At 45.9% G+C, this 484,346-nt stretch overlaps 8 protein-coding genes and 1 long non-coding RNA gene across 19 annotated transcripts; 3 read left to right on the top strand and 6 right to left on the bottom strand.

Moving 5' to 3' along the window:
• The first annotated feature begins 2,206 nt into the window (after positions 1-2,206).
• Positions 2,207-21,175, top strand: SKIL (SKI like proto-oncogene). Its single transcript, XM_074834282.1, has 7 exons — positions 2,207-2,336; positions 3,093-5,010; positions 9,580-9,677; positions 11,078-11,316; positions 11,527-11,768; positions 12,838-13,062; positions 16,046-21,175. The coding sequence occupies exons 2-7, from the start codon at positions 3,904-3,906 to the stop codon at positions 16,205-16,207; spliced, it is 2,073 nt and encodes a 690-aa protein (XP_074690383.1). The 5' UTR covers positions 2,207-2,336; positions 3,093-3,903; the 3' UTR covers positions 16,208-21,175.
• Positions 21,176-25,008: 3,833 nt separating this feature from the next.
• On the top strand, positions 25,009-35,733 carry CLDN11 (claudin 11). The gene is made up of 3 exons (XM_074834600.1): positions 25,009-25,461; positions 28,263-28,427; positions 34,544-35,733. The coding sequence occupies exons 1-3, from the start codon at positions 25,236-25,238 to the stop codon at positions 34,774-34,776; spliced, it is 624 nt and encodes a 207-aa protein (XP_074690701.1). The 5' UTR covers positions 25,009-25,235; the 3' UTR covers positions 34,777-35,733.
• Positions 35,734-38,532: 2,799 nt separating this feature from the next.
• On the bottom strand, positions 38,533-71,625 carry SLC7A14 (solute carrier family 7 member 14). The gene is made up of 8 exons (XM_074834281.1): positions 71,523-71,625; positions 57,295-57,695; positions 50,759-50,991; positions 49,835-50,056; positions 47,761-47,907; positions 46,512-46,720; positions 45,079-45,956; positions 38,533-42,629 (listed from the first exon to the last, which is right to left on the bottom strand). Exons 2-8 carry the CDS (start codon positions 57,596-57,598, stop codon positions 42,307-42,309), a joined length of 2,316 nt encoding a protein of 771 aa, XP_074690382.1. The 5' UTR covers positions 57,599-57,695; positions 71,523-71,625; the 3' UTR covers positions 38,533-42,306.
• Positions 71,626-124,866: 53,241 nt separating this feature from the next.
• RPL22L1 (ribosomal protein L22 like 1) lies at positions 124,867-126,514 on the bottom strand. The gene is made up of 4 exons (XM_074834280.1): positions 126,483-126,514; positions 126,105-126,197; positions 125,594-125,715; positions 124,867-125,119 (listed from the first exon to the last, which is right to left on the bottom strand). The coding sequence occupies exons 1-4, from the start codon at positions 126,489-126,491 to the stop codon at positions 124,975-124,977; spliced, it is 369 nt and encodes a 122-aa protein (XP_074690381.1). The 5' UTR covers positions 126,492-126,514; the 3' UTR covers positions 124,867-124,974.
• A 157-nt stretch (positions 126,515-126,671) lies between these two features.
• On the bottom strand, positions 126,672-135,319 carry EIF5A2 (eukaryotic translation initiation factor 5A2). Of its 2 annotated transcripts, XM_074834278.1 has the most exons (5): positions 134,893-135,319; positions 133,300-133,404; positions 131,576-131,707; positions 130,809-130,899; positions 126,672-127,213 (listed from the first exon to the last, which is right to left on the bottom strand). In XM_074834278.1, exons 1-4 carry the CDS (start codon positions 135,055-135,057, stop codon positions 130,840-130,842), a joined length of 462 nt encoding a protein of 153 aa, XP_074690379.1. In that variant the 5' UTR covers positions 135,058-135,319; the 3' UTR covers positions 126,672-127,213; positions 130,809-130,839. The 2 variants fall into 2 exon arrangements, with proteins under 2 accessions (XP_074690379.1, XP_074690378.1); XM_074834277.1 differs by having other exon boundaries at positions 126,672-130,899; positions 134,893-135,305.
• Positions 135,320-141,132: 5,813 nt separating this feature from the next.
• Positions 141,133-153,825, bottom strand: SLC2A2 (solute carrier family 2 member 2). 2 transcript variants are annotated; one of them, XM_074834274.1, is made up of 11 exons: positions 153,298-153,816; positions 152,566-152,661; positions 151,760-152,034; positions 151,120-151,244; positions 150,225-150,340; positions 148,866-149,028; positions 147,882-148,069; positions 146,676-146,780; positions 144,697-144,798; positions 143,626-143,829; positions 141,133-143,418 (listed from the first exon to the last, which is right to left on the bottom strand). In XM_074834274.1, exons 1-11 carry the CDS (start codon positions 153,328-153,330, stop codon positions 143,227-143,229), a joined length of 1,599 nt encoding a protein of 532 aa, XP_074690375.1. In that variant the 5' UTR covers positions 153,331-153,816; the 3' UTR covers positions 141,133-143,226. The 2 variants fall into 2 exon arrangements, 1 of the variants encoding a protein (XP_074690375.1); XR_012624330.1 differs by having other exon boundaries at positions 143,280-143,418; positions 143,626-143,762; positions 153,298-153,825.
• LOC141927225 (uncharacterized) lies at positions 151,710-154,586 on the top strand. Its single transcript, XR_012624331.1, has 2 exons — positions 151,710-151,849; positions 154,471-154,586. It is a non-coding gene; the product is annotated as an uncharacterized LOC141927225 (long non-coding RNA).
• Positions 154,587-159,551: 4,965 nt separating this feature from the next.
• On the bottom strand, positions 159,552-323,416 carry TNIK (TRAF2 and NCK interacting kinase). 6 transcript variants are annotated; one of them, XM_074834267.1, is made up of 33 exons: positions 323,106-323,416; positions 295,180-295,245; positions 236,447-236,503; positions 232,660-232,785; positions 224,289-224,399; positions 221,805-221,895; positions 220,328-220,458; positions 215,847-215,901; positions 215,002-215,080; positions 210,669-210,844; positions 208,952-209,018; positions 207,929-208,133; positions 199,117-199,227; positions 198,544-198,630; positions 197,249-197,443; positions 192,305-192,469; positions 190,226-190,465; positions 187,779-187,885; positions 184,922-185,085; positions 183,651-183,748; positions 182,908-182,931; positions 179,219-179,403; positions 175,899-176,025; positions 173,457-173,621; positions 169,918-170,032; positions 169,182-169,352; positions 168,907-169,050; positions 167,195-167,329; positions 166,834-166,934; positions 165,172-165,321; positions 163,759-163,918; positions 163,002-163,141; positions 159,552-161,114 (listed from the first exon to the last, which is right to left on the bottom strand). In XM_074834267.1, exons 1-33 carry the CDS (start codon positions 323,160-323,162, stop codon positions 161,031-161,033), a joined length of 4,089 nt encoding a protein of 1,362 aa, XP_074690368.1. In that variant the 5' UTR covers positions 323,163-323,416; the 3' UTR covers positions 159,552-161,030. The 6 variants fall into 6 exon arrangements, with proteins under 6 accessions (XP_074690368.1, XP_074690373.1, XP_074690369.1 ...); XM_074834272.1 differs by lacking the exon at positions 173,457-173,621; XM_074834268.1 differs by lacking the exon at positions 182,908-182,931.
• Positions 323,417-338,908: 15,492 nt separating this feature from the next.
• On the bottom strand, positions 338,909-407,470 carry PLD1 (phospholipase D1). 4 transcript variants are annotated; one of them, XM_074834265.1, is made up of 28 exons: positions 407,297-407,470; positions 389,520-389,705; positions 389,042-389,169; positions 388,603-388,748; positions 387,664-387,772; positions 386,031-386,096; positions 379,951-380,009; positions 379,340-379,432; positions 376,541-376,693; positions 375,649-375,798; positions 374,278-374,361; positions 372,443-372,524; positions 369,219-369,329; positions 367,682-367,882; positions 366,787-367,003; positions 365,733-365,846; positions 363,456-363,584; positions 362,991-363,109; positions 362,723-362,836; positions 355,065-355,175; positions 354,251-354,339; positions 351,078-351,191; positions 349,629-349,678; positions 348,479-348,613; positions 345,890-346,043; positions 345,128-345,242; positions 344,533-344,559; positions 338,909-339,014 (listed from the first exon to the last, which is right to left on the bottom strand). In XM_074834265.1, the coding sequence occupies exons 2-28, from the start codon at positions 389,671-389,673 to the stop codon at positions 338,919-338,921; spliced, it is 3,120 nt and encodes a 1,039-aa protein (XP_074690366.1). In that variant the 5' UTR covers positions 389,674-389,705; positions 407,297-407,470; the 3' UTR covers positions 338,909-338,918. The 4 variants fall into 4 exon arrangements, with proteins under 4 accessions (XP_074690366.1, XP_074690364.1, XP_074690365.1 ...); XM_074834263.1 differs by lacking the exon at positions 338,909-339,014 and having other exon boundaries at positions 339,507-344,559; positions 407,297-407,468; XM_074834264.1 differs by lacking the exons at positions 338,909-339,014; positions 407,297-407,470 and adding an exon at positions 405,410-405,505 and having other exon boundaries at positions 339,507-344,559.
• Positions 407,471-484,346: the final 76,876 nt, after the last annotated feature.

Below are 484,346 nucleotides of genomic sequence, written 5' to 3'. Positions count from 1 at the left end.
CCTACATGGAATGGAAGGAATTTATGCCTTCCTTCTGTTTTCTCTAGCCTGTGAAAAGTTAGGTTTTTCTATAGGCATTCTATGAAATGTCTTTTTCAAGCAGCCGCAAAAAAGAGCAAACTTGATTTCAAGTAATTTGGAGGTTTACATCCCTCGATAAAATTAAGGCTTCTTTTGATACCCCTTCATTTGTAGGAAAGCCTTCTGCTTGAGTGCTGCAATATGGCAACAGTAAAACAATGATCCTTGTTACGACACCTTCTGCTGAATATAAAAATTGAGGTCATGCTCTACTTCAGTTTTATGATTCCTTCATCTATACCTAAATTCTTTAATAATAGAAAGGTCAAGTGGTTTTCTTTAGGTTTTAAAAAATAAATATAACCATTATTGTCTGTGTCATCAGAGTTACCATTAAAAGCCCAGGCACTGCTATTTATATGGTTATTCTAAACCCTGTTCTACTACTTAAACTGTCAGCAAGTTATTATTTTTGCAATATAAAGCACCACAGGTCCCAGAGTTTGTACTAGCTGCTGTGCAAACACAGAGTAGGATGGCTCCTACCTACAGCTGTGACCATCTAAGGTTAGCAACAAGGGCAAAACCTGTGTACAGGGTAACATCAGCAATCCCAGATCACTCCTTGCGCAGCCATTGTCAGAAGGAAATGTTGTAGATATTGTTGTAGGTACTGCAACTGATGTGGTGTTTTTAAAACAAGTTAAGAGGTGACTCACAGAGCAGCTTCGCAGTGATTCTCAAGGGCTCCTCCATCAGTGAGCGCTGTCACCCCGAGGAAATCTGAGCGTATCAGAGGTGTGAAGTCAAGGATTAAAGTGTAGCAAACCCCTCTGTTGATCAGCAACGAGGCAGGTTTTGTTTGCCCTGTACTAATCCTTCTGGTGTGGTAGGAAGTGACACGGGCCGCTCGCTGTGGGCAGTGCTGGATGATGTTAAGCAGTGCCTGGTGCTTGTACAACTGCCCCGTTTTCATGTGCTATGCTTTTATACTCACGTTGCATCAAAATAGGTAACTGTACAGGATGAAAAGCAACAGCAAATTGGATTGTGCCTTAATCTCAGCTGAAGTGCCGTCTTTACAAAGAAGATGTAAACCAAAAAGCTTTAGGCTTCTGGCAGACAGAGGAAACTTGTAATACATAAACTACTTGTACAAAGACTAAGTCGCCCCTGAAGAGCATCTTCCCCTTCCAGCGACAAGCCTGAAGCAGGAGCAGCCCCTCGCATAAATGTGTCTCCACAGAGATGATCATACCACTTCCCAGCCGGGCACAGTGACCATCTTTGGTACCTTTTGTGCTTCAGCATCTCCTCGCTCCCGGTGCCCCACAATGAACCTGCGCCTGGAAGGAGAGGTCTGTGAAACCGCTTTGGGGACAACCACTGTCCCACTCACCTTCCCCACGTCTCCCTGTCCCCCAGTAGTGGGGTGTCAGAGCAGAGCCCACCTTGTGTGGAGACCCCTGCTGAGGGACAGTTACTGAGGGACAGTCATGGAGGGACAATTGCTGAGGGACAGTGGCTGAGGGACTCTTGCTCAGGGACCCTCCCTGAGGGACAATCGCTGAGGGGCCCTTCCTGAGGGACAGTTGTGGAGGGACCCTCCCTGAGGCCCAGTCGCCGAGGGACAGTCGCAGAGGGGCCCTCGCTGAGGGACGCTGGCTGCTGCCCCTCAGGGGAGCCGTACGCCTGACAGCTCCCTCTCAGAGTCGGGGCCCGCTCCCTTCTCTCCCGCCGCGGCTGCTGCCTGCGCTCCCGCTTGGCTCCTTTCTGCCATGGCTGCTCTCACCCGCCCCAGCTCCCGCTCCGGGCCCCCCCTTCAGCTCCTCGCCGACCCCAGCAGCGGCGCCGCCTGGGCGCTCCCCGCCGCTGCGGGCCGCCTCTCCCGGCCCCTCGGGCTCTAACGGCGGCGGGTCTGACCCGTGTGGGCTGAGGAGAGGCGGCGAGAGGACGACCAGAAATAACACTTTTTTTTTTTTTTTTTTTCCCCCCCCCCTGTGGGTTTCTGTCTCCCCCCCCGCTCCCTTTTCCGGGGGGGCTGGGGGAGGGTTTCCCGGCGCTGAGGCGGCGGGGGAGGGGCGGCCGCTCCCGCCGCTGCCCCAGACAGTGGGCGGGGCTGCGGCGGCGGCAGCGGCGGCGGGAGGGGGCGGGGGCGGCGCGCGCCGCCGGCGGGTTCGTGCCCGCGCGCCGCCGCCGCCGTCTCCGTGGCTGCCTCCGCCGCCGCCGCCGTCTCCGCAGTGAGGTCACGGGTGGGCGGTGCGTGCGCGGAGCCTGTTCCGCTCCCCAGGCTGCCGGAGCCCCCGCGGCGCCGGGTGAGGAGCCGGGGTACCGGGGTACCGGGGGGCGGGGGGGGGGGTTACCGGGAGGGAGCCTGTGGGGGAGGGGACGCGGCCGTCCCCACGGCGGGGGAGGGGCGGGAGCGCCTGAGGGGGGGATGGGGCTGAGGCGGGGGAGGGGCGCGCCGTCCCCGGGGGCAGGGAGCGGCGGCGGGGCTGGGAGAATGGGGGTGCGGGCTGGCGGAGCGCGGAGGCGGCGGTGGGGGGGCGGCGGGGTGCGGCCCCGGGCAGCCGGGCAGGGCGGAGGGGCGAGCCAGGCGGCGAGGGGGGGAGGGGAGGGGGCGAGCCCTGCCCGGAGCGGTGCCGGCGGGGTGAGGTGAGTCACGGGCGCGGGAGGGAGGGTGCGAGCGGCGGGTTGCGGCGTCCCGGGCCCTTCCGGGAAGAGGCTGCGGGGCGAGGGGCCGGTTCCCGGGCGGAGGGGCTGGGCAGCGGCCCTCGTCTCTCTCTTCCCGGAGAGCCCGTCCTTGCCGGGTGCGCACGCCGCGGGAGAGCCGCTCCGGTGCCGCCCCCCGCCCGCCCGCGGCTCGCCGGGCGGTGGATGCGGCGCTTCGGGAGTTGCCCGCTGCTGCCAGCTTCACCCATCTGCCAGGGCTTGTCGTGGGGCTTACGGTTCTAAAGGAGAGCGCCCTGCGCGCTGCTGTTTCGTAATTAATGGGGAAACGCATCCCTCCTTCGGCACAGCAAACTCACGTTTCGGCATTGCATAGGACTGACCTCTTTCTCTTCTCGCAGGTTATCTGGAAAGACTCTGTGTTAGCACAAGACATGAATTTAGCCGGTGGCCTGGATCTTACCTCTATTACTAATAACTCGGGGTGGGAAAATTCTGACACACACCAGTGACATCTGTGCGAAAGGTGACTCTCTAGGGACGTTCTAGGGTGATCTGGATCAGCCTTTAATTTGGGGATTTATTTGTGAACTGCCATAGTAACTCTCACGGTGGTGGTGAAATCATAAAGTTGGCAGCGCAGTAAAGCAAGCCCTTAAGATTGTGTTTGATCTCCAAGAACTGAAAGTGCTGAATAAAATTTTCATACGACTTAAAGCTGCGTTTTGGATCAGTTGCATTAAGATCCGTGTTCTTCAAACTGAGGCCATTTTTCTATTTTAATATTTAAATAGAGACTTATTTGAAAAGACAATCTATTTTTTAAAGGAAAAAAAATGGTCAAGGAATGGACGCTCTTGCATCAATGCATTGTTTTTTACTAAATGGCTGTACAAGACTACTGTATAAAATAGTGGGTAGGGTATGAAGAAGAGCCTTTTGTATACGTATTGCAGTGGGTTTTTTATATTGGAAAACTGAAAAAACTATAAAACAAAAATTTGTGGGACCTCTGTTATTAATTTTATGGTATTACATGCAAAATGGGTTACAGTTTTTACTGTTGGAGGCTGAAGAAGTAACATTTTACTGAAAGGAGCGCAAAGCTTGGTGTAGCCAAGGTAGTCAAGATCACTCAGAATTGTTTTTTATATGAACAAGCAGGAGAATGCACATTCAAGACTTAGTTAATTAAAGTTCTGGTGTTTAGCAATGGAAAGCCCACAAATAAACTTCCCTCTAGGTCTAGTTTCAGACCAAAAAAGGAGTGGGATCCAAGAGGATGGGAGTCCTCCGTTAAAAAAAGCAATGACAGAAATGCATGTAAATAGCAAAGTACGAGTTGTAATAAATAAATTGCCAACAATAAAGAAGGAAAACTTGGACGAATATGACGAAACTCCTGCGGAGGCTGACGGGGAAACTGCCAAGCCAAACAGTACTTCCCTATCTGAGCCTTTGAATTTAAATCCAGGTTTGAAGCACACGTTGGCACAGTTCCACCTAAGCAGCCAGAGTTCACTGGGTGGACCGGCAGCTTTTTCAGCTCGTTATTCCCAGGAAAGTATGTCACCCTCTGTCTTCTTGCCTCTTCCATCACCACAAATACTTTCTGGTCCGCTGCTCATTCCTCCGGACAGCTCTACAGAACTCACCCAGACTATGCTGGAGGGGGAATCTATCTCCTGTTTCAAAGTTGGAGGAGAAAAGAGACTCTGCCTGCCTCAAGTGTTGAATTCAGTGCTTCGAGACTTTTCACTGCAACAGATCAATACGGTGTGTGACGAACTGTATATATACTGCTCGAGGTGCACTTCCGACCAGCTTCACATTCTGAAGGTTTTGGGAATTCTTCCATTTAACGCTCCGTCCTGTGGGCTAATTACACTGACCGATGCTCAGAGACTATGCAATGCTTTACTACGTCCTCGCACTTTTCCACAAAACAGCAGTTTTCTCCCTGGTAAGAACACCTTGGCCCAGTTGAAAGAGACTGGCAGTGCCTTTGAAGTAGAGCATGAGTGCCTGGGCAAGTGCCAGGGGTTGTTTGCGCCTCAGTTCTACCTTGCGCCGGATGACCCGTGTATCCAGTGTTTGGAGTGCTACGGGATGTTCTCGCCCCAGACGTTTGTGATGCATTCGCACAGATCCCCGGACAAGAGGACCTGCCACTGGGGATTTGAATCGGCCAAGTGGCACTGCTACCTGCATATTAACCAAAAATACTTAGGGACGTCGGAGGAGCGGGAGCTGAAGCATCTCTTGGAGGAAATGAAGGAGAAATTTAGCGAGAAAAATCAGAAAAGAACTCGGTCCAAAGTAAGTTCACCTACTCTTGTAAAACTCCCAAATCTCTTTCTGCTCACACGCAGATACTTGTTTTGGAAGTGCATTGCTTGCCTTTTGTAAGTGAGAATGCTTGTCAAATCAAGCCTGAGTTAAATTTGTGAGAGAGCTTCACCATGGAAATACTTTTCTCATCAAAAGGTGCAGTAATTTCTTTCCTCTTTGGGCTGCAAGTAACTTCATTCGAGCTGGTTTGGCTTTGTTGGTTCTTGTTCAGTTCTAAAGTATGCAGTCTCTGGAAAATTCAGAGCTATTGTGGAAATTTTCATTCTCCCATTTGACCTCTGAGTATGTTTTATGCGGCGTGTGTTGCAGCAGCTGAGCAAAGCAGAAAGGAGCTTGAAAATCAAGTATTGCAAATTAATTCTTCATTTGTTGTTTTTACTCCCGCACACACACGTGCGGTATGTGGCAACCTGGCTTGCTAACCACCCAGCTCATGACTTTGCATGTAGGATAATGGTGCATTGATAAGTTGCTGTTTAGAAGCCCAAAGTCTGCTTGTTCAGCAATAGCTCTCTGTTTAAACCAGTTGTATAAATATGCCAAAAAGGGGGTTTTAAGCAGCCCAAGTAATGAGCTGTAGGCCGGTATCTTGACAATGGTTAATAATAGATGTTGTATTTTTTCCTAAAATACTGCTGCAAGTCTGCGCTGTGGTTCAAAAATACAGAGCTTATTTTTCCCTTAGAGGGCTGCTTCTTTAAATAATAAGACAAGCATCAGATAAATACTGAACATCATAGAAGTTTCCATTCATAGAAGGTACAATTTTTTGGATATAATTTAAACTTAAACAGTTTTTAAATGGTTCCTACCCCACCATTATGTTTCTTTTCAGTGTATTTGGCATTTACATGTCTGTTTGGCTACTGGTTTGATTATATATCCATTTTGCTTGTTGGATGTTCTGTGGTGGATTTCAAAATAGCAGCAAGAGCAGGCCAGATGGTTGAGCCCAAAAAGGTATATGCTGCAAGTTGACACCTTTCAGCATAAACTTCTGAAAAGTTCGTATTGCAGAAAGGCTTACTGTAGTAACAGGTATTTTTACAGTTATGAGAGCCTACAGTGAGGGATTTTAGCAGAAAATTTCCGTGAAAGTCTACAATATGGCGTGCTTCCATGTGCTGAGTTAGTTGAAGATGCAGGTGAGTTCATAGCACGGACACTTTGCTTTTCATCTGATAAAGGCAGTCTTCATTACCTACACTGGCATTGCAAGGATAAACTATAGTATGGTGGATGCATCAGTGGAAATAGTCTTCCATATTCATACCTATCATACTGCTTCCCTTTTCACAGTAGCAGCTTTCAGACCATGAGATCTTTCAGTTTCATGTGTACAGCTGAAAAAAACAGCTGAAAATAGCAGTAACAGTAATTTGGACTGGACTGGTGCCAATGAAATACAAAAACTTTCTGGAGTCTTCCGTTGCAGACCTGTATAGTTCTTTCTTACAGAGCAGCATATGAAATGAGAACGAGAGAGAAACTGTGAAAACTTGAACAAAGATAAAATGGTGGGGGAGGGTGCTTTTTTTGTTGTTGTTGTCTCATGGATATTCATCTGGGAAGTACAAAAGAGTATAAGAGTTTAGTAATAGGGGATTGTTGGAGCACGGCCTCTGTTTCCTTGTCCTGGGGAAGCTTGGGCTGCTTCTGTCATCTTTTTGCCCTCATTTCTGTGGTGTGAGAGAGGTGTTAGGTGCAACGTGTAGACATTACCTTTTGTTATGCTCCTAGGGAAATTTATTTGCAGGATTTTCCATTTGTTTCTTACCGCCTTTGCTGAGTCAGTCCTCGGAAGTGCTGGCGCATCTTTGAGGTTATCTTGGATGGCCCACAAAGAACAGTTGCCCTTGGCTAGGTGTTAGTCCATCCAGTAATAATAAATGATGAATTAAATCCCATAGTCTTTAGAGCATCCTAGATCCTGTGCCTTGCCTTTCTCCTTAGTGTTTCACTCTGAGTTTATTCACCTCACAGTGCAAATACTTTTGCTTTCAGTATTTTAAGAGCAGACAGTGTACTCCCAAGGTTAATTCTTTTCTGTTCTTTCTGCTAGTAAGAAAGCTGTAAGCTGTATATTTGATTGTCACCGAGTTTTTCATTTTCTGTTGAGTTCTAGACTGCAGTGTAACATCCACCTGCTCCTCATGGAACAGCTGTCGCTAAGTCTGTGCTGATCTCTGCGCCGTCGAATCCTCATTCCCTTTGACTTTGTGACGGTTTCTGATAATCGCTCTGCGCTAAAACTTTGCCTTGTTTCTCAGACTAATTCCTTGAGTTGGTCACGGTGTGTGGGGAAAAGCTCGCAATGTGGAGTGTTAACATTTCGTAAATCCCATCTATGCTAAAACTACTGGCTTAATGATTAGGCTGAAACCACTACTTATCTATATTTTTTTTTTCCTTAAAGAACAGCTTTGTACAACTAGCTTAGAAGAAAAATAAGACATTTTTCATGTAGCCCTTTCAAACAGTTTAGGTGAAAGTCATTCAATTCAACTTGGATATATTGTGTTTACAGAATTACTTATGAGAATCTAAACTAAACAGATTGTTAGGTAATGAAATGTACAGATATATATTGAAGTAGATTCTTTATCTCTATTTTATTAACCTGGATGATGAGGGAAGAATCACGTTAGAAAAAGAATTCATGTTTATTTATGGCTACTGTTCATTTTCTTTCCTAAGTAAAAATTTGATTGCATGTTATGAAATTCATTTGCAAAATGCACACTAATGGATAGACAGTAAAGTCAGTTTCCATTTGAAATAGGTGGGAATGTAAAAATCTGACCTAATAACTTGAAAATAGAGATTACCTGATAGATAATTTCATATGTAAATTTAAAATGTGAGTTCTAAAACATGGACAAGATGTGATTCAGAAGTTAAAATGGGATTACTGTATACTAGCTGCAGTATAAGTAGAAGAATATATGTACATTATTTAAATTACTAGAATGATCTGAGTAAGTAGAAGAAATTTGACAAGTGTAAGGATGAGGCAATTTTTCTAGGGATTATTCGCTGTATTTCAAATCTTTATTATTTAAAGGCTTGGTTATGAATTCACTGTTCTGGAGTTTAGCTTACTTGCGCCCTCCCTCCTTTCTATCTGCGTTGGAACTGATCTGAGGAACTGCAGGGGTGGAGTTAAATTTCAGTTTCATTTCTAGAGCTGAATTTAGGGAGCTGGAAGTTTTGACCAGAATATTGTAGGTGGGATTTGGTCTTTCTCATGGCCAAGTGGCATTTGATTCTGCAGACCTTGGTACAAGCCACATGTGTGTAACTGGGTACTCTCTTAACTGCCAGAGATGAAGTTCTGTGACGTTTATTTTAGGGTGTGTAAATATAAACTTTTCTGATACTATATCTTGTACACAAAGAATTGTGAAGATGTTAGAATGAAATGAAGCTGTCGGTACAGTAGGGTGTATGCTCAGCAATAAAAAATTAAAATAGAAGGAGAAGGAAGGGGGTTTGGGCATCCAAGGTGGGTGTTGTTTGGAGACTGACTGGGCATCAGTGTGCCTGTGGGAGGTGGTGAGCAACATCCTTTGCTTCACTTGGGGGTTTTTTTGTGTTCTTTCACCTATTAAACTGTCTTTCTTTTGACCCAAAAGTTTTCTTGCTTTGTCCCCATCCCCCTGGGGGTGGTGGTGAGGGAGCGGCTGCGTAGGTGCTTGGCTGCTGGCTGGGGTCAACCAACCACACCTTACCCAAAAACCCACTTCCCAAGGCTATTTTAATACAATGAAATTAAGAACCAATTTCTTAGCCATGAGTCTTGTTTAAATGCATGACAAGACACCTTTCACTTGAAATTAATAGTAACTTTGCAGTGGCGCATGAAGTATCACCAGTAACTTTGACTAAAGAGTAATTCCAAAAATATTACTTGAGACAACAAACAGAACAAGAATTGCTATCCAAATACAGAATAACAGAAGTTTTTTAAGATTATATATTCTGATGCACTTGAATTAGTTTTGTTTGTTACTGCAAAGGGAATGGAGTTGTCATGTTACTGCAGCAGCTTTGCACACTCCTGTAATAAAACTTCGTGACAACTGAAGAAAGTTCTGTGTCTGGCACACCAGTAATTGTTCCAATTTATTCAGTTTTTGTTTTGTAATAAAGTACCTGGTAGGTGCTGTGGATACTTTATTGCAAGAGGCTCCTACAACCTTTTGAGAATCCTAGTTTCTGCTTTCTGTGTCTCCCATTTCTAGTATGCCTCTGGCAGAGTTCTGGAAACTCAGCAGAGCTTTTATATAGGTTTGTAAAGAGATTTTCTTTTCATTTCATTGCTACTTTGCCCGTAATGGGAAATTGGAGACCGAAGAAACTTCTGTGGCTTGCATCACCCTGCATCTCTGCTAAAGAGACCCTATTTTTCGCTACCCCACTTTCTCTGGTGTGTATGTATTAACAGTGTAAATGCAGTTCCACAGGGGAGCTTTTATGAAAATGTAAATAGCTTTTATCCATCTTCCAATTAGCAATTTACTTTTTTTCCTTTAGGCAGATTCACAGCAGAGCCTGGACTTATCGCAGTGGTATCCAGTTATAAAGCAAGAAGCAGAAACTGATCCTCAACCACCCTCCTTTTTCCATCCCAGGTAACTGAATTTCCTGTGTAGATCTCTAAGCACTGTATGTACAGGTATTTATATACTTCTGGATATTTAAAAATAATTCAAACTGAAAAAAATATACTTGCAACATGAACTGTTAGGAGAACTCTCAGGGATAGCAGAGCAATAATTGAACCCTAACTTTTTATGCATTTTTTCGTGTAAATATTAATGAACTGCTTGTGAGTGGTTTTTGGTACAGGACTCAAGCTGTGATCTATGAGTGTTCTTCAGTAGGCAATACAATTGAAATGTAATTACAGTTTCCCTTTTCAGAGTAGAAATGACAGAAGATAATTTTTAATCTGTCATATTATAATACAATGCGTGCATGTGGAAAGCTGCATAGGGCCTATTTACCATGAGTGCAACTTAATTTCCTTTCAAAAAAGACTTTTAAAAGGTGTTTGAAGGCTTTCTTCCACACCGGAGTAATGGCTACAGACGAATTGTCTGTTGATTAGTTTCCTGGGTTTAGAAACCAAGTGCGTTTCCTCAACACAGTACAGAGTTTGTCATCTGCATCAACAAGGGAAACAATTTTTCTTGACGTACCTCTTACCCTCATCCCCGAGTGGTTCTGCATTTACTGTAGATGGGTGAGATCAGACTCAAAGCAACGCACACACATCAAACTAGTTCCCACACAAACACGTGAATGGTGGAACTTCTGTGATGGGCCCTCAGTTTGCTGTTTCTGTTGGTGCCTTCCTTCAGAACTGTGAGAAGGGAAAGTATTGAAGACAGCAATGTTAACTCTGGCATTGCGACACTGATTCTCTTGGCACTGACCTTAACACATTTGGCAGTCTTTTCCCTCTGTACTAGACAAAAGCTGAGTGGCTAGGTTAGGGCGGTACAGAAGGATGCTCCCAGGAGTCCAGGAGCTCTGAAAATCCAGAGGGATCTCTCAGTATATGTGGGAAAGAAGGTCCATCACTGGTGTCAGACATGCCCCAGCGCTGTCAGTGCACAGCTTTGCTTTTTAAAGAGTGATAGGCTCATTCCCACTACACTGATCGCTTCCCCCATCCTCCACTGCTAATATAAGGATTATGGAAATGCTAGAGAGTCTGGATTCAGGAGCATTCTAATTTCACTCTTTGCATTTAAATGAAGATTTCATATGATTTTCTATATGATTTTTTTAATCAGCCATGTTTGGAAAGTCCTCTTGTTAGCCTCAAAACCTTATCTAGATACATCTACTCAGTAAAGATTATTAAGTGGATCGTTAGGATTTCTTTTGCATAGGAAAAATATAAAAAGGGCATGCTTATTTTTCATTGAAGCTTTTATAGTTTGAAATCACATTAAATTAAACTGCTCTCTACCAGTCATCATTTATTATGCCTTACCTTTCATTCTTAATTTTACTGTTTCAGTTACTACCTTTATATGTGTGATAAAGTGGTGGCCCCAAATGTATCTCTTGCATCACAATATAAGGATGTTGCAAAAACAACAGTCAAAGCTTCAGAAGTAATTAAATCCTCACCTGGACAGTCAGAGAAGAAGCTCAGTAGTGGAAAGCACAAAAAAGCTGCTTCCTATCCAGAGCTTTCTCTCGAAGAACAGGAAAAAATTGACTTGAAAACTGGCGTGGAGCAGCATAAACGTTTAGGTGAGTAGTGAAAATGACGTTGAAGTCTTTTCATTTTTTATACCATATCATTTTGGAAAGCTCAACACCAAGCTAGTATTTTGTGATGTCACTTCAGTTTTCCAAAAATTCTTTGGATCTTTTTCTAATCTTCAGTTTTCTTTGCATTTTTTTCACTCTGGAAGTTTAATTTTCTGTGATTATTATGCTGTGTTCTTTTTTTCTCTATAGATCCACCTGTGTCAACTCGTTCTTCAAGAGGTGGAAAATCTGAACGTGTTTCTTCCAAAATCCCTAGAGACTCTAGCCGTGTTGAAGTAGGTAGTGATGTGCGAACCTTGTCCCCCACTCTCATGAAGGACATCAGTTGTGAAGATGACAAGGGAAGGATCATGGAAGAAGTAATGAAAACCTACATCAAACAGCAAGAAAAACTAAATATTATTTTGCGGAGGAAACAGCAGCTTCAAATGGTACAGTGCCAATCTGAGTGCATTTCAATTTTGACATCAGTTAGCGTGCTGGTTCTAGAATCAGTATCACAGATTACATTCATTTAGAAACACCAAAACACACTTGTCCCCCTAGCTTGAATCCAGCACCAACTCTTTAATATCCCTTATGCTCATTAGGTTCAAGTCCACTAATAATTGGTGAATTTTCAGTTTGCAACTACTGTGTTCAAGCAGCTGCTTCTTTTCTTTTATCCAAATTAAAACGACTTATTTCAGTTCAAAGTGTTTTCCAAAAATTTAAGTATTTTGGCAAATATAGTTTAAGTCCTCCAAAATTTCGCAGTTTTCAGGCTTTTAGAGATGCAGACATCAATATGCTAGGAGTGGTCTTATCACTGCCCTGTATAAAAGAAGAATACCACCTTCCTATTTCTGTTTGATAAGCTCTTGTTTTTAGGGGGATTTTATTAGTCTTTTAGTAATGGATGACATTAAAAGCTGGTGTTCACTTACACTCATTTCTGTTTTCTTAATTAAGGTAAATACTGGTTTTGCTTCTTACATTCATAGACCAGATATTTTATTGTAGTTTATTTAATGTTAAGCTCAGAATCTATGAGCTCAGATAGGGCCTTAGAGCTGCTACTTTTAAGTTATTCTCCTGTTGGAGGTAAAGCTTGTAAATAAGTTAAAAAAATTTAAGACTTTAAAAAATGCCAAAATGCTAGTGGAAAAAGAAATCAAACACATTTATTTTGTTTTCTGATGATACACTTCTTGCATCTTCAAAGTATATTTTAGTAAATCAGTGCTGCTGCTTTCTGAGGTTCAGTGCTGGAAGTTGTGAATCTGTTTCTGGAAGCTCCATGTACTTGCAAGTATAAACAATTTCTTAAAAATTAAAATGCTTGCTGCAGAATTTCAGGCTGTCATTGATAAGTAGATAAATACCATTATCAGGCTGTTGTTATCAGTAGATAAATGTGCTCTTTTTCACCTCACTGTTTCTAGATACACATTTAAATTCAGTTTTTTACTTTTCTGGTCTTAGAACTAAGGTGTATGTGATCCTGATTTTTCTTGACAGGAAGTGGAAATGTTAAGCAACTCTAAAGCTATGAAGGAGCTAACTGAAGAGCAGCAGAATTTACAAAAAGAACTTGAATGTTTGCAAACAGAGCATGCTCAAAGGATGGAAGAATTTTATTTTGAGCAGAGAGACTTGGAGAAGAAACTGGACCAAGTGATGAAGCAAAAGTGTAGCTGTGACTCCAATTTAGAAAAAGACAAAGAAGCTGAATATGCAGCCCAGGTGAGAAGGGAAAGTTCATTTCAAACCAAACCATATTTGGTGTATCAGGAAATTGTGAAGCTATTGCTCAGCCACCTTAAAGTTTCATCTTCTCCGTCTGTTCTGATACCATAGACAAATATAAAAACAGGTCACAGTGACAGCGATATTTATTTCCCTGTTCCTTGATTGAGACTGAGGTAGAATGCAACTTACAGGAACAAATGATATTATTTATGAAATACTAATCTTGAACATAAGGTCTGTTACATCCCCATTTAAAACAAATTGTGTTTTTAATGTGTATAAGCTTGCCCATGTTACAGAATTAAACATTCTCATTTTAGTTACAGAAATAAGCTATTCCTCTTTCTTCCTTTTATGTTAAAAAAAAAAATCTGAACCTCTCAACCCTCTATTTGTCAGATTAGTAGCATACCTTGCTTCTCTGTTTCTTGGTGTAGAATCCTCTGTGCTATCTGATTGAGACCCCTTCTGTGCTCTATCAAAACAGTTGATCAAGAGTTCTCTTGGAAATGAAAATCATATTTTTGTCTCATTCCTGCCTCTTGGGTTCATATGTCAAAACCTGTGGAGATTTTTTCTTTCACTTTCCTTTTAACTTTGACTATTGCTTCTTTATGTTGGAGGTTATTCGTGCATTCCAGTGGGAAAAATATAGTTAAGGCCAAAGGGAGCCTTGGAATGTCCCTTTACAAAGTCAGTTGCAGTTATGATTAAATGTATAGTTGATGTCTTTTGTACTGTGTCACAGAAAACTAGTCTTCACAGGTTTTTTTAAAGTAAACAAAATCTAAAACTTAAGCTGGGTAAAGCTTTGTGGTCATTTGATCATAGCTGTGTATATTTCCTGTTCTCACTGTCTCAAACTAAGAAACAGGCAGTACTTGAGAGACAGGTTTTGGTATTTTTGGGGAGTAGGGCAGAGACTAGTATCATAAATCCTTCTCATGAATTTAATTTCATGACATCCCACTCCACAGATTCCTAGACTTTGCTGCCAGAAATAATCCTCTCTGACTAAGGCCTGATTTACTAAACATCTGGTACAAGCCCTATTACTGCAAGTAACAACATGTTCTAATTTATGAAGATAATCATGTATAACATGTTTTATATGGCTTGTGTGGTTTACTTTCTTTAGAGGGTAAAAACCATAGATTGTTCCCCAAGCAAACTGCTTGATACTTTTGAAGTTAGACTTTGAAAACTAAATATGTCCCTTGCATGAAAATTTACTCTGTTATTACCTGTGTGGTGGAGCTATTCGCAACACATAATTTGAACCTTTTTCTCTATTTATCACATCTTAGAATAGATTTTGGACCCTAGGTTCCAAGCAGTTGTCAGAAGTACCCGAGTTAAACAGAGGTCCTGGCAACAGGTAACTTCCCCAAGCTGTGTATACAGCATTTAAAAAAAGCTTTAATGCGATGTCTTCTTGAAGCAGTTGCCCAGGCTGCCCTTTCTGTCTGAGAACTGTGGACAGGGAGGAACCCTCTTTGTACATTAAACAAAATTAATAATTTGGGATTTGCAACTTGCTTAAATGTCTGTTCTTCTTTCTAGGCCTGTCTGAAGATGCACTAAGTATCTCCCTCTTTTTGACTTCTTTATTGAATTGTGTAGTTTAATTGTTGCTTTACCCCGTCAATCCCAATAGGGCAGTATAACCAGTACTGGAATCTTTCCTTAGAGCTGGAAATCAAAACTCAGCCAGGGATGTGCTTATGTAGTACGTGCTGCAACATGCAGGCAGTGAGCGTTATCGTACTGCAACAGTTCACTTAAAGTAGTGGAGTCAGAAGACTTTCATTAATAGCCTCGTGCTGTCTAAGAACTGCTGAAATATTTCTGATTATAAAAAGAACTGTTTAAATATTTCTGATTATGCAAGTGGAGATGAAGGTCCAGTGAACGTGATGTTTCTGTAAAACCAGCACAGCAGTTCCTTTGCCCTTTATAGCAATTGACCAATGCTTGCGATCCTCTATGCTCCTGCTTCTTTCATTCTCATGTCTTCCTCATTTTCAGTGAGATGTATGCTCAGTGATGATTTAGATCAGATAGATACCTATCATTATAAAGGCAGATGAATTTTTTAGATTCAGTAAGGTCTTTTTGTAAGAAATAACTCCTTAAATCAATGGTAGAGAAGATAACTGGTTTCTAGTCTCCTCCCTGATTTAACTGCTGGTAGTATATCTATAAGCAATTTGACAGTAACTTTTCCACACTTGAAAAATTCATCAGAAGTTTCCAGATTTCACTGTAAATAAGTTTTGATGACGCTCTAGCAAGTCTGGGTTTTACTGCACTTCAAAGATGAAAAGATATTTAATTTTTGTGTTTAAACACAAAATACTTCACAAAAACATTTGGGACTTATGTTTGTATTTGAACACACCCATAAATGAACAGGTGGTTATGTTCAAGATTTTCTGAATGTCATTTCTGGTAATTCTGTTTCATTTTTACTAAAGGGTATCAGAAAACAGTGTTGATGGTTTTGTTTGTTCTAGAAATGCATTCAAGCTTTGAAATAAGTAATATTTTGTCAGGTAAGAGAAATAAACCCGGGAAATAAAAAAGTGCTATTTATTCTGGGCTTTGTGAAACGTCTGATGCAGACACGATTACAATCTTCCTGACGGATTTATGGATTATTGACATGGTCTTGTGCGGCAGTTCATATAACTGCAATTTACATGTATTTAGAAATAAGCATTTCCCTTTTTTTTTTTAATTACAGTGTGATGTTTATGCAACTTTGCATATTGATGTCGTTTACTAATGGTGTAGTAGGTAACTGCATAATTCTTGATAACTGTAGATGATGAGCTGATAAATACTGATGAACTGGAACACTTCTATCTGATGCATAGGGCAGTCATCAGTGGTATCTTGAAGTGAATAGTTGACATTTACAAGTAAGTTTGCTAAAATTTGCTCTGCCTCTATGTCTTCCCTCTCTGTTTTACAGCTAGCAGAATTGCGACTGAGATTGGATCACGCAGAGGCAGATAGACAAGAGCTTCAAGACGAACTGAGACAAGAACGAGAGGCAAGGGAAAAGTTAGAGATGATGATAAAGGAATTGAAGCTACAGATCTTGAAATCTTCAAAAAATGGGAAGGGAAAATAGAAATTGGAAGAGGAAGCATGACTGCGTCCTTCAAACAGGGTGTTTTGGTTTTTAATGAATTGTGAGCAGTTTCTGTGCGATAAGAAAAAGTATTCTCTACAGATTTCTATTTCCCAGACAAGTCCAGATGAAGATATACATATATATAAATAAATAGAGATAGGTATGCATTTTTAGATTTTCCTAACCAATGAAAATCTGCATTTCTTTGTATTGGTGTTTTTCTCAAACAATGAAAAATACGAAACTCTTGATTTAGAGTGACCAGTTTGTCTATTTCTAATGCAGTCTTGAGGACTCTACCTTTTAACATTGTCTGTTAAAATATATGTGGTGACCTTTATTTTGCTATCAATTGCACAGCCAGTTGTAAAAGTACATGAAAACCATTCTGAATTCTTCAAGGTCAAAAATAGGTTGGGTTTCAGTGAGAATTATGTGTTCTCGAACTGGGGAAAGTAAAGGCAGCTTTTCATCTGTAAGGTAATACTCAAAATTGCCACAATGATAGATGATTGATCATCAAAAGTGATTTACCAGCGTGAGTTTTTCCCATAATTTCATTGTGTGAAGTCAAGCTGATCTTTTCATTATTTTCTATTTAACAACTCATTATCAATCTAAAGAGTTTTAGAGCCAGCATTTGCTTGCCGTGCTGGAAGAAGAAAACATTAGGGGTTTCTTGTAAATTAAAAAATTTACAATTACAGTGGAATCTTTGGAAATGAAAAATTCACATATTTTCGTTTGTTCTATATAGTAGATATGAAAGAAACATCAAGAAAAGGCTTAAAGGTGGGGCTTTTCCTTCTAGAAACCGAGAAAGCTTGGCTTAACTGGCTTTCAGATACTAATGCTTTCAAGAAGCATTTATTAAAAAATGTGTAGTCATTTCTTTAGTACCCTAAGCCTCCACACTTTGAGCCTCTTGCCAACTTGTGGATTTTTCTTTCATTTACATATAACAAGCCTTAACTGACATTGTGGTAATAGCTTAAAAAATAAAATTCTGAGATACGGCACTTTGAAAATCATTTTGATAGTCTCTGTATTTGAATGGCATGGTAATGTTACCATGGATTAAGAAATACAGCATGTTTGTTAAGCTATAACATTTGAAAATGTGTAATTGTACAGAATTACTGTTTTATGTATATATAATGTTTGAGTACTTCAGAAGTCTGGTTCCTAGTGGATTAAGCGCATGACTACAAAGTTGGATGAAGAAATAATTTTTTGCACTTCTCTCCAAAAAGTTTGATACAGCTGACAGATGTTAGCTGATTATGTCAGTGACTAGGAATATTTTAGTAGTTCTAGTATTTCACTACATAATTTTAACCTGGGCTTTAGCTTCTGGTTTTGAGGTACTTAGGTTTATTATTTTCTTAATAATTCAGTTAATTTTGGATGAAACCACTAGTAAAAGCCTACAATGATTTTTTTTTTTTCCTGAAGTAGTAGAACTGAAACTTTTGAGGGTTTTTTTGTTTCTCTTTTAGTGGTATAACAGGACTGAGTATCACAGAGAAAGATAAAATTGCACATATCTTTGAATGAGGAATGAGGTGGTAAATGTCATGGAGTCACAGGATGATTCTTTTATAGCTGTGTACAATTTTGTTTATGAACTCTGTGTCGTATTTACACTGACGATTAAAGCAAGTTAAATGAAAAAATGCCAAACAATTTTCTTTGTCAGTGTTGATCAGAAAAGAAGACCCAGATTACATTTTTCCCTTCTTCAACTCCATCTGCAAATTTTTGCTTTAAAAACAATGAAAAGGAAAAAACCTCTCTTTGCAGCGTGGTTTGGAAGGAAAGGTGCTGACTGTAAATGGTTCTGGTTGTATATGCAGCACTTGCTTTAAAAACAGAATGAATGTTTTATTGTAACCACCACCAAATACATGGCTGTAGGGAGAGTAGGCAAGAATGTTGATAGAAGTGTGATTATTAGGGAATGGAGCTTGAAGTAGTCCGGCTTGATTGACAGAACCTGCATTGGGTTAGCTAGATGAGCAAATAAGAAAACACCGTCCTGGGAAACTGAGAAGTTTCATCCGGGTATTGTTAAAGGATCAAAAGATATCGTTTCTAGTTGCTTTTCAGTATCAGTGTTTTGAACCAGACTTGTTCGATTGCCAGTGTAGATAAGGCCATACAGACTTGTTTAATACAGCTGCAGTAACTAATTTACCACAGTATTTATAGCTTAGCTGTTGAATGTATGGAATCCTCATGGGATTATTATATTAGAATACTGTATATTCCGTTTCCATTTGGGTCTTGTCTATGTTACGTGACTTCTGCTCAAATTTCCCCTCGTGCCACCGGTTGATTTTCAGCAGTGGCAATTGCAGCGGAGTACTAGTATAGCCCGGGTTCCTGTGCCTCAACCAGCTCTCAACCAGCTGTTAACTGGCCTATGCTGTAGACTATTCAAATGCTGGCGGCCATAGTTTGTACTGATATTTTCACTGTTGCAAGAACTCAAGCAGCTATATGAAGTTTTAGCGATTCCAGCTGCAGATAAGGCCTTCTAATCGTTTTAAAACATCTGGCTGAAAAAGCTGATGGAACATTTATTAAAATGACTTTAAAAGTAGCTTTGTAAATATTCCATTTAGTTAATCTGAAGTTAGAATGCATTTTAAATTATTGTAATCCTCTTAAAATTCTTAAATATTACTTTCAGGCTCTTTACATAACAAATAATTTTCATATGTGTAGACTTAATTTTATACTGATTTTAAGTAATAATGTATACATAAATGTGCCATAGATTTTGTGTGTTCACAGTCTTTGAAAGATAGTTTTTTAGTAAATTGTAAATAATACCGTATCAGTTCTAGAACAAATATATGTTGACCTTTTTTCACTACCTTATGCTAGTTATATTGAATGGTTTATTTTACAGCCTAATATAGGAACTTGGAATGCACACTTAAGGGCCCTCACTTCAGTGCACACTTAATGGTAGAAACTAATTCTGTCATTAGGTCCTCGCTTTTAGCCATAGCATGCTTGTTTTGTTTATTATTATTTGTTTTGCCTTCAGTTATTGCTTGCTGATCTTTCAGGCAGGAAGTCATTTTCCCAGATAGTTGTGACACAAAGCCTGTAGGAAAAAATCCTAAAATTGTCCATAATTTTGAAAGTTGCATTATTAAATACCTAGACCAAGATCGGAGTTGCCTAGTGCACCTTTTGGAACAAAGTCAGTAGGATTCAAGGTGAATATCTAGTTTGCTCCTATACTTTTTTAAAAGAGAACTTTCACATGCTTTGTGTACTTCAGTCAACAAGAAAAAAATCGCTTAGAGAGTAAAACTCTTGTAATTATGGCAGTCTGAAAGCACCCTTGTTCGCGGTGTAGCCATGCATCCCTAGACGAAAGAGATTTTTACCTAAATCTCCAAACTTAACTAAGTCTGTGTTTTAGTTTTTGTAAAGCGTATCGTTTAGTTTGAGTATTTAGATAAATGTAGTTACGTTTCACATTCTTAAACTAATTTTATTCTATATTTAATATATTGATAGCTTAGGTGTAAAATCATTTGTATATAGTAAAGGCATAATGCAATTAGTGAAGTAGGAAAGGTTGAGTGGGAGCATAAAGCTACTGGTGGCCTGAAAAAATAAGTCTTGGCCCATATTTTAGAAGTCACAATGTTTTATTCATACATTCTTGTTTTATATTGGGGGAGGGGATAGCTAGAATGTGTTATGAAATTTTTGGAAAACTTACCTAGCATTAGTCATGAAGTTGGCCTTGAAATGTTGTCATGGTCAGCTTCCTAGGATTCACTTGTTTGTAGAGTATATATTTTGATTGTCAGTAAAGATAACAAGTTTGTATTTTTTCTGCACTTAATTCGTGTAATTAATCCACACAACAGAGTTTTCTATAACCTGGCGAAGTCGACAAAAGACGTAATTACACCTACCTGTTAATCTGTGCTTGCAATACTTTAGTAATTTTATTTAAGCTGTCAGTAGTAAGCAGCAGAAAGCTGCAAATTTCAGTTTTCATTTTGCTTATTACATTTGTAGTGAGTATTCATCAGTTTTCATTACAAAAAGCTTGTAGAATTTTGTTTGTTGCATATTTCTATTTCAAAAAGACATCAATTTTTTAGCTTTTGTGAAAGCTTTTATTGCTTACAAAATGCATGAGAATTTTGGGGTGTGTCTCCATTACTTAGAAAATTGTTTTTTTCAGGGTTAGTGATTCAGTTGGAAAACGCTTGAAAAATTAGTTTTAAGCACTTCATCAAGCACAGCAAACAAATGGTATAAAATTTTGCTATTTGAAAAATGGTTAAATGTAACAAGATCAATTGATTTTTTTTTTCCTTCGAATATAGATACCTCACTTAAAGGAAAGCACAGCTGTACTGTATTTAATTCTAGGAAATAATAAAAGACTGGTCTAAAATATTTTGTTGCCATTATGTTGCTTTCTGTGATTGACAAAATCTGTTCTTGTGTTTTCATACTCTCTCTCGAAAGTATTGATGTTGACATGCCAGTATAATTATCTCAAATTACAGAAAGTAGCTGCAAAACCAGAGTCTGTGTTAGCTCAAGGCAACAGGTTGAATGACTATTCTGAAACCATTGTAAAAGCCTGTGAAAAACGATCAGTGCATTCAACAATTTTTAATACTTTGCCAATGATGTACAGTCTTATTGTTAGAGTTGCTGTGGTTGCATTACATGACACACAAAACTGTCCTCTACCTCACGTGAGATTTAACAGATATTTTATATGGTTTTAGTAAACAAGATGCATCTATCTGGTCACTTAGTTTACAAATTTTGAATTATATTTATTGAAACATGACATACTGTGCTCTTAGCTTATACCTCAATTGTATTTTGTGCTGTTATCCATTTTCATGCCTTGTAAATACTTGTATAGATTGTGGATTCAAAAACAAATAAAGAACTGTAATGGCATAACACTCGTCTTTGTAATATTTTTGAACACCGACTTCTAAACTTGACTTTTTGGAAGATGATTAGCAACAGTGCTTTTCTAAGGAGGCCTGATCTACTTTGATTACAAAAAATTAAAACCTGATCATGCTGAAACTTGTTAGCACAACTCCTTAGGAGGTCCCCAGTTTTCTAAAGGGCATTTTTAGCAAAATCTACAAGATCAAGAGCCCTCCCTCACCATGAGCCCATTTCCTAAAGCTCTGTGAAGATACTGACACTAAGATTTCTGTGTATCTTGATATAAACTTGGTATTTGTATGTGTTATTACAACCACTTGTGTATTTGGCATGCTCTCTGGTGCACAGCTTTTGTTGCTACTTGACCACTCGAGCAACGTTTGAGTTGTTCACATCTCTCCTTAGTAGCTTAGTAATGAACAAGATGAAAGTCACATATCACCATATAAAATGCTGAGATTTATAAAAAAGTCAGAAATGAGAATTGCACTTTGTTTGCTGATGGAAAATATGCCCTCCAGTGATGCTCAGGGGTTCTTAGTTTTTTATAAATCACATGGTCATGTTGTGTAACTTTTTTGTCTACCATCAGGGAACTTAAACAGGAGAAAATTCAGAATGGAATAAAGAGGCAGGAGGCAAGGAGAAAAGAGGGAGCTGTTCCTGTAAGCCACGTGTGAATGGGTCTTCCATTTAGGTTGAGCTTCCCCCACTTATAACAGTAGACTATGTTAGGTGAGTCACTTAAAAAAATCTAGATTGTAGTAAAAAAATATAACTTGTACTACAAATAATATTTTGGAGATTTTCTAGGTGATTTTATTGATACTAAGGATTTGAGGTTTTTTTGACAGGTAAGCAAGTGCAGTCACATGCATGTACTTGGATTCCTTCCCCTCAAATCAGAGCAAAATGCTTTGTCCTTGTTTGAAGGTACTGGTATTCCATATAGAAAATCCTGATTATATTTCAGATTATTGCAAACCTTAATGCTACCATGTACTTGCCTGTATTTTACAGTTGAAGAGAGAAATGATCAGGATTAACCAGGATGAAATTGAAACTGGTAATGTTTTGATGAGCTCAGCCTTTAGTATGGAAGAAAATTAACAACTAGCTGTACCACTTAAAGAGTTAACCCTGTCTATTTCTGGATCCCATGTTATATTTTTATACTGCTGTATTTCCAAGTGAGGGAGAAGCTATCGGACTGAAAACCTGCAAAGAAAAAGTTCAAGGTGAGTCATTTGTATGAGAAAAAGTCATAGGGTGTTAGCTTGTGTAAGTATGACTAATGGCAACGCATGTCATTTGTCAGAAAAAACAATGCTGATCAAGGAAAAACTGCTTGGGTGACAGGCTAAAAAGACTGATTTTTAAGGTGTTCACACCTGCTGAAATAAATGCATGTGTAGCACTTGCTTTAAAAATGGCAAATTTTAAGAATATTGCCTTAAGTGTATCAGTTTAGTATATAGCTGGGAAGTCGTTCTTTGTTTCTTATTTTATTGTACTTGTGAATCATTGTTCACTTGTAGCATACTACCTTATATTCACTTAACTATTGGTGGTATTTGTAACACTGACCAAATAGTAAATGTTTCCTGTCTCTATTGACATGAATGAAATAATTCAAATGGTGCCCCATGGGCACCAGATCGAGTACTGCTGAGTAGTACTAGTTACTGAAGTGTAAAATCTACTTCTTGCCTGTTGAGTTGCTGCACACTCTTTGACAAGTTTGTGAAGGAAGATGTGGCAGTGTAAGGAGCTTTTGTGGTTAAGGAAACTGTAACTTTAGGAGACTGAGCTACAGGAGGATGTGTCCACAGCCTGAGAATTCATATCCTAAAAGTTGGGGTTTGTGCATTAGGACGTGCCTGCGCTGTCACCATGTAAAATGCTTCTAATCTCAGCCTTGGGATGAAATGGGATATCAACATATTGCAAAATCTTCTGGTATTTTGAAGAAAAATGAAATACTTTGAAGTACATTAAGTATTAGCGTGATTTAGAGAATATGCATGGTTTTAAAACTCCAAAGGACTGTGGTGACAGTATCATTAGATGATACAGGGTGGGATCAGTCATCCCAAAGCTGTTAAGTAGCCTTATGTCTGGTATTGATCAAAAAGCAGTATTAAGCTATATGCATTTGTACTTGATGCAAACAGATCCGCTATTTAATTTGCAGGAATGCTATAAACGGAGGAAATGCTAGACTGAAAAACTGCAAACTGCGCCAGCAAAGGGGAGAGGCAGGAATGTGTTCATTTGTCAGCTTGTCTCCCAAATTCAGGAGCTGGCGTGTGATCTGTCCAAGGCAATTGTGTGGTCCAAGAAGTGGAACAACATTAGTTACACTTGAGAGGTGACAAGTTTATCTCCTGAAAAATAAACAAGCAGAAATATTTTGGGGGGAAAGATTAAACCCATCTAGAATCGAACCCTAGACAACATGAAAATGGTGGTTGGATATAAGTAACAGCTTGCTCCACCTGAAGTGGGTGCAGTAGAAGAATAAGCTATGTAGAAAGGTGGAATCACATCAGGAAAGTCAATGACATCATGGCTTCACAAAAATCCTGTAAACCGGGTATAGAAAAAAACCCCAAGGAGTAACCAACAATATAAACCAAATGTGAAAACAACTATTAAATTTCCATTTATTATAAAAACTCCTCTTCAAAGATAATTTTCAACTATTTATGTAGTAACTCCAGTGTTCAGATGAAGCTTTGACAAAGCAGAACTGTGGCCTCGTGCCCTTGAATTTTGAATCTAAGGAATATGTGACAAATGAAACTTAGGATGGTCTTGTTCATGTTTTTCACTTCATTTCCTACAGAATGAGAAAAAATACCGCTGGATGAAGAGCAGGATATATTTCATTCCTGGCACCTTAATCCTGGAGTGTAGTTTCCGGTATTTCTTTCTCACTAACAGCTCCAGGAATGAATCAAACTCATTGTTGTGTCATGTTCTTGCCCGTTTTTCCTCCCCCCATGCAATGTGGACGGCTCCCCACTAGTGGTCTCTCCAGGCATGTTTTATCTGCATAGATCCAAACTCTCCCTTTGCAAAATCAGAAGCACTGGAGGACGCACAACGCTGAAATTTCACCAGGGATGTGTTGGCACCTGCTAACATATATACGTGTTTGTGAAAATACAAAGTAAAGTTAGGAAAATATCCTGCCTGCCTATTTCTCCTGATGCAGAACGGGCGGTGAAGTTTCCCTTCTCTTGACATTTTGCAGTGGGCTGTTCCTTGCTCTATCAAGTAGACTAAAACTTACACCCATAATGAATCTGAGTAAAAGCTGCTCATTCTAATGTTAGTATTCAAAAGTAGAAATAAGGTGCTGTCAAACACATATTTAAGACTCTGTGAGTGTTAGTTAATACTTCTGAAAAGCCAGGCACAGAGACTGCAGTGGTGAGCCTCTCATGTTTTTGCAGTTACTGAAAACATCAGGAAAGACCCAAGACTGATTTTGTCTTTTTACTGCAGCTGTGCTGATAGCTTTGATGATATGATTGATTCCACCTCTTCAGTAACTCTGTCCACCACGTTTCTTGCCCTGTCTTTTCATGAAGAGGTACCAGTGTGGTCATTGTTTTCAGTGTGAAAACACTGCCTCAATTTTCCTCCCTTGATGCTAAATTTTGAATAGTCAGGCTGTTTGCATTTGAATAAAGCAGTCTGGTTTGTTTTTCGAGCACGGGTGGGTGTAATTCTGCATCTCCTCCTCTCCACACCCTCCTTCCCCTCCGACTCTCTTGATGAACTGGCAGAAGTTGGGGCTCCCCGCTTGCTCCTCCCATGCGTTATAGGGCTGGAGGCAGCTCTAACCCCTCCCTGGGAGGGAGTTGGGCAGAGGCAGCAGAGTGCCTGCAGCAGTGCCTGAGCAGGGACCTGGTCCTACCAAACCCCCATCCCTCCTGCTCGCAGCTCGCAGAAGGTCCCAGCAGCCGGGATCTGCAGCAGGGAGCTCACTGGCTGGCTCTGCTGAACCCCTGCGGGCGCTCTCCTGTCCAGCTTGTCCCACCAAGGGAGCGACATGGTGGCCACCTGCCTGCACCTGGCCGGATTTGTCTGCAGTTTTATCGGGTGGATCGGGGTGGTCGTGGCAACGGCCACCAATGACTGGGTGGTGACTTGCGGCTACACCATTACCACCTGCAGGAAAATGGATGAGCTGGGATCCAAGGGGCTGTGGGCAGACTGTGTCATGGCGACAGGTCTCTATCACTGCAAGCCCCTCGTGGACATCCTCATTCTGCCAGGTACGTGCGCCCCGTCCTCCCCCTTCCCACCCATAGGTGAGGAGTGAAGCCTTGCTCTGAGTGGGGCAGGTCCTGCCCAGGATGAATCGATGGCAAAGCTCCTTCAACTTCATCAGTGCAGGAGATGGTCCATTAAATATGCTAAAGAATGTGAATGATAGCTCTTAACGTGATTCTAATTGAATTATACCTGGTTTTAATCGTACCCAGGTATTGTGATATCTGTGTCTACTGAAGTCCAGTTAATGTTTAATCACCGCTCTTAGTAAACGCTCGCTGTTCCTTTCATATCTTGTACCTCGATTGCATTGCAAAACATATATAGTGTATTGAGGTAAATTAGAGTACTTTGAGCTATAATAGAGTATTTCAAGTTTTACTTTGAGATGATGATGAACTATTACAAATGTTAAGGTTCTACTCGTTAAAATGATTTTGAGTATAATGAATCTTTCAGCATCTATTATTAATGCTGTTATGGCTTTTAATCTTTTGGAAGATCATGATTAGTCTTGATGGTCTTGAGCTTCCCGCATGTTCTAAGGCAAGACAGAACTTTTACACAGCAAAGAGATGTAACTATATTTAGCTTGTCTTCATATTTTCTAATTATATAGTAATTTTCATCTAGTTTACTGCAAAGCAAAAATTAAGCAAGATGTTTCATCAGTATTAATACATCTTTTGAGCTAATTAAACCTGCCCAAGTCTTGTGTGGTCTTGTCCCTGTAAGTTTAATGATCTTACCTGTTTCAATCACTGTTAACTCTGTAGTGCTTCTTTGTTCTGCTGTGTTTTAGATTACACCTTCTCTAGCATGTCAGAGATGCCTCTTCCAAAGCTGGCAGGGTAGAAATTACCATCCCTTGTAGTTTTCTTTCATGTTTCCTTATTTATTTGTTTAAACTATTGTGAAAGGAATTTCACAGGAGGTTAGAAATATTATTCCCAAGTTTCTCTCTGTTACAGAGCCTAGTCTGTATCACATAGTACTTAACAATGTTGAATTTCTCAGACTAGCTCCTATTCTCCCTTTCTCTGTGTGTATATACTTTTATTTCAGTTGATTTACCTTCCTTATTGCTACTATTGTTCAATATGATCCAGCACAGAAGAGAGAGAAAAAGATTGCCCTGAAGAAACATTATTGAATAAAATGTAATAAATAGGTAAATAGGTCTTTCAGCAGCAGAAAGCAGTGCTTCTCTCCAGCAGAAACAAATCACAAAACAAGATGCTTCTGCTTGTAACCTATTTGACACCCACAGCTTTCCATGAGAGGGAAGTTCACCCTGGTGTGTCCGATAGCTGAAATGTATTTAGAGTCTTTTGTTGTCTGCAACAAGTCTTTAAAATGAATGTATTCTCATTTAATTGGGATTGATTGCACAGAAACTACACTGGGCACTGCCATCTCCTTTGTTTAGGGTCTCATTTTTTGCCCCGAACTCCTCAGGTAACTTTTTTTTAAGTTCCCTCTTGAAAAAATCAAGCAAATATTCAATATACACGGAGTCTGCATTTCCAGGAAAAGTAAAATCCTCGTTTCTGGTGACTTACCTGTATGTCAGTGGGACCTGCTTGAGGGAAGACCCTGTTCACTGATACTGTTTGAGGCATCACAAAACTCCATGACTGCACGTGGCAGCTTCATTGTGTTAGTAAGAGGGGAAAGAGAGCCAGCATACTTGCTGTGTTGTGACTGTCCTGAGAGCTGGTGGGGAGACTCACCAGGCTCTGGAGCAAATCTGACACTTGTTCTTTTTCTTTTGCATGCAAGTAATGACCTGGTTTTATTTATTTATATATAAATTTTATATAGTATATAAAAATTTTATATAGTATATGTGAATTTTACATATGAAAATATATTAAAATGAATTATATATATATAAAATATATATGAATATAAAAATTTGATACATTATTATACAGAGACTCCCACAGAGTGGTAGAAATGTCACAGCCCTGCCCAGCACACCCACAGTCCCTGGCCCCTGTTCTTCCTCGCTGCCTTGTGTTAGGCTGCTGCTGCACAGGGGCAGGCAGGAGAGGGGTGGGAACCTGTAAAATGCCAGGGAATCCCATGGTGTCCGTAGGGACCCAGAGGAATAACGTGGTTACGGCAACTCAAGCTGCTTTGCAAAGTGCAGTTATTTCTTCTCCCTGAGGAAGAGCCATGCCAGTGGTCAGCTCGAGCCTCAGGTCTCCTCTGAAACCCCGTTACCCGCTGGGCTCCTGAGGTGCAGCATCGGGCCGTGGCTGTGGGTGGTGTGTGTCCCTCATCCTCCCAGGTCAACAGTTCTCAGCTCCTCAGGGCAGCGGGTGGTGGTATCTCATGGACCTGCATGTTTCAGTAATGGGCCTTCAACTATTCAGCCCTCCTCTGGGTGTCTGTGGACCTCCTCTGCTCACAGCAAGCTGCTCTTTAAGGCTTTAAATTCTTGTTATTTAATCAAGACTCTTTGTGAAGATATAGTGAAACACATTCCTAGCTGTTTCTCTGATTTTCCCTTCCCATATTTCTCAGCTCTGTGATTCCTCAGTGTCTTGCTGGGAAGAGCTCGTGTTTTCCAGGCAGTTCTGCTTGTTCATTGGAAAATTTTGAGCTTGCACATCCCGTGTTCATGCACTAACCACCGTACTGTAGTCTCACTGCCTTAATTGTTTACACAAAGGATTGAACCTGTCTCCCATACTCCATGCGAGCGTTGGGAGCTAATCAAACAGGAGCCTTTGTCCAAAGGTCTCCTTCTCTTGTGCCAAATAATTAAAATCCTCTTTCCTTGCCTTGCCAACAGGGTACGTCCAAGCATGTCGAGCACTGATGATCGCCGCCTCTGTTCTGGGACTTCCTGCTATCTTCTTGCTGATAACGGTCTTGCCCTGCATCCGGATGGGCCACGAGCCTGGAGCTGCCAAGTACCGGCGGTCCCAGCTGGGAGGGATCCTCATCATCCTCCTGGGTAAGGCCCCCGCTGCGTGTGGAGAGCTGGAGGTCTTCCTCTGCTCCAGGACGACACGGTGCAAGCTGGTTGAGCACGTTCAACTGAAAGGATGGTTGTCTGGGCTAGGCCGACTCTGAAGCTCTCCAGCACTGCTGCAGTCTGTGGGGTGAACAAAAGGCATGAACAGGAGTGGGAGGACAAGGACAGAAAGCCAGGAGCGAAGCAGGGTGAAGAGGGGAGGGCTGCAAACCCTGCTGTGCATTGTCTTGTGGAGTCCTCAGGCGTGACCACTGCCTGTGTCTGTGGAAGGGTGATAGTGGTCACACACAGGCAGCTGGTTTTGCTGGTTTGCTGTGGAAGCAATCCTATTTTTGGAAAAGGGTCTAAACCTCCAAGCTGCAGATGCAGCCAGGTCAAAGTAAGCTGAGGCATTTGGGAAGGCAAGCCCGTGGCTGAGGGGATGCTGGTCCTGTGGGGACAGCAGGGGAGGGAGCAAGGAGGTGACATGGACCTGGGAAGAGGGCTGGCATGTCCCCTGTGCCTCCCAACCCCCTCTGCCCAGCCTTGCCCTTGGCCTCCAAGTTTCCCTGGGAATTTCTTCCTCTCCTCAGTGCATGCGGAGGAGATTGTTTTGAGCAGCGCAGACTGTGGAGCTCATTGTCCTCAATGCAACACCTGCATGTTCTTGAATCCTCGTCATCTCAGCAACAGGCTGCAGTGCCTTGTTTTTACCCGTCTGTGTGGCAGAGGAGGAGGGGTGAGGGAAAGTGGCCTCTTTGTATGGCTCTGCTCGTCGCTGGCGGCCAGCGCTGACATCATGCCCGTCTTCTTTCTTCTTCTCCTTATTTTTTTTCAAGTAGGCACTGGATATAGCTGCATGCTCAGAGGGGTTGTCCTCTAGATGCTCCTTCCCTGCAAACAATCCCTCCTCTGGTACCTTGGTGAGAAGCAGTTAGTAGGAGTCAGTATATCTGAAATCTAAGGGACTGAGATCAAGGGGCCCTTTCAATGCCTGTGGGGTTTAAGGGCACATTGCCACAGCTGGAAATCCTAAAATCAGCTTTATAGGGTCTGTTTAGGACATCCCAATCATGAACAGTCACATTAGAAAGCTGTTGGAATGTGACCTTCATCCCTGTCCCAAAACCTGAGTCATGTATTTGGGCTTGGCAAAGTGAAAGAAAAAGTGGGTTTTTCTGCCCGTGAATGAAATTTTAGTGTCGGAGGAGTCTGCTCTGCCGGATTTCCCCTGCCCAGGATGGGGGAGGCCGGGCAGAGCTGCACTCTTTGGCAAACACACACGAGTTTTTGGTTCCAGTCAAGAAGAACTGTGCTGTAGATCAGGCCCGTTTGTGTGGCTGCAGACGTGGAGGTGAGAGAATTGCCCTTAAATCTGCTTTGCCGAAGGGCAGCAGCATTACAGGACCAGCACACATGGCAAACAAATTGCAGTGGCAGTATTGGGTAACACTGCATTAGGACAAGTGAAATCCCATATCTTGCAGCGTTGCACCAGGGTTTGGGATCTCGTGTGCCACTCTCAGATCCTGGTCTTGCTGCGGTGTAACTCCAGGGAGGAGAATAGATGTAGGAGGATGGAGGAGAGGAGTTGCAGCGCTCCATAAGCCAGGCTCCTCTCAGCCTCAGAACATGGTTTTCCCACTAAGTAGATCCTGTGAGGGAGGGAGATGTGTATTTACAGAGACATTGGCAGGTGTCTCTTTGGGTCAGATTTGGACTTCTTACTGATTTTTACCCCTGTGAGTTCTGAAGTATCTGCAAGTGAAGTGGTTTGCTCATGTCGGTGATATCCTGAATGATCTGGGCTGGGAACAGCAGCTTGGTCACAATGTTTTAGTCACAACTACAATAATGCTCTTTTTGTCAGATCACAAATGAAGAATAAATAAGCTCCTTTTTTTAAAAAAAGACAAACCAACCCACATTTATTTTTACAAAACCCAAATTTCTCCAGGCTGATGAGCAAGACAGTCCCTTTGGAAGGAGAATAATGTACAGAGCTTGAGACTTTGACATTATTTAAGCTTATTAATGAGGTGTTATTTGCAAAATAATGTGTTACCATTCCAGAGCATTTAATAAGCATGAATCGCACACTGAAAGACATAATACTGACTTAAAATTCATTATATTCTAGAAGTAATATGTGCTGGACTGTTCTTATTTACTCTCTGGCCACTGAACTCTCATTTGTGGTTTTCATCAACCGCACGGGCTCCAGCCTTTTCCTCTAAGTGGAGACCAACTCCCAGAGCTCTGGTTAAAAGAAAACAAACCCCAAAACATTCGCTAACAGAGCAGAAATAGAGAGTGGAGATATGATCAGGGGAGCTGGCCCCATGGCAAACTTCACTTGTTGCTTGGGGAAGGGATGACAGTTTGTCATTGTAATTTATTAAAAAGGAAAACAGGGGTTGAAACACAGCGTGGAGCCAAAAGAAAAAAAAAGAAAAAGTTGAAAACTTGCCAGGAAAACAATGGGCTCAGATATTCCATTGATTTTTCTGTCCACTGGTAATAGCAGGCTGCAGAGTGCAACCTGTGTGCACACCCTCTTATCCTGCCTGCTGATGTATTTATGTCTTTGCTTGATCCTATCTGTCCGAGAGAACTGATTTATTGCTGAAAACAACCATCAGCAGAGGTTTGCTCTGAGCCAGTAGGAAAACATTTCATACGCTCGTGTTGATGGAAAAACCCTGGCCCATCCTGTGTTGTTGATACTAATTTGGGGGACCCCGTGCTGGTAACGAAACAGGCATTTTCCTAATGGAGGTGAGGGACTCGAGACACTGGAAAACACAGATGAAAAATATGTTAGTTATTGGGAATTACTACTGCAAAATGACCATATTAGCTATTGTATACTAAATAAAGGACATTAATAAGTTTTTCTGGACACTGCATGAGATTTACTTGTAAAACCATAGATATCAAGATAAAAAGATTGCCTTGAACATAGAAAAAAAATCATGGATATCTACTATTTCAATCAAATGCTTTGAAAGATAAATCTGTGTGACTTTGAGTCAGCAACTCAGAATAATTAAATTTAGCTGTGAAAGAAAAGTATTCTTTCCTCTGCAGAAAGCTTTTAACTTACTGTTAAGGAATTTGGCAGGGACTCACTGTCCCTTGAGTTAGAGCAATTCTGCTCCATCTTCCCCACCTCCCCAAGCACCTTCCGTGCTTCTTGTCTATGTGTAGTTCCATCTGATTAAATTACGCCTGTAATGTAGAATATGTAGAATAATGCAGAATTAAATTATGCCTGTAATGAGTTTCGGCTCAAAGGATTGAGCTACTGCAAGTCCCTGGTCCAAAAGGACTTAGAAATGCTGGGAGCCTGGGATGTGTCCCTGTGGATTTACAGTGATACGTACTGAGTATTACTGAGACAACTTTTGCAGGACTGCCTACATTAGCTGCAAAAAGCAGGCAAGCTTTCCAGCACGTGTGTGCCCTAAAACATGCCTGTTTTTCCAGCTAACATTGTTGGTTTAATAGAAAATATTCCTTCTGTTTGCAGACTTTCTTTTACTTTTCTGCTAGACCATATTGACTACAGCAACTCTACTATCTAAAGACATTCATATTTAGGGAGAGGCAAAGAGTCTCTTGGCATCAGCACAAAAGAGAAGGGGTAATAATTTCTATTCAAAGAGTTTTTCTTTGTAGGCAGCTATTTTAGTGCTTGAAACTTGCCCTAAAATGCTTTCTCCAATCCCTTTGGGTTTCTTGGCAAATCAACTTTTTTCCAGCTTTCCTCTGTGACACAGCTAAACCAAAATTTGAGTTCACCAAGAAATATTGCAGTCGCAGACCGTCCTTTTCAAATCATCTCAGACGATTTACAATCCAATCTAATCTATGCACAACAATGAAATCCAGTCCTGTCTCGGGGCATTCCTCTTGCTGAGCAGCGGGGTCACTGGTGACTGACGGCAGCTGGTAGCCTCCGAAGACAGAGAGGTCAAACTAACCCGTGCAAAGTCCTTGGCTTGTGCTTCACAGCTTTCTAGTATTGTCAGCATTAAAATAAGGTGGTTTTACATGTAGTTGAGCCACATGCACAAGAGATGCCGTTGTGTTAATGTCCCTGAGAGCTCTTCTCACCCCAGTGCAAGTGTTTTCTTTGGTCCTGTGTTGTGGGGGAGGGTCTGGATAGATAAGGGTCTTATAGTCTATGGACATAAATATATATATATATATTTACTGCTAACAGAAAAAGAAAAGATGATTGTGTCTTTTCGGACAACAAAGAAGCTTTTTATCCAGAGCCCATTAGAATGCTTTGTGGATTCCCAACTGATACATTTTTGTTTCAAAGCATTAGAGGCTCATGAGCTGTTTGCAGGACTGCTCCACACGCAGGAGAAATGCTGTTCTCCCCTCCCTGCCTTCTTCAAAAATTCCTTTCAAAGCCGCAGGGCCCTTGCTTTGAGGAGACCCAAAATTATTACTGGCTTTATTAGCATCCTTCAAATGTTCTTCTCTTTTCCATAAGAAAATATTTTCTCTCACAATAACTGCAGCTATTGGGGATGGGTTTTCTGCTATACTGGCCAGGAGCTATGGTTTGTTCTTCACTTTAACTAAACAATCTTATTTTTAATCTCACCCCTTTTTTTTTCCCTCTTGCAACCTTAACTTCTTGACACTGCCTCCAGATACCTTTTAACACGGTCGGTGGAAATCTGTAATGCTGCCACGGTCCTGTTATTGTTTTGCTCTGATTCTCTGATAGCCACAAGGATGGAGTCCTGCACAGCTTGTCCTAGAGGCAAGTAAATATTGACAGATTAATTCTTCTCAGATGTACAGGCCGTAAAGGAGTATTGTTTTAGGACCTGCTCCTGTGAGGTGATTAACACCACCAACTCCTGTTGCCCTTGGTGCATGTGAGGACTTTGGGGGACGGAGGTAGGACCCTTAGTGAGGGTAGCGAGTGTGACCTTGTGTAGCACAAGGAGAGTGCAGGGCACGTGTTTTCTCCCTGCTTGGAGTAAACCGTGCGTGTGTGCTTGGAGCAAACCATGCGTGTGTGCTGCACGCTGAAAGCACTGTGGTCCCTAGCCTGGCTGCCTGCAAAGTGCTGAATTTGAACCCGCTTTACTGTCCTGAGGGTATCTACTTCACATGTCAACTGCCTAGCAGTCCTCACAGCACCACTGTGGCAGCCTTCCTGCTTTTCATGGAGAGAAACTATGGAATTTCAAGCAAAATTTTAAGCCCTCAGTCATATTTTGACCCACTGCAGACTCTAGGTAAAATACTGTTTTCCCTTCAGATAAGGTCCCCTTTCTATTCCATTCAATAGGTTTCTGGAGAGCCTTGCTGAGTTTGTCCACATCAACTGACACAGAGAAATTTTCCGTAGGGAAGTGGAATCTGCTTTCCAGAGTTGTGAGACATTTCCTTCTCCATAAAAAAACCCCAACAATGACGTAGTACTGCTTATTGTGTTCTTGCCCGTTTTCTGCTTCTCTTTTATGAACCCTACTCTGTCTTGCTAAGTGCTGGGATATTCTGTTAATGTTTATGTAACCATTCAGTAGAGCAACTGCAGTGATGCTGATTGATGTGGGCTGAGGACGTAGCATGAGAGTTCATGCAGAAATTGTGATTTAAAGCAGTTGACTCTGGGCCACCAATTTTACTGTCTCACCGATGGATATGGCTTTCATGCTCTTGCTTCATATCTAATCTATTCCTAATTCTGTAGCTCTCCAGAGCATCAACTTCAGGGATGATTTTCATTCTTCCCCCTTAAAGATATTTCTAGGGAACAAATTTGTTTTCCTTGTAATAAATATATCAGATTGTGTCAAGCAGTACTTGTTTTTTCTTCTTGTTTGTTGGTGCCTGCGAGAGATGGCTGTTCTCTCTTGATCTCTCCCCCCATGAGGCTCCCACACTGCCTCCTGCTCAGAGATCTCTTGGACCAAGCCCTGATGCTGATGCTCCTGGGTCCCACCATGGGACTGCAAGAGAGGAGGAATGGGTTTCCTCTCTGTTCCCCGTCCTGCAGAGCCTTCTCTCCGTTGGCATGCTTTGTGTCCCCGCAGTGGGGCTGCATGCTGGACTTACCTTTCCTTTCCATCTCTCCCCAGCCATGTGCGGCGTTGTTGCAACCATCTGGTTTCCCGTGTGTGCCCACCGCGAGACCACCATTATGAGCTTCGGCTACTCCCTGTACACAGGCTGGATCGGCTCTGCCCTCTGCCTCTTCGGTGGCTGCGTCATCGTCTGCTGCTCAGGAGATGCCCAGACGTTTGGTGAAAACCGTTTCTACTATGCCTCGGGATCCAGCTCCCCTACCCACGCGAAGAGCGCTCACGTGTAAGGTCCTGGGGATGTCCCACGGCTGCTGTCGGATGCTTTGGCTGGTGGGTTTGTGTGCCCTGGGTTTGCTTCTACTGACACACACTGCTGTCAGGCTCCCAGGGGAAGATTTAGAAAAGCAGCACAACTGTCTGGTAGTTTGAAGCATTATTTTCCCCATCTGTTCCCCTCTTCTCTAGAAACGAAAGCTCCAGCCAGCCCTACCTCTTGCTCCTTCCTATTTTGTCCTGTCCACCTGCCCCATCTTCTTGCAGCCAGGATGACTCAGATGGATTGGGGCTGTCATGTGGGTTTTAGGGTTTTTATTTTATTTTCCAGCTCCCCTGATTATAGGAGAGTTTAAAGCAATAAAACAGAAATGAGAGAGACACTTTCCCGTTGTTAGAAGGACTCTGACAGCTTCTCCCACCATGTCACTGTTTGCTTTCCCCTGTTCAAGGTCACCGCTTTGGCATGGTTTGGGCAAGAGGGTAGGGAGGAAGGCTGTACTCTCCAACCAGGCAAATGTTTCTCTTTTGGAACAAGAGTAGGGGAATTTTTTTCTGCCTTTCCCTGTAAATACTTTTGTATGAGTTTGATCATTTTAGTAACAGTATTTCCCCCACCCCGCCCCAGTCATCAGTATGAAGGAAACAGAACCAAAAGGTCCTAATTACATGGTAGATAACAGTGCCTTTTTATATATTTTTAAATGACTTTGGGGGCTCTAATCCCCGCACTCTCTTTTGTTTTATTTTGTTTTGTTTTCCTTTGTACAGATGAGTTACTAAAAATGTATTTTTACATTTTTTTAAAATCCTTGCTTTCTTCCTCTAAATTTGTGTTCTGTCTTGCATCATTAAAGTAGCACATTTTAACACGCAGTATAACATACCTGTTACAATACAATTCTGGTGAATACTGATGATGCCTTTGTACTTTCAGTGAAATACTGTACAATAAATAACAGTACCTGCAACCGTTGGCTTCTTTTTTTCCTTCCTTCCTGTGTGTTTCCATAGCTAGCTTTTCCATGACAGAGGTTTCCCAGTGATTTTGAAGATATTATTTTTTATAGCAGTTCAGGATGAGAGACTCTGCTCTGCTGTAGAATTAAGTGGGCCTTTTGTGGTTTTTTGAGAATATTTAAAATATGAGTAATCTTCCTGCATGGTACTGACTGCTGTCTTATCCATTTGTTCTTTCAATGTTGCTGATAGCAGCTTGCACCAGTGGTACTGACTCACGGTACTCTGCACATCGGGGAGGCTTAGGAACGCACTGAGGCTGTGGAGACATACCCCCAGCACTGCCTGGGCGTGCTGAAGTTGAGAAGTCATGTTGCTGGAAGTGCTCTCTACTAAAATATGAGTCTGATCCGGGGTCATCGCTCTGATTAAAACCGTATAAGATCAAGATCTAACTCTGTCCTTACCAGAGGCTGTAGCAATTTAATTATGTTGATACAAAATCCCATCTGTTCCTGGAGATGTTAGCTCAGTTCAAGTAATTTGTGTAAGCCAGGCTTCAAGAACAGGGAAAGAGGAATAGCCGCTCTTCAGGCATGGATGAGGGGAAGAGCCCAGGTGTTTGTGTAGGAGGAGAGGGGATTGAGCAAGCAGAGAAGAGAACCAACCAAATTGTTTGGGATGATGGAGAAGAATTTGAAAACAAGGCTGCTAGTCAAGCCTCAGTGGATTAGGGACTGTCCTTACATCTTGGTCTACTTCAGCTGGAGAATCCAAACTGGGCGACACAGCCATGGGCAAGGATGCTGCAGCTCACACCCCTCGCCTCCTCCTTGCGGGAAGCTGAGGCCAGAGCATTTAAAAGGAGTCAAAAGGAGGACGGCTGTACTCTGCAATGACCCTTTACATGGACAAGAGATGGGAGCAGCCCTAGCATCTGCCTTTAATACCGTGCGATCTCTGTTGTGTGAACTTTGCATCGCTGTCGTCCTATACAATGTACCCGAGGCAGGCAACAGCGCGGGGCTGGCGGCAGGACACTTGTGCCCATTACATCACAGGCAGGGCACAGGCAGTTGTTGTACGCGCTGGAGAGACGCTATAAGTGCTGCCATTGATGTGCGGGTGCCACGGGCGAAGGGGTGGCGCACAGACGTGCCAGCTTGTGCAGGCTGCCTGGGGATTGTGGATTGTGCTGCCCATGGCTTTAGCCGAGCAGCAGTTCTGCTGGTTAACCCCGGGACCGACGGCGGCGTGGGAGACCTCAGAGCAGAAAGCTGCTGGAACACTGCCCTGCAAATGGCCCTGAAGCAAGTTGGGAGGGAAAAGCACAGGAAAAGCTGTTCGAGATGCCTGAGGGGGTTTTTTGGCAAGGTGTTGGTGCTGCTGGGGAGCCCCCGGGCAGCAGTGCGTGACCCAATGGAGAATGAGCCCTGCCAGGCAGCACTTACGGGTTTTTTTGCTGCCCACACTCTTGACCTGCACCTTGGCACCTTCAGGCATGTGGGGCTGGGGACCTTTGGCAGGGGCTGGGGCTGGGGTTCTGCTTGCTCTGCCCGCTCTGCCCGTGGTCACAGGTTACCAGCAGCCAATCCCAAATCCAACCCTTAAAAGGCCCTGGACAAGCTACTCAGAGGAAGGAAGAAGCTTTATTTCAGGGAAGAGAAGAAAAAAACAAACAAAGCAAAACAACCCCAGAGCAGCCACGGCAAAAACAGACATCTGCAACTGTGGAGTGAAAGGAGATGGGGCCAAGAATGGGACAGGATATTAGTGCTGGCACCGCGGAGGGGAAGCGTTTGGAGGAAGCACAAAGGACATTAAACTTATCTAATTTTTAAAGGATCAAAGCTGAAATACCAGCTTTGTGCCCTCCCAAAACACTCTACTCCCCCCACTCCCCTGTGGGGTTCTCCTGGGCTGGGTTGGTTGTGGTGCTGTTGGCTCTTGAAGGCTTCTGGTGCTCGTTTGCTGTCCCAAAGCCTCAAAATAGAGTCAAATATAGTTCTTCTGAATGGAAAAACTGCTCCAGGCCGTGCCTAATAGCAGCTGTGGAGTGGTGGGTGTGAGCTCTGGTGGTCACCCTGGCGTGGAGGTGGTAGTCTCCGATGGCCCAGCAGAGCCCTCCCCAGCTCCACCAGCTCCAGGACCAGCTACAGTTCCCTGTCACAGGGAATGTGCCTGGAAGCCTCCCAGTTTCTCAAATAACAGGAGGGACCCCATGGGTGGACACTGGTGGCCCTGAGCACCCCGAAGGGGAGAGGCAGCGGTGGCCCTGAGAGCAATACTTGCCTCCCTGTGGCCCCAGTGCCTGTGCGAGGGGGGTTGATGGTGCCATGACACCCATTACCCAGGGGAAAGTTGGGTGCCAGCAGCACCGTGAGCAGATGGGAGGATGTTGGTGCTCCCTGGGGCTTCGCACTGCAATAGTCAACCTGTGGTCATTGGCTTTAGGTTTTTTCTTTTTTTTTTTTATTGTGTAAACTGATAACCATTTTTTTTCACAACAGTGCAAGTAAATACCAAAGTCAGCCCATTGAAATGTATCTTCCACAAAGGAAATTTTGAAGCACTTAAGGCAAGATTTGTTCATCTCTAGCTTCAATTTAGCATTGAAAAAGTATCAGACCTTCAGGTACTGATTGGCTTAACAAAATTTATATGGGGTTTCTTTTTTTTATTTTTTCAGTTTAGTCTTTTATTTAAAAGATTTACATTACTATGGAAACTGATACTAAGACACATTTGTCTCTGACTTTCTTTAAAAATCCCTTAGTTCCTGTTTGATTTTTAAATGTAAAGGCACACAATAAAGCTTTATGCATTTATTAAAATATACAGATTTTGGTAAATTTAGATTTTTTTCTTAGTATCTTGATTATATATATATATTATATATATAGTTGTCAACAACACAATCATTTGAAAATAAAAATCACCCCATAACACATCTGCATATTTTTTTTCTTTCTTATTACACGCTACAAGATCCCATTGTACAATGCACCAATGGGCTTTTGGAAACCACAAAAAAAAATCAATAGAACAAACTTTTTTTAACAAATACATCAATTTCATACCAGAACTGCAGAGAATTGTTACACCAGAAAGTACCATCTGCCAAAAAAGCAAGATATACATCAGAAAGACCGAACAAAACGAAGTGAAGATCATTTACAAGCTGGATTTACAACATCCCATGTCTTTTGGGGCATGATTTCTCTGCCGTGTGGAGGATGCCGGCGTGCTGGGCCTCATAACTGAGTGGTCACAACCATGCAGAGTGGATTTGTGGAGTGACTGAGATCCTATAGAGTTGGTCTGGAAGATTTGAGGTATTTATGCTCCATCCATATCATGCGTTGGGCCCCCCCGGGGTGCGTGCCGCGTGGAGGGCGGTGGTGGGAGCAGGGTGGTACTGCTCTGCCTGTGTCCTCCTGATGGGTCAGGGGTGTGAGAACCTCCCTGAGGGCACCCAGGGGGAAAGGCTGGATTTTGGGGTTTCAGGAAAACAAGCACTTGCACCTCCTCCCAGCATCTGGAACTGCTCCCGGGGCCAGCGATGCCCAGAGGTGATGGACGCACCTGAACATTTGGGCCTTTGCAGCTTTTGCTTGTGCCCACTGAAGACCCCAATGCCTGCTACAAGGGAAAGCACGTGAGCTCCCAAATGGAGGCAGGACCCGTGTGTCCCCCAGGCACTGCCTCCCAGAGCAGGGTGGGGGGACCCTGCTGCAAACCGGCCTGCCTGGGCACCATCTGCTTGGCTACTGGCAAACCCAGGTAAGACCCAACCTGTTGCTTGGCCGCCTTCTCTTTACAACCCTCCGTTAGGTGGGATGTGGTGGGCTAGGGAGGAGGGTACAGCTCCTACCCCCAACACGGCGAGGGCTGACAGCAGCCCATCCACATTAGATGGTGCTGTGGCATCAAATGCCATTTCCTGGCAGTCCTGTGACTATCCTGCCCCAGCGCTTCCCTGGGAATGGGAAGGAGGATGAGTGAACACGAACAAGAGCAGCTGAAGGGCTTCACTCAATGCATGGATCCAATGGAGAGGTTCCTAAAGACACCAAAGAGCAAGGGATCAAGCCCTCATCAAATTATACAGCATAACTAGAGCGGACATGACAACAGACACTGGTACTGGTAACTGCTCTGTAGCAAGAGATTAAGGCTGCAAAAGGAATAACAGGCTTTGATTCAACAGGGTACTTGGGCATGAGTTTGCGATTCAGCAGATGCCTAAATACCGTGCGGAAGCAGGACGAAGACGACTACCTTGGATATGGTACAGTACAAGAGCTGGTAGGAAAATAGCATCAATCTTTCTCCCTGAAAATGTAAAGCCAGACCTGCGAGGTGCCATCTCTCCTGGGTACTTCTAAGGCATCGAGGACGAGAGCAGCCAAGCTTGAGTGAGAGGTGACCTTTGTGAGAGGCGCTCGGCACTGCTGGAAAGGTTTCCCGAGCTGGCCTGTGAACGGTGTGCACATTGCAAACAGCTTTTCCTTGGGACACACTTGGGTTTTTTGTTTGTAGAAGCATGGTAGGGGCAGGCAGCGTGAAGAGATGCCAGAGCAAAGTTTACGGGTCCTTTTGCCAAATCCTCGCTCCCATCCTGAAGCCCTTGCAGAGGCCAAACTTCCCTTGGCTTGCCTGGGGCACTCTGGGTTCAGATATGCAGAATTGGATGCTCTTCCCCACTGAGAAAAGGACTGTAGTTTGTGACCGTTTGGGACAGGAGCTGCAGGGAAATTTTTGCAGCCATGGGCAGAGCGTCTCATCGAGCCCGTGAGCCCCAGGAGCAATGGGGAAGGGTGCAGGTCCAGGCACCCTCTACACCCAGCAGCCCTCTTGCCCACAGAGGATGCCAGGCAGGCTCTGCACTGCGTTTCAGGGCGCTGAGCCTCATCCAGTGAACTAAAGTGTTAATGGTTCTCAGCATCATATGTTGGAAATCCTGCCTCACGCTCCTGTCAATGTTAAATTATACCCTGGGATGCCAGCAGCAGCCCCTGGTACTGGGGGTTGGTCTGGGCAGCTCCAGGGGAGCCCTGGGGATGGATCCAGCTGCAGCCTTCGGTAGCCGGGAGGAGGATGAGTGTCACTGATGGGGTGCTTCCTTAGCTATAATTTTTTCAAAGATGTTCCTCCGTTGCAGTGTTTTAAACTAGGAACTTGGTGACGGGCTCCAGAACTGGACCTGGTGCTAATCACTGACTCAGCAGTGCAGCTGCTGTCTGTGCTGGGGGAGACGGTGGCTGTGACCAAACCCCGTCACCGCTGATGCTGGCGGCAGGGAACCTGATGGCACTGCTGGGGGTCATGGCCATGCTGGCCAGGGCTGTACTGGAGGATTTAACTGTGAGAAACATCCACCTGCTGACCACCTCTGCCATGCGAGCCACCAGCTCTGTTTGGTTTCAAATTGAAATATGTTCACCTACAAAACGAGCCGCTTTTCAGTGTTTTTTCATACAGCATCACCAAGCCAGGGTCAGAAACAGAGGAAATGGTACAAGGTGGAGATGGCAGCAGGGATATTTCAGCAGCTCAGTCCTCTCCGCTTGCCATGCGTGGCCCAGCCCTGCCAAGATGTGGCTGACCCACAGACATTGCTATTTTGCTGGGGCACAGATGTGTTCCTGAAGCACTGAGGCCAGAGTGAGCACTGAAATGTGCCCACCACAGTGAGGAATTATGGCGCAGTCGTTTTTGTAAGAGACACAATATGGTGGAAAGAACTCCCAGCCTCTGACCAGTGATGCTCAGAGAAATGGTGTGTGGACCTTGCTGACCATTCATACAAGGTGGGTTGAGCCAAGAGCGGGTCACAGCCCTCACTGTGACCAGTGCAGATTTAGAATGTTTGGCCATGCTGGGACTTCAAGGTTTGATTGAGACACGGACTAATTTTGAATCACAGTATTTGGGATGCTTGGATTTGGGGTGTGGGCATGGACACAGGGGTAGTACAGCTATGTGCGCCGGGTGCCTTTATGCCAGAAAGGGCCAGGGAAACTCTGTGTGATGGGGCCAACGTCCCTGGATCCACCTCTGAGCTAATCCCTTGAAAGGAGTTTGTCCATCTCCATTTCATACCTACCCACCCGCCTGTCCCTCTGGCTCAGCAATTACTTCTAGGTGGTTCAAATTAAAAAACACACGTACTAAGAAAGTGCCAAAAATGTAAGAGTGGCATCCCACTGCTGCGGCTGTCAGGTGGATGTTCCCCAGGGACAACTGGCCTTGTCCCCTCATGTGGCTCCTTCCACCTCTCAACGCCCTCCCAGTTTGGCACATCTCCCGCTCCACCGCCTCCACCAGTGCAGCTGGTGCCAGGAGATCAACCGGTTCTGGGGGATCAGCCAGCATTCACCACAGCGAGACCCGACCAGTGGAGCTGGGACGGGCCACGAGTGCATTTGGTTCAGGGTCAACGGCAATCGCAGAGCGTGTCCCGAGGACCGGAGAGGTGAGCGGAGTGGTGGTGGAGGACCCAGGGAGGATGGGACAGGATGGGGGAGCCACGGGGACCCTTCTCATCGGCTGGTCAGCGTGGCGCCCCGCTGTCCACCCTGCTACTCGGGTGAGTAGTCCAACTCGTCGTTGGCGATGAGAGCCTCCGACGGCGGTTTGTGCCTGCCTTTGCTTTTCGACCTGCTACTCGTCCGATGGCTTTCCTTTGCTTCTGCCATTTGCTGGTACGAGAAGCCCTTGTCCTCGGAGGGACCCCAGCCCGGGTAGCTCTCGCCCTCAGTGGCATAGGAGAAGCTGTCGTCCACGGAGAAGGGGTCAACGTCCACATCGTAGCGCTGGTAGGTGCTCTGGTGGAGGGCCTCCTCCCGGGCACTGATCTCCAGCGTGCTGTTCCACATACCATAGCCAAAGTAGATGAGCAGACCTGCGGCGGGCGAAAGGGAGAGGGTTGGACCCCAGCCACCTGCACTGGCCCTGTGCCCCAGGTTAAAACATCCAAAATGGCACCTGTCCCCCAAAGCCCACATTGGGGTGGGTCAGGGATCCAGCCCGGCTCACCGCCAGCCTCCTCTCACCCAGTGCTGGGCTGGCTCCAGCTGATAAGGGTTAAGCATAAGTAAATATGCCTATATTTTTTAAGCTAGTGTATGTTGTAGTCAATGTCTGCTCTTTGAAGCTGTTGAGTTTGTCGGGCTGCCAGATGTGACCCGAGGGCTGTATGTTTTAAACATCAGCTGGGATGGCTGCTGGCCACGTGACTGTGCCATCTGCAGCTTTGGTGGGACAGCAGTTCCCAGCAGACGTGTGGAGGCTCCCAAGTGCCAACAATTCTCATCTCCACCCTGTTACCCTCCTGGCTACTCTCTTCTCTCTGGAGTTTTCTCATGCTCTCAGTGTCTCTCCTGCTGGTGCTCACAGCCATGTATGCCCTAGAGTTGACAGGATGAGTGTATTTGGTATTAAAACAGCTGTGAAATCCTGTCATCCTCCCCTCAGGAGTTTCACTTCATCTTCTCCCCTAGCCCTACCTGATCTCACCTTCCTGCACCAATGTTTTCCCCAGAAGCAAATGTATCTGGAGATCTAATTTCCAGGGGATCCTGGGATTAACCTACCCCAGATGTGTGTGTAGAGAAACCCAGACTTCTCCATATGCTGGGGACTGGTCACAGGGGACTGCTTGCGAGGTTAAATCCAGAGTCTGTATGGCAGGCTCGCACATCTCTGCCAGCAAAACAAATCGGATGTGCCTCCCACAACAGGCAAGCAGCCATGGATGGGGCTGGTGGAGTCCATCACACCTTAATGGAGTGGCTTAATTGACTTGTTGCCATTGCTGACAGCTGAAGAGGTATTAGAGGTACCCACAGGGGAAAGTATTTAATCACAGCAGATTAAATTGATGCTTTGGAGTCATCTTTGCTTCCAGGTAGAAGGGTTTGCCCTGGATTTACAGATTCACCTATTGCCTTTGAGGGCCAAAAGAGCACTGAGCATGTCTTCTCCAGCCCAAAGAGTGCATGTGGCAGCTACTGCCCAACAGCTGGGCTCGGAGTTAGGGGACTCTCAGAGATGGAGCTTTGCTGTGGCACCTCAGTCGTGCAGGACTGACTCAGGATAACTGCAGTCCTCCCCCCGAAGCAAAAGAGGGGATGGCAAAATGGACCAAAAACGTGGTAGCAGCCTCTCCCCAAAGGGTTCAAACCATGAGACTACTCTAAACTTTAACACCTGAGGGAGATCCAAGGTCTGTTTGTGTCATCTCCTGGCTCTGCCAACTGAGCTCATACATCTACAAATGTCAGGAGGCATTTGAGAAAAGGACAAAGGCTGGTGAGCCCAGTGTGGTGGCCTGTGCCTGTCGCCCTACCACTCCAGGGGTGATTCCTGCCTTTACAGGAGGTGGCAGCTGATTATAACCTTTGCATCAATCCTCATTCTCTTTCCTCACCACTTTCTCCCTCTCAGTCATGGACCCTGAACCCTGCTCCCAAAGGGGAGGGCTGCTGGTGGAATACTTGACCAGGGATGATCTTTTTGGGTGCTGGCACCAAGCTCAGAGTCTGTTGTCTGGGGCTCCTGTGGGCTGCTGCAAGATGTATGTTTACCCATAGGGTTATTATTCCTCTGTAGAGTATCCTTGGCTTTGATGTTGTCTTGCTGTTTCAGTTTTCTATAGTCCAGACTTGGGAGCCTTTAGGAGGAGCTATGAGAGCAACTCTTTTTCTCTTGGGTTTGTGGAGTAAGTGGGTTTCAAAGTAAAGCAAGGGAAACTATGGAGATGCCAGGGTCCTGGCTATGTGCCAGGGAGCCTAAATTTGGTAAAAAATGGTCTGCAATGGAGCCTGTGAGTCTCAAGATCCCCGTGCCACGAAGTTAAGGACTTAGACCAAGAAAAGGAGATACAGTCCACAGGTCCCTTGACTGTCTCTCCCAGGGCTTTTGGGGTTGGGCAGCTCTGGGCTTTGGAAATGAAGTGCTGAAATTTTGGTGTGGGCTGCTGAAGAGCTCAAGTGGGTGAAATAGCAAGAAAGCAGGCAGATTTCTGTAGGAAACCTGCCTGCGAGGCAATTTCCAGAACCCACCTACTTTGCATGAAAGGACTCATCAAAACAGTCACCTTTGCATGGAGCAGTTTACTTCCATCAAACTGACATTTTCTGGAGGTGTAATTTTCCATTTAGCTGTGGTTCAGGGGCTTGATTAACCGAGGTTTCTAAGAACTTCAGGTTGACAAGGGGCAAATGTAAAGGACTGGGTATGTCCCAGCTGAAGAAGCATCAGCCTAAGCACTCTAATTAGGGAAGTTATTATTAACATCTTTTCAAAAGAGTGTCAATTAAAAAATTAAAATAAATGAATCTGGGACTCACCCACAAAACACCAGACGGCAAATCGGATCCATGTGACTGTGGAGAGCTTCAGCATGAGATAGATATTCACCAGCATAGCAAAGGCAGGGACAAAGGGGAGACAAGGTGCCATGTAGGGCAGCTTCTTGGGGTTTTCTGGCTGCTGCAAGATCACAAACACCAGCACGACGATGAGCAGGATCATCAGCACAACGAGGAGGACAGCCCACCAGCTCTGCTCATAGATGTAGTCTGACCCAAAAATGATGAAGGAGCAGAAGATGAACATCAGGACAAAGAGGAGAAGCACGCAGGTGGTGACTGTGTGGCCAGTGGCTACCGTGGGGCGGTCCATTTTCCCTGGCAGTCCAAGGTGGATCCTCATTGTGTAGTAGCGAGGGCCAATCAACTTCTTCAGTTTAATGAGGTAAATGTTCTCTGACTCATCTGCCTCTATCCCTGAGGTCATGTCGACCGTGCCATAATTGGGGTGATTCACATTGTAGGTGGATTTATCAGATTTCCCAATTAGCATCTCGTTATCCCCCAGCGATGGCAGATTTTTTGCCCCGCATGTGTTGGTTGGTGGGCCAGTGAACTCTTCTCCCTCACTCCCTGGGGAGCAAGCTTCCTTCTCACAGTCAGCCAGGATGCCTTCCTTCTTCTTGGTGTGCTCTTCGGAGAGGAATTTGACAAAGCCATCGATGTCACTCTCAGGCTGGTATCGGAGGAGCAGGACACAGACAGACACCAGCGTGTAGGCGAGCAGCGTGCCGATGGACATCATTTCTATCAGGTCCCGCAGGCTGACCAGCAAGGAGAGCAGCGCTGCGAGGAATCCGGAGACAATACAAGCCACTACGGGAGTTTCCGTGTAAGAACTGACGTGGGACAAAAATCTAGAGTGCGAAACAGTTGCAGAAGGTTAAAATTGCAGATGACAGGAGTTCCCTGTTGCAATAACTTACTTGGCTGGAGAGGCCAGGGTCAGAGATGTTATCCCTTCAGCTCTTGTAGTTTTTTGATGCTTAGACTCCAGACACCTGGGGACTGGAAATACTGCTGAGACTGGATCTGGAGTTAGATCTAGGTCTAACCAGCTCTGAAATGGGCACTTGGACAGGTGCAAACAAATGCCAAGATTTTATGCATATAAACTGCTCTCCTTTGCAAGTTACTCTTGAATTAAATGCTCATCCTCCCATAAGCTGAATCTCTAGGTACCAGCATCAAATGAGAAACTTTTGTGTAGATTTCTCCTGATTTCTTTTCCCTAGGATTTTGCTTTGGTGTGTGCCCCATTCTGCAAACACGGAGTCTGTGCATGCCTGTTGGGCCCTGCAGTGATGGCACCAGGCTCTCAGGGTGCAGGACAGTCCCCATCCCTCCCAGCACACTTCCCCTCCGGGTCCCAAGGGAGAAAAAAAACCAGTGTCAGCACAGGCATGACTGACCTGAAGAGCAGCCCGTCACCAGCCATGGCATAAATGACTCTTGGCATTGGGAAGAGGGAGCCCAGCAAGCTGACGGTCAAGCCAGCTACAGACCCGATGGCAACGATGAACTTGGCTGCATAGAAGCCATGGACCACAAACATTTCCATCAGTGGGGACTCGGTGTCGATGGCATCGTAGGGCACCATCAGTGTGAGGATGATGCTCACCTGGGGAAGGCAAGAGGAACAGGACATGGTTGTCAGCTGGGAACTCACAGGGTGTGGTAGCTGCTTCTCAAGGGTGGAAAGCCAAAAAATTTCAAGTCTGATTGGGATTATATCCCTATGTCCCCTGTGGAGGGGATGTAAAATGCTAGAGGTAAGGCCTCCGAAGGCAAGAAGGTGACACCTTGAACCTTGCTGCAGTGGTGGTGCAGGAGGCTGGTGGGACTCGGTGGGGTTAATAACACACTGGGTAGTTCCTGTGTGGGGACAGCACTGCCTGAGTCATGCACTCCCCACAGGACAGACCCAAAACCCAAGATGGCATTGCCTGGGGCAACACTCTGATCCTATTTGAGCCAAAGAGAAAATGGTTGCGAGGAAGCTCACCACGCTGCAGGAGAGGCAGTGGGTGAGTCTCTTTGAAACAATCAGAACGATATTTTTTCTCCTTCGTGATTCAGTTTTGTCCTTTTACAGGGAAAATCTCTGAGTACAGATATGAATTTACTGGGGTGCAGAGCAGCTGGATACCTCTCACATAGCCATCCCTACCCATCCTCACCCTCACTTGGAATTCCCTCCCATATCTCCAGCAGAGTCAGTGCTGCTTTTCCCGAAAACATGTAGAAAGGTTGCTGCAATGCTGTTGCTCCTTCCACTTCGCTGCACTTCTGGTTGCAAAAATAGCTGTGGATAGGGATGAGGCGTGAGGAAAAAAACAGCTGCCACCATCTCCCTGCAGCTGGCAGAGGGATCTCGGCAGGGTGACAGGAGCCTGGGGACAAACCAGGCTGGGGCCGCGGGGAGTCTCGGCAGGACACTACAGTCACACAGAAACACAGCTGATGTCTCAGTCCCCGCCAAAGAAAGGGCCCTTGTCCGAGGGTCAGACTGACACCCCGGCTCACAGGGAGGGGAGCCGTGCAGATGTCCAGAAGGGACATGCTATATATATATATATACACTTTTTTTTAATATATATATGTCTATATGTGCATACATATATATTTATGTACTTTTACGTATGTATAGCCAGTACTTACAGACACATATGCTGTCAAGCACGTGACGAGCGAGGCTGTGATGGCGTAGGGGATGGAGGTGTTGGGACTCTTTGCTTCTTCTCCTGTAGTAGCAATGATGTCGAAGCCAATGAAGGCATAGAAACACGTCGCAGCCCCTTTGAGAACCTGCAAGGAGGATCGAGTACCTGAGTGCCAGGAGGGAGGCTGGCACCCAACCAGGGAGAGGGAACTGAACAAAAATGAAGGAGCCCAGTTCTGCCTTGTCTGAGCTAAAGAGTGAGTGGGGGCAGGTCAGGTGTGCACACATAGAGCTGAGCATTCCCATCTGGGGACTGACCCTGGGAGCACCCATAACCCAGTGATCTGGTCTAGGGAAAAGATTTCAACGTGCTGCTCGAGTCACTGGAGGCATCCGCATCTCACTCGTGGTGCACCACAAACCTGTGCCTGCACAGTGCCCGAATCTGCTGGGAGATCCTGGCAGTGACAGAGGACACAATTAACCAAATTCAGGTTTGCTTTCACAATCCTCCAGCCCAAATCCATTTATATTAGTAGGGACCTGGAGCATGTTTACACGTTCCATCTTAGCAAGATGTCTCATGTGGCAGCAAGATCCGCTAGCAGAGGAAGCAGAAGAGAGCAGCAACAGTCAGATGTGCGCCGCTTTCCAAACAACCTCTGTTTTGCTTGGAAGCTGCAGACAGTTTAGGAGCACACGTTGGAGCACTTGGATGAGGAATTATTTGTACTGTTTAGCTATTTTTTTAATGCGATTTTTTAAAATATACAATATTAACAAGGACATTTATAGGAAAGAAACGCTGAAGCAGGCTAAAGACTGTGTGACTGTGAGTGAGCTAATTTGCAGTTGTGAAGCTCTCGCATACATCTAGCTAGATAGATGGGTATCATGTCCATCACATCTCTGTCATCTCAGCTGAGCACACAGTGAAACTCACCTCTTTAAGGGGACTACCTGCAATTACCTTTTTTAAGTATCCACTATACTCCTGGGGATCTCATGCTTGCACTGTGCTGGATTTACTTTTACAAGTAATTTGGGAGACAACCAACCAGCTGAAAACGACGGGAAGACCCTATCGGTTTTGGGGTGTTTTGGATATGTATCTTTTAAAACTATGGAGTTTTGCCAGGAGATATTTGGTGAGTTGAATTGGAGCAAAACAGCTATTTTCTATTTTCTCTTTTTAATTCCTATTGTATGGCACAAAAAGCCAAGCACAATCCAAAGGTAAATATGACCTCTCCTCTCAAACGGGCCTCAGTGCTCTTCTCACTGTTGTTCTCTGACAGAGAGGTATTGATTTACTGAAGGGAGGTGCAGGGACTGTATGGCAGCTTGGGACCCTTTCAATAATCAAGATTCTTGGTTTACTTTACTTTCTTGCTTATTTTTCTGCACAAAACCCCGATGGAGTCGAGCAGTGTAAATCTGAGAAATTATCTTGGGTTTAGGCCAGCTGAGATATTTTCAGTCTCTGTTCATCCTTGGATAAAAACCAGTGCAAGCAAGCTAAAAAAGCCAAATATGTCCAAATTCTCAGTAAGCTTTGAGGGAACATCCATAAAATAAGTACTGGCAGGTGGCATTATGAAGTGCTCAAAACAAATGCTTGAGAACATTGTTGTTGAAAACCAGCCAACACAAGTACTTCCCCCTCTGCAGAGGCTGAGCCAGCTCCTCCTGAGCGCCCTGTCTCGGACAGCCACTGCAATTTTCTCCATTGCCTGGCAATTAGTGGCATTTCCTGGTGTATATTTTCACGTGGAGTTTGGCTCTCCAGGAGGACATTTTGGAAAAGTTGTAGGTTTATTCTGAGAGGTGGCAGGAGATATGGGCAAAGCATTGCCCACACCCTTTGGGTTTGGTGGAGCAAGGAGGTCTGGATCCAAGCTGGAAGTGGTGGAAGTTGGAGGTCCCTGGCCAAAGTGCAGGTGGGTTTGGCAGGGTTGAGATTTGGAGAGTGCAGTGGAAATAGGGTACGTATACCACGAGCAAAGCTGAGCGCGTGGCAGGTGGATGTCACCACTTAGGTGCTGCGTGTCTCTTCATGCACCCAGGACTTACCCCTGGCCATCCAAATGGCAGGAATTGCCCTTCAGACCAGTTGTCACCTTTGACATAGAAGAGACCAGCAATCATGATGAAGATCCAGACTGCCAGGTTAATGACGTTGAGCACGTTGTTCAGCCCCACTGAGTTCTTCACCCCCATGGCCACGATGATGGTGACAATGACAGCAATGACCAGAGCAAGAAGGTCAGGGTATGACTCCTCTCCTTTCCCTAGGTAAGAGAAAAGAGGTAACTCTCCATCCACAGCTGTGGAAAGCATCTCCAGAAACTCTGTGGGGGCTTTTTAAAACACTTTTCAGACCCTGAAGCTTTGCAGAACTCCTTGGTGTCATTGCAAAGGTGGTCTCCAGATGCCCCTGCCTCCACTGGCAAAAATGGTTTTATTAGGATAATAAATCTTAATGCCTCAAGACACTGTTAGGAGTTTGGGGAGGACAGCAAACAAATGATCAGGTCCCAGTTTGCATAACAGGTATCTACCAAGTATCAATTAAAAATCAATCAAACATTAAGTTTTTATGACACAAGTACAGGACAGTTAGCTGTTTTACTTACTGGTAGGACCCATGGACTGTTGCGGGAACTGCTGGTCATACAGGACCATCACAGCCCTGGATTTCTACACGGCAGCACTGCAGACAGCAGCTTGTACTCTTTAACAAGCCTCTGCGTGTGCCTTAACAGGATTGTACTTATTCTGTAAAATGCCAGCTCATCCCAAAGGGACTCAAAGTACTGTGTATCCTATCCCCCTGAATCCTGTCTGTGAACCAGACTGCAAAGGCAAAGTACCAGAAGCAGACGGATGGTAAATAATGAATGAAGCCTAATATCCATGTCTGACTTTTGACGAGCTTCCAGTTACTTTTCAGGCCCTGATTAATGCAGGTAGCTATGCACGGCATGACACACCTAGTCCGTTCAACGTCCCGATGCTGTTGATCATCCAGCGGCTGATGGTGTGGTTGGCCAGCGAGTCGAACATGCTGCTGAGGGCGCTGGCGCCCGCGGCCGTGCCGATCAGGTACTCCAGGATGAGGTTCCAGCCGATGAAGAACGCAACAAACTCCCCCACTGTCACGTAGCTGTAGGTGTAGGCAGAGCCCGTGGTCTTGGGGACCCGCACACCAAACTCAGCGTAGCAAACGCCTGTTTAGAAAAATACGAAGCAACATAAGGAAAATGTGCTTGGAAAAGGAAAAAAGTAAAACTGCCTTTGTCCCACCTGTTTGGAGGTGCCAGGAGGTGCTTGGGGCTGTAGTTAGCATCAGGAACCCAGAGACATCACAGGGGGCCGTGGTGACCCTCCCTCCCCAATCGCTTGGCAGCCCATTAAAACCAAGCTATGGTGGATTTTTTTTTTTTTTTTAAGACACACAGTTCGAACAAGCCAAACCTTTACAGCCCATTGTAGAAGAGCCTTCTCTCATGTGGGACCCTCTGGCATGGCCAACTGCAGCCCCCACAGACACAAAACCAAATCTGGGGTGGGAATTAATGCATGAGGAGCAGAACTGGGCAGCACTGGTGGTGCAGTCCTTGGAGCCTTGTTTCCCTGCAGTAGCTTTGATGGTGATAGATATCTTTTCTTTCCCATCCAACAGTAACACCATAATATGATTTTTGCCATTTTTCCTGGGATTTTATCAAATGTTTTATTTGTGGTATCAATATTCTGACAAGCTCCCAGAGCTTTTGGCTGCAGAAACCCAGTGAGACCTGCCAGAAGACAGTGTTTGGGTTTCTCCAAAGCACTGTGGGGCACAAGGAGGTCAAGGATGGTTATAGCTGTTGCACGGCATCCTGGACCAGCGTTGCTCAGCCTCAACCTAGAGCAAGATGCCACAGGAGGGCTCACAGAATGTTACACCTCTCCCTGCCCCAACTGTGCAATCTCCAAGCGCCTATCTTGGATTATTGCTACGCAGATCCAGCCACGAGCACTGTCACGACCATCCCTACTCTCATTCATACCCATGCTAGAGGAGTTTGAAGCCATCTTACATAGAGAACATAAGTTATTTTAACACTTAAAATTGTTACATGTCTTATTCCGAAGAACAGTTGCAAATCTGACTTTGAAGAATAAAAGAAAAGCAAAAAGAAATATTTAACTGGAACCGTTTGGGAGATTTCAGTGGACTTCAATACTTTCCAAACTCCCCGTGTACTTACTATGTCAGGATACTTTTCAATAAAAACCTGACCCTGACACATTTCTGTCTTAAAACAACCATTAGCTTTTATTTAAAAGGAATGGATGGACTTAGTCATAAATTCCCCAAATATTAGTCAGAACAAGTGCTGGAAGGGTGCACTGCCTCCTGCGTGTTGAACACTGATTAAGTCCCTGCTCCAAAGACCCCAGTTCAGCTTGTATGGGTTAATGGGTTAGGGTCATTATTATCGTTGTGCAACACGTAGTAATTATTGAGTTCTTTAACAACAACTATTCTCTATTTAGAAGATAATAATTGCTTCAAATTTGCAATCTGTTCAGTATAGAGAGAGAGGAATGAATAATTTATAAAAATGTTATTAGGTCTCCGCTCTTACTGTAATTGCAGTTTTTACACAGTACAGACACAGAATTAAATCTCTAAGCTGAATTTGGTGGTGCTTCCTTTCTTGGTAGTGGTGGATTTTTACATTCCATTAACTGTTTAACTTGCACGCACGATGCTGGCAGTGCTTTGCAATGGGACTCTTCAAAACTTGATTTCTGTAAAGCAGGCCCAACTGCAGGAGCAGCAAGACATCCCCATCATCCAGTCCTACAGACAGTCATTATTCAAAGCTGATGAAAAATACATGAGCTCGGCAAAGGTAAGACAGTCACAGATAACTACAGGCCTGAATGATTTATGAAACAGGTGCTCTGATGGGGACAAGTATCTAGTTTCTCTCTTTGATGGCCTTAAAAATCATATAATTTTTCTTGGAGGCAGCTCTACTTTTAGCCAATGACAAGATAAGGATTAAAGAGGATTGTTATTGATACAGAATGATAATGGCAAAGCAAAGACATTAATATGTATAAAATATTTGAGTTTTCAATTACACTACTAGGATCCCAAAATAGAAGAGTAACCTTTCACTGTGCATTGAGTACAGCAACACGTTGTGGATATCTCCATTAGATATCAGCATATATTAAGAAAATAAACTACTTTTTTATCATAGCACGCAGTATCCAGTCCAGGGGACACACAATGCAAGATCTGCTCTCCATTCTTGACTGCCAGTGGCTGTATCAGGTGGCATTAATAATCATATCACTTTGCTTTGTGGTGCTGCAGGTCCTCCATCAGAAACAGGGTTCACAGCACTTTCCTCTCTACTTAAAAAGGAAGATAATATCATAATTTATTAGGGTGCAGATTTTATCTGGGTGCAGATAATATCATATTTTATTAGGTGCAGATTTTATCTCACTAATCTCTGCTGCATCAGTAGTGTATTACTATTATTATTATTATTATTGTAATACAACTGCATAACGAAACCGTGTTACTCAGTCACTCCTTGGCAGACCCAGCTATTCATCACCTCATCCCCCAGCACCTGGAGAGATGCAGCTCTCCTGGTGCCCCTGTGCAGCCAGCCCTGCCCCAGGGCTGTAGGGGGAGGCTGGGCGCATCCTCCCCGCCACAACTCTTTGAATTTGGAGACAGATTTCTCCCCCCCACCTAATCAAGAATGTTTGCAAGTTTCTTCAGAAAACAAACCAGCACAGTGGCTGTTTGGAAGAGCAGTCTTTTTACAGAAGACCATTTCTTTTACTTGAATATCAGCTACACCGTGTAATTGGTGTGACAGTCATTACGCTGGTGTAATTATACAGTTATTGACATTATTCAGAAGGACACAAACACAGCTGAGTGGTTTGGTCCATGACATTGTCCCTTCCAAGATCCCATCTACAACCCTCCATTTTTCAGATTTAATTGACCTCTCCATTCTCTGGTTTATCTTGTTTGAGGGCGGGAGGTGAGGCAGCCAGCAGCTTTGCATACAGAAGTACATAGGTTAGGTGCTTCTGGGTTAGTGCTGTTTTGGTCTCACAGTGGGCATCCTGACCTGCCTGGTGAGGACTTTTGTGGTGAGCGGTACCTCAGTGGGGCAGGAGAGGGATCACGAAGTCCCCACTGGCTTCAAATCCCAGTGCTGCAACTGCCACTGGGCAGCACAACCAGTGGCACAAGGAACTGGTGCAAGCACCTCAGCTCTGTGCACCTTCTTGGCGGCTGCCCTGCTTCTGGTGTGCCAGGGCTGTGGTGGCTGTGGTCGTGGTGTGGCTGCTGACCCTCTCATTGCCATGAGGCCACACAGGGACCATGAGACATCCCACAGGGCACTGGCATGATGGGAGTGATGTTTCAGGTGAAACAAGACTTCAAGAAGGGGCCTTTCAGCAGCGCTGGAGTTAACACCTATTAGTTCATGCACACAAGAAATCCAGAGGGACCATCCTTCGTTAACCCAGAGCACCCAATTTATCGAGGCAGAGATATAGCAAAATCCTATTTTCAGCAACCCACTGAGCCTGTCCATTGTGTTTCATGATTGCTGTGAGCAGATACATAAAAGGGAGCTCCATAAAGAAAGCTTCCTTAGAAAAAGGACTTCCATCTCTCCAGCACCACCCAAGCAGCTCATGATCAGCTGCAGCTGGAGTCCCTCATCCCAGCCCTTGTCCTGCAGCCAGGCAGCACCTGAGGCACATGCTCATCTCTCCCCTGCTCTGTTGTGCACCCTGGATGTTGCTGAGACTGCTCCCATGTGGGTACCAGGTAAGAGCATGGCAATGTGTTCCAGAACTGCATGGCTTGGTGCTTGAAATCCCCATCAAGGGTTGCTGGGGTTGCAGAGCAGTTCCTGTAGGACAGAGAGTCTCTTCTTTCCTTGCAGAGCCTGATACCAAAGCCTGTGGGGTTGTGTGGCAGAGAAAATTATCCCATGCTGGTAACCATCATGGGGGAGGACTTGACCCTGGCCTGAGCTCACGGTAAGGGGTTTGCACAATGTGATCAATAAGGTTGTATTGCTTTAGGAAAGGAGATCACCACAGGGACAAGCAATGGATGGTGGAAAAGGCTGTGGAGAGGGCAGTGGGGTTGGGCAAGAGTCAAACTGCTGACTGTTGCCAAGAAGAGGTTTTAGTTAGACACAGGGGTGAGAGTAGGGGAATCGCAGTGGCTGCAGCTGGTGGAGGGAGCCTGCGGTGTCCCCTGCACTGGAGGCTTTGTGGTGGGAAGTTGGGCAAATGCTTCTGTTTGAGAGTTGAATAAAAGTCCTCCCAGTGAGAGAATGAAAGAGATTGATTTAATTTAATTTATCAGGTTAATCGATTATGCTATGTCTGTAAGTACCCTGATGGGGCACATGTTGCTTAAACCTAGGAGAAGGCATAACTGGAATTTGTCGGATAGATGAAATTAGAAAAAATCCCTAACTGAAACCACACTAAACAGTGTGGAGGGGTTTCCCACCAGTGGGACCTGCCCAGATGGGCCTCCCTGTGGCTGCCTCCCAGGGGAGCTGAATGGCTTTCTGGAAGGGGCTTTTTTAGCCCAAAACCTCTTGGGTTCACTGTGCAGGCAGTGGGATCTGACTCTGTGATCTTCAATACATCACAGGAAAGTAAGTGATCTAGTGGTCCCATCTGGCCTTAAAACTGTGAGAAACTCCTTCAAATCTGTCTGTGCATGTTTACCTGAGCTCACTGCCCAGTTCACAGGGAGTGACCGTGATATGAGAGCTGAAATCATGTCCCTGACGAGCCCGATAGCCCGTCTGGCTCCCAAACCCTTGCTCGGTTTTACTTGCCAAAAACGTGTTGCTGTTACAAACAACAGCAGTGTCAACCACAAAGTGAGGAAGCAGCCAAGGAGACTATCAAAACACTGCATCCTTCACAAAACACTTTCCCAGGGCTACAAAAGCAAGGGGAGATGAAAGCTAAGTGGGAAGTGGCGCGGGCTCCCGTGGGCAAAGGCAGGAGGAGCTCCCTGCTGCGGGGCAGGGCTTGTGTCTGGGGTGAAAAAGCCCCTTTTGGAGGACAGTGTGTTTTTGTTAAATGAGACCCACCCAGGCTCTGTTTGCTCTTGGATTGCATCATGGCCAGAAAAACCCTTGTAGAGGAGAGCAAGCAGGCAGTGGGAAAGGATAAAGACACTGATGCTATCTACTACCTCAGTTAAAAAATGGGCAGTTTGGTTCATTTGTTGTGTTGGGATCTCAAATGAGCATCAGATCTCATTGCATTCTCTCAGCTCTTGTTCTTGTTGAACCAGTGGTAAATGTGTCCAGGCTGGCTTGTTAGCGGGCTCTGACTGGGGAGGAGGGAGGCAGGACTGCCAGTGTGGTGGTCCCCAGCCAGCTTTGCTGGGATCTTTCCTTGGCATGGCTTTGGGGAGAGCGTGACACTTGTTCCTGTGCTGTGCCAGGGTTGTCCCTCTGGGCTGCAGGGGATTCAGACTCACATGGACTTTGGTGGGATCTCCATGGAGCAGCACTGCAACCTTCAGGGAAAGAGCAAGATGTACTTTCACCTCCCCCTACAAAAATCCAGAGACTTGAAAAGCTGAGCCAGGTCATTTTGCTGTGTTTGCTGTTCCTGTCTTCTATCAAAGCCCTTTGCCATTTACTCAAGTTTCCTTATCCAACCCGTGGATAAAAGCTGGATACCAGACTGACACAGCATGCAAAGTCCTCTGAGCAGGAACATCACATCATCGTGTTAGCACTGATCTGGAAAGGACAAATGCCAGCAGTACTGGCTTTATGTGGAAACCACAGCTCGAGCCATATGCTCAGCTGGGTTCCTACAGAGGAGACGGAATTCACCAGCTTTTCACTAAAATACATAATTCCTCTCTCTCGGCACATTTGTTTGTTGTGTTTTTTGTTTGGAAATTCAGAGAATGATCCTGCACAAATAGGAGCCAATAAAACCAACTCTAAAACTAATTGAGGAATTTTTTAACTGTTAGCAATGTCCACTACAAAAGAAGCTGGCCCTGATGCTACCCAAGCCACTGACACCCTTCCTGTTGAAAAAGGATTTCCCATAAGCCATGTTGTGCTCTTGCTCCAATGCTGTGGCTTGGCCGTGCTCTCTGCCTGGGACACACACTGCAAAACTCTCCGGTGTTTCAAAATATATTGACCACAGGCTCCATTCTTGGGGAAGTCATCAGCAGCTCATTGGGGTAATTATGCTTGGGCTGCTGGTTCCCAGTACAAGGTTTGGTTTGATATTTGGACAGTGAGAGACACCCCATGAGCTGGGTAAGCTCAGTGTGAAAGGCTTTTTTAGTCTACGGGGAAGTCGCTACCTCCTCGTAGCTTGTGTTGCTGAGTGAGGGTCCTGCCAGGCATCCACCCATGGATGGAGCCAGAGGATGCACGAGATGACGTGTTACTCAAAAACGCACCCACACGACTCACCTGACAAGATGGAGGCGACGGCAGCGATGATGAAGGAAACGATGACCCCGGGTCCTGCCATCTCCTTGGCTACCAAGCCGGACACGACGTACATGCCAGTGCCCACACAGCTCCCGACGCCGAGGGAGATGAGGTCGAGGGTGGTGAGGACCTTGGCCAGCCTGGCACCCTGGGCGGCAGCGGTCCCCGTGCCCTCCAGCATTGACTCCACGGGTTTGGTGCGCAGGACGCGGGTGCGCAGGGCATGGCCCGCCACCCCCCATGGCACCCGCCGTGGGTCCAAGCGTGAGAAGAAGCCGCTCATGGCTGGTGTTGGGCTTGGCGGAGGTGGATCACGGATGGTTTTGGTAGCACCCGCTCAGGGCTGTGGCTGCATCTCCCTCCTTGTGCTGGTGGCCCAGCTGCAAAGAGAGGAATGTAGTTTTTAACTGGAATAGCAAAGAAAGAGGGATGTGCTCCACATGGAGAAACCAAAAGGGGCCCTCAAGCTGGTTTCAGTGCTGGGAGAGCCCTGGGGACTGAGGGGACCTTTGCTATTGCCAATGCTGCTGCTCTGGAGAAATCTCCTTTCTCCATCCCAGTTGTTTTGTACAGCAGAGATGCTCTGCCCCCCTTTATGTATGTCTGCACAGTTTTAGCCCCAGTTTATTAATACAGCCCTGTAAGCAGCAGAAACCTGATGCCCTCCAAATGCCCATTAATTGCTTAATTGCTACCAGAAGTGATGATGGCTCTGTATAACCACAAGGTGCTGGTGGCCACCGTGTCAAGTGGGGTCCTGGCAGGGACCAATCCCAACTCCAAGCCTGCAGCACTGCAGCATGTTCCGGCAGCAGGGATGCTCCTGGGATGCTGGCACCATGTGTCAGCCCACCATCACCATGCCAGGCCACATGGGGACCTTCTGTGGGACATCACTATGCTCCACCTACTCTGCAAAAAAAGAGAATCTGGGACAGTAGCTTTGCTGCTATATCCAGCCTGTTGAGACAGCTGGCTATGGGGCTTGATCACCATGAATTGGCCCTTACAGGGAAGTTGACTCTTACAGCTGTCTGGCTGTACTGGTTGTTTTTTCTTTTTGTGTGCTACCATCATCTTGGTGAATCCTAAAGGGGAAAGTTTTAAAGGGTGCTGCTTGTTCAGGTGCCAATGAATCATGTGGTTAAAAAAAGTCCTTAGTGTGGTTTCTTCGCTCAAATCATCACTTCATCGTTTAGTTATTTAAATACTCTTTTAGAAATACATTTTAAATTAAGAGATGTTGTTTTTCTGGAGTAACTGCAACAAGCTTTGGGGTCCAGCTTCTGCATAGTTAAGGCAAGCTGAGAGAAGAGCTCAGCAGAAGCTTTAAGACTGCCTTAAAATTGTCTTATGATTCCAAATCTTGAAATTGTCTTAAAAAGCATTAAATTATCTTGTCCTGCTCTTTCTCTGTGCTTTTTCTTCTTAGGTCATATTTTCAAGAACTATTCCGCAACCGCCATTTCCCCCCTCCCTTTCTGCTTGTTTTTTAGCAAACTGTAGTTCTCAGGCAAGCTCCTAATACCAGCAGCAATGACTTCCTAGTGACACACGGTGACTTATTGACTTTGTCAGTTCTCGTTATTTTGCTCAATCTCTGCATGCTAATATAAGGGAACAGGAAAAATAGTTTATTAAATATGAACTTTAGCCTGGCAGCTTCTTTCCTGTTAATACAGAAATAGTTTGGTTTTTTTTAATTTCCTTGAAGACAAAACAATTATTTTTCCATCTTTACATCCAAAACAAATTACATTGTATCTACCAGGCAGCTTTGTATTGCTGGAGTTTATGAAATAAAACACAGCATTCATTTCATGTTTTGGTTGATCACAGTTCAAATTGTGCTGATTTTTTACCTCGAGCAACCACAAGCTGAAAGGCTGGATGTTCTAGCTAAGAATAATAGTACGAAAAAACTGTTACTGCTCTTGAGCAAATGTGCATCTTTGGGTTGAGAATAAAAACTGAGTGCTCAAGGAGTCAGCTGTTTTGCAGCATGGGCTGGATCTCATCTTAGGTTTTACTTTCTGGTTTAAATGAAGGTTTGTGTTGGAAGCGGGCAGCTGAGCCAGAGCTCAGTGGGTCTGCGCCAGCTGGGATGAAGCAGAGCAGTCCTCAGGGCAGCATGCCCATGTGCTGGCATCTCCAGGGTGGCTCGGCTTTGCCAGGGCTGTGTTTCAGCCACAGGGTAAATAACTCCTGTAGGCAAAGTGATCACCACTCAAAATGCATCCTCCTTTTATCCAAAGCACAGTATCTCTGAAGCACGGGCTGGCAAAAAGAGGCCTTGCTGTACTTTACCCAACCACTTCCCATCCTTTATTTAATTATTTTCCTTGGACTTTATGGATGCTCCTATTTGAGTTTGAAAGACGTAGGTTGCTGTGCTTGGGTTTGTGCCAAATTGACTTAAACTAGCCAAGAAGCCGGGCAGAATTATCTGTCTGGTTTTTGAACTGTTACAACTTTAAACATTCTTATATCTGTGCAATTTTCTCACGTATTTTGTACTGTACAAAAATATTTTTCCCAAGTGAATCTGTCCTTGGTTTACTCATGCCAAAAACTCACCACAAGGTGAAAATAATAGATACTGAAGGGTCAGCTCTGCACTCTTATAAAGAAAAGCATACTGAGAATCAATGGCTGGAAGCTGAGGCTGGACAAAAAAAAGTTGGGTGATTAACTATGGGAAGAGATGACCACTGGGAAAAATTGATTTGTGGCTCTTGATGTCTTTATACCATTTCTGGATGCTTTTGTGAAGGCTGTGCTTCTCGCAGAGGAGCCACTGGGCCACCAGAAGAGGCAGGATGGTGTGGCATGGAGGTGCTTTGGCATGGGAAAACCTGCCTTGTGTTTTAAGGGGGTTGCGACTGATGTGGTTTGAGATCACCAATTTTTCATCATCTTGTCTGAGGTGTCTGTGAGTGGCTGATGAAGGGTTTTGGAAGTGTGGCATATGCTCAGGTCTTGCTGGAGGGATCCGCATCCACCCTGGAAAAATTAGTGTGTCCCCCAAACTGAAGAGAGTTGAGCATGAGTGATTCAGACAGCCCAGTTCACTCTCAAGGCACATCAGGGTACAGAAATTACTTTCTCACCAGCACTGCAAAAAACCTCAAGGGAAGACATGGCAGCCTTGTCCAGGAATAATTTAAAACTGCTAAAATAATAAAAAAACTTAAATATTTTAAACGGTTTAAATTTAAAGCAGGAACTGACTGGTGGATCTGTGATGTACCCAGATTTAGGCTGCTGAGCTGTTGCAGCTGCCCAGGGCTGGGCTGGGATTGGATCCTTCTGCATAGCCGCCCAACATAGCCCTGCAATTTGTATGGCCCCTCCTAAGTCATCAAGGGGGGGGGGGTGGGGGGGTGGAAATCCTCCAAAACATCTGATATGAAATAACTCTATAATTGCTACTGTATTCAATTAAAGCGATCATTTGAAACGATTCCAGATGTTTAAGTGAGATCAGCATATTGCTGCTCTGTAGCTTGGAAAACGTTTCACTCCATTTGAAACCATAAAAAAGAAAAAAATCTTATGAATGGCAACCATTTATATGGGGCAGAGACAGCTCGCTTCTGCTCTGCTCCACTAACCCTGGCTAGCTAGAAGCACACAGTGAGAAGGAGATTTTTTTACTTGTGGGTTTTTTATCTTCTCTCCTCATTATAAACCCAGGCAGATGAGGGGACAAGCCTGACTCAGGATGCTGCAGCCGGGTTTCAGAGTTGCACAGCTCTCCATCATCAGGCAGTCTGCATCAGTTTTTCCCGGCTGCCGCCTCGCCGGCTGGCGCTTGCTGCTGCCACCACGCGCTTGTTAGCAACCGCTGTTTGTACCGAAACACTCTTCTTCATTAGGGTAAATTAACTAAAACAGTAATCAAGTCAGGAGAGCCCTAGGTATTTACAGGCATGGATCTTCCTTAGTGTCTGGATTGGTGCTGAGTTATTCCTGATGTAAAGTGGTGGGATGCAGCATGGTGACCCCCAGCATCACCCATCCTCATCACTCCCCACAGCTCGAGCTTCCCCAGACCTCATCTGTGCTTTGGAATGGCTTATTTGATTTTTCTGTTAATGACTCCCCTCTGTCCAGGAGTCCACAGAGGTCTTAAGCAAAGACCTCTCTTAAATGCTGGGAACACAACAAGAAACAGAACATTGATGGTGATAAATGAAAAAAGAGAACTCCTGTTGGTGTATTGATGGAAAGCCAGGCAGGGGCACTCATTAAGAGGAAAAGGTTGGATTTCCTCTGGTTTGCATGGCTCACAGGAGTAATTATTACAGAGAAAAACTTTCTGATACCCCAGGAGCAGCTGGGTTGGCGTGGTCCTGGCCCAGGATGTGGGACAGCAGCACCCAGTTTGCTGCAGGGGTTTTATGGCGAAAGCCCCTTTCTCCTTGCTCGGGGGAGATGTGCCCCAGAAATGTGGGATCGAAGCAGGTTCCATTCAAACACTGAGGCAGTGCCTGCTGTGGACCTCAAATACGGTAACACGGATGTTCATGGTGCAGGAGAAACAGCCCTGAGACCTGCTCCCCGCTCTGCATAGGGGCTGAGTGATGAGCCGGGCTGCAGCATCACCCCTGGGAAAAGGGAGCCCCAAAGGCTCAAGGGGCTGCAAGAGGTGGCTCAAGATGATGCAAAAAGCAGCTCCTGGCAGCAAACCCGCTGCATCCCAGATGAAGGACAAAAGAAAGAGGAAGAAACATGCTAGTCTGACTTCCCTGCTTCCTTCCCCTTTTTCTTTTAATTACTAGCTCAGTAACGGTGAGGCGGGCTCGTATGAAGAGACACAAGATACTGAATTTCATTACAGCTCCTACAGCAAGGAGAGAAATGACGTCAGCGGCGCGATGCGGCGGGAGTCAGGCAGCGGCTCCGGCGGCTGCCGACCGGAGAGATGCCTTCTGCCGAGGATGCTCGTCACGTTAATGTTTTCATTGCAAATGTGATTTGATTTGGAGTTTTATGTGCTTGTTTTTACAGTGTTGATCTCCAGCTGGGCTGCCACTGTAAAATCTGGCTCTGTCTCCATCACAGCCCTCCTTAAAGGGATTTAAAAGCCAGGCACAGAGCCGAGAGCGAGGGCTGGTCCTTGCTAGTCCCGGCGCTGCTCACGTGGGTCCAGCTTCAGCAATCTGGCCCTGTGCCTTTGCTGTTAATTTTAGGCTCTTTTTATTTTTAATCTTTCCATTTTTACCTCTGCTTGAGTAATTCAAGCGGAGCTGTGGTTAATTTAAACTAAAATTCTCACTAAGTTAAGCTAGAGATATATTTCATGTTTAAGACCAACTTTTTATGTTGCATCAACTAAAAAAATGGGTTCAAGGAATTTTTTTGTGTGTGTCTTCATAGAAAAATGGAAGTGGAGGGGTTGAACATCACTTTTCTGTTACTTCCATCTGTAAGTAACAACACTAAGTGGTTTACCAATGTTAACACTGCTGTAAGATGGCTAAACATCATTGTCTTCTTTTGACAAATAAGCAAAATAAAAGAGGAAATATTTAGTTTGACCAAAGACATAAGGATGCCACACATCCAGAGCCAGCCCCCAGGAGTCTTTAAACTTTGTATTCTCGTCTCTAGTGTAAGAGTTAAAGGAGCATAGGCATGTAATGCAGCAAAATAATTAACATGTACATCGAGATTACCCCTTTTGCCCCTCTCCAGCCTTCAGAGGGGTGATACAGTGTGCTGGTTTAACTGCTGTCATCTCTGGGGAGAGGCTGGACTGCCTGAATAATCAGGGAAAAGGTAGAAGGAAGGATGTGAGAGATGTCAAAGCTCCTTTATGATTGGCAGCTGGTGGGTCCCAATTCCTAAACTAAATAGCTAAGTTGGTATTTGAGCACCGATCTTGGGGCAGCATGTCCATGAAGGCGAGCAACGAAGAGGTTGAGGTGGCTGAGTGCTCATCTTCCTGCCTAGGTGAGGAATAGGTGGGAGCTGAAGTAACACATTCAGAGGTGAAATTGAAGCTGGTCATGGTGAAGGCCAGCAGATCCCTTGATATTGGATTGTTCTAAACTTTGCCAGGGTTAATTACATGCCAACCTCACGGTTGGTCCAGGCTGTCAGGGCCCCTTGGGATCTTCTGGAGCATCAGGCTAGTGAGAAACAGCTCTGGGGCTGGAGGGATCAGTGTTTTCCTCCTTCCTAGAGGCTGGGTGCATTTGGAGGTAGCACCTATATCTCCTACAGCCTGCAAGGGATGGAAACCCAAATGCACTGTTCACCTTTTCCAAAATGTCCATGGGCATCCCTGCAGGCACATCCCCTCCCCACAGACAGTAAATCTACCTCTCCAAGACACCAGGTTTTCTGCTGTCCTTCTTTCTTGTGTCTATAGAAAGAAGTCCTATGGCTGGCATTTTGGTTTTCCACTTGTTTTCTGCCCTTTTTGTCCAGGTACCAATGATTTCTCATGGTGCAGAGTGGTGTAGGACTGAGTGCAAGGTATTAATGACAAATACAACAGTCAGAGTGGCGAGATGTAAGTAATGCAATATGCATGAAGTGCTCCATTTCTGTTTGCAAAAAAGCTATTTAATCACCAAAAGAAAAAAAACAAGAGAATTATGGAGAAAGAGGTATAATCAATTTGCACATTTTCAAAAAGGTTAGCTTGTCATTGTCTTGAGACAGCAAAGTAAAAGCCTTAAAAAATGTAATGATACTGCTAAAGCAGGGAAATGACAAATCGATAGCTGGGTGAGCTGAGCAGGAGATGAGGAACAAGGAACTTCTTGGAACTGCTCTGACAGGTGGCCTCTATGAGAGTGATGAAACCACATGAAATTAGTAAATTTGCTTCTCCATCAGTAAAATGGGAGAAAGTAGCTACCTTACAGAAGTGCATGAATGGTTAATCCAGTTGGGTTTTCTAAGGAAGCAGAAGAGAAACCAGGCTAAAAACTATTAAGGCTTCTCTAGCCATACCTTGTTGAAAAGAATATGGCTTTTGTACCTGCTCATGGTCATCTGCAGAAGGACCCTTGCGGCTCTGTGTACCTGCAAATGCTCATTTGTGGCAGTTGACTGATTTTTGCATTTGAAGCACAGCTATTGATACCAATGCTACGGCCTCCCCTATCCTTTTGCAGTCAAGCCACGGCATGGTCGAACACATGAAACTCCTAAAGGAAGTTTGTGCTCACAGGTCTGGCTGCTCAGACTGTTTCAAGGACTAGTGTCCCCACCTCTGAAATTCAGGCATTTAAAACACTGCAAGCCACGTGCTCAGGAACCGAGATTCATCTCATGTGCTGGCACATAATTCTGCAACCTTCCCTCTGGTTTTGATAGTAGCAGCTCCAGACCCTGAGCTGTCACAAGAGGAAAAAGCATCTTCCTGATAGTATGGTATCTTCTCTGGGTCGTAGCGAGTTGCCTGTTTGCAGCGTTAGGTAGATATTGTTCTAGCAGTATGATTGCCGCTGGCAGCAGCAGGGTGGTTGCTGCCTTGTGTTTGCAGCTCTGGGCTTTTTCCTATTTGGGGGTAATGGGTTATACTTTTAGTAATTACTCCTTTGAGATACACATTTTCTGTAACAAATGTCACTGTCAGAGTGGACCAGGGCTTCCTTTGTATCACTGAAATGTTTAGACCTGGGTTACCAGACAGTCTCTTCTAGAATTATACTTATTTAAAAACTGTCTTTGCTTTAACAACATACAGGAGGAAATCTCTGTAATTACTGGGTTGTGCTTTCTTCTTCTTCCTTCTGTGGATCCATACTTTTACACCGCAGAATGAAAGTCATTATGGTTTGCTCCAGGCCAGCCGTGAGAGCTTTTTACATTTGACATAATTCACAGAATGGGTTATTTATTAATGTGTGAGGCGCTCTAAACAAAATGGATTTTTACTGTTGGGAGAGTCTGGCTGATGCATCATTATGACAACTTATTTCATTTCTGGGTAGCATTTTGAATTTCAGTGGCAAAAACACAAATTAAATCTTTCAGTAAAGCACCGATTTAAGAGTTTGGCTATGTCATCCAAACCAGAACAAAAAATTACCTGTGTATCAAATATAGGATCTGAAAACTCACTCTTTTTAAGCCTCTACTTTTATTTTGAAGATTGCTGTTTTTAAGGAGATTCCTTTATTCCCCACTAAGAAACTGTTGTTTTTTCCTCTCAGCCCTTACTCTCACTTACCAGCAGTCTTTCTGGCTTTCTGTAATAATTTAGTAGGAGTCTGAACTGGTCTTTTACACTGTAAACACATCAGGATTACAAACATGGTTCAGCTCTTGCTGGTTTTCAGATGCATTTCTCTTTTGTATATGCACATGGTCTCATTAATTAGTTATCATGTTCCATCAGCGGTTATACAAGTGTAATTGATTATGCCTCGCTGCCCTGTTTCCATCATTTTGGCTATCAGCTCATTAATGCAGGAAAGGTTCTAAAAGAAATACTTCCCTCAGAACAAGCTGGAAAGACACAATCTTCAATCCTGAGCCTACAAAAGGCTCCAGAAGAAGCAGTAGTAGTATATGCAAATCAGTGGGGTTTTTTGCATATGAAAAAGGAAGCCTCGAGCTGTGGGGTAATTTGGCTGGTTGTAGCCTGTGCCACTAGATTCCTCAACAGAAGTGTGAGGTAGATGCAACGCACTTCCAAGGAAGTGAATAGCGGCTCCTGCTGCTTTTATTACATGTTTGGCTGCTTATATTTATTATTCGCTAGGACAAAAAATCCTTGCCTTACATGAGTAATCCTCCTGCATTTCAACACAACCGATTATATGAGTAATGTGAGCACAAGTTGATCAAATAAGATGATTTAGAATAGTTTCTGTGTTTAGTCATTTATCACCATCAGTCAGGCAAAAACACCTAAGCGGTGTGTAGTGTGAGTAATACCTGGTGTTGTAGCATGAGGGGTTTTTGACATTTCCCACTGAGTGAGTTACGAATGCACATCTAAGACTAAATCACCATCTGAGATGGTACTAGTGAAGCAGAATTAAATGAAGAATTATATGTTCTTAAAAATGCTAATAGCATAAAAATTAGGGTATTATAGTATTCCTGAGTGATGCACACACACACTGCCCGGAGATGTCCTTGTGCAGCAAGGGACTCAGCACAAGCCAACATGATTACCTTTAGCCTAAAATTTGCTTTCCATTGAAGCCCTGGTAGCTAATTGCATACTCACTGTTAGCATCCCTTACTGGTGAGACCCCAAAACCCAACCTCTTTCACTGAGGCAACACTTTTTGTCTCCCAGCTACAGTAAGTGGATTCTCCCCATGGTGTGCTGCCCTGCCTGGCAAGCATAACTCAACTGATGTGCCCGCACGCAATTAAGAGCAGAAAGGAGAGTCGCTGAAATATTGTTGCTGTAGTTCTTGTTTGTGCCGGAGCTCTCAGCCAAAGGAACTCAACATATTCCTCCTTTCTGTCTTAATTTACTTTGAGCAGAGCTGATGCCCCTAGTTATTAATTGCACATCTCCTGGTCCCTGATGCTTCCACTGCCGGTTAATAAGTGGAACACACCTGCTGTTGCCCAGGTGCCTTAGATGAGGCACTGCCGTACCCAGATGCTTCCCGAGCACCTCACTGCAGGGTTGGAGAGACATGAGACCTGTCATCAATGCTTTCTGCCCGTTCCCAGCCGAGGATGAAGGACAGGCAGGAGAAACATACATTTCCTTCACTACCAGACCAGGGTGTCCAAATCCCACCTGGAGGCCACCCTGGCATTGCTGAGCACCACGGAGCAGTTGGTCATCTGGTACAACTCAACAGGTCCATCATTGAGACCTGCTTCAATAATGCTCAAGCACACGTTTAAGTTTTAATTGTGCTTCTGTGGGTGGAATGTGCTCAGATGTGCAAGTGGTGTCTCAGCACAAGGGGGTGTCTCCATCCTCAGTTTTAAAAAACTTTGTTGAGTAGGACCCAGCCCGCACTCGGGGATCTGAGGACCTACAGGAGGAGTAGACCAAATCACCAAGTTAGGTCATGGTCACCAACAAGCGAGAGTCAGAGGCTGCTGAGAGGGGCTGCCCTCAAACCCACACATTTGGTTTTACAGATGTTTACCTAAAGTTTCGACCCAGATACCCCCACAAACACTTGTTGCATGGCAGCAGTAACCCATTTCCCTATAGGCAGCAAACCGCTTGATCCTGCAGCTCTGTCCTCTCGGAATTAGGATGTGGCGCTTGAAAAACCTGCACCACAAAAGCTCGTCTTCTGTTCACCTGCCAGGTAGATTTAATTTATGGTATCATGTATTTCAGTAAATTATTGATACAGTTGCTGTGCAGAGGAACAGAAACAATAGAGTCACGTGCTGCATGGCTCCACCTCACTGGTTTTGTTTCATAAGTGCCTAGGCTTCGCTCTGACAGTTTTATTGCAGGGAAAAAATAGTTTTCTCCTAGGGATGATCCAGCCTGGTGACAGAAAGGGATGGGCTGTGGTGGCAGCACCAATGCTAGCTGGAGCACCCAGCCCCGTGCCGATGCCAGCATAGCCTAGAGGCAGGGCTGCTGTTCAATAAGCCAAGGAAACATATACAAGAAGAAAATTGCTCAATACTAGAATGCAGTTTCCAGTTGACAACCACAGTTTAGCTACATCTCACCACTTGTAAATGAAAAATGTTTTAGGAATCTCTGTGGCTCATGGATCTAAGTTAGAATCTGCTCCCACTTACACCATGGGTGGCTTAATGAGTTCAGCAGACTCACCTTGGACTGAGGTGAGACTCTGACCAGGTTTTCATATCCATAGGAAGTAGCTCTAAAATGCCTACTATATTTCTTGACTCTGGATCCTTTTGCATCCCTAGATCCACTGTCTCTCACAAGAATGACAAGTCCAGGACCAACCATGGTTTTACATTTTATAGAGAGTGCCAATCTGGGAGTAATGATTTTCTAAAAAATTTTTTTAATCAATGTGAAAGACACAAATACTAACCACCTGCTAATGTTTTTTTGTGTGACATAGGGATCTTACTACCACACACAGATGAAGTATTTGATTCTTTGTTACATTCTTACATTCTTATTTTATAAATGTCTTAATAATCCAAACAACATGTTGCTTAAACATATACATTGTAATGATCTCAATAGCTCAGGTGCTCTGAAAGCAAAGTTTTGATTATTTGGGGGCTAAAACAGCCGAGGGACTAAGTATTCTGTTACAGACTATTCTGTTATCCTCTTTATTTTTTTTTTCCATGAAGAGCCTAGGATTGTTTTTATGTTTGTGTAAGTTCTTGCCATCCTATTGTTTGAATGCTGCAGGGCTTCACAGGAAAACCATTAATTTAGCCATTGAGAGGTTATCCTGTTCTCACTGAATTTTCTAGAAAAACTCCTGTTGCCTTCAAGGGAAGATGGATGAAATCTTATTATATGTGTGTGATTTCAGAACTGAAAAAACAGACTGTCTGGTGCTCAAGAAGGAAGTAGTGTCAACTCAGCCTATAAATATATCCTTTAAAATATTTTGGGCTGGAATCCTTTCTGATACGATCCCATCTGAGACTCTGAAATTCCACAAAGAATAAATTTTCATCATTTTCATACGATTCTAAAAAATAGAAAAGGGTAAGATATGTCTTGAGTTAGGAGTCATGACTGACTCCCTAAGGAGAATGATTTATGTTTTAAATTGCTTCGCGTCACTGCAATATGCACAAAGAAAGAGATTCTTTTTAGGGAGAGTTAATAAATGAAACAAGTTAGAAAATTGGAGGATTCAAAATATAAGGTGGTGAATCATTTGTTCTGCTTTTGGTATGTGGTCAAAAATCTCACCTGCTGGGAATGTTGTACTTGTCTGGAGGGGAGGCTGGGGTACCTGGGAGCAAAGTTGTACATCTCTGTGCCTAACTCAGGGAATTAAGGATCAAAGGTACCATTAAGTCCACCGAGTTCATTTTGTCTGAATTGCAGGCCATTAGCTTTCAGGCAATTACTCCTGCAGGGAGCCCAATGACTTGCTTTGGCTAAGTTGCATCTTTTGGGAGGACATCAAGTCTTGACATAAACAGACGGAGAATCCAGCAGGTTTTCTGATAGCTCCTTCATCAGGTCATCAGCCCTCCACTGTTCAAAAATGTGATCCCTCACTTAAATCAGAATGTTTTGGCTTTAGCATCTCAGCACTAGTTCATTTTGTGCCTTTCTTTGGCAGACGGAGGAATAACTCAGTGCCTAGTAATTTCTTTCTGTAGAGGCTTTTAGATTCAAGAATCAAGTCACCTCCCATCCTTCTTTTTAATGGAGTTGCTCAAGTGCTGTAATTCCTCAACTGTAAGGGCCTTTCTCTGGTCCTTGACAGTCTTTGGTTTTTCTTTCTTTCTTTCTTTTTTTTTTTTTTTTTTGCTTCCAATTTTATAGTCATTTTTGTTGATGTCTACTGTATTCTAGCAGTCTCAGCTTTCAACAGCTGAGGTAAAATTTCCTTCCTACACCTCCTCTTACTGAGCGGCAATTGAACGAGGCTTTTTTTTCATTGAACTTGTTCAGCAGCTTGTCCTATTGCAGATATTGCCCCCATCCTGTCTTTTCAGATATGTACTGTACATTTGACTTTGAGAGGACCCAAGATTCTTTGTTGGCATCATTTACTACTCATCAGCCTCTGTTTTGCTGGCAAAGTTCAGCACCTTTGACAGATGAAAATGGGAAATATCACTTGGGCCTTGGATCTCTGCAAGAACCTCTTACTTCTCTGTTCTCATGCAACAAGGATTCCCCATGGAGTGGTACGTTTTAAGAACGGGTAATTAGTCAGTTTAATCTAGGTAAGTTTTCACTCTATTATTGTTTTTGGCTTGTTTCAGGTTTTTTGTTTGTTTACAATATGTTGTTCACCTACGGTAAGTCATATGCCTTAGCAATGTGTACCAATAAAATGAACACATGCAAATATCTTTAGCAATCAGACTTTCAGTCTATGACAGTTTTTGGGCAATTAAACAAATGCCTTGGCATGCTAAAATGTACTTGCCTACTACTTAGGGACACTGGGAGGATTAATTAATTAATATGCTAGATTAAATCAGACATGGCTCTTTTGAGCCAAAAGTCTTCTCTGGGGTCAACTGGAGTCATACTGCTTCCTACTCCTCGCCGGAGTCTGTGTTGATTTAGGAAGCCCTGTATCAGAGCGCTCTCGGTGTGGCCAGTGACAGGAAGGTACTAAGTCGATCTGTATAAACTAACATTTAATAGGCCACAAAACCTGAGCTGGCAAGCAATTCTGAGAAAAGAGATCAGGATTTTCGATAGAGCGATGCTGAAGCACAGCTCCCCGGGGCTGAGGCGGGCAGACGGTCGGTCTTAGGCTGTTCGAAAATACCCGTGTGGAATCAATAAACAGCGCCGAGTCGCGGGTGACGTAAAAAGGAAGCTAACTCCATTACCAGGAGCTAAGTCAGAGGGAGTTTTGCAGGCGCCGGCGGGAGGGACGGAGCCGTAAACCGGGTCCGTGAGCGTGGGCCAGCCGCGGTCGTGGGGGGAGGCCTCGGCGGGGGCCGCCTGCGCCCGGGGCCGCCCCGTCGGGGCTTCAGCACCGCGGACAGCGCCCGCGCGGCCCCACGCGTGATCCGCCACCAGCACCCCCCCACCCCCGGGGGCTCTCCCCTGCCCTCGCGTCCTTGCCTGCCTCCCTCGCCCTTTCCCTTCTGATCGTGTTTTTTTGCTGCCCCCCCCGATCTTCCACTCGCGCGTGTCGGGCCATAACCTGTAGCCAGAGCTGTGGCTCCGGTCAGGCCACCCGGCATTTCTCCTCTCACTCTGCTTTCCCCTGTTTCCTATCAATCCCGTGCCGTGGCTCTGACGTGTCCCCCCCCCCCGCCTCCATCAGTGCCCCGACACTTGGTAAACCCGGGGCCGCAGCCTGGCCGGGGCGACGGGGTGCCCGAGCGGGCTGGGGTCCCCCGCGGCCGGTGCCCCGTGGCCACACCGTCCCCGTGTGCGTTGGGGGGAGGGGGGGGGCCGCGGTTGCCTTCCCCCTCTCCCGGGCTCGCAGCCGGGCCCCCCGCACCCCAAGAGGCTCCGAGCCGCCCCCCCACCCCGGGCGGGAGTGTGGCAGCGCGGGGAAGCGCCTTTCCCCCCGCTCTTTCCGCCCCCCCCCCCCCCCCCCGTCCCTCCATCCCCTTTCCCCTCCCCGGTGGTGCGGGGCACTCACCGCCGGGCGCGGAGGGCAGCGGGCGGGCGATGCTGCGGAGCCGCCGCGGGCGCGTAACCCCGGTGGGGGCGGCTGCGCTGCTGCAGCCGGCGGTGGAGTTGGGGGGGGGGGGGCGGGCGGAGAGGGGGCTGCGCTGGGCACCGCCGGCCCCGGCTCCCGGCCGCGCACGCAGGGCGGAGGGAGGAGGGATGGAGGAGGGAGGGAGGAGGGCGCTGCAGCTCCTCAATTATTCAGCGCTTCCCCCTCTCTGCGCCCTCCCCGCCTGCCGCATGTGACCGCCCGGCAGTACCCACGGGTCGAGCCGAGCCGTGCCGGTCCCGGGAGACCTCCCTCCAGCGGGCTGCCACCCCCACGGCCACGTCCCCACCCCTGGGAGTCCTCTCTGCCTGCCCAAGTGTCCTGAGGGCTGCGGGCCGCCTCCCCCACATTGCCTGAAAATGAACTCTCCTGGCTGCCTCCCCCAGAGCAGGGCTTTCCTCACCTCAGGGACAGAGGGTGGGGAACCCCCACTTTGTTTTGTCCTTGAGTCGCACTGTGACATTTGGGTGCTAATACTGTAATCCCAGAACAGGCAGAATTAAGGCTAAAATAATGCCTCATGTGTTGCAGCATGCCGTGTTGTCCAGCCTGGCTGGGAGGAGTTAGGTATCAGGTGCAATATATATTTCATATTTTACACCCATAGGTGCTTTTGGGGATAGCTGGGATTTATATTCAAGATTTTTCCATTGCATTTTTCTTTCTTAATTCTTACTACTTGGTTCCCGCTAGAAGCATTTTCTCTCTGTATCTGATTTCTTACCGTTTTGACATCAAACCCAAAATGGTTTCATCTCCAGTGATGTCTGGTGAGGATCAGATTTCAGTCTCCGTTACAGCTTCATGCTCTAACATCTAACAGGACCCGTTCCCGGATGCAGGGCATGCTTTGCGTGGAGAGAAACTGTTCATTCTCTAAACACTGAAATAAATGTCTGCTGGTAAAAACAAAAGGTGTGATCCTTCAGCTTCCGTTCAGTTTGTGAAGCCAACCTGAGTGACCCCGACAGGAATTGCATCAGTGGCAGTGACCTTCTGGGGACACACAGACAGCAACACTGCACAGATAAACCTAGCCAGGATGTCCATGATCCTGTCTTTGGGCAGGATAGTGGACCACATGTCATCTCTGATTTCCTTCCCAGCCTTGATTTCTGTGGTATTTTTTGTGGCTTTCCAGAGGAGTGCCGTAATTTTCCCAGTTTCTTACTAGACTCCTTCCTCTCTCCAGCTTAGCTTTGGTTCCCTCTCTTCTCTGCCTCACAGCAGTCTCTTTACAGCCCCTCTCTTCCCAAACAAGAATAGACACGACCTCTCCCAGGTTACTGCTGGTCAGCAGAAGGTACCATCACAGGGTGACACGATGCTCCATTCCCTTCCTGCCACCTGGGCCAGCACACATCCCACCACACAGCACACAGCAGAAAAAGCCTCACCAGAGCCAAAGTGCAGCCAGCTGATTACCCTCCTCACAACCAGCAGTTTTGAAACCTCTGTTTCTATTCTTTCCTTTATCCTTTGATTTGCCTGAAAGCAACACTCAGAGCTGCAGCTGCTCTCCTGTGCCTGTCTGTAGTCCCCATGCTTCCCATTTGGTTGTTGTTTCTCTTCTCAGTCACTGGCTTCCCCCAGCTGCTTTTGCTCAGTTTGTGGACACGAGACGCAGCTGTGGATGGCTGATCTCGGGAGCTTCCCTTTGACTAAATCTGAGCAAAACAGAAAAGCTTCCCCGTTTGCTATTGCATCTTGTTTCGCAGCACTTTTAAGACTGTGGTGGACTCTAGCTGGCAGCTCCCAGCCTTTTGTGCTCACATCTGACCCCTTTGTGGTTGTAGAGTGTGAGTAAAGGACATGGGGGGGGTGTGCTTCTGAAACGATTGTCAGTGTGGCCAAGTTTTAATGGGACTTATCTGCATGTGTGGGTGCAGAGTCATTTAAGTCATATTTACTCCTTGGGGCTGGCATACCGCAGCGTGGGACTGCACGTCCCCAGGGCTGACCCACAGGCTGGTGCTATTGGCACATCTGGCCCACTGCAGTTTGATTGGTATCAGCAGAGAGGGGCTTTTGCGTCCTTTTAGCAAATACTTGTAGCACCCAGGTTTGTACAAACCATTGTGCGGTATCATGATACCACCCCTGCCTTCCACCTTCCCTCTACTGCTCAGACCTCTTGCTGTGGCAAACTTTGCTGTATAATAGTTTAGTATAATAGTCCGACCTTGATCTACTTTTTATCTGTTTGCCTCTGTTCTATGGAGCGGTACCTACCATTAGCTAGCTGAAACCACCTGCCACCACCTTGAGTAATAAAAGTTGCAAATGTTTTGTCAGAGGCTCACTTAAGCTCTTTCTCACTAATCCTTACCCTGTTCTCATGAGTTTTGTAACTTCCAATCTTGCAGGAAGATTAATTTCTACAGCTGCCCCTCTAAAGGTACTCTTCAAGTTGATTAAATGAGAATCTGTCATCTAGATGAAGAACTAGATGAGGCCAAGTTATCCTCTAGGCAAGGCCCATCAGAGAGATCACCCTCAGATTAGGGTGAAACTTCTCATAACAGCAAAGCACATGATGATACTTTCGGGGCATAATTTCCTCTGTCCCGTTCTGATCTAGTTTCTAGATCAAAACAATTTCTGCCCATTTTTCTGTAACAGCAAGTGGCCATCTGACTAGTCATTTAAATACTTAATCCTATTTTGAATTTGACCAAGGCTTTGGCCTCAATAACACCTTAGAGCAGGGATCTCCACCAGCTGCTATCTCATTATCTCAGCTATTCTGCTTACCAGCCTTTCCAATTTCATGGGACATAAGTTTCTTTTTTGTGACTCTGAATATGCATGGGCAGAAGCCGCCTGATTGATTTCCTTTCTTCCTTTTATTAAAATGTTTGTTTACTTCTCTCATAATCCCCTCATACTTCTCTCATCCGTGTCTAATTGTGCTGTTTAAATACCATGGTTCCTGAAGTTTTTTGGGCTATTTTTTTGTCTACAGAGCTTTTTATTAGGACAGTCAACATACCCTTGGCCTGCTGGCCTCCCAGTCCTTCTAGGCTTCTAGCACCCTCACCTCATGGACCCTCTTTCCCTTCATGAAATCTCCTCAGAAAGTAAAGGCTCATCTCCAATTTCTTTATTTTGATGAGTTTTCTTAGAATGTTTTGACATCATCAAAATTGACAAATGGGCTGTTCAAGAAAAATAGCTTATGTTCCCCTTGGATTTACACTGGGCTCCCAACATGTGTGCTTGGTCACCCCATCACGTTTTTGTTGGTTTTGCAAAGGAGCACTGATTTGGGTTACGTTTCTGAAGAAAAAGCTATCTGAGACAAATGAAATTGTAGAAGAAAAACTATTTTGGAAGAAAATCAAATTCCAGTCAGAAATTGCATTTGAAATTGGTATGAGAATTGAAAATTATTATGTATTTTCAAAGGTTTGCTCCCAAACTCCACTGAGCACTAACAGGGAGAAGCTGCAGCATCTTACCATCACCATTTCCATGTCGGTGTGTGCTGCCTGCAGTCCCTCCAGCAGCTCCTGATAGATGAACGGAGCTGAAGGCACAGTCTCCATCATGCACTTATCATTTAGTGAAGGTGGTTGGAGAGCGTCAGCTGGCTCTTAGGAAAGATTGATATTTCATAGAAAAGCCCTACTTTTGTCTGCAAGCACCAGGCTGCGCAGGGACATTGTATTAAGCAGCCACTGGGATGTAGTGATGGGGGCTGGTTAGACCTCCACCTGCTCACTCTGCATGTCTGATAACTCATGTCCATGGCTTTGGCAAGTGTTCTTGCTCCAGTTTGGTCTGGGGCATCACAAGATAACTCGCTGAGCAGCGGTAGCTCCCAGACATCCAGTTCACTTGACGGTGTCCATCTGAGCAGAGACCAGATGGACCCCTGCAGAAGTGCCGGTATTTTTAGAAATGTGGCCAGAATGCTTGGCCACTCTTTTTCTTTTGCATCAGTTGGAACCTCAGTGAGTACCCTATAGGAGTCCAAGTGATGGAGGCCTTAATGTAGGAGGATAAGAAAAGGGATTAATCTTGCTGTCTCATCTCCTGTTGATGACTAATGCTACGATGAACACCAGCGTGAGGAGGGATAGTCCTGCAATTAAAGCCCTGACTTGAGACTTAGAAAACCTCACTCAAGTTACTGGCTCTGTGATGGGTTTTCTGGGCGAGCTTTGTTGTTCTTTGTTAGTCCCAATGCTGTGAAATGATAACAAAAGTATTGCCCAGTCTCAGCGGGTGTGTTGGCTGCCTAGACTGTAATTTCTTTGGGTGAGGGACTGTCTCTACGTGCTTTATGGGATCCTGACCTCACTGGGGCAATTCAGCTGGACAGATGCAATTAGCTGGGCAGATGAAAGAAAGTGCCTGGAGTGGCGAGCTGTACCTCCCTCCTCCCTGACCCCATGAGGTCTTACCCTGATGCACAGGGACTGCAGTCCTGACACAGCGGGGCAGGGAACGAGCCCAGCACTCACAGGGCACCCTCTTCATTATTTAAGTTACTTGTCCGTAGTGGAGCTGGCCATGGGCCTAATTTCTGCTTAAGGCAATGGAAAGGGTTATTCTGCCCTGCTAAGCGGCTTCTTGGACAGGTTAAAAAAAAAAGAGCTGTGTGGATATTTCTCATAAACCCATATCAGGGTGCTTCCCCCTGAACCTCAGTGGTGTGTGGGTGTAAACAGATATTGGGGTAAAATCCCAGCACAGTGAAGCCTGGGGATGCTTTGACATTTGATTTCATCCAGCTAAGATTTCTTCCAGCCTCTTTCTTTCTTGCTCCATACCCTCTGTGCCAGGTTGAGTGGAGAAGATGGGTAATGCATTCATCAGACATGTTTCTTGTTCGGATAGCGATGGGGTGACAGAGCATTAAAAGAAGTCCCTTTCAAAGCCATATGTGAATGTACAGCCCCAGTCTAGCTCCAGCATGAGCTGTGGCCTCTCCCCTGGCCGGAGGCTGTTGCTGGTGACTGAAAAAGAAGTGATGTCCTTTGGTTGTGCTGTCACTGTCCCCAATGGGGAGCTCCCACTGGCACCAGAACAGCTGCATCAACCTCGGCCATGGGAAGATAAAGACCTGTGTGATGGGGCTGGGGGTTGCATGGTGTGGGGATGCATGTGGGGACACCCCAACTTGGGGGCTGGGGAGCTGCAGTCCCCGGTGGGGCTTCCCTTCCCGTACCTGGACAGGGGCTGCATTGGGGCTGCAGACGTGCCTTTGGGGGAGGCTGGGATAAAGCAGCCACCAGCGAGAGGGGATTAAATGATTCAGTGTTTGGAGGCTGCTGCATTATTTAAAGGACCACACGCTATTTTTTTCTTATCCAGAGAAGACTGTTTTTAACAACAAAACCAGGCAGAAGCATGTTTGTTGCCTTCTCATTTTCTTCATCCCATGGTTTAAAATCAATATTCTGGGCCACTGTGTAGCCAATAAGTATGACCTGTCCATCCAGGTCACACCACGTATGCCGTGATGATTATGTCTTAATCAAGTGAAACTCGATACATTGCTGAGTATCAGTTCCCGCTGCTCTGCAGTGGGTTTAGCTCTTCTGGATTTCAGTTAAAGTAACAGGGGTGCAGCTGGTGGCAGGATTTGGTCTTAGTTATCTGTTCTGAGAGAAACAAGTAAAGTACCATAGCACAAAAATGATACCAGCGCAGGATGTTTGATGGATTTGTTGGCAGATTGCATGCAGGACGTGACTCTGGATGTAGTCTCCACGGGGTAACATCTCTGACTGCGTTAGCCATGAGTTTGAGTCCCTTCAGGTGCTCTCCAGAAAAGCAACAGCTACCTGGTGTCTTTAAGCTCTCCAAAAGCTGCCAGCCACCTTGGGTTTGATGTGAGGTACAATGTGTAGTATCTGTCTGTCGGCACTGCCCCGGGCTGGTGGTTCAGTGCTTAGTCCAGAGTGGTGGGTCATGGTGTTTGCCACCCTTCCCATGCCCTGTAAAGAGATGCCTCTGAAGCTAAAGAAGATTGCTTGGCTTAGCCGTCTACTCATCTCAGTAAAGCTCCTCTATCAGGAGCCATGCTGGGCTAGTTTTAGGCAGAAACTCCCTCTATCAGTAAAGAGGTCAGAAAGAATATTTTTTCTTTGCTGTAGGAGCAGGTGCTATAAATGGTTTTGTTAAAAGTGTGGTAACGCTTTGAGGGCAAGGCTTTGGCAAGAGGACACGTAGCCTGGTTCACCTGTAATGAGCAGGGGGCAGGAAAGATGTGTTGCCACACGGCTTCTTGTTCTGGGAGGCTACTGGGGGGCTGACTTGCTCTGCTGTGATGTTGCACACACCAGGCTGTGTTCGATCTCCATTGCTTTCCCCTGTTGCCTCTCATGGTCCCTATCTTGGACTTCTTTCAGCTCCCCATCACCTGCATCTTGTGGTACATGGTTGGCAGAGCTGGGCTCAGGGTGGGCAGTGGTACCCCCCGTGCTGCACACAGGACTAGGGAGCATCCACGAGCCATTTGTCCCCACTGTGATCCACTATGGTGACAGGTCCAGCTTACTCTCTGCTGGGCTGCCCACGCACAGGCGAAGCTGTTTCTGTTGTCCTCAGTAAAAGCAGTGTTAGGCCACAGTATTTGTTTAGGTTTTGTGCACAAATAGCTTGCTCACCACTGCTGAGAGGGCCAGGTTAAAATTAGTGGTCTTCAGAGTATTTTAGCATTTATTTGCCAAATTTTGCCCAGAGACCGAACTATTTCTGCTTCAATAAAAAAACCCAAACAAACATTTTTTGCTAGTGGGAAAAAAAAGAAAAAGATATGAATGCTTCCCAGACATTTTAACTAGCTGCTTGATTTATCCACCTTGCTTCTAATAATGGACAGGGCTTTGCCCATCCTGGGGTTTGAAGAGAGGCTGCTGTTTGCGTGAGTGCATTTGCTTTGCATGCAAATAAGAGGGTTTATTGTCTGTTTGTTTGTCATAAAAGTGTAGCTTTTTGCGTGTCTAGAATAAGCACTGTTGTCCCAGGAGCAGGCCTTGCAGGAAAGGAATGGTTTGTGAACATCCCATGAACTGAAACTAAGTAGCATCAGCTATTCAGCAGGAGAGCACTGCACATCTGCTCTGAAACAGGCGGCACTGCAGAAAAAAAGAGGACTATATTGATCTGATAGTTTGTTGTCATTGACGTTTCTATTGATCTACTATTCCCCGATGATTTCTTACTGCTAAAGCCAAAGGGCAGTTTTGGGAAGGGTCAGCACTGAAGGTGAAAACGTTATCCAGATGAAACCATAGTGCACTTCTCCTTGGACTAAACAATTTCTCAGTTGAAACTCAGCCAAGATATTTCAGCTAGGTCATTCCAGGTCTGTTCAACATGATTTTGTATCCCAGCTGAAGGACGATGAGCCAAAGCCTACACCTCTGAAGTCACCGTGGATTCAATATCGTAATGCAGCCTTGGCCGAGTGCTGCTTGAAAGAGCAGAGTGGCACGGATTGAATTACCGGCAGCATATTAGTTGAAATCTCCTATTCAGGAACCACAGGGCCTGATGCAGCTCAGCTTTCAGGGCAGGTTGATAAGATCGTAGCCTGTGGTAACATAGTTTTAGGTTTTAATTTGGTATTCATTATATTATTATCAGCGATCAGGGTCCTGGCTCACTTACGAGCTGCTAATGGGATCTCGAGCGGCGTGGCTGCTGGCTCTGCTGGCTTTGGTGCAATGACTTGCTGCGTGTTGGGTCTCTGGCGTAGGTACCCATGGCATGGGGCAATCATCCTTTAATGACCCTCCTTTGATACATGGGGGTGTGCTGTCCATAAGAGTACCCCCAAAGATGCTTTAATGCAAAAGAAGGAACATGAACCAGATGGCTTCTCTAGAAAATGAAGATTGGATTTTCGGTTAGTTTGTGTATCTTCTGGTAACTTAAAATAGCCTCCTTTCTGTTTGTTGAGGCAAATAAGACAAGACATTAATATGCGCATCCTAGCAGTAAATAGGTTTCAAACAAGTTTCTGCAGTGCTGGAGGAGGATATTAAGACAGCGTGTTTTTCATCATTGATGTGCCAGCTAGTATGCAAAAAGGTTCTGCTCTTACAACACAGGGAAAGGATTGGAAAATTGAGGAAAAAATAAGTTTTTCTGCTAGTATGTAGACAGAAAAAAAGGTTGATCCAGAATGCAAGACAAGTAATAGTATTGCTTCTAACTCAGTTAGATCTAATGCTAAAAAATACACATTTTGAGGAATGGGTATTTGAGAAGCGGGCCAGGTATAGACATGATGTAGCTCTTGAATCTGAATTCAAGAGCATTGTACGTAAATGAAATTCTGTTTAAATTGACCCATTCTGCTTGTTGTTTTTTTTTTTTTTTTTTTTTTTTTTTAAATGTACTGTTATTTTCCTGGCCCTTAACTTTGCACATTTATAAAGACAAGCTTTTAGATATTGCATCTCAAGGAAAAATCCACTGGGCTTTTCCACAGAGGAGTTAATGGCTTTTATGAAAAGGTTTACCTAATCTGAGGTGATGTTTTCAGTCTCATGAAACCAGCACTGAAAGGAGCTGGAAATGACTGCTGAAGAAGGAGCTGGTGCCGTTGCTGTGCAGAGCACATGGGAAAATGAAGAGTTTTGCTTTGTTTCCTGCTTTTGGGTACAGTAAAGTAGATTTCAATTAAAAACCAGGAGGAGTGAATGAGTAATTTCTTAATGTATCCAGTCAGCAAAAGAGAAACGAACACATCAATTAGACAAACCAGATTAGTGCTAGGGGTGTGTCCTCACTGTCCACATAAAGCATTGACAGCCTGGCTTCTGCTCAAATACACCCTGATAAACCCAGGCAATAATTGATCTATATTTACCTTCTTGATTTATGAGAACAGAGATTAGCTAGGACTCTGAAGCATATGATTCAATCATGTTTCTCATAGCTTATACAACTGCTGGTTATAAAATTATCTCTGTAAGCAGGGGAAAGCCCCCCCTTCCACCCCCTTGAGGGAGGTGTAAGTTTTCAGTGATCCTCACCACCCAGCGCTGGAGATAACATTTATGTCCTGGATCCACCGAGTGTGGTCGCCCTCATCCACAGTCTTCTTGATCGGGTACTGTGTTTGACTTGGCCTGCAGAAAATACAATATTTGAACGAGCCAGGGCTGCGGGCTCGCTGCCTTGCTGCAGGGAAAGGAGATGTGCTGCAGATCAATGGCCTCTCTTGGGGACAACAGGGACCCCGGGTGCCCCGGCCAGGCTCAGGAGACATGGCATGTGGTGGGGGCTTGGCAGGGTGGGCAAAGCTAATTGCAGGTAGTTTTTAACCATACAGGAGTACGAGAAAGCAAGCAAACAAACCTAAGCAGCAGGGGAATCATGTAGCACTTCAAAAGGAAGGAGGAAAAGCGCTCTGCTTAGCGTTCATCATCATCTCTTGCATACACAGTATCACAAGCAATTAAAAAACGCTAATGCTTCAGTGTTTTCCCACCGGCCTAATAAAAATGGTTTTAATCCTCAGTTTCTTATTGCCATTCCCTTTGCCCTGGTCGACAGCTAGGTGCTGAGCCGATGGGTGCAGCGCTGGTTTTTCTGCAGCCTGGACAACTGGGGCTGGTCACCCAGCCCTTCCCTCTGGGAAACATCGAAGCTGAGGGACGGGGGGGTGAAAGCTGCTCTGTGCTTCAGGGCAATGGCAACCCGTTGCTGCTGACCCAGAAGCTGCTCCTGTGCAGTGGCACCGGTCACCCAGGGGACAGTGGGGACCTGCCTGGCTTTCACTGCTACCTACTGCCAGCACAGATGCAGCCCCACAGCGGGTCTGAGCTCAGCCAGGAGGAACCGCAGTACCAAAGACAGCAGAAGGAATTGAAACCAATATGCTTTTCATAGCAGATCTATGCTTTAAGGAGAAATTAAAATTAGTCTTCTATTAACAACTTCACTGTGCTGATACAGGATTATTTCTAGTTCAAGATCTGAATGGAGATTTGGCTGCTAATTTTAACATTATGGAATTTCCTGGGGTGTTTTTATTACACAGATAGGAGTAAGGAGAGTTATGCATAATGAAATTTTGCTGTAGGATAGCACATATCATAGTGTGTAACAGTTATTTAACCCCTCTCCCACCCTGCTGACTAACGTATGTATAAACAGGCTTTACCTAGCTTGAATTCCTGCTTTCCTTTCCCATTCACCGGGAGCAGGAGCTGCCTGATGCTCAGCACATGGGGCACTGGGTGCCTGACAACACCAGTTCCTTAAATACATTACAGATGTGCATGCCTGCAGGCAACTTTGATCCTCTTGTGCCCACACCAAATCACAAAGCCAATTTATCCTGGGGTTTCTGTGAAGTTTCTGGTGTTGAAGCATAGAGGAGGGGATGCAGGAAGATGCAATTTGCTGGGTGTTTCACTCTTTCCACTGTCCACTCTGGAAATATCTGTTTAGCAGAGTAATTTCCCTTTTCCTGCTGAACACTAGCCTTGAGGTGGGCTATGCTTCAACACAGTTGCTGTGGAGCATCACTGGCCACAGCTGGGTGACTTGTCCCAGGTCATTCTCCACCAGCTGGTCTTTGGAGAGAGGGACTGTGGACAAGAAACATTAGTCTGACAAGATGTGTGTTTTCCTTTTTTTTTTTTAAGCAAGAAACCCCAGTGTTTTGTTGACACAGAGCGAGTAACAGTTCATTTGCAACTCCCCAAATGAAGCTAAATTACTCTGAATAAATTGAACGATAAAGCAACATCTGAGCAAACCCAATCTCCTGATGGATGGTTTAGTCCTACTTGGAAATGCAGACATTCAGCCTAATGGGTTCCTCAAACATAACCAGTGACAGCCCCTACCCACCCTCTCAATTCCCTATTCATAGTGCTTATTCAAGTCTATTTTCCATTTTTTCTGGGTTTTATGTGACTTATAAGATACTCTTTCCCACTGGCAGTGGATTGTCAGAGTATTTCCAAGTCTGAGCATTTTCACAAGTGGAATACTACCAGTCAGTCTCATCGCACAGCAGTGTGGCAGCTCGGCTTTGGATTGATGAAAACAAATGAGCGTTTAAATTGAAGAGTCATTTGACATTGTGCAGTTAAAGGAGATGTTCTTCCTTATGATAATTAATGATTTTGAAGGCAGGCAGCAGGGAAGGGGCAGCCCAGGTTACTGTCGGCCAGGGAAAGCAGGAGGGCAGTGATGGCCCTGGTGGGCTGTGCCCATTCAGGGAACCCATTGCTGGCTCTTCTCCATGGGAAAAGCATCAGCTATCAGTGGGGAGAGAAAAAATGCATACCCAACATAGAAGCAGAAATCTAGAGCCAGAGCCATGCCATCTCTAAGGAGATTTGTGATTTTGCCTCTAGTAGGAAGGACTGCTGGGTGGTATACAGCTGTCAGTGGGTACCAAGTGGCTAAATCCATCAGCAGAGCCCTATCTGTGCTTAAATCAGAACTGAATTTGCCCTTTATTGGTGCCCTTTTCTGACATTTCCCCTTGTTGAGGTTGTAATTTTCTGTCAAAATGTAACTGCAGAGCTATGCATTTTAATCCTGTGCAATTACAGTCCTCAGGAACTCGGTCATCCCCTGCATGACACATCCACAGTCCCCCCTTGCCCCTGCAGAAGCAGACTGAAGTTACAGGAGGTGGCTGAAAAGGGGGGTCTTGTTCTCAGAGGCCTTTCTTCCTCCCACTATTATTTTTAGAGCTCCAACTTGAAGTTCACTGCTGCAGAGACAACCTACACCCCAGCACTCCCTCCCAGGGAGTGGGTGACACAAAAGTCACCCAGCTCCCACCTTCAAAGCAGATGTGACTCAGCCTGCAGTTTGGGGGCTCTTTGTCTAATTCAGAGGAGGATGAGTCACAGGAGGCGAAGGCAGAGGCTCAGCTGGCAGGAATCAGCCGACGGCCTTGCAAGTTGGCTCAGCTGAGCTGATTCACGCTGGTGGAGGGTCCACTGCTTCCTACAGCAATCCCACCCACCCACGGCTTGTGCTGGGTAAACACCATCAGTATGGGACAGCTGATCTGAGAGGTACAAATTATCATCAAGTCGATTGTGAGGGAGAGAAATTTTTAAAAATCTTCCTGCTCAGTTTAAAAAAAAACTGGGTAAAATAGTTCTCTCTTAACAAAACCCTCGTTAGCTGTCTGCAGCGAGGGCATGGGGGTATTTCCAGGCAGAATCAGGGAAAAGCAAACACACTGCATGCAAGCACACAGCCTGCAGCCGAACAGCTCTGACCTGCAATTTTTCAAATCAAGCCAGTGAAACAGGATTTGGCCCAATCAGTGATTAGATAGGAGACACACATGAAAGCAATGGCCTGATTACCCTTTGTAGCTGGTTGCCTCGGTGTTAGCTGGGGTTGCACTTTACCCCATCAGGAGGTGATGCTTCACCCAGCTGTAGGTACCACCTCAAGAGAGGTGTGTAGGGGACAAGTAAGTCCTGGGGAAGCAACAGAAGAAACCTGACTGTGTACAGCTGCAGGCTGGTGCTATCCCAGCAGGATGTGGAGAATCCTCCTTGTCCAGCAGCATGGTAAGTGTGGGCCTGTGAGGGCTTGTAACAACTCTCTTCTGTTTTGCTATTCTAAATGTCTCATTTTAGAGGAAAAAAATGCTGTCTATAAAGCTTATTTTCTTTATAAGCATTAAAGATGAAGAATGGCTGTCAGAAATGTGGGGAAATCCAAGTTAGAAACAAAGATTCCTGCAGTTGTTTTATTGAGAGCATAAGGAGGATTTCTATTTTCATTGTTTTTTGTCCCTGGTGTCGCTCTTGGTTTCCAGTTCATTCAATGTATTTAGTCATCTCACACCTTAATTTTCCTTGCTCTTTCAGCTGGGTGCTGTATTCTCCTTCACATCCTCTAAATCATATCAGATTGCTGCATCCCACGAATGATGCAACTTGGAGTCAATAGTCTTCTGGAGAAATTGCTTCTGACAGGTTAGAGACCCTACCAAACAAATGGCACCTAAGGAGGGGTGTGCTTTCATTTGGGCTGGCCTCACAGCACCTTCCTGTATGCGAGATGGGATGTGATTCAGAAGGCAACTCCTGGATGACTTGTCCAAAAACTATCACCAATGCAAGACTATTTTTATGTACTAATATAGAAGCAGAATTGCCACCAGCTTTGTATCAGGTTGGTTGTCAAATGGGCTGTTTGGCTGCTGATGGGAAACAGTCTCAGTCCTGTTCCCATCCTGAACTGAAAACTGAGAGACTCTTACATGGAGGGTGTGCAAAGACAGAGTAGAACCATTGAATGATAGTAGTAAACATACAACAGGTTAAGCAACATCATTGCTTAACATGGTATACAAAATAGCTTCATATATACCTGCCACTAATGGTAACTACTCTTGTCAACCATCTGCATATAGGTCCTTAATTAAAAACTGTTATTTATAGAACAGATTGTAAAAGGACACCTCATAAACCCAGAATAAGTCAGTTTGACATCTTGGGCTGTGTAGACAGTAAATGTGCAGCAAAACCAACCTTTTTCATAATGACAATACTGAAAAATAAGTGCCTGCATGGAAGCAATGTTGGCTTGAAGCATGCAAAATGGCCCTGTTCTTGCTCTTTCATCTTGACCTACCTTAACAAAACTATAATGGGAAATGGATTTGTGCTCTTGTCCAAAAGTCCTGGGGGTAAGTAGAGTGAGGAAGCCCAGGTTGTGTGGATGGGTGCAGAGGAGCCCATTGGCTTTTGACAGAGCAGGATCAGGATAAGACCCTCTTGCTCTGAGCCAGGATGGGTTTTGGCTTGGAGGAGCCAGATGAGCATTTCCATTAACTCTACCAAGCTTCAGGTCAGGATCCTTCTTGGTATGTCTTTGCTTTTGTGGCTCACAGGTGACTGACTCCTACTTGCATCATCTTAATTTCCTGCAGCTTTTTGAGCAGAAAGGCTGTTGTGCTTGTAGACGTCTTCATAACATCTTTATTCCTGTGGAAAATAATGTTTTGGAAAAAAACTAATTTTAGCCATTACTCGGGTTTTGACTGAAGACTTTGTAGCAGTGAAGACCTCACAAAGAATGCTGCAAGCATAATTGTTGGCTTTTTGAGCAAAGATAAAAGTTTAAAATACATGGCACAGAGTGAATAAAAACAAACCAAGAGCAGTCCTGCTGTCAAGTGTCCAGTGTATGCAGGAGAGAGACAAAAGCCCACAGCAAATGCAGCAGATTGCTGGCAGGCTTCTGTTGTTGGGTCTGTAAATTCTTGTCCAAAGCCCAGAAAAATCAAGGGGCTCCTATTGAGTTCCTAGATCTTGGGATTAGGCAGGATGTAAAATAGGAGGACATGGATAGTGATAAGATGTTTTGAAAAAGTTATGCAAATGATGTTAAAATACACGATTTAAAATATTAGCTCTGGCAGGGAAAAGCTGCTGAAGTTTCAGTCAAGGGGAACAAATATTCAATAAATTAAAAAGTCGGGATTTGGCTTTAAAACAATTGCTTTGTAAGCAAATGTTTCTTGTGATCGGCATGAAAAGTGCTAAGGGAAGGGATACAGCTCGGCTGCTTTCTTTCAGTTGCCATCGCCTGAAGAAATGGCTCAAGTTTACACTTTTGTTGGCACTCTGGAGCCTGACAGAAGTTCAGCAACTCTTCTTATCCTACTTTTTTTTTTTTTTTTTTTTTTTTTGTGCAGAGGGGATCTTCCCAGAAGGGAGCTGTGGTCCATTTGTAACTGTAGGAGAAAAACTACATCATTATGGCCAGGTCAGGGCCCCCTCAGTGCCAGCCCAGCACCATCATGAACAAGGGTTGATTCACATTTTTAAAAAGCTGTATCTAGTTCAACATGTAAATTTTTTTTTTAAGCTCACTTTTTTTTAATGCTGTAAATATTCATGTCTTTGATGCTGTCAAGGCGAAGTCTAGAGTGTGTAACACTATTTTCTGTGATGACTTCAATTACCTGGTAAATCTGCAGTGCTTTTATCCACCACGGCTTTGTTTCCCTGGGAAGAAGGAGGTCACAGATTACAAGGAAGAGCTGGCAAAGAAAGGTCAGTTTTAGGCAAGGCAAGTAACACTTAATGGCAAGGAGAAATTCATAAAACTAAAAAAATAAAACATGGCTAGTCAGTGGTAAACTGCTTCTGGGCAGGAAAACAGCGTTGGTTTTTCTTCCCCTCCGACCTTCAGCATGTCCAGAATATAGCAGTTTCTTTGATTTTCTTAATGTTTAATGAATGCTATTCCTGAACTCCCACCTGAACACCCAATGGATGAACTAAGGGGAGGGTAGGTCTGAACGGTGCATGTGAGATATACCCTAAAAATGTATGAAATCTCCCAAAGCTTTTGGGTATGCAAAATCTTGACTAAGATCTGGATGCATGTTTTCCAGTGCCTCACTTATCCCTGGGAGGCTGATCCATGAGAGGCATGTAGTCCTGATAGAGTGAACTTCAGCCAAACAGTGGGCAGAAATGAAGGAAAAAGAAGCAATAAGTACAGATTGGAAATAATAAATAAATAAACCCAAACCCAGATTTTTATTTTTAGTTATCACATTGCTTAGTGAATTTTATTAAGTGGCATTTTAAAATCCCTCTTGCTTTTCCCTAAGTTGAACATATCTGCTCCCTGCCTGCAGTCTGCGGCTGGCAGGGGGTACCACACTTTCCCCAGCAGCGAGAGCAACCAGCACTTTCATTGCATCAATATCTGCAAGGAACAGATGAACAGTCAGCACTTTGCTCTGGGGATGCACAACACCTCTGAGGTCCAGACCACATCTCACCCTGACCCGGACCTTTGTGTCTGTTCCACCATTTCTATAATTACCCACCTTCGTGACTAACCTTTTACTCCATTACTTCCAAGAGGCTTTTGGAGGTGAACTCAGTAACACTTGTGGAGTGATACGGATGTGCTGAGACCCTCTGGTCTTCAAAACATTTACAAGAAAAGAAAAATACATGTTAAAGGTTTCACTTTTGTTTTCAAATTATTAAAATGACATTGGAGTGGGAGACATTAGCCTTATATTGCTGAAGAACACTGAATTTGATTAGTCACCGCTCTGCATTTCTTTTGGCTGAAAAAAGAACCAAAACTATTTCTCTTGCAGAAACAATTTATTTGCACTGTGTAATAACAGAGCACTGGGACATGCTTTGTTCCATTTTCAGGTTTTGTGCTACAGAGCAACAGCTTCATGTTGTTTTTTCTTGCCTGGATCTTTAAGGTTGACCTTCCTCTGTGATTTTTGCCAGCTGTGTTTTTCAACTGAAAATTTCTGTATTAGAGAGTCACTGTCTCATGCGCAAGGCTCTGACTGACCCTGGAGCCTGATGCTGGTGGGACTCCACCCTGCTCACAGAGGTACAGACAGTGACTTCAGGTGATCATGCAGTGATGACCATTCCCTTGGGTTGTGCTGACCTGGCCATGGCATGTTTGGGGAGAGACAGGCAGCTCTGAGTCTGAGTGCACAGCCTGCTGTGAAACCTCAGGGGCGTTTACCCTGTTTCTTCCCAAAAGGTCAAGGCGAATGAGGAACAAGCCAGATCCAGGTCTGTCAGAGTCTGCTCTGTTTAACAGTGGGAAGACGTGAACAATGAGCTCGTCCATCACTGCTCTTGAGAGCAAAAGAAAATGATACAGAATTTCTTCCGGAGATATTGCTAAGCTGATAACCCATCGCTCATCCGCAGTGTCTCCTTGCAGTTACTGTTTTTGTTTTGTGGTGGTTTTTTTTTTTGAGTGCACTAAAAAGTAAGAAAAATTTCTGTCTGTCTTGTCTAATGTAATTGCTTTACTTCCCATCCCTGTTCAGTTCTGTGCTTGATGAATCCCCCAGCCTGCCAGGGCTGTGCTGAGAGTCACTTCATGCAGGTAAAGGGGCCTTGCTGGGTAGCACTGGAGCTGAAGTTTCGTATGTAACCACAGGTTTGGGATGGGAGGGCTGACTAGCATTTTTCAAGGATGACTTTGGGTGAAAAGACTATATGCCTGTCACCTGGTGGGTGACTCCTAAAGCTTTCCTGCAAGCGGGTACCAGTGACTGTCAGCGCTCCAGAAGAACAAAACCCCTGACAAATAAAGCACTGCAATTCCTGCTGATGGTATTTGTCAGATATTTGTTGAGGGTTTATCTGATGCATCTCTTGGCCAATTGCTGTGACTGTCCTGCTGGCTTTGGCAAAGGCTATGCTGGGCAGACTGTGGCATTGGGCTATGGGGACAACAAATATAAAGTGATCAGAAGAGAGCAACACAGTGGTTTTGTTGTCCTGAGGTTATTTAGGTGATGGTTTGGAGGTGGCTAGGGAGTGCTGATGCTACTTTATGGCTTGGTAATCTGTTGGACATAATTGCACATACCTGAATCAGGAGGAGTAACTATAAATGCAGAAGGACTGTAGGACAATAGAAACCAAGAAATGTTTGTGTGGTGGTTGGAGGCAAGGTAGCGTGCTTGCAGATGGAGAAGTATTAGTGATATCTAAGTGCTGGAAAGCTATGCAGGACTGGCAGATGGTAGAGGGCATTTTCCAAAACAATTTGCTGCCCAAATTGCTCCCTTTGCAGTCCATTGGACTCCTGTCAGAGATGCTTTTCGGGCATGGAGTTAACATCCTGAAATAATAATATGAATTTCAACATAATAATAGTTTTGTTCTCAAAAATAGTCAATACTTTCATTTTAAGCTGTTAGGATGGAATATTTCACTGCCTCACTCTTTTCCCCTGAAGTTACACTAGATGTGTTTTTGCTTCCATCCTGTTTTTCCCGACTCCTAGTGCAATTATTTCTTTTCTTTATTTTTATTTTTCAACTTTACATTGTATAAGACCTGGCTGATATCAGTGCAGAATGCCTCAGGCCTATCAAACAAGGCCACCCCTGGCCAAAGCTCTGCTAACGTCTGGGAGGACCAGCCTCCACCAGCCTCTTGTCTGCTCTATACACACACAGAACTGTTGCACAGTGCTTATAACACCATGCTGTGCTGTGAGAAGACTGTTTTGGAGGTTGCTAATATAACTCTGAGTTTCTGTGAGAGGTAAGAAGAACCCTAAAAGAACTTAAAATAGGTAAAGGAGGAGAGAACAAACCATTTTCTCATAACTGACAACATCAGCATGGGGTCAGAAATTATTACTCATGGCTTGCCCAGCCTGCTGCTTCATAATGTCTGTCTTTTTTTTTTTTTAAGTCTGAAAAGAGCTGGGTGTAGATTAGTTTCTCATTTTAGTGCCGAAGTTGCACTAAAATGGTGGTGTCTGGGGGTGAGGGATTGAACCACTGTTCTTTGTGCCCCAGCCACGGAGCAGCCTTTGCTTGCAGAGCTGAGTGCTGGAGAATGGGGAAAAAACTGCACATCAGCTTTGGTAAATTGGGATATTGGGACCCTTGTTATCACAAGTGTACCATGACCTTTTCCCTGCCTCCATTTTCTGTACTCTGGCCAAATGGAGCAGTGATGTTGTCCTGCAGGAAGCTTGTGCCAGCGGACACCTCTGCCTGGTGAAGGGGTGTGTGTTCCCTGTATTTTCCCTTTTTGCTTGTGCTGCAGATCAGAATGTACGAGAAATACAGCAAACATGGGAAAATTAATCTCTGTCCAAAAAAGATCTGCGCAGTTGGCCTTCCCAGTCCCTGTGGGATGTGCAGGGCTGTGCCAGGCACGGGGCACGTGCCCATGGGCTGCATGGGAGGGCAGCAAATGTACATGAAGCCTTGGCTGAACATTTAATGCACCAGCACATAACTTCCAGCTCCTCTGTTAAGGCTGCTGCAATGCTGCTTGCAGGTTAAATGTCTTCAGGAACTTGGAAACAGCTCAGCACCCAAGAAAAACCCTGTTGGCTGTACAATAGCCTGGAAATTTTTCTTTGAACAAGTGGTTTCACTTTCACATCATCCTAAATTCTGTAGAAATACAAACTGTGGGTTACAGGATCTTTTTTTCTATTGCTCTATTTAATTTGATAACATTTCCTCATGTATGAAAGTGCTGCCTGCCTCTCTTTCCCTGAATGTGAAATGCAGATGATACAATACTGCCTGTATCACATGGACAATAGAAGTGATTTAATGTTGTTTGAAGTACTTCAAGCCATAGAGAAGAAATGCCATCTTCAGAGGTTTTGAGATATCCTTTAACATATTGCCTGGTCTGGAGAAGTGAAAGGCTAGACAAGTAAGATGAGCACCAGAGGAAAGTGCTAAATAGAGGTTATGGTGCAAAGTGCAGCTTGGGTCCATGTTTAACACTCCCCTTGGCTTTGTTGTGAGATCTCTGGAGGGAGCAGACACTGCAGCAAGCAGCGAATGCTTTGAAATAATTGATTTAAATTAAATGTGCTCTCTTGATCAGGACTGTGGTGCCCTTCAGGGAGGGTGACTTCTGAGCCACCAGCAAGAAGCTGATGGCGAGCCTGAGAACCCCTCTGGCTTTGGCTGTCCTTCTCATCTCTTCAGTACAGGTTCTCCCTGTTCAGACTCAAATATAAATCTCCATTGCAGTGTAAAGAATGCAAAGGCATATTAAGGAAATTGAATATGGCATTAGTCATTCCTTAGGCAAGAGCTGTGCTGGAGGAGGAGGAGGCAAGCAGAGCAAGGCATCATGCCATGGTTTCTGTGTGTCACCAAGGCAGCCAAAGCCCAGCTCTCCCTCACTGCTGCTCAGGGGCAGCAATATGTTCAATACTGAACATACTGAATCAGCTGGGTTATTTCACAACATTGTTTTGTCAATAGTCAGTATCAATTTATCCTACTCTTAATGCTTCCTCTCACTCTTATCCATGAGGGATTAAGGAAAGAAATACAGTAACATGGTGGATTGTATAAGAATTAATCAGGTTTTCCCCTACACTGCATCAAGAAGGTATTATAAATGGAAAACTTCACAAGCTGAAACTTCCAAGATTAACCCAAAGAGTGTAATATTTTGCTAAACTCGGAAGCCTTGGATTGCATTTTACATTTGGATTCAGTAGTAGTTTCCCTGATACAGGACCATGCAAATTTAGCAACAACTGTTTACCCAGGTTGGACTTTGAGGCTACATTTATGCTGCTATTCAAAGAGTTTGGGGTCATGTTCCCTAGTGCAGGAGGTCAGCCCTTGATACCATTCAGCAGCTAGAGCCATCCATGGCACGTTTCTGGCCCATGTCAGGCAGCACTCCCTGGGTGTGGTGCAGAAGTCAATATGGGTCAACCCTTCCCATAGGCCATTTGAACACAACCTTTTTGTTTTGCATGTTGAGTTAAGCATTATGGACATGAGTCATCCTGTGTCAGCTGGCCAATATCCAAAATATATTTATTAGCAGACAGGTAGCCTGATTGAATTGATGGTTTGTTTTCTGGAGCCTGAGGATTCTTTTAATATTTGGTCATTTGGAGGCAATGAATCTTTGCCTCAATAAAGACTTCAGGATTTGACCCAAAGTAAATTAGTTCAGATGAATCGAGAAACCAAGAAAAAAAGGCTCAGAGGGCCTGATACAAACCATAAGTTATGTATGAAGGATTATGAAAGCAGCCTCTTTATTGTCTTCTTTCTTTCGGTGTTTCAGGGAATACACTGGGCAAATACCATGGGAGTAAAGGACAATTTTGTCAACAGAAAATCCGCAGATAGTCTCAAAAGGGCAACCCTGCTAACAAATTTGTTGATGGTATGTTCTGCCTTGGGCAGAAACTGCTGAGTATTATGTACAGTGCTTAAACTTGATTACTTCATGTTGTGTCACTCTAATCACTTCTAAGTGTTAATGTATGTGAATTAGGAACAGGATTAAAATTATTCTTGGGAGTGAAAAGTGTTCTTTCTGATGAAGCATAAAATAAAGCGTCTGTCAGCAAAAACCCAGTTGAATTGTTGTTCATGCAAGCTTCTTTCAGAATTGGGGCATCAATGGTTTGAGTCCAGATTTAATAATATAAAAAGAAAATATTTGTAGTATGTTCAGGACCACTGTGTGATGTTTTGCTTGCTAACAGAGATGTTGCTTACTGCAAGATAGCACCAAGTTATCCTGGAGTTTCCTCTCCACTGTTGCTTAACTTATAATGGACATCTTTTTTCCAGGTAGGGAACAGTCTCCCTTGTTAGGGAAGGTGAGAAACTGTATGATTTGAAAATGGATTTCAGCGAGGCAGTTGTTGTGCAGGCAGTCAAGAGGAGAGCATGAAGTGCACGTGAACTGTGGGCATAGAACAGGAGAACAGGAATAAAGTGGCCATGACTAAGCTCAAGGGAAATGCTAAGGCAGGGTAAGAAACCACTCTGTTTTAACCCCCCACCTCTGAATGTCATGTTTGTATGGATAAATGAGTCAGGCTTTGTTTCAAAGATACCGTAGGTTGTCACTGCATTTTCCAAAATGAGAAAATCTATCGGGAAGCATCAAAGCTAGTAACCATCCTTAGAAAGATGCCTGTTCCATTTCATTCAAAATGTCCTTCACCTAAACTTTTACCAGACAGATTATGACCAGTATAATCAATTAAGAGCTGAGTCACTAGAGACTTATGTTTAGGTACCTGAATCACTCCATGAGTCATGTCTAATCCAAGATACTTCTCGTGGGAATCCCTGGAGTTCATGCCAGTGTAGGACAGATGTCTGGGGCAGGTGAGATGCATTATCCTCAGGAAGTGCTACCATCCCTCATTGTCTGCGGAGAACCTGGATAAGGTCTTAGACTAGACAGAAACCTTTCAGGCAGCCACGTCTCACTGTGTTATGACATGAAGCCACCCTGAAGTTGATGGACTTGGCAGTGTTATGTTTGTGGTTGGAATCAGTGATCTTAAAGGTTCAGCCTAAATGATTCTGTGATTTTACATCTGCTCTCTGCCCAAGCAGAGATGAAGTCATGACAGGGCTGGGAGCAATGCTTGGGGCAAAATGTACTGAAGTCCAAAGACCACCTAGGCAGTGGTAATATGCTGCTGGAGGACCATCAGAATACAGGCACCTCCTCTTCCAAATGCTCTGACAATGGTACATTTTATGGCTGCTGTTCTCAGTAAGTTCCCAGCTGAACATACTTATGATCTACAACAGCTCTGTTAATTCCTGCTTTTGTCACCTCACAGCTTAGCGTTCAATGATTAGGTGTAGCCTGGCAGGAACCTGTGCCAGAGGCATTAGTGCACACTGTTTGGCTATTGTAGGGAATGGGTAGTTTTCGCAATGGAGTTTGCAATTTTATACTAAAATTTAATGTTTAGAAAATAAGTGGTTTGCAGTTTTAATCCAACTATCTCCAAGCAGGTAAGCTTTGCATTGTAAAGACTGGTAAGGTTGAGTTCTTAGGTAGATTAATGCTTTAGGAACAACTAGAAGAGATTTGGAGCTCAGAGACTGGTCGGTGTGCCCTGGTGGGGTTACTGCCTCCATGGCCAGGTCACCGCTGCTGCATGGGCACACGTGGTTTCTTCTGCACAAAGCCAGCTGGTTAATTTACCATCCAGAAAAGAGAGCAAGCACTTCGTGTGAGTCTGAGTGGGTCTGTGAGCATACTGTGCTCAAAGCCTGTAGGAAGGTGTTGTCGTATTTTTGTGATAACTACAGGTTGGAGCTACTGGGCAATAGGCTTGTATAACGCTGCTGTAAGAGAGTGAAAAGTCATCAGAACCCACTCAGAGGATTTACTGATGAGCCAAAGGTCTTAGGGCAGTGAGGAACTGAACATGCAGTTCCTGGCATCCTCATTGTCCTCCAGACGCAGAGTATCATATTCCCTTCTGTTCATTTAGAAATGTTTTATGAGTTCAAAACCATATTCAGGTGGTCATCTGAGTCTGTAGGCTGTCGTCTTTTCGTGTGAGTCATTTACTTTGGAGTTAGATTTAGCCTGCAGCTCAGGCTGCAGTCAGGAAAAGGTAAATTCACCACGAAGAGATCACCAGTCAGTGCAAATCCAAGGCCCTTGCAAGCAGCTGCTGAGTAGCCCACTGGGCTAGTCTGCCATGTCAGCATCATTAAAGCTCCATGGTAGCATCTAAATCTGCTCCAAATAACCCCAAATCAGCATTTTTCCCAGATGAATGAAGGGTGTTGGATGAGGTTATAGCTTTGTTTTATGAATGCTGTCCTGTCTTCCAGTTCTTTGTGGGTTTTTTTAATCAAGAGATAACCGGCTTATTCAAAGAGTGGAGGAGACTTGCCAGACATAATAGTGTTGGTTTAATTTCCTTCTGTGTAATCACTTCTGTACTCATTTTTCATGAAAAGTTATTTCCATTTCATCTTCCTGAAAACAAATGTATCTTTTTGAAGGTATGCCAGGACAATAAAAAGAACATTGCAAGGCCACAGCAATGTCACATATGGACTTGATGGGCCATTTAAAATAGAAATATCTGAGACAGCATGAAATTAGCCTTCCAGGGGCTAAACTGGACTTCCAGGGGCTGGTGTACTTTCAGCTGCATGTCACTCTCTCCTGTCTGGCACCAGAGCAGTCAGGTTTTAATTGTAATTCCATGTCATGAAAAGTTGGACAGGGTATTTACTACCAAGTAATAGAAGTCGGCTTAGAAAAAAGTTTCTGTCAAAGAAGCTATAATGTCTGTCAAAGCAGCCTGAAAAATGATTCTGTGTGGGTCTTCATGGATCGTGGGAACCTCGAATCTCATTTCTGAGAGGGTGAGCTGCTCTGTTCACCTCCATGAGAAACTGTTATGAAGCTCAGAGAAAAGGACGAGGACATCTGTATCTGCATTTAAATGTCTTTTTGCTTTCATCTACCACTGGTCTGTGCAGTGATAGATGCTGGGAGGAGTCGAGGCTTGCCAAGGGTTAGACAGAACCTCTGCTGAAACACTGTATCTCAAAGCAGGAATGAACAGGACTGGAAGCTCAAACTGTCTCTGCTGTTAGTTGTCTCCTATACAGTGTGACTTAAGTCCTCACTACTCCACTCTCTAGGTCTGGAGTAAATAAGTGGTGTAGTTAAGCACATAGTTCAGAACAACATTGGATTTAATACTCCCAGTACTTCCAAACAAGAAAATTTTCCACAGCAGCCACTCAAATTGAACGTTAATTAAAAACAGAGATCTTAAATCTGTCCTCGGTGTATTTTACTTCAAGAAGGGCTTTCTGCACTTCAGTTTACTGAAAGCTGTACAAAATTGCTGTGGCATTGAATCTAGCTTTAGACTGAAGCAGCTTGAAATCCAGCTTTCTGAATGACCCCATCTTTGCTGTTACTGCCATGGAGGGAACAAGCAGCTTAATTCAGCCCTCTGACCGAAATCCTTTTACTGGCTGGATTCTCTGTTCATTCAGGACAAGGACAAACACTTGCTTCCAGTCTCCCAGCTCTCACGTGACAGCCACATCAACCAGCAGAAGGAAACCCACTCTCTGTGCAAAATGCCCTTCAGTGCCCAGAGGAAGGCTGTTTTCAGGATCCTGCTTTCCCTGCTAAGTATGTCTTTTTTGCTCTGACTCCAGCAGTAGCACTCCCAGAGCTGCTCTGATCCCTCTCACCTTACAGGAGAGATTGAATCCTGCATTTGCCTCCACCTGCGCAGGCTGGGGCAGCCATGAGCATTGCAAGGGTAAAGCTGGGAGTGAGCCCTGCACCCTCCCTCTGGAAGTGCCAAGGGGGAAAAGCAAAACCCACAATGCAAACCCTTTGGACAAAGATTGAAAGTACTAGTTGCACTGGTTTGGATCTTTGAGCTCTTCTAATGGGAACTCCAACTTTTACAATTTCAGGACGAGTGAGTTCTGCACAGCCTCTAGTAAACTGTATGTTTGATGCCTTGCAAGGCAGAGGTGGCAAATACTGTGTCCAGCTGAAATCACCTGGGAAACACCAAATCCACCCCCCTCCATCATTCAGGCCAGGACACCAGGGTTAAAGCTCTTACACATCCAACGCATTATGTCTTCTCTTGAAAACTGCTGCTCTAGAAAATAAACCAGGCCATTCATCCCAACCTTCTGGCACCAGCTCTGAATGAAAATACCAGGTTGCACAGCCGGCCCTTCTCCACATCGCATGCTCCAAACTGGGAGGCTTTTTGTGTGCAATGCCTCCTGCAGCTGGCAAGTCCCCATTTTGTACTAGACAAACACTGACAGCTTTATTTCTTGTTTGTTCGGTCGCAAAGATCCTCAGCATCCTGGTTTGAATTGAGTATTGTGGTTCCTAACTAACAGAAATGTAAATAACAAAGAAATTTCATGTATTTTAATTACCTGAAGGCGTCTGTTTTAATCTGGTGAATCCTCTTATGTGATAAAAGTAACGTTGCTATGGGAACTCTATCTAACAGGAAATGTAGCACTAGTATGCATGTAAACAATTAGGAAATTGGTGCAGTGAAGAGATTTTTCAGTCACTTGGCACAGAACTGACTTTGCAGTGAAAGTTTAGACTGGTGTTATGTTTTCACATGTGTGTGTATGACTGAAAGAAGCACAGATTTAACTGGGAGGATCTCCTTCAGGCATCTTGGAAGAGCACGTAAATATTTCTTTCTTTTATTCACCAAAATACAGCCCACTGCCACCAGCAGTGCATTTATATACTGTGACCCTCTCATCAGTATTTATTAAGTGCTTTATCTCAGTAACGTGTAAAGTCTACTCAGGAGTGAGACACTCACTGAATCAAGCCCTTAAAGGCAAAGCCTACCCAGTAACACACTTGTGCATCTCTGCTGCAGCCAAGGAGCCACACTGGTGCCCCGAGAGCAGAGCTGGCAGGGCCGGTCCCCTCTTGGTCACCCCCACCAGTGGTTGGTGTGACACCAGATCCTGCCATGGTTTTGGCTGGAATGGGCAGGTCAAGTGTTTAGTAGTTGGATGTGGTCCTGTTTGTTCTTAAATCACCAAATCTCTCTGCTTTGTGTAAACCCTGCAAGGACAGCAGTGCTGCCCAGATGGACTCGTGCCTGCTGGTGGGCAGGACGGGCATCCTCTACCTTGCCTGGAGCTCTGTTCAATCATCCCATCCTGTGGTTAGTGTTTGTGCCAGAGATGCATCTTGAAAGGGTTTATTCATTTACCAAGTGGATGTGCTGATAAGAGCCCTGCGATAACTGGCAATAAAGCAATAATGACAATATGTTTCAATATATTAGCAAACCTCCCATGCTATGAAATCTTTTTCCCTTTTCTTAGATTAAAAGGAAGTGACTATAAGGATATTTCTCAATTTGGTTTACATAAGTACATAATATTCAGTATACGTCTTTACATTTTAGGATGGACTTGGTTTATGATGAACTTGCTTTCCTTCAAGGCAATCCTTGTGCTTTGTGTGCTGGTCCAGACCACCATTAAGAAGCTCCCATTATAAATTTAGAAGAGATACTGAGTCACTTTAAAGTCTGGGATGCAAAGGAAGGGAGAAAGATTAAATCTACTATTCATTAAATACTTTTAAATTTATTAAATTCATTACACACTGAAGAGAACTCATTGTTTGCCATGTAGCTGTATAGTGATCATCGAAAAACAAATAGACACTATTTCATAAACTGAAAAACTATACATCAATCTGTTCTATGTACTGCTCATCCACAGGTTATTATGCAGTGATGGGTAACACATTTCTGTCTCATCGCATATCAGTAGTATGGTTTCCATGGACAACGTTTCCATGAGGAATTGTAAATTTCTGTCAACCAAATATTTTGTCTGCAAAGAAAACCCTTGTAAAGGCAACCATAAGATATATATATATATATATGCTGCATAGATATACTGGTTTTACAAATCATTATTACAGTCAACGCTGTCAATGTGCTGACATAATTTCAATGTAATTATTTCCTTTAATACAGGGCAAGGTTTGGTACAGCTGAATAGATATGCTTGAACTTTTCCTACAGGCTTGACTGCCAGAAAAAGGACATTCAGGAGGAAACTCCAACATCTGAAGTAACATCAGGGATTTTTTTCAGAGACTGCTCCAGGTAGGAGCATCATGTGGACCAGTCTCAGTATCAGGTTTCAGTGATCTTACGGATTTTATCCAGCGTCACCAATTAGAAGATCATATTGTAATAAATGGAGTCTCAAAAATCATAATCAGGTTCATGAAAAATAATCCCAGTAGCCCAACTTGCATCACTGCAAACAACATTAAGGACAATTAGCTGCTGTTCACGTTGTGCAGATAATCTCCAAGTGCTCTTGTCCGAGATGGTGATTTGGGGACCAGGGGCAAGGAGCAGGGAGGCAGCGCACTGAGAGTATCTGATTCCTGGGCATTAAAAACGGCATGTTTTGGTACTGGAGTATTAGGTTAAATTAAAGTCATGTTCCTGACATAGCTCCTGCCCAGCTAGATATGAATCATTAGTACAAAAACAATTTCCTAATTATCCTTCCATTGCAGGGTAATGCAATGAATTTTGTAAAGCTGTAATTTTATCCTAGTTTATTTCCATGTCCTCTATTTTCTCTAGAGACATGCTCGGTTCTCCTCTGAGGTTATTTCTGACGTGATCTTTGGCAGCAGGAAAGGTGGTGGTGTGCGGATGAATTCATTGTCAGCTGCTTTCCCAAATTCCTGAGGAAGTCTTGCTGGGAATATAAACTTGTACAGGTGTTGGATGGTCTCTAGCAAAGCGAATAGTCTGCCTTAATGGTTGAATTGATCTTCATGACAGATAATAGGAATACTTTTGTAGCTGACCTGCCATATCATGCTGTAGGTATTTTTAGGTGGTTTATATAAAACAGATTTAAAAAACACAACAGAGGACCAAGTCCTCTGTGTTAATAGACATTTCTTTCAGTACCTGTTGATATTGGAAAGATTAATTAATGGAATTTGTGAAAAAAGCTGAGGCAGGAAAGTGTTAAAGCAGGAACCTCTGGCAGTCCTCACCCTCCAGAAGCGTGGACATTCCTGTGCTCACTTGCACAGGGCTACGTTGGTTGGGTTCAAGAACACATCCTCTCGATAGAAAAAGGGGAAAGGCCTCAAACTTATGTGATGGAAAGCAAGCTATGTACCATTGCCCTTGCCCACCCGTGGGCGAGCTGTGGGCCAGCGTGGGTCTGTGTGAGCTGCAGCAGATGACCCTGCCACTTCATCCGGGGAGGAAAAGAAATGTGTTGGCACCATCCCGGGAGGGGAGGCATGGGAGAGTCCCCAGCTCCACTTAGTGGGCAAAGCATAAACAACATGTAACAGCTCAGTAACTACTGAAGCCAACTGAACAGTGTCTTTAAAACCTTCTGTGTGTAGGAAAAGGCTTTCTTTGACCTTGAAAGACCATCCTGAAGCCCTGGGTCCCCAGAGGAGAACGCATAGGAAGTGTCACCACACGGACTCATCTGCAACATCTGGGTTTCGTTTGGAGTTATGGAGGGATGCGGTGGAGCACTCATGTTTCTGCTCAGGCAAATATTATTTTATAACCATGGTCAGATTTTCTAATGTTTTTTCTTCGAAGCTCCTGTGAAATGTACCCACAAGGAGCATCGGGAAACATATCTCCCAAAGGGAGCCAGGCTCAGCCTGCCCAGCAGTGGGGCACTCTCCAAGGAGCAAGAAGGAGCTTTGTCGATAGCCCTGGTCCTCAGGCTGCAGGGGAGGCTGCACAGGGATTTCCAGGAGGTCATCAGAGCCAGGAGAAAAGAAAAGCCAGAATTTTTGTGCAATCATTTTTTCTGTTTGCAGATATCTCAGTAGCTGTGTTGATGAGTTAAAGGCAGTTTGTTAAGTAATTTCCATTGGTTAGACAGTGCACATCTCATCTGAAATGCTTGCTTTGTTCCAACTTTTGGCATTTCATCAAGAAGAGCCTTTTAAAGATATGGCTTAATTAAAAGCATCCCCCAGCTTGGCTGCAGCTCTCCCCAAAATGCTCCTCAAGTGACAACACTTCATGTCCTATTAACTACCCGCTGACCCCTCTCCTCTCCTGGTGACCAGGCCCAGTTAAGAGGATAAAACAGAAAATTAACACAAATCATGCAAATGTGGCACATTTTGAGGGGATGGTTGCCATTGCACATTTTCCTGTACTCCGCAGGGATTTGGTGTGTGTTTCCTATATTCCCACAGGCATCTTGTTACTGAACAGTCCCTTACATCAGAATTAAAGAATCCTCGTCCCAGGGTTTCAGGATTACTTGCACAGATAGGGTGGCTCTCACGGCATATAAACTTTCATGTACACAAGTGTTCCCCTCTTTTGCCGTGTCAGGGCCTGCTGGTACATTGGAGAGGAGAGGGAACTAAAAGTGCTTTTAGCAAAGAGGGAGAGCATCTGATATTGCTTTTTCTTTATTCATTTTTAAGAAAGAGAGTTGCAGGGGAATCAAACAAAAATAGAAGTGCGTGTAATGAATTTAATGAGTTTAAGTGTTTAATGAATAGTAGATTTCATGTTTTCTGCTTCCTTTGCATCCCCCTGCATTTGGAGAGCATGAAAAGAGAGGGTAATACTTCGTGGGTTTAGGTTGCATGCTACTTTGGATATCCAACTTTTTTATATATGTATATATACTTGTCTTTTAGATTTATTCCTTCCTGTGAAATCTGGGTTAGAGACACTCCCAAGCCACTTCTGTTTCCAAAAGTTGCTGTTCTTATTCCCCCATCCTCTCTGTCTCTCTGCTGCTGCTCCACCCATACTGCAATCACCCTGGGAAGCTGATGAGCACTGAGGTAGCTGCACAGCAGATACTGGATCCTTGGCATAATTTTCGGCAGTTAATTAGCAGCTCTGCTACTCGCATCAGATAAAATGGAAAGCTTTAATTAGTCTCACAAAGGGACTCTGAAAAGCTAGCCGGCAAGTAGCCCCTCTGTGCTTGGGTAGGTAAGAGACTGACACTGAAACGTGGCTGAGCTCTGCAGCTCTCAGAGAAAACAATTTTATTAGAGAAAAAGGAGAAAATGGAATGAAAGAGTTTCCTGTTTACAGTCAGAAGTGTGTTTTCTCTACTCAGTGCCCTACACTGGCTCCAAATGTAATTTTACATGTCATTATTCTGTACCCACTGTCAGGGAGCATCTGCTGCTGCTCCTGCTCTTGTTTATTTTTTTTGCATGGGATGTAACTCTTCATTCTCTCTGGTGATCTTTGCTTATTCCAGTGTCTCTTGAAATATTGGCAGCTTTCAGATTTCCCTTTCAATTGCATACCTGAACAGTGCGTGAGTGCTTTGAAGATCAGAAGTGAAACACACCAGTCTTGTGGGTGATGGGCCACAATTAAAATGCAAAAGCTGGATAGTGTTTGGCAGGGGGGGAATATGGGAGGCTCTTAACAGCAGTTTGAATAGGCTTAAGTTCTGTGCTGATGCCAATATCTACTGTAGAAAGGTTTTGGTTTGAGACTTGAAAAGATGTATTGACTTGGGAATCCAGGCACTGCCTTACAGCTTACATTTAAAATATGTTATTCCTCTATTGTATGGTTTAATTAGCTAATGAATTTAACATTTTTGGATAATGCTGTTACTAATATTTTCAGAGTCTCTCTAAGATACTCTTTGCTTGCCTTAAAGCCTTTAGCAATCCTCTGGCCTTAAATGGGATGAGCCATTTCAGGCTTGAGGCAACGAGAAGGGTTAAACACAGATCCAGGTCTTGCACAGCCTGGTTCAAAGGGCAGCAGGGGTGCTGCCTTTGGGCTCTGCACAGGTAGGAAATGCTGTGATACTGAAATACCCTGTGGGCTCAGGGTTTGTTTCATGCTCTTTGTTCAGCTGGAGTTTACTCAATCTGCAGAAATTTAAAATAAATTCATGGGTGCAAAGCAGTTCCTTTCTATTTTGTCTGCCATCAAGCAGATGAGCCCTGGCTGAACACGGCGGGCAGCTCCTGGCTTGCTGTGCTGCAGGGGGGCAGGGGACCTGAGGGTGCAGGATTGGGGGAGCAGGGATCACCGATGCTCCCCATGCACCTCCAGCCTCCCAGGCTGGGCTCTGCTGGCTTCCCTCCCAGTCCCGGCTGGAGGAAACTTTGCTTTTTCCTTTTGCTGTTTGGGTGGCTGGTTCAGCCCACAAAATCCATTTAGCTGCTGTGCATCTGCCAGTGTTCTGCTCAAGAGAGACGTTATTACATTAAGCTGCAGATCGGAGAGATTGCAGTAATATTTTTACTCTAAAAGATGTGTTGTCCCAAGATGCCCCTGATGGCTGGGGACTGACGGCCACCGTGCATATTTATCTCTTGCCCTAATTACCTTCGAGCTGAGCATTTGCAGCCATGCATTGCAAGCAAAGCTTGTTATTTTGGAAAGCAGAGCAAAGCTGTGGGGCAGGGAATGACCCCAGAAGCAGGATGAATGTTTTTCATCTCTCTCCAAAATTGTAACCTATTTTTGGACCTGTCATTGAGAGGATTACAATTTTATTACCTGAAATAACCACAAACTGCAGCTACTCACCAAATGGCTGCAGCTTTCTACCCGTTTTGGCCTCCTTCTCTAGGGGCTGGTGTTTGTAACCTGGAACAGGCTGTGACCTGTTGCTTGCTGCCAGCTGGGACAACGTGGTCACTGGTGCAAAGGTACATGCACACAGTTAGGTGAGCACATACAGGGGTTTAATGTCATGCTGCTCCCCATTTTCTTTAGATTCCACATGCAAAAAAAAGATAGAAAAAAAGACAAGAATGACATTTAAAGGACAAAGAGATAATGGCTTTATTTCAGTTATTTTCCTCTGTTCTGCTGTCTCCAGATGCCAGCTACACTTGAGTGTCAGTGGCAGGTGGGTACCAAACTCCTTATATTCCCTGAGAGTCATTTCTCTAACCTTCATCTTCAAAACAGCTCTGTGATATAGACAAGAAGCTGGTGTTACAGGCTGACGGGAACAAGAAAACCAAGTAATCTGCCCCAAATTTTACAAATAGTGCACAGCAGATCCTGCCTAGGAATCACTCCCCACTAAATGATGGTGCAGGTCAAGGCTGGGCAGGGAAGCACAAGCCGTTGCTGGTGTTTGAGTGTGACCGTGCTGCTGAGTCCCCCCACCTGCCCTTTCATGTTATATGCTGATTTTAATGCCACAGTGGAGCCAGATCACGTACAGGAAGGAAATCTCTAGCTTTAGTCACTCAAGTCATGCGATGCTGGGCTGTGTGGAAGCTCCCAGTGTTATTTTATCAGCTGTGTGCCACTAGTTTTGCATTAAACAAGCAATTATTGTGTAGCTCAGCACAGGCTCCCGTGTGATGCTGAGGCTGCCCAGCCTGGAGCAGGGTCACGCAACCTGGATGGGACGATGGTGCTGGGGCAGCCCTTGCTTGCTTGATGCCACAACATTCCTGCCCAGGAAAATCAGGCTTCATCTACCGCATCCCTGTGGGTTTCAGGTAGGGTCATTCAAAAATAAGTAGGCTTTGTTTGCTTTTATCTGTTTGTTCTAGTAAAATAAAATTTTAGCAATAGTTTTTTGTGCAAACTCTGAGCCTCAGAGAAGTTGAGTTTCAGGATGGAGATGATCTGTTTCAGGGTGTCTTCATATTTCAGAGGACCCTAGATCCACCCTGAAATTCACAATGTGGCCTGTCTGGAGCCACAGCTGTGTCCTCCACACATGTTCACCTGGAGGCCACCTAAATAAGACATATATTGCTATATGGGCTCCTTAACTCAGTAGCTGAGGGAACAGCACTCGTGATCTGCCTTTGCCCATGCAGATACCACACTTTTGACCAGCAGCACACAGATAAATTCACCTGTAGCTTGCAGACTGCAGGGCTAAGCAGACATCTCCTGATGTTTATGCTGTTTATGGGGCCACAGTTCTGTCCTCAGGTTGGGACAAAAGATTTTGTAAAACTGTACAGCAGCTTGGGAAGTGTGGGGAGGCTTTGACTGCTCTGCAGCCTGCACTATTCTACAGTGACTCAGAAAGGGAAATTTTCTGCCTGAGGAATCTGGCAAGATGCTACAAGCCATGAAAAGGGACTTGTCATTGTGGTGGTAACAAAGAAGGTGAAAGAGAGATTGATGTAGGAGCTGAAATATTCTTCTGGCATGAGAAGGCATCAGACGTTTAAAGCTCTGAATATTAGATTGCAGTCTGAGTGGCTCTTTGCAGTTAATGATCTGACCAGAAGCGTGCTTTGACGGAATAAATGCATGTAATTAGAGACATCTACTTTTCCTTCTGTTTTGGATGACAGTCTCCTCTCACACAATTCTCCAGCATAATTTGCATGTGCACGTTAATTAATGCCTGCTGTAGCATGGAAGAATGTAAGAGCCCATGTGGTGGTCCATACTTGCAGACCTTCCTTGGAGGTGAAAGACCCGCTGCCTGAACTGCAGGGCTGCTCTCCCCACGCCTAGGGCTGGGTGGGGACATCAGAGAGAGCCATCTCATTTTGCAACCCAGGATTCCACCAGTAAGGGAGCGAGGCATTTTGGCATTTAGTGCTCAAAAAATTTTTAAAAATTAGGTCACGATGGAGTGATGCAGAGGAAGAACCTTAGAGGAGTGTGGAGCCCTTTGTGTGCTTTGGGCCAGGGGAGCTGTGCTGGCTGCCCAGGAGCATCCTGCAGGTCCACACTCATCCCAGTGAGAGCAGGGAACGGGCTGACCTGCAGAGACCATGGTCTCTGCACAGAGCTTTCAAATTACTGCCACTTGCAGTTCCTCACTAGAAGAAGCAGCATGGGAAGAGCTGGAAAAAGAAAAAAAAAAAAAAAAAAGCCCAGCATGGTCATTAGGATGAACTGCTTGGAGTTATTGATAACCAGAAATGAGTTGCTAAGCAATGCTCGGGTAAAATGATTTGGAAAGTCACGGTGTGCGATAACTAAGGAGGAAGGGAGTGCGTGTGTTAGCAGAAAGTGTGTTCAGGTACCGTAGCACGGCAAGCTGGGCTCTGGGGCCGTTTCAGAGAGGAAATGCAGGGTTTTGCTCTATGGATTATTACTTTTATTATTTACTCCTTTATTGCTCATTACTTGATGGGTTCTGGAACTTTCAGATTTTGAGTTTGCAGAAAGCTTATCTTGAAGATGCAGCCTCACTCTTCTGTCCTTAGATCTACACAAACATATTTACTCCTTAGTTAAACAAATTTCCATTTTCTTGAAAAACCTGTCAAAACCATTTAGCTATGAAAAATCACTAACCAGTTCAGATATCTTCAGAAGGAGGATGTATTTATGGCACTAATTAGCTCCTGTCAACATGTAATGTATGCCTTTACCTACTCCAGCGTGTATGTTTCTAACTGTTCAAGCCCAACCCTGAGATGCTGGCCAGCATCAGGGCACTATGGACTTGGAGGGGGATGACGTCTCTGCTGTGCACTTTATAGGTCCCTGACTGCCCACGCTTGAAGCGGAAACAATTTAAGAATTTTTGTATCCAGATCTAGCCCTCGGTACAGATCTAACTGCAAAGGAGTTAATCAGCAATAGCCTTGTCAGTAAAATTGAAACTCTTTTTCTCCTGGCATTTATCCATGGCATCTATTTGCAACCCCTTGTCTCTTTAGCCTGAGCAAGATATGAGTCGTAGCTTATGACTCAGGGAGCATTTTACGATATCATTGTGCTTGGCTTTTCTCCTCCTGCCATCCGCTGTGTGTCTGCGGCTTGTCCTTGGTGCTTTTTCATTAGATAAACTCTGTGTGGAGTGATACAAAACACTGACTCCCTACAGCCTCGCTTGTCCTGTGCACTGGGAAAGCAAGCCTGGCCCACACCACCTTGTATCAAACAATCAGCAACATCGGTTTGAATGGCTGCACACAGCAGCTCCCCCATGTGAGACCCTCTCTCCCATCAGTAGATTTCCCAGGGAACAGAGGCAGCTGTGTCCATGTTATCTCCATGCTGGAATTGCCTCTCCTGGACACATCGCCTGGCTTGCAGAAAAATGTTTCTGCTTTAGGCAAGAGGAACAAAAAGCACTGTGAGGAGTGTCCTTGTTGATAAGGGGTATGTTGAGCTAAGTAAGCCTGGCATTTCTATGGGCCAGGTCCTCCACAGAGGTGGAGGAAAACGACTCTGCCAAGCTCATGCTTAGCTAGCACCTGCTGACCCCAGGCAGGGCTGATTTGTAGCAGCTCATTAAGGGATGATCCAGGTGTGTGAGGAGGGATTTATCATCAGTGAAAGTTCCACAGTCAAACATCAGTGCTTTATCTGGCGAGTGACATGTGGAAGTCAAAACATGCCCTGAAGCCCTTACCCATCTGGGTTTGGGGTGGCTAAAGGAGAAAAGATTTGGGATGGCTGTAGAGAAATATGGTCATGCCATGTTTTCTGTGTGGAGAAGCTGGTGGGCTTATCTGGGGGGATCTGTTTTAGAGGGGAGTTCATGGTGGTGGTAAGGAGGGGAGTGTATGCCCAGGGGGACCCTCAGGTCCTTAGGGACACCTGAAGGGTCACTGTTACTCTTTAGGGCCAAACCAGGAGCTGGTTGTTAGGACTTGTTAGGACCAAACCACCTCAGAAAGAGGCACAGGGAGCTCCAAACCTTTCCAGCTGGGTTTTTCCATCCTATATTGCACCTTTGCCTTTTGCAATGACCTACTGTGAAGAAGGGTGATGGGTGGGAGAGATGCTGGGTACCTGTGAGCCAGCCTGGTGCTCAGCACTTTGTCAGAGCACAGACTTCCAGGCCTAGCCTGGTGTGATTTTGCATTTTTTTACTATAAAATGGCAACACAGCTGAGCTGGGGCAGGGCAGGGCTCTTTCTGCCAAGCTGTGAGATACCCTGTGCTAATCAGTTAATCTCTGCCTGCTTCACTTTCTCTGGGTGTAACAGCCTTATGAGGTCTTTGTGAGAATTAAGGTCTAAAAACTGCTTTGATGAGTGCTACAATTAAAGACGCTTTGCAAATTCAAGGAATTACAATCAACCAGTTTGGGAATATATTGCAGGTTGCTGATGGTTGTCTCTCAGATGCTGTATTTTCTGAAGAGCAAAGGGAGATGTATCTGTTAATGCCTCTGGTAGGATCCAGACCCCCTGGAGCGAGGGGGCTGCCTTCAAGCCTGCTGCCACTGGGAGGGGGCAACGTTGCGCCCACAGCATGATAGCAGAAGGGACATTGCTCAAAACCATCCACCACCTGCCAATTATGTTTATTTTTTGCTTTATAGAAATCTTTTCTGGTCAGAAGATCACAGGTCACCAGTATCACCTGCTTTCAAGACAGCATGAGCAAGATAATATTAATGAACCCTTCATTCCCCAAGCACTTTCTTCCATTTTTGGCATTTAAATTAGAATTAGACTGCAGTTAGCCACCCCAGTCTTTCCTGTGCCCTGACCCTGGTTTTAGATGAGGGCCACAGAGCTGTCTGATTAAAGTTTCAGAGACATTTCTTTTCATAAGGAAGTTTAAGAAAATAATAATTTATTTAACAAACCTATTTTACTCTGAGTATCCTGTAATTTGCACTCAGACCATCCTACAAAATGCCTGAGGGTGCTTAATGGCAGTGATAAAGAAATCATAAATTAAGAGGAGCTGGGGATGGCCATTTCTTCCCCAAGATCATTGGTTAGTCCATAGCCATGAGTATTTGGGTGTTGGGCCATGCTTGTGTACTTGCTGCCATGTGTAAACAAGCTTTTACCCTGCTGCTGCCATTCACTGCCAGACGATGCTGGGGTCTGATCCTGCCTGGGGCATTCCATGCTGTGCTGGGGGTCTGGGCACCCATGAAGCTCGAAGAGGGTGTCTGGGGGCTTGGACATGTTAGTAATTTGGCTCTTGGTGGACTGAGCCGTCATCAAAATAGGGACGTGCTCAAGACACATCAGAGGCGTCCAAGTCTCCTTTGTGCTGGGTGACAGCTTGTTTCACCTTAAATAACTACATTACTGCATTGAGGAGCTTTGTTTGCCAGAACAGAGAATAAGTTACAGAAAAGACTGAGCCAAAAGTTCAGACTCTGGTTCACATAGAATAGGTAGAGGTACAACCTCATTTCCACTGCCAGTCTGGTCCCTTGATGGTAAAATGTAATGTCAACTCGAGGGACAATAAAATTGGGACTGAAAAAGGAAATAAAAGAAGTGCCAGCACATATGTTGTGAAACACATATAAATATTTCCCAGCTCCTGTTTATTGGCAAACAGACTTCAGTTGTTTAACCTAGAGAAAGCAATGCAGGTGTGTGCGTTTCGGTGTCTTTGAAAGCTTTTAGAATGAAATTTCAGCAAGTTTTCAGTCTCCAGCTGGCACCTGCCCCGACAGGGCTGCCCCCTCCCAGGGAGGGTCCTCAGCATTGCATCCAGCCTTTGCTAACGCAGACGAGGCTGAGATGGGACCAGGGTGTCTCCAGGGTATGTCCTCCTCCTGTGGTCAGCAGCTTGGGAGGAGGCATTCAGGTCATAGCTCGTAAGTATAACCACCCCCTCATGATATTTCTGACTAATTGGAGGCAAGGATTGATGATTTTATGGAGATTTCCTTTAATGGTGAGAAACTTCTTCTCATTTCCATCCTGAATAATTTATGGTCAGCTCATTCCCACTAGTTCTTGGGTTGTTATCTTAATTATTATCTTTTCCTGCTGTTATTTCTTATATACTTATAAACAGCAGTTATATTCTCTCTCAACCTGCCATTTTTTGAGCTAAATAAGCCAAACTTCTCTAGAGTCCTCAAAAAGTTGTACTCTCTTATTTCAGGCAATAAAATGATTAAATCCATAAATGAAGATCTGATCAGGATCCTGATCACCCATCCGAGGTTATTTCTTCTCCACGTGGAGCTGCTTCACTGATTTTTAACTTGACCATGATTTGCCCTGCCATATGTAAGCACTTGTAAAGTCAAAGAGAGAAATGTAAATAAATAAACTGCTTGCTAAATGTGGGGTTATGTATGTGTGGCCACAGAAAGAAGGTTGACCCATCTGATTATCTGTGGAGCAGTTGCAGAGAAGAGCCATCTTCATTGCTGATGTCCAAGTCTGACATTCAAAGGTTAGAGGTCTTTCAGGTTGCATTTCAGCTTAGTTGTCACCCATGAAACTAATTTGCACTAAATTCTATGAAACTGGAGTGATTTTTGTGAGAGCTAGTTCTACAGTACCTTTCACAGAAGGCATTTTCATCTGAAAAGGTAAGATTTTTCCTTAGCTCCTTCATCAAAGCCCTTTACCAAACCTTAGCCATGTCATGAGGTCTGCGTGTTGCAAAATTTAGCATTTTCACACATTTTCCTGAGACTTAGAGCAGAGTGGTTTAGTTTGTTGGCATCAGGAGCATGGCTGTGCACAGGAACCATGTCGTGACACTTCATCCGTTGCTGAATTCTCCTGTTCTCTTTCCTGGATTTATCCATATTTCATATTTGGAGCTATAAATGAATAATTTCAAAAAGTAAATGCAGCTAAAACTCAGGGACAGCACGTATTTGGCATCCATCTCAGACATGTTAGGTCTGTGTAAAATCTGCTGCTCTCTTTTGAGACACCAAGACAACGTCCCCATTTTCTCTAGCAGCCAGCAGCACCCACTGAGCACTTCAGAAATTTGATCTATTTTCTTCTGAAAATCTGATGGAGTGTTTGAAATACATGACTGGGAGTGATTTTGAAAAATTGTGCTAGGCAGTCTTATTTGCTTTCTGAAATAATTTGAAAACACCAGTTTTAGGAAACTAGCCGCAGCCCTAGCAGAAGGATTAATTCATCTATTTTCTTAAGGAAAAATAATTACTATGGATCTTTCAAAGCTCACAAGGAGTCAGCAGTAAAACCTTCCCCAGAGCTGTCATCTGTAACTGCAGATTTGGCTGTGATACTGTAAAATCAATCATTCCTCTTCGTCGGAGCCATCAAGGGGGAGGAGGCACCTCTGCGTTGGCATCTGGAGAGTCAAAACTGCTGCTGAGACTTTCCCTTCTCTGAATATGTTGAGAGATGCAGCATCTGCCATGGTTGGTGGCTATGAATATATATGAGGGAGATGGTTTTCATTTAAAATATGCCAGTTCCTCATTACTGGAGATGCATGATACCTGGAGGGAGGGTGCCCAAAGGGGAAGTGAAGCTCGGCACTGGTTCTGGTGGTCCCTGATGCCTGGCAGTGGGTGCGTGGGTGCACAGGCAGGGTGGGAAATTAAGCATTTTGCATCTGAGTGAAACCACTGGGAAAATTGAATCACACAGTGATTCAAAGGGTGGTGGGGAAACAACCTGGAGAAAAACCTTGCAGGAAAGCTGGGTGCAGAGCAGGGTGTTACTGCTGGGGCTTCAGAGAGCTCAGAGACACCCCTGGAGCCCTGCAGAGTGAGCGAGGATGGTCCTGATGGAGACATGATGGATGCTGGCAGGGAAGAGCCTGATGGGACTTTAATAGCATGCTGGTATAAAATGTAAGTCCTCCTGGGAGGTGAGCCCCAGGCAAATACAAATAAGAAGAAGAAAAGGAAGAAAAAGCCTCTCTGGAGGTAAGGGAGGGGGAGGCAGCAGAGCTGGGCTGGGTGGCTGAGCATCATGGTGCTCAGCTCACCTCCGCCTGCTGCAAAGCCTGTGGCCCTGCTCCGGGGTGGGTGGGACAGCTTCTTGGCAGGGACTGAATTTCTTGAGTTGCTTTCCCACTGAAACAGACATTTTTTTCACTTCACATTTTCACAGGAAAATGTCAGTTCCAAAAAAAAAAAAAAAAAAGTTGTTTTTATTGTTATGTGCTGTCAGTTTTCCTTTAGACTCTCCCTTTCCTCACTGTAACCTCTACAGGTGGGGATTTATTCATCGTTTTCAAAAGACTGACATGAAGGTACTATGCCAGCAGAAATAAATACCCATAATAATATGAGTTGCCATCTTATTTTGGTATTTTCCTTTTGGAATGAGCTGAAAAAAATGAACAACCAAAATTCAAATAGCTTTTGAATTAATTTGAAACTTATTTTTAATTGGTTGGTTTCAAACTTTTTTGGGGGGAAGCATATTGTTTCTACCAAAAACCTTTAAGCAAGGATTTTTCATCAGGCATGTCTTGCCATGTGAATTTTATCAACTCTCCAGACAGCAAAGTTTTGCCAAACAAAAAGGTCAGGTAAGTGACAGTGGAGGTGGGAGTAACTCTTTTGCTCAAGGAGATCTCATCTTTACAGCTTTGAAGATATTTCTGGCTTTGAAGAAGACCTCAGATGTTTCTTCTTTCTAATTCTCAGCCTGCGGCTTCTTGCTTGTCAAGAGGTGTTGGACATTTGGAGCTGTTTGGCCTCTAAACCTTAAGGAAAATCAATTCACCTCCAGCCGGGAGAAAAGGACATTACAGCTCCTCTTTTAGGTACTTCCGAAATCACCATGTTACTCCTCTGAGTTTTTGTTCAAAGGCCTTGAAAATAAATTGTTCCGTGAGCAGCTGAGCTGACAGATTATGACAGCCTGGTCCCCTGGGTCCCCTGTCCTGCCCTGCCACTTCCCCCTCCTCAGGTCCCCGTGGATCTCCATGAGTCTCCATGGGTCCCTGGTGCTCCTGCCATGTCCCCTGGTGCCATTGGGCCAGCCTGGGCAGGAGATGCTCTCACCTCTCCCCATTTTCCTCCCTGGTTTAATCACTACTTTCTCAAAATCTGAGCAAATGCAAGTCTCTGGGAGCACTACTGCCAGGCCAAATTTGGAACAACGCTGGCAAATAGGTTCAAAACCTGTTAGGAGAAGTGTGGTGGGAGGTGGACAGGCCAGGGCAGGGGAGTATCCTGCCCTGCTTGGCACACACTGGAGGACAGATTGTCTGTCTGGACAATCACTGTGTCCCCTTCATTTGTAGAACACAGCACAGCCATTCCCAAGCACGGTCCTCCCACCTCCAGGACCCTGTGTGCCCCAGCGTGTCCCCATCCCAGCTCTGCACAAGAGCTTGGGGTCACCTTTGTAGTGGTTTTGTTCAATGATTAGCAGAGAAGCGTGAGAGATAGTCTGTTTGTGCTGGCATCTGCTGTTTTGTGGAAAAAAAAAAAAAAAAAAAGGCTTAATTGTGTGGGTGGTGGATGGAGGTGATAAGTGCTGACTTCAAAGACTGCTCTGGCTCTGGTGGTGTTGTGTTACTCCTGCATGGTCCACTTCATCGTACAGCTGTTTAATTACAACTGTATGATGATGTTGGAAGCACGCCCATCGGGTCTGCTGGGCTCTCTGGATAACAACCCCGGCAGCTCTTTAACACGGTGACTGCGAGGAGCCTGAGTCAAATCCATGGACCTGGTTCTCCTGGGAGTTTTGGATTGTTTAGAACCAAAACATAGCTGGGGCCTTACCATGGAGCAAGACTGTGCCCCAGCTTTGGGCAGAGCATATAGATGTATAGCCACCTAAAATTAGTGGCTTACACCAGTCTCTGAGTAGACCTTGGAGTAGCAGGACTGTTCATCATTTGCTTGAAAAGCAGACTTAAGCATGATGAGTGATTTCTTGGCAGGAATATCAGGTACTGCCAAGGCCATAGAGACCAAACTCTTCTACTAGCAAGACTTTAAAGTCCCAAATCCTCTTCAACAATCCCACCCAAACTGCCTGTGCCTATCGTTGGTGGATCTTGGTGGTCCCTGTACCTTCAAAGCCTTGCTCAGATGTTGATGGAGCACAGGCCACCTGGGGGCACACACACCTCCCCACCTGGGGCAGTGGCCCCCCATCTCTGATAATGTCCGGGCTGCATGTCTTGGGTCTTACTGGCCCTTGAGCGGATCTGCAGGAACCTGTGTAGGTCTTAAGGACTGATGCTGCTTATTGCAGCTAAGACTGCTGCGCATCCTGCAGGAGGGTGGTGGGATGCTGCTAAACCACAGCCACAGCTTGCTTTCCCCAATGCTCTTCCTTCTGCCTTCCCATTCCTGCCTCTGTGAGCAGCAGAGCGTGCAGCACCCTCTCCTTCATGATTCAATGCCGCTGCAGATTCGTTCTCCACATCTAAGCTTAGAGTCTGCAAATGGAAATTAAAAAGCCTCTGAAAGAAACTGTAAGTAATTTCTAACGATCCTTTCCAGGACATTTTTAAAAATGAAAATCCCCTCTGCTCTGTCTCTTGTTAACCAAGGTCCTTTGGAGCCAGGAGAGTACTGAATATTTTAAGAGCGATGTTATTTTACAGCAGCTCATAGCTAATGAATTCCCAATTCATATTTCACAGTAGGTGAAGAAGAAAAGAAAAATCCATTTTCATCACAGCTGTAATGTATTTTCCAGTCGCTTGTGGAACAGATTGTGCTCGACCTGCAGCTTTAACCACTGACACAGCTGAGATGGGGATGGTGGTGGTGGAAGCTGTGCGATAGATACTCTCCTTCCGGTGTGGTGTGTCCAGATTATGGCAAGTTTTGTCTGTCTTGTAGGTTTTTATAGCTCATTTCACTCTAAAGCACTTGAGTGCTCACTTCATTTCAGGTGCTCCACCATAGGTCTTGGGTGGTGGTTGATGTGCTGGAGGTGTCTCTGGTGGGTTCCTGGCTTGCAGTCAGTGAAGGAGGATGCTCCTGCCCTGGGACCCTTCCTTCCCTGGGGATATAATGGTGCAAAACTGCCCTCACTGGTGGTGCACGTGACTGTTTTCATCTGGGCTGGCTGAGCCCTGGGCACAAGGCACAAAGAGATGAGCTGCAGCTGGAAGTCGGGCACGGTGGGTCAGCTCCTGGCTGAACAGCCTGCCCGAGAGCCATCTGTCTAAATAGATCCCACACAGAGTAACCTATTTTGGAACAAGCCATTTTTTGAGAAAGGGTTTTGATCAGAATGGCTGTTAAGGAATAATTCCACCTGTAGGCAAGACTTCATGTCCAGGTGGGCGTGTTTTCCTGAATTCAATGGGCTCAGATGCGTGTGCCTGAGCCAGGCATCGAGAGCCTGCTGGCTCCAGACCAACCTGAGCATTGCCAGCACTGGGGCTGGTGATGGAGAGTGACATGTTCCCCTGGGGATGCACAGTACCGGGGCCCAGCTGCACGCAGGGCACCACGGGAGAGCTCTCTTATGGCACTGGGCACCGTTTGCTGGTGACTGCTGACAATCAGGATATTCATCTCTGCCTCATGATTTTTCATTGTGCTGCTTGGCTGGAAGAAGTACACACCAGTACTTCTTTCACAGTGTAAAAGAACCACAATTGGAGTTTGGCTACTTCAGGTTCAGGGTCCATCATCCACTCCATGCTCTAATTGGATTAAAAGTGTGCATCTCAGAGGCTGCCAGAGGCCCCATTTTCGTATTACTTTGCTGGGCGCTCTCCCCATTTCTTCCTATTCTGCTTTGCTAAGTGCCTGCAAAACAAATTACAGCAAATATTCCCTCATCAGGGCAACGCTTCTTAATTCATGGTGCATTTTTGTTTGTACATGTTAATGCATCCACTTAAAATTGTGCTGGCGGAGACCTTGAAGGGAGTCACAGAGGTACAACGGTCATTAGGAAATTTCATCTGCTGGGTGATCAACCATCTTCCATTCATCCTGGTCCCTTGGATTCAGGATCAAAGGAGAGTGGCATAATCATCTCCTTCAGTGGTGAGCACATAGGTTAGAGAAACAGATTTAATGTAGTCTGGCTCCAGAAATGAAACTGTGTGTGATTGTGCATGGGGTGCATGGGTGTCACATAGACTTCCCCATGCCACACTTTACCTTCCTGTGACTGGGCCCAAGCAAACTTGGGAAGTTCATGAGTTAACCAACTTAAATTCATTATGATATTTTAAATATCCCTACTGTAAGCAAAAGCTGATGTTTAAATATTTCCCAGCACAAAGTTGAAGTGGTTTCTCGGTGCATCTTCCATGACTCCAGGTACTTGGAAGCTCCAGGCATGGAGCTGGACGTGATGGTGTTTGCTGGATGTGGCTCCTCCCGCGTGACTGTGGGGCTGTACGAGAAGTTGGAACACAGTGGCACCCAGGCGAGGGGTCTCTGCTGGCGAGGTGGCAAACAGAGCTGCTGTGACCTGATAGTGGCTGCATGGCTTTTTCAAGGTATTTAATTAGTCTGCCAAACATGAAAACAAAACTCCTGTGCACTATTCTGGCTGGGTATTTGAGACTAGTGGACTGCCGGGATGCAGCTGGACTTGGACCAGCCTCTCCGGGTCACAGTTCTTCCCTTGCCTCCTCTTCGTACCCAGGAGCTGCCTTCGGAAGACTTTTGTGTCCACTGGGTGCATAAAAATTTAGGAAAAATATTAATTTCCAATCAGCGAGATAAACTGACCAGGGAAATAGATATGGGAGGAAACCTGCCCATCTTACATAAATATTTCACCAAAATTGAGGTGTTCCCAAGGAATGTTTTGATTTTGGTTAATCAACCAAGAAATAGTCTGTCAACAACCCCCCCAGCTCTTTATCCTGGAGATCCATCATTTTCTTCTGGGCTGTGTTAATGAGCTTTCTCATAAATGCAATACTTTTGGGTAGCTACTTCAGCAAGTGAGTTGGAGCATCCCATCAACTTATTCTCAGTAAGCATTTTGCTCGGATCTAGACTACCAGTTTCCAACCTCACTTGGGATCTAGCTTTACCATATCTCATCTCTTCGATGTGATTCTGGTTTTTAAAGGCTTGGCATAAAGTAGTTGTGTTTCTGCCTGTGTCAGTCTGGGCTGTCAGAGTTAATAGACCAAAATCCCGTGATGTGGATATTAACTCGCATCCTAATTCTGCTTCTCACTTGCCTGTTGTTTTCATTCAGTCATTATTTTTGCATCTACAATGAATCAAAGTGTGATCTCATTAATAGCAGGATCTTGAAGCATTTTAGCTTCAATATTTGGGCTTCAAGGTATTGTAAATAATACCTAGATGGTGAAATCAATGCGCTTCCTTAGAAATAGAAGGAAAAAAAGAATCTGAAAGTACAAGTGGAAGTGCATGCACATACCAACAGTTACTTGGGGCAAAATGTGATCTTTCTCCTTGATCTTCGCCCTGTGCATCTGAGACAGAATTTGCTGCAGTGTTCTACATTTTGGAAGCAAACTCTCCCCTTATCAGGCCCTGACGTGAGCAATGGATCGGATACATTGTCGCACCCCAGGGAAGTTTTATGAAAAATGAGTGCAGCATTGCTTAACCCCTACTTCCAAGTTCAGATAAACACTTGTGCAGTGAATTTCAAATTAAAAGATAAACCACAGAGCTGTTCCAAATATCGGGGTAAATAATGAATTAACAGTCCTTGTCGCCTTGTATGGATTACCCATTGCAACTCTCCAAGTGCATTGCTTTGATATTATTCACTCGAGCATTTCAGCAACTAACTCTTGCTCCATGGGTTGTTTGTGACCAGTTCACCATCAGCTTGCTTGGTTTGCAGCCCTGACCGGGGTTAGGCTGCTCAGTGTGGGCAGCCAGCCCTGCCACCCCTGCCCCTGGCTTGCAACAAGGCATTCTCCTGCAAACCAGCACATCTTCAAACACTGTGTTTTAAACCTTGGCAGCTTGGGAGCTATCTGGTAAGGAGGGGAAAAATGAGCAAACTGGGGACCTTAACTGCATCCCATGTTCAGTCATCCCCCCATCAGTCCGATCCTAGTCTAGGGTCAGCTTTTATGCTGCAAATACTGCTCTTATCTTCCTTCTTTCCCCAGGGCAGAGTAACAGCGCTGGCTGTACCTGCCCCGGAGGACTCAGTATTTGAGTTCATATCTGTAAGGTCTATTTGCAAAACTGTCTTGGGGGATTGGGTTGGCACAGGAATGCCATTTGTTTTAAAGGGAATTAGGCGTCTCAGCTGCTCCTGAGGCTTAGGATAGGACATATTCTTATAATCACAATGCTTTTTATTTTGCTGTGTACAACACAGGAGACTGAAAGGAATGAGGAAAGAGAGAGCAGTAACTTCTCAACTAGCAAGATCGCTCACGAGGTTTTGTGTACAGCAGCAAAATGCCATTTTTGCACTGGATCCCAGCAATCCCACCCTGGCAAAGAGCGTCCAAGCTGCAGGCAGGGAGGCAGCCCGTGCTGCGCACCCCTCCCAGGGCACCCTGCTAACACCATCACTTTGTAATGAGCTTCAGACAAGACCCACAAAATATACTGGAACAAAATCTGGGGGTTTTTGCCCGGTTTCTGATTTCATGGGCTTTATTGGTTTTTTGATCACTGGGCTGATGTGGGAAACAGGCTCCCTGCTAAAGGTGAGCAGAAAAGTTGCAGCTTTATGTCACAAGCTCTGCAGTTTGCTCTCCCAACAGATAACTCTGCACCTGCAAAAACATTGATCTCTTTGTGCCTCTTTATTGGGTTTGGCAGGGAGAGGAAAAGAGCCCTCCTGAGCTTTCCAGGGTGCGTTTGAAGGTCAGAAGTCACAGAGAAAAAGCAGACTTCCTCTCCCCTCTAACCTCCAAGCGCTGTACAGCTCGTCCCAGACCCAAGGTGTGGTGCTCATGATTGCTACCAAATACACAGTTACACTTCTACAGCTGCAGCGTGTAATTATGGAGATAGCTGACAGTGTTTGGAGCTGTGCAGTGGCTCAGCTCTCATTGCAAGCTTGGATGCGGTGCAGCACTGTCTGCACCCTGCTGCTGTCACCCCTGTCCTCTGAGAGGCACTTTCCCTGGGGATTAGACATATAACATAGACCCATATCTATAGATTTCATTTATAGATTATGTATATTTTATATCTTATATATAGTTTATTATTTTGTATATTAACTATACTACATAATAATTATATAAAATATAATTCTGGTTTTTATATTGCTGTGACATGGTCATGTTCATGCCCTGTGCCCAGCCCTCAGCTCTGCTCATGTACTTGAGCTTAGATTGACCCTGTGCAAAAATTAATTAATTCTTGGCTTTTTCCTCCAAAGGGCCGAGTGGGCTGCAGCGGCTGGGAAGCCAACTCATTTTGTGCCTGAAATGGGGCATGCATTTTAATTGCCCTTTAATGAATGGATGTGCTTTTGCCCATGGAGGAGGAGAGGAACACAGTGGGAGCCAGCAATGCTCAGGCAGATAATCCTCCTCCCTGGTTATCCCTCCTTCCCCAAGCTCAGCGCTCAGCTCCTCTTCAGAACATACCTGCTTTATTTGGCTCCATCTTCTGCTGGGTCTGCAGATGTACTCCTGCTGTTGTATAACTGCAAGCTTGGCAATAACTAGTGTTCGGAGAAATAATTGAACAAATTTATCGTAGGAAAGGAATCTAGTGAGGGTTATTGAACACACAGATACCAGCTCTGGCTTGGAAAGTCCCTAACGATGAGCTGCTGCAATCTGGTGGGTATGGCTGATTCTGCCTCCTATTTCTGACCCCCACTGAAGGGAGGGTACTGGGGTCCTTCAGTTGAATCCACTACAGCTTTTTCCACATATTTAGCTTCAAACTTCAGCCCTTGGCATCGCACAATTTCCTGAAACTTTCATTTAAAAAGCAAATTAATTTCTAACTCTCCTGCCAAGAAGAGTTGGGAAATAAAACTCCTTTAACTGCAGAAGAGTAAAAAATAATTCAGTATTCAACCTCATGATTTTTATGTTTCTCGACCACTTTGCCACCACAGTGCTGCTAGAGAAGACCTCTTGGCATAAAGTTGTAACCTGTCAGCCAGGTCAGCATGGTCTGGCAATCTAACTTTAATATCAAAACCAGTGTAATGAGAGGGCTCTCATGTTTGCTTTTCATTAGTATTTTTCAGCTCCAATACAGTTTCTCAAGGAAACACCCATATATCACAGCAGTGTGGAAGCCGTGGCAGTACACCCGTCACCTCCAGAGGGCTAACGCTGCCTGTGATGCTCTACAGCAGTGTCCCCAGTCCTGCGTTCCTAATGCTATCCAGAGGAAAAAAGACTTGATCCCCACTGCCAACCATATACCCATCTGCCCCAAAACCTGGATGTGGCGGAAAACATGGGTCTCTGGAGAGTGTGGTGGGTGGCGCGCTGTCGGGAGCAATGTCAGGACCCTCCTGCCTTGGGCTTCAGACGAATCACCCCAGCTCAGCTGCCCCTTGCTGACCACCCACAAGCTCTGCTAGTTATTTTTGCCAGCCCCAGGCTGTGCCCCATTGCAGCCAGGTGCCATGGGGAGGGTCTTTACCCCTCCATGGGGGTCTCAGCATCCCAGGCTGGGGCAGGAGGAAGAGCCCTGGGACAGCTGCTGGGAGGAAGCATGGAAGCGTTGCAGCTCCCAGCCCACTGTGTCAGCAGAACTACCCTTATCTTCCAGGAGTGTAAATATTTTCTAAACGAGCTGGAAGGAGGAGGACTGACAAATGCAGTTTTGCTGGAAAATGTTACCGAATTGGGAACAGGGGTGACTGAACACCCCCTTATCTGTGCTGGCCAAGAAGCGGGGGTCAACTAGGGGCTCCCCCACTGGAGCCGGTGACAGCGCTGCACCCAGGAGCATCTTGCCGTTCTGCAACGAACTGAAGCGTTTTAGTTATTTGCTTTCAATTCTGCTGTTTGTGCACCTTGCTGTATTTATTATTCAGTGCTGTCTTTCTTCTCCCTGGCCCATGTGCCAGCGATTAAGAAGATGCTGATGCTGTTGTTGGCTTTGGCACCCAGAGGTTGGGCTCAGAGCATCCCATCAGTGCATGGGGAACATCAGTGCGGTGAGCGAGTCACTGTGTGGGCAATGGGCCACTGAAAAAAATGCCCATTGTCCCACATTCCAATTTAAAATCCCTGCAAAAACCCTAACCTGATGGCAAGAACATTATAACAAAACTGAGACTTAAATCGTGCTTAATATTTGCTGTTGTGGGGATGGGGTGTTTGAACTGTCTTGCCAAGTTAAACTACTCAATAAAAAAGATTTGTTAATAGAATATTAAAGCATTTCTCTCTTAACTTTTTGTTTAAATCCAGGATGGATCAACAGCAGTGGAAAACCCTTCCCAGCTGGTGTCTCTTTGGTACTTTGTGAGTATATTACTCCCCAGAGCAAAGGGCATCAGGTGCAAAAAAGCTGATAAGGGCAGTTTCTAGGTTGGACAGGTTATGGAAAACCCCCCCTTGGAAACAATCCCCCCCACCCCTCAACCCCCTCTGCGAGGGCTTTATAGGATCCTGCTTGAAGGGTGTTTGGTGCATGTTTTAGACACTTGGCTTGGTAATCCCCAGGCCACTCCTCCCACCTACGGTTTGTGCTCTGCAACAGCATTTCTCTCAAGCAGCAGCTTTAGCATGAATTAGGGCTCAAATCAGTCGCAACGCCAAGGCAAACCTAAAAGTGATTCCATGCCAGCACCCTGCCAAAAACGCACACGCCACAGGAATTTAGATATTCCTGTGGCCACGGGACAGCTGGGCAGTGATCCAGAGGTAGCAGCAAGACATGCCTGGTGGATTCGGAAAGAGGTTGGTGCTTACAGGGATCCCTGCCGAGCCCCGCAGCCCTGTGCTGCCCTGGAGCTGGTGCCCACACTGTGCCCTTCTGGGTGACCCTGCCAGGACGCCTGGGGCAGCCCCAGAGCCCTCCATGGAGGACCTGCCAGTGCAGGTGGTAACACGCTGCTGGCTGAAATGTTTCCCAGCCAGCCCTGCCTGGCGGATGCACATGTTGTCTGACAGCTCCTTCTTCCACCTCTTCAACCTTGGGGTCATTCTACAGCATGTCCTGGGGAGCTCCCTTGGTGCCTGTGATGTACGTCCTGTTTCTCCTTCTTCTGCCTTTGGCAAAGCTTATTGAGTTACAGCTTCTGTGCCTATGAAACCCTTTATTGCTCAGAGAGTCGTCCTTGCAGCAGGCATCAGTAGGATTAAAGTCTTAACCTGGGGAATCACAGCCCCTTGCTCATGGAATTGTGATCATGCCAGGGCACTTCACCTGACATAGCTATTAAAGTTCATGGGACAAAGATGCTACTTTTAATATCAAACATATCTGTATAAAATAAACCATATTATGGTTTAGAAGCATGGGCTGTATTAATAACAACAGTGGGAAGGTGGAAAAGGTCTCCAAAGGCAAGGGCTGCCCACCTCACTGCCTGCCTTCCTGCAGCCACGGGGTGCAGAGCACCAATGGCCAGGCATTGGCAGGAAAACGACTCGCTTCCGTGAGGTCCCAGCACTTTTCAGACTGGTGTTGGTGTGCTGGGAGGGCTGGTGGGCAGGGTGCTGGGGCCGGTCAGGGAACTGGGGCACTGGGACGGGGCAAGGTGGAAACCTGATGGAGCATCACGACATGAGCAGGGTGAGGAGGCTTTCAATCCCTCTGCTCTGTGCAATAAGAAGTCTTTGTTTTGTGTTTGTCTTTAAAAAGAAACAATTGTTTCTTATTTTTGTCTATATTTGGTGTAATCAGATTGCTCCCACCACCAAAGCTCATTTCCAGCTGTTGGGTACATTGAAGCTATTATTGAGAGTTTATTTTTCCATGGGCCTCTCTGTTAATTACTTTGTGCTGATGTTATGTGACTATGTTGAGTCTGTGCTGCCTTTAACACCTGCCACATGCTGGGTCTATTGCATGCATTTAGCACCCTGACACATTTTTCAGATATTTCCTGCTATTATTTACTCTTTATTTCTACTCTTACAAGTTTTGGGTATATGATAAAGCTGTTTTCTGTGGGGCTATAGGCCAGAAGGACACATGGATAGACAGCATACGGGTGCACAAGGACATTTAGAAGTAACTTTTACTAGTGGTGGTTATGATTGGTGAAATCCTGTGGGCTTTGTTGTTCCTGTTCTTTACTGGAAGTCAGTGAGAGTTTTGCTGCAGTAAAGGCAGTAGAGACTGATGGTGCAGCAAAATAATATCTCTATGCTCACACATAAATAGCCTATGTGGTGCTGCTACTGCTGCTCTGGCAACTGCCATGTAGCTCTTGCAGTTAGGAATCTCTGGGGGTTTTTTTATTTGCCAGATATTGAAATTTTCCATGTGTGGGAGGTCTCTCATAAACTGATTTTATTTGGAAGAGAGGAGCAAAAATAGTTTTTGAGAAATGAAGGGGAGAAACATTGGAAAATGAAAGAGGGAAGAATATATATATATATATAAAAAAATAATTTTGGCGATATTAAATCCTCGTAAGAGTTACGGTGCCATTGCCCTCCTGAGCCCTGAGCTTGCAGGTGCTGGCCCTGGCCCATCTGCTGTGCTACTAATGCAACTGATGCTTTGCAGAGATTATTCTTCTTTCCAAATTAAACTTCTGGCTTGATGAGCCAGGGGTCTCAACTAGCAGCACTCGCAAAGCATTCACCCCTGCTGGATTTTGTGCTTATCCCTTCTGGAAGCCCTAAAGCACCCTGAGCACCATCTGAGACCTGAGCACATTACTGAGGAGCCACAGGGACTGAACTCAGCAGCAGCCCTGGTCACCCACAAAGTTTTCATGCTGTGGGTGCATGATTTTTCCCAGCAGCTTCATTGCCTGGCTGACACAGGAGAGTCTCTGCAGCTCCGAGGAGAGCCTGGCCCCACCTCAAGCAGGGCTCTTCTGAGCTCTTGTCCAGCACTAAATATGGAAAATTCCAACAGTCAATCTGGTCCATTTTCAAGCTGTTCGGGATCTTTTAACTTTCAAAACAACAATGAACAAAACTGGTTATTTTACAGCAGATTTTCATTGGAAAAAAACAACTGGCATGCCAGGTCCCCTAGTGAAAGAGCCTGACAGCTCCTGGTACAGCAGAACTGCCATCTCAATGAGTTACACCCACCAAAGATCAGAGAAATGCTGACCTCTGGCTTTTAAAAAAAGCTCACTTCAATTCTGATCAATAATCTGTATTAATTACCTTATGTGAATGATAACAGGCTCTGTTTCCTGCCTGCCACCTGCATTACACCTGGCCTCTCCAGGTCTGAAATACATTAAATTAGGAAAGAATCACCATTTTTCTGAAGCTTTGTTGAGGCCACCTGCTCATCAGCTGGTTTTCTCCATGAAACTTTAACAATCAACAATCATAAACACGCCATTTAAATTTACACCCACCCCCCCCCACCCCCCTTTGTGGTTTCTATGTATCTGCACTGTGACTGACCCGCTTTGACCTGATAAAGCTCCTGACTGCACGAGAGCTGAAACAGCCTACACACTCCGAAGAGCAAAGCTGGGCAGGAGGCTCTGGGTACAGCCAGCTGAGCTTGGGCAGCAACATAGGGATAAACCAGGAATGTCTGGCTGATAAATTTACGAAGTACTCTAGATTCACACTTATTATTCAGAAACTCAGAATTTTGGTTTTTCAAAGTTCACGTTTTCAGGCACTGGGGAAAGCAGTTCCTAGACTCCACCCTCTGCAGTGAAGCTGAGTGACACAATCACACGAGCACTTAGGCCGTTTTCCTCCAAACCCAGCCATGTAATAAGTTGCTTTGCTTGAAATCCCAGGCCTTGTTTTCATGTCTTTTGACTAATGACAATCTGTGTCTGCTGCTATTACAGCCACATGCAGAGCTGCCAGCCTGCTTTAAAAGGAAGGGTGACAAGGCAGCACCCTCCTGTGAGCTCTGATGGGGTTTGTGCTTGTGCCATCTCATCAGACCAGTTTTGTTGTGCCGGTCTAGTGTACAGGATGCATTGTCACCTAAAAGCACAACTCTGAAAACACAGGTGCAGATGGATTTTGAAATACAACCCATTAGTCATGCCCATCGCTTAACTTGTGCAGCAAAGGAAACAGTCTGGAAGTTTTCAAGTATTTGCAGCTTTACTGTGAAAAACAATGTTGCTTTTTCACCACAGTATTAACTACGGATACTAACTGCTTTCAGAACTGCCTGACTTTTCTCAAATAGGAGATACCAAGGCAGCACTCTGGCAGTGTCCAGTGTCCTGGGTCAGAGGGCAGGACTTCAGGGGTTTGAAGTTATTTCCACTGAAGCATATAAAGCTCAACATGCACGAGCTAGGAAATAAAATTTAGGTAGCACAAATAGGTGTCGTGCAACTGTTAATGCACTGCTTTGTGCTTTGGCAACGCTCTAATAGCCTGTCTCAGAGGTTTGCCAGTGAAACCAACACTGAAATAATAAAGGAAAATCATCAGGAAATTAAACAATTTAGTAGGCACGCTTCAGTCTATACTAGCAGATTTGCTCAAGCACAAAGTTCAATATCAGAGCCCACAAATACCACATTTTCGTACTGAAAACTCCTCAAATTTCTCTTGATATTACATGAACAAAAGAACGGGTTTATTGGATCTGGAGTGATTCGTGTTGCAGTGAAGAATCTACCACTTGTACTAAAGAAATACTCAAAAAAATAATCCCAGCGATCAGATCCAAGAACCATAATACACCGTCATAGAAATAGAAACAAATGTATTGATTTAATGGGAAGGAAAACTGCAAATCAAATGATTCCCCGTGCTGGTTTTTAATTAGAATCGAAGAAAAAAAGCTAGAAAACTAACCATGCTCTGTCAAACAGGGTACAAAATCTTTATTCACCAATAAGTTAAGTGTTCTTATAAATAGATGTTCTGGTCTTTTGTACACCGCACTGAGTATGAAGCGGAGCTTCAGTTATTCCTCAGACTCTGACCCTTCCTCATCCTGACTGATTTGGAAGTAGCGTAGCTCGTACGTCTCCTTGTCAGACGCAACGACACGAAGCCAGTCACGCAGGTTGTTCTTCTTGAGGTACTTCTTTGTGAGGTATTTCAGGTACCTTAAAAGCAGTAATTAGAGATCAGAACTTTCTCATTAAACAACCCTTACTGCTGCCTGCACTCCACCCAAGACATGGCTCTAGCAGAGCAACACCACACTTGTTATATCCAGAAATAAACAATTATCATATATAACAGATAATAAAAGCGTATTTTCATTCCAGATACATGAATTCAGTATGATTTTTAAAAGCCCATCTTTCCTTGATACGCTTCTACCAACGTACACAAAGCATCTCTGTATTACTATGCTTATATTAAAGGGAGCATTAATTTACAATCAAGCCTTGAGTTTTAAAAAGCAGTTTTTAAAATATCTATTATAAATCTGTTTGAATTAGGTCTTTCACTAACAAGTGCTACCAAGGTTAGAGCTAACACCAACTCTGTACATATCAGAAGTATGTCATGTTCAACATACCACTGTTCAAAATCCACTATCACAAATACAACAAAAGGAAACCTATGCCAACCTTTTAGAAAACTGCTTCTCGGATGTTACTGTGATCTTGTTCTTCAGACGTTCAATGTGAACGGTGTTGCCCAAGTTTCCAGTTTTTCCATTGACCTTAACCTTCTCCTTTAGGAACTGTTCCTGTTTCAACATTAAAGAAATAGAACACTAGGGAATGGCACCCTAGGTATGAACTAGGGAAGGGACCCTAGCCATATAGCGGTATTAAAAATCACCATTTATTTATGTCCCAATAACAACTATTTACAATGCAGTAAGATTTTGCAGTGTGTAATTAAAAAAAAAATCACCCCCGCACTAAAACAGAATTCTACTGATGGAGAGGTATGAACCACCTTAACTATAAAAGGCATCTAAATCCAAGAAACTTTCAAAAAGTGCCGATAATTTAAAAACCAGCTGTTTTTACTGATTTAGAATGTAACTTTTCAGCTGTAATTCAGTTACCGTACTGTACTAAAGCTTCTATTATACCACGCACCAGAAGTATGACCAAAACCACGACTTACAAAATTCCCAGAATCAAAGATTCCATCTTCCACAGGATGGGTCAAGTCAAGGCAAAACTTCCAGGTTGACTTTTTCGATTTTCTGTCCTTTTGCTAAAACACCGGAAAAAAAAAAATCCCCGACATTAACAACAACAATCCACACCCGACAAGCTTTAGTCAGAGCGAAGCGGGGGACACGGCTGAGGGTGCCCCCACGGCGGCCTGTGGCGGGCCCGGCCCAGGCCGCCACCGCCTGGAGAGCGGGGCTTACCGCAGCCAGCGCGGCCCGGCCGCCACCCACTCGAGTCCCTCTCCGGGAGAAGCCCGCTTGCCGCCGGCGGCGGGAAGGCCGCCAGCCCCCCGTCCCTGCGGAGGGGCCCGCGGCCCAGCACTCACCGGCGCCATGCTGCCTCCACGCCGCTCTCGCAGAAAGGGCGGTGCGCGGCGCATGCCACGCTTTTATAGCCCGGCCGGTGACGCCATCACGCAAGCGCGCGGGGGGGTGCAGCGCGTGCGTGGCCCGGGGCCCGCTGGGAGTGGGGGCGCGTGTTCGCCGCGGCACAAAGAGGCAGTAGACGGCTGGAGCACTGACGAGTCACTTTTTTTATTTCGTTTTTATTTTGTTTTTTATTCCTGTTGGAAAGGACCGCAAGCGTTTCTCTTGCCCTCGCGCAAGCCGCGCCCCTGTAGCGGTGAGGCGTTTCTCCTGTGGGCGGCTGAGGGCGCTACGGCGGGGCCGGGAGCAGGGCCCGGCTGCCCCCCCTCACCTCCAGAGCCATCCCACCACTTCCCCGCAGCGTTAAAGGCTCTCCCACCGCCCTGTAATCGTAACCAGCACCCAGCTCCCCACAGCACTGACGTCTTTATTATTTCTGGAGCAAAAAACCCCACACATCTACATCTTTCCCCCCCATCCATCGTTTGTGGGGTGGTGAGAACAATACAGCTCCCGAAACAGCCGAACCACGAGGACTGCCGCTCCCGCTTCACGCCATTCACAGGGTCTGGGTTTTGCCATCAGCAGTAAAACGAGTCATCGCCATCCCTCCTCTTCCCCCCATGTTTTGAAAGCCACACCAAACAACAGTTTACGCTTACAACATACAGCACAGGACAAGAGGGGTTTTCTGCGATACAGCAATACACAGCAAACATTTTGCTTTGGTCACAAACCAAGTCACTCTCAGATGCCAAATACTGCAGGGCCAGACCGCAGATGCTGGAGGGACTTCTGATGCCCTCGGCCTGCCATGCCGAGCTGCCCAACACTCCACCACATGCCCACCGCAGCACCTCCAGGATCTACGCCTTCGTTAACATTCTCAGTGTATAAGCGAGATACTCGAAATATCCTTAACAAGGTCTTTTTTTTTTTTTCCTGAAGTTTAGATCTACTGTAACAAACTACATTCTAAATTACTCAACCAAAAAAAGTGGGATTTATTGAATTTTGATTTCTGTGAGACTGACCTGCAGTAATCATAAGAGTTTGAACTGTTAACAATTTTGACTTCTTTACAGATTATGTAAAATTACCTGTATTGTGAAACTACAGACTGTGCCCCATTTCTGGGTATACTGTGGATTAGAAAAACCTGCAAGAGGCTTGAAAGCAGTTACGTTAAAACAATGAAATTCAGCAAACTTCTTAAAAAAAACAGCCCTGAGAACGTGGCTCAACTAGCAAGAGCCTAGTTGAAGAACCACCATCATAAGCAAAAATTAGAAGGATCTGTTGAAATCTTAAAGTATTATTTGCCAACATTTGAGGCAGGAAACACTGCAGTCTTTCCAATGCTGTAAAGTAGTAAGAGAAACTCAATGAATTGGAGCCATAAAAAAATGCATTATTTGGAGTGGAAATACTTTTCTTCACCTCCTAGTTTTCACAGCCTTTACTCTAAGCAATTGCATCAGCTATTAGAAGTTTATAGTTTTCCGTTTTGACACAAGTGTTAAGACAGTACTACAGAACAAGTACATCGGTAAGATTTGTTTTAAAGTTATGAAAGGAGAATTTCCCTAAGCATTTGGTTAGGGATCTTACAAATACGTATCTATATGGACTACTGATCACAAAGTTTGTTGCAAACTATTCTGACAGTAAACTGAAACATCTTACTTTGGAAAAAATGCCTCAAATACATGTTCTAATTTAGAAGCAACTTTTAACCTTACTGAAACTTGGAGATTATGCTTAAGACTCATGCTTATGTATTACCTATGGGAAACTTCATGCATGACGAGCCAATGCTCTGCACTTCCATAGTGTTCGAAGTGCTTCACAAAAGACAACTAAGTATATAAGAACAAACCTATAATGAAGTACTTAATCATTTAAATCTTGCAGAACTGAAGGTTGCAATAGAAGGACACCCATATGTCCCAAGGAGGGCTCTTCCAGCAAGCTGGAGGTCGTAAAACCTCTACCTTTAGATTGCTGTAGTACCTGAAAACTCCAGTCAGACCAGGACCCCACTTGCAGGAACAGGACAAAAACCAGCCCCCATCCCAGAGACCTTACAGTCTTAAGTAAATACTTAAATTGTGGGCCAGCGGCACCAAATACCTGTGGTCCAACAAGGTTTTATAGGACAGACAGGCACCTGAAAGTAGACTAAAGCTCTAGCAGAACAAGAGCAAGTCCAAGTCTTGTCGTTTTCAAGCACATTAGAAGTATTTGTAATGCAGTGATGGCATCAGAACTTGCATTAGTTTGACATAGCAACCTATGACTTCCCATTTGACATCACACACTGCAGCTTGCTGTCAAGACCATCATCAATGGTTTCACAGTCACCTCCAAAACCAACAAAGCCTGTCTTTCAGGTACCAGTTCGATGGAGAGGCAGGAAGGAACACGGTGCAGGCTAGCTTGAACTATTAAGCGTGCACTTCAAAACTAATCTGAATGTATTTCAATCTCTTGCATCTATAGCTTTTTTTTTAAAAGCGGTTTTGCCATTTCAGTTAAGGTGCTATTTAGAGTTCACTTGCAACACATATTGTGCAAGGCAAGAGCGTGCGGCAGTATCCTACTTCTGCCAGGTGTCCCAGGTAACTGTGCTTTATTACCAGAGTATATTTATTGCTGTCTTTACCTTCACTGGTACTGCTCTCCCTGTCATGAGAAGTCTGTGGAAAAAGCATGGTTTTGCCATCTACATTAGACCTCCAAGATTTACTAAACCCTGACACAGTATGTACAAGGGCAGTTCAGGACAGTTGCCATGAGCCCTTGGGGGATTAGAGTACATACTACCAAGCTGCAAACATCTTAAGCAGTTAACAGCAGCGCAAAGTCTGACTTTCACTGCCAATAGCGTGAACTGCGCGTGCTGTCCAGGGCAGCATGCCACATGTTTACAAGTTGTCCTCCATTAGCCAATAGCCACTGAAGCTTAAGGCAAGTTCATGAAACAATTTATGAACTGTGAAGAGAGGTCTGGGCCACGGACTGAGGAAGCTTCCCACTCATGAAGAGTCACCAAGTCTTAAAATTCAAGTTGAACACCTTAAACGGGAGCAGGCTAGTTATCCTTCCAGAACTATTGCTGTGAAGCCTTGTGTTTGCCTGTTAAGCTACTAAATAGTTAAGAGGCATGCATGCGTGTTTCAGTGACTCAGAACTCCCTTGGATGGGAGCTAGCTTTCATAACTATGTAGCAATTTATTTACTTTTATAGTTTAGCCATGGTTGTTCAGTATTGTCTGTCAAGTCTCTATTTTGAAAATACAATAGTTTTATTTTTTTTTAAAAAGAATCACATGCATTTAGTATAGGCTCAATGCTACAGTTTGTCCCACTTTTTGAAAAACATGTGGTCCCTGTGCTACAAAAATATGGTCTGAACCTGAAGATTAAAACCTAAAGCTGGAAGCACTGCAACAGATTCCCATGGAGTTTGTCACCCTTCTATAGTTTAAGATAAATACAATAAAGGAAAGCAATTGAACTGCATTTTTCTATTTTATTTTTCAAGTCTGACAAAGGCCTCGAGTGAAAGTCTATAGCTTTACCATCCATTCTCACCTTTGTGTCCCCTCGACCTATCTATGTCTTATCTACCCAATATTCCAACTGCCTGCCTAAACCACAGGTAGGCTTTGACTCCATTTTATCATTACAATAAGCCAACAAGTTGGCAAAGAAGAATACAGAGGTAATACAGTTAAGTTGCACATGGCCACTGGGGCTTGGTCAAGCCAGCTGGCATTTTTGATCACTTGAGTTTCTTGGTCTAAAAGTTGCGATTGGCACCTACAGTTCTGCAAGAGTCCCAATCCACAAAATATTTAAGCTTTTAAAAAAAAAAAAAAAAAGAGCTACTTGTATTGTCAGTTCTACCTAAACATGTCAAGAAAAATACTATTTGTGCTCTAGGTCACTTTATAATCCTAGATACCTACCAGCTTATCTAAAAGCCCCTGAATACTGTATTTTGTCTGTTCATACAGACAAACACTGTTTTGCTCAAGCAAATAAAAATATATCCACTAGTAACACCTGATTGGTTTCTTAGATCCATAGCTGAAACCCACAGGAATGTTAAAATAGAATTAAAATCTCAGTGATTTTGAAAACTGCCAGTTAGCCTGCAACACTAATCCAGAATCCAGCACTGCATTTTAACAATTCAAAAAAGAAATGAGGTTGCTTGTGAAGGCCAGAGCTTTGGTGACAATAAGAACCGAATTTATAGATCTGTGGTTTGTCCAGACCTGAGCAGTTGCCCGAGCCTGGTGATCCTCTTTATTTGCAAGGCTTTATGGCTACAGCACATTCTTCATTCATTGCACTTATGACGGATATCTGGAAGAAAAGACAGATAGATGAGCTCCAAACCATGTCAGAGGAAGCACTCCTAGAAGTTACCAACTCTCACATTTTAATGTCTATCCCATCTCTCCTGAGAAGAAAAAAGGAAGTTGAAGCTGGTAAAATTCAGTCATTAGAAGAATTTCCCCAATATCTGCCCTTCCCACCAATTTGCTCTTCTGCTGCCTTCTCTTTGCCATTATTGCCTTGGCTGGCAGCTTGAGGTTCGTACAACACAGGAAGACGAAGAAGCTCCTGCAATAGAGCCAAACTAGCAACTGGTGTGGCCCAGTTTAGACTAGTATGGAGAGCTGCCCGGCAGACAGGTTTGCTAACACAGCAAACTAGACTACTTCACAAAACTCTACACTTGGTCCTGATTAAGAAAGCCTGGAGGCTCCAATCCATGCTATACAGACAGCACTGTGAGGATTTATCTAGACATTTGAGACAATTGAGACGTATTACCTCACCGTCAACTGAGCCAGGCTTCAGTGCTATAGTGTGCTCCAGGACAAAAGTCCTTCTGCATCTCAAAGGACCAATTCCTGTGCTTCTAACCCACTCTTCATGAAGAGATACAAATGGTCAATATCAGAGTTAAGACTTCTTCATTGTTTAATTAAATGGAATTAACCGTAACTCTTCTTGCCTGCCCTCTATAAGTTACCTGCACATCTTCATTGGCATTGAATTTTCCTTCTATTTCTTTGCCAAGATCCCCTTCTGGCAACTTTAGATCCTCACGAACTTCACCACTTTCTGTCAGCAGGGAGAGATACCCATCCTGAATACCTATCAGCTGTGAAGAGAAGTTCACTTTTAGGAAGTTTAACATCAGTAGTAGGCAGTAGCTGAAGATAAGCAGAAGGCAGTGAACTCTACCTGTTACATTAATTCTTTAGTACTGTGCTTGTACAGTGAAGAACCTAATTTAAGTCAATTTTTAACAACAGTTTAGAGGACCAAGAGTTAGGGCAACTGTGGCAAAAGCCAGTCTGCTATCAAGAACCACCAGAAGCCTGCAGGTTACTTCTTAAGAGGTGGGGCACTGCAAAACCCATCCTTGTGATCTAGAAAATGTACTGCTTCCAGGTCACTGGTTCAGATTTTTACATCTGTGAATTAGAAACAGTAACTGGAATGGTGTTCATTGAACAGCATTGCTTTTATAAAGTGTACAAAGTATACAGCAGTTGAACTGCACACTTCTATACCTTCATTTGTACAATGAGATACCATCATTTATGCTGAAGGCTAACGAATACATTTGGGAACGTGCACCGAGCTCCAGAGCACTTTTAAAATGCTGTTTTCAGCCTAACTGACAGCCTGAGCTAAGGGGAACAGCTATTTTGACAGAGCAGGTTAAGGAACCTGAAACACGTAACAGTAAACCCAAAAGGCAGCCCTAACATGAAGTCTGATAACCAGCAAGAATTTCAGTAGCAATAAGGAACCAAGAACACGAGAGAAAGATCACCAAGATAAAATTAAGCATCTCTGGGAAGGTCTGAGCCCTAAGACAGGCTACTCACACTTTATTCAAACATCATCAGCTATCCTGAAGAGTTGCTAACACTCTGAATTTTGTCTTTGTCAAGCAATTGCAGCTTTCCAACTAATGTGGGTGTATCGGTTCCTGACCAAAACTGCCCCCAAGACAATGGGAAGATAGCCGACACGTTACAGCTCGGAACCTGGATTGTGCTGCTTTTAAGAGCTCACTATCCATATCACAGAAGGCATTCCAGAAGTTACAGAAGCCTGCCAAGTTCCCTCCATGCATATATTTCAGAGCAGAGCTCAGAAGCACCGAAATTACTTGAGATCAACTAAAGCCAGCTTCCACGCATGGAGCAGAAAGCACGGTAGCAAGTTAGAATTGGCATCAGATGCAGTTTAAGACTGTCTTGTTGATTCATCTACCCTATGTAAGGGTGAAATTATAAATTACAATATATGCTTTGATTCAAATTTACTTGAAGTGAGATCTTGATTATCCTTTAACTAATAACAACTTGCAGCAGGGATCACCTCTCCAGATTCTAAAGGCTGCCAGTATCACAAAGAATAAAGAAGCGACCTTACAACATGAGCTAGAAAAAATTTGGTTCTGAATTATGTCTATTACCTATAATTTCTGAAGAGTGTTACTATAATATGCGGTCCTTAGTACAGTAAAGAGCTCTCCAGCAGTGAGCTCTGACAGTTTTAACAATTCAGTAAATGCTACAAGTTCAGCAATGTCATGTCTAGACAGGCAAGTTCCGTTAATTCTGACAATAGTACTTTATTAATCGAGAGGCAAGTTTTGGGATGAAGAGTTTGCATGTGGTATTAGGAGTATAAAGCCTCTTAATGTGTGAGAGGACACGGTGACTGTTAACTCACCTGGTAATCATTCCTCTTGATATTTGGAACATCCATGTTATGAGTGGATGGGCAAATATCTTCATATTTTTTACCAGTGAAAATATCAATACCAACCAAGTGAACCTGTTAGGGAAGAAAAGTAACATCAGTTACTATTGGTCCTAGAGAAGCAAGATGCCACTGTCATCAGCATTGCTGGTTCCAGTTTTCTAAGAGATCACGTGTAATACCAGATTCTGCCTAGACCCTTTGCTTGCAGTATGAAAGCAGCCCAAGCATCGAGAGGCCTCTCACGCCCTTTCACAGCACGCTATAGAAACACTACATGAGAACCAAGATCAGCCACTGTTATCTTCCACAGCCACAGCCTTCTGGAGTTTTACAGCAACAAGCTAGAGCTCAGAGTATGCGGCAGTTAAGAAAACATTTACTTCAAGTTCTAGCTGTTCTGAGAAACACAACAGTGTTGGTGACAACACGAAGGTTAAGGGGAAAAGAAGAGGCAGTCATGCACAGGGATTAAAGCAGCTCCCACCTCCCTTTATGCCAGCAGCAACTGTCCGCTGCAGCTAGCTTAGATTACCAGTTCATAGCCTGCTCTTCTCAGGTCCTTCCACTCTCACAACTGTTTCAGTATTTAAGAAAACTGGATCTGTCTAATAAAACAAGCCATAAAAAAAGCAAGGGGAGGGAGAAAGAAAAAAGACTGGCAAGGGCTTGGTACACTCTAGCTTTGTCAAATCCTAAATACTTTACCCACCTACACGTATCCTACAAGGTTGTGGAAACTTTCAAATCTAATTAGTCTGTGCTTGGAATAGATCTGTCTCCAAACTCTAATATATCCACCATAAAGCGTTGCTGAATTAACGAAGGGGGAGTCTAGCCTTGGTCCAAGCTCTGGACAGCTGCAGAAGCCAACTGCTTAGGCAGCAGGACTGCAGCCTCAGACAGCAGGACTGCAGCCTAAGAATGTCCCTGCTGGGACGCAGGAGGGGGAAGGTACTCCAGTACTGAAAAAAAGGAAAGAAGAAGCAAGGCAAGCTAGCAAAACAGGGCCAGAGCAGGCCCACAGAGGTAACGATTGTCCGCCGAGCTCTGCTGGATTATGTAACAGAGCACGGGCACTTCTAGTAAGCACTTAAATCGAGCCCTGCGATAGTGAAAGTCTGCTAGCACGGGAAGACACGAGAGTGCTTTGGTGGGTAGACAGCACAATCCAACCACGCCCTAGTGATTTCATCAGCCCCCCCCTTCCAGAACTTACTCTATCCCCACTGCAGAAAAACGTTTTATCACTACCAGCGTTAAAGCTTTTTTAACAAGTTGGGAGAAAAAAACCCAACCCAACCCCCTGTCCTCAACCCTTCCTGCCTGACATTACTGGAAACCCTCGAGCCAGCTTTAAGAGCGAAGAGACACGCGAGACACTGCTGCGAGAAAAGCAAAGGCAGGATACAGAACCCTCTGCCAAATGAAACGCTACACCCTTCCCCCTTGGCCAGCCGCGCAGCTACCGGCGATGCCGCTTGGAGGGCCGGGAGCCGCAGGAGCACACACTGCGGGCTGCGCAACAGACCGGGGCTCGCCGAGCCCGCCCGGGCCGCTCACCTTGGCGTGGCCGTGCTTGCCCGTCTTGGAGGTGGACATCTCCACGATCTTGCAGGGGCGCCCCTTGAGCACCACGAAGCCGTTTTTCCGCAGCGCCGAGCACTGCATGGGGTAGGTGAAGGAGGCGCCGGCATCGCCCGTGGTGAAGTCCAGCTCGTCGGCCATGGCGGTGGGGTGGGGGGGGGGGGGTGGGGGGGCTGCACGCAAGCGAGAGCGTCGGGCTCAGAGCCCCGGCGGTGGGAAGGGCCGGGCCGGGGAACCCCAACCCAGCCACCCCCCCCCGCGGCGAGGGCAGCGCGATGGCGGCGCCCCGGGGCGGCGGCGGCGGGGGTGGGGCGGGCCCGCCTCGCTCCGCCACACGTGCCCGGCGGGCAGGGAGCCGCCGCGCTCCCCGCCACGTGCCGAGGCCCACAGGCTCTCCGCACCGCCCCCCCCCTTCTCCGGTGGCGGCGGCGGCAGCGCCCGCGCCTCGCCTCACCCTCACTTCCCCGTCCCCTCAGCGCCGCGGCCCAGCGGCGCGCAGCCCCGGGCGCCGTGCCCAAGCGGCGCCACCGGCGCCTCTTACCTTACAAGGACGGCCGGGGAGGCCGGGGCAGGGCGGGGGCACGGCGGGGCACGGCGCCGCGCACACGCGCCCGACCACTGCGGCGGCCGGCGGGAAGGGGCGGCGGGCGGCGGGGAGCGCGCGCACCGCGCACCGCTCAGCCCCGCCCTCCCGCTTCCGCCGGCCGCCGCGCCCATTGGCCCGGGCCCCCCGCCGCGCGCCGAGGGGGTGGGGCTAACCCCCTCGCACCCCCCCTCCCCACCGCCCACCGGCTGACCACGTGCTGGGGGCGCTTCCCGCTTTCACCCCCCCCAACCCGCGCGCTCGCTCCGCCCCTCGCCGGCGCCTACGGAGAGCGGTTGGGCTCAAGGCGCCCTCGCGCCGGTCGCGCGGCGCCGCCGCCATTGCTACCGCGGCAACCCCTTCGCCCTCGCGCGCGCTCTGCCGCCAGGCGGCGCCACGCGCCTCCTCCCCAACGCCTTGCCCACCCCACCGCCATCTTGTCGCCGGGGCGGCCCTGGAGGCCTCTGCCCCTGAAGGGCGGGCGGTCAAGTGGCTTCCCGGCGACACAAGTAGGTTTTAAACGAATTGGGTGTTTGTAAAGCCTGGTGGAATAACGCTTCTTCGTGAGATGTGCTTAACTGTCGACACAAAGTTCATTTGTGCGCTTAATGTTCCCCCTTTCAGAATAATCAGAAACGAGAGCACCAATGAGTCAAAAGGGCCTGAAACTTCCAAGAAGCCGTGGTGAAAGCCTGTTCTCGTTAATGGAGATGAGACTCAGATGGCTCCATACCCTACCCCTCACCAGCCTCTGGCATCCACCCCCTGCACTGTATGAGGAGAGGGGTGTGGTGATGAACGCAGCCACAAAGCCAGACAGGTGGATCCCAAACAAAACGAGGCCAAATGCTTATTTTTGTTAAAACTTTTCAAGTCAGATGCCAAAATACTTTTAGCTGTTTGGCTGACGTCACCTGAAGACTCTTCTGTGGAGCTGCTGGTGGATGGGGCCCAGCCCTGTAGTATGCAATGCAGATCACCTATGAACAGCAGACAAACAGAAAAACACAGAAATTCAGTGGCGTGTGTGACAGCATTATCAGAGCTGGCCTCTGCCATCGGCACCACAGGCTGCAATGTGCTGTCCTGTGTTTTCTGCCGGAGATCCTGAGCTTGCTGTCTGTGTTCTAATCAGGTTGCTACACGAGTCACGTTTAACATCACATTTTTAAATGGTTTGTCAGGGGATCTTTAATTTGTGTTAATCTGTGTAATTGGTTTGCCTGTGGTCCTGCCCTTGGTTATATAGATCCCACTCCAAATGGTACAGCGTGTACCCAAGGAGATAGGTTTGGCCCTTTATAATGCTCCAGCAGGTCAAGATGGTGGCTCTCTTCTGTTACCAGGGCGTTCAGCGGGTGCTGCCTCACCCAGCCTGCTCTAAAGATGATACAGTTTACCCTGGGGAACTGCCCATTTTTCTTCTGTGTCAGTTGATAAGCAGAGTCTGAGGCATTCTGTTAAGTGTTTTTACATGTGCAGTGTGTGTTTATTTACCTGCAAGTATATGACTAGTTGCATGTGCTCTAGGGCTTTTTTTTCTCTTCCAATAAAATACTTTGTGAGAGAAATACCAACTGTTCTGAACCCTAATTGGAGCAGGCTGGGGCTAAGCACTATGGATAATTTTTTTCCCTCAAGTATCAGATTATAAATTTGGTTGATTTTCCACAATGAACAGTTTCATTTTGGATGACTTGAGAGATCTTCTGGACTAAATCAAGTCTTTCACTGAAGTGCAGCTGGGGATAATACTTATTTCTGAGACACAAAACAAATATTCCAAGGCAGCCTTTATTCCAGATTCAATTAAAAAATTGGAAATCAGCTCCATCAGTCATTGCTTGCAGGCATCATTCCTTTGTCTGGATCAACATTTGTTTTCTAAAGTGTTTCTTGATAGTACTAATGTGATTATCCCACTTTTCTATACAACAAAAGCAATTTGGTTTCAAAGCATTTTTGTAAATATCATGGCCTTTTACATTTAAATGTAGTTCTTTTACAGTGTTGCACAGTTGGATCACACATACACGTTTTCTTTTGAGTAGACTCAATATGTTATCAAGCTTTGGTTCTCCTGTCTTAAGTCTTTATATGAATTGCATTGCAGAAGTGATCAGGGATTAGAAAACTTTTAGAGTTTAGAGTGAGTGAGTTGTATCTGTTCTCAGTTATGTTCTGGAGAACTGTCCGACACCCTAAAGCACCTCATTAAAGCCAAGCCTCAACAGTATGCATTTCAGTCAGTGCTGGGGCAAACATCCCACCTTGTTTCCAGCAAACCCACTGGAACTCAGGAGCTGGTGCTTACACCACACGAGCCCTGCAGGAGGGCCCTGCAGGCTGGCTGAGAGAGAGCCAGTTGCAGAGCGGTGATGAGCAGTTCATCCAGGCTTGTTCCCCTCAGTGCTGGGTGAGCACCATGGGAAAGCAGAGGGAGGCTCATTCAGCAAGACTCGGTTCAGGTCAGGAGATAAGAAATGACGGGTCATGAGCAAAGCAGCGTAAACAACCCTATTCCAACTTGAGCAAGCGTCTCTGTTTCACCTGTTGAGCTGTCTTACCTGGGATCCCACCAACGTGTCCTGACTGCTGGGAGTCGGGGTTCACACTGGCTTCTGGCGCAGCCTCGAGCAGGAGGACACGTGAGGGGCTGGGGACCAATGATCTCCACCTCCAAAGGACAGTGCAGCGCTCAGCAGACCCTCTGAGCTCCTACCTACACTCTCTCTGTGTAGCATGAGCCAGATTAAAGAGCCTCTGCAGTGACCTTGCCATAGGCACCCCGCTATGCTCCAGGCACTGCTTTAATCCTGCCATTCACCTTCTGCTTCCTAGGAGGAACGAATGCTGTGCCAGTGACTCACTCTGCATTTACATCGGCCTTGAGAAAGGGATTCTGAGATGCTGGATGGTTCCTACAATTATTAGGGGCAGCATGCCCTGGGATGCTTAAAAACTACTGCAGGATTGCTGCTGCATGGTCACACTTCCCGCTCTGCGGCCCGCAGAACCACCAAACATGGTCGGATGAGGTGTGCGCACCCGGCCGGCTGTCTGAAACACCCAGGGCATTACCTTGGGCACGCACTGGAGATCAGAGGCAAGCGGTGACAGTGCAGGGGCATTTTGCTATCGGGAACCATCTGAAACTCCCACTAGGAAGAGGGAAAACACATAGTAACTCCGGCTGTTCCCTCCTCCTGGAGCTGCAACGGTGCTAGTACAGGGATATCCCACCCACGACCTGGGGAGCCCTGATGTTTTTCATAGTCACCAGAGCCGCTCTCTGTCCTGAACAGAATACAGGGAGGCAAAACCACAAGGCATTACCCAAGCCTCGTGTCTGCAGTTATATCTACAGCCTGTAAAATTTAAGGACCGCTGATCTACAGCCAGGATTTATCACCACCCTGCTGGGGAGGAGACTCCTTCCCTTTGAGCACGGGTATTCAGGCGGTGCCTCTGGGTAAAGCTTGCCAGTGTTGCTTCCCGATTTAAAGAAGCACCTGAGCATAGGCTCAGTTACCTTAACCTAAATCTCATGCTTACACATGCTGCTGGATCCAGATCTGATGTTCTGCTTTGTAATTCCTCAGCTCCCATAGATTTCAGTGAAAGATGAGGACATTGAGCACCTCAGAAAACACATCATCCCTCAAAGACTTGGTCCCTGCCTATGTAGGACGTGGTTCAGCTTCATCCTCATCACCTGTTTGACTCAGGAGATGGAGGATAGTGCTTCTCAGTGATGAAAAACAAGTTGAAGTGAGGCAGAAAAATCTGTGATAAATTAGTGTGGAAAGTGTTAATGGGGCCAAATGTCCCGAGTTTATTGGATTAGGGAAGTCAAACTAATTTTAAAATTAAGCCTAGAGAGTGGGAAACTAGGTATCGTTAGCCATTTATCTGACACAACAGAAAAGTCTTAATGGCTGTCATCTCAGCACATTAGGAAAACACTGTCAAACCTCTTGCTGACAAGATGCTTTCTCAGGGATTATTAATTATATTGCGCTATTAGCCAACCACAGTATAAGAACACATTTCGCATGTTAACTAAAGTGCAACGACCATTTAGCTAATAAGTATGACTCGGTCTTTTAAATTTTCTTAATGATTAGCAACTTAGTAAAACTGTTACACTGAGAGATAAAAATAATGATTCAACAAGCTGTGCCTCAAGAACAAGTTTTAACTGGAACTTGCACGTAGCAAGGACAGATAAAGTGTACAATCCTAATTACCAGCCTGATGTGACAAGACAAAAGTAAACATTTCTGCAGATTTAACCAACTCGTATGACCCTTTCCTGCATCGTCATACATGGTAAAAGTGCACTTGTGATAGTTCAGCCCAGCGTATCAGCTTACTCCTTCCACCACAGCCCTGGTGAGGATGGGGGTTGCTGCAGCCTTCAGCAGCACCGAGCTCTGCACATCCTGTCCCCGGCTGCAGCCCGCTCCACTGCAACCATTAACAGAATTGATTTGAAACATGCCGGGGATGAGCAAAGCACCATCTCCAGGGGAATATACACATAAATTAAATGATAATAGTCAAATGCATGAAGGCATGTTGTCCAGTTGTGGCCCTAGAAGGTCAGAGAGGGTCCCTGGTGGGAGGTTCCAACCTGGAAGGAGAAGACTCGAGTCCCTTCCACGCAGCAGCTGCTGCAAGGAAGCACAGCCTGAAACTTGGCACTGACTGATTCTACTTAAGTGCCTCTGAACCCCCAGGCAGATCCTCTGCGAAGTTCAGGGATATAGGTATGGGTAATGGTAATGTTGTGGGCTTTGTTAAACTAATGTCTTGTGCTGCACTACAGTAATCAGATCAGGCTTTCTATTATCATTCACCTCATAACACACAGGAAAACAAGGACTGGCTGCTTAGAATATTGCTAAATAAATGACCCCTCACTGCTGAGTTACTGACAGGGTCATTGACTGAGGCCCCTCAGGCATTATGAGGACAAAGCTCAGCAGAAGTTTAGTGAAGCAGTTTTGGACAGCCTTTCTCATGTTAAACCACCTGTATGATGGTTGTGTGGCTCGAGCAGTTCTGTATGTACGGACTGGCCAGCTCACAGGGACCGAGCGGGGACATCTGGGACCCCAGTGCCAGCACCCTCCCTTCCACCCTGCCTCTGCTCTTCCATCCTCCCATTCCAGGAGGGAACCCAGCCCGGCTCTGCCCTCCAAGCAGGGGCAAATCTGCTTTGAACTCCATCTCTCCCCAAATGCTCCTCCTGCCTGTTGTGCCTAGAGAGGCCCCAGCACCACGTTTCAAGCTGCACCAGCATCCATGCAAGTAGAGGTGTGCTTCACAGTGGGTGTTTACAGGTGGGAACTGGGGACAGCTGGGGTTAGACGCTGGCACACCTCCAGTGAGGGTTCATCCCCACGCAGAGCCAGCTCCCACCAGCTGCAGGGCTGCCTCCCAACCCTGCAGTCTCACCTCTGGACCAGCCATTTCAAAGGGATTTAGCTGAGGGCTTGCACAGCAATTGCCACCCATGGAGCAAACATGCCCTGCCAGGAAAATATCTCCCATCTGGAGTTGGACATATGTCTGAGATGTACAGAGGGAAAAAAACCCCAACAGCGCAAGCCAACACATGCCGTGGATGTTGTTCATTGTCACTTTTATGTAACAGACATAGATAACATTGCTGAAAGCAAGAACCCATCTCTTTTTTTTTTTTTTCTTTTTTTTTTTACATTCAGACGATCCATTATAACATTTAACTAACTGCAGTAGACACCACGGAGAACTTCTGAGCCTGCCACCTCAGCTGGTCTCACCTGGGGAGACCTGTTTGCAGCACACAGGCTGACAGGTCTGCCCGGAGCCCGTGCCCCAGCTCTGCTGCTCTCTCCTGTGCACTGCAGCCTGAGCTCTGGTTCCCACACACCCTGCATGCCCTGTGTCAGTCCCAGGTCTCCCATCGCCGTAACACATGACAGCACTGACCCAGTTCTCCTCTCGCTAAATCCCAGCAGTCACTCCAGGAAAGCCTTTGGTGCAACCTTATTGCTTCAGCGCACGTGCTGGGGCCAGGCGCTTGTCCCAGAGGACCTCGTGGCTACACTTCCAGTCACTTGGAAGCGACCAGAATTTGCTTTAGGGTCTTAATACCAAGAAAGTAAAGTCTACGAAGGAAAGAAGTTCAGGCACGTGGAAAGGAGCATGAACCTTCCCTAAAATCAAACCCATAGCAGCAGCCTGTGATCCTCCTCGGCCCAGCTATTCTCATGCTCTTCATTATGCTTGATCTTCTGTTACATTACAGTCACTGCTTCACTGGCAGTTGCGATGAGCTCGCAGTGACCGAGCAATGCTGGTGTTTCATCTCTAAATAAATAACGGGTTTCTATCCCGAGGAAGTTGCTAGAAAGTAGCCTGATATCACAAAAAGGAACATACAAATCTTAAAAGTCACGCAAACAGAGAGCAGGCTTTTGCAATGATTCCAACATATCCCCCCAAAGGGAAGAAAAATCCTTGCAGTTTGATTTTGTCACATGAAAGTATCTTATAAAGAAGCAAAACAAGCACAAATAAGGCTATAGAAACAACACAACCTCCTGCTTGCACACTATCTGGGCTGAAGCACATCCAGCAAAGCCCTAAGTGGTACAAAGTGGGGGTCGGATCGGGGGGCACCTTCCAGTTAATGCTGCAATACCCATTTCCCCTTTGGGTTATCATTGATTGTTATGGTACGGGCAGCCCAAGGCCTCGGCTGAAGCTGCAGGCTGTGGCTCTAAGCATTGTACAAAAAGAAGGGAAGGCGGGTGCAGAGGGTGGGGAAGGAGGCACAGCGAGGGGAGGTGACCTGGCAGTGGTCACAGCATGGGAGGGATGGCAGCAGGACTTGTGTCTCCTGATCCAGGGGCCGGGAGTGCCCAGGCCCGTTGTGTGGTCAATGACATGCCGTGTCTTGTGCTGCAGCAGGGATAAGGGAGGGAGGAGAGGCTTTCTAGGAGGAAAGAGGTGGTAAATAGTCTGGCTGAAACAAAAGAAAACAAATGCACGTCAGCTCAGCCAGAGTTTCTGAGCTTCTAAGAAATGTTGTGACTTGAGAAATCTGTATGCAATTGAACAGCACTTCCATAATGCACGGATAGCAAAGCAAGCGAGGTGCATCCCAACCATTTCAGGTGGGATCCACCTTCTTCCTTTGCACAGGCAAGAATAAGGGGGAGTCTGCTCAGTCCGTTTTCCTTAGCACCTTGGGCGATCAGTGCTGTGTGCTGGTGACACAACTGCACTAGCAGTTGGTTTCTCAAGGCATCAGATCACTCAGCAGAAGGAAGCAGCAAGCATGGGACAAAAAGATGAAAACATGAAGCTACAGCACCAGCCGACCCCTCTTTCCTTCATTCCAGTTGAGTGATGACCCTGCTCAATGTAATGCTTTGCCAACTAGTAAGATCATTGTTCCACCAGGCTCTTCCAGTGGGGCATGGAGACACACATGTAATGTATTCCTCCTGTCCTTTCCCTGGCTCTTCCTGCAGCCCAGCTGTACCGAGTATTTCAGAGTAAAATGCCAGGTTAGCATCTGTGGCTTGGAGGAGTGAGCCACAGCAGCCAGAAGGCATCCAATGGGTTTGGCTACAAGGTTTTTGTGAAATGAGACTTTTGCCCAACGTTCTTCCAGAGGTGCCTGAAGGAGGTCTGTGGTCAGTCCCTCCTTTCTGGGTGCGTGGCGATGTCTATGCCTCCTCACTGCCTCGCAGGTCTTCCAGCTCAGTCATGGTTTTGACCGGGAGCTTCTTGCGGCGGAATACAGCTGCGATCTCCTCAAAGGACTTTCCTTTTGTCTCTGGTACTTTGAAGTATGCAAACAGAAAGAAGACCAGAAGCAGAGCCGCAAAGATCACGAACACGTATGGGCCACACAGATCCTGCAGTGGGGGAAGTGAGAACAGGAGACACCACTATCAGCACTGCAGGGATGGCTTCCCCTTCCTACCCTGGGTGGCTAAGGTGCCCAGTGGGCCTTGGGGATGGAGATCTGGAGGCATGTCCACGTCCCACTGGTGCTGCTTCGGGAGCCCAGCAGCAGGGTCATGCCACTTATTTAATCATACAGTTTTAGAGAGATTTCTTACCGCTATGTACTGGAAACACATTCCCACAATGAAGTTGCAGGCCCAGTTGCAGAAGCCGGCGATGGCGATGGCGGCGGGGCGCGGGCCTTGGCTGAACAGTTCAGCTACGATAAACCAGGGGATGGGCCCGGGCCCGACTTCAAAGAAGATGACAAAGAGGAAGATCGCGACCATGCTGACATAGCTCATCCAGGCAAACTGGCTCTGCAAGAGGGTGTGCTCGGTGTTACAGTCCCAACATGACTCTCATTAATGATCACTAATTACTTTAATTAGGCTTCTTTTAAAGACATTTCTTTCTATTCAGACAGGTGGGGACTAGGCATGAATAATTAAAGCTCTAAACTCTTGTGCCGGGTGCTGGCTGGGTGTGTGGTGCCAGAGGGATGTTGGAGCTCACAGCTATCAGCTCAGCTGTACCTTCAAGCCCTCTCCGTGCCTGCAGTATGGCCAGGAAGAGGAAAAATGGTGTTGTCTTTAATAACCAGGGTGTTCAGTAAAGGAGCCCACCCTTTATTTGGTTTTACATCTTGACAGGGGCTTGCAACAGTGGTTTGAACTGACTTTGGTGGGGGCTGGTTCCATCCTCTGCCTGTTCTGCCCCATGTCTCACAGTCTGACTCCTCTCCTGGGTGTCAGAAGGAATAATTTATCTCTTTTTTTAATGACAAAATGCTACACCAAGCCATGGAGATGCAGGTTGAGGGTTTAGGGCACACACTGCACGTCGAGGTATGCACTGGGATTTCTTAGCAGGCATGGAATTATGCTGTGGGAATAGCTCAGTCACTGTGTAAGGAGCTGAGGTTGGCAGTGGGCTCAGGGAGGGAATGGGACACACACACATCCTTTCTAGCAGCATTGGGGTTTCTCAGGGGTCGAAGAGCGCAACAACCTCAGGCACTGCTGTAACCAGAGATGGCTCCAGCTGTGGCCACTTTGAACTGTGCCTTCTAAGGACAAATGTTTTCTGAACTTCTTTGAGATGAAAATGCAAAACATTCATTTTAAAGGGTGATTTGATTTCTCTGGTTTGCAAACCATGGAATAAAAACAGAGAGAAATCCTTACCAGGAGCACAAGTCCAACTGTCATGGCCACGGCACTTATTAACATGCCCATCAAACCAGCCAGGAACAGGGACCGCCTGCCCGCCTTCTCCACCAGAAAGACCTGTAGAAACATGTGCAGCAGCTCAGTCTCCAGCACTCTCAGGAGGTTTGATCAGGTTGATCAACCACTATCACTACCACACCACACTCCTGCTCTTTTAGCCCTCATGGTAGAGATCTATATGCTGGTTTCCAAGTGTCAGACTGAGCCACCACCCTGCCAAGGGCAAAGCAAAACCACATATATTCACAGCTCATGCATTTCCAAGCTCTCAGGACTTCCCACCACTCCTACATGTGTATTACTGACTATGGACTTTTTTCCTCTCTTTTATTTTATTTTTTTTTTTTTCAGGAAGAATAAACTTACTGGGTCTGCATTAGTTTGGAAGCAGCCTTCAAAATGTAGCATGATTCATGTCACATCATGGGTCATTGCACCTTGCCTGTCCTAGGATAGGGATAGTTGTGTAGCAACTGGCATCAGGATTTTTCCTCCAATTGCTCCCCAACTCCTTTTGCTTCCCTGGCAGCCACAAGGCTTAGTTTGCTCCTTCTCAACTCGTCTTGGTGAACTCCAGTCGTCTAACCCAACTTTTGACATCTAAGTCTGTACCAGTCACTTCACCCAATGGGGAGATGTAGGTAACTCCAGAGCACAGTGCATCTGGCCTGCCCTAAGATACTGTGGATGAGCCTCTGAGGCTGCCTGCTCCTTTCCCTCTGCTGGAAAGGACACCTTTGGCCATCAGCTCAGCCCTTCCTGCCATTACAGTGATTTATGCTTCCAAGAGACCATCTCTTTTGCTGGAGGCAGTTCATCCTGCTAACTTGTGAAGTTACAGAAGGCGAGCCTCTGCAATCCCTTCTCCCCTTGCCAAGGTCCACCCGGCTGTCAGTGCTTCTGCCTTTTGATCAGGGTCTGTCATTTATTGACAAATGCAGGTAATTTTTAAGTGCTCATGGCCAAAAGAAGCAAAAAGCAAATGCCCCAGGCTGCAAGTACAACAGCCCTGGCATGGAGATCGAACTGTAGAAGACCCTCCAAGCTGGGGAAAGACCTCTTCCAGCCGCACGCCTCCATGCCTCATTTCACAATAAACATCATGTTTTTGCCTCTGTACAGGACCTGTGATGGATCTCCTCTAAAGCAGGTTCACCCCACGACCTCCGATCTATCTCATTCTCGCTGGACTAAGATCTCTTAAGGCTGTGTATTTCTACCTTGCAGCTAGTCCTGCTTTGTGGTGGGTAAAAGTCCTTTGCTCCCTAAGTCTCTCTAGAGATGTGAGGGAAATGGGCTTGGCATTTCCTGATTTTATATTAATGGCCACATTAAAAAAAATAATTGCCTGCTGATAGGAATTGTGTTAATACTCTCAGGAGAGAGACAAATGAAGGGAAAGGCTGTGAAAATGGAACTATCCTTTTATTGCTGCAGAGCCCTGCATAGATAGGATGAGGATAGGTGCTAGATTACTTTTATTACTGTGGAATAGCCTCGGGATATCACTTGTGCAGGTGCTATGTACATACAGAAACCAATTTGAAAGATAACAGGTAAGAGGGAGATTGGGAGCTGCTGGCTTCCCCATCGCAACCCCAATCCCCTGCCTGCTGCTGAGGGGAATAGGATCTGCAGAATTTCAGTCTCAAAGGCAACTGTTATTTTTGGGGCTACCAGAGCTTCCCTGAACACGGTGACACAGTTTTTACTCATGAAGCATTTAGCAGTGCTGTTTGATAGCAACGGACCATATTTCAAGGCTTGATTTTTCAAACAAGACTTGCCAAGGGAACAATTTTTCCTCTGAGGGGTGTAGGGTCAGCCCTGCAAAACTGCAAATCCCAGCCCCAGCTCCAGGATAAAATCATGTTTCAAAACCACACTGTAGCTTACATGTTTTTTTAGTCTGGGGGGCAGAAATATTTACTTACTGAGATAACAGTGAAGACTGTGTTCACCACTCCAACGCCAATGGTTGCGTAAACTGGTTGGTCAACTCCAGCTCTCTCGAAAATGTTTGTAGAGTAGTAAAAGATCTATCAAAATACATTAGGATGAAGGATTAAGCAACAGGGCTGGTGGAACTTTTTGTTCTCTTGAGGGAAGAGTTGCACTTGCTTGGCTGAGATGTGAAGTAATTTAATTATAATTAGTTTTTCAACTTTTAATGGCTTGTTATAATAATTAAAGCTGAAACTTTCAAAGGAGCCTGAGTGAGTTAAAAATCCCATTGAAATTTCCCTCCTGAGCTACTGCATTTGCACATTTAAAACTGATTTCTTCCATGTAGTCCCATGTTTAATCTTGAAAGCCAGATGTCCAGCACTGAGCACTGGAGCCAAATGCCTTAATATGACCGACTTTTACATGAATTTTAAAATATTCTCGCTACATTGGAATGACTCAAATTTCTCCATTCTGTCCAAGAATAAGGCAATTCCTATCAGGTGTAAGTTAAGGGCTGGAGGTAAATGGGTGGCTGACCCTGTGGCTGGTGGATGGGGCTGGGCATGGCCTTGAGCCGGGGCAGCTGGGCTCCGTGGGGTGTTCATCCCCGACTCAGCCCCACAAGGCTGGGCATCCCTGCGTGCTGCTTTGCCTTCTGATGCGGAAATGTTCACAGAGTTTTGAAAGTCGGTGGGACAGAGGCCTCAACTTTTGTAAAGTTACCACCAGATTTTAAAAAATTTGAGTCTTAGCTAGTTTTGAGAAGTAAGCTTCACGCTCCTGGGTGTAAAATGGTGATTTCTGGTATCCCAGGAGGTGTTGCAAAAACTGTTTAGCTAAAAATAGCTAGAAGACAGTGATTCTGTGGTTCCTGGGATGAGCAGGTAGTCATTAAAGAGAGCAAACTGCTGACAAACTCAGGTATAAGGAGGGCCACAGGAGAGCTCAGCATGGATCTGCTGTGCCAGCTGGTTTTGTGCTGAACTCCCTTGCACCCTTCTCCCCTCCTGCCCTCCCGCAGCCCGGCTCGGTGGTGAGGTCTGCCTTTGGCGCTGATGGCAGTGGCCAAGGAGCCTACCGCAGCCATGGGAAAGCCGTGTCTTCATGGCTTCAAACCCTACATGGCTTGGGCAGAGCCAGCATTGCCTTTTCGTGCTCAGTGTGGGTTTCTTTAAAGGTGGGAGACTCACCGCATTGATTCCTGAGAACTGCTGAGATATCTGCACCATCAGCGCCACGATGACAGCCTGCCTGTACTTCGATGAGGTGAAAAGCTGCCTTATGGAGACTTTCTTTTCACTAGCAGCTTCTTGCTTTTCCTTTTCCATCTCAGCTATCTCTTTCATCGGGTCACAGTTTCCTCTGAGCCTTTTCAAACCTTAAGGAAAAAAAAGATTGCCATTTTATTTTCAGTGGTAGATAAGGGGTAGAGTAAGGACAAAAATCTCTCTAGCCAAAACTCAGGGTAAGCCAAGCACATGGACAGTGGTGTCCTCTTGCTCTGAGGACTCCTGTGGCACATCAAGCCCCAAAAGTGTGTCTGCTTGGCAAGGAGGAGCAGCACATCAGTTCTGTGAACGCTGAGACACCACACTCAAGCCCCATCCCTCAACAGTGCTTACTAGTCCCATGCAAACATATCTCAGTAGTTTCTGGTCCAGAGATAATTCATACTTCAGCAGCTCAGAGCTTCTTATCTCAATTTTAGCTGTGTCCTACTACTGATTGCTTTTACTCCTTGAATACAGCTGGAACCAGCTTAGGAGGGCCACGCTGGAAGGTGTATAAGTGGTTGCAGTAACCGCTGTGGATTTGCTGTGTAGTTTCAAATAGCAGTGAGGACAGAGAGATGAGCTGTTCCCCAGAAGATACCATTTTTACACCTGGTTGTAAACTCTTCCAACTGAATGAGGGTTTTGGGGGTGGCATCTGCTAGATGCGAGCTCTCTGATGGAAAGGAGTAACACACTGAGGCTCACACCACCCACAGCGACATAGAACCAAGCACATCTTAGACAGTGTCCAAAATCCCACCTGCAAATGTGCTGTGTGGGATGGAGCAACTACACCCAGTTACACGTGTGAGCCCTCAGCTGGGCTTTCCCTTCTGTGTTTAATACTATGTATAGTGCAAAAACAACTCCAGACAAACCCAGAATGTGTGTCTTTCTTACTTTTTTTAGCTTCCTCTACCTTCCCCAGTTTGATGTAAAGGTATCGGGGGCTCTCAGGGCACAGTAAGAGCAGGAAGAACTGCAGGAGAGCAGCCACACCAGACAGACCGAGGAGCAGGGGCCACATCTCATCGTTGCCCAGGAGAAAGTCTAGTCCAAGGACCTGGAATAATTAGAGCACGTGTGAATGGCTTATTTTGCACCCTAGAAAAAGAAAGCAATTGACCACTATGGCATTTCGAAGTGACCACCTGGAAGAAAAATAGGAGTAAATACCAATTTTCAGTTCTAACAATCTGATTTCTTTAGTTATGATGCACGTTTACAAGGAGGGAATGAACAGATGGTGTAAAACATCATGAGTGACACTTTGGCTTACGGGTGCTGTGGGACAAACCTCTGCAAGCCTGTTCCCCACCCTGGGGTGACTTGGTCCTCCTTGGGATGTGCCACCAGCAGGAGACCTGTGTCTGGCCAGAACCACTGCATAAACAGCTCAGCAAATCCAGGCATGCTGATGAAATGTTTTCTCCAGACCTTCTTCTGGGTTTTTAGGGTATGGGCTTCTATGGGAACTTGTGTCCTAAACAACCCCACAAAGAGGCAGAGTGTGGATGGAGGTTCACATGGCGCGAGATGCCCCGGCTGCCCAGCCCCTAACCACCACAGTCTGAGCACTGGGGCCGCAGCGCTGCGTGAGGCTCAGAAACTAAGTTAACTAGAGCTTTGCTTCAGTGTGTGATTATGGCCTTGAAAAAGGTGCTGCAGAGGTGTTGTGAGTACTTGAAACCTTTTTCCTTCCATAAATTGCAAAGCATTTTTTGTATTCACACAGCCAGTAAAGCCAGCAGGATCTACCTTGTGAGCTTTTTCCCCCCATGGTCTATCCATAGGCTTCAGCTAAATCAGATTAGATGAACTTTGTGGTTACATTAAGTTTTTCTGGATGTGTTGGTTCTTGGTACATTTATGTGCCCATCTGTCACATAGCTGGGACTCCTGCCACAGTGGGCAATGCTGACGGGGACATTGGGTTCCCTACTTCTCTGATGAAGCCATTTTTGGGTACCTGAATATCAGGGATCTCATGTTCAGGATCCAGCCTGACTCTGATGAGATGCTTACAAAAACTTCCTAGGGGAGGGGAGAAATTGTTTGCAGAAGTACTTCTTATTTCGTGAGAAGTCATCTTTGTTAAGACACCTCTGACTCAAGGTAGGAGTTTAACCCCATTAGAGCAGATTGCTTTGCACTCTCCTTCAGTTTTGGGGTGGAATGGTGAGTGACACCCCAACATATCACTGGGCTATCCCTAATCTCTGAAATACCCTCTCTGGACTTATGTGCTTTCCTTCTTACCTGGCTGATGAGGATACCCGTGACGATAGCAAGTTGATGCAACGTCCCCAGTGCTCCTCGAAGGGCCGTGGGCGACACCTCACTGACGTACATGGGCACGAGTCCGGAGGAGAGCCCTACACCGAGCACATGCAGGCGTCACCTCTTCTAGACCACAGCTCAGCAACCAGCAGAAACCGCTTCCCAAATGGGAAAGGAGGATGGGGAACCTGTGTGCTGCATCCCACCAAGTCCCTCATGCCTGCCTCGGAACCACCTGCACTCTGCAAAGGTGCTCGGATATCCCTGGATTCAGAGCCCCAGGCTGGAAAGCCTTTACACTTGAACACACATATACAAGCATGGAGCAGAGATCATCTACTGGGAAAAGTTATCACAGAGCAAAGAGCTTTCTTAAAACTTGCCTTGAACCTTCAGAGCGGCGTATTGTATTTACAAACCAGTAACAGTGATAATGAGCTGTTTTTTCTAAGCTAATTCTAATGTAATTCCATATTATTTGCTTACTATCTTATCGTCACTACGTACAGTGCTCCTGTGCTATCTGTTAGATATTACTGTTGTCTAGGGAACCTCTTAAACAGCATGGCTAATAACGTACTGTTACAACAGCCACCACCAAGATCGAGCCTTGAGATATAGAGGAGGAACTCATTCCTTTCTGGGATATGTAAAATAAACTGCTTTCATGATAGAGCCAACCCAAACACTTCTAGAAAAGATCCTGGATCAAGAAAGACAGACATAAGTAGAAGAGGGAAACTCCCACCTGTGAAACCCTTTCTGAACTAAAAAAAAATATTAAAAAATATAGGAAACTCTTAACTGCAGCCCTGGAGCACCCAGCACCCCTCCAGGGGGCCGGTTTGCAATGCTTGACCCTGCCTGGACTTACCACAGTACAGCCCCGTGACGGCTCTCCCGGCGATGATGAGCATGTGAGATGGCCCAAATTTCGCCAGCCCCATGAGGAGGTTCCCAGCAATGGAGAGGACGTTCACCACCAGCATGGCTTTCACCCTGCAAGGCAGCAGCAGCACAGCTGCTTCTGGTACCTCTCTCAGCCAAAGCAGCCATCGCGACATACGATCAGAGCTATTAAGTGACTTAATCAGCACTACAGGGAAAAAATAATGATCATAGGCACTGAAAAATATCGGGCAGGAGTGCAATCAGAGTAGCTAGAAGTAGATTATACATCCTGTGCAAATGCCTCTCAGATGCCCTCCTCTCCCTTTTGTCATGGGGAGAAAAGGGGGAATCTGGAAGTTAATCAAGGCTGCTCATCAGCTGCTTGTCTGAAGTGCTGAAAGTTACAATAAAATATCTGATTTATAATTGAGGATTTTAATAAGCCAGACCTCTGTGACGGTTGGAACAGTATTTTGGAGGTTTGAGTTGGGGGTTTTTTTCATTAAATTAAAGAAAATGACACAAATTGTATTTCTACAGGGAGAAAACAATTCTAGGGGAAAAATCAAACGAAAAGGCTCAGGCTGTGGCACGCAAGTCACAAGCACATAAGGTCCTCTCACCTCCCCAGCTGGTCGCCGATCCACCCTACGGTGAAGGAGGAGACCATGCCACCAACGGCGAACACGGAGACGGAGAGGGACCAGTACATGGTGAGGATGTGTGGGGAGGTGGCGGGGTCCTCGCCGCTGTCGGCTGGGGGTGCAAGCGTGCCCTCGGTGCCACCCCAGGGCTCTGTGCCAGGGACAGGGACGGTGCCATCCTCCCCGGAGGCGTTGGTGGCATGTCTGTCTAGTGGGGCGATGCCCAGCACGCGCCCGTAGTGGGCTTCTATCACCTGTGGCGGGCAAAGAGGAAAAACGCCATCAGATCAGATCTATAACCACCCCCAACCCCTGTTCTGGGTTTTTTTCTGCTCCAGGAAAAGCTTTTCATCACAGGCTTTGCAGGGGTGAAATCTTGGGGTCCCCAACACCCAGACCCCCAGTGGGGAGGGTGAGGGCAGTTGCGGAGCATCCCCCCACCATCCAATGCCACCTCCTGAGGATGGGGTGAGTGTGGTGTCTGGATTTGGCACCCATGGAGAGGAGCCACCCCTTGGTCTGGGCACGGACCACATTGCAGTGGGGACGGCACACGGACGTGCAGAGCCCCGCTCCTTTCCCTGAGGGGTGGCAGCGGGGGGGGGGGGGGGGTCCTCACCATTTTCTCACCCCGCTGCCTTATCATGGGGGCTTTGTACTGCAGGAGATACCACCTGGGGAAGGGACAGAGCTCTCCTGAGGGCTTCTGAGAGGGACAAACCAGCCCTGGCTGCCCTGAAGCCCTTGTCCCTTGGCCGTGCACAGCTGGGGGGGGCTTGACTTACCTTCTGGGGGGCGTTAATGACACCCAGGCTGTAGCCGTACTGGAAAAAGCCCAGCACCGCGGTGAAGACGGAGAGGACCAGTGTTCCCGTGAGGTGCTGGGGGAGGAAGAAGAGAACAGCCTCACCCCACTGTCCTAGCCCTGCCCAAAGCTGGGGGGCTGCACCCCAGCCCAGCGGCACCCAGGGATGCTTCTGCAGCAGCACAGGTGCTTTGGCTGGCTCCAAAGAAGAAGGGAAAGCCCCTGAGGATGGGCAGGATCAGGCCTCCAGGGCAGAGCGGCGTTGCCTCGCAAAGAACAATCTGTGCTGGTGTTCTCCCTTCTGCGCTGCCCGCCCTCGCCCCGGTGCGAGCGGGAGCTCTGCCCGGTACGGCAGTGCAGGCAGCAGCAGCAACGTGCCCTGCCCCATCCTCAGCGAACGGGCAGCACCGCTGCTGAAGCAGAACAGCGAGGAAAAAATGACCAAAATGGTGTTTTTCAGCAGTGCTGTTTCAAGTATTCTTCCCTTCCATCATGGTTAAAATTATCCGATGAGCTGACGGAGCTCTTAAAAATAAAAGATAATCCCTTTTCCCCTTTTCCCCTGCGCTCAGTATGCAGACATCAAAGAGCAATTAATTAGGGGAGGGGATTTTTTTGGTTGGTTTTGGTCTGGGCAAGCAATAAATGCCATTGCTCAGTGCTGGGCTCCTGCAGAAATTCTAGTGCAAAAATACCACCAAGCCATGGTTACCTTCTCTGCTTGCATTTTGCTTTTCTTGTCCATCCCACAGCTCCTCCGCTGTCCTCCTGGGAGCGGTCACTGTCCTGGGCTGTGGAGTGAGGTGGGAGCTTGGGGAGGAAGGAGGGAGAGCAGGGCTGGGATGGAGGCAGCAAAACTGGCTGGTGCTCCAAGAGATGGGACTATATCAACTCCGGAGTTAATGAGAAACCCAAGCCTCCCGTGTGCTATGTGGCCACCGCTCAGCACAGAGCAGCCACTACCAATCCCCCTATTTAGGCTGTCAAACAAAACAATGGGAGACCCGCAAAGACATGGAGTGGACCTGGGAAATTCAAATGATCCAGTTGAAAGGCTGGTCTGGGGCTGTCCCTCAGTTGAGCAGTCTGTGATGTGACACGCCAGGGGCTTGGGAACATGCTACAGCCTATTTTGAGATGTTCAACACCTTTCTTGGCTTCTGTGCTGGGTTTATGTGCTACATTACAAACCTCTTGCTGAATTATCAGGAAGAAACCTTTCCACCATATGTAGCAAAGAAGCTAGAAAATGACTAAGAGTGTTTTATTTAAATAGTGCTTGGCACCTGCTTTAAAATATATTTATGTGTGTATATAACATACACAGCCAAACATATATAAATACAAATGTATACAGGTCTCTCTCTATATATATATACATATATACATACCTGCATGCACACAGCCCCCTCAACATGTAGCTGTAATGCTAGTACACGCCTGTACGTATGCAGCCTGAGCATTCAGAGGAGACAGCTGTATGTGTATGTGGAGATATAGCAGAATTACCCAGAATATTATAATAACGTATGTTTTCGTTTAAAAGCCCACAACGGCGTGAACGCTGAGCCTTTCAGCACCACGAGCTGATTGCTGCGCTGTCAAGTATTGCTGATGCTAGCAAATATTGCCAATGCTATCAAACACTACTGATGCTGCCAAATATCGCAGCCCTCTGGCTTGGCTCACTCTGTACTCATGAACTTTGCACATCTGCAAAAGCTGGTCTGAGCTGGTCTCGCTCGGGCTCGGGCTTTGCTGTCCTTGATGTCGTCAACGAGAGGAGCTGCGGGGCCGGGGCGGATGGTGGCATCGGTAGCAGACATGCCAAAGTCTGAATCAGCCGACAGGGTGATTAATGCTGATTAATGCCATTACCTTCCAGATAAACCCCTGATGGGTCCAGCAGCCAAGTTGGATGATGCTTTCAGTCAGCCGGGCTTCACATGGGCACAAAGTGTACTTTCTACAGAGGAAGAGAAAAAAATAAAAGATGAGCTTAAGACCACTAATCTTTGCACTGGTTTCCTCCAGTAAAGTAAAACTTTAACTGGAGGAGAAAAGTCCATTGCATTAATGCAGGCGTTGATTCCACCCACAGCACCTGCATTCCACTCTCGGGCTGGCGTAGCTGCAAGGGGGAGGACCCTGAGGCTGAGCTTTTTGAAGTTTTCCCCAATATTTGTCCTTCTTTGCTCGTCACATTTGTTTGCTCGCTGTGTGTGGATACCCAGGCATTTACAAGCACCGTTTCTTTGCATTGTGGTTAAATGCCTCCATGCAGGAGGCTGGCAGGATTAGACAATTAACAGGCTGCTCAAGTTTGAATCAGAAAACAAATGAGAGCCCTGACCCAAAATCCCAAACTGAAATCCTCAGGCACTTGAAACTCCTGGCCAGGACTGAGGTCCTCCTCCAGGATCCCCATCCCGTCGTGGGTGCCTGGCTGAGGGAGGATGATGCTTTTCCCTCCTACTCTTCCCAGCCCATGGAGGCAGTCTGAGGGGACGAAGGCCATCCACATACCCAAAGGAGAGAGTAGAGTGGCCTTTCTGTGGCTTGTAGCCTGTCACGTCCTCCCCGCTGCTGCTTACAGAGCAGAGCCCTCCCTTAATCCAGCTTCCTGGGGAGGGGGTGTGGAGCGATGGGGCAGCATGGATGAGCTTCAATTACCTCCCCAGGAGTGGCTCAGTGACTTCCATGGAAACCTTGGATGCCAAAGGCTGGAAGCCCCATGGCCACCAGCCTCCCTCAGCTGGATCTGATGGCAAAAGGCACGAAGTTGTCCCAGGGCTCTCCCGTCCCTTCCTGGCCCCTCTTACCTTCCCTGCCCGGCTGGATGCCATGAGCTGGTGCCTGGGGCTTCCTCACCTTTGTGTACAGCCCCCAGCTCCTCCAGAGCCTTGCCCCGGGCACTTTAAGCACATATTTATCTCTCAGTGACACTAACAGATTCAAGCCCCCGTGTTTTTCTGAGCAGGGGTCTGGATGCGGCTGTGCTGATTAGCTTGAAGCTGGTCCTGAGGCTCACAGATGGGAAAGGTCACTGTGTAAATCTGCCTCCCACTGCAGTCACTTCCCAAAGGGGCCATCGGGAGCATCACACCCTGACTGTTAGCTTGGAAAACTGAAGCACAACATTCCTACATGCTAGAGCACTGGGCCCGACTCCACCAGGATGAATAATTTGAGAAAAAAAAAAAGGATGTGTGAAGGTGATGAGAGCATTCGGTCAGCTCAGACGCTGCCTTGCGCAGACTGTCCCCTTGCACACACGGGGCTTCCCTTGCCAGGGCAAACAGAGCAGCTCAGCCAGACAAATTCATCCCAGAGTTATTCAGGGAATGTGGTGTGATGCAAAGGTAAAACATGCAGATAACAAACGTGGGTCGCCACACATGTGGCTGAGCACTGCTGTGGGTCCAGGTGACCCCAGACTGAGGGCATCCCAGGTAAAGTGCTGTAGAAATGCTAATTTCACTATTTTCAGGTCAGCAGCACACACCGCACCCCCAGTTAGCGCTTTGGCCGGTGCCATAGGGTTTTGTGGCTTTTCTCCAGTACTCTGAGCAAGAAGCTGCTCCAAACTGCTCTTGTATCTTCTCATCGCCCAAGTGTGCAAAACAGGTAAATGCCAGGAATCCCAAAGAGCACCCAGCCCCTTACCCTGGGTGACGGCACCTTGTAGCATGAATCTTAATGTTTCTCGACAGACATCATTTACCACAAAGATGCTCAGGGGGCTGGAGCACCTCCCCTGTGAGGACAGGCTGAGAGAGTTGGGGGTGTTCAGCCTGGAGAAGAGAAGGCGCTGGGGAGACCTTAGAGTGGCCTCCCAGGACTGAAAGGGGCTACAGGAAAGGGGGGAGGGACTCTTGATCAGGGGGGTAGGGATAGGATGAGGGGTAATGGCTTTAAACTGACAGAGGGTGGATTTAAACTAGATAAAAGGAAGAAATTCTTCCCTGTGAGGGTGGTGAGGCCCTGGCACAGGTTGCCCAGAGAAGCTGTGGCTGCCCCCTCCCTGGAAGGGTTCAAGGCCAGGTTGGATGGGGCTTTGGGCAACCTGGGCTAGTGGAAGGTGTCCCTGCCCAGGGCAGGGGGGTGGAACTGGATGTTCTTTAAGGTCCCTTCCAACTCAAACCATTCTATTAAAAAAAAAAAAAAAAAAAAGTAAACCAACATGTACTAAGTAAAAAAAAGTTTCCATTCCACTATTATTTGCAAACTGTAGTGCTTGCATTATTGCTAATGCTTTATTTTAGTAATGAAGTGTAAGAGCTATGTGTAATGTTACCATGATGCAGAATTGCCATGCTTATTGTCTACTATATGTTGTATAATTGATGGTGTTGCTAAATCTAGTAGTAGGTGATAAAAGCAATGGGTTAAAATGGGCTTTGCTTTTGAACGATTAACCATGTTGTCACATCAGTGAAAGGAATTTAAAGATTCCATAAGGACAGCTGGTTGTCTCTGCAGCTGGGGTAATTTGCACACCCATTTTACTGTATTTGGGTCATTCAGAGGCAGCTTTGGTGGTAAAAAAAAAAACAACAAAAGAAAACAAAAGAAAACAAACTGAAACAAAAAGGAAAAAATAGGAAGATCCGGACCATAGGGCTGTGGCTCTCCAAGTAAGAGCAGGCTGATGAGGGGCACATCACAAGCTGGCACAAAAAGAACACAATGTATGTTCATTTTTTCTCTATATATGCACAGCAGCATGGGCAGGCAGCAGTACTAGGGCCGCCCACAGGATAGGGGCTTCAGCCTGACATCTGAGAGAAGAATTTGGTGCATTTACAGCAGTTGTAAAGATACCACTGTGCTGGCCTTGTACCCTTCCAGCAAAAACTAGTGGCATTAAATCAGGGGAGTTTAATGGGGCCCTTCCCACCTCCCCAGCTCTGGGTGGTGCAGCATCTCCCAGACAAGAAAAATTGGGAAGTAAACCCTGCAAACCTTTTCTACAGTAGGTCATGATGGTGAAGTCGGGAAGCGGTGGCTCTGCAGCACTACGCAGGGCACTGAACCGCTGCTGCAGGGATGCGGCGGTTGCGACAGGCATCCTACACCTTGAGCCGCATCCTTACTGCTGAGAACATCCCCACTGGATCTCCTCAGAGGAGCTGTGCCCCCAGGCAACTGGCTTATCACCCTGGGCACAGGCACAGCATGGCAGGGAGGTCTGCCCCACACCTTTGGGAACAGGCAGATCCAGTCCCTGCTGCTGCTTGCTGCCGGCCTATGCGATGCTCATGTTGGCCCCAATTACGTAGAGTCAAGGTGCAAATTGTTGCATGAGCAGCAACGGACCTGCATGGGCTCAGGCTGAGACAAGGAATTGCAGCACAACTTCAACCATTTTCAGCAACCAGCTCAGCTCGAGAGCTGGGGTCAAAGTCACCTTGAACATCCCCTTTCTGTCCCAAAATAGGTAATATGATCAACCCCAAAACCATCCCGCAACAAGAAAAATGTCATTGGACAATCATTCTGAAACAGCTTTGAAACATTTAATTCTCACAAGTAGCTGCTACAGCCTTACCTCTGAGCATCCTTTGCCTTGGGAATGGTACCCAGCATCTCCCCAGCGTCTGCAGCGTGCTGGGGGTAACCACCAGCCGAGCACGGCCTCGCACCAGCTCCCAGGGCTTTTCTTTCATTTACTGTGGAGGGTGCGACTCTCCCTGCAGTTCATGCAATATTTCACAGCAACTCTGTAAATAATTGAATCTGCAACAGGCTCAAGTGACTCCTGCATGCACAGATATTATTTCTCCTTTTCCCCCTGCAGCACTGCTCAGCTGAACAATTAAGTTTCCTTTCCTGGGTAAAAACTCCCAGAAACAGAGTTTTAAAAGGAGCCCCAGGTTTTATTTCTTCAAGCAGTAAAATTAAGTAGTTTCCGATAACATTGATCAACCACAAGTGTATTTCACTTACAACAGAAAACAAACAAATCAAAGCTAGGAATATTTGGAGGGAAAAGCATGTCTTTATAATAATCACAGGTTGATTTTGTAGAACAGTGGAAGTTTTCAGGTGGTGATGGTCCGTTGAGACATCCCTCAGCTGCTGCTCACTGCTGGGCAGCATCGCAGGGGACACACCCTGTCTCCCCCCCACCTCATCCTGCCCAGAACCGCTGCTTTCCTGAGACCCTCCAGGCAAAGAGCATCATGACTCGGAGCCCTGAAAAGCCCCTTTACCTCCATGATCTGCTAATGGTTAACACCCCAGGTTTTATTTACCAAAACATAAAAGGCATGGCTTAATGTTGAAGTCTTGTGTTTTATTGTGGTTGGCACCAGAAATGCATTTGCTCTATGGTATGTCCATATACACACTCTGTAGACAAAACTGCATTAATACTGGTTTCTCATGATTTTTGTTTCAAATGACTCTAAGATTTTAAAAAATACATTCACAAACTACCTGATGTTTAAACACAACGATTCCCTTCTATTTCGTCACTGTACCCGAAAACCCACGATAAAAATAATCATCCAAAGCTGTGTATTCGTCACTGCAAGGGGGACAAAAACTGCCCCAAACCAGTTATCAGTCTGCAACATAATCAAAACCTCTGGGCTTTGTTTTATTTATAATTTAACCACAGTGAAAATATAAAGAACTGGTGGCAATCAGTGTCCGTGATGGGACTTGTGTGGGGTTTTAATTCCAGTATTGTGGTCTTACGGTCATCCTGACACTTTGCAGGGTGCTTTGCCAGGCGCTGGGCAGGGGGCACTGGCACCCAGTGGGTGAGGAAGGCACCCACGCAAAGCACCCCTGGACACCACGTCCCAGCGGGAGTCCCACCACGGGCAATCCCTGCCGGTACCGAACCACGACGCCCTGCCCGTGTGGGTACCGCTGCCACGCAGCCCTACCGCCCCGTCCCCGCCGCCCCGCAACACCTCTTGCCCTCCATAAAGATTCAAGTTTGACCAAGTCCTGTTGATTTAATCATTTTTTAATAAAGCCATCGTTACTGAGTACACCAAGATTGCCAGTTAAGCTCTCTATATGTCGCTGGAGGTAACAGCGCTGTGATCAACAGCGGAACGGAAAAAAAAAAAAAAACCAAACCAAAACAAACCAAAAAAACAAACCCCAAACGAAACGAGGTAGGTTAAAACCAGCAACACAGACCTTGTTATGCGACACCCCAACACCACAGGCGGCCATGCTTGCAGCTACTGAGAAAGAAAACCCCAGATACGCACTGAAAACGGAAATCAACTGAGCAGAGTTTATAAGGACACGATTCAACCTGAACTAAACACACACACACGGTTCGGCACAGATGTTCTCTTTCACTGTATGTTGGGTAATTCCTAGGGAGCGGAGGGGGCGGAAAACGAGAGAGATTCAGACCCTTGGCCGAAGAAACCACACACATATATATTTTTTTAAGCTCTTTACAAGCCCAATTCAGCAACGCAGGGGACAGGCAGCTCGTTTCGTGGTCCCCGTCCCCGCGCCGGCTGCCTCCGCACGCCAGCGCCCGGCTCCAGGCTCGGGGTGGGGGGGACAAGCACCCACAGCTCGCGCCGGCTTTGGCATTGGGGTCCGCATTGGGGTCCGGCGCCCGCGGCATCCCGGGAGCCATCTGCGGCCGCAATCCCGCCTCGGGGGCGAGCGCGGGGCTCCTCCGACCGCTCCACCGTCCTCTCCTCCACCGATCCCCCCATCTCGGCGCCCGCGGCCAAGCCCTGGGGCAGGCGGGCACCTCCGGAGCAACAACAAATGGCACCTCTGTCCCTATCAAGACACACCATTATGTGAAGATCCATATAGAAATATGGATTGACAGACTTGACAAAAATGGTAGCTGATTTTTATTAGTCTAAGGCTAGTAGTTTAGCCACTTAAAATCCATTTCCCAAAAGAGGGGAAAAAAACCTATTATTTTTTCTCTTCTTTAAAAATCCGTTAAGCCGTTGCTGCTAAAAGCAACATGTAAATGTTGGTGAAGGCAAAAGATTTCTCAGATTACCCAGCTATATGGTTATGGCCTTCATCACAAAGATAAAAGGTACATTTATTGTGCTGTCTCTCACCAGATTTAATTGGTAACTTTACAACATACTATATATTTGATGCTAGCAGGCAGACAGAATTAAAAACAGACTTTTTGACACTGTTTCTTTCCCCGTTCTTACAAAGTAGGGGACAAAGAAAAAGTAAAATTAAAAAAAATAAAATAAAATAAAATAAAGGAAAACTCATAACCCACTATAACACAGCGTAATCAGGAGACCTCGGGGGGTCCAAGCGCGAAAGTCCATCCCTGCCCGCAGCCCCCGCCCCGGGAGCGTGGGGAGCGGTGTTCTTCGGGGCCCTCCGCATCTGCCTCTACAGTGTTAGTCCACGTGTTTAATGTCCTTTAAATTAGAAATAATGCCATGGCGGTGAGTGCCAAGTGCTCCTCTGTTACCAGTTCATCATGGAGTTTCTGTTGAGGGTCATGAAAAACACTTGGCTGCTTCCTCCGGATCTCACCGATGCAAAAAATACCTGTTTGGAAGCAAGAAAAACCTTATTAATAATTTTTATTATTATAAAAAAAGGGCTGTTAATTGTCTCGGTGAGCGAGGAAAGCAGGAGCTGCCCCACACCCTGTGGTTTCCTCTGCCTAAACCTCCCTCTCCCTGCTCCTTTTCTGCAGCTGACAGCAGAAATTTTACACGGACCCACTGTCTGGTTTTTAGTTTTCCATGGAGCTCAGAGGCCAGAGCTAACCCACGCCAGACTCAGATCAAATCTAACCACTTATTAGTAAACACAGTAATAAAATCTCCCTCGCTATCACTACCAAAGAGAGCAAGGTTTGGAACGCTTTAAAAATACCAAGTTTATCACATTTTACTGCCAGGGCACCATTTATTATGCAATATTAATAAGACTGCTGTCAGTGGTTTGGATCTTGATAAACATTAACCATTTGGGTCAACATCTGCCTCAGTTTGAAATGGTTTCCTTCGGAAAACTTAGTCCTAGTATTTCAGCCGTACCTGAAGGTAAAGCTCAGGAAAACTACCTTCCTTCAGTATGCTCAAAGCACGGGAACGTCTCAGGACTCTGGATGAAGAACACGATTTTTGGTGCTTCTGTCAGGACCTACCAGCATTTGACCCCAATGGAAGTCTTAAAAAATAAGTTACAATTTGCAAATATTGAAAGGGACAATCTGAAGCCTCTGTCCGTTTCAAAACCAAAAATTGTTCAATCTTCACATGACTTTCATTGTTAACCATTTCTCCAGAAAGAGAAACATCTGGTTTTAGTATTTCAAACCGACCAGTGATCAGTTGGTTCCAGTATTTTAAAAAGATTGAGGTGGGTTTTTTTCCAGTTTTCTTAGAGAAGGTTAAAAAAAAAAATAGGAGCAAACCAGAAAAAAAACTCTTTAAAAAAAACCAGTATAAAACCTGCAGAGTCAAATACTCAAAAATTAGGAAAAAAGAAAAGTAGGGGTGTTTGGGCAACGTAAATTCAGCTTCTTGGGAAGTTTCCCATGATACACTCAACTGCAAGGTTAGGATACATTTTTCCAGCGGAGCTCCAGCCTAACTCCACACAACAGGCAGGGCAATGGTCGACTAATGAGCAGCTGTTCAATAAACTGATCGTGGCCTCAAACCTTATTTATTGGATGTTATTAAACCCTGCTCTGGGGACAGAGAAATCAGTTTCTTCATGTGTTTCGTGGTCGTGCTTGTTACAAAAGAACTCCCTGCTGCATGGTCCTGATTTGGCTTGGTGAAACTTTGTGAGATGAGGCAATACCAACAGCAGAAACAGATCTCAGCATTCAACCATCTCTTCCATATAAATATTCCTTTTCCTCCAGCAACTCCCTCATTCCCTGCATCCCTCGCCCACCAGAAACACCCATGGCAGGAGTCATCTACACAACAGCTGCGCTTGCCATCAACTCTGGTGACCCTCCAGAGCAGTACTTATCAGTGCTGTCCACAGAAAAACATGGGGCTCCATGGAGAAAATCGCTTAAGATGCATCAAAACGCATCTAAAAACGCATCAAAATGTTTCTGCACCAGAGCTCAAATCAGGGTCACTTACATACCCTTACTGCTACCATTTCTCAACTTCTGCAGTTTACTTGGCAGCCTCAATAGCTAATGGTTGGATGCAAAGCCTGGGAGAAAGTCAAGCCAAGTCAACACACATCGCAGCTAGAGGTGGATGAGATCTTGCAGATTCCTCCCACCCCAGGCTGAGGTTTGCATCCACTGAAGAGAATTAATTGGGAGTGGGTTTATGGGCACTACTTATTAAACAGGACCTTCAGATTAATTATTAACCTCCAAATAAACCAGACTTAAAGTCTAAAAGTAGCTTGTAGCTTAAAGCACAGATACAAGCTTTGAAGTGGACTTACCTTATCATTTCTTTCACATAGAAACTTTAACCTTTGAGCTCGCTTGTGCATAAATACTCCATCCAAATGTCCTGTCTCCACTGACCGGATTTCAATAGCTTTCTCTCCCCAGCCCATTATTTGATTGGAATGAATGTAGGCTGTCAAAAGGAAGCGTTTGGTAGGTGTTACAATGTGTGTGGAGCTAAATATTAAGCAACGGGCAGAAAAGCTCTCATCAGCTGTTATTCAAAGCCTACATAGATCAATGGCAGAGCTCTGACTGCCAGAGGCACAGGTGGCCAGGCATGTGCCCACAGGGATAGTAGCCTTTACAGAGCACTTTTCATCCAGAAATTGCTGAGTAATTTAAACAGTAGTAGTATCACTTCTTCCGATTTCTGCGGGTGAGGAGCTGGGCAGTGGCTTGCCTCCATGGGTTGTGGAGCTGAACAACAGCAGAGCCAGAAGAGCAACCCAAGTGCTCCCAGCTCCGCACCCAGCCCCTCTTCCACTCAACACAGTATCCCAGCAGTGCAACAGCTTGCATTACCTTATACTTATACTTAAGATAAACCAGAGCTCAAATCTTCAAGAAGTCACTTGCTTTTATTATGGAGGACCAAACTGCAGAAATTTAGCAATTGCATCTTTCATCTGGTTGAGAGAAAACTCCTTTGATAAACGAAAGCCCAAATGACTCCATCTCAGCATTCTCGACTCCTCATCTTACTTGTCACTTGTATTTTAAGCAGGTGAAGAGGAAGGGTTGACCTACCCACGGAAGTAGGCATTTCTCCCCACTGGAGCACCACATCTTTAGTTATCCGTCCATAGGTGTTCACGTATACGCCTTCATCCTCATAGCACACAAGCATCTCCATCCCGTCTGTTTTAGGCAGGATGACAATGGCGTGAGGAGTAATATTGCCCTGAATCTGCAGTTAAAATAAACCCTAAAAGTCAGAATTATATTGAATGGAGGAAGGGGGAGGGGGAGGGGAGCAGAGCCTTAGAAAAACAAAACCCCAAACCAACCCGAGAACAAAACCCTCCCTTCATTCACCAAACATGCATTGGCTTTCAGAGACAAGCTTGAAGGGGAATAAACTGTCATGTTTACCCTACCATCAAAACTGTCTGATATGTCAAGGATAAACAGGTTCAGCAATTATAGAGAGCTCACAACATATACGCCCCCAAGACTGACAGCTGACACTTGGCTGTAACACAAATAAGCGACTGCTGACTTGATGAATCCAGTTCCTATTCACATTAAGGCAAATAAACCCAGAATTTTACCTGTAGCCCTAGGGAGGAAATATTCCCATTTTTAGCAGTCTCTAGCTGCAAGGGCAGCTACAGTGACCTTCCACCCATGTCTGCCCTTCCATAGCTAAGACAACACAAAGCCATCCCAAACTGCCCCAGTATTTCTCCCTACGCTTCTTGCCAGCTCTCGCAGAGGAGGCTCTGCTGCTCAGATCAGATTCAGCGGTTCCTGGATTTGATTAGTGACACAGTTTCTCCTAGACCAGCTTCTCATGCTGCTTAGGCCAACAGCATGGACGGAGCTTAAATAAGCCAACAAGAAAATTTATGGTATTTTTTGCAGCACTGGTTCTCCCTTGAAATAACTGATGGGCCTGAGAGAGGTGCTGTGGTGAGTCCCTGATGTCAGGTGGTTTGGGAGTTTTGGGCAGGAGGTTTACTGAGATTTGGGCTACTCTAATCCTGCAACCTTCACCTGGGCAAACTGCGCTGCCTCAGCAGGAACAAGTGTTGGTGAGCACATCTGGGACACCACGCAAGGGGACAGTGCGCTCGGCATCCAGCTCTTGGTGGGCCTACATTCCCCAGCAACCTGGTTTCATGGTACCTTGCCCTACAGAGAGCTCCGTTACTGCTCCATGCAGTGTACAGACAGATTCTCCTTTCTGTGGGACATGGCAAACTTAAACCTGACTGCTCGGGCATGAGGACAGAAATAGCCTGTGCAAATAATGAACATGAAGTACGTGATACCTCTGAGCTCTCTTTAAGCAAGTATCAGTGAGGATGGCAGCGGAGAAAGTCATACCCATGGCAAGATGCCACCTGACTGGTCACCATTTCTGAGCCACTGAGAGCCTGACCAAACCTTGCTGGTGACCTGTGTTAGTCATGCAGCAGCACTGCCCCGTGTACTCACGTGAGATGGTATATAGATATCATAGGAGTTCCCAGAATCTACATCAATCACATGGAAACCAGTGTGTGATCCAAAGATAACCTTGAGTCTCTGACCCTCTTCTACAGTGAGATCCACGAGCAACGGCTTGTGCTGGAGATCTGCAAAAGACTTTTATAATCCCTTCAGTGAGTATCACAGAAAACCAACAAATCCCCATACTAGCAGCCTGATACGGTTTTGAAATCAGATTTGTTTGACTGTGTTTCCTACTAAATATGTGGTTATTTATATTCCTGTCTCTCTGTTCCTGTGTCAGATGCCTCAGAGGGTATTACCCGCTCGCTCCAGCCATCCCAGCTGATAAGCACTCACCCTTGCCAAGCACAGCTCTCTTCCCCCAGGAGCCCGAGGCCAGCCTGAGGATTTGGTCTCTCAAAGAAGGTGACAGCTCAATTTTACATAAGCGTGTGTACAGTGAGCACATGGGGACCCCCGAGTGGTAACAAGAGCAAAGTCTGCAGAGAGCTGTGACCACCCACCTCCCCTCTCGGCAGGGATCACCACTCCAGTTTGGGCAGCTGAAATGAGTCAGTTTAGCAAAGACCTACTTTTCTTTGTTCAATCTAACCTGCTGCATGCAGGCTGGGACCAGCTCCCTGGCAGGGGCTGATCTAGGACAGAGTATCCCTCCGTGCTTTAGGTCCTCAACAGGAGGGTAAAACACCCCCAGGGAGAGAAAAGGGCTCCTGGCTCTCTGTGCAAGGACCACTCTGACTCCTGACAGGGAAAATCAGTGGGTGGTATTTCCCACTCTCCCAACAGATCCCTGCCTACAAGGCAAGGAAAGGATGCTCAGCCCTCCCAGACTGAAGAAGCAACACCAGGAGCGTGAGCGAGCATCCTTAGCAGAGCCCAGAGGCTGAATCCCAGGCCATTTTATTGCTGCTGAGCTCTCCATGTCACTGAGCCCATTTATTCTGGCTTTTGTTCAGGAAAAGCAAATGTGATCTAATACTGAATAAGCCCATTTGTGCTGGAAGGATGCAAAATGAGATTACTCAGCATGAACATCTCCAGAAGGCATTGCCCCTTGTGACTTGTCTCTGCCCAGAGCTCGGGATGAAAAGTGCTTTAAAGGACTAAGCACAAAATACCCGTTGGCAGGTTACAGAGGAGAAAGGTCTCACTGAAGGAAACTGAGGTAGATGAAAAGGGAGAGAAAAAGAGAAAGAGTGGATCATTCTCCTGGACTTTCTGTCCTGAAACAGAATCCACATTGCAGAAGGGGAGAGGACCTTGCAAAATAAAAATGGAAAATAATACCAACCTGTTTTCATACTGTATGTGAAAAATTAGTCAGAGGTTAAAAAAAAAAGACCACCATCACAAAAACCCACCAAAAATGTCAACTCAATTTTACTCATGGGCATTTGGTCAGCTTTCTGCAAACTTCCCAAGTCAAGCCTGCCAGCATAAGCTAATTTTAATGCTTAATTGTTAGCCATAAGCAGAATGCGTCCCATCTCTTCAGCCAGAATGTATCCCATCTCCCATGCCTGTCGGGCATCCCAAGGAGCTCAGCTACGTAAACAAGACACTTTTCTGCTCTTTTCTTTCTTAGTACAGAAATCCTGTGTATTTACAATTACAGAGTCTATTTTGGTTAAAAGGTAAACATACCTTAAATGCCATAAACTTGTGATATGGTTTCGGAGCCCAAGCGTAGATCTCTACAGCATTCTTTAAGGCAATCACCAAGAACTTGATTCTTTCATATTTCACTAAAATGAAAATAAAACCAATTTAAAAAATATTCACTTTCTTTCCAACAAGACTGAATAACTCATCTCCAGGAACAGCTTCTCAGGCTGTCTGTTGGTTCTCATTTGGCAAAGTGTCCACCTAATACATATAGATGGATTCCAAATTTATTTGTGACTATGGTCTGCCCATACTTCTAAGAGAAGTGTCAGGTCAGATTGAAGACTAGAGAACAAAAATGCATCTCTTCAGACATTTTTTTTCTGGAGAGGCCACTCACCAACTTTGTAGTGGATGCATCCCTCCAGGTCCCCGACTGTGATCCAGCCCTGCTTCTTCTCCACTTCAGGGTCGTTGTGTAAAATCCTGTTTCTCAGCCAGGAGAGATAGTACACACGCAGCTTGTTCTTCTTTCCTGTTGGCAAAGGAAACTTCCCTGTCAGAGCAGAGCATGCGTGCATGGGAAATCTTGAGATTTCACTGCTTATTTTCACTCACGAGGTGATAAAAGTTTGTTTCATGATGAAGTTGCAAATAGTAATTTAGTTGTGTTGTTTTATTTTCTTGGGAAAAAATATATGGAAAGCAGAGCTCAGACCTCTGTCTCCCAGACTGCGGGTGGATACTGCAAGAGCTGGGCTCTTGCTTCCCGCAGGCTGGAAATGTTCTTTTCCTATAAACTGGTGTTCACAGAGAAGGTCAGGCACAGTGAGGTCACAACCCCAGCTCTCTTACAACTCAGGGCTTACCCAACCACTCAATTACCTGGTTTCTTTCCTCTCTTCTCCTTCATACAACATCAATTCCACCCTGGAGCCCAGACACAAGCTCCTCGCTCTGTGACAAGCACTGCTGTTCGCCGACCAGCCCGGTGCTGGGCTCTGCAATGCTGGGGGGCTGCCGGATTTCTGCTTGCCTGCTCTTGGACAGCTGCGATCTGGCTACAAACCTCCCTGCTGCTGCAAAGCCCCCGCCACGGGGACAGGACACAGCTCAAACCCAGTCTGGTGGGAGAGGACTCAAACCATAAACCTGGGGCTCCATCTGCTCACGGGTTTCCCCAAGTCCCCGGGGCTTGTTCTCAGCATCGTCTTGGGAGCACTACTCCCCCCTTCATCTTCCACCTGTACTAAACCCCTATTCCTACAGCTGTATCCCCAAAACCACAGGGGAGCCACAGACCAAGGTAAACAATGAAGCAGCAGTTTTGAAGGGCTCTATCTGAATGGAGGGAGCAGGAATTTGCAGGTGAATGCAGAGTGAGCCAGGGAGGGTGTTGAACAATGTGAAAGTAAAAAAAGGATGGTATCAAGCAATTTTCCTAACGAGCATTTCTCTTGCTGTCCTCTGTGAGCTTTGTGGGGCAGGTATCAGCAGGAAAAGGCTCTTCCCTGGCTCTGCCACCTGTGTGCTTCACGGGGCTGCTCTGCAGGAGGATGTTGGGTGCTCTCCTGGGAGACTGGACTACAGAGTTTTTGCTTTTTTGCCAGAAATCACCCCACAAGCCTGATTTGAGAGCTCCGGAGCTCCCAGATGAATGCAGGGACAGTGCTAAGCCCATGGTCCTCATGATGCTTGGGACACTCCGAGCACAGACATGGTCTGAGCTGGAGCCCTGAAGCCATGGTTCATGGCTCCCTTGGCTAGAACCAGACCCAAAAGCAGAGCTTGTTGCCCCCTCAAGCTCGCTGCCTCCTCAAGCCATGACTCCCTGCCTTGCTGGGGTATCTGCCTGTATCCTGCCTGTATCCTGCACCCTCCCTTCCCGGCTAAAGGAGGATGGAGCGTTGCAGATGAAGGGGAGCCAGCAGGTGATGGCAGCAAACTGCTCTTGGAGGCATTCTTGCAGATCTAACACCTTTAATTGTGAAATAAACCACCTCCCCTGGGAGCTTCCCTCTGACACCTGTGGGAAGGTTTTGTCTGAGATGGAACTGCTCGGGGCGTATGGCAGAGAAGGTGAATGATGGGGTGAGAGCACGAGAGGCGTACCTGATATTGTCACGAGGACATTAAGGCCCTCGAGTACGTCCATCTGTTGAAATCGCCGTCTGTTGATGAGGTTGTAGACCTTCCCTTGCCCACTCCGATCCAGCAGCATCAGGCCATTTTCTGTGCCCACCAGCAGATTCACACCTGAAGAGGAGAGGGCAATGGGCACCAGGAGCTACAGCTTCTCCCCAGGATGACATCCCGAGCTCATCTCTGCTACCGCCAGGAGTGCAGAGATGAGCTCGTGGGAACAGCACGATATGCTCAGGGCTTACCCCATAAAGCAGCACAGAGTATCTCCGAGTTGAAGCGCTTCTTGTATTTCCGGATCTCCGGGGTGTCACTGTGGGGACGGATGTTGGTGGGGTTGACGTTCACCACTGAGATCTTCCGAGCTTCGTTCAGCTTGGCCTGCTCCTGTCTGAGCAGCTCGCTGGTGAACAGGGCTTGGAAGGAAACACAAGATAGGAAGGTGTGATGGATTAACCCTTCTGCCACCTCTTTTTCGGGATAGGAAGACAATACCTGGTTTATTTCTGATGGGGGAGTCATCACTATGTCACAAGCTACTAGTTTGAAGAGGGATCATTAGGGTTTACCTGTAGGTTGGAACCAGCCAACACCAAACCCATCAGCAGGTGATATCCCCAGACCTCCAGCCCTGCCTATCGAGCTGGCCAGTACTATTTGCTGCCTGCCTGCCCGCATCCAGCCATTGTCAATGATTTCAGAGCAACTGCCAGTTTTTTGGAGAGATTACCACCTCCTGGTTCTGCCAGGAACGTTTCTCCTGGCTGCTGCTCCCTGTTTTGCTCTCAGACCTTTCTGGTGGCATTTCAGTGGCAGGGGAGAAGAAGTTGGATGGAAACTGGAGAGCACAAGGATGCATACACGAGCAATGTTTGGACGAGAGTAAGTGAAATGTGAAAGAGGTTCAGTGGGGTTATTCAGGCCCCACGACCTGGCTTCCACGAGATCCTCCCCTCTCAAGCTGGCCACATTGCCTCCTACCAGTAGCAGATGACTCTTCGTCCTCATCTTCATCTTCATCAGTAGGCGAGGTCTGATATACTCTAGTGTCCACAAAGGGGGTGAAAGAGGCTTTGGTGCTACTTCCCATACCATACTGGAAAATAAACAGCAGAGAGAGAGCTCAGAGCACAGAAATAACACTAATTTTGTGTATGTGTGTATATTTAAGGCTTGCTAATTAGCAGACACAGTGCCTGCCCTTGTGGTGCCCTTTTTGAGCCTTATATGAACATCTGATCCTCCTCCCCCATAACTAATCAGGAAAAACATTAAATTAGGTTTGTGCGTGTCCATGAGCAACAGAAGACGAAGAGGAGCAGGGCCTGGCTCTGCTCTCTTCTCGCAGGCAGAAGCACAGCACAGCCATGAGACCTGTTAGCGGAGAAGCCGCAGGGCCAGAGGCAAAAGTCAGCGCGGGTGAAAACCAACTTGTCTGCATGTAACACTCCTGCTTAAAAAGCCCGCCCCAGGATGTCAGGCAGGTGAGGGTTTGCTTTTCCCACTCTCCCAGTGTGCAAGCCAAGGTTGGCAGGATGGCGCTGGGAGCCCTGGAAAGCCCTGGCATGGGGCAGCTGACATGGACCCAGAGATCACCAGAGTAATTCAGAGAGCTGGAAAAGGCGGGACTGTGGCTTTCCTTGTGCCAAAGCCAAACTCTAAGTAGCACAGTCTGAGCAAAGATTTTCTTTCAACAGGTCGTGGAAATCTATTTTAGGACCTGTAAAGCTTAGGCAGAGGAGCTCATACAGCCGTAACACCGCTCTGCTTTTACTGCCTGTTATCTAGGGATTTGCTGGACTAAGCCCAAAACATTGATGCCCCTGGGAAAGCAGGAAAAGTCAGCTCTCTAGCAAAACACCTATTTTTCCTTCTGCTGGTATTGCTGGTCCTCACACCTACCGCTGAGGCAGAACCCAGCAACGCCCCTCAGTACGCCTGGCCGCTCTGGTTTTGGGAGGACCTGAGGTGCTGGAGGTGGGGAAGGCTTGGGGTGAATTGTGTGGTGCTTTAGGGAAAGATTTTGAACAGGGGGTGTTTGAAAATGCCTCAGATACTCAGGCTCATCAGAAGATGGCATCCCTGACATTGCTCCATCCCCACCGAAGTCTGGTCTTCAGCACACTTTGGGGATGACACGTATGGGTCACTTGCAATTTCAATGAAATGTTTTAAATTGTCCAGAAAGGGCCATTTCTAAGGTAAGAGAACTTAACCTGAAGGTCTCGCAGGGAATGTCAGAGCCAATACTTTGCCAAGGCAATGCGGGTAGGAACAAACCGTAACATCACGTTGCTTTCTTTTTAAAGCCATTGCTTTGTTAAGACAGAAAATGAGGCTAAGACCTTCTCCCAAGCAAAAGGAAATCCTTGCCTTGGGAGTCAAAGTGACATGATTTTCCCCTCCTCGTTGAGCAGCTTATTTTTCCTACCCCAGTATTTACCCAGGAGACGCTTTATGCACGAGCTCCGTTAAGAGCCGTAACAGCAGCAAAAACCAACTCGCACTGCAGCAGCACTACCACTCATTTTTCTTCCTCGGGACATTTTCCTTCCCTGAAATAAATCTTCCTCAGCTTTCACGTCACTGAGTCACCAGAGCCCAGGCTGCTCCCCGTGCTCCACACCACCGTCGCAGCCCCTGTGCCAACAACTGCCACGGGGACAAGGTGTGCCATGGGGAACACCACCACCCCGGCACATCCGTACCAAAACTGGGCTGGGCTCGTACCTGTCCTCCCGTGGGCCACCGAAAGATTTAGGGGCAAAAAAACATCGAGCGCGTGAGCTCCCTCATGGCTCAGGACTTTCCAAGCATTTTGGGGCTGGCATCCATGGGTGAGCCGGCATCCATGCCCTATGCCTGCCAAAACCACGCTGCGCATCCCGCTTCCCTCCCGTCTCTCTTCCCCTGACAGTCTGCCTGTTTCCATAGAAACGGGATGTATTTCCAAAAAGTATGTGGTAACTGAGACCCACGGAAGGAGTTAAACAGCCTGCGGCAGGGAAGGCTGCAGGAACAGATACTGCATTTACATACACAGTGCAGCCATATCTGTGTGTGCATATAAGATATATGCTTCTTTCATATCCAAGAAATACACAAATTTTTCTCTGTGTTTCCATAAAACACGAACAGTTCAAGGAGGAGAAAAATGCAGTATTTACAGGGATGCTTTCCAGCTGAGAGTCAGTGCTTTCTGACAACTGAAGTATGAAGACGACCCTCATCTCAATGCACCGAGCATTTATTTTCTTTGCTCAGATTCAGCTGTTCTCCTAAGAAGCTGGCATTTTAATAACTACCAAGTCTGTTATTTAAATATTGAGACCTCATCTTCCTCCAGGTCCTGTTCAATTGCCTACAAACCTCCATGGTGGCTTACAGATACAGCATCAAGCTGCAGGGTGAGGCTGTGCTTGCTCCCTTCTTTTTGCTTGCAGCACCATGAGTCACCTGGAAGCCTGTGAACTAAATCCCCAAGTTTCCACTTACACCCACTCCCAGCTCAGTCAGCCCTAAAAATGCGTTTTTAGAAATGGAAAAGATCTTCTTGGTTGGTATTCTATAAATGAATATATTTAAATCCAATCCTTGCCCGTGTTTAAGCAGTCCCAGGATGACCGTGGAAGGTGTTACTTTCAGCATCAACTCTCTCATCACTGCTTTCAAAGGCAACGAGGAAACGGATAAAATCTTGAGGTCAAGTCACGCACCATCTGTTCTTACGTTTTATCAATGCCCAATTCCAAGCAATTTTTTTTATACTGCTAGTAAAAGTACACCATAAAATGAGTAAATCATTTCTATGAAAGAGAATACGATGACAGAACTTTTGATGTATAACCAACAAAATGAAAAGAAAAAAATTAAATAAAATAGCTTATTTAGCACCAAATGAGTTGATTTCTCATGGGAAAACAGAGAACTGTGCCTGGTTCCCACAGCTAGCGATGGTAAGCAGGACACATCAATTCCCTTGTCTTATGTGTCACATCTTGCACTTTCTAGGACTTTTTACACCTTATACAATGTTAATGTTCAATCGTGTCCCTGTAAAACAGTCTGAAGAACTATGCAGAATTTTGTTGGCTCTGGAGTTTTTGCTAACCTTTTGAGTCACATTAAGTATCAGAGATTGTACAGGTAGAAGCTGGGCCCAGTTGAAGTTAATAGCATCACTGGCTCTCATAATTCTCTTCTATTTCCAAGTGTCAAAAAAAAATAAATGGGGCTTTCAAATCAGCTGGCAGCATTCACACCATCACCACCAAAACTCCAGCTGGTGGGACTGAGAGAACACCTAATATACATTTCTACCATCAGCCATAGACCCATATAGCAATAACCTATCAGATTCCCTTGTAGTTCCACTACACTCACCCACATGAATCAGAAACAGAGAGAGAGAAGAGCCAAGAAAGCCAGGGAGGAAAGCAGGAAAGTCCTTTTATGGGGCAGAGATGTTAATACTTGTTTAAAGCGATGCAAAGGAGAAAGAGGAGCCCCCCACCACCTACTTCAGGCACCGAGTCCATGTCCTGCGCATGCGTGGAGACTCGCCCCAGGGCCTCGGTCGGTGTGCCCGCAGGCGAGTGGCTTTGCTGCACCAGGTCAGGGAGATTGATGTGACCTGCAAAGCCATTGCTGGCTGTGTGGCCAGAACGCTTTTTTTCACCAGAGGTCTGCAGAGACACAAGGCATGAGGAAGAAAGAGAAAGGGGGGGAAGGGGGGGGGAGGGGGGGGGGAAGAGAAAAAGAAGAGGAAAAAAACCAAACAAAACCAAGTTGTTGGCAGTCCCCCAGTTCCCAGAGCAAGCACAGGAGAAGGACCCTCTCTCTTTCCAACCCCATGCAATCTTGCAAGCAGCAAACCAACCCCCCATCCCAGGAGAAATAAAGACAGGATTAATCACAAAGTCAATACAGAGTAATTAGCCATGTTAGAGCGAGAGAAGCCTGATCACTGTCATTTTGAGACAAGGAACATAGGGCAGATTCTGCTCTTGCCACCATGGGTGCAAGCCCCATGGCCAGCTCTCCTCCCAGACGGCCACCGGCCAACAGTGACAGCAGAATCTGACCCCTCGATCAGTGTTAGCCTTAACGGCTTTGCACAGCTACAGCAGTGAGTAGCCTGACTGCAAATGCCAACACAGCCCCCGTCGCATGTTTCTGTAACCCAAACCAGCAGTGAACAGCGGCAGCGTCGGCAGAACGACTGGCATCTCGCTCTGTGCACAAGGTTCCCGGGGTTTCTCCGGGGGTCCCCTTCCTCTCCATCCCCACCTCGTGCACGGCAGGTGTTGGGAAGTTTCTCCCTTCCCTGCTTATCATTTTGAGATATTTGCCATTTTGATGAATCCCACCTACCTGGAGCACATCAATGAGATCATGACTGAGACTTGTCCATTTACTGGGATTAGTGGAAAACTCCCTCTGAACAGGCTCAGCGAGTTTCTGACCAGTCCTGACAACATTTATCTTTTGATCACTCATTACTATCACCTTCAACCACCTTGCCATCCCACCAAAGAGCGAAAAGCCCTTTGCCCAAAGCCCACTGACCTCAGCGAGTCTGTCCTCTAATGGCTACGGCAGTGGTGGGGAGCAAACAGTAAGCACCCAGCACGAGGCTGCAGTTTGGGTTTCTTGTCATGCTCCCTCCTCCCAAAGCGGTTTCCCAGCTGCTTGACTTGCCTGTGGCTTTTAAACCCTTCTGCATCACTGGTTTTCTCACACGGCCTTGCTAGCATGGCACGTGTTTTACAGTTGTGATGCTGAACACCAAGCTCATTTCAGAAATGGCTGCCTGTTATAGCAGTGACGTGTTCTCCCGCTCAACTGCATCACCCTCCCTGCTACAAGGATGTGCAGAGGGCTGCCTGGGCCGCAGGGATCCCTGCTCCCAGCAGCTCCATGCCAGGGAGGGATGGGGTGGGCTGAGCATTGCTGTCCACCTCCAAAACTCATGGAGAAAGGCAGCAAACATGCTGTGACTTATTTTGCTAACTCCTTCTTCTCTTTCAAAGTTGGATTTTTTTTTCTTCATATGTGAGTATTTTATATAAATGGAATTATGAATTAAAATGCTGCTCAAATCTAGTTTTTGATCTAAATATTCCTCCTTTACGATTGTTGACTGCAAACTCGCCTCCCTCCTTCTCCTCTACCATTCACCTCCTTTACAAGCCAGCAGGAGAGTGACTTCCCCATTTTACTAACTGCCAGAGCCTCCTGCCCCCTCACCAGGAGACCTGCTGCCTTGTCTGCGTTTCCAGCAGCATCACCAGCATGTTCCAGCAACCGGGAAACTCAGAAACACTGGGGGAGATCTCCCACAGCCAACCAAACGTGCCTCCTCTGCCTCACTCCTGCAGTACCATCCACCAGGATTGCTTCCACCGCAGCCCTACCTCTGCAACACAGGAGCTGGGGGCTTGCAACCGCGTGGGATGACCAGTGACCCCCGCAGCTGGGCTGGCTGGTGGGGAACGGGGTTTGGCCCTTCCTGAGCAGGACCAGTCCCTGGTAAAAGCGTCCAAATACTCTACAAACACTGTGTGCCTCTGACGGTTACACGGTGGCAAAGGGAAGAAAAGGGGAAACTTTGGGCCCGGTTCCAAGTGTATTAACTAAATGCTGTACATTAGGTAACTTCTCTTATCTTCTAAAAAGATACCTTCTGTTGCCTGGAGCTATTGTTGGATTACAGCAGAGTCATTTGCATGAGCATCCTCCCCTCCGTGCCCTGGCATTACTATTCACTGCTGTTTGTAGTTCTGAGAAACATTTGCACTTGTCACATTTGCTCCGAGTGTAAATTGTATTAACGAGAGCGCTAACGAGCACAATTTACTCAGTCATTTTGTGTTCCGGACACACAGCACTGTTAGTTTTTGTGCTTACATGGGCAAAACCTCCTGAAGATGCTCCATGGAAATATTTGTTTTACAACTTACCTCCCTCACCATTAAAGTCCCTTCCCTTGAAATATTGCTAAACGTATCTGCATGGGAAGTCTCTAGCCCGTGGGTTGTCACCATTCCCAGGTTGTACGGCTCATTGCTTCCAGGAATTCCTGTTGGTCTGAGGACAGAATGGAAAAGCATTAATGATGAATATTTCTTTTTCTAAACTAGATCAAAAATCTTCTAATACGATATTATTTTAATCAGGGTAAGGCTTTGTATCTATCTCACAGGAAGAAAAATTGGAAAATATATCCACCTAAGTGTGGAAATATATCCACGATTGGATAAAACTGGAAAATATATCCACTTAAGTGACCCAGGGCCAAGTCGATACACTACATGGAGACCCAAGAGAAAGGCCTTTCTTGTCCCAAGGTACCCTGAGAGGAGCACTGATGAACAGGTAATGAGGAGTTGCAGTCCCACTCTACCTTACAACATTTTTTTCCACTTAAGAAAGTTTAAAAAAAAATAATTCGTTCCCTTTATTCACCATCTCAACCCCTGAAAAAGGTACAGTACATCAGAGTGTCTGATGACAAAAGACAAGGGATGGGATGGGGTTTGGAGGAGGTGTGGGCAGGAGTACAAGTTGTGTCCTGTAGCTTTCTGCTCGTTTCCAGGTGAAAATTTAGCCCTAATCCATGATTTTGCCTTGAGTTTATCTCTGCGCTCCTATCTCAAGAGAGAGGCTGGAATTTATTCTCACACACATTAAATTTTACGACTGCCTGAGAGTGGATGTTGCAGGTGGTGAGCAGCCACCGTTACTCTATTATTACATTCTTAGCAGACCAGCTGCTTAAATATAATTCAAACAAAACCAAAAGCAAATGACAAAGTGCCTCTGGATTACCCAGCCCTGCCTGTGTGCTGGAAAATGCCGACGGTGGTTATGAAGATGTTGCTGAAGAGACCTGTTACTTCGCATTTAAAAGCCATACAGATTGAGTGCTTTCCATCAGGATGAAGTAATTCACTCTTTAATGTGGCATCCCCGTGCACACCTACTTGTCAATGCCCAGAGGCTCATGAAGGAGTGTGAAAAGCCAAAGCAAGCCTGCATTAGTCACAGGGGTCACCAGTCCAATGTGAGCCCCAGGGACCCCAAGGTGGGACTGGCTCCATGATGGATCCTTGCCTGCATTGTACCAAACATGTGACTGGACAGGCATCACCAAAGCACTCCTGACAGCAGCGTGCCATAGTTCCACGGCATCTTTCACATGAGGAGCTCAGAGCTTCCTACCATTAGCTTTTCAACACCACCAAAGTATAAGAAAACAACACAATTATTCCAGTTTTAGAAATAAGAAAGCAGAGAGAAAAGAGGGTATGCCAATTTTGAGATCGTACAGTAAGTGAATGAATGGCTGTGGTAGCCCTGAGATCCTAAATTTCATCAGCGCGCAGTTTCCATGTCACCCTGCAAGAAATCCCTGAACATGGGCAAGAGCTGGCTTGCACAGCTCAGAAGAGAGGGAGCTGAAGGAAGACATCAGAGTCTTCAGATGGAGAAGAGGTATCTGCAGAAGTGGAAGGAGTAAACAGTCCCTCCTATCCTCTGGGACACAAAGTGATGGATCGGCTTATACTGCAGCAGGAGAGACCTGGACAGAGCTGGAATGAAGAGCAGCCCAGTGCTCAGGGAGGATGCCCAGGGAAGTTTAGAAATGGGTTATACAAAGATCACTCAGAAGATGCAGGAGAAGATGATCTCTCTCACCCCAGTTTTTAATGAAGAACACTGGACACAGGAAACACAAAGCTTTGACAGAAAAATGCCCAACTACATCTAGTCTGAACTTGAACTAAGGTTCCTTTTGCGAAATAAGGGTGTAAAGCCAAGCATTTGCTTTCTTTTTGCCCAGAGACACAGCAGTGCAGCCATACCCACAGATACCCACGAAGGCTTAGTTACGGACAGAGCTCCTGTCACCTCGCTGTGACACCAAGGGTTTGCATCTCCATGTTCAGTCTCTGGGGCACGTTCATTGACAGGATGTTACGGGACCCGAGGCGTTTGGCTGGCAGCAGGTCAGGGGCATCCATCTCACTGCCACGCCTGTCATCTGACACGTAAGGCTGCAAAGCCTTACGTGAGATATTTTACCCACTGAAAGGTGCTACGTCAAACCCAAGGTGTTTGGTGGAAGGATGTCAGTACAGATTAACCACTCCTGATTAAACTCTGCTTCTGCGAGCAAGTGTGACTGCCCATCTGACTGCTGCGTATTCAGAGCCATCCCTCTGTCTCCTGACTTTCTCAAACAAATTCCAAGAGCTCTGATTTTTCTTCTTCTGCTGGAAGGAAGCTCCAAGGAGTTTGGCACTCTGCATAACGTGGACCCCCAAGGTCTCCTTGCCACCCAGAGTGCTTCCCTGTTGCTCCACGGCCCACCACTATGAAGCCATGTACACCTATATCGACTAAGAATTCATTTAGGAGCAAGAATGGAAATGAGCTGATTAAAATGCAAGTAATCCCCTAAACCCTTCCCACAACTCCTCTGCAAATTCAAAGGGGCAGGAATCAGACCCCACTGCTAAGCAGAGAACCCCCAAACACGCCCCTGCAGTGCTAGTGCTGCAAAGCACTGGGCAGGGAGCCTGGGTAGGGATGCTCTACGAGCTTGCTCTGCACAGTGACAGCTGTTGGGTGTGCATTGAAGCTGCGCTGCCCTCCTCCCTCCTCTAGAGATATTGAAAAGCACAAGTGTCCCATGACCTATAACGGGGACACAATAGTATAGTCCGCTGACTTTTTTGTTTCAGTGTTTTAGCCTGCCACGTTTTGCTGCCTGCACAGTGACTGAGCCAAGGACAAAAATCAAAAACAAAGATTCAGGATTATTATTATCCTGGCTCTACCAGTTGGCACTGGGCAGGCCACCAAGTACTGCACTTCAGCATGGCTTGATTTGGGGCAAGACTAGGCTCAAGAGCAGGCAGAGCTTTAATATGCCAACCCCGTGGGCAGGACCCAAGGTGTGGATGAGCTCAGGTGTGTCCACTCTGGCCAAAAATCCACCTTGCTCATCAGCAGGAACAGGCCCATCAGCTTGGAGTCCAAGTTCACTGAATGTGCAGTGGAAATAATTCATTTTTTCCCATTAAGTATCTCTAGTTTGGACCAGGAAAAAGACTCATCGGAGGAAACTTTCCCTTGCAACTGTGACACCGTTCCCAGTGCCAGCCACCAAACACCGACATGCTTTGGACACGTCCCATATCACAGCTACTGCTTCTCCAGACCAAGACACACTGCGGTTACATGGTTTGCCCCCCAAAAAGAAAACATTTCTTACATAAGCCGTGGAATGTCACTGACGGGCACGGTCCCATCATGCGTCTCGTTTTCCCCATCCTCCTCCTCCTCCTCACTGCTTTCTGACTCCTCGCTAGAGGAGGAGTAGTCTGTCACCTTCTTCAGGGGGCGATTGGTTTCTTCGATGCGCAGCTCCCTCAACTCTTTGGCTAGGGCCGTCAGATCCTAAAGGGGATGGGGGCAAGAAAACAAGAAAGCAGTGGCTATTATATTTAAAGCGAGGAGAATGTCACATACATCTCTTCAAAAGCCAATGCTAACAGCACGAGCAACAAGAAATAGCTTTACAGAGTCGTTACAAACATGAGACGAACGTAAGACAATGTTTGTAGCATGTAGCATTTATTAAACAAAACAAAACTGATTTACGCTCACTGAAAAATCAATAGCCAACCTCTTCTTTTTCTGTTTGGAACGTGTATGTGCATATATATACACACACTTATATGTATATACACGACAAAATTGTATTTGTTGGAAAAGGTGAAGTTCAGTCACCATCATAGTAAACTGGAAAACAATGTCATCTCAAAGATTGGCTCAGAGAATTTCTCCTGCAGGGTTTTCTTTTCTTTCAAACTTCTCAAAGAGACCCCGTAATTGTATTTATTCTGTAATAAATGCATTTGGGAAGGAAGCAATGACAGCATCTCCCACGGAGTGGTGCAAAATCCCCACATCAAGAGCTGCTTCCGTGGCGAGTCTCCGCTGTCGGGCAGCTGCCGAGAGGCGGTGAGGAGCACGAGGAGAAGCGCCCAGCTCAGCCAGACTTTGGAGTCACAGCTCTGAGTCAGCCACATGATAAAAAAAAAAAAAAAAAAAAAAAAAAAATCCCTCAGCAGAACCCATTAAGCACTTTATATGAAATGTGGCAGCCTACAAGCTAAGGGGGGGGGAAAAAAAAGCCTTGAAACAAGAAAAAAAGATAGGAGCAGTCCCAAAGCCTAGTAATAATTTTTCAGTTTACCATGACTTTGATGAGGTCTCAGACCCGACAGTCATAAAATAGACACTGCTATTTCAAAACAAGGAACATGGCAGGCACCGTGTAGAAAAGAGACTTTTTGTTATCTTACATGCTTTTATAGCAATGCAGGGGGAAGCAGTAGGGCAGAAAAGCATGAGAGCTCGAATTAGAATGGGTTAGAGAACTCTGTTGCACAAGACATGCACATGACGAACAAAGCATCGCAATTGTCAGTCTTACCATTTCTCCCTATATTAGTGACCGAGGTAGGCATCAGTGCATTCGGTCAGAGATAAAGGATTAGGGAGAAAGAAACTCATTGAAAAAGACTAAATTCCACAATTGTCTTACGGCCATACTCTCATTTACTGCATTTCCAGTTTACCGTTCCAGCAGGGCAACTACAGCAATATTAATTACGGTTGCAAAGAGAGCTCTTAAAATCTATCCCGTCGACATGTGAAGAAAATGATGGAAAACCTCTATGGCTGAGATGCACACCCAGTTTATTTTTTAATTGTGAAGCAGGAATATTTCGCAAGACGTTTGTACTTTGGTTATCGATGACCCACACCTCCCGGTGGGCTCCCACCGGTGGGCAGCCACACATTCTGCTCCCAGGTCTGCCCTGCCTGGCCTCTGACATAGAACAGAGACTCCCAGGGACGGCAGAGAGCTTTGCATCACACCCCTAAATATCAGTATACCAAAAAAAGACAGTTTTGTTTTTTTAAAAACCACAAGACTCAATCCCTGCTTCACAGCAGCTACCTGTGATGGGTGTTATATACCCCTCTCCAAATGTTCTCCATACCTCTAAAGAAAGGCTTTTTATCATGATTAAAGAGAGAATGTGGTATTTCAAGACTTTACTTCCGATGTCAACATGTTTGGGATTGAAAGACAGTCAAAGCTGCAGTCATGGCAACTAATTATTTTAATTAGCGCTGTAGCAGCTTTTATGATATGATTGTTTCTTTTCCTAAATAAGAATCAATGACAGTTTCAACAGCTTAACAATGCTTTCCATTTAGTGTATAAAATACACTCTTTATTGAGCACTTGCCTTTGAGTTGGATTAGAGCCTTCTCAACTTTAAAAAGGACTTTAGGACTGCCTAAGAGCCTGTTAAAATTGCAGCTGGACTTCCTGCAGTGCAGGACTAGGACTGAACCCTTCCCTATCACAGCCATGGACCATGAAAATTACTTCTGTTTTGCAGCTTCCATTTCCAACGTGCTGCAAGGCACCCTATCAGACTTCTTTGGTCATCACTAGAAGATAGTCAAGTATTTTAAAAATCAGCTTAATTAGTTTTTAATAACTAATTTGGAAGTTATAACAGCAATAATACTCCCAGACAATATCATCAGATAACTCATATTTCCTAGTTAAAGCTTTGCCTCGGGATGGTTAATTCTTTGATGCTATCATTTTCTCTAAGTAATGAGCACTTTGTAGGATTAAACGGCTTCACTGAGTTGCTCTTGGACCAAAAACAATCTGACAACCAGAAAGAAAGTGCTCTGTAGTTCCACGTGTGTATGAAATGTTATTACTGAGGGTGACATAATATATAAGTTAGCAGTATCGGTGCTCTTTAATTACTTTTAATTACAAAGACTTCTTTGGATTTAATATTTGCTGGAATCAAGTCAGATTGGTTTCCAAAATCCCATAGCTCATTGAACTTGAATTTAGCACACACGCTGCCTCTAAATAGACACTGATTTATGTGCTTTTTCCTTAACAAAGCACCTCATTAAACAAAACGCATTGCTCATGTTTTATCCAAAAGAACAAGTTAACTAACTAGCACATCTTCCTTATCTTCTATTTTTAGAGGAAAGAGGCTGCAGGAGAGGCTGCTGATACCAGTACTTTCCATTACAGCCCCGCAGTTCCCAGTATCAGCAGTGCGTGCACAGCGATGCAAGCGTGCGGCAAGTTAAATGCCAAATCAGGAATGTTTGGTCTTGTCCCACGAACATTTAAACATTCACCATCGCCAGATGCACACACATTTAAAATATTATCATATGGTGAAAAAGGTGGAATTCAGGACTCTTTATTTTTTTAAGAGGATGGATGAAGACTAGCATTGCCCATCAACATCCAAGACAGCTCTGCTGACTTTGGCTTTACAGCTGATGGTCTGGTCTATGAGAATAGATTAGGCACTATATTCCACCGCTCTGTTTTCCATCATTTGCCAAGCGCCTTCATTCGAATTAGGCTTAAAATGCATTTCAAATAGTGCTCGATGGCCCCACTGAAATCAGTGGGTGGCCGGGGGCTGTAGCTGAGAGCAGAATGTGGTGAGGGGTGCAGGCTGCCCAGACTACCTCCACTGGCACGAGAAACCTTCGCTCTCGCTCTTTCTCTTTCAACTACGCCAAACAACGGCAGCGCCGTTTGTTCCGCGCGTGAACGCTGGGGTGCTTCTGGCCACGGCCTCCATGCAAGTGGTCTGGCCAGCGGATTTCAGGCAGCCCACGGCCGAGCAGAACACACTGGCAGTGCCGCTCCCCTCCCCGTGGGCAGGCTCCCTACGCCGAAACACGGCCGTTTGGTCTCCCGTCTGACCCAGGATTGCATCGCCACCTCTTTCAGTGTCAGCACCAAAAAAACCCGGTTCGATATTAAGCGCTATCTACTCAACCTTGCATAGGCATGACCCACTGAGAAAAGATATCACTAACCTCATCTATAGCTTTCTTATAGCTCTGTGGGTAAAGGAAGAATAATCAGCATCAGAGGAAACAGATCGGGACAGGAAAAAGCCAGAGGAAGGGCAAGCAGGTTAGAAATAAAATTAGAATTGTTAGCTCAACGCTGTGGAGTGTAGAGAAAAAAAACAACATCAACAAAACATTAATACACATTAAAAAAGAGAAGCAGTGGAAATTCATTTCATTATTAGGCCGACTCTGCAGTTTTAAAATACAAATGTCAACAGCATTAAACCAGGAGGAAACACTTCGGATGAGATTTTGCTCAGAATAATAAAATGGGAGTGTACAGAGACCACTACCAGGTTTGGTTCTAAGCTGTGAAAGCTGTCGGGGGCTGGTGGCCCAGCCTTCCCGAGCAGAGCATCCCTCCGCCGGGCCGCCGCGGGGGGACATGCAGCACGGAACACAACAATGTGCCATTGGCAACCACCACGCCCAAGCTAGCAAAGCCCTTAAGCATCTGCTTCACGTGAAAACACAGGCTTAAGTGCTTTTCCCTAGACTTGGGCTCCTGATAAAAACCCATGCACTCTCTTAAGCATTCAAATCTCCCACGGGCTCTTGCCGTACCATCGCTTTCCAGTCTCTCCACTGGAGAAGCAATAGTACTAGCCTCTTTTTTGGGGTCCCTGCAGTTGTGCTACCGCATCAAAGGGAAACATGGCCAAGCCAGCTGGAAACATTCCCACAGAAAATAATTTAAGACTCACAGCGGGTCGGCTCGGTCGCGTCACGTCCCTGTTGTCTTCCTGCTTTACCTTGGCGGGCTCATGGGAGAGCACAGGGGACCCTTCGGGCTTGGCGTTCCCTGGGAAAAAGACAAGCGGAGAGAGTGGGAATTAAAATGCTGCTGAAAGCCGTTGCGGCATCCTGTGTCCTGGGACACGTGGGTGCAGGGGTTTCATCATCATTTTGCTTCTGTTGCCTCGAAAAACCCTCCTGCTCCTCTCTGCTTGACTGTCACTGCAACAAGTCTCCATCAATACAGCAACAGAAGCCATAATCCAACCCAGCCTCCACTGACAGCCCTCTTGCAGCGTTACCACCCTTTTTTCTACTAAAGAAACAAACTCACTTTGCAGAAGAGAAGGGCATGTGATAAATTAAAAGCTTTGCAGCATCTGACATTGCTAGGACATTATTTGTCACAGGATTCCTCATTAGTAACAACAAAACCAAACCAAAAAGGACAATTTGTGATAAACTCCTTTTATTGACTACCTCGAGGAGTGATGATTTCAATGACAGACACCTCATCTTATGGCCAAGTCATAAAAAATTCAAAGCATGGAGACGGCATTTGTTTTAATGCACTACAGCCCTGGGGATTTATACTGAGGGGCCGTGCCAGAAATGCAGATGTATGGGTTGTATGTGCTTTAGCAACTCTTACGGCGATTAAACAGGGGAATGGAAGATCTTTAAGAGTGGCTCTAAGATGAGAGGAAACAATTCAGCTAGGAACGTAAAGCCAGTGTCAGCACGGCTGCCTGGTGAAAGCATTTTAGAGAAAGCTTCTTACGGGCGAATTCACTCCTCTGCTCCCATCTCAGGCTTTGCACAAAGATGAAGCTCCAAAAAAATATTATACACCCACCAGAAGTGAAACACACTCCCAAAGAAACCGTAACAGAAGTGAGCTTGGGTCAGTGAAGACAGGAAACATGCTAGTATTTTTTTTTTGTTTACCCTAAAGCATAACCCCCATCTCCTTTTTACGAGCTACCTGGCACTGCGATGCCCAGTGCAGGAGCTGCACATGCTGCTGGGGGCATCCTACATCAGCATCCAGGTGAAAGGGAGTGTCAGCACCTCTGCAAAGAGCCCAGCTGGTCACAGAGTACATCAGAAATGATGAACCATTTGATTTTTTTATTTTTTAAAAAACAAACATGACCTTACAGAGCTCTTGCCCTTCCTGCTTATCAAACAAGCCTCAGAAAGTGTGCTCAGAGCTAAGGGATGTTTTCAAGAACCTCACCTCTGACTCGGTTGCGCTCACTGGAGCCAGCCTGGGAGCCAGGCTGGGACCCGCCCTGGGAGCTGGGCTGGGAGCTGGGAGTGCTGGAGCTGGAGGAGCTGCCACTGCTGGTCCTCTGCAGCGGGCTCTCCACGATGGGCTCCGTCCTCCTCAGGTCCGGATTGCTGCAGGAGCACAAAACAGAGGGGCACCGTCAGCTGGTGTCACACGTGCCTCCGGGGCTTCAGTCTCCTCAGCTGGAGAAGGCAGGGCTGAGGTCTTCTCCTCTGAAGCTATTGAGCCTGCAAGTCCCACTTAGGGACGATGTAGAATTAGGCACTGACCATCTTCATGAAGGTGCACCACAACCACAACAGAAAATCAGCTAGAGAAGCTTTCTACTCCTATTTTGCCAAATTTGTCAAAAATTAAAAGATTCTTTGCTCAGAACTCCCTTTCAGCCTGTAGATATGCAATGCTGCAGTCATCTAATTAACCACCAATATTCATCATAAAAGCAGGAATTTGCAAATCGCTGTTAGACAGAGAAAGAAATATTTCAATGAAGAAAGGATCTTGTTTGCAACAAGGCTTCAGATCGCTTTTACCACTTACACTTCCCAATTTTCATGGCTTCACTTCAAACTTGCATCAGCTATCCACTTTTCTTCCTTATTTCTCTCACCCTTGTGAACATACATAAATCTAGAATAAAACGCGTCCTTGATACACAAAGAATGACTAACATCTCTCTGAGTATCAAATGCCTTTAGGAAATTAATTCTTATTTGGCACTGAAATGACATCAGAAGACATGTTCACACAGAGTTAGGCAATTTTGTTTTATACAATATTTCCATTAAGTGATCTTATTATTCAAAGCCCTGTTAAAAATGTAGAGAAAGCTTTCTCCATCAAGTCCAATTAGGGCTTTGTGTACATAAAAATGATGCCACACGACATAACGTAATTGCAATGGGAGGCTGTGCATGTGAAGTGCAAGGTCTGTGGGGTGTGCACGGCGCGTCCCTCGGAGAACAACCACGATGGTGCAAATGATGCAAAGGCCCGTTGCCATAACGGGGTTGTTGGTAGAATCTTTTGGACGCTGCCTAATGTAGATATTATATAAAATCTCTGCTTAGCATTATCTTGCATTGACACTGGTGGGTATTCAAATGACGAGAGCAAGACAGTAACTTTCTGTGTGCAAGGAAATATCCCCTCATTTGTTACAATAGGGTGACAAATAAAAGAAAGCACATTTTAATAATATTTACGTTTATGCATGGGAAGAATCAAGAACCAATAGGAGAGGTGGTTAAAAAGGAAAATGGGAGAAATTTTACATTACTATGACAGAAATGAAATACGAAATAATTTCACTGAATACTTAAGTTCAACAGACATGGAAGCACCCTAATCATTTCCAGTTTTCATCAAACTGAGGGCCTCCAGCTAATGTTGTATGGCTGATGTGTCCTTAGCTAAATTAAATCATGAAATGTATTTGAAAACTTTGGCAACTAATGTATTTACCTGTACCTACCAGGACTGGGACTGGGAGGCTGCATGAAACACTGGGCAACCTTCAACTTGAATCCCAGACTCCCATTACGCTTTTTATTTTCAGTACCATCACTTACTGGGACTACCCAGTCCAATATCCCTCTGCATTTTAAATTGTCCTTCAAGCAACAGCTAATTAAAAGAAAAACATTTTCATGAGTTCAAAATACCTCAGCCTTGAGCAATAAAGAAGAACAAACCATGATGTGAATGCTTTTTTCTCTAATTAAAAAAAGAAAAAGAACAACAGCAAATGTTCTCTCCCCTTCTGTTACCCCTGCCAGCTACTCCAAGTGCTGCCCGCTGTACATGAGTTTGCTGATCCATGGCTGGGCCACTGAGCTGGAAAGAAAGGCGTATGCTGAAACAGGTGACAGCACACAGCTATAAACATCCCAGTGTTCACTTTTTGACCTCACCCCGAAAGGACAAGGCAGGAAGAAGAAACCAAGGAGCTCTCCATCACGCAAGGCTACGTGGAACACGTATTTACCCTGAAAATGCCTGTCTGCGGTCTAGATGTGCCCACGATGCTCTGCAAACCAGAGACAAGCTCTTGCACGAATAAGCCGTGTTTTTTCCACCCATCTCTGAGCAAAGCCTGTCATCTTCCCTGCTCGTTTTAAACATGCCCAGGGACAGCTCTGACATGGCAGAGATCAGGCCGCTGCTGTGGTGCAGCATCCTTCCTCGGGGTGCTACGAGCGTGCCCTGCACACTGTCATGCTGGAGAGCTGGATCTGGCTAAGCTAAAGGCCCTAGTCCTAGGAAGCCGAAAGGAATTTAATCCTTGATCTACATCTAAGGAAGATCTCATCGAGCTGTATCAGTGCCTGTCCCCCAGCACATACCTCTGTCGTTATCTGTGAAAAGCTGCTCTGATGCATAGGAAATGTATGGTATGCATCACTGAGATCTCCCCACTGGCTTATATGGACCCTCTTACATGCAAAAGGTGACTGGGAGAACCAGAACCTAATTCCACTAAAGGGAGTTCCCAAAGTCCCGTTTGACCCCACAGCAGCAGACGCAGCATCCACCTCCAAACCCTGCAATGCCCAGGAACGTGGGAGCAAAGCCTCTGGGGATCCAAGTGCTCACAGCCTTCAGTGTTGGTATGAAACACTAACAAATGCAAAAGTTCATCCCGGCAACAAGAGGAGCACTGCAGATCTCGTGCTGTTACCAGCCAGCAAAAGCAGGGCTAAACCCCAGCCTGTGTTCAGGCTCCCCAGCCGGGTGATACCAGGAGCAGCACCGGCAGCAGCACGGCGGGATGGCTCCTGCCCGTCCCCCTTGGTGTCCGTACCTTGCCCGAATGGGCTGGGAGCCCAGCCGGGGCCCCAGGGCGCTGCCATTGCCCGGGGAGTTCTTCCTCGCCAGAGCAGGGGATATGGAAGTGGTTCGTTGAGGCACCTGGAAAAGAACGGAGACATTTGCTGTCACCCGGTCTGCCCCCTCACGCCAGGCAGCCATTTGCACGTCTGAGAGATCACCCTTCAGCACTGCCTTAAGACTCGACTTACAATTGATTTCCCACTGAGAGATAGGCAATATTTACAGCAATTATAAAACACAAAGCTCTCGGCTTTTAAAAGGAATTGCCTGAGCGTGAGACTGAAATGAGCTCCGAAGGTGCGGCCAGGGATGCTCCCGGCAGAGGAGCCCCGAGCAGCACACAGAGCAGCCTGGCTACCATCAAACAGGGCATTTATTTTCTAAAAAATGAATATATGCACACACATATACATATATAATATAATTTAAATAAAACCCAGAAAAGTTATTTTTAAGGTAAAATTCAGACTGAAGTGCATTTCAGCAACCACAGTGGAGTTTTTATAGCATCTCTAGCTCAGATATAACACACGCCAGCAGAGAGAAGGTGTTGACAGTGGAGAAACAAGAGGGTTGATAGTGGAAAGATCCAGACTGATCCACCTAACACTTGCATTAAACACTACGACCTGCGTTGAGCTTCGGATGCTGCTGCCAAGCCCCGCTGCTGGCAGGACGACTCACTGCCAACGCTGCCAGCAGAAACCCAAAGCCTACAGACACTACGGCGGGTAACCCTGGAGCCCTGCCTCGTCCCGGGGGAGCACCGGCACTGCTGCGGGGCCGCAGGCGTGGTGGTCTCAGCCCTGGGTAGCACAGGCTGACGTGGAGAGGCACGACGATACTCACCATGCAATACCTTGCATCAGATAACAGAGAGGCCAAGGGCTTGGCAGGATTAGCAAAAAAAGGATTAGACTTTTTTTTTTTTTTGGTGAGAATAACATGCAGTTATGTTAGGCAAGATAAAAAGATTGATAGAATGAGAGAGCTTTATGTTCTGCGGCATCGCTAGCTACAGCTTGTCTCATTAAAAAGCAGTGTCCCTTTTGGGTAGGGTACTCTGCAGTTGGGACTTGGGGAGTTTTTTACCTTCCTCTGAAGCATCCAGCCATAAGCACTGGCAGAAACAAGACTTGGACCACAGGGACAGCTGGCCCTGCCTCACGGGGCAGTCCTTTCCTTCCCGCTTACAAACACATCAAATCCACTTTGGGCAGTAAAACGTGAAGTCAGACTCCTCATGGGTATTACTGCCAACACTACGGCCTTAAATGTGATCTGGTGGGGATTCCTTCCAGAGCTCATGTTCCCTCAGCCAAGGGGGAAAATACTCCATAGTTCTGGAAAAAACGCTTTTTTCCAAGGAGCAGGTGCTGTGGTCTCACTGCGTAGTGCAACCCTGCAGTTAAGAGAAGCCCTTCTCGAAGGACCCAAGGCAAAAGCCAACATTAAACTACAAAGGGGTTTTCAAAATTAGGTTAAAACCAGGCAGCCACCCACCTGCACTACTGAGGAGCAAAGCACATGACAGCTCCAGGAGCTGTTGGCTTGTTTTTCCTCTTAGGTGAGCACTGATGTCTCCTCTCGCTTGGTGGTAGCAGAAATGGGAACATTATTAATGCCTGTGACAGACCACCATAGATCCCTTGCACAGGGAGGTTTACCTGGTAGTTGGTATTTTGCTCTTAAAAAGGCAAGTCACTTACTTCGTTAATACATAGAAAAACTGCCTCTCAATCAGGGGCAAATACTGCCTCACTGTCACTAATCAATTTGTAATCATTTTTTCTCTGTAAAAACCTCCCAGGCTGAGCGCTGATTCACTGCAAGGGGAACTTTAATGGCCACGTTTATAATACTTCCAAAATGAAGGTGTATAAACAATGCGATTGAAATACTGGTCCAGAGGAGTCTTAATTAAAAGCGGTACTGCCAGACGCTGCCAAATGTCAATGAATGTATAAAAGCTGCTGGAGCCCTTACAAGTCTTCCATCAAGTATTGATTGCAACTGGAGGCACGGTACTGGACTAAAAAGGACCCGTCTTATTGAGTATGACAAATTTTATGTTCCTATAATTCTATTTAAACAGAAGGTTGTTTTTTATCCTAGGGAAAGGAGATATTAATTTATTTTGGCCTCTGTGCAGGCTCGAGAATTTTCTTTGCTGGAGGGCAACACTATTTTGCAGCGTTGTGTGTGCACCCGAGAGCAGCTCCCGGCACCTTGTGCAAAACCTGCCTTGGGAAATGCAGCCCCTGGGCAGGTCGGTCCCCGCCATGGAGCCGTGGGGATAGATCGATCAGCCCTGCCCACTCTGCTTTGCCGGAGGTGCTGAACGCAGCACCGTCCCATGGGGACTTAGCTCTGGGATTGCCTCTTTGACGTGCTGAAAGTGAGGAGCGATAGTGTTACCTTTGGTGGAATGTCTTCCTCCTGCCGTAACCAAGAACTTCGGTCAAACTTTTCAATGCGAGGGGGCAGAGGAGGGTTTTCTGAGGTGGGGTCCGAGTTCTGCCTTGGCATCTCAGTGCGGTGAGAGGTCACCGTCAGAGCCTCCTGAAACCCAGCCAGTCCCTTTGCAGGCTGTTCATGCAGTGACTGAGACCCAGACAAGGAGCTTCCTTGGGATTTCACAGTGACCAGATGTGGAATCTAAGCACCAAGTCAAAACAGAACTATCAGTACAAAATTGAAAAAAATAAAAAGGAATCAAAAAAATATTTAAAAATTTGATTAAAAAAAAAATTTGATTAGCACTTTGGATGCACTAAAAAGCCCCCTCTGTTTGAGATCAGCACTGCCTTGGTTTCAGGAACTTCTGACTTACATCACTTCAACGCAAGATCTATTAAAAACTACGCTTGCACAGCTCAGTCTTTTAAAATCAGGCAATGTCATGCTTCAGTCCCGGCTGCTCCTGTGTGCGCACGGTGACACGGCTTGTACCGAGAGCCCCGTGCCGATCTGTGGGTACCACCCAGGAGCAGGGGCAGGCTGCTCCCTCCTGCCAGCTCCCACACAAACTTGCCCGCCCCGGGCTCTGCCTGCCGCTGGCCGAATTTCCAGCTCCTATGCCTGGACCTCTAAAGTTGTGATAATGAGGTTTGGCATGGATTTTCCCTGTTAAAAATAAAATAAAAAAAAAAAAAACAAAAGGAGGAAACTATAATAAATAATAATTAATAAAAAAAATCGCCAGGAATTCTGAGGCATAGATGGCTTAAAAAAAAATAATCTTGAGGCATGAGTTTCTATAGGTCCAGATAGTCCCTATCCCATGGATCAGCTCCATAGATCTAAAGGTTATGAGTGAAAGGAATACTAACATCTGTTTTGGGAAATCTGAGAAATTCACAAAATTAGAGTTTGTGAAATCAAAGCTTCTTCCTAGGGCCCTGTGAAGCTGCACTTCTTTGCTACAGCAGGGTTATAACTTTTATTTGACATTTCTACCCACATGTCTATGTACACATGCATATATTTATATGGGTCTCTGGGTTTCAAGCAACTTTTTCATTAGTGTTTTACTATAGTAAAATAGTCTTTGTAGCTGTTGACGATACAGGTTGCCAAAGAGGTCACTGAAAAATATTTGGTCATTCAGAGAGATTACAGTGAAGTGGGGTTTTTAACCCGCTCCCCAGTGCATATAGACCATGTACACTGGGCAAATAAGAGCTGCATGTTTAAGAGCCTTCCCGCATGTATTTTGTTTAAAGCTGGCATCGTACTGCTGTCCTACAGGTGCGCATACCACATGTGGATGGCACTTAGTTGGCACATTTTCCCACGGAAAGCCCAGCTGGACTTGGGGCAAAGGCTTTGTACTTCCCTTGGAAATCCCTGCTGGTGTCTGCGGATCCACAGGAGCAATTCCAGGGGCTGGACCAGAGGCAGCACTGACACTCCTACAGCTTTCGGTGGCAGAGTACTTACAGGCCCCGTGGCTGGGAGGAACTTTTAAAATAATGATGCCCCTCCTCTGTGACGGTATGGTGATCTATGCCCTCTCCAGATGTGTTTGTGAGTGATGTCAACTCAATGGAAAACCAAAACAAAACCTTGAATTAAAGCGCCAAAGAAAGAAAAACCTCTTTCTGATGATCCTCAGCATCAAAGCGTCCCGGGTCTTTTGTACCAGGCGCTGTGGTTTTAGTCCTTTACATAAACCAGATCCAAAGAGGAACAGAGCAACTGCTGCACTGGACCAGACCAGCGGTTCCTCTCGGTCCTCCAGCTTGTTTCTGGCAGTAACCAGTATGTGATGCTTCAAAGGAAGGTATAAACCAGCGTGATGTTTCTAACACATGGAGGTGACAAGAGAAATCCACTCATGAATGTAGATGCTGCTCTTACGAATATGTTTAAGGCTGAGAAACCAGGGAGCAAGACACTATTTCCCTTTACTCCACTCTTTTTCTTGTTACCTCTTTACCAGCACTCCCAGCATCCCGGCTCCGGTAGGAGAGCCTGCCAGGGAGGCACCATTACCTGCGGGTCCACGGGCCGGAGCAGGGGTGGGGTCCGGGCTGGCTGAACACCGCTAATGCTGAAAGACTCCGACCGAGGAGGCAGGTTGGGGTCTGAAATCCTGTTGGCCACTTTATGGGGCATGGCTGGCGAGCTCTGGCGATTGAGCCGGGAGCGCTCCTCCACCTGCGGCGAGATGGGGACAGTGGGTGAACGCCCCATAAAAAGCCATTTCCAACTGAAAACCAAGGTTATGCATAGATATAGAGAGGAAGCTCTTTTCTCTTGAGGTGTATCATATATACTGTACGATCATGGAATCCAAGTTACCCAGCAGATTGTGCAATAAATGCATTTTAAAGACACCGGAAGGACTATTTGTATTTATGTGCATAATTCGTTTCTGAATATGAAACGGAGAAATAAAGAAAAGGCAACATGCCTCAGAGAGGGGTTTCTAGAATATGACTCCTGAGAAGCTCTTGCTTCTTCTCAAATGTATCTTTAAGCAAGGGGACCCTTTTCCTTCACTACTATAAACACCACGAGGAGTGCTTTTGTTTGATCTGAATGAAAGAATAAACATGGCAGCCAGAAAATGGCTGGCTTTGATCTAGATTTAGTGGGTCTGGCACCATGTCATGTATGGAAGGGGAAAAACCTCTATTACTGATAGAGAAATAAACCCAAAGCCCACTGCTTTCAGTCACCCTTGACTGAAATACAGTGGTTTCAGCTAACCCAGACATACGTGCAATCTGGGTGCTCCTGCAGTTAGACTGTATGCATTGATATTCATGCAGCATATGCTATGCAGAATTCTTCATACCTCAAGATCTGACGTGTATTTTCATTTACATATCATTAACGTGGTAAATACCCTCAGCATGTCTTGATTCCACCATGTAAAAGGCAATCTTTAAAACAGGTTTGCTTGTAAAGAACCACAGTTCTTCTTTAAGTAAATAAATACTCATAAAACAAAAGAGCCATTCCATCAATAAAAATGAATCTTTTCCTCTTTTAGATACTGAGCAGGAGTCACAGTAAAATTTAGGTGAGAGATCTGTGTTATGGACTCTTTCCCTTCTAGTTCATGAAGGACCACCTGGGCCACTGCTGTGTCCTAACAGGTCGTCACAACTTCCCCAGGTGCTGCCCACTGGCTAGCAGAGACCATACAGAGCTCAGTTCAGCGATGCTCATGGGAGTGGATGCAAGAATGGGAAGGGGAGCAGGGCAGGAAGGAGAACTCCCTCTGAACAAGGGAGCGGGAGCACAAGCGCTGGGTCGCAGGCCTGGTCCAGTACATCTCCTTACGAGCCAAGCCTTGGCACGAATGACAGCAGGCAGAGACGGTGCCGCCGCCGAGTCCTCCGGCTGTTTGCAGGCGCTCTCCGGCACGCTGCCAAGCCGTAATGTGCAGCTAATTATGGAGGACTTCAAAGCCTGCATGGAGGAGAAGGCAGGAGAGTGATGAAATGGGGATGTCTGTGTACTGGGAAGGAGAAAGACACTTGGTTTCCCACTACCAGCATCTCCTTGCTAGCACTTTGCTGCACTAGCACAGCAGAGGATGCTCTTGGGACTCTCCAGCCGTACTCTGTGAAGCCTTACTGACTCCACCATTAGGCTGAGAGGGGGGGAAAAAACAGCAAAATCCTGCAGGAATTCATCATTGCTCTGGTTCAAGCCATCTCTAATTGAACTCAAGATTCCCCTCAAACAAGAAGCATCCCTAGCAGCTTCTGTGCAGGTCCCAGAGGAAAGCTGCTGATGTTTTAATACATTACTTCAAAGTGAGAGAAGGGTAAAAGCCATGGGGACTGAAGGAGGAGCTGACGTGCATGTTGGCTGCTGCAGAGAACAGCACGGTTCGTGACACACAGCCAAGCCCTGAACCCCTGGGAAGCTCTGAGCTGCGGGAAAGCACCACAGGGCCTGGCCACCATGTGGAAAATGTCCAATTAAACCTGTCCCCTCCTTTATGAATGGTCATATAGGGCATGTATCTGTCCAAACCCTTCCTTCAGCTGACCAGGTTTCATTGTCACTGAGAAGTCAGACCTGGCTATCTGCATCACTTTGTTTAGCAAATACTAGTCCATAACAGAAGAGTCAGTAATGGAGAGAGCTGCTAATTACAGTACTACCACTTAAAAGCACGAATGCCACGTCCCTGGCTGGATCATCAGAGGGTCCTGACATGATGTCTGAAAAGGCCCAGCTAGTCCCTGACTGTAAGAAGAGATGTGCTTGGGTAAACAGGGTAGGTCTGGGACAGAACCCAAGCTCTATCCCAAGTTAACTTCCAGTGTATAACCCTTCGCTCCCGAGAAGATGAGTAGAAGGGACAGCAGATGGGGATGTGCAACCATGTCTGTGGGTAGCACTGTTTGGATCAGTCTGTTTTGTTTAGCATTTCAAAAAGAGAAATCCATGACTGTGCTCTGGGGAAGCTATGGAAGATGCAGTACAGCCTGGTTCCTAACCCACAGCTTTGTTTTCACCAACAGGCCAGTCCCTTAACAAGGGGATGGAGGGACACAACTGCAACGTGAGCAGCCACAGCCTCACCTTTATGCTTTACCCTACGTCTGCAGGGACTTGGGAGTCACCACGTGGAGACAAGTGACGTGGGAAAATAAGTGCATAAAGGAGTGGTGTGAAAAGCAGAAAGGGGCATGACATGAGGAGAACTCAGCTGTGTCGATCAAGCTCCTCAGATGGAAGACTTGAGACCAAAGAGCATAAAAACAAGGACAATATAGGATATCATGCAAAATCATCAGGAAATATCCCAATAAGTTCTGCAGAGCCTCCAGAAATTGTAGGCTGAGCGCCAGACTTACCTTTTCCTTGTTCCCAAAGGAAAACAAAGTCTCAATATTTCTGTTAAATTAGCATGCATGGGTTGGTATGGAAATTGCTAAACTACAGCAAGAACCATGGTAGGCTGATTAAGTATCAGCACAAGTCTATCTGTATAGCCAGCAAGGATGGTACTTCAATGTATTTCATAGAATAGAAATATTGAAGTACCATCCTTGCTTCAATGTATGCAGCAAAGTAGCCGAATTGTGCTAAAAGTGGGACTATGCAGTAGATAAAACAGGGGATGGAGGCAAGAGGAGTAGTTTTGGGAAGTTCCCAAGGGTGTTGTGTCAAGGCAGTACATCAAACTACTGCTCCCAAGAGCAGAAAGATGCCAGAGTCGCTGCTTTGAGCATTTCATTAGAAACCAGACAGAATGACACAGGTAAAGAATAAATGGTCTGGAGAGCTAATTGGTGGAAGATGGAAATGTTCACCAACAACAGGAAACCTCATCTTCCCTATGAATTCAGCAAAGGGTATGAGGCCACATTCTTTTGCTCTTATTCACATTGTACAGTTCCCAACGGCCTGCTTCCAATGATGGCATCAAAAAAAGACACCTCCCCTATGGAATAGAAGAAATGGGCCTTTGTGTTTGAAATGGAAAGCTAAATCCAGCACTTTTCTCCTTCACCCTAGATAAAGATTCCTTTTTATATATCTTTGTTATAGTTTTGAAGACAGTGCCAGACATACTAATGTTCTAGAAGATTTATTTAAAACCAGGCAATGAAAGACAGAGTTTACTCTCTTTTTCCTGCCTGCTACCTACTCTCAGCAATTCTGCAGATGGACAAGAGACCCAGCTCCGCACAAAGCCCCAGAGGCACCACCCAGGTGGAAGCCTCTCCTGTCAGAGGTGGCTCAGCACATCTGGAACATCTCATCTGCAGACTCACTTACCAAACCACTTCTCCCACTGGAAAAGATGGAGAATGATGCTACAACTCCATGAAAATGCATCGTCTGGCACATCACCACCAAAAGACTCTGAAGACTAAATCGGAAGGGAATGAAGGAGAAACCCAAGGGAGTATAAAGAGGTGAAAAGAGTTTTTGACACCCACATTTATCTCTGTGATGTTTCAGAAAGGCTAAGAACTGTTCGTATTATTGGCCTTTGCTTAGCAATGGACAGCTGATTGAATTTCTTGAGCATTTGACGCTTGCAGGTATTGTGGGTGCAGCTGAGGGCTGTCAAGAGGAAAGACCAGGAGACAGCTACATGTTGGATGCACATCATATCTCTGCCAGCACTAAAGGTGCTAGACATTTGGCAGCAGAGCAGTGATCCTGCTTAGTAGGAAGAACAGGCGAGTTATTAAAAGATCCTTCTGCCCAGGAGTAGGGTTACAAAATTAAACCAAGTAAACACAAGGAACTTAATAGCAAGAGTGGACACCAGTGCTACTAGAGCCACCACAAAGAGATTAAGGAGAAAGAGTTTGCACATGATTCTGAAACCGCACTGCAGACAATGCATGTTTTCATCTTTTCAAGACTATTCAGCCAGGCAATAATTAATATTCAAGATCTCACAACTGGTACAACAATTCCCTCTTTTTACTGGAGAGAAAAAGAAAATCAGCAGTGTGGCTTGCCTTCCTGAAAATCATAAAAGAAAAGCAGCCCCAAGACATACAGCCTTGAGCACAGGAGGAAGAGCTGTCTGATCCCTGTTTGACTATGGGGAACTGAATTAGTGATCAGCAAGGAAACCCCGCTACAGCCACCCTCTGCATTCACCCCTGACCCTCAGCAGACTTGTGGACATGCCAGGAAGGAGCATCAGGAGCCCCTGGCATGTCCACAAGTCCCCAGCTACGGCTGAATCCCTCCAGGAGGGATCCATCCTCCTCCTTGCATGCCCTCATGGATAAACCTCCTTCCTCCACTCTCTTTGCCTGCACAAACGTACACACAGATGCTCACACACTGCACTGAACTGGAAGCGTTCCAGCACGGCTAATGGCATCTGCTGGAGGCCAACCCAGCAGAGTGCAATCTGCCGTACGTATTTCGGACCAAACCTTGAGCCCAGCCCTGTGGATGCAGACAAGGATCGCCACGCTCCTCGCTCTCGCCTACCTCCTTGGCCCACGCTGGTTTCTCGCTGGCATTTATCCCTTCTTTGTAATGGTAGAGGGGTTTCTTCTCTGCCGGCCTCTGGTCCTGCCGCTGCTGCTGCTGCTGCAGTGAGACCAGGTAGTCCCGCTCCTGCTGGAGCTGCCTCTGCAGCCTCTCCGCTTGCCGCTGCTCCTCCAGCTGCTTGCGCTTATACTCCTACCCAGAAGAAGAGACAGTGACACGGGTGCCCGGCCAGCCTGTAAATGCAGGGCTGCAAACTGCAGAGTTATCTGTTTGGGTGGAAAATGGGGTCTGAGTATCTGAAAGCCTATGTTCTGGCAAAGCCCATTGATTTGAAAGATTTTGGGGACTGAGCTGAAAGCTCCCTCCTCAGCTGGGAGGACAGAGCCAACAAATTCGGAGTTGTGACGCTGGTGTTGGCACTTTGCAGCCAGCAAACTGCCCTGTCTGTTGGGAATGGGGGGTGCGGGCGCTGCCTCGCCAGGGAAACCCTGCGAGACCCTCCAAGGGCTGATGTCCACTTAGGAGTTACCACTGACTTTGCCCAGATTTTTCTGGATGGAAAGAGTGAAGGATCAAACTGACGAGGTGCCAAAACCCAACTGAATCCAACTCCTCTGTAGGACTTATTCATTGTTCGTGGGAAGGGCTGCACAGAAGAGCCAACTGTATGATCTTTCTGGATCCCTACTGCTCTATGAGGTTTAATGAATAAGTCATTCTGAAAGGGCTTTTTTAAAAGGCAAGGGCTTGTGTGAGGGTTTTTCTTCCCCTAAATAAAATTAATAGCAAGAGCAAAAAAGAATAATCCCTGTGGATTAAAAGAAAATGCAGTGAGAGTTAAAGCGTAACTCAAAAACAAATTAAATAAAAAAGAGGGTGTCTAGAACGCAAACAGCACAAGGGTATACACTGGTCCTGCGAGAAAATGAAAACAAAAGCCTTCACTCAGAATATGAAAACCCACCCATGGCAGGGTAGGTTTGCTGAGTGCAGGCACACGACAGCTCAACCACACTCCAACATGCTGCAAACAGCCTTCAAAATGACGCGGCAACAACGAGGGCTGCTCCTCTCCCGAAGGCACGAGCATGCCGGTGTGGAAGGGATGCAACGAGAGCGCCGTGCACCACGAGGGGACCCAGCCCGAAGCGGCGGCGGGGGAACTGAGGCATGCTCGCGGCCACGGTGTCCCCCACGCCTCGGCATGGCAGGAGGCACTCGGGGGACGCGGGTGCACATGCGGATGCGACACAGGCAGAAAGCGTCAAGCGTGGCCGGGGCCTCCTATTTACCAGAAGTAGTGCTTGCTCCTGCAACAACTGCTGCTGCAGGATCTCTAACTGTCTCTGCTCCTCCTCTAACTGTCGCCTGATGTACTCCTGGAGGCATGGGCAGCAAGGATCAAAGGAAAAAAGAGAGAGAAGGTGAAAGAGCCAGTATTTCCCAAGAGGAAGGAGAATGAGGTGGGCACCCACATCCACCCTGCCCGAGAACCATCGCCAATCGGCCCGGGCACCCTCTGTCCCTGCCCAAAGAGCCCAGGGTGTCCACCACTCTACAAGGGGCCTCTGAGGGTAAAGAGTGAAAACCACTGGGAAATGGCAAACATTAACTGGGAACACCACAAAACCCCACCCCAGGAACAAGCAGGTGGAAAAAACCTGCATCAAGTGTTTCCACACCTGCGGGCCAGCAAGTGGATCCACACAGAAATAAATGATGGCAGTGGAAAGCGACACACGCGGCGTTAACAATTAAGCAATTTGCTCTCAAGTAGCAAAAAATATAAGTGTTTATGAGAAAAGCTCTGATTAGAGGAAGAGGCATCTGTGACAAAGGCAATCACCCCACTCCCGCCAGGTTACCTGCTCGTGCTCTGCGCGCCGCCGCTCCTCCTCCCGCCGCATCTGCTCCTCGTAGTGCCGCCGCTGCTCCCGCTCCTGCTGCTTCCGCAGCTCCTTCTCCCGCCTCTGCTGCTGTGGGGGCAGAAGGCACAGGTCAGCACCCCCGCTCCTCTTCCTGGGACCTCAAAGTCCTTTTTCCTCATGATTTTCGGGAAGCCACCTTGCCCAGCAACCCACAACGCTCCCGCCTATCCAAGGAGATGCTTTGCCAGCACGTTTGGCTGGTAGAGGGGCTTCTCAATCCCACCCCATCCTCATGCACTCACACAGAACCCATAGCATCCTCCCGGCCAGCACTGGACCGTGCACCCAACTCCATTTCTTCTCCCACTTGCAGATGAAGCCACGTGGACAGCACGTGATCCCCACTTACCAGCGTGCCTGACCAGTGGGTTAATCAGGCCTCAGACACCCGGGAAGTGTGGGAGGTGTGCACGAGCCCAGCACTTGTGGGGAGCTTGTGTCTCAGCCCCAAACCCACCCGTGAGGATGAGGGAGGGTGCTGGGGAAGCTACTGCCTGCTGAGAGGGGAACACATCCCTCTCAATGTTTGTAGAGACCAGAAACTAACACAGACAACCCCAAATCCAAGGGTTTTTCCTTTTTGAAACACAAAACGAGCTTCCCTTGCCGTCCTCAGGCCACCGCAGCCCTCTCCCTCCTGGGCTGTCACATCCCTACTTGCTCAGCTCTGTAGCATCTCTGCCAAGAGAAATCAGGGGCATTTTGGGGTGATGGTGACCTACAGCCTGCTGTGAGCCATCCAGGGTGCCCCAGGCACCCAGGTGACACCCGCAGCTGCCACACCCCCTGCTTTTAACCCGGTGTAACTCCTCCAGCTACCCGAACCACCCTGCTCTCATTGTGGGGGGAGCAGGGGCTCGTAGCAAAATGCTGCAACGCTCTGCCTGGGAAGCAGAGGGTCCGCAGACTGCTCCGCACCGCAGCCCACAGCTGGCACATCAGCAGAGGGCACTCAAATGCCAATATTGGCTACTGGGGCTCTGCAGCCTGCCAGAACTCCATCATGTGCTGGGTGCAGCAACATGCACGCAGTGCTAACAAGGAGGCAACGCGTTGAAGCATAAACCTGGTCCTTTATTCTCCCTTTTTCCTTTTTTTTTTTGTTCCCCGTTGCCGACACACAGCAGCTGAGCAGACTGCAGTGGCGAGGCAGGCACTGGAGGGGTTGGCTACGCCACACATTCGCTAAATCACGTGGAGGGCTGGGGCCGGCAGCTGACTACACGGCTCTGCCCAAGGAGCTGGCTGAGCTATCTGGAGACAAAGATGCATCCACTTTAAACTGCTGCTGCTCTGCAGTAAAGCTGCACTGTATATACAGATGGATTTGAAATCTATATCTATATAGATATCTATATATATATCTTCTATGTATCTATAAAGATATCTTCTACATAGATATCTATCCCTATTATAGATATCTATCGATACAGATATTAGATATTATATAGATCTATCTCTAGAATACGTATCTAATACAACATATCCATCTCTAATAGATGTATTTATAATAGATATCGAATAGATCTACTCTGTTCGATATCTATTATAGATATTATAATTCTATTCTATATCTATTCCATATTCTACTCTACTTTCTATTATATATCTCTACCTCTCTCTCAATAGATATCTATAGATATCTTTATAGATAGACAGCTATAAAGATAGATATATCTATAAATAAGATGCATAGATATTTTAACAAACATTTAAAGACACCCCCACATTTCAATACAGGGAGGAGCCACTGCCTGTCTTGTTGCTACCTCCTCATCCCCAGGTAACATCCACAGCCGCCCTGCGCAGGGACTCTGATGATCTCTAGCTGAACGTTCGAGCTGCAGCAGCACAGCTTTAGTGCCACCTATAGCCATATTTATCAGTGCTGTTCCACTCGCCTCCGGGAAGGAAAATTGCATTCAACCTGAAATAACCTGCCAGCTCCAGACTGCGGCGTGTCCCACGCCAGGCGCAGTCACTCGCACTGCCCACGTACGCCGGGGATGCATGTGTTACTCTGCGCGTACGCCCGTCCTCGCCGCGCGCAATGCGAACGTAGGGCTGTTTGTAGTTTTTTGAACTCTATACTAGAAACTGCAGAGGATATGCCACCAGGACATGGCAACTCTGCAGCAGTAACGGTAATACACGGGATCGCTTGGCTTTGCCAGCACTCCCTGACCTCCGCAGAGGGGGCTGTTGGTGATGGTCACTGTTCCCATGCACTCAGGAGCACGGATCTTTTGACTAACAGGTTGAAAAACATTACTCTGAGCTTCCAATCACAGAGTATATCACACTGGTTCTGGGGTGGATTTTAATGGGGTTTTTTTTAGTTAAAATGGCATGCTGCTGAATAAAGCACATAATGCTTGTGTAGGCTGGGCTTGGCTGGCAGGAGGCAAGGCCCTGAATGCCACAGTTATTTCTTAAGTAAAAATCACCCGATCGGTCTTTATTTCCAATCCGGCTGGCAAACAAAGCCAAAACCCTCCAAGAAAGGAGACAAAAGCATTTTTCCCAGGGAGGAAACATCGTACCACCATCTTTCCAGGGTACCATATGCCCAGCAGCCCTAGCAAGCTTGCCCCACTTCTGGCCTTGCTCCTGAAATGCAGCATCTAACCACCAGCCTCCTGCACACCTAAAAGCCTATTTAACCCCAGGAGCTGGGAATTGAGCCCCCCAGACAGAGTTTTCTTTCAAAGCCAGGCCTAATGCTCTTCTGGATATTTAAAGGACCTCTGCACCCTGCTGCAGACAGCCTCTCTGCGCTGAGGCTGTGAGCAGGATGCAATACATACATTTACTGAGGCCAGGAGCATAGTGCTTCCCTCCAGCTCAACAGTGGTTTTGCCAGGTCACATTATAAGCAAGTCATTTGTCACGGTTGCATTATGAGCACCTTCAGCTAAACACTTCACCGCCGTTTCAGCAGAGTGGGGTTGACTCGGCAGCAGCACAGTCGCTCAGCTGCCTTCCCCGTACAGTCCCACTTTGGCAGCTGGTGAACATCTGGAGAGGACCTGGCTCTGCAGTGGGCAAAGCCTCCAGCAATGCCCCCATCTCCTCTCCACTCTGCTCATGCCAGTGCCAAGCAGCACCAGGATGATGGGGACCCTGTTTGAAGCAGGGATTGAGCCCAGTGAGATGCAGCTGAAAACTGCATGTGGAAAGGAAAAAAAAAAAGGAAAGATTCAAAGATCTCCTTTTATTTGCCTCCTTTCCTCCCTGTTTTCTGTCCTCCCTCTCCCACTGCAACTGCACACTTCCCACATTTCTCCAAGCTTGAAACTACTGTGTGTATTTACACTATCCAGATCTATTATTCATGCAAGGCAAGAGCGCCAATTAATTAGGCCTGCATTTATATAACTCTGCAGGTAAAGCTATATGTAGCTGCTTGTAAGCCAGAGTGGGATCTTATTTGCGCTGCACTAGAAATGACAGGTTTTAAATATTGATGAGGGAAGACACACAAAGGCAAAACCTCTGGTGGAAAAGCCCTTGGAGGCCTGGCATGAAACAAGGACTTCAAAGGAGCAAGCTCACTTTGCTAGATCAGACGCATTCAGGACTACGAGCGATCGGAGAGCTGCAGCCACCCCACAAACCTGGTGAGCTCGGAGAGGCTTGCAAGAAGAGGCTCCTGGAAACCTTGGCTGCTGCTCCCAAACACGAGCGTGAGCCAGCAAAGAAGTGGAAGGGGAATTCCAAGTGACAAATGAAAACAAATATTCTAGGTGGTTGCGTTGTTGTGACAGGCTCATTTATCTGTGCCACCAGGGAAAGAGTGACTATGGCTGGAACATCATCTTTCCTGACACACCAAGCACTGGAGCACGGAGAGGCGTTTCCCACTGGTAGAGAAACTGGGTCAGAACTTCCCACCATGGCAAATGGGAATCTGATACACTCTGAACCATTGCAGGAGTTTTTAGTCAGGTTCATCATGAAGGGATGCTCCATGCAGGAAAAGGCTTATGCTTCAGAAACTGTGAGTTCTACACGCTTTCTAACTAAAGAAAAACTGGAGAGACATAAGGCTTAGCACATATCTGTACTACAGGAGCTGCTGTAATGCAGGTCTCCTTGGAAATGGGTACAGGACTGCTGCCAGGACCACTGCAGTGCCCCCATGTACCCATAGTGCTGTGAGGAGGTTGTCATCTTAATGAAAATGTTCCTACAAGCTATATGACAGCTGCATATGCAGAAGAAAATAACAATTACCATTTTAGCTAACCTAAGTTTATCTATAATTAATTACTGGAATTTTTTTGCCTTGCTTTGTAAGAGCTTTCAGTAGACGGTCTTCTGCTGGTTAACATACAAAGGAGCTGAAGCAATTTTTTACCCCCTAAACATCCATCTCTATAACTGCACTGAATGAAACCTCACATGCTTAGATTTGCCTTGTACGTTCCCTGTAAAGATCTGACCTTCATTTTATACCTAGAAAAAAATCCACAACATGGCAGAAAAATGAGGTTACGTAAAGCTCTCCCTGACTACATCTGCCCACTGCTGCCAAGGGGTCTGCACAGAGATTTGTCTCGCAGGATCCCTAATGCTCCTGACCAAAAGACGTGTTATTCCTACAGCTCAGCTGGAGTTTTGGTGGTTAAACTGGTGCAGCAGGGCTCATCCTGTGCCAGCAACAAATGGAGGGCTTATTAGGGAACTATATATATCCAATATATGTATACACAGGGAAAAATTAAAATATATTCAAGCCTATTCACCCTTCTGCATTACACAAATATTTTCCTTAGTGCTATTTGATCTATTGATATTTAATTCTCTAATTTGGGTTTTTTTTGCGGTTAGTTCTGGTGCACATTTTGAATTCATGAGACCAACTTTCTGCACGAGGGAAAACAAAGCTGCAACTCTACTCCCATGCAGGTCCCAGTTTCAAAGCTAGCTTAGGGATTTTTACTTCCACCGCAATTAAAGACAGCTGCAAATCTAAATCTCTTTGGCTGCCTGGAATAAGATTCAGCCTTAAAGAAGGAAATCGGTCAGCTGTTGAAAAAGGAGACCCAACCCAAGCATCCAACAGATGCAAGGAGGCACGCTAAGGATGGCAGCAGGTCTCAGGGGCAGCACAAAGTGCATCAACAGACCACCAGAAGATTTCCTCTCTTGACTTTTTTATATATGCATTTGATGTTATTGACGGAGCAACATTACAAGATGGTGGATTTCCCCAAAAGGGCCCTAAAATGAGAGGTACTTTGTGAGAGGTTCAGAATCCCTGATTAGGAAGATCAAGACGACAGAAAAAAACCAGGATTCCTTCATTTTGAGCTCTACTGGGTGAGGAAACAGAAATGGTAGGAGCGCTATCCCTGGCAGTATTTAAAGACAAGATTGGAAAACTACAAAAAAAACCCTACTGAAGGTCTGCGCTGACAGAAGAATGGACTGGTTATCCCACTAACAGGCCTTTCTCCAGCTCTTTTTTTGTGCATCTCCAGTACAAATGAACTCCAGGCATTTTTTGAGCTTGGCACCATTCTGAGTCAATCCTCCTGGTGCTGCACTTGGGCCCAGCTGATGCACTCGCTCACCCTGGCCACCTTCATAGCATCTTATGATGAGTTTGGGCTCTTTCTATAAACACAGTAATATGCCTGGCAGTATTAAACAGGCTGACTTAAGAAGCCCCAAAAGCCACCAGCCCTAAGTGTTTATTTGTACTGGATGCTCTATTGGATTTTAAAGGTCAACTTTATTTTGAAAATACAGCAATCTGAGTCTTTCACTGGTGTCTCCTCCCAGAGATCTGCTGGTACAGTGCTGCCTACTGCAGACACACCCCATCTTAGTCAGACCATAAAGTAGCATGGAAGAAATCCTGTTCCCATTAACCAAAATAAATCCAGAGCCAAGAGTCAACAACTGAAGTTAGTGCAAAGATAGCGTAAGAAAAAGGCCAAAAGGCAACAGCCTGGCTGCTATTGAAGCCTCTGGGTGCTGTTGTGATGGGTGTGAGAACTGGAGCAAAACTGCAGTGACATAGATGGAGGGTGCTGGGTGCCTCCGGGTGGGGGTATCAAACTCTGCACAGCTGTGACAGCTGCTGTTTGGTACCTCTGTCTGGCCATCAGATGCTTCCTGCCCCAAAATATACGGGAAGAACAAACACCAAACTATATCCAGCACTGGCTGGCTGTGCTAGAAGTTGTGGGACAGCCTGGGGGTACAAACCCTCCCGTGTCCGTGTCTGTGGGCTGAGGCAGCATCCCTCCCCAGGGCAGACGCTGGACTCCTCCACGAGCAGGAAGCTCAAGGGAAGGATGCTCAAAGCTGCTTGTGTGTCTCCTCTACCCCACTCCCTGCAGGAGCAACAAAACTTTCTCTTTGATAATCTCTGCCTCTACTATTTCTCTAGTTTTCCTACAGCAGCCCACGGCAGATACACGACACCTTGCAGCTGGCAAAGCCACAGACGGCTGCGCTGGGGACTGTCCCTCCTAACCGCTGCCACAACCCACCGCGTTTGCCACAGAGGGTTTGTACCTCTTCAAGGACTCCTGCTTTAATCCTCACCATAGCAACTTGGCTATGTTTCTTGCTGGCCATGCAAATTGTGTCTAATAGAGAGAAGAGATCATTTTACTCCATGGCTGGAGGTGAGGCTAAACCTGGCTAGACAGACCTGAGAAGGTGCTGGGGCCAGTGCGCAGCTGCCTGCCCTGCCCTCATCCTGGCTGAGCCCACGGGGCTGATCATGCCGGTGGCCCCACGCCAGGACAGGCAGAGGATGCCCCTCTGTTACAGTCCCACTGTCTTTCCCCACTTCTCCGACATGGCAGAAGCATGAAAATGCCTCTTCACCAGTTTGCTCCAGCAGATAGATATCTCCCTTTCAATTTAGGTCCAAAACTTGCAAGGCGGCTGAGAAGAAGGCAATGGGTGAAGAGCCCAAGGGGGCTGTTAGAGCCACCAGAAACAGAGGCATTGATTTTAAATCCCGGCTATGGTGGCATTACCTTTTAATGTCATGGGGGAAAGAACGGGGGGAACCAGCAGAGCCCAGGGGGGCTGCACACAGCCTGGCCCCACAAGACAACACCATTGTCGCTCAGGGCAGAGCTTGCCAGCTTAGCAAGGGGATTAGTCCTCCATTCAAAACCTTCATAGGAAGCAGCGAAGAGAGAGAACAATTTTCTTCTATGTGAAGAGAACATATTAATACAGCAGCAAGCATTGTATTCATTACAGGATTGCAGCTAATCTGGTGTCTGCTTTTATTCTGCTGTTGTTCTGCTCCTGTACCACTTGCAGCAAGCAGACTGGGACAAAGGCAGAGCCAGGCTTCCTTATGACAGTCCTCAGATAAACATCCATTGGGGCAGGGGATTTCGGGGTGCGTTTATGTGCAAACCTTGTCCTCTCTCCAAGCAGCTCACCAGCTCTGGGAAGGGTGCAGGACGCAAGGAAAGCCTGACCTACAACGTATTGAACACACGGTGCTCTGTGCCCTGACAACATGACAGACCTACATATTTACCAGACTGAAAAAATGCTTTGCCTGCAATTTGCCCGTGTTGGTTTTCACCCCAGAGGGGCTCAAGAGGACCACCTCGAAGAGGAGCCATACCATCACCATCATCACCACCATCAGCTGCCTGAAATTCCTTTCTGTCTGTGCCCCTGGCCTGGGGGCATTACCCAGTGCAGGGAGAGTTGGGTTAAACATAACAGACACTCTGGCTCATGCAAATTAAGGGGGTGGCTGCTCTAATAGTCCATTTACTGCAAGTCCTTTTTTCAGACATATCGGTGACCTCTTTGGAAAGCTAATTCAATTACCCTTAAAGTATGAACCCTTTAATCAGACACTTGGGATGAGTTCAGTGTGAGGCAATGGGTGTCTGTGCAAAACCCAACCAAAAACCCAAGATCAGGGGAAAAGCTCCCTTATTTTTTGGTAGACTTCTGCAATCCAAGAACGAGGAGTTAAACTAAAAGCAAGCGCTTCCTACAGAGTATGCAGCCAGGCTGAGAAGCTCAGGGACACCCAAAGTCACCCGGTCAAATCCTGCAGCTGGATTTTAAATGGGGTGGATAATTTTATGACCGATCGCATTTGTAGCTGGTATGTTAAGACAAGGGTAATGAAATCTTATGCTTCGGGGCACATATGGATCATTGCACAAGTCAGGCAGGCATCTGCCCCTCCCCTGCAAGAGAAATTGTAATTGGCAGGGACTGGAAGGACTGAAGTTGAAATTAGGGATTAAAGGGGACACAAGTGGCATATGGATCTGGGGAAAGGGCAAATGGAGCTTTTCAGCTTCTTCTCAACTGTAACAGTCCACAGCAGCAAACAACGATAATGATCTTGACGGATGCCTGGACCAGTAAGAGTTTTGCCCACCTCGACTGAATACAGCTATCACCTCAATAATGGTCTAAGCCTGCTCAGTAGTTTCAGGGATCCCTTTAAGTTTGTATTTCAAGGGTTTATTTATAGTAAACCAGCTCTATTACTTTCAGGAGATGGCAACACTTACTGTGGTGAAGAGAGTGGCTGGAGGCAGGTATGCAAAAACGATGAGCAGGGGAGTTTGACCAGTGTTAACAAAACATTTGGGGTTACCGACTAGAGAGGTTAGGACATGATCTTCTTACATCAGGCTGAGAATAGTCACTTGGGACCTGCTACTAGAGATCCTGCTCTTTCACCCAACACCAGCCTCCGCCAGCCCATTGCTCGGCTCTGGCCAGTTACCTCCTCCAGCCTTCGCCGCTGCTCCTTCTGCTCCTCGATCCGCTTCTGCCGCTCGGCCAGCAACTGCCGCTTGTGCTCCTCGTTCTCCCGCTGCTGCTGCTCCAGCTGCTGCCGGCGCAGCGCTTCCGACCGCTCCTTGTTTGCCAGCTGCAGCCTCAAGAAATCTCGTCTCAGCGTCGACTCCCCGGGCAGGTTTAGGATGGAGCTGCGTAGGAAAGAAGCATCAGAGAACATCCCCTCCCCGCATCCTTAAACCTCTTGCCAGGGGGAGTTCTGCGTGATTTTCTCCCTTTCATCCCGACAGCATCCGAATACCCAACAGAGGTTGGGCAGCAGCAGATGGAGGGATGGGGGTACCACAGGGCAGCAGACACAGCACTCTGTTCACGGCTCACCAGTAATTTATTTGCTAAAGGCTTCCTTTGCATGAAGTTTCTAACCAAAGCCTCTTGTGCTGCAGTGGCACACACTATATTTAAGTGTTCACAAAGCACATTTAGCATGAATCATTGCCAGCTATTAAAATACTACATTATCTCAGTGAAATAATGGAATAACCTGATATTAATTACAACGGCTCTGAAAAATGGCACCAAAGAAAGTTCCAGCCCTGCCGAGCTTGTAGCAGCACTGGGGCAGTTTCATGGTGAAAAGTAACATGGAAAGAGGAAGTTACACTTGGATGTAAGGAATCACATTTTAAAGAGTCTTCATTAATTTCACCTCACATTTTTTCCACATCTATGTACCCACACTCCCACGACAGCACCACACACACTGCAGATTCCACAGGTGATGGGGTACCCGGGTCTTCTTCCCCAGCTTTTGGCTAAGGTCATCTATAGCACCAGTTTATACCCACGTACCATCTAGCAGAGGGAATGTATCCTGTTCTGTCAGGGAACAGGACTCAGCGCTCAAACTGTCCTTTTTCCACTTTTAGTTCATATGAGCCTGTAATCCAAGCTGATTTTATACAGAGTTATAGAGACGTAAGGGCAGAAATGAAATGGTGATTCTTACCTGGGCTCTCCAGAGTCATTTTCCTCCTCCTCCTCCTCACTTCCACTGTACTCATACTCTGTCTCATCTAGGAACAGAATTGCTCATCAGTGCCCTTTGCTGGACTCATTTGTTTTTCCAGCAGTTGAAAACCCCAGAGCTCTGAAGGCAGAACAGACAACTCTCTTTTTCTTGCATGGCAAAGAATAAACAGCATTATTTCTCTGCATTTTCTGTTTTTACGAGGTGCTGGAAGGCCAGGGAAGCACAGGTGGTCTCCCTGGGTGCTGGCACTTCACATGCCTGTGCTGGCTGGGAAGGGGGATGCAGTCCTGGCCAGAGCACTGCGGGAAGCACCAGCACAGGGGGCAACAGCCCCAACAACCACAGACACTCAACAGGAAGATTGCAGGGTGTCCATAAAATAAGAATTTATCCCCATATGACAGTGAGTGACTCCCTTCTTCAGGGGGGTTCTTCAAAGTGAGGTGCACCACAGATATTCAAGTCACAGGCACTGGAAGGTGGGATTTAAGTATGGCTCTGGAGGCACCAACTCCTCTCTCCCTAAACATATGCTCTTCCTGTGCAAATCCATGTATTTTCCAAGCAATGAAGACATCTACATAAAAGCACAACTGCAATGTTGTGCTACATACTGTGATTTCTATTGGGATATCATCTTTATCAGATGAAGGGAATGATACTAAAAGAAAGGCTTGCATTTATCCAATTACTCTCCATCTCTAGGGTCCAACCTTCATTTGCCAGACTAAACACATTTAATACTTCACTGGGATCCCGTTTTATTGTTTTGATTGTAGTGAAATCTATTACAAGGGGCTGGAAGGTACACATGAAAAATTAATACCACTACCAATAAGAAGAGAAATAGCAACATATTAATTTGCTGGATTCTACAAATGAACTTTCGAATTAAAATTCAGTTCACAAGCAGCCGAATACTTTAACAAGTTTCTTCGGCTATCTGATCTTCCTTTCAGAGGACTTTGATAGGGCCCGGAGAGTTCACTGAAAACATTCAGTTTAATAGGTTATGCGTAGTCAACGGAATTGCTCTGGGGCAAGGGTCTTATCTAGATGTTCATTTGCACAACTCTGCTCATCACTGGTGTAGCATGAATGTCACATAGATCAACAGACTTGGCATGAAATACGTGAGCTGGGAAAAAAATCAGTTTAGCAGCTTCTCCCTCCTACACGCCACTGCATATATACGCAGACGTAAATTTTATACACATTTTAATGAATCAAAGCTTAAATGTTCCATGTGGAAATTACCACCTGGGCAAAATAAGACATCATTTTTCATCAGGAAAAAAAGGATTTAAAACCACTGATTAGCTCTAATGACAGTCATCTGTAGGCTTTGTATGAACACCAATTGTTTTGTTATGGATACTTATTTTCATTTCAGTGACTGAGAGGAATCAAATCAAACAAAATAATCTGACCCCAAAACCTTAAGAAGCATGGTCACACAGAAGGACCACAACTATTTAACTCAACCAGTTTGCGAACAAACTTAGCCATCTGAATAAGGGAAACTGGTACTGAGACTGTGAGAAACCCAGACTTCTTTGCCTTCCTTCTACCCACATCTTTCGCCCGCATAGATGCACCTTGGTCTACACTAGGGATCTCCAAGCACATGGCAGAGGTCAAGGATTGCCCAGAGTGCTGCTTCTCCACTAACCCTTCTCTCTTCTCCACTAACCTTTCTCGCCTCGCTTCTTTTTAGTCCTGTCGATGTGGTCCTTGAGCTGGATGCGGACCTGCCTTTCGTTGGGCTGGTCTCGGATGAAGGGGTGCTTCATCAGCTGCTCCGTGGTTGGTCTCTGGCTGTGGTTCTTCACTAGGCAGCTCTCAATGAAGGACTGAAACTTTTTAGACCTGGCCAAGGACAGAAAGAAAGGTACAGAAAAAACAGGTAAAAATATTGATTCTCATATTAGAAAGTGAGAAACCTGTGGGTATTTGAGAAGACCGTTTAGCTGCTACACAGTTCTTGCTCAGATGCAGCCTTCCAAGAGGACTCCCATGACCTCTCTGTTGATGCTTAACACTGTCTCAAAGCTGCACCATCACATGTGCCCTCTAGCACTTCATCCTCTCGTACTCTTTCCCATGCATGCTCCTAGCTATGCATTCCTGGTGCCACTAGGAGAAACCACCATTCTGCTGAGACTGAAGAAATTTGGGAACCATCAGTATGACCAGGGAATCACCAAAGCCAGATGTCATCAGTGGCAACCAAGAAAATGCAAGAGAGGAGTGTTCTTCCCTTCCCTCTGACCTGTGAAACTGCAGGTAGAAATGAGACAACACATACAGATATAAATGCAATTCCTTAATAGATTGTTTCTCATACTTTATGGCCCTGGGCAGTGTTTCAAGAGATGTACCTTTCTAAAGATGAGTGGGACAAGCTAGCTTGATGGGGTTTTTTTAGATTTAACCACCCAGCATTACATGGCTTGTTAAAGCTCAGACAACGTCTGGGCGATGCTCGTTGCCTGCAGCCTTTCCCTGCTCTCTCAGGGAGACCCAGCAGCATTACTAACCCACCAGATCCTGGGGACCACCATGTCCTGGTCTCCCTGATCACGGATCCAGGCAAATGGGACATGCTCTTCAGGCAGCATGGATTGGGCAGAGGTGGGAACACGGCTGAGGGTGGCAGAGCCCAGCCCCTCCTCACAGCCTGCTTTTCCACAAACAGCTAAATTCAGTCTCAGCTAAAACAATTTCAGCCAAATCTTTAATAAACCAATTTCTCTTGTCTCAAGCGTGGCATATCGAAAGTTTTCCTGGAACTAATTTCACCATATTATAAACCCAAGAGAACAGGGATTTACAAGAAAGAAAGATGTTGACAGGCCACTATACTCTATGTTGCTTTAGCAAATAGGAAAATGAGTGTAAATTAATGTCAGAAGCCAACAGATACTACAGAATTGCATTAAAAGTAAAACAATAAGCTTTCAGGGATTTTACTTTTAAGCTGTCAGACTAAAAGTGATTTATCTTTTAAGTGCTAATCCATACAAATTGAGATGCAAAAATAAAATACACTACTGGATCCAATTAAATCCTCCCTCCAGCTTTATTAACAAGCAAATCTTCCTTCCCCACCTTGCCTCATGAAACCCAGTGTCTCAATGTATCCAGAAGGGACAATCCATGCAATGCTCAAAAAAAATCCGCTTCTAAAATATGATTCTCCCCTGTTGGTGTGAAGCTGGAGAGACTCCAGTTTGGGATGCGTGGTCTGGAGCATCTGCAAATACGGTCGAGGTGAAGTAGCTAAAAAGTTTTCCTCCAGTAAGGTATGGGTTTGCCTGTCTCTTGGGGATGGGGGTCCCAGGGCTCTGCAATGCCCCAAGACACTTTTGCATCCTTGAGCTGGCTGAGCAGCTATGGACAGGGGCCAACTCAGGCCTCTGGTTTTCCTGAAATCTTCCTCTCCAAAAAAGCAAGTCTGTCTGGTGGCACAGTTCAGCCCTCACTGGAGCTGGAGCAGAAGACAAGGGCTTTCTCCCTGGCTCTCATTCAGGAGGACACCGTGACACATCTCATCCCCTCCCCGGGTGCAGGTCAGCCTGCCTTCACGAAACACACGCTCCTCCAGCTCCCGGGGTTTATAAAGCTTAAATCAATGTTTGCAAAGTCTTTGCAGCTGCTTGGACGAAATGTGGTATCACAGTACAAATATCACCTCATTAACAAAGAGGTTTTGCCATGTCTTATAAGGCAGGGCTAGGGAGTGTTTATGGGAACAGCATCACTAAAGTTCATGTTCATTTTACCTGCGAAATGTGGGAAGAAGAAAATAAAGCTTTGTTGCTGGCTGGCTTTAATTGGGAAATAAAATTATACCAAAGACTCTAATTTCATATTTCATCACTATTTTAAAAGTGAGTTCAAGGATTTGGTAAGCAACAAAAGTATTTTCCTCTCTGGGATTTTCCATTTGGGGCAGCTCCCATGCCTGCTTTCCCTCTCAGCTTTCCCTGACTTACTCTCAAAGGTGCTAGAATCACTTTGCTATTTCTTTCACATAAGGGAAAAGATGGTCTGCCTGCCTGGTGTACTTTTATGTCTTGCCGCACACAAAAGAAAGGATAAACTCAAAGTTCAAGTTGAACCTTTCTTCATTTTGATTTTCTCTTGAGATCTGAGCTTGTGAAAACCAGCCAGAAAGCCACTGTGAGAGCCCGGTCTAACATCTCCAGTCTTCTTGGGTTGGGCTTGCAGAACTCCAGGACCCATACTGGCCAGGCCCAAAAGCTCCAGCTGAGAACAGCAAGTTTGCCCAGCATCCTACTGAAAAGGCTGAAAAAAATTGCTCTTAAGGTATTGTTGGAGTCTGTGGAGCTTTGTCTGGATCCTTTAGAGCTTCCCATTGCGTTGAAAGCTTGCAAGATAGGTTTGAGCTGCCTGGGGTACACGTGTCCCAGCTCTGCTGGAGATCAGGGATCCCTCCTTGCTCATGGAGGCGTAGCAGAGGCCAGGTGAGGGGTTGAAGCTGGAGTTTCATTACACTACAACTTCCCAGGTGATCCTTCTCTCAAAGCACCTGGGATGCCATCCACGGGCAGACACCACCATGAGACGTGCAAAGCTGAGACAGCCACCAGACACTCAAGGGGAAGGTGGTGCTGAGAAACACCCTGGCTTGCACAAAGCACATCCTGGTATCTCAGAGCAGGGACTGAAATACAACTTCCACCCCAGCTCTGTTTTTACCTTAAGGGGATGGGGAAATGTTCTGCTCAAAAGCTGCTTTCATCAGCTCCCCTCTGCCTGGAGGCTGAGGAAGCCTTTGCTGAATAAACAGCACTTCTGCACAAAAAATAAACTCTGAAGTCTTGCAATCCATTTTGTGCTGTAGCAGTGAGGATAATGAAGTAGGAGACTGGTGATCTGGCAGAAAACAAGTGTATAAACTATTTTCTCGGCTGACTAATGGTATCCTCAAAAGGCTGTGCAAGGACAGTGAGCATCTTTGACATCCTCTGCAAAGCCAGCAGGGAAAGGTTCCCCTCCTCCTGGTTTGGTACTGGAGCAGCTGATGATCAGGCTGACAAAATTAAGATGGCTCCTGCCAAAGCCTGGGTGAGTTTTTAGGGGCTGACCCTAAAACCCCCACAACATGCATCTGATGCAGAGGACTCCAAGCTCCTCTTGCTCCTCTCCCAACAACGAAATACCTGCTGTTGTGGCATGAAGTGTTTTCAATGCCTACCAATTGCTCTTCTCTTTTTTGTGTGTGTGTGTCTTCAATAAGATAATAAGCATAAATTCAAGGAATAAGGCAAAACTTCCCTCCATGAACTAGTCTATCTGGGAGCGAGGGGCAGTGCTATCTCTCTAACATCTGGTAGATCTTTCCTGACCAAACCACCGCTGAATCTGGGGCAGGCAAACAGCACAAACCAAAGATAAGTGTTTTTAAGGACTCCAGCTCCATCAGTACAGAACATACAGTAACAAAACAACATCTGCTGGGCTTCAGGAATATTTTCCCTACAGGTTTTTATTGGCATGCCCTGCTTTTTTTTTTCAAAACAGTGATGTATTTTTTCCTGCAAAATTTTAAAATACAGCCCAAACGAAGTACAAATCTCCGCATTCCTGGGTCTTCAAGATAAACTATCCTTTTTTTGGCCTGGATACATGTTTCCACTTGAAAACGGAACCTGACTGGAAAGAAACAGGAGCCAAGAGAAGTGTCATCTGGCTTCAGGCTGCACGAACCGCCTTGGAAAAGCCAACCCCACGCTGCGAAATAGCAGTGTTAGAGAGCATTCCCCTCTCTGCCTACCTAGGAAGTCCTCCATCCCATGGTGAGTGACTCCTTCAGACCAAATTGCCTCTCTGTAGGAGACCAAGACCCAAACCTGCGCTCACCGGAGTGATGCTGGAGACAGTCACCAACCCCTGAAGCTATATAAACATAAACACCAAGTCCCCAGCGTGCCTGGGCTGCAGAAACAAGTTGCTCCAAAAACGTTTTTACAGTCATTGAAGATGAGAAAGAGACTCACCACTTCTTTGATTTCAACCTCGGGGCCGGGTTGCGGGGGATGAGGAAGAGGGCTCTCATGGGATGCATGTCACAAAGAGCTGCAATTTGCAAGAAGAGGCATTAAATGTGGCACAGCATCTCGCAGACCCACCCCGAGCTGTCTAAAGAGAGGCTACACACCCAGATGGGGAGACCCAAGTTTCCTCTGAAGCTGAAAGACCTGCAAGGCAGGAGGATTTACAGTGACAACCCCCTACAGAAAATCCCTGGCCCGGCAGCAACCTGGACCTCAGGTGAGAGCTGATGTCCCCAGCCAAGTGATGTGCGTGTCCCCCCCACGGACTGTGCTCCTGCAGCTGCGTGTCCTCAGCATCTGGCCCAGTGCTGGGAGCAATGGGCCCAGAGTACCACATGCCACTGTGCCCTGTTTTATTTACTTGCATTTACCAGCACACAAGGACAGTCCCAGGATAACCCTGAAAAACCATGGCAGTGTGACTTGTGCAGATGCATCAACTGAACTCAGCATGCCACTACCTGTGTCACCACCTGCTTCCAGTCCTCCACCCCTTCTTCATCTGTATTTTACTGGAGGAAATGGAGTCCCAGAGTGCTCAAGTGACTTATCTGGAGTCATACAGGGTTGTGCATCTTTGCTCACTGCCCATCCTGTCCTCTGGGCCATGCTGCCCTGGCAGTTTTGTCCCCATGGACCCTGTGAGCTCCATCTCAGTGAGCACAGGTTGCTTGGCAAAACCTTTGCATGGTGCTTCTTGCACAGAACTGACCGCTGGCTGGTGCTTAGCAAGGCCCAGCACATTACAACCCAAGGTTAACTTAAAGCAGAGCAATGCATCTACTTACGGGGAGCGCCTTCCGCCATCTCAATGGCTGTTATCCCCAAAGACCACAAGTCACTCTGTAAAAGAAAGCAGAGGGACATACATGATGCAGGGGAGCATCGTCACAGCAGTGGGCACTAGGCAAAGGAGTAAGCGTGGCTCTCCCCAGCCCAGGGTGCTCAGCCCTGTGAGCTGTGTCTCTGTGGCCCCTGCAAGTCCCCTGACCCACACCTTGGGAGCTTGTCTCATCCTTCTGCCATGTGTTGAAGCTTTAGAAGAGGCTCCCAACCCCGCTGTTTATCCCAAGATTTATTTCAAAACCTTCATGGCATTTTTGGTATGGGATATGGCCACCCTGCTGAGGCACTGGCTCCCAGCAGCTGTGGTGAGGACACTGTCTGGGGAGATGCTGATGACCTGAAGGTCCCCTGGTGGGGGCATCTTAAAGAGCCCTGTGCACTAATGAACGAACCCTCAGCTCCTGAATGAGCCAGTGACAAACTACTCCCTGGTTCACGGTTGGGGTAAGCAGCAAACCTGGCTGTCGGCTCCCTGCTTAAAGCTGGATGATATATATCCTTGGATTTGATACACCTCCACAGAAAACAGGCTGTCTGGAATAGATTAAAAACATCAAGTACCTTGAGATACCTCAGGAGGCTCCTGTATCATGGACTGATCATTAAATGGAAGCCTGAAAAAGTGGCGTTTTGCCAGTGGAAGGAGAAATGGACACTTTTATTTACCCTGTTCCCAAGCCCTGCTCAGCAAACATGGTGGGTTGAGTCACCTGAATGATCAGAGCACAGAGAATGCTCTTGTTTGGAAAACTTTGATTTCATGCTTGTATCACTCTTCCTTCCATTTTCTCCCTCGCGAACAGGGACATTTGTATCCCCGGCTTCCTGCCAGTGAGCTCCCCTCCAGCGCCTCCTCCCCACCCCACCCCACCATCACTCATGAGCTGCGGCTGCACCTCTAGATCTGGTAACGAGCCCCAAAGGATGGCTCGGCTCTCCTGCAGCCGCAGAGGCACAGACAGTACGTGCCTGATGAAAGAAAATGAGCACCTTCCCTCACGGCACTGCCGCAATTTGGTTTTTTTGGCAGAAGGTGGCTAATTCATTATTTTGGACACTGTGTATAGGGCTGCTGATGATTCACAAGCCAGCACCCGCTGCATTGGGAACAGGACCCAGACTCATTTTGGTGCCTTCACCTCAAGCGCAGCCTCTGACACATCTCCAGGGGGGTAGAGACACCTGTCTGAGATGGGAGCAACAGCAAGAGCAGAAGCTGCAGGTGCACAGGGGACCAGAACAAGCCTGATGCTATGTAGCTGCAGCTGATGTTTGCTGGAGACCAGCTAAACTCCAGTTAGCACATCAAAACCAGTAAACGCTGTAAACAGGTACATCTCAGAACAGGTGGGACAGACTCTGCCTTCCACCCTTCCTCCTGCACCTCCAGCTCTCACGTCTTGCTCTCCCTTCGCCCTGCTCTCTGCCATGTCCCTTCAGTCCCACTTCAGTTTTCACCTCTCCATTTCAAGAGCTGCCCTTTCCAAACTGCCTCAAGCCTCTGAACCAGCAATTTAGCGAGTAAATCCCAGAAAGGTTGTTTTTCCCAGTGCAGAGCTCCAAAAGCTCAGCCACACCTAGAGAGCGCCTCTTGGGACAAGCACCTTCTCACACACACCATCCAGGAAAGACAATTTGGATTTTCAATTTCGAGGACTTTTCCTCATTTTTAACTCAAGTTCTCCCCTAACAAATGCTGTCTTTGCTACACATCTTTGTACCTGCTTAAGAATTCTCTCTCAAATCTTATTTCCAGCCCTTTCACAGGACAGTCTCATCCATTCTTTGTTTCTGGTCAGCTGGGATTTCTGCTGCATACTTAATTATCGCAGTCTTTCCACATGATTCAGCACACATCACCCCTTCCCTTTGGGTTGTTGCTGAACTCCTTCCAAATTCCTAGTGTGTCTTTCCATATCGAGGTGCCCAGTATTATATGCAAGATGCCAAGTGATCTTAAAGCTGGAGCAATATAGAAAGGGATTATCACTTCTCCAAGTCTCCCAGAGAAAGCAGAAAACTCAGCGGGAAGCACACATTTTATAATGAATTGGAATTCAGGGTTTGGGCTTTTTTTTTGTCGGGTTTTTATTTTTGAGTCTGAAACGCTTTTCAGTCCACCCAGCAAAAAGATGCTGTGCTAGTATGTTTGCATTGCCTTGACTTAGGAAGGGAAGCAAGCTTCCTTTCCCCCCCGCCTCTTTCTAATCTAAGCTTATTGACAAGATAGTTCAAAAGAAAAAAGAAAGACTGGCTGGGGGAAAAACCAACAAATAACCTCAACAATGTGGGGTTTCTATTTGTTCTTTTTTAAAGTGGTTTATTTTTGTGAGGAGGTATTTACTGCCTCCTTCCATAGATTACACAGGCATCTCTTTCTGGCTAAGAAAACAGTGAGATCAGAGGCTTTTTGTCCAACAGATTAAGCCTGCAAGGATTCCTTTTTTCACCCTATAAATCTCTTCTTTCTTATTCACTATTTTAAGGCTAAACCTGAGAGGATCTGATTTGCAACCCTTTTGAAAAAAAACCTGTAATTTACATTTCCCCCCCCACTTCAAAGCAAAAGCATCAGGTGCAGGGATGTGATCTGGGGTACAGACTAATGTCCAGTGGCTCCCACATCAACATGAGCTCCAAAAACACCCTGCAGTGAGCGTGTCGGCAGCAATCAGCCTTTTGTTTCATACCCCCAGCCAAGGGAAAATGGTCAATGCCAACTTGAGAGACACAAGCGCTCGGCTTGTTATGAGCATTTGGTCCTTGGGGACAATAGAGGGATTCTGGTCCCGGCGCTTGTGCATCAGTCAACAGCATATTAAGTGCCCTAGTTATTCTGGAAAGAGGAAAAACCTCAGGGACTTCTGAGAGTAGAAAGTAGTCTATGAAGATATCAGTCCTTTTTTTAAAAAAAAAAAAAATAATAAAAAGCTGTGATTAATTAGAGCGTTGCACCAGGCGGCTGTCAGTGGAAAAGTGGTGAGAGCAGCTAGCACAGGCTGCAGCCCTGCCATGAAGCACTGCCATCAGCAGAGTTGAGGAAACGCCTGTTGTAATTGGTTAATCAAAGAGTATTAAGTAATTGCAGATTAAACTATTTCTACATGTCCTTATCATTAATGATTTATGTAACCTGGAGTCTGAACTCAGACTGGAGAGCTGCTCTCTGGAAAATCATCAGTTCAAAAGTTGTCTGATGCACTTAAATAGCTGTAATACCAAAGCATCGCTTGGTTACTTTAAAATCCTTAACCTCTCAGAAATTTCTTTTGAGTGATTGGTAACTGCACCCCAAATCACACCACAATGGTGGGCTGCTGCACTATTACATTGTAGTGTCCTACTGTTAGAATGCAGCTACCTGGCTCCACACCAGAGGGTGTTCTTTTTAAACACTACCTTGTAAAGTGACCTCTCAGCACCCACAGGAGCAGAGGTACAATGTGCTTTATATATGTCTGAGCTTCTCCCCACAAAGCTCATGTGCCAGTGTCTTTCTCACCTCTCTGGACATGTTCAGTGGACCTTAGGGGATTTGGAGCTAGAAATTCAAGTTCTGGATGCTTCAAAAAAACCCCAAGGAACAAAAAAACCAAGGGACATTTCTACAGACACGGGTCCAGAAATTTGCAGCAAGGCAGAAACAGGATAAAATATATTAAGCTCTGCCTGCTTTAAACATCAGACCTTGTTGTAGCTTGAATGGGCAGGTGGGACTCATAACCTTCCTGCAGCCCTGCTGTGTGGCACGGGGCTCTGTGCCACATTATAACTCAGCAGCAATGTTGTGCTGCCACCGATCCAAAAATAAACTTCAAACAGGCTAGAGAGACATGTGAAAAGTAGGTCAGCCCCCTAAATGTCTGATTGTGTGGCAGCCTTCAGATCTCCCTGCGAATACCAGCCTGCAGGCCAGAAGATGTGATTTTGCCCTTTCTAAACCTGACCTGACTTCTCTCCAGAGAAAATAGAGCAAATACGACATGTTTGACCATAGTATTTAAACGTGCAGCACTGAAAAACAGGTTAGCAGGTAGGAAGCCTCAGTCTGACACCTTTCTCAGCATGGGGAAAGACTTCTTCACAGTAAATTTGGATACATGAACAGCACAACAAAGATTCCTGTTGGACCTGAACTGGCATCTCAAAATCTAACAGCCAGAAAGCAGACTATGCTGCTTGTCAACATGTTTTCCAAAGCTGCAAGAATATACTAAAATCCTGAGTGCTCAAATTCATCATACCGGGGCGTAAAATCTGAGATCATACCAAGCACCTTCTTCAGATGATCACAACTCTCATTGCAAGCACCAATAAGCGCTGATTTTATTTCTTTTCTGCCTTATTAGTAAACGTGCTAGACTTTGCAAAGATTACATCTGTAATGACGTATAAAAGAGTAGGAAGATTCTCATTCAGGTACCTTGAAGTCATAAGTGGCATCGGGATTTTCATCGCAGGCAATGACCTCAGGGGCCATCCAGTAAGGCGTTCCAATGAAGGTGTTTCTCCTCCCCACCGTTCTGTCCAGCTGAGCGCTGACACCAAAATCCACTGTGGATCAGAGAGACAACAGGGCATCGTAAGGATGGAGACAAACCTGAGCAACACTCTTCTGTTGAATGTAAAATGTTGAGTTGATTCAGACCAACTCCTCTGCATGGTCAGGAAAGAAAGATGCGGCCACAGATGTTCCTGTTTGAGCTCTGCTGGGATCAACAGAGGTAAATCAAGGACAAACCTGATCATCTGATGTCCAGGTTTTGTATGAAACTCTGTGCCTTTTCCTCCTTGCCAGGAGGCAATGAAAAGAAATCACAGCTCCTCATACTAATGAGAAACAGGGTTAGCAACATGAATAAGCAGCAGCCTGTGTTCTATGCTTTCTCATTTGAATTAGAGCCTGCCAAATATTGGTAGAAACCTCATTTTTCTGCCTAAATACTTGCTGGAAATGGCAGAAATGTAAAAGACTTAAGGAACTGAGGGCCAAGGACAAAGGCCCATAGGGAAATGTCAAGCAGAGAGCTGCAAAATGAAGCAAAACCTGATGAAATCAAATCAATGAGAGAATACTCTATGGTCCACTAAGTTCACTTTGCGCAACACAGTGTTGGAGATTTGCCCTCGAGAATTTCCCCTTGGAGGGGAATCTTCACCAGCATAAAGCCAAATGAGATGGTGGTGCCATCTGCTAAGATTGGGTTTTATTCTGCTGTAAAGAGAGGTGAGACATGGGAAAACAAGGCTTGCACCTCACTTTACCAGTGTAAGGGATCTTTCATCACTAGCATCAATTAAGACGTGCAAAGACAGCCTTGACATTGGTGCTGGACAACTAAGGATATCAGCAGCACATCATTTGTGCTGATCCACTGTCTTCCATATGATCATCACATGAATGCCTGGTCTTCTCCAGGGTGACTAACACCGTATATGAAATTTAGAGTAGTTCCTGCTCTCTCCAACAGGTTAGCTTGGAAAACAAGTCTGGATTATGTCACAGTAAACTGAATGGATTCTGAGCCTGTAGGACGCTACTGTGAAGCTGTGGGGGAACAGCCTTTGATAATGTCTGGTGATGCACACAGGGCAATTTTCAATCTGGGGCACAAAAAAATGGTCTGAATTGCTTGATGGCAGAGCTGCCCAAACTACCTGTCTGAACAGAAACACCACTGCAAGTACACCTTTGCATGCAGAACTTGGCTATCAAACACCAGCAGTTCAGCGCACAGCACTTGGTCAGCACCCAAGGTCATGTTATTGAGGCTGGCACATGAAAAAACAGAGTGGCTCTTAGTATCCATCCCCTTTCTCCAAGTCATTTACAAGTTGGTTTTGCTGCTTCTCTCCAGCCAGTCCACTTGAAGTTTCCAAGAGCTCTAACCCTCTCTTACCTAGTTTAACTTCTGCATTTTCCGTCAGTAATACATTCTGTCCCTTGATGTCTCGATGAATTACTTTGTGCTGGTGTAGATGACTCAAGCCCTAGAGAATTCAGAGAAAGGTTAGAGGAATCCAAGTTCAAAGCATGTTATTTTCTGACATTCCTCCTCAACCAATTATGCTCCAAAAATGAAAGATTCACAGTTGGAGTTAAGCACTTGCGAATGCTTTTGTTTATCATGTGTTCAAAAAACTGTCCTATGTCACACGCTGGGAGGACATGCCCAGCAAGCGAGACGCCCACCGATGGGCTATATGTGCCGCAGTGGGTGCTCTCCATTGCAGGAGAACCATCAATTCTATAGGGATTAAAATCAACCTTTCAGTTTCTGCAGGAACCCATATTAATCCAAATTCCTCCGTAGCTCTAGCCATATTTCCCCCCGTGTGCTCCCTTGCCTGAGGGAGCCATTTCTGTGGCAGAAATAATAGAATGGTTTTCTCTCCTTTCTGTATTTCCACCCTCCAGAAACTGAAGAAAACAATTCTCTTGTTATATCGGTCCAATAAACTGGACTTCAATAGACTGAAAAGTTTGTATTAAAAAAACTACCATGCAAATACAAATGTTATCACTTGCACATAACCCTAATAGACATATAGCTCAAATTAAAAGCCTGTCTCAAAGGCTAAAGGTAAACTAGCTTTTCTGTTTTCTGTGAGCTTTTTTTATTAGCTCATTATTTTCCTTTTGCAACCTACGTTTTTATTTCATTCATTTATTATTTCAGTTTCAAAGTAATATCCACCTATATTGCCAGCTTACGAAAAATACAGATTACTTCAAAAACTAATTTTGCATTAGGTTTACATTTCACATTAAACATTCATATTTGAGAAAGAAAAAAAATTTCTGCTATCACTACTGGTAGTTATTAGTCATTTTACACTTGTTACCTTGGGACAACACCATGGAATAGATTATATCTGTATGGGAGCCTTTTATAGCCTGTTATACCTGGTTAGAGGCACCTTGGTGCATTGGAGGCAAAGCAAAAATTTCACTGAATTTCAATAAATTCTTTAACAATGTGGGATCAAGCCTTGTGTTAGGAATTACAACTGACTGTCAACATCTGAACAAAGACTGAGCCACCTTCTGCAGCACAAAGGTGGAAGTCTTTCATCACCTGAAACCCTACGGAGGTCATCAACCAACTGCCCCAACGTGCGGCCAAAACATGAGCGATGGATGACACTTGATGGTGGCCCTGGGACATGACTCTGTTGCTGCGTTCTGACTCACTGCCAGGGAGTATTTTAAGAATACACAGAGCTCATACATTTAAAATAAGCCCATGTAACTGTGGTTTCCTGGCACTGAAAGCAGTGTCCGTACAACAACTGATTAGCTACAGCGCCAGCATCTTCTGCACATCATGTCGGTGCAGACAGTGGCATTCAGGGTCAGCAGAGAAGTGCTGTGTCACCTCCGCACACCAGTGGCAGCCTCAGCAGCCGTGTCAGACGCTTCCTTTCAGAGTTATTTTGCCTCGTTTTCTTTCATAGAATCACAGAAGCACTTAGGTTGGAAAAGACCTTTAAGATCATCGAGTCCAACCATTAACCTAACACTGCCAAGTCTACCACTAAACCATGTCCCGAAGCACCACATCTACACATCTTTTAAATACCCCCAGGGACAGTGACTCAACTATTTCCCCGGGCAGCCCGTTCCAACGCTTGATAACCCTTTCAGTGAAGAAATTTTTCCTAATATCCAATCTAAACCTTCCCCGGCACGACTTGAGGCTGTTTCCTCTTGTCCTATCATTTGAATGGCTCTTCTACAGGTTTCCTTCACAAGTCCAATATTTCTGTTTTCTCTTGAACAAAATCTTGGTTCATGAAGCAATAAATTTTATGTTGGGCAACCATTATGATCACATCATCTGACCTCAGTTGTGCAGAATGCAAGCAAGTCTTTATTGAAGCTGCCATCTCCCAGTACATGAAATTCTGGAATAGCCCATTTTAAGACATTCCAGTCAAACGTTTATCTTGTGGGTATAAAAGCTGCAGCATCCTCATTAAAGCCAGAGACATGTGGATTTAATAAAACAGAGGGTGATTTTTAATCATGAAGATTCTTTCCACAGACTTTGTTAGTCCTCACCTTTCTGTTAACTGAAAATGTAATTCTATGTAAATAAATCTTTGCCCTATTAATACTAAACGAAATTATATTTTTGTTGAAGAGAAAAGAGGGTTAACAGTCAGGGAACTAACAGAGCTAAAGGGCATTAAACAGGGCTTATTTATTATGCATCATACAAGCACATGAATCATTCACGCCTACCGGCACCAAAGAGGCTCCAGCCCATGGCAGCGTGGCAGCCACAAAGCCTGCAGAGCCAAAGGCTTTCCGTGTCCCCCCAAGCACCAAGTGCCACGCTCCAGCAACCCCTGACATTCAGCTCCCTCTGAACACGTACCCGTAAAATCTCTCTGCAGATGTATGCGATCCACTCCTCCTTCAAGGTGTTCCCCTTCGTGTTCTTGATGAGGTCTGTGACAGAGCCCGCGCCGCAGAACTCCATCACCAGCTGCCAAATGGAACAAAAATGCAATTACTGCAACAATACCGACAGCATCCTCTGGGCTGCCCGACCCCAGGTTAGGACCCTGACGCTGGCAACGCAGCTGTGGGGCCAACCGCAGTGCTACGCAGAGCCACCAGGACATAATCTTGAACCTGTCAGCTTGTAATCCATGTAGGTTTTGTTATAAAAATGAAACAATAGAAGCCTTGAAGGCTTGAAAGGCTTGTTGCTCTCCAGAAGGTTGGGAACAAGAAACAGGAATCAGCCCAGTGCTGAAAATCATCAGAGGAAATCAGAAACCTTGAAATCTCAGAGCCTGCTGCTACATACCCTACTTTATACTTATGATCAACGTTTAGTATGAACAGCAATACAAGCAAAACTCTAGCTCTTGCACCTAAGTTCTTCAACTCTGAAAATGTGAATGCAACAAGACAGAAGTTTGAAAGCTTCCTACAAACTTAGAAAACAGGTATACCTTTCAATTTTATTTATTTATACTTTTTTTTAACCAGAAGATCTTTGGTTTTGATCATCTTTTTGAGCAGGAAACCTTCCTTGAGGGGAAGCTTGCCATGCAGCTTCAGGCCCTCTGGGAGAAAGCTGGTGTCCTGCTGCTCAGGTTGGCTCAAATGAGACTGGGCACCACCACTTGTACCACTTCCAAAGTTTCATAATATCAAATATAGAAGTACAGTGATCTAACTTAATCTTGTCATTGAGCAACTGTGAAACAAACCTTATAAAAATAGCACGGGATGTGTGTCTGTCTCCCGGGGGCATCACGGATCCCCACGGCATACAGGAGCCATCAGTGTGCTCCAGAAAGCCAGCACAGCCTGTGTACGCAACAAGCCTCCTCCAAGACTGTGCAAGTGTTTCTCTCAGATGTGAAACCATGTTTTCCAGTTAGATCAGTCTTTTACTAAAAGACATTCTCTTACAAGTTGTGCCTTGCCAGATTCTTCAATGTGCATGCTTAAAGTTTCTTATCACATGAAGCTTACATGGCATTTAATGTTCTCCAAGCAAGTGACATCACTTTATTAAAAGCATAGGCCAAGAGGAGGAGAGAGAGAAACTGCAAAAGGGTTACTGCTAACCAATTGCTCAAATGCAGTGATTTAAAAAACTATCATAAATAAACGATCATAAAATCCAGACATAGTACTGCTACAAACCTTCAGGTTAAATAAAATACTTGGGCAGACTATACCTTAGTTGGCTTTGACCATGCTCCTATCTTTAGTTTTGATATTAAGTTTCTCTTCTCTTCCTAAATGGACAGCTGAAAAATTCTTTGTACATCCCTCTTACGTCAGGAAACTGGCTTCAAGAAATAAATGCGTGGCTAGTGAAAGCCTGCCCTGCGCAAAGGTAAGGAACACTGCTGCAGCGCTTGCAGCTCTTCCACCCCGGCACACCAGCAATCCAGCTGGGTCACTGGGACCTGGCCTAAGTCATGGGTTACTCATTGCTCACCAAATGGGGAATCATGGAACAACTGGTTTCAAAGTCGCTTTTCCTCGCTTTCTTCCCTTTGAATAATTGACATGTGGGGAATATCAGTGCCTGCATGTGTTTCCGATTAAATGAACATTTGGGATACCATGGCAGCAAGCTTGGAAAGGAAAACCCTGGATAGCTGAGACAGCCACAAACACTTTCCAACCCAAGAGGCTGCCCTTCCCAGTCCCCTTCCATGGGAATTCATCCGCAGGCTCTCAACCAGGGTTTGGAGCAGGAGGAAGAGGAAGGGCATGCTGCTATGTATGGCAATCACAATGCTTAAAAGAAGATGTAAGAAATCCCATTAAAAGTACACAGTGCATCCATTAATTTGCCAGATTATCTTTACGAAGCTGGCAGTTCACTTGGTCCTCTACTCTGCCCTCGATTTCCACAGAGCAAAGATTAATTTTGCACCAGCTGGTGAATAATACAGCCACCTGCTGATGTATCCCAAATCTGTAATTGTGAAATCTCCTGGAGATTAAGGAAAAAAAACAAAGAGAGGGAAAGAGAAACTCCCAGAGGGAGTGTTTCCAACTCAGCTTTTAAAGAGCTGCACAGTCCCGTAACATCCATAGGAAAATATCCAGCCCCAGCAGATCTCTGGCAGTACCAGCAGGCTCCAGGCCCAGTTGAGCAGGGGCCAAGGGGGCTCAGCAGTGTGCACGTGTTGCTAACAGCAAGGCTCTTCCCAAAATCTCTGCCATGAGTTCTCCAAGAAAACAAGCAGCAGAAAGATGACAAGGCTGCCCGAGCATCTCTGTCCGCAATGGAGAGCTGATGGACGCTCGATGTGATAAACTGCCATTTCCAGAAGGTCTGGATGGAACGGGAGGAAAGCTGGCTGCTGTGGCACTTAGATTTTATAGTTTCCTTTGCTCCTCAGATGGAAGGATGCTACAGAAGTCACAACTACAACTCACAGAATGCAGCCTCCAAAGAGAGGAAGCAGAGATGATGACTAAGGCGTCACACCAACAGGCCAGGTGAGACCTCACCCACAACATTGTGTGTCCTCCTGGGTGATGGAGCCCAAGAACAATAAATGCACACTGGAGCAGGTACAGGAAGACAATGAGGTCTTCTCAGAGGACCTGAAGACTTGTTCAGCCAGCCAGGGGATGGATGGCTATGGGATATGAGTGTATACTATCAACAGTATGGACTGGTAAGCACCAGAGAAGGAGAAGAACAAGGTAGATACAGGCATACTATCCATATATCAGCACCCTATGGGTATATTTAGGTTGGAAACCAACAAACAGCCTTCCAGGAGAAAAGAAAAGGAAACAAAAGTTTCAGCCGATTTTAGGGCAGAGCTTAGTATACTCAGGAAAGGCTTCAAATGGCACTTATAGTAAGATACTTTCTTACGTTCCATGCCTCTAGGTGAGTCCTTTGCCCTGCACACACTTGCATCATTACCAATCTTGTTAAAAGATGAAGTCATGATGGGGTAAGACAATAAACTTGAAATGCAGATTGAATTTTTTTAACCATAATTAAAATTATCATCAAGACGGGCTAAAGGTAAGATTATCTTCTGAAATTTAATTTGCAAGGCCATTTATTGAGGAAGTATTTTTAAATACAATTCATTTAGCATTTACTTACCTCTTCATATCAGAGTGACAGCAAACTTCATAAACAAGGCAAATTCAGAAGCAGCAGCTGTAAATCTCCTGTGTCCTGCTGTCTCACGAATTTTTTGTTTAAAGAGCCTTTGCAGCTTTCATATCAACCATCACTTTCCCCAGTTTGGGAATGGCCAGTAAGAGCTCTGCTCCCATCATCACTGTACATTACTTGGAAGTACTCAAACTAGAGCATCTCCAGCACAGAAACCCAATCCAGCTGATGGTGAACTGCTCCAGATTGTACAGAGGAAGCCCCCAAAATAATTCAAATTCTTTATTCTGCAATGGGTTCTGATTCCTCACTCCACGAACAATTTGACTTCTCTTTTTTAAGTTACAGAAGACAAGCACATAACACCCCCAGGCTAAACACTGCTGGAAATCCTTCCTACTGTGTGTGTAAACAGAATCCAGGTGCAATGAAGTCCCATTCACCCAGGCCACCCAAGCCTCCCATCCCACCCCACAGCCTGGCTCCCTTGCAAAAGGGTCCCTCACACACATCGTGGCACTTAGAGCCAGTGATGGAACATTAAAAAATGCCAAGACATCACGTGGTGGATCAGCAGAAAAGCTGATGGCCATTTCAGAAACAGAAATAGTCATCAAATTGGTATTATATATATATTTTTATATATATATATATATATAAAAATTCCTACAGAATACTTATATATACAAAATAATTTGTAGGAATATAAGCACAGGTTTTAATTGCCTGTGTGGATGCTAGAGCAGGAGCAGGATGGCTGGGTGGGAGCAGCGGGGCCAGTGCTGCTCTGCTCTCCCCTCTTCAATGGCAGCATCAAACTGCTCTCGCACATGTTCATAAATAAATGACTTGCCTGGCTGCGCCCTGCCTGCACCTCCTTGCACTTTGAGGCCAGCCAAGCAATTCGTGCCCCTTGGGGAGCTGGTGGGCAGCGGCGGCCACAGGTCCTGAGCAGGCTGAAAGCTTTGGGCTTAGGGATGGCAGCGAAAGGAGCTGGGCTCACAGTTGTGCAGTGTTTACAGCACTGACATCGTTTTGAAGAGGAGTGAGAATGAAATAGCGTTGGCTTACTCAGCCAGACAGCAGCAGAAAGCTTCTGCTAACCCCAGGCTCTCTGTTGGGGGCTGGAGGAGCAGTCCCACTCCCCCCTCACCTCCCTGGGACTGCAGAGCTTGGAGGGACTAGAGAGAATTACAGCCCAACCAAAAACTGTTCTCTTTCAAATGTTTAATGATTTAATTCCTGTGACACGAGGTATCAGCAACTGCCCCAAAAAATTCTTCAGTGCCTATAAACAGATCTCTCCAGATCCCCACTGTTCATACCACCCTGCAGCAATTCAGTGGACCCCTACAGCTCAACATGGTGAAAAATCACATTGCAACTACGCGGTGACAGCCCTGAGCATTGCACAGCTGCAGTGGTGCCATCCTGACTTAGCCTGTGGTCCTACATCACCCTAATTCCTTCTTCCCTAAAATTGCCCTAGATTACCCGCCGCAGAGGACGCACCGGGGGCCACCCCACTGTGCTTGCCACAAACAGGTATTTGGCAACCTGCCTATTAGAGATTTTTTCCCCCTTTCATGCCAGATGCAGCTCCGGGCGCAGGCAGGGTTGCCATGGCAGCCATCCATCAGCAGCCAGCGCTGCTGGTCCTCGGGGACCATGGCTGGTGGGCTCTGCCCTGGGTGGGTTCTGCCCTGGGCGGGTTCTGCCCTGGGCTGCCACCAGCCTCCCTGCTCTGCAGCCCCCCCTCTGCCTGCCACCCATGCATGGCAGGGCTTCTCCGCTCATGGTTTCAGCGGGCTGTGGATGGCAAGGGCAGATGACAAACATCCCGCTGAGTGGCACCCCTGTCGCCCTGCGGACGTACACAGTGTGTTAATGTATGGGAACGAAGCAGGGAGCCTGTAGCCTCCAGCAGCCGTAGGGGAGAGGGATGTGCTGGGGGGGGGAGTGGCCTTTGGGATGGGGTCACCTGCCCCATCAAGTTCACACTGCCTAATGAATGCCCCATCTCCCATCTCCAAAAAAAAAAAAAAAAACCCACCAAAATATCTCAAAACAACCCCCCTGGATTATGTGCAGCCTGGTAACTCATACCATAGATCTGAGATGAGCAAGGGAAATTTAATGAGTTTCATTCCAAGAAGCAGCAGTTAACTGATTAACTGGGCCCTCACTGTCCCCTGGGTCATTTCCCCAGTTTCTGTAGCCCACCCTCTCTTTGCCCCCTTGTACCACAGGGTCCTCCAGCCAGGACCCCCTTGTCTTGGTTAGAGACAGGCACAATCCCTCCCAAAGGTCCACAGCACCCCCAGAAAGCAACACTTTACTCAACATAGAACTAAGTCTACCTCTTATTTTATTTTTTTTTAAATGTTCTGGGTTGTCCCTATGACTTTTACTTCTTTTTTTTTCCTAGTGTATCAGATTTGTGATGCACATCTCCATTGTCATCTGCTAAACTATCCTCCATGCAGCTCTTTAATTTCAGGAAAACTCCGTTGTTCAGTAAGCTCGTCTTTCAGGGCAAGTGGCTGCTATCGAATGGAGCAGCAGCACCGAAAGACCTGCTCATCACCGCGGCAGAAACGATGACAATACTTCATGTCAGAAGCCTGCCGCGTTTCCAAGAGATCTTAATCTCCACTGAAAGAGCTCCCTGTTTTTTATTTCCGTATCAGCCTCCTGAATGTCGATAAAAAGAATTACTTGGGCATTATCAGAAACCGTTTTATTTCAACAAAGGGCCAATGAAAAATAAACAAGCCTTTATCTGTGCAGCAAGACTGATAGAGTTCGCACAAGTCTTAATTCAATCAGATCCTGAAACAACAGCGATTTAACACAGCGACACCAGCACACCTCTCCTCCACAGCCAGGGAGCTTTCCTGTGAATACCTCCACCAGCACCAGCACTGGGCATGGACTTAAAAAAACCTCACACCACAGCACTCTTCAGTACAAGAAGAGCAGCTTTTGCAAAATTTATTTTCACTAGCCCATGAGAAAGGCCCCAAAATTGAGAGGACAAGTAACAGTCTCAAAGGGAATTTAGATTATCTAGTCTAGCCTTTCCCAGGGGGCAAGAGAGAAGCAGGACAGCTGGGTGATGAACACCACCTCCCCTTGCCCAGCTGGGTGACCCACAGGGAAAACCCCTCCTGACTTTGGGCATCTGGAGGTGATACAGCACATACAGCATCCACTGCTGTTTCAGGATGACAAGGACTGATGAAAGAGCTTCTCAAATCCAAGGAGTTTTCTACTGAGCTTTTCTTTTTGGAAGTTTGGGCTGCTCTGAATGGGCAAATCATTTAAAAAACACTATTTTTTAACACTTGTATATGCCAGGAGTTCTTTGCACTGGAACTAGAGGAAAGTGAAAAAACAAACCCTCTTCCCTGGTCAGATGATGCTGTGTAAAGGCACTGAGCAGAGCCCAGCTCCAGGAAGGGCTTCTCTCGCTGTTGAGGGCTTTGGCACACAGTTGGTGGGGCTTTTTTCCCCCCAGGCACTTCAGCAGCACAAGGGAAAATGTTGTGGGTTGGTTTTCTATTTTACTTTTTGTTTTTAAACAGATTATAAACCAGCTAAAGCCAAATGGAATTTCATGGGATGAAAAGGCATTTCTCAGCTTGACAGCTTTCTCCTCGCTGAATCCCAGGCCAGCTGCAAAGAACATGTTTTTTAAGAGTTCCCACCAAAAATAACCCCAACACCCAAGTAAGGAAAGCCCCTGGAGTTCAAGCCCCCAAGTCTGCCCAATAATTCAGTGTACCAGAAAGTCTCGGGTAACAAAGCAGCACAGAAGCCCATCAGCTCCATTTTTGTCCCAGGTGACATGGAAGAATGTCCTCCAAACCCCCCTGGTTCCCACAGCCATGCTCTGGATGCTCTGGCATGTGGACAAGGGGCAAACAGCTGAAGCTACTGAACCTTTTGCTAAAATAAAGCCTAGATTAAATAGACACTACAGGAAAGAGCATTCTGCTGCTCTTCAGCATATCCATGGCCTCGCAGAGGAACCATGGATATTTGTTACCTCTGAAAAATTAGGCTCTAGCGATCTTGTTCAGGCACAGAAAAACTTTGGAAACCACCTGTGGATAACCCAGAACTGACTGGATTTTCAAGACTATGAGGAAATACATGTTATTTAGACTACAGGACAACATCCAGGTCATTATATTTAAGGTATCTCAAAGCTATCCTTCCTTTCAACACTGCCCTAATGAAAGCAGGGTGTCAAACTGCCAGTCAGATGCCCATGGGTGCTGCAGGCTGTTGCTCCACAGACTCAGATTAACACAGCCGAACTCAGAATACAGAACAGTAACTTTAATTAATTTTCATCCCTCTTGCAGCAGCACCCGGAGCCCCAGCCTGCGGTGCCTGCTGCCCTGTCCGGCCCTCGTGAGCATCAGCTGCTAGCAGGGAGGTGGACTCTGATGCTCCGGCTGTCTCTGGAGACAGACAGCAGATTTAAACTCTATCCTCCCTGGTCTGGGAATGTTGAATTAATAACTGAAAAGCCACTGACAAGAGAAGCAGCAGGAGGAGGCAGACAAGGATTTATGAAGAGGCAAAGCAGCTTGCAGCCCTTCAGCAACATGAGGCATCTTCACCAAAATGGCTGAACAGCCACAGACCTTCCTGCCCTCCCTTCGCCATCCCCCTCCTCTTTATTTGCCTGCACTGGCTCCATGAAACATTAAACATGAGAAGCAATGCCGAGAGCTGGCAGGAATCATGCATACCCAGCATCCCCCCCGCAGCCTCCATCTTCCCAGCAATGCTGCTGGCTCCCTCCAACCTTTTTTTTAAATGCATTTATTTTCATAGGACAGAAACATTTGCAACTAAATATTGTAACAAAGATGTTGTTAATAACAATTCAGAATAAAAATGTTTTTATCATCAGTCTGCAAAGATTTTATGGCAAAAATGGAGAAGCATTTTGCGGTGCAGAAAGAGCCTTTTCAAAGCCATGACTTTGAAAAAGATGGATGTAAAATTAGGCTTTTTGTGCAATACAGGTCATGGTAAAAGGACAACATGGAATAAATAATTTGTGTCAAAACCCAGTTATTTAAAAGAAAAGAAAGCAACCTACCCAGAGCTGATCGTCCATTCCTGGTGGGTTCTTTTTAATAAAAGCACCATAATATGTAGCAATATTTCGGTGGTGAGAATACTTCTTCAGCATATTAATTTCTTGTTTGATCTCTTCCTCTTCATCCTGGGATGAGGCAAAAAAGAAAAGAAAAACAAAACCAGAGGCACTAAGAGATTGCACTTCACAGGCTCACAGTTCTCTCTGTACGTGGGTGAACTTCCGAGCACCCCACTTCTGACCGACCTTGCCCAAGTTTCCTTGCACCATTTTTTGCAGCCACTTTCTGCAGCGGAGCCCTGGGAGCCTGAGGTCTGGATTGGAGACTAATGTGTTGGGCTTGTTAAGCAAAAAGCTAAGGAGAAAACACATGCTTTGCCACACTCCCTGTTGCATTTTTGAACCCTGAACTGGAGAGATTGTCAGGCAGTGTGGAAATCAGGACATCTCCTAACAGTCCAGATCACAACATCTCCTCCAGAAGAGGATCCTGAAGGTGTTGTCAGAGTTTAAGGTGGGCAGCAGTCCTCTCACATGGGTTAATGACCCCCCCATCCTCGTGTGCTGTTTCAAACCCTGCAGCACGGGCGGGAGCAGGGAGCGAGCCCCGGGAAGCTCCTGAGCAGCTGAGTATCCGCAGCCATAAGTACCCACCAGGAGAGGCTGGCCAAGCAAAGTCAGGTCTGGCCAGGAGCTGAGCCCTTGCACGGAGACATGCTCTCCAGTCAGAGGTGCACCAGTGCCAAGCTTTGGCATCACAGCCAAATTACATGTTTTCAGCAGTTTAGCATTCCTCCATCTTTTTAAACTAATTCCTTTATAATTCACATCATAATTTACATCAGTCTCGCATTGCTCTGAAGCTCAACCATACTTGCGTTACCCCGTAATGCATCAGCACACCCTCCTAGACCCATCAAAGGCCCAAGAAGATGGATTTCTAGAAACCACTGCATGGCAGAAGTGCTCCTGCACTGTGCATCCCAGCCATCCGACACACTGCTCCTGCCCACCATGGAAGCAGCACAAGACATTTGGGGACACCAGGTGTTATTGGTGGCAAGGTAGCACCATGCAGGGAGCAGGAAGACGCTGCCTGTCTGCAAACCCTCTGCCAGATTAACTTGGTCCTGATGACAAGCACCATTCCCGGGGGCTGTCACACCCCTCTCCGTCCTGTCTGCAAAGGAGCAAGAGCTGAAGCAGCCAAGGCAGGGGAACTGCACCAATGTCTGTTTTGATGTCCTACCTCTTTGCTTTCACGACCATCAAACATGCTCTGGTTTTATTTTAAGCTGACTGAATTCCAGCCTCCTGTAATTCCACGGGCTGTGGAGCAGCAGTTCACACCTTGATGTCGATGAGCTTTATTATAAAAGGACCAGAAGGGCTGTTGCTTCTTTATTACACTTGTGTCCCTCACCTGCTTCATCCTGACTTCAGTTTTACAAATGGCCAAAGGACAAGACACCCTGGCAAACAGCAAAGCTGCAGGAGCAGCTCTTCTTGAAGAGCGATGCTCCCTGACCAGGTGTCACACAACATGGGCAGAAACACGGCTTTCTTCCCAAACTACCATGGAAAGTGATGCAATGACTACAGTCTTCCAGAGAGAATTCAGGGAAGAACAGTGAAAAGGATGACAGGAGGAACAAATAAAAGAAGTAGCTAAGGGGAGCTTGTATAAGCAGCAAAGAGGATGAGGAACAGGCCCAAACGTTACGAGGAAAACCCAGGGACTATTCTGGAAGACCTTTATCACCTCTTTCCCTCAAGCAGTCAACACAACTTTGCTTGTTTTCATTTGCCTGGGAAACCAGGGAATATAACACTTAGTTTACCAGGCGCCAGAGATTATTTTTTTTTGCTGAAGCCCTTTGCAACAACAAAAGCAGCTGGATGCTCAGTGGTGCTGGGATCAAGGAGCAGCGGGCAGTGCAAAACCACATCTGCTCCCTTGAGTATCGCCAGCCAGCTCTTCAGTTGTCCCGCACTCCACACCTCTCTAGGGAAAAATGGAGATACCTCTGCACCTCGGCTGATCCCGCTACCGCCTGCTAGATAGCTACTTCTCCATTCACACAATATTGGGGTCACCCAAGGCTGAGAAGCCACCACATGGGGTATTCAGTGGGGTAGAAGAAGTAGAAGAGAGCAGAAGTTCAGTTAGGGGTTTGGGTTTTTGTTTTTGTTTTGTTGGGGGGTTTTTTTGTACAAGGACTGACTTTAAAAGTTCGTGCATTATATATTAAAAGAATAGCTAACATATTTTAATATGGCTAACAGCAGCTTAAGGGGAAAATAATTAAACATCCAAACAACACATCCCACACCAAGTATCTGATTTACTACCTTGGACATTCAGAGACTCTGCTTTGGAAGGTAAAGGTTTAGATCAGGGACATCTACCTAAAGATGTGGCTGAAAATATTAGTTATTGGGCAGGGTCAAATTTGGTGTACTTTTCTCCAATATCTTTGCTTGGAAGTGATGATATTTTAAAAACACTGAACTAAGTGTGGACTCAAATTTAAGGCCCTATTTAGCCTCAAAGTAATATTCTGATTTCTCAGCTTACACCTGTTGTAACCTCAGACTTCACTCCACGGGAATCTCACTGCTATTTGTGCCATGGAGTTATGTTTGGTGGGTCTGCCCATTCCCTTAGAGCCTGCTTCTCAGGAGAACTAGATAAACGGCACTTGTAGATATTGCAAGTAAACAGAAACAAATCTCATTCACATTTACAGACTTATTTCCACGCATCATTTTACCTGTTAGCACAAAAAAAACAACCTGGCTGAAGGTCCTCTAGATATTAATACCACACCACAACATCTAAGGTATTTCAAAATATACTCCTGAGGACAGCTGACTGCTTTCACAGCAAGTCAATTCTATATGCGCTGAGCTCCTGAAAGCTAATTAAAAACATTAATTCAAAAAATAAGGTGGGTAGACTGGGATCGAGTCCTAAATTTTGAAATGTGTTATTCAAGTAAAAAAAAAAAAAAAAAAAAAGACAAAACATAACAAAACACATTCTCACTCCCAAATCTGGCATTGTTTATGTAGGCAGGAACTTTGGGAGGTATAATACTGCACTTAAAAAAATTTATTCAAGAAGAAGCATTTTCATGTTGTCCTCCTAAATGCATCTCTTTAGGTTTTTAGGGATCACAGGAATTCCACTTATTTTTTCTTTTGTGGTCACTGGGAAATGGTGAAATGTTTTTTTTCCCTAAAGCCTGTTATTCATTTAATAACTTGTAAATTCTTGGTTCTCTTAGTCTGATACCAGTTTCAAAAGAGCCATGTTTCTGAGACCAGGGTGATGTATTTTTTCCTCTTTATCAGTAGGAGGCACAGGAATAATTTAACTTGCCTAGTAAAGTCATTCATAACAATACCTGCACATAGTTTGGTGAATAAAAGCTTTTCAGAGAAAAACATGGATTTGGAGAAACTGAAATGTATTATGAATACACGATCATTTTGCTACAATTTTCTTCAGACTTTATTAATGCATTCAAAGGAGCCACTGCTGGAACTGGATGTTGCTTTGTTTCAGCACAAAATTACTTAATCTCCAAAACTCTTCCAGATTTATTTTGCTCTCACGCGTTTATTAAAACCAAAACCTCTTAATGGCACATTTCACATTAAGGCAAAGGGGATTTGCTTCCCAGAACACAAGCCTTCCACTAACCCCCACATGTTATCACACCCCGTCCCCTTTCCCCTCTTATCTGTAATTTAAGGATGCAGGAGGAGGAGGATACATTACCCCGGTGACGTCCATAACCTTAATAGCAGCAAGCTGGCCTGTTTTAACATGACGACCCTGCAAAAGAAAAGGGAGAAGTTTGTTTGTTTTACTTGGTGGCAATATTTTCCTCACAGTGAACAATATCCTTAAACAATCTCCTTGTCCTGGCAGCATCTGCACTTTTTTTTTTTGCTTTTTCAAGAGCATCTTCACAGCAGCCATGATGGGAAAGCAATTCCCTCCCCTTCCTCCTGCCATTAAAATTAATTAGCAAAGGGACTTCAATGCTGTATTTTCCTGGCAAACAAGTGCTGGAAATATCCTTTAATGCTCAGCCATGCAAAATAAAAAAAAAAAAACAAAACAGCTCAGGGCTTCTCCTGAGCACAGAGCACGACTCGGCTGGAAATGGTCTGCTGGAGCAGTGATGATGGAAATGTGCTGGCTGGGGTACCCACACGGCACTGGCTTTGGTCCCCTCATGTCCAAGCCCTGGCTCTCACAGACCTGGGGACACACCCGGGACTCCTAGCCTGCAGGGCACCACTTTACACTACCCACTAGTTTATATATTTATTGTGCAAAAGTCTCAGTTAGCAGGCTAGAGAGGTTTTTAAAATCAGATTTGCTTCTCTGCTATGGGAGCGGCCCCCTCTTCAGCACTGGCACAAGCGGGGAGCGTGCATCTAGAGGAGATGCTCAAGAGCCAGGGTGGAAATAGAAGCCCCTTGACACACATGGCCTCTTCAGTTTTCAGCAACTGAAAAATTAGCAAATTGCTGCAATAAACTGCTTGTTGCATAGTGCTCGACTGCATTAATCTTAATGGAAAAATGCCTGGAAGCGATAGGGAAAACTATAAAAGAGCCCAGACTGTTGATGGGGTCTTAAAACCAGCACAACTGTTATCAAGCAAGCCAATTCCCAGCCTCTCCTCCTCTCCCAAGAAATAGATCACCCAACATCATATCAAAATTGCTCATATCAAATCATTCCCCCCTCGCCATCTGAGGGCACGTGCTCTGCTTACAAACCACACAGAGTCAGAGGAAAAGATGCTGCTTCTCCAGGAAAACCAGTATATGCAGATCCTGGCAGGAGAGCTGGGAGACAAAGGGAAGCATCCCTATTTCCCAGTCACTTCTTACTATGGGAGCAGCCTAAGGCCCCATCACATGTGATACAGTGAACAGCAGCTGCATTGATAATTAACACACCAAGGACACAACGAGGAGCAGAGGCTGAGAGGGGTCAAGCTGCAGCATGGCAGAAACGGGGAAAAATATGAGCTTTTCCTAAATTACAGGCTCCTCTGCCCCCCCCCACCAGAGTGCTTGTTGATGAGTTGGGGTTTGTGTCCAGGTTTCCCAGCCCTCCTGCAGGTTAGAGATGGTCTTTCACACCATCTTGCCTCCAGCAAGAACCCCAAATTGTCAGACACGGGGACCTCTTCCTGGCCCTTCAGGTTTCCAGGCATGGTGCTGGGGAGCAAACCCACACGCCGGCTGCGGAGCAAGGCAGCATCATCCTCTCCAAATTTATGACTTCACCAGGAAGCCAATTCACCCACCAGGGCTCCTCGCTCATTTATTAACACAATTTATATGTCCTGAGCAACTGTGTGTTCTAACAATGGAAAAAGAGCTTTATTTCAAAATGTGCAACAGAAAAAATAATAAAGCGCAGCCCAGCAGCACCAGGCTGCGGCTGAAGCATCCCCTGGATGCAGCCATCGGGAAGGAGGGGCGCATCGCTAGATACCATCTATTTAGACATAGATCTGTGAAAACAAACCTCCCCTTCCTAAATTTATCCTTGTTTGCTTGGCCTTGAAGCCCCGACACGTACCAACTCTTTAATTAAAGCCAACAGAGCATCAGCAGGGGATTTACTTGGACACCACCACAGCACACTGCATCTTCCATGAAATGGAGCAGGAAGATGAGGAAGCAAACTGGGGCATTTCAAGCCATGTATACCCACCTGACATATCACCACCTCGTTTTGTATTTTAAGGAAATGCCCCAGCCTTGCTGTGGTGGAGTGCTGCTGCCTACCTCCAGTACCTGCCAAGGGGAAGAGGAGCCCTATGTGCTCCCACCATCCTTCTCCCAGGGATCTGCCACTGCCTCGTACACATCCCAAGTATTTTGAGATGAAGCTAAGAACTTAATATTGTGTAAGCATTTACCAAAACAAAATAAACCACTTTGAAACATATGTCAATGTACGCCATGAGGGACACTTAGTCATGCAAAAATCAGGTGAAGTAGAACCAATATGTATTTAGCCTAGGATGTTATAATAAAGATTTGCTTCTCGTGTAGTTTATTCACAGCAATGGATTGCGGAGCTTCATCGTGGCAGATTTTCTACCTCTGCCCAGTGAAACCGGGTGTTTCCTCACCAGTTAACTGTCTCTTTTAATTCAACATACCTAGTGCTCAGCATTGATGCCTGCAGTGAAACCATCATCTATAGTTTAGAAAAAACAGCTGATTTTCACCCTACTGCAGGCATTCTTGATTTTGCAATACAGACACAGGTTGGAGAAAGACACTGAGAACTGGAAGTGATAGATGCAATACAGGAATAAAATTAGCATTCGACCTGGTCACATTAAGAGATGTCACAGCAGCAATAAACCCTTTCGACAGCAGAAGCAAGCGCCCATGCCCAAAAGTTGGAAGCAAGACCAGGAGTACCCGTGCCCCTGAAGTCTCTCCAAAGCATCCAGCTGGACCAGGCAGTAGATCCATTTCTGCCACAGCCAAAGCAAGCTGAAATTGTTAATTAATGAGCGGCAAGTGCTAAATCATCCAGTGTGAATACTGTGCTGCTGTAAGGAAGCTACAAATGGGGATTGGGGTAGGAATACCAAGAAAAGTGCCAGAAAGCCCCTGTTGCAATGCTTTTACCTCCTGCGTGTCCTCCATCCATAAAAACTCGTTGGCTTTTTCCTTTACACCATTGCCACAGCAGAGGCCTCCACTAGAAAACCACACAATGACTGAGCCCAACTCTTGCTCCTGGGGTCGCTTCTGTTCCCCCAACAGCAGATATGTGTGTCAAAACAGGTAAAACTGCACGTGCCTTCATCAAAGTTCAACAGAAATTCCCTGCTTTTCCAAGATTTCTCCTTTTTGGTGGTCCCATGCTTGGGAGCTCACCCTGGGAATGCTATAGAGGGTGCAGCTGCCCAGAGGCAAAGTCTTCAGAAGGATGAGACCCTTCCAGGGTAAGGCAATCACTTCTGAGCCTTCACACCACACCACCACCACCACCATTTTTGGTGATAGGAGCAAAGGAAGCCAAAGGGGAGTAGCAATCATTGAAGCCACCCTTGCTTCCTGTGCGCTCCTCGCCTCTTGCCTGCTTAATACTCTAGGCCAACAGCCCTTAGTCGTCTGCCTGGAGAAAAGGAGCTGATCTGCTCTTTGGCAATCTGTAACATTTTGTCTTCTCGCCTTCTTTGGCTCCTGGTATTGTTCAGGATTTTTCCACTTGTTGGTGGCGGGTGAGCTGCTTCCAGCTGCTTGTATGTAGGAGTGAGAGATGCAAGAGGACCAGCATCCTCCCAAAGCCCAAGCTGCCATGACATCCCGGCATCCCACCACCAGCCCCACCCTGCCACAGGGCTCAAACTCCTGCATGCCATTGCCTTTGCTTCGGACATAACCATGAGTTTACCCACCTCTCCTTCCCTGCTCATGCAGGGTGATGACTGAACCCCCAGAAGTTCAAGGAGAGGAAGGAGGAGATCTCCAGGAGGCACTTTCACCGCCCCATGTTGGCTGTTCACAGGGAGCACCACAGGAACACTGCCAGCATCACCTGAGGTACTGCTCCCAGAGGTCTCAAATACACAAATACCCTCCAACACCTCCCTGCTCTTCTCCCTGAATCAGGTTTTGCATCTGGCTACATGACATCCTGGCTGAATTGCAAGATTTGCTTTCGTCGTCATAAATTCGGCACCATTACAGATGCTGTGATGGCTGTGACTGTGTAAAACAAACAGGAGGAAATGAGAGCTACTAAAACATTCTTCCCCTCTCCAGATTTGCTGTCAAGGTTCACTTGGGTATAAACCCACATTTCAGCCTCGAGATTATTCAAGCATGAACTTCAAAGCTGCCACAGTTTTTAATTAAACATCCATCTGAGCATAAATTCATGCTCCTAATTACTCTCAAAGTGTTATACCAACTATCACTAAACTTGATAATGTCAAGTATTAAGACTAATTTCTGCAAATGAGGTAGGCACCACGAGTTTCTTCTTCAAAGGTTGTGGTCCTTACACTCCATAAAGTGCAATGGACCAGCACATGACGGGAACATTGGTAAATGCCTTTAAATATCAATTGATGCATTCAGGCATTATATTTACTAAATAAACCCTGGCCTCAATATCAGCCTTTGTACACAAAAACTACATATTCTGGCCCAAAATTCAAGTCTACATTTTAAGGACAGAAACATGATGATTGATTGTTGCTTTATAAAATTTTGCTTGCGCAAACACAGATTGCACCTTTAAGCAAAAACTGCAATTTGTGTACCCAGAAATGTATCCCACCATATTTACTTCACTTCTGCTATCTGCTCCTGTTCATTCAATAAAATACATGACCCATCACCTGCTTCAACCAAGTGGGACACAACCAGAATTGTCACTCTCTTGAGAAAGGCAGAGCTCCCATTTCCTTGAGCTGGGCAGAGTATTGTCTCTTCAACCTCCCAGCCAGGGCATCCAGGCTCCAACCCCCCATGCAGCCATAATCCCCGTAGCAGGCATTTAATGGAGTAACCCTGTTGCATGTCCGATGCTTCAAAGCAAAACACTTGGGATCCAGCCATTTAGCAATGCCCTTAGTCACGTAACATGCAAACATTAAAACAAGTGAGATTAGGGTGCTCTTCCAAGGCACTGCAGAAATTTTGACAGGAACAGCCTTGCTGGAACCAAACCACAACACCACCCCTCACTGCTGAGAAAGTATAACCTGAGGAACACTCTGTTTCATACAGAAATCCCAGTAAACAGAGACAAATAACAAAAAATCTCATAAAAGCCTGAAGATTACCACTTTGGCAGGACAGAAGCCTCCCAACTAATTTTCTTCCATTACATTTTTGTTGCAGTTAAAATACCAAGCTGATGCCAGCAACCCAACAACTGCCTTTTCTACTGGCCAACTCCTGCCTCATCCTCAACACCAACTGCAGCACACACATACTCTTCCTACAACAGGAACAGCGTGGGACACCACAGATTTTGCCAGGTGAGAAATCATCAGTTCGTTTTTCTACATTAGCATATAATTTTTGATAAGTGCTACCTAAGACCAACTCTTTGTCAAGCCCTACTTCTGCAGGCACAGCGTCAAGGCGTTCACTGGTGAGTGTCACCTCCTCTGGACTCCGTTTCTGCATCCCAGACCTTGTGCAGCGGAGCTCTCCTGGGATGGGCCAGAACTTCACACAGGTCCCTGGTCTAGGTCTCTCCAGTTCCTTGTTTTCCTGTAGTTCAAGGCAATTCAGGGACTTGGTCCAAGATTTTTAGCATGAAGGCACTTTAGCACTAACATACTGAAAATTGCATCCATTTTTTCCTGGGAGAAAGAACTTTGCCTTCCAACAGGAGCTGTGCATCCAAACTGCCATCCTGCAGTAAATTAGACCATTTTATAGCACCTGGTGTGATTTGTTCTCAGCTTTTACAGAGTATAGGCACATTTATGTACTTCGTTTCCCATTGAAAACAATCTTCAGGGTGCCACCCCCCCCACCCCACCCCCCCACTAGTTTAAGGGGCTAAAATACTTATTAATGGAAAAACAGGCTTATCCTAGTGTGAAAATTCAGCAATCTCCAAAAGAAGCTGGTTTATAAGTGATGTACTCTAGCTTTGCACTTGGTTTACACATCTCTTCAAAGGTATCTGAAATAAATCCATGTCTCTGAGAAGGTAATTAAAACATCAGACACTCTAAATATCAGGTCAGTGTAAGAAAAAGTGAGTCATATAACAGGATAGGAAAAATGTTTATTTTAACAAAGAGTAAAATATCTGTTTCATTAAAACAGAGCGATCATGGGGCAAACCTTATTGTTCCTGGCTGCACTAAACCCCAGCTACTGGCAGGGGAATTTCAAGCCAGTGGGGACTCAGGACAACCCTGCAGACTGGGGATCAGGTCCTCACCCTGGCCAGGGACTCAGCCCCATCTCACTGCCTTTCAGCCAAACACTTCAGCAAAACCTCTGCCCTTTGCAGCGGGAGCTTGTGCTGCCCTTTTTCAGAGAAATAGCATGACCCTGACAGACAGCAGTGCATTTCCCTCCAACGGCACAAATTTCCACCTCTACATCATTTCTTGGGTTCACAACAGAGAGCTTCAGAGTGACCCCACTGCCCCAAGGCACTAAAGGACACCGCTGACTTGATGCAGTTCCCTTCCACTGGCGGTAAACTCCACCTGCTTATGGGGCTACCTAAAACACCCTCTGTTCCCCTCAGGCTTCAACACGCTCTCTGCAAAGGGCATCCTCCCATATTCATAGCATGCCTGAAACTCCAATGCTTTGACACCAGAAATGGAAAGTCTAAGATAAAAAGGTGCATCCAGTGATCAACATCTCATTTGCTGAGCAGGTGATGTTTCCAGAGTTGCTCCTCTGTCCTCTGGAGCTCTTCTGCAGAAAGCTGGTTGTTTGCTTGAGCACAGCTCTTTACCTCTGGCCAACCTGCTGCCACCCCTTGGGCTGCTTTTGGGGAGCAGATGACCTTCACTGAGCAGGGCAAGCATGTATTTCACTCACAGCCAATCCTCCCTTACATCTGTCATCTTTTCCAACATTTTAAAAAGTAAAGTCCTGGAAACCATTCAAAAAACAAATAAAACCAAAAATAAATAAAGTGATTTTTTTTTGTGATTCTCCTCAGCTGGGCGTTTTTATTAATACTTCAGTTTGGATTGAACAACCAGAGCTTCCCCTTGGAAAGGCATAAATCCTCTCCCAGCAAAGACATCTCTGATTGCACAGGGCCAAACTAATGCTCTGTGTTGACCAAACAAAGCCGACCTTTGGACTGAAGTACTTCTAATCCTCTGTATCAATCCAAGCTCTGATCAGGGCCATGCAGCTGGGAGAGCTGCAATTCTATTACTGCAGCTCGACAATAGGTCTGACGTTAAGTAAAGATGGCAGGATTATTAGATTAACAAGCAAAATTGTTAAATTAGCATATTATTCATCTCCAGAAATAACACTCACTATAGCACATAGGTGAGCAAGGCTATAAACCTTATATTCCCTTACATATAAGGGAAGCACATCCCGTACACCAATGCTTGCACTTATGCCATCCCCCACGTCTCTTGTAGCTCAGAGGAGGCTGGAAACAGCTGCCCTCCTCCAGCTCTGGAAGAACTAAGAGATTTCCCTCTTCCATGGACAAAGCCACAGGTGTTAAGAGGTCCTAAATCCGCATCGGAGACCCCAAATCCATCCAGAAGTTTCTGTAGACAGTTCCTCTAGATATGGCTTGCACCCCTTCTAATTTCCACACAGGGAAAACCACTGGTTAAATGTGTTTCCCCCCCTCTCTGGGGCATTGCCACCATTTAACAGCAGCAAACTGGCAATGGGGGGTTGTCTATCTGCTTCAAGCTCACACGAAGGACTGCACACAAATTTTGTCCTCAAGTGTTTGAAGCTGTAGGTTTTCAAGAGCTGCACTTCATGGTCACAGGAAACCTTGCAGCAGACCAGATTTCAAGATGTTTCTGAATTTGGCAGGGTTTTCCCAGGACACAGGAACCAACATTGCTCTTCTAAAGGGAGGTCAAAGCCTCAACAAAATCAGGTCTAGGCTGGAAGATGAGTGTAACAACATGGAGCAGAGAGAGATAGAGACCAACATCAGACAGCAAATACACTGAAAGTGGTTTTAAGGAGCACCCTATGGAAACCTGAGGCACCAAAGGACTAGGGAGAGATGCTCCTGACAAAGAGCAACATTTATAAAAAAAAGGACAAACAGTGCCTTAGGAAAATATTCCCAGAGTTGGTCCCACACTGAAGACAGCAGGATTCAAAGGAGCACCAATGGGATGGAGGAGAAAAGGGATGCCGCCAGTTACCGCTGGACCCCTTGCGACTTTCCCAGGTCCTCCCTGAGCTTTGCTCTTCGCTCCGGCAGCCCCAGCACACGCAGGGCCAACACGGTGGCTCCCAGCGCAGGGGCAATCCCCACGGCACTCTGCCAAGGGAGCAGCCCGTCACCTGCAGCCCCCAGGTCCCTGAGGGTGCTCCTTCCCCTCCCGCACAGTCCATCCTCTCTTTGCCCCGGCTCCTCTGCTTCTCCATAAGTGCACATTCTTGCAGCTCAAAGAAAGCAGTACAGTCTGTTCCCAATAACATTAGTTCATGACAGCCATGTTATTACCACCCTTTAACACCCCCACTGTGCTTCTGTTTCACATCACTGCCTATTCAACGCTGCAGCATTCATAACTAAAATTAAATCTCCATTCAGGAGACCCACAAGGCACCCTTTCATACAGGCCATGTCTCCGACAGCAGCGCCAGGTTGCTCTTTCCAGCAGGAAGCACTGAGCCATGGAGGGAGCAGCGCTGCCTACGTGTGTTAGGATCACCTGGGACTCTAAAGGGAGATGCTTGGCTCTCGAGGGTGGCTCAAGAAAGACACAGCCTCCTCCGATGGGCCAGGCTATCCTGCCGGCTGACACCTTCCTCCAGACCCTTGCTGCTTGACATCTAGCAGGGGACCAACACAAACCTGGCCAGGTCTGGGCTGCAGCAGGGAGCTTTCGCATCTGCAAACACCAAGCAGACCCCCAATTTCCATGTGCTTTTGCTGTATTCAACCCAGTTTGCCCCACAGCCAACCATTTCTACATGGTCCCAGGGCACCTTGGCTTTACCATGGCCACAACCACACCAGTTTTGACATTCAAACCCAAACTCCAGGATGGGCCCACCAGCTTCAGAGCACAGTTCCCATCACAGATGAAGCTGGCTCTGCACAGAATACAGGAACGGGTGTTCCAGGGCACCAGTGAGCTCTCTAAGCCCTTCCCTGTAATTACTGGGGCTGTTCATGACTTCAGACCATCTGATTCAGGATGAGAGAGCGCTGCTGTGTCCAAAGCTCAGGGGCACCAGCAAGGTCTCCACCACACAATGTGCTCTGGCAGGGCTGTTGCTGTTTCTTCTGTATTTGTAGAAAAAAATGGTGTCTTCAAAACAGATTGCTCCTAACGTGCTCCCTGCTGCAGAGCAGGCAGGGCTTAATACCTGCAAATGTGTGCTGCTGCCTCCCATGGCAATTCATCCCAGAACACCGGCAGATGCCGGTACCCCTCAGTCTCCTCAGGCTTTTGGTACCCCATTTATTCGTGTCACGCATTAAACAGCTGCATTTCAACATGTGAAGTTTCACCTGCTCTTTAAGCCATGCCCCAAATCAGTAACTGTCTTGCAAATTGCAGCTGAGTTAAAAAATGGCCTTTGTGGAAACAACACTACACATGCTGATGGAAACGTGGTTTCTTGAAACACCTCTTCAGTGCCATCTGCTTGACTTCGGCTCTAGTTTCATAGTAGCAAGATCTAATTTTGGAGGTGGCATGTAAAGTGCAAGGTGGTTGTTCAACCAACAAACAGTGGGGAGAACCACCTTCCGCAAACCTGAGTGCTCAGCATCCTCTCTGGCAGCAGGGATGGACGGCACTGGTGGCAGGAGACAGACACAGGAGAGACAGTTAATACGGAGGTATCCGTTATCTAAAGCTGACTGAGTTTTTGAGGGGGGTGTTTTGTCCCTGTGTAAGGAAAACAGAGTATGAAAGAAAGCCCAGGAAATTTAACTCTATGGCTGTCAACAGTTTTCCATGAAGGGCTTTCAAAACATTTCACTGAATTGCCAATGGCATAAAACATCCGTGTCCATGTACACATGAATTACCCAAGCTGACTGAGCAGCCCAGCCTGCTTTCCCAATTCAAGTTTTTCCCATTCTCTCTGTTTCTCTGTATAACTGCAGGGCAGTATTTCTTTTATCTCAGCTCACAGTACCACAGTATAGCTGCCTATGCTGCCCCACATCCCCATGTTTCTCTGTGAACACGACGACCCAGGATGAGCTCCCAGGGTCCCAACTCAGATTTCTCCAGGTTTGATAACTGGACACTTCAGCACTGGTTATCAAGGCATTTAAATGAAACTCTCACCTCTTTCACCCCCACCTGCCCCCCATGTCTCTCATCTTGTAGAAAGGAGCCTGAACACAAGCTCACCGAGTTCTTCTGTGTACCAGCCCCAACACGCCAAACCGAGGGCAAATTTGGGCTGAACTTCTGATGTCTGGTGCCACTGCTGGCAATGGCTGAACCTGCACAGCAGGAGCCAGGGCATTTGTCCAGTACTTTAACCAATTTCTAAGCAAGCCATCCTTACAACCCATTCACTGCCTCGCTCCTTGAGTCTCCAATCCTGCTAACACTTGGATCAGTTCAGGTCTAACCACCTTGATTCCCGACCACGTGGCAAGGCCGACTGGCATCTGAGCCAATTCGTATGTTCAGGCTCCATACATCCCTCACTTGTAAGCAAGACTCCCAAGTCCCTATCTCAGAGCAGTAGAAATAACAGAAGCAAGCTGATAAAGGCACTTAGGTTTCATGAGGCTTAGGATAAAATGCCACATCTGCCAGCTTTCACGTATATCTCTTGTGGTGACTCAGGTCTTAGCATTAGGAAAATAAGCTTAAGAATGACATAAGTAACCCCGCATCTAGTGCTATGGAGGGCTGAGGTCATCCCCTAAGCCCAATAACTTTGTAACTCAAGATACTGCAGACCCCATGTCACCCATTTCTATATATGTCAGCTCAAATATCAATTTTAGACCTCACATACTTGAAGTCAGATAGGCATCACACACTTTTTTATCCAGAGTTGCCTTCAGGGTTTTCCTCTGTCCTGTGCAGCCTTGACAACTTACTGTCCATTGTATCCTACTCCAAGTCACTTACTGTCAGTAGTCAATAAACATTCTGCAGTGCCTATGTTCTACTGATTTAAAAGACCCAGCCATGCCTAGAGCAATAGGATGTGATATACATACTAATTCGGCTGTACACAGCTACATAAAGACTTTCATGTTGTCCGCTGCTTTAAGCAAGTCAGGAATTTTGTAGCAAATTTTTAGAACTGCTTATTGGAAAAAGGAGCCCAAGAAATGGCATGTAGACCCTTTAACCCTATATTTGCTTTACATATGTCACACATGCATTCGCTGCTTTGTCTGGGATAAAGATGGGATTTCTGACTGCTGCTGAACAGCCCCACTGTGGCTCACCTTCTAAGCCAGCCTTGCAGGTTAGGATCAACAGTTTATCAGCAGATTAAATAGCATTGCTTTTATAGCTTCTCACTTTCCCAGCCTCCCCTCTCAAGCAGGAATTTCCTACCCTTACAGTGGCTAGGCAAAACGTTTCTATTAAGAAATAAGGCAGCCAGATCACTGTGTTTCCCTGCCTTCCCCAACAGACCTGCAAAATGGATCCCACCACACCCAAGGTCAATGCCATGCTGCCCTTGCTTGGCAGAGGACCCTCCTCCTGGGGCACCCAGTGCTCCGTGGTCCTCATTTCTCTGCAAACTGGGGAGAGGAAAGGACAGAGCCCTAAAAGACCCACACACAATCCCCATCCAGCCTTGCAGCAGGCAGCACAGCTGAGGGGGGGCCTTTAGGCAGAGATCTGAAAGCATGGAACAGGACTTAAGATTAGCAGGGGAAGGCTAAGCAGGTACCAGGGATTGCACAGGAACAATACAGCTCAGAACAAGTGGGAGGAAGCCAGAAAGGACTCAGTGTCCCTGCTACCTTCGGCACTCAGGGACACGAGGGAGCAGCCCAGCAGCGGCGCAGCATGTCGCTATTTGGTAATTAAGGGACTCCAGCCACTGCAGCCACTGCCCGACGACGCAGGAGGGCTATCTAGCCATTAAGGGTCCTATTTACAGAGAAATGACATGTATAGACACAAATCGATGATGTACAGTTTAAAGGAGCCGTCTGAAGGCTATGGATTTTACTCGCTGTTATTTGCAAAGTGAAACAAAGCAGACAAAAAAGCTCTCAAAGCAGCCCGAAAAGCTGCCTGCAGGCAGGGCGCCTGCCGGAACGTGGGCAGCTCGGAGGCTGCCTGCAGCTTTGCAGGGAGAACACATATGGGCAGGGGGTGATCGCCTTTTATTCCACTGGATAAAGATCTTAGTGGAAATCTGAAAGGCTCGGCGTGAAACCTCATCCACAGTTAATCCAAACCTCACACGGACTATGCCATGCTGTAGGCACGTCAGGAAGGACCCAAAGCCAGGCGCTGCGTCGAATCACACCATGAACCTGCAATTTCAGCTGTACTCAGAGAAAGAGAAGGATAAGACACTACTTTATAAGCATCCCTCTGGCCTGGCTGTGTCCTGCTCCCACACAAAGGCAGCTCAGGCCACCCGCTTGCCCCATCCTCTACATATGGCCAGGATAACATGCCACCCCTCCAGGGCCACCACAGGCTTTTAACCCTTTCCCAGAAGGATCAATGCTTGCTAAGCACTAAAAGCCACCAATATGTTACAGGCAGATTCATATTAAAAATTCAAGATCTTTCCCAGCAGCGAGAACTGGCTGCAGGACAAAACCACAGCTCCGTTTTGCTGCTTGGTATTCAGAGTCTGGGCATCTGTAACAGAGCAGGCAAAGGTGATATGTAAAAGTCCACCAATGCACAAGAGCAGGGAAAGACCTCCCTCCATTTTTCCAGGGAAAAAAAAAAACAAAACAACTGCCAATTTGCCTGCTCCTTCGAACCCCCACAGCTGGGGATAGGTTTTGATACACTTAACAGGATGTATAAATTCCCTTTACATTAGAGCGTTGATTAAGTTAATGTTGATTTTTAAGTACACTGTGGAGTCTTAAACTCCAAGGAAGCAGGGAAAGCGCAGGCAGCGATGCGCAGCAGGGGCCAATTTCCCGGGAAGCGGGGCCAAGGCCATGCCGAGCAGCTGGGTGCTATTCCTGGATCTCCACCAACTGTACTTGACCTTGGGTGAGAGACCAGGCTCTCTGCCGCTCAACTTTGTCCTCCAATAAAAGGGGTAAAATAATACTGCAGCGAACCCATAAAGATGATGCAATGCTTGATGCTATATTGCAAAAAGCCTCTAAAGCCTTGCCTAGACATACAAGCATGTTTGAGAATAAAAGGAGTTGTTAGTCAAGCAGCCGTACTCTGCATTAGAGCCCTGATTTGCACCTTCAAACAACAGTGCTCTATAAATACTTAACTGTTTTTCTTCTATAGCAGAGAGCTTTCGTTTTCCCAGCAGACTTACCAAAAAACAAAAACCCAAAAAACATGCACAATTTTTTTACATTTGTAATTCAAATGCTCCTACACAGCATTTCCACAAGACTGCTTTAAAAGCGCGCTGGAAATTGTAATTAAAAGCTGATCTTCTTTACGAGATGACTCAGGTTTCTGCAGGCTTCAGCCCTGGCCTCAGACAGCTCTGCCAGCCGAGCACTGTTTCCTAAGGGCACACGGTGAACTGCCAGCATTTGTCAAAGATTAGAGAAAGGTTTGCTTAAATACGAAGGGCAAAAGATAAAATGAAGTTATTATCACCTAATTTCTGGGCAGCATCGGAGGGGAAACAAGCAGCCCTTGAGAGCAAAGGACCAAACTCCTCTCTAGTGCTGGAGGAGGTGGCTTCGCAAACAGGGAAGCTATTTTTTTGCTGATGATTTTAATCAGAGAAGCCTTGTCAGAGAGTGAAAGGATTTTCCCACAGGACCCGGCAAGGGTCAGATTAAAACCCTCAATGCAAACAGCCGGCGAGCCCAGCGAGGGTGCTGGTGCTATGGTGAATGCAAGAGACTTGGGTCCCTCCCATTTAGACACAAGGACTGGCTGGTCTTCAGCATCTCCAAAGAAACCACCAAGCAAGGGCCCCTGCCTGCAGAAGGGATCAGAAACACTGAGCTGGAGACAAAGAAGGGACTGGAGAGGGGTAATCCAGGGCACCTATGTTTCCAGTGTCCTTTCCCAAACCCAAGGGAATCCCAAGATCAACTCAAGCCAATTGCAAAAGATGAAAAGACATGGGAACCACCTTGCAACCCACCAGTGAACCACTGCTAAGGACCTGTCTCTCCTCTCCAGTTTCTCCATCCTTTACAGCAGCCCAAATGCTACCTTGTATGAATCTCGTTTGCCTTCCTCGATGGCCTCACCCTCCACCTAACCATCACCACATGAATGGAGGTGGCTGGTGCTGACACCAGCGCTGAGGAAGATGTGAGGGCTCCATCGCTCATCCCACGCTCCCCAGCATGGTGTGCAGTGACAAGCTTCAACAGAGATGCAGAGACGTCTCAGGAGATGACAGGAGGTCATCTACCAGATCAAAGGCGGCATTGACGTATGGAGACCAAGGGAAGCCCCTCTCCTCTGAGCCACCTCCTCACAACCGAACCCATAACCAAGGTGTTCACTTACTGTTGATCTATTCCAGGGGAAGACACGAGGCAGGGGGTGAGCCATGCCAAAATGGACCCCCCTGGGCCACCAAGGGAAGGAAGGCAGGAGATGGCAGCACCCCAGGCAGCACAGAGCCACCCTGCATCCCCACTCTCCCAGGGCCAGCACCAGCAATCCCATCCTTCGCAGATGGAGGGTTTTACTGCTGTTCCCTGTGTGTTACCTGGCAGAAAGCAGAAGATTATTTTCCACCCACCCTCCCTGGTCTTCAGGCACCATGTCAGCTGTAACCAAACTGACACACCCTTAAAAACAACTAGAACCCAAACCATGCTGTTAGCCTTTAAAACCAGCATTAAAATGCCCATAAAAATAACATAAAGCCCATTAACACACATTTTTCTGTATGAATACCATCATAAATATAACCTGTCCCTTTGCCTTCGGAGCAAAAAAATGACTTGCCAGACCACCTGGTTATTTCTCATCCCTCCCACCGCTGTAGCTCAGCAGGATGCACTGGTCGCAGAAATATCACTCTGGGATTTAATTTCTAATATTTCCACAGGCATCATGTTTCCCAGAGGGAGCTACAAGAGGTGCCTGGCCCTTTTTTTTTCCTGTTGTTTCAGTGATGACGCAGGTAAAGAGCTGAGATGAGGCAGAGATAGTGTGTCCTGGTGCTCCTCACAGTGATAGCTTCTGCAAGAGGTGAACCTCCGATGGGGACTCCTGAGCAGGCAAAGGCAGCTGGGAGACTCCGAGAGTGTAATGAAATGCCAGGGCTGCATTTGCTCAGCCAGGAGCAGGGCTGTGAAAAGCAGAGGACATTTACAGCAAAGGCACCAGGAGGCTGTGAACTTAAACCTCTGCACATGTCTCTACATGGGGTCATTCTTCTCGTGTTCTCCAGGGTGCATTTGTACAACCTGGGTCCTCAAGAGAGATGAAAGAAGTTCCTTCCCTCACCTCACAAAAGCACATGCAAATCCCTTTCAACAAAACAGGTCCTCCAAGAGAGGCCCAGTTCTGGGGTCCCCAATATAAGAACGACATGGACCTGCTCGATTAAGTCCAGAGGAGGCCATGAAGATGCTCAGGGGGCTGGAGCACCTCCCCTGTGAGGACAGGCTGAGAGAGTTGGGGTTGTTCAGCCTGGAGAAGAGAAGGCTCCAGGAAGGCCTTAGAGTGACCTCCCAGTACTTAAAGGAGCTACAGGAAAGATGGGGAGGGACTCTTGATCAGGGGGTGTAGGGATAGGACGAAGGGTAATGGTTTTAAACTGAAAGAGGGTAGATTCAGATTAGATATTAAGAAGAAATTCTTTATGGTGAGGATGAGGAGACACTGGAACAGGTCATCCAAAGAAGCTGTGGCTACCCCCTCTCTGGAAGGGTTCAAGGCCAGGTTGGACAAGGCTTTGAGCTACCTGGGCTAGTGGAAGGTGTCCCTGCCCATGGCAGGGGATTAGGACTAGATGAGCTTTAAGGTCCCTTCCAACCCAAACCAGTCTGTGATTCTATGATCTATGTTCTTAACATGCGAAGTGCAGCAAAGGCAAACGGGTAGAGGGCAATTTCTGTAATGTTACAAGTAATGCAGAGCTGTGCCCAAACAGAGTCAGACCCAAGTGACATCTGAGTATCAGACCTGCAAGAGAGAACCCGTCTTCAGGGTACGCTAGAGAAAATCCATGTACACCTGAAGTCCACCTGCCATTCAGTCAATCATATGAAAAGGGAAAATTAGACAGTGGATGACACGAACAACAAAATAAACGTGACAGATCATTTTTGTTCCCTCCTAATGCCCAACTTGTCTGCGTTCAGGTCATCACCCTCAAGAGGCAAGACACCAGGAGGAAGACTTCTCAATCAAGCGTTTCCTGATGGAAATCAAGACAACAACAATCAGGAAGCATGTGGGATGCAGGGACCAGTCACCCTACTGAGCACTGGGTCTTCACATCTCTTCCTCAGACTGACAGGTCAGTACAGATTAGATTAGCACCACTGCATAGTTTTGGGCCATTTTCTGCGTGGGTGATGGAGCAGTCTCCTCACCTGCAGATGTTTATTGCACCACCATCACTGTCCCTAAAGAAAATGGCTTTCAGAGTCCCCCCAGGATAGATGTAAGCGCTCCTCAACACTTGGTTGGGACCCACCAGTCTGGCCTTTAAACCTCCTCCCTTCCCTTCCCACTGCTTGGGGATTTAAAAGTTGCATAAGCTAATTCTCACAAATGAAACATGGAAGTGTGGAGAGAAGTCTTTTAGCTAGGAGAAAGCACCCCTCGGACAGACATTTCCCCTAATTCAGGCCCTCCTTTCCAGCCTCCTGCTCCTGCCTTTCACTCAGGCAGGGTTTATGACCCCGACGTAACTTCTCTAGATGTTGCGACCAACCAAGCTCACTCCACAGAGCCTGCAACACCATTACAAATCCATCCTGGCTATTTAATTGCAAGTGAATAATCACAGTTAATGCTCACAGCGGTGACGTGACCAAGAAGCGAAGTCACTGGCAATACCAGCAGCACCAGCGACTGTGCAGGAGATGACTGCAGAAGCCACAACTCATCAGTGCTGCCTACAAGCTGTGAGCCTCCAGCACTTTAGACAAAGAAGGAAGATGAGTAATTTCAGACAAAAGAATGAGCCCTCATCAAAACTTCTGAAACACAAATCCCTGGACTGGATTAGGTACCTGTGCTACAAGTCTCTCTCTTTTTTCTTTTCTTCTTTTCACATTTTTTTGCCCTCCTCCAGATTTCCAAATTCCTACCCATCTCTGAAAGAGATGAGCGGCAGTACTCCCCTGAAGGCTGCTGTTCCCAGCACCTTTCAGATCAAGAACCACCAGAGATTTCAATAAATCCAGCCCCTATTAGCCCCACATGCACCCCCCAGAATTTCTGTTGCAATATCTTCCCTCGACTCCTTGGGATCTCAAAGCATTAATGTGCTGGACCAGAAAGAAATGGGACCCAGTAAATAAGACCTCCCCTGAAAACAAATGGCAATATAGAGGGGATAACCTGTCTCATGTAGATGTAGAGCCACCTGAAGAGATCAGTCACCACTAAGTTGACCTGAATGATGGCCAAGTCAGGCTGTCCCCTGCAGGAAAGACTGACAGGGAGTTGGGTTTCGTGGTTGTGGAGGATAATTGTTAAGAATAAGAGATTGCAGCAGCACTTGCAGACTGGGAAAAGCTCCTTACACCTGCTCAGGACACACCATCTATAGCAGCCTCTTAACATGCTCGGAAACTATGGTCCCTTCCCTCCTGAAAAGGCTTACACTGATGATAAAACGAAAGTCATCTTCGTAGTTCTGTCTTAAATGCTGATGGGGAAAGAGTCTTTTTAAAATACTCTTAAAAACCTGCCTCAACAAACTATCAGTAACACACAATGTTGTGATTTAATGTAAATGTGTCCAGTTCTAGTAAAAAATAAGACAGAAAGAAGAAGTAAAAAACACCCAATGTGACAACAGAAAAGAAGACCTTGGTCTTCCCTGAAACTCCTGGACAGTTTGAAATCACTTCGAGGAAATATGAAATAATTTCTCCTTCTGAAAACTTAGTGAACAGGTTAATAATACAGCTGTTCTTCCAAACACAAGCACCCTGTTTTCCTGAATTTTATGCAACTTGGATTAACCTGCCCTCCTTCTTCTGCTCTGAGCTGAAAGCTGCTTGAAATGCAAACATTTACTTAGAAACATATAGCAAAATCTTCTGACATACAGTAAACCTGGTCCTGGGTGTCAAGAGATTACTGATTTGGTAAATCACTATTAAAAAAACTGACTGAATAAACTAGATTTTCAGGAGATGTGCTGGGTCCTTGCCCACCCTACACAGTATGTGGTGGCTCCCCAGCTCATGTGCCACCTGGAAGTGCTCCGCCATGCTGGGGACAAGCGCCAGAAGTGATGGGGTGGGAGGATGCTAACACCTCTCACTCGGCAAACGCTGAGGTTGGGAGGAAGGAAAACAGAAATGAAACAAAGCCTAGCAGAGCAGTTGGCAGGAAGAGCAGTCATTTCTCTCCTCCTCCCCCAAACCCATTATTTACAGTAAAGTATAAAACCAACTGTCCTTAAAAATACAAGTTCAGGCTTCCTGAGGCATTGTCTGACAGCTGCTTGTCTCCAGCTTTTGAAGCCCTGTGAGCCCACGCTGCCTCCTCACTACCTTCCTTCTCTCTCCTTTTTATTTTCATTCTTTCCATTTTCCTCCCCTTCTCGCATTCTGCTTTTCCTCATTTTCTTTTCCACTGCAGCTCTGGTAAGGATGGCGAGGTATCCATCCCATACCAGGTATCCATCTGGTACCAGGTATCCCCCCAGTAAAGATGCTGGAGGACTTGGTCAAAGCTACTTGCCCCGTGGTTTCATCTCAAGTGGGATGCAGGGCCAGGACTGATGAGAGGGTTTCTCCTTTCCCCACCCTTCTCCAGTTGTGGTGCCTGGACACAATATAAAACTAAAAGCACCTAAAAGCATACAGAATAAAACGGTATTTCAGAAAAGCAACAGTACATCCATCTAATTTAGTTAATGAGAAACGAACAAACAGCAATCCTAAGGCTGCAAAATTATCCCATGCTATAGCAAAACATATATATTTTTAAGAAAGGACAAAAAGGTGGGCTGAGAACATTTTCCATTTATTCAATTACTTTTGTAGGACCTGGCTGTGCTGCCATACCAGTATTAAGCAATTCCCCCCTCTCACCATATACGCAAATATAAAGATTCACATTTCTCAGGTAATGCACTTTTTACTGCAGTCCTAAGGTTGCCTCCACATTCTTGTGTTTTGTTTCTTTTTTTTAAAAAAAGTGTTAATTGAGCATTGCTGCCATCTCTTAAGCCAGACCATTACATGCACATGGGTATCTGCCATGGAAGGTCTTGATTTTCCCATCTTTTCTAAACCACCAAGCCTGACCCAGCACTTCAGGCTGAAGATTCATTTCCAGCAAGAATTACAACCATTCCAGGATTTTTGTAGCATATGGAGGAAAATCTCATGCCACCCTCCAACCTGTTAACTTGCTTTCTCAACACTGTTACAGGACAGAGGTCCCACAGCCTTGTACCAGGCACACTTCTGCTGAAAGCTCCTGCAATGCTCCTCGGGGTAGGGGCTCCCAAAATGCACGTCAGGACTCCCTATGGTCCAATGCGGAGAGACCCAGGAGGCTCAACTTGGAGGGTCTCCTGCTCAGAGGGTGGCACCCCTTCTCAGGCAGGGATGAGGGCAGTGAGGCTTACGAACAAAGAGTTTTCCAGGGGGCTATTAGATGCTATTTATTTCTGTTGATGTCTATGCCATGGCACTCCCAGAGAAGCAGCTTTGCTTTCACAAGGGCTCAACCACCTCCTCCCTGCCCCAAAATCAGTAGTGCTCAGGCACAGCCTCATTTTCTAGGTACAAACTGCATTTAGGAAGATGGTGCTTACAAAAAAAACCCCAACGTTCACTTGTAAGCTGATTTCCCTTACATATGGTGCTAGTATAGCACAAGTGCACAAAGCACTGTGGCACTTTATGACTGCCAAACCACGCTTTAACATGCTGACCATACACATTCTTTACCTTCTGAAGCAAAGCATGCAATCCAAAACCCTCAGTGCTTGGCTTGGACTAAAAAGATACCATCCCTCCACCATTTTATCCCAGTTTCCTCTGGAACAAGCTGACCTGGAGATTCAACTTACGTGGGTGCATGTATGCATGCATGTGTGCTTGTGAGTTTTAACGCTATTAGCTAACTTCAAAGACATCAAAGACAATTATTTTTCTATCAACTTCATGGAAACAGGCAGCTGGGTAGCGAAGGATGTTGGACGCAGCCATTCACAAGGTTTATCTCCAACAGCTTTTAATCCCACCGGCCCCTTTCTCCAGTCAATTATAGCAGCCTCTGTGTTGCCAGAAAAGAAATGGGAGGGAAAGACTATAGGTATAAGCAGACATAATAGAATCCTAATTTAATTAGGGAAGTACTCAATCAAGCAAGAGACATAAATACAAAGGAAACCAGGTTTATTAGTTCTGGTGCTTGCAGAAATGCCCATTTCATTCCTGATTACTGGGGGAGAGATTTAAAAAAAAAAAATCAGTAATCTTAATAGCACAGTCCTAGTTTGCTCTTTCAGGAAAAGTTAATAACAAAACCAACCAAAACTCAAGAGCTTCTAGAAACACAGTGCTCACAATGAGCAAGTAATTGAGCTCATTACAGGGGGAGCCTGGTTCTGGCTTAACGGTGGTTACAAAATACAAACTACAGCTGGGCCAGCCTCATGGGAAGAAGTTTTCGACCCCAGTTCTCAGGTCAGGTTTACATCAGTCCTTCCCAGTGACACTGACATCTTGCTTTCCGCCATACAAAAGGAAAGTCAGGATCATCGCGTGTAACAACACACACCAACAAGCTTTGAGAAGGGGAAGCGGAAGCCACCAACTCCCCACGGCAGCGCTGAGCCCACTGGGACTCACTTGATCTGCAGAAAGCTCCATCCTTCGCTACCCCATTCTTGTTTGGGGTCTGCAGGTTCAAAGCCAGCTTAGCGAAACAGCGGGTGTATTTAACATTCATGCTTTAATGCCTGGATAAAGGTTTTGCTGAGAGTGTAATAGCACAAAGTGACTAACGAGGAGCTGGGGAACTATTTGGAGATTAACTAACCGATTTCATGTTATGAAAGGGCAGGTTGTAATTTCAGGATTTAGAAATCCGTATTTTAGATGTCAATACCTTGCATGAGAAAAGGGCCAAGAGCAGTGGCACGACAACGCTCTAATCCATCCACAAGAAACCGACAGAGCAAGTGGAAAATAAGCCATGCCAAGAAACTCTAAAAAATTAATCTGCTGCAAGCACCACTTTCTGTGCTCTCCTGTAACAATGCATAGGCTAACATGCACCTCTGTGCAGACTCCCACTGCCTTCCTTGGGATTCTCCAGCTACAGCCACAAGATTTGAGTGCCTACCCAGCCATCTGTCAGGGTCCACCCTACCATCAGATGGGTCCAAAAAGAGTCCTCCACCAGTCAACCATCCCCACCTCTCCCTGCAGCCTACAGGTACTGCTGGTACCACTGACAGGTACCAAAAAAAAAAAAAATAATTAAATGCCAGTGAGAGTAAAAACCTGTATCATAGAATCACAGAATGGTTTGGGTTGGAAGGGACCTTAAAGATCATCCAGTTCCAACTCCCCCGCCCTGGGCAGGGACACCTTTCACTAACCCAGGCTGCCCAAAGCCCAGTCCAACCTGGCCTTGAGCCCTTCCAGGGAGGGGGCAGCCACAGCTTCCCTGGGCAACCTGTGCCAGGGCCTCACCACCCTCACAGGGAAGAATTTCTTCCTTATATCTAATCTAAATCTATATATGTGAACTCCCATGGTGAGACTGTCTGAGCATCCCATTCTAGCACTAATTTAGCAAGACCAAGACCACAGAACTGTCCTGTTATTCTTCCATCCCTGCTCCGGTTTAATTGAGATACTTAACCAGCCCCAAAGGACTGTGACCTTTCTGACATCCCAAGAAGTTCCAGCTTCAGTGTGCCCTTCAGGTTTATCCACCAAGGATAAGGAGGAACCCTATGCTACATCAAGGCACCCTGCATGGGTGCATCTCCACCAACTCAGGCTTCTCCAGTCTCCAGTAAAAAACAGTCGTTCCCCATTACCCCAGTAGAGCTTCAGGGGAGCAGCAGGTCACTCTCAACACTTACCATATATATATATACACACATATCTCCATCTATGTACATACATATGCACACACATGTATATTGTACATATATATATAAAATATACAAAGTGCTGAATCAGCACTACACATCCAGTCATATCATTGCTGCTGGCTCATCAGGATAACCCCCAGAGGGGTCAGGGGTGAAGTTTGATAAAACTATGACTATTTAAACAGAAAAACAGTCCTCTTGCTGTCTGCAGTATCCAAGGCACTGTCTGAAGGTATGTTAAACACAGTATTTATCTTACCAGGCACTGAGTGGTTTATGTTTTGAGATTTTTTAGCTTTCAGTTAGAGGGAATTTTGCAGGCTCATAAAAAGAAAAAAAACCTCACTGTAAATTGGAAATAATTTACTGACATATTTTTCATTTAATTTGCTTCATTTTTTTCTCCTTCCTATTTTCATCCAGTTTTTCCTCTTTCTCCCCGCCCCCCCTCCAGTTTATATTACTTAAAATTTACAAAGTTTGAAACAAATAAAGCCAGACTGAAAATACACAGTAAGTCTTCAATGCTGCAGAGGTTAAAAATAGGCTTTAAACCAGCTAATGTCAGCATCAGCATAAAAGAAAGGACACCCTGACAGCTCTAATTATTACATTCTCTTGTTTTGCACTTCTGAAGAGCAGCAATTAAATCTCTGCTTGGGCTTATAAGGAAAAAGTAAAGTGCTCTGCACCTGCAGAATGGATTCTGTTCCATCAGAGGATTTCAGCTCCCCAAAGCAAATTATCCAGGGCAGCCTGCAGAATAAAACCCATCCTTCCCTTTCCAGCAACAACAATTCTGCAGCCGGTTCACAGGGAAGAATACTAATAATGGCAACCCCTCCTCTTCTGCCTTTGCTAGAGATTTATTTAAAAGAAAGCTCACCATTTCTGGACAAAACAGTTGCAGACTGTGTATGTGATGCCTGAAACTGCCATATGGTGATAAAAGTAGTTTTATTCATAATAATTTTTATTGCAGTAGCCTCTGGAGTCTTGAACTAGGTCACTTTCCCATCAAGGCTCACTACGAGCCGTTAAATAAGTGGTGCACGCAGGGTCCTTTAGGCATCTTTTTTAAACGATTGATTCTGTTCATTAAAAAGTAAGAGAGAAACAAGCACCACAGTTTATGAAACCTATTTTCTGCCACTCATAAATATAAATTCTTTGATGTTCAATAATCTGAATTTAGTGTTTGCAGCTGTTCCCTCAGCAGCATGGAGGGTCTCTCATTTATTCTGATTACCTGTCCTCGGGAAATCTGCTGGAACTGCCCATCTCACAGAACTCTACTCTTTTGCCAGATCTGGCTGGGATCAGCTGGGAGGCTGTGGGAGGCTGGAAATCTCCCTGACTCAGAGACAAAGAAGGAGTCTCACTGATAGCCATGCAAGTTGCAGCAGCTTTATTTCTTTAAGAAATTTAGCTAAAAAGCATATCATCACTTTCATGCTCAATTCCAGGCTGGCACCGAGTAAAGATGGCTTAAAAAAAAAAAAAAACAACTAACATAAAACCAACCCCCTATCCCCAAAAGTTTCCTGCAGATTCAGTTCCCAAGAAAATTTAAATCTTGGAACATTTCACTAAGAATATTCTGAGTATTTCACTCTGGAGGCATGGGCAGGGTGCTGTGGGGAGCCAGGACCCGGCACCCGTCCTCCCTGGCAGGCTGAGGGACACGTCCCATGGGGGTGGCACCGATGGGCTCTGGGTTTCAGCTGCACACACTCACTCCCCACCCTCCCTGCCAAGAAACTACGTGAAAACAAAGTCAAGCCTCCCCATGGACAACAAACTTTTAATTTCCGTAAAAGTGTGCTTTTTTTTTTGTTGTTGTTGTTCTAATGCAAACCAGTTTTGACTAAGAGCATCTGAGCAGCCCCTATCAGTGACGAAGGGAAGACTTGGTATGCGCAGGAAGGGCAGGCACCAGCTGGGACGCCAGGAGAAGAAAGGCACAGTGTTTCCATAAAGCCAGTGGAAAAAAAAAATATAGCTGGGAACATTTTTCTGGCAGAAAACATTCACTCATGGAAGCAAAGCACTGATAGCCAAGGAGAAAGCTAAACTCACTGAGCCAGCTCTCCCGCTCCCAGGGACACCTGCAAGTTGTCTTCTGCGGGAGCAGCCAGACCACAACATAAATAAGGCTGCCTCGCTCTGTCCCCAAACCCAAGAGATTGCTAACACCTTCCAGTCTATCCCTGTGGGTTTCACATCAGCCACTGACCCAAAGATCTCAGATCTCCTTATGGGGGTAGATAAATCCCATCCATCCTGCATGGAGATGGACCAGCCTTTCCCACCCTGAATCACCACCTGGGACAGATTTAGATCCTGCTTAATGCTGTCAGTAGTCTGCTTAAAGTATTTTCATTGTCTTTTTCCAGACTGAGCATGTCCTAAAGCTCAGGCAGCTTCTCCAGCTCTGCCGGCTGTCCTAATAAAAGACATCACCCCTCAGTACAAACCTGACTTTCCTTCTGTCCCTGGTTCATCATGGCTACAACGAACAATACTTCTAAATGCTTTGCTTATTAATTACACAAAAAGTTTTACATAGAAAAGCTACCTCTACTCTAGACATTTTAAATTTACTCCTCATTCTACAGGTCTTGAAAACTTTTAATGCAACTGATCAGTCTGGAAAAAGAATGAGTTATCTATTAAGCTCACTGTACAATACAAAAATGCTGTATCCCTCCTCAGCCCTCTATTGCTGTCCTTATAACGGAGCAAAATGATGTGATAAGGTCCTTGCAAGGTACGTCATCACAGCAATAATGTCACACAAGATAACTCGAGTGTGCTGCTGGTGTCTGTCTTTACCCTGTAAGTCATGAGTTTATCTTCTGGTTGCAAGGGCCGAGAGTAAAAGAACATATTTGAAGGTGCACGTCATGGCCAGCCCTGCTCACTGGGGAAGCCTCGCATTCCTCATGTCACACAAACCGCTCCGCAGTTGCTGCTGGGCTGCGGCACACAGGGGGCAGGCAGCAAACACCCGCTGCCTGCACGTCCCCCCAAAGCTCCCACTGCTTGGCAGTAACTGGGACCACTTCAAAGCATCGCCAGGTCTGGGAAAGCTGAAGAGCATCACCAAACAACTCATGAAACAACACATAAGTTTAACTCATGAAACTAAGGGAAGCACAGATAAAAAAAAAAAAAAAACAAAGAACCCCATGAACATAAGAGCCAGCAGCTCTGCCTGCCCTTGCACCAGAACTCTGGCTTTTTCCACTGCTCTTCTGATCCAGAGAGCTGGGTGCCTTCCAGCCATGCCCTGAGCACTAATAACCCCAATGCAAATACAGCTGCCATAATTTGTCCCTAAATGATAAGTACCACCTTAGACTTGCTTAGTACTAGTACTAAAAATCTAGTATTTAAAATTTTTCTGCGTGTAAAATGCCTACTTTATTTTTTTAAGCATGATGTTTGCACCTGACAGATTTCCTCTAATAGTCACGTAATATATTTTGTATCTTACAGATGTGTTAAAAAAGCTTTCTTGACCCTACTCAATATCGCTTATTAATTCCAGGTAGATCCTCGTGTCGAGACAGGGCTGGAAGTTAAATTAAGTCCTGAAAGATATTCTTCTTTTGGCAGGTCTTAGGAGCCGGCTCAGCACATTCCCATCTCCTGCTTCATCTAAAAATAATAAACCCTCCGAAGCAAGCGGTCGGGATGATCTGCGCTGAGCGCAGGCATGCGGTGTGCCCGGTCAGTTCTGCTGCTCCCACCTCCAGCCCTGCCTGGGAAACACCAGCAGCTTGAACCAGGGCCGGTGGCCAGCCAGCGCTGCCAGCAAAAGGTCACGGTGCTCAGCGTGACATGGAGATCTTCCCTTCGCTTCCCAGCAGTTGGCCATTGTCCACAGGCGAAGGGGCGACGAGGGGAACGTGCACCACGTCCTGCGGTACCAATGGTGCAGAAATGGGATGTTCACCTGGCCGTCCGATTCACCCGCTCCCTGGGCCTGTTGGTGGGGATGTCTCTGGTAACCCACCTCAGATACAGGGATGATCCTAAGGTAGCAGAGTTAGAACAAGATTTTCCCTGCTTGGCCAGAGTTACTCACACCTGCTGACTTCACAGACAAAACCAGTGCCCTCACTTTTTTCTCTTTTAAACATGTAAGGGTATAGGTTGGAAGGCTCCATCTGGTCCAACCCCCACCCAAGGCAGGGCCACCATGGATCATGACTGCCTGGGTGCCGGAGCCAACTCACAGGAGGGAGCAGAGCTGCAGCACAGAGATGCTGGTGGACGCTCTACCATGGTGACCCTCCACCAGTTGAACAGCACACTCTGGTAAGGAGCTGTAAAATCAGACTTTCAATAAAACCAAAAGCTATCAAATTTTAATGCACTACTATCAGCACAACTGTATCTGAATTCCCAGAAGCATTCTCCAGGCTGGTAAACCTAATCTTCTACCCCTGACTTTTCAATTTGCTGCTGTAATATAGGTGCATGCTACTTCTGAACAGCAAGTATGAGATTGCTCTCTCCTTCAGTAAGATAGAGGAGCACCCGTCCCATTTACGGTACCTTCTGCCCATTTATTTCTTGCAAATACACAACTGAACATGCTCTGGGGTTTTCCTATAACAGTGTGTGAGAACTCGGTGGTTCATTAGAGCGTTTTTTTTCATTATGGTCATTTGCTCCCTGACTCCTACAGCCATTAGTGTATATGCACATTGCTCACAAGAGAAAATAGTCTCAATCTTATAGAAGGTTCTTGACTGAACCTCTATCCTGGGACTGATGGCATTCATTCCCAAGGCATGAAGAAGAGAACAGGTATAAAGGGATTAAGAAGGACAAGAAAACACCACAGACAGGGCTTTGCCACTTGCACAGGGGACGGGCACCAGCAATGCGCAGGGTCCACCACCAGGTCCTTCTGTGACAGTCAGTTGTCTACCAGAGAAGTCACTCATTCATCTCTTCACATCACTGCTGCGTTTTTGTTCTCAGAGACACCGTGCCTAGCTGTTCTCAAAGCGGGCAGGAAAAGCAAAGCTGACTGGGTAAAACGCTGTTTATTTAGGTGGCACAAATGAACCCTCACGCTACGCTGAGCTCAGCTGACCTGACACATCAAAGCCTTTGATTGCTTTCCAAGCGCTGACAGCAAGGACCCCGTCGCAGCAACGCTGACAGCACTTGGAGAAGCACGACGTACAACGCTACTAACAACCCTACAGTTACAGATGAGAAGGAAAAAAACCCCACAGAGTGATGCTTACCAAAGAGGAGGATGCTTTTGGCACCACAGGGGCATTACAATGCTGTGATGGTCTCCCCTGAGGTCACCATTAGTTCTTCCTGGCCCAAAAGTGACCAGATTGCCAGCAAAAGCAGAAGAACAGGACATGTAATAGCCAAAGCTTTTTGGGTGACACCTTACCTGGCCATGACTGAACCAACAGTAGAGCACAGTACCCACTGTGAGAGCACAGTACCCACTGGGTTTTGCTGCTCAGTGGGGAAAAAGAACTGCTGCTTCTACAGCACACCCATGTTACCATCTAATGCTCTCTCCAGAAAATAACACACCCCTGGACATTTGGGAGACGAAGGAGCAGCAAAATTCAGTCATTCCTCCCGACTGAGGGAACGTATTTTAAGCAAACAGCCAAGTAAGCAAAGGTGGGATGAGGGGAAGGATGCAAAGCAGTTGCCTTGTAAAGTTTAGTCTCTAATTAAAAGGGTCGAGCAGAATGTTTCAAACACCACGTGGGTATAATTTAAAGAGCAGTTTGTAAGATGAGTTTTCATCTTCAGCATGAGTTTTCATGTATTAACAAGAGAGTTTTCACATTACTTCTATGAACCCTAGCCTTCGCAAAAATCACAGCTTTTTTGTAGTGGCACAGCCAAGGTTCACATCAAACCGTCCACATAGAAGTCGTTCTGTGAAGATCACAGCTAAGTCCTGGATATTTGGACAGAAAACCAGCATCTTTCAAAGCCATGCTGAAAAAGGATTCTGTTTTTCTTACAGTAAGAAGCCCGTGATGCAAACAGGTACGAACGGAGCAGGATCCGGCCCGGTGACACACGTATGCCACAAACTGTGGAGGGCACAGGGACAACTCTGACCCCACCTGCTCCACTTCATATAAACCAGCACAAAGGTTTTCTAGCCATACCAGTATTTTTAAAGGGTGCTTCCCAGATCACTGCCAGCTAAATTCACTGTGCTCCTACAGCAGTCATCTACTACCTGTCCATCCTCTCCCGTGCTCTCCCTGTGGGGCTGCAGTGAGACTGAGTAGTGGTCCCTAATTGAGTATTATATATTGTAATTAGTGCAACACCAGTACCCAAGTCAAGGTGTTTTATCACAGAGACCTACCCTTTCCTTTACAGGATGGTTCAAAGAAGAGCACAAGGCTGCTCCCATAACCAAGCATATTCCCAAACAACAAACTGCCATGCGTCCCAGGTTTTAAAACCTGCTCCCATGGTGGAGCACACGCCATAAATTCATGGGAGCGAGAGCAGCCTCTGCTCCCTCCCAGGAACAAGTACACTCTCTCGCTAGACCCAACCCTTCCATCTGAACGGCCAAAAATGGGTCCATGACTGAGTCTTCTCCATGAGGGATGCAGTCTCCCCCAAACACTACTGAAGTGCAGAGCCAGCACCAGTGGTCAGAGGTATTAAGAGCCCCGTGAAGGCTCTGAAGCTCCTCCTCAGCTGCAGGCACACTGCTCTGCACCGACGCACATCTGCAGGGAGCGATGCCTGTGGAGCCCTCCTGCAGCTGAGGACCCCCTGCCTTTCTTAACCAGACCCCACCCAGAGCTTCACAAGGCTGACAAGCCCGTTCAGCAACTCCCTGGGGAGACAGGAGGACAGACTAGAAAATGCGGTTTTGGCATCAATTACCCAAGAAATGTAATAAAGTGAGCAATATTCCCATTGGGCTGACGGTACCAATGAGCCAAGGGAGGCACAGGAAGGTCAACAGCCCAGATCATACCGAAAACATGTGGCAGTGCAGAAACATTCAACTCTTCAATCTTAGTCCTATGCTTTAACCACACACATCTGCCCCTTTTCAAGCTGCAGCCCACTGGGCATTATCTGACTAATCCTGCAACAAGAAAACCCAAAAGTCCCTTTTCCACAAGCATAAGTTTCTTATCACCACAATTCAATGACTTAAACAGTAGAAAAAAGTCATGAAGAGTCAGTATTGAAAGCCCTTTCAGAAAGATGCCCAGTTAATTACCAAACCACCACAGAGCTCAAAGTCATCCCAAATGCAACAACATGGCAAGAGATGAGTCATCTCAGGAAATGCCAGGAGCTCCTCTGTCACCAGCCACAAAGGCAAGGCCAGTTTTTGCTCCAGACAGGAAGAAAAACACTGGATAATATGAAATGGACCACATCAGTCACTGGACATGAGGTAGCAGAACATTAAGATGGCCTGCAAAAGTTGTTTGCATCACTGAAAAAGAACTGGAGATGTTTTTCAATGTGCTGCTGTGTAGGAGAAGCATCCTACTTCCTTCCTCATCACTGCTCCAGAGAGCGCACAAAGAATGCTCCTCAAGAGTAAATTATTTAGGCAGTCATCTCAGCAAGTTATTTCCGCTCATTTCCGAGGAACAATACGGCTCAACCTGGGATTTAAACCAGCAGCAATGAAATGGTGCTCAGTTGACTCCAAGTCCAGAAAACAAGCAGAGGACAGACACAGAACACCATGAAACCACCACTAATACGCAGCGTACACTTGACGTGGCTTAAATACAGACCTGCAACTAGAGAAGCTCTGGCTCTCCAGCAAAACCTGCTCCATCTTCATATTCAATTTCCCCCCAGAAGACAGCTGGGTTTTCTACTTTCACGTGAATTACTCTAATTTTGTTGTGACAGTCTAGAGCAACCAGAGGATGCTGCAAGTTAAACGTCATCATTTGTCTGCAAGTTTTAAGTGGGAACAAGGCTGCCAAATCAGACCACTGCAAAGCTAGAATCTGACAGCTGTAACTAGGGAAAATTCAGTTAGGGAACAATAAAAATAAATAAATAAAGGGGAAAAAAAGAAAAAAGAGACACCATACATTACAAGAGGAAAGGGAAGCAAGAAATGCAGCTACTACTTAAGACAAAAGTTGGCTATTTGCCTATTTTGATGCTCTCTTCAAACCAATATTGTGCTCCTTGTGTGTCCACTGCACAGTCGTTTAAGGGCAGCCTGGAAGAGAGGCAAGAGAAGAGAGAAAATCCCAGGGTCAAAGCACAGCATCTGCTTGCCCAATTGCAGTCTCTTTAAAAGTTACAGAACCACAGACAAGACTTGGCCAAAGGCCCCAGCAGCACTGACGGAGGCACACACATACCTGCCAATGTTTATCGAGATGGTGTCAAGTCTCAAGCACGTGAACCCTGCACGGAAAAAGTCTGTGCTGCGACGTGACAGCCAAAGCAGGCAACAACCTGATACCCTGACCCCGATTCACTCTGAATTCTGGGTGATTCAAAGAGGCTCTGTAATTAATGAGACAACAAGAAAATCAGATCTACCTGAGCATTCTCCAAAACAGAAGCCAAGCCCCTCTGCTGCCACCAAACTCCCATGGGATTATAAAATGTTAAGCCAGGGCAATAACATTTAAAAATCTCAGAATTGTCAGTAAATTCAGATCTGCAGCCATTTAATAAGGTTGAAATTCTTTTCAATATTTTCTCAAGAACCAGTCTGAGAATTAAAAATAAATTCAGAGTCCATCTAGCTCCAGCCCGTTATCCTTTTAGTTTTCTCAGCGTTAAATCCAGAGTCCAGCTCAGACAGTCACCAAGGCTGGTCTCCACCCACCCAGCTGAAACAACCCCACCACAGAGGTCCCTGGTCTTCAGGGTACCCAGCTAAGGTCTAAGAGGGACTTGCTGCTGCCTCCTAACACGAGTATTTGAGACATGATGTTCTCTATAAATCCCTTCCAGTTTTACGTTCGTCTCAAAGGCATGTACATTCAGGAGTTAGAGATTAGATGCATTCTATGTCCAGAAATATTATCTTCTCTTTTTCCTTCCAAAAAAATGAATCCAGTTTTAAAGTCAGACAGCTCTTGGTATATGAGGATGGTTTGGAAGCAGGGCTGAAGCTACTGCTGAGGAATATATTTTTAAAACCCGCACTTTGCAAGGTTTTGGCAACATTTCCTTTTTTCATCTGGACCTTGACACAATTATTTTTCCATTTCTGCTCAAGACCAGCTCATCACAACGGTCTCTATCAGGAACTATCCCTGAAGACAGCTTTTGGAAGTGTCAAGCAGTGTCATGGGAGAACGGTTGTCTCTCAAGGAGAGAAGGAGGGGATCCTCTCCAGTGCTCAGCAGGGCTCATCACCAGGACACCACCTGCATCAGCAAGAGTGATTTAAAAAAAACAAAACCAAATCCATCCAACGTTGTGTGTTAAAATTGCAGACACCCAGTAGTAGAAGCCTTTGTGTGGTACGTGCAGAAGTTCAGCTCTTGGCTGTTACTACACAGAGACAGTCACACTGGGCTGATTCCCTGGCACTTGGCTGCTTCCAGGTACGCTCAGTTGTCCTGCTAGGTCCACGGTATCTAGAATCAAGATCTCTCATAACCAACAACCAAATACATGCCAAGGTGCAGCAGAGCCATCATCCCTGGAGATGGCTTGGGCAGCAGAGTTGAAGCATCCAGCTGCAGGTCCTATGCCAGAAAGACCATGTTTGTCTTCCAGTGGCATTCACGTTAGCCCTAATGAAGATGTATATTGAAGACAATTCCCTTTTGAACTCCTCATCTGCTACACATACCAATCCCCGTCGTAGGACAGTCGGTGCCCATCAGGGTTGAAAGGGAACAGCAGTTGAACATGACCTTGCGCTGGCTCTGGGTGCTGGAGCTGAACCCACAGGCAGGCTCCCCATAGCAGGCAGCAGCGAAGCCTCCGACCTGCCTGCCTGTGCTTCCTTGTGACCCACTTCCACACCGCAAAACCGGATTATGGCTCCCATTGATCCACTTGGTTTTCCACTTCGATTTTGCTGGTGAAGCAGTGAAAGAGGTCGTTCCTCTCTGCTGCAACTGCTGATGCAGCTTCCTACCTACCAAAGAGCAGAGCTTATCTCCTTGGAGCTCCTTGCTAGTAACCAAGAGCCAGACAGCAAAAATATCTTGGAACTGTTAAAAAAAGAAAGTGTGACAAACAAGACATGTTCCTGGATACACAGAGCACTATCCCAATCTGTACTCGCAAGGCTTAAAAAAAAAAAAGGGCTGCCAGTACATACTACAGACAGTATTCTATATTATCTCTACAGTGTAGTCCACACGAGCATCCATTATCAAGATGCTGAGGTTGTGCTGAAGGACAGACATTTACTGTCAGCAGGAGATACCCATCGCAGCTGAAGATTCTGTAATTACTGTTTCTTAAGAGAAAATGAAAGGTTTGTTATTCACATAATAGTCAATGAAGATCTTTTCTGGAATAGTGGTTTACTTACAGGCCTGCATCTGTATGTCACATTGTATTATGCAAGATTAAATAGTTTCATTTTTTCAAGCTGTGATTTTAGGTAATGTGTGTATTGTCCAGCAGTAATTAAAAGGACAGAGGCTACTTGTACTCTCTGCTGTGCCTTCCCAGGCAGCCTGGTACAGGGGTACCAGTGAGGACTCTTTCTTCCTACCCAGACACTTTCTGGCTGTATTTCTTTAAGTTATGAAACCACAGGAAGAGAAGATTTATATTCTGTCACTGGATAAAGGTCTTGAGCTGAGATCAAAGCAGTTAGCTATAATTGCAGAGAGAAGGTTGCAAAACAAATCCTAATTTATCAGTAGTGATTTTTCACCCCCTTAAAGTATGTACCATCTACAGCAGGCAGAAGAGATAGGAAGGCAGGAAAAAAAATCATCAATCATTAGCAAAGCTGCCCTCAGTCATAGTTTTGCCATTAGCTACAACAGAAATCCTAAACACAAGATAAAAATCTCAGTGCTGTGTGTTACTCCATGTCTCCTGTAAAAAACATCTTTTAAATGAAGAACATTGCATGCACAAAGCCATGGGATCCCACCACTGCAACATTTCTGCCTTCTCTCCATCCTCTTCCTCCCAGCTTCTTGCTAAAGCTGAGACCAGATTGTTTAACTCCAGAAGAAACTTCAGGAGAAATCACAACACAGAGGCAGAACATGGCAGACAAAGACCACAGGATGCAGCAACTACAAACTGAAGATGGACAAAGTTTAATGGGAAATAAAGCACATAATTTTTAAGTGAGAGTAATCACCAGCGGGGATTAATGGGAGGAACAGTGGAACCGCTGATGCTTGAATGCTTTACACCAAAATTGAGAGTTTGATCTGAATAAGGTGCCCAACCTGCTGCTGTGCCCACGCCGCAGAAATTAATGGGTAGAGTCCATCATCTGCCAGACAACAAGATAGGTCTGACCGCCCCAAACCCCAGGATTTCATAAAACCAGAAAACTATTTGACAAGGAGGCAGCCCCTCAGGGGAGAGGCCAGGAGTAGAGGACCGTTCCCCCTCTGTGCTAACCCACACGATGCTGTCCTGCTGTCCAGCCCGGGGGGGACAAGCACATAGGTGAGCTCTCACACCTTTTGTGTTTTAAGCAGTGAGCTCCCCAGCTGCAGGATAGCAGACAGGCACTACCCCAGTACAGCTGCCTTCGCGGTGAGCATCCAGCCCATGGTTCCCTTTTACTTGTTTCCCATCAGAAAAACATCCTCCCTGCATGCAGTAAATACTGTCAAAAGCTGCTGCTGCTGCAAGCTCAAACCCATGGTCAAACAAATTTATGGAGCTGCACGCCCTTGTTCACACTCCCAAATCCTAATTAGTACATTTAATTTTCAGTTAAAAAGCCCAGGAGGCACCATGCCACCACACTAGCACCGGAGGCTGAAATCTACCTCAGCTCCACTGCAGTATCTCAGGGCCACAAGATCCCCCCACACCATTGAAGGCCTCCATCATCATTCTTAACATATGGAAATGAATTCCAACCTTCTAAAACGGGATAGAAATGATCAGCATAACCAGCCCCAAGCCCTGCCTGCCAACGGCATCAAGCGCAGAGCTGTCCTTGCTGCCCCTCGTTCAGCACCAGCCTTGGCTGTTCAAACCCATCCCTCACGCTCTCCAAGATGTATTGCATGTCATCTTGAATGCTGGCCGAGTCTCTCAAAGAATTAGTTACTGTGCTGTGGTTTTCACTCCCCCTCTTGCATCCCAAAGACACCCCAATTTAAATACCTTCCACTGAAGAGCCTCCCCAGTCCTCCTGCCTTGGTCCATGAGTGTTCCCACCCAGTCACAGCTGAGGAAGCAACAGCCCCATGGTGTAAGGACAGGGACTGGACCAGATAGACTGTTGGGGGAGGAATCTGACCGGCTCATCCCGAGTACAAGTACCTGACCTGTAGTATGCTAACAAAGCTCAAAAGTCATGGCTCTGGTGCTTGGATGCTGAAAATCCTCTCCACTGCATCCCTTCTTTTCCAGCTTGACCCCCATCCCTCCATGCACTGCCACAGGAACATGGGTTCAAACTCCCCAGATTTGGAAATCCAGGGGTTGGTGCTGGATCATTCAGAAATGCCAGATCTAGACGTTTCCAGGATTTATTTGCCATTTTATGTGTTATTTTATGCACATATCCTGCCAAGTGGCCTTGTAGAAAGTCCTTCTGAATTCATCTAAATGGGATCTGAGCTACAGTGACTCATTTGTAGGTCCCACAGTCATGCTCGTATGTGGTTATCCCACCCACATTACCCGCTGGCCTTGGTCTGCTCTGCTGTAAGCCAGCCACACTGACTTACATTTAACATTACAAATAAAAGGTAATTCATCTGATCATGCAGCTACAAAACAGAGGGTGTGGAGGTTATCTGAAACCCACCAGTCACACACCTCCCACACCAAGCCTGCACCAGCCGGGTTTGTCCTGTCAATGGTACAGGGACAGTGACAACATTCAATCCAAAACTCAGCCAGACTGGTCTTAGAAGTCCCATATTTTAGCAAAATGAATATAGTGTAGCTCCTCACATTCCCAAATACTTGGTTATTCAGTGCCCGAAACCACCAACTTCCCCCAGCCCCGTCCACAGAGATTTCTGGCAAGTGGCACACTGCTGTTGCCGTCCCACACTGCCAAAACAAACAAACAGGGGCTAAATCAATGATAGCAGAATAAATGCAACCCAAATATGAATTAGAAACTCCAGGTTAACTCCTAGGATTGCAACAGACTGCTGCATTTGGCTTACACACTGGTGATAAAAACTTCACAAACGTGGCTGCACAGCTGGGTCCCTCTTCCTCCCTTGCACATAGCAGAGTCCAACCTGCAGCTCTATAAAACAAGTATCTATGATGATTTTAATTTGTGCTTCTTCCTTGATAATTAAAGTGAATCATATAAATGAAGGACAACAAAAAAAAATCTTCCTTTTGAAAAAAAACTTTGCACCCTCTAGACCTGTGACTGTTCCCTACAGCCCACCTCGGTACAGCCACCCAGGATCTTCTCAACATTACAACAAGATAAATACGGTTGGAGACCCCACACATCCTTGGTCCAAATATGTTCTCCTGCTTCAGCAGAGCATGAAGGAGAAGATGCAGTGTAATCCATCTGCCTGCAAACAGGCACCACACCACCGCATCAACCCTTCATGAAGTGTTAAGATTAATTTAAGAGTTGCACAAACTTTCGCGACAAGGCTAAATTCCCCCCTGTGAGTGTACCTGGGAGTTCTTCAGTGCAGGAGAATAAAAGAATAAACAAACAGGGAGAAGAGAAAGTGCACCCATCATATACTTGACCACCGCAAACATGCAAGCTAAAAGGGAGGGAATAAAGAACCGTATTTTCCCCTTTTACCTCAGCCTAGCATTAAAAAGACAAGATACATTCCTAACTATAAGCCTCTATGAATGAAAAACTGGCAGAGTCAATAAAATGTGAAGTAAACCTAATTCATTTTTACTATATGACCTACTTTCAGCAGGTTTTGATTCACATGAGCAGCTAGAGCTTCAAGGTGGTGATTCGGCAAGGTCTGTTCATTAAAGTCATTCTTTTCTTTACAGCTTTCAGCTTCAAGGGATAAGAAAACACATTTCCGTCAGAGGCATTCGCCAAAAAGGTCCCCTCGACACAAATCCTGCAGCAGCCAGGGAAAAAATGGGTATGAATGTAAATGCTGCTTCAGAACTGAAAGATGATGGGAATGAACAAAGGTTCAATTGCTGGAGGTAATGCCCCCTCTGCTATCCTCAAACACCTGCTGGGTCCCACCTGAAGCCCTGCAGGGTGAGCAGGGATGCTCTGGGGGGGACCGGGGTGATGGTCCCCACTCCCTGAGTGTCCCCTCGCTGCAGCCGTGACTCAGCTGCCAGCCTCACAGGTGCCCAGCCGCCACAGATCCCTGCCTGCCCTACAAAGGAACAACACTGGTGCACGTTTGCTCTGACAGACCAGGATGTGACCCTGAGGCGCAGGGCCAGGACCCCTGTAACACCACCCTGGCAGTAGCAAACGCCCTGGGGCTTCCATGCAGCGCTCCCTCCTGCCCTCTTACTCTTTGATAATTGATACAGCTCTGACAGCTTAAAAATGACTTTTTTTTTTCCCCCTGTCTGCAGAGAAAAAAGGAATTTGAAATAATCTGCTGGCTCTTAGTTCTTCATCACACTCAACTACCCCTGAAGCAGTAACTGGGACCAGATCTTAGATAAAATGCTGAGGAAAGTAATTTTCCATTTTGACTTGAGCATCCTCTCCCCACCTGCGCCACAGCGGGGGCGTTTGCAGGGTCTCCTCAGCTACTCACTTTCTTTGTGATACATCTATACCCCTCTGTCCCTGGCTTATATACCCATGCAGTCTCATGGGTGAAAAACATCATATAGTTTTATCTCCTGACCATGTGAGGGCCAGTAAAATAAAGGGGAGCATGGTTAACTCGGATCAGGCTTGTATGCACAAAACACTTCCCTGGTATTCACCCTTAGACACCCAAGCAGCCCCATTTGATTTCAACAGGACTGTTCACATGCTTGGGCTGAGCACGTAAATAACCGTATTATGAACTAATATGGACAAGACTGAGCCAGTAATCGTTAAATAACCACAGAGGTGATCTCCTTTCTCTACTGTGACACCAAGCAAGCTGGGTGCCTCACCTCTACACAACCCAAAATTCGTAAGCCTGTGGGAAACTCAACCAACAAAATTTGTTTGCTTTTCAAGCAGATACCTCATTCTGTTAAAAATAATACGTGTTTCAACATTTTTCACAGGCCAACCCTGACATCAGGGTAGCTACTCTTGAGTAGCACCCCTATTCCCTGCGCTGCCCGGGGCAGACAGGGATCCCACGGGGCAGGGAAGGATAGATGAACACGCGGCTGCAGTTTTCACCGGCTGCTCAGTCCCACCTTCAAGTACCTCTGACAGCATTACACAAAATTAGCAAGAAACAGTATTTTCACAAAGGCTGCCAACACCGTACCGGGACAACATGGCTCTGCAGATCAGGCTGGAGCGAGCCACCGCTTGCCAAAGTCACCACAGCAGAGATTGGTTACAGGCTCCTTCAGAAGAATCTACCAAAATAATAATAATTAGAAAATAAATGGTTCCTTTCTGTGCTCTCATGCCACTGGCTAACAGCTTCTCTTCAGCTGGCAGATGAAGGGCATCGTCACCTCCGCAGCCGCTGCCAATTAGCTGCTCCCGCAAAGGGCGATCCCATGTGCCTTGAGGAGCAGAAATGCTTAACCTCGGGCCAGGGCACAGAGGCAGGAAAAGGCATGTGGCTCAGAAAGGGGAGCCTTGGAAGACCTCTCATTAACTGTCTCCATGTCGAGTGAGGAGAGCTAGCTGGAACAGCAGTAGCTCCTGCTGCAGAGACACATTAAAAACAAAGCAAAACCCCAGAATGGGAACCAAAGCTCTAAAATAGTGCACCTTTCCCAGACAGGTATTGCATTATAGATACATTTTGGGACAAGGAAAAAAAGAGAAGAAAAAAGAAGTTAAGTTTTTCTGCCAGGAAACCATCATCTGAGAATTTTGGGTCAGAAGAGTTTCCTTCCCCCATCACCAAAGCAAAGGATCTGGGAGAAAACGTCCTTCCTGCAAAAAGGGGGAAAATAATTTCAGGGTTGAGCCTAGAGAATGAAGCAACAAGCCCTCTAAAGCTCAACTGAATAAAATGCCATGTGAGCTTTTAGATGGAGCTGAGACTGACCTTCAAGCCTGGGCTGGCTAACCCTATCCTTCTCATAAGGGAGATGAAATAAAAATAAAAAATCATGCCACGTGCCTTGGTGTTCTCATGGACACAAATACCCTCCTGGCCTCAGCCCTGGCTTGCCAACAGTCAGTACATTTAAGACTTAACTTACTTCTGTCACCTTGATGCAAAATATGCAGCTATTCAAATGAGTATTTTTCATATTTTGAATGCAATTGGGAGATTATTCAAAAATAAGTTGCTAGTGGCCTCCTAGGAGACATGAAAAGGTCATGGAGCAGGCTGCAGAATATTTTCCCAGCCTTACTCGAAAATATTTGAACCTACACGATTTCTCTATTTTAAGGCCTTCCTTGGGACTTTTTCCAAAAGTTCCAAAAAATAATCAATTAAAGTGAAAGCGCGTCACAAAAGGAGGGCACGTAAGGACAGCAAGTGTCGGCAGGAAAACAGATTTCGGTACTTCTATGAACTCTGGCAGTAAAGACACGGGCAGATGGAAGAAGCAGCGAGGGAGCTCAGCACAGCTTATCATGTGCACGAACCCAGCGGGAGGGTATCCGTGCCACCCAGCACTGGGCATCTCGCTTCGCCGCCACAATTAATATTCCTCGATCTCACCGCTCTTCCCGGCCGGAGCAAAGGGCAACCTCCGTGGGGAGACAGGGGCCGATCCGGACACCGTCCCCAGGCAGCCCTGTGCTGCCCGGGCTGCGGGCAGGAGACACCCAGCTGGAAAGGGGAGTGGATGGGGGATGAAGGGGACGGGGAAAGTGGCACAGCCCGCTGGCCTCGCTGCCTCCCCGGCTGCCGGGAAGCTGCCAAGCCCGTCAGCGGAGATGCTGCAGTATTGCGTTCGCTTGGCTCGGCACGCGTCGGGAGCTGAGCTGCCTGTGAGTCACAGCTCTGCACCACTCGCTGCCCGCTTCCCTCCCCTTCTAACTGGCTTGAGTATTATTTTTATTATTATTCTCTCTCTCCTTTCTTTGGTTTTTTCCTCCTCCTTTTTGACTCACTGGCTCTTTCACTGCTAGCCAAAATATCTTCTGCTCGAGGGAGGGAGTTGCGGAGCGCGAAAGGCAGGGCTGATGGGGGAGCCTGCCAGCCCCAGCCCCAGCCAGCCCCCCACAGCACTGTGAAGAAGCATATGGGATGTGGACTTTTATTTTCCACTCATTCAATCACAGAAACTCCTTGAAGGAGATTTGCTAGTTCTCTTAAAGCTGCAATAACAAAGCAGGTTTTCAGCGTTTGATTCATGACACTGACTCAGGGTCTATAAACCTCTAATTCTTCCATGAGCTCCTGGCTAACGGGATGTCTCCAATCTCGCTAGTGGGTTCCTTTGTGCAGGGACTCAACTAATCTCTAGCACAGGCTGAAGACATTCTTCTCCTTTCACCTTAATTATTATACTTTTTTTTTTTTTTAATATTAAACCAAATTCACAGGGCCAAGACGCCTAAGCCCCTGCTGTGGCACTCCTGCTGATACCTGTGGGAATGTGCCTACCCAGAAGCTGATGGCAACAGGTTCACAGTGTTGTTCTCCAGATACCACAGCTCAGTGCAAATCTTTGTGCTATGAGACAGTTCCTCAAGATGACATCTGATGACCATACAGGCTGGGGATGTGCTCCAGCTCGGACACGGTGGACCAAGCGACAGCTACCATGGTCATCAGTGTTGCAGTTGGATGCACAAACATGCCGGGGTTTGAAAGGCCAAAGGCGTGTACATCATCCCTGTTCAGTGCTTGCACAGGACCCACCATGACCCAGCACAGGGAAAGAGCTCACGGATGGTACCAAAGGTAAGCATTCACTGTGAACCCACCATAAAAAGAGGGATTTTAAGCTATTTGAAAAGAGCAGATGCCACCCATCGTTGATCATCTGATGGACACAGCCTAGGCAGACATACACAAATGCTTTAGGTCTTACCACCAGCTGACAGGCAGCATCTAAAGTCAACTGGGTGATCCAGTCTTGTCTCCCCATCTTGGCTGCTGGCAGAGGGGTTGATGACTTACCTTCAGAAAAAGAGGTTTGTCCCATTCCAACAGCCTATACAGGCCACAGAGACAAAGATGCCACCAGCTGAGCAGAGTCAGGCCAGGCTCTGCGGAAAGGGGTTTGCTGCTCTGACTGGCAACTAACTGTTTCCATGGTTAAGCTTTCATTCAGAAGTCAAAGCTACCTGCACTCAAAGTGAACTAAATCAGTTTTAAACAGTGAACCCCATAGCACTACACAGTCACCTTCCCCTTTAGAAAAATACTGCTCTTCACAGATGCCTTCTGCTCATTGAGATCTAAGACATGCTTGCATCCTCCATAAGAGACCACAGCCAGTGCTACCCCTGCGAATGCACAGATTGTGTGTGATGCCACCAGAAAATGGATCCAGGTAACCTGTGTCCACAGCTGACCTCTCACTCAGCTCTCTTTTATCAATTCTTCAGAGTATCCCCTGATTCTGTTAAATATGATATCGTTCGTAGGCTGAGCCAGTCAAAATACTATTTGTTAGCATCAATTCTGCACTCAAGCAGGCTTTCTCCTGAGCTGGTGAAGACAGACCAACATCCCTGTAGGATCTCAAGTCCTGCAGGGACCACAGTCAAATCTGCAGCTACTGAATGGGCCTCCTTCCTTTGCACTACTTGCACCAGCAAAGGCTCTTCAAGGAGAGAGAAACTGGAAAGCTCATTGCCTCCAGCTAACAGTCTATACTGAATGTTGAACTGAAGATGTGCTGAAACTCATCTTTTTTTCAGCAGTGGTTTCCCCTCAATACTGATCCCAAAGCCAGTCTCTCCTTCCTTGAGGAGCCAAGGTCAGTCAGACCTTGGGAAAGGCAGAGGGTATCTGCTATAGGATGGTTTGTGCACATATGGGGCACAAGTCTCAGGTGAATGGAGTAATCTGGGTATTTTAGTAAATGAGTTGGTGCTTACTCAAACATATCCTGCAACCCTCGTGCTATTTGCTAAATACAGTGTTCCCTGCTTCAAGCTGAACATCTGCTTTTTGCCCTGGTGAATCTCTTCTTTCACAGTATTTTCCACACTTTCATTCCTTTTGATAAAATCGGTAGTATATCTTGTGGTAGCCCCTAATGGTGGGCATCAATAAAACATGACCAGCCTTCCAAGTCTTTCATCTTCCACTCAAACATATATTTGCTTTCTCCCTTTCAGTACTATTTTTCTCTAAGCACCAGCTCAGCTGGGGTCTTCTGCACTGCCACTGCTGGGCTGACATCATTTAGATGGATGTTGTGGGACCAGTCACCCCTGAGAGCTGCCTTACTCCTATATCATTTGGAGGTGCTCATCTATTACAAACACTTCCCTTCACATTCTTCTTCACCGCTCTAGCAAAATATTAACACTCCTATCAGATGCATTATATTTTCTATGCATTTTTAGGTACCTCTGCTCCACACAATTTTATTAGAAGCCTTTGTACCCATTAAGGCCTGAAAGAATGAGTGCCAATGGCCTTTTGTAGGTTAATCCACAAGAGATCAAGAGAGTGCAAGACATTCTGTCTATTAAAATTACTCATTTTACAGTATAATAATATGAATATTAATACTGTCCATTGAAAAAGTGTGTTAATTAGGATGCTGGCAGTTTTCTGGACCACTGCCACCCAAAGTAAGTACTCAGGGTTACATGACTATTCAAGCCGAGGTCCCTTATCACTGTTAACAACAGCGGCACACTCAGTTCCACCACAAGAGCCAAATAACCAAAATAATTAATGAGGGAGCAACCTACAGAGGGTTAACATTACTTATTTTTCCTCTACTAATTTCAGTTATTCCCCTTCCTAGAAAAACAGTATTTAACCAGACCACAAATAATTTGCATAGCGCACATGTGCTAGCTGCTAGGAGGTTTTTAAGCAAACAGAACAAATGCCTCATTAATAACTAAGCGCCAAGAAATGCAGAAAGAATTTTGTACCAGACTACCGAAAACCATAGTAGCTTATTCTTCTGACACTTGCCTCAGATTAAACACTATGCTCCTTTGACAAGACTAGTCTGGGAAGATGAGAAAATGGAGAAGGCGAGGTCCATGTACATACAGGAAGGACACATACCTGAGAGGTTGCTATAGTTCATACACAATTTTCTTATGCAGGTAAAGCTTCCAGAAGCTCAGGATGAGGCCTGGTCACGGATATGTTAATAGCATGTAGATGATCTTTAACAGATACGATATTCCCCCTTTTCAGTTTCTGTGTCTATTTTTATCCTATAGCACAGGTATGCAATCTTCACTGTAGTCTGCTCATCTCAAGGTTAATCTTCATTTTCTGCTAGCAAAAGGAAAGATCAGCTACAGACCAGACACCAGTAAGGTCTCCCAGACACCCGGGTATTTACAGACCTGATGAACCAGGTGTCAGCAAGCATCGTGCCCCAGAGGAAACAAGCAGACGTGGGGTCCCGGGTACTGCTGACCCCAGGACAGCACCACCGGGTCCCCAAAATGCTTGAGATTTGCAAACACATTTTTCTTCCACTACAGAATAAACTCCAAACCTTTTGGAAGTTTCTGCAAGAATGAGATTTGCACTGAAGGGTCCAATTTCAATGAAAAATCCATAGGTTTTGTTTGGCTCTAGTATTTTCCCAAGGGGGAGAAAAAGCATGTTAGACCCCTTGGACCTTGCTTGTTCTGCTTCAGGGGAGGTATTTTCATCTGGGATCACTCTAAGTTGGGAACACAAATCCAAGTTTCCCACCTGTGAAGCCACTGTCAAGGTTATAAAGGGTTGAGTCCTTCGACTACTCGGAGAGGTTGCAGTCAAAACCTGTTTTCACAAACTGGGGTTTTTCAGCATGGTGGGACTGACAAAACTCACAGTGTATCGCCCTCTTCAACATATTAAGAAATGCTAATTCTGGCTCATATCCATCAGTCAGGAGATCCAATTTCTCTTGTAGATCCTCCAGCAAAGCCTCCTAACCCCATTTAGCCACGAGGACTTCATTTTCAGAAGCTCTCGGCGCCCTGACCCACAGGTATGTCAACACAAGAAGGAGGTCTACCATTACAGCTGAAGGTCAGGTCCCTTTTTCCTCAATGTAAACTAAGGCATCTAAAATTAAAGCAGCCTTCTGCAAGTGTGGATGACCAGGGCCTCTGGTTTTCAGATTCCCAGCCTGACATAGGGGGCTGCAGACGAGATTTCACATGTGCATGTACACACACGGGCATGAGGTAAGAGAGAGGTTCAAACACAAAAAATTTAGGGCTATTGAAGACCATCCGTTCGAAGCAGCTGCTGAAACCTCTGATTTCCCCAGGTTACTGAGCACTTTGCTGCTTAAATCTCTCCCTGGCCAGAGCTATCTCTTGTAACCCACCAAAAGCTAATCCTCTTTTTCCTGATTTCACCTCTATCTTCTCTTTTCCCCCCCTCTCCGCATGAGTGCAAAGCACCTTTAATCTTAATTTCAGATGTATTTTTCATGATGTTGCAGATGTGTTATCTGCAGCTGACAGTATCCACCACCTATTTCTCCTTAAAGGACACTGCTTGACCTTGTAACAGCTTCTGTGTCTCCAGCTTTAGAGGCTGAGCCTTTCTATTTGAATGGATCACAAATAATCACTTTTCTGTATCCATTACTAGCAGTGAACCAGCTACCCAGAGAGCTCCTGCTTTGGGTTTGGTTTTTTTCTTTTTTTTTTCCTCCGAATGCAGCATTTTTCCCAGGCAGAGACATATTATTGCAATTCAGACACTGACAACTGTGTAAATCACACCCAGGCAAAAGTTATTGATGACCTCATTCCAGTAAAGTATGAGATGATCAGACTGCCCCACGGTATTTTGATCATCTGAGAACCCTGAAATTGAAAGTCGCAGGCTCCATTTTGCTTGGAAATCTAACAAAAGGCATTAACTGTGACAAAAGACACTTAGAGCATTTCTCTTAAATTATCTCATTTCACACCAGCAGTAACAAATACTCATTTTCCTTTATTAATACACTCTCCTTGCCCATAACGGTTCTAATTTTTCTAATTTTGAATTAAAATGCTTTCAAGTTATTGATCTTTTCTTCTGTTTTTATTAGTTCTTGTATACAGTCTAATTTTAAGGATACGAACAGTGCATCCAACACAACCACCTTTCCAGCAGACTGGTCTCCCAGGAGTCAATGCGATTAATCTCTCCTGTGCAAGACAAGTCACATTCTGCAGCCCCAGCTCCTCCACACTGCTGGTGTGCTTAGATGGGTACTCTCAGATCTTTGTGCAATTAGCTTATTTATTTTCAAGTGCCTTCCCAAATAGGTTGCGAACAGTCACCAATAAGGGAACAAAAAAACCCTAACGGTTGAAGCAGGTGCTGGAGCTTTCAGGAGCATTTGCTCTTGCCCATCATTGGATTTCTCCCCACGCCAACTCATCTGCGGGCTCATGCAACCCAAGCGATATTCCCTAGTTTTGGAATAGGGTTGGAGGCAGTAATTAGCAGAGGCTAAGGCGCACACTGCTGTAGCGATGCCAGGAACTGCATCCCCTCCCCAGGGATGCAGGCTGCCCTCGCAGACCAGCTGGGGCTTGTTATTCCCCCACATCAGCGGGCACATCCTGCTGCCGGGACTCAGCCAGCGTGAGGGATGGGGCTCACATGCTGCCCCCGCTCCAGCCTCTTCCCCCACTGTACTTCAATCTAACCGGTGACATGCTGAGTTCTTGATAAACACAGCCCCAGGCACTGTTACCATAGGTTTAGGGCTCTTTCTAGAAGAAAAGTGACAGATTTGGAAGAAGGCGGCTCATCTACATCACGAGCTAGCCCAAAATTATGCTCTTGCCATCAACCCTTTGGCTAATACATGTCCTTTGCTACATGCCCTTGCTGGCTGCTGGCACTGCTCTGCCTGCAAGCCTGTTTCTGCTGCAGAACAGCATGGGAAAGGCACCAATTTTCCTTGGCCATGACAAGTTTCAGTTAATACAGGAAAACTTAAAAAAATAAAACAAAAAAAAAAAAAAACCCAACCCACCCAAAAAACCCCATGTTAGCTGTAAGGGAGAAAAAGGCTTCAAGATAGAGGTGCAGCACTGTAGTGTTTAACCTGGGTGAACAAATATGCTGTTCGTACTCTGCAGCAAAGCTAAACACAACTGATCCACAGAGCCCAAGTCAACCCAGGCCAAAGACACACAGAGCTCGAGAGCAAGGCCCTCCCTGCCCCCGGTGCCCTTCCGCAAGCAGAGCTGTAACTGGAATCTCTCGTGCCCCGCACACCCCGGCATGCCAGCACAGCCGCACGCGTGCAAATCCATCTACAGGCCAAGGAGTGACGCGGCAGCCAGCGTGAAGGAAAAACCCGCCCTGTCTGTGCTGGCTTTTAAAGGCTAGACAGCAACAGACCTCGAATCCAACTGTTCCCAGGGGGGCTGAACCCCATGGGCAGCAGTCACTGCTGGGGGGCCAATGCCCCAGACCACCACCCAGCCGAGCAGCTCCCTGCGGTACCCACCACCCCAAAAACCCCCGACTCTGTGCAGATGCGAAAGGCAGAGTACCCCAAACCAGGTCACAACTGCCATGGCTCTTCTATCCCAACAGATGTTCTCAATTTTAAAAAAAAAAAAATTAAGAATACTGGAAGAGCTCTTTCAGTAGATGTTCGAGGGACCAGCTTGCTGCTTAGCTGCTATAGAGGATTTTTAAGCTGAGTGTTTTCTGTGTGACTGGGAGGATTCACCCACTGGATGCTGCCCTTCAGCACCAGGGATCAAGGCTTTGATTTTCTGCATTTTGGGCAGTTTCGTGATCACAGCAAACATTATCTTTGCAAAGTCCAAAAGTGTAATTTTTACATTGCATTTTAGAAGCCTGCTCCTCTAACACAAGATTTCCATTTTCTTTTGCAAACTACCCCTCAACGTTAGCCCTATTGGCATTCAGATACACAATTTGCAATTCATCTGGAACAGGCTATTTACAGAAATTCTGCTGAATTGGCTGTCTTTCTACTAGTTATGTAGAGAAGAAAAGCTTTGGCCTCGATCCTGGACCTGCTGAATTAAAGTGTGAAAGAGAAAATCTCTGAAGCACAGAACGCGAAGGCATTTCCACTGCACACCAGCAGTACTGCCCACTTTGGCTATAACTGTAATTGCTCTAACAAAACAAGAGACTAATGGCAAGTTCAGTGGTATCTGCAATTTTTCCTAAGCCTGATCACTGCTTACATGTGAATTTCTACTACCATAAAACATAAAGATGCATTTCCAGCCTTTCACACTGTCCGTAAGAGCTTCAAACTCTAAAGAGGTTTTTATGTACTGGATGGGGTCAGGGCAGGTTGGCTGCAGACTTCTGAATCCTCAAGTTAGATACTTAATGAGGCGTCATATTCCTAACTAATGGTTTTGCTCAGGGACAAACTGCAACACCGAGGAAAGTTAACATAAAGACTTATCAACTGCAAGATGTGCTGGAGCAGAAACATCCCATCTTTTCAAAAGGGGATGCAGAGCAGGAAAAAAAGAGTAAGGATGAAATGGCTCCCTGCCTGCATCTCACTGATGCCAACGTGGGGCTGGCCTCAGAGACCCTGGCAGAAGAGATGATGGTCTCTCCCAGCACATCTCCTCTGCTCACCAGACCTCAGCACTGGCACCAGCAGCATGCCGGAGCCCAGGGATGCCAGTGATGGAGCCCAGAGATGGCACGTTGTGCTGCTGACTCCTATGGATGCCACTAGCTGCTCAGCACTTGGAAGACCACACCACAAACCGAAGACTCAACTCCTCACTACGCTTTGTAGGGATTTTTTTGTCATAGAGAAGTGGTAGACCTAATAGGTCTGAACATGGATATACAGGTGTTGGAAAATGTGGGCAGAGATCTGAGCAATTCTCGAAAAACAGGACTGCTACCATGAACATCCCATTGCAGTGACGCGCTTTTCTTTCTGCTCCTTGGCACGAAGCAAACCAGCTGAATTCACAGCAGAGGTAAGTGCACTACTGCTCTCCACAGCCATGCCTCTGTCCTGGCTCTACAGGGACAGATCCATCACATTTAGTTGAAAAGAAAAAAAGTTTAAAAGAAAAATCTGCTTAAATTTGTTTTCTTTGCCACTGAGGTTAACATGTTCAACCCTTCCTCAGCAACAGTCACCTTAAGTCTGGGTTTTTTTAAAATGCAAACCAGTATTGTCACACAAGACACTGACCCAACTGCAGGCACACAGCCCTGCCAGCCCAGCGCCCTGGCCATTACACCCTCACCGCAAAAATCAAGGATAAATGGAGAGGGAGAAGGAGAGGCCTTGGAACAAGCTCTAAACTTTCCTTCCCAACCCTGTCTGGCATGCCGACCACTACTTACCATTACAATGGGGTTTCTGAAGAAAGAGTTTGGATGAGACCTCAGCAGCAGAGGCTCCCATCCCATCCCATCCCATCCCATCCCATCCCATCCCATCCCATCCCATCCCATCCCCTCGGAGTCCCCACCAGGAACCCCTGCAGACACCCCAGTGTGGCTTGCCCAGATGGAGGAACGACCCTGAAGTTCACACACCAACAGTTATTTCAAGGAAAACACAATGCCAACCTGTGAGGAATCAATCACACCTTTTAACTAATAAGGAGGCATCCATGAGTTGTTTTTTTTTTTAAATGTAGCTGTTTTACTGGATAAGCCTGATCTCATTTGATCTAGATACCATGCAGACAAACAGAAAATACATTTCTTCACACTGACCCTGTTAAGAAGAACTGTAACGAGCTAACACTATTTGTTTATTTGGAACTCAATAGCTAGACTTACTGAAAAAATATCCCCACTCGGCACTAGCTGGAAAATAAAAATTACATCAAGCTTAGGCAACATCCACTGAAAGGCGATCAGATGGGAGCATGGTGCATTGCCCGTTCCCTGCAGCTGAGGTGAAGCATCACCTCCAGCACAAGAAGCATGTCACGCTAATGGGCCTTGCCCTGATAAGGTGCTTCTGCCTCTTGATCTTTAGTGCCCACGGAGAGCTAACAAAGCCAGCACAGCTTCCAGACTGGGCTTGTGGGCAGCTTTGAAGAATTAAATATGGACATCTGAAATCCGATTCTGTCCTTTATGCAACTCTCTCCCCTCTACAGCTCCCATTTTCACATACACTGGGCTGGATTACCTCCCTGTCCTTCTTTGTCCCCACATGCTCAGGTCATTTCAAGAATCCTTTATCATCAGGTTCAGCTTTACAGCAAAAAAAACCTAATGATCTGCAGAAGGCTATTCATTTTGGAAACTCACTGCCACAGGTTGCAAGCACCCCTATAACACAGTAGAAACCAGGGCAGAGCAGCATCCCTCCCACTCCGGGGTGCTCCTGCTGCCAATGCTGCTGAGGCCCTTGGTGAAACCTCCCAACAACCCAGGAGGTTCCTACAGTCCCTGAGTCCAACTTACACACTCAAGGAGGGACTCACACCAAGAGAAAGCCCACCAGCCCCAAGCCAGCACGCAGACTTCTCATCCTTTTGCAGACCTGCAGGCCACAGTTGAGTCTCCTGGATGCATCCCATACTTCACGTCCTCTCTGCTGGGAAAACTAAGGTGATGCATGAAAAAGGAGCACGTACCAGCAATTCTTCTTGAAGAACACTGCCCTGCCCCAACAGAGAGCAAAAAATCTTGAGGAAGTTTGAGAATACAAGTAATCCCTGGGGTGTTGGCACGCAGGTCTGTAGCTTAGCCCAGCCCAAGGTAGATGACCGCTGGCAGGGACCTGTGAGCCCCAGGACATGCAGCACCGAGCGCACAAGCAGGGATGCTCTGCACCCCCGGGCAAGCGCTGAGCCCCGCATCCCCATCGGGGCACCGGGAGAGGGGTGGCTGTGGCACCTCAACTTGCTCCTGGTACCACACAGGGCTCCCTGGGCTGGATCATCAGAGCTCGTGTTAATGAAGACCCAGGTTTCCCCGCAGCCCTCTCCAGCTGACTGCAGTGCTGGGTGAAGCCCTAACCAACCTCCTCAGCCACCTACGCAGGGAGCAGAGGGAGACAGGCTGGGGGACAGCGTGGCACAGTGGGGATGCTGGGCTCCTAGCCACATGCTTCCACAAGCACATTCAAACACAAGAATTTAGAGACCTAAACACACCAAAAATTTTAAAGACCAAAAAAAAAAAAATTATGCCAATCTGCCATTCCTATGCAAGGAGAGGAAAAAACCCACAACATTTGGAAGCAGGCTGTGTTTGCTTGGCACTTTCCATCTTTAGGTAATTAGTGTAAAGGGCTTCCCAGGTAAACCTAAGAATAAACTGCAGATTTCAAGAGAGACACACTTCTCTCTGCAGTGAGCCTTCAAAGCGTAACCAGGAGAAGACGCAGAGCTCCAACCATCACTTGGAGCATCGCTTGCCTTCAAGTCTTCAGGGTCAGCCACAAGACAAGCTGCATCAAAATTTGAAAAAATATAAAAATGACAAGCAAGAAACATCTCTGAAGACAAATACTCCAGCATCCGTGAACACCTCAAATACACAGCCTGGACCAACAGTTACAGGCTACTGTTCCCCCCACTCTCTTCTCTAAACCTCCCAAAAAGTCCTCCCCTGCCTTCTTAGCTGAGAGTGGCACCTTCAGACCTACTTTTCAGTGCTTCTTTAGATTGTTTTACTCAGCTGACCTACAAACAGCTGCTGTACTTTGCTCCTCTGGGAACCAGCCTCACCCCTAACCTTTTGTTTTCAAAATGTTGGTGCAGGGGCACCTAGCACACTACCTCCTCACAGATGGCTTTCCAACACGGGTACCACCAAGCAACTCCCAGCTCTGACCCCAGACCACCCCAGTGTTGCTCTGTTTCTGATTTTTATGGGGAGAAAGGTGAGGACAGGGATGGGAAAGGAGCAGAGACGAGTTCACTTAGGAAAGGTCACTGGGGAAGTCCGCAACAGCAGGACTTGGCCCAAGGCTTCCTGCACACGGCATTAGGCTCCACCTCACTAGGCTAACCCAATGCTCTAGGTAGAAGCTGGTACCTACTGATTTTTGTTGTTGTTGACTTGTTTCTAGTATTTAAAGAGCAAGATGCTCCTTATCTGCTGCCTTGCAGCCCAGAGTTACCATTAGATCAATATATATTAACAGCAAATGCTTTTATAATCCACCCGAGTGTCACAGCATCCATACCTCACCTGCTGCCCATGACCACACCCTTGTAACATACTACATACTATTGTAAGATATTACAGTGACCAGAGCAAAGAAAGCTTCAGTAGGATAAGAAGCTGCACCTCCCAAAAGGGAGAGTGATGCTTTTACAAGCAATAACCCTGATTTTGAAAAGCTGGCTATTTTCTAAACAGCTCCCCCCACACCCTTATCTCCCAGGCCCAGCAGCACAGTTGGTAGCTGGATGCCCAGGCACATCACCATGATCAGACCCAAAGAGTCTGCCAAAGTCAAGGGACTTTGAGCAACCTCAAGAGCAGCTGTGCAAGCACAGACCAGCCTAACAACTCATGTGGACCAATTTCTCCTGGGGAGCTTGAAGACCTCTAGGCAGTGAGTCTTCTCAGACTTCAGTATTAAATATAGCTACATGAGTCCACATCCTCGCTTCCCAGACTATTCTGCTGTCACTCTGCTTGCGTAAAACATATCCACATATCCAGCAGCATTGGGCACAGCCATGAAACATATGGATACTTGGGCTGTACAGTCAGCCAGCGAATTGGGCCACTCTAAGTGTCCTCACAGAAGACCTGAGAAAGGACAGGGCCAAATTCCCAGTCCAGTCATTCCTATGAGATAGGAGAGGGTGGTTCTGGACATGGTGCTTGAGCAGAGCATCTTCTAATCCCCACAAGTCAAGAGGGTTTTTCCTCCATCCTTCCTCCATTGACTTGACTTAGCATTAGGTATTTTTTTGGCCTGCAAAACTGTGTGGTATTTACAGAAGCAGAGCATCCAGCAATGCAAGGGAGAGTGGACAAATGCCATTTCACAGACATATTGGTCTGCTCCTGACCTTCACCCTGCCCTTTCCCATCACAAACTCCAGAGGCAGGGAAAGGGAATACAGATGAAAAGGGGTCAATACAGGAACATTTGTAATCACCTTTTATAACCTGCATTCTATAGGACTGAAATGTGAAAAGCACCTTTCCCTTATATTATTCAGAAAGCAGCAAAGTTAATGTGACATATTGGCGCGTAGGTGTGTGTGGGCTGGTTTCTTGGGGGGAGGGAGGGCTGAGGGCTCTCTCTGTTTCAGAGAAGTGAAGCAGCACAAGATGTACCAGTTGCTCTGGTAACAAAGCTTTTTCTTTTTTCTTTTTTTCTTTAAAAAAAGTAAAACATCATTTTAAGCATTTTCCAGTTAAGACTTCCTTGCCTGCATAGCAAAAACAAGTCCCTGTCTCAGAAACACACACGCTCCATTTGAGTCAGCAAGGAAAGGACCTTCTCTTCTAAAGATATTTTGACATCGTAGGGAAGCTGATAAATTGAGGTCGCCCGTTTTCCTTCTGATAACGCTAGCATACGTTATCACATACCAGTATGCCAGCCCAGCCCCTTCCCACGACCCGGTAAGAGCTGATAAAAGCCCAGCACCACGCACAAGCCAATGCCTGTGGGAGCAGCGGAGACCCCCATCCCAGTGAGCATCCTCACACAGCAGCACCGCCATCCTCTGCCGGCACAGGGAGCCACCCCAGCGGAAACAATGGCTTCATATTTAATACCGTGCTTGTAATATGGAAGCATTATAAAGCAGCTTGTAAGTCTCACAAATCCATTCACGCTCACACGGCCCTTACGCGACCTTGAAGATGTCGGGCGGGCAGTGTCCGTCCATGCGGGTCCGTATCTGGATGTGGATGTGAGCAGTCCCAGCCAGCATCAAAACCATCCCAGCGGAAAGAAAAGCCCTGGATAGGGCACGTCAGCTCGGCACTGGTTAACTGCTCTGCTGCCCCAGTGGGGCAGAGGCAAGGGGCTTCCTTGTCCCAGCCCGATGGAGCAGGCTCTCAGCGCAGCACCAAAACACAGGGAAAGCTGGGGAGCCACCCAAATCAGAGGGTACCGACCCCTCACATGTTTGCCTCAGTCTGCAGAGACTGTCAGACCATGACAAGGGATGGCTATTCATGTACACGCACATATGGTTACACTCAGCCGGCCCCGCCGTGCAGCAAAAGCTATCTCTGAAGAGGTTGAAAACAAAGAAAAGGACCCAAAGCCAAGGATAAGACTCTAGAAGAACCTATCTGGCCCAAGTCACACCCAACCTCACAACACCACAGTTCATTTTATAAACAATAAGAAGGTGGGAAAAGGGAAACGCTTACAACGCACCTTCAAATGCAATAGCTGGCTGTCTAGGGTTGAAGCTGTTGGTTTAAATTGCAGGATGATGGGGCTCTGAATTCCTTCAGTGGCCCATGAAAGCGATGACCAGGTGCCCTTGCTGTGCTCAGGACCACCACACAGTAGCCACCAGTGCAGGATGGGTGTCTGGACAAGGGGTGGCCAGCAGCGTGACCTGGTCTGCAGGGAATGCATGCACTCAGCCCCGTCTCTCAAGCAAGACACGGCAGTCAGTCTTCAGCTATAAAAGCTGTGTGTGTAAGCCAAGATTAATTCTTTACAGCAACAATCCCCAGGAAATATTAATTGTGTGCAGCATGGTAACTCTTCCACATGGCTAAAAGCAACGGTGATTAATTATGAAACTATTGACCATCAGCCTTTTGTAAAGAGAAACAATAAAACAACTGATTATTAAAAACAATTAATGTCATTCTTGACTCAGGCTAGTTATCTGAACTGCTAACAATGACCCAGGAACCTGCAGAGTCTCTGTTCTCACAAGGGCTGATGCAAGGGCCCGGTGCTTGATCAGCAGCAGTCAGGCTAAGCCGGACCTCAGGCAGGCTAAACATGGCACAGACTGCACATTAGTTACCTTCTCATACCTCTCTTTCAAAAAAAAGTTTAAAAAAAAAATCATCTCATAAAAGCCTTTCTTTAGAATATTCACCTGCTACCCCACCAGCCTGCAGTGGTGGGATGCCCAGGGGTGCCTCGAGGAAGGATGCTGCTGGGCAGGGGAGCCCACAAACAGCACCTGCAAGGGCAGGACACACGTTATCCCTCCTCGTTTGGCATCTGCAAACTCCAGGACAATCTTGCCGAGCACAAGCTTGTGCTTGGGACATTCTCAGGGACCAAAGTCTCCCAGGAGCCCTGCTGCTCCCAGCTCTCCAGCAACAGGTGACCTTGGATTTCAAATGCTTTATTCACTCTCTCATGTTCATCTACTGGGTCAAACTTGGGGGGCTGCCTCCAGGTGGATCGGTCCTGGCTTCTGGCAAATGCCAGCTGGGTAATAAATAAATAAACCCTGACAAAAGACACTGCAATGCATTTCTTCATCCTTTTCCACCACAAAGAGCAATTGCAAAAACTGTATCTTCTTCAAATGGCTGCCTGACTTGGGCTGGCGGAGGACAGGGATAGCCCGTGGCCAGGCACCCTGCCTGGAGGTGGCTGGTGGCACCCTGAGGTGGCTCCTGGGGGTGCCTGCTCTGCCCCATCCCACGATGATGGAGGAGCAGCTCCCTGGGGAGCCACAGCTGTGAGACTTGTGGCTCACGGATCCCACACGCTCTAAATTAGAGCGCAGAATAATGCTGCGTAATGGCTTAGCGATTATATGGCATTTACCAGCTAATTAAACAATCAATAGTTATTGTGCAGTTATGGAGTTAGCCCACAGTACTGTATCTTGTACCCTGTAAAATAAAGCCTTGCTAAAGCTGTAAATGGAGAACCGCATCCCCAGGGCACTCAGCAAAGCAGCACTTGGCATTAATGACCGTTGTCCTCCTGGTACCGTTGGGAAGAAGCACGTGAGTATGTAATCTCAATATCATTTATTTCCCCTTCAACACTGTAAAACAACACAAGATGAGAGAGGCAAAGGTTACCATCTGACCTATTTACTGATTTTTTTCACTGTTGCAAAGCCTTGCATCAAAACGCTGCTTTGGTGATGCTATGCATGGGCCACGTGTGAACGCCTGTGGGTAAGCAGGTCTAAAAACACCAGGGGATTGCTTTGGTTTTTAATATACTCAGTCCACAATAAGCAGCCCACTGTATGTCTTCCCCCAGCTTTGTAATGATCTGTTGAAAAGGTATTTCTGAGTAGCCTAATATCCTTTTACTTTCAACCTGCGTATTTATTGGTGTTTGACACACCAGTGGTTGTGGCCCTGATTCTGTGATTTATCCTGGCAATCTAAGCATACACAGTATTTTAAGGACTTTTTGCTTGCTCTCTAATGCAAAGTAGAGATAAGCAGTAATAATAATGTTCTGGAACATAAAAGCAGCGTTTCCTCACACTTTAGATAATGCTCTAAAGGGTCTTAGCGATTTTTGTGCTTACAATTTTGCTTTCAGCCATCAGCTAGCTGCTAAAAAAGTGAGGCTCAATTCCCCAAGTCCAACTCATTAACTTCCTGTTAGCCATTTCTTTAAGCACCTTAAATAAAAAAAAAACAAAATCCAAGGACACAAAAACCCACTACTGCAACAATGCCTGGCACAGGAGCTAGCAAGCTCTCAGACTTTTATCAGTTTACAATCTGTAACATTAGATGCAGGTTTATTAAAAAATAAAGAAAAGCTTCCGATTCAATTAGAGAGATAAACCATCACCCGTGCGGTCCCTCATTAAAATAAAAATCAAGCTATTCACAAGAGATTGTTAAGCAGCAAACAAGGAATGTTACTTCTCTCTGCAATTATCCAAAGTGAAGAACTTGTGGCTGGGGCTAGAGGGGAGAGAGCAGAGTGGGTCACTGCTGAGGGCTCCTGCAGCGTTCAGGTGTCACTGGGCTATGGCCAGAGCTGGGAAGCACCAAAGTGCTGTTTTAACCTGCAGTCCTGAGCAAACAAAGGCCTTTACTTGAAAATAGAGATCAATCTGAACAAGTTATCTTTGCCTCTAGAGCCCAAGCCTCCAAGAACACAGCTTTAATTTACAGAAACATTGTGTACCACCTGAAAGGGATCTTCAAGTCACAACCCAGAGAGCAGGATCAAAGCAAGACGTGCAGCGAGGTTCACCCCAATGCCCACACTTCAGCAGAGGGGTGCACTCCCTTTGGGAGCTCCTAGTGTGCATTAGACTTGGCCAATAAGTCTTGTCTCCTACGAGCAAGAAGGCACATGCTGTGGCAGGGGCTCCCCAACCTCTCCAACACAGCGGATCCTGAGGCTGGCTCCATGAACCACTGCTCTCTGATAGCTCCTGTTACTGTGGTACTACCACACATTTCTCAGGCTCCCCACCCTGTCAGGCTGCGATACCATTGTTACAACAACGTAACCGTGCGCTTTATCCTATAGGATTAATGGGAGGTTTGTCCCTTGCACGTGTCCCTCCAGGCCCTGGGCAGGCCAGCTGGTTACCACAGACCTGTAGTCTCCAACACAAATACGGCCACGCAGCAGCCTTAGAGCTGGCTCCTACGTCAAGTTTTCTGGAGGAAACATCAGGGCTGCAGGCCTGTTTCGGTGCTCTTGCAGCACACAAATATAAGATGCTCTTCCCTGTCTGGAATAAGCATCTCACTTCTGCCTCTTCCCAAAGGGAGAGTCGCTCTTCTTGCTTCAGAGAGGGACCAGCCATGCGAAGGGGAGGCGATGCTCACCGGGTGACCGCTCCTGGCAGAGAGCACAGGACCTGCAAAGCTCGGGCTAGGAAGTCGGCACTAGAGCAGGCACCACAATGAAGTAAGTATTCCCTCCACATCTAAAAATACAGCTAGAGGCACACACAGCCTCTAAGAGAGCAGCAATGTGCGTTGGGGGTAGCACCAGCATAGAGGGGTGTGAGTACCCCAGCCCCGCCTGAGATGGTTTGAAATGGCAGTGACACAAGAATCTCATTACACAGGACACTGCTCCTAGGTATAGACCACTGCTAAAGGCTGTTTTAGAAGAGAGCCAGAAGGCCTGTGTGTCTTTAACGTTGATCCATTTGTTTTGCTGCAAGAGATAAATAACAGTGGTGGTATCTGAAGAAAAAGAATCGCAGAGATCTTATTTCTGTGCTGGGCTTTAGGGCAGAACACCATAAACAGTTATGTATGCTTTATATCATAGTCTCCTTTTGTTTATAGAGCGGGTGCTACTCCAAGATTTCAGTTTAAGAGAGCTCTGAAGTCAGTCTTAGCCTGAACTCATACCTCAATACTTACTAATTTGGTTTGGACAGCAGCATTCCCCCCTCCCATCACCATCCCGTCTGGCACCAGTACCAAGTGAATCACACCGAGGACAATCCGATTACTCCAGCAAGTTAAAAAACAGGTAGGAGAAATATTTTTTTCTTGTACAGCAGGAGAAAAGGGGAACACAGAAGTGTTCACCTCCCAGAACGTCTACACTTGGACATTTCTGGGTGGTTTTTCCCCACTTTGAGGTAACACACAGATGCACTGAAGAATCAAACACAGCAAGAGGAAACCTGATCAGCAGAGCTGTGCAACCAGCAGCGCCAGCATCAGCTAGCTTATTTCCCTCTTCTGCTCTCCACAAAAACATGACGCTTTCAAAAGGCTGTTAAAGGCGCATAGTTTCCACTGATTGTTACAAATATGCACCAGTTAAAATTAGGTCACCCTCTACCATTATTTTAGCAGCTGAGAAGAAAAACAGTTCAGAAGGGAGCTCCCACGGTGGGGAGTGCATGGTGGAAAAACAACCAATACCAGAGGGGACGGCTCCCTCGAATATAACTTTGATAAGAACAGTTTTGGTGTGGGTTTTTTTCTTTTTTTCTTTTTTTTTTTTAAACTTATTCCAGTTAAAAAATGCACACATTTGAAACTCCCGAAGTTCCAGTTCATCTCTGGTTCACTTCAATCCCTCTATCCTCGTACTGATGGGATTAGCCTACAGCAGCAGGAGGACAGGGAAACCAGAATTCAGAACAAATTTTTACTGACAGGTAGCTTTTTAAGCACCCTTCTCCTCTTCAGCAGGGGCAGCTCACTGTCTTTTATCACATGACAAGCAAGAGCTGTGCCTCCAAAGCAACGAGTAAGAGCACACGAATATATTCTTTTCTATAGTCAAAAGATAATATGGGCTTCACAGGTAAACATGATCTCTGTGTGTACACATATAGAGAGAACTTGTACCCACACATACAGAAGTTTTTGGAGAACGGGGCCCAGAGGAGCTATTGTCTCCCAGCAGACCCGAAATATATGGGAAATGCCGCATGCAACCATGCTGAGAAACATCTCCCCACCATATATTAAGACTGAAATAATTCAATCCCTCTGCAACCCCACAAGAATCATCCACAAAAAGACCCCACCAAGACAACAAATTCTGGAAATCCCCCAAACTAAGAGGTGTTTAGGACAAGTGGTGAAATTTAGCAGCGGGTGGATGTTTTAAATATTCTTGTAAAGAAGTTCATGAGTTTAAAACTCTGTTCACCACAGTTCCCTCACTATTCTCATTTGAAGAGCTGCTTCCAGATGTTTATAGAAATTTAAAGCAAGCCTATTACTGACTGTTGTGTTTTTTCTCCTGCAGCAGGTTTCTGCCAGTGGAAAGGGCGGCAGCCAGCCTGCGTGCGAGCAGAGCACTAGACTGTAGCAAACTCATTTGGCAGCCTATTGCAGCCATAAACTCAGCTCTTAGAAGAGATCGAGATTTATCTATTAAAGCACAGACTTTTCACTCCCTCCTCATCATATAATCAATAAAAAGCAACTGGGGGAAGAAGAAAAAAAAGCGATTTATTTTTTAGTGACAGCTTCAGAACTAATATGAATTGCTTATTATAAAAGCTCTGTGCGCTACACGGTACTTGCACACAAGACCAAAAAGCCCAAGTTCAGCAAGGCCTCTTGTCAGGCCTGAAGTAGGACAAACCTAGCGAAGATGATGTGCTGGGATGCTCCATGTTCAACGCATGGCCAAGGCAAACAGGATCGCTTCAGGTGGAGCCCTTACCTTATAGACCTGCCCATAGGTACCATTGCCAACAAGCTCCACCAGTTCAAAGATTCCTGCAGGATCCTAGGAGAAAAGGAAGAAAAGAAAAAAATTTAATAAGCAATACTTACAGATTTCTGCAAAAATAAACATTTGACAAAGACAGATCAACTGGCAATGTTTTGAGTGCTTTAAGTTTTTTGGGCAGCCCCAGGATCAGCATCCCAGTGAGGAGGTGCTGTCCCAGTGGCAGCCCTGCAGGCAGCACGGCTCTGCCCAGTGCTCCCACCTCCAGCACCGGGGCTGGGAGATGTCAGGCTGGTGCCTGTGAGCGAGCACTGATCCATTTGACTGTCATCTGCTTGAAATGTGAACCCTCGGTGTATTTTTTTAAACACAATAGCAACTATTTGCTATTATAACTTAGGTTTTCTTATACATCAGCTTTGGAATACAAGCAGATAACTGGCAGGATGTCACTTTTGGGCTCAAAACAGTGTTTTCCAGGTCTATTCCTGAGGTCAGCAGCATTAGTATTACTTGGTCTAAATGTCATTTTTGGTTTGGTGCATCCTGGCCATTGACATTCTGGTTTGTCAACTGAGATGAGCATATCCAGGGTAGTGCTATGTGAGGACAGAACGATTTGGAAGGTGGCACCAAAGCACCAACACCCGTTCCCAGACCCGCCTCCACCCGGTGTGTGCCCGGCTAGGGGAAGGGCAGTCACACACAAGCACACACACGTGCAGAAGCCGGAGTGCACCCGCCAGCACAGTTAAAAGACGATACGAGCTGAGAGGTACGAGGGAGGGTGGGGAAAGAATAAACCAGCACTGCTATTTTCTCCTCTTGGTGGGTTTTCCCCTTCCAAAAGCTTTATTTATACTCTTCTGCTCCTCCTCCTTCTGTACTCATCACTCCAATTTTGGATAGCATGAGTCCGCTGGAAGCTGGAGGATGCGGAGGCATCCCGGCACCCCAGGGGTCTGCGTGCCCCTGTGGCCCCCCAGCCCACCCACCCGTGGCATGGGTGACCCTGGCTCCCACGCCACCATTCACCCTCCCTCCTGGATTTTGAGTCACTTGAGCTACCGAACGACTTGGCATCCCAGTAAGCAAAGGGCTGCCAGCTGCGATCCGAGAGGATGCAGACGGGTCAATGAACAGCTCTAACAGGCAGTGAAGGATCAGCCAGCAGCTCTCCTTGGGAAACAGGAGAAGGACGCCCATCACCACACTACGAACAGAAAGGTTTCATTCATTACAAAGCCCGCATCAGCTCAAGATGAGTTCTGGGTCCAAAACTCAAAACACTGAGTCTTTGTGAGCAGCTGAGAAGCGTAACAATCCCAGACTTGACATGACTGAGACAGATTTCCACCCAGTCCAGAGCACGTGTTGCCGTGTACCTGACGGTGTTCAGCACACCTCCATGGCAGGGTCACAGCAACCCCTCTGATCACCCCAACTACATACCCCAACTAACCTTCAACCAGACACTCAGGCACCGCAGGTGAAGCCGCAGCATGACAGGTTTCTAGCACACAGCACCTTGACAGGGTGCAGACATCCCTTGGGACCGGACAGGGAAATGTCACGAACAGAGGGAAAGGGAACTGGTGGTACACTGGGTTTCCACAAACTGGGTGAGAAAGTAGGGGAGGAAACATGGCAGCAGCTACTGTTTTATTTTTTGAGTTCCTTTCCTAAGGGTTGTTCTCTGCAATGCTGGAACAACTCTGAAAGAGGCTTTTCCAGTGCTACAGGTATATCTATTTTTGAATACTCACTAGGAGATTAGGGGAGAAGAAAGCTGTGCCTAGGGCAGAAGATCAGGAGGTTTGGAGAAACATCCAGGGATGCAGCTGGCCATTTCTGATAAAGAGAACTGCTCTTCACAGTATGTTTTCCAACCTCTTTCCACAAATCCTCAAACCAGAGTATCCCGTCCTGCCATCCCAGGTCACTCCTCACTCCTCTAATATGTGCAAACATCAGACATGGTGCGACTTCATCAGGTTTATCTGAGCCCATCCATCACTTGGTTGCAAACCCCACTTTGGCTGGGGCAGCTTTGTGCTACCCAGGGTCAGCTCATGCACTGGGAGGGCTTTGCCCCACTGCTCCCACCATCCACAGCTCCTGCTCCAGTTCCCACCCGCTGAGCAATTTCTTCACCGCATGTCCCCCCTCCATCCCACTTCCTCTCCACGTTTTTCCAGAAGCATCGCCAAGGTAACTGGGCATCTCGCAGCGCAGTGCTGAGTGTCACTGCTGCCCTGACTGCTGGCACAAGCAGCCCCAGCACAGCCATGGCAACACGCCGGGAATGCTGGCACTGCGCCCGCAGCGAGCAGAGGGGGCTGATCTCTCCTCCCAGCCACACTGCCCTCCTCAGCCCTGCTTCTTCCCATGCAGCAAGCAGTCGAAGGGACAACTCTTCTCCCCAACAGCTACTGTTAGTGCCCAGGAGTAAGGTGTTGTTAATGGCCCTTCCAGAAAATATACAGTAGAGGATGGGGTGGGCGGGGGGGGGGGGGGGGCGGAAATCCCTCTTTCCACTGGCCTCCCCTGGACCAGTTCCTAAATAGGAGCTTTGCATCTTAATGGCTGCTGGGGAATAGGCTGGCCCTGGTCCCAGGGGCACATCCTGCACCTCGCACCCCACAAAGCCCCAGCTGAGATGCTTCAGGAAGGTACCCGAGAGCAGCAACAGCAGCTCAGGCAGGCTGGAGTGGGCAGCAAGGGAGGAAAATGCAGCAGCACACTGCATGGGGGCTTTTATGTTAGCCAGGGGAAAAGAAATCCACCCTGCAGAGCCCTGGCAGGGACCAATCCAGGCCAAGCAGGGAGTAATCTCAGACCAAATATAGCCTGTGCTGCAGCTCAGGGCTCAGTGCTGGGTTGCACTTGGCTGGGGGTGGCCTCAAAGCTCCTTACACGCAGCTGCTTCCAGCCTGGCACCTACCACCTTCTGCTGATGTTCTCTCCCCAGAGAGGAAGGAACCGTGGTTGGTGAGGCTGCAACCCTCCTGGAACAGCAGCCTCCTCTTCCCACACCCCAGACTGCCTTCACAAACACTACTGTATTTTTCTTTAACTGAAAACATCTGGACTAAATAACAAACCCACAAATAAAAGGAAAAAATGGAGGTGATCTGTTAGTTTAGGAAAAGAAGATTGCACTGTTTAAAGTGGGGGGAAAGAACCAGCATTTAAGACAAACACACAAATAATTTTCAGCTCTGCATTAGCTTCAGGCAGAAAAGGATTTGTAGGGTTGTAGTAGCACCAGGGCTTCACCAAGAGCCCTTATACCAAGGTAGGGTCCCCCTCCTCCTCCCTGTCAGCCTGCCTGAGCAAAGTAGGGAAGTAGAAAAGCAGGCAGGGCAAGGGCAGAGGCAAAACACTGCACCAGCCAGGGCTGTGTTTGGGAGACCCGACACCCACACACTGCAGCAAGGCAGGGCCGCTTTCAGACCAGGTTAACCTCTTCCCAGGTCCGTAGGGTCCAGGAGCACTCGCCACCCCCACGTCAGCTCCAGGAGGGGCGGGCAGGGCAGGGGCAGCCCCACAAACACAGGCAGGGGTTGCAGAGCTGCAGGGATGCACCTCACCCACTACCAGCTATTCCCATTTTAGACCTGCAGTGAGGCACAGCTCGACCATTTCCTGCTAAGAAAAGGAAGAGCTTATTTTTAGTTTAAAAAAGTAAGCTTTCTGGGGTGGTGTAGGCTCACAGCTCCCAGAAGAGCCCAGCTGTAGCTTTCTTCATAGGAAGGTGCCACCGGCCCCAGCACAGCCGCCCACCCAGCACGGCACACAAAGCCTCGTTGAGCAGGACGAGTTACCTGCAATTTGTGCCAGAAGACACAGGAGCAAACTCAAGCATGGGGCTCTTCATAAAGCAACGAAACACCCAACAAGAGGATCTTTCAGTTGCTTATGGGATGGGAAATGTTTTACATAGTGGCACCCGTGGCAGGGGCTGTGCTGACCCGGTGGTCCTCTGGCCAGGGATGGGCTGGCACCCGAGCTCTACTGTGCCAGGATCTAACCCTACTTCCACAGCTGCAGCCAGGACAGGCTCAAATTCAAGTGGGAAATTGTTACGCTCCTCACCCACCTCGTATGAAAATCAGTGGTACTAAAGTCTCAGTGGCTAAAACCAGTCCGAGAAACAGAACAAAGCAAGAGCATCATCTTTTCCAGCAATATTGTGGGGAAAAAAAAGTCCACTTTATTTCGATAAACAGTATATTTAAAACTGCTGCATTATCAGAGAAGGGACTTCTGTACGTGGATGATAAAGCAGGATGTATCCAAATTTCAGCAACAAAACAGGCATCCCTTTTGAAGGGCTTATCGGCACGGAGCACGCAGCAGTGGGGCTTGCAGCAGCATGCTCCTGGTTAAAACAGCTCTGCTCTGCCTAACCCAGACCCTGCAGAACTACAGCTGAAAGATGTCCTTGCCTACACCACCACTTCTCAATGAGCCCAAGGCACAAAAGAGCCAACATTTTGCTTGAGGAGACTATTTAGAGAGTATATCCATATCCAGGGCTAAGTCAGCTAAGGGTTGAGGGCTACAGGTGTGTATCAGTGTTGGCTATGGTGACCATTGAGTTAGCGGATCACCAGTTAGCTGTCCTTAAACATGGCCGTGCAGATGTCCACAAACACAAGCAGCATTTATACACAGTCTGTACACCAAAAGTGCTTGTCTTCCTTGAAGGACCCTCATTTTTCTCCCTTCTAGCCCACACAAAAGGTATGTCACAAAGGGTTACATGAGGAGACAGTGGAGAGATGCTCGGGGAACCAAGGGGCACACCAATTAAACAGCGATTGCTGTGAATGCATGGGAGAGGAAATGAAAGATCAGAGCCTCTATAATAATTGTGCACTTAGTCCCCCAATTCTGAGCAGTTAATAACAACTTCCAGCCAAAAATCATGGAGATAACCAGCCATTAAGCAAATGTTCTAACCCTAGAGAAGGAAAATGTATTGCATAACTGGAGGCAGCACACAGTTATGGGTCAGTAACAGAGAAGCATCCCCAGGCACTAGTTAGTTGAAGCAACTCCACAGCACTAGGTGAGGTTTTTTAATCTCCACTAAGAATAAAGCCAGTGCAACTAACCTTTCCAAACATCAGGATTTTATGAGCCTCTGCCTTACAGCTCCATAATAAGACAGCCTAAACAGGAGATCCCATTAAACTGATCAGGCATCCTGAAGAACCAAAGCAGGCTCACAAAGCCATTTACTCACGACCCCCAATACCAGACCAGTGAGCTCTGCCTGTGAGCAGGTGCCTCTGTTTAGACAAGTCCTGGCAGTCACAAGGAGAGATTTTTGGCACTGGGAAGCACCAAAGGGTCATTTCCCCCCCAGCAGCTGGCTCCTGTGAATTAACAGCAATGGCACAGCACACAAAGCCTGAGTGCACAGGAGAGCCGTAATCCCACCCAGCATCACGCAGCTTGGCATGATGGCAGTGGGCAGCACTCCTAACACAAGCAGTTGTCTTAAGATATAGTGTACGCACACCGCTGCCTAGAGAAAGCTGAGTCTTACCCCACCAAGCTCCAACCAGGAGAGGAAGCTCATTCAGAGTGTGAGAAAAGCCTCCACGAGGAATGCAGGAGAAAGTAAAAGGCCCTTCAGCAATTCACCATGTCGAATTGTTGTCAGGGTAATGTATTTCTGATTATGCAAAACATCACTATGAGGAATGAGTGTAAGGGTCAAGCCTTTAGTTCACATACTAGCCCAGATTTTGTTTCTCAAGGCCAAATGCCTGAGCTGTGCCATACTCTGCAAAGTCATCCTTTATGTTAGCAAAGCCAGAAGCTCCCTAGACAGCCATGCACGTCTCCCAAGCATCAGGACCTGAGCAATCTCAAGCTCTAAGAAGTCAGCTGCTATTCCCCTTGAAGACACATCAACTCACTCCTCTTGCCATACTTTTTACACTGGCTTCTACAGCAGGAATTGAAGCACTTGTATGACTGGACAGAACAAGGTCCAGATCACCTTGGCGATGCTACCCCAAATGGCACATAATCAGAGAAAAATGGAGGGTCTGAAGAGTACTTGAAGACACAGTTGCTTTTTAGTAATCTACTAGTTGTCTCCATCTCCAAGGCACTTCTAGTTAACAGCCCTGTGAGTAATACAAAGATTGACCACACAAGCTAGGAGAGGATTGCTAATAAAACTGCAGACAACAGCAAGCAAAGCAGGAGTGCAAAGGCCAAGGCAACAAAATATTGATCGAGTTACTGGGAACTTCCAGAAAAAGAGGTTGGGGACATTACCTTTTTGAGCTTCAAACACTGCCTTCGCATCACACAGGCATAGCCCTAAGCCTGCCCATTAATTAAAGCAGTGTAAAAAAAACTCAACAGGTTGCACAGTCATTTTTGAAATATTTTGCTTTGGTTATAAACCAAGTAATGAAGCAGCATCATACTGGACTACTGGATGCTATTCAGCCCTCACAGGGACTGCTTAATCTCACGTATTCTCCTCCCAGCTTTGGTACTTTTCCCCTTCTTCGCCCACCCATCCAGCGACTCACAAGACAAGCTATCATCAATGCCATCTACCACTGCACCTCCTGCCTACTCAAGCAATACAAGCTGCTCTACTTGGAAGAGTAATAAGGAACTCTCCGAGGGTTTTGTTTTCATTTTGAAGAAGCAGTTTGTCCTCCCTCACCCCCAAACACCCAACTCTGTATCTTAAACGAAGATGTTAGTCAAGAAACAACACTCCTATACAGCATAAGAAAAAACTGTTGTCAAGGCTATGTTATTAACAGGAGAAAAATTTCCCCACTTGACAGCTGAGAGAAGCCTGTTTACAAATCTATCTGAACCATTCCTCTTCAGCATCTCATGAGGAGCCGCTTCTCCAGCCCCTACTGAGAGCCACTTCAGTGCTCTGCCCATCTCCTCTTCCTAAACCATAAATCAGCTCTCCTGGGTCTCCAACACTCCCCTTCCTAGCTTCTCGCTGAAGCAGAGCTCCAGCCATCACACACACATCTCTTTGCTTTCCAAAACGTTAAGACCTGCCAGTAGTTGGCAACAGCAAAATTAAATAAGAACTAATCACCACATTGGGCTTTTCAGTCAATAAAGCTGGATTACTCCATTAACTACTACCTGTTCAATTTAAGTCATAAGTGTGGATGTGTAGCCATCAGCCAAAGGTATAGCCAATATCACAGCTGAAGGAAGAAAAGGAAGAAACCCCCCCAATGCACTTAGGCAGCCCAGTCCCACTTGGTCTTGCTGAGGCCAAGCCACTGAAGCTACAATATATTGACTATTCCAGATTTCCTGCTCACAGACTAGCACTCATACACACAAAATTAGAGTTCTTCTGACCTAGTTTCTCCTTCCTAGCATGTCAACAGAAAAAGCAGCCATTCTGTACACCCTCCATAAATAAGAAATATGGGAGCTCCAATCCAGTAAGGAACATGCACAGACCTGGAAACAAAGATTTACCAAACCAAGATGATGTATTTGTACCACCGCAGACAGTGGGTCCCACAGTCCAAGATGCAGTAGCAATACCAGTAGAGGACAACAATGACTACACTGACATATATAAAGCTAACCTTGCCCCAACAGGGCACGCTGGAGCTGCCCAGTCTAAGGAAAAGCCATCCACAAGCTACACAATTACACTAATCAGAACAAAAAGGGTCCAAGCCTTTTCTCCATTCCTTCAGAAGCCTGACCTAAGCATCACTAGCAACAAGGTGACTCCATCCCATTCTGATGTCACTCAAACAAGAGGCAACAAGTTTTGACTTGAAGCTGATGAAGATCAACATCTCGCCTCCATGAGTCTCACCATGACAAGAAGATGCTGATTGAGATATTCCATACCCCTTAAGACAATACAATTGTACTTAGTCTTCATCTGAAGTTGGAATCCCTCCCAATCAGACAATCCTCTCTCATTTTTAAAGCTTTACAGCAGATTCCACAGATCTCCAGGATGGACTTCACAAATTGTTTGCAGTTGTATGACAAGCCCTCCTTCCAGTTCGCAGGAGACTGTTCATCTAGAAGAGTCAGTGAGTCCAGAAGCACCAGCAAAAGCACTACTGCTAAGTGAACCCTGAGGTTTTCAACACGGTGTTAGATGAATGCAGCCTCAGTACGATCAGCCACTTCAACATATGCCTAATTCAAGCACACAACTTCAACGGGACAATATATAAAAGGCTTGGCTAAGCTCACTGTCTCTAAAAAGCTACAGTGCCAATTATAAATCATATCTATAGTCCCCAGAAGATCTAAAGTCACTACTAGTATTGTACCACACTTCTTCGGATGCAGACATCAATTAGAGCACAGCAGCTGGACACTCTCCTCACTGGAAGTCACTTATCTGCAGTTTCAGACCAATAAGATATTATTCCTAAATGTTTAGATCTCAATCCTCTGAGAAATAAAGAGTTTCACCTCAGCCAGCAAATGTTTGCATCAAGCTGAAATTGCTACCTACTAGTAAATGCTGTCAAAGGTTTATGGGGTCTCAGAGGAGTTGGTTTAATTACTTACCAAAGCAGCTGTTTCGGGAACTACAGTCTCTTAACATATCACTCTTAGAGGCACACTTTGAAAAGCAAGGTTGTTGCCAAGCTCACACCAAAAGCAGAGAGCCCTCTCTCGCATACAGACAAAAATTCAGTCTCCAACAGCAGGTCACATTTGTTGTTTGGTCTGTGGACATCTGTAGGGGTGACAGCTCAGAAGCCGGTTTGCACCTTTCCAAGTTACTGTGGACCGGACATTCCGTCTTCCACAGTCCTCACGGGAGGCTGCTGAGGTCAGCCATCTGGGATTGCCTTTGTCAACAACAGACAGCCTTGCTCCTTCCTTATGGTTAGAGTTGTGGCCAGAGGAATGCCTTAAAATGGGAGAATGTCTTGCTTCCAGATGCATTCAGGAGCAAAAAACCAAAGCAACCTTAAAACCCTTTGCTTTTTAAAAGTAGGATGGTTTTGCACCTCTGTGCCTGATTTTAAGTTACGGTTGAGGACATGGGCTGAACTGACCAGGGAGAAGTTGACAGGGATGAGACAGTTGTGTCACTGTGACACCAACAACCTATAGACTACAGCCCTCAAGAGCAGGGATCTATGCAACAACCAACATACAGGCCAGGCATGTATGGATGCATGCCAAGGACCCTCAGAGAGACATAAAGCCAAGGGAGAGCTGAGAAGGCATCTGGGCCAGAGCTGTGACCATTCATGTCACCCAGCAGCAGCAGATGAGCATTACGGCCAGAAGATACTGCATCTGGGAGGGCTTGGTCTTGTGGAGCTGCCGCTTCATGCCATCTGAACAGAGCAGGAGTTACACATTGGTCTTAAGAGACACAACGTGGGTGGAGAGCCTTGCCCATCAGATATCACTACATCCCAGTTTAAAGTGATTGCTATTACTTTTTAATATTTTGTTGAGAACAAGGCAGAGTCCCTATATGTGTGTCTGGAGAAACACCACCTCCCTACTGAATTCAGTCAAGTTTCTCACACCAGTCCAATTTTCACAGATCCTCTGGAGATGGAGTTATCCGCTGGTATAGTTCTTTTCAAAGAGTTTACCCACTGCCTGTCACTTTTCATCAGCTCCTTACAGTTGGTTCTGCAAGGGCTGATTAGCAGGAGAGGATCAGAGAACTCTCCAGCAGCAATAGTTTCAGAAAGGACAATATAGGGAGCAAATTATATCAGATTATTGAGCATTCAACTAGTTGCAGAACTCTGCAAGATGCAGCCAACAGACTGTAAAAAAACCCAACCATACTCAACAAGATCCCAAAACTGTGCATTATAAACACTTTTTTTTTTTTCCATAGAATTGTCTTGACAAAGCAGCAAAATTATTTAAAAGAATATCAAATACATGTTAACTTGCATGTTTTGCATCTGGAAAGACCCTTCTCACCCAAGAGTTAACAAGTTGTAGGGAAGGGGAAGGGAAGGTTTCTCACCTTTTTCCTACATTTCACAAACTGCCTCCAGTAATACCAGAGTCAGCGGGGAGTCTGAAGGTTTGGTCTTGACAGACACTCACTTAAACTGGGGGGAGGAAACAAGGTCCCCCAGCAAAAAGCAAGCTCTTGCCTGATGCACGCCAAAAAAAACGGCCTGAAAGTGAGAGACAATCCACAGTTGCTGAAATGATTTGCAGTAATTTTTTGCCAGGTCGTAAAGTATTTCCCATAGCAAGACTTCTGTATTTCTTGGTGGCTTCTTACATTGTGAAACACATGTAAATTCAGAAAGATGCTTTTTATTTCAAATCCTAATGCCCAAAGTTATTAACTTGGGGTGGGGGCAAGGATTATCTAATTTAGTTCGATACATGCATTACAACAGCACTTCAGCCAAGACAAAGCAGAGGGACCTTTCTTGCACAGGCATCTCAGGAACATGTGCTGGTTTTGCTTTGCAAGTCACCATGATGCCCCATAAATCCAACCACCACTTTTTGTTTTACGGTGTCAGTTGAGCTCCATGTCAAATTACATCCCCGTGACACCTCCCTGCCTTGGGAGCTCTCTGCTAGCTCTCGTCCCTGGAGTCAGCTGTGACATTATCTGGCCTCTGCCTAGCAAAATGCTCTTCAATAGAGTTTCAGGTTGGTTTGGGGTTTTTTGGGGGGTTTTTTTGTTGGTGGTTTTTTTTGTGGGTTTTTTTTAATTTTTTTTTTTTTTTTTTTTTTTTTTTTTACGAGCTCACACAAGCAGGCTGGAAACATTAACACAACACATGCAGAGCAGCAAAGCAAAACAGTAAAGCCTGCTGAAGGCCAGTACAAAATGGGAAAACAAAGCTAATACTTGGACTTCCAACAGAGAAATCCCACCCGGCAGCAGACCAAGCCCTCCTGGTGCCCCAGGAGCCCAGCATCCACCAGCCACCCATCTCACGCCTGCCTATGGTCCTTCCCCATGCTCAGGCATGGAGGAAGCTTTTCAGATCCACCTTCTCCAACCCAAGAGAGACAACTGCACATCTCCAAGCAGGATTTGGCCCACAGTCATAAGTGGTGAGATTAATCATGTGGGTGTAGGGATGTGAAAAGGGGATGGGAAACATTCATGTCTGCTTCTAAATTAACCGCCGTTATTGTTATTTGATTTGCTAAACTCTCTGGGGTAGATTTTATTTTAGAAAACTATGAACATATCAGATTAATCAACTTAAAATAAATGGGCTTGATTTATTTATTTCTGCTGTATCTACTCCTCTTTAAGCTTGGCAAGTCACTGCATTCTTTCCATCCTGTGAAAGACAAAGAATGGGGGTTTTGCTCTATTATTATTTTAAAGGAACCTCCACAAAGCATAGAAGTTCCGTGAGTTTAAATCACAGCAAAGGTACGTTGTAAAGGAGCACAAGGGCAAGGCTGGAGCTGGTTTCCATAGGCTACAGACACCATCTCTGTGCCAGGAGCCCACCAGGAGAGACCTACCACAGAGTCCAAGCAAATCAGATCTATTCTCCAATATTTTAGACATCCAGAGAATTGAAAGATACTCTACCACACAGCAAAGCCTGATGAGCAAACACAACAGGGGCCATCCCAGCGCAAGACACCCAGTCCAAGCCACACTTTTTGCAGGAAGGTCCTGCCAGTGAGGGAGAAGTTTAATCTCCTCCAACCAGATTTCACCATTTCTGAATCCTCTGGAAGTTGGATCAGCAACCTTCCCCGCTCCTAATCCCCTGCCCTCAGCTTTAGCAACACAGTGATGCCTCTGCCAGCAAACTAAAAAGAAAAGCCCTCACATATATTATGCTGAAGAAAATTAATCGTGTGTTCCACAGAATATTAAACGGATTACATCTACAGCCTCCAAGGAAAAAAAATGTTGATTTCCATGTATCTTGTGCAATTATTCACCTCTATTAGTTTTTCTACTACCTAACATTAGTCATGATGATTTCCCGTTATTCAGCGCAGAGCTCAACTGGCTCAAGACACCAAGCAATAAGAGCAAGAGTGGGAAGCCAAGCTTCATTTTTTTTTTTGGATGACTTCATGTCAGGATCACCCTTGAACATCAATGTCTCCTTGTAAAGGTAACACAATAGCACAGATACTTTAAAAAAAAATTGCTAACATCACTTGAAACATGTCATTAAACTCGATACAGCAAAGGTGGCGAGATGGACATTTCTGACCACTGGGGAAATCACAGGGCAGGGAGGGGGGGAAACAACAAAAAAGCAACAATAAAAACTTGAGGTGCCTGATCTCACACCCAGAAGGAATCCTCGGCCTCCAGCCAATCCCCCAGGGGTGATCCCCACCATGCACGGGAGCACCAGCTCCCCACCCATGGGCACTGTGGCCACCACCAGCACGGGAAACCCAGCCTTCTGACCTCCACTCCTTGGGTAACCATTCAGACCATTGCAAATGCCACCAGCTGACTTAGAGTTTTACACTTTCTTTGCAGAGGTGTTAATGACTCCAAAAAACCACAAGACTCAGATAAGCAGTTTTAATACCATTTAAATGCTTACCATTAGGAGAAACTGAGAGAGCTTGCAAGGGCCAGACTCTCAGAGGGCGGCATATCCATTGAAGCTGCTGCTCATGTGAGAGGAGTGTAAATTACTCAGCAAGGAGTAAGCAAGATCAAAGCCACTCCAAAAGGATGCAACCCACTGACAGTGATGCAAACTCAGCTCAAGCTTTTCTGAATATTTCACAAGCAGGTTCATGAGTTTAAAAGGCCAAAAGGAACATTTTGATGATGCTGCACAAAGTAAGGAAGGAAAGAGAGAGAAGTCTCAGGATATGTGTTTCTTTCTAGACATGATACACTACCAAGAACTCAGCCCTGCCTTGATGCATGGAGAGATTCGTACCTTCCATTGACATCTCACTGGTCTGTGCAGGGAAGAGGAACACAACTTCTCAGCTGTAACTCCCAGGCTCCATCTCCTCTTTTATAGTTTCCAGAATAATTTGAATTCTACACAATAAACGTCAGAGCTGATAAGAAAAGCCTTATCAGATGAAGTAACTTACAGTTTCCCACGTGGGCAAGACAAAGAGCTAATGGCTACAGAAGCAGATAAGGGTGCTCAAAGCCAGAAATCAAACCCATGCAAGAGTTTCAGCAACAACACACTGTCTCAGAAGTAAAATAAATAGCACAACAAACTCTGCCAGGCCACCCTAAATCCTCAGAGAGCTGTCTGCAGCACCCAGCAGATAGCATCACCACATCCCAGCTAGAAGACACGGCTGGCCCACCACCCTCTCTCCTGGTGAGAAGGGAGGGCAGCTGCAGCAGTTTCATTGCAAGCCAACCATGGTGTGTGCTCAGCCAAGCTCCGGTCCACCTTACAGCTCCGGGCTACAGCGAGGAAGACAAATTACTACAAGACCAAGATGCCCTTGTAATCCTTACTTCCTCTGAAGACCTGATGCATTGGAAAGGAGTATTTCATTACACTAGGAAACCAGTTCAGCTATCAGCGTTCTCCCAGACTCTAAGTGCTCTAAAGCCAGGATGGACTTTTCGTTCAGAGTGACGCTGAGAACCGTGCTACTACAATTCACACTGTAAGAAAATTCAGAGTTCTGCAGCTGGATCCATCAAGAACCCCAACATTCAGGCGTAAAGTTAACCCTGTTACCTTTAGCACCTATCCCAGGGCCCAAACAAACTCCAGCGCCACATCTCGCCATTGCCAGAGATCCAGATTGTTTAGTAATACTGAAACTCGTGGCAGGCTGCTGGCAACATGGTCACACCTTGGGTTCCCCGTATCACTTACTCTAAAAGAGAGATGCAGGACACAATCCTCACCACTGAGTCCTTCCAAGAACTCTAACCTGTTGGGTATTATTCTCCCCATCTGATTTACCTCCTGAAAATTGACACATGCAAGTTATTTCCCTTCTCTCATGTCCCAAATCTCACTCTGTGTTGGCAAGTATACAAGAAAAGCATTTATTCAAAGGAATTTGCTCATCAGGCCTTGCAGACACCAAAAACACACGTTATCTAATTTTAGGAGAGCATAGTTTAACGGCTAGAGCACAGGATGATGACAGGCCAGAGGGTTTGACTTCTACTCTCAACTCTGCCAAGGCTGCATTGCTTGTAAGTGAATCTAGGGAAGACGCTTGACCCCTCCTCACCTTGATTTCCCCTGCTATGAGACTATCCTAGCGTTCTTTCCTCACAGGGGATCCTATCTACAAACTCCTCATTAGCATCTGAAAAGAGTTACACATCTCCGGATGTGTATGTAAAGCAAAGTATGAAAGAGTGGAGAAGCAGCACTGGCCACAGAGCCTGGAGACACATCCTCTTCAGTGTATTCAGGCAAACTGAACTGCATTGCACTCCACATCTGTGCTTAGAGCAACATTTTAATTCCTTCCCTCTACAGGGAAGGGAAAAAATCCAATGATTTCTTTCTCCTTGAGAAAGCTCAGATGAAAGATTAAATTTGTGTCTCTAAGTCAAGGAAATCATGCAAGATCCTTTCAGTGAACGATCGAGAGACTCCACCACCTCTAGTTAGTCACCTGCAGAATTACCCCACAGCCAACATGGCTACAGAAGAGAATAACCTTCCCTTTCACACCCCTGCTCTGGATGCCACCGAGTGGCAGAACCGGACTGATCAGAAGAAAAACTAGAAGTCTACTCTTACTGTCCTACAAAAACTGGATGTGGAGGTGGGGAAAAATCCAGACCCAGCACAGATCCTCCAGATAAGACCAGAGCCCAGCTCATGGGGCCTGGCTTACAGCACAGCTCCTGTTCTGCTTTGCTCTGGCACTGCAGCCTTTGGGGGCACTCCAAACACCTCTGGTGGGATGTAGGGTTTCTTCTTCTGGTGTTAATAGACACTTCCAGTTGGAAAACAACTGAATATCAACAAGCAAGGTAGTACTTCAGCTCTTTTGGGGAGGAAGGAAAGTCATCCCATGCTGACCTGTTCCCATCTTTCTCAGTTGCCTCAGCTAACCTTGGAGGTAGATCACATCAACCACACCAGCGCCAGCAAGAGCCACTGCACCAGCTGGGACTGCTCCAGTACAGCAAGACCTTTGCTCCTAGGTGCATCCACAAACCTCCTCTTTCCCCCCACAAGTGGCAAAAGACAGTGCAGTGAAGGACAGAAGGTGTGTCCATCCTGGTCTAGCCACATGGAACAGAAAGGTCTCAGAGGAGCAGCTAGCCCAAGAGCTTGAAGAATTAAAAAAAAAAAAAAAAAAAAGGCACAGCTCTTTTTAAAAGAGAAGAGAAAAATGTCCTATTGTTCCATAATTAATGGAAAGCAGAAGAGGTTTTATGGACTCGTAGCAAAACAGAGGGTGAGCATTAGAAAGCATATTTCAGTATTTCATGATCACAAGGTGAGCTGCTTGCATAATACTGACAAAGAACATAAATGCTGATAGCACAAGGCAGTTATGAAACTTGGGTTTTAAATGCTGAATAACAATAACTCAGTAATTAAGTCTCATAAGTGACTTTTCTTTTTTTTTCTTCCTTAACTGCAAAGTAGATGCCACAACCTTCAACTGAGGCATGACTCTCTCTGGCAAGGTGCACACACGACAGATGCCCCCGCTCCCACCACCTCGCAGCACCAGGGATCCATCCCACCCCACAGCCTCACCACCAGTCACGTTGCTTCGTCAGACCTGCCCCAGGGGAGGCTTCAAGATCGCATCAAGGGAGAGGCTGTGAACCTGCAACAGCCAGGAGAATGAGGGAATAAACCTGAACGACTGCACTTTGCGAGTTAACTGCTAGACCCTGAAGCTTCTCGGCCTTTCTCCCCAATGGATTTTGACATGAGCACGTGCTCTCGTGAATTGCTCCAGTGTGACCAGGACACACAGTCTCCCCTACAAGACACATAATATAGAGCACCAAAATGTCATGAAAAATCAAGGGCAAACGAACACAGAAGACAGTCCCTCCCCCTACCACCACTTCTATTTTTAGGCAGCAAGATTAGCTTGGAGCAGTTTTACTTGTTTCTGATAATGAGCAGGGCTCTTGCATCTTCTCTTGAGGACGTTTGCTCTGTGCAGGCACTTTGCTTTACACCAGCAGCACGGAAGAGGTCACGTCAACTGGCGAAAGCAAAACCACAACTTATTGTGAAAGAGTCTTGAGAAAGTGACTCCGGCTTTGAACTTATGCCCTGTCTCCACTGCCAACTACCCTGCTTCGGTTTTTGGATGGTCTGTCCACCTACAAGGTGTCCCTCCCTTTGAACCACATGATAAAGCTTTTGCCTATTCAAAAGTGTAATGCTTTTACTCCACCTGCTTCTCAGAGGCTGGTACACCATGAAAGTGCAGGTCTCCACATAAAGGACATCTGGCCTTCCCAGGCCTGAACACATGTAAGATGTGATGGAGAGGCAGCCCAGCCATCCTTCAGCCTGTAGTGCTCTACCCCAACACAGCAATCCCAACTCCACTCATGGCAAAGAAACTATGGTCCTCTCAGGGCACCCCCAGGTCTAAGGGCCAGTCTGGAGAACAACCCAGGATGACCTTGCACCTGGGATGCAGCTGCTCAGTGAAAACCAACAGCACTGCTTTGCTCTACCTAAGAGCAAAAACCCTGTGGGTCCCCTCTGGTGCTGAAGCTGACAAGGATGGCAAGAGAGGCATGATGAGAGCTCCTGAGAGCTGACACAGCAAGAGGACCACTATGCTAATGGTGGGAACTTGCTAAAGAAGAGTATGGTAATTATCAAAGGAGCAAGACAAAACAAAGATGTGTAGAAGATTTGGGTCCCACTGTACTGGCAGGTTCTTTTCAGGAAGAGATGCTCCTCCATCCCTCAGAGATCTATTCCTAAGGTACTACACATCAATTTTATGCAGTGCAATCACGCGTATATTCGATGTCCTTCAGTTGTTTCAAACAGCCTTGACAGCAACATCTGGGTGCAAAGCCTTCCTCCTTCAGGTCCACCCCTTCTTACCTCCTGAAGCCTCAACCTTCCTCCACAGCCCCTCACCAGCACCCTCCTATCGCCTTGAGGACCACACTGGTGCTGCATAAGGCAGCAGATTCTGGTAGTCCGATCCAGACTTCAAATAAGCAAGGTCCAGAGGGGGAGATACACCTGGAAGCAGGTGGCAGAAGTGAGGGATGGTGGAGGTAGACAGCTTCTCACCTGGAAAATGAAAGCATGGTAGAAACAGCCTGGGGATCTCTGGCTGTTGTGGTGCATCACTCAGGGAAGAAAGAAGGCAAGGCCTCACATATTTATCACAATTTTTTCTTCTGAATTTTCAATAAAGTACTTGGAGTCTTCTATTTGCCCTCTGGATTATGATCTTTTAGGAAGGTCTTTTTTCCATGCTTCTTTACAATTATGAAATCTAGGAAGAAAATACTCCCGTCTCAAGTTACTTCTGGTGTCAGGACTTCACAGGATTTCATGACCACAGACAAAATCATCAGACTTTTGACAAGTTAGAAACCCTTTCCCATGAGCAAGATGCCCCTCTGCTGTACCTTCTTCTTCCTCTCTGCTACGTGAAGGGTCAGAAGAGAGCACACCTGGGGCACCAAGCCCCTGGCTGAGCCCAGGGGCTAGTCAACTCATCGCTTCTTGGTGAGCTCTTGACCCTGGTCACAAGTGCCTTCACACCAGGCTCTCAACTTCTTCTGTGGATTGCAAAACCTCATTTATTGAGGAAAAACACTAGTTCAATACGAGGAAGCATTTAAGATAGCTAGTAGATGATTAACAAGCGAGTGCTCAAGTCAGTTGCTACAGGAGCACCACAGGTTTCTTACAGCCATAAAAAACTTCTCATCCTGCAGACATCGGAGGTGAGGAGTTCATGGAGAGATTGTGCCTGGCAAAGCCCTCGCTGCAGGAGACAAGGCAGCCACAGATCGTTAGCTCTTCTCCTCCCTGTCCCCCAGTCCCCAGGCTCCTAACTGCAGGTCTCCAGCCCAGGGCTCCACCAGTGGCACCCCAAGGACCTTCCCATGGAGGATCTTCTTCCTGCCTTCCTGCTCTCCCATCAGCCAGGCTGCCCCCAAGACCTCCCTCCCCACGCTAAGCCCTTGATGGACAGCCTTTGCAAAGGTGGCCATGGCTTCCCATGCTCACAGCACGGAACTTAGCACCTCCCTCCCTCCCTCCCTCCCTCCTACCAGCAGGCACTTGCCCTTGGGCCGCTGAGCAGGAAGGAGAGCTATCAGGGTCCCCACCCCCAGGCAACACCACGTCAATGCAGGAGGCTGGGGAGGAGAGGTACAAAGTGTGTCATGTGGCTGTTTTAAACGGAGGCCAAAGAAGAAGTAGAATTTCTGCTCTGGGCCTTTGCCTTTTCACGCTGGAGTCCCTCAGAGCCAAGTAAAGGTGCTTCAGTGCTCTTAAGTATCAGCTATTTTTAGGCAATAATATCCTGAACACCCTTCTTCATCCTGGCTGTTATATCACACAATGAAGAAGTTACTGGGATTTGGCACTTTCTCCTTAACAGGCCATCATTAACAAGTGACTCATATTATATTGCAGCATGAGTCATCTTGGCAGAGGTCACCATCATAAGCGACAACTAGTCTTCAATTATTTCCTTCAAGTTGAATTAAAGGTATATTGTTATGTTAATTTTACATCTGCTCCATCCTATCTTTCCATCCGCTGTCTCCAGAGCAACCTGGGATTTCACCTCATGCCCCAAACTGCCTCTGGAAGAGCTTTTCAACCACAGTGTAGTTACAGGTTGTCACAAAACATGGGCATGCCAATGGGAAATCTTTTGGATGGGTTTTCAGCTACAGCATCTAATATCTAAAGCAGCTCTCCTCCCACTGCTGCTCCACAGGAACAACAAGCTGCTGTCCCTGCCACCTTCCTGCTCTGTTCACACTTTATTACATGATGATTTTGTAAGGATCTGGGCCTTGCCCAGTGCTCAAACACAACCACCTGCAGCCTGCCATGCCACATCATTGCCTCTAAGACCAAGGGCCTAACAAACAAAATCACTTCAAACTACGCCCAGCAACACAAGAATATTGAAGAAACTATTACAAGCCATGAGCAAGGCAGGTAGAAAAGGAAGCATTTTCAGCCATTTTCCATTTTCTAGCCAAGCAGCCCCACATTTCAACAGGACTCTGGCCTCTCCCCTCCATTCCTGCTGCCTTCACTCACCCCCCACACAACGTACCCATCACAGCTCCCCAGCCAGTGAACCAGAAGATGACAGCATCCCTGCACTTGGCTCAGGGAACACAGTTTTACCCATTAGAAAACAGGGCCATTACCAGCCCGGTCACCAGTGGAGCACTCTGTGTTTATATTTATAGCAGTCAAACACAGTCACACCGGCTGCGAGGTTCACTTTGGAGAGCATTTGTAAACTGCTCTCACTACTGGAATCCCATTTAGCTATCACAGTCTCCTCAGCCACACTAACACACCAATCCCCACAGAATAGTAATAGGAAGAGCAGAGTCATCACACTATTTACCGAAGCTAATCAATACGTAAAGGCTGAAGATTTATTGCAGCGAAGACAGCCTGTCTGCATAGCCAGAAAATGCATTTAAAGCCCTTTTAATTTTGTTGCCTTGGCCCCTAGTTTTGCTTCAAGAAGACAGTTTCCTTGCACACTCATCTTTCTTTCCTCCCAAAATGATGGCATCTGAAGACACACAAGATAAGCCCACCCCCCCAACACCTACCGTAAATACTCAGTGGGAGACCATAACACGAAAACCACAAGTTTAAGGGCAGTGCCCCTTCCCTTTCTGCCAAGTTTCATGTGTGATAACAGGTCTATGGCTAATTCAACATCTCCCATATAAACAAGTAGCTTGGAAAATTTTGGCCTGTGTTTTGAAGGAGGTCTATGTGCCAGGCACAGGGACACAGGCTGTGCCATTCCTCAGCACACTAGCCCACTATGCTGTCCTACTCCACTCAAGAGGAAACAGTTAGATCCACACTCGTTTTTAAATATATGTTGTGTATAAATATTATTTTTATATAAGAACTTTATAAGTGCCCCCACAAAGCACACAGCATATCTGACTTGGTGTGTTTTGGGGGTCCCCACCTGCAAAGCTGAGATACCACCTGGGTATCACGACTAGTGAGATCCTACCAACTGCACCATCAAAGCTTATTCTCTGGTTTCATCTCAGTTCACGCTTTGGGGAGCAGAAGCGTGGGAGGCAATAACCAGCAGGCTTAGTGCTCCTGGAGCACCAACATCAGAACCATCAGCTACCAGGTGAATGCAGTTGTTTTGGTCACTGTATCAGTATGGCCCACAGTGTAATACATCTAAGAAAGATGGCAGTGAGGTGGGGAGGAGATCTGTACCTTTGCTTTTGTCAGTTTATCTCAAAATCATACTAAGCTTTTATGCTTGTGTACAAAAGAGAAAGGAAGAGGCAAATATATTCTGATTTACAGGGAAATTTCTATTGTTGCCTGGACATCAAACAGCAGCCAATTAGTCCTGCAAGGATCTGACCCACAAATTATGAAAATAAATGCCTCCAAAGCTTTGATCTCTTGTATTTCTGTAGCATGCTACAGCGGTTATTAGACACATTTTATTAGATTCAAGCTGTGCGATCTCTTCTCGGCAAAGGCTCTATTGCCTCCAATGCATCCTAAAGTCTCCATCCAGCAGATTAAGGGCATGGTCCCAAACAGTCACTTCTGTCATGCACTAAACACATGACTCAGCTGGCAGTAGGCTTTTTCCTGCTGAGTTTCAAAATTAAGAGCGAAGAGAATTTTTAAAAGGAAGGTGGGGGAAGTGTCAGCCACCTAAATTAAATTTTTGATTCTCTGTTAGTTTATAAAGGAATATACATCCTAGGCAATATCCCTGGCTTCTAAAGAGTGTTGCTCTCAGAACAATGCATTTCGTTTTGCACTCTGAAATGCCATTGCTGCTGGAGGAAGCAAACAAAAACTGTAACAAAAGGTTTCATGCACTCTGAAGCTGAAAACCACACGTGTGCTCACGTGAACAGAAACACATCCACCCACCCTTGCTGCAGCAACAGCGCTTAAAACCAAGAGGATGTTAAACTCACATTGCTAAGGCTTTACTCAGAAGAGCAACTCACTGCTCACAGCCTGCTGCACAAACCAAGCGGCCACTGCGCTTGCCAGAGGCCACGGTTGTTCGCAGCATGAGCGTGTATGTAGGAAGGATGGGACCATGTCAACCGCTCCAGTTTCAGAGGCAAGAGGGTGCTGTTTGCACAAAGCCGTTAGTATCGAAGAGGTTTTCTGTAGCAGGGGAGAGAGTTGGTCCTCTGCAGCAGAGCAGTGCGTGCCTTCTGCTGCGCTCAGGGCAGCTGAGCACAGGGCAGTACACACTGTTTGCTCACCTAGTATGGAAGGAGGAAATGTTGATTTTCAGCTACGCAAGATGCATCTGGATACTCCAGTGCTGCCTGAGTACAGTCATCCACCATTTACTACCAACACACAACCTTGAACTTTTGGCAAGCACTGCAGAAGATTAACGTGGAAAAAAGCAACATTCTTGATCAAAGGGGAGGAAGGTTTTCTGATTTGCCATTACAAAATAAAATCAGGTGTGCAGAACGATGTAACTGAGTTCTGACTAAACTTCTTATCAGTGTTTTACAACCTTGGTGGCTTCTCCTCTCCTTTCACTAAGCCACTGCTGGAGCACCCCAGGGCTGGGGCCCTACGTGCTGAGCACCCTCGTCCCTCTGTGGGAAGGGGATGCTCAGCCCCTCTCAGGGCTCATTTTGAAACCACCGCAGAGGGGGAATGCAGAGAGGGGAAGTCTCTGCTTCCCAAGGACCATGTTAGACAATCCTCCTTTAGAAATCATAAGCGATTTACATGGAGAACATCAAATCTTGCTTACATAAATTGTCTTCCTGAGCCCAGAGCAGACAGCCCGTCAGTTTCAATGTGCAGCCACAGTTCCAAACGACAAAAGGGGACAGGAGGGGAAGGAAATCAAAGCTACTGGCTTTATGAGTGGGAAATACAACCCCTCATTTAATGACTTAAGCTAGTGGTTTTCAACCCGCAGCCTGGCTGCGTGAAAGGTAACAAAGAAGGTGCCTGAGCATCAGCAAACAAACCTCATATGATGGAGGCTCCTCGCTTCCTGGGGCAACCAGGGCACCTGCAGAGCACCTGGAACCAAAACTGCTGCTGGTGGGGAGGAAGAGTCAGCCAAAACCCCAGGAGAGGGAACGATGCTGACTCCATCACAGCTCTGCTGTGGGTCTGCGCTTCACCCCGCAACACTTCTGGTCTCTTCTGCAGCTGGCAGCAAGGGGAAAGCAGCATGTATGGTTCCCAGGTATCCCTAGGTGAGCAGCTGCCTTAAGGAGGTAGGTCCTTGAACCCTCAACAGCATTCTCCCCACCCCAAGACACTTCCTCCATGCCATGCACCGTTTTGCCTCTTGGTAGCTTTTTACCAGGGGAAGCATGGGAAATCTAACATGATTCTCCCCATTTATATTTGAAGCATGAAGAAATGAGACAGGGATCAATACTCCGTCCTTGGTCTGCAGGTCGGAGGCAGAGAACTCCTGCTGATGTCTATAATTACCCTTGCAAAGAGACTGGGGGTGCATTAGAAGGAGTCAGACAAGGGTTTGCAGAGAGCAGCTCAGAGCCTGAGCCCAGGAGGTGATAGCAGCTTTCATGTGACCTGGCCCCATGTGAATGATGACTTCCAAGGACACCTCTTCCTTAGCTGGGTGATTCATTTGTGGAGATTTACATACAGATCTAATGGAAACCGTTTCCCCCTGCACCCCATACAAACGGTACCACTCCATCTACTAGAGCCTGACAGATAAAAACTACCTTCATGTAGCAAGGATAAAAGACTCCTCTAGCTACTCCTTCTTGCATGGACTAAAAATCAGACACTTTATTTTAAATATGCACACCAATCAAATCCTCTTTGTTGCTTCAAACCTTGATTCAACAAAATGCTTATGCTCAAACTTCAACCTGCTCAAGCACGTTTTGCTATAAATTCACTCCAGATTATTAATTTTCATGACTGACCAGCAGAGAAACACTAGTGAGAACAGAGAGACTTGATGCCTTTAAAAAACACCATATACTTTCATGTTGTGGAAGATCTCCAAAGATGAGGAAGAACAACCAGAGCACCAGTGCTGAAGGACACATGGAGAACTGCAAAGGTGCAGCATCCGGGCTGCACAACTCCAAGAGGCAAAAAACCAAAAATCAACCATGAAGAAGGATTAGACAGAAGACAGCTTGGTTTCTGTTGTAACTTTTCATGACCACACACAAGAGACAAGAATATGAATGCATGTGTAGAAGATAAATGTTTGCACCACTATCAGCTCTTCTGGCTCAAGGAATGGAAGCGAGATGCAGAAAAAAGGTTGAGCGCTGGACACTGTCATCCCTTTGGGATGATTCAGAGACCAGTATTGTGCTGCCAAGGTTTTATGGTTTAAAAAAAGGCTCAAAAATATATAAAGGACATGGACACAGTCACGGCCCATAACTTACACACATGCTGAATCACACTGGAAGAGGGCAGATGAAATCCCTGATGAAGACTCCTGAGAGGGCCTATATGTATTTATTTGTCCCAAATTTTGCATGGTAGCATATCATGTGAAACAGCACAAATAAATAAGCTTTTCGTGTCTTTTTTTAATCTCCAGAAGTCATCTCTACTCAAATTTGTTCCTCTTCCTATTTAAGAAGAAGGTGACCTTTGCAAAAGCTGCCCAAATTCTGTTGAGCTAGAGTTTTTTAAAAGGTGCTGGAAGAAGAAACCTAACATAATGCTATCGGGATAATGCTTCTGAGCAGTGGCTTGCAGTGCTTATCCCCCATTAGAACTTCTCCTAAATCTTTAATGATGCTGAAATATACCATAAATTGATGAAGTTCTGGAAACAGGACAATGGCAGCATGTTTGTTTGGGTTTTGTGTTTTTTTTAATATGAGAGCTTTTATCTTCATTGACAATGATCCTACTAATGCAAACAAATGGCCACTGAAACTTCACTTCTATACAAAGCAAAGCTAAAGGAAGAGTAGTGAAATTTTTGGGTTTCATCCAACTCTTCCCAGCAACAGCTAATACCCACCGGCTCCTTAATTCTGTGCTGTCTCCTCTCCAAGCCCTAGCATTAAAGGCCAGGCGTTTCCAAAACAACTAACGATTTTAGGATCCAGTTTCCAGAGAGCGCACAGTCAGCACTTTGCTAAAGTAAGTAACAAAAGCTTGGGGTTTGTTAATGAGTTCAAAACAAAAGCAACATCCAGGTACATGGAGAAAACAATTACTCCTTCCCCAAGAAGGCTCTTTTTAAAGAGGCTTGCAGGAAGCCCTCAGCCAAGCCGTACTAGCCAGGTGAGCCTTGCAAGCCCCCAGCCTTCAGGTGGGACCCCAGCCTGGGGCAAGCCCCTCGCCAAGCAGACAAGGAGCAGCTGTGAGCAGGGAGATTTGATCGCCCCAAGCTGGTCCTACCCCAGGGGTTATCAGCTTCCTGAGAAAGGTTTTCCTCCCAGAGAGATGTTATCACCTCCCACACACCTCGCAAAGCACCCCAAATGCATCCAGCTCCTGCAGAAGAGCCCACTGCCACCGCTGGTATGTCAGCCAGGCCTGTCCCTGCAGACGGATGCAGCGGAGGAAAAGCTATTGACCTGAATATTTTAGAAGGATCAAGGCCACTGCCTTCAGCAAAAGATGACAGGCTCTTGCATTCACCGAGACAGAAAAAAGGGTGGAAAAAAACCCCAAACCCAGCCCCATCTTTCTTGCTTGCTCTCCTACTGGGATCAGCTGTGCATTTACCACCAGAGAGCATGGCCCACTGCATCCCTCCTCATGCTCGTTCTCCTTTTATTGCAAAAATCTGCTTCTCAAACATGCCTGTCAACAGCCTGTGCGAATCCCCGTGTTAATCATTATTCTGCTAATAGCACTGCCAGGTCATTCGGCTATTAAACATGCTGAGTGGACTAGCAAAAATATCTCCCAGCCTGTACAAAAGAACATTATAATGTAGTTTATCTTATCCCCTTGTCAGTATAATACGCAGCGCTACCTGTTCAATGGCCCCATCATTTTAAATTACAGTTTTCTACAACATTAACAATACTCATTACCAGCACCACCACCGGAAGATCTCTATTTTAAGAATCCTTCTGATGTGGAAGGCTTCACCCTGCCCTTCCTTACACGCTCAGCCCTCTGCACTGACACAGGGACACTTGGGTACCATGGCAATCAATGAGCATGGTGCACAATGATGGATAGAAACATGTCGCAAAGAAGGCAGGAGCGAGCCCGAAGTGTGCTTACTCAATGCACCAGGCCGTGCATTTTAATCAGAATTCAGTGCTTTGTTCCTGGCCCAGCCGCCAGCGCGTCAAGCAGATGCACTGCTGCGGTGGAGCTCGACTGCGTGGCCAAGATAAACTCTAGTGTGGCAAAAACAGAAGCGCCTGCTACCTCCTATGTTACCTTTCAGCCCAGCTCTACAAATCCGACCCCGTGAGCTAGCAGGCAGGGGCAAGCTGAAATGAATGTCGGCGTGCAGGATTCTGCTTGTGCCAAGCCACGCTCAGCCTTCAACAGCACCCTCTGGTCCTGCAAACCCACCTTCCGCCCTTGTGACACCAGTAGGGAAGCCAAAGCAAAGGACGGGGCGAACCACCAGTCAAAGGTCCACCTTTTTTATATGTATTTGCTTGTTGTTCACAAAACCCAGCCTCCTGGAACCTTTCAGTGACTCAAACTTGGAGATAAGCAGCCCGAGCGTTTCCTTTCCCCACTGCTGGGAACAAATCATCCCCTCCGCCAGATTTTGAGTCACTACCTGTTCCCAGTGTTTCACAGAGCCATCCCTCACCCCTTCAAACGTGTAGGCACAGGAGCAACGTCTCCTCCATCCAGACTCATCTCCAAACCCGCAGCAATGTGACACTTCTTTTCTAATAAATGAAATTCTGCAAGGCTTGGGGAATTACTCCTCCCTGCCATGTTTTGTGCTCAGGCAGCAAATTTACTATTGATTTCTGATTCGGCCCCCGTGGAATGATTCACACTTCTTGCCCTATCTGCTGAATTTATGACCTTTAACAATTATTCTAAGTGCTAAAAGAGCTTAGTTTAGAAGAAGATCTATTCCTTGGCAAATTAAGCTCCCATTCTTGTCTTGCTTACAGACCAACACATCTCTCATCATTTAAAGCAAAGCGCCATAGCAGGTCTCTCCCTTTGCAAGGGGGCAGAGGCCCAAGCACCGTGCTGCCCGCGGGCAGGCAACAAGCAGCGGGCAGCTCCGCTGCCGTCCCCGGGGTCCTGCCGGAGCAGCCACTCCTGGGAAGGGGGACATGGCTTTGCACTCCCACCCCACCGTCGGTCGGGGTTTCGGGTCCCCTTGTCTCTGGTTACCCCGAAACGCCAGCACTGCTCTGCTCACAGACCAGGCGCTGCCGGTGGGTCTCAGGGGGAGCGAGGGAATATACATTTCCTCCTAAAGCGAAAACAAAACCCTGACTGTATCTGGTGTACATTGCTATTAAAAAGCCACAAACACAGAAAAAAACCCCTAAGCATGTGCGGATACAGTTTTAAAAAGAAATGGTGCCTGAGTTCAAATAAACTTCCTAACGCAGATGTTAAAAAAAAAAATCTGGTTTTCAGGGGGTGGGGGAGGAGGAAAGGGCCCCCTTCCCCTCCCAAACCATACTGCTTTCCTGGATTAACTCCACCAGCCTCAGCAACCTCTCTCCCAAGGCACCTTCCACCCAAAAGGGGAAACAAGAGCTCCAGGTCTGTTTTTAAGCTGGGTGGTCCCCCCGCTCCAATCCCGTCTACACTGTGTATTGCTGAGCAATCATTTACACTATTAATCAACCAGAAACTCGCCAGGAAGAAAGTAGGGCAAGTGAATAAAGATAGTCTTTTTTTTTTTTTTTTGCACTGAAGGAAATAATATTTCTAAAAATACGCTTGTGCAAGTCTTCAGCGGATTCTGCTTAATTTTATTTATCTATGCCAGCAGGTTGAGAGAAGCAGCCTCGCTGTTGCCTCCCCAATAAACGCTGCTTCTCTAAATGACTCCCCATGCTCGTTACCAACCAGCTGTTCTTACGACCAGAAAAAAGGGCGAAAAGGAAGAAAGTTACAGAAAAAATAGACCCGGGGAGGGGGGGGGGGACACATCAGGCCACAGCCCCCGCAGAGGCTGACACGTTTGACGAGCCCGACATTTCAAGGGTAGATGACGAGCTTCATTTCCAAGGGGGGGTGAGGAGGAGGCAGCGCGCAGGGGCCCGGCGGGAGGCGGATGGCGAGGCCGGGGGGGTCGGTGCCGGCGGCTGGGGGTCGGTCCCGGTGGCTGGGGTGCAGCCCCCCGCTCCCGCACCCCGGCGCTGCCCGGCCCCGCCGCTCCTGCCCGTGTGTCCCCAGCGCTGGCACTGCCCAGCCCCGCCGACAAACGGGGGGCTCGGGGGGGGGGGATGGACCCCGCCGAGGGGACGGGCAGCCGCAGCCGCGCTACCGGCGGCCCTCCGCACACGCGTAGACACCGCGGCTGTGTGCGGGTGCGCACACATACACACACATACACACACACACCTGCCCGCCCGCGCCCAGGCACGCCTGTACATACATACACACACGCGCGCGCGCGTACACACGGCTATAGGCACGCACATGCACGCGCACACGTTTCTATACCGGTATTTCCATACGTGCCGGCGCACATACACATACATCCGCGCACACACGCAGACCCCGCGCACCCCCCGCCCCAGGATGGATGGATGGATGGGGGGGGTGGTGCTCCCGCATCTCCCCCGACCCGGCGACGCGCCTCACCCGCAGCGCCGAGAGGTCGATCTCGTCCAGGCTCCGCGCCGGCGAGTCGCTCGCCATGTTTCCGCCGCCACCGAGCGGGGCAGTGGCGGCGGCAGCCGCCGCGGCGCTGGCGCTATTTAACGCCTCTCCTCATGCGGGGCGCCGAGGAAGGAGAAACACCACCACACCGCCGCCACCGCCCCTGCCCTTCCGCCTGCAGCGCGGCTAGGGGCGGCCGCGGGCTGCGCCGGGATGGCGGCGGCGGCGCCGCATCGCATCGCCGCCTCCCCGGCCGAGCGCGGCGCCGGAGCTGTCTGTCAGGGCGCGGGGAGGGGGCGGCGGCGGCGGCGGCGGCGCGGGGCGGGGGCGGCGCCGGGCCCCGCCGCCAGGGGGCGGGGGCGGGCAGGGGGCGGGCAGAGCCGCGCGCGCAGCCACGCCCCCTCCCTCGCCACGCCCCCTATAGCCACGCCCCCGCCCCGCGGCCCCCCTAAGGCGGGGGGGGTATCCAGCAGCCCCGGGGTGGGCTCCGACAGCGGATGAGGGGGCTTGGGGCTGGGGAGGAGCCTCGGCGGGGTGTGAGGAGAGGGGAAGGCCTGCGAGAGCCCGTGCGCCCCATGGCAAAGCCCCGTGAAGGTGGGCACAGAGCGCCCAGACCCCATCATAAATATTGGGCAGAAAAATCCGGGATGCCCAGCCCTCCGCCAGCTGTGCCTGTCAGGGCTAGGGGGGGAAAAGTTGCCAAATTTCAGGTGCTGAACCCAAATCCTGTCAGGCTGGAGCGTCGGGGAGCGCTAGGGCCTGGTCTCGCTTGGTGCCAGAGGAGCAGCCGTCCGGTTCCTCCGTGCACCTCGGGCTGCTCGGGCTGAGAACCGGCCCTTCTCCAGCTGGATCCAGATGTTAGACCTGGGTCTGTGACCCGTTCCCTCTGTGCTCGGGAGCCATCCTAGCCCTGTCGGCTCCCATGCTGTTTCTGAGTAAGAAGAAGAGATTTATGCTGTCTTTGGAATTGGTCAAAACCCCTCCACAGCCATCAATAGCTAGGTAGATTCAACTTTTACTGTTTCCCTTATTTCCCTTTCTCGGATGTGGTTTCTGCCAAACCAGGTGCCATATATAAATATATATGTATAAAAAATCTGTTGCCTTTGAAAGAACCGTATGGAAGCTGTACTTACAACATCAACTTGTGTCAGGAGCTTACAATATGCAGATCTGGGAAGCGGAAACCCTACACACGAGTCAATTGGCAGGCGGACGGGATTTTCTTACACTTTCTGATCAGAGATGTGCTTCCAAAAAAAAAAGAAAATAATAAATTGTATTACAAACAATCGTGCAGTTGCAGGGAGGCTGCGTGCTGCGGCTGGTGCTGGAGGTGCAGCCTCGCTGGGCTGGGCTGGGAGGGACAGATGGACAAAAGGCCAGAAGGAGCTGCCAAACCTCCCCAGGAGCAAGAGGATCCACCGAGGCGGTTGCAGAAGTCGGTGCCGCCAGCCTCTGCCCTCAGCGGAGGGACTGCATCAGTGCCTTATTAGTGTTATTAGTCCTGATCGCAGCAGGGCTGCTAGGGGCTGGGGGTGGCAGCGGCAAGCGCCGGCGTTTCAGCTTGCAGGGCTGCGAGGGCGCAGCAGAATGTGATTTTTTTTTTTTTTTTTTTTATAATGAACTGCTGAAGTGGCAGGTAGCGGAAGTCGCCTGCCGTGGGTGAGGCGCACAGGGCTGCACAGCGCCCGCAGCGACAGCAGCCTGCCTGGATTTATCCCCTTTTTCCAAGCCACAAATCATCACTCCTCGATATCTTGCATAGTCATTAGCCCTCGCTCACATTTAAAGAGGCAAATCTGATCAAAATGCTAAACTCGATAAAATAAACACCAGGGACCATCTGAGCGCCCTCCTGAATCTTTTGTGGTGCTGGGGTGTTTTTTTAAACCAGATATTGTCTGTGTCTGTTCAAACCTAGGTATTGCAATGTTTTGCTCATAGTTGTGAAGCTGGAAGCAAAACTGCCTGGAAACTAGTAACAAACCAATGCGAGACTTCCTCCCGCTTTCATTGTTCTCAGGGAGAGAAGGGAAGAGCAAACAGGATGAGAGAGGACTCTGGCTTGCTCCAACATGCTTTTCGTCCAAGAATACATAAGATTATTAGTGAAACACATAAGGATTAAAAAATATATATATATGCCCAGTCCTGCAAATAGGCAGATTGCCCTGATCCTCAGCATGAATGCAAAGTCCCAAGCTAAACTGTGATTTAATTATGATGTATCCACTGTATATCAAGATGGTAAAAATGTGGAGGACCCTTCTGTTGTCACTAACATAAGAAATGTATAAAGTGTAGCGGGAGGTGAAATAAAAATGCTCTTTCCAGGCTGCTCGGGGGAAAGGAGGGGCCTCGGCGAGGAGGTGTGCTCCCGCTGACCTCCTGAGGTGCCAGGGCTGCGGCGTGGGCTGTACCAGTGCCTGGGCAGGCTGCAGGAGGAACTAGGTACAGCTGGGTGATCATTTTCTGCAGGAAGCTTTTTCCATAGCAAATGAAGTTTCTGAGATGTTACTTTTTTCTTTTTTTTTTTTTTTTTTACAAGGAGATGTATATCTCTGTCTCTCTGTATACCATTTTTCTGCCAGGAGCATCTAAACAAAATCTTGCAGTTGTAGTCACTGTGACTCAAAACAGAGCACTCGGATGAATTGGCCCTAAATATTTTGCTCTGAGTCAGTTCAGCATGAAATTGTGTTTCCACCTGGCAGGTCCCCCCTGGGAACAGCGGCTGGGCCCCGTTGTGTCTCACCTTGTATATAGCTATAGGAAAAATCCTGGCAGCCTCATGGTGCCCCGTGCTCCAGCCAGCCTGGCTGCATTGCCGTGCTGGCATGGCCACACGTGAGCCGCAGCGTGGGCAGGATGCTGTGCCGAGCCAAACGACAGCATTAAGCTGCCACATCCCATCCTTCATGAAGCAAGAGCCGTGGAAGAAGAGTGCAGCCCCTCCCAGCTCAGCTCCCCGCGTCTCTCGTCAGCTCCATACCTGGCATTTCTACTGCCGCAGAAGTTAGGAGTGTTTTGTGGCGAGTCGTTTTTTGCCATTTCAGCCTCATTTGGAAAGTGGAGAAATGTGAAAATGTCATTTTTTCCTACAGAGTGGCAGTCCCCAGCCTTGGTCAACCCCGGTGAGCAATAAGCACCTTAAAGCTCTGCTGTTGGCAGTGCTAATGTCAGGGTCAGTATTTTTGATTTATTCATTGAAGGGAGTTAGTTCACATATAAACCATCCAGGTCATTTGACCTCCACACAAAACTAAATTTAATTATCTAACAGTGCCACCACTGTTAATTATATCATGAGGGGGTATATGTGGAATGGGTAAATCTAAATGACACATAAGGCCTTGTCTGATTAGCAAGAGCCTCAGGTGCATCGGGCTTTGGATCATTCTCCAAAAGTTTAGTAAGAAAAGGGATGAAGCAAAGAAGAAAGCACATTTGGGCCCTATTTGGGGCCCTGACACATGAATTATTCCACCAGCACATGTGGGTCTCTTGTTCCCAGTAATTCTGTGACCACTCGGCCCCATGGCTGGCGTCGGCGTAATTTTTCTGGTTCCCTAAGTCGAGGCTGGTTTACCCCAGTGTTTGCCCATGTAATGCCGTAGTTAAAGGACTCTGCCCGAACTGAATGGAGGATGCTGAAAAATTAATACTCTATTAAATGCATAATAATTGGGCTTTAGGCTAACATGATAACATGCAGCTTTGTTAAGAGACACTCAGAAATTAATGGCTACATGTGTCCTAACCTGCATCTATTGATCTTCTCAAATGCACTTTAACTGATTCATTATCACTTACTGATCGCTCGGCCTTCTGCTGATATGTGTTCCTCTCCAGGGAGAGAAGGGTTTTTCCACTGCATCCCTGGAGCTGAGCAGGACTAGGTGTGTGAATCCTGCTGCCAGGATTTTTCCTATAGCTATATACAAACACACCCCCCCCTGTAAATAGTTAATCGTTCCCTCACTTAAGTATTGTTCAGCTACAAACCCCTGTAATGACTGCAACTGGGGAGTAAATGGAAAATCAGCATGGGCTCTTTGAAAAAAAACCTACCTCCACAGATTCATACCCAGGGAACAGCACAGTGCATTTAAATAGCAACGTCCTGGGGCGCTGCAGAGAAAGAGGGTAGATGCTACACTTCCAAGGAGCTTAACTCACCCACAGCACCCTCCAAGCTGCTGTTCTTCCCCAAAATATTTGGCACCAAGGACCAGCACAGGGTTTCCTTTATGCCCCTTCTGCTGCAGTTGCATTTGCCTTCTCTTGAGGGCTGCCACCATGGGCCAAGGTCACCAAGGAGACAACAGCCTAGAAGCCTTCCCCCAGCAAGGCCAGCAAGGTGCTAAAAGAAGCAGGATTGCTTGCTGTGCCCTTCCCTGGTTTATGTAGATTAGACTCACTATCTGCCTTGCATGAGTTAGACGAGGCTTTTCCAGGGTAGCAAGCACTCACCCCCTTTGAAGCACTGCTATATTATTTACCAGAATATTAAAATTTAAAATTGCATTTTTTAGGTAAAGCAGAACTGTATGCAATAATGCATGTGCCTCTGCAGCAGATGCAAGCAGGCATTGATGCCTTTGTTGGTCTCCCACCAGCCTGGCCATAGCATCAGAGGCCTAACACATCGTTGATTTGGGCAAAACATTTCCATGTCACTGTTTGGGAACATGCCACACTAGCAATGTAGAACTTTGTTTTTTCAATTAACCTCTTTCCTTTATGCCTCTTCTGCAAAGAAAAAAAAAATCAAAGGGCAACCCTGCTCTTCAGGAGGGTGTCAAGTCTTTTATAGTCATTTAAAATGTGCCAGTTGTGACTGTTTAGAAACCAATAAAAATCCCATTTTTGCACTGCTTGCAGAAAAGCTAATGCAGCTTTGCCCCCAGCAAACCACGTTCTCACAGTCCCACAGAGGAATACTAATTTCTCGTTTCTTTGCCGAGATCTCAAGGATAACATCAGTATGCGTAAGGTCCAGAACGCAGGAGCTGCTGGATCAGGGACATGCTCCAGAACCCACCTGTCGCAGCAGGAAAGTCCTCTGGGGGCCTCTGCCCATAAATACTTGCTTTACAACCCCATCCACGGATGGAACAGCTGCTCTGTTTTTCAAGTGCCTTTTATCAAAACTATTTGGCATCCCAATATGGTTTCTATGCTGATCAGTCTGGAGCTGAGCTGCCCTAAGACAACCAGTATTTATATTCTCTCTTTCCCTCTTCTCTCTTGGCTCATCTTGCAGACCAAAGGCAGCCCCAGGCCTGGGAAACACCTGACCTGAAGCCACCCCCATCTGGCATTAAGCATAGATCAGTAGAACAAGAGAAACTGGCTCTATCTTTTGTCAAATGCAAATTGCTGAGAGTTAATTAAGACACATTTCAGGAACAGTGAGGTTGGTTTTTTTAAATGATAATCTGTCCTGAGGTGTGGGTAGGGTTCGACATCTCTTCTCGGGAAAGGGGTTACAAAACTGGAACTGTGTGTTGCAGTTAGCAAAGGTGCTGACAACCCTGCTGAAGGTCCCACAGGGCTTCGGCGGTGGCCACGCGTACAGGGTGTTCAGAGACCTGTGAGACTGGAGGCAATCCAGCTTCAAAACCTCCTCGGCATCTATATTTTTCCAGATTTTCATTTATTTTTAATGACTGGTGTCTTCACCGTGGCTTGTGAGATGTATTGTTCTGCAAAGAGGGTGGAGGCACAATGGCACCATGCTTCTGCCTTTTTGGAAGCGTGTTGAACACTTATCATTTCACCCTGCAAAAGGTAGAAGTCTTTTATATGCAAAAAAAAAAAAAAAGGTTAAACCACAGAACAGACTTTCCAAGTCTGATATTTCAGTCTTCCCACTCATTGTCAATGACCAAAGCAGAAGCAGTCAGAAAACAACTGGAGGTACTTAAAGCAACTTAAAGTAATCATCTGAGTAGTGCTTAAAGTGTTAGTGTCTGAGTAGGAAGACAGGGTTTGAGCCAACTGCTGTTGCCTTTCTGTGGAGGTTTTGCTCAGAGGTGTTTACTTCCTCATGTCTTCACGGAGATGTGTCAGTCTGTGAAAGCACTCCTCCTGGAATTAGATGAAAATGGTTTTTAAAAAAAGGAGGGGGATTCTCGGTCCTGTCATAACAGGGAAAAGCTTAGAAAAAGCTAACCCAAATATTCACTGAAGGTAAGACATGCTGCACTCTTATGAAATGAATGGAGAATTTCAAAGGCATGGGAGTTTTCTGACTTGCTGAAAGAGAAAATTATCATCAGAGCCCCAAAAAATATCACTTCACCATCTCAGAAAGGAGCCGCATGAGTCTGGATTTTATGTATGGAAGGTCTTCCGCAGCGTGCTGCTGCATGGCAGGGAAGTAGATGCAGGCTGGCTTCAGGCCCAGGAGATCCTGTAGAGTTTAGATACTCTGATTTACATATCATATCAGAAAACTCTGCAGAAACAGCCAACTTCCTTCAACAACAGCTTTGTGACCCCTGGAAGGGATTTTTTCAGCCTGCAATATGAAACAGCCTTCACTCCTAAAAATCCCAGCTGAAGTCATTAATATCACCTACAGACAGAAAAGTCTCTGAAAGGGTGAAGAGCCAGACAAGAGCCCTGGCCAATGTGGCCATGCCCTCGCCACTGCCATTTGACCTGATGACTAACGCTGTTAATGCAACTGCAAACATAGCACAAAAGGATGGCTAAGCCCTCAAGGGCCATGAAGATTACACCACACCGCCAAGAAATACCTCCACAAAGCCGCAAAGACAGACAAGCAGGACTGAGTAATTATAACAGGGAAACAGTCCTTAAAACACAAGTGTCAGGTAGTACTAGGGCAAACCCACGAAGAAGGGAGAAGGGTTCACCTCATTGTGCAGCATCCCACTGATCAGCAGAGACCTGGAAATGAAGAGACATCCAGGATGGGAAAAGCGTGGTCAACACTTGGTTCAGCTCAGGGATATATAGAACAAGAAAATGGGTGTATTTAAACAAGTTGATGATGTTAGTGTTAACACGTGATTTCTGAGAAAGTACCAAAATACCAGGCAGGAAACTAGGTGGTTTTGAAAATATCTATGAAAGGCATGCTGCATGCTCAGTGGAATGACTCCATCTTCAGTTAAGGAAGCAGAAAAGAGTGGGCTGATCCTCAGAGCAGGGGGAAACCCTGCCCACATCTGAGCCTGCAGTCTGGGCTCTCATGAGTAGGTTACAACAAGGAAGCCATCAGCTGGGAACTAAATAGGACACTCAAAAAAAAACCTTGGCAAGAAAGATAGATTAACCCCAAATGACAAAGACGTGACTGAGCCCCCTTTCCCCTGTGCACCAGTGCTGAGTGAGAAGGATGAACTGGAAAATTTCCTTTGAAATTCTGGCCCCTACAGGCTCAAAGCAGGCAGTAAATTAGAGAGACTTAAAAGTGACATATATTTAATTAATCTTGGGGTTTCAGAAGTTTGTGATGCTCAGTTTGTGGCTCCTGTCAATGGCAGTACTGTAGCCTGCACTGAGGTTACCGAGAGCTTTGTCCCGGCAATGGCTACAAGATCAGGCCCTTGAAAGCATGCGATGATGAGTGGGAAGAGATACACCACAGATGGCAGCAGCTGGAGAGTGACTTCTTTGTCCATCACTACTGTCTGACACTGTCAAAGCAGTGCTCCAGTCATGTCCAGTGCAAGGCTCTGGAAAGCTGAGACAGCACCTCTGCTGGGAGCTTCTCTCATTGCTCTGCTCACAGAAAGCATTGCAAAAAGTCACATCAAGTTTAATATGCATCATTGAAATGTCTCTTTTATAATTTAGTTTGGCGGTAGGACCACTTCTTTGATACTGTTGTATTAACACAATGTTTGTCCGTATGCTGCACTGTTACTGGTGCTTTCCTAATCCAGCTTCTGCTGAGGAGCCAGCTGAAAAGCTTGGGGCAGTGGCAAAGGCAGGAGATATTTTTGTGCTCTTGATACTGGATAAGCTCAAACCTGTTCTGACAGGAAGTGTCCTCCTCCCCGGTGCCCATCAAGGCGGCTGTAAAAATGAGCTGGTGGCTTGGTCCACTTCCAAGTCTTACTTGACCAAAGCAAATTGCACCTAGTTGTGTCCTGTTGTTTCCTTCCACCATGGGCTTGTGCATGGATGGAGGGGAGGCACAGCTGGGCTGTGGGATGGGCTCTGCAATGCCACCAGGGTGGGAAATCTGTCCTGCTGCTGCGTGGGGTGAGCTGGGACCTGCACTGGATACTTCACCCCCTGGTGCCGTCCTATGTCCTCCTGCCTTGGCTGTCATCTGCACATCTCAGTGAGAGAGATCCATGGTTATGTGGCGTGAAAGAAAGGTTGGCGAGAAGGGTGAGGGAAACTGAGGATACTTCCCAAACTGATTCATTTCTTGCCATCCATTCTAGGCCAGTTGACTTTTAATAGCATATACGCTGTGCACTGAGCACAGGGAAATAGTATCTGGAAGAGAAAGAGCCCTGAGTGCTGAAAACATGCAATTTCCCTTACCTGGGATAAATGACAGCCCAGTAACGGCATGAAATAAAGTCAGAAGGTGTTTCTGTAAAATAACCAATACATCATTAAAATAAAGAGGGAACAATCTGCAAATGTGCCTTGAGTGATGAGGAGGGAATGGACCGAGTCTGCTCTGAAGAAGTGCAGAGGGGCTCCTAAGGCACAGACTTGGGCTGTCACCACAGCAGGAGGTAAACAGGGGACAGAGGCATGGCTGAGGCAATGAGACAAGCCGGACAGGGATGATAAACCAGAGTGAGGGGCAGTGGGGATGTTTTGAGCCAGATTCTCTGGTGAGCAGTGTTGTCTGGAGGTCACTTGGCACATGGTGTGTAGATGTAGTGAGCCCACCAGTGCTGCCCACCCTGGTCCCATCGCCAGCCCCTCCTGCCCTGCCCCATCCATCCCCTGCCCCTCTTGCCTTGCTCCCCTGTCCCGCACGCCCTGCTCCCCCTCCACCACCTCCAGGTCCCAAATGGAGGTGAATAAATAGATATTCATCTGGAGCTTTCCACCTGGAGAGATGTCGGTAGGAGCTGAGTGTTGGTCGGAAAGAAATACTCACAGGATTAAATACTAAAGCTCATCTCCTACAAGCAATGCTTGCACTGACTTCAGCCGGTCATCGATAGTGGGACATAACCAAAGACTCATCACTGAAATCCTCAAGCCTTAACACAACCGCAAGCTGCAGACATCTCCAGAGGGATAAACCCCCTCCATACCACAACATCTTGCCCAAATGCATGGAGGGGAGGTGCCGACAGCCCCACAAGAGACCTCTCTGCAAAATGTCTCTGGATTATTTAGTTGTTAAAGAAGATTTCAGTGCTTTACACGATATCTCAAGAAGCAAGTTAGACATACCCTGACAGAAAATCCACTATCCTCTATATAGGCAGGTGGTGGATCTAGCACTTTATGAGCAATCATGGTCTCAGAAGCACCAAATGACACATACAGCAAAGTATGACTTTTGCAAGTGCCACAGCTGACACAGGCTGTTTGCTGAAAGGGAATTAGCCTTTTCCTCTGCAAAACTGAACATTAAGAGCTAGTCTGACTGCTAGTAAATGACAATTAGGCTGCTAAAAGCCCATGTTGCTCTTGGAAAATAGGCCTTGAGCTCCTGAAACATGCGGGCCCTCTTTCAGCCTTTTCTTTTTCATTCTTTTCTGTCTCTAACTTGAGCTAGTGTAAGAGCTGAGATGCAGCTGATCTGAAATTACCCATTAAAAATAATGAAAAAACCTGTAAGACAACTGTAAGACAACAGTTTCTTCCAGGCATGCAAAACAGCTGTGTTTGCCCTTACCAGTACTGCCCGTGTTTTGTTTCAGGTCCTGACATTGCAGATTAAGCAGTTTGGGACCATAACAAGTGCGTCAGCCTAGTACTGAGTTCGGATTAAACACAGTAAAACCACCACCAGCAGTAGTCACTTAATCAGAAAGAAAGAAGCATATAGGGTCAAATAGACATTGTCTCACAGAGCATTGGAAAATGTCTACTTCAATTTTATCAACAAGGTGCTGGGGCACCTGCTAAACACACCCGGATGGTGAAATGTGCAAAATGAGAAACCTAGCAAAAAGTCTGTGTATCAGTAAATCCCTTATTAACTTCTTTTTGCAGAAGTTAATATGAACATAACAATGGTTATAATGAACAAATGGAGAGTGCATGAGCCTGCTCAGAAAGGATGGGTCTTCCAAGCAGCATCTCTGGGTGTTACCATGGGGAGGGGATGGAGACAGCTCGCTTGATTTTTGTCCCAGATATCACTATATTCAGCACTTTTGCAGATCCTGGAACCACATGTCTATACGTGACTCTTAGTTCTTATTTAAAAAGAAATAAAACCCTGAAAGTTGTAGCCTTAGGAAAGCAATAGAATATGATCCTTGAGAGGTTTAAGGAAACTAAAGGTAAGTTCAGGTGACCTGAGGGTGGAGGTGATGTGATGTGTGAGGTCCCTGGTCCCAGACACCATCCCATCCTGTGTGAGGAGGGCTCCCCGGCACCTTGGCTCCGTTCCAGTCTTGCTGTAACCTTACCAGAAGTAAAATATTGGAAATGTGGGTGACAGCTTAGATTACACATCGTTACAAACAGCCAGGATAATCTGCTGCCAGCTCCCTAAAAGGAAATCTTTAGCTAACAAATATGCTCCAGCCTTTTGAGCTGGCAGATAATCATGAAACAGTGAATAAAATATAGCTGGATTTCAGGGAAGCAGTTGACACGGTGCCATGCAGGGGGCTGCTTCACCAGCCCAGAGCGAGTGGTGCAGAGCAGGAGAGATGCTTCTGGCATGACTCGGCCAGGAAGCGGAAGAGGAAGGTGGCGGTTTGGTTTCCTGGGGTGTTGCAACGTGCCACGCCGCAGCCCTGGCACTGCAGCCGCACCGGCATCCTGCGCTCGGGGATAGTCAGCATGGCCTGATGGGCTTCGTGCTCCTCACCGGGAGTTTCATCATGTCCGTGCATCGTCTCCATGTCCTTCCCGTAACACTGCAACACATGGTTTTGCTAGAAGGATCCAATAGTAGGTCAAAGAAAAGCATCAGTTTACTTGTTTATAGAAAAAAACCCTGCACGTGTGATCCCTACCCATCACAAGGACAAATAGCATCTCCATGTTTCCAGTCGGCTCTGTCCTATATAATAAGGCTGTCAGATTTCCAGGGCAGGGAAATGCTGTGGGTTTTGGTCCCTTAGCATCACAGGATCCTGGAAAATGCACCATGGTGCTGCAATGCAAATGCATAACAGTGCTGCTGCTGCTGCCAGCACCACCAGTCACTCAGGACAAGCGATACTGGCCTGAGTCTGTTCTGAGGACAGGAACCTCGTGGACATGGACAATAGGATTTTGCTCCTGCTGAGAAAGTCTCTGAAACAGCACATCTCAGCTCAGGGAGACTTCTGCTGAGACATTTTGAATAAATTCTGCACAAACGTTTCTAGTAAAAATAATAATAATGAAATGGCAAGACACAGAAAGCGTACAGACACAGTAGAAACCAAATGTGGAATGATTTAGATGATTCAGGTTTTTTTAGGGTAATAAGCAGCTACTGCAGCTCACCACATGCTCGCACAACCCAAGAGCTTGAAGTCAGCGCAGAGGTTTGAATGAATGATTCATTATTCCGCACACGCTCCGGCTCCTCCACCACTCCAGCCTGTACCCAGCTGGATCTCAGGAGAAATTCCTAGAGTGTGTAATTGTGTATAATGTGATCATCCTGCAGCAGGAAATAGGTTTGTAAGCATTCTTAGCCAGTACAATTGATGTCATACAGATATGGTCTGCAAGGAAACAAAGTGGAGATATGTATTGCAGAGAGTCATTTGAGAGCTAATACAGCCTTCGGGGAGTAACATTTTAGGTAGGGAATGTATTTAAGCCCAGACAGGCAAGGTATACGTTGTATTTCATTTCAAAATTACTCAGTGTGACCATGTTCAGAGGAAAGGGGAAGGTGCTGACCTGCGAGCCCCCACAGCAGCTTGCCTTTGGTGCAGCCGGCAAGGCCAAATTTGGGGGTGCACCCCAGGGGCTTTGCATCCCTTTTGAGAGAGGCTCCCAGGGGAGTTAGGGCACCGTGGCAGAGGGAGCCCGATGGGGTTATGTGCTGTAGCTACAACTTCACCTTCCGCGTAGCTGTGGCTGGAGAGTCCTGCAGGCAAGGCAGGACCCAGCAACCTGGTCAAGCAGGCACCCATCTTTCTTGTGGGTGAGCACGTTGAGCCCGCAGCACCCTCTAGAGGACCGCAGCCACCCAGCCCTTGTTTTCAGGGAGGATTTGGAGGCACTGAGAAGCATCTCTCTCCAGCAATAATTTCTCAGGCAGGTTTAATCCATCGCCGTGCGCCAGCTCGTCTTGGGGACGCGTCACTGCTGAGGCCTGCGCGTCTCTGCCGGGAGACATCAGGCCTCCAGCTTGTCCCTCCTGGTGCTGGAGAGGATGGAGATGGGCAGTGCTGAAGGCAAGGTGGAGCAGGGACTCCCCACCAAGCCAGGGAGCATCACCCAGGAAAGAGTCCTCTGAGCTCCTGCCTTGCAGGGCTCCAGGTCCCCAGTGTGTCCCCAGCTCAGCCAACATTGACTTGATGGCAGGTTTAACCTAAATTGGAAGTTGAGTCCTAGCAGGTGCGGAGATGGACACTTCAGTTCCATCATGCGATCCCCAGAGGGCTGTAGGATGCAGCTCAGTTTAGTCCAGCATCCCCCAGCCCCTGGCACAGCATCACCATGCTCGCCTCGACAGGGTGGCTGCTCTCCCTCGGGCTGGGGCAGGCGCGAGAGGAGTTCAGTTAAATGTTACCTAAAAGTGACCTGTCACTGAAATCCTACTTTAGTAGGGCCCCGAGGAAACATAGCTTAAATTCCTACATGTAATTAAATGCACAGGTTACATCCAGACAATGTAATTCTGTTACCAGTATCTGCTATACTCTTTCCAGTCAGTATGTGCTGGTCAACACACAGTTCTAGCACATGTATGGGGTTCACCTGGGATTTGCTCTGTAGAAGACATGAGACACCTGAGGACGAACATCCTCTGGCTGCTGTACTGTGCTGGTCCGTGGCTTGTGTCTAGAGCTGCCTGCCTTTCTGAAGTTTCCCAGTTTCACGTCTCATACTGGCCAAAACAGGGCTTCTCTGTATAAAGCAAGCCATTAACTCTCCCTAAAATTAATTCTCTATATGGTATCTAGGTCATATTTCTGAAGCTGGTTTATGAAGTAAAATAGAAAACACTATGTATCTATTTCAAGAGAAAACACATCTGAAACACGAAATCCTAAAATGTAAAAAAAACCCCAAAATCTTAAGTCTCAAACCAATCTTTCAAATTGAAATTAAAAAAATGCTGGGCAAACAGCCTGAGTCCTCTTCTGAAAGATACATTTTCTGTTTCTGTCTTGGACATACAACATGGACATTCCAGCCTGCAAATCTCCTGAGGCTTCGTTGGGGTCCTTTAATGGGCTTGGTTGGTAAAGAATTAAATAAGGAAGGCAACCCAGAGAAAAGAATATAAATACTTTTCTGCCTGCTTTGTGAGATAAACTGGAGGGATAAATGCCGAAGGCAGCACACCAGGAGCAGGACAGAGCTCCAAACTGTGGGCAGGAGGGAGCCGGAAAGGTTGGGGTGTCTCTGGCTGATAGCCCAGCCTGCCTGTCCCCTTCCTCCCAACCCAGGAAAGACCTGGAGCAAGAGAACAGCTATCCATCTGGAGAAACCGGAGCATCCATGTGACACGCCTGCTTTTAAGCTGTGCCTTTTGCAAGGGAGCGTGGCAAGGCTAAGAGAAGCTGAAGACCAAGGTGGTGGGATGGCATCTGCCTGGACAGCGTGGTACACCCAAGGGCACCAAAGCCCCAGTGCAACCACCTCACAGCTTAGCCCTGGTGGTTTCTCTAGTGGAAGAGGTGGGTCTAGCTCTTACCTGAACTTCTCTCGTGCCCACAGCACCTTCAGCTTCCCTCCGCGATGGGTGGCTTCCAGCACATCTGCCACAGCAGCACTCCAGCACTCCTCTGCCTCATTAAACGCACAACCCTTGGCCCAGGGCGGGTTTCCCGGTAGGGATGTACCGTATGGACTGGCCATCAGCAGCGCGCTACAAAGCTCCTGAGCAGCATGCAGACTGGGCACCAGTAATCTCCAGATAATAGAAACCTGTGAAGCCATGATAACACTATCACCCTGGCCTCCTCTCCTTTGTTCTCAAATGGGAACTCACAGGATGTTTAATTATCAAGATCAGGCTGAATATGGAGAGATTACTCACCAGTGATTCTGGGTATAAACAGCTTCCTTTGCAGAATAATTTATTTTTTAAGAACTCCCCCCCACCCCGGCCCTTCTCCAAATTAATTTCCATCCCAGCCACGAGCCTTGGTAGAAAATCTTGCCGTAATCATTTTGAGCTAAATATTCTGAGTAATCAATCAAAGCAGTGGAACCAATTTTGAAACTGTCACTTTTAATTTTTCCAATAAAAAAATTGAGCATTTCACTCACAGTGCTGTTATGATTCAAGCTCTTAAAACCTTCGCTACACCGCATCAGCGCTTCGGAGACGTACTTGAAAAATCTGAAGAGCCGGCACAATTGCAGAGAAACAAAAACAGATTGATTTTTAGCAGTGAAAAGAAACCTGTTTCTTCATATGCCTTTAGACCCATCTCACAAAAGCTCTTCTTTCTTTCTTCCCTACTTTCCTCCTCTACAGAAATAACTAAAGAGCATTAGTAATTTCATACACGCAAAAGGCTGGCACTAATTAAAAAGTTGACACATTATTGAGAGCTTAATGCATAAATGCATGGCTAACGAAGGCCCAAAGAGCAGATCTGCGTGGTGCTGGGGTGGAGGAGAGGATTTCTCCAGCCTCTGGTGTGGGATGCCTGCGGACACATCAACAGAGAAGCTGACCTGTCAGAGGAGACAGGAACAGCCTCTGTATAAAAGTGGCTGGAGAAATCCATCCTGGAAAGTACAGGTCTATTAAACTTACTAGTGATTGTGCTTTGTGTTCACGCTAAGTGTGGGCTGCCTTTCTGCTCAGCAAGGAGCCATCAAATTAGAGGCTTTGCAAGTCGTTCATCAAGCAAATGCTTTGGCTGTAGGAAAGTCAAAGGGAGTTTTGCCATTGCCCGCACCAGAGGCAGCATGTTCCTGCCTCCCCTGCAGAGCCTGTGCCAGCTATAGCCCATAAGCTGGCCTTCGGTCGTGTTTTTAAGAGGCTGATGGATGTGGATGAATTGTGCCCAGTCCTGATGTGTAGGAGAGGGAAAACAGCAAAAGCAGCAACAGTGCCCTCAAGTTGGGCCCCTCCACCATGTAGGAAAGGATCCTTCCTACAAACTGATACCTAAACTCTCTAGATTCAGGACCACTTCTGGTTTCACATTAATTTTACACCGAGATAAGCTTGCTAGCACAGGAACCAACCCATGCCAGCAGTTCGGAGCCGGCAAGGGCTGCCAGCCTTACTCTCCTGCCCACACCGCTGCCAGGCAGCCCCTCTGCACCCAGCGCTGACTGGCAGCTCTCCGCATGGCTCCCGCTTGCCGTTATCGCGGCTTGCAAGACCTCGTCAGCGTGCTGCAGCAAGCATGTAATTAGCTGTGAGATGTCGGAGTGGCAGCAGAAGCTGATGGTGTCAATCAGCAGCCGCCTGTCTGCCTTCTACCAACACACCCCCGCCCTGAAGCTCCGGCTCTGTTATCTCTGTTTATTGTGTTTATCAAGGGCGCAGATTGGATTTGAAAGTTTTGAGGATGCGGAGAGCCCTGTGGCATCTGAGGAAGGAGATGAAACCTAAGAAACAGAGAAGTTAATATGGTTTCAGTTTGCAACAGAGCTTGGAAATGCCACTGATGCTTTATTCATCTGTTCTCCCCCTGGAGGACAACAGTAATCTGCTTTTTCCTCTCTCTATGCTCAATTTCCTTTACTGAAAGTTAAAAGGGACAGTGGCAAGTTAGTTTAATTTTGGAGACAGACCGTTTTTGTCTGCGCTTTTCATAATGCTTTTGGATTATTAAAATTCCTTTGAAACAGGATTTTTTAATTTATTTATTTTAAAGCAGTCCAATTTTCCCTTTCTATGCTGTTTCACTCCAACAATTTCTCTCTCCCAGGAAAACAGAAATGACTCCGATCTAGCCATTTTTATTGCAACCCTGGGCCTTTTTCCATTGGGTCTCAGCTGCTGGGGCAGCACTACCAATGCAAGGCAAGGGCAGAACTCAGCCCACAAGCAGGATGCAACCACAGTCCCCAAAACAAGCAGAAACAAGACCAAAGCCAAACGTTTCAACATGATGATCAGTTGTATTTTCAGTCCATTAATACACATTCATTTACCAGATACAAACAGTGGAAAGGAAAGCGATTATTAGCAGAAACAAGGATACAAAACTCAATTCCAGCAGCCTTCACAGAAGGGATATTCAGTGTTCACAACTGCACCGTCAGAAGGTAGAGACGCACGGAGGCCTGCACTCACACCTGAAGTGGAAGCTCTCCTTTTGTTGATCAGTTTAGCTAGAGACACGATTTCGAAAAAAAAACCCCAAACCACCAACATTCCCAGAGCTGTGACTTTCAACATTTCTTCTCATTTCCCAAGTGTCAGGAAAGAGGCAAGTTGGAATTATTTACATGGAGATTTTATGAAAACACACTGAGAGGTTAAAAATAGAAAAATCACAAATACTGGAAACTACAACAAGAAAGCAGGCAGGGAAATGAAAAAAAAAAAGAAACCCCAAGAGGATCATTGCATTCAGTGGTCGATGTACAGTTTGTGGGTCTGTTCCGCTTTGATCTACCTTAATTTTGCAAGCTTAACATGATTCATTGCCATGGCCTTACCCCCCTGGTTTAAACCTCGATTCTGCAAAGCTCCTGGTTTCAGCAGGATCTCAGCTTTGCAGAAGGGATTGCTTGTTTGAAACAATTTGCAGAACGAGTGCCACAAAATGTGAGAGTGTATTCACAGCTTGTGGGCCACTCAAGAGATGTCAACCTCTACCCATATACCTGGTCTGGAGACCACTCGCTCTCTTCACTTTGGCCACCACTGCATCCTACAGCCCAAGTCCTTTCTGCCAGAAAACCAGTGCAGCAGCTTTGCAGCTGATGGAGGTGTGTCAGTTTAGATCAGTGTGGATTTGGGTATTTACATTCGGCAGGAGAAGGAAATGGCATTAACTTAAAGGACCATTCAGACTTATTTCAGTGTCCCCACAAATGCAGCTTTGTGCACAGATAACAACCCCCTGACCGTCCTAACTACAAGTGCACAGAAGACTTGTTACACTGAAATAACAATACCAAACCACATCTGAGCTTGATTGTACACGGATGTTTCCTTGGAAGGAATAAAGGTATTGTAAATTACTAATGTCAGGGTCCCAGCTAGGCAAAACCAGCACTGAGGTCTCCCCCAGGGACAGCACCAGGATTGCAAAATCATGTTGTGAAACCTGATCAAAAAGGAAAAGAGAGTGGGGTTTAATCCAGCAAAAGTCACATCAAGTCAGGTAACAAACTGAGACCAAGAGACCAGAAACTGAGCTGAGCACTTTGCATCTGCCATTGAGCACTGGAGTAGTTCTACAAAGTATTTTTTAGTAAAGTTCTTATATATAATGACATTTTAGCTCTCATTTTTTTAAACCATGCGTTAACTTTACAGTGAAACATTTATCCAGTTCAACATCTATACAACAAAATACATAATTTAAAATATCAAACTATTAAAAAGATACGGTAAAGAGTGTGAGTTCTCAAAGTGGCACGTGTTAAGGAATAAATTAAAGGGAAAAAACAAAAAGTGTTCTACTCAGGTTGAACTACAAAATAGAAGTCTGAGCCTGGGAGAAGTTCTCATTTCCTATAGTTCTAGCAAATAAATGCCACAAGAAACAGTTTGTGTTTCCAGGTTTGCTAGTGCTTGAATCCACATCACTTGTTACAGTACGGTATATTTGTAAGCGATCCTCTCCAGTTTGAAGGTATTAAAAATAAACCCACGCTGGTATTACGGACTAAGAAGTAGTGATTGTTCAGGTGCAGAAATTAATTCTCTCAAGGTGTTCAACCTCACAGGCTTCTTAATATAAGAAATAAACTTCCCGTTGACAGGACCCAAGGAGCCAGCTCTGAACAGCACATCCCGTGGGTGTGAACAAGAGTCCTGCCTTCACTGGAAATGGCTCCAGCCCCATCAGCTGCTTGGGGCGAGCAGTGCCGTATCCATGGGGGGATTTGGTAGTCCCATGAGCCCCTGGGGACGCAGGGCTCTCTGCACTGTGCCAAGGCTGCCTTGCACACCTTGCTTGCATTTAAACGTTACTAAATTCCTGGTATCAGGAATTTAGCACCAACACATAGAAGGGATGTTCAGCGCGGCTCGTCCGTTCCCACCAAGAGAAACCTCCTCCTGGACAGAGAGCCAATGTGAGGCCTGTCTGCTACTTTAATAACGAAAGACCTTCTTAATTAGTACCTTCTTATACAGAATCAGTCAATGAAATCTCTCCTCTGTGGCTCTGCTGTGTCGCTTGGGACCAGCAGCCATCACATGGTGGGCTGAGTGTTGCAGAACCTGGGTGTTTTTTTCCCAAAGCAGCCTGGCAGAGGGGGACTTAATAACACTGGGGTTATGAAGCCCCAAGAGTTAGCTACCTACTACCTTAAAGACAATATAAGCATAATTTAATGATTATAAGAATCTTTGCTAATATCAGGACAGGGACAATAAGAGCACTTAGAAGATGACAGGAGTCTTGCACTTCTTCAAGGTTCACGTGTACGGGTGGTGGGGTTGAATGCTTCCCTTTCAACTATGAATACAGATCTGGGTGACTTATAATGATTCTCTGACAGGCTGTAATTGTTTAAAGTTAGCAGCTTTGTTCAAACTAAAACAGCTAAAAATATTATCAGGAGAGAAAAGCTCTGAACTTGCATGGACGTGAAATAACAAGACACCTTCGATCTTTCTTGATTGCAAACGGTTAGGACACATATTTCTCTGGTGCTGCAGGGGGTGACCCCAGGTCAATTTTTTTAACGGGAAAAAAAAAAATCAAGGGAACATACTTATCTGCTTACAACATGCCAACTAAAAGCATCAACCCCCTGGACTGAAGATCATCACATAAAACGCTGCACATTCAATTCCAACAGGCTAACCAGACCACAGATGCACCGAGCAGAAAGGAGTGTAATTGGCAATTGCATCTACAAAACACAAGCGTAACACAGTGGAAATTGTAGGAAGGGGCTGAGACTTGGGCTGCCCTGGAGGAACATTTGGGGTTGCTGCTTACTCGGGTGATGCAGCAGGTGCCTGCTGGTGCCTGTTTATAGGTCTGAAGACACAGAAGACAATCAGCTAAAATGTGGTGCCAGCTATGTTTTGGGGATAGCTAGACGACCAGTATGATTCTTTTCCAGTTAAAAACAGGTGAGAGTGTTGGAAGAGCCAGAAAAAGAAAAAAATAAACTTGCTTGTGAACTAAAGTAAGTACCAGTTCACCTGGTCTTTTGAATGAGAGTTGGGTTAAACCCAGCTAGCGAAGGGACCCCTCTGGATGCAGAGGCAGCAGAGGAGCTCAGCCGCCCACTTCTCCAGATCCAACTCTCGTCAGGCATTTCCAACAGACTGACCTTGCAGTGTTTGACGCCGCTCTGTGGGGAAACACCTCTCCCGGGACTGCAGTTGGAGCTGGACATGAAATCGGGAGACACGGCTCATTGCTGGATGGAGGATGGAGTAAAGACCCAGGACAGCACCCACCACACAAGGTCCCGACCCAGGAGCAGTAGTGTTTTGCCCAGGGATGCTGAATTGAACTGCTGCTTCACTGCACAGTGAGATGCTTTGGAAACTGTCTTACAGAAATGGAAAACAGGACTGGGCATCCTGAGTTTTACCTGTGTTTGGGAAGACAAGTCCTGCATGACTGAGCGCAAGACTGTAGCTGGTCTAAAAACCAAGTAGACCAGAGACAAGGCTTTGCTAACTGATCCCCTTCCCCCTTGCATTCATCCCATCTACAAAGCAACACATCAGCTCAGTTTGAGCATGGTGTCAGCTCTAGTTTAATGGTCTTTCCCTTCTTTTAAATAAAGAGGTAAGAGATGGAAAGGAAGGTCTACCTATGTACTGCAATAGAAATGCATGAATGGAGGACCAAGAGCACAGGGTTTAGTTTGGCCCACGCCGGCTTTTGAGTTTCTGTCCCATCACACGCAGTGCCTTGCTTTCCTTGAGCTCTGGAGATCTAAGGCTTGAGTTTAAACTTTGATCCTCTCCTGGAGAAAGTCTTCATGCACAGTTAGAACAAACTGACATGCTGTGTTTCCGTAAAGCCCAGCAAACTCCAGCGATTTCCAGCACCTCCAGCTCCCTTGAGGCTTCCCTTTGCCAAGACCTAGGCTGCACAAGGACTGCTGATTGCTCTAGCTGTGGTAAAAACAGTTGGGCTTTTTTCCCCCAGACAGGAGAAGAGACCAAAATGCTGATTCTGATACAAGATTGTTAGTCCGTTTCCATTTAAGAAATGAAACACCGACGCTTGGCAAACTGTAGGACAGCCCAAAGGCAGCACCAAGCAGCACTTCCCGACAGCGCCGGAGCTGTATGATGTGCTCCGACAGCGTACAAAGGGGTGAGATGGGGGGCTCCAGCGAGCCAAGGTGCAGATACCCGAAAGCCTTAGAAGCACACGCAGCCCACGACTCCTGCACAGCCACAGCAGGATCACAGTACGTACGCAACCACAATATACAGCTGGCAGTAGTAACAACATCGATTGGGATTTGTTTCCTGTCCTAGGAAGTGGCCTGCATCCCTTAAGTGCTCAGAACATGTCTTAAGAAGTAACTCCTTCAGAGGTTAAACTTCTCTTTTGCCATTATTTCCAAGTCTTTCTGCTCCTCTCCTTTGCTAGTGTCAATTTGCTTCAAGTTCCTCCACCAAAATCCTTAAGAAAGGCACATTAGGTTGGTGGAGATCTTTTTCGCCTCCCTTAGCAATAAAACGCTTTCCAAAATCTCAATATTGTTCATCAACTTCTCTCTAAAGAACCAGACTTTAAAACGTAAAGCAATCTGCATCTTCTTAAGTCCAAACCTCCATGGGTACCATGGACTCCTTTGTTCCGACGGAGGGAAGCAAGTACTCTTCCTCCAGAAAACGAAAGGGGAATTGTACTAAAAACCCACGAATCTTTTTTAATTCCTCTGCTGCTTTCACAGGATCATCATTCGCTAATTTGGGCTTGTTGATGAAATCACGCAGTTGGGTTAAATTATTCACCTGGTCACTGGGTAGGCATCGAAAAACCTGATCAAAACAGAAAGAAGTAGTGACAGTTCAGTGTGGGGGAAATACTGCAATGCAGAGTTCCCAAGAAAGACCAAAACAGCTAATACAAATTCCCTGGGATGGGAGTTAATTAACAGCCCTGGAGAACGGGGAGGGAAGAGGTACGTGCGTATCTGTGATATGGCTGGAGAAGGCAGAGGGGAAGCTCCAAGGCTTTTTCTGATCACTGCAAAAGCTCATTAAAAACCCAGAAGTAAAGTTTGCTTCTACTCCAGTTATGCTATGCCCAACTATAAGTGGTAAGTACATTGTGGCCATTCACCGGAGCTACAGATGATACAAATAAAAGGAGAAATCAGAACTGCTACCTTCTTGGGCTGCTGTCACACTTTGAGGATGCACAAACTCCAGTTTCTCGTTCACAGCTCTTGCATCTGATACTATTCATTCCTTCAAAGCCTCTCCGAAGGTCCAAACCCAGGAGCAGGACCTGCTGCCCTCACCCTCCCCGTGCTGCTTCTCCCATTGGCATCTGCTGCTGCCGCCACACAGGAACAAGGGAGGGGGAAGGCGCTGCGTTCCTCACCTTATCGAAGATGGTGGCATTGCGAGCTGCTGTAGAAATCCACACCTCCTTGAAGAATTTGTCGCAGACGGGATCCTGGTGTTCCGGACTGAGATCGGAGCCGCCAAGGACAACCCTGAGAAGACAAAGGGATTGATGCTCATGGAGGCTGAAGCACCAGGTGCTCCCCTTCTTGAGAAATGCCAAGGGAAGAAAAGGTTTCCTTGGGACTTGCTAAACCCTGCATGCTCCCAGTGCCCTCCTGCTCCTGTCCCCTGCAATAGTCTGCCAGCCATAACGCTGCTCGATTTTCTCCTTTTTTTTTTTTTCCGTGCAATAACTGTCCAGATGGGAAACTGGGCGGGGGGGGGAAGGAAAAAAAAGAGGTCTTAAATTAAAAATGGCTGTGTTGTGGGCCAGATGGCTGCTCTGAGTGAAGAAACTTCCATTAACAAGAGACACCACCACCCAAAATTGAGAGAGTGTGAAAACAGGATCTGGAGGCAAAATATCACTGTCTTGTTTATGAGCTCTGGTAGTGAAACCCTGGAGCAAAACAATTTGTAAGTCAAGCTGCCAAGCTGAGGACAGGAGCAGCGTGAGAAAGGCTAATGCCAGTGAAACAGCAGCAAAACTCTGCGTTAAATCCAGGCCAGGCAATGCTAAACCTGAGCAGGCAGCAGCAGCCCCATTGGTTTGAAAGGCTGCAGGCAGGCGTAAGCCTGAGCAAGCCCTGCCTGCGTCCTCCTCGCTGCCCGCACTCGCCAGCCCTGTGTGTCCCACCTGAAGCACCGCAGCCGGAGGGACTGGGCAAACTTCCCGGCGCTGTAGTCCTCCCCATCCATCACGGAGGGGACGGTCTCGGTGTCCTGCACGATGATGGCCATCTCGCTGTCCCGCTTCCCCAGCATGCTGCGGTCATTGATGTTGGCAGAGCCTGGCGAGGAGGAGAATGAAGCACTGGCAACACATCACCTGCCGTGTGAGATGCTCCTGCACGTACTCCATCACCATTCACTCCCCGCCCTGCCCCAGGCCCTCTGCATCCCTCATCTCCATGGGGACCATCTACAGTTTCGCTAGGTAAAACCCTGACCAGAGGGTTTCCTTATGGAAACACAGACTCTGAGAGCCAGGATATGGGGGAGGGAAAAAAAAAAAAAAAAACAACCCTACTTTTGGCAGGCTTCAAAAGCTCCAGGCTTGGAAGAAGGTTAAATCATAGCCATAGCCCCCCTGTTCAGAAGTTTACTCTCTCCATAACTTCCTAGATGTTTTTGCTGAAGGATGCCACAGCTTCCAAAGGTCTTAACTGCATTTGGTTTGGATACCAAGTTACCTGACGCAGGATGGGCTCCACGGGTAAATCCTGCTCTTATCTTTAGTAGTATAGAGAGGGGAAGCTTTTCATTTGCATTTGAAAGGTGGGGTTTTTTGGGAGGGGGATCTAGGAAGAAGGACGTCATCTCCTCACTGTGGGTAACCGACACCCAGACCCTCCTGTCCTGCCAGAACCACACTTCTGTGTCCACAGACACAAGAGCTGAGGCACCGTCTCTGCTAACACAGCAAGGCAGCAGCAGACCCCAGGGATCCGGGGAACCTTCCAACCACAGGGGATGCTTCTTCTCTACTCCTTGCCCTGTGCTTGCTGCAGCACCACTGCAGGCTGCGTAAAACCCAAACCCCAGAAAGGAGAGGGGTGCTTTCCAGAGGGGTGCAGGGGGGATGCCTCCCTGGGCGCTGGGACCCACGGGTGTCCTGTGCACAGCTCCTCGCTCACACCCTGGGAAATAACCCCTTCAGTCCCCAGTAAAGCTGCTGGAGGGCAGCAGACGTCTCCCCCCGTTGTGTTTCTACTGCATGGCTCTGGCTGGGCCTTTCAGGGGGCGGGGGTCCCTCTCCAAAATGCACCATCCTGCTCATATAAGGGTTTGGGCTCATGTGGCGGCTCCAGCCCTGACTCTGGAGCGGTGGGAGCTCCCCAGCCCTGATGTGCCATGCAGGGGCTGAGACCAGCTGAGGATTTATCCGCCAAACAGGTTTCTCTGTCCCACGCAGCCATCAGAAGGCGAGGGATGGGGGACAGCATGGTGCTTGTTGGCTCCAAGGGAACAGCAAGATGCAGCCAGCAATAGGAGTCATTGGGTCATTGACCCACAGAAATGACTAAACAACAACAAAAATCTCCAGACACAGCTCCCAGCTCCAAGAGAGACCCCCAGGCACTGGTTAACCATTCAGCCTTCCCTGTGACTGAATTAATTCGAGGGGAGCTAACACCTCCAGAGGAAAAAAGAGCCAACCCCCTCACTGTCTTTTCACCTTCCTTTCCCCGCACAGTGACTTCATTAGCATTTTATTTCCACACACTGTCTCTTTCCTGGGTGAAAAAGGGATGACACTGGCTTCCCATCACCTCACCAGCCAGCACGGATGCACATGCTGTATAAAAATCCATCCTCAGGCTCATAGGTACAGAAAACAGAAATTAAGAGCTGTCTTAGGCCCCCAGACCACCACAGTTGCAACAATTACAGCTCCTGCTGTAACGTTAAAATCACCTCTGGGCTCCTTTGCATACTGGAGACAGGATCTGACCCCTGAGAGGGTAACAGAGAGGCAAACCTAACCAGAGGTCATTCCAGACTACAGGCTGAACTGCTGCTTTGAAGGAGGGGAGTATTTTGAGTCTTGCAAAATCCGGTATTAAGTTATTCTTTGGCAAAACTTTCCTTGCTGATATAACAGATCGAAAAGGGTTTCTTTAAAGAAACAGGCTAAAATTCTGCTTTTCTGCTGTGATGTAGAACTCTGAGCCTCAATTCTCTTGTCTTTGCTTTGTGATCTCATAATAAATATGGTAAGAGAAACGGATGAAATGATATCTATTACTCGTCATAACATATTTCCCCTTTCTTAGGAAATGGAGCTGATAAATGACACATGTTGTCCAAACCCTCCAAATTTTACAGCACATTCTGTTCTTTAAGGAACAGATGACAAGTCTCACAAGTCTTCCTGCTAGAGCAGAGTTTGATACAAGACAGATGGACAATATTCCCTGCACTGGGATTCTTCTCACTGTTACACAGAGATTTAAAACCATTTTAGGAAAACAAATTAAATGACAGCCCTTCAAATCCTTTCCTCCCTCCTACCTACCCTCCTGAATTTATGAGTTTGGTTTTTTTGTGGGTTTGTTTTGTTTTTTGTTTTTTTTTAAAAAGCAAAATATTTCACAAGAAAGAAATCACAACATAGAAAAGCACACAGCACCACAGCCTGCACTGAGTACAGGGCAGAGAAGCGAAGGGACTAATCCAGATAGAATTGAGTGGTCCAAACCCCTCCCGCAAGCCCCCTGCTCACCGATTATAACTGTGTTGTCATCAGCAATCAGCAGCTTGCTGTGAACGTAGATGAGCTCTGTGACTAGTTTTCCTTCCAACTCTGCATATGTTCGAAGTCCACAGAATGATATGTAGTTTATCCATTTATCTCCAACTGAAAATTAAAAGAGAACAAAACTGATGGGATGAGGGAGGTGGAAAGGAGAAGAAAGAGAAAAGACCCTCTTTATATAAAAACCCATATGAATAACAGTTCACTTTTGACTTTTAAAAAAAGTAATAAACAAACAGATAATGGAAATAAGTTTCTTTAAAAATAGACTTTAAAAGCTGCCCGTGGACTCTTTGTGCTGCTCTGATGCACTGCCTTGCATAGATACTTCCACTTTGGTGAGAAATGATCCCAGTCTCCCTTGCGCAGCACGCAAGTGCTCATAATTGATCTGAACGTCTTAAAATAACTGGACTATGCAACTGCTCTTCTGCACATTCTGCAGAGAGGAGGCTGGAAGCAGGTGTTTTGTCCATACACAGTATGGAAAATACGTCCTAATGCGCTTGTCTGCAGTTCAGACTTAAACAAAGACCTAGAATGAATGAGGCATTATGTACGCCCCCAGTATTTGTGAAACGTGGGTTTTCATGGTGCGGAGCAAATTCAAGCAGGCATCCTCATGGCAAGGAAGCAGCTCAGAAACAGTGTCCTGCTTAGGCAGGTTTTTCCTCTCCGTGTGTGACCACTGCCAGAAACAAACCCAGGGTGGGATTCACAGGGGAGGCTGAGGGCTCATCGCTCCCAGAAGCGTGACCCTGCTCGGGACATTTTCCAAATAACACGATCCCGAGCAGCTGCAACCGCACCGTGCTCCTCCCTGGGGTCCTCCCCTCCTCCGGATCAGGGCTGCATCCAAGCGTGAAGTCTGACAACTGGCCACAGCTCATGTGACCCGACAGACCTTGCCACGGGATGACGGCAGAGGAGGAGGTCGCTCACCAACCCATAGCACACGCTGCTGAGAGATGCCCCAGCCCACGCCTGAACCCCTCAGCCACAGCAAGCCCATGTTAATGATAAGCTGGAGAATCTGGTTTATGTATTATAGATGTATCCATCGAACAGCAGCACCCTGAGAGCAAGCAACATAGGGGAAGTGGAATAAAGCTCCTACCCTCTGTCTTCAGCTGGCCCAGGATTGAGTTTTCTCCACGGCACATGGTCCTGGAAAGAAGGTAGGCAGCCGTCAGCACCACCGCCACTCGAGGCAACGGCATATGCTGAAGCAGAAACGGGCGAGGTAAATTGCAAACACAGATGCCTTTTAAATACCCCATGCAAGCAGAACAAAACACAGTGCTTCCAGAGCATACATTTTTCCCAAACGACTGTTGATATAGCAAGGACTGCTCATTTCCTAAAGGAGCTTGTACCATCCACCCAGGAGCGGGGGAGCGTTTTTGCCTTCTAGAGAACACCACAATGATGATAAACATGTTAAAAACAGGTCTGCTACCGTCTGTGCCACAGGTCTTGATGTGAAATCACATCAAGAAGAAATGTCAACACGTGCAGAACACCAGGTCAGGGAGTTTGTGTGATTATGGCTGGACTGGAAAAGCCACAGTCGGTGTCTCATTCAAAAAAAAAAAAAACAACCCACGGGCAATTACTCAAGACCTATGGTTGCCCTTGCAGAAGGGCCTGGTTAGGGACACATGCTGCTTTCCTTCTGCTTGTGTCTCCTGCCCTGCTTGTCCTTCTGGAAGTGCAGTAGGACACCCCTGCAGTCCAGCAGACAAGGGAGATCTCACTCTGGAGATAGCAGTAGTCCCTGCAGACTGACCGCACCTTGGCCATACCGTAAGCCAGCTTTCCAGTAAAACCATCTTGCCTTGGGCCATTTTGCCTCCCTCCACATCCTGCTCCCAGCTCAGGGCTCCCAGCACCACTGTGTTTCAGTCCTTCCCATGAGACCTGCTGGGTTGCAAGTGTCCCCCAAAAACATCCATCCCGGAGCAGGGGAATCACACTGGGAAGGATGTCATTGCCTTCACAGGGCCAATGGGCAGAGCCAGGTGAAGTACTGGCCAAAAAGGCAGATTTGGAGGCAAATCCCAGCTAACAAACCCGCAGGGCTGCCGCTGCCTCCTGGCCGCAGCGGCAATGGGGATGCTGCCAGGAGGAACCACAGTAAAAACTGTGGTAAGTGCCTAAATGGGACTGTGACCATCAAGCGGGAGAGTAAGTCCTGATCTGATAAGCTAGAAGGAAAGAAAATGCACCTGGCAGTGTTACACTGCATGAAGGGAGCGGCTCACGAGCCAGGAATTGGGGGGTTTGTGTAAGGGATCGGGGGACCCACCGTGCCAGGGCAGAGGCAGGGAGCTCACCGCAGAGAGCGCCGGGCTCACCCACCGCACTCCCCCGCTCGGCTAGCATCGCCTCACCTCCTGCTGCACATCCTGAGGCTCAAGTACTAATTGAAAGCTACCCAAACAGTTTTCTTCTCCTTTTCCAAAGGAGATAATGGCAGCCGGAGCCTTGGGCACCACCGGCAGCAGGTGGAGGTGAGCAGGGAGGTCTCTGACAGCCCTGCCCGCGGCGGGGCTGCCTGCGGTACCTGTAGTTGAAGTGCATTATGGCCTGCAGCGCGTTCCCCCCGCCGGTCGAAATGTCTCCTTCAAACCCAGGCAGCAGCGGGATCACCACATATACTCGGAAACGCTTGTTTTCCCTGAAACGATAGTTTGGGGGAATATTAGCCTGCAAATGTTACAGCTTCACACAAGGTGAAGTCCCCTCAGTTTCACTTCCCCTGTCCTGACCAAGTTGGCTTCCATCCAAGGCTACTACACAAATTTTAAGAGAGAAAAGTGTGAAGCATATTCCCAGTTTCAAGTCTTCATCACCTGTCATCAGTACTTCAGTGAGTGCTCAGACCTTCAGGAGGAGAAGGATAACTTACTCTCAGCAGACGACAAAAGAAGCTAAAGGAAAAGAAACACATTTTCACTGAAGTTCAAGGGCAAGCTGACTATTTTACAGACTGTGTCTGTGACTATAGAAGTTTGTTTGAGCACCCAATAGCCCAGTCACACTGATACTGGTGCAGACTGGTGTGTATGACTGCCTGGCAGAGCACAGCAAAGATTACAGAACTATCACAGGCACAAAACCAAAATCTAACCTGACGTTCCTCCTACATACTTGTTTTTAGAAGTCAGAAACCTGACAAAAGGTGGGAAAAGCTCAGGGCACAAGCCAGACCTTGATCATTCAAGGAAGGCAAGCATTTCACTGATACATCACAACCCACAAAAACTCAGTTCCAGAGTTCCCCCAAACTATACTGCACCCTAACTGTGATCCAATTCAGGACAAAAGCTACTATTGCGACATTGCCTGGGGCTTCTCTTAAAGCCCACCTTTGGGTTTTCTTTGCTGACGCAAGTCAGATGCATCTGCTCTGCCAGTGCCTTCCAGGCACCCCTGGGTGTTGGCAATCCCCTGCCCTGCACCCCGAAGGAGGAGGAGGAGGATGCTCCATTCAAGGGTGCTGCCACTAGATGGCAAACGCAGTTTAATCAGGACAAAACCATTTCAGGAGCAGCCTGAAAATGAGTCAGTCTGCAGTTTTTGTAAAAGTATTCCTTCCTCGGGCAAGTCGTCCCTGTGAATTTAAGGGCAGAGGAATCATGAAGCACTGGGGTCTCGTCCGAGCTGGAAGGGAGACAGTGAGGACCTGCATTTCTTTAATTTCAACCAGCGCTTCCTTATACCTGTGCTATGCACTGTAAACTCGCTTTAGTTTGTCAGCAGACCTCAGAAACAGTTAATGAGGTCTTACCCATACACCACAAGAGACTTTGAAACAAGCCTGTTTGTATCATGAAAAGGATCTACTAACAAAAGCAGCTTGTTTGTCTAAGCCCAGTGCTTATTAAACTAGTTAGAGAGCCACCCATGAAAAAAGAGAGGAAACCAAGAAAAGAACATTATTAATTACAACAGTAGAAAATATTTAGTCTAGAAGAGTGAGAAGAGTACAAGCTTAACTAAAGACCTTAATTTATAATTAAACATCTGTGTCATCTACACTGTTTTCCTGGGGCAGTTTGGAACATAAGCATTATGATACAAACCATTTAGGTCTGAATTTACTTTTAATCTTAGGCAATGCCAAGCACTCTGGAGTGTGGAGAATTTGAATCTTATATTCAGTTAGGAATCACTGACATTAAGCTGGCACAATACTGGCATAAAATTGGAGTAATACAAAAGTGAGCATCACATCTGAAAATGGGTCACTGAAGAATTTGTGTGACTCCTTTTTGTGCTAGACTTTTTGATATCTGGACATAACGACACCCATTACATAAACTTTATATAACAGAAAAATCGTAACGGATTAGCTGGAGAATTTGTTGCTACCTCAGTAGCACTGGTAAAAGCAGGCAACTGATCTAAAGGGCCTGTGGCAATCAGTTCCCAAAGGCAGGAAAGGCACTCCAGAGCGGCTTTCCAAGGGGACACCGCACAGAGATGCCACATCTGGCTGCCTGCGAGCCTTGATGTTGTAACGCAAACACCAGCAACGCCAATTCCAACAGCACTGGCACCACTTTTCATTTACCCCGGGTGAGAAAATCCACCCCATCTTTTCATCCTTAGCTCATTTCAATTATTTGCGCTATACATTGCGGCTCACAGATTACCAGCAACTCCACCCTGTTACTCTGCCCTGTTGTTAATGGCGTAGCAGATAACACCCATGCTCTCCCGGTTTGAATAGTGCTCCTCTTTCCACAGAGGAGCATGTCAGTTCCTGCAGCCTTGCAGACACTGCTCGTACCCCAGTGTCTGTCTGTCTCGGGTCGGCCGCCCTCACCCAAGTGGGAATTTCCAAGCTCAAGTGCTAAAGAGAGAGAAATTTCTGTGACTCCAGCAAGAGCACCTCTAGGAAAGCAGCCCCTACATAGCTCTTGACAACTACAATATGGAAAAAATAATAATTGCAAGAAACTTCTCCAGGCATGGCAAAAAAGCACGAGGGATGAAAGGAAGAAGATTAGCAAGTTTTCTGTACATCAGCCCAGCAAGACCAGGATACAGTTTTAGAATATGACATATACGCATCTTAAAGACTCCAGGAGAGCAACCTTAGGCAAGCTCTCCAGAATCAAAGCAAAGACAAGCCACTATCTGTGGTATTAATGTTAACATGAGATTAGTTGTGCTGAAGTAGGAATGTTCTAAAACATGGTTAGGTTTGATCCATCCAGGAACAAAGGATGGTCCCCTTGCAACGGCTGGAGGTTGTAAATACCCTCCAGCACTTACCAGAAAAAGTTGTTCAAACAATAGCTGAACCCTGCGGTCAAATCCTTGAAACATGTTTGCTTGACCTATTTGAAGCCAATCCTCTCTATAGATAATTTAAATAAACCACAAATCCGAGTTCAACCTTCTCACACATTAACATGCCTTACCACACAGTTCAAGACTGGTTGGTTATGTAGCAAAGGTGTCACTGAACCGGAGTATAAAAACTTGCTTTTAAACAAGTTCCATAGTTAAAAACACATTTGCATCAAGGTAAGTCCAGAAAATCACTTTCTGGCTGTAAAGAAACCACTGAAGAGTCTCATTGCTGCAAACACAAGCAGATGTTTGGCCACATCAGTTCTGTGTTGGAAAAGCTATTGTACAGCTGTGTCCATTAAGATATTATTTCACACCACACCATATAAATGCACCTGGAAGACTTTCATTGCTTTGTTAAGAACAGGTTACCTGTGAGCTTTAAGAATCCTCTGAGCAATTGCATCGCCGATCTTGTTCCAGACAACTTTGTCATCAGCACAGCTAATAAAAAACTGGTTCTGCAGGAAAAGCAAGCAAAGCTACTGTCAGACACTGTCAGCAACGAACAAAAAACATTTGCATGCTTTATTTCAGACCAAGAGCAACTAAAGATAGCTGGGTTTGTGTGCCATTTGAGATGATGCTTTTTAAATTATTATTATTATTATTAAATGATGTGTGTGTCTGTGCTTGCTTAGGGAATGAATTATTAATCACACTCCTTAGAATGTTCACATAAAGAACAAGTGGTCCTAACAAGTGGCTAAAAAAAGGTGAAAAAAAAAAGAGGAGAACAAGCATTTCCATTCAGCCAGGGCTGAGAGTCTCTCCGACACGGGAGATTCCTGCAGCTCCAGGCTGTACAGATGCAAGACCAGCCCTGTGAGATGGAGGGTTTGGGCATGCACAGGGGATGCTGCAAAGCCATGGAGGGGACAGGAAAACTATTGTTCAGGTCCTGGAAGCTGCTGGCAATTTTGCAAAGATGCTCATAAACGAGAGGTCTACTTTTGCAGTCAGAAAGCTGTCAGCCCCTGGAAACAGCCCCAAAAATTCAGAGCAGATTCTGTATTAATATCCATATGATGATCCTTTTGGGTCCCTTCCAACTTGACATATTCTATGGTATGTAACTAAATTCATAAAAAATTAAGACCAAACCTCAAGAGGAAGAACTGCCCTGATGGCTGCGAGCCATGCCCAGAGCACCAGGACGCTCCTGCTTTCCCTCACTGCCACTCACTTCTATATATATGTAGTGCTTGCTGTTTTCTATCACGCTGACGTAGGCATTGTGGATGGACTCCTCGTGGTATTTAATGCCCGCGGACCAGTCAGCAGCAGAACGGATCACCTGGAAAGAGAGAGATTAACACCTTCAGCTCTCTCCCGCCCAGGACAGCACAGCATTGTAACTGAATTATTTAAGAGGCAACGCTCTTCCCTGGCACCGTTTGCCTGTCAGGATTTCACTATGTAAGGTAATATGTGCAACACTCACCATTTATACTACATTTGTAATAAGGAGAAAGGATGCTCAAAAACAGTAGTAATGTTTAATAATGTTCTGATTAAAAAACATAAGTGCCTTGTCCCATTAGCACCCTCTCCCACCTGAGCAGTTTTAGATGCGATAGAAGCAGCACAAAAGTTCTGTTCTTGCTTAAGGTCTTATGATAAACTGCTTTTAAAACAACGTAAGTTTCCAAGCTTTAGGGGTGCACATCCAATCAGTGATCTCCTCTCTAGCAATATTTAAAGCTGGTGTCAAGCCAAGGTAATGTGTTTTTCCCACAAACAGGTGGTACACGATTTTATACAGTCAGTCTGATAATGCAGGCCATGTCTTTGTCCTGAGCACTTGAGGTCATTTACTTCTGCCAAGTTCTTGCATAAGCCATCTGAATTGTGATGATACAACTTTTAAAATTCATAGCAGTTCAGCTGCCCACACTTATTTAATAATTTTTACTGGAATCCACATTTAAAGTAGATACCGCCATCCCTGGGGCACGTTCTTCCCCTGCCTCCTGCAGCTCTTGTGCAAGAAAGCCAAACCACTACAAGAAACAACCTTTGTTCATGCTCTCGGCCAGGCCCCACAGCAGATAGCTTCCCAGCTCCGACAGCCAGAGATGCTGCCACATCTCCCACTCTGCTTTGAGTCAAGAAGCAACCACACTATGCCCTAAGTGACATTTTCCTAGATGGAAATGCAGTTTTTAATTAAGTGTTGGCAGGGTATGTGCTCAGGGGAAATAATTACTCATGATTAGCCTCTGTCTTTAAACATTGTCAAGACAAAAAATTGAAACAATAGCCTTAAAATATCTCAATACAGCCATTTACCAGCACTCAGGACCAGTCACACAGAGGACAAGATCCAAATTCTGAGGATCTATGAAATGTGTGTGTCAGTATGTGCAAAATCCTGATCTCTTTCAGGGCTCAACAATTTTCCCTGGAAATCCCTCCCATGGATTTATTTGAATCCTCCATGTCCAGCTTGTGCTTTGCTCCATGTTACTCTCCCTGTCCCCCCTGACCCTGAGCTTTGCTGTCACATTGTCATCTCCATCCACCATCAAAGCAGGCTGCTGGCCATGGCATAGCTGAGGACTTTTGAGAGCTAATTACCAGTAGTATACCAGCAGATAAGGATTTGGCTCTTTGGTCCAGATGCTGCATGCCTGAACCAAACCAATCCTCTCATCTCCAGAGCATCTCTGGAGGTGGCACTGAAGGGCACTGCTGTTAGATAGCGCACAACTCCTGAGCTAATTCCTTCCCCTGGACAGAAGCAGCCCTCTCTCACAGGTCACCAAAAAAGAGATCTTGCAACTCTCCTACCTGGCTGCTCTCTTGGCCAACAGGAGCGAGCACTCTGCAGCCTCCCAGACTGAACGCTGGGGTCACAGATGCTTGACAGAGGGAGCCAGCCTGAACGCAAGGGCCATCACAGACTTCACTGGTCCCAAACAGCCACCCTTTGCTTGCACAAACCTCGGTGAGGCAATGCTGTTCATGCCCATGGGGTTTTAACCACCCATTTGCTTTGCAAAGCCAACACTGCGTGCTCCCACACACCCCAGGCTGGGCATTGCTGAAACCCCACCGAGCACCACGGCAGATAGAGCTTCTGAACAAAATTCCAGCATTTGCATTAACAAGGACAGAAAAAAAGTTTTTCTGGGTAGAAATCACACTAATTCTTCCATACACACATCTTAGGCTGCAGCCTGGGCAGGACCTCAAAACCCTTCCACCTTCACTGTCAGAGCCGGTGGCCCACGCCTTCCCTGCCTTTTGTCCTGCTTTGATGAAAACCTGGGGCCACAAAGCATGTGTCTGTGGGCTGGGGACCTCCAGCAAATACAATCTGGAATTGCACTTCAGAAAGCTGCAGACTGCAGCTTCCTAGTGTACAAAGTACTGATATTTAATCCTTTTTTTTTTTTTTTTTTGCTAGTTAACTTTGTCCACACTCTAAAGAGCCGCTTCTCTTTTCAAGATAAGCTGCTGAGCCCTGCACGAAACAAAGTAACTTCCACACCCTCATTTACAGCAGCAATAGCTAAAACTGCTGGGGATGAGGAATAAATATCCTTTTCTAGATCAGGAGCTTGACAGCACCAAAGCCCCTCACTTTGAAAAACAACTTTACTGCCAGGAGACAAGTTTATTCCAAACCAGGATGCCACCCGATGCAACAGAGCGATCACTCAGGACCATCCCTTTCCAGCACATCATCCACCTGCCCTTCCCTGCCCTCCTCTTCACCCCTCCACACATCAGCACCCCAGCTCCCTCTGCACACCAGGCTGCCCGCTGTTAGAGGCCCGTCATCCCCCTGCTCTTGTCCCACGACAACATGTCATGGCTCATCCTAAAAAGCTGGCTCAGCATCACCCAAAGAGCTTATGTCAGGTACAACCTCAAATCCATGTCTGGAGGGAAAAAGAGGCATCAGAAGATGCTGGCTGGGGCAGCAGAACGGGTGTAGGGTGTTCTAGCTTGGACCTCCTCAACATGAAGTTGTTTTTAACCTGGATCACTTTGGTGGCCAGCACCAATCACGGCACAGCTCCGCAGACACGGTGACAGGCGAGGAGGTGGCAGGACAAGGGCACCAACATTGGTGGCTCTGCAGCCACCAAGGGCAGCATCGCATGGATGGGGCACACGCCCCGAGGAAATGGAGCTGTGGCTGTGGCACTCAAAGACAAATACACACCTTGAAGCTTCCTACACAGGCCTTCCCTCTTCACTGGTGTTTCATCTCACACTTCTGGACATCTCTACTTTCCTGTCAAGGTACTCAAAGTAAGCTGGTTCCAACCCAACCTATTTTCCAAAGGAAAAAAGGCCACATGCTGCCCAGCACAGCTCATACCAACCAGAGTTGGTGTCTCCATGCTCCTTCCCTCTCCTCTCCCTCAAGGCTCTCAATAGCAGCACTCAGTGCTGTGCCAGACTTGTCATCCCTTTAACTTCTTTAACTGATACAACAGTAATAAATTTGATGTTTGTTATGGGCTAATGCACAAACCCTGAACAATGCAAGCTCTCATGCAGACTTCAAAGAGGTAAGGGCATTAGCCATTGCCAGAGCATTAAATTTTCATTGCATTTACATCAGAAACTGGATATTGCCTCACCACGTCAAATCTTCTGCAGCGCTGGCTTTGGCTGATAACTGCAAACTCTGGAATGGAAATAGAGAGCTGGAAAAAAAACTGACACTGCCTTTGGCAGACGGCTATTTGACTCTTGCAAAAAAAAAATCAATGCGCAATCACATTGCTATTGCGAGCAAAGCCCAAAAGTTCAAACGAAAGAGGATGAGAGACCATGTCTAACCAACCCGCGGAGCTGACAGGCTCCCTTCCTCCTTCCCTGCCTGTACCTCCACATCATTTCCCATGCATGCTGCATTCATCCTCCCTGCCCAGGGGAAAGCCCCTGTCAGTGCTGCTTCTGCTGTCCCCACCCTCCCGAAAACACTTTCCTGCTCCTCTCCTCTGACAAAGGAGAGCAAAACCAGATGGTAAAACGAGGTCAAAATCTGCTGCTAACAGGTCAGTGGCTCGGGCTTGCAGCAACCATGCAATCCCCACAGATCCTTTGTGTTTTCCCTTCCTCTGATCTGCCCACAATTGAAGACAGATTTGCAAACAAGTTCAGAAAGAAAACTGGCAGCCAGACCTTCTTCAACCACCCCACAGCCAAGGACAATCACTGAGTCCTGGGTTTTACCTCGGGGCAGTAACTTCTGCCTATAAAGTCCCTACACAGCACCAAAATGGGGATAACAAGGGTCTGGCTGTTGGCCAGCCAAAGGATTCAGTATCAGGAACTACAACAATATTGCTCTAGTTTTTCTGGATAAAAAAATTAGTGAAAGTTTTAGTGTATCCATGTATTTCTGTGCTAGACTGTACCACTGAAAGGAGATATGAGCACCTGCAACCCTCTGGTCCAAAACGAATATATTTGGCAGGCAAAAGGTTGATATTCCCGTGACTGCAGGAAAGGAGAAGCCACACAGGGTCAACCCGATGCACACCCCAGGAGCTCCAGAAAAAGGCCAGTGGGAGGAGGCGGGGTTCAGAGCCAGGCTGCAGGTGTCCTCCACTCTCTCCATCTCCTGCAGCAGCCAAATCTGAAACCATCATCAGGAGGAGAGCCTGAGCCACTCGCTGACCCACAGCAGAAACTTCAGGGATGCTCAGGGGGGATGCTCAGGGCACTTGTGCCACCCAGGGACTGATGAAAACCAGGCCAGCATCAGCATCTTGCCTCTGTGCCCAGCAAGATCATGGAGCTGATCTTCCTGGAAACTGTGCTAGGGCACATGGAAAATAAGGAGGTGGGCGATTGGTGACAGCCAACATGGCTTCACTAAGGGCAAATCGTGTCTGACAGATCTGGTGGCCTTCTACACCAGGATTACAGCGTTGGTGGATAAGGGAAGAGCAACTGACATCATCTACCTGGACTTGTGCAAAGCATCATGCTGGTCTAAATTAGAGAGACATGGATTTGATGGATGGACCGCTCAGTGGATAAGGAATTGGCTGGATGGTCGCACTCAAAGAGTTGTGGTCAACAGCTCGATGTTCAAGTGGAGAGAGCAGTGACGAGTGGCGTTCTTCAGGGGTGGGTGTTGGGACCAGTGCTGTTCAACATCTTTGTTGGTGACATGGACAGTGGGATCGGGGCACCCTCAGCAAGTTCACCGACAACACCAAGCTGTGTGGTGCAGTCGACACGCTGGAGGGAAGGGATCCATTCAGAGGGACCCAGACAGGCTGGAGAGGTGGGGCCATGCAAACCTCAAAGTTCAACAAGGCCAAGTGCAAGGTCCTGCACATGGGTTGAGGCAATGCCATCCACAAATACAGGCTGGGTGATGAGTGGACTGAGAGCAGCCTGTGGAGAAGGACTTCGGGTTATTAGTGGATGGAAAACTGACTATGAGCCAGCAATGTGCACTCACAGCCCAGAAAGCCAACCCTGTCCTGGGCTGCATCAAGAGAAGTGTGGCCAGCAGGCCGAGGGAGGGGATTCTCCCCCTCTACTCTGTGCTTGTGAGACCCCCCACCTGCAGTGCTGTGTCCAGCTCTGGGGGCACCAACATCAGAAGGACACAGACCTGTTTGAGCAGGTCCAGAGGAGGCCACAAAGATGCTCGGGGGGCTGAAGCACCTCCCCTGTGAGGACAGGCTGAGAGAGTTGGGGTTGTTCAGCCTGGAGAAGAGAAGGCTCTGGGGAGACCTTAGAGCGGCCTCCCAGTACTTAAAGGGGGTACAAGAAAGATGGGGAGGGACCCTTGATCAGGGGGTGTAGGGAGAAGATGAGGGATAATGGTTTTAAACTGATAGAGGGCAGATTTAGATTAGATATAAGGAAGAAGTTCTTCCCTGTGAGGGTGGTGAGACACTGGCACAGGTTGCCCAGAGAAGCTGTGGCTGCCCCCTCCCTGGAAGGGTTCAAGTCCAGGTTAGACAGGGCTTTGGGCAACCTGGGCTAGTGGAAGGTGTCCCTGCCCAGGGCAGGGCGGTTGGAACTGGATGGGCTTTAAGGTCCCTTCCAACCCAAACCGGTCTCTGATTCTGGAGAAGACAGCCAGAATTAACAGTATGCACATGCAGAACCATGCCTCAGAGCTCAAGGAGATCATCCAGAGATAACCCAGCTGCAAGCAGCCCAGGGCCAACGGACCTGCACCCAGGGGAGAGGAGTCATCCTCACTGCTGACACTGTGCTTGGTGCTGCAAACACTCTTCCCCCCAAAGTCTTCCCTCATACCAGGAAGGCTGGTACATTGCAGGACAACATGTTTTGAGCCTAATATCATATTGTTTTATTTATCTGGCTATACCCTGATAGGTCTCTAAAAGCTGCAATTTGACATAAATTAGAAATGAGCAAGGTAGTTTCAAATGAATAATTTACAAGACAAACCTGTTCTCTTTTCGCTGTTTATGGCATTGCTGAGAACAGCCCCTGATTTCCTGGAATGTATCAGTTATTTGCAACGCCCCAACAATGTTGTGATGAGGTTAGTTTCAAACAGCTCACCCATCACTCAGCATTGATGTATGCATCATTTAACAGTCACCACTTGAGCTTCATCCTCTTCCCACGGGACTGAAGGACAGCTGGACCTAGACATGCTCAGTTTAATTTCTTCTTTGGGAACTGCTTCTAGTTCTGTAATCAGTACAACCTAACTTTTTGCTACAGCAAACCTCATGATTTAGAAGTTGAAGTTTATTTTGGGGTTAGAGCATGCTCGGGGACACAAGACCCCTCAGTTCCATGAGAACAAAATTCCCCAAAAAGCTGGTGTCACAGACACAGCCAGGACGGCATTTTCAGCCAAAGGGAAGCATGATGGTGCCTGAAGTGAGACTATTTCTCAACAAACTGCAAGTATTGTTTTGGGGACTGATGTGAAATGCTTGCGATCCATGCGACAGTGTCCCTGAGCTGGCCATCCCTCACACCACGCAGGGAGGAGCAGACAGTGCCCAGGCAACCCACAAACCCAGAAAAATGCATCTTATTACACTAAGCTTCCCCAAGCGTTGCTGTCATCTGGGTGGACCACTCCTTAGGCAGAGCAAAGGCATGCATTTTTCCTGGTTTTGGTCTAATTGCTCTTATTTCATACATCTTTCATCCACAGAGACACACAATTGCTTTGCTGTCTCAGCATAACTGTTTTGACTTTGTATTCTTCAACAAGTCCATGTTTGTGCTGGGTAACAGTAGTATTCAATATATGCACTCAATATAGCTAACAGGGTTTTAAATATAGGTATCTTGGCAATTATGACTGCAAGGATGATTGCCACAAATGAGACTGTGGGCTGACTGCGCAGAACTGCAGAGGACCCAGAGGGCTGAACGGCTAAAATACAGATGAAGTTCAACACAGAAAGCAACTGCCCCAAGACTCCACTTAATGCTAGACTCTACCTGACCACCACCTGTCTGAGCGAGGCATCGGGGGCCTGGTAGACTGCTCTGAGATAAAAATTCAGTGGGCAACCTCAACCCATCAAGCCCTCCCAAAACATAAAAAACAAACGTTAGGCATGAGAAAAGCAGCAGAAAACAAAACAGAAAATTACACAGTTATACAAAGTCATAGTGTTCCCACAACTTGAGTACTGCATACAGCTTGGTGGTATAAATTAATGCATCTCTGCTGAAAGAGTTGCATTATTTTATGGTAATTGAGGATCTGACCACCTATGTTGCGAGTTAGATTAAATGAGATTTTTTTGGTTTATAATTTCAAGTTCTGCAGAGGGCCTGTCAGACATCAACACTTCCTGCTGGAATGATGCAAAACAAGTTCTCTTGGATCAGGAGACCATCAACACCCACCTGCACTGTGGCACGAACAGCCTCAGGCACCTGATACTTCAACTCATTAGCAGTTTGCTGAGATTTTGGCAACAGGAATGGGTAGGACAGGGATCGATATTTGGGCTTCATAATCTGCCCAGGGAAAAAAGAAAAAGAAAAAAATCCTTTAAGAGATTGCAACATAGCAGAATAACATTAAAAAAAAAATGCATGCCTATGGAGGGCATGTGGATAAGGCAGGGGCTGTATTTATTTCTGTGCCCCAGCAGCGATGCCCACACCCCACCTTGGTGAAGTTCCAGCGCTGGATGAAGTGTCGGGCGACATCACGAGCTGCTTTGCCGTGCACCACGGAGGAGATGTCATGCCAGGGCATCCTCGGGGTGGTGTATCTGTCAATGAAGTCTACAGGACAGGAAAGCATGTTTGGCCTCCTCAAACAAAGCACATGAATGTGGAAAAGCACAGTGCCCCCCTCCTCAAACTGAAGTTTTTGGGACATGGCACCAAGGGTTGTGCAGATGAATTTAGACTTATCATGCAACTGCCCGCAGTCCAAGTCTATGGACCGTAAGGGTATAATTGACCCTAGAACCTTTCAAAGGGTGTTTTGCTGCTTCTTCCCAGCAGCCAAACCAAAACAGCCTTGTTACCTCTGTCTCAGAAGCACAAATAATATGTTTTGAGACTGAAAAGGTGCAGAAGGGGGTTTGGGGGAACGTCATGACTTCCAGGGTGCAAAGGCACTTACCAGCAAAAGGTTTGTCAAGTTGAACCCAGTCTTTAAAGACGAAGTTGCAATAGTCTTTTCCGTGCCAGAACCTGGTTTCCCCAAGAAGCTCACCAACACCTGTCTTCAAGCTACGGATGGATCCTTTATCTGTTACAGGCAAACAAGATAACAAAAACTCATGCTCCAAAGTCACGGCTGTCCATCGCACACCACTGGTGAGAGACTCAATGCCATGGAAAAGCATTGGTGGGACTTGACTGTCCTGGTTGGCTGAAGCTGTTTTCTCCCTAGTCTTCCTGTTACTTTCAAAGGATGCATATTAGTATTTTTTCTTCCTTATTTTAATATTTGTTATATAATTAGGACAGCTAATATATAGGAGTCCGTTATGGAAACAAAAAGCAGATGCTGAATTCTCTCTACATTGGACTAAAAAAAAAAAAATCACCCCATAATCATTTGTCTTTCCACAGTCCTGTGACACCTAAATATTACCATGTGGCAGTCCACTCCCAGCTGCGACTGACCTTAGTGGATATATGTACAGGAACATCACATACATTGTCTAGTTAATATATTCTACGCTACTAATGAACTACTTCCAACGTCCCTGCTAGAGGGTTTATTATTTTGCCTCTATGGCAGGGTGTATCTCCTCTAACAAAAGCTAGTCTTTATTAACTAAATGAGGTGATTAAAAAACTCATATTCCCTCATTAAGTATTGCAGGTTTTGTTTGTTTGATTTTGTTTTTCCAAATAACAATGTCATCTTTTGATAAAATTTTACACACTGAACAAATGGATCCCGAATTCCAAATTGATGGTGATACAATATAAATATTGTAGACAGGGATATTTCTAAAATATTGTTGACAGGGGTATTTCCTCCTAACAGGATCCCTTTTCTGGAGCACATATTTTGGGTGCAGAGTGAACTCTTTTTCCTCTCTCCTAAGAAAACAAAAAATGTTGGCCTAGACCAAAAACATGTAACTAGCATTATTTCCTGACCTTGAGAGCAGCCTTCATCTGCTGTACCAAATACCAGTGCAATAATTACACAGTAACATGCCAACAGCAGAAGCCTCTCCTAACCCAACCACATCACCAGGTAACCACAAAAACTCCTTAGCACAAAAAACCCCTTTCAACAGTCAACAAAATACATGTCGGCAGCAATGCAACAAGACCAGTTTACACGAAGCAAGCCATGCCAGCACTGCCGTAACCCCACTGAGGCGAGCTGAGCTAAGCCATGCCAAAAATGCCATGCAGCTGGTGTGCACCCACGGCTGCCTTAGGAAGCTTGAGCTGCTAGTGAGAGTCCAGGTGGAGCTGGGGAATTGCTGACTCAGCATGCTCGAATGGGAATGGGTGGGACACACCACCTGGCCCAAAGACACTTCACATACCCAGCTTCGATGACTGTACACCAACTCGTGAATGAGCATGAGGTGAGCACAGGGGAGACCACACTTCATTGCCATGAAGCAAATCATCTCTTCCTTGTTACCTGTTACTACTTTATAACCAATACTTTATAATTGGCAATTAATGCCTTAGAGGATAGACGTTAGCAAGAGGAAGATGTTGAAGGACTGCTCCTCACCCCACACCAGAACTCAAAGGCATCTTGATGAGGTATCATATTTTAAAATGGCCTTTCAACATTGGTCCAGAGATCAGAATAGTTCAGTGATCATAACCACCCACCCCGACCTGACTGCTTTCATTGATTTTAATAAAGGGCAAAAGAGGGGCCCCCCAGGTCTTCATCCAAACATAGGTCTAGCAGCAGCCACTTTGCTGTTTCCTCTCTGTTTTCATTTGTCTTCCCGCATCAGGCTTATTTTAAAACATCCAATGCAAAAGTTCCCAATTTCACTAACAAGTCCCTTCCTTTACAGGAAGGGAACTGCTGAAACAATAATTTACCAGAATCAGAGCTGTTTTCTCAACTGTTCCCTGCTGTCGTTACTGCAAATTTCTTTGGGTTTTTTATTTTTATTTTGTTGTTATTGTTGTTGTGGTGGGGTGGGTTTTATTGTTTGGTCAGTTGGTTGTTTTGGGTTTTTTTTTTCCTCATTTTTATTTATTTATGCTGCAGGTTTTGAAGCTTCTGGAGAAGGCTTTTCTGCCAGGATGTCCTCGGAGGGGTGCTAAGGATGCTGGGAGAAGAACAAACAGTGAAGGCTGACCCTGGCACCCAACCTAACTCTCACCATCACTACAATGCAAAAACATCAGCAGCTAAAGCCTGAAGGGGTCTGCATCTCTGCCTTCCTCCACTTACCCTCCCGAGGCTCAGCAAGCCCCTGCTTGGATTCAGTGTGGTGATGAAACATTTTCAGATGGGGTTTTAAACTCTGGATTATATTGGGTTGACTTCTAGTGGGGTTACAGTAACCTGCAGAAAGTCAAGATGCTCTGTTTATGGCAAAAATGCACATCCACTTCTGCTATAGTGGTGCCTGATCCTGTCTGAAGACACCTTGCATGACAGGATCTCAAAGGAGACGCCAATTTGCCAAAATGACAAGTGACCAGCAGGCAAAGGACCAAATTTAAGATCCGGCTGGTTTTAAACTGAACAGATCTATTGAACAGCAAAGCCACAGCTATGTCCTGAGCTGACCGCCACCAAGGCAAACAACGTTCCATCAAGGCTTCCTCTGCAGGGAGTGATGGAAACTCAAATAAGCTCCCATTATGACCAATATACAGCTTCAGGAGCTGAGGACCTCAAGAACAGATTTCAGGAGGGACTCACTCCATGCTAGAACAAACGTCAAGACAATCCTTGTAATTTTAGCTTTGAAGTTGCTTTTAATGCGGGGAATTAAAAGCTGCATTCAAATATTCAACTGTTGAATAGCTTCTCCTCTCTAGGAAGTGGGTAAATTGGGAATATTTCCATTTAAGTGAACTGATTTAAGCCTAAGCAACACTAGTCTGTGAGAGGGGATAATCACATTCAGAAACCGTTTTGCTTGTTACAATAAATACAAGTTGAAAAATGAAAGATTCGATTCTCCCTTACAGAACAAAAGTTTTCAGCAATATAAACAATAAGTATCACGTACACTGTAACATGTCATCTGACAGCTCATGACAATTGCTAATTAAGTAAATGCAAATCCACTTAAAACTTTTCTTGTATATTTTGCAGTGACACAGATTTACATATTAACTACGCATAGTTATAATTCTGATAGTTAAGAAATTCATCAACTTTCCTTCCTTACAAAGAACACATTACCCTAGAAATTATGTGAATTGGCAACGTACATCCACCCACCCACCTCCACACATGCTTTATATATGTTTAGTTGAAAAACATTACTTACTTGATTCACTGTCTATGCTGCTGACGCTGTCAGCGTGGTGAATGCCATGTTTATGGAGATGCTTGTAAATACTGAACCTTGAAAACTTTTTTGGTTTTCCTACTCCTTTCATTTTTGACGTGTCTGGGGCATCATCAGCATTTCTCTGGAACAACTGGCTTTCTGGGGACAGAGCTTGAGACTGAAGGGGTATACATTCAGACGACTCCGCTGCAGACTTAAAAGACACAGGACGTTGTTGCAGGTGATGTACGGACAGGTTCGCCTTTAATTTCAGATTATCATGCACATCAATGCTCAGAAACAACCATGAGCCAAACATTGCTCCATGACAAAGACACACTTCGGTGGGAACTACGAATGCTTTTGAGGGAGCGTCTATACTGAGGAGGCACTCGACAGGAAACTCCAGTAACACTAGCAGTATTTGATTCCATAAACGTACTCTGGATTATTACTCCTCTTGGAATTCTCATAAATTTAGACCTCTTTAAATTTTTGAGAGAGCTCTGTATGCATACAGATCCAGGTTAGCAGAGAGCTCAGCAAACAAGGCACCTGTTGAGGGCCCGAGTATCCAGAATTTCAGAGCACTCTGCGAGTGCCTACTGTGCACTTCTAGTAAATTTTATTAAGAATGTGGCCTCCCAGTTGTGACTGCTGCTCCGGGCTCCAGGGGAAGCCCAGCTATCTCCAAGCCCTAGCAAGGGCTGGTCAAGATCTAGCCCTAAGGAGTCATTCGATACTCAGATACTTCCTCCTTCCCATTACTATTCCTCTTCAAACCTCCTACACCCAACCCTGTACTTAGAAGCAGACACAGCTTGTCCATCCCCACCGCAAACCTGACGCACAGATGTTGAACATGGCCACCAGCTGGAGGAAGCTCACTTACCACCAGGTTGGTCACAGACTTCGTTGCCGCCATTCGTTTCACACTGCCCACGTCAGTCAGGCGGTGCTCGTCATCGTCCCACCTGCCATATGCCAGGTCAATGCCACCCACAAATGCCACAGACTGGTCAACAATGACAAGCTTCTCGTGGTGGGCCCAGAGGTACACAGAGGAGGACACGTGGTCTGGGTGTCTCATCACCTGGAGAGAAAACCAAGACTCAAGCTCAGTGTCGCTGTCCAATTTACAACCCTCCAGCCAGAAAGCTGCCCTGATTTTTTTTTTTTTTGGCTGCTTGGGATGATGGGGAAACACTGGAGTTTTTAGAAGATGCCTCCACACAGATTGCTGTAATTACTGAAGCTACACTACTCCTCCTGCGTTGGGCTGAGCCTTACTGGCAGGCAGGTGCTTCCCCACAACGCGGGTATTCCCAAGCAGCAACGGTTACTGATGTTGGGACAGGTCACCCTTACAACAACAGTGCTCATAAGAGGACCATAGTCAAGGAAACCATTTCAGTGAATAAAATCATGCTTTCAGTAGAGCTATAATAGCTGAGCTTTCAAACACAGAGCCTGCTCTAAAAGAAAACAACATATTGGTGATCTGACTCACTTCTTTGATTGTTGCCACTACATAAGTGAAATGATAAGTTGGCTGTTTTTTCCCCATTTAAAATCAGCAAGTTGTGTGACATTTGTTTATGAGGTTCTTTTTGATGCTTATGGTAAAGTAATATCGATATCTAAGAATACAGTATATAGTTTTATTTTTTAATTTTAGAGGAGAGCCATTAGACCACCTTCCTGGGGAAAAAGCCACAGAGTTTCACTTGGCTGCTCCCCAAACCTGTTACACAGCTATCACAGATCTTCCAGTTACACCTTCCAGTCTTGCTGCAAAGATGATGGTGTATGGATGCTTCCCTTAACCATGACAACTGACCAAGTGACACTAAATCTATTATTCTAGCAGTTTGTTAGTCACCTTCATGCATAACATGTATCTTATTGCTCATTAAAATATATATGTCTCTAATTTCAAGAGACTGGGTCTAGCCTTCTCTGCTGGTTTGTGTGCCACAACTCATTTTCTGCTTGGTGGCAGAGCAGCAGCAAAGCAGCACAGGACAGTGCAATACTGTTCATTTACAATGGGAATGTAAACATCCAGTGTTGACTCTCATCATCTATATATGAAAAGAAATGCTGAAATGAGACAACATTCTCAAATTGTAATTTTCCATTTCATATAACCCCATTAACTTGTCACATGAAATACGTTTCTTGTGAATTAGATGTATAGTTGGCTTTGGCAAGTCTAAACTAAGCAATCTTATGTTCAATTATAACCTAAAGAAATGGATTTGCCAGATGTGGTAATCACTGTACGAGTGATTATCAGACTATTCCCACTGCAATGGTGGGAAACGCTGCTCTTCTGGTTCACACCTAAATACACTGAGGGTCAGCACTAGCTATCAAAAACAAATGAATGCCAATGTCCTTCATACGACTGCCTGATGTACAATTACCTTAATGTTTGGATGGAGGTGCATGAGTGTCCGCTTGCTATATTCACTGTTGATCCCTAGGGCAAGCTCCACCTCTTTGTACAGCATAACAAAAATTCTCACTCCTTGTTGCTGTCAGAAATAAAAGACACATGTTATGTGGGTTTGTCAATGTATACAGTCCATTTCCAAAGCGAGGAAAAGCTACGAGGCAGTAAGTACGTCATGCCTGCAGACAGAAATGCAGGCTGAGGTTACTTGTTCTTGGTGTCACTCTTCGAGATCCACCATGGAGACCCCACAGCGTGCAAGGGCCCCCACTGCTCAGGAAAGCTCTTCAGCTTCCAGAGGAGGGCTCGGTACCTGGATCTGTGTGTGAAGAGCTGAGCTACACCAAAGCCCATCAACACGTCGCTCTTAGAGCAGGCCCTTTTAAACACCCTTCGAGGTAAGATTTTGCAAACGTGATTCACTCCACATATAATCGTGTTGCACACATCCACTGAAGCTCAGTTTTCTGCTGCTTCATTGCTGCCCTGAAGTCTGCCTACAGTTAAAAGCCTCTGCAGGACAACGACACCAGTGCAGGCATATGGTCATCCCTCTCCTAAAGGGGATGCACCCAACTCAACACCAACAAACAAGCTCTTTCTGCTGGTAGAGCTAAACAAGCTCCTGGAATACACTGAGCAGTGCTCAAAGGACGGTGCTTTTTGTGACCAGAATGGTATCCACAGGAGGGTTTCTAAGGACACTTGTTAAAGCACTTTCAAAACTGCCAAGTACTTCCCAAACCTTGGCAGATGCTGGTCACACACTGGGACACCTTCAGTTACCATAAATCAGCATGATTTAAAATCCTGCAGTGGAGTTTGCCAGCTTAAACTTGTGACCCAAACTTCCCACAGCCTTTTAAGTTCCTATTCCCATAAAGCTGCTACTGAGAGCTGAGGCAGTCTGCAAACTGTGGATGATATTCTGCTCTGCGCTGCAGCCAGAGAAGTCCAAGGCAGCACTGTACATACATAAAGAACAGCCCTACCCCTGTACCTAGACACCAGCTTGGTGACTGCCCTGTGGAGTCAAGGCAATGCCGCAAGTGAAAGAGCAGGCAAGTATTTCCAGAAACTAACCTTAAAACACTCCTCACTTTTACAAGGTACTTATAGCCATAGGAAAATCCATGTCAACATGACAAACAAAGCCAAATTCTTCCACCCAGCAAGCATGCCCCGTGGCCACGTTTCATTTGCCAGAAAATAAAACTACTTCCAAATCAACAATAGTCAGACACAAAAAACTGGTTTTTTTCTAGGCATGTGGAGGGGTGAGGACTGTGATGACAACTCTATTTCAGCATGTCCACCTGGACTCCTGCCCTTCTACCACACCAAGAGTTCAAGAGACTTCCCCAGCTGTGCTGCCCTCCCTGACTCACCACTCACATGAGGCAAACTACCATTTCTAGCACCAGTGTTATCACAGGTTGGGTGAACAACTGAAGTACAGCCCACATCCATAAACACCTCACCCTCAGCTTCTCTGCCTGCCTCGCTTGGCTCCATGAAACAAGTTCTCTATCATCTGCATCCAGACGCGTTACTGGAAGGCAGAGAACAACCAGCAACAAAATAAACTGTTCTCCAAGATGAAAATGCTTAAAGGAAAAAGAAACAAAGCTAGTAGTTGCAGTTGCTTGCTCATATCTCGAAGTGCTGCACAAGGAGAGAGCATGCAACAGCACAGAGCTTTTCAGGAATCCTGACTGGGAGTGACAGGAAAGGCACCAGGTCAACAGCAGGTCTGAGCTTTTCTGTTCAGGAGGAACAGCAGAGAAGGAGAAATTAAAACAGAGAGAAAAAAGCCTTATCAAATTCATACAAACATTTGCTTACTGAACACGAGCATTTATTAACTCAGATAACATGGCAATGCAAACAGGAGTCCAAGTCTCCAAGTTATGTTTATCGTCTCCTTGTAAACAAGTTGAACACTGCACTCCAGCTCTAGGGAACGTGATGGTGCTTGTGTTTGTATACTACTATTTTTTTTTTTTCATGCTTTGCTGAAGCCCTTTTCCCACATCCTTTCTCAACAGCAATGCACCAGGACCCTCATGATCAGAGTCTCCACTGAGAAAGGACAGGCAGGGAGGACACAGCTGATCTGCCTCATCTTAGTGGCCACAAGAACTATGAGAATACAGAAAGGAGTGAGCAGGAACAAAGGAAACCAGGAGACATAGAGGTAGTAAGAGACAGCTACCAAAAAAAATAAAGCCTTTTCTAATCATATAAGTTATTCTTGGAAATAAAAATAAGAAAAAAACCAAAAACCTTTCAGGCTTTAGCCTTTCTTATATGCTCCACTAGAATTTATTATTACCAATGAAGGCAGCTGTGAAAGAGCTACAGCACAAAGAGCTTTGGGCAGCATGGCCCAGGCAGGACAAAGGCAAGAGGGGCTCCAACACATGTAACGGGGCTGGGAGACACTAGGATGATATTTCATGTCAACAGGCCCTTCTTTACTACAGCAAGAAATAACGGGTGAACAGCAAGAACATCCGTTCTTTGGTGTTTAGTTGTAGTAAGGCTGTGCAATGTATCAAGTATGGAAAACCCAAGGAGAAGGCTATCCTGGATGATCTTCAAGGTCTTTTCCAACCTAGACGATTCTGTGATTCTGTGATAGCATGAACCTCTGGATGATACCAACTGACTTTTTTGCTAATGACATCCTGATTTTCTTGGCAGACTGATGGTATCTTTCACTGCTTCAGCTCTGAAAGCTGCAGCACAGACACACAATACATGGTAATGACAGAGAGGATCTGCACCACACAGAAACATCCAAACCACCTACCAAGAGCCACCACAAAGTGCTTAGTTGTTCCCGTACATCTGAATTACATATGCCAGAAGGAAAGCACCGGACAGCAACAGCTCTTTGACCCCACCAGGAGCTGGTGTGGTTGTAATGCAAGGCTGAATGACCCTAACCTGAGGACTCAAAGGGGCAGTCAGAGAATCTGTCCTTCTGCCTCCAAGCTCTTCCAAACCCAAACGGGGGGAGCAAATCAAAACACAGTTTTCTGAGGCCATCTGAAATGAGGCTTGGCTGGCTTAAACTCTCATCCCTACCAAAATAAACGGTGCAAACGCTCCAGTCTCAGCATGACCCTGTAACTGGGTGGGCGTGAGGGGTTTTCTGCAGGGTGAAGGTTGCAGCTGGAGCTCACTTACTGCTTTCCGCTTGAGGATGCAGTCCAGCCGCCAGCGATTTCCTTCCACAACAGGCCGTTTCATGAAGATTTCTGGGCTCAGCCTAAGAAAATACAAGGGTGGAAAGAACACAGCATACGTAGTCTGCAAACAAAGCACCGGCCTAAATAATCAACTTGGGAAGCAAAGAAATCAAAGTTTATATAAAGCGGATGTGAAGGCTTGTGTCCCAGAGTGATGCTTTCTCCAATATCCTGTTCTTTGTTTTTTAATAACAGAGTATTACAGAGGGCAGGGGACATGTCCAGCACACTCATCTTAGTATTCAATAATCCATGAGACCAAGTTTAACAGTGATGTATAAATGGGGAAATTTGGACTCAGTCTATGAAAGAAAGATGCAACAAAAGAAAACCCCAAGGTAAATTTGAAAAATTGTGTAAACATAAAAAATAAATAAGAGTAGGATTTCAATTCTCCTGGTACTTAGGCTATCTGAGCAGCAGAGATTTGTGCTCAATTTTCCTTGCTACCTAAAGACAAAGCAATATGATCTCTCAACAGGACATCTTATTGATTCATAGCTTTAAGGATTACAAGGAATAATTAAGCAATCTCACCTAACTCCTGCAAAACAAGGTGACAGAATTTCATTCCTTTACTGTACCGAGCACAGGAACTTGTGCTTGGATAAAGTATATTGCTACATCCTATAAACATGTTTCTGACAACAGCCTTTTTATCTTAGACTCCAAGTTTCAGACAAGTTTTGGAATTTCAAGATACATTAACAATTGTCTGAATAAAACATTAAGTAAGAGACAACTGATCTGAAATGCAATGCTATTGCATTGATACCTGATGTTGCACGTGGGGATCCAGAAGCATTGGGTTTATTTGTGGTCATGTTAGAAAACATGTTTACCCCAGTAAATGCTAACATCGTATTTGGTTTTCCCATAATATTACCACCTAAGAACTAATCCTCTCAGTTCCTACAGGCAGTGAATTAGTAGCAAAAGGCTCATTTTACAGATGAAGAAAGAGGAGCACAGAGACATACTCAAGGTTAAAGAGGGCACCTGAGCCATGGCTTGGGAGCCTGCCCTACCATCCCATCCCCAAGGTCCAGGCTGGCTCAGCCAGATTAACCTCCACTAAGGCAAGACACAGGCAGCCACAACCAGCATCCAGCCAAAAAACTCTGCCTGAGTCTGTGAGAGCAACCTTTTTCTGCCTCAAACAGGAACCAGAGCACTGCATAAACATATTGAATTACTAGTTAAGAAGAGGGCAGAACCAGGTCCTTCAGCATCCACACAGCTCAGAAAGAGCAAAACCTCCCCTCTCCATTGTCTGGCCCATTTAAGAGCAGAGCAAAATCACAGCCCCGCCAAATGCTCTCATTGCTGGCCTGAGGCTTCCCCCAAGACGGTGAAGAAGAGCTGAAAGGAGGATCTCACACGGGATCCCACGGGAAGAGCACTGTTGGAGGTGTTTGAGCATCCATGTTCCCCTATACACTGAAAGACATTCACGCCCCTTGGGTTTGCAGAGATTTACAACCCTGATGAGCACCTCAGGCCACAACATTTGCAATTCAGGTGGTGCCCTCACGTGATTTCAGGCCTTTCCTTGGAAGGAGACAACGAAGCTGTTGATTTCAAGCATGCATTTTTGCTGCCAACCCTCCTGAAAAGGCCTTTGAATACAACACAAGGAGATGTTTGGGTGTGCTGCCAAACCATCTGGCTGCACGGCGAGTTGCCATACTGTAGGGCCTCCAAACAGTGCCGCATTGTCGGGAACGTCCCAAGAGAGATGTCTGGTCAACATACAAATATGTAAGTACAAACCACCAATCTGTGATGAAAATTTCTTCTTTAGCGGCTTCCATGGCATTTGCGACATCTTCGAAGTACCACTTAGCATTTACATACCTGTAAAAGCAAACACAGCGCATAGATCTAGGTTTCCTTCTCCCTCCATTAAACAAAGTCCACAGCTGAAGACCAATGTGGTTCTGTATTAACGCCATTTACATTTTCTTCTCAAAAGCAAACACAAACCTAGATTCAAGAACCAGGACAACACGCAGGAAGAATTTCATGCTGCTATTAGTAGCTTCATGAAACAGCACAATAAGAGATTATTAAGTGCCACTCGGTACTTCTGCTGACCGCACACAATATTCTTGTGTTTTGCCTGACACATGAGCTAGGTTTGGCTCTCAGGAAAGGATGGTGGAGTGGTGTTTGCTTTGATTTATGGAAACTATCTGAGTAGCGGTTGCCGCAAGGCAGAAGCTGCAGCAAGAGCACTGCAAGGGTTTGCTTCCAGCTTGAATCAATTTTTTGAGGTGCTTCTGGGAATGGCTAAGTGCAATCAAGTTACACCACAGACAGGAGCAGTTCTCATGGGACTGCTGTGTGCATAAAGCCCAGACATCCTCAGACTCTACACAGATTTGCATTTGCTGATTCTCTTTCATTCCAAAGCCAATCTGCAAGGCCTGAATCTGATGTTGCTCTTCAACCAGATGAGTGACGTTTGCACCTGAACACATCCCTGGTGCCCTGCAGAATGAGAATCAGCCTTGCAAATGTGGTGAGCCGGACATATCTTGCATTTCAGAGTATGAAGGACGTGACCAGACCATCCGTTGCAGAGGAGCATGGGCAGGACAGGCTGCAGCACAGCTGCTTCGGGAAGGAGATATGGAGAAGGGAGTAGCCAGACACAGATGTTTTCAATAGCACCTGCATTACTGAGGACTTACAACCCAGAGCCCAAAGACCTAAACCCTTAGGAAACAGTATTCCCACAATCAGAAACTGGGATAAAATTGAAGTCAGGAATATCTTAATGAAAGAGCAGTTCTGCTTTTAACTCATAAGCATCCTCCCAATTATATGTGCACCAAGGTACCATTTTTATCATTATGATAATAAATGCCCAACGTGTTCAAATTCAAACAAAACTTGATGTTTCAAAATGCTATTAGCTGTGATGCAAAGCCGTAACAGGATCAAAGCACTCCTGTCACCAGTACTGCTATTCTGCTCCCAGTGAAGGAAAATTCCTTTTACCCCCCAAAGTTCTCTAATTATCGTCAGTCCCTACAGCTACCAGCTCCGTCCATCACCCCAGGGCTAAGGCAGGCAGCGTGTGCCATGGCTGCTGCAGGGAGCAGTGCCCGCCGGTCGCAGCCCGGCCGTGGTCCTCACCACTTGGCCAGCGTGTCCTCCTGCACGGCTGCGTAGGAGCCGAAGCGATGCTCTGTGAGGAAGTCCTTGCCGTGTTTCCGAATGAACTCATCGATGCCCTGCCTCCACCACTGGGCATGTCTGTAGCTGTTACACTTCAAAATCAGCGACCTGTAAAACAGACGATGCACGGGGCAGGGTGCTGAAGCCACGTACATTTAATTGGGCTGCTCCTAGCCATCTATACACGTTGATAAATGCACCTCTACCAGCCATATTTTATTTCGGCAAAAAGTAAGGGCTTTGCTTTGTTGTTTTGCTTGCAAATGAATACATCAGCACTGAGCTGCTCTGAGTGACTACCATTGCAATGCCAAGCATAAAAAAAAATCCCAGATTTAAATTAATAGCATTAGCTTAACTTGGACCTAGGTAATGCTGCATTTTTTAAAAGATTCATTTATACTGTATGCTACCATAAAAATATTAAATATCTCTTTATCCCAAGCATGTCTTGTGGGTAATACACTGTTTGGGATGTAGAAGAACACGTCCCTGCTTGCAACATAAAGGAACAAAGTGCCTAGAAAATTACCGTAAGTAATTGCTGCAAAAACAGACTGTGCAACTCAACACGCACCATGGCCTGAGCAATAACCACAAGGATGGACAAACAGCAGCTGAGGCTCTAAATGCCTCATTAAGACATCGGAAATGATGAGCGTTACAGGCCAAATCCCCAGCAGGTATAAACACACCAGCAGCCGCCCAGGCGCTGAGCCCTGCGGGAAGCTGAGCTGCACCACGTCAGCCCAGCACCCCTCATTAACCCCTCCTGGAGAGGAGCATCGATTTTTCCTTAAAAAGGCCAAAGCAAATTACAAATGGGCTAAATGAGGTCTGTATTTCTTACCTAGAGAGATTGTCGATCTGCAAACCGTATTTAGTTTCTGTTTCTTTCTGGCCTATCTTAATGTTGAACTCCTTATCTACCAGCAGGACAAAGGCAATGGCCCCTGAGTCTGGCTTCATGTACAGCAGGAAAGAGTCCTTCACCGCCAGCCACCTGTACGGGCACAGCAACCAGGTAACTTGTATTTCACCCGTGACAGTTTTCAAAACATGAGCCATAAAAAAAAAAAGCCAATAAAATGGAAAAATGTTTCCTTCAAAACAAGTGCAAATCATTTATCAAGGAAAAGAAAATGTTCAACTAAATTGTAAAATTTCTTTTCAGAGGTTAGTCCAGGGTATGGTTTTCTTGAGCAGAAAAGTGCTTATTCTATGAACTTTGGTAACGAGTTTGAATTCAATATAGGACTTTTAGAGCTATTTGCATGACTCCTTTTTACAGAAGTCTTTGAAAATATAGGTTTCCTTGTCTTAACAAAATCAGTGAGAATCTCCCTGCCCACAAATCCTCAGTCAGATGCCCCAGCACTGGGCAAGGTGTAACAAGGATTCCTCCAGACCAGATTTTTCTTCAGCTTGTATGCTATATGGGAGTTACTTGACATTTCTAACATTAATTATGATGCTAGGATCACTGTCACTCCTATCAAAATATATGAACGAGGCATTTTGGAAAGCTTTTATTGCCAAGCAACAGGCACCCTGTTAGAAACACATGATGAGAAATGACCAGCAGGTTTTACATAAATACTGTAGCCTGAAGGCAACTCTGGGGAAAAACACATTTTTTTTACTGTGAATGGCATTTCTAATTTTTTCTACCCCTGCAGCGTAGCTGGGGTAACCGGCCCCCTCTGTCCCACACAGGTCTCCACCACCAGACCTTCGCCTCATTCTTCCTTCCACACTCAGAAACACACAAAGCAACAGAAAACACTGCAAAAATCTGTTCATTCTTGTATCTTTAGTAACAGCCTCAGATCCTCATCTACTTCCAAATCCCGTATTTTTTTCTTTTCTTTCAGGGCCCTGAAAGAGTTATCCCAGCATCACCTTTCATTTGGTGCCAAAATACCTCCCCCTCCCTATTTGGCCCATAATTTCACTCCCAAACATCCCATAAGATACATTTCCAAGTGATCCCCTTTCTGTTTTTCCCAGGCAGCTCTGCATGCCCAAGAAGTCACAGCATCGCCCCACTGTCCTCCTCTGCATCCCTTTCCACAGCTCCCGTGGCCATAACACACCAAACCTACTATAAATGCAATGAATTTTGGGTAGAGAAAACCCAACACCTGCAGCAAAGCTGTTGGAAAAGCCTGGCCATGATCTGCTCCATGTTCAGGGGGAGCTCTGCCCCCAGCTTGACATGTCCTAAAATTCTTCAATTAAACAACCCTCTCTGGGAAATATTACCGTTATTTGCCTATTTATTGATGCATAGCTGTCAGTCCTGCCAGGCCATGGCAGGGATTTGGTGCCCCTCTTGTGTTACTCTGCACACAATCCCACTCAAACAGTTCTCCCATCCCCTTTTTAGGCTCTAAAGGAAAATTGAGATCCATCAAAGCTGAATGTGCTACTGTCCCCACTAAAGCCTGAGCTCTGCATAACACAGGGAAGAGTTAACTGAAGGGTATCAAGAGGAAAAAACATTTTTTTTCCATAAAACAGAAAAAAGAATTAGAAACAATTTAATGACTTGACCTGAAAGAACGTCACATCATCTCCTTGTGCACGCATTAGAGAGATCTTCTGTAAAATTACATTAAAAATGTTGGAAAGACTATGAAGAAATAGGACCTTTTCTTCACATGAATGCAGAAAGATTTCGTTGGAAAACAGAATTTTATAAGATAAACTAACAAGAGCCCATTGGCGATGCTAAAATCCAAAGGTGGATAACGCTCAGGGAAGCTCTTACAGACCAAGAAATTGTTGCTCTAAGGCAGATATGTGCTATTTGGATTTTCAAAAGGAAAGATCTGTCCGGGAAGGGCAAGCTCCAGGAAATACCTCTTGCGTTTTTTAGATGCGAGGTGGTAACACACATACTGCTCCATAGCACACTCCTCCCTGCACTGCAGCCCCAGGGAAACACTGAGATCTAACACAGAAGATAAAGGGATGGGGACAGTAATTTACATCTGCCTACAGCAGGAAGGGACATGGGAACAGGGTGGCCTGTGAAAACTCCCATGAAAACATCAAGATTCAAGTACCTGCAGCAATAAGGAAGAGGCAATGTATTTAATTCCAAGGTTAATTGCACCAAACAGAGCTCCATACTGCTGCAGGTCATGTCTGATTTAATCCAGCTCCAAACCAGTCCAGATAGTGATTCAATTATTTTATTTTCTTTTTGTAAACTGAGGAAGGGAAGCTCAGAAAGCCAGGCTGAAATCTGGCCAGGGCAGTGTCACCAGCCACATCCCCTCCTGAAGATACGGAGCCCCTGGGTGCTCCCACAGCAGGGAAAGTTGGGCACAGACCGGTGGATTATTGCCATTTCTGCCAGCCTGGGGCTGTAGGAAATCCCAGTTTTCCTCTGGAGCAACACATCCCTTCTATGAACTCCAAAGCTGAAGAAAAAAACCCACCATCCTCCACACAGGAGAGTGAGAGGGGAATAGCCTACAGACCTTTTTGATCTGAAAAAAGCTGTGGCTTTTGTAAAAAGCAAGAATCTCCCATGCAGATTTTTGGGAAAAGAAGAAAAAAAAAAAAAGACAAATGAGGATTTTTGTTTGCGTGCCCGAGGAGCACATAGCATCGCCCCCTTCGCCTGTCCCAGCAGTACCTTTTGGACCATCGGTAGCACATCCTTCCTTGGCCGCAGCAATTCAGGCCAGGTATGCGGTGGCCCCCCGAGCGCTTCATGATGAACCCTTCTCTGCAAGGACAGAAACACGGTCAGGATGGGTGGCGTGGCTCGCCTGGAGGTGCAGGGGGGCTCTCAGGTGGAGGATGCTTGGTGAAACCCCCATGCCCCGTGCTGAGGGACGGCTCCTGCCACCTCCTGCCATCCCTAAACAGCCTCTACACCATGCCCTGAAATCTAGAAAAAGGGTAAAAATAACTGCCCAGAAGGAAATCATGCAGATTTAAGAAATGCAGGGCCCTGTTTTATAGCACAAGCAGAACAAGCGGGTCTACATGCTGCAGGGAGGGAAGGGGAGAAACCCTGCAAGCCAGCCTGTAAGCTGCAACCCACGTCTTGCAAAGCAGCCTGCTCTCAAAACTATTTCCCAAAGTTGTAGCAATTCTGTCTGAACATGCATAATTTTTTCTATCTGGATGGCAAAATATTCCCCAGTAAATTATTGGTAAGAAAGGAAAGCTATTAATTTGAACAGTATTTATTTATAAAGCCATGCTCTTGGTGAATCATAACTCAAAGACACAACTCACATGCCCTTTGGCCCCAGATCGTGGATGAATGACAGCTGGCTTACTCCAATGAACTCCATCTGGGGAAAGAGAAGAAGATTCCCCCATCTTTCATACTCTGAAATCCACAAAATACTTTGCTTCATCGAAGCGACTTGTCACAGACAGAACCTACAGCAGAGCCTGAGCAGAAGTTACCCACCATCAGTTAAGCATCTTCAAGAAGACCAAGAAAAGTAGTTTGTGTTTTTTGTTTGCTTGTTTATTTTAAATTTGCTTTGGAGAACACATTTCAGGCAGCCAGGACAATCAAGATTAAGTGTATCATAGAGGCCCACTAGTATCCTCCCTCCTGGATCACTGGCTGAAACGAGGACTCAAGTTTGACACTGTTTGGGGGTCTGTATGAACTTGGCTGGCTGCCTGAATCCTCTCCTTCCTCCAGTGACCCTCACAGAAAGGCTGGAAAGGGAATGAGCACATGGACTGGGAGCACCCTATTCCCTTTGCAACCCCTATTCCATGGACACACACTACGTGGGGCTTCAGCCCCTCAACCCACGAGCATCCTCCACGACCATCACAGCAGGTCGCTCCCACTCAGCGCTGTACACATGCACTGCCCCGTCTGGCCCCAGGAGCTGAAAACCCACCCGAAAGCCACAGCAGGGCAGGAGGAGAGCATGTTCAAGTACACTCTCCATGACTTCTGATGGTCTGCACAGAGCTCCACAGCAGGAACAGCCTGGGGAACCCATGTGCCATACTACCAGGTCTACCAGCAAATCCCACATTCAAGCAACCTGTCTCCTTTTGCTTCAGCAGAGATTGCAGAGAAACTTAATGACAACTAAAGCTGGTGAAAAAGCACAGAATGATTACATTCACCTCTAAAAATAGGACACCAGGCACTTTTGACCAAGCAGGTTTTTCTTGGCACAGCAGGACATTCCTGACAGTCGGCTGGTTGTTAGCCCTGGGCCCCTTTAGCAGGGAGAAACGTCTGCCCTGGGCGTCCTGCGCAAGACAGGGCTTGGGCAGGAGCAGCCCTGCAAAGGAGCTGCCTTGCATGGCAGAGGCTTGTCTGCACCCAGGCACTTCTGATTTATTATGGCATAAAATTGTCCAAGTGCAGAAAGGTGCTCAGGGCAGGGCGACAGCAGGAGTTGCTCTCCGCTTTAGTCAGGCAGCAAGCTGGAGGGAACCCTCTAACCACGTGTTTTGGCAACTAAGCCTGCTGGGACAGAAGCCCAGGACTCAACCCACGCTCCTGACCGCAGTCAGGACATGAGACAGCCTTGAGGCCAGCCTCAGGCCATGGCCACACATGCCCCACAGCAGCTCAGGTGCCAGCCCCCAAGGAAGGGCTCTCCTCCACCTGCTCTTTGGCAAACGAACCTCAGAGCCCTCATTGTCAAAATCTGATTTTGCATAGGAATTACCCATCAGTAAATCTGGGGCAAAAGTCTAGTTTGCACTTATGGCGAGACCAGCTTAGGCTCCCTTCCCAACACCATCATTTTTGCCCCACAGAAGGGGCAGTAGGACAGAAGATCCTTCCTTCTCCTCCCGCTCTGCTGCTCCTGGGACCTTCCCAAACTTCCCACATCAATAAGGCCACAGAGAAGAACAAAAGACCTGTTGTTCTCCTCCAAATAGCTCAAGGACATAAAGTAACCTCTATTCAGTAGAGGCAATTTTAATGCCCTAATTTTTGGGTGATTTCAGCCTGTTTTCAGAAAGTTACTCCATGCTTTTACTAACAATCTTGCTATCACCGCTCTCACTACACGTTCTGAAAAAGCACCAGGTGTGACCTACGAACATTTCAGCTGTTTCTGCAGTGACACTCTGAGAGGGATGGGGAGCATCTGAAAACCCAGCCTATCCTACAAGTTCTTATCAGAGGTCCCAAGTGAGCTTTCAGGCCACTTCTTCGCCCTGGATCCCGTTTTCATTTCTTCAGAAAATGGCTGGCATTCCCCATCAGACAAAGCAGAAACCCAGACATCTCTTTCTCAGTGGGCACAAAAAAAACCAAACCCCAGCACATGAAATGTCAGAACCCTTTGAAAACACTGGCTGCAACCAGAATGCTGGCAGCGATTTCAGGAGCACTGCCTGCACAGAAATAAACGCTCTCAAAGCAGGAAAAAGAAAAATCAAGAGGAAAAACTACTTGCAGAAATAGAACTACTACTGCATAAAAAAAAAAAAAAATCAAAGAAAGATTGTCTGGCAGCGCAGCAACCTGCTCTTCAGCCAAGGAGTCTTTGAAATGGCAATGACAGTGACAGGAGCCCATCCAACACGTTAATCAAGCAGCACCAATTAGAAGCATTGGTTTGTAAAAAAAAACATAAATAAATTCCACCAATTAAAAGGAAAATTTCTCAGTGCAGTGGAAAATATCTGATTGAATGATTTATTATTATTGCTGCATTAGCTATTTTTACTGTTACAGTGCCTTTCATCCGAGGTGCTTGTCATTCACAGAAAAACCGAGAGGGAAGCGCAGAGCAGTGAGGCACTTTCATCTCCTTCACAACTGAATTCCTGCACTGCCCAGCTGCCTCCCCGGGGAGTCAGAATCCCGCTCTGGTTTCAGAGCCATCCGTGGCAGAATATTTTAAGTATGAGATATAGGCCTAGAGAATGCAGTTTCAATGACATTGTTGTAGCAATAGAAAGAAAAAAAGAAAAAAAACACACACCAGATGGGAATGATCAGCTGCAGAAAGACAAGATCTGAAAGGTGAAGAACCAGCTGCAAGGTGCACGAGCCATGGTTTTAAACCATCCCGTTCTGCCAGCAATGTCAAGCATGCGTGATTTATGTAAGCAAAAATTTCAGAGCATCCGCATTTCAGAAAGAATTCAGCAGCTCCACACTCTGTTTTCATTTTGACCTTTGTTTTCAGTTTAGTGGGTTAAAAAACCCATAGAGTTGATTAGCAGCTGTGGCTAGCAATAAAATAAAATTACACTGTTCTTCAGAATAATGTTATTCAGCAAAAGGTGCCAGCTATTTTTGACAAAAAAAAAAAATGGCTTATACTAAACCCAAATCAAAAAAAATTATTAAATGTGCTAAAGTTCAAGTGCAATAACTAAAAATACCAAAGGGTTGGGTGGGGACTTTTGCAATGGTCTGCAGATCCAAGTGCTGTATCAGAGGCAAACAGCAGCCACTCTCTCATATCTGAGTTGGTTTCACATTGTACTGCTTGCACTTAGGATGAGGTTTTTGGACTCACTTACTAATCATGCAAAATGTTAGACACATGCACTCTGGTTCAATCAAACCTTATTTTTCTACTTTGCTTAGGCATCTTTCAACTATTGTAGCTCATACAAGAAAATGATGCAGACGTCCAATTTTATATGGAATACAGTCAAGCCCATGGGCCCCGTTTCCTAATTTTTTGGGGCTATATTCCTCAAATTTCTATTTTGCAGAAAATACGGTGGACAATTAACACACTGAGATTCCCACAACATTCATTTTAATGGTAATTGTCTTGAAGCACATCAGCTCAGAAGTACTACAAAAAGGACTAGAAGACATCAGATTTAATCATAAGTCACATAGCCATAAAGAAAAAAAATAAAATAATGAAAGGCTATGGGGTCTGATCACAAAATACAATGCATCTATGAATCTATTGGTGAACTCCACACAAAACACACTGTTAAAATGAATGCTGAGAAATTAAGGGAAATGTGAGAAGTCTGTCAATTCTATCAGAGGTAGCCAGTCAAAGCAAGGGACACTTGGTACATCTCTAAATGATGATGTTTCAGTGTGTTCTATTTCCACAGCCTGCAGGAGTGTCACCGAGAACAGCTAGAGGATGTACAACCTCTACCATGTCATGTGGTTACCATGGACCTGGTCTTTAACCCGCCAGGGACTTCAGATCTACAAAACCACCACAAGCTCAACTTGCAGACACGACTCCCCCAGGGCATGGCATGTCCTCGGGACAGTGTATAAAGTGGTGATCCTCTCACTGACAGATAATAAATTAACCACAAATGCAAAATAAAAGAAGAGCAAATTAATTAAATTGTGCAGGTCAGGTGTAACAACATCTCCAAGGAGATGCAATTGACCCAAGCAGGCTCTTCACAAGGACCGAGGGTTACACAATCAGGCAGGTCACAGCTTGCCATTGCAACTCCAGCTCTGACTTCACAAAGAACTTAGGATTTTAAAAAACACATCAAATCCATGTACCGAGGAGAGGAATACACAGGAGTCAAAATGTGCTCCAAGATTAAGAGTTACAGCATTTGTCAGTGTCCAGGCAAAAGATGTTTCAACCACAGGAAGAGCAAAGCACTCATTTTGTTCTAAGGAACATGCCAGAAATTTTCACTTTAGTCTGAGAATGGTGGGGGTTGTTTTAGTGGGTTTTTTTTAAAGGAAACATTTTTCTCCTGTGCTTTCTTCCAGCATCGCCTGCAGGACCCGCAGCACTTAGCAGCACTGCCACCATTAGCAGAAAAGTCCTCACTGAACTCTTTGCTGCAGCCAAATCCAGTGAAAGCCAACAATAAACTGAGAATTTATGTGCAAAGTGACATCTGGCTCCAGGGGCCAGGGACAGAAGGGTGATTCAACACAGAAGGAGGGGAGCACCCCACAGCTGCCCAGGCAAGGCAGGACTGCTTGTCTCCTTCCCCAGCCCCCACCATGGCAGCCCGCCTCAAGCCACAGCCTGGTCAAAAGATCACTTACGTTCTTACACGAGCAGAAATTCTCCAAAATATTTGAAAAAAAGCAACACCTGCCTAAGAGTGACAAGATGGATCCACAATGTAAAATAACTCTCCCCCGCTTTGCATATGCTACTGATCAAAATTGCCAAGTTATCCCAATCTTGCCTTTAGAACAAAAGATGACTATTTTCCACGTGCAGACTAACAACAGCTTGTGACTGTGTTGGACTTAAACTCCACAGCCTGCCCCCAAAAGAAGCACTCGAAGGAACACAGTTCCCTCAGCCTGAGTCTGAAGGTTTCTCACAACCCAAAGCACGATGGCCAACACTGCATGAGCACTTTGCCCCACATATCAAGTGGTGCTCAACACACTGAGCTCTGCAACAAGAGCACACACAGTTTTCAAGCACGACATCCAGCTACAAGCTGCCCAACACCTCTACACAACTGAAATATTGCGAAAGGGCAGAACACCTACCAAACAACAAAAGTTGCACGAGAAGAACTGGCTGCGGCAGATACCCTAAGTTCAGTCTACATTTCTGGCCTGTTTGAAAACCAAGTGTTTCCAGCTATCACCCCTTGCTCAGAAATGTCACTAAGCTCTGCAGCTACTCAATGCATGCATCAGGTCTTGCTGATAATACAAAAGAGAGTACACGTTCCTTATGCAGTCAAGAAAAGCGGAAATAAATTACCATCCCAGGCTGACGTTACATCTGCGGCTGACGATGAAGGACTACTGAAGAAACATTCGAGGGTGGCTTTCAAAGGAAATATTTTTGCTTAAAATAGGCCTGAAGTTGGATTTGACATCTCTCCTCATTTCAAAGAGGCCATTGACTTGGGGAAACAAGCCAGTTATCACCCCCCTTTGGAAGCAACAAAATAGCTGCAGAGGTGAATGGGTATCACTCATACAAACTCAGTGTCACTGATGTCCAGTGAAACTGCACAGAACAGGAACCTGAGACAAATCTGCACCCAGCACCACACACAAACCCCAAACTGAAGGAGCAACGACAAACATGGTTTGGACTCCAGTCGTTTAAGTATTTAAAAATTTAACTTATCTTAAACACTCTCCAGAATTAAACAGAAACCCACTACATCATACATGTACAATCAGCTTTCTGGATTTTACTATTCTGAGGAGGCTATCAATGTGTTATAAAGCAACCTCCAAGACTGATCCGTTCACTCTCTTCCTTTGGTTTTAGTCATATTACATCAGTGTTGGAGAAATCAGCTAAGCCAAAATGCTCGCAAAATGGATGTAAAATGTTTCTTATGTAAGCTGCATGTCTTCTTCCAATGCATTCAACATTTGTTGGATATTCTTTAGGCATTTAAGGAAACTAATCTCTACTTACTGTTCCATGGTAGTTCCTGTACATCGGCATTTTCAGGATCTTTGTCAAATAGTCTTCCAGCTGTTTCTACAATTAAAACATTGAAACTTTAGATAAGATGCAGGAATTTTAAAGAAAAAAACCAAAATCCAACTGTCTGGCATTAAGAAGAAATTAAGAAATCAGACACACTTTTCAGCTTGAATGGATAAATAAATACGTTATTATGTGCTCATGGAAGATTACAGCTCAGCAGCATACACCATTCGATCACAGGTTGTTTACTGTTCACAGATTCATGTTTGTACCTTCCACCAGAAGACCTGTTCCTTGGCACTGTCACTTTAGAGATCAACTTTCTTGACTGAGCCCAAGTTTCACAACAATTTTAAATACAAAACCAGTCCCCGCTGTTTCTGACCCACCCAAATTAGCCTTGTGAGAAAACACAGCCTCAGACACAGCCTATTTAACCAATACATCAGGTTCAAGGGGTGAGGAGCATAATGACCACGCTGCCCTGTCCCAAAGCCACAGAGAGGTCAGTGGCCAAGCCACCAATTGCTGGAGAGCCTGTCCTCCCCAGGCAGGAGAGGAGAAGAAAAGAAACCATTACAGGAGAAATAATCTCTTCCCATCCTCATGGTAACTGGGCAAAGAAAAGATTAAGCTGTTTGGGCATGGGAAAATGTGCAGAGTACTACAGGACACAAAACAAACAAATGTCATCAGGACCTTCTTCCTTCTCAGCATTAGCATCACAGCACTGAGCTACCCAGCTGGGCAGTGGGGGTATAGATCCCCATGGTGAAAGCTGTGGGAATGCCACAAGGAAACCAAGGGGGGAAAAAAAAAAAAAAGGATCTAGAAAACATTTGTCTTCCTCCTTTAAGCAACATCTCTCTCCTGAAACTTCCCACACAGCAGCAAAGCCATGCACAGCAGGGAGGGTTATCTGCACTGCACAGCCACGAGACGCAACCTTTTGGGATGTGAGGCTTCAGTGGCAGAAAGCCCAGGCAGGGAGTGAACAGCAGAAAGACAATGATAAGCACAGGGTGAACAAACATGGGTTTTTACAGACTCCATTTTTTTTTTTTCTCTCCAAACAGCAAAGCTGCGATGAAGAGGTAGGAAGACATCCACCCTCTTCATAGAAGGGCCCATCTGTTAACATCTGATGAAGTTACACACAACACGTGTGCCTCGGCTAAAATTACCCACTCCAGCATCAAGAGCCTGACTGTCATCTCCTCTTTCAGAGGCAGACAGGACTGAGTTCTCTCAGATTTTGATGGCCATGGGGCTGCCTCCATCATGCAACTTGACTCTGTGAACTGCCTCTTCTATCTTTAAATTGGAGCAGGTGGGAGGAGGGGAACCACCACTCTCAGCATTGTGGTTTTCCTCAACTGCAGAGGAAAACTTCACCCATATGAACCCCGGGAGCTGCATCCTCCTCTTTGCACGGAGGAGAATTTGGCTTAAAGCTAGACTTGTCAATGCCTAAGTTTGTCAAGCGGAAGACTTTAATGGTAATAAAACAAGGACTTTGACAGTGTGTGGCTTTGCAAGCAAACTCCCTGGCACCCCTGCACTCAGAAGCCCCCCCAGAGCATCCCTCCAGCTCCCACACACCAAGCCAGGCACTTACCCTCCGGCTGGAGAAGTGCTCTTCCCGCACCGTGCTCTCCGCCGTGTGCGGCAGACTCGGCATCTGCCTGGGTTCTCCCCTTTTGATGGATTGTCTTCTCACCGTGTGACTGGAAGGAAAAACAAACCCCGACCTCAAGTCAAAGTGCTGCAAGTGTGTGCGTGCCTTGATACGTAACCCTTCTGCCATGCTTTTATTTTTCCTATCCAAGCTCTTAAAAACTGAGATGGGTGGGCAGGAAAGCAAAAACAGGCAAGCGTGGATACATTTAAGAGCCAGTGTGCTCCAACAGGCTCACAAACAAAAATACAACACAGAAATATCAGAGTTAGAGTTTTGAGGGTCCCCTTTTGCCCTTATAAGCAAAGGTGGCCTAAACCCTATTTTTAGGGCATTATGTTCCCCCATCTCCTAACCCCTCATAATTTCACCTTTCCTAATATGGTCTCCCCACATTCCTCCACATCAGAAGGCTCTTGCTGACCTACACCACTTCTCTTCCCCCTTGTGCTCCCAGCCACCCTGAGTACCAAGGCCAGCCTGGGCAGGGCTGACCACCCATGACAGGGACCTCCGTACCTCCCACATCCAGCCCATGCCAACAGAAAGCCACAGCACGCCAACAATTCCCATTAACATCAGCATAACCCTTCCACCAGTTCAAGGCAATTTCAGCTCAAAAGCTGATGACCTGGGACCCAACATGCTTTCTGTGTCAGCAGAGAGATGCTTGCACCACTTAATTATAGCTGCTAAATATGTAGAGATTAAATATTTTTATTATAGCTGCTAAATATTTGTAGAGGCTAAATTCTTCCACCTTCTCCTCCTTACAGCAAAGTAAACAGGATCGATGAAGCCCAACCGATATGCTGTTAAAAGAGAAAAGATGATCACAACTTCCCAAATCCCACCACATCCGTAGGGCTGCACACTCACCTCCTGGTAGGGATAGGGATGCGCACGAAGGCTTTGTACCTCAGCAGCTCCCTGTGAAACTCCTGGAAGTGCTTGAACTTCCTTTTCACCTGCCAGGTGAACTCTCCATGGGTCAGCTCGATGGTGTAAACGTTGGGGCTTGGTACCTGAAGAGGAGAACACCACCACAAGGGATGCAGCTTTGAAATAAGTCATTTCTGTGCAGCTGCTCATCTAAAGAGCCCTCATTCAATTTTATTTAAGGATCGTTCTGTCTCACAATTTCTTGTTCTGCTTTATTAGGTTTTATAAACCGACAGGTAACCTCCTCTCAGCTGTTTTCTGAGACACAGGCATTCCTGCTTCCTCAGTCCATCAACAAGCATGCACAAAATTAACGCACAAACAGCTTTTTAATACAGTTCTACGGAAATTAAATGAAATTTCTGGAAGTTCTGACCTTCTTTGTGGAAGTAAAGCGTTCAACTTCCAACACACGCACTCGAACAGGACATCCCGTGAGGTACGTCTGCGTGCCCGGCTCTTTGAACCCATGGGTGTGATAAATGGCAGAGAAGGGAATGCACACTGGAAAGACCACAAACCCTGTTAGTTCAACAGCCTTGTAATGATGGGGATTTCGTGTTGGCATGAAAGCCAGCAGACAGCTGCAATACTATAACATGGGAACATTCACACAGCAGCATTAATTCCACTAAAATATATCAGGTTTTATTTAAGAGAGCTTAAAGACAAGCTTTCACAGAAGGGACTTGACTTGAAGAACTCAAGTGCTAAGAGTAACACCTCCTGGTCCTAAAACAGGGTCAGTGGCCGGGCTTGGTAAAACCACTGAGGTTGTACCATCTCTGTCAACAAATTATCGGTTATTAAATCCAGGCAGGACATGGGGTGAGAACATAAAGGCATCAACTCACCGGTGCCTTTTGGGTCATTTAGCACCTCCGAGTCAACCTCCTCCCCCTCAAAGTGGAGCTCCCTGGTGTCCAGGCTCTCGATGATGTTACTCATGTCTGCAGCGATCTTCTTCAGCGTCGATGTAGCTGCATGGCTTTCGGCTTTCAGTGACATCTCAGGGACCTGCACACCTGAGCCACGGGGGGCTGGGGAGGAGGAAGGAGCAGGACTGTCATCACCCCCTCTGCAACACCTTAGCACAGCAGGGCCAAGGGAAAACCCTGGCAGCGTGTGGCCCTATAGTCCCACCAGCCCCTTACCCAAATTCATCCCAACTCTCCCCATCCTACATGGCCAATACAAAATGCCCAGCCCTGCAGCTACAGAAAACCACTGCCCAAAGCAGGTGGAGCAGTAAAAAAACCACAGGTAGCTTCAGGCTACAAGAAAAAATTCCCCCTAATGCCAGCAACCACAGGACTCATACACTCCAGCTGTACTTTAAAATGGAAAATACATAATATTTCACTTTCCAGCTACAAAAACCTGCAGGGGATTGGTTGTGGCTTACGAGTACCTTCACATATTGATTTCAAAGGGAAAGCAAGGAAGCTTCTGCATCAACCCGCCTGATCATCTCAGCTAGCTCTGTAACAATGACAATGCACCAGAAAAAGCACAAATCGTATTAATACCTGACCAAATCCTAAACTTAATTCACACGACGCTGTGTTTCCCAGGTTAGGCTGCACAGAGAAAAAAGCTCCCTCAGAAAATCAGTAGGCATTTTTGTTAAGTGTTCTTCCTTTGACTGAACTAGTGATATAAACATTAAGATTTCCTTTACTTCTATGCACCTTACACAGTTTCCCATGGTATCTGTGTGTCTTGTGCTCTCCCACAGCTCCATCCCCTCACCAGGCTCCAAAGTCACAGCCGTGAGGGCTCCTGTCCAGGGAGCAGAGCAGGGTCAGAGGTACCACAGAAAGCCTGGGAGCAACACAGGTGGATGCTACAACTCATCCTCATCCCTCCAACAGCCCCCCAGAGAGCCTGCACCCCTTATACAGCTCAGCTGGCTGTAGGGGACCAGCCCACTGCCCCTTTGTGATGGGGACAGTGGGCAGCGGGAAGGCTGTTGCCTGCTCAGGGCAGTCAGGCAGTGGCACTTGGAGGTATTTGGGGACTGACAACTACAGCATTTCCCACTTTTATTCCCACTCACCAGACTACGAGCCAAAGTCAGGACAAAAACGTGGAAAGAAGAAAAAAAAATTAGGAAAAAAAGAAAAATCAAGATGTGAGGCATGTTCACTAAGATTGGCACAAGCTTTCAGTGCTTGTGAGTATTTGCAAAGCTGCTTCTTCCTCCAGGGTCTGCAACTTGCCATGGGGCTGCAGACCTGGCAGCCAAGCTACAGCTCCTGGGCATCTCCGTGATAAAAAGTCCCTTCAATCTTCGTTCTGCTCTACAATAAATGTCACAGCTTGACAGCTACACTGAAAAAATATGGACAGGACAAATTGGCAACATTTTACAGAAGCCAGTACAAGGATGTCCATTTATACTCATGGAAGCTCTTACACTGTGTGAAAGAATGACTTTTAAAAGAAGAGAAAAAAAGAAAAAAGTGCAGCATTTCTGATGTGAAATTCTGCAAAGAACACTGCAATTATTCTTGAGTGAGCTCCGTAGAAAGAGCTGGATATGCTGTAATTTGGAAATAATTTAACATTTTAATACTTCGTGTGTTCAGCTACTTTTGAAAGAAAAGTCTATATTATCATTTCCTCTTGAAATAAGTACATAATTTTATTACTACATAAGGCTGATATCATGCAAGCCCCAAAACATGTTAAAATCAGCTGCTTTCAGAAAAAAAGAAACATAAATCCGTTTGCACACAGACTTGAATCAAGAAAAACTGGGTCAATCTCTTCTACCAAAGTAAATGGAGAATCAACAGCTTCATCTCGGGAGTGAGGGCTCCGAGGGTCCTGGCGGCTCTGTCACCTTCCACCAGTGGCTGGGAACGCCACCGCAGCACTTCAGGCTTTAGGACCAGAGTAGGGCGCTCTGGGCTGGCATGTCCCTTCAAGAGATCTGCCTGAATAACTCAAACACAAACCCACACATGTATACCGCCGGGTACCTCATGGCCCTTCTGTCCAGGGAGGGCAAAAAAAGGAATTTGCCTTAGTCCTCACAGATGGAGATACACTGAGAAGTGGGATGATGAAGGCGCTGACATTACCCACCACCTTACCCAGCTGGCACACCCTCCCTGCAGCTGCAATTCAGCATTAGCACTGCCCCACGCCTCCCTCACTGTGCTCGAAGGAAAGACTGTTCTCACCATCAGAAACTTTACACTTTACCTATTACTAATATATGACAGGGGACTTTAATTACTCAGAGAGCACGAGGTACATTTTTGTTTTCTCCTAGCAGTGAAGTCATATCATCAGATATAGACTGGCTTCGGATGTTTGACTTTTCTCCCTAGAAAGCAGGCGTAGATAAATAGCATTCCCAGGTGGGAGGCCACGCTATCCGGCTTTCCTAAATAACCCCGGGGGGTGGTGGGGGGAGCCCAGAGCTGCCCCACACCAGGCAGCAGCACTTCCCTGCTCTGCACTGACACATACAATAAAATCCTATTTTATTCCCCCACTCAGCACTCCACGCAAAGAATTTTTTAGGCCATCTTTAGCTGGAAGTAAAGCAGCATCTTGCTCTGTATTTCTTCTGTCTGTATTCACATTGAGAAACAAAATGCAGTTCAGGTTGGTTTGTTTTTTTTTTTTTTTTCCCTCAGTCTGAAGAGATGCTCTTGCTTCGTGGAAACTTAACGCACTTTCCAAAATAAGAGGTTTGCATGGTCAAAGAGAACACAAGCCCAAACACATTTTGTACATGCCGTGCCGGCAATTACACTCGAAGGAAACCAGCAGATAAATACCACATCAACAAGGCTGGAGGAAGAACATGTGGACAGGAGCCAACACAGAAAGGATGTGCATCCTCCCTCCTCCTCCTCCCTGCCGTGCCAGGTACAGCTGGACTCCCCTTGTCAGATTAATTGATGCAGTCGGTTAATGGATAAACAATTAACCAGTGTATGCAATGACTATTTGCTAAGGACTGCAGCAGGGCTGCATAACTCAGGATTCTTTATTTTTTTAAAGCTAAAGCTGTTTTCACAGCTGGCACAGAGAAGTCCTGGGATAAAGCAGACTCCAAACTCAGCTGGACCCAAGTCAGTCCCAGCAGCAAGATTCCCCCCATCGAGACTAGAGACAGATTATCGGCTCGAGAGGGAAAATGTGACTTGCCTATGGCCCTGCCAGAAGTCCCACAAACCTGGGCAGCGGCAGAGCTTGAGGGCACGAGGCAAACCCAGCCCCAGGCAGGGAGGGCAGTACAGGGGTCACCAGGAAAGACGGGATGTCCCACCTCCCTCTGAAAGCTTCTGCAAATGGCTTTATACAGCTCTGCTTGGTAAGAGCTATTTAACCTCCTGGTCAGAGTTTCCATGCAGACACTGTCTGCATTCCCACAGGCAAGCCAAGTTAGCGCCTGGGTTGATCTGCAACAGGCTGGGTGCAAACATGTGCCAAGCGCAGTTATCCGTGATTCAGCAGCAAAACAGAAGGGCTGCATCAAGAAGGCCCTGTCTATCCAGTGTCACTCACGGCTTGCACTAATGATGGACTACAGAACAGGCTTATAAAACTTGCTGAAATTGTCAGCTTTGGAGGCTACAATTACATGAAGGACAGAGAGAACTCAAACGATACTGGCAAATTGCAAGAGTGGAAATAATAGGATGAAATTTGTTAGAAAGAAGAGCTACATTTGAGTATTTGGCTGTTGCCATTCAGGATAGCAATTAGGCAGCAGTTAAAAAAAAAAAAAAAAGCGAGAAAGAAAAACAAGAAAGAGAGACCAGGGGGTTCAATGAGTCAAGAACCAGCAACCCGAACAAAGGCAAAAACTGTGCCAAAATCCACAAACAGGGTTATTGCCTGCAAGCCAAGAGGAAGGCAGGGTGCAGAAGATGGCTAGAGCCAGACCTAAAGCACTTGGCCTGTGAGAGGACAGTGTCAGGACTGAGGGAAAGAAGAAACTTGGAGGAAACACCTTGGAGTCTGCAAGCCTGTTGAAGACTCTTGTGAGCAGGACGGAAAAGAGATAATTGCTCTGAAATGCTGGTTTAAAGCAAAGACTAGGGAGAAAAATCCCATCTGATGGCATGGGACCATCCAGGAGGGGTTTGCAGAGTCCCCAGGGCTGTAGGTCTGTAAGGGCAGGGGAAAAGGAACAGCCACCCCAGCTCCCCCAGGAGAGACCCCCAGCACACACATACCCCAACCTGCTGCCCAGACAGCCTGGAGCTGGCATGGCCACCTGCATATTAACAGAGGAAAGGGCTGCTCCAGCTTTATCCGGCTCAAAGTCTGCCCGGGGAAAGCAGCAACAAGGAAAAAACACTGAAAAAAAAAATAGTCAGCGGTAAAGGAAAACTTTGTAAAGAATGAACAAACAAGGACAAAAGGGAGATGGTAAAAAAAACTGAAAGAGAAAAAACATGCTAAAAAACCCACAAACACTGCTGACACCACCTTTGTCCGGCTCAGTTTTCAGATTATTTATTTCCTCTTCCAAGCACAACTTAAGCTCTCTGCCTCCCTTCACTGGGCTGTCCCCACAGCACACAAGCCCCAAACTTCTTGAACCAGTAAAATACACTGGAAACAGTGACTGCACCAAAAATCAAGATTTCAACTACAGGAAGAATTACTATAAGAATCAAAATTAACTACATTAATCCCTGAGCCCTTGTGAATGTACTGAAAAGCCTTAGCTCAATCCTACAATTTTGCAAGCCCGATATCTATTTTTGTTATTTGCCAATTTGGTTATGTTTTAACCCCAAGTTATCACTCCAGAGCTCATATGACTATCTCAGCCTTTGCTAAAGAAATGGTGTTTTCCTTCTTGTTGCATAGGACAACAGAAGTATAGCTTTAAAGGCATGGAAACTGGAAGGCAGAAAATGCATATTTTAGTAAATATTCATGAACAGCTCTGTGTTTTGAAGACATTCCTGATGTGAAAATGTATGCAGCTGGTAATAGCACAGACTACCTAAAATTTGGTCGGCCTAAATTTATTCTCTCACACGTATCATGGCAGATCTGCAACAAGCTCAGATAATCTCTGCTCCCCAACAAGTTTACGATGCTGACGAGCACCATGCAGAGCTATGAAACCGAGAAAGCCTTCATTTGGGAAAGAGAGGAGGAGGGAAGAGAAAATACCTAAAGTAAAAACAAGCATTTCCTGCTAATGCCTCCCAGGGTTTGATGTTCTACATCAACTCCCATCCCCACGGCGAGAAACACTATAATCCCTGAAAATTACCCTCATTCCAGTTCTCATGACATCTCTCCCAGTACAGTGACCTTTTGGCAAGGGCTGTGACAAGTGACCTCTGTTCCCATACTTGGCTTTGTCCCGCAGGCAGCGCTGGTGGTGGGACCCACACAAGCCTCCCCGGCTGCAAGGAGCAACACAGACAGGCTTAGGCTAAAACATGGCAACGAGATGGGGTTATTGAAAAGAAAAACCAAAACAAAACCCAAATGACTTGAGCCAGGAATTTCATCTCTCCTCCTCTGCTGCCAGAAGCCTGGGTGCCATAAAAGCACCAAGATCCCAGATGAGATGCCAAGGAAATCCTACACATGATGCCCTCAACAGCTATTTGCCCTGCCCGGTGGTGATGAATCTTTTCCACGTAAGTACTTCCTAATTCAGCACTTTTTAAACCTAAAATTAGCTTTGAACCACCCGTTCAAGAAGAAATACCCTCAGCTGACAAGATTCCTGTTTGAGGAGTTATGTGCATCGCCGGGAGGAGCGGGGCTTGTCACCACCCCCAGGCCTTGGCCCACCTTCCTTCCACAGTCCTGATCAGGTGTCAGACCTCCATCGAGCAGCCGGGAAATCTCCCCCAGGCTCAGGGTCCCTGCCAGCATCTGCAAAGAGGGTCCTGCTTTTCCAGCCCAGGAAAACCACATACCCACATGGAGCAAAAAAGATACACGCTGATTTCTTTCTTCAGTATACACTCCCCCAGTACTTAAATCAAAACGCAAGGGCTTTTGTAGGTAGTGTGTTACATTCCCTAAGTATGAAATTAAAAGACGGGGGGGGAGGTAAAAAATGCTCAGCATGACTTAACTCTGCTCCTAAGTTCAGTACATGGAAGCCATTTAGCCAGACAAGCAAGCGGCCAGCACGACACGTGGAGACGCCTCCTGAAAATCTGCCCTTCGGGATGCTCATACTAAAGGGACAGCACAAGAGAATTAGAATTTATTTTTTAAAACACACAAAACAACTCTTGAATAAGAACCAAAGCATTGCTCCCACCCTGGAAAGATCTGGAGCTGGAAAAGAACTGAAATACAAATCCAAATCAACAGCAAGCATCATGTTCAGACACCATCCAGACCTAAATTTCTTATCTTTGGCCCAATCCTGATAAAACCAAAATACTTTAAAACACCGTTTCCAAAACAATTATTCTCGCCAAGTTCCTACATTTAATAGTAATACCTCTAAAAGCAGGATCCAATTAGCACTTCCCACTTTAATGACTGCAGCACAATTCCCTGTTCTGCTTTATTGATTTCCATAGTCCTTCCCACGTGAGGCTTATAGCCAAGCCACCAGCCTGCCCGGTGGAAAAGCTAAATCACAGGAATCCACACAGCTTGTTTCCAACAGGGGACGAGATGCTTCAAGACTGGGATTGCCTGGAAATAACAGGTAAATCTATGGAAGTCCCTCCTGTGCTATCTGTACCAGGGCAGAGCCCCTTCTGCTCCTGTACTGGGTTCTGCAGCATCCGTCCCACAGCACTCGTGCTAAAGAAAAGGCAACTGGGGAGAAAAAAAAAAAAAAAAGGCAGGTCAAGGGAAACGATGAGGTAAGGCGCTGGTCATCACAGCAGGCAGCGCTGTCATCGCATGGTGACTAACCCAGTGCTGTAGTCAGAAAACCCCTCTGTGCTGCGTTTTTCTCCACACCCAGGACCAGCCTAAGCGTCAAGGCACTTCCCAAGGACTCATTTTATTTGCTTTAGAGAACAGACAAAGGAAAACATAAATATCCACAGATGAGCAGCAGCTGCTGATCTCACACAGATGCGCTGGGGGCTCTGGGGCTCCTGCTCGCCCTGGCACAGGGGTCCCGCTCCCCCCTGCCCGGCAGCACACCTGGAGCACAGCCCCTGCTCCCCGGGCTGCCATGGGAAGCCAATCATTAGGTATTTATCAGTGATTAATGCCAGTCTTTCACACACTTACTCATCACCATGTTTTGGATTCCTCAGGTACAGACGAGCATGTTTAAGTAGAGCACTTGCACCTTGTGCTGTGCATCCTCTGGGGAGCTGTGCTTGACCCCTGGATCACTGTGAACCCTCTGCTCTCTGAGGTGGTCATGGCACACACTCTGCACCCCTAAACCCCGGAACACTGCACATAACACTCTTCAAAGCCAGGACAGAGGATGCCCAAAGCCTCCAGCACCCAGTTATCCACCCCCAGAGACCTGCCAGCACTGTAGCTGCAGGTAGGCAAAGGCAACCGGGTGACACCACCTTTGGTATCAGCACGACCTCAGCATCCCCAAACCCCACAACAGATGCAACAGGGAGCAGCCAGGAGAGTTCCAGGCTGAAGGAAAAGAGGGGCTGGAAAAAGTCCCTCCTTCCAAGAGCTCAAACAGTAGGAAGATCAAAGGATGCAGCACTTGAGAGCACTGACAGAGCTTGGCATGAGGCAGAGACCATGAAAGCTTTATATAAAATTCTAGAAGTCAGGAGCTTGTCAGGGCGATAAGAGTGATGCAGAGGACTCTTGAAGTAACCATCTCCACAATGATCAGAGCTGACAAGGACCACCGTGCTGCTCGCGGGATGGTAAGCATCGCTGCCGCTCTTATATATAGTTGAAAACGTCATATAAATACAGGACATATTTTCATGATCTAAACGTATAGATGTCAACGTGGCTGATGTCCTGTACATCACTCGATGCTATTCTGGTATCTCCCAGTGCCGTATCTGCTCCAGCGACCACCACCTGCCAAGTCGCGTTTCTGCAGGGAATTTCGGCAGCTCGGAGCTGAGCGGGCGTGCTGGAAGGCAGCCCAACACCTCCATCCCATGGCAGGGTTAGATGACAGCTGATAAATGCAAACACAAATCTTCACATAACTCCCGCCAGCCAAGCTAAAGCCGGTGAAAGCAGTGCAGCCCATGTGGGGAGGGATTCGGGGACTGCAGCAGGATCTGTCAGCCATCGCTCCCCAGCCCTGCTCCCTGCCCAGGCACTCCCTGCTCTAGAGCAAGGCAGAGAGCACAGGTACATGTCAGGAGGTCACCATCCCCGCTCCAGCTGCAACCCTGCTGCTTATTGCCAAGTTTCCATTAAGTGGGAACATAATTTTTCTTTTCTCCTTCTGCTGTTAAAAAAAAACCCCACCACACGAAAAAGCACACGAGGTGCTAACTTTTTGTTGACCCTTTACGTGACTTGCTCAAAGAAATGAGAAATTTCTGTGGGTATCACAGCAACAAGGAGTACCAGATTGAGACCATGTATTTTCACTAATAGTTTATTGCTTTAATAAAGTGCTGTTTCCATTGTCTTGATTTTTTTTTTTGTTTGCTTGTTTTAATGGAACTCCTCATATAATTTTCATTGGAAAAAAAACAGCTGGCACAAGCAGAAGGCCATGACAGTAGCACTTCATTGCAGGACTCGAAATGCTCCCGTGCAAGCAGCAGCCAAGTCCAGCTCCCTCCCCTGTCTGGGGAGTTCAAGGCACAGGCTCACCTCCCAGGACACCACCAGCTTCAGGGACAACCACTGCCCCACCACGGAAGTTTTGTTGCTGCTTTTGTTCCTCTTAAAGCCCTCCAAGTGCAGAGAGCGTGGCTGGGACCCACATGCAGCACCCACCTGGGCAGCCCCCAGCTCCATGCAGGTGTCTGCAGGGTGCCACCTCATGCTGATGCTTCCTGGTGCCATGAATCAACCCTGCGCATGCTGAACATTCACCTCTGCCAAGCTGTTTGCTTACTGTGTGCACAGCATGTCAGGGACATACTTTGGTAAACCCAAAGCACGGGGTGAACGTCAGGTTCACAGGAGCAGGAGGAGCTGTGGCACCTCAGGGACACCACGCACCTCCAGCCGTCCCATCAAGGGTATGTCACAGCTTCTCTCTCAGCTCCTTGGCCAGAACCCCACTGCCTCCCCAGCCCAAATGAGACCCCGCACCACCCTGAAAGCACTGTCACTGCTGTCCCTGTCCAGAGCAGGGACAGGCTGGAGCCACGGGTGCAAAGCCCCATGACATGGTGCAGGCACTCGCATTGCCCTGAAATGCTCCCGTGCCCCTGCAGGCAAACTTGGATTTAGCACCTTTCCAAACTGAAGCTTCATAACGATTTTTTTTTCCCCTGAACAATGCATTTAAAGACATTTCATGCATTCTGGCTAACACACTCCACAAGAATTTCATGTCTCCATCCTTGGCAGACTTCCATTCTTTAGTCTACCCCTAAAGCTACAGCACTCAATGGCCTCAGCTCCCACCATCGACATCTGCCATCACACCCAGCACCACATGCCCATTGTACAATAAGACATCGTGCCCAAAGAGCCAGCAACATGTGTCAGAGGTGGTGACAGGTAGGTGCATGCCTGCTCCTGTTCCACATTTCCAAAAGCAGCTGCTTATCCTCAGCCACAGCCAACAGCAAGCACCAACACAGTCAAACATCAGCCTTTGGCCTCCCTTTCAAACCCTGAAGTCTCCTACCAGCTCATCAGCAGTTTCATCTGTAGATCTAGGATAATATTAAGGCCTCCCAAGAACTGCATTTTCCTTCTCCCTGGCCAGCTAAAACAAATATTTGAGAACTTCTAGTTTGTCAGAAGAGAACAGTTGGCTTGGGGACATCCTAGGAGTAATTGTAAGAGAAGCTGTGAGCCGAGCTCAGAGGGCAAAGGTGACACTGTCCCCAAGACTTTACAGAGGGCTTCAGGTGGCTTTGCGAATCAGCATCTCCCAATGAGACTCTCCGTAGGATCATAGCAGCACCCAGGACACCAGGTACTCAAGTTACTGGAAAGTCAACTTTTCTATACCTTCAAGTGTTTGCTTCATTATCAGAATTACAGATGAGCAAATAATTACAGAAGTTCAGTTCGGATTTTGCAAATAACTCTGGAACGATGGTTGATGTTTCAGATCAGTACCTGCTGAACTAAGATCAAACCCAGGCAAATTCAATAGAAAATTGCTCATTATAAAAAAGTAACTTGCAGAAACAGAATAGCTCCCCTATGTTTCTTGCTTAAATACAACTAAACACCTGCAAATTTATGCAAAATAGCTCATTTACACACATTGACAATACTGACAGCTTCCTTAGAACAAAATAGATGCCTCAGATACATTTTTTTTTTTATCTTCCTCTCCCAGAGGGAAAAAAAAATGCCTCGGTTAAGCCAGCACAGAAGAACACTGATGGCAAGCAGTGAAAGATGGTACTCATGTCGGAACTCAAATTGAGCTTCAGCTGCCTCCTTGTTCCTCCCGCTTACTCACATGCCCAGACCTCCACCATCCTACAAGCAACACAGGTGTCTGGACAAGCCAGAGACACCCTGCAGCTCTTCCTCATTCTGTGAAACCTCCCGTATAGTATTTTTCCACCCATTTCTAGAGGAAATCTCAGCATTAAGGTTACAACTTACAAGCTTAACCCTCCAGACCTCAGCACAAGATGGGCAGCTGCACACAATGAGCCAAAACATAAACATTATTTTTTCCCCTCAAATGCCATGACTTTCTGGAGCAGCACTACTCAGAAAGATGTCTGCAGATAGTTTTCTACATGTACAAAAAAAAGCTATTTGGCAGAAAGAAAATCAATAGCTTTGGCAGAGGAAAAAAAAAAAACCCTGAATGGGCTCAGACACCAGTTCCCATCTCACCAGTTCTTCTCCCAGTGAAGAAAATGGCTTATTTGCCATAATTGCTGCCAAAGCTCAGCAGGATCAGGTCTAACCACAGAAATTTCAAAGCCACCATGAGTCATCTACTATTCTTTCTTGGTTAGACTTAACACTGGGTGGGACACTTACATAAAAAAATCACCAATTTGCAGGAAACCTCCGTCATGGAAAAATACACTTCAGAACATCTCATGGGGACTACATAAATAGACATCTAGAAAAAGAGGAATGAGAGACCAAAGCATTTCTTTCCAAAAACACTATGATTGGCCTCTCCGAATTATTTCAGCAGCCGAATTATTTCAGTTGTAACAGAGAGGACTGCTGAGCTTCCTGGGAGACCCCAGCACCCGTGGGTGCTTCCCACCGCACCCAAGAAAACATTAAGCAAAGCAGATTTATGTTCTTTGTGTGGAAAAGTCAACTGCATCATGTAACTGCAGATTGCTTGAACAAAAAGAAAAAAATGCAGGCCCAAAATATTCACTTGTTTAACTTCTTGTGCGTCACATTCAAAGTTTGCTGAGGGAGAGAGAAAAATTTTAATTAAAAGATAAAAAAAGTGACATTGCCTTTAGCCAGGTAGTGGGGCGCACTTATGAGGTACTGCCATGGCCACAACACCGCAGGTTACTGAAAGTGTTGGAAATGTGCAATTAATTACACTTGCTGGTTTATTTTTACCTCGGGGATCCCTGAGAGGCTGCAAGCAAGCACCAGCCCAGCTGATGGTGAGAGAAGCCTGTTCCGCGAGGCGCATCTGATGCGAGAACGATGCAGCGAGCAGCGTGTGCTCAGGAGAAGGGGAAATAAAGACCAGGGCAAAGAACAAGAAATGCGGATTTCTGATTTAAAAAAAATCCTCCTCCCAGAAGTCCAGTTGTAAAACGGGTGAAGTTTCTGGGAAGCAGCTCGGCGATGCGTTGGTTCTGGTGGCACAGAGGAGACCCAGGGCACGCCACCGGCGGGACCCTGATGGGAAAAGAGCCAAGATACAAGCTCCTGCATGGCAAGACAACCAGAAACACCAACTGGCTGTGAATCACCCGCTTGGACAGAAGCTGTCAGAGCCCTGCTCTGTGGGACATTGTCTGCCTCATACTGCCTTTTGTCTCTGTGTGCTGGAACGCTTGTCCCGGAGAAGAGTGGTCCCTCTGTGCCCAGACCCCCTTCCCCAGCCGTGGGGGGGGCTGTAAACAGCCCGCAGAGCTGGGGAGCAGCACCCGATCCCCCCGCGGCAGGCGCGGGGGAGCCCAGGAAAGCACCAGACATTTATCAGAGGGTTTATCTTATTTCAGCAAAAAGTCCTCATGTGAAGGCTGCACACATGGGCTCACTGCACAGGCAGAAATAAAAATCCAAGACAGGAATTGGGCCCACTCACAAGTTGACCTGAAAATGCAATGAAGGAAATTGCAATTCAATTCTTCTTCCACCAATAGGGGTGTAAAACCAGAAAAATAACTCCCAACACCATGAATATTCATGCTGTCATTATAGCATAAACAGGACTCCACAGCCAAGGAAAAAGTCTTTCTCTTGAGTAAACCTGCAAATAGCAATGAGGTTTTTCATCCTCAGCTCTGCACCTCCTCTCTGAGGCTTTCCATACCCCACCCCAGCTTGCCCAGCGTGGGCAGTGGAAGGATGCTCTTTCTCTTCTGCAAAATTTCCACCCCGTTACTATTCACATTGCTTTTTTATTACAGCCTTTATCCCTAGAGAGTCAGTTCCTTAAGGCAGAAGACCATTCCTTATTTTATCTATGCCTTCCCTGTCAGAAGAGAGGGGATAGAGGAAGAAGGGACAACATTATTACACTAAGATAATTAATGTAAACTGGCTACTCTGCTGTCAAATCCTACTAGAGGTGAAGCACAGTTTTATTTGCTGGAGCTCAGTATGGCCAGCACTGTGTCCCCAGAGAGCAAAGGGAAAGTTTTAAGGGAAAATGGTTGCAGAAACACAATCAAAGAGCAAGGAGGTGTGAATACTGCCTGTGGCTGATGCTGGCTTCGGTGTGGACTCGGTGCAGAGCAGCAGATGTGTGCCAAAGAGATGCTGCTGGGTCCATTCCCACCCAGCCCCACTCTTGGGCATATCTTCTTAACAACAAAGCAAGCACATTAGCCTGATAAGATTGCTATCTCAAGGTGATTATCTCAATATTAAAATCCTGCATCTCCTTCTGGCAATAAACCCTGACCACATGCTGCGCTGTCACCCAGCACACCGCGCTTGCTGCCAGAGCAGCAGCAGGTCCTTCTGGCTCCATCCCCCTCCCTGACCCCTTTTTAGCAAGTTTTCCCTCACCAGTATCTATTTAGACTCACACAAGCCAGAGCTGTTTTTAAATTGCAAGTTTTTATTCTCAGAAGGAAAACTTGCCTCCCTGCCGGGGCGCATGGCTTCCTCTCCTCCCCGGTGAGGAGGCAGCACGTGCTGGGGGGATACCTGGTGCTGTCCCACCTCATTTTGGGGTCCCAACTCTCCAGCAGGGAAGCAGCAGCCACCAGACAGCTTCTCCCCCCTCCCCGCATCAGCAGATGGGTGCCTGGGGGACGTGGCACCCCAGCGCAGGCGAGCTGTCTGACAGACACAAGTCCCGCTCCCGCTTTGTTACGTAAACCCCCAGGTTTTGGTGTTTATCTGCTTTCGGGATCTAGAAAGCACTAAATGCCACCGCAGCGCGTGGGCACGAGGAGCGAGGGATGCGCCAAGCGCTCAGGGCAGCGGTGATGGCACGCGATGCCAACCCCAGAGATTAGAAACCTCCCACTATTATTGCATGGAAACAGAGAAAACTTGGAATCCTGAACACACAAATACATATATATATATAAGCCATGATCCACAAATCCACATTTCCCTCCTGTTTGCTGCCCCCAGGCACAGGAGCCAGGGTAAGGGTACATGTCCCCTGCTCCAAGGACCACAGCTGCTTCTTGCTATCCTGTACACCCTGCACCAAACAGGTTGGGGAGCAGCATGACAAATATTTTGTAAAGAAAAGCTGCCAAACAGAGGTTTGGGTTTGTTTGTTTCCACCACCCCCTCCCCCAATTCCTCCACCACCTTCTGCGTTCCAGGGTATCTGCACATGTGGAGCTGGTATGTGCATCTGGCAGATGCTCAGGAATCCATAAAAGCAAGTGACAGGGCAGGGGCACCTGGCTAAACAGCTGTTAAAAATATTTTTTTATATGTATAAACAAAAAAGTTAAATTGTTTATATATACATGTATCACTATCCTGCAGCTCAGCAGGGCCAAGGTCTGGCCCCGCAGTCAGCTGCAAAGAAGCTAGGCTATGTGCCAGCTACTCACACATCCCACATCTCAAAGTGCAGAAAAAGCGTGGCAAGAGGCACCTGAATAAGGACCAAAAAAACCCTTCTTTTTGGAAAGAAAGAAAAAAAAAGAAAAGCTGGCCAAGGTTTTGTGAAGGGAAATTAAAAAAAGAACCTAACTGCAACTTCTGTCAGACACAGGGCCATGACCAAATTTCTCCTGGTCCCTGCAGGAGTGTTTCCACCGTACAGGACATGTGAGAGCAAGTTAAAAAACACACCATCATTGTGAGCCAGACAATAGGAGGAAAAAGCATGAAGTGTTTGCCCTCACCCTCAGCTAAGGGTGCTTACTGACATTGGACACTCCGACAACCCAACACTCAGAAGAAAACAAAACTTATTCCTCAGCTCCCTTACACACGGATTTAGGGCCGCTGTATGGCGCTCATTCACACTCAAACTTTTTCTTTAATTATTATTTAAGTGACTTGCTGCAAAATAGTTGCTCCATTGCAAAATTAAGGAACTACCTGTTTGCAACAAAGGCAAGAGAAAGGTGCTTCTCATAACAGAGTACGGTGGATTGCTGCTTTGGTTATTTCAGAGACTGGGGCTTTGGTTATTTCAGAGACTGAATTTCTCCTTCGGTACATTCATTAGGTAGAGACGATAAATCTAGAAGCTTGTATGAACATTAATAACTGATATCTTCTTTATGATTTCAAGGGAATAAAATTTATGGCAACAGTGGCAATTAAGTGCATTCCCTTGACATTTCTTTCCCTGAAGATTTACTAACTTGCTTTAAATCAATTACCAGAAAAGGAATAACTGTAAAAACCCAAGTTCAGTTCATGACTAAGAGACTGAGGAGACACAACTGCACTTCTTTGCACGGTTTATCAAGGAAGAGATTTCTCAAATCAGTGCTGGAGAGCAGACCCACTGTAAAACAAGGGATCCTTCCTTTACTGCAGACACACCTGCAGTCTAAAGAGCACTTCATAAATTAAAGGGGATAACAATGTTGACACAAGCCTTTACACTTTGCTACTATTAAGCAGTAAAAATGTCTAGGTGAGGCATGGGATTTCAGGCCACTTCATGAAAGAATGATTTCACCAGCAACAACTACCTAGCTAGCGCTTAGAATTTCATTTATATATGTAAAGCAGTATTTCCAGCGTTCAAAGAAGCTGCAATTCCAATCCCAGCAAATTCTTCCTCAGCTGTGAGAGGTCAGGAGACACCTGCCAGCAACAGCATTATTTGTGGCAGGAGTTCAAGCCTCTCAACATAAAACCAGCATCATAGCCCCCAGGAGAAGTCACTTGATTAAGTCTTTTCCAGTAAGACTGGAGCCTCAACACTAATTTTTAATAATCCTGAAAAGGAGAATGTTATGTATCTGGACAAAATGGAATGTGCAAATGGGTATTGAAGTGAGACCCTGTAATCTTCTCCAAGTGGGAAAGCTAAATCTTAGCAAAATAAAAATTAAAGACATACCTTTCGATAAACTTCCATTGAATCTGCTGAACCACAGTCTGCAGGAATCTCTCTAAATTTTAACAGGTCTTTTCAGAGGGATCTGGGTTTCTACCCAGCCTGTTTTGATAAACCTCAACCTTCTCCCCCAGGAAGCTCTGACCAAGCCTGGGGCTGGCCTCTCACCAGCGGGGAGGGCAGCACCCGGGGGCAGCCCCCCCCAGCCAGCTCAGCCCCACCTGAAGATGGCTGATGGGGACACTGTGGCAGTGTGGGCACTGCAGGTCTCCCACGTGCTGCACCCCCAGCCCCAGCAAAGGCCAGACACACTTCCCTACCACAAAAAAAATGATTTTATAGGTCTGGTGGTATCTCACAGCAAAAAAAGAAGGAAGTGCCCCTTTCAGCCACAGGCAAGCACAGGGCAGAGCAGAGCAGTTGTGCAAGGGGGGCTGGTGGTGACCATCCCGCACCAGCGCTCAGCACCCATCCCCTGAGCAAGGATCAGGGATCCCAGCATCCTTGGGCAGCGCTCAGCATCACACAGGAATGCTTATGCTGAAGGAAGGGGCTTTCTGTATATTCACAGTAAATACAGCGCAGACAAATGGCAAGCTGAAAAGGAAGGGTAGCCCAGGGCTTAAACTTGGAGCTTCCCAACTTCTGGCAAAGCTGGGCAGGATTTGGCCATGAGACCCAAGCCATGGAGCTAACACTCCTGTGAGCGTCATGAGAAGAGGTGGTCAGAAATTAAGTTCCCCGGTTATCTGCAAGTCTCTGGCGTGAGCTCACGCTATCAAATGCCAGAGACGGCATGGGAAGGAAAACATGAATTCTTGAGCGATTAAAGACACTCGAGAAAGAGTTCCCACCCCCCGAGTTGCAAACAAACAGAGAGCATTTGTCCCAGCAGCCATGGACACACCAGCCTTGCTGTGACATCCCATTACTTACCACCTCCAACCAAACCCCAAACTAACAGCTTCACCCACCCAATTAAACCATCAGCGTTTGTCCCCCAAACAGCCACCTAACTCCAATGGCTTCAGAGGCATCGTGTAGATTTACTTATAGGAGGGATCTGGAGACCATGTAGACCTGGACACACAATTTGTATTGTCCTGCTGCGTGCGGAGAGCCCGTGTCAGCCCTGACCGTGCAGGCGAAGCACTCCCAAAGTCAACGGAGCTGCACCAGCATGGATCCCTGCCCAGGGCAGATCTGGGGCATCTGGGGGGGCTGAAGATTTCCAAAGAGCAGCCTCCGATACCAAGCATGAGCATCGTGCCAAATAAAGAAAAACAGCAACAGGCAGAAAAGGCTTTCATTGCAAGAAAAGGAACTGGGAGCTCGGCCGAAGGGGTTGTGGCAGCCGGCTGCCAGCACGCCGGGAACCTCTCCAGTTTATCCCATATCCCGAAACTGCGGCTGCTAGAAGGGACAGGGCAGAGACTTTGGAGTCGTACCAGCCAGATACATCTCAGCAACACTGAAGTTCACAGCAGATGTACAGCTCCCACCTCCCAATCCCCCGCTCCAGAGCCCCCACGGCTGACTCCAGGCCGGCGCGGGGCTCACCAGCCTCGCCGGATCCCAACCTCCCCGGTGCAAAGCATGAAAAATCAGTAAATCAACCCAAGTACGTCCTACGGGGCTGATCAACACCGCCCATCGGCAAAGTTTGCTGCCCAGCCTCAGCGAAGAGCCGGAGCAGGGACTTAACTTGAAAAATAAACGTGCTGTGCTTAAGCAACCGCCTTTTTTTCCCCCCCAAGCCACCCCAAAGCCAACCCCCCCTCATCGCAGCGAGCCGGGGCACCCCGGGGATCGCATCCCCCGCCCGCCCCGCCGAGGGGAGCCGAGCCGCTCCGCAAACAACCCGCAACTCCGGAGCTTTTCTCTACCAACCTCCTGCCCCGGTGGAAGCGGGAGCCTCATGGTGCTGTCAGGGCCGGCACGACCGCGTCTTCCTCCTCCTCGCCCTCCTTCCCACCCCCCGCTCCGGCCCGGGCCGTGGCGGGGGCCCCGCAGCCCCAAGAGCCGCCCCGCAGCCCGGCACCGCCCGGCCCCTCGGCTCCAGCATCCAGCTGGCTCCCCCCCGGCAAAGGGAAGCGTGACCCACCCCCCCGGCACTCCAGCCTATGAGCTCTTGCTAATTAAGGGGAAACCACTCCCCGCGAGTTAAGGAGAAGATTGGGATACCGGCAGGAAGGGTGGAGGGAAAGGGCAGGGTGGTTGAATGGGTTCTGCCCCTTTTTCTAGGGTGGGTACGTAAGGAAAAAAAAAAAAAAAATAAAGAAGTGATCCATTAGCAGTGAGGAGAAAGTCTGCTTTTTTATTTCAACTTCACAGCCCTGCAGGTCCAAGGACTCAAAGTGATTTGCTCCACGCTCATGCAAATGCAGCTTTCCCAGGGAACACAATTTCTCCCCTTTTGTACTCTTCTGGCAGAAGCCCGATGACTTCAACAGGGAGAAGTCAGTTTACCGCCGCCAAGAAATTGCATTTGGCGAGGGGAACAAATGAAAAAGTCAGTGCAAATTAACAATGAATTAAGTACACATGCAATGTTATTTTTAGGATAAGACAACCTAATAATTATGGTCACATATTGTTTGTATCTGAGCAGTACTCGCCTGCATATGCTGCATTTTTCATGTTACTTCCCATACGCCCTTTTTAATATGCAAAGGAGCAGATTTTTTAGCAAGAGAAAATTTTTGTGCTTATAGAAGTGTTGAACTGACAAGCGGAGAAGCAAAAATCCTCCATACGTTAAACAGCTATAACAGTCTCGCATACTGGCATGCTGGTAAAATGCCTGAAACCTGTCTGCAGTACTACAGCTTCCACCGCCACAGCTGTACAGGGGACATCTTGGTGACTTTTTCCAGGGAATTCAGTGTTCCCACTTGTGGCTCTACAGCAAGATTTCAATATGGCTGTCACGATATTTTTCTTCCTTAAGGGATTTTTTTTTTTTTTTAATGGTGAGGAACTGAACCATGGTCCTCAAATCTACATGAGGTAAATAACACGACTTTGGTCACTGCTAATGCAGAGACAGACTCTACCCCTGTTGTGGCAGTGCAAAATTGAAGCATCTCCACGTTGTCCACCAGCACAGTACCCGCTTTGGTTGTGAGCACACCTGCAGCACATCGCCTTAGCTCCTTTACACTGCGTTTACTATGACATGGCTTAAAACAGCTTGAGTGATGTGCTTCATGTTTAAAATCAAACAGAAATTTGAGGTGGGTTCCCAGTAGCATTGCCACTTCCTTCAACTCACGCTGCTGAGCTCAAACATCTACGAAGAGCTGTGAGTCAGGGTGGCTCACCAGTGCTGTCTGTATTGAGCAAGGAAAAAAGACAGCACAGACATTTCTAACACTCAGTGTCATGAGAGAACAAAGCAACGGAGAAAAGCAGGGTGGGGCTCTGCAGCAAAGAACAGGGGCGATGGGAAATACAAAAAGTCCCCCTGTATCACTGGCATCACCCTTCCACCCCAAAGAGCTGGCAAAGCCGTGCTCGAGAGGGACACGTTACCCCACACCATGGAGAGGTTTCATGCTAACGCCAACATATGGGATGGAATCGGTGGACAGACAGCACGGGGAGCATTCGTCAGGGCACCCACCTGCCCCGGATGCCCCATCTCTGCTGTTTTCTCCAGCCTCACCTCTGCTGACTCCACAGCTTCCTCGGGCAGGAGGCCAGCGGGCTGCAGGCACCCCCTCATCTCCCATCCCTGCACACCTCTCCACGTGCATTGGTACAGGGAGGGGACATCTCAGACACAGAGGAGAGTGACTCTTTCCGCAGACAAACCCATGCCCACCCGCCCAGTGCTCATTTCAGCACTCATCACCTATGCAACTGCCTGGCTGAATTCTGGCAAATCTTTACAAATCCATAAACCTTAGCTCAGTTAACGCATATTTAATTTCTCTGCTGCTAGGTTTATTTTGGCAGCCGCTGTGAGCAGGGCTAGGCCAGCAGCAGAAGAGAGCAGACATTCTCCGTGAGCATTTTGTTCTCTACATAGCACAGTTCCTCCTCTCCTGAGCACCACAACAGGGCAGGTTCCCCACCCACAGTTTTCATCTATTCCAGGAGAAATGCCATTGTGCTCCTGTCCATTAGTAATTTGCTACACTTCCCATAACTTTCCTCATCCCAGAGGCAATTCATAAACCTGGCGCATACCTTCAGAAATATCTTGAGCTCTGAAGAAACACAATATTGTCTGTCAGACCTCATCCCCAATCTTGGTCACCAGTTGGCATCACAAATACACGGAGAGGGGAGGACTGGAGGGACAGTGACTGCTAGACACTAGAAAAATGGCCTCAGAGCAGGTGGGAGCAAGTGTGTGATAGCACCAAGAAGCCATCAACTTCTCCAAGCCTCTCAGACCATTTTCTTGCACCCCGAAAAGCACTCCTTTTACTCTGTAGCAAAGAGCAGTTTTGACCCAAGGGCTGGGGTGCAGGAGGGCCCTCAGTGGTTTCAGCAGAGATGTGACGAGGATCCATCTGAGGTATTGAACACAGATGTCATTTAAATACAGGGTTTTTTCTCACCAGGTTGTTTTTCCCTTGTTAAATGAGCACAGCTACACTAGCACAAACTCCAGCACTGTGTTATTTACAGCGTTACGAATAACAGGCTATTCCCCAGCCCGGTGCTGCTGAACTGCTGTGCCTCAGTGGACACCGTTCACAGCAACCAACACATTCCTGCTTAGGTGAAGTATCAAAGATGGCATAAACCAAACAAACAAACCATCAGTTGCTTGAGTTGAGCCCTCTTCTGCCTGTCCTTCATGTCTGTGGACAACCTTTTTCCTCCTTGTGTTTCTCCTTTGGCTGCACAGACACTCCCTGGCCCGAGCGTGGCTGATGCTGGTGCCTCTGCAAAGCCATGGGGGCCCGAGGGGAACTAGGGGAAAAACTGGGGGGTACGTTTTTCCCCAGTTGCGTCCCATTTGGGAAGGAGCTTTCAGAGCCCCAGGGGAGTGAGGAACAGCCTGTCAGTGAGATGAGGGCTGGCTCTGGCATTGCATGAGGCTTGCAAGCTCCAGCATGGGACACCACCGTGCCTCCTGCTCCTGCACCCTGTCCCCAACCTCTGCTGAAGCCACACTGCCTGAAGAGAAAAGGGTCTGCGAGTGGTGGTGGATCTACCACTCTGCCAGGTTTTCAAATGGTCATTCCCTCTCCCCAGAACACATCGACTCTGCAGCTCTTTAGGAGAACAGGGTTGGTGTAGCCTGTATACACGAGTCTCACCTCACTGGGAACTGGAAATGTGTTTTGCTGTAGCCATTTCAGAGCAGTGCAACGAGAAAGGGCCTGAACATGTTCCCATGAGGTGCACAGAGGGATGGGGCAGATCAGTCCTCAGCTCTGTCTGCAGAGATCACCACAACACCCACAGCGGGCGATGGGGCCCCATGGATGTGTGCACCAGACACACCGGGACAACCCCTGGCACCAGTGGGACAGCCACCACTGATGCTGCCAAGGAGGGAGCAGCGCAGAGACCACCTAACACGGGCCAACAGGCGTTAAGCCACATACATGCACAAAAAAAGTGATTTTTATTGTTTTGTCCCGTAAGACCAGTGTTCCAAAAGGAAAGGACGGGGCATGTTTGCGGAAATCACATTATTAGATTTGGCGTTTTTTTCCTCCCTCTTTCAAGGACCGCAATTGTCCGCCTAGCTCTGGAGGAAGAGGCAAAGGAGGAAGTTTTAATGTAAGGCACTTAAACATGACGGCTTGACTTGGCCACGGTGCCTCCTGGGAGTTGTAGTCACATCTTCTCCCAGCCAAATTGCTTTTTCTGGCGCAGCTCCGCAGCACAGCAATGCTCCCCATGACACAGCAGCAGTCCCATCCCACACCTCCCTGCCAGCATGGCCAGGGGTCAGCGGGACCCCTGCGCTGTGGTTGCTACTGCTCAGGATCCAAACCTTATTGGGTTTGGCCAGAATATTTCAGTTTTCTTTCACACCCTCCTCCTCTCGCAGAATTCCCATGGAAACAAAAACAAAGCTCTTGCTGTTTGGGTTTAGTTGGGGTTTTTTTTCTTCCTCTCGGGGGGGGGGGGGATGAATGAAATTGATAAGTGAAAAGCTACTAAAAATAATAATAATTTATGTATGTAATAAAACATGAGATACCACTTCTAGTTTGATCTTCCCTGCAGCAGTGGACCTCCGATCTGTGTCACCCCTCAAGGGACAGAAAGAGGCCTCAGAGCTAAAATGATACATTATTTCTTGTATCGCAAACTTGCTTTTGGGCAGGAAAAAACCCAAACCCTCCCACCCGTTCCCTCCCTGGCACATCATTCTGCAGATACCTGTATGCCACCGTGTGGCAGCTGCCCCATGCAGCCTGCAGCCGTGGAGGGGCAGGGCTGCAGGGCAAGGCACAGCTTTAAGGGAAAAAAGGGGAAGAAAAACATATAAAGGAGGTTTTTTGCAGCAATTCACAAAACTTAAAAGGAATGCCAGGCACGTCAGTATATGAAGCACAGTATCTGGAGGAAGGAGAGGGTGCAAACCGTCTCCTTATGGTGTTAAGCTAAGACACACACTGTCTTTCTATTTAAAGCCCTACAGTAACATGAATGCCAGGTTTGAGTGAGCTCAACAAGTCCATCTGAAAACAATTTACATGCTCCTCTCTTCCGCAGAATCTGGGCACCCAGCAGCTTTTAATGCCTTGCCATTTGCACACAGCGGGATACGACTCACCTTTACCTGCTGGAGAACTGAAGCCTGGGTCTGGAAAGGTGTTTAATTAACCACACAGACCAGTGAGACCAGCTTTGGGATGGGATGCTGCCCCCCTCCCCTTTCCCTCCTCCTTGGAAGTGATGCTGGGTGCAACCCTGGCTGTGCTGAAGATGAGGGTTTTGCTACCAACGCTGGGTGCCCAGGGATGTCCTGAATGCCAAGCCATCCTGGCAAGGCCAAACCTTCCTTCCTCCCCTGCCAGCACCCCCAAACTACCTCCTGCCAGGAGGGAGCAAGAAGAAAGCAAGATGCAACCCAGGGCCAGCATTTGGGGTATGCCTCGCTTTTCCCTCGTCTACCTCAACAGCAGTGTTTCGAATGTAAGATGCAATTCATTAAATGGTGAATTACATTTTTTATCATTTGTCCATAACAGGTTGTCAAGTCGGTACATTATTATTAGCAACAGGAAAGGAACTAACTAAAATATTCTTCAAGTACGTAATGAGCACTTGAGTAAGAGTTAAGTAACGAGCATTTCTTTAGTAAGGAATCTAAGCAAGACACGCTCCACCCATTTTGTTAACAGACAAAGGCTTATATAAGCTGGATGTTACATAAAATCCTAAAATAGGGAGCTGGAGAACTCCCCCACCTTTGGATGATAGCGTGACTGCAGCCCACATATACCTGAGCTGACATTGAACAGGCTCCAAGCTAGCACACAGGTGGCAGCCAGGCCTGGAGCTGGCAGAAGCAACCAGTGCACGGACGTGTCCCGCGTGTGCTCACACTAGCCCTGAGCACAGCTTGGGCTACGAGTCTGGATTTGCCCTCACACTTCTCCGGAAACAGCGTGTACAGTAACACGCTCCAAGCAGCTTTATCATCGCTGTGATGATCAAAGAATATATATCTGTTCTTGTGCTCTCTGGTGTGCCAGGTCAGGATAAACACCATCTGACCCCAGGGTGCCATCCCAAGGGAATTATAACTGATGCTTAGAAAGGAGTACACAAATGGGGCATGGTAATGGGGAAACTTCTCTGGGACTCTCCCTGTCTGCAGGAATTTCCAAGCAAGGGACTTTCCAAGCCAAAAGTGCTATCTGCAATTTCACAGTGCCTGGCAGCTATTTCTTTCAATAAATTGTCCAGTCAGGTTTCGAGTTCACATGAACTTGGAACTTCCACAATATCACGCAATAAAAAACACCACAATTTACCATAATTTCTCTGTGGAGAAAAGGGAATCCGTGTCTTTCAAGATCAACTACTATAGCTAAAAAAGGCAGGCTGGCAGGGGGTGCACCTCTTCATCAGGTCTTGTATTCCTGAAAGCCTGTTGGTCTCAAGACAAACCACTTGCCTCAGCAGAGAAACACTTTTTCTCCCTAGACACCTTGCTCCTACCTTAAAATGCATTATTCCAACACTCAGACAATAGATTCAGCCCACACCAGTGGTTACTTCCTAGACATGAGGTGAAAAAAAGTCTTGGAGAAGAGGATTTGCAATTCTCTTCACAACCCAGACGCCCAATTCTCCTTCTAATGCAGCTCTCAGATGCAGTTTCATGAGACATCAGGGATACCTATCTGGTCATGGGAGAAATCGGGGGAGAAAGATCTTCAGACGTGGGATTGTTCACCAGGCAGAGCAAAACATATCAGGAGTTACTCCCTGGACTACAAGGGTGCTATTCATTACAGTAATCAGTTTGCTCTGCGGTACTTGCAGAAACATGCCAAGGCTGTTATGTGATTCTGCCTGACTTACTTAGCGTTTGTGATCTGCCTAACCTTTGCTCTGAATAAATGGGAGCTGCACAGAGGAAATTTTGATGCAACTCCCCTGCTTCTACAGCATCCTCCCTGGCTGCATCCCACAGGTTTCCCTGGGGTTTGTTTTAAGGGAGAGACAGACAGAAGGCAGGCAGGAGGAGAAAAGGAAGAAATTAGATGCAAGCTGTCAGGCCCACAAAAAAAAAAAAAAAAAAAAAAGAAAAGAAAAAGAAATCATAATAGCCTGGCTTTGGTTTCTATCATGTTATTTACCTTCCTTCAGAATTAAATCCAGATGACATAGGTAAGACAGTGGTGACCCCTAGTGCCCTCTCCAGCCACAGCTTCCACTGTTATTCCCTGTATTGATATTTGAGCATAAACGGAGGGAAGCAGCAGCACGTTTCAGATTTGTTCTTCATTCACAAAGCCTCACTCTCTCTCTCCCCTTTCAGAAACAGGATCTAATTTCCTCTCCCTAGTCAAACTCTATCACTGCGAGGCATTTGCTGCAGCATCCTTTTGTTACTGTTGTCTGGGAACAAAATTAAACAAATTTACTTGTGTAAGAACTTATTATATTCCATTGACTCTTTATCACAGTACATTTATATTTATTATGCTGACAGAAAAGAAAGAAGAGCCTATTTTGCTAACTCCAAGCTTGTCAATAGCTAAGAACAGCCATTCAAACTCCTGAGAAGAGATCTTTGTCTTGTATAAAGTGTATTTTGCAGCACCAAGCTGCTGAAAGGAGCGAGTCTTTCCTGTGACAGCCATCAGGATGCACCTTTTTTTTTTTTTCCTAGCAATGTCAAAACTCTCTGTTCCTGTGACTCAATCCGCACCAGACGTACCCTGCTTGCTGAGCTGCAGGATGCTCGTCGGGGGCTTTTCCTGGTGTTAGCGTGGGGGAACAACACCTCATTCAGAAAAATCTTAAAACACCTCCTTGCAGATTACTTTGGGATGCAGGATTTTCCTTGAGGAAATCAATGATCATAGCATAAGCCTGAAAGATGTTTAGTTTCCTGATAATGGAGGGCTTTGGGCATCTCCCCTCTTGCACAGGCTTCCTGCCCTGCTGGGGTAGGGGTCTATCCCCCACCAACCCCCTGGGTGTGTGGTACCACCCCCATGCACTGCTCTGGGGAAGAGGGTTGTGCTTTTTTTTTTTTTTTTTCATCGTTTGGCATCTCAGAATTTCACATATTCAATAGGATCTGGTCACCTTCTCCTCAGCCAAAGAAACCACCTGCTGACAGTCCCCACAGCAACATTTCTACCCTCAGGAGAGCAGCAGATGCCCCTGCACAGCCTTAGGGCCTGCTGCAGCTTTGTCTAACGCCTCTTTAGCTCTGTATTTCTTCCCTGCCCCTTGCAGGCAGACGTCAGCATCGGTGGCCATCACCCCAGCACCCCTCGTGCTGCATCACAGTGGCCGCACCGAGGCTCCTCCGCCCAGCCTGGGTCCCCAGAGCTGCCACCGATTTGCCCCCTTGCCGCTCAAGCCCTGAGAATGGTTTAGCACTTCCCAAACCAAAAGTAACTCCCCAGCTGAGGGTCAGGGAGCCCTTCCTGGGGCTGCATTTAACCCCCGAGCTCTGGGGAGCACAGCACGGCTCTCGCACCCCACACGCTCCCCGGCAGATACTCACATTGCCACCCCAGCTCGCGGAGCCGTCGCCACGCAGCCACCACCTCCTTCCCCTTTTGCTGCCCGATGGTTTCTTCATCAGAAACAACTTCCAGGTCCCAGCCAGCCCTTCCTCCCCAACATCTTCTCGCTTTCACACAGATCCTCCAGTCACTCGTCCCCAGACTTGTTCCCCTAAAGCCTCCGGGGCTTCCTGCAGCCCTCTCCACCACCTCAACCAGGAAATCCCCACCACCCTTCTCCCCAACCGAGCCCTTTGCCAGCACTTATACCTGTGACTCAGCCCAGCAGAGGATGGATCAACCAGAGGTGAGGCTGGTTGATGCCTCTCCAAAAAGTGTTTTACTCATTGCAGGGCTAGGCGGGCGTGCTGTAACTCAAACGACTGCGTTTTTTCCAATTGTAGTACAAGTTCTGGACATAATATTGTTCTGTTTATGTGTCTATTCTCTGAATCATTTTTCCCTGGTTTTATACGTCTAGGTGCACACGTTCTCCTGTTTAAATTAAAAGCAACAGTTTCTGAGTTGAAGTTCCTCCTAATGTTTTATTTTTAAAGTAGACTTCGGGGGGGGGGGGGGGGGTGATAGGAAGTATGCTAGTCATTGCATAATTTTAAGTTGGTTTTATCTGGTGTAAATCTCATTTTCTTTTCTTGTACAGTGCTGAGATATGCTGTGCTAGCCAGCATACCGCCAACTCTGAGTTGCTCTCATGTCTCTGGATCCAGCACTGCTCCAACCTTCCCACTTTATTTTCTTTTTCCCCTCTGTTTTAATTAAGTATACGCAAAAATCTCATCCTCTGAGCCACTGTTTGCTTCTTTCACAATGTTCCATACTGTTTGTCCTGAGTTGCTTTTCCTTGTTAGCTTTGGTAAACACCATTTTGTCTTTATTGCTGTTCTGACTGCCTGTGATCCCATATGGAGAGAGCACTACAAAATCTCTCTATAGCACACATCTTTCTATAAGTGCATTTTTTAAAATAGTGTATTTTTCTCTATATTCTCATTTTTGCATTTTGCTTGGTGCTAACTGTGTATTCCAGTTACGCTCTGCATCTAAAACAACTCTGCCAGGCTTACATGTGCCTATAGCTACTGGCAGTATTAATTCTGAATATTTTCACTTAAACTCTGGCTTCATTCACTCACACTATTAAAATGCTCAAAATTAGCTGATCAACTTAATTTTTTATTGTCATATGAATCAGCTTTTTTACATGCTTTTGCAATATGCTACTTTCCTGGTTCCTCCAATCCTTGTTTATACTATTGGAAAGTTACTCTTGCGAAGTGAAAATGTTTTCTTGGATGTCACCTGAATGTCAGAATCTGAACCAGACAAAGCTGGATTTGACACAATTTGAAACAGTCCATCATCAGGTGGAGTAGAATCATCATCATTAAAAATAACTTTATTAAAGACTGGAGGTTTTTTCCTTCCAAAGGCTACAGTTGTTCAAGGAAACTATAAATCCTGAGGCTTGCCTGACACTGCAGGTCAGACAAGATGATCAGAATAGTTTATTCTGGCATTAACACTTGAAAACTTACAAATATCTGGGCAAACTGGTAGAGAGATGGTAAGACAAGATAAGGGAGTTGCTGTTTCTGATCTTAAATGCTCCAAATTTGCCTACAACCCTGCAAGACAGTCACTTCTCCCACAGCAACTAGTAATGCAGCTGCTTTTACTTGGTTTCCTTTTTATCTGAGCTCTGTTATAACTTTCAAAACTTTCCTGTTCAAAATTTTGTTAGAAAACTGGCCCAATACATTTTATACCATTTCACCTCTGTCTTCCTGGCAACAGAGAGCCAGGGTTTTACCATGATTAATGTTGCATTAGCGTCTTCCTGGTTTCTGACTCACGTGAATCAGAAAATTACTTGCTCAGAGGAGTATGTTCAGTGCTCTGGAGAAGAGGAGACGGTGCCAAGGTGGAGGCAACTCTCAGACTTTGCTCCTTAATATGCTCAGTAGCCAGTGCTTCCTCTGGAGGCCCCGGGCTGCAGCTTAAGAGCCAGGATGGCTCTGTCCCCACCTGCCACCACCCTGGCTCCTGCACAACGCTGCACACACCATCTCGCTGGTAGCCCATGGGCAGGGTGGCCGGGGGGAAGAGGATTTTTGTGTTGTGGCCTATTGGATGGATCCCAACAGGAAAAAAAATGGGGTTGAACGAATCAAGAAAGTTTCAAGACACCGTGAGCTAGAAAACCCCACAGGGTCTGCAGGGGAGGCAGAAGGAGCAGCAGCCGGCACAGCCGAATGTGGGGGGCTGAGGCGACCTGCAAGTCCCCCAGGGAAGGACCAGACACCCCGTGGCACTGTGCAGCAAAGGCGTGCAAACACGAGGAAGGAAAACGCAGGCTGGAGAGGGTGCCACCCCCCAACAGAAGGTACACAAAAAAAAGTTTTATTTTTCCTTCAGAAAATCCATATGGAAGCATAAAGCTAGTCTTAAAAAAGTTATTTTACTTTTTGACAAGCATACATGCAAAAAGACAGTAAGAAATGCTGTGTGCTGCCTTTCCAGAGTTTAGACCAAACTCAAAGCTGCCATCAGTCCCAGTTCCTCAGTACTCTGCTCCCAGTTTGCTCAAGCCCTCCACTAAAACCAGTAGCATAATTCTCTATTCCTTTTGTTTTTCCCAGACTCCCAGTCATTTTGCACAGTCCAAGTAAAACATGTAAAACCAGGCTTTGCCATAGGATGAAAACTGAAAAAGGAAGAACAAGTTGAAAAAATAAATAAGAAACACAAAACCTTACATACAAAATCCCAGCAGAATCCATGCAATCATTTCTATTCGTACTCACCAACACGTGAGCTGCACAGACCTCAGAAGAGCACTGCTGGGGGTATATTCTCACCTTCCTTTAGTTCTATCCATAAATCTGGGAGGACCAGTGTGCTTGGCAGACGAAAATACCCAAGTGTGCAACACAGAGTGAGTCGTCTTCACATGCAATTCTTTTTGAAGGAAATAACTGGACACAAGTGTTTATCTGAGGTTCAGGATCAACGTGCTGAGCAGCACGGTATTTACCTACGTGTACCACAACGCCCTTTTGCCTGGCTAATCCATCAGGTCCTCTTACAACAGCGGAAAACATTAAAGGAAAAGCATTGAAAATTTTGCATTTCATCCAGTTTTTGCACTTTCTCAGCTGGCAATCAGCGTCCCATTATAGATTTCTGAAAATTATTAGCAAATATATAACAAACAGAACAACCAGGTCCATTCAGTCTTCAAGGTGTCATTCATTATTAAACCTTCAAATAAAAGGGTCTGTGAAGTGCTAAATTACCCTGTTTTACCCTCTGTCACACTTACTGAGGGAACATAAACCTAAACCAGAACCGGTTCTTCAGCAACTTAATTATAAGTATCACACAGAGCAGCCTGTAACGCACACCCAGAGGTGGGCCACTCGGTTTTTACTTTCTTTATTTTTTAACTTACTTTGTTTTTTAACTTTCTGCCAGTCTCTAATGGATACCCAGGTAGCCAGTTATCTCAGATCAGCTGGAGGAAGGTCATTGCTGGGAACTTTCTGGCTCTCCCGCATGTAGATGAATGACATGAGTGCGAGGTGTTTGGTTGGCATTTGCTCCATAGCTACAGCCCCCATTTCCAGCTGAGGATACTGGAGGTTTCTGTGCTCATACAAGAAGGGCTGGCATTTATTTGGGCTCACAGCATCTTTCCTGGAATCTCTCCAGGTTGGTCCGTATGGAAATGACCAGCATTTACTTGGAAATTGCATTAATGTTGAACTGAAAAGCTGCTTCAGAAAACACCTCTTTCCAAATCCCTGGGTTCTCCCCATAACCAGACATCTCCAGGCTGGGTTACGTGAGTGAAGGTTGCAGCTGGGCGTGTTTCAGAGCTGCACGTCTGTATTTAGTATTGACTTAAGTAACTGAGGGCTGCTGTGAGCAAACTGCCCATCCCAGATCCAAACACCCTTATCTCCTGGCAGCGCCATTCCCTCTGCATTTAAAGCAAAACCACACTTTGGAGTCAGGAATGGAGTTGAGCTGATGAAGGAAAGGACAATTTCACATCACTTTCTCCTGCTGTTAATGGAATTCCCAAAATTAAACCTCATGCCAAGAAGCACCCCCCTGAGCCAGCCCTGGCAAACTCCCACTCCAGCCAGCCAGCACTTACCTGGGTCTGAACTAAATTCACTGTAAAGCCCCCAGAAATGACGTGACACGCCGTGCTTGGGCACTAATCACAGCCAGCAGCGTGAAATCCCAGCGCCGCACCGTGGACGCGGCTATTTGTGGAGCCCTTCTGAAGCCTGCAGAGAGGACCAGAGTGCCTCTACTCTGGGAGACTGTTGACCCACAAGATGGGTGAAGTTAAGAGATAAGCCGGTGAAGATACACAGTGTGGGATTGCCCGTCGCTGCTCCAGCTCTGAGGCGCTTCCTCTTTCTGACGTCACTTCAGTGTTACACTGAAAGACCAAAAAGCAAGAGCTCAGGGCCTTTTTTCTCTTCTTTTTTAATAATAACTAGTTCCATTTTTGTTGTTTTAAAGGTAGGAAGAAGTGACTTTTTATCTCAGAGCAGTGGGGAAAAAATTGTATAATATTCGTGCATCTAACCATATTAAATGGAAAGGAAAAATCCCCTGCAGTTTTCAGAAAACCAGGCAAAACTAGGACTCTGGCCATCCACTTCTTCATCATTTTTAACAGATCTGTGCTGTGAGAGTATCTGCACTACTTTAAAAGTGGGTGAATAGAGGTAGGGAAGTGAGTGGCTGCACAGTGATGGCAGAGTAAAAGGTGCTTCAGGATTGCAAGTTCTTGCTCAAAACTCCTGGCCCCTGATACAGCGTGTTTGTCTGGTATGAAACCACTCAGCTATTTGAAATTTGCTAAAATATCTTGACAGGCTAGCTCTGCTTTTCTTCTGCTGCTTCTGGTGCGTACATGCAGCATCCCAGTGCCGCGGGGGACACAGCCGACCCCGGGACACTTTCTAAGAACCAGCTGGGGAGGGAGCACACTCCTTCCCCGTGATCTCCAATCAAGATGGTTGTGGCATGTTTAGGTGTCCAAATATTGATTTTCTTGCAAACAGCCAGCAATTGCATGGCCCTTCTAGGTGGCTGTCCCACCCCTCACCTGTATTTTCTTAGGTGCATCTCAGCCATCGCATGCCACGGTGCACAGCTACTTATAGCCAGCTGGCTAATTATTTCATATAAATACTCAGCATCACATATGACGTCCACTGAAATTACAGCCTTTCGGGGGAGAGGTAGCGATGGTTTGTGCGGTGTTAGTGGCTGAACTTCGGCAACTAAAACTTGCTTCACTGAAATTGGAGCACAATGAGGCTTCCCTGCCAGCAGCAATTAGAAACAAAGATTATCTGATTGCTTTCTGCAGCGATAGCACTTTGTTATTTTCCTCCTGTGTGGAACAGAGAAATGTCATAAGTAGTGGGGGTGTGATACCTGTCACAGATTTACTCTTGGCAGGTGGGGATATTTGTTATAAACTCTTCAGAAGTGCTTGACTCAAGGTTTTCGAAAGGTTGTCTCATCTTTACACTGAATCACTTTTCTATTCCATCTTCTAGTTCCTGATACAGCAGCTTTTGTCAGGCTGGTGGTTCAGGCTGAACTCGCAGAGTGAAGCTCTCCCGAAGATTCATTTAGTGATGAAAAGGGATGCCGAGATTCCCCAGGAGAGATCTGAGTGAAAACCCTCTGGAGTACATTCCAGTGGGGGAAAAAAAACAGGCAAGGGTTAGGTATATTGTATTTAGGTTAGCATTTATATTAGTGCTAGTATGTGTTTGAAGGTCAGTATTTATTTCAGTAATCTATTGCTATCAGTGAACAGCTAAGTCTGCCTGCCTTGCTCAGATGGTGTCACGTCCCACTCAAACAAGGGAGAAAAGTATGCTGTTCTTGAAACACCAGCCTGACTTTTCATGTTTGCACCCCACATCCCAAAGCACTGAAGACATGACAATGCTCATTAACCGACTTCTTTGACTTGCTGGAAACTGAGCCTAACCCTTCCGCACTGCAAATGCCAGCCTCGGACCTTTTAAACTGCCGATGACATACTCTGCTATCTGATTTTCAGGAGTCTCCTCGTGACTCGAGATGCAGTCGTGAGTGTTAAACGTTTTGAAAAGCAGACTTTAGAAGGGTGTCGTAAAAGGAACACCTTTGACTTCTGATTGCAAAAACCAGAGATCACTTCAGGAGATTACAGCCCCCACGCAAATAGGTTTGTTTAGGGTGGTACCGCTATTAATGACTTTACTGACTGAGACAGCACTCCACAGCCGTAGTCTGGGGAAGGACTGGTTTTAATTACGAGCACTAAGGCTTGTTAAGTGACCAAGTATGGTACTGAGTCACATCACATGAAACGGTACGGAGACTGCTTAGGGCCATGGAGTTAAGTCCTTCCTTTTAAAATCTTTTTGTAAGACTGTTCCCCTGGGAGGAGGAAGCCAGCAGGGCCTTTGGCATCACAGCACGCCGTTCAAGTGGGTACCACAAACGTGTCTGATCAGAGGCTAAGGAAGAGCATTTGCTGGACTCTTAAGAACAGACTTGCTGAAATATTACTTCATTGGAGACACACAGCTGAGGAGGGCATTTCTTCCATTCTCACGCAGTCCCTAAAATCATTTAACACTGGCCAGCACTTTAAACACCATGCTTCTGCTTGAGATTTTGTAGCTCTATATAAGAGGAAGCAATGCCTTCAGACTGTGACCTTACAATGCTCTCCCCCTGAATTTGCACAGAGCTCTGGGCGAGCAGAGGCTGTGCTGAGACAGATGTGGAACGGCAGCAGCAGGACCTGCCTTGCCCTGTGCATGCTCCTCTCCTGCCCAGCTTGCTCCAGGAGGCCTCGTCCCCTTCTTGGTCATCACTGTGTAAGGAGGAAGAAGCCTTTCAAAAGATGTGCCGGAGCCAAGCCTCAGTTCCTGGTTTGGGGGAAGATAAGATGTCTTCTAGTTCCTGGGAAATATGAATTTGCAGCCTTCCTTGAAAGACAGGCCAGGAAAGCCAGCAGCCTGCGACCATTTCCGTTGCTCTGGTGCAAGGGAAAATGTGTTGAAATTAAGAGAGGGAAATTTTTATAGGCAACTCCGCTTGGAAATTAGCAGACTGCAATAGGAAAACTCCAACACGCTTAGGAGAATTAGACACCAAGGAAAAAACTCTGCCTTGATGAGAATTGGGAAGGGATGGTATTTCTTGCCTCTGCAGTTAAAAAGAAACTAGCCTGGGGGTTCACTAGGAAGTGTAAAGGCTGCTTGAGGAGAGACCGTTGGCTGGCCAGAGACCCAGACACAGCTAAACCCTCATGGCTTAAGGGGGAATGAAAATATTCTGACAGAGTTGGAGGAAGTAGCTTTGCAAAAAGGGGATGGAGAGCTTGAACCCCAAACTCCACCTGCCCGACGGCAGATAAGAGCTCCTCTGCCTTCTGCTTTAGCCTGTGGATGAGGCTTCGGGGCAATGCATACAGTAGAGCTGTAAGACAGAAACTGCAGATACTGATAAAAGAAGAACCTGTTGGTATGAACTAAGAATTACTCACAAAAAGTGTACAGCAGTTGTTTGTGGTTTACATAAGTTACCGCAGTGTTTGCATGCTGAAAGAGGTGGAGGAAGTGTTTCTAAGATGACTCTGAAGAGCTGAACAGAGCACAGCAGTCAGGCTGATAAATCAGAGAGTGGGCACTACATTTGCCCAAAGCTGCAAATACTATTTTTGGGAAAGTGGTTTATATTCTTATTCTGGAAAAGACTATTATGTCCTTGTTTGTAAGAAGAAAAGCTGTCCTCTGACTATGCAAAATTCAGTACAGTATGCTCTGTGGAAAGTCTGAATGCTGGGAGAATAACCACCTTTCATTAACCTGCTCAAACTCACCTGCACAGCCACCAGCCCTGCAAACCCAGACCCTTTGGTCCATGCCTGGCCTTGGCCCTGTGCTATACAGCTCCCAGCAGGGCCGGGCTCTTGACTGTATTTACATGCAAGCAACTCAGCTGTGGACGCCTTGGTTTCATTACTGAAGTTGGTTCACGTGTGGCTGCTGCAGTGTGTCCTCTGAAGCCTCTCTGGGCTTGGTTGGAGGGCTCTGTATGCACCGAGCTGTTTGAGGAACTGCCATTACTTACCCTGCTCTCCTAGTTTGGGGTATAGCATCAATGGGAGTATTGCACTTACAAACTGAACACTAAATAACTGAAAATAATAACCAGTGAAGACATTTATGAGCTGAGGGGGACCCTAGGACAATAAAGGACGGTTGGTGGTAGCTCATTCTTTACCATCTGCACATATTGGCAGTAAAGCTGACAGCAGCAGTCAGAATCGCAGCCTTACAAGGACCCCTTAGACATTATTTTCCACTTTAACAAATTTAATTAGCTCTTTTCCCCTCAAGCAGCGCAATACAAAAATATTTTTCCAGGTAATGCAGCCATTTTCTAGTTAAAGAAGTGGAGAGAATGTTAAAGCAAAAAAGCATGACTAAATTAAAACTGTTATTCTCATTTTCTACACAGACATTTTGGCAATTGCTTTGTCTCTGAAAGGAACAAACTTTTTGTTTAGTGACATAATTCATGGGCTTCTAAACCAGAACACTGATGGATGAGTTCTCAAAAGATGGGGTTTAATCTGAATCCCCATGTCTTTCTCTGGATCTACTAGGCTGGTGTAAGTTTAGATGGTAACAGCCAAATTTTTTTTTTCAAGAATAAGCTGTTGTGATCTCTGGTTCTCCCTCCCCACAGCTGGCAGGTTGGCAGGGCTCTTGCATTTTTGGGAGGGGGACATTTTGCATTATAAGAGAGCACTGAACAAAGCTATAAGGAAAGTATCTGAAGAAGGAAGAGCAATATGGTATCAACACATAGCCCAGGAGCACCTCCTGATTGAACCATCCCTTTTCTTTCTCCAGAAACCAGAGCTGGACACAGAGGGTTTGGGCCGAAACAGCAGCTGAGAGGGGCAGGGTGAGGCGGGGGCAGCACACCTGAGCACCCCGGTTAAACTGCTGTCAAAATCACAGCTCTGGGCCGGCTGTAGCCAAGCCCAGGGTGTTCCCAGATAACAAACCCGCACAGATAGCAGCACGCTGCACAGCCTGCAGCACCCGGTTCAAGGTCTGGGTTTGAGCCCAGAAAGCCCTCAGTTTGTGTTGGTATGTGTTGATTTCTGCATAAAGGTAATCTTTGTGCCATTAATGCAGCCCAGTGTCTGGTTTCCAGAACAACCTGGTAACAGAGTTATTTTTTTTGTTAATTGTACTACCCAAAGACAAACTTATGGACCTGATTTTCTGCTGTTAGGAAGCAGAAAATTAATCATAGCAGCAAACAAATGACGAGATTGAGTAAAGACTCAGCTGTTGTACCAGCAGTTCAGCCTGTCTTTCCCAGAAAAAAAATGTTTCACGTATCCCATGACACCATCCTGCCATGTAGTTTTCCTGGAGTCCTGAATTTCCCAACACTTTGATGTCTGCCCCTGGTTTGTGATGAATAAAGTGGTGTTGACTGACCAATTATTCAGTATAACACTCAGTGATAGCATTAATACCTTCCCCATTCAGTGATGTAATATTTTATGTGCAAAATGCATTTGAGGCTCAGTAAGCCTTACTAGCCTTCCTAAATCCTTACCAGGATTTGGGAAGACCAGCATTTAGAGAGAGAGTACCTCCTGCACTGAGTTGCTGGTGGAAAGAGGCAGATGAAGAACCACCCTTGAATCCATGAGCTCGAATCAGCTCCTCTCCAAAACATCCCTTCTCTGCCATGTCCAGAAGGTGCTGAGCAAGAGTTGTTGTCCATATGCTGGAGGTGCTCAACAGAGATGCTCCTCAGATGAGGGGGTAGCTCTGTGCAGCTCTGCTGCAAGGGGTCTAAGGTGCAAGAAGACAGATATGGCTGTTAAGGCTGATCTCCTGAGCACGTAGCTTGCCTCTTCATCCTACAAGTTGGACTGAAGCTTGTCTTTCACAGCAATACCTCATCTGGGTTTAAGAGCTCTAAGTGATAATGGTTCCACCATCCTTGCTCAGAAACCACTCTCCCTAATAACCCTTTCACCTAGGATAATTAGGCTTTCAAAGCTGAATATTTCAATTTCAGCCTTTCCTGTGGGATCTTGTTACGACTTCCCCAGCAATACAGCAATGCACTTCTGCCATCAGATATCTTTTTCATATGTAGGGGCCTGGAAACCCTGCTCATACCTGCTGTCCGCTCACCGGGCTGCGTTTGTGAACGAATGGTTCCTCTACTGCACGCACAGTTCATTGCACGTAATTCGTGGCGGGGGGGTTGTTTAAACTGAAAGCATGGAAGTGCCCCGTTGCACCACTGGATGCAGGGTGAGGAGGACCAAGCGGGAGGACACACACCAGCAGCTCACCCCATGGGCACTGCATCACCTCCATCCCGGGGACACCCTGGGTTCGCCCTCCAGCAGCGCGGGGATGGAGAACACATTTGTCTTATACAATAATAGAATCACCAAAAGACTCTGGCTCTATTTCTTTGATAAAAAGGCAGCCAAAGAATTGCCCTCTCCCACGAGCCCCAGCGCTCAGCCTATGAGATAATAAAGGCTGGCCTTTTCTTTGCAGCTGTATTGTTTTAGTGCTTGGAAAATAGCAGCAGGCTGAGCAATGAGTCATCTGTCACTAGATGGGGTTAAAGTAATTTCCGTTTTCTGTTGCCATGGGGAAATCAACGTCCTAAGATTTGTCCTTTCTCCCACTCAAACATGTGGGAGTAGAAAGCCTGAAACCCAGCAGGGCTAAAATTTTTTTAAAATTTTTTTATTTTATTTACACCCCCCCCCCTTATAAACAAACTTCTCTCCGTGGCCTTGCAGCTGTCAGTCTGTTCCCGGAATCGTCCGGTTAACAATGTCATTCCCCTTGGATTGCAAAAAATCCAGAAGCAGAGTTTAAGTAAATATTTGACATTCATATAGGAGTTGCTTCATGTTATCACTTATAAAAGTCTCTGTTGCTTGTAAAGTTTTACGTTTGCAGTTGAGGGGCTTATAAACTTGATACTATACAAATAAAATTGAAACTTCAAAAAAAAGTAAATTAAAGTAGCAGCTTACACAGCTGCTATACACTACATAGTGTGTAACAGAAACAGGAAACAGGAAATTGCAGTAAATACCGTTTAAAAGCCTCGCTAATGTATAGTTTATATGAGTAGCAGCATAGCAACATCTAGTGTTGATCGGGGATATAGCTGAAAGTTATCGTCATACTTCCATTAACAGCCGTTTGATGAAATCTGCAGGCAGGCTTTTCCTGGACCACCACACCATTACCCAGCCACAACCTCAGCTCCTTCTCCCGTGTGTTTCATAACATGTCATTTTTCCAGGCTCTGTGTCACTGCCTTCGTTAGTTTTGCAGAAGTGCAGTCATCTGGTAATACTCTCAGTCTGTCTCGATCGTTATGAAAATTAATGTGGTTATATTTAAGAGCTGACTCAATAGATCTACAGGTTTCAATGCGATTCAGTGCAACAGTGGCCAAAACTTTTAGCATCTGAACTGAAATTAAGAAAGCAATTCCTACCTGACAGCTGATCGCATTACCAAAAGTATCATAAAACCCAGGACCAATTAAGCTCTGCTGTGAAACTGGTAGAATGCTCAGAGTTACTCCTTTCCCCAGAAATGAGTAAAGTTGCAATTCTAAGTAGTACATCAGAGAAGGCTGTGTTTTTGCTCTCCTGTATTACACCACAAAGGCAGGGATTACTGTATTATGCAGAGTTTAAAACCATGCATAGAAAAACTGATTGAGGTGTATTTTGAGTCTCTCACCATATCCCACGTAGACATTTCTTTTCATTTGAAAGACACCTGATGCTCAAAGTTAAGTTCCTTGCTACTTTGTAAGTATACGTTATGGATTAACATTAGTTTAGTTTTGAATAGTTAAGTTTAACTAAATTAATCGAGTTTAACTTCACATTAGTTTAGTTTTTTAGCTTAGGTTTAATTATTTTTAATGGCTTTGTTAAACTCTCACAAGTTTTTTTATACAAACAAGCCCTTATATCAGGGCTCACTAAGGACTATTTAAATAAAATAGTTCGTCTCCTTAGATTACAGCTCCTATTACATGGGGTTTGCTTCATCTTCAGTAAAATAACATCCTTTGGGTTTTCTCAAACAAAACAAAATTCATGAATGGCTGCTTTCCAAATCCAGCTCTGTCTTGCAACACCCTCTGAACAGATTTTTTGCCACGTTTAAGTTTATTACATGATCTAATTAGCATGACTGTGTAGGTGCACTGTGGAATGCACTGGGGGAGAGGAAAAATACAAGTGTACAAAATGCTGTTATATAATTTGCTACGGGGACACGCTTATTAAAGACAGAGACCTGGATCACTGGATGCTTTTCAGCAGGATTTTGGGAGCGAGCAGTTAGGCAAGGAAAAAGAAAGGATATTCAAGTCTATAGCAGCAGAAAGGGTCAAGAGCAGGAAAGACTGACTACCACCTGATTCTTGTGACTTAAAAATACAGTTTTGAAAAGGTATTAATGCTATACTCACATTTGTTGCTTTTGTCTCCAGACAAAATGATTCAGTAAAATTCAATGCATGACTGAAAGCAAGGGCTGCAAACTTGTCAGCTACACTGCAAGGCTCAGTCATCATCAGAAAATGAAATATAACTTCTAATTAATAGCAAGAAAATACGTATTGTTAACCACTCCAGCCATGAGAAAGGCATCAGGGTGTCTATTGAAAACACGCAGACAGAACAGAGATCAGAGCTCTGCTTCATGTTATTAAGACATTCACACTGCCCTAACCAAATTAAATGGGAAGCTAAGTAACATAAAGCTATCAGGCTCTCTTTCTTCCTTCTGCATGCATGAAATAACATTTTAAAGTTATGTGTGATCTTTCAGCTCCTCTAAAGGGGTCAGGCACTAGGCACATCTGGCATGCTGGTCTTCTCATTCAACAACATGAAGTCATCCTCCAAGTTGCATTCCTGAGTCAGGAACGTGTAATTTTCCACATGTCACTTTACTGATTTGCACATTGAACAGAGATGAATATTAATTTCATTGAAGATTGGGCATATTTAAGGAAATTGCAAGCCCTGCTAATTGTGTTTTAATTAAACTAGAAGTAGAATAGTATTTGGTGAAGAGGGCTGATGTTATTTGAATAAACACACTCCCCACAGCCCACTGTGCTACACCATAAATCAGTTCAGTGCCGAGTCCCACCCGATGGGGTGAATCGGGTAGTATAGGATCTTCAGAGGTGTAAGTCTAATCGTAAAATTATCACTTATTAAATTTGCTGGCTCTGCTTTCCCCCACTGTGGGGAGAGAACGTCGTCGTGGCAGTGGCCTGAGGAGCCACCAACGGTGCAAGCTGGTTTACCCTGAAGCTCAACCGTTCCATTGAATTCTCCTTTAGGAGGATCGGGATGTGCTTGGGGCACGTGGTGGTACCCAATGCCACCCTGGCTGGTGGCAGCACTCCAGCGGGGCGGCCACAGGTCTGAAATGAGTTTGATGGTTATCAGCAGAGTGCCTCAGGGATTGCATCTGGTAAAGTACACAACACAATTGCTTTGGCTCTTGAAATCAAAATATTTGCTGTGGCAGGGAGGGAGAAACAGGGCTCCAGTCTGATGAGCTGTGGGAGGCACCCAGAACCAATCCCTTTGAAATCAAAGGCCTTTACCCTATCGTGCTCAGGAACAGATCCTAGGAGTGACCTCCAGTCTCCAAAGCACCTCTCAAAGCTCTCAGTGCCCTTAGCTTTTATATTTGGGGCAATCAAAGACACCAACATTAGCTGTGCAATTCACTTGAAATCCAGTTACAAGCTAGAGCCTATTCCTTCTAAATTTCCTTGCTACAAACACCTTATAGCAACAAAAACTCTCCCTGGGGAGAAGGTGGTCCTGCTCTGGAGGACGCATTAGTGTCCTGCAGAGGCTGTGGCACCGTGGGGGTTGGTTTCATGCTGTCTGCGATGGGCAGGTCAGCGTTGGAAACAACAACCCCAGTTGCTGTCAGCAACTTTCTGGCACTCTCTGCACTGGGAAGCCGTCTGTCCTCGTGGGAAGGGGGATGAAGGAGTAATTCAGAAATCACAGGATGGGCTTTCTGCAGCTGAAAGTGAAGGGCAACAAGTCTGGAAAAAAAAAAACATATTCCCAGGGGTGAAGGAGCCTTATTTACCACACCGTAATACCTTCTGTTTCTGTAGGAATATCTGAAGATGAACAGAATAGTGCTTCATGGTGCCAGGTAAACAGCTCTCACATGCCATGGCTACAGTCTCTAAGGAGCTTCTGTTTATTATGAACCGGCTTTAGCTACAAACCCAGAAGGGAGAGGCTCACAATGAAAGTGAAGAGCTTGTATGAAGTTGCCAGAGGGACACTTATTACCTTTGGGATTATAAGCATTTTTTTCTGAATTTTTGCTTTTTTCTCCTGTTTTTTCTTACAAGCCCTGGTTCTTCAGATGGACTGTTTGCCTTGCCAGTCCCATTTGGAACGGCGATTTGGTAGTCAGAACAAAAGTGTTATCAAAGGAAAGATGTTAGTGATGCTACTGAGACTTTAAAAAGTCAACTATGTCTGAATTATTTATTTCCTAGCTCTTGTGAACTATCTTTAAACAGAGAAATTCTTGGAATTACATGAAACTAAAGCAAGAGGCTCCCTGGAGGCTCTTGGTAAGATTTAGATTTGCAGTAAATATTGGTATATTGATTATTATCATGACCTGCTGATTTTTAATCTCCATTTACAGTGAAAACCCAAACTTTCTCTTCTGAACCTAATTTGGATTGTTAAAGGGCTCTAAATGTAAATTAACATCCCCAGGGTTATGCTGGTGTAATTGAGATCATTGTTTATCACTTTTCTTTGGTTCATTTCCTAAGCTTTTGCATTTCCAAAGGGATGTTGTAAGTGATGCAATGAGACAACTACAACAAGTTTTACAGAATAAAAGCTCAGGTAGGCACCTGGCCGGTGAAATCCTCACTGAAACAGTCTGGTTACACAGTGTAAAGGCCGATGAGGTTTTCTGGGCTGAGGTCTTGTTGCTGTGAGAGTTAAGAGGTGCTGATGGCCCTGTGGCAGTAGGTGAAGCGCTGCAGAAGTCGAATCAAAATGGGGGTTGGAGGAAGGGTGAGTCTTCTCCCCTGCACCCCAGCAGTTGGAGGGGAAGGTCTCCAGGGGAATTCTACCTTTGGTTTTCCAGTGGACTTGTTAGTATTCTTGTGATTTGGATAGTAATGATTTAGCCATGGGGTTTTATAACCATGTATTCCCATCACATGGCTGGTAAACCATGAACCATTTTGTTCTTTTCTTTTTAATCCAAAAGGAGAGAGAATAATTTTTTTCATGGCACCATCATTTCTGATGTCCTCGTACCAAGGATTTGACTACAGTACTTCATGGCTTTCCTAACCTTCCATCAATCTTGGGATGTTTATTTTTCTTCAAACATAGCTGTTTGCAGCATGCTAACAAGAACTGAAGATCTTTTAACACTGCTATTTGTTTACTGAAGACATCAAAGCCTTCTTTTTCCACAAGCTGCCTTTGAGTCGGTACAATTTGCAAACAGCCATGCAAAACCAAGGTGTGCTTTGTGTAGAGCAAAATAAAACCACAGAGCACTGAAGATACAGATATTTTCTTATCTGAGATTCTAAATTTAGCTCTGCTTCATCTCTCATTCCTCAGCTTCTTAAACTATTTGTTCCTAACCAAGAGCCCTGCAGTTGCAGCAGACCTTCCTATTGCCTTCAAGTTGGGTGGAAGAATGCTACTGCAAATGGGAACAGTGGCAGTGACAGCAGCTAATCTAAAACAAATATTTTGTAACATTTATGAGCAGATGCATTTCCTTGTTTCCCTTTGACAGTCAAGATGCTATGCTAACGGAAAGCAGCACTCAATTTTTTGCATTAGGTCCTGTCAGCTTTCGGTTCAGACCCGGGCTGTGAGTGCTGAGCAGTACGCAGTGGAAGAAATGATAGATGTTGGCAGCAAATTAGATAACAATATCTGCTGAAGTTAATGACCTAAGAAATACTAGGGCATCCTTTTTATGGATTTCCTAGATGTGTTGAGGGTATTTTAAGGCCAATCGAACTCCCACTCCTTACAGCATAAACAGGATTATTCCTTGTATGGAACATAAGGCAGCATAAACATCGCCATTTGTGTATCACTGGTATTTCCAGTCATACTTAAAGTACCCCACCATTCAGAGCCCAGTGGCAGTCTTCAGAGAGCATCAAGCATTGACAGTACATCACAGGAGGTGTCTCCATGGAGGACAACCTAAAGTCTCTCTGTGGAGAAGGACCTACTAGAGTGGTACCAACAGATTAGCTCCTTCAGGAACTATTCAACCTGTCAGCTGTGGTATGGACAACAGGGCAACAAAGGAGGAGGACAGGACACGGACTGACCGATAGAGTTTTTATTCCACAAGGAAGCAACTCACTCCAAGCAGTGTTGGCTGAAGGTTACAGAGCGGGCAAATGCCTGAGGCTTTCCGGGAATCGGGAAGGGTGATGTACAAGGTCAGCGAGGGTCAGTAAGGCAGATCTGCTTGGACAAAGTACAGGTCATGAGAAATGCTGACTCCATTGGTTAGGGAGGGATGGTGTGCTAAGGACATTTTCAGCAACATACAACTTTTTAATCACCTGGCTGTGGGTGTAGTTTACCCTGTCACAGCAGGTGAAGACACGCTGTACAATCTGGTACTCATGGCAGCTTTGGAGACCTGGCACAAGGGACACAGAGGAGACTCATGCAGGAGAGGCTGGGTGGCAAGACGAGGTGCTGTTCAGCACCTCTTAATCCTGAAAACACCAAGAGGAGATGCAAGGGGCAAGCAATACAAACCTTTCTCCTTTCACTAGCTTTAAACCAGGTGAGCAGAGATGATGCAACAGGGTGCAGCCAAAGAGGCTGCAAGTGTGTGGGACAGCGGTTTTGGCCACTTCCCTTGACTTTGGATGCTGCTGAGCTTGGGTATAACATCTGGCTCAGCAAGGCAGGGCTCAGCATCCCAGAGGTGAGGGAAAAAGGAGCAACTGTTGCCCAGTCCCAGAGTCCCCCTGGGTTGAGAGGAGGGATGTGACCCCCCTCAGTGACACAGCCAGGCTGCCCCTCCAGCCCAGTACTCAGGTGTCTCTTGCAAAGCACTTCCAGAGTCTTGCCTTAAGAAATAAAACAAAATGGCAGAGCCTTAAAAAAAAAAAATTTTAAGCACATCCAACTTTGGGATAGAGCATAAAATTTCTTGCCAAAGAATTTAAAACAAACTGGAAACTGATCATCTACTCATTTAAACGATGTGCCTGGAGCTAAACCAGCAAGGCTGAATAATCTCTGCACTGCTTTCATCCTTCTTCAATTTTTTCTTTGTTCCATCAGCCACATGTGCGTTAAGTGTAAATTGAAGGGCTCTTAGCTGGAAAAGCAGATTGTGAAAAGGGCTTGGCCCTCATCTTATAATTCGGCTTCAGTATTACAATTGTGCTTAATAGCACTCTTATTTTGTTGTATTATTTATTCTGGCTAGAACCCTTTAGGATCCCTTGAAGGCTTTTTTTTCTGGTGGATTTAGCCAACATCCACTCATGAATCCAGATGTTTTTGCTTTTATCCACGGGAATTTTATGGTATGGATATGCCAAGATTATAACTTCAGGCTCAGCCTCAAGACAACTATTTTTCAAATTCCCTAAATCAAAAATGGAAAGTGCCATGAAAAACCTGGGCCTTACTGCATTTAGCCTGCCAGAATGGAAATCAAACCACAGGACAATATTGCTCAAGGTTCTGGATCTGTGTTGCTATAGTCTCCTACGTTGCACCAGAAATTACAGCCCAGATCGTGCTATTTTCTGTGTTCTCGGACACAGACTCTTGCCTTTAGCACATCTTCAGCTCTTCTTTCCATTCAGCAGCCTGAAGTTAGGAGCAAAGATACATGTGGGTCCAAGATGCTTACACTGGAAAAAAGATTACTCACTGCAAGCCAGAGTCACTGCTGGTGTATTTAAATGAATGAAAATGTGCTTGTGTATGTCAGTTCCCCATCATCAACACAGATACTCTCCCCAGTCAAAACTGGTTCTGAAATAAGGGCAGTGATGAAATGTACCTTGCCCTGATGGGACCTGGTGAATAACACAAGTGTCTGCTGTGCCTTTGACAGCACTTAAGAAGAATAACCAAATCCAAGCTCATTCCTTGTCCAGAGTGACAAAAGCAGCATGAAGCAGACGTTAAAATAACCTTAATAACTTTCCTTTCTGCACTGCCTGGGGTTTCTTTCAGGCACGCCCATTTGTTGCATCCTGGGTTTCTTCCCTGCTCCCCCTTTGTCAGTGCAAGAATCCTGATTAAAGCTGCTGTGGAGTGGTGGTCAGTGCCAGCATGGTGGCTTGGATGGTGTCCCCTGTTGGGGATGGCCATGTCCTTCCAAGTGCCCCGAGGTAGCTCAGGAGCATGAGAACAGCAAACGTAGGAGATATACACAGAACAGTTCTCATTTGCCTTTTAGCAACAAACAGTAAATATCATCTGTGGCCACGCTGTGCACAGAAAGGATGTGATGCTATGCCTGAGTCCACAAAAGGTAAATTTTAGCTTTTCCTCCAGGACACTCCTGACTGGCCTTGAGTGCACACCAGCAGGGCCCCGGTCCTGCCTCTGCTGTGCATGATCCAACCTTTTTTAAAGCTACTCTGGGTGCAGACCAGGGATAAACTGGAATAACTGCTCCATGTTTAGTAGAGAAGGGCCTGTTCCGCTCCCCAAGAGGCTCAAGCACAGCAGCTAGTTGTTGCTTGCTCTAACAGCACTAGTTCTTTACCTGCAAAAATGTTGGATCAAAAGAAATTTAAATTATTCCTAAAAGCTCTTCTAAGGCTTCTCCCAGCATGGAAAAGCCTCTCAGCTGGCACAAAGGATGGAGCTGGCTCCACAGCAAACCCCACTGGGGCAGGGATGTGCCAGGACAAGAAGGAGACACAAGAGCCAGGGAGCAGGCGCTGAGGGCTGAGCACCCAGCACCGGCTCCAGCAGCAAAGCTTTTCACCCACCTACCCCAAAGCTGAGCTCAACCACACCAAAATCCTGCCCTGTGGAGCTGCTGAGGGCAGGGGTAAGTGGTAACAGTGCACGGTACCATCAGTCAGCGTGACAAGTCCAGGAGTCTATACAGTGTCATACACAGGAGGCAGCAAGGCAGAGCAGAGTTAATCTGGACAATGCATTCAAAGGGGAAAGCACTTTTCTTGCTAATACTGTAGATCAAATGTGCTGTGCAGGGCTTACAGAGGGTGCACATTAACTATCCCACCATCACAGTAGTGCTGCCAGTGCCTATCACATTGTCTGCTTTATAATGAGGAACTTTGTTAGTATTCAAGTATGCAGTTTAAATTTTAAAGGCCACCGCTGTACTTGTATGCTATGACAACTGCATAAGTATACCTGTTCCAATTTATTCTTCTAGTATTTTTTTCATAAAATATGGTTTCAATGACTTTGTCTTCCCTGTAAAAAAAAATCCACATTTTTCTTTAATAAGTTCATGACATTCAAGCTACTAATTTTCCTTACCATCACATCCCTTTTTGGACACAGAATAAAGGAGATTGAATATAAAAAGCAGTGGTTTTTTTTCCAAGTTGGAAATGAAGAAATACAAGAATACCGAGCTCTTCAATTTTAACGTTTTTTTAAAAATTTTCTCAGCAGGTCAGAAAAGTGATAAAATGCTTTTGTCTCCATTTCAGTGGGAGGCTAGTTTTGCCTTTGGCATATTGAGCATCATGGGCACCTCAGTACAATTTGTTGCTGCCATTGCATCTCTTCTCCTTTGCTCATACTGCTACTGCTCGCTTGCTAGGATTGCTGTGACCAACTACCTGAGTTACACAGTCCTCTTCCGCTTTCCTTACACTGACTTCCCAAACCTTTGCAAAGGTCTATCTCGTTATAAGTGGTACAACCTCACCCTGCAAATACTGGACCTGTGCTCGAGTTTGGCCATATTCTGCACATCTTTGGTTTTTGTGATGACTTCTGCGAGGCTGCTTCAGTTCAGAAATTTAAACATGAGCGCTGGTCACAGCAGGGAAGGTGAATTGCCACCTGTAATGCCATTAACAGCAGCCAGAAAGGCAGCATGGTTGTGCAAGGACAGGCAGATCCCAAATGCACTCACATCAGGATCAGTACTGCCCCTGAAGCCATGTGCATCATTCCATTAAATCACTTTATGAACCAGTAATTTGGCCCTTCATACCCATTACATCCCAGTGCCGTTTCAACTAAAGGGACACACCTTTAGCATACATAGCCTGGGCCTTTGAATTTAAAGGCTGAGCAAAATTTAATGGAAATTATACAATTTGCTTTTGACATTACAGAAAGCAGAACCTGAAGATTTGCCTTTCTGCTTTGCCTTACAACTGTGAACATTGCACTGCCATTAATGCACAGAGCTGTTAAGAACTGCAGGCATAGATCTGTTACCTGAACAGCAAGAGAGGTGTGAAAAATAACCACCATCCGGCACATATCATTTCTGCTCCAGGTAGAGCCGTAGGCAGCAGCACCTCGACAATGCAGGAGGATGAGAGGTGAGGGCAGGAGGAGGAGCAGGCCTTTGGGTAACCCAGAGCAGAGCCAGGGCAAAAGCACCACGCTCCTGACCTGCTCCCACATGAAGCACAGCATTGATTTCCAGACCTGACACACCTCCAGCCCATATGCCTTGGGGAACTCGCTGCTGGCTTAGACATTCACAAGTTTTGCTGTGCTGAGGAAAATCTCACCTTCTGTGCATCTGATCCCATGGGCTTTTTTTTTTTTTCTTCTTTCCTTTAACCTTTGTTTGGAGCCAGTCTTGAATCCCCAAAAATAACAGTGTTTCCATGACAACCACCCAGCAGTGGACTCCTCCAGGGCATCTGAAGAATCAAAACACAGCCAGTGCTTCCTCCTGCTCCAGCATCACCCCCCATGGTACCACAGCTCCATCCTATCCCCTCTCCCTCCTCTTGTGCTGAAGTAGACTACAAACTACTTTGGGCAGAGCTCTGTCTGATTTGGCATTACAGGCATTTACTGAATAAGTCACACTGCACAAGTGATGTACGAGCAGGTTTCTAGACCACGGTACAAGCTTATGGGGGGGGAAGAAAGGCCAAGAGGGTCTGCAGTCTAAAGGATTTTGTAATCCCCTAAACTTATTAATAAGATCCATCATTTTCATGCCCTCCCTTGTATTTTACAGAGGATATTAAATGATCTTTTATTATTCACAGTCACTGCTTTGCTTCCAATACACAGCATTTCTCCTGTCTCCCGTCAGTAAAGCCCTGCAACTGCTGAACCGTCTGGTCCCAGCCCAGAAAAGCATGCAAAGGGCCCCACCAACACCAAAAGCATCCCCAGATGCATCGTCTCCCTGAGCAGGGCAGGATACCAGCCCTTTGCAGAATCAGGCCCTGCTTGCTCAAGCATTTTCTCCCACAGGCAGCACAGCCGGTACCTTGCCCAGAGACTGGCTCCAGCCGAGTGCCCAATTGATCCACCACTCTTGAGGCAGTTCCAAACCCCCATCCCTTCCCTGCAGCACTTCTGTCTGCCCTCAGACCAAGATTTATGAGGGTTATCCATAGATGCGGTTGCAAGAAAAGTCCAAAAGCTTTTGTTGCAATGCCACAAACAGCACAAAACCAGCAAAATGCATTTTGCATACCTGATCCTCACTGAAGGGATACGAGCAGGACACCCAAACACAGACAGCAAGCTCTGAAGCAGGACCTGAGGAGGCAGTGTGGATGCATGCCAACCTGACAATGGGGTTTCATTTAACAAGCGCAGATTTAAGTGTGGAAATCAAATATGAAACAGTCGTAGCCAGCATTGTCTGCATTCTTGGAGTGGCACTAAACTAGCAGAAAGAAAAGAACTGAGACACTGGCCCAGACATGCTCCAGCTGTCTGCGACTACCTCTTCCCTCCTCCACCAAATGTAACTATTCAGCTTGTTTTCATTTCATTATTGGATGTTATTTTTGCAACCTGGGAAAAGAATAGAAAAGGGGGAAAAAGTCTTTTAAATACTTTTGGGTTTATTTTTAAGAACTAGACCATTTCTTTCCTTTTTATCAGAGATAAAGTACACTTTAAAAAGCATGTGGGGCCTATGGTATTATTAGTTAAACATTTGTTTCTCAAATAAGGTCCTTTATTTCAGAGGCAGCAGCATTTGCGTTGCTGCGGTTATTCACGTAAGTCGCACTCATTTAGTACTGAGCAACATGCAATTAAATAGCCATATAAAACACCCACAGGGTGAGCAACAGCTGCCTACAGGTAACCTTAAATTTCATGCACTCACTTGCCAAGTGTTTCAGCTCTAGCCATATAAATCCTCATTTGCATGTGGGAGCAGGGCAGGCCCTTTCCTCCATCACCATGGGTAGGTAAACAGGAGGCACTCCTTCACCAGGCACAGCGCAAATCAAGCTTTTAATGAGTTGGTTAAAAGCCTGATGCTGCAGATGGCTCTTAAGGGGAGTGCTTCTCGACCCACTGCAGGGTCATCCCTTCCCCAGCTTCCCTTCCCTCCTCTGCCTTCCTCAAGAGCACAGCTTATCCATTTTTAATGTTAAAAAGAATTTGCATCCAAGATCTGATAATTTATTTTCCCTCTCTTTACGCCAGTTTTGGTTGACAGGGAAATGCCAGCACGCACCGCCCATTCCCCCCCCCTGCCCCCCCACCCCAGCTGGGGACACTCCACCCTATGAAAAAAGTCATACACTTGCCAAACAAAGGGCCAGGATTATATAGTTTCCCACTGAGCTTAGTGGGAATTCTCAGTTTGTGCTGGACTTCTCTGGAAAAATCTTCCCTCTGTTTTGATGCTGATACACTTCAGCACAGCAGCAAATTTTCAATGGTGTTTCAAGGAACAAGCAGGATTCAGAGTATTTCTTACCATTTTATTTATCTTCCTCTTCAGGACAGAGACATATACACTAACCCAGGAGATCTCTTATATCAGCTTTTACACACTCCTGCAGTACTCCTGGCAGGAGAAGGTCAGATATGCTTTAATGTGAGATTCTCTCCAAATATTGTTTTGTAACATCCAAAGCAGGTCTGTAATGCTAAATTTGGATATTTTAAACTCCAACTAAGATTTTTGTGAAGTGCACACACAATAACTGCTCACTACATGCAGATCTTTGCTTCCTAATGAATGACATTGCTCTGAGGATTTGTGTGAAGAAGTTTTAACCCTGTTTTTAGCTTATTCCAGTCAGTTCAGCAAGGGGAGAGCCCTTCCTGCCTCCTACTCCAGCACAATCCTCCCCTGGGCTGGCCAGACCCAAGCATGACACTCACCAGTGATCCTGGAGACATCAAGCATGGAAATCTGTTCCCCAAGGCACAGAATCGACCCTGCCAGGCAGTCTGGGGGCCTGAATAAATTTTAAAGAAGATTGGAAGATGGGAAAAATTTTGGAATGTTTCTTGAAATTATGTTCTTTCCATTTTATGACATTCAAATCAGATAATTTCCTTTTCCATCCTGGCTTTTTTTACCTTTTAGTAGTTTAATTTTTTGTTTAATGAAAATTAATTCTCATACTGGAATCTAATTTCTGTTCATTAAGGAAAAAAGATTATGATTTTAAGCAATGAGTTTCTCCAAATCCAGAAACCTCAAACATATGCTCAACAACCAAGCCTACAAGCAGCTCCATTTACCTTAATATCTGTGCTTATCTCTAAGCATGTGCTTAAGTGGTTTGTTGGCAAAAGCTAGAGTACTTATCCCTTTCCAGATGACCCTATTTAATATTTACCAGTATTAATCTGCTCAATAACTATAAACACCAGAAAAAAACCCATGAATTAGCTGTACACAAAGCTTTTCCAAATAAAATTTCTACATTACCCAGGAGGGTCAAACTCTTCCATGCAAGGGCTGACCCCAAAGCCACAGGAATCGGTGGAAGGGTGTTGACCAATTACACTGGTTTGGGGATGGGATCCCCTGTGAGCAGAAACACCTTTCTGTTTTTGGCACTGTGACTAATAGGGATAACAAAGGCTCTATGCTGACTTTAAGAAAATTTGTTTTATGCATTGACATCCTGTTAACCTCCAGCACACTTAAAGGAAGCTGTTAATTTAATGGTTGCGTCAGAAAGATATGGCAGAACATGTATTGCTGAGCAACAAAGGAAATCTTCAAGCCTAATGTCAGCGTTAACACCTGCACAGGACAGCACCTACTACAGAGCATAAATTTAAAGAATCTGCCCTTGACAAGGAGAAAATTTTCAAATCAAAGTGGTAGTAGCTGATACAGTCTCTAGATAGAAGCTTTGGTATCTGCCTCCAGCATGTTCTTCAGCAGCAAAACCTCTCTTGATCCTACACATCCTTCCAGCTGAATTTGATGCAAAATAGATGGATTAATCCTCTCCCACCACTGAAGGTAAGAGGCTGCACACAGGGTCTTATCTCACCCTGTTGTAAAGGGTTCTCAGCAGCCCTTAAGAACCAGAAAAGGTTGTTTTGCTATCAAGCCTGAGCAGTGCCTTGATTTCACTACAATTAAATTTGACTACAGGTGGTATCCATTTTGCTGAGTATCAAACTTGTATCATGCATGTATGCAAAGGTAGAAGTAGAAGGTAATGGTAAGACACTTAACTGAGATGCTTGACCTAAAAAACATAAAGATATAAAGGTCCTAGCTCAACAAAATACTACAGCACATACCTAACAGAAGACGCACAGATGATGCTGTTGAACTCAGCCTGACACAAGTGCTATAATAACTAGTATTATGATAATCAGGATTCATTACAAGTTGGATGGGATCTGAAACACAACTGTGCTGCAAAACTGTGGATGCCAGTACATCACTAAAAGCAATGAAGCTTTAGTCTTTCCACTGCCTGCTCAGACACTGGATCACATTTATACTGCAGAAAACACCTTAATTTACAAAAGCAAAGTAGAAAGCTTATTTGGGTCATTGCCTTACTTTTAAGAAGAAATCCTTTATCTATGTGTGAGGCTGGCATTCACACTCAAGTTGAATCCCTGCTCACTGACCCACATTTGATGCTTCTACAGATCTGAGCACTGACCTTCCAGGCATGAGATCATGGACTTGTGTCCTTGACTCCTGCAACCCCCCAGCATCGCTCCAAATGTGGTTCCTGATTGTGAGTTGCTCTGGACTTTGTCTCATTTTCTGTTAAACAGCCCACCACCTCCATTCATCCAGTCCCTCCATCTGTCTCCCACACAACCATCACTGTCCTTTCCCTGACTCTACTCCCCATTCTTCAACCTATGGCTCAGAGTCAGCATCATCCTTCAATCCTTTACCCTGCTGCTTACATTTCTCATCCACTAGCTCCTAATGAGAAATGGAAAGTAAAGTTCCTCGCAGCTTCAGCCAACCTAACCTCCTAAGGTCTTTTTGCCCAGAGAGACAATAACTATGGTTCAAGCCAAGATACTATCTCTTCCAGACAAGGGAAGTCTGGCAACCCTGATAGCTAATGACCTATATAAACCCATGTTACAATTTCACTTTCCATAATTCAACTAGTTTCTAACCTGTGTGGAAATGCTATGTAGTATTTATGGAAACATCAATGTTACTTCGATTTTGGAAATAGTAACACTGGTTTCAGCAGTCATGGTTAACCACAATCTTGAACTATCATATTCACTTGATAAAACCTAGAGACATTTATACCAAAATAGAAAGGAAGAATTTGTGAGGCATTTCAGAAACCAAAATCACTCCTGAGCACGGGTTCTTCCTCTCATCTGGCTGCAGCCAGTGCAGGTGTCCATCTGCACACAGAGCAGACGGCAGAATTAAAGCTTAAACCTATAATCATTAGTCAGGCAAAATTACAGTGGGTGATGGTCTGCTCAGCTGAACCAAGTGCTTTATGGCAGGTAATCAGCACACTCCTGCCCAATAACCTTTTTAATCTATTGGTTTCTAGTCAGCAGTTCTGCTCCTGTGGGCAGCAAGCACACAAAAGCTATTTTCTCTGCAAGTGTTATAATTCCTATTTCAGTTCAGCACACTTCCTTATTGAACTGTCATTGGTCACAAATGAGCTTTCTGAGTAATTAATACTGCAGGGGCTCTAATGAAGATGCCATGTAATATTCTGGTACAGCAGCTTCAGGTGACACTACCCGTCTGCCACACTTTTCCAGCTCTTCAAAAATATGATGCCTTCTTAGCAGGACAAATAGTGCTACAGCACTGAGACACGGGGTTTTTTTTCCTCATTTTAAAAAAACCTTTTGCACTAGATGTGTCATTCTAGACAATAAAATCCTCTGTTTATCAAGTCAGAAGGAAATGATCAGCAGCAGCACACCAGCTTTGCACAGGCTGTCCTTGTCTCTCTGGGTGGTGTTTGCTTTAGATGGTTTTTCATGGACACCTTGCCATCACCCAAGCAGCTCCAGTGCTGGTAGCAACCAGCAAAGCAAAACAAAGTGCTGTCAACTCTTGCTATGACCAGAGCAAAGACCAAGCAGCCTACTAAAATATCCCAGCTACTGTGCAGCTGTAAATGGTAGAGCAGGAAGGGTGATAACAATGCAAAGGTTTGTGAAGGGAAGGACTGGATCCGACTGCCGTGACACATGTTCAGTGCAGAAGACTGACCTGAGACCATGTGCTCCTCACACAGATGGAGGGGTTTAATTCTGATAATACATCATGTAAATACACAAAGCCAAATAATCCTTATACAGGAAAAGCACTAAGGAACCTGTGGTTACCGAATATGCAGTGCTTACAGATTTTACTGAAGGCTTGGAAACGTGGGCTCAAACTAGCAGTTAAGGGACATATTTTGAAGCATGTGAAGTGCAATTGTGCTTCTTTGTGCACAGGGAGGTTATACGAGTTCACATTCCCCGGCCCAGAGCATGTCTGGTTCTGCCGGGGGGACGTGCGGGCGTTTCGCCACCACACCACGCTGCCTGCTCGGCTGCAGCACTTGCTGCCAAGCAAACCCTGACATTTCCATCCCAGTTCAAGCTTTTATGTTTGACTCGCTTCAGAAAACATCAGACATTAATCCTACCGTGCAGGTACTAATAACAGGGAAAACATCATTGAAGCCCCTGTCAACCTTTTCCTCCTCAGGACACCTGATTTATTATTGACAAAGTGCTTCCTGCTTTAACATCCGACTTGACTGCAAATGCCCGTCAGAAGTAAGGAGCAGTTCATCTCCTCATTTTCTGCCTTTGGGGCAGTTTAGGTTAAATTCAAACCACATGAAAGGAGCCGGTGTTAGCCCAATTTTACAGCTCTATAAAAATTGCCTTTTTATCATATTGGATGGAAATTTTGTAACTGGCTCTGATAATTAATTGGAAACTAATCCAAGAACAAATGTGAGCATGCCACAAACTGTGTATGGAAGAAAGACTACAGAAGAAATTCAAGAAAAATTTTGCTGGCAAAGATCAAAGTAAAGGCATTAGTTAATAGCCATATTTTCTTAAAACAAGAAGCCCTTCCTTTTGAAGGCAACAGCTGATGAATAAGAATCTGATGAAGCTGATTCTTGTAAACTCCTTCTAAACAAGGTACATGTACACCTTCAGAAAGAACATAATTTCAAAACACTGGCATTATTATGCATGGTGTCTGAAAACTATTAGTTACAGTAACTTCTCATTGTGTGAATAGCCTTCAAGGAGAAAAACATGCACCTAGTCCACAGGTTAAATAAACAGTCTGATTGCAAATCTGGTATAACATTTTCTTTTTCATGCAAGTTACCAGCTATGAAATTTATCTCAATCCTACTGAAATCTTCTACTTTGACATCAGTTGAGCTAATGATTGGCTCATACACAGAAGCTCAGACCCAGCAGAAAACTAAGAAGTCCACATAGCTGATACCAGAGTGCCTGGCTGTTAGGTGTCTGCCTCCCAGGGTGAATTCCCATTCACACCAGTAACGCTAAGTTATTGGAGTCTCCATACATGGCAGAAGTCATGTACTTCACAGAAGGCTCAAAGCCCCAGATGTTGAACTAGGCAACCAACAGAAGCAAGAACAGAAAAGGAGAGAGCAGGTACAGGACGGAAAATTTTGAAATCCTGTCTCTTTCCAGGGCTTTAAGACCTGGACTGAGGCTTTAGGGTGGCACTGGCTGAAAATAGAGCCCAGCACCCATCCTGGGTGGGTGCTTACAGCTGTTCTTGGGGAGGGCTAAGCAGATCTTACTCTTCTTTTAACTCCTAATTGCCAGGGAAGGGACTGATGATGCCCAGCTTTGCCACAGGCTAGAGGCTAAAGCCAAGAAACTGAGAAACACAAGTATCATACCATCAATTTCTTGGAGAGGAAGGGTGTCAGCAGCAGCTGAGTTTGTTTATAGAGTAGGGAGGAAAGGCTATTTCAGGACATTGGTACCTCTGTCCTTATTGGAAACCTCCCCTCAGGAATGACTATCTTCAGCACAAGAACAGTGCAAGGTGAGAAGTTTCCACCTTGAACCATGTCACCACTCTTATCACAAGATGCCTGGTGTCAAGCAGAAACAAGAGCCGTAAGTAAAATTAGCTCTTACGTGGGAGGTCTACCTCAAGGCCCATCTCAGAGGGCTTAAATAGATCCTTACTGAATTGCTTCAAAAGGGAAGGAGACACACAGCAGCTTTTCCACAATACCAACATCAGCTATTGCCTTGCTTTTGGTCTCCCCTGTCTGGGTTGGGGTTTTGCCCTGTGGAACTAACCCAATATATCTGTTTTCCTACACACAGCCCAGTGACTAGCTGCACTGAATAAACCCTCAGTAATCCCATTTCTACCCAGAATTTGGATGTGCTGATCCCTGAAGGGATCCACCTCCCAGCTTACAGGGGGCACAGGGGAATTGATCTCATGAAGCTCTAGGAAAATTCCTCAGGCTGGAATGTCTGTCCCGGTTGAACTTACAGTTAACCTCAGCAGATGTGTCCTAACTACCTTTTATAACTGGAATATAATTACACAGAATTACTTCTTCAGTGCAAAGCCAGTTTAATGATTTCTGCCACAGTCCACAGTCGTCTGGGCTCACAAGACCAATACAGAAACTTCAGTCTGAGAAAATCCTCAGGAAAAAGTCTCAAAACAAGGGTGGAAGGTAGCACAGTTTAACTTGGATTACCTCACTGACTGGTAAAATTCCCAAAACAGTTGCACGATGGAATGGGAAAACATCAAATATAGCTGAAGCATGTGTAGAGATGGGCAGGTCTTAAGTGACTGGATAAATGGATGCCATGCAATAACTTCCCAACAAGTCTGATGGTTTTGAGACTAAATACTGTGTCTTGTTCGAATCACAAACTGCCCCTCTACTGTCTTATCCTTTCCCCTCTGTTCCTCACCCCAGCACTGGTGTCTAAGGGTGAGGTGTCGTGGGGTACCTGAGTCACCTTAACAGCTCAGTGTCACCGAAAGAGTCAGTGCTGGTCCCAGTCAAATATTCCTACCAACTTCCTTGCACCTTGCCTGTCTGACCCCTTGGCAAGATGATTCAGCTCACTAAACCATCCAAACTATTCAGTTCATGCTTTCGGAGGGCTCCTGCCCTGCCCACATTCTGAGCTGCAGGACAAAGGTATGTGACATGCATACAGCCAGTGGACCAGCTCCAAAACAAACGCAGCTTGGCTAACACAAGAAATATAAAAAGCTAGACAAATACATACCCCAAGCACATTTTCCTACCTTTGTGGGATTTAAATCCCTCCCTGCATGTCTAGTCCTCTGCTCAGAAGCTTGTTCCTCTCCATGTAGGTAGGAGATCCCTGTAAAAAGAGAATACTTTGAGAGCATTCCTGTCTCTTCCTCCCTCACCTACCTGTGTCTCTTGAAAAGATCATATCCCCCACATTTTCCCCTCCTTTCCTAAGAAGAGGGTTTCTCCAAAGTATTTTCATTTTAAAAATCAACTTGCCAACCCTTTTGCCAGTGAGCTTGAATAAGGAGCAGCAAGCAATGACCAGCACCCTTATATAAACCTCAGGCAGCCCTCAACAGTTTGTCTCTGGGTACCCTGCCCAGGCAAATCACAAAGTTTAGCGATGCTTTTTGTTACCCTTTGCTAGGTCCAGATGTTTCTCTTCTCTTTACACTTCTAGGAAGGGTGAAGACAGCAGAGAAAAACAAGCCCCAGATCCCAAATGGAGTTTGAGCTTGACACAGCTGCAGACATCCCTGTTACTGAGCTCTGCCAAGTGAGACTTCCCAAATTATCACAGAAGGCTCATACCAGAAAACCTGCCCCAAATTTGTTTTATTTTATGGAGTGTGCCATCACCATCCTTCTTCCCAAGTGAAGGTTTGCTTTTGTTGGGAATGTGCTAAGTCTCACACATATTGCTGTTATTGTGTGGCTTCCCCTTCCTCTCACAGCTACTAAGCTCAGGAAGTCTTACATTCAGGTAATAAATATTATGGACTGATTGCAGTCAGGTATAGCAGAGAGTATTAGAACAGCCTCAGATAAACCTTCAGTGTCAGACATCTGTACGTACTGGGGGCCATTGAGAGAAACAGGCTTGGAAAAAGTGAGTAGAAAAGATGAATATATCGGATTTTATTAGTCTACGCATACTGAGAAAGCACCAAAGTACTGATTTCATAAGGCTGTCTAAAAGCAGATGTGCAGAAATAGCTCTATATTGAAGGATTCCCACAGATAGTTAGACAAATACCTTATAAAAATACCAGTAATAAAATACAAGTGAAGCGGCTGTGTTGATATACTGAGTTCACATCATTAAGTGACAGTGCTATGATGTTAGTGGTAAAGTGATTCTCTTGTTTAAATCTAACCTGGAAGAGGTCTTTCCACCTTTAAGAAGCCTGAAGGACATTTAGGGAGACCCAGATACTAACAGCTCACTAGAAGTGTCAGCACTAATTCTTTGCTGTGCTCCAGGCTCTAATTATCTACATTGATAAAGGATCAAAGACAACATTTATCTAAGTCACTTTTGTTGTCTAGTCATGGTTTTAGAGGACAACATTCAGATTTCAAGTGATGTCTGCTAAATTCAGAGGGGTTTGGAACTGGATTTTGGGTTAATAATCAAAATACAGCTGGGAACAACTAAAACCTTAATTTTAACTTCAAAGTCCATTCCTATTTTTCCTTGCCATGTCAGCGCTGTTGAGATTACAGTTAGAATATGAATTTAGAGAAGAGAAAGTGCTTTCTTCATTTCCCCTCTAGAAACATCAAAGAGCAGAGGTGACTTTATGCTCCATGGTGTCTAGCCACCAAGCCTTCCCCGGCTGACTCAGTGCAGTGACAGAGGGGTGACAGGGCAGCTGGCACAGCGCTGGCAGCACTGTTTCAGCAGCTGAGCCAACAGCACAGCTCAGTGAGTCCAGGGGGAAGGTCTCACCCCCTGTGCCCTCCTCACAGGTCTACAAAACCACACCAGGCTGTGCCTCACATCTCAAACCAAGGTGGCTGCTCTGCGCCGCCTTCTCCCAGCTCACTTCCCAGATATTCAGCTCAGCACTTTGCCTAAGTATGCTGAAACTTAAGAAATTAGTAGAATTAGCAGTGCTGAAAGAAATCAGGATCCCAGCTGAGTAATCAGAGATACATAAATTCCTGTGACAATTAAAAACAGTCTCAGCACAAAGCAAGGACCAGGAGCTTCTAGTAATGTGTTCAGTTTATCTCTCCATTCCCAGTTTGCACAGATAAGGGAGCTGGATGACTGAGGGACCTTGCGTCCCACAGGGTCTTGGAAACTGTATTGGTGTTCACAAGATCACAGACACATCCCTGTTCCCAGCAATCAATATTATAACTACAGAATGTATGCAAAGCAAGATATACAGCTATTCGGAGTTTCACATCCTGTGTGGGGCTGCTGTATCCCACCTAGGAAGGTTTGTTAAAGCCTCCAGGAGTCCTGCTGTTTTCTGTAGAGCTCCCAAGGTAAAAACTCACATACAGCTGTCACAAACATTGACTGCAAGCATATGGAAACCCACTCTATCGCCACAAGTCCTTCACTACACACACCTCTGACTAAATGGGATCCCTGTTCCCAGCTGGAGCAGAAGGGCTCTGGCTCTCATGCAGGGGAGCTAAGGGGCTCTGGTTGCCTGGACCAAACAGCCAGGGCAGCGAGACACCCCGGGCTCATCCGCACTGCCTAATGAAGTCCTGCAGAGGCACTTGCTTGCACAGTAGTCTCTGGATACAGTTAAAATGTGAGCTATGTTTTGCTGGGGATTACCATGTTGTTACTGGTTCCCCTGATAGCATCAGCTCCAAAGTGTAGATATGGCCGAGGGGAATGCTTAAAGAATCCAGATGCGCTCCTCAGCTTTAATGTGTTTTCCTTTCCCTAAATTATTACTACGTGTTCTCTACAGTGACAGCCGTGACTCAGATACCTCAGCAGAGAAGAGGAGCAGTTTATTTGGTGTGTGACTATTTTTCAGCTGAATGCCTAAAAACATGAATAGAGCACTTGGCCTTTAATACAGAATTTTATGGAAATTATGGAAATACTGCACAGTAGACAGTAACCTCTTGCCATCGAGAGTTTTCTTAATAGTTATGCTACTAAGGAGCATTAAGTGAAACAATCTACATCTTGGCATTTAAAGGGCTTTGTGGAAGAGCATAATAAAGTTTTCTGTGAGATGTGACTCTGGACTGGTTCAGACAATCTCTTCCCCAGTACACCTCTCCTTTAAGTGCCAGAAATCAGCTTTCACATGGACAAGGGGTGGTTTAGGAAAAATAAACAGACTGGGAGGCATTTATATGAAAAGCACTTAAATAATCTAATCTCTGTAGCTAATTTAGGAACTCCTAGGAAAAGAGAAGGTAGAGATAAGGAATCTTAATGAGGTCAGGCCAAAAATCAACACATGATCAGCAATCAAATGCTTGCTGACTGCTGCCTGTTCATTTTATGTGATGAGTTTGACAGTTTCTCAAGAGGAGAGACCATTACAAAAATAGTAAAAAGATTCCACTAAAAAACCCACTGAGCCAGTATTAAAGTCTTAGTAAACAGTAAAACCCTGGTAAAGCATTGTTAGTCATTGCTAAAGTATTGCTAAGCAACCCTTTATCCTCCTTAGGACTGGATTAGCTTCATCATGGCAATAACTAACAGCCCTTCTCTTTGCTCCCAACGCTTAGTTTGAAGTGCTATGTAATTTTCTTTGAAACTCAAGTGAGAGTTGCCACTCTAATTCCCAGCCCCTGCCGAGGCTGGGGGGGAGCTGCATGTCTGCAGGGAAACCTGTCTGCAGCTCCCAGCAGTTTCAGAAGCCAGGCTGCAGGACATGGCAATTAATTCATCTTAAAAGACAAGCAATATTTATTCACCCTCACACTTTAATTCTTTGCTGATTGTAATCAGCAGCTGATATCCCTGTTTAGTACTGATTTAAAGAAGCCCAGCCTTACTCTGGCCTGAAGCTAGACTAGCTGCTCTTGGGATTTTTACTAAAGCTCTATTTAACTGCAGTAAAAGACTGAAACCAGGAAACTCCTGGGCACAGACCTCATTGAATTATTGCTCCAAGGTAACAGCTTACAGCTAGGCATTGCTACTCTCGTCCATCTTTATTTTGTACACCATTTACGCTTGTATCATCTCAGTAGGACCTCCAAAATGCTCCTTCCCTGGCTATTAGTAAAAAATTCACCCAGCTGAGTGAATTCAACCAGGGTATTAGCTCACCTAGTTTAACCTCTAAGCAAATCTCAAAGACAAGAGTAATAAGGGACTTGACCTGCCTCCACCTGATCTGAAGCCCTATGTGATGAGGGGTCCATTGGAGACCAGCACCAATAAATCGATACTTCAGAAAAGCCAAAAAGCTTAAGGAAAATAAGTTAGTCTGCAGGTTTTCCCTAGTGTTGCCACCCCTGTGGTCACAGGTGTTGGAGAAGCAACATCCAGTAACCCATCCACTTTCCCAGACTATAGCCAGAAAGGGTGGGGAGTTCCAGATACCCTCCCAATCTTTCTTTGTCTCCATCTCAATTTCATTCTCAGATTAGCATAGATATACTAACAATAGCACTCCTCAGCCTACATGGTGCTTTAACAAAGGTACAGCCACTTTTTCTTTAGTCTGACAGATGTGGTTTGTCACCAGCTAGGCCCACAGTGCAGTTTTAATGAGTGGCCAGGATTTACTCATATAGCTGTCTGCTTCAACTGGCAAAATGATAATTCCCTGTGAACTAGAATTACTTGTTCACTCAAGAAGTTAAAGTCCATGCCTACAAGAGAGATACTTGCTAACCAATTTTTATAACAAAAAAAAAAAATCAGTTAGCTACTGAGAAACATTGCTGTTTAGTGAAAGCAGAGTGACAGTTACAGAAATATAGATCCAGATATTGTGCCTGTGTCAGAATGACCATATCAGAGCAGGAAAGTGGTGCCATATAAGTCAGAACCCGTTACCTATTGCTTTTAGTTTAGGAAGAGCTCAAAAAATAGATGCCCTTTCTCAGAGCCTGGGGTCTGAAGCTCATGTGCTCTTACTCACATGGGTGAGGAAACATTCTTGCAGGAGCAGTAGGACTACCTCCAACATGACAGTCTGGGGAACTCCTCACTGACTTAAGCAATTCATCTCCCAGCTCATGAAAAAAAATGTTTGTTTTTTTCTTTGTTTCCTGAAAAGACAATGCACATAAACAACACAAGATGGTTTAGTTTTGTTACAGCAAAGGTTCCAGCTTCTCCCTGAGGGAAGGGAACCAAGGGCAACCCCATCAAGGGCACTGCTTAAGTCCCACAGAGCCTGAGCACAGCAGCCAGAGCCATCAACAGTCCCAGGGCCAGCAAAGGATGAACAGGTCCAAGAGCCACCCAAGGAGCCCAGAAAGGAGCAAGAGAAGACAGGATTAGATGAGCTATAACACACACAATGGGCCATCCAGGAAACACCTACTTACAGCATCTGTCCAAGAAGTATAGGCACTCCTACAACATAGCTCAAAAAAGGGAGTAATAGTCCTGGGCTGAGCTTAAATAGGGTCCAGGGCCCATGGTCAGGGTGTGGGTGAGGTCCCAGGTGAGGCTGCTTAGGGCCATTAAGTCCATGTGAGGCCCTGACACATATGCATGCTGATGATACTAATTTTAAATACAGTGCATGAAGCCACACTGATTTAATTCTGCATGAGACCAAAAGCAGACAACAGTCACATATCAGATCCTCTCCCAAAACGCTCCCATGATAAACTCTTGTGGCTCCACTGTACCACGGGTCTCTGATTGTGAGCAGCCTGCTCCCAGATTAGACCTCACCCTGGCTGGTAATGGGCAGTGGGGTCAAATTTAAGTGATTTTTTTTCTGAGTTTCCAAGTTTAATGCCACCTCAGGAAAAGCACATTGCTCAGTTTAAAAACTAAGCCTCCTTCAGTTGGTTTGACTTTCTTGCACATCAGCTGCCCTGAGGCAGAGCTCAGAGGAACAGAAATGCCTGGCTTTAGGCAGTCAGATTGGAGTAAGTGCAAGATAAATTTATTTTTCCTAAAATCCAGCATGTATAGACAGTGTAGCCCACCCTTCCTTCCACATCTTCCCTGTCTGGGGCCGAGTCTTCTTCCTTATCTTTAGCGAGTAGTTCTGACATTCTCCAGATACGCACATGAGGTCATGCAGAGACTTTTTGGCTAAGCACCCTGCTTATCCACAACGCTTGCACGTAAAGGAGGTTGGGGACATCTTCCCATATTTGAACCAAAGGGTGAGTTTTATCTCTGCAGGAGCCCCAAAGACACAATACAAATGTTTGCTTTACACTGTTTCGCTCCGTTACAAGGCCCTCACGGCTTTCAAGGGAATAGATAGCAGGGCTGTGGCAAAACTGGCATCTTCCTGGAGAATTTGCAGTAGATAACTTGAAACAGGTTGAAGGTAAAGAAGACACCCAGTAAACCATGAGTTGCAGTGAAATGGAATAGTGAAACAGAAGAGAAGACTGGGAAAAAATGTGTGCTAAAGAAACGGTTTCTTCAGCAAAGCCAGACTGGGCCTTTTTGCAAATACAACTGATTGCTAATTAAACTGCTCCTACTCTTTATATTTTCTTTTTACAAACTTGCTTCTCTCTGGTATAGAGACAATGAAGAACTCGCGTTTTCAAGCAAAGATGGTGTGCCAAATTGTGATCTCAGTGAAACTGGTGGAAACGCACATAAAACATTCCCTTAGGGGAATGGGAATTGTGGGGTTCGGAAAAGAGCCCCCGTCACACAAATGGAGTTTCATTATTTGGTATGTGAGTTCATTATAAGTGGGTTCAATTATATTTCATCAGTGAAGAGAAAATAGCCTTTTCATCCAATGTATCTACTTGAGTTGAATGCTAAGCACATCTGACGTGGCTTTTGGAAAAAAAACAAAACAAGAACAGTAGCCATGTGAAAAAAACAAACAAAATGACTAAGGCATCTCGGCGCCTCGGCGAGCTCCCTTTTCTCACGGAGCCATCGGATAAAGAAGTGAATGAAGTACAGTAGCTTAACATGCACTGCATGAGTGTGTGCGGTGCCACATTTGCTGATTTACTAACTCGTTTTGTTTGAGGGGCACTTGAAAGGCTTTGACATTTACAGCTATGTAGGCAAATGTGAAAGGAAAGAATAGATGCTGTATCTCCAATCTCCCAGCTGCTGGTAAATGTCTACTTAAAGTGCCAGCAATCCACATGAAATCCGGAGGCACTCCTAGCCACAGAGCTTCCCAGGTTTGTCTGCGAACACTGTTAGAGCAAATACATCAACAGTCAGTAGGGTTAAAAATGTAAACCACCCTCTCAGTGAGATGTGAAGTCTCTCAGTGGAAAGTTGTAATGCCTTTACCAAGTTTTCTATTCAAACACTGGGCAAGCTGGGTTCAGAAAACAGCCCAGAGCCTGCGGTTAGTAGCCATGTATCAGTTACTGAGTATACACTTGGTATCTGAAGATACTTAAGTCAAGGGAGTTCTAGGATGCTTTCCTGGACTATAATTGCAAGGACAGTTTTGTTTCTATGTAAGTCACACATTATACAAATGTTTGTTGTACCGTATGCCTCCTGCTTCACAAGGGCCTCACAGTTTTCAAGGAAGAAACACACACAGACGTACCAGGAGCAGCACGAGCAAGTCTCATGAAGTTTCAAATACTGTACTCAACCATGTTATTTACAGTTTGATTTGTCAGGTCCAAAAGCTTTTTGACTTCCTAAATCAATCAGTGGAACCCATTTTTCATAGCACGGGCATTTTGAAGCTCTTCAATTCAGCCTGAGCAGTCTTGGTGTTGGGCTCTTTGGTACAGCGTTGTTTTTCTCCTCTGCCATGCGATGCAGCTTCTGTTTGTCTGCCGCTTGCTGACAGGCAGTACTGCAAGATCCACAGTTGTCAGTACATCCAGTTATTCCCTGTCAGTCCTTCCCACCTATTTGGCAGGACCCTGCCTATTCAGTTAGGATTTTTCACTCACAATGAGGAGTAGCGTGGTAAAGACTGAGGGGAGCAAGGGAAGAAGGAGGGTGGAGCAGGAGGTAAAATGAGATGGAGAAGAGGAAAAAGCAAAAATAACAATCGAGTAGGAAAGCAATGAAAAGATACAAGGGAAATACAATGATTAAGACCAGCAGGGAGTGACAGAGAGATGATGACGACAACTGTTTTCACAAGAGGCATGGGGTGGTGCTGATTCTGTAATGTGTAGACTGCATGTGAAATATTCTTTACAGATTTTTCATGCAGTCTTGCTCACTTGGAAACCTGCATGGACAGTAATTGCCTGCATTTCCTTTCCATGGAGACCAGAATATAGGGGAATAGCGTAGAAAGTCGCATGCTTGAGTTTCATCCACAAGTAGAAAACACTGCTGGTCCTGTAGTTTAGACCTGTTCTGTCATAACTACACTCAGATGGACAAGAAATGGAAGGCAGCCCCTCTCTCTGCCAAGCTAATTTGGAGAATTAATCTGAAAGAAGTTTGAAAGAGGGTTTCAGAGGTCACTAATAATATCCATTCTTCCAGTTACACTTTGTTCTCTCCATCATCTCAGAGACTCATGTAGAAGACAAACTCCTAATTGAAACTGTATGTGAATTTGCACTCCTCTTCCTCCCGGAAGAGCTCAGCTAAAACCACTCAACTACAAAACCCATTCAGCGTTCCCTGGACTAGGCATTATTAAGATCCATTACTTTCTCCTGCATTCACATCTGCGATGCAATTCACAAAATCAGCGTTGGCGGGATGCCACAGGGCATATAGGCATGTGTCCACTGTCCTTTCCCTCATCCTGTGAAGAAGGGTTGCTGCATGCTGAAACAGCTGATCCCTGGTTTTTCTCTTTCAGCCTCACAATCTGATCCCTGGTCCCTGCCCTTCCTGTGTGCAGTGGCTCTGCAGAAGGAAATTCCACTTAAATGCTAACTTTTGGGGAGGAGGCATCAATGGGAAATTCATTCCCTTCCTCAAGACTGACAAAACAAAACCTCCCATTCCCCATCCTACCGCAAGAGGAGACAGCAGAGATCCTTGGGAAAGCACATGGCTCTTGCAGTGCCAAATGCAGCACTGGTGAGTTGTTATAGTGAAAAATGTTACAGAAAAGTGGGATATTTCATTTATATTTCTATCCAGATAGTATTGTTTAACAAATAAGGACAAATTCCCCAGAACTGTTTGCTGGAACACAAATCACACATAGTTTGGATTATTCTTAGAATTTTCACTTTATTTCTCTTCTTAGAGGTTCATATTTATCACACCTCAAGCTCAAAATATTTTTAACTAAGAAACAATGCTGTCAACATACTCTTTTGCAAACTAAAACAATGCAGTGGAAGAAAGGCTGCTTTCCTCATTTTCTGCTGCATATAAATGACTAATGCCATTCTGTGAGAATGCCTTTTGAAGTACACAGTTGACCACTGCCACCCACCATGCACAGATCAGTTCTGATTCCCTCCATGCACAGATCAATTCCTCAGGCTTTATGTTTCTTGAAAATCTGTATGACATCTTTAGATTGGAGATAAGGTCAACACCTCATTCCTTGCCTCAGATGATGAGTTTCTAGGCTTGATTCATGTTGACTCCTATCAAAAGAGAATATAAAATAGAATTGTAACTGGCCTGCAAGGAAAAAATAAATTAAGTAAAACAAATCATTCTTTTCTTCTGCTCTGATGCTGGCAATAAACATCACTGTAGCTGTGAAATGCAAATGAGTAAGGGCTTTCACTCACTGACAGCAGACATCACATCACCAGAGAGATGGCCTTGAGATCCCTGCCAGTCGCAGTCACAAGCCATCCCTATGGCAACTAAAGCAGGGGCTTGCATGGAAGAATAATACTGGGAAAAGCCTTATTTAATATGCTCTAACAGCTGAAAATAAGAGAAAAGTCAGCACCACAGGAGCAGCCTGATTTCTGCAGATCACATCAAGGGCTTCGTCCCCCACAGGCAATAAGGACTGCCACCAGGTGACAATTCAGCTGAGCTGTGGGGACATATCACTGGATGTCTTTTGGTCTTGGTCCTTGATTATCTTTCCCCAGAATCTGATTATACCACATGGTGACCTTAATCTGGCCCACACATACAAATTTCCTTCTGACAAAAAAGGAAAATACAGAGAAAAGCCTGAAACTTGGGCACTGAGCAGACAACGCACCCAGGCTGAGGAGCTGTCTGAATGCTATGAAACCCATGTTCCTCCTTCCAGACAAAGCCAGGGGACTAAAACTGCTTCCAACACATCCTTTCCACCTCATAGATACCAGCCTCTGCAGAACAATACTAAAATGCTGAAACGCTCCAGAATCTCAGATCTTCTTCCTGAGCTGAAAAAGAGCAGGTTTTGGGGCAAGCAGAGCAACTAAAATCTGTTCTGGACTTCATGTTGATGCTAAAGGTTGCTGTCAAGAGAACTAGAAGAGTGGTCCCACCATGTAATGCCACCACAAAGGTTTGCCTTTGTTCCTCATGCTTTCAAGCTCTTAGAGCCAGTAATTGTTCTATAGATTGCTTTTTTCATACCTCCACTTGAATACTGAACAACAGGCACCTATAAGGACCCCTGGTTTCTCAACATCTACCTCTTGTTTTTCATTAGCAATGATTATAAGAAAGGTGAGCATCACTAAAAGTAGGAGTAAGATAGCAAAATTTACATGTTAGAAGCAAAAACAATAGACAAGAATTAATTAAACTCCAATAGGAAAACTGTTATTGCTCTGAATATTCTAAATGGAGGTTCAAATAAGGCAGGAACTTAAATTTACAATTGTGTTTCAATGTTGCATTTAGTAAATATTAACAGGTAATCAGCTACATAGAAGTAAGACAAGTTTAGTAAGGAGAAAAAGCTCCTAAAGAAGAAAAAAAAGAAGAAAAAAGAAGAAAAAATTCCAGCAAGCTGAAGTATTTGTAGCAATTTAAAATAAAACAGTGAGATGAGGAGTGTGCCAGTCGGCACTGCTGCTCTGGGGCTTTCCCTGCCGCGCTCCCAGAGCAGCCCTGCCCTGGCCGGGGAGGCAGCCGGCCGGCTGCTTGCTGCGCTCCTATAGCTCAGCCCTGCTTTCTGCAAGCAGCAAGAAATCCTGGAGAAATTGTGACTGGCCAATAATGAGAGCAGCCGAGAAGAAAGTACTGAATTAGGTTAGAAGCCCAGACACATTATAAAAGGAAGTGGAGAACTAGTGTAAGTAATCTTCAGTGAATCACCAACCGGAGCAACCATGGAAAAAGAGTTTATTATCTGATAGTTACAAGTGTTGGGGAGGGACTGGATCACCAGAAGACATCTGCACAGTGTTTTCATCAGCCTAATTGTGCCAACATTAACATTAGCCAACAGGAACTGAGCTCAGTATATTAAATAAACTTGCCAGTATTAACCTGTTAAAAGTCTCTAAGTACTCAAATGAGCCAAGTCCTTCTTCAGCCCACCTGGAGCAGCATATGGCACCATCAGCCAGATTAATCCTTTTAATCTGTATATTGTGGCAACTTGTAATGAGATACAGAGTTTTCCACTGTTTCTAATTCAGCCCTCGTCGGTAATGGTTTTCAGTCCCTGCTGCCTCATGGAAGGCTTTTCTGAAGTTATTCCAGTTACTGTTGTGACTTCATTTCCTAGTAGACTTGTGATTACCGTCGTGATTGGCAAATTGGCTGGTAATGTCAGCAGAGCGTCTGAGGCTGAGCGAGCCCCAGAAGTAAAACAGGCTCTCAGCCATGAAGGCTCCAGGTCAGGACACAAGCAGCAGGACACCCGCAGTTGAAACTCCAGAGACTTTTTCCAGCGATGGGTCCATGTAGGCTCTTATTTCTCATGGGAGAGACCTGCATCTCTGTTACATGCAGCTAAAGGTGCACCCTTTGGCTTGGTCTACCAATCCTTTTCCTCTCATTTCAGTGAGCAGTGAAGGTGTGCTCACAGGGAGCAGAGAGTGGAATTAGGTTTTCCTGTACCTGTGATTTCTCCTTCTCTAGTTGTTGGTCTATAATAAAGATAAAAGAGGTCTTTCTTCTAATGACAGACCACAGAGCTCTGCTGTAAGGTGAGGTCAAAGAAGGAAATGGAGCTTCTCTGGAGAAAAGAAATTATTCTCCCATGCCATGTATACCTGTTAAAATTTAGTTCTGTGCTTTCACACAGAGGTGCAGCCTGTGAGTAGCCAGACACCATCCACAGGAGCACCAGTTTGGACAAACTTAGTTGTCTGAGACGTTAAGTAGAGAACGAAGTCGACAAAGAGGAGAAGCAAATATTGAATCCAACTTCATTGTCCTTCCCAGAGAAACAGCTTTCTCCTCTGTGGCCAGGACTGTCACAGGCAACTTCCTCCCTGAATCTTGGTTTTCTTGGCAAAAGCTGTTTATTTTATTGCGTAATTTTTCTCCTGACGGGTCCAATCCCTGACTTGTTTCAAAAGTATTTGGCAATCTCTTTCTCATCACCCTTTTGGTTGCCTCTGTGTTCTGGGGCTGCTCGTGGGGTGATGCATTGCTGCTGGGTGACATTTGCAGACACATTACTGACAGGAACAGAGAGCCACAATGATTTCCTGAGGTGAAACTTCCCGCTAATCTCTGTGTGTCTGTGTTTGTGGATGTGTTGTTTCTTATTTTTCTTTGGCTTTCATGTGATGTCCCAGCTGTACAAATTACATCACCATCACCCTGATATAAATTCCAGTTATTCACACTCTGGACAGCCCTGCTGCTCATACCTCAGAGCTGGGGCTGAGGAATTTCTAGCGGTCTTGCCCCAGATTTGGGTACTTGATCCAAGCCCATCATTTCTTGATATCAAGGGTTATCTCTATAGATAATTTTGTAAAACAGTAAGAATACATGAAGTAAAAGCATCTGAACTGTATTTGCAGGTGACAAGTTTCAGAGTCAATTTAATCTCTTTAAGTGAGCCTTCTAGATGAAATTTTTACTTTCCTTCAAAAATGTTCCTGTAAAGGATATGTTTTATTCTTGACTTGACCCAGGCTCTGGTGAAACAGGGGTGGTGTTAAAGGAGGCCAAGATCATGTAATGAGGGGTGAAAGCAAAGACTTTTTACACTGTCTAGTGTTCAGTAAAATGCAGTGAGCAACAAGAGTATGAATGTCGGATGCTCTATGTGAGCAGTGCTGCTGAGCTGCTGAGCTCTCCTGTAGACTGGCTTCCATAGCAGCTAACCTATAAAAAGACTTTAATTTGGTAGAAGGACTCAGTTCTCAGTAGGAAAATAAGAGGTCCCTTTCAGAACTTGATTCACTGGATGGGTCTATATTTAAATGATAACTCAAGATGATAGTGTTTCATATTTATATATACTATGTATTATATGTCTTTAATTTATACAAAATCTAATACGGGGGGAAAATGGTGAAAACAATGAAGTTTTATTTTTTAACATTTGCAACACAATTTAACATGATAAAACCCAGTTTCCAATCCTCTGCCACTTGGCCCCAGATCTCTTCCCATCCAACCCCATTAACACCCACTAAACTCCTCATCTCAACCACAAACCTGCGGAGCCCCTGAGACATATTCCAAGACACAGAGATTAAATCACATGGGAACCAGAAGTCACCTCCTTGATAAGAGATTGGTGCAATTAAGACAAGGTGTATTAGGAAAGACAGAAAAGGGTCAGTTTGGGAAGGCCAGAACAGAGTTGCTCTAGGTTTACATTGTTTGAGCATGGCATGGCAGCAGTATTTTGAATGTCTATGAAACTGTTAAGTCTTAAAGAAAACACTGAGCTGGTGGCTGAAAATGGTGGAGGAAAAATGGGAAAGAAGTAGGAGCAATACATTACCACAGTGCATAAAACTATTGCCAAAAAAAAAGTAAGTATCGACTGAACTAATACTAAAGAGTATTGAACTACTGATTGACAGAAAGAGTAAGCTTGGACACAATGTAAGATACAATATGATGTGTATGAGAAGTTATCTTCACAGTCTTACCATCACTAACTGCACAGACAGCACACTACAGCACCCACATCCACTAACCCACCATATCTATCATCAGTTATGCTGTCCCATGCAAAGCTGTCTGGATGTATTGTGTGTCATTAAGAAAAATGATAGAATAATAATAGAATTATTAATATACAATAACAGATTAAAATAATACACTTTTTTTTCACGTGCAGACAGTTTGATACAGAGTTAGGAAAGTAAGTTGAGATGTTCAAGCCTGCCAGAGTGAGCTGGTGGTAACAAGCTGAGAGCTAAAAACTGCCTCGGATAAAAATCTTAACTACATTTCACCACATTCTTCCAGGAACCAAAGCAGGCTGGGGAGGAAGCTGCAATAATCAAGGACGGCAGTATGCAAGCTAACAAGAAGCTGTTGAATGAGAGCTGTTCCATGGCCATGCTCATTTATAACTATAGTTTAATGGTTTTTATTGCCTGTAGAGGTACAATGATTTTTCTATGGAAATAGAACATCAGCCTGGAACCACAAGCCCAGAGAACAGCAAACACACTGCAGCAATGGCACTGACTGTTCAAAATACAAACTACATTTTTGCTTTGGCTACAGATCAAATTGTGGGTAGAAGTTCAGGTCATTTCTCTTTCTGTCCAGACAAGTTTTCCATTTCTAGCTATCTGTTGGCCTTACCATTTTCATCTAAGAGTTGCTAATACAGCGATGTCTTCTGTAGCATATTTTAGACTCGCTGTCATTACTGCCTCTGCAGTTTGTTGCTTGCAGTTCATTGCTCCCATTTTTTCCTTTCCCATTCTGAGAGACATTTTAGAATGGAGATGAAGTGCTGGATTTGATGGCCAAATCCATTTTCTTACAGACAGCTTGTCATGGTAGGATACACAGTGTCACAACTGTCACCCATTTCTGCTGAGTATTACAGAAATCCAGGCATTTCTTTGAATGCTCAGTCCTCAGACCCTTCCATGCACTTTGTTTAGCCAACTTAATAATACATCAGAAGTCTTGACACACTGGACCACCATTATGTCAACAGCACTTTTAATTAAGAAGAGAGTTCACTACTGCATCAGTAGGAAAAAAGAAAAAGACTTGTTTTCTTAATTTTGTATGTGGTGTGGGATATTGACCCATGAATTTAGGGCAATAAACTTTCATTTTTTGCAAGTAGAACTCTTATTTCATTTACCCTTTATGATTCTATAAATGGAGATAGCATAAAGGTAATATTCAAAACAAAGATGTTGCAAAAAAGCATGAAGCAAGTAAAGATTTTTTTAATGCTCTTAATTAAAGTCATAAAATTTCAGAGTAGAAAATTTCCATTTGAATGACTCATGTTATTAAGTACAGGACTGTATGTTCCCATGCCTCAGCAACCTTAGTAAATATATTATTAGTGGTCCACAGAGAGAGAATGGATAGTTTAGTGCTGGTGTTCTTATTTTCAGCAGCTTAACACATTAATGATATAACTGCCATTATTTTTCCATAAATGTTGTTGCTGTCCCTGCCAGAGTATGTTGCATGATCAGAGATGCAAGGGGAAATTATTCACATGACTGTTCATGATTCACGTTAAGACTGGCTTTCCATAGTCTCTTAAAATGTAGGCTAAAAAATTAGGCTAAAAAGGAAGGCTAAAAGCCATTAATGTAATACATATTCTGTAACTGTAACAGGCAACTCAGACTCCTTTCCATGGATCTATACGTTAAATCATGTCATATTTTCCTGCCTTTTTAATATAACATGAAACATATCAGTGGGAGAAAAAGTAAAAGATACTGGGTCTCAGAACTTCTTCTGTTGAGGAGGAGGTTAACACTGTACAGCACAACTTAAGCCAAGGCATTATTCTTTTATTGGATCTCAAAAGCATGAATATGTGGACCTGTGCAAAGTGCTAATTAGTGACTATGCCTGTCTACAGCTGCTATGATTGCAGTCTACTGATCTGTTGATCTGAGTATTCATCTTCAGGGCTTACTCCTCATCTACTTAATCATATCATATCAATTAAATATCATATCATTGTCCCTCAGTTGAAGTAGTTGGTGAGGTTGATGCTTCACACTGCCAGCAAGTTGTTAATGTAAACATTCAGACATGGATTTACATGACATAGAAAAATACCACATGCTAAAACCAGAAATCCTGCTCTCCAGCGCTAGTGTCAGGGCTATGAGTGCTTTAGTAGGCCTTGTTGGCCCTGATCAGCCTCACCTGGGACCTCCACCCACAGCCATGGCCCCAGCAGCTCTATTTAAACTCAAGCTGGAGGCTCCTTAACTCCTGTCTGAGCTGCATTGAAGGGATCATAGCCCCCAGCTTAGCAGTGCCTTTACCTGTTTTCAGAGCTTATTGATATAAATTCCAACCTTCTAACTTATCTCCTGACTTGACTTCAGTCCTGTCTTGCTGTCATGGACATACCTGGCAAGCACTAGACCTGATCCTACACCTGATGTGCAGGTTGATTTCTTAATCTTGGACCTGTCTCATCACCATGATACTGCCTTATGGTCTGATCTCCTGGCTGAACCTGCCCTACTCTCCTTGCTCAGGTACTATGGGAATGGGCTGTGGTTGAAGAGTCCCCCAGGTCCTGCTGGCCACGTTATCTCTCTTAGAGTACATCCCTTAAGGACCAGGCTTCTCCGTGACAAGTAGTCAAAAGCAAATATTAATGGAAGAGTGTAAGAGTAGTTGAGTGAGCACAGGCTGATGGCAAAGTGATATGTTCCTTTAATATCTGACCACTTCCAGTTCAGTAAATCAGAGTCAGTGCCTTTAGAGTTAATGGATTTTCCTTATCTAAATTTCTCAAGTCTTTCCTTGAACCCATGTAAACCTTTAGCATCCACAGTGTCCAGTAGCAAGGAGTTCAATGACATAATATGTGAAGAACAACATCCTCTTTGTTTTGAACCCGGTATCTGCTTTGTATGACACCCATCACTTCTTGAAGTGATATGATGTGAACAATCAGTTCTTATCTGCCTTCTGTGTGTCACTTTACACTCTAAGTTTCTATTGCACTTCTTTCTCAGTCATGTCTTTTGGGGCCAAAGAGTTGTAGGTTACTTAATTATTCCATATTTATATATAGAAGGGGATGTAGGCATAAGCATATGTGCATACGCCCTTCTGCTTATTAGTACCAAAATTAATTAGGACGTGAGGGATGTTGAAGAACTTACGTTTCTGTGGCTTTAGGGATTTGGTATCCAAAAGAATATATTCATTGGTATGGGTTTAAACTCTTGCAAGCTCTGTTATGCAAATCAGACTGAGAAAAGTGCAACAACATAACTTATGTACAGATGTCTTGGCAGCCCTGCAGAGCAACATTTAGGGAAGCACCTGTTTCTCCCTAGTCAATGGGGCTGGTCTGTTGTGAGATGCATTGTTCCTTTCTGCTGTTACTAAGTAAGTGAAAATAGAGAAGAAATAGCACAAAGTTTTTAAACATTAATAATTGTTCTGCAAAATGTAGAATCATTATTTTTGCTAGTAATTGGTTTCTGGTGTCTACAAAGTCTACTAAGTGAAGAACACACAGGGTATGCAATTAAAACTAAAAAGGGTAGAGAATGTATCTGACATATCAGGCTTAAGTACAGCTATTCCCATGGTTTCCATAGGTATATAAAGGTCAGGTTTTGGAGAATGCAGCACAGCCCAGACTTTCAAGTTGGATACTGAATTGGTTGGAAAAAAGTTACTGTATTGGGAGTTGCTGTATGTTTAGCTCTTGTTGGAGCTTGACCTTTAAGGATTAAGAAAGATAGTGTAATCTGTGCAGCCCAAACTGTTCTACCTAAACACATACAGGGGGAAGGAGGTGGTGGGAGATGGGTTAGCAATCAGCAGTGGTGGGGACAAACACCACCGCTTTTCCTGCTGGCATGGAACAAGGAGAGGCAGCGCAGAGCTCTGTCAGCCTGTGCAGCTTGTGTGTCATAGTGAATATTCACTAACACTCCCGTTCCAGTGAAAAAAATAGAGCCTCCCTGATTTAGGAAAGAACTTAATGGCAGCTGCAGATTTCACTTCTTGACTGAGCAGCAGCTCAACAAATCTTACAGATTGAGGCTGCTGAAAGACCGTTTTTTCCCCAGTTACCTTATAACTGTGTAAGTTAAAATAACTGCTTGCTCTCCCTGTCAGTGATGACCCATGACTCCTAGGAGGAGTGAGACCTCTTACCCTGCTCCTCTATTGAGTGTCTGCTGTTGCCAAGCTCAGACTACTAGCCTGTCTGTTATAACGAGACACTTCAGAGAAAGGAGAAGAACACACAGTAACTGCTAGCATGAAATAACTTTGCAGTGTGAAAATAACTGCTGCTTGACCCTGGAGAGCATAGCTAGTTTTGAGGTATTCTGCAGAAAATCTTGTGAATCTGGAAGAACTATTGCTTGCTTCTGCATCATCTGACCTACATCCATCTGCTAGTCAAACTAAAACTTTGCAAGTGCTGTGCCCCACTACTACCCTGGCAGTATATTGGAGGTCAGAGCCACATTATGGTGCTGGAAGTGAGCTCCTGTTTCTTGTTGGTTAATAGTAGCTAATGACAAAGAAAAAACAATACTATAAACAAAACTGCATCCATGGCAACATAGCCATTTACTCTTGAACTTCTCAAACTAGGAGTAATTAATTTAACCTCTTTCTTCATTTTTTATATTTTAAAAGCTTACACAGGCAAATGTGGGCATGTTCTGGCAATTAATAATCAGCTGAGTCAGAGGTCTTCAAGGGAGCTTGTAATGAAGTGCCAGGAAGTTCCTCTTTTATATTTAAGTTCTTATATCCGGAATGCAATCTGCATTGCTCAGCACAGTGGCTTTGCCTTTTGGGGATATATCAAACAGATCCATGAAACTGTTTCAAAGGAGATGCTTTTCCTAATGCCTTTGGCAGTTAAAAATGAGGTACCTGAGTGTATGTCACGGAAGTCTGATCTGGTGACACTTTCCCTCACGGAGGGTGTTACCAGTCTGTTTATGTGGTCCCTACAACTACACCAGCTCAATACATTTGTCCTATTTTAGAGTAACAAATGAGCATAAAGATCAACCAGTTCATGTTGGGAATAGGAAGTGAATACATACTGATGGATCACAGCCTGGTTCCCCAAATAACATCTTCCTCCCCAGTTCTTGGGTAGGGTCCTTCCTTGGCTGCGAATCAGGCAGAGACATGTCAGGAGATTTCCTTGCAAAGGCTCCACTTCTGTGGCATTGTATCAAGAAAATCATGTTAATGACTCTTGTAAGAGTCCTGTATTTCGGGTCCATGATGTATTAGGGCATTTGGAAGTGTGAATCCACAACAATTGCTGAAAGTGCTAGAAAAACTAATAGTAATACTGTAAGTACCTACAGACCGATTTGAAGCACACTTTCTTGTTTTCAGGGTAAAAGATCTGCATTCCCTAGCTAACTGAAAATTCTGGAAATACACAGACAAAATCTGGGCTCAGGACTTTAATTTGACTCTGCACTTCGGTGACCTGAATAAGGTAAAAGACAGTATGAGCAAGGTCATCACTTGGCTCAATAAGCTTACACAGTTTCTTACAGCCTTTATCATCCAGGCCTCCTTATCTTGCTCCATCTGCTCCATTCCAGTGATATTTTTAGCATGCATTCACTGTACAGTTTTTCCAGTCTGACTGCCTGACCCTTTGGTCTCCTAACAATGCAGCTGCAATGGAAGTGGTGCATGAGCAAAGGCTGCCAGTGAAGCGGGATTTTTTCCAGATCCCAGAATAACCCCCAAATTTGACCAATCCTGTCCCCTTGGAGCTCTTTTTTTAAAGAGTCAAGCTGGGAGGTTTTTTTTCTGTAAGGTTCTGTTAACCTATAAATGGCTGCAGCTCAGCTTTGAAGTTAACACTTCATTAAGATTAATTGGGGAAGTTCACACCTCTTCTGGGGGTTTGTCTAGCAGACTCTGAGACAGAAGTGGGCTGGTTTACACACCGGTGCCTGGCTCTGTAGCTGTGAAAGTAAGGGCAGTGACCGGCTCAGAGAACAGTGCAAGAGCTGAAAAATGACCCTGTTTCCACGGGCTGGGCTCCTCCTGCTCCTGAACTTAATAAAGTGAATGGATGTGGATGACAAGTATCTTGAACTTGCACTACAATTTCAGGTGCCAATCTCAGGGCATAAATGGCTGGGGATATATGATTAAACCTTATGTTACTGGTGGTGGATAAACAAAGAGGTAAATTTTTCCATTTAGCTACTGCTGCCTGGTATGAGCTGGAGATTATTCACTGCAAGTAGAAGGGAAATGGGGCTGGCTCCTGCTGACACACAGGCTGTGTCCGGTGCACTGCGTCCACGGGAGAGGTCTCCAGGAGGATGTGGAGAGAGGAGGAGAGCTGCGTAATTCTGTCTCTTCCCCTTGTGTCAGGCCACATGATGGGAAGGAAGAACCTGCAGCAAGTCAGGTCCATCAGGATGAGGAAAGCTGATGCCCTTTTAGCCTCTGGCCTTGGAAGTGTAAGGTTTACACTTGGACTCGATGATCTTAAAGGTCTTTTCCAACCTAAATGATTCTATGATTTTACAATTGTTCTTGGTGCCTTTGAACCTGTGGTGCTTGCAACAAGCAGAAATCAAAATTGGAAACAAATCAAGTATGGTTTAAATCTCTTGTAATGGAGAAAAGTTTTGAAAAGCCTTACCTGTCAATGTGGTTTTTATGGGGACAAAAAGGGCAAAAAACCCCCCTTGTCAGCATCCTTCTAGAAAAGGAGCAAAAACCCAATCAATGGCCCCTATATCATACTCGTGAAAGAAAAGGGGCTGAAATCTCTCTGGCTGCTCTTCTGTCCTCCCTGGCCCTGCTGTTGCCAGCTGCCCTTTGCCAGAATCCTGCTGTGCAGTTTGTGTAATGTCTCAGTGTAGATTCCTGATGGTCTCGGTTAATGTGCCAGGCTTTAGGTGAGCTGCCAGCTCTGCTGGAAAGGCAGTAGCCATCAGCAGCAAGGTAGGACAAGTCCTTGTGTCTTCCTCAGCTCAGTCTTTCTTGTGATGATTCTCTTTGATCAGTGAATCATAGACTGGTTTGGGTTGGAAGGGACATTAAAGATCATCTAGTTCCAGTCCCCTGCTGTGGGCAGGGACACCTTCCACTAGCCCAGGTTGCCCAAAGCCCCATCCAACCTGGCCTTGAACCCTTCCAGGGAGGGGGCAGCCACAGCTTTTCTGGGCAACCTGTGCCAGGGCCTCACCACCCTCACAGGGAAGAATTTCTTTTTTATATCTAATATGAATCTACCCCCTTTCAGTTTAAAACTGTTACTCCTCATTCTATCCCTACCCTCCCTGATCAAGAGTCCTTCCCCAGCTTTCCTGTACCCCCTTTAAGTACTGGGAGGCCACTCTAAGGTCTCCCCAGAGCCTTCTCTTCTCCAGAGGAACCCCCCCAACTCTCTCAGCCTGTCCTCACAGGGAAGGTGCTCCAGCCCCCTGAGCATCTTTGTGGCCTCCTCTGGACCTGCTCAAGCAGGTCCATGTCCTCCTTATGCTGGGGGCAAATCATTAATGGTTGTTTGAGGCCAAATGGTCATTTCTTGAGGATTTCTAGGTGACAGACAATCAGAGCTGGGATGATCCCAGGTAAAAGAAAGCCTCAAACCAATGGACACTTCACCTATACATAATTTCATAAGCAGTGAGTTGTACACCTCTGGGATACACCTGATCAACGGTGACAGTGTGTTTGTCCTAAACAGGACAGATGGCTGTGACCAATAATGTCTTGAAATCACCAGTTTTTCTGACAGAGCCCTTCAGTAGAATAGCGCAGTGTTAATGATGTTTATACCAGCACCTGGGAAAAGCTATGTGATGAAGCCCTTTTCCCTTGTCAAAGTGTGGAGAAACAGTATATCAAAGCTATGGTAGTGTCACGTATGACATAGTAAATAAGTCAGATCTTGGAGTATGTCAGAGTTCATATTCAGAACAGTTCATGCCCATAATCAATTTTCATTCTCAAGAGCAGATGAGTTGCAAAGTCCTGTACAACAATGCATATAAACCACAGCTGAAGTGGTTTAAGTGAACTCTCCAATCTAGCAGTGATTACCTTCCACAGTAATGACAGTGTGGTGCTTTCCATAATATCTGCTCAGCGTTTTGAAAGGGTTATGATTAGCTGTGATATGACAAAATAAACAATGGTGTGTAGTGTTTGCACAACGGCTTTCATACTTACTGCTTTGTGCAAGATAATCTTGTGGCCTGAAGCTAGGAGAAATATCCCTTGCAGCACAGTCAGCTCCTTTGATACATCTTTATCTCACTTTTTACTGTGTTTATTGCTGGCAGAAAACAAGAGTAAATGTACAGATAAACTTCAGGGTCTTATCATCCTGGCTAGAGGGGTAATCCTGGCTCCATTCATGTAAACAGCTAAATTCCTTCTGATTCCATTTGGACCAGGGTTTCATCTCTTTGAGTACTTCTTTCCTCTCTATTTGCAGTCCTTGAAGTAATTACAGACTGCTGTCTACCACCTGCATTCCACGGGGCACAGAGATTGCAGCTGAAGGCTCAGCAATGAGTACAAGGAGAAGTATCCTCCTAAACTTTCAGATCTGCAGGCATTTCTGAGGCAGGGAATGTGGTGAGATCCATGAAGCAGGGGCTGAAAACTCATCAGGCACCAGAGAGAGCAGCTGGGGGAAAGGGGCAAGTCTGGCTGTAAACTCGTTCTCTGATGCACCTGATAAAATAGGCACAGTTCCCTGCATTACCAGTGAAGTGTGAAAGCTAATACCTGATCTTAGAGTGACAGTGATGAGCAGCACATCTTGGAGTTTTACTGTCTCAATGTTGTTTCTATGGTACCAGTACCTGGAATCTTCAGAAAAATAAAATCAAATGATAGCAACCAGGGAGCCACTGCCCTACTTCTATATATAAGCACTCTGTTGTGTTATCATGGCTTCATATCTAGTAAGGGTGTTTCTAGTTCTGTGAAATGATCTTTGGTGTCTATGGCTCATACAGGTGGAAATACAACATGTACATTATAATGTGTATTTTTTCAAAATATGTATTCTACTTTTCAGGACAAATATTTGTACAGATGAAGGTTAAGATACTGGCTGTCCTAGAACTTCAAATCTCCTGTTTGTTTACCGATCAGATATAGTTCAGACATCTACAGCACAAACCACCCTAGCATTGACCTCAGCCTGTCAGTGCTCCCAACCATGATCCATGGAGTCTGGGCTAATGTAAGTCTGTATAAGTGGTCCTTAGGAGTCTGGGTCTCTTGTTGTAGCAGGAGGTCTTGCTCAACCCAGAGCTTCATGGGGAGTTTTAAATTCAGTTTCCTGCTTTACTAGCATCTTCTATCCAGAGTTACGCTGTCAGAAGCTTTCAGCAGTGAAACCATTCACATAGGTGGATATATCAAGCGGTCCTTCTATATATATAAAATGGAAGAAATGTTTTGCCACATAAGAAGAGTAAGACTGGTTTGTCAGGAGAAGTAGTGACTTTTACAAGTACCCACTCTTTCTTAACATCTATGAAGGCTAGCAGTACAAATAATGTTCATCATTGCCTTTCAGATTCTATTTGTGTTTTGGTATAACACCTTTAATTTAGAAGAACTGGAGCCCACATAGTTTTATCTGTATCTCCATCGCTTGGAAATTGAAATACAGCTAATTTGAGAAACAAGTTAGCCAAGTGCTTGCTGCAGGACATTGGTTAAGCATAAACAAAAAGTAATGTCCTATGTAAAATATCACTGGAAAGGTAGGTTTAGCTACCTGAGTTGGAATTTATTAGAGGCATCTGACTCTTGGATAAGTTCAGTCATAATTGCTTGTAGGTGAGATTCACTAGTCAAGGCTGGGCTAATCAAATAAAAAGACCTTTTCTGGCCTGGACCAGTAGACTTTGTGATTAAGGGAGAAGTGTCCTGTGTTACACAATTGATCAGAAAGACAGCACTTGCCCCAACATAATAGCCTTGGTAGTGTAATAGAGAACATCTTGCCTTTAGAATCCCTGGTGAAAATGGTCTGTAGGATTGGTTACAGGTGCTCCTATCAGGGCAACAACAGATGCATTTCTACTTAATTTAGTTGAAAAGTCTCCTGTGCCTTCCAGTGGGCAGCAACACATTTCACTCCAAAAAGTTCTTTCAATTTATGAGGCTACAGCAGAACTCAGAAATATTGCAGACAAGTTGATTACCCTCTCTCTTAAAGATCAGACAAGAGGGAAAAGTACTGCCTAATTGATGTGATGGGTTGTCCCAGCAGAGTCTTTATTCTAAGATAGTTTTCATATTTCCAAATGTAAAAACCTAAAACAGTGGTGAAGGAGGCTAGGATTTCTTTTTTGGCTCAATCAGCTAACCTGGAAAGGTATGTCTGTGAAGTCAGTCAGGAAAATAGAGAAATTCCTGGTTGTAGCTCTTGGAAATCGTTGCAGAAGCAAAGCCAGGTTATTTTGATAGAGGTTGTGTTATCAGAAATGGTCTGGAAAGAACATGTTAAGATCTGGGTTTGATTTATTCTAGGACTTAGGGTTCAAGTTCAAATCCAAATCGAGATTAAAAAGGACTAGAGTATTCAGCAGGAGATTTTGGCTTCAAATGATAGAAACAGTGAGAGATCTAGCCGGCTTTGGTGATAGGCCAGGTTTTTAAATCGCCTCAGTTTTTGCACACCTCCTCTTACCAGTAATTGAAGGCATATTGTTACATATATGCAGCATAAATCTGTATTGGTCACATGTCTGTATCCTAAGAAATTACATTTTTTTTCCCTATAAGTGAGATGAAGAAGCTCTTTTTTTTGATCCCTGACATCTTCCTTCCAGCTCCTGTCAAACAATCTGGGCCTAATTTGAATTCCAGTGATGAGGAACAACCTGATATTTTGCTAACCTTAGTGAATGAATTGTTAATTCTGCACATCTAAGTTTTATACTGCATGCTAGTTTGTTAAAGGCATTCTACCACACAGCTGGTGAGGGAATTCCAAAATTACAAGAGAGGCCTGTATATTATTTGTTTTAACTCTTCCTTTCAAGTCTTTTTTTCATTAAGTTCCCAGATGACTGCACACTCTTGAATGCAGCAATCTGTTTAATCTAGTTTTAGCTTTCCTTTTCCTGTTTTGCTGTTTACTTTTCGTTCCATGCCAGTAGCTATTGAGGCAATACTGTGGGTCTATTATTTGTTTCAGGCATCTTGGAATATATGTGTTGGCTTTGCTCTGTGTGTGGATGCATGAGAGAAAGGGAATAAACATACAAGTGGCCAATTAGTACATTTAAATTAATGAAGAGCAATCTATGAATCTCCTTTTTCTGAGAACTTGGAAATACTGAGAATGTTTGCCATGCAGCCTTCAAAAGCAGCTGTAAGGTCACAGTCTAATACTCCCTTCTGTATACTTATGTCTTTTCTAGAACAGGACGGCAGAGGGGCAATGACAGTGTTTATGACCAAAGTGCAAAGATGAGGAAGAAAATTAAATCCCCTCAAAAGCGAATCTTTTGATCTCTGCTTCATTTTCCTCATTACAAACTTAACAGTACCAGCAGTTATGTTTTAACTAAACACTGAGTTTATGGACCCATGTCTCTGTCTACAGATAAGGGAAGGTCAAGAGGAACTAAGCTAATGCTGTCTTTGCTTTTGCAGATTTTCCTTGAATTGGGACACCCAAACAAATCAGTGGGAGTCTAAACAGCATCAGTGATTTGGGTGTGTTGTTCCTTGTAGTAGGTAGAATATGATCAAAGACGTCTGCTCTGGATATACACAATCCTGATAGGAAAGAGTCTTAGTGATATCACAGGTAAAGGGGCCTCTAGAACAGCAAAATTAACCCAGCTAGCGGAGTTTGGAAGGAAGAGTTAAAAAAGCAGGTTTTTGTATGTCCTTTTTTTTTTTTCTTTTTGGTTCTTGAATTGTGGAAAAACCCACAAGAGTCAGAAAAGCTGAAAAATGAAAGGAGGAGGGAAGCCTAGGAGGGTGTCTCCACTCTGTAGGAAAGCTCCTCTGTCAAACCACCCTTCAGAGCAGGGAGAAGAAACTCCTGTTTCCACCGAGGTTTCTGCTTCTGGTTCCACAAAATAAAAACAAAGGAGAGACTCAATTTTGCCCCATCTCTTTACCTTCATAACTAAGTTTACTAACTTTTGCCCAAAGTTCCTTCTCCAGTTGATAAACACATCCATCATTTGATAACTCAACAAAGTGATCACATCCTCTTCATCACATTGCCACTCTTCTGGCTTCACAGACTGGCTTTGTCTTCTGTAAATCCTAACGGAGATAGTGAGCTGAGCTTTCATGGTGTGTCCTGGCAGCAACCAGTCCCCCAGGGATGCCTTGAAGGGTCATTCCAAAACACTGACCTGTCCATAATTCATCCTCCAGGTGGAATGACTGAAGTCGTCAGAAAACCCATGTGCACCAGAAAGGAATTTAGGTATGCAATGAGGAAGTCAAAAGACCAAAAGTCCCAAAGAAGAAATAAACTATGACCTACTCTGCAACTAGCACTGATATCATCTGAGGAAAATAAAAATCTTCCTCTCTTTTTTTTCTGTGCTTTCTTATGAAGCACAGAAGAATAACACACCCAGATTCTACCCTCCCTCTACTGAGACATATAGACAAATAAGTTGGTACTGGACATTAAGGAGAACTTACATTAGGGAAATACCCAGAGGGAAATAGCTCAAACAGGTGTGTGTATTGTAGAAGTAAGGCATGTCCCTTATCACTGTTAGTCATTTATAACTTAAGATCTAAGTACACAACTAGTTCCAAAAAGGAAAAAAAAAAAAAATAAAAAAATAGTTCCTGAGAAATCAGTATGCTGGCTCTGACCGACACTGGCTATGAACATGGCTGGGTGAACAGCGCTGAACTGAATCTGGAGTTTAAGCACAGACAGGTCATTTCAAACAGTCCTGCAGTTAAGCAACACTTTTCACCCTAGGGAAGTCTCCCTTCCAAATACTTCCATTGTTCCACATCGGCTTTTTTTTTCAAAGTTGTTGGCTGTTCTCAGTGGTTTTTCTTCATCTTTACTCTTTTTTAAGATTTTTGGATGTTTAGGGAAGCTGCTGTATTAATTTTCTCAGACGTTTTGAGTTCTGAAAAGCTTTCACCTGCAAAGGATTTATCCTGATGAGGAATTAATTCCAGCTTTATTTGCAGAAGAAGGAGAAGCATGCTTGGCTTCTTCTCGGGCACTAACATGAGCAATTCTGAATGGAGATCTGTTAGGGTGTTCTGGATATTTGCATGTCAGCATGCAGAAAAAGCAAGCAAATGCAAATGAATGTTCCTGAAAACAGCAGTGGAAAGCAAATATTTTTTTACATACCCTAAAAAGACCTTGTTATAAGGATCATGATACCAAGAGACAGAAGTACTAAACTTTCAGAGCAGGAGATGATGAGAACAGGCTGGCTCACAGCAGTGGAACTGGGAGCCTCCTCTGCTATGTCCCAACCGTACCCCAGGGCAGTTGGCTGTGGCACCGCTCTGTCACCAGTTGGTGCTACTATCAGCTTACCAGGTGCAGTATGGTTCACAAAAACGTAATAAGACAGCTAACATAAAATAGCTGCACCATTGATGCTATCAGAAGAGAGATTCATAATCAGACTGACCCTTATTCTATGGGGGAGAGTTTGGGGGCAGAGTGAATAATGGACAGATGGAGAATTTGCCAAGTATAAGGATAAAGAAGTTGAGCAGAGTAGAGGGCTAACAGTCAGCAGAGGAACTATCAGGATGCTCCTGAAGAAAGGACAAATAATGGATAGAGGCAGCAAAGACAATGAGGATAGTGAAACGCTGGAACAGGCTAACAAGAGAGGTTGTAGGTGCTCCATCCCTGGAAACATTCGAGGTCAGGTTGGACGGGGCTCTGAGCAATCTGATATAGTCGAAGATGTCCCTGGTCCTTGCAGGGGAGTTGGGCTAAATGACCTTTAAAGGTCCCTTCCAACCCAAACCATTCTACGATGTTGTGAAGTACACACAAAATATGCAGCTTTTGCTGTGTAAAGGGAGCAATTATTTATACTTACTGTCTACCTACAACAAGCTAGATCCCCACCACCAGATTCTTCTTGCTTAGACTCCACTGAGATCCTAGCTCAGTGTTTTATTTTAGCTGCATCTCAACATCCAGAAGCACTTCAGCCTTAGAAAACTCCTTTAGGTGGAATCTGGGCTGCATAAATCCGAATGCAGGAACCCTTCCTGAACTCCACAGTGAGTGGTTTATGCACATATGCATGTGAGTGCATGCATGTGCTCATCGGGGAAGCAAAAAGAAGGAACTGAGGCAGCAGACACATGACTCAGGGTGTGTGCGAGATTGGTAATATAACCCCAGTATTGCTGGATTATCAGCAAGTTTGGATCTTCATTCTGCAGCAGCTGGGTTACCTCCCAACAGAAAATGCTGCAGGCAAAATCTATGCTTAGTAAAGTCGGTTATCCATGGGAGCAGGTAAGGGATTAGTGACCAGGCAGGGTTTCATGCCTGTCAACCGGGTGAGCACTGTAACTGCTCAGAAATATTTAGCACAAGAGAGGAAATAATACAGCTTTTTCTGTTCTAAACCACAAGCCCCTTGCATTTGAACTGAAGGAGAATTGTCTCCCCTTGGTGGAATTTGGTATGTGACATGTGCCTGGACGAGATGTGGTTCAAAGTCATGTTGCTGCGTGCGCTTGGCAGCAACCTGACTTTTATTTGGCAGCTGGCTTAACATATAGCTGTCCTCCCCTTCCACCCAGGCACTGCAGCCCACCACCCCTGCCTTTGGGCCACTGCTTCTTGTGCCATCCGAAAACAGTCATGGAGCTACCTGGTTGGAAGACAAAAAATAAACCCATTTTTAGGAATGCTGGTTTTCAACCAGATCAATTTCCTGACCTGATTCACAGCATTGCTGCAAAAAACAGGAGGCCCAGCCCAACCGAGAGGGCAGAGCACGGAGGTACCAACTAGCAGTGAGGGGCAGTAATAGCTTAAGTCTGAATTGCTGCCAAAGTCTTTGCATCATGAACCTATAGCTGGAGCTGCAGTTTGGAGAACAAAGCTCAGTCTAACCCAATTTGTATTCTGAACAATGCAGAAATACCACAGGTTGAGCTGGTTTTTATCTCTGTCTTTGAATTAAGGGGCATGAATTCAGGTTTGCATCTTTCACCCAAAGAAACCTTATTAAGCAGCTTGTTTCTGCCAATGTAATTAATCAGGAGACTGCTAAAGATCACTTTGTTTCATCCCAGATTTCAAACTCCGTTCCTCTGCTCTTCCCTGGCCTGTCAAGGCTGTCCCACATGCTGCGTGTTCAGGGCAGCGTATGGTCTCTTATTTTTAGCTATAGGTAATAGCAACACAGCTGCTTTAAAGAAATCCCACTAAGAGTGTCTGATAGTCTTTGAAAGCAATCAGTTATTAACAAGCTTATCTTAAAGTTTACTTGCCTAAAATTTCTTCTGCTCTCAATTTCTTAGTTTTCATTCTCTTAACCTGTGTCCCAAGTGAAAAAACACCTGATCAGTTAATTGATCTGTCACAGAAAATAAAAATGTACTTGTTTTTCCCTTTCTTAGCAGTATCTTTTGGCTCTTTAAAATGTAGCATTTGCATCACCTCACTTTAAATGTGTTTCCTCCATCCCCTGATTAACACAGCTAAGTTTTTGTAAATTTTAGATGCATGATTTACAGATTGCAAGAGTTTTCTCTTTTAAATTCAGTGAATTATGTTTAAAATACTCAGGTGCCATTTTTTTGTCACTAAAATGGAGTCACAAAGTCAATTGATGAGTGGAACTGAGCAGTTTTCATGATCAAGTTCAAGCTTGTAAAAAGAGGAGTTATTAAGGCTTAAAAAAAACCTTCTCTGAAGTGCAAATCTTTCCCCAACAAGAAAAACTGTATCTCTCTTTTCACAGGTACCATTATACAAGAAATGTAAAGTAAGATACAGGCGTATCTTGAGTATTTGTTGAAAATAGCACTCTGTTCATCACTGGATTTTCTTTGTGCCAGGCAGAACTATGCTTTTTCCAAATAACCATCTTGGACCCTGATCCTGCATGTGCTTACTTGATTATTCTGAATACTTCAGAGTACTCTTATAACTTACTCATATAATGAACTGCCAAGTCTATTTTGAATATGTTAATCTCAGGGTAAAGTTAAATATAAATATATGCCCCCAGCACTCTGAAGGATTGATGCATTTTCGGGTTAATCTCTGAGGATTTTAGTGCCATTCAGAAGAAATAATCAATATCAGTTCAGTATTGCTTCAAAGTATGTGTATGTTTTCATGAGAAATTGATAAAAATCCCATTACAGAAATGCTGGGATCCCTATTTTCTAGTTACAGAAGAACCAAAACACCAAAGGACTAAGGGAGTGGTGTGACAACACAATACATTTATTTTTTGGACAGGGACAGGACAGGATTAAAAAGTGCTGCCATATGAGACCAAGTATTTATGTGGTCTAAACTCTCTCTGCCCGTTTCAGTTTATTTTAAAAATTCTGATGGATTAACTCTGAACAGCCAGGCTTTATGCCAGATCAGGCACTGTCCATCACTTCCAACCCAACTATACATTGAATCCCAGAGCAGATGCAGGGTTAGCATAAAGGTGTCACGTTCACATGAACTGTACCGTGCACTCTGACAAATTCAACAGACATGCCTGCTCTGGGATAAATATGCTGAGAAGAAATCTGGAAATACACAGATCCAGCATTACTGCTCCCATAACCATGGCTTTACAACCTCGGCTGAGAAGAGATGTGGTCTGTGGTAGGGGAGACCATGGCTCTTGGGGCATCTTTGCCCTTTCCCATCCTCATTCAGCAGCAAGCAGAGCTAGGAGAAACCAGACAAGTTATAAACACGATGGACCACAGACTGTGAGACCCTGAGGATGTTTGTGAATTTGGGACAGTAAAAAGGGCTCGGTAGTACAAATGGATTGGGGGAACCAAAGTGGATTGCTGAAGGCATGGGGCAGAGACAAAGGCAGCTTGAAAAAGATGTGTCAGGTGGCGCGGGAATGCAGAGGAAGCTGGACTCCTGGGGAAATCTTTGAGATAATCCTTCCATTTGGGTCTCTTACAGGCATTTCCAAGTGTCTGAGAGTCTAAACCCTGAGTGAAAGCTGGGCGCTGTAGTGCTGCCTGGCTGCAGCAAGGCTGAGATCTCAGCTCGGGGCTGACAGTCGTGAGAGCTGCAAAACTGTTCCGTGAGACGCATGGCTGTCACAGGCGGGGCAATGCTAACCACACACGTACACCTCGTGATCCGTCACCTGCTAGTCTTCATAGTTCAGCTACTTTCAACAAAGACATTTAACAACCCTGCATAGGGCAGGGTAGAAATTTCACTTGAGACTTAAGTCTCTTCTGCTTTGATGCATGGGATGGCACAGAGTTGAGTCAAGGGACAGGAGCAGCGTTGGACACGTCTGTGGCCAGGGCAGGGCTGAGCCTAAAGCGCTGCCCTGCCTTGGCTGGGCTCTGGGCTGGGGGTTGGGGAGGAGAGAGGGACCACTGGCCCCTGCTTTGGATGTAGACTGGCTGTGGGGATTGGGAATCCACTCTGCAAATCTTGCAGATCATTTAATTCGGGGAAACAGAAATACACGCTCCGTGGTGAGGAACTGGTGAAGAGTGCAACCCAAAGCAGATTGCTCTTTATTTTGCAACTCCCTTTCCAAAGCTGAAGTAATGTGGAGAGAGGGGAATAAGAAACATCTGAAACAAATATGAGAGCTTTCTCAATCCTTCTAAAATGTCTATTATATTTATTTAATCTTTATTGAGTATGGCATGAGATTTATATTATAACAGGAATAATTGGCATTTTTATGGCACCTTTCCTCTAACAACTTTATTTTGGAGATCACAAAGCATATTTAAAAATACCCATCAGTTAAGCCTCATGTAATCATTGTGTGGGTAATGAAATTATTCTATTTGCTTTCCTGTCACTTCAAGATTTGCTTAAATCACATGAATTTTCAAGGCTTAAAAGAAAAACAGTAGTAGAAACCTGTGAAGAATCTGCCTGCCTTCTTATTTTAACATGTTACAATCATTCCTCCAGCTCTGTATCAGCTCTATCAGCCTTCAAGTGAAATATAAGTTAATCTTTCACCTATCAGCGATCAAATGACTCAGGACCTATGTGGACACCATTTCACATCACTGCATATCGCAGCTGTGGTCTGCCAGGGTGCACACAATAAGGCAGGAGCTGAGACAGCACGCTGCCTATATTGCCTTGGCGTAGTGGTTGCTCCTCCCTTAGTCAAAAATAATTCCAGGTTTTGTTGCTCTTTAGGGCATGCCACTAGATTTTAATTTTGTTAAAAAAATGTTAAAGATGGGTAGAATTTGGGTGTGATAGTGTGTGTGACAGGGCATGATGGAGAGGTTAAGCCTGGCTATTTATTGTAGATAAAAGAAGTAATAGAATTGTAAAATAAGCATTATTTTTTAAATCATTCTACCCTGAGGCACAGCTAGCTGAAGAGATTTTTCCAAGGCCATACCAAAACATTTATATCCCAGACTCAATTATTTATCAACATGAAATAGATACGTTATCTCAGGCATCACCTTTTAAGCCTGGTAAAGTTAGCAACTTGGTAAATAATTTTTAAAACGTGACTGCTTTTCAGAGTAACACTTTATGTATTTCCATGCAGTTTTGGGGACGCTCTAGGCAAAGTCATTGATGGAGATGAATCTGATGTGAAATTTTCTAAAGTCGCTCAATGCCTTTTTTTGATATAATATATTGAAACTTGGTGATATTTTTTTCATAAGGGCCTCCCACCTGGCTTAAAGGATCTTGTTTTATTGCAGATGCATAGAGCTTTTGAGGAGAGCTCTCTCACTTTGAAAATCGTCATGCTTTTCCATGATGTTTTCAAACAGGACTTGTGTGTGGGCTCAACTGGGCATCTCCATTCCAAAGCAGTGGGCCTGCTGCTTCCATGCTGCCAGAGCCAGGGAATCAGAGATGCTCACTGATGGATAGGGAAAAAAACCCCAACGTCATCTAGATGTGTTTCTGCTCCATTTGGACTTAAAAAATACACTTAGTGAAATTCTGAAAGGAGGAGGAAACCACAAGTGCACAGCAATGTGGCTGAGGCTCCCTGGATAAGAAGCATCGGGAGGAAGGCTGGGATGAGGGCTGGCTCTTCCCTAACTTCTTGCTGGGATTTATGGTAATCCTGTGATCTAGGGGCTGGAACTGCCATTCCAGCACCAGAGGTGTTTATGAGTCTCTTGTTGTTTTAAAGTTATTTGTGCATTCACTGTACGCATTATGAAATTGCTGTGTTGTTGTTTTTTTATCTCTGAAAACCCAGACTTCTGAGCCACCAGTGTAGCTTCCTAATCACAGGCATGGAAACTCCTGAACTTTAACTAGCAGCGTTATCTAAGTAGTCTTCTTTTTGGTTTTCTCAGGTGCTTTTTTAAAATTACTTTGGGGAAAATATCAGCAATAATGGTTGTTTAAAAAGCTTATATATAATGCTTTGCTATTTCAGAGCAAACCTGCTGAGTCACTGGTAACACTTTAATTCCAAAGCTGGCAACGTTTCTCATCGATTGCCCTGTGTACAAAAATCTCCACATTGCATATGTATGTAATTAACAGTAGATAAGACTGTTCTATTTAAAGGCTATGAAAAGAAGAAAAATCCTTCAAGTTGTACCCTGACTGATTTAAAATGAATATGGATTTTTGACAAAACACCGTTTGCGGCATGCAGTATGAAGATTCCCAGCATGCAGGGAAAGGCTTTCATGATACCACTAGAGAAGTCAAAGAGCAGAAACTACTTAGGAATTCACTAGAAACCTTGGAGGGAGCTGGGAATAAAACTCCCATGTATAGTGCTTCAATTCGGCAAGAAAAATAAATGTTTACTTACTAAAGCATTTATTTCTAAATTGTCAGGTGTGGCTGCCCTTTACAGGAAAGCAGGCGCATGACTGGCAAGGAAAAAGAAAAAATTAACTAGCAAAACAAATACTGTGAAGAGGAAGGAGATACAGCACAGAGGAAAAGTACTGTGATAGAAAAGGGCAATGGATCAGCAAAGTTTGCTGGTATGTGCAGAAATGACAACATCTGAATTTATTTTTTTTACAGTGAGAAGAAACTATTAAGCATATTTTAAGTCATTCCTGCTTGTGTTTTCTCCCCCACTTCTTCCTTTGTAGTTGTGGGGTTTTTTTGGTTTTTTTTGTTTTTAACGACAAGAAAGAAGATAAATTGCTAGTTGTAAAGAGTGCTGCAGGGGAAACACTGGGGATATAACCACCTAATTATGAATTTCCTGAATGTGCAACATGACCAGGAGCAACTGGACAGGATTAGTGCTGTATGTTTCATCTCCAGCTGTTTCATGAATACCAATCTACAAAATCTTCCAAGAAGAACTTTTTTTCTTTTTTTTCCCTGGCCCTACTTTTGGCTTTAACAATGCAAGCAATACTGCTTTGTTTTCTTTAGAGCCTGAACTGAAATAAGAGCTTTCAACAAAACAAAACCAAAGCAAACCTAACGAGCCAAAGAACTGCACAGTGTTAAGGAGATTTAGCTGAAATATTTGTAAAATATCAAAAGGAACATCCTTCTATTGGCAAAGTGGAACTAACACTGCAGAGATGTGTGATTATGAGACAATAAATGAGAGTATTTTCTTCTGGTGCAGTGGTCAGAAGTTATTGTTTTGAATAAGCACAACTGGTGTGTAATCTTCATGGCAAGCTTCTTGAATTGGTTAAGCGCCAATGCTCTTTGGAAGCTCTTGGCAGATGGGAACTTATTTAAACTTATAAAACCAACGTAGACGAAAAAATGTAAAAAATGCCCTGTGTAAGTCCTCAGCTTGCAAGCAGACAAATTATGAAGACAATGGTGCTTCTCATGGACGAGGGGGCAACAGGAACATTTTCTTTCCATGATGCCTTTGTAAAGCTTAAGAAACAACTAATAGAATAATATCCCTGACAAACAACAACTTCTGTTGTGTCAGAAATCACATCTTTAGAATAACGGCACTGGCGTTCTGCTGGTGACGTCCCTGGGTCTTTTGTGACTTCTAGTGGAGTTTGATTGGGCATATTTATTGTTTACTCATAGTCTGAGAGATTCAAAGACCAAATTAAGGGCTTGCCCATTAAATGTAATAAAAGGATGTCCAATAGGTAATTGGTTTTACCACAGATTGATGTGCAATGCAAAGTTACCATGCACCCCACTAACAGGAGAGGCAGATAATTTTTAGTTCAGAATTTTAGAGTGATTAGTCCTTTGATCTTATCCAAATAATAAGATTTTGGGGGCTTAATTTCTGCATGTGTTATTGAGCATGAGAAACACTGACCTGTGTCCTAAAAAGGGAAAAATCTGCTAATTAATACCATGAATACAAACTCCTCACCAACATCAGTCAGTTCATGAATGCAAAAACATGAATATATGCTCAGTGAATAACTGGCATTCATTTCCTCTAAATAGAGAGGTACAGATAGAAATCCTGGTTCATGCTAATGTTTACATGCCCTAGTTATTTAAAAAGAGTGTCCTGCAGAATTTTGGATTCCCTGCAGTAAAAGTGACCATTATGAACTACAAACTACATAGGCTTACCCGGATCATCTTGCTTGTGCCAGTCTCCACAGGCGCTATCTTGAAAATAAAACATGGTAAAGGTTGAAGAAATTCAATATGTTTTAATCTGTACAATCTAATCTGCCGTTAGCTTTCATTTTTTTCAGATAAAAGAGATAAAACGACTGTGACCAGATAGTACTGTGTGATTTTGAATACCCAATTGTTTAAATTGTACTAACTTTAATGGTCTGTGATACATAAAGAGAAGGGCCCCCAAACGAGTTTATTAACAAGAAAAAACAGATTATACGGTCCTGTCTTTATTCTGTGGAAGGAGTAAGTTGTGTGATTGCAAGGGGGAGGGAGGAAAAGTGCTACACCATTTTGCCCTGGATGTTTTCATAAGGGGATCGTCCAGTTGTTTGCTTTGAGCATCCTGCCCTTCCCACCTCGCAGAGCCCTTCCCCTGGCAAGGCAGATCCGAGTGAAGGATGCTGCAGCGCCGGCTCTCAGCCTGCTGAGGGGTCACCTAAGGTGTTTCTTGCTGAGCAAGTTTCTTTTTCTCTATCCAAGATGCTGCAGGCCCTGAGAGTAAGAGTCTGAACCCGGAGCTCCTGCTATGGGTAAATATAACCCATTAGACACCAAGTCCCAAGCCAGTCCACCCCACAGCTGCTAAGAGATGTAATAATGCACATGGAGAGAAAACTCCTGCGGCCACATTCCATCCCTTTGAGCAGAACCATCCACCCTGTATGCTGGTGCTATGTAGTATTTAAAATGACTGAGGGCAGTACACCCCAGGTAAAAAACCAAAGCAGTCTTCAGCAAATAAATCAATCAGAGCATTCTCTATACTGTCAAACAGCACCGATGCCAAGATGCCTGTCTGCCCTCCAGAATACAGAACATGCAGCTTGTGGGAATAGTAAAAGTTGAACTCAAATCCCATCAGAAACATGAGGGAAAGTATCCTGTGGGAATAAAGACCATCTTCACAGCCTTTACAATGATGTCTGAACTCCAAGGCCACATCCTGATTGTATGGAGAGATTTTCCACAGGCCCCTCTCTGGGATTTGTCACCAAATAGGAGGGGATGGCTGATGGGGATGATGGCCGAATACAGGATTTAGGATTGGTTTGGATCCAGCCCTAGCCAACAGTGCCTAAATTGTTACTGTGTGATGGCTAAACAATTCCTGCTTGAAAGGAGTTAGGGGTTTCTGCCTGGTCCTGGTGCATCTGCAGCTTGGGAATGACTGTCCTGGGGACATGGATCCAAGAGAAAGGCCAAAGGAGACAGCATCGTCCCTTCATCCTGCTCCTCTGCAACAGGCGCACGTGGGAAGGGAGACAGAAGAGATGCGTTGTTGCGTTTCTGACGCCGCTCGCTTCCTGAATAAACAGAAAGATCTCGCTGTGATAAAAGAAAAATATGCATGTTATTGAAAAAAAACCCAGACTCATCAAAACAGAAGAGATAAGTTCATGGCTTTGGTCTGTATTTATTTAGATGATAGTTTAGGTCAGTCATTTTCTCCGGCGTAATTTGTCTGTCCCAGCTGTGTCACCACTTAACCTAATCCTTTTCCTTTTTCAGGGGCAAAAGACGTTTCCTCCTGGTCTGATTAATTCTCTTCCTAAATGAGCTGGCTCAGGGAGTAAACCATTAAAGAAATAGTTTTATCTGTTATTTATGTAGGAACTTTCTGCAGGAAAAGCAGTCCTTGCTTCACTCTCCCCTGCCCTTTTCCTCGGTTTATAAGCCATGCCCAGTTTCCATTGAACCAGTTTCCAGTTGCTGTTAACCATATCTGCTCTTCCAGTTCATCAGGGCAGTGTGGCTGAATAGAAAGTGCTCCGAGGAGAAGGTGTGCATTTGCTCCAGGCCCAGGTTGGCTTTGCTCTATTTTTTCTGAGTCTGGCCACTTCTGTGGTTCCAGGTAAGACTGGAAATGTCCCCATGCTCAGGGCCTCTGCTTTGACCCTCCAAATGTAGCCTTCCTCTGGCCCATTGGATAGAAAAGCTACAAATCAGGCCTGTGGTTTCACTTCCTTCCTCTTCTTTATTTCTTTTCATTTTGCTTTCTTCAGGTTTGATTTTGTTAATTCTTCAATTTAATTTTTTTTTTTTGTCATTTTCCAAGTCAGGTCAGTGATTTTTTCCTTTCTAAACCAATGCCTTCACTCCCTCCCTCTGTCCCTTTTCTCTATCTTTTCCTTCACAAAACAGTCTACGAGACCAATTTACCACCCTAGTGAATAATTAATCTCATCTGACTCTGTAACTCAATCCAGGATCATCAAAAAGTCTGCATGTTTTGGGTCACTAATAAAACAAAACATTTTTCTACTTTTAGATTTTACTCATTACAAAAGTTTTTGCAGTTAACAATGAACAATACTTAGTGCTGGCTGGCCATTTTACATTGAAAAATCTTTCCCATGGGAAAATGCTGATTTGTTATTTTCATAGGAATTATCTATTTCAGATAACTTTATTTTCATTTTTCTGTGTTCTGGTCACTTAAAAAATAAAAAAAACCCCACCAACCCCAGCCTAGTTGGGCATGATGTTTTAGTTTTACCAAACTTTTATGCCAAACCAATTTTTCTGTAGTGTGAGTTTCAACAAGAATTAGAACATCAAGGAGTCCAACGTAAAAAATGTTTCTGTTGATATTTTAATGGAAGCTGATGAAAATAAACCTGGGCTGCCTCAGACTCCACGGGGTTTTCCATTTTCTGAAAGGAAATCTTGCTCTGGTGGATAAAGTAGATGAACCGCTGAGAAAAGCTGTAAGGAAGAATAACATCGAAGACTATAGCGATGGGGAGGAGGCAGAGCGCTGGAGGTATGGGCGATGAGCTTCTGCGGAGGAAGGTTTGATGCCCAAAGGACTAAGGGCAAATGAAAAGACCCTTCACAGCGTGGCTGTGATCTGCAGTGTGGGTGAGGCCGAGTCCTATTTTAAGCTTTTCCTGTAACCAGATTAAAGCTCCAGTCATGATTCCCGCATCGCTTGGATGCAGTGCTGAGAGGTACATGACCACCGCGGTTCCTCGGGGCTCTCTTCCAGAGCCAGGGGATAAAACTTTTCTTCTGGGCTGCAACAATTTAATTAAGTCAGATCATTTCTTAAGCTCTGAAAAACGTTGCCGGAAACTTCTCCTCCTCCTCGCTCCCAACCGATGGAAACGTAGGAACGACCTCACGGATGGACCAAGGGTTCTTCTAAGTGAGCGTCCACCCCTCGCGACAGATGCCTGGGGAGGATGCCCGGGCGAGCCTGGGGCACGCAGGCAGCTCCCAGCCCCCAAATATTTGGCCGAGGGG

Source organism: Strix aluco, chromosome 9 (genome assembly GCF_031877795.1).
Source record: "Strix aluco isolate bStrAlu1 chromosome 9, bStrAlu1.hap1, whole genome shotgun sequence".
NCBI lineage: Eukaryota > Metazoa > Chordata > Aves > Strigiformes > Strigidae > Strix > Strix aluco.
The sequence above is the reverse complement of the archived record's forward strand: the minus strand, read 5'-3'. Positions and strand labels throughout refer to the sequence as shown.

Coding starts and splice junctions, on each gene's coding strand:
- SLC2A2 (XM_074834274.1), bottom strand. CDS start 153,330: ATGGACAAGAAAAGCAAAATGCAAGCAGAGAAG. Junction 150,341..151,119: donor CGTCACGGGGCTGTACTGTG/GTAAGTCCAGGC, acceptor TGCTCGGTGTAG/GGCTCTCCTCCGGACTCGTG. Junction 143,419..143,625: donor TGTGTTTCCAGTACATAGCG/GTAAGAAATCTC, acceptor CCCCCACTGCAG/GATCTGTGTGGCCCATACGT.
- TNIK (XM_074834267.1), bottom strand. CDS start 323,162: ATGGCGAGCGACTCGCCGGCGCGGAGCCTGGACGAGATCGACCTCTCG. Junction 220,459..221,804: donor AAATGCAGAAGTTAAACTAG/GTAAGAGAGGGT, acceptor TCTGATCCACAG/TGGATTTTGGTGTCAGCGCT. Junction 169,353..169,917: donor CGAAGAGTCATCTGCTACTG/GTAGGAGGCAAT, acceptor TTTCCTTCCAAG/CCCTGTTCACCAGCGAGCTG.
- RPL22L1 (XM_074834280.1), bottom strand. Junction 125,716..126,104: donor TCTTTGATTCTGGGAATTTT/GTAAGTCGTGGT, acceptor ATGTTGAAACAG/GAACAGTTCCTAAAGGAGAA. Junction 125,120..125,593: donor GAGAAGCAGTTTTCTAAAAG/GTTGGCATAGGT, acceptor ACTGCTTTTAAG/GTACCTGAAATACCTCACAA.
- PLD1 (XM_074834263.1), bottom strand. CDS start 389,673: ATGTCACTGAAAGCCGAAAGCCATGCAGCTACATCGACGCTGAAGAAG. Junction 389,170..389,519: donor AAATGACCCAAAAGGCACCG/GTGAGTTGATGC, acceptor TGGTCTTTCCAG/TGTGCATTCCCTTCTCTGCC. Junction 345,243..345,889: donor CTCCGGCTGCGGTGCTTCAG/GTGGGACACACA, acceptor TTGTCTTCTCAG/GGTTGTCCTTGGCGGCTCCG.
- SKIL (XM_074834282.1), top strand. CDS start 3,904: ATGGAAAGCCCACAAATAAACTTCCCTCTAGGTCTAGTTTCAGACCAA. Junction 5,011..9,579: donor AGAAAAGAACTCGGTCCAAA/GTAAGTTCACCT, acceptor TTTTTCCTTTAG/GCAGATTCACAGCAGAGCCT. Junction 13,063..16,045: donor AAGCTGAATATGCAGCCCAG/GTGAGAAGGGAA, acceptor TCTGTTTTACAG/CTAGCAGAATTGCGACTGAG.
- EIF5A2 (XM_074834278.1), bottom strand. CDS start 135,057: ATGGCCGACGAGCTGGACTTCACCACGGGCGATGCCGGCGCCTCCTTC. Junction 133,405..134,892: donor GCAAGCACGGCCACGCCAAG/GTGAGCGGCCCG, acceptor CTTCCCTAACAG/GTTCACTTGGTTGGTATTGA. Junction 130,900..131,575: donor ATGCCAATGAAGATGTGCAG/GTAACTTATAGA, acceptor CTTTTCTTCCAG/ATATCCGTCATAAGTGCAAT.
- CLDN11 (XM_074834600.1), top strand. CDS start 25,236: ATGGTGGCCACCTGCCTGCACCTGGCCGGATTTGTCTGCAGTTTTATC. Junction 25,462..28,262: donor GGACATCCTCATTCTGCCAG/GTACGTGCGCCC, acceptor CCTTGCCAACAG/GGTACGTCCAAGCATGTCGA. Junction 28,428..34,543: donor GATCCTCATCATCCTCCTGG/GTAAGGCCCCCG, acceptor ATCTCTCCCCAG/CCATGTGCGGCGTTGTTGCA.
- SLC7A14 (XM_074834281.1), bottom strand. CDS start 57,598: ATGAGCGGCTTCTTCTCACGCTTGGACCCACGGCGGGTGCCATGGGGG. Junction 50,057..50,758: donor GCATCGGGACGTTGAACGGA/CTAGGTGTGTCA, acceptor CTTTTCTCTTAC/CTAGGGAAAGGAGAGGAGTC. Junction 45,957..46,511: donor GGTGACGGGCTGCTCTTCAG/GTCAGTCATGCC, acceptor TTCGCACTCTAG/ATTTTTGTCCCACGTCAGTT.